The following is a 576,716-nucleotide window of genomic DNA, read 5'->3' as shown; positions in this document are numbered from 1 at the left end:
TTAGTGTCCCCTGTTATTAATTAGCCCTGGCATGTTGATTGGTGGAAGGGTGAGACTGCTAACCTAGGTGGATATTCAAGCTTCTGTTTGTCTTGCTGTCCTAGTTAATCCCTGCGTTATCTGAAGCCAGCAAAGCTTCAGTTAGATTGATGAGTCAAATAAAGCAAACCTAGGGGGCTTCAAGAACATGATCCCCAGTTTAACCCTGTGAGCTCCGCCAGCAAGAACAGCAGCCTTGCACCTTTGTGAATAGTGCTCAAGAATTGCTCACCACTAGGTTTGCTCACCTTTACATTTTCTCCAGTGAATGTAGTGAGGTGAAAGGCACTTGACTCAAAGCCCTGGAAACTGAAAACCTGTGTTTATCCATAGAACAGGCATAGAATGGACAAAGGGAGTTCCAACTGCCACACACTGACTGCTCCAACACACTCTAAAACCAGTTGTACTGGTGTAAATCCAGCGTAACTCCATTGACTTACACTGGGGACAATCTAGAGTAACTGAGATCAGAAAAGGGCCCAGTTTGTCTTAAAGTCCACTTGCCAAGCAAAACTTGTGTGTGGTGTGTGTAAGGCAGAGAGAGAGATGTTTACTCTTCTTTAAGGATGTATAAGGGTTTTTTCTTTTTGTTCTTTTTGCACACAAAATATTAGAAGTACCAGGTCTTCACTGCTTTCTCTTTGTTGGGGGACTTTGCCCAGATCAGTGTTGACACATGAGACTGAAATGTGAGTTGTGTATCTCTCAGCCAGTTTAAAAGGGGAGGAGCTGTTGAATGGAGACTGGTCAAGGATACTTTTTGATGAAAAATGGCTTTTCAAAAGGAATGAAAAAAAAATGTCATTTTGGAGGGAAAGGGGACAGGAAAAGGGACAAAGGAGTGGGGAAAAAACCAACACTAACTTTTTTTATTCAAAACAAAATGAACATTTTCTAACTGAACTGAAATGAAAAGAAAATGTTCATTTTGATTGATTTAATTAAATCAGTGAAATAGTCAAAGTAAATGAATTTTTTTCACAGAAAATACTTATAATTTGCACAAAGTGAATCCCTGGATGATGTAGTGCTAGGATAGCAGCTCACTGTCATACTGAGCCTCCAGTTCAGAGGATCACCCCAAGGAATCCCGGGCTATGTCCCAATGGCTCTTTGGGGTTTTGTGTAGCATAGACCGCTCTAACTTTTGCAGTAGAACAGACTAGTCACTAGCTCGTCCCCGCATAGGGGAAGGTAGTTTGAAAAAGTGTCTTAAAGCCATCCTCGCCCACTCCCCTCTGCTCCTGGAGAAAAAAATTAAAAACAAACTCGGAGAGAGTTTTTGCATCAAAACAAACAGTAAATGGCAAGAACAATGCTTTTTGTTTCACTGTCTAACTAACAACTCTGACCTACAGTGGCCATTTCTAGAAGTGAGAGAGTCTCTGTACTTATTAATTCATTGCCCTCGCTGCTGAGTGTGCCAGCAAGAGGGTCAAAAGTGCCATCTGTTACAGTAGCTTTGTGATAAGGACACATGTCCATTAGAAGCTGGACTGAGGCCACCAACTCATTTCCACAGGCCACTAAGCCATCAGATGGTTTGGAGTCACAACTGACCTGGAATTAAGTCTTGTATATATTAATAGCCCCTGTTTTGTGTCTCTTTACTTCTTTAGAGCACTATCTTGATCTTCTGTGTTCAGAAGGTACATGAGATGGCCCGTGAAGACAGCTGAGCACAGACACTCATTATATATTAAGAAACAGACAATTTTTTATTGTCAACCAGGCTTTTATTGTCTGTAGCCTGGTGTGCCCACTATGTCTTCTGTTTCTACAATATAATAATTGTTTTGGTGCATTTGCAATGAGAACCACAATAGACATTTCACTGGAAAAAAAGAAATGTTTTTCATTTTGTAGTTTTGAAAGTAACTTTATTTTAACTACAGGATAGTTATCTTTAATCTTCCAGAATCTGAGGTGCAGCTGGCCAAAAATATACTTCATACACATATTAATCCTAGTTCCTTTGTGGATTTGGCCCTAGTGATGGCTCGGGATAAAAGCGGTTAACATTTGTCTCTCCAAAAAAGTGTTTTGGTGAAAACTATGCCCCCTTTTTAAAATTAGCAGTGTAATGGGAAATTTACTTCTTTCATAAAATTTCTGTTTCATCCAAAAAAAAAAAAGCAACCAAAATAACAAATTGTCAGTTTTGAGTTATTTTCTAGTTTCGGTTTTTCAGTGTTTGAAAGCAGAAAAAAAATAGAATAGAAACTTATTTCCTTCTGTGGCTATCAATGACATTGTCAACTGCAGAGCACTTATTGGGAGTTCAATGATCAAACTCCGGTTTCCTAAAGATAGGCACCTACGTCAACATTTAGGGTATGTCAAACAGCAAAAAAAGACCCACAGCAGCACCGCTCAGAGCCAGGGTCAACTGACTTGGGTCTGCAGGTCTTGGGCCAGCAGGTCTCAGGTTGGAGCCTGGGCTCTGAAACCCGGATGGGGGTGGGGGTCTCAGAGCCCAGGCTCCAGCATGAGCCTGCCTGTACATCTACATTGCTATTTTTAGCCCCACAGTGTAAGCCCTGCAAGCCTGAGTCACTTGACCTGGGGTCTGAGCCCTGGTCTACACTAGGACTTTAGGTCGAATTTAGCAGCGTTAAATCGATGTAAACCTGCACCCGTCCACACAATGAAGCCCTTTATTTCGACTTAAAGGGCTCTTAAAATCGATTTCCTTACTCCACCCCTGACAAGTGGATTAGCGCTTAAATCGACGTTGCCGGCTCGAATTTGGGGTACTGTGGACACAATTCGATGGTATTGGCCTCCGGGAGCTATCCCAGAGTGCTCCATTGTGACCACTCTGGACACCACTCTCAACTCAGATACACTGGCCAGGTAGACAGGAAAAGAACCGCGAACTTTTAAATCTCATTTCCTGTTTGGCCAGCGTGGCAAGCTGCAGGTGACCATGCAGAGCTCATCAGCACAGGTGACCATGATGGAGTCCCAGAATCACAAAAGAGCTCCAGCATGGACCGAACGGGAGGTACGGGATCTGATCGCTGTTTGGGGAGAGGAATCCGTGCTATCAGAACTCCGTTCCAGTTTTCGAAATGCCAAAACCTTTGTGAAAATCTCCCAGGGCATGAAGGACAGAGGCCATAACAGGGACCCGAAGCAGTGCCGCGTGAAACTGAAGGAGCTGAGGCAAGCCTACCAGAAAACCAGATAGCTCCCAGCAAGCAAGCGGAGAAACTGGTTTTCCCGACAGCCAGGAACTGTTTCTCACCCTGGACCTGGAGCCAGTACCCCCTGAACCCACCCAAGGCTGCCTCCTGGACCCAGCAGGCGGAGAAGGGACCTCTGGTGAGTGTACCTTTTAAAATACTATACATAGTTTAAAAGCAAGCATGTGAAAGGATTACTTTGCCCTGGCATTCGCGGTTCTCCTAGATGTACTCCTAAAGCCTTTGCAAAAGGTTTCTGGGGAGGGCAGCCTTATTGTGTCCTTAATGGTAGGACACTTTACCACTCCAGGCCAGTAACACGTACTTGGGAATCATTGTAGAACAAAGCATTGCAGTGTATGTTTGCTGGCATTCAAACAACATCCGTTCTTTATCTCTCTGTGTTATCCTCAGGAGAGTGAGATATAATTCATGGTCACCTGGTTGAAATAGAGTGCTTTTCTTCAGGGGACACTCAGAGGAGCCCATTCCTGCTGGGCTGTTTGCCTGTGGCTAAACAGAAATGTTCCCCGCTGTTAGCCACAGGGAGGGGGAGGGTTGAGGGGGTAGCCACGCGGTGGGGGGAGGCAAAATGCGACCTTGTAACGAAAGCACATGTGCTATGTATGTAATGTTAACAGCAAGGATTACCCTGAAAGAGTGTAGCCACTGTTTTATAAAATGTGTCTTTTTAAATTTCTTCAGGTATGTTGGCAACAAGAAGAAAGCCAAGGAATGTGTGGGCCCCTTACTGAATGAGGGAGGCAACCTAGTGACAGAGGATGTGGAAAAAGCTAATGTACTCAATGCTTTTTTTGCCTCTGTTTTCACTAACAAGGTCAGCTCCCAGACTGCTGCGCTGGGAATCACAAAATGCGGAAGAGATGGCCAGCCCTCTGTGGAGATAGAGGCGGTTAGGGACTATTTAGAAAAGCTGGACGTGCACAAGTCCATGGGGCCGGACGAGTTGCATCCGAGAGTGCTGAAGGAATTGGCGGCTGTGATTGCAGAGCCACTGGCCATTATCTTTGAAAACTCGTGGCGAACCGGGGAAGTCCCGGATGACTGGAAAAAGGCTAATGTAGTGCCAATCTTTAAAAAAGGGAAGAAGGAAGATCCTGGGAACTACAGGCCAGTCAGCCTCACCTCAGTCCCTGGAAAAATCATGGAGCAGGTCCTCAAAGAATCAATCCTGAAGCACTTGCATGAGAGGAAAGTGATCAGGAACAGCCAGCATGGATTCACCAAGGGAAGGTCATGCCTGACTAATCTAATCACCTTTTATGATGAGATTACTGGTTCTGTGGATGAAGGGAAAGCAGTGGATGTATTGTTTCTTGACTTTAGCAAAGCTTTTGACACGGTCTCCCATAGTATTCTTGTCAGCAAGTTAAGGAAGTATGGGCTGGATGAATGCACTATAAGGTGGGTAGAAAGCTGGCTAAATTGTCGGGCTCAACGGGTAGTGATCAATGGCTCCATGTCTAGTTGGCAGCCGGTATCAAGTGGAGTGCCCCAAGGGTCGGTCCTGGGGCCAGTTTTATTCAATATCTTCATAAATGATCTGGAGGATGGTGTGGATTGCACTCTCAGCAAATTTGCGGATGATACTAAACTGGGAGGAGTGGTAGATACGCTGGAGGGGAGGGATAGGATACAGAAGGACCTAGACCAATTGGAAGATTGGGCCAAAAGGAATCTGATGAGGTTCAATAAGGATAAGTGCAGGGTCCTGCACTTAGGACGGAAGAACCCAATGCACAGCTACAGACTAGGGACCGAATGGCTAGGCAGCAGTTCTGCAGAAAAGGACCTATGGGTGACAGTGGACGAGAAGCTGGATATGAGTCAGCAGTGTGCCCTTGTTGCCAAGAAGGCCAATGGCATTTTGGGATGTATAAGTAGGGGCATAGCGAGCAGATCGAGGGACGTGATCGTTCCCCTCTATTCGACATTGGTGAGGCCTCATCTGGAGTACTGTGTCCAGTTTTGGGCCCCACACTTCAAGAAGGATGTGGATAAATTGGAGAGAGTCCAGCGAAGGGCAACAAAAATGATTAGGGGACTGGAACACATGACTTATGAGGAGAGGCTGAGGGAGCTGGGATTGTTTAGCCTGCAGAAGAGAAGAATGAGGGGGGATTTGATAGCTGCTTTCAACTACCTGAAAGGGGGTTCCAAAGAGGATGGCTCTAGACTGTTCTCAATGGTAGCAGATGACAGAACGAGGAGTAATGGTCTCAAGTTGCAGTGGGGGAGGTTTAGATTGGATATTAGGAAAAACTTTTTCACTAAGAGGGTGGTGAAACACTGGAATGCGTTACCTAGGGAGGTGGTAGAATCTCCTTCCTTAGAGGTTTTTAAGGTCAGGTTTGACAAAGCCCTGGCTGGGATGATTTAACTGGGAATTGGTCCTGCTTTGAGCAGGGGGTTGGACTAGATGACCTTCTGGGGTCCCTTCCAACCCTGATATTCTATGATTCTATGAAATACCGCTGTCCCTTTTTTTTCTCCACCAGCTGCATGTGTTTCAATGATCACAGGATCTTCTCCTTCCCAGAGGCTAGTGAAGCTTAGAAAGAAAAAAAAATGCACTCGCGATGACATGTTCTCCGAGCTCATGCTGTCCTCCCACACTGACAGAGCACAGACGAATGCGTGGAGGCAAATAATGTCAGAGTGTAGGAAAGCACAAAATGACTGGGAGGAGAGGTGGCGGGCTGAAGAGAGTAAGTGGCGGGCTGAAGAGAGTAACTGGCGGGCTGAAGAGAGGGCTGAAGCTCAAACGTGGCGGCAGCATGATGAGAGGAGGCAGGATTCAATGCTGAGGCTGCTGGCGGACCAAACCAGTATGCTCCAGTGTATGGTTGAGCTGCAGCAAAGGCAGCTGGAGCACAGACTGCCACTACAGCCCCTGTGTAACCAACCGCCCTCCTCCCCAAGTTCCATAGCCTCCACACCCAGATGCCCAAGAACGCAGTTGGGGGGCCTCCGGCCAACCAGCCACCCCACCACAGAGGATTGCCCAAAAAAAAGAAGGCTGTCATTCAATAAATTTTAAAGTTGTAAACTTTTAAAGTGCTGTGCTTAAAGTGCTGTGTGGCATTTTCCTTCCCTCCTCCCCCACCCATCCTGGGCTACCTTGGTAGTCATCCCCCTATTTGTGTGATGAATGAATAAAGAATGCATGAATGTGAAGCAACAATGACTTTATTGCCTCTGCAAGCGGTGATTGACGGGAGGAGGGGCGGGTGGTTAGCTTACAGGGAAGTAGAGTGAACCAAGGGGCGGGGGGTTTCATCAAGGAGAAACAAACAGAACTTTCACACCGTAGCCTGGCCAGTCATGAAACTGGTTTTCAAAGCTTCTCTGATGCGTACTGCGCCCTCCTGTGCTCTTCTAACCGCCCTGGTGTCTGGCTGCGCGTAACCAGCAGCCAGGCGATTTCCCTCAACCTCCCACCCCGCCATAAACGTCTCCCCCTTACTCTCACAGATATTGTGGCGCACACAGCAAGCAGTAATAACAGTGGGAATATTGGTTTCACTGAGGTCTAAGCGAGTCAGTAAACTGCGCCAGCGCGCCTTTAAACGTCCAAATGCACATTCTACCACCATTCTGCACTTGCTCAGCCTGTAGTTGAACAGCTCCTGACTACTGTCCAGGCTGCCTGTGTATGGCTTCATGAGCCATGGCATTAAGGGGTAGGCTGGGTCCCCAAGGATACATATAGGCATTTCAATAACATCCCCAACAGTTATTTTCTGGTCTGGGAATAAAGTCCCTTCCTGCAGCTTTTGAAACAGACCAGAGTTCCTGAAGATGCGAGCGTCATGTACCTTTCCCGGCCATCCCACGTTGATGTTGGTGAAACGTCCCTTGTGATCCACCAGAGCTTGCAGCACTATCGAAAAGTACCCCTTGCGGTTTATGTACTCGGCGGCTTGGTGCTCCTGTGCCAAGATAGGGATATGGGTTGCGTCTATGGCCCCACCACAGTTAGGGAATCCCATTGCAGCAAAGCCGTCCACTATGACCTGCACATTTCCCAGGGTCACTACCCTTGATATCAGCAGATCTTTGATTGCGTGGGCTACTTGCATCACAGCAGCCCCCACAGTAGATTTGCCCACTCCAAATTGATTCCCAACTGACCGGTAGCTGTCTGGCGTTGCAAGCTTCCACAGGGCTATCGCCACTCGCTTCTCAACTGTGAGGGCTGCTCTCATCTTGGTATTCATGCGCTTCAGGGCAGGGGAAAGCAAGTCACAAAGTTCCATGAAAGTGCCCTTACGCATGCGAAAGTTTCGCAGCCACTGGGAATTGTCCCAGACCTGCAACACTATGCGGTCCCACCAGTCTGTGCTTGTTTCCCGAGCCCAGAATCGGCGTTCCACAGCATGAACCTGCCCCATTAGCACCATGATGCATGCATTGGCAGGGCCCATGCTTTCAGAGAAATCTGTGTCCATGTCCTGATCACTCACGTGACCACGCTGACGTCACCTCCTCGCCCGGTATCGCTTTGCCAGGCTCCGGTGCTGCATATACTGCTGGATAATGCGTGTGGTGTTTAACGTGCTCCTAATTGCCAAAGTGAGCTGAGCGGCCTCCATGCTTGCCTTGGTATGGCGTCCGCACAGAAAAAAGGCGCGGAACGATTGTCTGCCGTTGCTCTGATGGAGGGAGGGGTGACTGACGACATGGCTTACAGGATTGGCTTCAGGGAGCTAAAATCAACAAAGGGGGTGGCTTTACATCAAGGAGTATTTCAGGCAGGACTTCACGGAGGGTTCCAATAGGAAATGGTGCACTTAAGTTATTGTTCTTATTGGAACAAGGAGGTTAGCCTGGTCTCTGATTGATACATGGCTAGATTTACCTCGCTGCACCTTCTCTGTGAGTGACTGCAGTGTGACCTAGAGGAATGAGTCCCCTAGACAGGGGAGGGGGGGAAGCAAATGAGTACAAAACAAATCTGGTCTATTTCTTGTTTTGATCCACTCCATCTATCTTTTACATCTTTGGCTGGCAGCAGACAGTGCAGAAGGACTACATGCCATCCACATCTCATGGCTGCTCGGCAGAAGATGGTACAATATGACTGCTAGCAATCCTCATCTCTTGCCTACCCGGCAGAAGATGGTACAGTACGACTGCTAGCAATCCGTATCGCCTGCCTGCTCACCATAAGACGGTTCAATAGGACTGACTGCAGGACTAAAGAGAATGACCTGGTCAAGTCACTCCAAATTTAGTCCCTGCGCCCATGTCTGTCCAGGCACTCCCAGCCGACATGGCCAGGAGCACCTCGGACATGACGATGACGGCTACCAGTCGTACTGTACCATCTGCTGCCACAAGGCAAGGGGTTGCTGCTACTGTGTAGCAATGCCGTACCGCGTCTGCCAGCACCCAGGAGTCATAGGGTGACGGTTACCTGAGCGGGCTCCATGCTTGCCATGGTATGGCGTCTGCACAGGTAACTCAGGAAAAAAGGCGCGAAACGATTGTCTGCCCTTGCTTTCACGGAGGGAGGGAGGGAACGGGGGCCTGACGATATGTACCCAGAACCACCCGGGACAATGTTTTAGCCCCATCAGGCATTGGGATCTCAACCCAGAATTCCAATGGGCAGCGGAGACTGCGGGAACTGTGGGATAGCTACCCACAGTGCAACGCTCCGGAAGTCGACTCTAGCCTCGGTACTGTGGAAGCGCTCCGCCGAGTTAATGCACTTAATGTACTTAGAGCATTTTCTGTGGGGACACACACACTCGAATATATAAAACCGATTTCTAAAAAAACGACTTCTATAAATTCGACCTTATTCCGTAGTGTAGACATACCCTGAGACTTGCTGCCACAGGTTTTTTTTTGCTGCTGTGTCAAGGTACCCTGAGGTATCTAAATGAGTGCATGGCAGCCCGATTTAGACAACTCGCTGTCCATTTAGGCACCCAGTTTTGAAAACTGGACCACAAATGACTAACGGGATGCTTAGAACATAGCATGGCATCACAAACATCTCACAGCAGCCACAGAGAAACTAGGTTTTTAGGGGGAGTAGCATTGGCTGGCAAAAATTCTCTGCTTCCTGGCAAACCTGAAGGCCTCCATAAAAAGCTGATAGTCTGTTGTAACAAACTCCCTTCCACTATCACGGCAAGAGGGAATTTGGGGAAACTCCTCCCATGCTCCAAACCAAATGACACTCAATATATTGTGATATGGCACAGAAGAATCTTGAACTAAAGTGGCCTGTTTCTTCCCTCTCTAATACTTGCATAAACTGGGCGCAATTCCATTAATGTCAATGGGGTTGCTCTGGTGTTAAACTGATATAAGTGAGAGGAGAACAAGGCATAAGATTTCTAACAAACATAGTGATAGGATCCCTGGTCCTGATACATCTTCCACGTAAACTGGTGGAAATCAGGAGTAACTCGATTGCCATCACTGTATGAAACTGGGGTTAGCAAGAGGAGAATCAGGCCCTTTGATTCAGTGGGTAAGACACAAATAGCTGCATGTGCTAGGGTAATAAAATGCTATATTGCTGCTCTTGATCATTGTAGTCTGTGCATATTATGTAATTGTGAGGTTTCCCCCCCCCCTTTCCTTGCTGTAAAAATAATTAATGAAAATTGACATAAAGACAAGGGGTGAGTACACCAGTATCTCTGATCAAACTGAGGAGCTTGGCGATGTGTGCCAGACAGCTGTGAAACTGGTTCCCTTTCCTCCCTCACTGTGTACAGTCTTCGGGGAAGATAATGGAAGGCCATGCTATAAGCGTTGCCCCAGGCCTATACAGCACCTGCCTGTGACATTGAGACGTGATACATCACAGAATCTCTGGGATATTAAAGAAGAGCATTCAGCACCCTTCCCTGAGACACAGCTGCTTCTGCTCCTGCACACCACAGTGTAAATGAGGAGCAACTTCACTGAGGTCAGTCGAGTTACACTTGCACAAGACCAGTGAAAGTGAGAGCCGACTCAAGCTGTCTATTACATCACAGCATGTAGGGCTCTACGGTAATAAGACTGAGCTGTGTTACCTCCGCTATGTAATAGCACAGCATCCAGGAGCCTCTAAGACTGAAATACAATTCCATCGGCTACACTACAGGACAGCTGCATCCAATAACCTCCAATGCTATGACTGCATTATTATCTCTGCCATAGTAGACTGCAACCAGGTGGGTGAGATAATATCTTTTATGAGATCAGCAGGGCTACAACAACACTGCATATTAGAGTTCAGCAGTCAGTAAGTTCCAAAACCAAGACAAACTGGCTACATTGGCCCTGTCCTAGGATCCAGGAAACCAACAGCTCTAAGATACAACTACTTAACCCCGTTTAATTACTCTTAGCATCCACAGTCCTTCAGCTCTCGGCCAGGCACAGCTGTGTTATTTTACTACTACGGTTATGATAGATTTGGATATATAAAATACTTAAGTATCTAACCTCTATGTTTATTCTACTGAAAGCAAGTCAGCCTAGGAAATGCTCCAGTTCATGCTGGCATGTGCTAAAGCTGCTGACTGCCTCTTGCTGTGGAATTTTGGAAAGAAAATTCAGTATTTTGTAAACAGCACTTCCAGTGAAAGACTCCATGTTGTTTCCCCACTTCAGTGCATGTGGAGGTAGAGGAGGGGGAGGTCAACCGTGTTGTCAAACATCATCAAGATTGTTTGATAACATGTACCAGGCTGTGATAAATGAAGCCTCCTCCGAGTAACATCAGTCTCTCTTTCTGCAGGCGTTTGCGCTTTCCAGCAGCTTCTCTCTGCCCTCTGCTCTTGGTGTCACATGTAGGAGAAGCTGTGGGAGGGAAACACAGATCTCATTCAGTGATACTTTACACTTCTATAGCACCTTCCATCTGAGGAGCTTGGGTAAAAATCCTCAAAGGTATTTAGGTGCCTAACTCCAATGGGAGGAGCCTCCAAAACGCCAATAGGGAGTTAGGTGTCTGAATACCTTTGAGGATCTGGACCATGGTGCTTTGCAAACATCAAGTTTTGCCCTATGCTGTAGGCAACCCCCATCCCATGCAGTAGGTAAATATTATCAGCTACTACAGCAGTGCCTACATACCACAGTGTTGTGTACATTATAAATGCATAGCTAGATTAGATCAAACAGGTAAATTGTCCTAACAGTACAGATCAGATCTAAGGCATAGTGAAGTGCCCAGAGCCACACAGCACATCTGTAATCCTATCTGGCATAGAACCCAGCTCTGCAGACTTCCAGACATGGGTCAGATTCTCAGCTGGTATAAATCGCTATCCATTGAAGTCAGTGGAGTTATCCCAATTAGAGCTAATAGGAAATTTAGCCACAGAACATATTTCTTTGGGAAATGCCAATTTGTCAAAAGTGAAACATTTTGCAAAAACATGTCAATTTCAACAACAGTTTATTTAGAAAGAACAATTGAAAAAAACCCACATTTCTATATGGTCAAAATATTCTGTTTCAACCTTTTTTGGTGTGGACCATGTCAGTTTTCTGCTTCAAAATGACTCTTCATTTCAGATCTTTTTTCTATTATAGAATATAAAAAGTTTAGATTGGAATGAAACATTTCAGTTGTATTGGAACAAAACATATTCATTGACCCAAAACATTTTTTTTCCAAAATTTTGTTTCACAGAAAGTTTCCAAGTGTTTTGTTTACACTCCATTTAAGAATGGGGAAAATTTCAAAACCATGGATTCCCGGCAAGATAAAAAAAAATGCAGTTCCTGCCCACCTTTAATGCCACTTACTCCAGTTGAGAATCTAGCCCCAGTCACATTAGCTACAAGGCCATCCTTCTCAACCAGTGAAACTAGCTAGGACAAGGTCTTTTTAAGGGTGAACTGAAACATTTTAAAAACAAATACTAATGTTAATTAGTAAATTCAATGGAATCAGGTTTGGTGGAATCAAGTCTCAAGCCCACATCATGAAATGGGACTGCAGTGCAAACAGTTTTGATCTGTCTATGTCATGCTTTCAGCTCCAGTTCAAGGTGGTCTCTTGCTAAAAAGCTAATTATACTATGGCTTTGATCTGGTCCTGGTTTCTCAGTTGAAATGATCAGATTAGAAGAGATACAGAATTTGCTTCCAGAAGGACTTGAAGTGGGTGCTTAGTTGTGAATCTTGTCTCTCCCAAGGCAAACATATTGCTTAACATACTGAAGGAGACTTTCAATTGACAAACATTACACAGGAGATCGGGCACCCCATGTTTTGGTCTGTCTGAGCCATAGTTAACTTTGTATTTGAAATAAACTTACAGAAACATTGAAAGGTTTCACTTCAAGTGCAAGGGGCCTGATCTACTGTCCATTCAAATCAATGGAAAGACTCCCATTGACTTCAGTGGGCACTGGATCAAGCCCAAGGTACAATGCAGGTTGTTCACTAAGCAAATCCTCCATCCATCTTTCCAATGTGCTCATCAGTCCATTTATAAAACCAGGAATTGGTTGAGCCACTCTGCGATAGAATCCTTCTTTTAAACCTTGTTTCTAGGCTACATCTCTCTCAGCTCTTTCCAGTAAACTAATTAAATGCTGATTTACAGGAATGGTATTTGTTTACATTTTATTGTTGTTGGCAGTTGGTAAGGATGACAAAATGCCTCTGCTGCAGTTCAATCAAACAAACGATTTCAGGAACTCAAAGATAATGGCACCACAAAGAAGATTTACCATGGACCAGGTGCCAGTATCAGAAGACCTGAAATGACAGCTATATATTCATCTCAGTGGGATCGCCATGTTCCACTCCAAAGATAAAGGAGTTCTCACAACCCTTTCACACACATACATAAATTACATTTTGTTACAGTTTTCACTGGGGAAAATTACCATAAAGAAAACTGCTCATCACCCCACAATGCCCTTTTAAGTTTCCATAGTTCAGGGATTTCTGAAGCTTCTATTCCATTCCCTAAAAAGAGGTAGAGATTAGGACTGGCTGGGCTGTGAGCTTCCCTACTGCCAGCATTTATACACTTCCCTGTACAGTGATCCCTAGTGGGAGAAGGACAGTCACTCCTATGGCTGTAACTTACTTAATACACATCCTTCCAGGTCAGGGGCTGGAATAGTCACAAATACCCCCACAGCCAATGCTCATATACTAGGTTAGGACTGGAGATTAGCTTCCTCATTAACTGTTCTCCTACAATATTCCCTGCAGTGACTCCTGCTGGAAGTGAATAGAGTCCACACACATGCTGTTAATTCTACAATGACTGATTGTACCACTGCCTGAGTTGTGGTATGAATGCAGTTTATATAAATACAAATTGTTGATGATTCTAGCAGTTGTGAGCATACCTCTTACCACAGTTCCTTCATTCCTTACGTTGACCCCCTGCTGGGAGAGGTGGAGGCTGGAATAGCCATGAGCTCTCTCACAGCCAGTTCTCCATTCTATTCCCTATAAGGCATGAGCTGCAAAATATCCATTTGGATTGGGTCTCCGCACCATGAGAATTGGAGAGTGTTTGGATATGGGGTTCAGGCTTAGCCCATACAGAGAGAAGTTCTAATTGTGGAATTCAGATCCAGGTTCAGCTCTACCTCAATGCTCCCCATCCCCCAAAGTTTACATGTGTTCAGATTTTCATGGTTTAATTCTGATTCCACTTCTGTCTGAAATGGGTGGTTTTGGTAACTGAGATGTAAATGCGTTTCAGATGTTAACATATTAAGGATCTAATTTTATGTTAAAAGTCATAATTTGTCAAGAAATAACTGAGGATGCTATTATACTTTTATTATTATGCTATGGATGGGTGCTGGCTCTTCTTACGAAGATGAAGATATGCTCTGACTATAGCCTTGTGTGCACACAGGTTTTGTACCAGTTCATCTATTTTGGTTAGGGGGTGTGTGATTTTTCTACTGAACTAGTTATATCAGTGTAACCCCTAGGGTGAATGCAATGGTGTCAGTATAAGGTTATTTATTATTGAAGCTGGTTGAGAATTTCCTAATGGAACAGATTGCTGCTGGAAATTGCTGATACAGTGGAATCAAAAGGTTCTCCAGGAATGTGACAACTCTTCAAAACTTTCAATGGAAACCAGGCAGGAAGGATGGCAGGCTGCCAGGCTGCCCACCTGGTGGGAAGCCAGCCTGTCTGGCTTCCAGGCTCTCCACCTGGCATGGAATGGATGGAAATTCCAGTTCCCACACATCTCTAGTTATTACCTTCCCATACAGGTATAACTATACCAATATAAGTCAGCTTTATACAGAAATAACTGCATCCACAGTAAAACGGGTGGTACTAGTTAAAGGGGTACAGCGTTTGTATGTAGACAAGGCTGGTGTGGTGTATGTAACTATGGTATATAGCCAACAGAAGAAGTTGTCATTCTGGTTTTTGTGTACTGCACCTTTAAATGTACAGAAGTCTCCCTACTTGATGCAGAGACGGCTACAACTTTTGTTTCAGAGTAACAGCCGTGTTAGTCTGTATTCGCAAAAAGAAAAGGAGTACTTGTGGCACCTTAGAGACTAACCAATTTATTTGAGCATAAGCTTTCGTGAGCTACAGCTCACTTCATCGGATGCATCCGATGAAGTGAGCTGTAGCTCACGAAAGCTTATGCTCAAATAAATTGGTTAGTCTCTAAGGTGCCACAAGTACTCCTTTTCTTTTTACAATTTTTGTGATTCAATGCAGATGCAGAATGTTAGAGAGGGGGAATCACTTTGTGCTCTCTCACTGTCATGGAGATTTTACTTGGTTTGTTCTTTACCTTATTCTGAAATATGTCTCTTAGCCTGAAAAAATAAATGTTTTGCTCATTTTGTGTGTGAAAACCTGAGCTGACAACGTCTATAATTTTCTTGCAAGTCTCACAATATTATGGGTTTTTTTTTAAGTTTCTCATGATCTCCCAATTTCTGCCATCAAACACACAAATATTGCCCTAGGTCCACGTGGCCACTGTTTCCAATGACTTTCAATAAGTCTGAAGTCACAGGCCATTGTCTTCCAGCTTTTGAGTGTGAAAGTGAGGCTGGCCCAATAAAGATGGCCACCATCTCCCATTGTTTTCAAAACGAGAGAAGTCAGGCTGCCCTAACTGAAGATGGCCACCCCTCTTGTTGTATTGTTAGGGAACTGCAAAGGGAACTATGAGGAGATGGTGATATGAGAAACATAAGGCAGACTGAAGGAGTTTCAAATGAATGTGGGGCACAGGAGAATGGGACTACAGGAGAATTTGCAGATCAGCAGGAAAATGGAAGGCTACAGGAGAATGTAGGGAGTAGAAGGAGACAGGAGCACAGTGGAATAGAACAGCAGATGAAGAATGGGAGGGGGTAAGATACTGCAGGGAAATAGGGGCAGATGAGAGGGACAGAATGGCAGAAGCAGGGGATATGAGAGGCTAAGTCAAGTCCCTCCCGCCAAGCAGTAAGGGATGAGGCTGGCATTTTTGTGTGTGCATTTAAGGTTGTATTTGGGACTTGAAATGATCAAAAGCAAACTGGGGACACATGACTTCCTCCTTAAGTTTTAGAAGGCAGGTTTAAAAAATATGACTGATTTTACTGTTTTTTAAAAAATCTCATTATTTTTAATCTCATGATTTTTTTAGGTCTAATTTCTGCTTTTTAAATGTTTGGGACTGGCAGTACTGGAAAACACAGCAGATTGAAATGATCAGCATTCAGCCTGATGCCATGAAAACTAGTTTGAGGAGCGGAATCAGTGATGGACAAGGAACCAGCTCACAGGTAAAATGTCAACTTTTTTCCCCAATTAAAATAATCGTTCTTATGTTCAGTGTGTGACCTGATTTATAAAGAACCAAAACTCATCTTATCCCATCACATCAACTTTTGTGCCAGGAACAAGGGGACATGGACAAGAGGCAAATGTATCATGCAGAAGAAACAAATGTCACTTTTGCTCTCCACCCAGCCCTTAGCTCCATGTTTATCCATCCCATATTGCAACAGTTTAACATGTTCCAAATGGGTGTTCTTGAGAAATGGCACTACCAACCCCTCCCCCACCCTTGATTATGAATACTTCAGTTAAGTGCTTCAGGAATTGGACGTTCTCTAAACAGTGGACCTCAACATGCCCCCCCCACCCACCCAATGACACATTTCAATTAAAGTTACAGAAATCATGTGTTGCACAATGCAAAGACACTTGACGTCTGTCTATTCCAGCATGTGTGGAGGAAAGCCCCTCTTTAATCCCCTCCTTTTAGCCTGAGTCCGAGATATTCCAGTAAATGTGTCCTATATTCATACCAGAGGCGAGGGAAATAGTATTTGTTCAAATCACACAACCTTTTCTTAATTATTTTGTACCAAAAAGGTCAATGAATGTTTTTTCCCTCTGCTGCTTGAGGGGATGTCTGTTAGTTAATGGTTATTGTGCAATATCATATTTGCCATTCCTGTAACTTTCCCCTTCCTAAAAAGAAAAGGAATACTAGTGGCACCTTAGAGACGAACCAATTTATCTGAGCATAAGCTTTCGTGAGCTACAGCTCACTTCATTGGATGCAAGTGAGCTGTAGCTCACGAAAGCTTATGCTCAAATAAATTGGTTAGTCTCTAAGGTGCCATAAGTACTCCTTTTCTTTTTGCGAATACAGACTAACACGGCTGCTACTCTGAAATCTTTCCCCTTCCTGTAACTTTCATCTTTGCTCTTGTGATATGTGTACTGTTTCTTTAAATCTATAGAATGAAGCCAGGCAGGAGGGGGATTGGGGCAGAGTCTAGGGAGAGATTCTACAACAAAGCAGAGACAGAATAGGTATGGAGATTATCCTTTTCTTTATTCTAATACAATTTCTTATTCAGTGTTTGAAGAAAGCAACTCTGATTCTTTAACATGGTTACATGGTATGGTGTCAGAAACTGATTTATTTTGATCAAATATAAATAAGAGAGAAAAGAAAATGCCACAGATACACTCTCCACAACACTTTTGGTTTGTTAAACCCCTGGAATGGCTTGAGTGGAAGGAGCAGCTCACCAGATTTTGAACTGCAACAAAATTGAATGCAGACAGTGGTTATAATCCACTGATTAATTTATGCAGTAAGGACTGAAGATGAAAATATGCCTTTGTTGAATACAGGGATAATAATCACCACAACATTGTCCTTAAAAAGGTTGATAAGTATTTCACTCCAAAAGGAATATAGCAGACACATGATAATGCCATTACCAAAGGGATCCCAGAGAAAATACTCACAAAGATCCCTGCATGAACAATCAGAGCAGTCACAGATTCAGAGATATTAAGGCTAGAAGGAACCATTACGGTCATTTAGTCTGAGCTCCTGCAACACAGGCCAGTGAGTTTTATCCAGCAATGCCAAAACTGACCTCAGCTACTTGTGGTTCAACTACAATGTGTCTTTTTGAAAGACATCCCATCTTGATTTAAAAACTGGAAGTGATGGACAATCCACCACACCACTTGGTAAACTGTCCCAATGGTTAATCTCTCTCTCACTGTTAAAACTTGTCTCTTATTTCCACTTTGAATTTCTCCGACTTCAATCTCTAGCCACTGGATCTTCTTATACTTTTGTCTGCTAACCTAAAGAACTCACCAGTATCAGATATTTTCTTCTTGGGTAGGTTCTTGCAGACCAGAATCCAGTCACCTGCTAACTTCTTCAATAAGCTAAATAAGTTGAGCTCCTTAAGTGTCTCACTGTAAGGCAAGTTCCCAGAAGATTAATCATTCTCGTAGCTCTTTCCTAAGTCCCTTCTAATTTGGCAACATTTTTTTTCAGGTGTGAACACCAGAACTGGATGCTATTCCAGTACTGTTCTCCTCAATGCTGTATACAAAAGTAATACCACCTCCCTACTCCTATTTAATTTTCTCCTGTTTATACCTCCAAGGACCATGTTAGCCCTTTTTGCTACAGCCTCACACTTGAAGCTCATGATTGGGTGGTTATCTACAGTGATCCTTTTCAGAGTCACTGCCTTCCAGGAAAGTACCAAGTTCCCTGGGTGGATATGTGGCAGGGGAGCACACAGGACAGATATGAGGTGGTGGAATCTCCTTCCTTAGAAGTTTTTAAGGTCAGGCTTGACAAAGCCCTGGCTGGGATGATTTAATTGGGGATCGGTCCTGCTTTGAGCAGGGAGTTGGACTAGATGACCTCCTGAGGTCCCTTCCAACCCTGATATTCTATGATTCTTTGACTTAGCCAGCCATTGAAGATATGTGCAGGACATTGGGAGTGAGTTGGTTGAAGTAATGGAATCAGAGAGATAACCCAGGGAAGCTTGAAAATAAGTTTGCTTCCAAAGATCTTTGGCCAAAGCAGCATTCATCAATAGGCTTGGTCTGCTATTTTCCAAATCTTCAACACTGTTGCAAAATTTAAAGCTGATACAAGTGTAGAGGTGATTGTGGTCTGTTAAAAGACATTGAAGGCCATGAACCCTAGCCTTAAATTGAAACAGCCCATGGTGGGGTTCAGTAGCTCTCAGGGGGACAAATAAGTTGCCTAAATCAGTTCAAACCCCAGACTAGTTACAAAGGAAAATAGTATGTGTTTGACCCCTTTGTCATTAATGGAACCACTGCTAGACTGAACCATTGAGATAATCTGCATTAAATGCTTAGAGAATGATAGGAGAGTGTTTGGTGAAAATGGTTTGCTAAAAGAAGAACCAGGGAGGAGAGATTCTAATGACAGAGGGGACAGTACCTGATGTTCTCAGCCTACCCCAGAGGGTCTCAATCCCTCTGCTTCCCAAAGAGAATGGTGTAAGTGAGAACATTACTAAACCAACAGGGTTGTGCTCTTTGATGCTTGTTACAAAAAGAAAAAGGACACAGCTGTGTCTCTATAGACCTAAAGAGACTCCATGAAGCAGTAAAGGCATATTCTTCCTCTTGTGGAAGAGATAGGCCCAGATTCACTGGACTGGCTGGATGGTGCTCAGTGCAAGTCCAGAGGATGTGTCTAGCTTAGGGCTGTCAATTAATTGCAGTTAACTCACACGATTAACTCAGAAAAATTAATCCTGATTTAAAAAATTAATTGCGATTAATCACACTTATAACAATACAATACCAACTGAAATGTATGAATTTTTTTGGATGTTTTCCTACATTTTCAATATTGATTTCAACTACAACACAGAATACAAAGTGCACATTGCTCACTTTATATTATTATTTTTTATTACAAATATATGTACTGTAAAAATGATAAACAAAAGAAATAGTATTTTTCAGTTCACTTCATACAAGTACTGAAGTGCAATCTCTTTATCATGAAAGTGTAATTTACAAATGCAGATTTTTTTTTGGTTACATAACTGCTCTCAAAAACAAAACAATGTAAAACTTTAGAGCCTACAAGTCCACTCAGTCCTACTTCTTATTCTGCCAATTGCTAAGACAAACAAGTTTGTTTACATTGACAGGAGATACTGCTGCCTGCTTCTTATTTATAATGTCACCTGAAAGTGAGAACAGGCATTTGCATGGCACCTTTGTAGCCTGCGTTGCAAGGTATTTACATGCCAGATATGCAAAACATTCGTTTGCCCTTTCATGCTTCGGTCACCATTCCAGAGGACATGCTTCCATGCTGATGCTGCTCATTAAAAAAATAATGCATCAATTAAATTTGTGACTGAACTCCTTGGGGAGAGAATTGTATGTCTCCTGCTCTGTTTTACCTTCATTCTGCATATATTTCATGTTATAGCAGTCTCAGATGATGACCCAGCACATGTTCATTTTAAGAACACCTTCACAGCAGATTTGACAAAATGCAAAGAAGGTACCAATGTGAGAGTTCTAAAAATAGCTACAGCACTTGACGCAAGGTTTAAGAATCTTAAGGTATGAGGTGTGGAGCATGGTTTTAGAAGTCTTAAAAGAGCAACACTCTGATGTGGAAACTACAGAATCCAAACCACCAAAAAAGAAAATCAACCTTCTGCTGGTGGCATCTGACTCAGATGATGAAAATGAACATGTGTCAGTCCGCACTGCTTTGGATCTTTATCAAGCAGACCCCATCATCAGCATGGAAGCATGTCCTCTGGAATGGTGGTTGAAGCATGAAGGGATTTATGAATCTTTAGCGCATCTGGCACGTAAATATCTTGCAACACCAGCTACAACAGTGCCATGCAAATGCCTGTTCTCACTTTCAGGTGACATTGTAAACAAGAAGTGGGCAGCATTATCTCCTGCAAATTGCAACCAGCCTTGTTTGTCTGAGTGATTGGCTGACCAAGAAGTAGGACTGAGTGGACTTGTAGATTCTAAAGTTTTACATTGTTTTATTTTTGAATGCAGGTTTTTTGTACATAATTCTACATTTGTAAGTTCAACTTTCATGATAAAGAGATTGCACTATAGTACTTGTATTAGGTGAATTGAAAAATACCATTTATTTTCTTTTTTACAGTGCAAACATTTGTAATAAAAATAAATATAAAGTGAGCACTGTTCACTTTGTATTCTGTGTTGTAACTGAAATTAATATATTTGAAAATGTAGTAAACATCCAAAAATATTTTTAAAGTGGTATTCTATTGTTGTTTAACAGTGCAATTAATAGTGCGATTAAGCGCGATTAATTTTTTTAATCACTTGACAGCCTTAATCCAGCTCCCTGACCCTGAGGCCTCAGGACTCTTTTATCACTGGTTGATGAAGGCCCCAAAACCATGGATCAGAAAGACATGATGGTTCTCTGACCACAACCTGTTTTGCCCAGCCATGCACCCTACACCAAAACCAGGAGTGGGGAGTGGTGTTGGAACCACTACACTGACCCTTCCTACACCACCTGATGGAATCCCCAGGTAGCCTGTTATGCTCGCTTTAAATCTGCTCCAACCAGAGCGGCACAAAGTAGATTTAACAGGCTGGTGAATCCAACCCATAATCTCCATGTTAGCTGGTGTAAAAACATTCTCTGCACTAGATGGAGCTAGCGGATTCTGGAAAATTCTACTCCACCCTGAGATTGCCAGACTAACAGTGCTTTTGATGCCATGCAGAAGATACTGCTTTCATTGCCTCAAACTCAGTATCAAAGCTCCCCAGGAAAAAGGAAGCTGTAAGGCCTGGTGGAAGGAGTAGAAGTTTATATGGATGTCATTTTAGTCCACGAGAATTCAGAGGCAGAATATCATGTAGGGTTAAAACAAGTTCTGTAGGTAAGCAACTATTAAGAAATAGAGAAAAATATATGATACAACAAACTAACTAGAGTTCTTAAGGCATGTTATTGGTAAGGATGGGGTGAGTACAGACTGAGAACAAGTCAAACCTCTATTGGAAATACTGCCACATAAAAAAATGTATCAGAACTGATGTGGTTCCCCTGTGTGATCAAATTTTGGAGTAAATTCTTACTCAAATTATCCTCAGGAGGCCAAGCAAACTCTTTAGGAGCTACAGAAAAGATTCAACATGGCTGCTGGGTAAAGCAGAGGAAGATGCTTTGGAGGGTCCAAATCTCTATTGATCACGTCTCCAGTACTGGCATTTTAAACTGCTCAATCTGTACCCATGTCAGCAGTTGCCAGCATCTATAGTCTCAGTAGGGTGCTACTCCAATTACACAAAGGTTACTGGATGTCCATATCATGTTGTTCCAGGTTGCCTTCAGATGCCAAGACCAACTATGCTAAAATATAAAGAGATGTTTGCAAGTACATGGGCTTGGAAGAGAGTCACAAGATATTTGCAGACTTGTTAATTTCAAACTTGTAAACAAGCCACTTGTACCACTAATAAATAGTAAAGGCCTGGACAAGGTGTGCCTTAGATGGCCAGAAATTGTTCATATGTTTCATAAAATTTAAACTAATTGCACACTATGTACCAGCCCGTATTGAGTGGTGAGCACCTTACTGAGGGACACTACCAATCACTTACATCATTCTCCAGGGGCCTGGGAAGCTGTTGATGCACACAGAAGTGGTATTTAATGGGCCTGTCAGCCTCACCTCAGAAATTAGAACTGATTAAAGTAGCTGCTAGACAACTGCAAGACCTTAGTCCCTTTGTCCAATGCCTCATCTTGGCCTTCCTTTCTGACCTCTCTCCACGGATGTCCAGCTGGCAATTTAAGCTCAACTTGGCCAAAACTGAGCTTTTGATCTTCCCCTCCAACCCTTCCTCACTATCCATCATAGAAGGTAACACCTCCATCTCACAGCCTCTCAGTTTTGGCTTGGTCCTCTCTCCGGACCCATCCATCTATACCAGGGGTCAGCAACCTTTCAGAATTGATGTGCCAAGTCTTCATTTATTCACTCTAATTTAAGGTTTTGCGTGCCAGCAATATATATTAACATTTTTAGAAGGTCTCTCTATATAATATATAACTAAACTATTGTTGTATGTAAAGTAAATAAGGTTTTTAAAATGTTTAAGAAGCTTCATTTAAACTTAAATTAAAATGCAGATCTTATCAGTTTAGTGTGATCCTTGCCCAAGCTTTTCCCTGCTGAGTTTTCCAATGTCTGGTATGTATTTGGATAGTTTAAGCTGGACACAGGCTTCTGAGTGATCAGTTGTTAACTGGCTCCGAGAGGGACAGAGGACAGATTTCATATGTGAAAATACCTCTTCACACAGGTATGTGGATCCAAATGCTGAAAGCATTGCAAACACAATTTTCTTCAGACAGTTAAATTTCACTGGCCGGGACATCCAGCAAGTCAGAATAGAGGCCCCATGATCTCTCTCAGTAGCTTTAAGTGCACTCTGCAGATCCCCTAAGGTTGATGCCCACAATTCTGAGCTTTTTAACTGAATGAGCTGCATTTTGAAATCTTCAACACCCATCCACTGAAATACAGACAAATCCAAGTTGCTTTCGTTGAACTTTTCAGGTTTAATTAGAAAAGATAGCATTGGGCCAAATCGCTGGAAATCTTGAAATTTGTCAGAAAATTCTGATTCCAGTTCTTGCATGTACATTCCAATCTCATCGACACTGACAGTGCAAAGTGTCAATAGCTCTTTTATGTGTTGGAAGTAGCAGAAAGTCGAAGTTCGGATATCCTGGGAAAAAACTGCTAGTTTTACAACAAATGCCTTCCAGGTTTCATAAAGACCCAGAACCGTTTGCCCTGCACTCTGGAGACGGAGGTTGAGTTCGTTTAGGTGAGCGGTGATGTCAGTTAGAAACATGAGCTTACATAGCCATTTGTCATCATCCAGTTCGGGGTAGTTTTGTCCTTTTTCCGACAAACAGGCCTTGATTGCATCAAAACAGTTTACAAAACGCACCAAAACCTTGTCACGACTTAGTCACCAAATGTTGCTGTGAAGTGAAATGAACGGACATCTAACTTTGCTTTCTTAGGCGCTGACATGTTGTCAGACGTACCCCTCGACTTACTGTGGGCAAAAAAATCGCCGCAGACGGCACGCACAATGTCAAACGTAATGTGCTGTTCCACGTGACATGATAGTGATGTAAGCAGCAAATTGGGACTTAAAAATATCCCAGTACAGTGACGCTGGAACAATTTTTAAGGAGGGGTGCTGAGCTGCGCCCCCTTCTTGCCCCTGTCTGCACCCCTCATTGTCCCAGGCTGGGGCCAGTGGGTCACAGCTGGGGGTGGCTGCAGACCCCAGGATGGCAGCAGAGCACCTGGGACCGGTGGCCAGGACCCGGGCAGTGTGAGTGCCACTCAAAATCATCTCACATGCCGCCTTTGGTATGCATGCCATAGGTTGCTGACCCCTGATCTATACCATAATGAAGTCTTACCACTTTTAGCTACATAATAGCCAATAGTATTTAAAAGAGTCAGCCTTTTCAGACTGCCAGGGCTCTTGTTCAGTCTTTCATCACCTCATGCTTCCATTACTGTAATCTCACCATCAGAGGGCCTAGGCCTGATTCCTATTAAAGATAATTTATACTAAAAAAGGGGAGAAGATGTCAGGATATGTATAGTGTTTTTTTAAATCTATAGCAGAAAACCAGGCAAAATTTGCAGAAATATACACGCAAGTCAAAATAGTAAATGACTAGGAGATTATAAAATCCCATTTCCTCTCCAAGGGAGTCATTTCTAATAATCCCCTAGTCATTTGTTATTTTGACCTCTGCATATATTTCTGCACATTTTAGGGCGTGATGTTAAGTAAGGTTGGTTGGGTGATGTAAATTAAGTGGGCTGATGTGGCAGTAGGGACTGGCTGAGTCCTTGAAATTGTTCATTTTCAGATATTTAAAAGTATAGAATTTTTGTCAAGGAGGCATAATGTTTTGGGCGCCAGCTAGGTTCCACCGAAACAAGTACTCAACTCTGACTATTTTTTAATAATTTGTGTTTGTTTGTTTTCAATTATATGCTTTCTAAACTGCTTTGGAGCCTTCTGTAATGAAAGATGCTATATATGTTGAATTCTGTAGTAGCATCATTTTTCCTGGATTTGGCCTTCTGTCATTCACTGTGCAGACCTCACTGCCCAATTTCAGAATATACGGTAGAAATGTGTATAGTAGTCATCTTTATGCATCAGAGGTCCAAGATCATGTTGTAATAGAAGAATCCTTTTCTGCAGAGCTGTTTTGGGTTTTGTTAAGCATTAGGAGTCTTAGAAAGCATTTTCTAGTGGTTGGCGCAGTCGATTCCTGGGTTCTAGTTCACAGCTTTGCTGTGTGACCTTGACCATCTCACTTACTTTTTCTTTGCCTCAGTTTCCCCACCTGTAAGAAAGGGTATAGTAACACATAACTACTTTGCAGGGCTATTGTGAGGCTTAGTTTGTTAATATTTGTAGTGTTTTGAGATCCCCATATGAAAGCACTACAGAAGGGCAAAGCATTCTGAATTATTATTGATTACTTCACTGAAGCTAGGAACCAGACTGCTGTGGCCTCATAGTATACTTGTTTCTTCCTGCAGTGGAGAAACACCTGTTGCTATGTTGCGTCGCCTCATGCATCAGTCACAACATCTGATGTGATGAGGCCCCAGTGTTTCACTGTTACAAAAGCAGGGATGCAACAATTGTGAAGCCTTCAGTGCCTTTCTGAAAAAGGAACAGGACTGAAGCAGGTGACGTGCTTCATGCTCTGCTGCCAGATGCTGGCAGACCTATTTTAAGCAGCCTCTTTCCACGTGCTCTCCTCTCGCTTTGAGACTGCAAGCAGGAGAGGGGACATTATCCCCTGAGCCTAGGCCTGTTGCTATTAGCCCCTTGGCATATGGAATCTGAAATCACATAGGAAATCCCTGGCTGACTGCTGGGCTTCCCTTCTGACGCTCCTGCTTTCAGCACACCCCATTCTTCGGGCTCAGTGGGATTTTTACAAAGGGGAGAATGCTTCCTTTCAGCAGCCTGAGGTCAGCGCAGGGCTGCTTTTCTAACAGAGGTCAATCATTAGGATGCTCAGAGATGGCTGGGATGCTTGTGAAGGGTAGAATATTCTCCACCCCCCTCCTTTTCCCAATGCTGTGCATTGTCACTATGATAAATGAGAGAGTGGGATGGAAGAAGCTCTTTACCAAGCGTGGTCTGAGCCCCTAGGGGTTAGCAAACTACTGCAAAGCGGCAGCTGATAAAATGGTAACTAATTCAATTAGTGAAATTTAATTTAGGTGAGAAGTGGATGGCGGGTTTGCCGAGACCATATGGGATACCAGTGGTGTTTCCATATAGAAGAACTTAATTTAAACAATGAACTCATGGGTCTTCATAACCCAGCAGCCTTGGAGCCCCAGGAAGCCCTGGAAAGAGTTGCTCTGATTAGCTTTACAAAAGCATGGCATGTCTGAGGGAGTGGGGAGCTGGTATCAAAAATGATCCACATGGAGGAAGGATTTGTGGGTAAAACAGGCTTAAATAAACCCCTCTGAGCTTCAGAAAACAATTTTTTACCTCCTTTTTTTAATTCTCCTGCCTGCTTCCTTGAAACAACTTGAATAATGAACGAGCTTCTGCAACTCAGGTAAGAGAGAGGCCAGATTAAAAGCTCAGAAGTGCTAGGTGAGAAGAACGAGCTAGGTACATTTTGTTAATCAGTGGAAGAATTGCCAACATACTGTAACCATGTCATAAAGAGTAATTAGTGCAAAAGGCGTGCTGTCTGTCCCAGCACCCTGATATCATACTCTGTACAACTACCGGGAAGATATCTGGGTTTGATTCCTCTGACCCTTCCTGCGTGGCAGGAGCTGAGTGTGGCATAGAGTGAGAGAGAGAAAAAGGAAGAGTCATGTCACCCCGTGACACTAATAGCAGCAGTTTCAGGAGAAGAAAGGATTCCTGGCCAGACTGCCCTGCTGGGAGGCTGGTTTCCCTGTTAATCTGGGATCTCAACTGGGAGGATTATAGCAGGAAAGAATTAGAGTTTGTCAAGACTCCACCTGGGATAAAAAGAGATCCCCCAGCCCACCCCTGGGAAAAGGAATCCCACTGCAAAATCTATAGTACAGACTGAAACTCAGTTTCCACTTCTCCAGCTACAACTGGGCTAATACTGACCCTCCAAAAAAATAACCTGCCAATATTCAGTTTCACTTTATTTCCTTTGGCTGTCCTTGTGACCCTGTTGTGTTTGGGAACAGTCATGTGATTGAGTTTTACTGGCCTGAACTTCTACAGAAAGTGAATTTGTTTGTGTGGGTGTTCAGATTCACGCTTCTGAGTGATCATGCTGGAAAAGTTTGCACACTCATTCAGTTAGGGAACCGAAACAATGGCATTGATTAATCTGACCAACCACAACTAACCAACTCAACTTCAATAACAAATATTAGTTCTTTGTCAAGTGATGGAACATATCCATTCCACTTCAGGTGTGTGTGCGCATCCAATGCACCAGAGTCAGAGATCTTTCCCTTAGAGGTACCTATCACGGCGGCATATGCACCCTCAGCTGCCTCATGGTGCTGCACAATGGTATAAAGGGAAGAGCCACCCTAAACCTCCCACCCTCTCAGTTCCTTCTTACAACCCATGATCTGTAGTCAGAGAGAATGAGCTTGCCACTTTAAGTTTCTCCCATTACAGGGAAATGATCTTTCTTTAAATAGTTAGGTTAGTGCTATTCGTTATTGTTAAATTAATGTAGGTTTTCATTGTTATTTTTTTTTTGAGTGTTGGGTTCCTCTTATTCTCAGGGTACTGACGCACAGTACTGGGTAAGCCCTGTGCGGGCTGCAAGCAATCTATGCTGACGAGTGACCCTCATTCCACCTGCCTGAAGTGCCTCAGTGAGTGTCACATTCGAGACTGCTGCCAGATCTTCAGGGATTTCAAACCCCAGACAAAAACAGACAAAGAGGTGAGACTGCATCACATCCTCATGGAGGCAACCTTGCATCCACCTTCTGAACCTTCCCACTGTGGGTGAGCACCAAGTACTTCAGCATCAGGGAGGAGTGCCCCTCTGGACATTGCTTCTACAAGTCAGCCCTGACCCCCTCTAGTGCCAAGAAAAAATCAGCCTACCATTCATTAAAGGAGCCAAGACCTTCATTGAGACCAACCCCCATTGCAGTGCCAACTCCTTCAATGCAACAACAGTAGCAGGAAAATTTCTTGGTACTGATGACACCGAGGCCTATGCAACACATGGAAACTACTCTGCCTCTCGGTGCCAGACTCTCTGGTGGCCCAGGAAGCAAGCTAGAATGGTGGTTCCTTAGGCCCCAGCCAGACTTACCTCAGAGACAAAATCTGCCCTCGATACTATCTTTGGAGCATCCAGCACTTTCTCTCCCAGTGCAGTCCAGGGATAAACCCAGCATGCTATCTCCAGTGCTAGCATCTCTGAAGAGACACTCCAGGACCTTGGCACTGCTTGGTAGAGCACCACCAGGGTCAGGTGTTCTCCTTGGAGTCTGAGGTAGGCTCTTATGCCCCTTGTTCCCGAGATAGACACACTCCGCTTTTCCTTCATCTGTTCCTGGTGCATGCTGGATTTCCAAAGACAGTCCACAGACATGGATCCTTGAAATAGTCACCTCTGGGTCCTATGCCATACCCATGGCTTTACTGGAACCTATGGGGCATGCCCCTCACTTCTAGATCCTTCAGATTCCTCCCTCTTACAGATCTCCTAGCAGATGACAGGAAAGGTCAAATGAGGAAGTCCAGGAGGCTATAGTTGGCACCAAGCTCAGTATCGAGCAACATCCTCAAGGCTAGACTCATATTTTGGAACCTCAACACACTGCACTACAAGATGTCCAACCTCTGCCTCCTCTGCATTTTTCCTTCTCCCAATCTGACAAGACTGCAGTCTCCTGGGATTCTCAGCTGTCCAGGATGACTTATCAAGATCTTTTAAAGAGAGTAGCTATCTCTCTTGATATTCCTATTGAGGAGGCTCAGGAGAGTTCCCACGGGCTGGGGACATTTGGATTCTGCAGGGCACTCTAGAGCAGCTCTATCAATGAAGTGACTACAAAATCTTTGTGGCAAACACCATCCTCTCTCCCTCTGACAGCTAAGAGAACCAGAAAAGGTACTATGTCCCTTCTCAAGACTATGAACATTTTTACACCAATCCTTTGGTAGGTTCCTTAGTTGTCTCAGCAGTGAACGAAAGAATGCATTAGTGATGACTTTTCCCCTCCCCTAAAGCAAAGAAAGTAGACCTTTTTGGTAGAAAAATGTATTCCACATCTGGTCTACAATTTCTTATCCCTGACCAACAAGCCTTATTGGCCCAATATGACTTCTCCCTCTGGGACAATATGCTGAAGTTCTCAGAGAAGTTGCCAGAGGATGCCAAACAGGCATTCCAGGCCTCATTGGATAAGGGCAAATTTTCTTTACTTTCTTCAGTTTTCTTTCTTTTTCATTTTCAACACATCTAAAGTAATTAAATACATAAATAGCTGTGCTGATAAAGCACTGAGCAGGCTGACCCAGCTTAACATGGCATATCAAACATGATCAGAGCCCAAGGCATTAGGACTCCAGATCAGCCCTTTGTTCTGAATATGTATTTCTCCCAATGCATTATTCTCTTTTGTCCCCCAGCAGATGGCCACATCATAGTCATGGAATTTTCATGACCCTATATTCCATTGTCAACAACATCTGGCTGTATTAACTCTCACTGTGTTTTGGGATCTCCTTTCATCGCAGATGGGACACACACTTAGAAACTATTATTATAATATATAATTTGTTAAGGCCCAGAGCCTCAGACGTATTTAGCTGCCTAACTTCTGTTGAAATCTGTGGAAGTTAGGCACCCAAATGTCTTGGAGGATCTGGGCCTAAGTGTCCACAACAGGGGTCAGCAACCTATGGCATGCATACCAAAGGCGGCATGTGAGATGATTTTGAGTGGCACTCACACTGCCCGGGTCCTGGCCACAGGTCCCGGGTGCTCTGCTGCCATCCTGGGGTCTGCATCCATCCCCAGCTGTGACCCACTTGCCCCAGCCTGGGACACTGAGGGGTGCAGACAGGGGCAAGAGGGGGGCGCAGCTGAGCACCCCCACCTTAAAAATTGTTCCAGCATCACTGTACTGGGATATTTTTAAGTCCCAATTTGCTGCTTACATCACTATCATGTCACGTGGAACAGCACATTGCGTTTGACGTTGTGTGTGCCGTCTGTGGCAATTTTTTTCCCCACTGTAAGTTGAGGGGTACGTCTGACAACATGTCAGCGCCTAAGAAAGCAAAGTTAGATGTCCGTTCATTTCACTTCACAGCAACATTTGGTGGCTAAGTCGTGGCAAGGTTTTGGTGCGCTTTGTAAACTGTTTTGATGCAATCAAGGCCTGTTTGTCGGAAAAAGAACAAAACTATCCCGAACTGGATGATGACAAATGGCTATGTAAGCTCATGTTTCTAACTGACATCACCGCTCACCTAAACGAACTCAACCTCCATCTCCAGAGTGCAGGGCAAACGGTTCTGGGTCTTTATGAAACCTGGAAGGCATTTGTTGTAAAACTAGCAGTTTTTTCCCAGGATATCCGAACTTCGACTTTCTGCTACTTCCAACACATAAAAGAGCTATTGACACTTTGCACTGTCAGTGTCGATGAGATTGGAATGTACATGCAAGAACTGGAATCAGAATTTTCTGACAGATTTCAAGATTTCCAGCGATTTGGCCCAATGCTATCTTTTCTAATTAAACCTGAAAAGTTTAACGAAAGCAACTTGGATTTGTCTGTATTTCAGTGGATGGGTGTTGAAGATTTCAAAATGCAGCTCATTCAGTTAAAAAGCTCAGAATTGTGGGCATCAACCTTAGGGGATCTGCAGAGTGCACTTAAAGCTACTGAGAGAGATCATGGGGCCTCTATTCTGACTTGCTGGATGTCCCGGCCAGTGAAATTTAACTGTCTGAAGAAAATTGTGTTTGCAATGCTTTCAGCATTTGGATCCACATACCTGTGTGAAGAGGTATTTTCACATATGAAATCTGTCCTCTGTCCCTCTCAGAGCCAGTTAACAACTGATCACTCAGAAGCCTGTGTGCAGCTTAAACTATCCAAATACATACCAGACATTGGAAAACTCAGCAGGGAAAAGCTTGGGCAAGGATCACACCAAACTGATAAGATCTGCATTTTAATTTAAGTTTAAATGAAGCTTCTTAAACATTTTAAAAACCTTATTTACTTTACATACAACAATCGTTTTGTTATATATTATAGAGAGAGACCTTCTAAAAACATTAAAATAAGTTACTGGCACGCGAAAACTTAAATTAGAGTGAATATATGAAGACTTGGCACACCACTTCTGAAAGGTTGCAACCTCTGGTCCACAATGTATTTGACACTGTTTTCAGAACATAATGAAGATAGTCCCTGCCCACAAGGGCTTACAAACTATTGGGTCTGCAAGGTACAGCCCTGCATTTGGAGGCAGTGCAGGGCTGCAGTACCCCATGAGAAGCACTAGAACAATGCTTCCTGGAGCTCCCAGCTGTGCAGAGGCAGGGTGCCCGTGGCATCACCACTTCTTGGGGTGCAATTTACTCCTCCCCCACCATGTAGCTGGCCAGCAGAGCTGTTGCACAGTGCAGAGTAGAGCCATGACTCTGTCTCCTCTCCACCTCTCTCATCTACCTTTTGAATGCTGTCTAACTCTTGGGCAGTAGGGCGGAAACAGCACCTGCACTGCAATTGTGGTTGGTCCTTACATGGACCGTATTTGTCGGAGAAGGTTCCTTGCACCCTTCTCAGCTGGATGTTTGTGTGAGGGCCAGGTACCATCTGGCCCTGTATGACACAAATGGAGAAGATGGGAAGCACCAGGAAGCCCAGAGGATAGAATAATATGGAGTAAATTATATAGTTTTTTACAGCTTAGGTTGTTTCATTTCTTGTGGGCATCACATAAGATGAATTGGGGGAGGTGTGCGAAAGGCCACAGAGAAAGGAGGAGATAAATGGGACACTGAGGCTGGTTAGACGGGGAGCGTTGTTGTCTGATAAGGTCAGAGATGTGGAAATGTGTAGAGCTTTAAAGGCGTCAACAAGAAATTTAAGCATATTGGCTCACATCTTGTGTTGAAATTGTGCTGGGGACAAAAAGGATTATGCTTCCTCGATCTTGGGGCTGTTCAGGTGGCTGGCTTGGTCCCTCGCACAACTTAGAATATTTGTGCCAGCTGCCTATAGCCTCAAAGGGCCATTCTGGAAGACAGGGATCACCAAAGCACAAAGAGGGCCTGGCCATGCCCCATATGCTCATGGCTGGGAGTGAGGGAAGGAGAGAGGGAGGTGCAGGAGTTACTATCATGGTTCTGTGCCACTTAGGGAATCCCAAGCCAAAAGGTAGCCGCTTCTGGCTGTATCCACCAGATTTAGGACTGCTTTGTTTTGGCAGAGGGTTGCAAAGTAGCCCCAAATTTGCACTGCGGGCAGGTTGGCAGGGGGGAATATCACAGCCATTACACAGTAATTTGTAACTGAAGAAAAGATACCCCCAGTGAAATGTAGTGAGACAAAATGTAACCTGACCAGGTGTTGCCATCTCCAAATGATGAGTAAATAAAATGGCATGGATCCTTGAGAGAGCTAAATATGGTGGATGTTGCCTTGAGCTGCTCAGAGTTGGACTCTGACCACAACAGCAAACACATAGGGAATGCGCCTTTTGGATAGTGTACAGCACCTGCCTGACAATGTACAACCATGCTCATAGCGTGATGGATTTAAGATGCACAGGATAGCAAGGGAAAATCCAGAGTGGAGTTTGTTTCTTTTATGTACAGTTGTCAACCAGGAATTATATAAGTATGAAAGTTCAGAAATTGTTTGCGGTTTCGCAGAACTTTCGTCAGCGTGGCCCAGTGCCTAAAAGTACCACAATTCATAAACATCACTACATGTCACACAGAATGAAGTGCTGGTTCCAGCAAATGGCTCTGGGAATTTCAGGGGGTTGTTTAATGGGAACACTCCAGTGATTGGCTATGGTAACATTAGAGCTGTGCAATACACTTGATTTGCCTCACAAATGCACTAGAAATTCATTCTAGTTAGTCTGACCTGCATTCAGGGACCATCTGCTGTTCACACAAAATTTTGTCACCATGTCCATGAATGTTTTAGCAAAGCTGGATATAAACTCTTTTGCTCTTTCGGGATAGCCATGAATACGTTCAGGCTGCTGTTAACTGATGGTTTTCCAGTTCAAACTACATTCACTAGGAAAGGTCACATGGGGCACATCACTTGGTCTTTTTATTGAGCACATCATTGGCTAGCCTACCCCATGGAATCAGTAGGGTCCACAGAAGCCATTTAACCATGACACTGACTTTCCTGGCATATCTCCCATAGTGTCTTGCTTCCATTACAAGTAGCAATGGTGGGAGCATTCGCCCATGTCTACACTAGCGAGCTTACAGCAGCACAGCTGTGTCAATGCAGCTGTGCTGCTGGAAGATTGCTCGTGTAGCCGCTCTATGCTGATGGGAGAGAGCTCTCCTGTTGACATAATTAAGCCACCTCCAAAGAGCAGCGATAGCTATGTCAGTGGGAGAGCATCTCCCACCAACATAGCACAGTCCACACTGGCGCTTCTGTCGGTGTAACTTATGTCGCTCAGAGGGGTGTCTTTCCACAACCCTGAGCAACGTAAGTTATACCGACAAAAGTGCTAGTGTAGACATAGCCTAAATGTAGATAAGACACTAGTGTTTTTACCACCCTGTCATCCAACCTGGCTTAGAAAAGGCCTAGATGACATAATGGTAAAAATGTTGGTGGCCAATCTTGTGTGGGCCAATGGTATTGCCTCCAGTAGAGATTTTTCACAGAAATCTCAGTGTAGACAAGGCCTATAGAAAAAAGAATAAACTATACCATAGCATGATTTGGCTAAAACCATGTTTCAAAACCATGTTCAGATATGGTTAGCTTTGCAGTGAAAATGGGGTCTTAGGTTCTGAAAGAGAATCTGCATTTCAGCTAAGTTCTCTGATGCAGCTGAAAAATTAGCGGACAAAATTTGTATCTTAGCCTCAATGTGTGTCTGTCTTGGGCTTGCTTATTGTTGTTTTCAGTTGCATCTGTTGGTGCAAATAAACTGTGGTGTTATATACATTTTTTGCTATAGTTTTAAAAGTGCAAAGTTCGCTAGTTCCAAATCCTAACTCAGCCAACTCTGTCCAATGCCACACCAGCCAGTGTGTCTGGTAGCCCAGTTCTGGTTCTGACAGACCCATGTGAATATGTGAGTACCCAATCTTTGCATGACACATGCAAAAAAAAAGAAAAGGGGAGAAAAAGGGGCTTTGTTTGAATCCAATTCTTTTTGAATTTCTGCATACCCATGCAAGTGGTTCAAATAAACATTTGTGAGGCGGTTTGGGGTTTTTTGGTTTTCGTTTTGTTTATTATCAAGTTTTGATGGGTTTGCAGAGCTCTCAATATAATGCTTTATATTGCTAAGGAACAAATTCTGCCATCCTTACTCACACTGAGTAGTACTGAACTCCATAAGTCGTCTCACTGAAATGAATAGGACTATTTGCAGAGTAAGGTGCTATTCTATGTAAGGGTGGCAGAATCAGGCTCAAAATGTACACACATACACATCTAACTAATCTCACCTTTTAATTCTTAGACATACCAGTCCTTGTTTCAGTATCTCCATTCAGTGAATGGGACTGGTATCTCTCTTAGTGGGAGCTGCCATTTTGATGACACAGCATGGTGTTTCCCACAGGAGTCCCAGTTTGATGATGCAACATGGGAGTGAATAAATTTTCATGATCTACAAGTCTTGAATCTGGGTCTGCAAGAGCAGCCATGCTCCAACCCTCCATTTGGCAGCCTGCTGACACTTGCTTACCTGGGACCCATGAAGTCCAGCCCCAGTTTGAGGCTCCTCCCCTGCAGTTCCATTGGCAGAGTCCCAGAGCAACTGATTGGCCTGCTGGCCCCACTTCAACCAGCAGCAGGAACAGGAAGCTGTCTGAACAACGAGGCTCTACCCTGTTCTGGACTGTGTGCCTTGAGCTGCCTGCTCCTGCTGTCTTGGCATCCTGACCTGGCGTGACTCCAGGTATTTGATTTGTGTTTCTGCCCTCCAGTTTGTCTCCTGACTCTGTCATCCTGGTATCCTAACCTTGCTGATTCCTGTCTTGGGACTAAGAAAAGGAGGACTTGTGGCACCTTAGAGACTAACAAATTTATTTGAGCACAAGGTGCCACAAGTCCTCCTTTTCTTTTTGCGGATACAGACTAACACAGCTGCTACTCTGAAACCGGTCTTGGGACTGCAGACTCCAGCTCTGAGTGCTAGATCTGGCTGCCCATGACCCAGCCATGACATGAATGGGATTTCTCACTGGAAATCATTGGGATGAATAAGTTTCACAGTTGTTGTATAGTCTGTACTTATAATGTGGTTGGTAATTTGATAGACTGTTAAAATAACCCCAGTGTTTCTTAAAAGCCAGTTCTAGAGCTTACCTGGGAGAAGCCAAAACTGGCAGAGTGGATAATACAGAAGAAGCTGAAATCAGAGTTAGATGGGCCTTATCCGTGAGGCTGTTAATTATAGTAGTGCTATAGGCTGATCCGGCATTCCTTGCACACGCAGCATTCCCAGTGAAGGCAGGGAAAATGCGGGGAATGGCAGACATGGAAAATCAGCCTCATTTCTCCCCCTCTCTTTTAGATAACTTTTTCCCCTCTCAAAATATCACATTAACAACAAGACCGTCTTAGGCAACCATGCTTTGTGTATCCAAAGGTCACACAACCATGCGCTTTTCTGTTACTGGTTTTAGTGGTTAAGAACACACATGACTCGGTGGTTGCTTAACTGACCATGGGAGAGGGGAAGAGAGAAGCAGACACAACTCAGGTAGCCTGAGAAAACTATCCCTAGTTTGAGCTACTATTTCAGGTCTAATATTGTTGGTCTCCAGAGAATATCACTGGAGATTAACATACTGTGTGATGTCTTATGGAGCCTATAGTAGTTACCCTTCTCATGGAACCCAATTTACTGTACTGTGTGCTCTTCTTGGGGAGCATTATAAAATCTATCTTCTCCATCTTGGGGAATCATATTTACTGTAAGGTATTCTCTTCTTGGGGAGCTTTCTGTACTGTACATACTTCTTCTTGGAAAGGTCTCCAGTAATATAGGCTCTTTGGGTCAGGTTCCCAGGTCTGGACATCGTTCCCCAGTAAAGCTTGAGACCGTTTCAGCAGCAGCACATCTCTCCTGTGGGAGACAGAGGGCTCCACACCATTCAAGCGTGATCTTGCCATCTAGAATGGGAGTGGCACTGATGACCTCCCAAGAGAGTTTGGTACTTCTTGACCTAAAAGGAGGCTGGCAAAACAGGGATGCTTCACCCTGGGTGTGTGTTTCATAGATTCATAGATTCATAGATATTTAGGTCAGAAGGGACCATTATGATCATCTAGTCTGACCTCCTGCACAATGCAGGCCACAGAATTTCACCCACCACTCCTAAAAAAGACCTCACACCTATATCTGTGCTATTGAAGTCCTCAAATTGTAGTTTGAAGACCTCAAGGAGCAGAGAATCCTCCAGCAAGTGACCCGTGCCCCATGCTACAGAGGAAGGTGAAAAACCTCCAGGGCCTTCCAATCTGCCCTGGAGGAAAATTCCTTCCCAACCCCAAATATGGCGATCAGCTAAACCCTGAGCATATGGGCAAGATTCATCAGCCAGATACTACAGAAAATTCTTTCCCGGGTAACATGGATCTTACCCCATCTAAAAACCCATCACAGGCCATTGGGCCTATTTACCATGAATATTTAATTACCAAAACCATGTTATCCCATCATACCATCTCCTCCATAAACTTATCGAGTTTAATCTTAAAGCAAGATAGATCTTTTGCCCCCACTACTTCCCTCGGAAGGCTATTCCAAAACTTCACTCCTCTGATGGTTAGAAACCTTCGTCTAATTTCTAATCTAAATTTCCTAGTGGCCAGTTTATATCCATTTGTTCTTGTGTCCACATTGGTACTGAGTTTAAATAATTCCTCTCCCTCTCTGGTATTTATCCCTCTGATATATTTATAGAGAGCAATCATATCTCCCCTCAACCTTCTTTTAGTTAGGCTAAACAAGCCAAGCTCCCTGAGTCTCCTTTCATAAGACAAGTTTTCCATTCCTCGGATCATCCTAGTAGCCCTTCTCTGTACCTGTTCCAGTTTGAATTCATCCTTCTTAAACATGGGAGACCAGAACTGCACACAGTATTCCAGGTGAGGTCTCACCAGTGCCTTATATAACGGTACTAAAACCTCCTTATCCCTACTGGAAATACCTCTCCTGATGCATCCCAAGACGACATTAGCTTTTTTCACAGCCATATCACATTGGCAGCTCATAGTCATCCTATGATCAACCAATACTCCAAGGTCCTTTTCCTCCTCCATTACTTCTAGTTGATGCGTCCCTAGCTTATAACTAAAATTCTTGTTATTAATCCCTAAATGCATGACCTTACACTTCTCACTATTAAATTTCATCCTATTCCTATTACTCCAGTTTACAAGGTCATCCAGATCCTCCTGTAGGGTATCCCTGTCCTTCTCTAAATTAGCAATACCTCCCAGCTTTGTATCATCTGCAAACTTTATTAGCACACTCCCACTTTTTGTGCCCAGGTCAGTAATAAAAAGATTAAATAAGATTGGTCCCAAAACTGATCCTTGAGGAACTCCACTGGTAACCTCCCTCCAACTTGACAGTTCACCTTTCAGTAGGACCCATTGTAGTCTCCCCTTTAACCAATTCCCTATCCACCTTTCAATTTTCTTATTGATGCCCATCTTATCTAATTTAACTAATAATTCCCCATGTGGCACAGTATCAAACACCTTACTAAAATCTAAGTAAATTAGATCCACTGCGTTTCCTTTATCTAAAAAATCTGTTACTCTCTCAAAGAAGGAGATCAGGTTGGTTTGGCACGATCTACCTTTTGTAAAACCATGTTGTATTTTGTCCCATTTACCATTGACTTCAATGTCCTTAACTACCTTCTCCTTCAAAATTTTTTCCAAGACCTTGCATACTACAGATGTCAAACTAACAGGCCTATAATTACTTGGATCACTTTTTTTCCCTTTCTTAAAAATAGGAACTATGTTAGCAATTCTCCAATCATACGGTACAACCCCTGAGTTTACAGATTCATTAAAAATTCTTGCTAATGGGCTTGCAATTTCTTGTGCCAATTCTTTTAATATTCTTGGATGAAGATTATCTGGGCCCCCCGATTTAGTCCCATTAAGCTGTTTGAGTTTCGCTTCTACCTCAGATATGGTGATGTCTACCTCCATATCCTCATTCCCATTTATCATGCTACCATTATCCCTAAGATCCTCTTTAGTCTTATTAAAGACTGAGGCAAAGTATTTGTTTAGATATTGGGCCATGCCTAGATTATCCTTGACCTCCACTCCATCCTCAGTTTTTAGCGGTCCCACTTCTTCTTTCTTTGTTTTCTTCCTATTTATATGACTATAGAACCTTTTACTATTGGTTTTAATTCCCTTTGCAAGGTCCAACTCTACTTGACTTTTAGCCTGTCTCACTTTATCCCTACATATTCTGACCTCAATAAGGTAGCTTTCCTTACTGATCCCTCCCTTCTTCCACTCCCTATATGCTTTCTGCTTTTTCTTAATTACCTCTCTAAGATGCTTGCTCATCCAGCTTGGTCTACAACTCCTGCCTATGAATTTTTTCCCCTTTCTTGGGATGCAGGCTTCCGATAGCTTCTGCAGCTTTAATTTAAAATAATCCCAGGCCTCCTCTACCTTTAAACCCATAAATTCTTCAGTCCAATCCACTTCCCTAACTAATTTCCTTAATTTTTGAAAGTCAGCCCTTTTGAAATCAAAAACCCTAGTTGCAGATTTATTTTTGTTAATCCTTCCATTCAATTTGAACTGAATTAGCTCATGATCACTTGAGCCAAGATTATCCCCTACAACCATTTCCTCTATGAGGTCCTCATTACTCACCAAGACCAAATCTAAAATGGCATCCCCTCCAGTCGGTTCAGCAACTACTTGCTGAAGGAATCCATCAGCTATCGCATCTAGGAAAATCTGAGCCCTATTATTATTACTAGCACTCGTCCTCCAGTCTATATCTGGGAAGTTAAAGTCTCCCATGATCACACAGTTTCCATTAGTATTTACTTTATTAAAAACATTAAAAAGGGCTCTATCCATATCCAAATTAGATCCCGGCGGTCTATAGCACACCCCAAGCACTATCCCAGGGGAGGCTCTAATAGTTTTCTTCCCCAATTTATTAATGGGAAAGGGAAGTGAACCCAGAAAATTAAGCAGGTCTTTGGCATTCTGAGAGACACAACAAAGGTCTGTACTGAGCCCAGTGCTGTTCAACATATTCACAAAGGAGTAAACAGGGAGGTGGCAAAGTTTTCAGACAATACTAAATTATTTGAGATAGTTGGTCCAAAGCAGACGGCAAAGAGTTACAAAGGGATCTCACAGAACTGGGTGAGTAAGCAACACAATGGCAGATGAAATTCAATGTTGACAGATGCAAAATAATGCACATTGGAAAACAATCCCAACGATACATACAAAATGATGGTGTCTAAATTAGCTGTTACCAATCAAGAAAGAGATATTGGAGTCATCATGGATAGTTCTCTAAAAACATCTACTCAATGTGCAGCAGCAGTCAAGAACACTACCAGAATATTAGGAACCACTAGGAAAGGTTAGTTAATAAAACAGAAAATACCAGAATGCCACTATATAAATTCATTGTACACCCGCACCTTGAACACTGCATGTAGTTCGGGTTGCCTCATCTCAAAAAAGATGTATTAGAATTGGAAAAAATACAGCGAAGGCAGCAAAAATTATGAGGGGTATGGAACAGCTTCCATCTGAGATGAGATTAAAAAGACTGGGACTGTTCAGTTTGGAAAAGAGACAACTGAGGGGAGATATGATAGAGGTCTAGAAAATCATGAATGGTGTGGCGAAAGTCAATAAGGACATTTTATTTACCCCTTCAAATACCACACAAACCTGTGGTCACCCAATAAAATTAGTAGGCAGCAGGTTTAAAACAAACAGAAGGAAGTACTTCTTCACACAACGCACAGTCAGCTGTGGAACTCATTGCCAGGGGATGTTTTTAAGGCTAAAGTAACTGGGTTCAAAAAAGAATTAGATAACTTCATGGAGGATAGGTCCATCAATAGCCATTAACCAAGGTGATCAGGGACACAACCCCATGCTCTGGGTGACCCTAAACTTCTGATTGCCAGAAGCTTGGACTAGACGACAATTGCCCTTTTCTGTTTATTCCCTTTGAAGTGTCTGGCACCAACCACTGTTGAATGATAGGATACTGGGCTAGATGGCCCATTGGTCTGACCCAGTATGGTTGCTCTTATATAGGGGAAGCTATTATGAGATGTATAAGACAGACGATAATGTCTTTATGATAGGGCCAAATCATTAAATGGTTACTCAGGCAAAATTCCTACTAAAGTCAGTGGCAGCTGTGAGTGCTTAGCATCTCTGAAAATCATGCCATTTAGGCTCTGATCCAGCTCCCTTCAAAGTTAATAGGAACCTTCCCATTGTTTTCAATGGGAACTGGGTCAGGCCATTATTTAGGCATCTAACTTTAGTGTCAGGCCATTATTTAGGCATCTAACTTTAGTCATGCAATTTTGAAAATGTTGGCCTGGCAGTACACATTTAAAATACATGGCTGCCTCTGTATTGTTGTTATTATTTCTGTAATTGTAATGTACTTAGTACAGTGCAGAACATGGAGGAGATGTGGTCTCTGACCCAAAGAATTTACAATCTTGTTGTAGCAACCAGGCAAGGTACTAACAAACTTCAACAGAATTTTATTTTTAAAGTAGAAACCTCTTTACCAAGCGGCTGCTGCACCCTCAGTAGCTCTCACTCCGTCTCCTCAACTTCCTCCCCCCGTTCCTGTTTCCTGTCCTTTCAGACTCCCAACAGCCAATGCTCCCAATTCTAATAATTACAAGCAGCATCTAAACACCACATTCCCTCCTCTCTTAAGAAACTCTCCCAATTAAAATAAACATTGTTGTTCTAACCACAGGAACAAATATGAAACAAGACACTATACTGTTGGCAGAAATATTACACTGAAAACACTGTAGATACTACATAAGAGAGTCTCTAGTCCAGACATGTGGTCCTCTGGGTCTGACAGGCCGTCTCTCAAGCCCCAGTTCCAGTGCAATGTCTTGTTGTGTTGATACTACAGTGAAGTCATCCAATGCAGACTGGGTGTTGGCATAATCTCCTCTTGGTGCATAAGCAGGTGCAAGATAAGAAGCATTCCATACCCGCCCATCAGAAAGTCAATAGGTGTAAGGTCTCTTCTTCTCTATGATTTTAAGAGGAGCTGTGAATTTATGGTCCTCTTTGCATAAAATTCCAGGTTTTTGTATTCTAACGAAGGAACCACACAGAAACTTTGGTTCCTTAGCACCCCGCCGCTTGTCTGTGAAAGCCTTATACTTTACTTGCTTCGGTTCAACGGTTTTTCTCACATCATCCTCGGTTGGGGCATCAGCTCATGCCTTTAATAATCCAGCAATGTTCAGTTTAGTATTCATCTGTTTCCCATGCAGTAAGTCTGTGGGTGATCTGTGCATTGTGGGATGTCATGTTGCCCAGTATGCTTGCAAGAAATCAGTAGTGAAGGTTATCCACAATCGCCCTTCCAGTTTAGCCATTTGCAAACTCTCTTTCAAACGTCTGTTAAATGGTTCAATTTCCCTATTGGCTTGAGCGTAATATAGGGATGACCTTCTTTGTAAAATGCTTCTCTCTGCTAGAAAAGTTTCAAACTCCAGGGAACTAAACTGACTACAATTATCTGAAACCAGTTCTTTGGGGTTACCTTCCCTGCTAAAAACTGAAGAGAGGAACTTAATTACTGTAGCAGAAGAGATTTGCGGTGTAAACGCTACCTCAGGCCATTTACTGAAATAGTCTATTAAAGTGATGGCATAACTGCAGTCACTTGGAGCAGTATCAAAGGGTCCTACAATGTCAATCACCACTTTTTCCCATGCAGATTCAGGAAGAGGAACAGGCTGTAATGGAGGGGTACATGTCACTGCTGTCTTATCATGCATTTGGCAAGTGACACTGGATTTTATGAGTGCTTCAGTGTGAGAGTCCATCCCTGGTCACCAATACAGATCCCGTAGTCGTTGTTTGGATCTGACAATTCCTTGATTAGTATCGTGTGCCAGCTGTATGAGTTTTGACTGTAATTCTTTTGGCACAAGTAGCTGGTGTGTACCTCATAACACACAGCCATCAAGCAAAGAAAGTTCATCCCGAACTCTAAAATAAGGCAGCAAAACTGGGTGAAGGTTTTTAGGGTTACTGGGCCATCTCTTTATCAGAAATTCCCATAGTTTTTGTTGAATTGGACATGCTGAAGAAGCAGCTTGAAATTGTTCTTTTGTAACTGCAGTAAGAGTGCTTGTAATAAGCACAACTACTACATCCCCATCCTCTGATGGACCATCTGGTGAAGGCAAAGGCAGGCGAGAAAGGCAATCAGTAACCACATTTTGGTTTCCAGGATTATATTCTAGTTCATAATTGAAAGAGAGTAGTTTTGCAGACCATCTAGCAATACGATATCCTGCTCTTCCCAGTCTTTTCACGGTGAGCAACGTTGTCAAAGGGCTGTGGTCTGTGGCCCCACAGATAAGTTCTCCATTTTTCAGTAGCCCAGACACAAGCAAGTGCATCTTTTTTGACTGTAGAATATTTCCTCTCAGCATTACTTAGTGTCCTTGGAGCAAATGCAACAGTCCTCTCTGTGTTGTCCTCCTGAAGTTGTGTGAGGACAGCCCCAAGTCCATAATCAGAAGCATCAGTAGTTACAATTGTGGGCAATGCAGGAGTGAATAGTGCAAGTACTGGATTATGTACAATCAAGTCTTTCACCATTTCGAAACTAGCTTGTGCATCCATTGTCCACACTAAGGTTGAACTTCTCAGTAGTAATTATCATAACGGTTCAGTGACAGAAGCATAACTGGGAATGAATTTTGCATACCAGGAGGTAAGACCCAAGAAGGAACGTAAGGTTTGCACATCTGACGGAGGAGGAGCATTTGAAATTGCCAGGATAAGATCTGGATCAGGTTTTAGTCCAGCCTGTGAAATTGTATGCCCCAGAAAGGAGAGTTCAGTTTGTCTAAATTTGCATTTGGACCTATTGAGCTTGAGGCCTGCTTTGCTGATGCAGTTTAGTACAGACTGCAGGTTATTGTCATACTCCTCAGAAGTATTTCCAAACATGATAATATCATACAGATAGCGCTGAACTCCATGTTGATTCTTCAGAATTAATGACATCATTTTTTGGAAGGCACTTAGGGCAGATGAGAGACCGTATGGAACACATTTAAAATGAAATAGTCCCTCATGTGTAATAAATGCTGTGAGGTCTCTGCTATCTTCATGCAACATAACCTCGTAGTATGTGGTCTGCAAATCAAGAGTAGAAAACATCTTTGCTCCATGAAGTTCTGCAAATACTTCTTCTATGTGAGGAAGAGGATGGCTGTCAATCACAAAAGCTTTATTTGGCTCCCTTAAGTCCACACAAAGGCGAATACCTCCACCCTTCTTCTGCGTCACTACTATAGGTGAAACCCATTCCAAGGAGTCAATCTCCTCAATAATGTCGTTTTGAACAAGTTTTCTAAGTTCCTCTGAAACAAGTTCCCTGACTGAAAATGGTAAGCACCGTAACTTCTGTCGTACAGGCATCACATTATTCCGCATTTTAACTTTATGCAGAAACCCATAATCACAGCCGAGTTTCTCCTCAACCTGGTGTTGGGTCCCAGCTGAAACTGGTGTGTGTACCACAAGAGTGCTTTGCTGAGGAAGATCAATTCTTCCATTAACTACTCTGAGATTTAAAGCAGCCAATAAATCTCTGCCAAGGATAGGAGTGCCTTTGTGGACAATGTAGAACTCTGCAGTTACACAGCAATCACCAAAAGTAACTATTGCTGGCAGGCAGCCATGTACTGGAATATGGTTTTTCAAATAGCACACCAAGTGAAGTTTGGTTCAGTAAGAGGCACATCTTTAAAGTAATGCAAATAGATGGAAGCAGGTAGTATAGATACTGCTGAGCCAGTGTCCAACATTAGCTGAATAGAGTGTAATTTGCCTGAGGGTATGGCGGAAATGTTTACAGTGCACTTTATTTGTTCTGGAATATGTGCAGTAGTGATTTTGTCCACGCTCAGCACAGTAACATCTGGTATTGTAACTGCCTGCACCTGTTGATTGAACTGGCTGCTGCGACATACTTTAGCAAAATGCCCAATCTTTTTGCAATGATTGCACTGAGGTACTTTTGCCGGACATGCTATGTAGCTTGCAAGGTGTTGTGGGGATCCACAGTGAAAGCATGCTTTTACTGTATTTTGAATTTGCTGATTCGGTAGTTTTCCATTAGTTTTCCTCTTGTAATCGTTTATCTGCAGCGATAGTGAACTTTTCTGCAAAGGAGTCACAGCCTGGACTGTGCCTCCTGTATCCATGCTCAGTATTTTGGCTTCAACTGTAGCTGACTCAATCTAAGTAGCAATGGTTATTGCTTTTTCTAGTGTAAGTTGTGGTTCTAGAAGTAAGCGTTCTCTTACACGAAGCATGGTTGTTTTCTCAGTGAGCTGGTCTCTAATCATCTCATCTGCCATATTCCCAAAGTCACAAGTTACAATCAGACTCCTCAGGGAAGCAGTATACTGCATTATAGTCTCCCCTGTTTTCTGCTCACGCTGGTGAAATCTGTAGCGATTAGCTACTACATTCACTTTTGGCACAAAAAAGTTCATTAATGCAGTGAGTGCAGTCTCATATTTATCATCTGCAAGGGGAAAAGTGTAAAATATATGCTGCCCTTCTGCTCCAAGGCAGTGGATTAGCAAAGCATGCTTTCTTACTTCAGAAATCTCTGTAGCAGTGATTTCAAGCAGATAAGTCTCAAGCATATGGATCCAGGCAGTAAAAGCGATTGGAGGCTCACCTGGGCTTTGCAAAAAGGGTGCAGGTGGGTTCAGAGTCAGAAGATCCATCCTTGTTGCCAAAATGTTGTAGCAACCAGGTAAGGTACTAACAAATTTCAACAGGACTTTATTTTTAAAGTGGAAACCTCCTTACCAAGCTGCTGCTGCACCCTTGGTAGCTCTCACTCCGCTTCCTCAACTTCCTCCCCCCCCCCCCGTCCTTCATGTTTCCTGTCCTTTCAGACTCCCAACAGCCAGTGCTCCCAGTTCGAATAGTTACAAGCAGCATCTAAACACCACAGATTTAAACTAACAATTCAATACAGCCACATAAAGCACAAAGTGACCACACGTTGAATTTATCATGCTGCAGGGGAACATTTCTATAATATGTATACATGATGATGAAGTAGTTGATAAAACACATATGATTGATCCAAGAGACTGCCACAGCTCCATTATGAGAGCTACGCTGGAGCCACTGCAATTTGTCTTGGATACATGTTTGTTTGTTTTTAATAAAATGTTCTGGAAATAACAGAATCTGTTCAGTCAGCAATTTTTAGTCAATACATCGGACACTCCTTGTCTTTAAAAAATGCCAAAAGCCCTTGTTATCCACTCTATGGATTACAGTCTGGCTAAATTACACTTAAGCAAACAAGACGGCACAAACCCAGTGCCCGAAAGGTGGCCTTTCACATCTATTCCCCCTATACCTTGGAAGCAGTGTTGTATTGTTTTGAATTCATGAAGCAGACTTGGCTTTAGGCCCATAACTGATTTGGATCAGAGAAGTGGCCAAAAGTTGGAATGCTTTTCCAAACCTATTTCTGGTCTTGAATGGAATTGGGAAATTCAGAAGAGCATGTAAATAAAAAATAATGTAGGGCCAGGTTCAGTCACCCTAGCTTACATGGAGCAGAACTGTAACCCTATCATCTACCCTAAGTGACATAGCTGCATTGCCTCAGGACCAGGACATGAAGCAGCCTGTGCCCCACCCTATGGGAGAGATGAACTCCACCAGCTTCCCCATCTGTCCCAGTGCTAGGATACTCATCAGCAGTGCCCACTCCCTGCCCATGCCCACCCACCCCTGCATGGGACGAGGAGGAGCAGCCTGGCAGCAGCTGCTGTCCTCTTCATGGGGGCTCCGGCAATGCGGTAGCAAGATTAAGCTCTTCATGATCCTTTCTCCCCTGCATGGGTGTGCAAGAGAAGTCATGACTGACCCCGTTGAGGAATAATGCCACTCAGTGCCCTTGTCCCACTGTTCAGTCTGAGTAAGAGTGGCAGAATCTGGCTCTTAAAAATAACTTCCAAATGTCGCCAAAAGCTCAGTTTGATTCTGGGAAAGGCTTTGAAGATATGCGTATGGTCTGGGAGAGGAGGGATTCTTATTTTATCTACACTGTTTCCCTTAGGAATCCTCATCCACCCCAGCAATGTTTTATAGCTGAGTGGTAAATTACTCAAACCAAGAGTTTATCCTGGAAATACAGCCAGACCCTCAGCTAAAGCAGAGCTAGCAGCTGGCATTGCTTTCATGAATGAAACATCCTAGTGAAAAAACTGTTATTTAGTCTATTAATTAGCTAGTTACATAAACTGTTTATCTTTGTTGCAGGTTTTATGCAATTTCCCTAATTTGGAAAAGTGACTCTTCAGCTGAAATGCAAATTAGTAATTCAGGTTACTGGTTAGTTACATCTGCTGTTTCATTCCTTTTCAATGAGTTTTCATGGCCAGCTCCTCTAGCATTGAGTGTGTTCTCTTGTGATGAGGAAATACGCTCTCACCCCCCACTTCAAATCTTCTTTCTTCTCTCCCTTTTTCCCTCCCATGGAGCTTCTCTTCCTAGCAGACCCCAGCAAGAGAGCCTTGATATGAAATAACACACACATGCTAGCTAACAGAGTGATGCGGGTGAGGCAGGGGATAGCTCTTAGGCATTTCAAAGATAATACAATAAAGTAAGAGGGCACCATTTGGGCTAAAGACCTTATAAACTATGCATTAATTGTGGTCTGATATAGTGTATCACATAATTCATCTTCTCACCCTTATCCTTTGAGGATCAGTAGACTGTTGATGTTCAAAGGCCATTCTAATTTTGTGAGCTATTCGCACTGCTGTGTTTATTCAGATCATTGCTCAATAGAATCCAGTATCCTGAGTCCAGCAGTGCCCAATACCCGATGCTCCAGAACAAAATAAAGCTTTAACTACATGTTACCAATGTTATAAAATTAGCCAGGCTTTTTAAACCTGACCCTGATGTTTTCCTGTAAAAAGCCTAGCAGGTTGGCTGCTGCAGTGTATAGCTAGGAAGTGAAATTGGTAGGGCCTGGGGAGCCATAAGGAATGGAAGACTCCTGTTAAAAGCAAGAGAGCTGTAGACTTTATAGACAAAAGCAAACAGCCTCTAACTCCTTGCCCATCTTTAAACCCTGTTCATTTAAACAAATGGTCACTATAACTCATTACACAGAATCATATAAATCCTAGATTTAAAAGATCTTTAGGTCAAACTAATTTTGTTCAGGGTAGAAGAGTTCCCAGCACTAGATTTTCTGATATATCACCCAGTCAAGCTTTAAGTAACGCAAATTGCAAGCCTCCCACTACTCTTCTTTGGGAACTGATCCAGAGGCCACTTGTTCATAGTTAGGAAGATTTTTTTCATATTGACTTTCAATTTTCTTTTCCTCACATGTGTCCCATTGCTCCTAGTTAACCATCCTTGTACCACTCTGAACAAGTCTTTCCCTTTCTTGGGTTTATATCCTTTAAATTCTTGGAGACAATTGTGTCCAGCCTTAGACATTGTATAGACATAATAGCTAATTATTCTTAGTTATTATAACCATCCCTCAGACAGCCTGATTCTCCGCTCACACTGGAATAAATCAGGAGTATCTCCACCAGCGCCAAGAGAAGTATACTGGTGGAAATGAGCGAGGAATCAGGGCAATATCAGTCCCTTAATCATTCTTGTTTCAATTCTTTCCAGTTAGTCAGCATTTATTGTGAATTATTATTGTTGTTGTTATAGTAACGCCTAGCACTCCTAGTCATGGAACAGGACCCCATTGTGCTAGGTGCTGTGCAAATGCCAAACAAAAAGCCAGTCTCTACCCCAGTGAGCTTACAATCTGGTATTGTGGTGCCCAGAACTGAATGCAACATTACAGTTAATTTGGGGTGGAGTCAAACAGATATGCTAATTAAACACAAAATGATTTTCAAAAATGTAACTACAGAGGCTAAACAACAGATCTACTCTATGACAGACACTTAACGACATGGCTCTTTAGCCTCGGATGATCAGCTGGGGCTGTGTTGTCGCTGCAGATATGCCTGTGTAAAGGAAGGAAACTACTACATCAACCTCTCAGTTGCCTATGTAACCCTTCTGCCCGTCAGAGTTGGCAGCAATAAGGGCCGGGTTCAGTATCTAGGGGTTCCGTTTTAATAACACAAGGCAAAACAGGCTCGAGCCCCCACCCAGTGACCTGGGACAATTTCACAGGAGGGCAGATTTCTCCCTTGCCACACACACCAAGAAGATGCAGATGGCTAAGCCCCCAAAACCATTGGCTCCTCCATCAGCCATCCAGATAGAGGCTCTGTGCTGTTTCTCTCATTGACTCCTTCTCTAGCCCTCACAGCCCTCTGCTAGCACAATGGCAGCAGCTGTGCTGTTCTGGATTTCCTTATCACTTCTGCCCTCAGAAACCCCCTCTTTGGCCATCCCTGTTTCCCACGTCCAAGGAGCCGTTCCAGAGGTGCTTGTGCAGTGTGAGGGGAAGGAGAGACCAGTGCTGTGGAGGTGGGTCTTCACCCACCCTGCCCCCAGGGGCAGTGCTTAATTTGTGCCAGGGTTTGCCAGGGCTGAGCCCTGGCACCTCTAGGCTTGGCAGTTCATAGCCCCAGCATCTCTGGGCTTGCTGCATCAGTTATGAAAGTACAAAAATTGCCTGAGCCCCAGCATCTAATTTCTTGAGCTCCAGCACCTCTTTCATTACAAAGTAAGCACTGCCCCCAGGGCACTGACAGAGGCAGAACATGCAGCAGGACCCTTGGTACAGCATTTAACTACAAATGGATGCTCCCTTTTATTGATATTTAAGGGATGCTGAAAGGTTAAAAATCAGACATATAAGAAAAAATAACCCCTGATCTACTGTACTTATAAAGCAGGAGTCAAACCACACCATCCCAAAGAACAGCCTCCTCCTTAAGAGCTGTGTTGGCATTGCCTTCTGCCCTAATCCTCTGCCCCATCCTACGGGGGATCAGGGGGTGGGGATGGGAGCGGGGGGAGGTGTCAAGAGCACAGAGCAGGTTCTGCAGGAGAATGCTGAGGATGTCCAGCATTAACTTCCATGGGAGTGTTCCTGAGGGCTTGCAAAGACCAGCTGTCCCTGACCAGGTCCCCCTTTCACCTAGCCTATCAGCCCCTATTCTCACCAAACCCCAACATGCATTTCCACACAAGCTAGAGCATGTGCTCATTAATTTTACAGTAAGCCGCTTCCTCATTTCCTTTGTTTATTGTAGGTGGATTTGGTGATTGTCATGTACATGTGATGCAGAGCTTGGCACCTAAGAGCAGTACATACATTAGTTTAATCATGTAGGTTACTGACGTCCAGTCGATCAGACTCAGAAGAAGAGTCAAGTGAGCTGGCTGGGTCTCAGTTGGGATCACGTCATTTCTCTCCACTTCTCTGGGCCAAGTAAGACAATTCTGTGGAAACTGCAGTCACAGGGGCTTCCTCCAAACAGGGATAGTCTGAAATGCAAGTGTCATGTTTACAGTCATACTCCAGTGCAATGTAGCTTGGGCTCTGAGCTGCTTCCCACTGCCCAAGAGCTCTCTGGTGACTAGAACATGAGCCCCTAGGGCTTCAGAGTGTCACCCCGCACAGTTTTCCCTCCTCATGCTGTTTAACTGGAAACCTGCATCAGCTCATCCTGTCTCCCTTCCCAAACAAACAGGCCAATTCTTATGCATTGGCTTTTCCCCCCGGCCTCAGCCTCCAGCTGCCATAGCATGGGAGTCTAAAGCAGGCAGAGGAGAAGGTAACATACTGAATGTTGGGTCTTGCAGTTTTGGGGTCTGGGGGCTCAATCTAATTCCTTTGCAGGAGGCCCCAGATTTGCTTGCACTGACCCTGCCAATGATCTTTCCTGTACTTGACACATTCCAAGATCGTGCTATAAAGGCAGCCCTGAGAAGCAGCTGATGTGGTGTCTCCAAGGTGTGTGCCACTCATTAAGAGAGTGCAGCATGAACTCCCTACCAAGGGCAGCTCTGTATGCAGGGTGGCAGAGCTATGACCCTGCTGGCTGTAGGCCTTGCTAGCCCCTTTGACGAGGCTGGTACTTGCAGGGGCACTAGCCCTGGGCTCCCTTTCCGCTCAAGATAATAGGAGCACAGCAGTTATGGATGGCCCAAGCCCAGGGACAGATGAATTGGGAACAGGCCACAATCTGACCCTCTCTCCTACAGTAACAACCATATAGTACCAGTGGTACTATGACTTCTGGCTTGGCTTCTTGCACAAGGTGGGGCACCTTTGCCAGTTGTAATAAGCATTGCCAGTTACAACGATAGGATGATTGTCTGTTGGTTAGGGCACTAGACCCTGCTTTGCACTTTCAATGTGATACTGTGGTAATGGCAGCCCTATAAATGCAATAGTTAGTTGTGGAGAGAAGCAGGGCTACTACTCTTCCCCCCGCCCCTCCCCCCCCGCCCCGGTAGGGGCAGAGAATGGAAAAGGCTTTGATTCCACTGCCACAAAGCCTTATCCAGCAGTGCTGAGCCACAGATATTAGCATATTACTTCCCCGTAAAGCCGGGTGGTCATCAGAGAAACTGTGACTCAGAATGTATCCCCGCTCTGCTCCATGGGCCGAACAGTGCACACGGTCCCTTTTCTCAGGGCAGATTGTGAAGTTACTGTCTAGCCCTGGCTGATCTTCCAGGGGGAGTTCTCTTTCCCCATCCCTCTTTTTCTCTCCCTCCCTTTCAAAAAGTGCTCAGAACACTGATCATTTTTGTACCCCCAAAGACTGTGAAGAAAGCCACAAAAGTCATCATGTTGCAAGTTGAAGCTGACGCTGTATCCTTGCCCCATCTCCCCCACATTCAGAGTCAGAGCAACAGCTAGCCTGCACTTCTTGAATTTCTTAACCTTTATGTTATTTCAGTGCACTTTTTCTTGTGTGCTGATGAGCAGGCTTGGAAAGCGACACCTCACTATGGGCCATGCGTGTAATGAGGATCCTGCCATTCTTATGCCAGGCGCTTTTCTTCCTAACAACCTGGGCAGTGCCAGTCCCTCGAAGGCATCCATTGCAGCAGGTTAAACGTTGCCATGGAGATTTCAGCAGCTCCCTCCCCTTCCCCCTTTCCCTCTTCCTTTTATAGTTTTCTGTTGATTGTAAACAGCATCCTGAGCTCAGCACGAGCTGGCACATCTTCTCCCTTTTACCAGGTCACCTGCCCGTCCAAGTTGCTTCTCAGCCTGCTGTTGCCTGGGAGAGTAGCAATGCCACCCTTTGAAAACAACCCACACGTGACCGAGGGGGGTGGTTCTTTTCATTCCTCTTTCTTTTATTGGCTTTGCCTGGCTCTTTCATAGCAGCTGCAGGAACCACACTGCCAGGAGGGAAGGGGGAGCACTGTGGAAGGAATCAGCTTTGTGGACGCAGCCCCTGAGATCTGCAGCATTTGCCTGCTTTGTTGGGCTCCATGGGGGTTAGAGGACTCCTCTCACCTCCTGTGCACTCTGCCTGGTCTCCACCCCCAGCACCCACCCCAAACAATGGGGCATACAGCAGAAACTCAGTTTCCATCATGTTCCCCTCAAGGAAAGCAAGCGACAGAAATGCCGCAAGACCCTTGTGGGGTTTTCTGCTGGCTTTTGCTCCCTTTTTTCATTTTTTTTTTTTTAGGGAGAGGGAAGATTTGGCCCCCCCAAGAGATTTATATTTGTTGTTTTCCCCTAAAATCTACTGTCCCTCCATTGGCCGAATGTTGTGATCTCACATGCTGCATGGCTTGCGTTTGCCCTTTCCTGAACCAGCAACCATCAGCATGGCTGCCTTGTTTCACTCACCAGTCAATGCCCTTTCATCTCCATTCTGATGGGTGCCAGGGAAACTTGCATCGGGGCAGAGAAGGGAGAGAGTAAGTTAGCAAAGAGTCTTCTCTTTAGAAATTTTGGAAAAAATATATATGTTAAAGTGCTCTCTGTTTCTGCCCCAGCTACCACCTTTCCCCACCCCCCACCCCCATTTGGTACTGGTGTGACTGCTGCTGGAATACTGTGTCCCTCTGGTGACCACAATTCAAGAAAAATGTTGATAAATTGGAGAGGATTCAAAGAAGAGCCATGAGAATGATGAAAAGATTGGAAAACATGCCTTATAGTCATGGACTCAAGGAGCTCCACCTCTTTAGCTTAACAAAGAGACAGTGAAGAGACTGACTTGATTACAGTCTGTAAGGATCTACATGGGGGACAAATATTTAATAATGGGCTCTTCAGTCTAGGAGAGAAAGAAATAACACAATCCAATGGCTGGCAACTGAAGCTAGACTAATTCAGACTAGAAATAAGTCATCACATTTTAACTGTGAGGGTAATTACCCATTGGAACAATAGCCCAAGGGTTGTGGCGGATTCTCCATCACCAGCAATTTTAAAATCGAGAATGGGTGTTTTTCTAAAAGCTCTGCTGTAGGAATTATTTTGTGTAAGTTCTATGGCCTGTGCTGGACAGGAGGTCAAATGATCACAGTGGTCCCTTCTGGCCTCAAAAGCTAAACAACTGACACTTCCATGGAAGATCACCAGAGGTCTCTCTGTTTTTGGCACTGTTGTAGGGGTCACATTTCCTCATGGTTGAACTGTTCCTGAAGAATTTCTGTAATGTAAACAAGCTTTTCTTCAAGTCAGGCATACACTGCTGCAACATCTCATATTTCTTGTACACAATGCCAGTAAAATCCAGCACTCACTTTCAATATGAAGTCCTTAACATCCCTTCTTGCAACATCTCTGAGCAATAACAGAGCGTGCAATCCCATTACCACACACTCTTCCTAGAGTAGGCCAGGGCACTAATGGAGCTCAGACTGTGTTCCTCAAAACTCCTCTTTCCGTATCCTGTTGGGGTATATGATCTTCATCCTCAGGTTGCTACTGGCCTGCTAGGTGTCCTTGAGCAACTCACATCACCTCTCAATGCCTCAGTTTCCCCAACTGTAAAATGAGGCTAACCTATTGACCCATGACCTCCTTTGTAAAGTGTTTTATGATCAGTGGTTGAAAGGTGTTTTAGTCCTTGCTGATCCCACCAGCTAGTCTTAGTCCAGGATCCTGGGAATGTTCCAGCTGAGACTTGAAATTGATGATACAGTCTGGTATTGTCTTTGATGCAATCTTGTTTATTTACAAGAAATGTACAAAGTCCTGCTTCTCCTAATGCAGAAGGACCCAAAGGCAAAAGAAGTAGTTTTGTAGCTTATGAGCCAGAATGCCCACCCCAGAACGTCTCCCTAGTTTTCTCTCAGGGTTGGTCGGTCAGACTACCTTCCCCAAATACTATGCAGCAAAACCCCTCTCCCCCCTCGGACAAAACGCCTGGGCAGGTTCACAACCCCTTTTGACTTAAGAGGGGGTGTGTGTGCTTGTGATTAACTTATCCTGACAGTTATGTTAATTGAAGGGTGCGTTCACACCCAGCCTCAGAGAGCTTTATGATCCATGCAATCACCAGTACCTCTCAGCTTAACAAGCACTATATATAAAGCACATATTGTAAGTACTTTCGTTATCTAGAGGATCCCATTCGCTCAGGTTTCTCTTATAGTATCCCAGTGCCATAAAGCGGTGTGGAACCACCTCACCTCTGTCTCCTTGAGGGCATTCCAGGCATAGGCGCTGACTCCGTGGGTGCTTGAGCTCTGGAGCACCCACGGAAAAAAAATGGGTGCTCAGCACCCACAAACTGTGGCCCCGCCTGTGCTCCACCCTGAGGCCCCATCCCCGCTTGGCCTCTTTTCCCATGGCCCCAGCTATGCTGCGCCTCTTCCCCCAGGGCCCCTGCCGTTCACTCCTCTCCGCCCCCACACCCCCCATCACTCACCCTTAAGGCAGGAAGGGGCAGAAAGGAGCAAGTGACAGGTGGGTGGGGCCTCTGGGGTGGAGAGGAGCAAGCTGTGGATGGGTGGGAGGAGCCTCAAGGGAGGGGGCGGAGAGGAGCAGGTGAGAGGCACTCGGGGAGGGGACACAGAGGAGCAAGCAGCAGGGGGGGCCTCTGGGGAGAGGACCAAGAGGCGCTCGGCGGGGGGCGGAAAGGAGCGAGCAGCAGGTGGGGAGGGAGCCTCGGGGGAGGAAGCGGAGCCTTGGAGGAAGAGGCTGAGCAGGTGTGGGGCTTTGGGGAGAAGCAGGACTGGAGCACCCATGAGCAAAAACAAAAGTCAGAGCCTGTGATCCAAAGGGAGTTATGTTGTGCAGAACCTTGGTGTATTTGAAACCCGTTTACAATAGCCCAAGGCAGGAACAGCATGCAGGATTCCCCCTCTCCCTCGGCCCAGGTTCACAGCATATGGTATTATCCAAACAGCTCCCAAGTGGCCTTTATTGTGTCTAACTTGCCTTTGGCATGTGCATTTACTCACTCTGCATGTGTGATTGTGGGAACCATGCCGAGTCACAGGTGCATCTTTGCATGAAGACCTGCACTTCTGCCTGTGAAATAGTTGGCCCAGAAAGAAGCAGGAAGTGGTGACCTTATCAATCCACTATGTATGTTACATGCACCAGCTAATTTAGAAAGTGCTTCTCAAGAACATGTAGAAAGCACTGCACAAAACATGACTGAACTAGAATGATGACCATGTTACAGACCCATAATGGGGACACCACTTCAAAGTCGTTTTGAATTGTGATTTGAATAGGAGGAGAGATACCCAGGGGTGAAGGAAATCAGGGCTCAGGAGTTGAGCAAACAGAGTTGTGGTGGAATGTTTTTCCTGTGAGAGATTTCAAATGGATTGGAGGAGGCTATCAGCAGCCAGGACCTAGTCCAACTTCCATTATAGTGAGGCCTGTTTGACATGAGAAAATTAGGTTGGTTTAACTAAGTCGGTCAGCGGTGTGAAAAGTCCACACCCAGGTGGCATAGTTAAGCCAACCTAAATCACACTGTAGACACTGTTAGGCTGCCAAAAGAGAATCCCTCATGTTGGCATAGGTAGTGTATAAACTGAAGCACTATAGTGGTGCAGCTGTGCCTCTGTAGTGTTTTCAGTGTAGACAGGCCCTAAAGGGAAACATTTCTATTGACTTCAGTGGGAGTTAGAGCAGATCCTTCATGATCAAAAGGATTCTGATGGGTGAGTATACAGTGATAGTAATTTAGGGCCATTCCCTGAAAGCCAGGAAACTTGGTGGGTTCAGTTCACAGCATTTCTTACAGATCATCTTAATCTGGAGGCAGGCACTGGACAAAGTTTTCCTCCACTGCTGGGAGGGCTTGGGGTAGAGCCTTACGAACCTGTCAATATCTACAGAGTAACCAAGGGGAAATGCCACCAATCTCAGCTGTGCAACACCACCATACTTCCCAGACCCACATACCTCATGGCTAGGGCCCTATCAAATTCATGGCCATGAAAATCGTGTCATGGACCGTGAAATCTGGTCTCCCCCCATGAAATCTGGTCTTTAGTGTGCTTTAACCCTATATTATACAGATTTCACAGGGGAGACCAGCCTTTCCCAAATTAGGGGTCCTGACCCAAAAGGGAGTTACAGGGGGGTCACAAGGTTATTTTAGGAGGGTCGTAGTAGTGCCACCTTTATTTCTGCGCTGCCTTCAGAGCTGGGTGGCTGGAGAGCAGCAGCTGTTGGCCAGGTGCCTAGCTCTGCAGGCAGCAGCGCAGAAGTAAGGGTGGCAATACCATACCAGGCCATCCTTACTTCTGTGCTGCTGCTGGCGGTGACTTCAGAGCTGGGCTCCAGACCAGCAGCCACCGCTCTCCAGCTGCCCAGCTCTGAAGGCAGCTCCGCCGCCGCCAGCAGCGGTGCAGAAGTAAGGGTCGCAGCACTGCAACCCCCCTGTACAATAACCTTGCGACTCCCTCACAACTCCTTTTTGGGTCAGGACCCCAACAATTACAACACTGTGAAATTTCAGATTTAAATAGCTGACATCATGAAATTTATGGTTTTTAAAATCCTATGACCGTGAAATTGACCAAAATGGACCATGAATTTGGTAGGGCCCTACTCATGGCAGTACAACTTCCTCAGCAGTCACTGCCCATTGATTCCTCGACAATGTCTGCCACTCAAAAAAACCTCAAAAAGGGATTCAGAGTGCAAAAAGAGGAGCCACTGTACAATAATATGGACAGGATCAGCATTATCTTATGTGGGATGAATGCTGCTGTGTTGGGGATTTTTTTTTATGGTGGTGGGGATGCTGCTATGGAGCTGTACAATCTCACTCATTAGCTCTGCCTTCCCAACCACAGAAGAACGTCCAGAGAGGCAGATGTGGGGCAGGAGGAATGGGATGACATCTCAGACTCCTCACCCTGCCAACAAAAATTGATCCCCACAACTTCCCCCACCATACATAGAATTTTTCAAAAGACACAATCTGGCCCTTAGCCAGTTATTTCCAGCTGAAGTTATAAAGCATGATCAAAATCTTACCATTAATACAGTATTTTAACACTAGCCCATGAGCAGTTTTGTGTGGAATGTGCTGTCTACAAAGAAAGAGACCAAAGCCCTATTTTCTCCAAGTAGCGTGGTGTGGTAACATGGAAAGTCAAAGTGCAGACCAATTGTAACAACTGTTCATGACCAGAACTGCAACTGGGTTTAGGCCCCTTGTGTGGTGTCTCACTGAGTGAGCTTCACTAGGTGAACACTCCTGAACTGCTCGTTTTAAGTTTGATTAATTTGATCCTCCAAGCTCAGCATGAATCTCAGAGGTTCACAGAGGCTGTGCCCCTCCTAGTTTCCCCTAATCCCTTTCCAGAATGAGGTCCTCCTCCACTTGCTGCTGCCCTAGAACCTCCCTTCACAGGGGCAGCACATGATGGAGGAGATAGGAAGAGGGTAAGACTGTTAATAGGCTCAAACATTTAGGAGTTGGCCAAAATAGATCCCTAAATTTTTCACGTGGGTTCATTAATACAGCTACCAATGGAAGTGAAGCATTTCTTCGAGCAAAAAGATATAGGAGGGACAGTGACACAGAATCAGCCTACACCGAGCTGAACAGTGATGCATTCTACATAGCTCCAATCCACACGGAATAATCCCAACTGCTGTTCACTGGGGAGATGAGAATAACCAATTTCAGGCAGAAGTTAAAATCAAAGGGATAAATTAAATTATAGAAATTAGAGATGGCAAAGGCCTGTTATATCATCTAGTCCATCCCCTGCCCTTACCCAATGCAGGATTGTTCCCTGCCTTGTACACATGAAGAACAGAAAGAGAGAGAATGAGATAATATGAGTTAATTCATTTCCTGCAATCGAGCAATCCCAAGGCTCTGGTCTCATTCCCGCTTTGGCTGAAACATTCTCTGGGGCCAGTCCTTCAGTAAGTAAACACTGTGCTCTCAAGTAAGCTGTTTGTGGAACTGAAATGAGCTAGAGCTCGGCAAAGACATTAAAACAGTATTAAGAAATATTCTTGCAAATAAAACTGTATCTTACCATCACAGGAATCCACAACCCTGTTTATTCACAGACATTCTGGGAAGCAAGGTTTATTTCCAAGAATGGTCATGGAAAGGAACTTCACATTTTATGACTGTATAGACTAGACTAGCTCTTTGCATGACCATTTGCACAGGAAGTGGACAGGTGGCCAATGAGAAAATTGGATAAAAAAAAATCTATCCTGATTATAAACAGCCATAGCTTTGTAAACAGTGAAATGGCCTCCTTCTGTCTATGATGTTTAGGCTACTCAAACAGGGAGCAGAAACAATTCAGAGGTGGTCAGAAAATGGAGTTTTAATCTTGTTAAAAATGGAGATTTTGGGGGAGGAGGAAAATCTCAAATCGGGACAAAGCCAAAATCTTGAGATTTTTCATTAAAAAAAAATCACGTTGGGTCAATTGAAGTGTTTCCTTTTGATCTATGTAAAATGTTACATTTCAATTGTTGACTTTTATACACACACACATTAATCTTCTTATATTGGAAAATACATTTCAAAACAAAAAGTTGTTTCAAAATGAAAAATTTTAATTTAGGAAAAAAGTCAAATGTTGAGTTGACTTTTCTGGTACAATTTTTTTTTCTAAACAAAATTTCATCAGAATCGATGTGATTTTGCAGTTTTACCAAAATGGCATTTTCCAGTAGAAAACTGTTTCACTGAAAATGTTCCAGGCAGCTCTAGAAAAAGATGTTCATGTTGCCTGAAATCACCAAGTAGAACTCAATGAATACTTATGGTGACCCAGTCACAGTCTACCCATTGACTGAAATCCACACAAACTATATCTTGAACCGTTGCAAGTCATGAACAAATTGGCAAAAGCATGACCTGTTTGAGAATAACTTGTGACTGGAATAAGAAGGCTAAATTCCTTGGATCAATTAGTTACAATGGCTCAGTCAACGCTTCATAGCAGATGTTATGGAAAAGGATTAAAGAACACTTCCCCAGCATCTTTTGTGTTTCCTTGCTGTAACTTCCTGGGGCAGTGAATTTCTCCTCTCATCCTTGTTAAAATGCTGCTCTGATGAAGACAGGTGGGATTTCTTCACTATTCTACATGCATAACTAAGTTTAATTTACAAAACAACAAGTACCTACTTGGCGCATGTTCACACTCACACAGCTAGTTCACATGCACACATGCATAGCTGGTTCACGCACACGTGCAGTGCTAGTTCACTGGTACACACTTGCCTGGCTGGTACACAAAACAACTTCAGCCACAGCTTGGGCAGCAAGTATGAAAGGGTAGTCCCATACTGGACAACAACAGGCAAAAAAATGTTTGCAACATCTTATAAACAGGGCCATAAAAAAAACAAACAAATACACATTGTTTTATCTAGGTCACAAGTTAACACACCATGTACTTTCCTTTCTGAAAGAAGAAAAAAGAACCTTTATACACACTGAAATATACTTGATCAGTATTTCCTGGACTATTTGTGAAGCGATCTGTGGTTTAAAGGGGATTTTTGTTGCTTCCCTGGCCAAGATTTTCTTTCTGCTTGATCCTGCAGGAAAGTCACAATCCAGCAGCTGCAAACACTACACCATTAAAATGTATGTGATATATGAACTCACCATTATGACTTTGCGGCAAGAGAAGAAGGGCTGAAAAGAAGCTTGCACTTAAACAGAACCATCTGTATAATCAAGGAGATCGGAGGTTCCTTCCATGTCCTCCATTTTAACCTTCTAGATCCTGCTTTGTAGCCACAAGTCTTCCAGTAGAGGAGTGGACAGGTCTCCACAGGGAACCCATTAACACTGTTGTTCTTGACTGGCTAAAGCGGTAATACTCATCCTGTGTCTCAGACACACACACAGCTATGTGAAGTCCTATGAAAAGTTTTCATGAAGTAGATGGTTTTGACTGAAGCTCCTCTTGTTCTGTTTTGTCTCAGAGTGAGCAGAGAGCTGATCATAGATATGAGCCACACACTACCAGACATATGCATGGTATGGCTGCTACAACTGAACAAAAGAACTGGGGAATATAGCCCCTAAAGCAGCTATAAGGGAAATCATAATACCTAGTTCTTATCTAGCACTTTTCATCCATAGATCTCAAAGGGCTTTGTGAAAGGAGGTCAGCATCATTATCCAGATTTTTCAGATGGGGAAACTGAGGCACAGAAGTGAAATGACTCACCCAAGGTCACCCAGCAGGCCAGTGACAGAACCCAGGTCTCCTGAGTCCTAGTCCAGTGGTCTATCAGGCCACACTGTTACCTCACCTCTGCCCCTGCGGCTGAATGGCACTACAGAGAGTCACAAAATCATGTCCTGACTTTGTGATTTGCATCAGGGCATTCATTGCATGGATATTTGTAGCCACTGTGGTATGACAGGACACACATCACCATGCAATGTTAGGGTCAGAGATGAACCAGATCCCAGATATGACACCTGCCCCCAGAGCTTTGGGAATGTTGGGATCCAGCTCCTGAAAGCATGGTAAAGTATCTACTACATGTTTGTGGAGTGAGCTAGGGGATTAGTTGAAAGAGGTTTCCTTTTAACCAAAAGGAGAGGGAAAGATGTGATGCTCCCAAGGAAGAGAGAGCCCATACTCCACATCAACTAACACTGGAGCATTCATTTAAATGTACTTATAGGCATTTCTACAGCATTCACCATCATACTATTTGAACACCGCTCAGACATTACCAAGTTTCCTCACAATAACCCAGAGAGGCAGGCAAGAACCAACATCCCTATTATACAAAAGATGACACTGGGACACAGAGAGGCTAACTGACTCATCCAAAGCCACGTGCTAAGGACAGAGCTGGGGACAAAAACCAGATCTCCTACCACCTCATCCTGTACCTCAAAATCATCCCTATTCCCTTGCAGTCACCTTCATTCCAGCACTTCACCCTGTCCCTGGGGAGAGGGACTCCCAGTGCTGGGGGGCACACTGTGGCTGCCAGCTTGGCAGCATGGCTGACCCAGCCCTGCACCCAGCGGACCCTCACACCTCTTGTCTTGTCACCAGGGTAACATACGTATAGGATGTTTCATCATTTCCCAGCTCTGTTTCAGGGCTCACATCTAAACCGCACCAGAACCCTTTGGGTTTCCTTCTGATTCGTATGTGCCTGAGGTGCTCCCTGTAGAGGTTTCCCTAGTGTTTAACAGAATGGCTTGTTTGTCTGAGGAAGCGTCCTGTCACTTTACAGAGTGCTTAGCTACTGTTTGGTTTAGGGATGGGAAATTGGTCCAGGAGAAATCTGTTAGGCTTTCACCTCTGTCAGGGTTCCCTCCCCACTCTGACCTCTGGGGTACAGATGTGGGGACCTGCATGAAAGACCCCCTAAGCTTATTTCTACCAGCTTAGGTTAAAAACTTCCCCAAGGCACAAATTCCTTCTTGTCCTTGGATGGTACTGCTGCCACCACCAAGTGAGTTACACAAAGATTCTGGAAAAGGACCACCTGGAGTTCCTGTTTCCCAAAATATCCCCCCAAGCTCCTTCACCCCCTTTCCTGGGGAGGCTTGAGAATAATATACCAACCAAATAGGTAAACAAGGTGAGCACAGACCAGACCCTTGGGTTTTTAGGACACTAAAACCAATCAGATTCTTAAAAGCAGAACTTTATTATAAAGAAAAAAGTAAAAGAAGCACCTCTGTAAAATCAGGATGGAAGGTAATTTTACAGGGTAATAAGATTTAAAACACAGAGGATTCCCCTCTAGGCAAAACTTTAAAGTTACAAAACATAGGAATAAACCTCCCTCTTAGCGTAGGGAAAATTCAGAAGCTAAAACAAAAGATTATCTAACGCGTTTCCTTGCTATTACTTACAATTTTTGTAATCTTAGATGCTTATTCCAGGTAGGGTTTTAGGCGAGGTTTTTTTCCTGCCTCGTCCCTCTCTCTTTCCTGAGAGAGCACAACAAAGAATTTATTTTTAATTCCCCCTAAAGCGTGGGATGCAGGGCATTATACATACATAGTGGATATACCCAACTGCAGATTGCTGTAGCTTCAATGCTCAATAGCCAGAGCTGCAAGTCGAGGCTGCACTTTGCCAGCAAGAATTCCCATTGCTGCTCTGTGCAGTTCCTGCAAAGTTGGGAAAACGGAAAAGAAAATTAGAACAAAATGAACAGGTTGCTATAAAAACAAGGAGCCACAAGCCCTGTTGTCTCAGAAGTCCAGCTGGCAGTCTTTTCTTCAAAGAAAGAGGAAAAGAGCTACATTCCCTGATGGAGGCAGTTTACTGGGGTCAGGTGGCATGTGCAGACCTCTAATATTAGATCTTGGTGCCAAGAAAAATATCTTAGCTGAGCATTCTCTCTGTTGTTGGTGGGCAGGACAGCCCAGCATTTCCTCCAGATTGGCGGGTGCATAGATGGATAGGAAAGTTTGTTGTATTTGGATCCTCTCTCGTGCCCATGTATAAAAGGTTTTTGGTTGACAGTGTGAAGCTTACCAGCCAGCCACATACTGTAATACAAATGATCTTTGCTGAGGGCTGCCTAGATTAATTCTTAAATTAGTGCATTCCACACTATGAAGGCAGAACACTCACAGTGGTCTGAAATCAAATGAGGTTTCCTACAAACTTTGAAGTAGCGGTCCTTGAACCCTCCAGAGCCATGAAACCAACCTAATTTTAAGCCCTGTTTTGAGTGAAGAGACTGTGAAGCTTTCTGACTTGTGGTAGGCACAGTTTTCTCATGTGTCTAGAGGAAGCCCTTCCTTGAGGTGTGAAGAGATTGCCTTATGTTGGTTAGCAGAGACCCCCCTGTAGGCTGTTTAAGAACAACTTCTAGAGACTGCAAAAGCAGAACTATCCAGGCCTTAGCTAGAAGGATGATGGCTAGATGAGTGGAAGGGGTTAAAGCAAAAGAACGGTAAATAAATTAGAGGGATGCTGAGAACTCTAGGGATTAGAGGAATATGAAGGACCACCTCTACCCAGGAAAGAGACAATTAACATAGAGCAAGCCAATAGGCTTGGAACTTAACTTATCAGTTATAGCAAGGCAAGTGGTAGTAACCAGGACATGGGCAGTCATGCCCGGGGCTAGAGCAGGCGCCAGACACCAGGAACTGGAGCCAAGGGCTAGGAGCCAGAGTCAGATGCCAGCTGCCAGAGCTGAAGTCAGAAAGTAGAGCTCAGGATCAGGACCATGTTACCTGGAATAAGGCAAGGCTGGGAACAAGCAGGCACAGAAACTCTCACAGCCATAGGCAAATGCTTTAAGCAGCCATTGAACAGCTGCTCCCTGCTGGGTTTATGAGCTGGCCTGCTGACTCTTCCAACCAATCAGGCAGTGTAGCCAATCAGGCAGTTCATTAGGTTGCCCAATAAGAGTGTTTGTAACCTTGAGGACCAGAAGAATTTGGTATCTACAAATGCAGGAATCAGGAATGAGCTACAGTTTAAGACAAATAAATATAGGGCCTTTCCTCTTAGGCACTCCTATTGCACCTTGAGGAAGGGCTGGCCCTAGACACACGAGGAAACTAGGATCCTCTGAGGCTGATCCAGTCTGTTATTTTTAGCTATGCTATTTTTAGCTATGCTAGCTAGAATAAAGCTGGTGTGGGTATGTTTACACAAGCTGCAGTCACACCTCCAATTGCAGTGTAGACGTACCCTGAGTCTCAGTCCAGCCCCTTAACCACAAGATCATCCTTCCTCCAGTTTCAAGGGTTTTGATTAAATTAAATGGAGGAACAAATGAGACAGGATCAAATTAAGTGGAACAACATGTACAGTAGCAACTTCTTCTAACGGATGCCAAGTATTGTCTTCAAAAAAGAAGCACTGCCTTGGCTATAGTGATATTAAATGGTGATGGACCTCTTCCTATGCTCTTCACTCATGCAATATTCCTAATAGTGCCAATGACCATTTTTTCTGAACAAGTAAATCAAGGTTCGGATCCACCTTTAGTAATTTTTCCATCCCATGGTGCCCTGGATCTTGAACCTTCCCCATTTCCGTCCATCTCTCTTTCTAAGTATTTCCTTCAAACACACTTTCAAGAAGCCTATCATCTTTAATAACCAAGAAGCTCTGTTATATTTTTATTTTAAACAAACAAAATAATACTCTATCACCCTGTGTTAACTTCATCTTCTGGTCACCCAGTGCAATTTGTGTCTGAACTTCGCTGTGTACTTGGGGCCTGATCTAATAAACATCTGTGAAGTCACGGGTTTTTTGTTTGTTTTTTTCATTGACTTTAGTGGACTTTGTATCATGACCTTATGTTGTAAATGCCATGGGACAGAATTTAGTCTCTTGTATATAATACCAAGCTGCTAAAAATAATAATAATAAATAATCATATCCAATACAAATATTCTACATCCACTGCTATTCACTCTTGCCAGTTACTATTTATAAAATAGGTAAGTAGATAAACAATAATACTGATAATGAGATGAATATTGATGCATCTGAATACAAGTAATAATTCTGATATGATCATTTTCATAATCCTAGTGCTTATCTTTTGTATCCCATTGACTTATTCATGGGTAACAGGATGTGCTGGAGAAATACCTTGAATTGCAGGTAGAGAAGGCTGTGCTGTGGATATCAAGGAAGGGGCTGGGGAGGGAAAGGAGCCAATCAAACAAACACTAAACCATTCCCGCCTGAGTCCAGATGCTATGTTCACCATAATCAGCAGTGTGGAAATCTCATTAGTACAACAGTGCTATCCACACTACAGCTTGCTTGCTCTTTGGTAATAGACTTTAACCTCCATAAAAGGTTTGCTTTTATTGGCTCCCAGCTCATCTCATTTGGGCAAGTGGAGAAATTGTAAAGAAACCTGTTTCCTTCTTGAGATGCTCTTTAATGTGTTTCTTTCTTCTGAATATGTACTTTCTATTTTTTTTATGATGTTTTGGTTTAATGTTGCATTTCCACTAATGTGTCAGTGTATGTCACATCAGTGTATGTTACTGCTAAACAAACACTCTAATGTCTATTGTCTATTGCTCTAATGTTGTTAGTTCCAAGCAGTGCAATGGCTGTCATCACCATAACACTAGATACTACTGCACCTAGATATGGGGATGGCTGGTCTTCTACAGGTTAGATAGGTAACTTCTATGGTCCCTAAGGCCCACATGCAGTAAAGCACTTAAAATGCCCACCCTCTCATTATTTTGTCCACCCACTAGGCCTAATGCCCCACACATCAATTCTGGATCATTAATTTCCAGACCCCTATTGCCATGTTTACCAGGCCTGATCTACCGCGGGCTATGAGTTTCAGCAGTTCTGCTTGGACTAGTTCAGCCCATCGCCCTTTCACACCTTTTCCCATCAACTTAAGTGCTTTGCTGGATGAGGACCTAAGTGAACAAAACTTCCACTGAAGCTTATTCCACTGCAACACAGATTTTGGCCTGTAAATAGTGTCTGAGGTGCTCGTTATTAAAGATACGACCTTACCAGATACTCACCTTCATTCTTTAGTGAGGTCTTCAGGAGCAACCTGAAGGATTGACCAGCTCACACAACCTGTTTATTGGACTTAACCAGGAGCTGCTCTATTTCTTCTATATAGACCTGCCAGGAGAATTTCTCTATAAAAACACATTTCCTAGCTCCAGCTCAGTAGCTAATCCCTGACCATGCAATTTAAAAACAAACAACGTACACAATTCAGCACAGGGGATGCTCTCTTTAAATCTCTTTGTGGCTGTGTTTTTAGTGGAGCCATATATACAGCCACAGGCTCTCAGAACAGAATTAATGCATTGCTCAAACAAATAGAAAAACAGCACTACCTAATTCAAACAGCCCCATAAATAAGAATGGGCACTGAGCAGAGACTGGGGAGAGGGGAATTCAGATTTAGCTTCACACTTCACATCTTGAGTCTCTCACTCCCCCACCCCCAATGGGCTGAACTGGAGAACCAAATTCCAACAACACCAGTCTTTGGGGAAGTTCAGATCTGGATCCAAATAATAATACTCAGTGCTTTAAGGAATAAGCCCCTCCACGGAAACCCCCCGTGAAGCAAAGCCCATGAGAGCAGTTCTACTGAACTGAGTGTGGGTGAACCATAACCAGGGGTGGGCATCCCCTTTGCAATGCAGTACCCTGCTTTGTGCAGGCCCCCTGTACAGCAGGGCATAGCGGATAGGGCATGGGGGGAGATGTACTGCTGCAGGAATTCTCTTCTCCCCCTCAATAGGGGAAAGGGTGCATAGATATGCTGCGTTCTATCTGACAGGAGACATTTCCTCACTTACCTCTCGAGCCTGACTAATGAGTTTCCTAGCTGGCCCAGCTACTTGGTACATTATATGCTCATCCCTAGATCTCAAAGCACTTTACTAAGGAAAGTAAGAATTAACCTCCTTTTACAAACTGGGTGACTAAGACATAGAGAGGTTAACAAACATGTGGCTTGTCCAAGACCACACAGCAAGTTACATAGCAGAGATAGGACTAAAACCCAGAGCCCTGGTTCTCCATTGCGTTGTACCTTGTATTATCTACGTGAGGGTGGACTAGAACACTACCATTCAGACTGTATAGAGATTTGCATTCACTTTGGAAAGGAGAAAATGATACCACAAAGTGCAAGGCAGTGGCAAATCAGCACACAGGTGTGTTATCTCCCAGTAATGCGCTCAAGGTACTAGCTACCCCTCTGCAGATCTGAATTTCATGACTTGAACCCATTTCTAAATAAATAAAGGTCTGAGCCCGGACATTTGAATGAGATTTAACATTAGGGCTGGATGCACTTGACTCTCTTGTAGAAGCTTATTTGTATTTTTTTAATTGACCCATTGTCCCACTATCACAATATAAAATAGAGATTTTTCACAAAAGTTATTGTTACCCCTATTCTGCAGCCACCAATACATTGTGCAGCGGAAATTTAGCCCACACAATTTTTTCACAAACCCACAGAATTCTATTAGATAAGAAACCACAAGCAAGGCAAAAACAACAAGAGAAAATTCAATTCAAGGTTTGCCCCAGGATGGACGTCTTGCTACGATAAATTAAGGTGTTTTCCATTATTAAAAATAAACAAAGCAACGAAAGTGAACCATGTCACCATTCATATACTTAAAAAACATCTTTAATCTGCTTGGGAAAATCTTTTTTCCCCCCTAACAGGAAAAAATATTAGTTGTCCCGATAACAAGCAAAACAAAATCAACTAAAGGGCATCAAGAGACTTCCTGAAATTGAAAAAAAAACAATGTTTCATGTTACGAGTTAAAAAAAAGCATACACAGCAGAGCAGAAGGATTCTTCCAGCGTTCTACAGGTCGCTTCTGGTTTCAGGAACATGAGGAGGAACCATGCAAATTTAGGAACCTTTTTTTTTAAAAAACCTTGCAGCATTTTATAGCTGTCTTTTCCCAGACTTGTAAAAACGCATGAAACCGCTTGCCTTTTTGGGGGCCTGATATTATCACTGAAGGTTAGCCATTAATAGATGGTTCTTAACATAGCAAAACCAACAAAACCTGGCAACATTTGGGCTCCCTGAGGCTGAACTAGCAGGACTGTTGCCAATGAGGCTGGAGATTCATTGGCAGAGCTGAGTGGGGCCTAGTAGTGGACTAGGAAGGATTTGGAGTAGCTGATCAAAAGTGAAATGCATAGGTGGAGCTGTGCATGCAAGGAAGTTTGCACAGCCTCTGCCCATGCTATACCTGGCTCCGAGCCAGTGCTATTAAACCTTCATTTTCATGGACTCACAAATGTCATCTACAAATGTCAGATTAAGACAACTGTGGCCATGGCATACACTCATTACCCGTTAATGTCTTTTGGCTACCCATGTATAGAGAAGCATGGAAAGTATTAACCCTGGCTACTAGCAGTTACTATAGCTGAACGAATAATTCACAATGAATAATGTATCTGATTAATTGAGTCTCTTGCGGCTTCTAGATATTTTGGGTACCCTCAGATTTATTTGTTTCAGAATGTATTCAGCAACAATCTTTTCATTTTTTTTTACTCTGTGGATTGATCACAAATATGCTTCAGACCTTTCTGAAGTGGGAGGCATTTGCATGTCACCAGAGTGAGTTGTGAAAATGCCATTGAGGTACCATCTAGTAGCTCTGGTGCTTTCTGCATACCTAGTCACTTTCGCTAATACAATATCCTTCTGTTCAAAAGGGTAGTTTCCAGAACACATGAACTGTACCTCAGAGGGAACTACAAGGATCTTGTTTCATTGAGAGTAGCATGTGACTTCAGCAGCTCTCTGTTTTTAATGTGTAATGTTTCAGTTCTGTGCATGTTTTGATGCTTTCCCCATCTCTTGAAGGGCAGGCTTGCTCCCACTCTTCCTCCTTCACCAGACACTGCAGTGCCAAGTGTTCACACACACAGTATCTCAAAACACTTCACAAACCCCTGAGGTGACATTCACCTTTGTGCAGGGACAGCACAAGACTTATGTGTGTATCACTTAATTCCCATTTAAGCCCTATTTTGGCCCATTGCATAGACATGAAACGGATACCAGTAGTGCAGTGACTAGGCAGACAAATGGAGCAGTGCGATGGGAACCAGACATTTTACCTCTGGATTCTTCTCTAGTCTCGGATTCGTATACTGTATCCAATCAAGTGCTAGTTCCTCCAAGTTAATTATCTTGAGTAATAACTTACATAGCGCCTTCCAGTCAACAATCTCGAAGCATTTTACAACTATGAAAAAATTATACCTCAACTACTAGGTGTGGTATTACTATTTATACCAATTTTACGGAGAGCCAAACTGAGACACTGAGAAATTAATTGAGTTGCTCTACAGCCTACACAGCAAGGGCACAGAAGTCATCACACCAGTTCCCTTACTGTAACCACTAGACAACACTTCCTTTCCAGCTCTTGGTTTTCACTACTGGAATTACAGTGTACGGCACCTTGCATCTGATTAAGTGGGTTCTAGCCCACGAAAGCTTATGCCCAAATAAATGTGTTAGTCTCTAAGGTGCCACAAGGGCTCCTCTTTTTTTTTTTTTTTTTAGTGTACAGCACGTGACAGTGCACGTTAGACAACTGGCGAACTTCTACCCTCAATTATACTGGTGCAACCCCACTGAGGTCCATAGGGTTGAACTGATGTAACAGTGAAGAGTTTGGCTGGGTAGAAATCATATTGTTTCATAGATTCCAAGGCCAGAAGGGACCACTGTGATCATCTAGTCTGACTTCCTGTACAACACAGGCCATAGAACTTCCCCCAAAATTATTCCTACAGCATATATTTTAAAATTGTCAGTGATGGAGACTCCACTTGGTAAATTGTTCCAGTGGTTAATTACTCTCATGGTTAAAACTGTACACCTATTTCCAGTCTGAATTTGTCTAGCTTCAATTTCCAGCCATTGGATTGTGTTATACCTGTCTCTGCTAGATTGAAGAGCCCATCATTAAATATTTATTCTCCATGTAGATACTTATAGACTGTGATCAAGTCACCCCTTAATCTTCTCTTTGTTAAACTAAATAGATTGAGCTCCTGGAGTCTATCACTATACAACATGTTTTCTAATCCTCTAATCATTCTCGTGGCTCTTCTCTGAACCCTCTCCAATTCAAATCTCTGCAAAACATTGTTCTGCAAAATAAAAGTCTAATAAATATTCCTTGTATACAGTTTAACTTATTTAGTTCATCATGCAAAGCCGCAGGTGTCCTAATGAATCAAAATTTATTTACAAGCACCTACTATATCCAGAGGGCATACTTAATAAAACACAGTATGTAAATAATCACACTTTATAGTCAGTTATTATTTGTTATCATTAGAGATGAGCCATAAAATTCCCAGCAAAAAAAAATGTACATAATGAATTTAGCTTCCTTTTTCTGCTGATGGGATATCCATGAGCAGATCATTTCCCTTGTTTTTATTCTTCATACAGAAGTGCTTGATGATTTTTTGGTGTCATTTTTTGATGATTCTTTTTGAACTCTGTGGACTGATAATGAACCATTCCCTGTATTTGATATTGGCTGTTTAAGTTGTGTAGCTTAGTTGTGATTGGTCAGAAAAGTCATATGGTATTGTTACGGTCACTGATTGGATGAGTGCACAAGCACTTCTAGTGTGAATACGCACACTTACAAATTTAAAAACCATTTTCTGCAACTACTCACACATACCATTTCTAAATGCGCTTTCTGTAAAAATGTGTGTCAAAAAACCTCTGCTGAGTGAATGCTAACAGAAAGCAAACACAAGAGGGGCTGTAGCATGACCCAGTTCATTTAAAAATCCAGACAGATATTTGCTGGAAATTGGTTGCAGTGTTTGCCCTGCTCAGGTTATTGTTATGAAATATAATTGATATGAATGTCTGGGGTTATCTCGCCTGATTGTATCAGCAAAGTATGGTATCACTCACTAATTACTTTTAATGTGATTTTAGCAGGAGGGCACTGGATGCTGGAGAACAGAGTTGTCTTTTAAAATACAGCAAAACACTGTCTTATTATAAATTAAACTCCAGACTAGGAGCAGCTAAAATTCTTAATGGCTAACTTTGAGCAGGTAGCATTTTACCATTGAACATGTAAAAATTCAAATTTTGTTTCTTATGATCATCTTACCCATCAAAGCAGCATTTTTCTAAAAAATCATTTTGTTGCCCTAATGAGCATTTAAATCATAAAATAGCTGGCTGCCTGGAGTTCACTCACCACCTGCTTTTCCTTGTTTTGTTTTCTAGCCACTAATTACTGAGCAGAGTCAATTCCTAATGAGGCAGTTTGATTTCCTGTTTTTCATACTTCTTGGGCCACTTAAAGAGCCAGTCCAACATAAAAGGAATCTTTTGTAAACAGATTTTAAATGAATTATAACAACCTTGGTGGTTGTTGCTGTGTATGTGCGTCTGAGTTTTCCACGGCTGTATTTCTCGTGTAATTCTTCAGCACCAAACAAACCCCTTCCCCGCACACACACACACACACACAACTCTCTTATTCTCGATCAGGAAATTGTAGCCACAGAAACACTGTGTCTGGAGCTGAGGAGGAAAGGATGATGATGTCATAAATAATTGGATTGTGAGAAAAGATGGAGCACAAATAAGGAGGGAAATATTCTGACGTCGGTCTTAAAAGCAGGAAGATAAACACTTGTTGGGTATAGTACATACTAGCTTCCAAAGGGATATGTAGGAAGAAGAGTAGTGTTTAGGGCCCCTGAGAAAAAAATATAGATGATGCCAATAAAGTCCTTGGGCCCTATTCTAAATCCACAGGATATGAGTAACTTCTGCTGCATTCGTAATTCAGGGCCCTCTATATACCTGTACAAAAATTCCAGTGGCTCTATAGATCCACTGCAACCCCTTGAATACATGACAGCTCAGTTTACTTATATTTATTAATCCACTCTCTTGTCACTTCCTACCATGCTCTGCCCCCATGTTCCCCTGCTGCTGTGAGCTGCAAGTCCTGGTTCAAGTGGCCTTTGCCATCAAGGCACTCATCGCCTTTGTTTGGCCTAAGGCTGGTGGACCTAACTAGACAAATAAAGCTAGAAATGCAATAAGGCATGGGCAGTGATGTGGTGTATGACCATGGGTATATCATTTCACCGCTCTGAGACTGAGTCTCCAGGGCAATGGCAAGACATGTAGTCACTCGCGCCTGTGCAAAATGGGGGTAAAATGCTACCGCATCAGAAGCTCCACATATACCAGTGATAGCATCTTGCACCCTCTTTGCTCGAGTGCAAATGACGGCACAAGGTGCAAGGCCATGAAGAATCAGGTTCCCCTGCATTTCAGTTTCTCTGTCTGTCAAACTACTGAGCTCAATTCTCCTTGCATCTAAGCTCTGGGGAGTGGGAGGGCCATCAGGAAACCAGCTATGGCTCCTTGATTCCCAGCATGAGTTAAAGCAGGCTAGTGGCTGCTTAAATTTATGGCACCGGTGTAAAGTCCCAAAAAGCCTCTCTACACCTTCACCCCACAACCTCTCCAGCCCCCAGCACACCTCCTGTGCTGGGAGTGGGCAGCTGGTGCAGAGAATGGCTGTACCACTTTAACACCAGTGGGGAGTTCCCCTCCCCCTGGAGAATTCTCCGCTGTCCACTTACCACCAGAATCCAGCCACTTTGCATTGCCTGAGCAACGTAAAATGGCCAAAGCACAACTAAGAATCTGGCCTATTATTCTGATGTATTTGAATAACAGCACCACGGAGGGACCCCTATCAAGGAACAGGGTCCCATTGTGCTGGGCCACTCTACAGCTATATGGTAGAAAGACACTCCCTGCCCCTGAGAGTTGGTAATCGAAATGAATGGGGTTACACCACTGTAACATGCTGTGCTCTTGGCATCAGCCAGCACTAGGTTTATAGTGTGCAGACTGCCCATGAAATTCATTGAAAAAACTTGTGCCGGAAACGTATCAAATGCCAGTGCTATATCTCCAAAACTAAATTGTGCATAAGCTGGGGAGAGCTGCATTCCAACCCCACCCAAACCATAAAGCTGAGAAAACTTCAGTGGACTCCAGCCTGCAGAGTATTATTATTATGACAGGGTTTTCCTCTCAGGATTCAGACTCTCACTAAATGGTGGGAAAAAGGGTTTTAAACAACCTCCAGTCTCCACATGACAAAGTGACTGCCCGTTCCTACAATCATCTCAACAGAATAGACGGAATAAGCTATTGTCTGTGCTCCAGGCTCAGCCACTGCAATGGCACTTGATTGGTCCAGGAAGTAGAAGAACAAAAAGGTCATTGAATAAAAGAAGAACAATACTTTTCATGAAACAAATGAGCGTTTGCTAATTTATAACATGTTTGGTTTGGGTATCATATACATCATAATGATGTAATTAGTAAATGTCATTTTCTGGAGAGGGAGAGATCAGCAAACCCTTTAATTATGGGAATTTCCTGATCCCGCCTGGAGCCTCTGTACTGCAGGGACATCATAGAGACGCTGCATTTCACTACTAATTAGAATAGGTCTGAACCAGAACACAGTTCCTGCACTCCAGAATGTTGGGACCTACACCAGCAAAAAGACAAGGTTCACTCATGGGTGACACGAGGCTTAGTGGAAGGCTCAATTATTATTATTCAAGGTTTAATGCAATAAAGGTGCTAGCAGTGAGCCTGGTTAAGGACACTCTTGCATTTTCCATTCCTGATGCTTGCACTCTGCCTGTATGTTCCTTGCACTTTTAGTGAGCCTTTAATATCCAAATCTGGTTTTGAATTTTGCAGATGGCCCTTGTCTTTGCGAACCAAAGACTTGAAACAGAGGCTGAAGCAAACCCCCAAATCTGAACGTCCCCAGACTCTGAAAGTTCATGTCTGGATCTGAACACTGGGGCTGGTCCCTTTGTTTATAAGGGGCAGAATCAAAAGCCCAGATCAAAACGTACCTGAGGTTTGGGAATGTTTAGATTTAGATCCAAACTTTTGCAGCTTGTGCACAGCTTTGCTGGAAACATTAATGCCCAGAAAGTTTTCAACTCGAGATCCCAGTATACCTGATGCATTAGGACTGTGTGCTATTAACTCAGTGAAACAAGACCAGCCTCCTACCTCAAATCTTTTCTAGAACGAAATATGAACTTCAATTGTTTGAGGTTCTGAAAGTCTTAGTTAAGACACCACATACAATCTGTTTCAAGTTCACACACTTCTTCACTCACAAGAATGGCTGCTCTTAAGATATGTCTCACGCGAATGAATGTCCAAAGTACTAAAGATCTCACAAGGCAGACTTTTTCTCACAAAATTTCATTCCAGTTGGCACAGGGCCATCTTTTGGGCCCCTTGAAACCAGCAGGCACAGCTCCTTCAGCCCACTGCCAGAGTCAAGGGAACTAGAAATGCAAAGAACACTGGCATACTTTTCTTGGGAAAAGCAGGCTTGAAAATATAAGATGAACTATAAACTGTTCTCATTCCATCACTAGGAGCATCGGCTGGGCCCCAGCTGTGCGGGAGGCTGAGGAGGACATGAACGTTGCACACACATGCATACTTTTTATGTAAAGTGTGTCAGTTACCTTTGAAAGTATCCCAAATAATCAGTTCTCTATCCTTGCCCCAGATCCTTAGGCCAGTCCCATCCCTAGTGCTGTGATAATGATGGGCAAGAATCATTTGTGTTTGGGTGAAGAGGAGGCACAGTGAAAAAATTGTTTTAGAGGACTGCCAAAAAGGCTAGGGTCAGACCCACTTTTGCCATTCGAGTCCCAAACAGGAGACTGACTGAAGCCAGCTGCCTGGCCTCCGACATGCCCATAGCCCCTGCTCCAGTCTTTCGCCTTGCTTCCCAGGCAAAATGTTACCTGGTCACATCTTTCTCCTGGCTCTCAGGTTACAAAGGGTACCACCTATTGCTTATGTGCAGGCAACTGGGCAGCCTCTCCTGCCCCCGAGGGCCTTGGCAAAAGTCACACACCCTTATTCCCACCACATAGGCTTTGGTGCAATACCCAGGGAAACTGAGGCACACACAGTATTCATGCAAAACAGTAAGATTCACATAGAACATAACAAGGGGGTAAATACCATTTTGTCACAGAAGCCTTGGGGATTCCTTCTACTTCCCCGTTTGTCACCCCATGCCTCTTGTGAAAGAGCCTGCACCAGGCTGATATATGCTTCTGGACAAGGAGCTCCCTCTGCAGTCTGATGACACCACATGTGGACTGGCCTGAGGGCAATAGCTCAAGAGCAATATGGAGTCTTCATAGACCATCAGACCCAGCTGAAAGCTGCAAAGGGGCTGTAAACATGATGTGAGGGAGAGTGGAGCTGTGATATAGAAAGTCATTTCTCATGTGAAAAATCCAGTAAACAGATTTATGAAATGAAACCACCCCTGACAATGACCAGCTCATTCTTTGGGCTGTGTGATAAATAAGCTATATAAGTTCATGATTGCTCCTTTGCAGAAATTACTCAGATGCATGTGAAACAATAACATGATCCGGAAAAACTTCCTTGATCCTTTTCACTGTGACTTTGTTCTTTATGGCAAATGAACTCACAGCCTACGTGTAAACTCAGTTGAGATACCAAAGGGTCCGTGAGCTATAACCCTTCTGTCAGTAATGGACTTGTTAGAGCTGGAAATGCTCAACTTTTAGGGAATTTTATCTCCGCTTTGTGTAAAGGCAGCACACCTCTAAAAGTGACATTCTTCCCCCAGGAAATACCCTTACACTCTCCTTTCACTCCATAATGAAATGGCTGAAGTGTATATCCTTTAATTCACACCCTTTGCTTCCCTTTATTTGAAATGCCTTTCTGCTGCCAATGTTTCTATCTTTTATGAAGACTAACCTAGCAATGCCCACATTTGCAAACAGCTCCAGAGGAAATGTGTTCAATGAATAACCTTGAGGTGACACAACTGAATCCTCCCATGTCCCGGCTCACTAAGGTATGTAAGCATGTGCCTAATTTTAAAAACTTGAAGAGGAAACGTTAGTCAAGTCACCCGGGGTGTTAACTGCTCTTTTCAAACAGTGAAATGGGACCATTAACTGAGATCATCTCACGGGGTGATTATGTAGCTGGAAGTTCACCATTTCCCCAAGAGAATGGCACCTCTAGATCCAGTCTGTGGCACATATAGCTTGAAACTGTTCTGCTTTTTCCTCTGTGCACTGTACCTTTAAATCTCTGGAACTCTGCCTTTGTGCAGAAAGCAGTTATTTGTTCTCAGAGTTGCTCTACTCTACAGAGGAGCCTCAGATATGTGCTCCCTCATGGAACCTTTCCTTTTGTTCTTGTCATTGTTTTAATCTAAAATAAAATCCACTCAGGCTGATATGGTTGTTCTCATGGCAGAACATGACACTGTGTCACTACAGTAGGAAAATGATCTTTGGTGGGCCAGGTTGAAAATTGTTTGGACATTAGTGTAAACAAAGCCAGACTGTTTTCAGCGCTCATTACAAAGAGCATGCTAGAACTCTCCTGGAACAAGATGTCTAGTGTGCTTTCCATAATGGGTGTTAAAAATGGTTCAGCTCTTTCTATGCTTGGCCTGGCCTATACCTAAAAGGTAGGTTGACTTAGCAACGGTCACTCAGGGCTGTGAAAAATTTTGCACCCTGTGCAATGTAGTTAGGTCAACCTAACCTCCACTGTAGACACCACTAGGTCAATGGAAGGATTCTTCCATCAACCTAGCTACTACCTCTTGAGGGGACGGAATTACTGCAGTGATGAAAAACCCCTTCTGTTGCTGTGGCTAAACCGATGTAGCTGCGGAGCCACAGCCATGCCGCTACAGTGCTTGTAATGTAGACAATACCCTAAGACTCTGATCCTGCAACTTCGGGCACACGGGCAGAATGTACCACCAGTGCGGAACCTCTGATGCCAGTGCGGCTCTGTGAAGACACAGCAATTCCACTGCACACAAGAAATGGTGAGAACAGAGCCTCAGATTCCTTACTTTTATAGTTTAAAGACTTCATTTAGTCTCCAGATTTGGTACAGCAACTCTTCAAAAAACAACTGAATTTTCTGTGTACTCTTAAAGAACATGACAGTCAGTCTCGCACACATACAGCCTGCTGCTATCAGCCCCAGAGCAGACCAGGATTTGGGTGAACTCTTGGGATCCATCCAGTTCCCTTTAAGGACTTACGTGCGTGCACCTGTCTTAATATCATACAGTGAACAGTCTGCACACCACATGCAGGACGTCGTGATCAAAAATAGAAGAAAGAAGATCTTAAGGAAGGAAGGCCACTTACTTACTTACCTCAGTGATCATCTGTGTATCCGGTGTTCCTGTTCCCGATCCTGTGTTCCTACTCCTCCTCCCTGTCGACATCTGCATCTCCCCTGTGCCCGAGAGGCGGTACTGTAATTACCCGTACTCATTTCCTCAGTTTCCCTAGCAATTATAATGAGGGTTTTGGGACTCTGGGTTTCATAACCACATAATACCTGTTAACAACCAAGTCATTATTTACTATTGTTTACTAGTTTAGTTGGGGTCTTTGCCTTATTATATCACCTGTTGCTGTAATAAATGTTATCTTTTTGGGATCCTTATCCTGCCTACGTTTTCATTCACTACTAAACACCGTTGAATAGATGCGGATGGGGGGTGGTACTTGCAGATAGCCCATCTTCTGACAAACAATTTTAGTTGTAATCTGTCTCAGGTTAACACCTCTAACTTAAAACATCAATGTCACACAGGCTTCGAAGGTCACACCCTAACTCATCTTTACAATCTCTATCTCATAAGCTAAGTAGTTAAACTTAAACTAGAAAAGTTTTAATGTTATTATTACTAGAAGTTGCCAGAGGCTGATGGACATGAGAAGTGACACCCACCACACCATAGATCTAGGCACTTACATACTGGTCCCCTAAGAAGTGAGAAGAGTCAGGCTATATTGGAGCTTGGGGGAGCAAACCAAAGTATGGAGGGGAACAAAGAGAGTGAGCCAAAGTCTGTGTGGAAGTGGGAGTGAGTGGTGGTGATCTAGGAGGAAGGGGCAGGACACAGGAGTTTGAAGGAGACATAGGATGTTGCTGCCATGAGGGGGGGAGTGACTATGGCAGTGGGTGTCGGGGTGAGCACAGGAGAAGGCAAAGGCAGTGCAGCAATGCTACATTGCTGCCTCCCCACCAGACAGACCTCCTGTGGCTCTCCTCTGGGAAAGGAATCCTTTGCTCTGAAACCATAGAAGTACTGCAGCAAGCTCTCCTCTTCCACAGTCTGATGGGTCACCAGCTCCTTATACACCAGCCAGCCCAAGAAGCAGGCTACAGCACCCAGGTACTGTTTCACAGTTGATTCACCTTCACAACAAAATCACTATCTCTTCCCACATCCAACCACCCCCAATACACAAATACCACAAGCTTCACTATGACATTGACTTGCTCAGAGGTAAGAACATGCTGTACTCTCACAGTGAAAGTGCATTCGTCAAAGGTAACCTCCTCTCTCTGAGACTGTAGTTAAGCTTGTGGATTTGAGTGTGATTGAGAGGAACTGAAGGGGTGCATTGTGGGTAGCTGTGGGTTGGAAGCAAAAGGAAGTCTGTAGAGGGGGTGAAGAATCTGTGATTGCCTGTGGATGTTATGATGTTTGTGTGGGAGATGAAGCTTGTTCTGGGTGGTAATACACACTACACTGGTACGGTCCTTGATTTATTTACTGATTGAATTTGTAGAAAAAGCACCGGAGCAACCTTAACCTTAAGGTAACATAGATTTTGGGAAACGACCACATAATTTGTCCTCATGTGCAATATTTATTTCACTTCCTGCCTAGAAAATGCCACTGCTCTAAAACAATGGTCTCTCCTCTACATGGGAATTTGCCTCACACTAGGATCTGACATTTCTATTAGATGAGTTCTCCAGAGCCGGGACTTTTTTTTTTTTTTTTTTGCAGGGTGTCTGTTTTTAAAAAGGGCCTGTTCAGCGAGGCACCTCTCTGAATCATTGTGGTAGAAGGAAAGGGAGCTGGGGAGAGCAGCAAAAGAAAATAGCAAACAAAGTGAGGGAAGAGGAGGGCAAAGAAAGAGAATGGGAGAGAGGACAGCATGGAGTGGGAACATCAGAGAAAGAGGGGGAAAGGAGAAGAAACATCATGGAAAGGACTGGGGGAGAGAGAACCCCAAAGGAAAACAGGGGGAGGTAAAGCAAGAGGTAAGAATCAAACAAACAGAGAAAGAGGATAAAAAGGACAAAAGAACAAGATAGAAGGAGGCTGGGGAGAGGGATGAGGACACAGACCAGGAAAGGGATGCTGTTCTTCTGACTTCTCAAACATAAGGATAGTTTTGCAATGAGAGAAACACAGAGAGAGGATGAAAACAGGCTAGATATAAAGGAGCAGTAAAAAAAAGGTGTGGAAGATAAGACATGACACCCACCAACACCTTTGGGCTAGTGACATTTCTCATATGTATACATCTCCCATCCTGCATTTCAATGCGTTCCTCTGAAAAACCTCCTGCAAGTTCTGCTCATTTGGGGCAGGGGGGAGGGAGGTGATGGCAGAATGTGATTACAAATGGGACGTGGGCCAACTTGCTTCTTTCCATTGGGTGTGTAACTAGGTTAATGTCAGGACAGGTATTTTTAAATCCTGTGCATGACAGCAGAAGTTTAGATATATAGATAGATAGCCTGTCAGACATGAAATTGACCATATTTCTCCTGAACTGCGTAGGTGATATTTGACTGTACAGCTATAAAGAAAAATATGTAAATTTAAAAAAAATTCTGGCAGGTAGATGAATAAAAACTCTTTTGAGGGCAAATGGGGTGCAGAAGCTCCAGGAACCCACAGCCACAGCCTGTGGATAAAGCACTGGACAGGGTCCCAGGAGAGCTGGGATCTAGTCCCAGCCCTGCCACTGATGTGCTGATGTACTTTTGACAAGCACCTCCAACTTCCCATGCCTCAGTTTCATCCTCTATAAAATGGGGTTAATAATACAGACCTCCTTTACAAAGTGCTTTGAGATCTATAGGTGAAAAGGGCTATATAAGGGTTAGGTACAACCTGGGAGGCTCAAGGTCCATTGTTTTTTTTCACATTTCTATCAAAAATTCTGACTTGCTATTTGAGACATGCCACTTGCTCCCCATTCCAAGAAGAAACATGGAATGTGTTAAAGCAGCGGTGGGCAACCTGTGACCTGTGGGCCGCAGGTTGCCCATCACTGAGTTAGCAGCAGCAATCCAACCCCAATGAGGTGGAATTGCATCCCCTAACAAAATACTGCAGCATTCTTCAGAAATGTCTCCCAACCCTTCAACTATTATTATGCATTGTAGGACCATAGTACTTCTCCATGGGCTTGAGCCAAAGTCAGCTGAAGCAAATGGGGGCCTTTCCACTGATGTCAGTGAGCTTTGAGTCAGGCCCTGGAAGAGCCATCCAATGGCAACACATCTGACATGTTAAGGAAAGGCCTTGATAAATTCCAAAGGCAATCTCATCCAGTGTGTCAGATGGGAAGATGGTGACTGCAATTTTGGCAAGGAAGGTACAGGCAAGGAAAGTGGTAGAGAAAAGTTCTTCAGGGTTCAGGCAGGGATGAAAATGGCTGCAAGGCTAAACAAAAAAACCCTGGATAGATTATAGATTCATAGATTCCCAGGCCAGAAGGTACCATTATGATAATCTAGACTGACCTCCTATACAACACAGGCCAGAGAATTTCACTCAGTGATTCCTGCATCAAGCTCATACCTTCTGGTTGAGCTAGGGCGTGTCTGAGGCTGTGTTACAGTCATTGAATCTGAGCAGCACTCCAGGCACTGTGCCAACCCAGGGCAGAGATCTGAAGTTAAAAAAAGCCAGCATAGTGTTCCAAACTGCCTCTGTCAAAGGCAGATTTTATTTTACAAGAGGTAATGGACTCAATCTGCAGCAAGGGAGATTTAGGGTAGATATTAGGAAAATTTTCCTAACTATAAAGTGTGATAAAGTCAGACCTGGCAGTTATACGAGAGTGGAGGAAGGAAGGTATCTCAACCCTAGAATGGTAAAGGCCCTTTTCCCTATGATCGGATGGTTGACTAAAGACACCTGAGTCCAATTAAGGGCTTCCTGTGACCTTTAACCCTCTCCCCTTTCTGCTATATGAGTGATAGGCAGGAGAAATGAGAGACCAGCTGCAGCAGGGTTAGGGGTAGCAGGAAGAAAAGGTGTCTTCTGGCTGCCCGGCTGCCCTCCTCTCTAGAGGGGAAGCAACCCAGCTAACGGCTTGTTTGGGGAAGGACTAGCATACAGAACCCACCCTAATGAGGTAACACCCTGGAGAGTGGGGCAGGGAAATGTATTCCCTTTTTGTGCTAGGCGTTTGGTTTTTTTATTTGGCTGAAGAGTACTAATTGGGCTTACCCTGTGTTCCACTTTGTAAATATTAAAAAATAAACCGGGGGGGAAGACCCCTCTGGAGTCAGACTCACTCCTTCTAGGTTCCCCCATTCCCAGAGGTATAGATTTTGGAACAAGGGGCAGCATCCCCTGGCTTGAAGTGGTTTCCATTATATACAGGCTTTAGAGTTTGGTTCGATGGCTCTCAGCACACCCACTATAAAAATTGTTCCAGCGCCCCTGCCCAGAGGGAGGAATGGTGAGACCAACAAGGTGAAAGAAGTGCCTTGCCACAAAGGATAGTTCAGGCCTGGAACAGGCTTCCGGGGAGGTTGTGGAATCCCATCATTGGAGGTTTTTAATAGGTTGGACAAACACTTGTCCAGGGTTAGTCTAGATATATTTGGTTCTGCCTCAGTGCAGGGGACTGGACTAGATGACCTCTTGAGGTCCCTTCCAGACCTACATTTCTGTGTCTTTTAGGAAAGTAAATACATGGTAGCCCATACCAGACAAGTATGAGTATTGCTACTCTCTCTCTTTTGCCTCTCCTGCAGCTTGCGGCTGAATGGTGGGTTTGTGACATTAGAGACAAGTCACCCCCTTCTTCCTTGCCATCATATTGCCAACCTTTGTGAAGAACTTTGAGCTCCTCAGATAACGAGTGCTGTAAAAGAGCTAAGTAGTATTACTGAAGATGTATACATGGTGATGGAGGTTGGTATATAGGTTTTGGTATTAATAACAAATAGCAATCCAGTGATAGGAATTGCAGGCAGACAGCATGCTAACAAATGATCAAATTTCTATTAGCTTTTGCCAATTCCTGACTGATCAACATAACTTTCTGATTTTTCGGAATAAGACTTATAAATTGAGAGGAAGGGGGATCAATGTCCGAGTTGGGTAATACACACACACAGAGCATTTCCAGGTAGTAAAGAGTTCACTTCTCTCAGAACTTTCAAATTAATATCTTCCATGATTTGTGAGCTGCTTTCCTACGAGGAACTGGCACAAATGAACGGTTGTTAACTCATCTCCACAGAGATGGTCTCTTTGCCAGCAGGAATGCAAGTAGGGTTGTACACTCCAGAACGCAAGAGATTTTTACCGGGTATGGGGTACCGGAAAGACATGGGGAGGCTAGCCATCCCCTCTGGAGGAGGGGTGGAGCTGCACTCTGCTCTTTAAAGGAGCAGAACTCGGCTAGGTAGGGCATTCATTCTGTATATGAGTTTAACAGCACAATTCATATGCTAACAAACTTAAACAAAGCCTTTGTTTAAGTTTGTTAGCATATATATTGTGCTGTGAAGTTGGTCAGGAGTCCTCAAGAGGGGACGGGTGGGGGGGGGATGGAAGGTGTTTAAACACTGTTTTTGATTCCTGCTCAAGCCTCTGGACTATGAACATATACTGATGGGAGCATTCGAACCAAGGGACTGAGGACTTTAAGGTAATCTGGAGCCTTCATATTTCCTTGATCCTTTGCAGACGGATTTATGAGTTGGATATGGTACAGAGACTGTTCTAGCCTCATTGATTGCTGATTTCTCCCTTGCAGCGGACAAAGATCATATATCTGATGACTTTCTCACATGAGTCAGCAGCCTTTGATACCTGTGGTATAAGCAACATAACTCTTGCGTGAATGGTTTTGTTCTTTCCTTTCCAAATGTCAAAGCTTGTTCCCATTGAACTCAATAGCAAAACTCCTTTTGATCTCAATGGAAACAGGATTTGGCCCCAAGAGATCAGAGAATGTGATTTTGATCAATTGCTTATCTGTCCAGAGACAGTTCTCATGCATGTTCTGCCAGGCTGATTTTGATTGCCCCTCCTGTATGTCATGTTGAGGAAAATCATAAAACAATTTGGGCTGTAGTTCTATCAAGATGCACCTGGCACACACAGTTCTATGCCTCTTTTCCATCAAACCCAGATGGCGCAGATCTTTGCTTTCCTAGTGCCTGGCGGAGAGCAATACTTAGGCCTTATCTACACTGCCACTTTACAGCGCTGAAACTTTCTCACTCAGAGGTGTAGACAGTGCACCAGCACTGGGAGCCGCACTCCCAGCACTGGTAGCTACTCACCTCGTGGGGGTGGATTTTTTTAACACAATACTAAAGCACTTCCTGCCGGCTGAAGTTTAGGGGACTCGTGACACAAGATACAGCTTTTCTGAGTTTGGGTGTTGGCAAAGGAGAGTTTTGGAAGCTACTTAGGCACACAGTTGGGACCAGTTATAAAGCATGGAAGCCTTGACCTGCTCTCAGTTACACCCATATAAATAAGTTGCATTTCCACAGAAGCCAATGGACCAGAGCAAAACTGCTGTGAGTAAGATCAGCTGTGGCATGTGATCATGGGTTTTTAGCAGATACTGCAGCTGATTCCCAACCATGCCTTTCAAAATAGCAACAGTCCCTGAGCATCAATAACATTTTTTCATTTTTAAACTGAAATGACAATGTTTGGTATTTAATCTATATATGCCCCAAAACTCAAATGTAGTATTTTCAGCAACAGCCTCTTTTTTGCTAAAAAATGTCCTTCTCCTTAAGTGTCCTGTTTTGATGGTGTTTTGTAGCAGGGCTATAATTAATTTGTGTATGGTTCCATGTGTGAAGTCCTTGTAATTGTCTTTGCTAACAGACTTTGAAGCATTGCTCAAACAGAGTTAATTTTAAAGATTAATGGGAAAAAATCAATTTAAAAAATGTGACTTTCAATTATTCATATGTCAGATAGCTGTGCACAAGAGCTGTTTATAGCCAGAGCTAAAGACTTGTGTTGAGAACTGGTATACATTGATGTACAAATGAAGAGGCAAAAGTTTGGGTTTCAAGTCATTACACTAGAGAGAGAGCAGACAAGATCCCATTTAGGTTTCACAAGATATTGTATGTCTCTGTGTTAAAGCTCATTTATTAAATAGTTTAGAATAAAGTGGAGAGAAACATGCACACCAAAGAAGAAATTAATTTCATAGGGCATACACGGGGGTCTGGGCGTTGACTGGGTTTTTTTATTGTTTGTTTGTTTTTAAGGTGTTTAAGGCCTAAAAAAAAAATTATGATCAAGTCTGACCTCCTGCATAACACAGGAATTTGTTTGAGATCCTTATTTGTGAATATAAGTCACTGAGTTTTGGGCATCAAGGACACTTTGGAAGCCTTTCTAATCTGGGAGCATTGGTCACCCTTTCCCCTCAATCCCTATCTCCTTGCTCTTTGTATATTGGTTTCAGTGTTCCTTAGTTAGGGTGACTCAGTCCTTTCCTCTTGCCCTTGTCACTTCCAGATGCCAAAATCAGCTGACAGCACCTCCTGTTTGTCATTGACAAGTGGTACTGTTTCTGGCCAAATGGCTCCTGTCCACATCTTTTTATTCCCTTCTGTCTCAGGCTCTCCTCTCCTGCTTTCTGCCTGTCTCTCTCTCTGCACTCATCTTCTCATAGAATATCAGGATTGAAAGGGACCTCAGGAGGTCATCTAGTCCAACCCCCATGCTCAAAGCAGGACCAATCCCCAATTTTTGCCCCAGATCCCTAAGTGGCCCCTCAGGGATTGAACTCACAACCCTAGGTTTAGCAGGCCAATGCTCAAACCACTGAGCAATCCCTCCCGCCTTTACTATCTCCCTCATTGTCTCTCACCTCCTTTTTTCTCCACCTCAGTACATTCTTGTCTTTCCTCCTCTTCCTCCATTCCCACCGCCCTCTCTCCCCCAGGTTTTAGACAGTAAGTTATTTGGGGCAGAGACCGTCAGTTGTAGATGACTGTACAGTGCCTAGCCCAATGTATGATCTCACTTGGGGCCTCCTGGCATTACTGCAGTACAAATAATAAAACAATTTTCTCTCTTCTTTTCTTCTCAGCCCCATTGTCTCTATTCTCTGTGCCTGTCTCATCCTGCCAGTGCCCTAGCTGCTGAAATGAGTAAACGGACAAAATACATCCTGCCACGGGGAAGTCCCTGCATCTGGGCTTAACCCATGGCCTCCTGACACTGACTGACTTGAGCTATGCCATCCAGCTGAGTCCCTTCAGCATGACACATCAGCAGGACAAAGCCGACGGACGGATAGCAAAGGTTTCAGCGATATTGCCTAGAATACCTCTGTAGATATAGAAGAAGCCTGATCCGGAGGCTAGAGCACTAGGTTAAAGATTGGTTTCAGAGTAACAGCCGTGTTAGTCTGTATTCGCAAAAAGAAAAGGAGGACTTGTGGCACTGGTTAGTCTCTAAGGTGCCACAAGTCCTCCTTTTCTTTTCAGGTTAAAGATTGGAATTCTAGTTCCTGCAATGCCACAGACTTCCAAGTCACTTAGAGGCTCTGTGCCTCAGTTTCCCACCTGTAAAATGGGGATAATAGCAATTCCTTACCTCATCAGGGTATTGTGAGGATAAATATAATAAAGTCTGTGAAGCTGTCAGATGCTGTGATAAGGGGAGCTATATAAGTACCTGAGGGAGATGGATTCCCTATTCTTATCCACTAACAACAGTAATATCTCTAAAACCACAAACAACTTTTAAAACACACCCACTGCAAAAAGTGTTTGGTGGGTTATAGGGCTCCTGGAAGCTTTACCATATGTGCGCCAATCGACTCTGTCCGCTCACATCAGGAATAACCCAACAGGAAAGCTAGCAAGTAGTGCACTACAGCCTTATCTGTAGTAAGGTTCTGTCTTCTAAAATTTTCCATCAGTGCTATTCCCAGTCCAGCTTCACTGATGACAGCAACTGTGGGAGTGCTAGTGTATGCAGGGCACCATCAACCAGTGTTGATTGGTTCATGATCAACCAATCAAACACCAACAGTGGTGTTTTAACCTCCATGTAATGGAGGTCTGCTCTGAGAAAGGTCAGATAACACAGTGGTTAACACACAGCTAACAGCACCATTGCAGCATCCCCACTGTTACTACGCTGTAAGGTGGTAGCTGTGGTGGTAAATGATGCAGCCAGAAATACTGTAAAACTGGAAATAGGCCCTAATTCTCATTATATTTGTTGATTTGAAAAATCAGCAAAAATATCATTAACCATGATTGTTTCTAGCAAAAGGCTGGAAGCAGCATTCAATAGCAGAGGACAGCTGAAAATGTGGCCAACCTCTTTTGCAGCAAAATAAGCCAGCATTATAATAAGCATTTGTACAGAACTGTACGCAGAGTGACTTTGTCATACAGTTCATCATTAAGTGGCACTCATTTTCCAGTTTTGTACCTGCATGAGATCATGCGTCCCAGCTTGGTGAGACACCCCAAAGACTTTCTACCACCTTTGTGTGAATTTTGGGCACTGAAAGCTGAAGAGTTTTCTGGATCTTAGACAATAAAGCCAGTGGATGTCTAAAGTGTTCAGTATCTTGGCATCTGACCAGCAAAACATTCATGTAAAACTGAATGCCAGGAAATCTGCCTTCTGTCCTTAAACTGATTATTCAATGGTGCACTATGAGATCTCCTAATAAATTAATAAAACCCAAAAATATTGCAGAAGCCTAATGATCCACCACCATATCCATTAGTGGACATTCTAAACTTATAAATGGGGTGATGGGTACTCTTCACAAGCTATTAGGAGTCAGAGGTTGTGCCATATATAATTTGAAAGGTGATTTCCTCTAGATTTTCAACAAAGTTTCAGATTTTACTAGAGATAGTAACACTATCAAGGTCTCAACACCCACAAAGTCGGGGGGTATTTGAAATATGAACCTAAAATGTGAATTTTGCAAATGGCCCCATCCTGTATAATGGCCAAATTCTTTCAGGTATTCAAGCTCTAGAACCCATCTCTAGGCTTGACCAGTTACTTCAGTTCAGATATTCTGGTGAAGCCATAGAGAGAGTGAAGGAGATCTACAGTGGAGGTAAAGTGAGGCCGTCAGAGATGATCCGTGAGGCTGTTTTTCTTGCTAATTTCAGTGGTTTTTTACTAATTTTATATCAAAACTTTTGTTTACACTGCAAGTGAGTGACCTTTGAGTCTGTCTCCAGTAGAGTCAACCAAGAATTAACCAAGGCACTGGACTAGGCGATTGGGTTTGAGAGACCTGACTTCTATTCCTAGTTCTACCATTGCATGACCTTGGGCAAATCACTTCACCTTTCTCCTTGGGAAAGAGGTTCTCTTCTCTTACTATGGGTATGTACATGACCTAACAGAATGGGTCCCTGATCTCAGTTGAGCTTCTGGGGCCTCCAATTTCCTGTCTTCTGCAGTTGGCCTGGTGACATAAGGAGGATGGATCTGGATGGTCACACAGTTTACCAGTGCTTAGTATAAACAATGTCATAGTTACCAGGATGCTAGTTGACAACAGAATTCCAGATCCCCACATTCTGTGTGTGCACTGTCAGCACAGGTCAATGTGAAAGGAAAGAAAAGTCTGACTTGGTGATCCTGTGGTCACATAGTTCGAGAAATTGCTGTGTAAGTTTAGCGGACTCTTCCAGTCCATGGGCTTGTGGCCCCGGTAGGCTCAGTCAGAGCTGGAAATACTTTGTTGTACCAACAAATTCAACACACGATGCTTTTTGATATGCTAGGGTTTTGCATCTTTTGTCACTGCTGGGTGCAGTTATTACTGTACATTCACTTACTGAGCCACTACCTGCTTTCTTTAGTCTATCAAATTATTTGACAAAACTTGCAATATCTTGTTTAAAGAACATACCTGGGAGACTGGATGGGTCAGAGGCCTGGTAATGAAATGTAGAATCTTATACCTCCAGCCCTAGTATGAATCCAACCCAAGTTGGTAGTGCCTGAAAATTGCTACCATCTGCTGGGTATTCAGTGGTCTGTGTGAAGTGAGTTTGATCATCTCATGCCACAGGTGTCCACAGCACAAAATTCATCAGTACTGTTGACACTAAACTGGCCCCTGGGGTAACAGTCTCACCAGTGAGGCTAAGAGTTGACTGGACTAGTGGACACTGAGCAGCCCTTTCGTACCTAGATGTGGTCCCTGCTGAGAGATCAGGCACACTGACTAGGCACAGTTTATACTGCTACAGCTCATGCTGTACCTTGTCTGTGGGGAGATAGAAGACTCCCATCTCTTAGAACACAGTTCTCACCAGCCTAATGCTTCTAGCATTGCTATATAGTCGACATTTTTTCATGCTTTGTGTATATAAAAAGATCTGCTACACTTTCCACAGTATGCATCCGATGAAGTGAGCTGTAGCTCACGAAAGCTTATGCTCAAATAAATTGGTTAGTCTCTAAGGTGCCACAAGTCCTCCTTTTCTTTTTGCTAAAAAAACAATGTGCACAAAGGGCAAATCCAGCCCTTCCTCTGTGACTTGAGTAGGGCCCTTATAGAGCAGATCCAATAGAGTGCACAAAGGCTGCTCTGCACTAGCTCCCTGCACAGCAGCACAAACACATGGACAAAAAGCAGAGGCAAAGATGGGCCGAGGGAGGGGAGGGGAGGAAGCGGGGCATTGGATACACTGCTGCATTGATCATCCCAACCATAGGAGGAGGGGCGGGCTTTGTAAAGACCCACAGAGGCTAGTTCAGTCATTGTGCATCAGGTTTCATTGTTTTATTTATTTCATTTTCCTGAGCAATGCATTAGATATTTAGTTTCCTCTTACAGGGCTGATTCTAAAATAAAAAGGAAAACATTGTCATGTGAAAATGTCATCATGTCATGACGCAAAATCTCCACCAAGGTTGTCTCATGGGCCCCAGAAGATACCAAAGAACATCCACAAGCAATGTTTTCAGGCTGTGGGATCACCTTCTTAAAATAAGGACAACCCCAGAAATAATGGAACTGTCGGCAGTCCTAGTTCACGTCTCTCTTGAGTGACTCCATCTGGCCAATTGTTTCTGATGGATTATTAAGACGGCTGCTCCTTATTATAAATCATAAGAACAGCTGTACTTGGTCAGCCCAATAGTCCATCTAGCTCAGTATCCTGTCTTCTGACAATGGCCAGTACCAGATGCTTCAGAGGGAATGAACAGAATAGGGCACTTAAAGTGATCCACTCCCTGTCATCTAGTCCTATATTTTGGCAGTCAGAGGTTTAGGGATGCCTTGAGGATGGCGTTGCATCCCGGACCATCTTGGCTAATACCCATTGATGCACCTATCCTCCATGACCTTATCTAATTCTGTTTTGAATCCTGTTATGGTTTTGCCCTTCACAACATCTCCTGGCAATGAGCTCCACAGGTCAACTGTGCATTGTGTGAAGAAATACTTCTGTTTGTTTTAAACCTACTGTCTGTTAATTTCATTGGGTGACCCCTGATTTGCATGTTGTGTAGGAATAAATAACACTTCCCCATTCACTTTCTCCACACCAGTCATGATTTTATGGACCTCTATCATAACCCTCCCTTAGTCATCTCTTTTCTAAGTTAAACAGTCCCAGTCTTTTTAATCTCGCCTCATACGGAAGCTGTTCCATACCGCTAGTCATTTTTCTTGCCCTTCTCTGTACCTTGTCCATTTTTAATATATCTTATTTGAAACAGAGCAACCAGAACTGCATGCAATATGCAAGGTGTAAGCATAGCATGGATTTATGTAATGGCATTATGATATTTTCTGTTTTATTATCTATCTTCTCTCTCTCAGCTTTGGCTGTTGGTGGTTCTACTTCCAATGCAAAGATTGTAACAAGAGCAGGCACACACAAATAGTCAATGACATTTTAAAACCCTGCACTATCACTTTTCGGCAATGTAGGGAAATGGAAAGTTACAAAACCACCTTGGTCCAAATTCTCCTCTGGCATAAGCAGGTGCAATACTATTGACTCCAACTGAGCTGTGCCTGCTTTTGCCAACAGTGAATTTGGCCTCCAAATTTCATCAGGAAATCAGTCCCAGGTGCCCAGCAGCTGCTGATTCTAATGGCTTGGCTACCCACAAGGCACAGGGAATGAAAGAGTACAGCAAAATCCCTGCAAAACCATGCCAGGCACCAATACATCTTCTAACCTGTAGTCCAGCGTATGAGTCTTATGAGTGTGGACAATATCAGAGATATATTGTGGACCCTCATTATGTGAGGGTCCCCGGCACTGTCTCCTTCAATACTCTGCTATATTTGACTGACTGAAGCTTGTTTAGTGCTATTTCACTCCCCTCAAAGTTATGGCTGCTCAGAATGGCATCAGCTTGTTCTTTGTTCTGTATGATGGTGACAATGATATTCCAGCTGTTCTGGTGATGGGCCAAAATGTTCTTTGTGAATTAGTCCACTACCTTGCTCTTGATCATGTCCCATCTGGGCAGCATGTGTGGTGTTCGTGCAAAATTTGTGCATGGCTAACTTTGGGGGTTTTCTTGAGAAGGGTTTGAAGCCTCCTTTTATTAGAGATGGAACCTGAGCTCTAAATTTGACTCTGGAATCAAACTATCTCACATTTTCAGTGGGGTTGGTATAGTGGTATGTCGGAGGTGGCGGGGAGGGAATCAAACATACCTACATGACTTTCCCATAGACTTTCCCACTGACTTTCAATAAACTCAGGCTCCTACGTGTCCTGCTTTTGCAAAATTTACCCCACATCGATACTGAATCATAGAAAGATGAATTCCACACGTGTAGCTGAGAAAATAGATCGGTAAGATTTTTGGATTTATTTCTTTGTATAAATTTCTTTAGATTAAAAATAATAAAGATGCCTTTCCAGCGTGCTGGGCATCCTAACTGAAATAATTGACACTAAATACAATTAAATGACATCTCAGCAGCATTAAAGTGAGTGGAACTCTTGACAACCAGCCACCAACCTCCCTTCATCGGCCAGCCAGCACACCCTCACCCTCGCCCTCCCTGTACTCCCTACTTGTGTTGGTTTCACTTGCTTGACAGCATAGCTAGATAGAGCTGTCTTTACCTATTAAGTAGATTTGTCTTTCATCTTCACCTGAGTAAACTGGAGGGAACATCCTACATCCTTTTGTTAATCATCCCTTCAGCATAATTCAGTCTGATTTTCACAGGTATGGGACGCCCTGCACAGACAATGCCAAGCTAAGCGGGTCTGCCTATAGGACCGGACTGTAGGACAGAGCTGCTTTCTGGGGGGTAAGCAAACAAGTGCCCGCTTCTTCTGCTCTTAATAATGTCAGCCGGCGGCACCCTTCACGGCAGCGTCCAGAACCCCCCAGCTCGGTTAATCCTGCTGCCCAGCGAGCCTTCCTTGCGCCGCATTGGCTCTGGCGGTGGTTGCAGCCGCTGGAGCAAGGCTGCACTCAGGAGCCGCCTAATAATCCCGAATCTGGGAGTGGGAAAAGGTCAGCGAAAGCCTCTGAGCTGCGGGGTACAGCCCCCCCCCCAGAAACAGCCACGGGGGGAGGGTGGCTGGGTTCTCCGCCAGACAGGATCACCAGCGCCGGGCTTTGCGGGGAGCGAGGTCCGCACCACCCGGGGCATTGCTGCTTCCCCGTTACCAGCAAACTGCACCAACCCATAAATCTTGCTGCCGCAAGCTGCCTCCGAGGATGTCAAAGGAAAGCTCCGCTCGGGGTTCAGAAGGCTCCAGTCCCCTGTGGGCAGGGTTAACAAATGCAGGGAGCACATCGCGTATCTAACATGCCAACCTTTGGCAGCATGTCCTGGCGTTGTGGGGGCGGGGGGGGGGAATCTATGCTTTGGTGGCGGTATTGGCAAAGGAAAACAAGAACGACGGGTCACCCAGTCATTATTTAGGGACAGATTGCGAGCCCCTTGCTCATACTGGCCAGCAGTTACACACACCCGGGTAGTTCCACTGAGTTCGCGTGTGTCTGTGTACACACGCACGTACACTGGACTTCTTAATTCCGTTTCCTTAAGTCATGCAAAGTATCGGTCGTTATTCAAAACCCACGAATTGCCCAGCGACCCTAACCCGAAAACCAGAGATCAAAGTTGCTTAGCCGGATGATTCCTTCTCCTTTAGCTCATCGGTGTCATGGAGTTTCGTGCACACACGCAGTGATGAGTGGTACTAGTCCAGCCATGGGAAAGGCACTTTACAGCCCCCACAGCGTTCAGAGAGCGAATATGATTGAAGGAAAGGGACCGTGAGGATGAAGCTCTCTGTTGTGGTAGCCTTTCAATGAAAAAGCCCATTTTTGGCACCGACTTTATATCCTGCGGTATCTGGCTACGGATTTCTCTTGATTAAGAGTCCCTCTTTTCAGCTGTAAACACCGCTGGGTAGTTGATGGTGGGGGCTGGGGTTTGAGGGAGGGGTGGGGGGAGGGGTAAAGGTTTGGAACTGCTGTGGCATCTGGCATGAAAAAATGTTCCGGGAAGCTGTTACATTAAATTGTAAATCGATTTATGGAATGGCAGGTGTTAGCTACAAACAGATGGAGAACATAAAGGCATAAGCAGGCATTTGTATGGAAAAGAAGCCATCGATTTGGAGCCAAAGATTCAATGGTAATCGTTATACCATTTAATAGAAATGTTCTTATTTTATAGGTTAAGCTCTGAATAACAATAGGTGAATTGACACACCCACGTGTTGTAACTAAACCCAGCCCGAGCTATACCCCTTGGCACGAGAGAGCTGTTTCAGTTGTTAGAATTGTCTTGCCGGATTTATATCTAGACGGATCGCTTTCTTCCAGCGGGCACTTCGGGGGTGTGCTATTTGTACCTATCACGTTATCAGCTAGAGTAGACGGCACCAGGGCTCGAGTCCTGATAAGCGGATCGAGCCCCACGTCTGCAGGTGCGAGGTAGGGGAAGCGACAGCCGGTGAAATGCAGTCTAAACTTCCCATTCACAGGCTGGTCACATCCTCCGTCCGTGTGATATTTACATGCCTTGCTTGCTGTTAGACACAGATCGGAATAAAAAACACAGCAACTCAAGCTGGGATGGCTTTAAAGGGGATAAGTGGCAAGTGTTAAAGGAAAGCTGGCTCCTCTTCTAAGGTTTGCTGTGCTCCCTGCAGCTGCCGGGTCTGCAGGTGCCCTTTGTGCCTCCTTCCCTTGCTGCTGCTGCCTGGTGTCTGCATGCCAGGCTGGGCTGGGCCTTGTTGTCCCAGTTGGCACGTGGCGTGCTTGGCTGGCTCGTGGCAGCTCCCCTGGAGCAGATGAGGCACGCGCCGTCCTCATTACAATGAGAATGGACAGAATGGAGGAGCCATGTGGTAGCAACAGTTTGCAAATCTCCCCTCCTTCTGTGCAAATCAGGAAACATTTCCAAACATTTGTACCCCAAATCGACCACATTAACACCCCTCGGAGCTGCTCTCCCCGGAGACATGCTCTGTGCTATGGACATTTAGACTGAAACAAAACAAGCAAGTGGGACTTTTCCCCCCGTCCCTCGGTGTATGTCAGCACTGAATAGATGTGTAACTTTCTAACTAAGGGGTTTAAAAGCCATTAGGGAATCCGGCTCACAAAGTGAATCTGTGCACATGGAACTTGGTGTGTGAGCACTGAATAGATGGGCAACTTTCTAACTAAGGGTTTAAAAAGAGATCAGGAGAACCAAACCACAAAATGAATCGGGGCATAGGAGAAAGAGGTTACCAATAAAAACATTCAAGGTACATGACAAAATCTAATCTTCATAGGGAGGGGGTGCTGTATTAGATCATTATGACTAATTTGATTAACCACTGCTGAAAGAGGCTGCTTGGAAATAGTTTATTCCTTCAGATGTTGCAGAAACCTACAAAAATGGTATTTACACAAGTTATTAGAAAAGTATACTCTGTGCACCTGTTTACATCATTTACTGTATAACCTTAACAGTCTGTCTGCCTCACTGCTTACTCACTAATGGACCTGCCTCTAATTACCCAGGTGAAACAGAAATAAATTATTGTAGGAAATAAATGTTAAGTAGATTTCTAAATTTCCAAAAAAAAATTTTTTTTTAAACGTAACTGTTACATAGAAAGATTTTACAATTCTGGCAGGAGATCGTCATGTGCTACTTATCCATTATTTAGAGAAAATGTACTAGTTTAGATAGCAAGTAATTCAATTTAGGCAAGGAAATGTATGTATTAGTCTGATTCTGACTTTTTCCATGGATCACCCCCACTTTCTTTGGGAAGAGACTGAAAATACTAACGATGTGTTAATTTATGTAGGGTCTGGTACTTTGGGTTAGCACTTTTCACCTTTGGAGAGCTGGGTTCAGAAGCCTAGTACGAGTGAAAAAGAGTTTGGTCTAAAACTAGTCCCAGACTGAGCACATCAGAAATAAACACACAATTTTTGTATAGTTTTTTCTCAGGAGATTCGGAGGACTGGCGGAGCATCAATGTTGCAAATCAGATCTGTAATGCAATGCCAGATTTTGCCTTCGGTTACACCTGTGCACCTTCTTTTGCAGCAGCTGGGTTTGGCTCTCGTCAGAGACTGGATACTGAACTAGATAGACCACTGATCTGGTATGGCACTTCCTATGTTCCTAGAGGGAACTTCAATAAAATCCATGAGGTTGCAGAGGGGTAACCAAGGGCAGACTGTGTCCCTGGAAGCATTTTCCAACCACATTCTGCTAGGGTTAACCACTCCCTTTCCCCCATACAATCCCATTGAGCTCAATGATGTACGTATGGACGGTACAACAGGGCAGAACGTGGTTCTAGGTGAGGACGTTTGCAAAGCACTTGCCACTAGGCAGGTTCCTGGATCAAGACCTGCACTCTCATAAGCATTAAATCTGCTCAAACATGGTGAAAAATGTGGAAAGCCTGCATCCCCAGCGTACAGTGAAGTGGAGCAGTTGGACCTCTGGATTCAGTTGTGCCTTTTTTCTTAAAATGTGTGGTACCATAGAGTATCAAGGTTTAAGCAGCACGTTGTTTATTTCTGTATGGAATACTGGTCAATATAGTTGACACACTCAAAGTCGCACTGAGATTCAAGCAGCCCACGTGAGATATGACGTAATTAATCTAAAGTTTGGTAGTCCGGGATATATAATAAAGAAGATTATGGCAGCACAATACGAATTTTGGTGGTCCACATAATCTGCAGTGAGAGTTGGGGGGAATGAAGGTTAGTAAACAATGTCTAGTCTAATACTGCTCTTACTTTCCACCTTTTATGTCATTTTTCCACTTCTTTTTCAGTCTCTCTCTCTCTCTCTCTTTTCTTCCGCTCCTTCCCCTCTCTTGTCTGTCCCTCTCCTCTTCTTTTTCCCGAAGGATCTCCCAATCTAGTCCAGTAGATGAAGAGGAGACAATGCTCATGAAACTAACTTGGATAATCATACTATTCAATATACTTATACCAGTTTCTCTGAAAATTAGCAAAGGAAAAATGCAGACTTGGAATTCAAATGGTCTCTCCATCTCCTGCCAGAAGCAAATTCTGATGGGTCATGCATCCTAGAAAAGCAAAGACAAAACAAGCTCTTATCATGGCTACCCTAACCCTACCTGGTTATAACAGTACACGTTGGTGATATCACAAATTCGTCGGGTTTTGTTTTTCAAAATAATAAAAGGCCTTGCCCCATATTAATTATTGTTTTGTCAAATTTGGCTCAGAGGTTAAAAAATTCACCTGAAACCCCGAGATAATTATAAAGTATATAGCCAAAAACAAATAATACTGATCGGGTAATTCAGAATACTGGTACTGAGAAACATAATTTCTCACATCTAGGGCAATGGTGTAAATTCTGCTGAGCGATCACAATGAAGAGGCCAGTAGTAGCCAGTGCCCAATAGTGACTAGAAGCTGTTTTTAATGGTTATTCACTGACCTATGTGAAATGAGTTGCTGAAAGAGTCTACATTACATAACACACCGAATCAGTTGGCATCATTGTCAGAGTCAGCACTGTACTACTGAAATGCCACTTAAATCCTCAACACAGGGCTTAACCTGGACTTAAATGATGCACAGGCCTTAGGCTTTCCTCAAAACAGAGGTGAATTTCCCCCAGAGAGAGAGAGAGAGAGAGAAGGAGGAGATGGAAACTGAACACAAAGATCCTTGGGGATGAGAAGGGCAGCCTGAGTAAAATTACATTAAGTTTCTCTCCCATTACTATGATTACTTGTTCTGTGAATAGAAAATTTGAGCAGTCTGGTACCTTTCACCAGTACTAGATTAATTAAAAGAACAACAATAATTGTTTTGTAGGGTAAATGCATTTGGCCTGGCAACTAATATCCCAAGTTTGAACTTCATCTGATATAAAATGGCAGCTACTAAACTTTTAAAAGTATAACATTAGTGAACAGTGCTCTAAAACGGTGAATAGCTGAACATGCTGGATGCTGGAGCAGGACGTTAAAGACTGGTTACTCGGCCGAGCTTTAAAAATAATTAACGGTTGTACTTTGAAAGTTTTTTATATAGTGCCTGTCACAGAAGGATCTAAACGGTAAATTTAATCCGATTGGTTCCACTGGGATTTAATAGTTTACAAAACATTATATCCTTACGTAAACACCTACCCATGTATTGTGTAAATAACAAGCCAAAATAACAAGCCAATTATGAAAATTAGTAAAAAATAATGTACATAATGTAGTTTCCTATATGCGTTGTAGCTATTTAGCAAAGTAAACATATCTGGCATTTCAAAGGGCTTTCCCCTCACCATATTAAATGGCTCCAATTTCTTTACATAAAAACACTGTCTGCAAAAATCTTTTTTTTTTTTTAAATTAAGGCCTCGAGCCTACAAACACTTACAGCATAATTAACTTCAGTGGGACTTCTGCTTAAAATCAAGCATGAGTGTAAATCTTGGAGGGATAGGAACTTCGGTTTTTTTTTTAAATAAATACATACATTTGGGAGATGAAAAGAAATCCAAAATCCCTTCTTATCCATTTGCCTAGTCTCGAGCTTTTTAAGGGCTTGAGCAATAGATTGGAGAAAGTGGGGGAGGAATAATCCACCTGAGATGAAAAATGGCATTCAACGACCAAAGTTATAAACCTCTGAAATCAGAGTTTCTAAAAAGCGGAGACCAGCCTATAAGGGTGCTATGAAAGATACCGTATAAGAATGCGTGTTAATAGGTATGCAGAAGACAAACAATTAGATAAAACTCTGCTTCTCACCTGCACTCTGTAAACTTTTAGTCCCAGCTGCTCGATACTATTAATGCAGCTTTTTTATCTAAACTTTTTGTCAACATGCAGCAGGTGGTCTATTATATTTCGCATATATTATTTTATTACAACCTCGTTTATGGCTGCAATCACAATAATCCCTGGCGTTTAGGGAGGATTTTACATCTGTTTTGTACCAAACAGGATTCCTGAAAATATTTATTTTGTGGGGACACTCGGGAAATATAAGCAATTCCCGTTTCTGGCAGTTGGAGAGAAATGAGGGAAAGGTTTGAAACTAAAAACAGTGGCGCGCTAAGTAGGTAAAGACAGACCAGTTACATTTCAGGGGACTGGAAAGTACACTCCCATCACAATATTTTGATCAATGCAGAGAAGCTGATGCCTAAAGCATTCAGATTCAATGTGAAATTCTATCTGCAAAGGTGCACGTTGGGAGGATTTCAGGGAGCTTTGGCGGGGCTGTGAAAAGAAGAGATCAGCTTGTCTTGCTTTAACCTACATTATCTCAGAAGAATAGACCGAGTCCATATGGTAGATGCTGCCTGTGGATCTTCAGCACCAATGCGATGCCCTGTTCCTACACGCCGTCCTGCTTGTGCCAGATGGTGCCTGGGCCAAGTGGCCATGCGTGGGGTGGCTCTGGTTAGCCTAATAAACCTCCAATACAAGTCAAAAATCAAAACACACACATACTAACATCTGCTAGAGCCTGCAGTACCCAGCTAGCCTTTCAATAGTGAATTAAAGAGCCCCACAGCCCTTCTGTTCCCCTAGGTTAGGCACTCATTACCATTTATCAAGCACTGATGTTATCTGGCCTCTCATTTTATTTAGTACCGAAGCTATTAGCATCAGATTTGATTTTGACAGTTGAAGCTGCTTCTGGCGAAGCGGAGCGCTGCTGGTCAGATCGCTGCAGAATTCCGCGTTCATCAGGCGCCGGCACATTCCTCCTTCCGAGTTGTTTACTAGGCAATTTCATCCGGAGAGACAAAGGCTTGCCTTCTTGCAGCCCCTCTTATGTGCCTATGTAAGATACCTGGTATATATCTCATCACAAATACCTCCTCCCTTTGCTTTGAGGTGCCTGATCAAACACCCTCCTGTAATCCTTGCACCATACCATAGCCAGAGAGTCGGATTAGAGTGTACACAAGGGGTTAAGGACAAAAAAGGAGAAAGTCGGTCTATATAGTTCGTTCAAGCTGTAGGAAAAAGCAGCAGCTGGACCACGCTCGACTGGGGACGAGAAGAGAACAACAGTCTTAGATGCTACAGGTGCATGTAAAGCGGCTCCACTCCTGCAGGGCTAGTCCTTCTACTCGGGGATGTTTGAGCTGAATCATTCCGGCCTTAATTCAAGATTCGAATTTCAGCGTGTCTTTATTTTCAGTAGCCGAATCGAAACGCAGCAGAAGTTTACGCCCGTTTTTGAGGCAAGCAATTTTTCAGCACCCACCTGGATGCCGGAATTACAAATGCAGTTCTGTCCATTCAAGGCAATTCAGCAACTCTCGGTTGCAGCTGGGCACGTCTAAATTGACGATTTGCCCCCCCCACACACACACACACTGAAGATTTGTAATGTAGCAATGATATTTCTTCACAAAAGTTCTATCCCCCCGCTCCCCGACGTTTGCTGTTCCGAGTCCCAAAGCTCTTCTAAAAACAAGTGACTTGATGGAAATCTAAGAATGAGGTTAAATGATCATCTCAGTTTAGGTCGTATTCGCACATCTATATATCGGTTTCCTCGCATCAAAATAAGCGAGGTTCCGAGCTTTTCAGAGAGAGTGGATTTGGGAGTTCGAGTTGTATTGAAACACCTTTGTGTAAAAGTGTATCACCGATGGATAGAACATTTTTCAAATGATTGGACCAACTGGTTGTTATACAGGTGATCTGCAGCAAAAAGGGTTATAGCCTTATGAGCTAGGCCGCGGTGTAAAGGTGGCAAGACCTCATTATCATACAGCTGAAGGTTTATCTTCCCCCAACCCCCCTCCTTTTAACAAGCCGAAATAAAAAGCCACATGAAAGGCTCTCTCTGTGCTTGGCTTTAATGAGGGACACGCGACCCAACAATAAGCACACATTGCAATCAGGCGGCTTTACTGGCACAAGCCAGCCTTACAACTAGCAGGGTACACTCTTAGACCAAGAATAGCCACTAAAAATCCGTTTTACAAACTCTATAATGATTTGCTGGGTTTGTCCCCAAAGTAATCCAAGTCGATCTTACAGTTTCCCAGTTCCAGTTTGATTTAACTTTCCCTGAAGGTCTCCCTCACCTGAGTTTATCTTGTCAACATGGATGTGGCCGTGGGCAAACGGATTGCAGGCTTTTGAAGCAAAATGGCTTGCTTGGTTTTGTAACCGATTTGCCAGCATTGTGACCTGTTACAGGACCCTCCTTTAAACGGTTAGGCAGAAATTAAAGACATAACCAAATTGCTTTTGAGAGAGCAAATGAGAATGTGGATGTAGGTTTGTGCTTGTTTTTTTCTGCTCCCTCTCTTGACTGTCTTTAGTGAATTTCCTTCATTGTGATTAAAAATAACTAAAAGAGCGAATTCAGATGCCCAGAGGGCGTCAGCACGTGTACCTCAAGATTAACATGTGTGATCCAGGAGGACAGGGAACCGCAAAATTGCAGGAGTTTATTGCCGTGACAAAACTCTACAGTTTCAATTTCTTATACGCCCGATTTTGGTTTTACTTTCTACCTGCTATCACCACAAGTAGGCAAGGCAGGTAACTTCCTCACGAAAGGGCTGTACTACTTCCTGCAATGATTGTCTCTGGCGATCACGTGTCTCTGGAAGGAATTTGAAGCTGAATGGCGATAGCGTAAAATAAAAACCACATTTTTCACATTTTAGAATTCAGTGTTTGGATACTTTTGAAAGCTTATCTCCTTGGAAAAGCGTCTGATTTTCGAGGGACCTCTCCCAGTGTGAGTGCTGTAAATATCTCAACAGATGCTTGGCTTGTTAATAATCAGCTCGACTCCTTGGTGGTCAGCACGGCAGTAGCAGCAGCAGGGAATTAATTCTGGATATGAGGGCTCTCCACAACATTTGGTTCTTTTTCCAGAAAGGAAAGATGGAAAAGGGGGAGGGATCGCCCGTGAGTCTGACTGACAGTTTACATAATGAGCTTGCGAGGACAAGAGGCAACTATATAAAAGAGCTCGAAGGGAAGCAAGTTTTCCATTTACTGAGCGCTGTTAGCTCCGGTGAAGGAGGAGCGGTTCAACACTAAACACTCCCCCTGTGCGTCTCTCACCAAATCCACTCGGCTTTGGAGTTTATAAAGGCGACTAAAGCAATCACAGTTTGGTCGTTGGCTGCAGGATTAATTCCCAGAGGGGGATGGTTTAAACACCTGGATTATACCTTCCATTTTCTGCTGGTGTTTGGGGAATAATTGGAAGGACAGGGTGTTCTAGGTGAATTGCTGTGACGACTTTTTGTCTCAAGGAAGAAGCATTTTCTTGGTCCAATTGAGGAATACCGGAGGAAAATTGAACCCAATTCCCACTGTGAAGCCTTGAATAACAGGAGGATGGCAGCTTTGCGCATCTTTGGCTTGACGTTTCTGTTAATGATTTTGCAGCAGGTAATCACGCATTGAAAAAAAGGGGTTCCTAAATGTAATTGGGTGATGGAAGCCAGTTGTATGGCAAAACCTGGGGTAAGCGCTGATGTGGCTCTTTTGTATGTCTCCTCTTTGTGCAGAGGGTATCCGGCTCTGGCGTCTTCCAACTGGAGCTGCACGAGTTTGCGAATAGCCAGGGGTCCCTGGCTAGCGGAAAACCCTGTTCGCCCCACTGTAGGACCTTTTTTCGCGTCTGTCTGAAGCATTTTCAGGCCGTGGTCTCTCCGGGTTCCTGTACTTTCGGCAGCATTGTCACCCCAGTCCTGGGAGTAAACTCCTTCAGCGTCAAAGAAACGGAGAGATTTGGAAGCCCCATTAAGTTACCCTTTAACTTCACCTGGCCGGTAAGATCCCACCTTAAACATGATTTAAATTGTATGGAGGGGAGATAAAAGGTTAAACAGAGTGCGCTGTTAATCTATAGTGAAAACAAACTACTTTCGTCCTTAGATTTATTTCCATAACTTCCTTTTCAAGAAGAAAGAGATGGAATAATGCATCCAGTCTATAAGGCAGTTAGATGTCAGTATTACTTAAAGGAAGAGAGATGTAAATACTCGCAAGCTGGGAAAATTTGCATTCAACAAAACTAGTGGGGCGGGGGAGGGGTTGAGAGTACCCTTCTGACCAACAAAACAGAAATAAAATGCCCTTGTCAGTGAAAGACAAGAGAAACGTTTTCCCAAGAGATGAAAACAGCTCTAAGGAAGCTCCATTTCATTGACTCGGACAAAGTAATGCTATCTGCAATTAGATTAATTAAAATGTATATCTCCGACCTGGCAGCGCTACGGTTTCCTGGTTTCACCCAATTGTTTCAGCTGCAAGGAAGACTCTGTGACAGACCAAAACCTTTTCGGATCAATCTAATTCAAGATCTCGCTTGTCTTAAATTCTGTATCTTCCAGTCACTTATGTTTTGTTTCCATTCGCAGGGAACTTTCTCACTGATCATTGAAGCCTGGCATGCTCCTGCAAATTACCTTCCAGAAGGTGAATATGACACTGCACTTAGCAATCACGAGGGGGCGACCGTTTCCTAAAATTCGGTGCTTGTCTGTAAACTAATCCGAAATAGTTAACCTGTCAACGTCACTAGAAAAGTTTTAAAGTAAACTAAATTGACCTTATTGAATTCCGATGTTTATACTATAATCTCGATGCTAGCTTTATCCTACAATCGGGAGCTATTCCCTAAATGATATCCATCAGGTTTGCTTTGATTTTGTCCCCTACCTAATCTCCAACACAATTGCGTTTCCTCCAGTTTATTTTTGGCGTGGGAAAGAAAGGAGCTCTTTGGTGAGAAAACTACAAGGCTGCCAAAAAGTCATGACTGCCTTTTCCTGTATTTTACACCTTTTTCAAATTCCGCCCTTTGGAAAAGGAATAATGGCTTTGGGATGTTTTTCTGACATAGAGGAAAAGGATATTTCAACAGCACAACTGTTCTCACTTTGAAAAGCTTTCTGCAAAGCCTCTTAAATTCATGGTTAATAATCGCTGATACTGGAGACAAAAAAAAAGCTTATGCTCAAATAAATTGGTTAGTCTCTAAGGTGCCACAAGTACTCCTTTTCTTTTTGCGAATACAGACTAACAGGGCTGTTACTCTGAAAACTGGAGACAATAGCTGCAGTGCTGTTCCTGAACTCCACACTGGTGTGCTTTGCATTAGCACATTGTGTCTTTTTTCCCCTATCGCATGCAAACAAATAGCAGAATGCACCGAGCTTCTTTGAAATTGTCCCTCCAGTTATTATCCCTTTATCTGACGTAGACAATAAGTAATGTTTATTTGTTGCTATGAATAATGCACTGTTTCCGGGCCCGACCCTGGTCCTTATTTCATTTTAAATGGAAAAATAGTAATGTTATCACTGGGACCAGGATCGGTGCCATTACATTGAGAAAGTAACATGCATTATTTAGGTTTTAGAAATCTTTAACATTTTGCTACTTAGCCGAGGAGGTGTCCCTAGCTGCGTTGAGCAGTTTGTGGGTGGCACTGGCTGGGGATCAGAAGGCACTGTGGGATGTAGCACAGAGTCAGGGTAGATCACTGGGATGGCAATGAGATGCGTTGTGGGATGCAGTGTGGGGGAGCTGGAGGGGGCTGTATCTGGCAGCAGCACTGAGCCCGAGCTGTGTGTGTGCCGCAGGCTCCCGCGCCCCGGCCGAGGAGTGGCTGATCAGTCAGGTGGCGATCCAGCGGCCGCTGGCCGTGGGCGAGAACTGGTCCCAGGACGTGCAGAGCAGCTCGCAGACCCAGCTGCGCTTCTCCTACCGGGTGATCTGCAGCGAGCACTACTACGGGGACAGCTGCTCCCGCCTCTGCAAGCGCCGCGACGACCCCTTCGGTCACTACGTGTGCGAGCCGGACGGCAGCCTGGCCTGCCTGCCGGGCTGGACCGGCGAGTACTGCACCGAGCGTAAGTGACTCCGCCCGCCCGCCCGCCGCTAGCCCCCGGGCCCGGCCGCCACCACCCGCCGCTCGGGGCAGGGGGATCCCGGCACGCCCCTCCCCTGCTCTGCCACCGCGCTCCCTTCCAGGAATCCTATCGCCCCACCTGAAGGGCGGGGCTGTGCGCGGGCAGCCGCGGCCGCCTCGCGCCCGTTGCCGCGCTGCCCAGCGGTGGTGGAGCTGAAAGCGGCGCGTGCCAGCGCCGGGGGGCGGGGGAGGTGGTTAGTTTTTGGCCGCGAGCGCTGCAGGGAGTAAAGGGCGGGCGCGCGTGGCGCGCGCAGCAGAAGCCAGCGGGCTGCGAGCTCGGAGCCCGCGGCGCTGCCGTGTGCCGTCGCCACAGGGAGTAGTGGCGTGGCGGCCCTCGCGGGGCGGGGGCGAGCGCGTGGGCCGCCCGTGTCGCCTTCCCGCAACCCTGGGCTCCCCCGCGCAGCCTCCTCCCAGCCGCGTACCCTCTGGGGCCGCTGATTCACCTCCCAGGGCGGCCATCCGCGCGCCCTCCCTCCTGCTGAGCGGCTTTGCCAATGCCGGCCCCGCACACCGGGGAAACCCGCGGGGCGCCTCTTTCCAGCGGCCAGCCCGCCCCGCTCTCGGCCCTATCGGGAGTACTGACTGGCGAAGCGGGGTGATCCTGCCAAGCCTCGCTAACCCAGTCCAGGGAGAGCCTAGTGAAGACAGGTGTAGCTCGCAGACGTGCTAGCGGGGCTAGGAGCTAAAGAGGAGGGTTGCTCTCGCTGCGCTGCCTTGTCTTCACGAGGACTTCCCATCCGGCCCCCTGGCCATGCCTTCGCGCTAGCAGCTGGTGAGAACAAACCCTTTTTTCCTAGCCGTAGCCAAGGCCTAACAGGTCCTGTGCGCCACCCCATTTACACAGTTCAATAGTAGAGCTACACCGAGCCCGGCCTCCCACTGACCCCTAAGCTCACAGCCCTGGAAAGAAAAAGACATTCTGCCCAGTGAGGCCTTGCCTACATTGGCTTCCCTCCTCCCCCTCGAAACTTTCAGCTTCTTGGTACTTCTGGTGCAATTCCGCCGGTGGCAGCAATGACGACAGGATACCAGCGTTTTAAGCACTGTCTCATCTATATTCTGAGTTGAAATGACAGCAGCTTGCCTATGCTCCTTCTTTCACCACTGCTACCCCCAGAGGAGAGGCATCAGCGGTAGTGCACTAGTGCCACCCCCTCCTGTTTTTTCTCAAGCTTAGAAAAGCAGGAGGCTCTGTTTGTTGTGTAAATAGAAAAACTAAAGGACACCTCTGTTCATAGCAAATGCTGGGTTTCTCTGGTTCACTTCTTCCTGCTCCAAAGATGTCTGTGATCTGAATTTTTAAATTAAAGTTTTAAAGTATGTTGTAGGTTTCAAGATTTTTTTTTTATTTTTTTAAAAGTGTAAACTATACTGCCAGATGTATTTAAACCTTTGGGGTTGTTGTTGTTTTTTATAGCCATCTGTCTGGCTGGCTGTACTGAGCAAAATGGATACTGCAACAAGCCAGGAGAATGCATGTGAGTAGATGATGATCTCAACCTGAACTTGACCGCAACTTTAACCTTTTATTGTAATTAACGTTTTAATTATTTTTTCTAGCTGTCGCCCTGGTTGGCAAGGCCGTTATTGTGATGAGTGCATTCCTCATATAGGCTGCCGCCATGGGACTTGTAAAACACAGTGGCAATGTATATGTGATGAAGGCTGGGGTGGCCTCTTCTGTGACCAAGGTTAGTTTGTGTATTTCAAAGGCTTGTCTACAAACATTTAATTCGCTGCAAGCTGAGGAATGAATCTACCCCCCTGTCCGTCCGTCTGTCGTCCCCTCCCGCGGGTTCGCAGACTAACTTTTTCAAAGGGTTAGAGCAGAGTGCTCTAACCAACTGTTAATGTGCCTCAGCAGGGTGCATATGGACAGTTACTCCACAGCAGGTTAGCTAGTGCAGGATAGATTCACACCCTACCTTGCCTTAAACTAATTGTTTGTGTATTCGAGCCCTAACCCAGAGCATCTGGAGTAAATCTCTTCCAGTGAAATGTCAATAGGCAACAATTTGTTGAACATCTCTCTCATACTTTATACTTTCAGTATACATGAAAACATAAATGAACTTTTTTTTGGTAATTGTGGCTTTTTCTTTAAAAACTGGTTGAAATGCTGAATATGCAGTCTTTTTTCTTGTTCAAACAAGAACTGTAAGTTCAGCTATTTATTAGTAGAAATAAATCAGTTTACTAACTCCAACAGAAGTAAACACCACCATTTGAGCCTTCCTTATTTTAACACATGAGGAAGTAAACTCGTGATGAGTTTGAGGTGTATGAGAAAAATCATAGAGCAAGACTGAAAAGCAGAGGTTCTGTTTTAAGGGATACCAGACCATTTTATTTGCTCACCCATTGAATCTCTGAACTTTAGCCAACTGAGTGCGTCCTCAAGGCCATAGTTATATTGTTGAAACTGAGATCATAAACTACGGTCCTGAAACAATGCAAATAGCTGCAGAGATGGTTGTGATACGGTTAGGTTAAGTGTGATTAAGTAGGAAAAGCAGAATTTTTGTATACGTTTCTATTAGCCACCTGCATCCTAATTACTTCATTATATTTATACCACTTACAAAGATTTCCTACTTGTGTTCTATGGACTTATGTTTTTAACCCCATCTCTCAATTAAAAAAAACCCAAACATGGTATACATTTAGGCAATTTATACCAGTGTCACTCCCAACAACATGCATATGGTAAATAAATAAACCCTCTCTCTTAGGTAGTTTTAAGTCTCTGAGTTTAAAGATTCACCTTTTTAGGCCCTTCTGCAATATGCCAAAGAGCACACCTATTTAAGGCAAGGCTTATTGTTAAGTTTGTCAAGGCATGTGTTGTCTTTCACAGGATGTATACTTTTCAACTTGATAAGTGCACATCTAAATCCCATTAAGGCTAATGGGTTTATACACACATAGTGGGGAGAGTATACTAAGGCACTTATACAGTTAAAGTTTTGCCAGGTCTTCCACATTTCAGAGCTTAGATATACTGTGATGGGAGAAATAACAGATTTATTGGTGACTTGGAGAGTTAAGTAATCTGCGTTCATTCTGCGGACAACAAAATGATAGACCTCTTAGCTGAAACTATTTTTTTCCTGTCTAAAACGTCCGTTTTCACTTTTTGTGCTGTCCTATTTTGACAAATGAGTGGGTTCTATTAGGTTGTCAAAATCTCTAACATTTGTCTTTGCAGATCTCAACTACTGCACCCACCATAAACCATGCAAAAATGGAGCCACTTGTCTGAACACTGGCCAAGGCAGTTACACATGTTCATGCAAACCTGGTTTCACTGGTGTTGACTGTGAACATGAAATCAGTGAGTGTGACAGCAACCCCTGTAGGAATGGTGGTAGTTGCACGGTAAGAGCTAATTTTAAATAGGAAGTCAGTCTGTGAAACAAGCACAAGTATACCTTTTAAAAAATGGCTTGTAACAACACAATGGGAATCTGATAGTTGACAGGTCCATTACTAAAACTCTGATATCATACTGAACCCTTTCCTGGAAGTGTCAGGGGAGGAAGTTTACTATAGGAAGAGCTGGAGTACTAGTGGCACCTTAGAGACTAACAAATTTATTTGAGCATAAGCTTTCGTGAGCTACAGCTCACTTCATCGGATGCAAGGAAGAGATGTATTGCCTATATTAAAACTAGTCAACTGAGCTTTAGGTTGCTGGGGAGGTTATTATGAAATCCATGCAAGATGCTGGCCCAGTAAGAGAATAGATATCAAAAATAAACTTCCTCAAACCAAAATGCACACAGAAATGCACTAAAACCTTTCTAGCCATCAATAAAGGAGTAAACCTGCATTACACTAGAGTACAATATCATACAATATGAAGCTGATTTATTAAAACTTCTGTACAACAAGCTTATGCATTTTAGAGTGTTCTGCTGTCTAGTATTTCAATATATTTGCAGAACCATTCACTCGTTAATTTGAAAAAGAACAATAGATCATGGATATCAAATGTGCTCTGTATCTTCTGCCTGAAGCCAGTGCATTAAGTCCCTCTGTTCACCCCCAAAGGCTCACAAGGATCACGCTCAGAAATAGCAGAGGGTTTCATTATGGTTTACAGGTGGGTTTCTTCACAGAGTAGCAAAATAGGTCCTCACCAGAAATGAGCTGCCATTCAGAAGATGAATGGGCAGCTTGCAACTGTGTTATGAGATACACACAGTGCAGGCCTAAGAGGGCCTTTGGGATCCGATTAAATAAACAGTAGTAAAGTTATAAGTGTCTTTGTTTAGCTGGCCATTTGGATCCCTGCAGTTGCACCTGTTCTGCTTGACTAATTCAGTGACTACCCCTGCTCTGAACATGGCTGTGGATAAAAATCAATTATTTAAAAAAAAAAATCTTATATAACTGCATGTTTTTAAAAATGCATGTTGTGTTTATATAAATGCTTTTTGAGGAAAAAACCTATCTAAAGATCATTTTAATTAGGATACATTATAGCTCAAAGATATCTCATCATGGAATAGGGATTATTAATTCTATAGTATGAGACAATATGTTCATGTAATGTTTAAGAAAAGTGTTGTAAATTAGTCCCAATAGTTCATGGATTAGGGACCCAATCTTATGGGGTTCCAGGGGCTTCTGTATAGATTATTTAGGTTAATCTTTCTGTCTACCCACTTGGACTCAGTGTTTAGTCTAGAAGATACCATCAGAGATGCTTAGTTTTGCAGTTCTCAAACTGTGGATTTGTGTCTCCAGAGATAACATGCTTGTTAACAGCAAAAATGTTTTTAAATAAATATATAGAGGTGAGAAATAACAGACCTCAACCCTATTGTCCCTCTGCAAATTTGTGTACACCGAGTCAATCCCTTACCTCTTTCTAAAAGTGCAAAGTTTCAGAAAGTTCAATGAATAGAAGATTGTTGGGGGCAGAATAGATCTGTACAAGGAGAAGAAGTCTGGAGATAAATGTGGGAAGGGAGGCACAAGCAGTAGAAACAAAAGTGAAACTATCTGAGCAGCATATTCCATAAATCTTGAAGTCTTTCTGAGTGTAGTCCTCATTGATTTGAGTTCTACCATACTATTCTCTCACTAGAAGGGAAAACCTATAATGGCAGCAGGCCATAAAAGAGACCCAGTTTGGGAATAAGAACCATTCAAGAAATATATGTTTGATGATGATGATTTAAAGAAAGTCACACCAGTGAACTGGTGGAAGTCACTTAAGCACTTGGGTTCAGAGACTGTTGAAGTGATAATCTCACTTTTAACAGCAGTAGCTTCTTCTGCCAGTGTAGAAAGAATATTTTCTTCCTTTGAACTAATTCATTCCAAATTGAGAAATTGTCTGGGACCTGAAAAAGCAGGAAAGCTTGTTTTTCTTTTCCAAATTATGAACAAATAGGAAAATGAAGGTGAAGATGACTGAGTTAGCTGCAGAAGCCAGTATTTTAAGTTTATCATGTTGACCTGGCTAACATAGTAGATTTAATCTATTTAAATATATATTTCATTTACCTATTTTAGTTAAAAACAATTTTAACAAAAACAAGCCTGATTTTTAAAAACTTGAATGTTTCACTAAATTCAAAAATTCATATGTTTGTTTTGTTAAAATATTATATGTTTGCTGTTGAAGAAAAAAATCCAGAATACATAACATTGTTGTTTAGTTAAATAAAACAGTTTAAATGTCTGATGCTCTCCTCCTAATACAGCATGGCAAGAAAATCCTCCAATTATTAATGATAATGTACCTCCCAAAGACTTCATAAATATCTGCTTCAATTACCTTTGGTAAATGAAATAACCAACCAATCATTCATTTTCTGATATAGCTGTAAAACTAACCTGAATAGTTTTCAAAATAAATCACTTCAAAAATGTATAGTGTGTACCTTCTAAAAATGAAATCTACATCTATCTCCAAGTTGTAAAGAATATGTATTAAGGTTATAACAACCAACAAGAATGCACATTTATGTAGAAATCCACGATTAAATCGAGCCTTCCTGATTAGTGATTTAAATCAATTTGATTTAAATCAATTCCACCCTGCTGTCTAGTGACTTAATCCCTCTGAGTCCCATCTGCATTTTTTTCCTATAAACGCTTCACTGGCTGCAGAGAACAATACATTCCCATCAGGTAGAGGAGGAGGGATGGAAGAAAGTTTGCTGTTGATCAACAGAGGATACCTGAGAATAACTGCCTTTGAATAGAGTCAAATAGCAAAAGTCCAATGTTAAATTTTTAATTTTGCAGGATATGGAGAATGGTTACCATTGCCTATGCCCTCCTGGATACTATGGTGCTCACTGTGAGCACAGTGCTTTGACTTGTGTTGACTCACCTTGTTTTAATGGTGGTACATGCTTGGAAAAGGACCAAGGGGCCAGCTATACTTGCCGTTGCCCTCTCGGCTTTACAGGATCTAACTGTGAAAAGAAAGTGGACAAATGCACAAGCAACCCTTGTGCAAATGGTAAGTCTTCCCATCAGGAGATCCTGTCTATCTCTGGATCCTTCACACTTTCAGTGCTAAAGAGATGGAAATCTTTAATTTGATCTCTAATCCTTCCTCTGTGCTATCAGCCTACCCTTCCCATTATATATTCACTTCCTACCCTGGCCTCTCAGAAGGAACCGACATTGTTATGTTGTACATAAATTACCAGTGCATTAGAGATTGCAGGAGATTTATCAAGGGAAGGAGGAAAGGGGAGAAGTATGCAGACTAAATTAAACTACCTATATATTAAAGGGACAAGGTGAGTGAGGTAATATCTTGTATTGGACCAACTTCTTTTGTTGAGAGATTTCGTCACCCACTTTTTCTCTCTATTATCCTGGGACCAATGTGGCTACAACATTATTGCATACATTATATTAAAGGGACATGATTATAAATCAGAGTAGCTTGATTAGGCACCTTGTAGAGCTTTAAAAAAATGCATGTTGTGTTTATATAAAACTCTTTCCCACCTGTTGCAGTAATATGAATTGCTTACAGAGGAAGTGACTTAGTGTTCAGGATTAAGTCCATTGCTGACTAAATTTTTTTATTGTATTTTTTTCCAGGTGGTCATTGCTTTGATTTGGGTCAACTCCGTGTGTGTCGCTGCCGCACTGGTTTCTCTGGTCAGAAGTGTGAGATAAACATCAACGAGTGTGCCAGGAATCCATGTTCCAATGGGGGCTCTTGTCATGACCTGATCAATGACTATACCTGCACCTGCTTGCCAGGCTACACTGGTAGGAACTGTGACATTAAAACCAGAGATGAATGTGCCTCTGGGCCATGCCAGAATGGGGCCACGTGCTACGGTGGACTTTATAATGCTAACTTTCTTTGCAACTGTCCTTATGGCTTCATGGGCAGCCGTTGTGAGTTCCCAGTTTATACAGTGCCCGTTCCATATCCTCCTAAACCGGTTCCCTGGATAGCTATATCCATGGGTGTGGGACTGGTGGCTTTGCTTGTATTATTCTGCATGATAGCTATGGTCATCAGACAGATGCGGAGGCACCCAGAGCAGGACTTGGAGACAATGAACAATCTGTCTGATTTCCAGAAGGACAACCTCATTCCAGCTTCCCAGCTCAAAAACACCAATAAAAATAAAGACTTAGAGGTGGACTGTGGGCTGGAAAAATCAAACTACAAACCTAAGAACCATATACTGGACTATAACCTGGTAAAGGATCTGACCAGCAGAGGGACACAGGAAGATAAATATTATAAAAGTGAAAAGTGTTTAGGAGAGAAGCCTCCCCTCCGATTATACAGGTAAGAGTGCAGTTTTCCCTGGCTGCTGTTAAGCTGCATCTGTCCAAGGTGCATATGAGAGAAAAGGCAGTTTTTCATTCAGGGAGCAGAAGTAGGGGGGAAAAAATAGATAGGTGGGGAATCTTCAGGTTGGAGCATGAGTTTCACTGTGCATGGGAATCTTTAACTGTGCCTGTCAATTAAACTCTGTTTCTGCTCAGGATGTGGCCAGCATGTGTAATGGAGTGGATTGCAGTCAGTCCACTCGTGAAAATAAGTAGTTTCTTTCCTTCCCAACTAAATGGTGGAGAGATAAGAACAGATCTTTGCTTTATTAAGATCTCAATATAGATTAGGCCAACCCTCCCAAGAACGTCCTGTTTTGTGGGCGTGGGGAGGTTGGAATAAGAATAGAGGTATTCTAGCCAAAGGGAAAAAAAGATGGGTTTCCATTGGTTCAGTCTTTTGATATATGTACAGATCTCTCACTTGTGATTTCACATATGATTTAAATGCTGCATTGTAATGCTGACATTGCAGGAAATGAAAAGGGACAGGAGATGGAGCTGAGTAGTAAATTATTAGGGCACGGTGGAAGTGTAGCAGGACAGTACTGAATCGTCTTTTCAATTGTAACCTCCTACTCACTGTAGAGAACACTTGATTATGGGTATTACCTCATCTTTTTACCCATCTTGCCCTTCCCATTCATCCTCTACCTTCCTATTTCTCCTATGGATATTTCTAGAAGACTTTTATAAGGGATTTTATTATCTTCAGAGTCCTTAGATTTTTACTTTGTCTCTGTGTCTCCCTTAGTGAAAAGCCAGAATGTAGAATATCAGCAATATGCTCTCCGAGAGATTCTATGTACCAGTCTGTCTTTGTGATAACAGAGGAGCGGAACGAGTGTGTCATAGCCACAGAGGTAAGTGCACAGTTCCCTAAGATTCTATCTAGGCAGTCATTGATTCAGAGTGACAGAGGAAGTCATACTTCAGAACTGAAGTCTGAGAGGGTGGCAGTTGTATTGCAGGGATTTCAAGCACCCTCTGGTTTTCATCTATACTATGATCAAAGGCTATGATTGGTGGTCCACCAGTGGTACATGGAACTCTTTCTGGTGGCCCACAGGAGCACCAGAACAAACAGAAAATCCAGAAGGGAGATATGGGAGGTAATCTAACTTATTTCTTTTAGAGGTGCTGACTCAGAAGTGAAGTCAGTTGGAGCTGAGGGTGCCCAGCACTACTGAAAATCAGATCATAAAAGTTTAATGAGTGGAGATAGTGGGGCAGTGGTAAATAAGATTCTTATATACATGGTCCACAAAATGAAAAAGTGATAAATCCTAGGACATAGATATAAAGCTAGGAGAGTCCCTCCAACAGCAAGAGGACATAAGAGAATAATCCATGGGTGGTATCTGTTCTATGGGAACACTAATATAGCCATGGAGTTCCGTCAATAGATGTAAGATAGCTGAATAAGCACCAGGAAGAGTACTGTGAGGCCTGGTCTAAAGTACTGCTTAAGTCAATGTAAGTCATGTCACTCGGGTGTGGAAAAAGCACCCCCCTGGGCGACGTAGCTTACTTCAACCTAATGCGCTGTCTACACAGCACTATGTCAACAGGAAGACGCTCTCCCACCGACTTACTTACCTTCCGCCACTTGAGGAGGTGGAGTACAGCCATCAACGTATCGCATCTTCACAAGATCTGCTAAATTGATGCTACTGCATCAATCGCAGCAGTGCCGGTTTTGCGTGCTAGTGTAGACAAGTCAGGGAAGGGCACTTAAATCCCTTGCCACACAGGATCCCATTACTTGTGTAGATTTTGATGTGTTATCTGAGAGGCCAGGGGACAATACAGAAACGGATCTTTAGAGGAAGAGTTCAGCATGGGGTAGTGTTGAGAATTTAAACAAAAGCTGTCAAGGAACTGAATATTTATTAAGGAACTAACAACCATTTGGAAAAAAGGTCCAATGAGAAGTTAAGGGCAATTTAATGCCAACTGGTGGCTTTCTTATCTGAAGAAATACCTTGAACTGAGTTTGCTCTAGTTCTACTTTTCTGCCTATGTGCCCAGTTTAGTACTGTAGTTTGAGGACCCAGAGGAGGAGAAATCTACTGTGGCATTAACACTCAGTACAACAGAATTCTAGCTCCTCTAACATTCCTACTTAAAAGGCAAGCTGAAAAATAGTGGGAATGCAAATAAATCAGATAAAATAGAAAGCTTATGGCTAATGGAAGGAATTTTCAAAGGCACATATGGCAGTTAGGTGCCTAATTCCTACTAACAATCAGTGGGAATTAGGCCCTACTTGCTATATGTGCCTTTGAAAATCTCCCCTAATGTTTTCAGACCTGGCTGCCTAAAGTTAAGCTCTTAAATCCATATTTGGCATTTAAATAAAAGTGGTCTGGTTTTCAAGGGTGCTGCTTGATGATTCTTAGCACTTTCAAAAGTCGGACAAATCTGGGTTTGGAAGCCTGACTTTAGGCTTTGAAAATTGGGAAATTTTAACCTAAATTACCTTGCATTCAAACTAGATAATTCACCTGTAGAAAGTGAGGCTACTTGAAATAGGGCAGAGCTGCTAGCTAGTGATTCTCTGACCTGCGAGACAGCCTCAACCCCTGGGTAATGATTATTAAGCTGCAGAAACCTCTGGCTTAAATTAATTTGATTTGGATGTACTTGGTTTTTTGATTTGCTTGTTTTATTTTAAATCTACAATATTCTACACATGGTGCCTTCTTCTCAATCCTTTTTAAAATTATTTTATTTCCTGACAGGTATAAGACTGAAGGGTCAGTTTGTATGCACCTCAGATTTGGTGATGCCAGGAGATGGACATTTCTGTTGCATTGTTTACAATTCAGAACTGGATTGGACTTTTTTTTTAATTATATGCAACTTGCTGCTCTCAGGAGGAGGATGGAACTGGGTGAACTGGACAGACTGTGAATTTACCGAAAGATGCAATACACCTTTTTGGTTTTTAGTGTCCTTGTTTCACATTTGATACAAGGAATTTAATTCTCTGTAGAAGAGGGAGGGGGCAGAGGAGAGAAGAATGAAAAATGTTATTTTGACTAGCTTTTTAAATGATATTGCGGCCAGTTCCTCCTGGACAGACCTGTGGCTTTGCAAACTCTAACTCTGAGAGATTCCAGTTGGAGCAGAAGGCACTTGACTATCACTTATATGTGCAGATGTTGCCGTGGGAAACACGCATGAAGAAAAAGTTACATTGCTATACAGATATTGGATATAGAGTAAATAAGATTCTTAGGTTTAAAAGTGCCTAAAGCATGTCAGAATCTAGGGAGCCCAAACAGAGACTTGACTGCTTTCTTTTGCAGTACCTGACCAGTATTGGGCAGGGGTGGTTGACTCTTCCTGCTGATCATTTATTTACATCTTCTTGTCTCCAGCTGCATTTATTTCAGGCAATTTAACGGGTATGGGAAAGGGGGATACTGAATTTACGTTTCTCTCACTTGGTGTTGCTTTGGAGAACTTTGGACTTGAGCAGTAATTTGGGACACAGTTCCATCCCTGAAATGATAGAGGACTCTTCAACTTTAAACTGCTGAGAAGGGGGTGGTGTAATGAATGAATGTTAGCTCTTTCCCCTTGGTATGTGGAGAGACATAATACCAGCCCTAACTGAAAGCCTTACAAATGCGTTTCAACTCAATCAGCTACTGGACCCTACACATGCTGAGCTATCTCAGCTCTTTCATGCCCTTTGCACTACCAATGATTGTGAATAGAAGTGAATTTTTTTCTTCTGACAACTTTTTTTTTTGGCAAGGACTTGGGATTTTGTGTTATGATTCTGAATCAGGTGCCACCTTCAACTGCAAATAGTCTCAAAGTCCTAGCTGTTACTTTTCAAAGGAGGGGGAGGGGTTTATTTCCCTATTCTTTACTTCCCTGTTGTAGAAACCACCCCTCCTCTCCCTACACACACAGTCCTTTCATTCCTGTTCCACATGCCTAACAGAGAAGCAGCATCTGAGAGGCCCTCTTTAAGGACAGACTCGTAATAGAATTTGAAGGCTCTAAGCTGGTCCTCTTTGTTTCACTCCGACCCGCAGCAACAGGGAAATGGGGAAGCTACTCCTTGAATGCAGAGGTGCAGTTCTGAACTGGTAGGTTCACTGCACATAGACTCATATATATATATACAGCAATAATATTTGACAGCCAAGTGGAAAGTGCTGTGACATACTGTAGTGATGAGAAAACTGTGAGGTGGGGCGGAATGAGGAAACAAGATCTCATACAGGGCAACCTAGGACTATGCTATCTACTACTGTTCCTGACCTTGTAAATCCTAGTATTGGACTAGACCATCTGCTGCCTTGAACTGTGCAGGCAAGGTCCTGTCCTAATGTCCACTACTGACTTCTGCTCTGACCACAGAGATCATTTTGAAGATGACCTTCAGAAATCAATAATATGGATTTTAGTTTGTCTGTTTGTAGTTTATTTTGAAGTCTAGTATTTCAGTAATTTAAAAAAATCAGAAGCACTGAACTTTCTACGTTTTATAACATTATTTTGTATATAATGTATATTTATAATCAAACCAGAAATGTAAATATGTTTATTACTTCTCATGTAATGTTTTTAATGTGATAAAGTTTGAATTTTATTTTTTTTTTCAAACAATGAAAATACCTTCCTGCTACTATGAAGTTTATGTCGTTTGTCTTTTTACCACTCAGGTTTCATGATCCTTTGATATACAGGGTAACTCCTTGTCCCAGAAGCAAGTTTGACTGTCAGCTCTCCACAGCCGCCCCAAATTTACATCTTACGCAGACTTGCTATTATCCCTCTTGGACTATTAACTGACATCAGAGAGGTTGTACTGTAGTATGGAACTGAACTGACAGAAAAGTTGCTATTGTGCATTAACTCTTTTAAGCGTTTACATCCACATACAAACTTCTTATGGATTTTATGTGCTTATAAAGTCGTAAAATGAACTCCTTGGTAAGGTTTGCAGTGCACTTATGGGGTAAGAATTAATGAGGATAGGTCAATCTCACATTTCTTTCAAAAACTCTTTGAGTAAAGACCAAATCTTGTCCTCTGCAGTTTATTCTTGCATAGCATCCACAAGTTTGGACGTGAAGAATTTATTCCTGCTAGTTCAATTGGGAGTAGATTTGTCCCTCCCCTGCAGAGTTTCATGCCCCCTTCTCCCAACAACATCACACATCTCCTGCGACCTGTATTGGGGGCCTCTGCTTCTATGTGGTATACTTCCCAGATCCTTCTGCTCCAAAAGCATCACTATCCTCTTAGGATATCCTAATACCCCAAGGCCCTCTCAGAGGAAGCTTCAGCAAGCAGTGGAGGAACTCCTGTAAGATAATGCTGACAGGGTTAGAGGCCTTTGAACATACATTATATAAAATTTACATGTAGGCAACTGAATCTCTTACTGTAGCATATAAGTTTGGCAGTAGTGAATCTATACTGGGTGCATAAACAAAAATTGTAACAGCAAGAACAGGAAAAAGTTGTTCCTCAGTTATAAGTGCCAAAAAGCATGTTAAATTTTATTCCAAATGACTGTTTAAAATATATGTTTTTAAACTACAACACACAGTATCACAGAATTTTTACCATTATTAAACCACTACACGTAACACTTCCTAAAACAAATAAAGAAAGACCCTTAATGTATAGCAATGCTATTACTGAGTGGTTTGATTGTGTCTCCTGCTCTTCAGTTCCTTGCTTAGTAAAAGTAGCTTTTAAATCCTAATCAATTTCCTTGGCTACCACTTAAAAACATTCAAGATGGAAAACAGAAATAAAAAGCTCTCTCCTATCCCCAAACAAATATTCACCTTGTAGAGCAAATTATGAAAAACAAGCCATTGACAAAAAGCTGAGCAGATGCTCTCGGCTTGCAGCCCTTCATTGGCAATGTGAAATAAACCCAACAGATGCCTCTCTTAATTGAACACACGGATTACATACACACATGCACTCTGTCCTGTTTAAAACAAAACACACACAAAATCAAACAGGAAAATAGCCAGAGAGCTCTTCCTACAGCACTAGGCAAGCAGCAATGCAAAGACAAACAAGACCTAGTTTTGCCGGCTCAAAACGAAACAGGAAATAATATCTGTAGGCTGGAGGGAGCTGAATCCATTAAAACCCATGGAACAGATTATGTAGCTCTGTGGTAAAGTAGGCACAGCACATGCTTTTGTGTGCACCCACATAGGAGAGATGAAAAAGACATGCATCAGATCACAAGGAAAATTGTATTTACATGTTGGAGATACTACCACACAACAGAGTAGATCACAGATCCTACACAGGTAAGACAGGTGTGGTGTATGTATCCACAATGGACAAGAAGGAAAAAAATACATGTGAATCCATGCACATGTACACATCCCAGAAACATTACCAAAAACTGAAAACATGGACTGAATACACAATATGACCAGGATTTAACCTGATGTCTTTGGCCAAAAGTTCACCACCCCTACCGTGACCTTGCGTAATTTGGGACACAGTTCCATCCCTGAAATGATAGACGACTATCAGAGAGTGCTGTGCCTGGGCTGTTTACTTCCCAGTCACTAAGACATGGCTGCATCATAGCAGTGTTGCATGTCATTCGTGAGGCACTTTGAGATGCTTCAGGATGAAAGCTCTATATCAGTGGTTCTCAAACTTCATTGCACCGTGACTCCATTCTGATAACAAAAATTACTATATTATGACCCCAGGATGGGGGACCGAAGCCTGAGCTCGCCTGAGCCCTGCCATCTTGGAGGAGGGGGGCTAAAACCGAAGCCCAAGGGCTTCAGCCCCAGGCGTGGGGCCTGTAACATGAGCCCTGCCACTCAGGGCTGAAGCCCTCAGGTTTCAGGCCCAGGCAGTGGGGCTTGGGCTTCAGCATTGACCCTGGGCCCCGGGCTTCAGCTTTGGCTCTGGGCCCTAGCAAGTCTAACACCGGCCTGGCGACACCATGAAAACAGGGTTGTGACTCACTTTGGGGTCCCGACCCACAGTCTGAGACTCACTGCTCTACATGAATATAAAATATTCTCAGGAGCACAGAGAAAGCACCAGTACCATAGGTGCAGTGATGTAACTAGTTTTAGGTTTGCCTGATTCATATGGTGAAGCTTCATTTAACAAACATACATTTTTCAAACTAAATGTAATAGCCCTATGGACTAGAGAGACCAAATTCATCCTGGGTATTACTCCAGGATCACCAACTACAGTGAGTTGTGGATTTCTCCCAAGGCTTATATCTAAACTTGTCAGCTTTTAGTTTTAAAAGACTGCAAGTATACATAGAAAGCATAAGAAAAATATACTCTTTTGGTACCAAAAAGAACACTTTGACACTGTCAGTTTTGACACTGTCAGGCCCACTGACTTCAGCGGGGCTCCACGCAGTGTAGGAGTCTGTTTGAATGGATCCAGTTTCAGGATCTGGCCTTATCTCTGAAAATAGCTGGTATGTAAGGGAAACAAATGCTGGGATATACCTCTAACTATGACAGTGCTAATGGTGCTGTTACAATATGCAGCAGCACTGCATTTATTCAAATGGATGCAGGACAATTTACTTAATGTGTCAAGGAGGGGGACACACAAAAATGATGTACCTAAAATTGGATAAAGGGGATTTTTGGAGACGCTTCTATTGGATGCAATGTATGGAGGTAATAAAATTGAACCTTGTGCCTCAAAGTGCTATTGTGGGAGATAAGGATGACTATTGAGCAACTGCCACAATCTAACATGAACATATCACTAAAAAATAATCACTTTTCAAATGCTATTGTTATTATTGCTTAATGTATTTTTGTTTGCTTGGTTAAGGGAGACGTGGAAAGTGATTAACGATACCCATGCCATAAGGGTTATACTGAAAGCTGGCAAAGGGTATATGTTCGTCGGCCTCCCCTTATCAGATATATATTTATCTGATCAATAAATATGTATTGGTTTTACATAAAAGATAAGATACTCCCAATGTATTTTACTCAGAATCCAAATGCCAGATGTGAATATGTGACATAACTCAGTGGCCCTTTGCCATCGTCTGTGTTTTCACAGCCTGAATTTTTATAACCCATCCAGAGTGTCAAAAGTAAAATGGACACAACTGTAAATAAAGATTTTCCCCTTCCTCCCTGTCTCAGTTTCACTTTCGCTTACCAACATCTAACAAAGTGTTCAAAAGTCCGGAGACCCTGAGGGCAGGTTGCTGTCTGGAGTACTGAGGTCCTCCTATGATCAGCTTTGTGCTTCCTTTGATGTTGTTCCCTGGCCTTGGAACAGCATCCCACCTTTTGTCTAGGCACCACCCTCCTTCACATCTATAAAACCACTCTATTAATCCTCCTAATATTGTCCCTTCCTTTCCCCACCTACGTTGTTGCCCTGTAGTTTTTGGTCTGTCACACTGTAAGCACTGCAGAGCAGGAACCTTTCCACGTCTCCCTAATGCCACACACTCAACTTGGTTAAGGAGATCAGAATGTCCCTTCCTTCCTCACCCCCTTATTCTCTGTCAGCCACCATCAACCCCGGGGAGGGGTTTTACTCCAGGTGGAAAGCTCAGACCTACCTACATCTTTGCCAGACAGCTCTTGGGAAATGTGATGAATGAGAAGGACACAAAGCTGCTGTGTTTAGGAGGATCATTCAAGTTATTCTGGCAGGGTGAAATTCACTTCTTTGCAATAGCCTTTGCAGCACCAAGTCTGTACTCTAGTAAGCATTATTTTGAAGATTTACGTGGCGTTTAGGCCTTGTATAGACTGCTAGCAAAGGACTGAATTTTACCTATTGGTAAGAGGAATCCAAACAAACTAGAAACATCACTTAAAAAAAAATTGCGCTTGAAAATAAATCCTGACTCTTGGATCTCAATCCCACTTTCCTCTCTGCACCTCTGATTGGGTCATATAGGGTTCCTAAGTAATATATCAGCATCACTCATGGTGAAAGAGGAAAGAGCAGGAGACTGGAGGCAAGTACAGTGGCTCACACCTTGAGAAAATATAACCAAGACAGGGAGAATCTCTGGACAACTTTATCTGACCAAATGCACCAGACCTGAAAGCACTTAATTACCTCCTGCACCTGCTCACTGCAATTTTAATAGCTTTAACAGATCAGAGCTGATTTAGCCTATTCTCCCAAAAGCCTGATGACTTCATGCCAGTCCTCCACTGAGTCCAAAACTACAGCACAATGGAACAAAGGCCATGCTAATTGTCAAATGATACCTGCTTTCAATTTAGCTGGGAAGATTTTATTTATTTATTTATGTATTTATTTAAACTCCAAATGGTTCTGTCCAACACCTTTTAGAGATTGAGAGGAAAACCAAACCAAAAGCTCTCTCCTCTATGTGAAGGAACTGGAAGAAAGTTGTAATAGCTAGATCCTGATTTTATTCCCATTGAAAATAATTGGGAAACTCCTGTCACTTTAATGGGGACTGGGATGGACTCTTATTCTGGAATTGCTGCATTACTCAGAAGTAGCAAATACTCAGTAGCAAATGCGATACTGAGATAAAGCAATTTTTCCTTCTGAAAACAATGTGTGCATATGATCAGTCTCCTCAACAGCTCCAACCACTATTAGTGGAATATGACTGATGAAGGCACACTGGGTGCCTAGCAAATGTCAGACTCTAGTTTTAAAACTACCCAGTGTGATCATCACCACTTCGAAGCTGTCATTTCCATGGTATATGTAGGTGATTAATAAGTGTGTAACAGGACATTCTCCTTCTCTAGTGCCAGTGATGCATACAAGGGCCAAATTCTGATGCTCTGACAACGAGTAGTACCTTTCTCTGGGAGCCGTCTTATTGAAGCGCAGTTCTTGCTGGCTTGATTTTAACTGTGTTGATTGTATTTTTAATAAATTGCCAGGGTGCTCAGCTTGTAAGACCAACATCCTTTGTGGTTTTACAAAGCAACTCAACTTTTATCGAACAGTTTTGATTATTAGCAATAATCATCATCGTGATGTTTATTATGGTAGTGCTTAAGGACCAACCAAGAATGGATCTCCATTGTGCTAGGCACCGTACAAACACAGAGTAGCACACAATTCCTGAGATTGGACACACAAGGTATGTGAACACTGCAGCAAGGAAATGAGTCTCCCAGCCAAGGTAGATTGACTCAAGGTAGATTGACTCATGCTAGCTCAGCTAGAGATAACACACTAAAAATAGCAGTGTGACATTGCAGTTCGCGTGGTAACTTGGGCTGTCAAGCCCACCCAACTCCCTGGGTCTGACCTCAGGTACATAGCCCAAGTCTCCGCCAGAGCTGCAACATCCACAATGCTATTTTTAGCATGCTAGCTCAAGCCAAGCTAGTGTGAATCTGTCTACCTGGGCTGGGAGGTGGGCTCTCAGCTGTAGTGTGAACATACATTTAGGTCATGTGAGCTTAGCTCCTAAAGCTATGAAACTTTCCTGAAGGTACTCCGCAATTCTCTGCCGAAGGTTCCTTGGCAGAGCTGCTTTGCTTCTTCCCCCATTGTAGGAAACTTTGCCATGCCAACTGGCAATTACTTCTGCAGGAACTAAAGCAGCACACAAGGGAGCAGTATACGGACCCGGTCTGAAGCTGCACTCAAGCAGGATATGCACCCTAGCATCCTTGGTTACACTCAGTAGGGAGAAACCAGCTTCGATCGCCCCCACCTATGGAAAATGGTGCCAGTATTCAAAATAGTGTCCCCAGGTGCTTGTACTGATCCCCTTCTGAAACCACCCAGACCCTCTGTCCCATTTTGCACCTTCCTCTCTGGGCCAAACTCACCATGTTTAGTGCTCTTGCCAGGCTGCATGCTCACCAAGGGAAATTGAGTAAGAAATGGATGTAACTTTTATGATTCAAGGCTGTCAGTACACTCACAATACTGACTCTGTATATTGTTTCTTTTGCTTCTGTAGATGAGCCCTTAAAAGTCAGCTCCTACACACCAACGGAGCACCTCCGTCAGATAAAGAGGCAAACAAGGAGTAAGGAGGACATATTTCGAGAAGTACTGCAATCGTCTGATTATGCAGTTAGCGAGCACAGAGCGTGGAGAGAGACAATAAATGAAAAACTAAAAATGGAGAGCCAGGAGAGGAGACGGGGCAGGAGCAGATGGTAAAGCTCATGGAGGATCAAGCAGAGATGCTAAGGCCCTTGATTGCACTGCAGTCGGAACACATCCATGTTCATCTTCCTCTGCAGCCCATAAAGAACTGTGTTCCACGCCCTCCCCAAACTCCCACCATGCATTCTCTGCATGTTCCCGGCCCATCGCAGTACTCCCTGCACTCCACCCCTACAGACATGTTCTATAAGGACTGCTGGACTTACACGCAACTGTGAGAGCCTCATTTGAGAGAGTGCTGTTCAGTGTCATGTACCTTGTAAGAAACGGAAATCTGTGTATTGCTGTTTAATAAAAATTTAGTCTTAGAAATACAAGGATTCTTTGGGTCCTACACATGGTGGTTGCAGCAGAAATTCATATACAGTGGCAATCAAGCAGAAATCATTACAAGGGTCATTCAAGGTGGTAAGTAAACAATGTCTGGCTGAATGCATTACAGAAAGACATTACTGGGGCTCACTGTCAAAATGCTGCTTCCAAGCCTCCCTGATTGAAATAGCCCCTCACTGAACCACTCTAATAGCCCTGATATCTGGCTGGTCAAAAATCAGCCACCAGGTGCTCCACCCCTGGGGACACTTTTCCCCCTTGGCTTCACAAATGTTATGCAGAGCACAGCAGGCTCCTATGACCATGGGAATATTTTCCTCACTGAGGGCTAATCTGCCAAAAAGACAACACCAGCTACCCTTTCATCTGCCAAATGCACTTTCAACAGTCATTCTGCACCTGCTGAACCTGTTGTTGAAGCGCTCCTTGCTGCAGTCAAGGTTTCCGGTGTATGGCTTCATGAGCCCTAGAGTAAGGGGTAGGCTGGGTCTCCCAGGATCACTATGGGCATTTCAGCATCCCCTTGTGATGGTTTGGTCACAGAGACCCCCTTGGGACTGTCACCTGATGTGCTGAAACTACCTCTGAGCCCATTTTCTTTGCCAGCTTCGGGCTCCAGAACCCTGTCTTGTTGAGCCAGATATCCTTGCCTGCTGCAACACAGACCCAGGGTCTGAACCACGCCCCCAAAGCTGCAGACTTAATTGAAAACAGCTCAGCAAGTACTCCTGTCTCCAGGACCCAGACACCCAGCTCCCAATGGGATCCAAACCCCAAATAAATCCGTTTTACTCTGTGTAAAGCTTATACAGGGTAAACTCATAAATTGTTTTCCCTCTATAACACTGAGAGAGAGAGATGCACAGCTGTTTGCTCCCTCAGGTATTAATCACTTACTCTGGATTAGTTAATAAACAAAAGTGATTTTATTAAGTATAAAAAGCAGGATTTAAGTGGTTCCAAGTAATAGACAGACAGAACAAAGTAAGTTATCAAGCAAAATAAAACAAAACACACAAGTTTAAGCCTAATACATTAAGAAATTGAATACAGGTAAATCTCACCCTTAGAGATGTTCCAATAAGCTTCTTTCACAGACTAGACTTCTTCCTAGTGTGGGCCCAATCCTTTCCCCAGGTACAGTCCTTGTTAGTTCCAGCTAAGGTGGTAACTAAGGGATTTCTCATGACTGGCAACCCCCTTTGTTCTGTTCCACCCCCTTTTATAGCTTTGGCACAAGGCGGGAATCTTTTCTCTTTGGATCCCCACCCCTCCTTCTAAATGGGAAAAAAAACAGGTTTAAGATGGATTCCAGTACCTGGAGACATGGTCACATGCCCTGTGAGACCCCAAGCCTCCATTCTTCCCAGCCTGACTCACAGGAATGCAGGAAGGTTTGCAAGTAAACAGAGCCATTTACAATCAATTGTTCTAGTCCATGGGAGCCATCAAGATTCTAAACCACCATTAATGACCCACACTTTGCATAATTACAATAGGACTTCAGAGTTATACTTCATATTTCTAGTTTTAAATACAAAAATGATACATACATACAACTAGGATGAACACAGTAGATTATAAGCTTTGTAATGATGCCTTACAAGAGACCTTTTGCATGAAGCATATTCCAGTTACGCTAATGAGTGTGAATATAATATATTTCCATAAAACATATGGAGTGCAACGTCACACCCCTATTGGAATCTTTTGGTCTAGAAAAAGTCCCTGCATGCAGCTTTCTATACAGGTCAGTGTTCCTGAAGGTGCATGCGTCATGCACCTTCCCTGATCATCATACATTGATGTCGGTGAAATGACTCCAGTGATCCACCAGCGCCTGTAATACCACAAGGAAGTAGCCCTTTCTGTTTATGTACTCCGTTGCAAGGTGGTCTGGGGCTAAAATAGGGATATGCATGCCATCTATCATCCTGCTGCCATTAGGGAATCCCATTGCTGCAAAGCCATCTGCTATTTCCCTCACAATACCCAGAGTCACAGTCCTTCGTAGCAAGAGACATTAATGACTCTGCACACTTGCATCGCTACAACCCCCATCGTTGACTTCCCAACTTCAAACTGATTTGCGACTGACTGGTAGCAGTCTGGAGTTGCCAGCTTCCACACAGCTATCGCCACAAGCTTCTCCACCATGAGGGCAGCTCTCATTTTGGTGTCCTTGCATCCCAGTGCAGGGGTGAGCTCCGTACATAGTTCCAGAAAGTTCCGCCGCCGCTGCTTGCCATCCTATACCTGTGTCATGACCCAATCCCATCACTCAGTGCTTGTTTCCTGAGCCCAATAGTGACAGTCCACTGTGTACAGCTGCTCCATGAATGCCAACATCAAGCGGGGCAGGCACTACAGATACATTTTCAGATTCACAGCTCATGAAATACTGCAGGATCGGCCGCGTTGTGTTGATAACGCTCATCCCAAGACTGGAGAGTAGTGCAGGATCCATGCTTTCAGGCAGAGATGGCAGGCACAAAGTTTACAGGGGCAGTTGAAAAATGGCGTGAAACATAGTCAGAAGCCTATGGAATGATGGGACAGAAAAACTGCATCATGGGACAGCAAGCCTGCCCCTGTCATGCACTGCCATCCATTCTCAGAACTCCTAGTAGCAGAAGGTGTATCTCACTGTGCAGCAGACTTTATATACACACAGAGAATATGAAACAATACCTCCTCCCACTGCTGGATAGTGAGTTTGTGTGTGTGGTTTTTGGGAGGGGGTGAGGGGGTGAGAGAACCTGGATTTGTGCCGGAAATGGCCCAACTTGATTGTCATGCACATTGTGTAAAGAGTTGTCACTTTGGATGGGCTATCACCAGCAGGAGAGTGAATCTGTGGGGGGGGGGGGGTGAGAAAACCTGGATTTGTGCTCGAAATGGCCCACCTGGTGATCACTTTAGATAAGCTATTACCAGCAGGACAGTGGGATGGGAGGAGGTATTGGTTCATATTCTCTGTGTATATATAAAGTCTGCTGCAGTTTCCACGGCATGCATCCGATGAAGTGAGCTGTAGCTCACGAAAGCTCATGCTCAAATAAATTGGTTAGTCTCTAAGGTGCCACAAGTCCTCCTGTTCTTTTTGCGAATACAGACTAACCCGGCTGTTCCTCTGAAACCTGTCATTTTGTGAAAAAAGTGTTCACCCACAAGAAATGTGGTGTTTTGTCTTGTATCATTTTCCTACATGAGTTTATTCCCGAGCATAATGATTGTCTGGTTTCACACACATAGCTGCTAGTGGGGCATTTAGTGCACTAGATGAGGTTCTGCGAGGGTGTTATCATAGTTACCAGCCTTAGAGTTGCTCATGCCAAGCCACTGGCCAGGTGGCCTGGACATGAGGAGGGAGCAGGGCCTTGGCAGATGCTCATCGGATGCTCCTGGAAGTTGGTTTGCAGAATCAGACCCCCAAAGTTCTCACTTTCTAGAGTCCATTTTTATAGGAATTTCTTCCTATGCCAGTCTATGGGAATTGCTTCATCATGCTGTTGCTGAATCAATCAGCATGTGGCACATTCCTGACGGCTCCGTGCTGCCAGGTGTTATCTTGTTCTTTGGTTCTCCCATTCTTGAGGCTGTTGGGTGGATTCCAGTCTGCCCTCCGGGGGTCCTCTGATTATTTCCACTTGATGCCTTCTTCAGCCGATGGACACTGGATTCTTAGGCTGGCACCTCCCTGATCATTCAGTTATTATCCACACCAAGCATCCATCTACATTCATCCTCTATCTCTATTTTAATCACAATTGTTAACAAAGCGAGATGAATACAACAAAAGGGCGGGGAGTCTCTGGGTGCTGTTTCTGTTGTTACAGAGTATTGCTTTGAGTCTCTCTCTCTCTGAGGAGTAGTTGTTACAAAGAATTGCTTTGAGAACAGACTCTGTCTTAGAATGTACTAACACAATTAGCAGCTTGCAAGTTTCACACATAGAGGGAGAGACACAGTACCAAAAACCAAGAGACCTCTTAATTAGTAATACCCTGGAATTTAAACTATGGGGAATCAAACTCATTTGTGATTTTAATACAGAACTTCTTTAATATGATCCAACAGGGTGGCATGTGACAACTAAGGATGTGTAGTCAGAGGGGGGTTTATTTCTGTTTTGAAACATGTTCTCTCCAAGTATTTGGGTGGCCCATTCCATGATGCACTCTACTTCTCTGGTGGAGTGTCCTTGTCTGGTGAGAGCAGTTTTGAATGTGTTATGGTGTACATCCCAGAATTTCTCCTCTGAGCATATTCTATGGTATCTGAGTTCCTAGCTGTAGATAACAGATTTCTTGGTGTGTTTGGGGTGGTTGTTGAAGTTGTGGTGGAAATCTATGAGGAAGTCTAAGTCATCCCTACAGAAGATGAAAATATCATTGATGTTGCTCAGGTGCATCATTGGTTTCGTGGTGCATTTGTCTAGAAATTCTTCTTTAAGGTGGCCCATGAAGAGGTTGGCATATTGGGGAGCCATTCTAGTACCCCTGGCTGTTCCCATGGTTTGGACAAAATTCAAAGATCCATGAGTCCTACATATGGTTATTACAACATGTGGTGTACCTCATCCAGTACACTAAATGCCCCAACAACAATTATGTGGGTGAAATCAGAAGATCCCTAAGCTCTTGAATAAACTCACACAGGAAAATGATACAAGACAAAAACACCATATCACCTGTAGTTGAACACTTTTCACAAAGCAATCACTCTGTATCTGAGCTATCAGTCCTTATCCTCAAAGGAAAGGTGCACACTTTCAGAATACAAACCTGGGAGCTTAAATTCATAACTTTGCTAGACATTAAAAATCACAGTGTTAATAAAGACAGTGGATTACAACAATCTGTAACCAACTAACCCTCCATCCTTGTCCTCTGACTACAAGAGTGTTAACTGGCCACTTCACCTTGAATGGTCCCTTAGAATGTGCGCTACTTATGCTAAACTGTTTGACCTTGTATTTAGCTGTGACTCTTGGAGTACATTTCCCAGACCTGAAGAAGCACACTGTGTAGCTCAAAAGCTTGTCTCTCTCACCAACAGAAGTTGGTCCAATAAAATATATTACCTCACCCTCCTTGTCTCTCTAATATCCTGGGACCAACATGTCTACAGTATCACTGCATACTGCGTTGGCAAACATTCCTGCCAATAAACCCATATGCTAGTTGGAAGATTCACAGAAAGTGAACACAAGAGGGGCCAAAGCAAATTTATTTATAAATCCAAACAAATATTTGTGATAATTTTGAAAGTATTGTCCCCATTATAATCGTTCCTTTCATCTCATCCCTCTTGCTCCTTGTGTTCCACCACATCCTCTCCTCTAATTGTCCCCCTTTTCTCCTCTCACTCTTAGCTGCTTTCAAGCAGTGGCCTAGGCTTGGAGCAGCCTCCACCTCTCAGGTACCACACAGCCTTTCTTGCTTCCTTCAGACCTACTCCTTTCATCCAACCTTGCTAAATTGATCTTCACACTGGAAATTGTATTTGCTTGAGTTTTTTCATGAGCACTTTCAGGTGGGGGCCGGTCTTTTTTCAAGTTCTCTGAAGCACTGTGTACACTTATGCCCCTATGTAAAGGATAAACAACAATAATACAGAGCAGCATGTTAGAAGGAGGGTGCACTTATACCCAGGAAGAGGTATATAAGCTCTTGTACTAATGGTCAGGGAACATTGGGCAGGGGACTCAGAGTGGCCCTCTTCATCTTTCACAGAGATGGTTTACATGATTTGGGAGGCCCTCGTACGCCTTCTCCTTACAAGTTCCTCAGAGGAAGAATTGCCTAGTGGTTATATTATGGCAGTTCGGGGATCTACTCTCAGTTCTGCAATTGACTTGCTCTGTTAATTGGGATAAGTCATTCAAGAGTTGTATTTTCAAATGGGCTTAGGGGAATTAGGTGCTCGACTTCCACTGAAAGATAGTTGGAGCTGGGTGCCTAACTCCCATTTGTGCCTTTGAAAAAAATCTCCTTTAATCACTCTGTCCCAGTTTCCCCACCTGTAAAATTGAAGTAATGGGTTATCTGCTTCAGAGGGGAATTTTGAGGATTGGTGGTTTAATATTTGTAAATTTCTTTCAGATTCTCTGGTGAAAGATGCTATAGAAGTGCAAATTATGTAATGTCATCTTATTGTTTAAATAATAGTTCTGGGGAAATAAAATACTGGAGCTGAAGTACTTGGAGACACAATTGTCCCCTCCTCCTTAATTCATGGTGAGGAAGAATTTTCCTTAAGTTTCAGCCCAAAGCAAGGAGATCTCATTGTGTTATAATCCTTGCTTCCTGTTTGTTACCTAATGACATCATTTCCTGTTTCCTGTCTGATTATAAGCCTGCCAACTGTTTTTCTCAAACATTAACCAACTTCCCATCGCCCCCCTTTCTTTTTAAACAAAAATACCATAATAAATATCACTGTAACCGGAGGCCCTGACAGAACACTGCTCTACAGTGTTAACCTTTCCACTGCTAGAATGCCTGGCACCGCCGCTACTCAGCCAGCTACAACCTTAGAGAATCAAACCAACACTGAATGACCATCATTTTATTTAAGGCTTGGTGCTTAGTGGATCTTAAGCTTCATATGCTTTATCAATTTTTAATTATTAGTTGTATATTTCCCTGTTTGCACAGCACCGCAGCATTGTGCACAACTCACAAGAAGACAGGCACCTTATTAACAAGTTAACCATCTCACTCTGGCAAATAAGCTCAAAGAACATTACCTCCAGGGTGAAGAGGTGCAGAGGCATTGGGGATTCAAGCACTAACACTTTGCAAAAGAAGTGGCCTTTACACGCTGATCCTACAAACATGCATGTGGGTAATTTCACACATCTGAGTAACCCTACTGGGAACTCTTGCATGCATAAAGTTACTCATGCACATTGGTGTTTGCAAGATCGGGTCTTCCAAGAGGAATTTGAAGGAGAGAGGGAAGGGAGCTTGGTGCAAGGGAAGAGGGAAGCTGATCCCAGTTTGCAACCTCACTGTCTAAAAATGCATTTCCCCCCTTCCCCCTCCCCAAGTAGCCAAACCTTGGAGCACCCACAGGCTTTAGAGCTGCCCATTTTCGAGAAAACCTGGATTTGTGCTGGAAATGGCCCACCTTGATTATCATGCACATTGTAGGGAGAGTGGTCACTTTGGATGAACTATTACCAGCAGGAGAGTGAGTTTGTGTGTGTATGGGGGTGGGGGGTGAGAAAACCTGGATTTGTGCTGGAAATGGCCCACCTTGATTTTCATACACATTGTAAGGAGAGTGGTCACTTTGGATAAGCTATTACCAGCAGGAGAGTGAGTTTGTGTGTGTGGTTTTTGAAGAAAAAAAAAAGGGGGGGGGGGAGTGAGAAAACCTGGATTTGTGCTGGAAATGGCCCACCTTGATTATCATACACATTGTAAAGAGAGTGGTCACTTTGGATGGGCTATTACCAGCAGGAGAGTGAGTTTGTGGGGGGGGAGGGGGGCGGAGGGTGAGAAAACCTGGATTTGTGCTGGAAATGGCCCAACTTGATTATCATACACATTGTAAGGAGAGTGATCACTTTAGATAAGCTATTACCAGCAGGAGAGTGGGGTGGGAGGAGGTATTGTTTCATGGTCTCTGTGTATATAATGTCTTCTGCAGTTTCCACAGTATGCATCCGATGAAGTGAGCTGTAGCTCACAAAAGCTTATGCTCAAATAAATTGGTTAGTCTCTAAGGTGCCACAAGTACTCCTTTTCTCATTGCTCAATAGTGACCCCACCCAACCATGCTCCAAAAACCGCACCTTGTTGTCTCTTATCCCAACATGAAGGGAAATGGGTTTAAGGTAAAGTAAAAAGTGGTGCAGATTCTCAGGACTCCATCTGGGGTGCAACAGCAGAATTTTCCTTCCAGATTAAACTTGTGTTAGGGGGCTAAAAAAGTGTCCCGTATATTTTTTCAACCAAAGTAAACATTCAGTAAGGTGTCTTGGAATTAACTGCTTGATAAGGACGGCCAGCAAACACAGACTCCCCTGAGACTGCTAGTGTCCACGCTGCCATGCCAACAGACCCACACCAAGCAGCAGTTTGAAGTTCATGGTTTCTGAAAAGCCCAACTCACAGGGAGCATGGATACTTCTGAATTCCCAGCCATCCCAAATGATCAGCATCTGGCTGAGAAATTGCAGCCCAGCTGTTAACAAGAAAAAAGGACTTAGACTTTGCTATTACTACTAATAAATAATTATTATAATGGTTGCTGCCTTTGTTAGTTATTTTATATCAATGTATTATATTTGTTTATTTGCACATAAGCATCATTTGTTTACTCAAAACAGTTTTATATTAAAAAGGTTTATTTGGTACGTGGCTCGGTAGAGCTGCAGCACACATTCTGATTTCATATCGATTCTGATTGCAAGTTACAACAAAAGCACACCCCATAGACATTGTGAAACTAGCAGCCCCATCAGGGTTTGTACTAAGGCGAGTTTCCTCTGCAAACATGCACCAATAGAGGGCGCTACTGGAACACATATGAAATGCTAGCATATACCCAGTTTTGGGCATTCCTAGCTAATTGCCTTGAGTGGAGAGAGCTCTGAGCATCAACTCTCAGCTGTATGAGCTGCTCTTACGCAACTCCCCAATTCCTTCCAATCAGCCATACTCAGTCCAGCCTACAGAGAAAAACTTCTTCAGCGGGTTATTTTTGCCACAGCCCAGAATACATATGAATCATGTGCCAGACCCTGTGTTCCAAGCACACCACAACTTTTCGCTGACTTTACTAGAAGTGAGATTCACAGTACTGCCAACCCCAACAGTTCAAAAATCATGAATCAGACCCCCAAAAAATCGAGATTGGCCTAAAAATCACGAGATTCTTACAGTTCACCTGCTGATTTTTGATCTGCCCTTGCCTACTCCCAGTGTATGCGTGACTAGCATAGTACTCCCTACACTTGCATATTTATTGAAAGGAAGAGGATTTGGGCTCCTGCTGCAGAGCCCTCACAATAATGCAAAGAGGAACATCATGCAAGGAGCTTCACAAAACTTTACTCCCTCCTCCCCGCAAAGTAAATGAATGCCCCACACCTTTTGTGGTCCTACTATTGCCTCATATCCTGCCGCTCTCCTGCAGGAAGCCCTCACTCAGGATTGGGGGGATGCAGAGGAAGATGACGGAACCTTAACTCTGCCTCGCTCCTGGCCAGAAGCAGCACTAGTGCCCAGTGCAGGAAGGAAAACACTGGGGAAATGAGAAGGAGGTGCTGGTGGAAGCTGAGCAATCAGGGCAGTACCGCTCCAAGTAGCTGCCAGGGGAGGCAACGTACAGCCACAGCAGAGGAGATCTACTGAAGTGTCTCCCCAAAACAGTGTGCACCCCAGGGCAGTGGAAAGAGGTGAGGGATGGAGGGCTGAGCCAGAGCCGTGGGATGGGGTGGGAAGAGGCAGAGAAGCTTACCTGACAGCTGGAGGCAAGGCCAGGCCGCTCGAGACTGACAGCAATTTCTAAGTAAAATTAAGCCTGACATGATCTCAGGCTAGAACTCTCAAAAGTCAGCTGGAAAAAAAATCTTGACTTTTGAGAGTTCTGTCATGAGATCTTGGGTCAGGCTTAACTGTAGAAACTGGATCTCTTGCAGTTAATCCGCGAGAGTTGGCATGTCTGGGTTCACAAGGACTGTGGGATTATACTTTTGAGGACCAATCTTCACAACTAGTTAATAAGCATTATACAGGGGGGAGGAAGAGAAGATATCAGGCCAAATTCTCTGAACTGACTCTTCTGCCCCCAGTGCAGCTTGGATCGTATGAGCAAAAATAAAAATGTGTGTTACTAATCTATTTATTAGACAGCCATCATCAGTGATCTAGGCAGCTGTTACGTAGAGAGAGAGCACAGTTTTCATTCCTAGGTGTCTTAATTTAGGGTCCTAAGCCATATTTAAGTAACTACATATAAGTAGCCTGATTTCCAGAAGTTCTCAGTGTGACAGATAAGGCAATTTCCTGCAATAACCTGGACAAACCTTACTGAATTAAGTTAGATCTTACTGTATGAAGATTATATATTCCTGTGGGCCAGTGATGGTATGTAATTCTGTGGGGGAGGGAAACCACAGCCCTCAAAAAGCGGTGAGGGGTGGTTAGACAAATTCACTCAAGCTGTAAGAGCTGCCAAGAGGCAGCACCACCTGGAGAGACCTACATATACTGGCTCAAACTAGATTCTCCAGAGACCAGCAGACAAAGAAAAGACTTTAGGATAAATAGCCTGAGTTTAAACTGTCTTACCGTCTTTGTTCTGATCCAGCAAACCAACAGGCCCCTCTGTCCAAGGCAAAGGGGTGAAAGGACAGACACCAACCAGAACCCTTGTGGAGATTGTGGGGCTGATCTCTGTTAAGCTTATTAAGGTGTGTGTGGATTCTCTTATTGTTTTTAATGTTTTGATGGAAAACTGAGGTATCAACAAACCTAACATTTTTGTGGAAAGTGCTTATCTCAAATAGTTTGGATTTTTCATCAGAAAACCAAAAAAACCCTGACTATTTTCCCTTTCAAAGTTTCTGATGGAACGCCCAATTTTGACCAGCTCTACTAATGACAGGTAAACTTCTCATATAATGTCAATCCCACTTGAATGATGTGGTCTTGAAAGCTTGACTCAAACATTGTTCGTGTTCTGCTTAGGTGAGAGGACAAAACAGGAGCAAACAGGGTGGGGAGAAAATCCAGTGGAAAAAATGCAGCAAAAAATTGAAGTCAGAGCGAAAGAGAAAGCTACCTCCTGAGAGTCTTTGAAAAAGTGCCGCTAAAGGTATGGAAAAATCCAAAGAGCACAATAAATGTAGTTTATGGCCCTAATTCAGAAAGGTATTCAGCACAGGGCTAATTTTAAACATAGGAATAGTTTCATTAACTTTAATGAAACTACTCCCAAGTTTAAAATAAGACATTTGTTTTAGTACCTTGCTGATTCTGTCATACACCAACACTCACTTAAAGCAGCTTAGCTTCTGTCCTTAACACGTAGCACAGGCTTCCCTTCAAAGAGCCAATTATGAGGTTGGGCTGGGCTTGCTAATGAACTCTTTTTAAATTTCAGGAAGAATGGTTGATGAACTTTGTCATACTCTCTAGAGTCGCGGACAACTCAGGTCTGACTGTGCCAATCTCAGGTCAGATGGTCAGAAAACAGGGAAGACACCTCAAACTGGTGGTGTCCCCGTAATTAGATTTCACCAAACCAGTAACAATTGTGCACTCCTGAATCACCACACCAGTCTTACCATGGAGTCACAGACAGTCCCCTTAGGCACTCCAGTCTATCCTGCTACCCAGACTAACTGGATTTAGTGATAATGGTCACATAAACTAAAAATCACACCACATCAGATTACTCCCAATTCCAAAGGGTCACTTACCCCAAATCAGCTGGTACTTTGGATCTCATACCAAAGACTATAATAGATAATTGGCTGTTAGCAAACTAACTAAAGATTTATTAGCTAAGAAAATAAATGAGTTATTGAGAGGTTAAAGCAGGTAAATACATTAACAGGTGAGTCAAAGTTTGTAAATCCAAAATGGTAGCAGATATGATGTAATCTGACTGTTAGTTTCCCAGTAGTCATTTCATGGAACCCATGTTTCTGGGGATCTCCACCTTGCATTTGGTGTCTTCCCTGTAAGAGCCCAAACAATCAGAGATAAAGGATATTCCTTTGAAACAGTACTTATAGCTTCCTCTACAAACAATAACCCGATAAGTGGTTTTTACTCACACAACAACCAATTGCTTTGAAGTTAGCACTCTTCTTCATTACATTTCCAAGGCTTCAGTTGCATTTGATGATTCATTTTAATTAAAGGGATATACACAATGTAAAAGGTAATGTAACAGCGAACAACAACTCTTCATTCATTTTCATGAAGTTTACACATCACATACAGTCTCATCTTAAAACTAACACACACTTTTGATTGACAAGGGTTAACTAATTACAGGAATATACCTAAAGTTATGCAATAGCAATCGACATGTTATAGGTAAGTGAAGACAATACCATTAACATGTGCTTTGAACTAAACTAATACACAAGTGAATTGGCCTGATTACGGTACCTTTGGGCACTCCTTTGATTTCTATTAGCATATGAGTTAATTAGCCTGCAGCCCTGTCCTGAGCTGGCACCTGGGTAGACAGTGTCACAGAACTCAAGCACTTTTCTTACAAATTCCAAAACCAGTGGGAAATATCTGCAAGCTCCCAACCCCAGCCCTTATCCATTCCTACTTAAAATTAGTTCTTTTTTCTTTTAAAAAAAATCAGATTTAGCACATTAAACAGTGGTGCCAACTCTCATGATTTTATTGTGAGTCTTATAATAGTTGGTGTTTTTCTTAAAGCCCAACCTCCTAGAGTCATGTAAATACATGAGAATCTCAACTTCATCTAGGAAACAGTACATTTCTAGCCCTCATGGTTGCAGAGGAAAACCATGGAAATGTGACCCCCTAGAGTTCAAAAACCAGAAGGCAAATCAAAATAACCAACATGTATTTTTAAAAAAACTTGTCCCCCCCCGACTCATGATTTTTGAACGTTTTGGGGTTTGTCATGCTGATCCACAAACTCAAGACCACAGAGCAGTCACAAAAACAGCACCTTTACTGTCTCTGCAAGCGTAAGACTCCAGCAGTCCACACTCTAACCAACTCTTGAATCTGGAGCATGGGATAATACATAGGGAATAAGCAGATACAGTAAGCATCTTGGACTGTATCTAAAATAAAGATTATCATCAAAGGGTGAAATTCACCTATGGGAGAACCAATGCCATCCCCTCTGCAGCACTTCAGCCCTGTAATGGGGCTGCCATAGGGTGCCACAAGAGATAAGGATTCCTCTGCAGCTACTGCCAGGGCACAAGAGAGGTTCCTTCCTAAGCCTGCACAGAGAGCAGCAATTAAGGTGAAGCAGGAGGGGGCCTCCAGAATCTCTGTCGCAGGGTCCAGAACCACCAAGGGAATAAAGGGGGCCTGAACACCAAAGAATATGTTGTTGAGTCAACAGATTGTATACGATCTTGTGTATAAAAATATGTTGAGTAAGGTCTTTTATGAAAGCTTGTAATGCTCTAAACTGAGTAATCATTATGAATAAGACTGTGTCGGTCACAGAGGTCATGGATTATGTGGCTTTCCGTGACTTCTGCAGCGGCCAATGTGGCTGGTTCTGGGGCTGCCCAAGCAGATCAGGCAGCCCCTGGGTCAGTTGCATCGGCCACTACTGGGGCATTTTGGATATGGGAGGGGGCTTGGGCAGTGCTTACCTGGGGGTGGGGGGTAGCTTCCCAAAAGCAACCAGCACGTCCTCTAGCTCCTAGGTGGAGGGGATGGGGGCTCTGTGCCTGCCTGCCTGGAGGCACCACTCCTGCAGCTCCCATTGGCTGCAGTTCCTGGCCAATGGGAGCTGCACAGCCAGAGCTTGTGGCAAGGGTGCAAAGCTTGTGGCAGGGGCGCAGAGCCCCCCTGGCCTTCTGGTCCCCAGGAGCTCCAGGGACATGCAGAGCCGGGTAGGGAGCCTGCCAGCCCAGCCAACCCTCCCCTTCTCCCCTGCCCCCCTCCCCCCCGCCCAGCACAGGTCCCGGGCCACACAGCCACTGCCCATGACCCCAGAGCACCCATGGTGCTCCCTGACTGCCCCCCACAGAGCACCCCAGCCCAAGTTTTAGTCAGGGGTATAGTACAAATCATGGACAGGTCAGGGGCTATGAATTTTTGTTTACTGCCTATGACCTGGCCATGACTTTTACTAAAAATACCTGTGACTAAAACGTAGCCTTAATTATGAGTTATATATACAGGCTGTGGTCATGAGTTTGTGTCTTCATAACAAGTTTTACCTCCATCTCACGGCAGAGCGGTGGGCAATCAGGCAGGGAGGGGCTGCCTTCCCAACCAGACCAGGCTAGCTCCAAACACCTAGCATTGTATGACCCAGGAAAGACAAAGAATAGCCCATTAGGGTTAACAGGAAGACCTACAGGATACTCCTACACTGCAATTAAAGATCCAAGGCAGCAAGTCTCAGAGCCCAGGGACAACTGCCTCAGGCTTCTGGGGCTAAAAATTGCAGTGTAGACATTCCCGCTTGGGCAAAAGCCCAAGCTCTGAAACTCAGCAAGAGGGGAAGTCCTCAGAGCCTGGGGCTCCAGCCCAAGCCCAAATATCTACACTGCTATTTTTAGCCCCACAGCCCAAGCTCCATGAGCCCAAGTCAGTTGACCCAGGCTCTGAGACTCGCTGCTGCTGCAGGTTTTTTATTGCAGTGTAGACATACCCGGAGACATCCCGGCTAGAATTCCCCTACCCTGAATAATCCTGAGTTACCCTGCAAGGGAGGGAAAGGAGGGGCAGAGCCCTTTTAAAAAGGAGGCTTGAAACTGAGGTCTTCATCCAGAACCAAAGAGACAGGTGTCTGTGAAACGCTCGATTGCCTCTATGGCGGGGCTGGGGGGTATACTGGGCATCTGTTCAGAGGCCATGGGTAACTTGGATTAGAAAAGTGAGTTTATCGAATGTGAAAGAGTAAAGCTCAAGTTTGCTTCTTTGTTTTCTGTGTAACTTGCCTGCATTTGCTTTCCCTTACTATTTAGTCTTTGAATTGTTTGTTTAATAGAAAACCCACCCTTTTGTTTGTTTTTACCCCAAGCACATCTCTGGTGTGCAAACTGTGCAGAGTGTGTGTGCAAAAGTGAACTGATAACGGGGCTGGTTTCATACCCTCGGGGGGGGGGGGAGGAGAGGACAAACCAGAGGGGTTAAAAGTCCAAGTACCTGGTGCTTAAGTCCTCAGGGTGGAGGGATTTAGGGATACGCAGGAGTGGAAGGGCTGTCTGTGGAAGGAATAACTAGGCTGGTGAAAGCGGAGGTAAGATATTGATGGCTGTGAGCTGGCTACTGGCATCAGTGCTCTGAGCCATAGCATTAGAACTCCCCAGCTTACAGGGCAGGCAGTACTGCTCTAGGTGATCCCAGAACATCACAGCAACATTCTCATAAGCAAACTAGGGAAGTACAGTCTAGGTGAAATGACTTTCAGCCAGTTATGCACCCACCCAACTTATAGACTGGTACCTACTCTTTTAAAACAATGGTTCACTGTTAAACTGGAAGGACATATCCAGTGGGATCCCACAAGGGTTTGTCCTGGGTCCAGCACCACTCCATATTTTCACTAACCCATGGATGAAGGAGTAGTGACTATGCTTATAAAATTTTCAGATGGCACCAAGCTGGGAGGGTTTATAAGCATCTTAGTAAACTGGAGAACTTGTGTGAAGTCAACAAGATGAAATTTTGTAAATACAGGTGCAAAGTACTACACTTAGGAAGGAAAAATCAAATGCACAACTACAAAACGGGAAATAACTGGCTAGACAGCAGTACTGCAGAAAAGGATCTGTGAGTTGTAGTGGATCACAAATTGAATATGAGTCAACAGTAAAAGCCTGTTTCCAGGAAGGCAAACATCCTTCTGGAATGTAACAGGAGTGTCCTCTGGAAGACACAGCAGGCAATTGTTCCATGCTACTCAGCACTGGTGAAGCCTCAGCTGGGGTACTGTATCTAGTTTTGGGCACCACACTTTAAGGAAGTTGTGAACGAATCGGAGAGTCCAGATGAGAACAAAAATGATAAGAGCTTTAGAAAGAATGGTCCATGAGGAAAAGTTGAAAGCATTGTGCATCTTTAGTCTACACTACAGAAGAGAAGGCAGAGGGGGGACTGGATAGCAGTCTTCACCTGTTCTTTTTATAACAGCGCTAACTTATTTGATCAGTTGCTCTCCCTGTCTACCAAAGGTAGGAAGAACTGATCAGCTTAATTTGCAGCAAGGAAGATTTGGGGTAGATATTAGTAAAGACTTTCTAACTATAAGGATAGTTAAATATTGAAACAGGTTACCTAAGGAGGTGGTGGCATATCTGTTGGAGGCTTTTAAGAACAGGTTAGATAAATTCCCGTCAGGGATGGCCTAGGTTTACTTAATCCTGTCTCATCATAGAAGGATGGGGGTGAGGAGAGGGAGGGTGGAACTAGATGACCTCTTCAGGCCCCATCCAGTCTTAGACCTTGTGTTCATAAATATGGGTTAATAAAAACAATAGGTCACGTGAAGCTAACTGGAGGTTGGTTTGTTTTTTTTAATAAACCGAGTGACACATGAAACGCTGTTGGTTTTTAATATGGCATTAAGCATGATGATTTCAAAGGGGTTTTGTAACAATCCTGGAAGAGAATGTTGTGGGTTGGAAGTCTAACTGGCGAGCTAAGTAGACCCTACTTCTGCCCCTGCATGCTCACTTCCGCTTTTGTTTGGCCTTGTATAAATGAATCTGTAAAATGTTCCATAGTCTGCATCTGCAAGAAGAACATTAAAAGCCAGCAGTGATCTTGGTGGTTTAAGAGTCATGGAACTCAAGAGCCATGGCTAGTCTTAGGTCATGGGGGGGCCCTATGTATATCACTACAGGAACACTAAAATTGTCTAGCCATTAAGGCACCGGGCTGGGACTCAGGGAAGCTGGGTTCAAGTCCTAGCCCTACTACAGTGTGATGGGCCAGTCACTTAATCTCCTTGCTCCTCCTCTACAAATGAAATAATAGCACATCTGTTCTCTCACCCTTTGGCTGACTTGTTCATTTACATTGCAAACTAGCCAGGATAGGGGCTGGCTCTGACAGTTTAGTATTGGTTGTCTTTGGGAATAGAATTGTCTCATGAGCTGTATGTGGTCATTGGGACACCCTGTATTGTGCATTTAGGGGGTACATGTAGTCATTGTGAATGCTGTGCCTTTGCTGCAGGCGCCAGAGCTGTAGCCTGTCATTGAGTGGACAGCTGTGTGGTGTATTTTAAATTGCATGTAACTCCCCCAGAGTCTGTGAGAGCTGGAGAGATTTACTACCTCAGACCCCAGCAGAGCAGAAGGATTTGTTTCCTCAGAGCCTATCAGATATGGGGAAATCTATAACCCACAGTCTGCCAGGGTTGTCATTAGAAGTACAGCTCTGTTGTGCAGAAGTTTTGTGTATTTTCATTCAGAATCCTGTGGTACTGTTGTCTATTCAGGGATTGTGTCCTGCTCAGATGTGGCACTAGGTGAGAGACACTACCAAACTTTCTGCTGTCATCTACAACCACCAAAAAGGAAGTCAAGGGCATCTAATGCCTTTAGACTATGTTGCACCCTGTCTCATTTCTTCCACCTTTACACTCAGCTCACAATCAAATGAGAACACCCAGGGCCAGCTGTGCTGCCAGTCTCTGCCCTCAGAGATCCCTCTTACAGATCAAGGAACTAACCCCCAGCCTGCTTTACCCCGGTCCATGCACACCCTGTTCTCTCCTTCACAGTAGCTAGCTTGATGGATCAATGCTTTCATTGCAAACCCTTCCCCACAAAGGATGAGGTGTGGGCAGTGCAGGGCTTCATAATAGTTGAATAAATGAAAGTTCACCATGTTTAAACACAGGACGGCAATTACACATCTGACTCCATTAGTGTCTGCAAATTGGGTGGTGGAGGGCAATCCCAAAGGGGGAAGTTGTGTGCATGTTGCTTAACAGTATATATAAATACCTGATGCTTCAGAGGAATTCCACACAGGTCCATGGTACACCTGTCTAATAGCACAATATACAAGGGGGAAATTTCCTTCCTGAGCACCGCAGGAGATCACCCTATGCCCAGAAGCATGGTGGCTAATGTTCTTGGTAGCTTTGACCTAGTTATTCATAGTTGTATAACCATCTAATTTTGAATACTGCTGAGCTATTTGTCCTAGTGAAATGCTACGGCAATGAATTCCATAGACTTGCTGTGACTGCATAAGGAATCATTTCCTTTGATCTGCTAATGTTGCTACCTTTCATTTCAATAGAGTCAGAACAAAACTAGGGCCAAACTGTCGAAATAGGCATCCCAGAGTTGTTTTCATTAAACTCTGCAGCATTTTATACACAGCTCATGTCTCCTCTTACTCTCCTCCTTCCTATGTACAAAACATGTAACAGTCCTCACTGCACAGGATCACTGTGTGGCACACACCCAAATCTGGATCTACAGTATAGAGGAAGCATGGGCTAATGGTTAGAGCAAAGGGCGGGGGTCAAGAGACCTGGGTCTCTATTCTGGGGTCTCGCACTAGTTTTACAGTAGTGCAACTCCACTAGCTACAGTGGTGTGATAAGGAGTAACTCCATTGAAAGTGAATGTAGTCAGGTACCTTCCTTCCCTCTCCCCATTCCTGGTTCTGTAATGGTCTCTGTGTGAGACTCTGGCTAAGTCACTCCCCTTTTCTGTACCTCAAATCTTCCATTTGTAGAACTGGGATACCATCACCTACTTCACATAGGATTAAAAAAAAAAAAAGCTACAGACAAGGAAGCACTTCTCTATCTTCAGTTTCCACGCTCTGTTTTGCTCACAGGGTGTGTTTGCAGCCATCTAGTAATTGCACAAATAACTAATCCTACTCATGTTTTCCTGATGTATTGCCACAGATCCCCAGTCCAGCACAGAGTGACTGAGCTGGTTCTTCCTTCTTCTGGCCTCCAGCACAGACTGACTGAGCTGGTACGTGCTACCTTTGCCAGAAAGTTGTGGACCCAGTGATGAAAGATGTGGAGGGAATGCCAACAGGACCAAACTAGGACAGTTGAATAGACAAGAAGTTGAAAAATAATTCACTGACATCATGTAGGGCCAAATCCATACCTTGTGCATCGCCACTGACTTCAATGGAATTAGCATCTGGATGAATTGTCCAGAGGATCAACTTTTCCAAACACGACCTGAGAGTCTCACGCAAGATGCACATTTGTATATGCAGCTGCATCAGGGTTGAGTATTGCATGCACAGTCATTCACAGTAGCCGTGCAAGCGGGAGAAACATATGTGCAGCCATGCCTGAAAATCTGGTCCACTGTCTCCTTTATGGAGAAAGGAGGCTACATTTTCACCAATGTTCATTTTCCAGAATGGGGGCTACCTAAGGATAGGATGGAATCCCTTGTTCAGCCCTGTTAAGTAAGCCAAGGAGAGTCTCTTGAATAAGCCCAGAATGAATTTCACCCTTCAACTCATAATGAAGAACCGTATTGTTATATTATAGTACCATCCTTGATCAAGATCAAGGCCCTGTGGTGCTGGCCACTGTATAGACACACAGACAGTTCCTATCTCAAGGAGCTTATGTTTTATGAATTAGTAGTAATGTATACGGGGAGGCAATGTAGTTTAGTGGATAGAAAACTAGACTGGGTTTTAGGAGACGTGGATCCTAGTCCCAGCTTTGCTGCTTGGTGACCTTGAGGAAGTCACTTAATTTCTCTGCCTTAGCTTCCTCATCTGTAAAATGTGGATAATGATACTGACCTCCTTTGTAAAGAGCATTGACCTCTATTGATGGAAAGTGCTGCGTAAGAACTTGGTATTATTAATTATTATTCCAGGAAAATTCTACTACCCTCGCTCATATTGAATAGTACTTTACTCTGTGTGATCTCATTAAAATCAAGGGGACTACTCATGAAATAAGCTTACTAGTCAATATAAGGAAGGGTGGCAAAATCTGGCCTTCTGTTTTTAGTGGTTATTATTTATTACAGCTCCTTAACTGTGGATGATTTACAGCATAACTAAAAGACAGATCCCTTCTCTAAGAGGCTTACAATTTAGCATAGACACAGCACAATTGGTGACAAGGATGGGACAGGTAAAGTAAATGAGGTTTGCAACAGTGAGGGACCCTGATGTAAGCTTCTGATATGAACACCTCATTTTTTTTTTTTCTAACAAAACATATTCCAGGTCAGTAACTGAAGGAGAAGAGAGGCTTGAGCATGGATAGGAAGGAGCCAAGTAAGGATGCCTGGCTCATAGGATCAAGGAGGCTATTCTGGGCATGGGGCCAAGTGACAAAAGGGGCTGAGATGCTAATCAGAGAGATCAGGTGAGCCCTCCTTGCTCTTTTTTTAAACCGCTCACCCTGAGTCTTTGCCAGGAAGTTCCTACCAACTCATGTCCCACCTCTGTCAGGCTCAGGTAGTTTAGAATGTCCTCATCTTGGGATACTCACCTACTGAAAGGTGCAGAGAAAATGATGTGCTTAATTAGATGAGACCTTTTCATTCCTGATGGAAGTTAAGTGACACTTCTTTGTGTGTGGGCTGCAAACATAATTGTTCTTTAGTAGAACTGTAGAGAGCCCAGTACATCTGCACCGGGGGAATCCCAGCAGAGGACAAGGAGTTGATTTTGTGTTTTAATTTTCTTGTGTTTCCTCTAGAAAAGAGGGAAAGAAAAGACAAGCAGGGCTCTGACAGAGCCAGATTCAGTGGCTGGAACCAGGCCAACATTCCTTTTCCTTAGGACTTCCCAGGCAGTCTCATTGCTGGTGCACTACAGCCTGATGCAAATCTATTGCCATGGTGTCACTAGTACTATTTTTCTAATGAGCAGTATGACAAGCTACCATGACCTTTCCATTCAGGTGCAGGGGCAGCGAGTTATATCTCCATGGGGTGCCTTAGCACCAGCAATATTCAGAGCCCAGGGGCCCAGCTCCACCAATATTTGGGGCCAGGTGTGTGTCGTCCGTCCGTCCCCCCCCCCCGGGGCCTCCTCTTGCTGCCCCCGGCCCTCGCCCTGCACCTCCCCAGGCCCTGGAGCAGAGCATCCCTGCCGGTGCCTCTTCTGTGCAGCTCCATGCTGCCTCCCTACAATAACTGCTGTTGCAGGGTCCTAGTGCCCCCCCATCTCCACTGCCAGGGCACACTGACTGAGCCTGCCCTTCTACCTCAGACCCTTCCCTTTTCCGGCGGGACCCTCCACCAGCACAGGGGGCCCCCCCACGCCCTCAGTCACCACTCCTGCCCCATACTGGGCAAGGAGGCGGCCCCATCCCTCACCCCCAGTGAGGCTACAGTCAGGGGCAACAGCAGTGGAGGAGGCGCACGCAGCACCCACCGGCACCCACCAAGGAGGAGGCGAGGGAGATTCCTGGACCTGAGGGGCCCTAGGAGCACATGCAGTGACAGTGGTGGGGGTGAGTGTACTGCTGGAGGGGCAGGAAAGGGGACTCCTCCTCCAGAGCTTGCTGCTGCCGGCAGGGAAAGGGCGGTGGGGGGGGCCAGAGTCCTTTCTGGCCCTGGTCCCAGAGCAGCCTGCCTGCACCCCAAACACATCCCCAGCCCTGCCCCACTCCTGAGCCCCCTCCAACACCACAAACCTCTCATCTCCAGCCCCAGACAGAGCCTTCACCCCCTACACACCTACTCTTGCCCTGAGCCCCTCCCAAACCCCTCATCTGCAGCCACAGCCCTCACCCCTGCACCTCCTCCCTCTGCACCCCTGCCCCAACCTAGGGCCTGCACCCCAGACCTCCTCCCCCACCCAAACTCCCTCACAGAGCCTTGGGCAGGTGGGGGGTGGAGTTTGGGCAGGGCGGGTTCTGGGTACCACCAAAATTTCTACAAACCTGCCACCCCTGTTCAGGTGCTATACATCCATTTCTCAGTCAATGCATTACATATGGGATGCATCACATATAACTCAGAGTATTGCACTCATGTGACTCCACTGGGAACAGTATAGTTTCTTCTGATTCCTTTGGCTTTTAACACCCTTCATAACAGTCATCATCCAGTACATTAGTAGCCACAATACATTCAACACTGTTCAAAATAAAAACAATTTCCTTCATGGACAAAAATGGGTGAAGTTTCATGGAAGTTTTACTTCCCACAGTGAGGGCTGCACAGAGGTCAAGAGAGGTGTGGCCTAGTGGCTGGAGCAAGGGCCTGAAAGGGAAGAACTCAAGCATTTTAACTGCAGCTCTGACACTAATTCCCACTGTAGCCTTAGGCATGTCACTTAACCTCTGTTTTCCTCCATCTTTAAAATGGAAACAACACTCACCTATTTCTCAGGGATGTTGTCAAGGCTAATTCCCCACTCTGGCACTTGAAGGGCAGAAGGTGGGGGCCCGCAAGGATTCTAAAAATTAATACTGGCCACTCCAGGCTTGTAACCTTGGGAGTTTAATACAGCTTTTCTCTGACCTTGGATTGGTAGATGCTGCCACCACCCAAGTGCAGAACCCCTTTGAGAGCCCAGGAAGCCACACTTGGGAATTCCTTCCTGTGGGGTAGCCTGAAGCCCTTTCACACACCCCCCCGCCTCCTCCAGGGAAAAGCTGAGAAGAAAAAAAAATCAGTTGTTGTCACCAGCTAATTAAGCCACATGTGCACAAACCTCTTAAGACACAAAAATCCAATTCTGTTCTTAAAAAAGGTAAATTTTATTAATAAAAAAGAAAATACACATCTGGGAACTTAGGCTATTACTAAATTTTAAAAGATCAACTACAAAGATTAAAAGCATTAAGAATAGCTTTCTTGAGGCCTAGCTTAAAAGTTACAAACGAAACAAAAGCACCTGGGGTTAGCACAGAGGAATCCACAAGCCATAACAAAATAAAAGGGAAAAACCTAATCACGTCTTCCTAAACATTTCCTGATCTACTTACATATCTGCGGTTTTAAATGAGTAGTTTCTAGTTATGATACTGAAGATTTTTTCTTACCTGGCCCAAGCTTCTTACAGCATAGCTCTGCCCTGTTCGCTTCTCTAAGGGAGAACAACAGGCAGACAAAAGGGGAGTCTTTGTTTCCAATTAAAAAGTTCTAGCCTTCCCATTGGCTCTTTAGGCCAGGAGCCCACTCACTTCCTTTTACCTATGCACAGCAGAGAGACTTTTTAACCCTTTACACGTAGAGCAATTAGAGTACAGCTACTAAGAGGAATTTTATAGCTACTGGCTGGCTAGCTGCCCATAAAAGGGAGTTTCCCCACCACCCCCTTCATTTATCACAGATGTAGTTAAAATTAGTTAGAGCAAGGAAAGTCCCAAGTATTATTAGGATTGGAAGAGATCAATACAATGCCAGAACAACAATGGTGGAAGTGGCTCAGAGTCAATGCCACAGCATGGACAAAGTCTGGATTCCATGCTCACTTTTGGCCGAATTCATACGACTTTTATGGAATATCAATATTAATTTCAAACACCCCACTGTCAGCCCTGTTACTTCCCTTTGCATCATGTGTCTTGTTGAGCGTGATGGGGATAAATGGTTCTGCTGTTCCAGGTCCTCAGAAATGTGAGAGGGGCCATATGGCTTGATGGAGGGACTTGTAAAGGAACTAACTAACAAAAGAAAAGAGCCCTTGTGTTGAGTAGTAAACAAGCACTATTCACTTGCTGTGCTCTCAGAGGGTCTCCAGGTAAGACACTAGGCAATTACATATCTCCTGTTGATCTAATTTTTCTCACCTGAAGGCACCATTCTGAAGGAAACAGAATCGGATAGATTTGTTCATACAAGTAGCCCACTGGCTTTGTCAGTCTGTGGGATACTTGTAAGTAGCTGAACCATTAATTTTATCAAAGGGCACTGAGCTGGTTTCCCATCAAGCTGTCTGGAGTGGCTCATGAATGTGAGTACCAATCTCATGCATGTCTCCTCTTCATGGATGTGGGGAGAACACTCAAACTCTTTTGTCCTCTGATGTTCCACAATGGCTTGTCTAGTGTCTATGAGCCTTCTTTTGTTGGGCAGATGACATTTCTTGTGGAAAACTAGTATTTTACACTTGGTAATGCTTCTCTCCTGTCTGTGGGGGTTTATAGTTTCAGAGCAAACAGTAAAATACTACCTTATAACATGGAATACAGGTAATATAAGTGAAGTGAATGCAGGCAGCAACTCACAAGCATATCAAAGTCTAAACACATTTTTAGAAATCTAATACCTATTTTAACAATGCTAACACATTGGTGTGTCAGACTGGTTTCCAGCTATGCATTTGTCAGTGATTTGTTAGGCCGAGAGGCCTTGGCATGAGCTGGCACCTGGTCTGCCAGCATCACATCCCCATCTTCACTACACTTAACTCAGAAACCTACACAGAATCTTTCCTGTTCGTTTATTTTTGACTGTTAGATGTAGATCTGTCCCAGAATTGTTTCTTGGGTTGCAAGCATTTGGGATTGCTGCAATAATCCTTCCTTGTTAGTCGAGATACAGGATACACTGGACTTGGAAGTGAAGTGCCACCTATCAGGCAGTGGTGCTGAAACTAAGGGTTCTGCCGCAACCCCAGCTTGAAGTAGTAATAACAAACACCAAATACATGGTTTCCATCATCAGCATCCCCACTATAAATATTATTCCAGCACCCCTGGTATTAGGCACCTATCATACCCCGCATGAAGGGTGAGGAGTTGAGCTTGTATTTGGCTTGATCTTCCCTCACAGGAAAAGATCAGATACACCAACCAGCAAGCTGGCTGAGCCTTGAGTGGCTAGAACTGGTCTAGTTTCTTTTGCCCTGTGACTCCTGGGGCAGTCTTATTTCCACTGCTCTGCAGCTTGATGCAATTCTGTGGCCATGTTGATTCACAGGCTTATAGATTCTAAGGCCAGAATGGACCATTGTGATAATCTAATCTGACTTTCTATATAACACGGGCCAGAGAACTTCTCCAAAATAATTCCTAGAGTAGATCTTTTAGAAAAGACAGGTTTCAGAGTAGCAGCTGTGTTAGTCTGTATCCGCAAAAAGAAAAGGAGTACTTGTGGCACCTTAGAGACTAACAAATTTATTTGAGCATAAACTTTTGTGAGCTACAGCTCACTTCATCGGATGCCTTCAGAGGAAAATACAGTGGGGAGATTTATATACACAGAGAACATGAAACAATGGGTGTTACCATACACACTATAACGAGAGTGATCAGGTAAGGTGAGCTATTACCAGCAGGAAATAGTTTTACTTTGTGTAATGACCCATCCACTCCCAGTCTTTATTCAAGCCTAAGTTAATTGTATCCAGTTTGCAAATTAATTCCAATTCAGCAGTCTCTCGTTGGCGTCTGTTTTTGAAGTTCTTCTGTTGAAGAATTGCCACTTTTAGAGATTGAAGTGTTCTCTGACTGGTTTTTGAATGTTATAGTTCTTGACGTCTAATTGGTGTCCATTTATTCTTTTAGGTAGAGAAAAGACACCCAATCTTGATTTAAAAATTGCCAATGATTAAGAATCCACTACAAATCTTGGTAACTTGTTCCAATAATTAATTATCCTCACTGTTAAAAATGTACACCTTATTTCCAGTCTGACTTTGTCAAGTTTCAACTTCCAACCATTGGATTGTGTTATGCCTTTCTCCGATAGACTGAAGAACCCATTATCAAACATTTGTTCCCCAGGTACATACTTTTTAGACTGTAACCAAGTCACCCCTTAACCTTCTTTCTGTTAAGCTAAACAGATTGAGCTCCGTGAGTCTATCACCATAAGGCATGTTCTGTAATCCTTTAATCATTCTCATGGCTCTTCTCTGAACCCTCTCCAATTTATCAACATCCTTCTGTATTTGGATTCACTATTCCAGCAGCGGTCACACCGGTGCCAAGTACAGAGGTAAAATAACCTCTCTGCTCCTACTTGAGATTCCCCTTTATGCATCCAAGGATGGCATTAGCTCAGAGGTGGGCAAACTACGGCCCACAGGCCACTTCTGGCCCGCAGAACTGTCCTGGCCGGCCGTTGAGCTCCTGGCCCAGGAGGCTGTCCTTCCTTCCGCACCACCATGCGGCACAATGCTCTGGGTGGCGGGGCTGCAAAGTCCGGCCTGACCCGGTGCTCTGTGCTGCGCAGCGTAGCTGCTCTCCTGGTGCAGCCGCACTGCCAGCCACCGGTGCTCCAGGCAGCACGGTAAGGGGGCAGGGAGTGGGGGTTGGATAGAGGGCAGGGGAGTTCAGGGGGTGGTCAGGGGCATGTATAGGGGTCAGGGCGGTCAGAGGGCGGGGAACTGGGGGCACAGCCTCCCCTAACCAGCCCTCCATACAATTTCAGAAACCCAATGCAGCCCTCAGGCCAAAAAGTTTGCCCACCCCTGCATTAGCTCTTTTGGCTACAGTATCATACTGGGAGTTCATGTCCAACTGATTATCCACCATAACCCGCAAGTCTTTTTCAGAGTCCCTGCTTCACAGGACAGAGGTATTGTCTACATTCTTTGTTCCTAGATGTTTAACTTTATATTAGTCAGATTAGAACTTATATCATTTGCTTGTGTCCCGTTTACCGAGCAATCCAGGTTCCTCTGTATCAATATGATCCGTGTTCTTTATTTCTCATTTCCCCAACTTGTGTGTCACCTGCAAACTTTAGCAGTGATAATTTTTGTGTTTTCTTCCAGGTCATCGATAAACATTTTAAATAGTCTAGGGGCCAAGAAGCAATCCCTGAGGGAGCCCACTAAAAATACATCCATTCAGTGATGATTCTCTGTTTACATTTACATTTTGAGACCTATCAGTTAGACAGCTTTTAATCCAGTTAGTGTGTGCCATGTTCATTTACATTGTTCTAGTTTTTTGTAATCAAAGTGTCATGTGGTACCAAGTCAAATGCCTTACAGAAGTCTAAGTATTACAACACTATTACCTTATCTACCCAACTTGTAATCGCGAAAAAAGTCAGATGGGTTTGACAAGTTCTATTTTCCATAATCCCAAGCTGAATGGCATTAATTAGATCAACCTCCTTTAGTGCTTTATTCATTGAGTCACTAGTGTGTCATTACTGCCATGACATGATGACCCTTCCTCTCAGGTGCCACACTTCTCTCTCAGTACATTCCAGCATGAGCATTATGCAATATATTATGGATATTACATGTTCACATCATGACACCAGTTTTCCATTATGAACAGTCCAGTTTCTGATTCCCTGGGTTATTAACACATTCATCCTCCAGGAGTACATCTCTCACCAAAGCTCACTCAGAAACAGTTCTAAGGTATACATGGGGAAAATGGCTGAAAGATTGCCATGGAATTCTATTATGACCATCTCTGGGAACAAAGCATTTCTGCCTGAAGAATTTCTGGCCACATGAGATCAAGTGGGGCTCAAGCCTGATGGTCTTGAGAACAAGGTATAAAACATACACCTTTTTGATGCCCCTCCCCAGGATCAATGCTTATTTAAAATATATCCTACATACACAAGGTCACTCTGACCTGAAGGAAGAGAGAGAGAACACTACCATTTTGCTCAGCACATAGCTACAACAGCAATAAGTGATATATAAAGCCCTAGGGTTAGATGGGCAGATTTGGGTAGGTTCTTATACCATGTCCATCTCAACCTTGAGCCATACCACCCAGGGTTTCTCTTTTGCCCTGAAATTTATTCAAGCACCTCCCCCTACATGTATTTACCTACCCACCATCACATCCATCCCTTCCCAGCCCACTCTTCCATTGCCAAGCCATTCCCAACAGCTCACAGCTCAGTTATCCACCCTCATCTATTACCCCTCCAAAATCAGACTTCCCCTGCTCATACCCACTGCCCTCTTAGATTTTTTGTGAGGTGAGGGAAAGGATAAGGGCCTAATTCCCAGCTCTGTGCTATTCTGACAGTACATAGAGGTTTGAAAGTTGGCTTACCTAGCCAATTAAGGGGTAAGAAGAATATTTGGTTGATATAGAGCTGGCGTAATGGCTCTATATAACCTCCTACTGCTAGTAAACAGGGGAGGGCACACCAGAAGGGGGAGAAAGGGTTTAGCCAGGACATCCCTTCACCGAGGGATAAGATTGCCACCTGGCCAGTTTTTGACTGGCCTGGCTGGTTTTCCTAGTACTTCACCATGTGTGGGTCAGAAGCAGTAATTTGCCAGGGTTGTTGCTCTGTGGCCATGCACGCAGCAATCTTAATTAGCATTTGTGTACATCATGGCTGGGAGTGTGCCATGGCTGCCTGGCGGGCACCCAGGTCCCACTCTGTGCATGCAGCATTCCAGGGGCAGATATAGCCAGTGAGGAAACAGCACCCTAGTCCCACTCCCAAACCCATCCAAGTCTCACGGAACTTTCCAAGAGCTGAGCCTCTCCCCAGGGTTCTCCAAGCCCTAGGATTTTGCTTTACCCACAGACCAGCCCTGCCTCCCCTGGGATCTGCTCCCACCCATCAAACAGCTGGTTTTTCTGTGCTTCAGAAGGGGCAGCACTACCCAGAGACTTGTGGCTGCTGAAATAGCCCCTTGGGCATCAGAGTGAAACCCGGCACACCCCACACACCCCACCAGCCCCCGAAGCGGGGAAAAGCAGAGGTGGGTTAGAGCCACACTACTTTTACTCCCCCTTAGCCAGCTACACCTTGTGTAGCTTATACTGTGGCTGAGGATCTAGCCCAAAATGTCTAAAGTCACAGGTAGTTTTTAATGCTGGACTCAGTGCTTTCCTGACTAGGGGCCAGAGACCCAGATTTGCAGAGGTATTTAGGCGTTGCTATCCTCAGTATCGCAAGTCTCACAGATTTAGGAGCTTATGGGGTTGTGTTCACACACAGTGCTGCAGCTGCACCGCTGTTATGCTTTGGTAAAGATGCTACTGTGTTGACGGGAGAGCTTCTTCCGTCAGTGTAATTAACCCACCTCCCTGAGAGGCAGTAGCTAGGTCGATAGGAGAAGCTCTCCCATTGACGTAGCACTGTCCATGCAGGGGGTTAGGTCAGTATAGCTGTCTCTCAGGGGTATGGATTTTTCACACCCCTGAATGATGTAGTTATACTAATATAGGGCTGTAGTGTAGACCTGGCCTATGCCTCTTTTTAAAAAAGGGAGTAGGAGACAGAACCCCTTCTGAAAGTTAGACTTTGGCCTGGTCTTCACTGCAGATCTGTATTAGTACATTGCTCAGGGTGTGAAAAATCCACACCCCTGAGTGATGCAGTTAAACAAACCTATCCCCTCAGGGAAGACATGCTAGTTTGGTGGGAGAATTCTCCCATCAACCTAGTTACCGCCTGCCGAGGAGGTAGATTACATATGCCAACAGGAGAACCCCTCCTGTCAGTGTAGATAGTGCCTTCAATGAAGCGCTACAGCAGTGGTGCTGTAGAGTTTTAAGTGTAGACAAATCCTTAGGCATTGCAAGGCTGAGTAACTGCAACACCTAAATACCTACAAAAACTTGGGCTTTAACCACTTGCTTGATTTTAAGCATATGCTTATGTCTGGCTTCAATGGTATGTCAGTGGGTGCCTAAGTGATGTTCCGAATAGAGACCTTTGACTTCCATGACCCAGCTTTAGTGAAATCTCAGCTCTTGTCATTTTTGTTTGGTTGGTTTTGGGTGGGGGGTGCACCACGCTGGCTTTGTCATAACATTCCACAAAACCAACCCACAAGCTGGTGTCACCATCAGTCCACATTCAAAGAAACGTAATTAGAACATAAACAAAAGATTTTGGCCTCAGCCTCCAGTGCTAGCCCTAGACTTTAGGGTTAAGGCTCCACCAAACAATTCCCCAGCTAGCATGCCTCCATCCCTAGCCCCAACACCCCCACCCTGCATTCCAAACTAGTTCCCTGCTGAGACCACAACACTTTTGGCAATGGCAGAGGGCTGTGGGATTTTTGGCTCATGAGTCTACAGTGTAAAAATGGATGAGAAGCGTGACCCCTTCAGAAAGGGGCTCGTTGGAAGGTGAGAGCATTTCTGTCTGCCTTTACTGGGAGCTTTACCTGAGAAAGGACTGCAGGGTTTGGACATCTTACTAGAAAGAGTCCAATTTATTACACCAGAAAGAGGGTAGACAACCCACACATTAAAGCCTATAATGAGCATCTGTTGCCTCCCACAGGTGTTTGTGAAGCTTAGTTAGTGTGCAAGAATCTTGAAGGAAAGGCGCTGTACAAGCGCACAGGATTAATCATCCCCCCTAGGGCTTGGAGGATAGTGGCTCACATCTCTTTTTGAAGTCAGAGTGGTATTTTATAACAGGCACAGGCAGCCGGAGGCGGGAGCCCTTGCTCAGAAGAACAATCTGTACCAAGCTGGGTTTCACACTGGAAGTGATTCCAAGGCAGACTTCAGATGAGAGGTGTAAAGTGGAGCATCCAGCATCGATGGGGCTGCAATGAGCTTATCTTTTCCCTCATGTGGGGAGGAAAAAATACCAAGCAAGAAGTTGACTAAGCCAGACTTCATGCTTGGCACTCGGCCAGTAGGACTGCCTGGGCCGTTTGATTGGCAGCGCTCTCCAGCCTGATGTAATCCTGAGGCCACGTGTCTCACTGGTACCAGAGAATAGCACAGTGATGATCTGTCTGCTCACATATTACCTGCCAGTGGGATCATTATGTAATAGTACAAATATCACATGTTCATATTGTGACTCGGATATTCCATTGTGAATGGTACAGCCACTTGATAACCATCATCCTCCAGAACATGTGCTACCAAAGCACACACAGGAATGGTCCATAAAGAAAACTAGTATTTCCTTTGCAAGCTATGTGCAAAGTTTCACAGGGGAGGGCTGGGGAATTTCCCAGAGTCAGTGCTGCACAGGACATGATGAAATCCACATGTATCATGTGAACCAAGGATCTCTTGGGCACACCCCAAAGCAAATCCACAATAGGTGCTTTTAACATGCAACTAGCCCAATCAATCCCTCCCCTCTGAGATGGCGGGGAGGGGAGGGGGACAACTGCTACTGTTGCAATTTAGAAAGGCGTTCTTTACAAGCCCTTTTCCTGTGTTGTACTAGTTACCGGGGGCCCTGTTCTCCATTGTTGTACACTTTGTGTAGTTAGTTACACCTTCAAGGGACCTCAGGGAGCTGAAATCAAACTCATTTATCATAGGCCACCTCACAGCCATCAGATTGTAACTTTAGTCACTAGCACCCTGGATCATTTTGCTGACAATTAGCTAGCTACTATGCAATGCACTGCCAATCCCAAGAGTTAACTACTGCCCTGATCAGAAGGGCAATAGACTGTCCCCTGAAAAAGTTTCCTTGTATCGGGGTGGGGGAGGAGACGACAGACTCTGCAGCTGTCATTTCATATGAACCATCTGCAAGGCTATGAAACACTCTGAAAATAATCTTCACTTTATTCAACAAACACTTTATTCAACGCTTTACCTTCTCCCACCTGCAATCATTCAATCCAAAGCCTACATGAGGTCTTTTCAGTTCATATCTTTACAGCTAAAAAGGTGAATTCATAGCTGAATAACTGTATTTGTCCTTCAGTTCTTGATTGGGTGGGAAAAGAACATGCAGCTGTGTGACAGGGTGCTGTGCTCTGCAGTTGGCCAGCACCTCCTCCTGGCCATTCTGGGGGTTAGCTTCAGGAGGCTGATACCCTCTCCCACAGTTGAATACCATCTCTGTCCTTCTTTCTCAGTCTGCAGCACCTCTCTTGCTTCACAAGTTGCTGCCACTTCTTTGCAACTTGGCCCTCTGGCCAGGCCACTATACATGTTTTCCCCATCCACTGTACAAAGGTCCTTCTTCTACAATCCTAAGCAATCTTCCCATTCTCTGCCTCATAGTGCCACTTCCTCAGCAACTGGCAGGTGAGCCCAGGCCTGCCCTCTACTTCAAGTTCTGGCTCAGGGACCCTCTAATCAGGAGCCAAGGTCTTCTCCCTCCTAGACCTTACTGCCTTTCCTTGCCATTTGGCACTCCCCCTCTCTTCGTCTGCCAGCCTCCCAACTTCCTCCTCCCAGGGAGTAACTGGGGGCTACATGTCTCTACAGCCACCAAACACTCCTTCCTTCTCCCAGGGAGTGACTGCAGGCTTTCCCAGCAGCTCCCTTTGCTTCCCATTTCCTGGCTTTATAAATCCAGCTTGTTTCTCCTCCTCAGCTAGGCTCCCTCACTCAGTCAGGGGATTGCTTAGTCATGTGATTCTCCTCAGCTGTGCCCTGTCTGGTTAATTAGCCCCTTCTCAGTCTGCATTAACCCTTTCAGGGCAAGTGTGGGGTGAACACCCCGCCACAGGCTGATAGAAAAATCCTTCCCATTTAGTGTCTCTCACTCAGCCAAGGTACAGTGTAGTGATACTGCTAGAATTACACTTCCAAACCCATTATATCCAGCCCACACCATCTTCCAGGGAAAGGCAGGGGTGTGAGCGTGTGTTTGACTTGATGCAATCTTTTCCCTATGGAGAAGACAGGGGAAAGCGAAGTAGAAAATGACAACCAGATTTAGTATCTGTAACCAAGCCCATATTGTTCTTTCCCTACCATGCCCTGGGTTATGTCAGTACCAGCATTTTGCAGTCTGATGCAAACACATGCCTGTTTACATTTCCAGTACCATTTTCCAATGAACACTATGACATGCCATGATGATCCTTACATTTCTGTCTTAATACACTTCAGCACGATCATTACAGAACATACTACGTCCACATGGTCATACTGAGAGTTTGGTGCAGAGACAAAAATATACAGAGGATGCAACTAAAGTTTCATAGAAGTTTTATTTACCAGGCTGGGAACCACACAGAGGATGCACTGAGATAGTGTCACAGGGTTGGCAGTGTAACAAGAAGTGCTCCATTCTGTTTATATTGAAATAAAATGGATGTGCTTTTAAAGACATTGTGCTCACAAATTCCACAGCTGCAAATGGGAACTTGTGCTTTCTATTTCCTCATTCCACACTGCCGGTGAGGGGCATTCCTTCATAATTAAACTAAAGAGATTTGATTTTGGAGTGGTTCACATTAGTTAACATAAGGAAGACATGTTGATTTACTTGAAAACAAAGCTCCCCCTCAATAACATCACAAGAACAAACTTGGAGACTCAGACAACACATCTGTGATTACTGCAGCTGTTAAAGTCTCAGAACCTCTCTCATTACAGGTATTAGATCTTCTAAACCATAAAGAAATGGGCTTTCACTTGTATTTGAAAACAAACTCCCCAAGGGATATCACAACTCCTGAATTCTATCTACTGAGACATAGACATACCCAATATCAGGACATAAGAGTCAACCCAGTGAGCACATGCTTAGAGCACATGTTTAGAGCTCAAAAGCTTTTCACTGAAGGCACAAATTCCAAAGCCTTCTTTAAGGAATGAGAGAGAAAGCAGGTGTTTGTACAACCTGGATCCAAAGAGGAAACATGTCACCCATGTTCCACTTGGAGACCCTGGCAAGTTACCTATCCTTTAAGCCCATCCCACAGAGTTTCACACACTTGGTTACAGTTTCATGTCAGTTTTAGGATCAAATGAGGGTCCCCCTGCCTGTTCAGGCTGACCATTTATACCAAGAGCCCTTTCTTTGTTTGCTGGGCCTCTTGAACCTATTCTGAACCTGTATAGGCAATTCCCGGGGCCGTGGGAGAATTCCCCAGAGTTGTTTACCTGTCCCAGAATTTGAATTAATTACACCACACAGATTTTAGTTCCTGGTGGAAGTTCAGTGACCATTCCCCATGGAGCTATAATACAGTCCCTAATGCACACAGATATCAAAGCGTATACAAGCATAGGCATAATCCCAGTGCCTACGATAGCATCTGGCATACCTCAGTCTAACAGTCTTTTGACATTTCCACACTTCCAACATTGCACATCTGTCACATCCTTATTCCTTTATATATGCTACATAAAACCAAAAACAATTTGATAGCTTAAAGTTCTGAATCCTATCTGTAGTCACTTAGGATCCCTTGACCCTTAACCTGTATCTTCCCAGATTATCTGCAGAATTTGTTACACTCGAGTTAGCTGACAAAATATTGAACACATTGGGTACTGCATCCAGCTACTCACTCACTTGTGTTCCTTCCAGCACAGTCAAATGTTATAAAGCAAGCAAGACATGGGATAGTTTATGCAAACAATGAAGGGTGTGGTAAGGTACAGGTGAAGGGATCCTATGAAGGAGCAGCTTCCCTCTGCTGTCTGGATGGTTATGTGCCTCAGTTTCCCAGCAGTTGTCTACAGTCTCCTTGTGGTGGCTCAATGACTTAGTGCTTTAGCCCTCTGATCAAAGCAAAAGTCCAACCCTACACAACAAATTTTCTCCCCTTCGTGCAGGGGAGGTTCTTTGCCTGCGCTGGCGTCTTGACCATTTCGCTTTCTGGCAGAGGCCTGTGGGCTGACACACTAATCTCCCAGCACTAAATAAAACAGCCAGGCAGTTGTGGACCCTGCTTGCCAGGGGCACTTATACAGACTGCCAACAGAAAAGCAATAGTACTAACAAAACAAAGGCAGCCACTACTACCAACAGTCGCTACAATTATGCAGAACTGTACGCTACACTCCTACTCACACCCAGCTTTCTCCCCCTTACTGCCTCCCCTTTATATTTCCCCTGCTCCCTCTAGCAAGTCAGGGTTAATTGTCTACCATTAGGGACTGGGACATGGGCAATCACAGTGGTTGTAGCAGGAGTCAGTAGCCAGGAATAGGCATCCAGGGTCAGAGCCAGACTTAGAGGCCAGAGCCAAGGGTCAGAGCTAGTCAGACATTAGGGATCAGAACATGATTATCTGTAGCACGGCAAGACAGAAGGTATCATAACCATGGGCAAATGCTTTGACCATTAACCAGCTAATACCCACCTGCTGCAGTCTTCAGAGCAGGTCTGCTGATCCTCTCAGTCAATCGGAGGGTTAGGCCAATCAAGCAGCTCAGCTGGGGCTCAGATGTACTCATTAGACTGCTTGGGGTAAGGGAGCAGGTGAGCAGTCTAGCTGCAGGTCCTTACCCCTGACATCTGCTGCATTAACCGTTTGAGGGCTGAGCTTGCACCCCATCATAAGGCCTTTGCCACTTAGCTGCAGCTCCGCCCTCCAGGTGGCACAGATGAGGTATGGGAGAGCTGAGGCCCTCCCTCCACTCTGGGCTCAGGAAGCAACTGTCTCCATTACTTAAATACTCTAGCTTCACTTTCCCCTAGGCCACTGCTTATGTTGCTCATCTCCTCCTGGACCTTCCCCAGGTCTCTCTAGCCAAGCCACTCATGGGCTCCATCCCCAGCTCGTTCCCTACAAGGAACCACCCCAGCACCCATAGAACTTCCCCAGCTTGCTGTTGCTCAGGGACACTGCTGCTGACCCTCCCCAGGACTTGCTTGAGCTCATTGCCAGTCCTTCTGTAGGGGAACTTTCTTTATTTTTCAATTTTTACAGTTATCCCCTCATAGCCATCTTGGATTTCCCTTCGTTGTTGTTGGGAATCCATGTTTGGTGCCCTTCTTCCCCAGCCTTTGGTGCCCTTTTTGCTAAAGGCAGGGAAAGAGGCAGGCCATGTGACTAGTAATCTGCCTAGTAACAGTCCAGTCCGCCAGTCACACAGGGCTGCCCATCTGAGAGGCAGACAGGTATCACACTAAGGGTTGCTGGGGTAGGGTACATACCTGCATGCGACGATAGCGGTCCATCTGCTGTCCTTTGGTTCCAGTTCACACACGGACATGTGACGGCGCGGGGAGGAAGGTCTGCAAAGAGAAGAACAGAATTGTCAGCTTACCTGTCTGGAGGTCCCAGCCTCAGGAGCCTGCTGTCACGGCCTGCGTCTAGTGCTCCGTCCTATCATGTCGGTGGGCGTCTGTAACCAAGCTGCAAGATATGGTAAAGAGACATCTAGGCTCCGATCACTTGTCCTGTATATAGTTCTGGGTCAGGGCTTTAAGCCCCTGGTTGTTACAAGGGCTGAAGCCAAAGCCTGAGGGTTTCAGCCCTGAGTGTTGGGACTCAAGTTACAGGCCCCCTGCCTGGGGCTGAAGCCCTTGGGCTTCAGCTTTTCCACACGCCCACTCCCACTCCCACGCCCTGGGTCAGTGGGGCTTGGCCTTTGGCTCAGGCTTCGGTCCCCCTCCTGGGGTCGTGTGGTAATTTTTATTGTCAGAAGTTGGTCGCAGTACAATGAAGCTTGAGAACCCCTGGCTTAGAAGATCCAATATCTGTCACGAGAAATGTTCTGTGGCTCTAAGAGCAGAAATAATTGTAGACATGTTGCACCAGATCCTCAGCTGGTGTAAATTGACATAGCTTCACTGAAGTCAATGGAGCTAGGACAATTGACACCAGCTGCGGATCTGGCCTATTATCCTAATTGCCCATACAGGCCAGTTAGTTTTAGTGATGTTACTGGAATGGAGTGTTCTAATTTTCAAATAAGTCAACATGTGGCCTTCTTTAAATTAACTAAGACAAATCACTTCAAAATCAACCAGCTCTTCAGTTCATTATGAAGAAATTACACTCAGGAACTGTAGAGTGAAAACATATAAAGCACAAGTTCCCATTTTCATTCACAGAACCTGTGATTTCGAGAACTGCTCAAACCCATATAGATAAGGCCTCCGAGAGTGCCAGGACATGATCAGTGCCCGGAAGAGATGATCAGTTAGATACAGTAAGCACTAGGACACAGGTGTGGTCTGGCTGACTGAGAAATAACAGTTCCAGGACAGAGTAACTATCATTATGTGGCCAGAGCAACACTGGCATGTCCAAGTAGTCCATGGCCTATAGAAGCAGTGCTGAAACTGCATTGATTCCTGGGTGTGAGAGAGGGGGGAAGAAAATTGTGGAAAAAGTACAACAATCGGGACATTTTTTGTATAGAAGCGAACAACCTCCAAGAGAACTTTAGATGATTTCCAGGTAAAACACTGAGATGTCAGTGACTGTTTGACACAAGGGATTGCTAATAGATTACATGGAGTTTTTCATTATTAGATCACCAGTCAGTTTCAGGTTAGGTTAGAGGTGATTATAATTAATTACTAGCTGAAGGCGAGTCACGTGATCTATGTTGGTCTCAGGCCAGTTCTTGGACCCACACGCAATATCACAAAAACTACACACTCCGCTGTCACTAATTAGTACCTCTATTAGCAGTATCAATGAACAGACTCAAGGCAGGCTGCATCAGCAGTCTCAACTCCCCTCTCACTCTTATGGGTAGATCCCGCAAGTTATTAATTATTTATTATTTGTAGTGTGCTAACAGCCCACAAGGCATCATTAAGATGGAAGCACAGTGCCAGGACAGCATGGGAAGCCTGCCTCGCTGCTTTGGGCATTGGTCACTGGTGCTGTCAATCAGCACGTTACACTAGCACTACTGTTGCTACAGTTGGTTTAGAAAAAGACGCTGGGACATCACCAGTGAACCTTTGCCCTTTCTTTTTATTGTTCCCCCCTCAGGACAGAGTAACATTGATTCAAATGTATTTGACTGTACACCTAAGTCAAAATTCCCAATGAACGTCTGTTCCCTTTGCATGTAGCCCACATGCCCCACCCTTCCCCACTTCATTTTATATCATCCAGTCCTTTATTCAGAAGCCTTGGCAATATCTTTCCCGCTTGGTTTGTTTAAACTAACCAAATGCAGATGGTTTATAGGAATTTGTATTTGTCCTGTCCATATTCAGGTCTGAAGAGCATTGGTTGCTGCTGTAAGAATTGCACTGAGTCTGTCTCACTAGACAGGTTTCAGAGTAGCAGCCGTATTAGTCTGTATTCGCAAAAAGAAAAGGAGGACTCGTGGCACCTTAGAGACTAACCAATTTATTTGAGCATGAGCTTTGAAGTGAGCTGTAGCTCACGAAATCTTATGCTCAAATAAATCTGTTAGTCTCTAAGGTGCCACAAGTTCTCCTTTTCTTTTTGTCTCACTAGAGACAGTGAGCCAGCTCCTTGGCTGGTGGAAATCAGTGTAGCTTTACCATAATCAATGGAGTGATGCCAATTTACATCACGTGTGGCTCTGGCCCAGTGCATGAAGCACTGTTGGAACCTCTCAAGGTCCCTTCCAGCCCTACATTTGTATGATTCTGTGAATCACTTCCAAATCCAGTGTAGCCACTGAAGCCGGAGGGTAGGGGAGGGAAGTAAATGTGTGTTGAAATTCTCTCCTCTCTTCCCTGCAGAGAAGGAAAGCCATGCCAAGCAGAGTGGATGGAAATGGGCCAATGTTTCTCCTGTCTTAGGACTCCCTGTGCTATCTCACTGTCAACGATTTCTGTACAGTACAATCCCTTTCTCAATAACAAGAACGCCTCTTCCAATCCATGCACATCCACGGCTTGTCGAGATATATTTTTACAGGCCTGAAATTCGAGCTGAAGATAATTATTTCTGTTACAATCTGTTCCTGTGCATCATACCAGACCTGTTTGTGGTGCTCTTGCTCTGCAGCCATTCACTGCTGCACTGAATCCTAGCCAGTGTCGGTACTTATACATCAGTCACCTGAGAGTAACAAACAGAATGTTTGCCCTGAGGGAGCACTGTGTTTACCGCTAAATATAAACCAGGTCTTTTTTTCTCCTATAGCCTGAGAAAACCAGTTTCAGGCTGCAAAACCTAAATTTTTCTCCTTAAATGTCAGTGAGCCTGGGATTGGATGTGTTTTAATTCTTCCACTGTTAACATATCAATGCCATTCCTTTCCATCAGTTGCTTGACTGGCAATAATAAACTGCCAGATTTCTACAGTTTTCCATCTCCTTTATCCCCTTCTGTTTTATTCCTGTATGTGCATCCATCTCCTCAACACTCCACGACATCGTCCCCATATCCTCCCTTCGCACCTGCCTGTTTATCTTGGCATCTATAACATCCATGTGCTTTAGCTTGGAGGTCTGCTCTCCCTGCAATATGAACATACAAGCATTAGTAATACTAATGTTAATAGCCATTGCCATTCACACATGCACAGAGAAGAGGCCAGATCTCCTTGTCTTTTTCCAGATTGGTTCCTTGGCACCTATTTGCACACGTATTATTCCTGCACACGTATCTCTCCTCTTAGCACAATGAGAGAATATAAACTGCTATATAGTTAAGAGGTATAACTGGTGGTGATGATATCCAGTCTATCTATCCAGGCTATCCAGTCAAGTCTGCTCCACCAGGGGAAAAAAAAAGTGTGGGGGAGAGTAGGAAGGACTGGCAGGGACTGTGACACTTGAGAGAGCAGTCTTGAGAATTGCTGGTGCAGATAACCACAGCACGCTCTCTGCATTGGCTAAGAACTGGCCAGAGCTGGGGAACCTGCTGAGTAGACAGCTCAGACAGCAGCCCATCAGCAAAGGGGGAGACCCAGCACAGTCAGGGTAGGCTGAGCCCAGTAAAGGAAGATTGCTTCTGGGGGGAGGTTCCCATGAGATGATGCTCAGCAGAGGTAAGATTTGTAGGTATTGGTGAAGAGGGTCTGGGGAATGGAACACTGCAGGGAGCCAGCCTGCAGAAGCCCTGAGTTGAGGGCTGTGTGGGAGAAGAGTTGCAACAAGCATGGAGGTGGCCGAGGTGTGGAGCCACTGAAATAGGTGTACAGGACTTGAAGAAGAGGGCCTGTTAATACTGATGTACATGGCCTGGAAAGTGGGGCCCTGGAATAGGGGAAAAGGAACTGAGAAATGAAATAGGTGCTGAGGCTGACTCTTGGGTAGGCAGCCTAAAGTGGGGATGGAGACCTGCTGCATTTTAACATGTCTTACTTTGTGGGTTGGAGAATGTTGTTACTTGTATTAAAATTATGTCAGGGCTTCAATGAACTCTAAGAGGGACAATATTCCTTTCCAAGGTGGGAAGGTGACTGTTGGTCTGAACCTTGGTGGAGAAGATGAGCAACTTCGTCAGCCCTGGGGCCTGTAGGGGAAACTGAGGCATGACCTTCCTTTATTGGTACAGTTGGCCTATGTAATGCCTAATTCATAATAGTTTCCAAGCACCAAACTGGATTTTAACATTCCCTCTGCTTCACTTAAGATCTTTACTCCTGACCTCAGCTGATATTGGAGGCTTTTGCTTCACTTAGTAGTTAATATTAACTGCTTAATGATTAAACACAGCCAGTTAATGATCTTGACTGAAGTTAAACTGAAATTACCTGTGGCAGGTAAAATCCAGGATAAGAGACTTTGCAAATAAATTCACATTTTTTCTCTTGTGCCTCCATTGCCCACACTCATACACCCATCAGCATGGAGAAGAGAAGTAGTCTGACAATGGAAGACTTGTCTGCAAAACTAACCTGTTCTCCAGTTTGTAGTACTGACTGAGCACCTAGCTTCACTATGTCCGGCAATTAATCATCCATTCCTGGGTTAGAGTCTATTGCATGTGTGTGACCAGGCTGGAGAACAAGGAGAGCTAAGTGACAGCTCCAGCCTCCTTCCCTCCGCATTCCAATGTTCATTTCTTGCTTCCACTTAAATAAGACAATAGACTCTTGTCATCTTACAACCTCTGTTGGGAAACACACAGGGCCAGATTGTAAACCCTGTATACTGGTGAGCAGCTATCTATACAAATAGTTACAATAGGACTCCTCATGTGAGCAACTGCTTATCATTGCAAGTATGGGGCTCCCAATCTGGCCAACAATGTTCATCAGCTGTTGCGAAACACCAGATGTGGAATCCCCACACAGAGAAGGAGTGTGTTCTTGTTGTAGATCACAGCAAAGCCTTGATTTCTTCAATCTCCTCCCAAGACTTTGCCAATTGTCAATCTGTACTTACCATGGAACTTAAAATAGTGCCAATATGGCAAAACATCTGCACACAGACACAGAGAAATGAATGCTCACACTTGTCCGTCTCTTGTACTTGTTCTTTTCTCAGTGAGAAATGCAGCTCCCATTCAGAGACCCCTCCCACGTTTTGGGCCCGATCAGCACCTCTAGCTCCCATTGGAATTGCCAGGACTCTGTACACCTCAGGATTAGGAGAGTGGGCTTTTCAATTATACTGCCATCTCCACTTTTCCAGATGTGAAGAACATGTTCAGTAGGATGGAATGGAGATATTTATCTCAGGGCTTAAAGCATACAGTGTGGGCCTAGAAGTCCTCAGATGGACAGGTCTGCTGTACTTCAGGGCCTCAGCTTCTACAAGCGTAAAAGGAGAACATCAGTACAGGAACTCAGATTGCTGCAATAGGGTGAATTAGGTTTTCCAATCCCTGACTACTACTAAAATCTCCATTATGGGGGCAAGACAAACCTGACAATTATGAGAAGACTATTTCACTGAGGCCCCAATGCAGGCAGGTGTTGAAAAGATGATTTGCTCTCTTGGGGAGCACTGATGTTGCTTAAACCATTGTCACGGCAAAATCAATCAAAATCTTTTCTACAGCCTGCTCAGTAGCAGAAATTCATTCCATTTGTATGCAGCATACAACAAAGCATTAAAGCCCTGCCTGCATATCCCTTGCTCACCTGCAGCTATCTAAATGGGCACCACATCCAATTTTGCACATAGGCACCACCTTCTGAGGGTTGACCTCTGCCAGGTTGTCACTCCAAGTACTTAAAGCTAAGTGGGAAAAAAAATCACAGTTTGTTTCATGGAAGAATGTTGACTCACAATTCTCAATCACAAATTCTTTGGGCAACTCTTTTCCTCACAGAACTCACCTGAGGGCCATGCATTCACCACCACGCAGCTGTGGATAAGGTGCCTGTTGGAGGTCTGAAGAATTTTGCATGGGCGTTCAGGCAATGTTACATATTCTATGGCATTGTCACAATATTATGAATGTTCCGAAACAAATCATTGAGAAAACAAATGGAATTTGGGACCAGGGTTTAAATTAAGTCCGAATGCACCAGGGCATCAGACAAGTCCGTGTAGTGGATAGAACCCTGGACAGGGACTTGAAAGAGCAGGGTTCTATTCCTGACTTGGCTCCTGGCCTGCTTGGTGACCATAGTCAATTCATATCACTGCTCTGTACCTCAGTTTCCCTGTCTGTAAAATGAGGATAATTAGGCTTATCGCCTCTGTAAGGCATTGTGAGATTTACTGATGAAAAGAGCTAGGTTTGTCTTTAGGGGCTCTACTAATTTCACTAAAATTTGTGCTTTCTTTGAGATAAATGTCAAACTCGTATGGCTGCATAGAAACTTTCTAAATTTGAAGTGGTTTTCTGTTTACATGAGGCTGTAGATGCAGAATGGAACACAGGCACCTATGGCATAACCTCAGTCGCGCTAAGAGCAAGCTGCAGAGCTCCCATTCATTTAAACAGATTGTTAATACCAAGGCTACTGAATGTTGCCAATTTGTAATCACCCAGTTTTAATGAGGTTAGAATTTATTCAGTAATTAAAGAGCGTAAGTAAGCTTGATTGGATTCATGAATATAATTAGTTAATTAGACAGCGCATAACAAAAAGAGAGAGACATCACCACAATCTGAGAAAACCCATTGCTGGACAGTTTAGCTTGCACTATTTGTCTGGTCCTAGTTTTAAATTTGGATTTACAAATTAACCTTCCTAGAGCCAGTCCTGTTTACGATTTCAGTCTTATTCCTTCCTCTTTTTCCCATACAGACATTTGTTATTAACTTATATCTTTTCAGTAAGTCCATCAAAATTTTGTTAACATAAGCATATGTATTTGTTTGTTAATATAGTACATCACTGAAAATATGTATTCCGAGCAGGCTAGCATTTTCTCTTCTTAGCATGACTTCCAGAGCATCAGGGGGAAGTCTGGCCTATAGATCAACGTGATAATTTCATTGTCAGCATTTTAAATTATTTTACTTCTGATCAGTTTATCAGAATCACACAGCTAATATGCTTATTCAAGATGGCTGGATATCAGAGATGCTGAACATGTAAATTGCTTTTAGATCATTGCAGGGTTTTTCATCAGGGTGTGTTCCTGTCCTTGGTCTAGTTCAGTTTTAAATGTTGCAAACCCTGGTACTTCAAACAATTCCCTTAGGACACTATTCCTATATAATTAATCCAATACTGACTACTCCTATCCTATTAATCTAACAATAGAATATCTTAATCTCAGTTGTGCTCTCTAAGTGCTACTGTAATAAAGTTGATAATTATTTAATTCACCTGGCACTGTCTCTCATTCAATCCCCTCTGCCCAGCACTTCCCCCAGCCCAGCCCAGCCACACTCTCCACCCTATTCCATTAAACCAGTACTGCTCCCATCCTAGCCCCTCTCTCCCAGTGTTATTCATTTATCTTGCAGTAGCCCCAGTCAGGAACAGGGACCCATTGTGCCAGAAGATCTGTATAAAACACATAGTCCTTGCCCTAGAGATTGTACAGTTTAGTCTGAGATCAAACATATCAACTCTGTGACAAACAATAGGAGAGGAGGGGTCGGAGGAGGAGGTATCAGTAATAAGACTATGTAATTAAATGATTTAACAGTTTGGAAGTTCAAACCATTTATTTTGATAGACCTGCTTCTTTACATCTTAACCCCAGATCTGTACTGTATTCTATCCCTTCCCACTACTACTATCTAGATAGTATCAGGGGGTAGCCATGTTAGTCTGTATCCACAAAAACAACAAGGAGTCCGGTGGCACCTTAAAGACTAACAGATTTATTTGAGCATAAGCTTTCGTGGGCTAGAACCCACTTCATCGGATGCATGGAGTGAAAATTACAGATGCAGGCATTATTATACTGACCCATGAAGAGAAGGGAGTTACCTCACAAGTGGAGAACCAGTGTTGACAGGACCAATTTGATCAGGGTGGATGTAGTCCACTCCCAATAATAGATGAGGAGGTGTCAATTCCAGGAGAGGCAAAGCTGCTTTTGTAATGAGCCAGCCACTCCCAGTCCCTATTCAGGCCCAAATTAATGATGTTAGATTTGCAAATGAACTTTAGTTCTGCTGTTTCTCTTTGAAGTCTGTTTCTGAAGTTTTTTTGTTCAAGTATAGCTACTTCTAAATCTGTTATAGAATGTCCAGGAAGATTGAAGTGTTCTCCTACTGGCTTTTGTGTGTTACCATTCCTGATGTCCGATTTGTGTCCATTTATTCTTTTACGTAGGGACTTTCCGGTTTGGCCAATGTACATGGCAGAGGGCCAATGTACATTGCTGGCACATGATGGCATATAAAACATTAGTAGACGTGCAAGTGAATGAGCCCCTGATGGTGTGGCTGATGTGGTTGGGTCCTCTGATGGTGTCACTAGAGTAGATATGGGGACAGAGTAGGCAATGAGGTTTGCTACAGGGATTGGTTCCTGGGTTAGTGTTTCTGTGGTGTGGTGTGTAGTTGCTGGTGAGTATTTGCTTCAGGTTGGGGGGGCTGTCTGTAAGCGAGGACTGGCCTGCCTCCCAAAATCTGGGAGAGTGAGGGATCATTTTCCAGGATAGGTTGTAGATCACTGATAATGTGCTGGAGAAGTTTTAGCTGGGGGCTATACGTGATGGCCAGTGGTGTTCTGTTGTTTTCCTTGTTGGGCCTGTCCTGTAGTAGGTGACTTCTGGGTACCTGTCTCGCTCTGTCTATCTGTTTCCTCATTTCCACAGGTGGATATTGTAGTTTTAAGAATGCTTGATAAAGATCTTGTATGTGTTTGTCTCTGTCTGAGGGATTGGAGGAAATTCAGCTGTATATTAGGGCTTGGCTGTAGACAATGGATCATGTGATGTGTTCTGAATGGAAGGTGGAGGCATGTAGGTAAGTATAGCGGTCAGTAGGTTTCCAGTATAGGGTGGTGTTTATGTGATCTTATTTGCACTGTAGTGTCCAGGAAGTGGATCTCTTGTGTGGACTGGTCCAGGCTAAGGTTGATGGTGGGGTGGAAATTGTTGAAATCCAGTTGGAATTCTTCAAGGGCCTCCTTCCCGTGGGTCCATATGATGTCCATAAATGTAGCGCAAGTAGAGGAGGGGCGCTAGGGGACAAGAGATGAGGAAGCATTGTTCTAAGTCAGCCATAAAAATGTTGGCATACTGTGGGGCCATGCGGGTACCCATAGCAGTGCTACTGACTTGAAGGTATAAGTTGTCCCCAAATCTGAAATGGTTGTGGGTGAGGACACAGTCACAAAGTTCAGCCACCAGGTGTGCCGTGGCCTCATCAGGGATCCTGTTCTTGACAGCTTGTAGTCCATCCTCATTTGGAATATTGGTGTAAAGAGCTTCTACATCCATGGTAGCCAGGATGGTGTTTTCAGGAAGATCACCAATGCATTGTGTTTTCCTCAGGAAGTCGGTGGTGTCTTGAAGATAGCTAGGAGTGCTGGTAGCGTAGGGTCTGAGGAGGGAGTTTAAATAGCCAGATACTCCTGCTGTAAATGTGCCGATGCCTGAGATGATGGAACGTCCAGGGTTTCCAGATTTATGGATCTTAGGTAGCAAATAGAATACCCCTGGTCGGGGCTCTGGGGCTGTGTCCATGTGGGGATTTGTTCCCGTGCTGTAGCAGGGAGTTTCTTGAGCAGCTGGTGTAGTTTCTTTTAGTACTCCTCAGTGGGATCAGAGAGAGGATAGTGGCATGTAGACTGTGGTGTTGGAGAGTCGCCTGTTCATAATCCGACCTGTTCATTATGACTATACCACCTCCTTTGTCAGCCCCTTTGATTATAATGTCAGAGTTGTTTCTGAGCCTGTGGATGGCGTTGCGTTCTGTGCGGCTGAGGTTATGGGACAAGTGATGCTGTTTGTTCACAATTTCAGCCTGTGCATGTCTGCGGAAACACTCTATGTGGAAGTCCAGTCTGTCATTTCGACCATCAGGAGGAGTCCATGCAGAATTCTTCTTCTTGTAGTGTTGGTAGGAGGGTTCCTGTGGGTCAGTGCACTGTTCAGTGGTGTGTTGAAAATATTCCTTGAGTTGGAGATGACAAAAGTAGGCTTCCAGATCACCACAGAACTGCATCATGTTCGTGGGAGTGGTGGGGCAGACAGAGAGTCCCTGAGATAGGACAGGCTTTTCCATCGGGCTAAGTGTGTGGTTGGCTAGATTAACAATATTGTTAGGTGAGTTGAGGGTACCACTGTTGTAGCCCCCTGTGGCATGTAGGAGTTTGAGATAGTTTATTGTCCTTTTTCCGCAGATGCCCATGAAAGCTTATGCCCAAATAAATCTGTTAGTCTTTAAGGTGCCATAGGACTCCTTACTCGTTAGCTACTTACATCCCCCCCATCAGGGTCACCTCACTATTTAGCTTAGACTGTGGCCTAGGGAAGCACGATTGTGCCCATTTCAGAGAGTGAGGGACAGAGAGAGGCACTGAACTCGACTGTGGGGCTTGGCTCGGTCCAGGCTCTCAGCGTTCCACGAGACGTCCTTTTTCCTACTGACCCACATCTCTGCCGCCCCGCCCAGCCCCTGGCCATGCCCTGGCCACCTGATGCAATCAGCCGCCGGCTTTGCTCTTCGCACGGCCCGCCGAAAGATCCCCGGTCAGTTGCATCATCCCGGATTGATACAGGAGTCAGCATTCGACCAATCAGCGAGCGAGCTCTGCCGGGACTGACGGCCCTTCCTCCCAATCACAGTTCCGCATGGAGGCAACGGACTGGAGCCGGGGCCGCTGATTGGAGGCGGCGACAAGGAGCCCCTTTCTCGCGCCCGTCACGGACAGGTGGGCGGAGCTTGCCGGCGGGCTGGGGTTTAAAGCGCTGGGGCGGCCGGCGTTCAGCTCAGTGCCCGGCCGCCCGGTCCCGCTGACTGAGGCAGCTGCCGGGGAGAGCCGCCCCCGCCGTGTTCGCGCCCCGCCTCTGCGCTGGGGCTGCCCCCGTGCACCCGCCTCGGGAGCCTGCTGCTGCGCTGCTGCACCCGCCTCGCCGCCAGCGGCCCCGGCCCCCGCCGCCTGGGCTCCTGCAGCGGGGCGATGAAGCGGGACCCGCCGCCCGCCGAGCGCCAGGCGCAGGAGGAGGTTGCTGGGGAGCAGAAAACGCCCCTCTGGATCTTCGGCTACGGCTCCCTGGTGTGGAGACCCGACTTCGAGTTCAGCTCCAGGAAGGTGGGCTTCATCCGCGGCTACAGCCGCCGCTTCTGGCAGGGAGACACCTTCCACCGCGGCAACGAGAAGATGGTAAAGGGGGATCGGGCCCCGGCGGCGGGGGGCGGGCCCCGGGAGGGGAGAAGGGGGGTAACCCTGGTGGTGAATCTCTCTCTCTCCTTGCCCTGGCCATGGAGGTGGCCAATCAAAGCCACCCCTTGGCACCTACCTGCCCTTGGTGCCTGGATGGGATGGGCCACTTACCACTTCCAACAGGGGTAAGTGGCCCTTGATACTGATAAAGGCACCTGCCCAAGCTCTCTCTCCAGGATTCAGCTCCACATCTAATAATCTTGGAAAAAATCTGCTTCCCTCCCACCCTGCTGTGCCTCCTGGCACAACCCATACCCTGTCTGAAGCTGGTGCCATCATTGTGGTGCTGGGTGGCCTGCAGCTGCTGCTGTCTCACGAGCCTGCAGTGTAGTGGTGGTACCTGGAGCTGCGGTGGGTGTCAGCAGGGCTGTATCACCCTAGCCTGCCTGTACTGGTGACTTGGTACTTGATCTGGTTTCTAAAATGATATTTCTCTCCTGTGTAGCCTGGCCGTGTGGTTACCCTCCAGGAGGATTATGATGTAAGTATCTACATCTAGCATTTATTTATTTATACATACATACATACACCTATAGCTGCTACTGTTCAGGTTTATTATATGGCTTTAGGTGGATTACTCCCATAGTAATGACACTAGACTATTTCAGTAGCTAATCAACATCTCCATCATTAACTACATGGCAATGGTAACCCCTTGGCAACTGTATCTGATAATAATGGTATAATAACCCTGGGAAACTGTTTTGTGGGTTAGTATAAATCAATATGATGGCCTTACTGGAGTTCTTATTTTTTTTATTGACACTCCTTTGGGCTGACTGCATTAGTCAGCAAACTCACTGGAAGTGAAGGAATTGCAGACACTACTTTAGACCATTCAGCCAAAGAAGGTTTAGAGTTAAAACTAGAGACCTGACAAATGAAATGAAATGGGATATGATGTGCCAAATTCATCACCCATATACTCACACTCACTTTAGTGCTTTTCACCAGGAATTAATCTGGTCCCTCGTCCTGCAAGATGAAAGTGAACACTAGGTTTACCCCTCCAGAATAAGCTAGTCAGAAGGTAGAGACCCTTTTTGCCCTGTGAAGGAGTACTAGGCTGCTGGGAGTGTTCTGGGGCCAGTTTCTCTTATTTCAATGGCATACAGCAAGGGCTGAATTTTGCACTTTAAGTGACTTTGAAAGACAGAGGTGACTATTCCTTGTTGCCTTCTTGGAGAGCAGAAGAGGGAGACCATCCCTTCCTCCATCCCTTCCTCCATCAGTTGTGTGATCCCTTCTCAGATGCCTGATGGTCTTTTCAGGCCTTGTTCCCATTGTTTAACTAGACAGGGTGACCATGCATCCTGAAACAAAAGGTTTTGTGTTTCGGAAATGCTGGTGCATTTGTTGCAGATACAATGCAGCAGCAAATAATCTTCACTTGTAATTTCAGGCATGCACGTGGGGTGTTGCCTATGAAGTCCGTGGAGAGCAGATTGCTGCATCACTCCAGTACTTGAACATGCGAGAAGCAGTCCTGGGGGGCTATGACACTAAACTAGTGAAGTTCCACCCCCAGGATAAAGAGGCTGACGAACCCATCTTGGCCCTAGTTTACATTGCTACACCCCAGAACCCCACCTACCTTGGCCCAGCGTCTGAAGAGGACATTGCAGCCCAGATCATTGTCTCGAGCGGTCGCTCTGGACACAACATAGAGTATCTGCTGCGACTGGCAGACTTCATGCGCTACTTTTGTCCCAAGGTGGAGGACGAACACTTGTTTTCCATTGAGGAGGCCCTCATTTCCATCCTGCCCTGTCTATGCCAGGCTGAGAATCCCTCAGTGGAAGTGTGAACATCGTGAAGGGTTGAAAGGGGGGACGTCTTCATTTCAAAATGTCAAATGAAGACATGGGGGGAGGAAGGAAAACAAGGACCAAATACATTGGACTGGGGGAGACCTGAGCAAGTAACTGGGGGTGGGGAAACTGCTACAAGCATACTTGAGCTGCCACTCCCCACCTGTAGAAACATGGTGGACATTCCTGGTCTCCTGGCTGGGTGGGAGGATCTTGACTGCTTGGTAAGTTTGCACTGTAAGGTTTGGTTCCGTGGCAGTCAGATGTGAAGAGTGTGGTGTTCACCCCTCTCCTTTCAGAGAGAGGATGCTGGCCTCTTCAGTGTACTTTTATTTTGGACACCAGTTGAGCTGGACTTGACTGCAGTGTTGTTTTCACAGTATAACGGTCACTCTACCTCAGACTGGCAAAGCTACTTATACGGTGGTGGGGACAAGAGCATGCTTGGTATCAAATGAGACCTCCGCTTTCTTCCCTCTCCCACCTCCAGTACAGTGACCTGACTCTTTAAAGTATAATGCCGGGGCTCCTGTGCAATATAAAATTAATTTGCCTCTATAGGTTCTTATGAGCCCTACCTCCTTATATATGTCTCAAAGGGACAGAACCAATGCACTTACTTTTGCAACTTGAAGATGTATGTATTGTAATGTGTAGTAATATATATTTCCTTAAGAGGGGGAACGTCCCTCTGCTGGTGTAGAGGCTCATGCCCTGCAGTGCAGGGTGTGGCACAAAGGCATGAGCCCCTTACCAGACCTTGAGTTTACATGTGGAGAAAAAGCTGTCCTGAGAGTGTTGAGCGGGGAGAAGGAAGCTGATGAAGCACTAAAGCCTAAACTCATCAGCTTCACCTGTCAAGTTCCCTGCTGTTAAATAGTGTATGGGACAGAGCTGCTGCTAGTGCAAGGTCTGGTTGAATCCCTCTCGAGAACGGACTCTTGACAACATGGACTAGTCTTGTTTTTTAAACAGTTTCTCCATGATGGGGGAGAGGAAACGTTTGCCTGACATGTTACTGTGGCTTGTGTCTATGAGGAAGTGAAATTGTATTGTGCCCAGTAATAAAACCAACTGACACTAAAATGAAAAACAAACCTGATGGATTCTTTTAAGCAGCACAGTTTATGCATTTTTTTGTGGGGGTGGATTAAAAGCTAACGGCCCACACCGAGAGAATACCTGGCGCACAAGTGACTCCACTAGTCATTTTCCCTGGTGCAGGGCACTAGAACAAGCAGTTTTCCTCCAGTCCTAGCTCTGGGGTGGAGAAGACTGTACAGCTCCCATCATCACCCTGTTACTGTATCTTATCGATGTCAGAGTGATGAGAAGTTCCCTTTCTGCTGGAGGGCTTTCCTGTTTCACAAGATTCTGACAGGATGTCACATTTTCTTGATCTAAAAGGTCCGCATCCCAATTTTGACCTGTGGCACTTTGTGAGTAGAGAGAGCCTGAGGCCTGTAATACTCACTACATCCCCCAGCTAATGTGACATGCCTGGTACAAACCACCCCAGCTGCCCTTTTTGGGTATCTCAAGAACCAAACTGAAAATAGCTAGGTGAAGTCAGACAGGGGACTGTGCCATTTGTGTGCTATCGGTTTAGCCATTTCCTCCCTCTTTCCCAGAGGCTGCCTCCTCTGCCTACTCACACCTTCCTGCCTTTTTCTGTCATGTTGCTTGTAGGGGAAGCAGTGTGGCCTAGGGGCTAGAAAACTGGACTGGGACTCAGAAGACCCCTATTCTCAGCTCCTCCGCTGACCTGTTGTGTGACCTTGGGCAAGTCATGCCACTCCTCTGTGACTCAGTTTTCCTATCTGAGATAACGATACTTACCTGGTTTGAAAAGTGCCATCTGAGCTAGGCATGATTATACCTAGAACAGCTTCCTTCCTCCATTACCCCTAGACTTTCTTCTTCAAGCCCCCTCCTACTCACTCACTTCTAGTAGATTGCCTCCCACTGCTTAACAATCCTCTCCTATCTACGTTAGGAACAAATTAAACTCTACAAAGTGTTTGTCAAGTCTAAATAATACCACACAAGTCACATGATTTTAATCCCTGCTTGATCCATCCCCCTTTCTCCATCCTCTGATGAGATAAACTCTTCACTGGAGGGAACTTGGTCCTGATTCACTGTTGCCTTACAACAAAACAGTAGCATTTTATACCCACTTTACACTGCTATAACTAACTATATAAGGTTCAGGAAACCAGTTAATCTGCCTCTTCCTCTTCACATATAAATCGCCATACACATCTATGGTACTGTTCCCACAAGGCCAGAGTATGAAGGGGGGAAACAAATTCGGACAGGAAAAGGGTTAAGAGGAGACAAAAGAGATAAAAAAAAATCTGGTTCTTCAACCTTAGACTATCATCTAATTTCCAGCTGACCGCCACCTAAAAGCTGGGAGCTGGTCTATACCAGCAAACTTCATGCCCATCATTCACCATCTGTACAATTCCAACATTGGTAGCAGACATAGAAATGGTCATGTAGGTCAGGCTCATGATTTGTTTGTTTTTACCATGTCACCTGCCCCTAGTTTGGGTTAGAAGACATGGTCGTAAAAGTACCTGAACTGCACCGGTGATGAATTACAGGTATGAAGTTTGCTAGATTAGATGCAGCCTTGAGGGGCTTGGAAAGGGTTTATGTTGCTTTCCATGGGAAATGGAAGGAGGGTTGAAAAACTGGCAGGGAAGAAGGGATGAAGTACTTGTTTCTGGATTGCAGTAGCCTAGTGGTGCAAGAAAGGGAAGGGGTGCAAGAGCACTAGAGATCTGTGGTGGGGGCCTGAGGTTCTTTGTCTGGGTGGAAAGGTTCGGTAGCCTAGTGGTGGGGTGGGTCAGTCTTCCTTGAGAGATATTTAAGCAGCTGGAAAGTGGGTGTATGTTACAATTGAGGCAGTTCTGAGAGTTCACCATAGTATGAATTGTCTCTTTCTGGCATTTGCTCCCAGTGATGGAACTGGCAAACTGTTCATTTTGTAGCTGTATCAGCAGTCCATGTACAGCTGTTCATATCTGGCATACACATGATTCCACTTGTGTTTGCTAGCCTGCCAGCTAGCTGGGGGACAAATTTTGTTGTTGGTTTAATCACTTACAGGTATTTCACAGGCAGAGAAAAGGTAAAAATGTACCATAGGTATCTATCATGCCAGCCATGCTCAACCACTAGAGATGTGTATTCTGGCTTTTGTGCATACCCTAGAAAGTGGTCCACATACTTTATAATAAACTCAATGTGGTCAACAATGGCTGAACCAAACAGAGCTTTTCCAGCTGTAGCCATGGCACTAGCAGCATTCGGTATATACAGTCGATGGTAGGCACCTCATAATGAGAATAGTATTTTCTGTCACAGTCACGTATTCCATTCCTACTACCTTAAAATAGGAGCCTGACATCTGTACACCAACAACAATAGTAGTAAGACTGACTCACAAACTGCTGCATGAATCAGTCAAAGCAGTACATGTAGAAGCTGTTCCATATTATACTGAGAAGCTCTTAAATACGCAATTACATTCAAACCCATCAATTTTACACAAATCACGTACATTTGCAAGTAAAATAAAAAGACCAGAATAGCACCACCAGCAGCCAACATGTTACAAAATCCCCTCACAAGCCATCCCAGGAACTGATCCAATTTATGAGTGAAAGGATGTAGGTGGTGGTTTGCTTTAACTCACTTCATACTAAATTCCAGTTTCCATCTGCTGACAGGTCAACATCCTGCCTCCCAAAGTTACAGGAAAATTAAGGAATGGACAGGGTTTTAATTTTGGGGTTGTTTTAAGTTTAGTTTTCTATTTTGAGCGATGTGCATTCTCTTGAAATGTGTTGAACTGAGTGCCACTAAATCTGAAACTTTCTCTATAAATCATCTAACATGTTCAGTATGGACAGTAGATATGCACAGTTCCGCACACATCACTCTGCCAGTGTGCCTTTAACCTTAACACTGACACTCCAAGCTCATTTAATTCTTGGACATCTCAGCAGAGCAGCCAAACAAAGGTGGTGTGGTTTTTATGATGTTCACATTTATCCACTAGGAGCTGCAGTGTTGCAATAGCTAAAAGCCTGTAATTCCAATCTAAGCCCAGTTTCGACACACATACCCCTATCTTTAGTCAAAAACAGAAGAACTCCCCTTTTAGCCTCAAGTTTTGAATGCCTCAAGTCTTATGCCAGAGGAGAATATTCTTGGGAAGTCTGAGGCCACTAAAATACATTTGTGAATTAAGGGTCTTCAGATAAAAGTTATACATGGAAATATATTTTATACAGAATGAATGATTAACCAGAGGAACTGACTGCCACAAGATATCATGGAATCCAAGAGTTTAGCAGGCTTCAAAAAAGGATTCAACAGCTCAGACATAGGTTAGGGGTTTGGTACAGGAGTGGGTGGGTGAGATTCTGTGGCCTGCATTATGCAGGAGGTCAGACTAGATGATCATAATGGTCCCTTCTGACGTTAGAGACTATGATTCTATGAGTCTATATGGATAATGAGAATATCTACAGTTGTTGTAGGTAGAATATAATATGTATGGGATGGAGACTCATGTTCAGGGCATAAAATAATCACTGACCAGATTAAAATACATAAAATCATAGAATCATAGAGTATCAGGGTTGGAAGGGACCTCAGAAGGTCATCTAGTCCAACCCCCTGCTTAAAGCAGGACCGATCCCCGACTAAATCATCCCAGCCAGGGCCTTGTCAAGCCTGACCTTAAAAACTTCTAGGGAAGGAGATTCCACCATCCTATGTGGGCATGTTACTCCTTTTTATTGTCATACACAAGAGAGACTCCTTTTTATCATCTAGGTATTTATATGTCCCTCATTACTGTAGTATCTGAGTGCCTTCCATACATGTCCATTAAAGAGTGCCCTCCTCCAAAATATTTCATACTGGATTGTCCGACACAGATAGTGGGCTAGATGGATCACAGGCTTGATCCAGTATGGCAATTCCTATCTTTCACCCCGCTCCTGTATCCCACAACCACCCTTACCTTTTCATGCCCTTCTAATACAGCCACATAAACTCCTCCGCCTTCCACATTACAAGAAGGATGTGGAAAAATTGGAAAGAGTCCAGCGGAGGGCAACAAAAATGATTAGGGGACTGGAACACATGAGTTATGAGGAGAGGCTGAGGGAACTGGGGATGTTTAGTCTACAGAAGAGAAGAATGAGGGGGGATTTGGTAGCTGCTTTCAACTACCTGAAAGGGGGTTCCAAAGAGGATGGCTCTAGATTGTTCTCAGTGGTAGGAGATGACAGAACAAGGAGTAATGGTCTCAAGTTGCAGTGGGGGAGATTTAGGTTGGATATTAGGAAAAACTTTTTCACTAGGAGGGTGGTGAAACACTGGAATGCATTACCTACGGAGGTGGTGGAATCTCCTTCCTTAGAAGTTTTTAAGGTCAGGCTTGACAAAGCCCTGGCTGGGATGATTTAGTTGGGGATTGGTCCTTCTTTGAGCAGGAGGTTGGACTAGATGACCTCTTGAGGTACCTTCCAACCCTGATATTCTATGATTCCTGCAAAAATAGGTATGAACTCAAGCTGATTGCATAAACATCGTCTACCCAGTCACTGATTCCTCTCACAATGAGCCACCTACTCTGTTCCACCCCTTACCGAGATCAAAGACTCTCTAGCCCCATTCCTATATTTCCCGTTATTCAAGAGACTTTTTCTACATCTGACCTTCTATGTATGGCCTTTTGTGATAATTGGGCTGACAAATTTACCCTAATTATGAGCTCAAGTGTAAAGAATATATGAAAGTTCATAAGATGTTACAATATCCTATAACAACAAATGCTGATGGAAAGTAAGTCAAATTGTTTTCAGTAATGAATGTTATGAACAGGTGCAAGAGAACCAGAGAGAGAGACTAAATTAGTCCAGACAAAAGAGGCTGCCACATTGATGAGACTCATGGACTCCCTTTAAATCATGCTTGGTTAAAAACAGATGTGGCACCAGATATTAATAGGCCTAATATCTGACACCAATTTTGGTTTAATTGATGGACAAAATAATGAGGGGATGGGCTATTCCACCCACCATTCCCTTTGGGGGTCCTCAAAGAAAGAGACTTTGTGGGAAAAATAGAGAAGAAAAGACAGAGGCCACTGGAGCAAGCTTCACCATCATGGCCGTTAGCCCCACTGTTTCCTGAGATCCCGGACCTTCGTCACCCTGAGAAATGTCCTGACCAGACCAGGGCCAGAGAGAGGGACCCAGATGACATCACCACCTCTATCAGCACGAGCTAAATCCCAACCACCACCTGGGATGAAATGGGATTTGACTTCATCAGCAACAGCCACTCCATCACATCTCAACTAACTTCTTCTCTTTTCCCCAAAAGGGCAGATATTACTATCTTTCATACCATCTTCTAAGAGACTGTCAGACGTGGGTTCTTTTCCTTCTAAAACTCTCCAGCTAAAGGGAAAGGGAACAAGAGATGTTGTTAAAATGAAAGCCTTATTTAATGGTTATATTTCAAATGCTTTAACTGTTTTTCCTTCTTTCCTGTATCTTTAATAAAGGTTAAAAATATGTTTAATGGTGTGTTTGCCATGGAACTAAGCAGGCTGAGGTCTCTGTGTACCAAACCCTGGACTTTGTTTAATACTGTTTAATGCTAGATAGTGACTGGGTTATATTAACACCTTTGGCCCATTTATTCATCTAAATGAATACAACCAGCCCCCAAACAAACCAAACTCTCACTATATTCTCCACGAAACTTGTTGACACATCCAGGGTTGATCTGGGGCCCAACCATTTATATACAACTAGATATCAGCTATGACTTCTGTCTAATGTACAAATGTATCTACCAGTCACAGAGTGTTGTACCACATTCTTCAAAACAAACTTCTGTTCCACATAACTATGCTGTGTTCCACATAAAGGACAAAGTCTGCAAATATTTGAAACATGCGACAGAGGCATAAGAATGCATCACTTTAGCAGGGTGAAGGAGAAGCGTTAAGGCTGTTTTTGGAGCCTTAACTGAATTTCCAGATTTTTAAATTTGCCTAAATGTAACTTCAGCTTTGAATTTCCCGCCTTTCAAACATCTTAAAAAACCCCAACCCTTAACATTCTAAGTTTTTGTTTTAAAACAGGCCTAAGGTGGTAAAGATATATCCGCTAACTGTATTGTTGCTGAGTAGTTGTTTTTCTGGAAACATCTCATTCCAGTGCTTCCTGTGCCTGGTACTGCTAGCTAGTCTCTTCTCTACCTCCTCATGTTCCAGAAGGACATTGCATATCGTGAGGTGCCTCAGGCCCCAAATGAATACATCACCCCACAAACCATCCAAGCGAGGCTCATCCAACACGGTCTGCCCTTTGCGGTGTCTAGTTCCTCTCAGTCATACTTGCTCCACTCCTCTACCCGCACTCCCCTTGGAGTCAGTGGGAGATTTGCTCGCACAGAGGAGCATGGGATCAGAACCTAGGAAGGTTAACGATGTGCAAAGAGATTGGATTCAGTCTGGAGGCAAATCCTACCCCCTTCTCTGTGGCTTCAGAGGGCCTTTCTCCAGCAGAACTGGTGCTGCCCGAGTGTGCAGGTGAGGGCACACTACCTGCATGCAGTGGAGCCCAGGGGAAAAGACAGGGGAGGGGTCAGCGGAACCACAAATACAGGTCATTGCCCCAGATAGTCACCCCACTGCCGCTCACCAGCCTTTGGGTTTCCTTGCCTCCAGTCTGGCTGCGTGGCCTATGTGAAAATCCTCATGGGTTTGTCTTGGCGCTATAGAAATATTAGAAAATTAAGGATCACAATATTAGAGTAATGTTTTACAAGGGCTTTAAGGCTTTTGGGGAGTGGGCATTCTAGAGAATGCAGTGGAAGTTCTACACGCTTTATTTAAAAATCCCTCCTCCTTCCCCCCCATTTTTGGATGTGCTTTAATCTCTCCCCAGCATCCTTTTCATCCTGTCCACTGTACCAGCCAACCTGATGTGCTTTTATGCTTTTGAATTCCCGAGACACAGCCAGTACCTTGAACTCTGAAGAATGACACTGAAATAATGTGAAAGGTCAGTGAAATCCAAAGATAGGGAGGTGCTGAACAGCCAGAGCTGACCTCCAACTCCATTCCCAGGCCATCTTGAACTGTTCTGGGGATATGGAGACAAAGACCTCTCTCTCATCTGCCCTCCCTTTTATTCATCTTTTTGCCTCCTTCCTCACTGTTCTCCATTCCCACGTTTCAAGAACACAAAGAGCCAAATTCATCCCTGGTGAATTTTAAATAAAATCAGGGGAATTCCACCAGGATCAGTTTGGGCCACTGTTGCCAGTCTTGCAGTTTAGGACAAACCTGAATAGTTGTTGGCATTTAAAGCTCACATCACAAAAAGCTTGAGGAAATGGGAGGATTTTAAACTAAACTCCCCTAAGACTGGTCTGAACGGGAAGCTACAGAGCTACAGAATGTCTGCTTTGCCTGTGCAAGGAAACTGGGTATGTCAGTGTTTGGGGGCACCTAGACTTTTTCAAACCATCTGTACTTGAGGGGGATGTAAAAGTAGAATTCTTAAATGGGTGAAGCGTGTGTGTGAAAAAGGTTAAAAACTCATTGGTGTTAGCCGGTGCTATACTATTAAAACAGAACTAAAGTCATCCATATTCATAGTAATACTTTGCACCTATGGCACTTTTAACCTGCAATGTGCTTTACAAATCTGCACAGAACCCTTGAGAACGAAGTAAATAACAGATGAAGATGCTGCAGCGGAGAGGATAAGTGACTTGGCTAAGTCAGTATCAGAACTGGAATTCATTCGTTCGTGGCTCTCCATCCTCTATTCAAACCACTACATCACCATTCTGCTCTGAACCAGAGGCATGGCTGGATCCATCTACACTACAATTATCTTTTGGAAGCAGTTCACGACCCTCCCATCTAACCCAGTTACAACAAACACTATTATATGTCCTCAAAGCAGCTCTCGCCCGCAGCTGCTAAGTAGTGTTTGAAATGTGTTTAATGTTAAATTTAAAACACTTCTTTTCTCCTAGTCTAGATAAGGTCTAACTGGTTCCAATTCAGCTGAAAGTTGCACAATAGATATGGCATTAGTTCTCAGGGGAGGAAGTGAATGTTGCCCCTCTTTCAGAGAATGCTGAGGAAGTTCTGTCTTAAACTGTGAAATCCCATAAATTGTTTGTGGATGTGTTTACATTACCTCTCTTGACTTCTAGTAATCATCTTGTGCCAGCCACTGTGGTATGTGTTTACACTTTCAGAGGCCCTAAAAAAAGCCAGTATTGTAAATAACATGCTCAGTATTGCAGTTGAAATTATGTGAAAGGTCAGTGAAACTCAAAGCCAGGGAGGTGTCGTTTACAGCAAACTGAGGACAACCACCTTGTCCCCACCTCACCTTGAATTATTCTGGGGACCAGAAAACAGACAGCACTCATTGAAATGACCTACAAGGGAAACAGTTGTTATACTGATTTCAGAGTAACAGCCATGTTAGTCTGTATTCGCAAAAAGAAAAGGAGGACTTGTGGCACCTTAGAGACTAACCAATTTATTAGAGCATAAGCTTTCGTGAGCTACAGCTCACTTCCTCAGATGCATCTAAGTCTAGTCTCTAAGGTGCCACAAGTCCTCCAGTTGTTATACTGAGGTGCTCTCTCCCCCAGATAATTAGCCCTAAGGTATATTTTTAGCAGCTGGTTAAGACTGAGGCTACACAGAATTTTTCCTTTTGGGACAGGAAGATTGGGACAAAGACCCATGGGGGTGGAAGAGGACTGGGATTGGATAAGGAGCCCAGGGAGAAGACTGGGAGCCAATGTGCATGAAGGGAAACAAGCAGGGGTGATGACTGGAGGCCAGGGGTAGGTGAGAGAGAGATTGGATGAGGAGCCAGGAGGGGGAACAGGGAGTGACTAATCAAGGAGAATGGGACTGTAAGTGATAGGAGACAGACTGGGGGTGATGGGGAGCAGCTGGTCAAACAGACAGGGATGAGAAGCCTGACAATTGGAGACTGGGAAGGCAAGAAGAGTGGGACTGGGATGAGGAGCTGGGGGTGGGAAGAGACAGGACCAGAACAGAGACAAGTTGGAGGGGATGGGACAGAAGGAGTCAGGCTTGAGGAGAGAACAGACAGAAGGATCTGTGCCTACTACAGCACATTCATGGAACACAAAACTCCTGAGTATCACTGTTCCTCTGCTATCATCAAATATCTGTGCAACCCACAGGCAAAGTGTACGTCTCATCCCTCCAGTGCTGGTCCACCTATTGAATGACAGCCTACTTTCAGTTACTCCATTAGCTTGAGTGGCAGATGTCTGTGCCCTAGATCTAAGGTCCTACCCTGATGACCACCCATGTTGGTGGCAATATGATGCTACATGATGGATTTTCTGTTGTTTCACAGTTGGCTTTAAATAAAACAAAACAACCCTAGGATATTGCAATCTTAACTTTTTAATGCAAGTTTTCTGTGTGTGTAAAGTCAAGTGTGCAAAGTTAGGAAATGCCAGAGTTAGGGTTGCCTGTGCACCATTAATTCAGCCCCCTTGTGCATGCGTTTTATGAGCTAGTCTTTAATTAGGTGACCATAGACTATTTTTTCCACAGGACCTCTTTTAACATATATATACTGTGACAGGGTCAGGCCAGATGGCTACAGGAGAGTGACAGAAGGCAGATATATTAGCCCCAGGTTAAGTAGGTCCCTTTTCCCTGGGTAAGGTAATAGGGAAGGTTTTTTTTTTTTTTTATTTGAAACAGAAAGGAAATTTATTGGTAACACTTACAGAATTACCAAAGGAAACAAAACAACTATGCAACAAAACAACGCAATCAGAAGGTATAACACAGCAGCTTTCAGGAGGGAGAAGTGTTCAGGCTGTAATAGGGAAGGTTTTTTTTTTTTTTTTAAAACAGAAAGGAAATTTATTTGTAGCAATTACAGAGAATACAAAAGGAAAAAAAAAAACTTAGTAACAAAACAACGCAATCAAAAGGTATAACACAGCAGCTTTCAGGAGGGAGAAGTGTTCAGGCTGTAATAGGGAAGGTTTTTTTTTTTTTTTTTTTTTTTTTTTTTTTATAAAACAGAAAGAAAATTTATTTGTAACAATTACAGAGAATACAAAAGGAGAAAAAAAAAACTTAGTAACAAAACAACGCAATCAAGAGGTATAACACAACAGCTTTCAGGAGGGAGAAGTGTTCAGGCTGTAATAGGGAAGGTTTTTTTTTTTTTTTTTTTTTTTTTTTTTTGAAACAGAAAGGAAATTTATTTATAACAATTACAAAGAATACAAAAGGAGAAAAAAAAAACTTAGTAACAAAACAACGCAATCAAGAGGTATAACACAACAGCTTTCAGGAGGGAGAAGTGTTCAGGCTGTAATAGGGAAGGTTTTTTTTTTTTTTTTTTTTTTGAAACAGAAAGGAAATTTATTTATAACAATTACAAAGAATACAAAAGGAGAAAAAAAAAAACTTAGTAACAAAACAACGCAATCAAGAGGTATAACACAACAGCTTTCAGGAGGGAGAAGTGTTCAGGCTGTAATAGGGAAGGTTTTTTTTTTTGAAACAGAAAGGAAATTTATTTGTAACAATTACAGAGAATACAAAAGGAGGAAGAAAAACTTAGTAACAAAACAACGCAATCAAGAGGTATAACACAACAGCTTTCAGGAGGGAGAAGTGTTCAGGCTGTAATAGGGAAGGTTTTTTTTTTTTTTTTTATAGACTAACAAATTTATTTGCGCATAATGTGACAGGGTCAGGCCAGATGGCTACAGGAGAGTGAAAGAAGGCAGATATATTAGCCCCAGGTTAAGTAGGTCCCTTTTCCCTGGGTAAGGTAACAGGGAAGGTTTTTTTTTTTTTTTTTTTAAAACAGAAAGGAAATTTATTTGTAACAATTACAGAGAATACAAAAGGAGGAAGAAAAACTTAGTAACAAAACAACGCAATCAAGAGGTATAACACAACAGCTTTCAGGAGGGAGAAGTGTTCAGGCTGTAATAGGGAAGGTTCCAGAACAATCAGGAACCTTCTGGAGACAATTAAGACTGACAGGCTGATTAGAACACCTGCAGCCAATCAAGAAGCTTCGAGAATCAATTAAGGCAGGCTAATCAGGGCACTTGGGTTTAAAAAGGAGCTCACTTCAGTTTGTGGTGTGCATGTAAGGAGCTGGAAGCAAGAGACGCTAGGAGCTAAGAGTGAGAACACGGACTGTTGGAGGACTGAGGAGCACAAGCATTATCAGACGCCAGGAGGAAGGTCCTATGGTGAGAATAAAGAAGGTGTTGGGAGGAGGCCATGGGGCAGTAGCCCAGGGAGTTGTAGCTATCACACAGCTGTTCCAGGAGGCACTCTAGACAGCTGCATTCCACAGGGCCCTGGGCTGGAACCCAGAGTAGAGGGCGGGCCCGGGTTCCCCCCAAACCTCCCAACTCCTGGTCAGATACAGGAGGAGTTGACCTGGACTGTGGGTTCACGAAAATGGCCAAACTGAGGGCTGCTGTGAGCTCCAAGGTGAGCAAATCCGCCAATAAGTGCAAGACCCACCAAGTTAGAGGAGGAACTTTGTCACAATATATATATATATAGTGCCTATATAGCGCGAAGCACTCTGAAGTATTAGATTCTAGGTGTCTCAAATTGGGCACCAAAAATTAGTGGATACTCAAATCTCTCTGTGCTTCTATTTCCCACGTATAAAATGGGGGAAAGAGCACCCCCTCTTCCTACAGGGATGTTGTGAAGATAAATTAATGTTTGTGAAGCCCTCAGATACTAGCGATGAGCCCCACAGAAATGCCTATGAAAAAATGAATTCTGTAGTCAGAGCAGTGTTTAAATAATGTGCAGTAAATAAGGTCTGGGGTCTCACATTGAACAACTGAGGAAAAATACTTGAATGGTTGCTCGTTAAATGGCACCATCCATTCTGTGCACCGAATCAGGCAAGTGGTCTGTGGGAAAAATAGGATGTGATTTTGTAATTAAAGGTTCACATAGATGCACATGTACAAGGCAGCTTAGTTAAGATTCCACAAGAAACCCTTATTCTGGCATTTCCTAACTTTGGAGTGCTTGACTTTGAAACTTCATAATGTTCTTTCTAACAGTTTTGTGTGTATAATAATCTCTATATTTACCCCACTTTTCATGGTACAACTGAACTTCCTACAATATTTGTGTGGTCAAATTAATGTTAATTTTGGCAAAGGAAACATTTTAAAACAAGTTCTTTTTAACATATCCTCTCAGTTTATATTGATTTCTCAAGTTCCTCTAATTAAAGAAACGTGGTTGCTGGCAATTCCAAACTACCCACATACATTTATTCCCATAACATCTCAGACACAAGCCATGGTTTAAATTGTAACATTTAAACAACACTGTTTCTTCATTCATTAACTATTATATCTCTGGAAGAAAGAGCTGGATCTGTCAAGTTCTGCTGGCTACTTCCATATTCCAATTCTACTAGCCCATCCACAGCTCAGCACGGAGACCATCGGGATGCCAGGGAGAGACACTGGACAAAAGAGGCATGGGGGACAGACAGGGCTCAGAAGGGGACAGCAGAGAAGCAGATCTTGGCACCACACAATAATTGTGTGCCAAGACCTGCTCTATATTTTTTTGACCCCCCCTGAGGCACTAATACTCTAGCTCAAAGACTCTGTCCTACTAAGCCAGAGTACTGGTGCCTCAGAGGGTCAAAAAAAATATAGAGAGTTACAGGGAACCTTAGGTACTTTTGAAAATCCACCCACAGTCTGCAATTCCAGACATCACAATGCCAGACAGACGTCACCCTGGAGAAAGAAAAGGAGTACTTGTGGCACCTTAGAGACTAACCAATTTATTTGAGCATAAGCTTTCATGAGCTACAGCTCACTTCATCAGAGAAGAGCAACAAAAATTATTAAAAAGATAGAAGGATTCATTTGTGAGAATAGATTAACAGAACTAAATGTTCACTTGGCCAAATTATGACTAAGAGTAAAGACACAATAATTGTAAACACATTGCAAACACTGAAGAGTGGAGAACTGTTTAGGGTGGACCATTAGAGTATCAGTGTATTATACATATCTGTAAATGATTATAAATTATGTACTGCATAGGGCTATTGTGAGGTTTAACTGTAGCTTGAAAAACACTGAGATCCATGGATGAGGGATGCTACAGTTTTAAAGTAGCAGTAATATACTTAGTCTGTGATCTGCTCTAGATCCAGTTCCTTGCAAGGCAGATGACTCTGCCTGCGATTCCGAGCCAGAAGACCCTAGTTGACCAGGATGGTGCTGTGCCCCGTGGTGCCGAGTGGCCTTGCCTCAATGCGGACCGGTGTCTCTAAGGAGGATGGTACCACGACAAGTAATGGTGCCGCCATGGGAAGCGTTGTTGTGATAGAGAGTGGCACCTCAACGACAAGCGGTGCCAAGATTGCGAGTGGCGCTGGGGCAGGGAGTGGGGATCGGTGCCTGGAGCGTGACTGGTGCCAGGAATGAGGCTGGCGCTGGGACTGCAACTGGCATCTAGGCGAGCTGCTGCGTTACTGTGGTGATTGTGGTCTCAGTGCTGAGTCTCCTGATGATGAGCAGGATGGAGAACGGTGCCTCGCCATCGTTGCGGACTTGCCCAGGACTGGTGCTCGTCCTCTTGTGGCTGGAACCTGCAGCGTCTGGTTTATCCCCTGCAGGCCTCGGTTCAGGGACAGTGGTGCTAGGACAGTCAAGAGGTTTTGCGCCGCTTCATAAGCCTCTGGCGTCGATGGTGCTGTGAGGGTCGTGTCCCCTTCTTGTCTCACCCTGTGGGGAGCCTCTCAGTGCTGGACTCAACCGTTCCCCTGCTGGGGCCGGAGTCAATGGTGCCGGTTCAGTCGCCTCCGATTGAGAGTGGTCTGCCACAGATCACACTCTCTCAACAGTCTTTCTTGAGGGGGAATGTGCCTGATCAGACTTCTTCGACCGCTTCTTCGGCGCCTGTGCCGTATCCTTGGTGCCGCAGCCTTGGGCTCCGGAGAAGCGTGCCGGTGCTTGGAGGATTGTGCTGGGGATCCCAAGCCATGTTGGGTGTCCTGAAAGGACGCCGGCACACTCCTGGTAGAGGAGGTGCTCAGTACGGGGTCCAGCTGCCGCTCTGCAGTGGGACAGAGTGCCACCTCCATAAGTAGGAACTTCAGTTGATTGTCTCTTTTTTTTTTTTGCTCCTCATTTTGAAGTTCCCAGAGATCCGGCACTTATCCTGAATATGACCCTCTACCAAGCACTTTAAACAGCTCTTGTGAGGGTCATTAATTGGCATGTGCTTACAGCACACTGCACACTGTTTGAAGCCCTGGGACCAAGGCATGCCCCAGGGGCCAGGCGGGATACCGCCTCCCCCCCCACCCCAGGGCAGAGCAGGTGCTCACTGACTATTATCCACTAAGTATCACTATACTTATGCTAATGAACTATTTACAGCTATCTACAATCTATTTACAGGAAGAAGACTACTATTGGAATCACTTGCTAAGGAAGAGATCACCATGGACGGAAAGAAGGAACTGAGGAGGGGGTGGGCCGGCAGGTGCCCATATACCGTGCCATAGAGGTGCCACTCCGAGCGGCACCAGAGTCGACCCGACGGATACCACTAGGGGAAAATAGTCTTCCAGTGATGGTCACGCAATGCGCACGCACCAATATGGAAATGGACATGAGCAACACTCGAAGAGTAAGACTCTTGAAAAGCAAAACCAGCATCTTCCTAAGGTTTGGGACACAGAGAAAGCTGCGGGCTAGAGGTATGGAGAGAGGGCCCCTCCCTGTGAGATGCCAGGGATTTTTTAAAAATAGATTATGCCCTCCAGGTAAAACACACAGAGGTGAAGGTCAGATGTGGAGGCAGCGTCTGTCCAGTAAGACACACAATGGAGTAACTGGGAGTGAATTAAGTGTGTAGATGACTTTTCCCCAAGCAAGGCACCCCTCTAATGCAATCTGAGAACAAAATAACCAGCTTCAGGTTACGAATATGGAAATGGGAATAAGCTCGACTTTAGCCTCATCCTACGCAAAAACATTGTATAACAGTCCAAAGCAACAGTAATAGTTCCAAACTGGTTCTCCTAGTCTCAGGCTAAAAATAAAGGCACCTCTGGTTTTTGAAAAGGTCAGTGAGGAGTGTTCATGGTAACAATACCTGCAAGCTACACATTTGGGTTTAGTATAATTCATTCTGTTTCCATAACCTTGAGATGGAAGCAGGTTTTACTAAACCTTTTGTTTTAACAATGCAGGCAGACAAAGCCGAAGTATCCTTCCTGTCAATCCAAAGCCCTGAAGGCAATGTAGGGATCCTGAATGGTGGTGTAACACTCATGAGGAAGGTTGAAGGAAGGACTGTTGCTTGTAAACAGATGTCACAACGATAGGAAGTCACTGTACATGCCAAGTGGCTCCGAAGCCAGAAGATTGCTCATTCCAAACTCGCTACTGTTGTCTTGTGCCATTTGAAAGGTGCTAACGGTGTAGATGTAAAAAGAACAGGAGTACTTGTGGCACCTCAGAGACTAACAAATTTATTTGAGCATAAGCTTTCGTGGACTAAAGCCCACTTCATTAGATGCATGCAGTGGAAAATACAGTAGGAAGATATATATATCTATATATATAGGCTAAAGTCGAGCTTATTCCCATTTCCATATTCGTAACCTGTTTTGTTCTCAGATTGCATATATACACGCACACACAGAGCATGAAAAAATGGGGGTTGCCATACCAACTCTAACAAGACTAATAGATTAAGGTGGGCTATTATCAGCAGGAGAAAAAAACTTTTGTAGTGATAATCAGGATGGCAATGTTCAAACAGTTGACATGAAGGTGTGAATAACAGTAGAGGGAAAATTAGCCTTGTAGCCCCATCATGGAGGAAAACAACAAAGGTTTTAGGCTGTAGTGAGAAGGAGCCTATCTGTACAGGAATTCAAGAGCACACGGCTGTTTTGCTTGAAGAATTTCCCTTCCCACCCCATATCACCCCATCCTTTCAGCCACAATGGATGATCCCCATCAGTCAAGGGGAGAGGGAACTGTTATTTCATACCTGAACACTGAAACATTTCCTCTCGCCTGAATGCAAACTCATAGCCTCACACATCCCAGAAAAGAACATTATGTAAGTAAAGTCTAACATCAAATGAGTTGGAAGCTTCTTCTGCTTTGGAATGATTGTATTGCTACAAGGAAGAGGAGAGGTGGGAATTAAGTTAGAGGTAGGATGAGGCTAGAGAGAGCCCAGAACACAACATTTTGCATTTCTTATTTTCAGAGGACATTTGTCAAGAAGGCTTTCTGGAGGAGCATTCCAAGGTGCTGCAAGAAAGAGGAAGGTTGTAATTTGGAACATAGGACTTACCATATTGGTTCAGACAATTGGGCTATTAAGTCCGGTATCTTGCCAACAGCTGATGCTTCCAAAGGAGATGAATTCTTCTCCCCAACACTATTCCCCATTCACAACGACAACAACAAAAATCTTTCCCAACTTCCGCAGGTGATCAGGTTATGCCCTTAAACATGAGAAGTAATTAGCCTTATCCTAGCAGTGCAGTATAAATCTAGTGAAGTTAAGAAATTAAGTAGCTCCCAAGTCAAATCCCTTGTAGAATATCTTGTTCAATATTTAGCAGACCAATATAACTGAGGTGATCTAGCCCTTGAATAGCTACTGAGAAGGACAAGACACTTGATCCAGGATTGAGAGCAAAGAGTTGGTGCACAGGCTGCAAACTCTAAATCTAGATGCCCTAAAGCAGGAGTTCTCAAACTTCATTACACCATGACCCCCCTCTAACAACAAAAATTACTACATGACCCCAGGAGGAGGGACCAAAGCCTGAGACTGGATGAGCCCTCCTGCCCGGGGTGGGGGGGGGGGGTGAGAGGAGAGAGAGCAAAGTCAGCCCCACCGCCCCAGGCAGGTACCTGTAACCTGAGCCGTACCACCCAGAACGGAAGCCTTCTGGCTTTGACCCCGGGCGCTGGAGCTTGGACTTTGACCCTGGGCCCCAGTAAATCTAAGCCAGCCCTGATCAGTTTTCAGTACAATCCTTCATAGAAGTGAGAGGTGGAAGAGTCTTCAGGCAGGTCTACATTTAAGTGCAGCTGTGCTGATGCAGCATTTTAAGTGAAGACATGCCTATGCTGACAGGAGAGCTTCTCCCTAGTTAATAGTTAATCCACCTCCACAAGAGATGGTAGCTGTGGAGAAGCTCTTAGACCCCAGCCCTGGGGTTCCCTGTGTTCCTCTCCCCAGCTCCAAACTGCAAACTAAACCCACCCAGCAGGTTCCCTGCTGCAGTCTCCGTCCACATTCCTGGGCAGAGGTGTTACCTCCCCCTCCCGGCTCAGGTGACAGGCTCTCAGGTCTCCCATCCCCAGGGCACATTCCCAGGTCAACACTCCCCCCTCCCTGCTGAGTCACATCGTCACATCTCTCTCCCCTTCGAGACTGAACTGAGCGGGGTCACTGAGACCAGTGACCTGGGGAAGTTCGGGGCCCCCTCTCCGGGACAGCGCATCCGCTATCAGGTTGGCACTTCCCTTCACGTGGACCACGTCCATGTCGTAATCCTGCAGGAGCAGGCTCCATCTCAGGAGCTTGGCGTTGGCTCCTTTCATCTGGTGCAGCCAGGTCAGGGGAGAGTGGTCAGTGTAGACGGTGAAGTGTCGCCCGAACAGATAGGGCTCTAGTTTCTTGAGGGCCCACACCATGGCCAGGCACTCCTTCTCGATGGCCGCGTAGTGTTGCTCCCGGGGTAGCAACTTCTTGCTCAGGTACACGATGGGGTGTCTCTCCCCCTTTCCATCCTCCTGCATTAACACCGCCCCCAGTCCCGTGTCTGAGGTGTCGGTGAACACCACAAAGGGCTTGTCAAAGTCTGGGTTTGCCAGGACTGGGCCACTGACCAGAGCCTCCTTCAGCGCCCGGAAAGCCTCCTGGCACTGCTCGGTCCAGACCACCTTGTCTGGCTTCCCCTTCTTGCATAGCTCAGTGATGGGGGTGGCTATGGCGCTAAAGTGGGGCACAAATCTTCGGTAGTATCCTGCCATCCCAATAAAGGCTTGGACCTGCTTTTTGGTGTGGGGAGCGGGCCAGTCTCTGATCACCTCCACCTTGGCTGGTTCCGGCTTTAGGCGGCCGCTCCCCACCCGATGGCCCAGGTAAGATACTTCCGCCATCCCCACCTTGCACTTCTCCACTTTTACAGTCAGCCCAGCCCCCTGGAATCGGTCCAGCACTTGTCTAACCTGGGACACGTGGTCCTCCCAGGTCTGGCTAAAGACACAGATGTCATCAATATACGCCACGGCAAAACTCTCCATCCCCCTCAGGAGCTTGTCCACTAGGCGCTGGAAGGTGGCCGGCGCTCCCTTGAGGCCGAAAGGCAGGGTCAGGAACTCATAGAGCCCCAGAGGGGTGATAAAGGCCGATTTCAGTCGGGCATCTGCATCCAGTGGCACTTGCCAGTAGCCCTTTGTAAGGTCCATGGTGGTAAGGTACCGAGCTCCTCCCAGCTTGTCTAGGAGCTCGTCTGGCCTGGGCATGGGGTAGGCATCAGATACAGTGATGGCATTGAGCTTCCGATAGTCCACACAGAACCGGACCAACCCGTCCTTTTTGGGGACCAGCACCACCGCCGGGTGTACCATGTGAATATGATGAAGCCATATTATGCCAGGGGGAATGTGGTGTTGGCCGTGTGTGGACAGTGAGAAGAACAGGGAGATGACCCTTTAGTAGATCTATTCCCTGGGACCAGAGCTGGTTCCCCCCTGGAAACAATTCCCCTCTCGGATCAGCTAACCCCTGCCCAGCAAGCTGAGGTCAGGGGAGTGCTGCATCCGTACCGACAGCTGTTTTCCAACCAGCCTGGATGCACTAATCTGACTGTCCACCGGGTGCAGACCGGGTCGCACCCGCCAATAAGATGCTCCCCCTTCCGAGTCACAGGGAAAACTGCTCAGGACCTGGAAAGAGAGGTCTGGGACATGCACATAGCGCTGTCTACCCCGGAGCTTAGGTTGGTATGACTATGTTACTCAGCGGCGTGGATTTTTCACACCTCTGAGCGACGTAGTTATACCGATATAGGTCTGTAGAGTAGAGCTAGTGGAGGTCGTCCTGTCTATCTCCCTGCCTATGAAGGGACGGAGACAGATAATTGTTCCCTGCTATACATCTTCTAGAGTTTGCACAGCCTACTTTAAATGTCCCAAGCAATTAGGCTTCCATCACCTTCCCTGACACAGCATAGACAGGTCATTGAGAATTTAAAAAAAAATTAATTTGACTACATCAAATCTAGTACCCTCACTTTAAGCCATTGTAGATTAAATTATAATAATTCTTTGCAATCTCCTCCTATATGCAAGGTTTTGCTCATACTGATACTATTTTCTTCACCCGGCTGTGGCATTATTTCAATATCTGGCATAACTTTCTAGCAGTTTAAAAATAAAAAAATGCATATAAACAAGCCCTTGACAACTCCATTTGAAAATTGGAGTGAAATAACTATATGGGCTGAAGCACTGAAAAAGGAATCAACCAGGTTGAACTAAAACACCGTTTTCCAGAAACGAGATCTCTGACCTTCCTTTGAATAAATCCATCTGCTACAGTAACTCCTCACTTAAAGTCGTTCCGGTTAATGTCGTTTCATTGCTGATCAATGAGAGAACACGCCTGTTTAAAGTTGTGCAATGCTCCCTTATAATGTCCTTTGGCAGCCGCCTGCTTTGTCCACTGCTTGCAGGAAGAGGAGCCCGTTGCAGCGAGCTGGTGGGAGCTTGGAACCAGGGAGGACCGGCAGCCCCCTATCAGCTCCCCTAAGTTCCCAGTGCGGTAGCCGCCCAGCAGGCTATCAATTGCCGGGCAGTTCAGCTGTCCCTCCCCCCACTGCCATGTGCTGCTCCCCGGAGCCTCCTGCTTGCTGTGCAAGTGGGGGTGGGGGGTGAGGAGGGCTAATGTCAGGGTGTCCCTGTCCCCCCTGCTCCTACACCCAATTACCCCATTTCCATACGGCGGGGGGCAACAACAGGGCTCAGGACGGAGGGAGCTTCCTGGCAGCAGCTTCTGTCTCAACTTGCTGATCTACTTAAAAAGGCTGTGTACTTAGAGTGGGGTCAGCGTACTTAAAGGGCCAATGTGCATCTCTCTCTCTCTCTCTCACACACACACACACACACACACACACGGTGTGTGTGTGTCTGTCTGCCATGTGGTCTCCCCTTCCTCCATTCGTGCTACCTTGTAGAGTGTGAGGCTACATTAACAACAATGGGTTAACCCTTGAGGGCTCAAGCTGATTGTTAGCTCATCATTCAGCAGTAAGGCATCCCCTGGGAAATATCCCACCCCCTGACTTCACCACCTCAACCAAGCTTCACAATCAACATTGCAGTGTACAGTTTAAAACTGTTTAAAACTTACACTCTGTGTGTGTGTGTGTGTGTGTGTGTGTGTGTGTGTATATATATATATATATATATTCTATGAAAATATATATATATACACACATACACAGAGTATATTATAGTCTTTTGTCTGGTGAAAAAAATTTCCCTGGAACCTAACCCCCGGTATTTACATTAATTCTTATGGGGAAATTGGATTCGCTTAACATCGTTTCGCTTAAAGTTGCATTTTTCAGAAACATAACGACAACATAAAGCGAGGAGTTACTGTAACCTGTAGTGTACTGTACATGTTCTCTCTGCACTGCAAATAGTAGGTTGCTTAGTTATATAAAATGTACATATCCAGTAAATTAATTGGACAACAACAGTGGAAAATAATTAGAGTGCACTACTGCTCAGAGGGTAGAACACACAGACCTCCTGATTCCGAAGCCTATGCACACTTACACATCCCCACAGACGTACACTCACTCCCACACACCTCACCCCATCCCATTCATATGGCTACATGAGTACAAACCACAGAGACTCTGATTTACATAAAATTATCTCACTGCATTTATTTAAGATTTTCTTCTCCAATTAGTAAAAGAAAGATGTGTCTCTTTTTATACATATATACAAGTTCAGTTATAAAAATAGACAGCACATTCAAAGAGAAAAAAGGCTTGGCATTTTTCTGATTCCCTCTAAATATCATTATATACATGTGAATATGAGGGGAAGGGGGAAGTCTTCATGATTTAATTTAAGTGACACCTCCCCCCAATTATCCCCTACAAATCTGTTTAAAAATCAATCTAACTAAACTCAGTTCCGCTATTTTCAGGTGTGCAAATTTGAGGCAGAGCCCACAAGAAGCACTTGCTTCACACTGCGAGATGCCAGGCAAGGGGTTTGGTGATGAAAAAAAAATCATCATCTGCTGTCACAGCAGAGACCTGTAACTCATAACTTGTTCCCCCTTCCCCCCCCACCCCGGGATGAAAGTGCCCCAGTAGTATAACCATTTGATTTCAATGAGCCTGCCAGGAGAACTGCTCCTCCCCCACCCCACCTTTGTCTCAGTGCAATGCAGACAACGCTTACAGCCAAATGAGGGGCTCTAGAGAGGTTTGTGCATTTAGGATGGGGAAAGAGAAATCTGAGAGAATGAGGACACAGAGTGGCACTGACAACACTCCTGTTCTCTTTAATGGCTTCTATAAGTCTTATGGGGCTTGGCTATTAGTGCCTGCACATTGTAATGCACTCAGCCAAGCTGCTGTGTAAGACCATCACTGACAAATGGGAAACATGCTGGAAGAACATACTGTGTAGGTGGCTTGGAATGGGGGACTTCTTTTTCCCAGGGAGTTGACTGGCACACTCTTTGTTTCAGTAAAGCTCCCTCCCCATTGCTCCCTTTGTGGCATGGCAAGCTGCGGTACCCAAAGGCAATGTCAACAAGTTCTGCTATTGCACAATGAGAGGAACAGCAGTGAACTTCTCCCCCCCCTACACATCAGCATTCCCTCTTCTTGAAACATACACAAGCAAAGCCTGATGGTTCCTACACCTTTAAGAGCTCAGCATGGCTCAGAATGAGAGAGATCGTAGTGAATGCTCAATGCTAACAGACCTGGGCGTTGAAATGTAAACCAGTTACTTGCAGCTTCTTTTTCTCTGTGAAGCAGACGCAGCAACATTAAATAGGCATTCTCTGGCCAAGTGTGTGGTTCCAGCTACTGCCAGATGTTTACAACAGATTCAAAAGCATAGCACTGACAAGAGTCCAGACTCTGGAAACTCTGTGAGATTTCTTTCCCGTAGCCTTGAAATCAAGGTCTTCAGATCATCCTTCATAGAATCCCTAGATTCACTACTGATTCACACTAGAGAAGCCAGACTCTTCAACCACCCAGCTCCCCTGGATGGGCACACCCTCAAATGCACTGTCAGGTCCTCAGTGCAGAGGGTTTCTCTGACTTCACAGAATACCCTCCGAGTTCAGATAGTGATTTCTTAGAATAAGAATGGAGCTGAACTCCATCTGAAGCTCAAAGAAGAGGAAGGACAGTACACTTGTGTGTCCACAAACACAAATAGCTGCAGGATCTCTCTCACAGCACACTTGTAGGATGTGTCAGTAAATCTTAACTGAAAAACTAATCTGAAACATTCTCAGTTAACCCCACTCCTTATCCATACTCCTCACAGAATCTGCTGAAGTAATTTTTTTGGATACACGTAATCAAAGTGCTCACGTAAACCACCCATCCCCATTGTGCTGTGATTTTCTTTTCACATACGTGTGGGATGGCAACAGGCATTTCTCTGCATGCCTTCTGCTGGCAGGGTGGGCTACTTTGAAAGCCAATACGGTTAAGGTAAGCTCCAGGGCTCAAATTTACTACCGCCCACCCGAGGTGTGGGCTCCTTTGCTTTGTTTCCGAACTGGGGTTTCTGGTATCATAGTGCTCGTCACATTTAAGCTTTTTGGGGTCCCACAAACACTGTTGCCTTTGCTCAAGGGGGAACTCAAAGGAGAAGAGGCGCTTGAAGGTCCAAAGTCTGCAAGTCCAGAAGGCCGAATTATTGATGTCTGGAGAGGGCTGCTTGCAGACATACCTAGCAACAGGGTAAAAAAAAAAGATTCCACGTGAACACACCATTCACACACTGTGGCTTGTCAGCAACACACAACATTTAACTTCTATGACTTGCGTTTACGATATAGGAATATATTAATGGACCCTTAATTCATGCTCTTTAATCCAACTAGCTTTCACTGACTACCTGATGCTTATGAATTCTCTGAGCCTGTTGATCACATAAGGGAGAGAGGTCTAAGAGGGAGCCATAGCCCATCTGGTATACACCACTTCGCCAGGTCCTCAGCAGGTGTGAATCACTGTGGCACCAACTGATTTCAATGGAGTTATGTCAATTCAAACAGCTGAAGTTCTGGCTCTAAGGCTATAGCTACAGGGCGACCATGTGACAACCGCAAAGAACAGTCAGTAACAGCCATGTTTCAGTGGCAAGCAGCGCTGTCCACTCTGACTGAACAAAATCCCATTTCACTGAGGCTTGTCTACACTACTGTGCAGGGTCCATCTAAGATACGCAACTTTAGCTACGTGACTAGCGTAGCTGAAGTCGACGTACTTAGATCTACTTACCGCGGTGTCTTCACTGCGGTAAGTCAACAGCTAACGCTCTCCCGTCTACTCCGCTTGCGCTTCTTGTTCTGGTGGAGTACCGGAGTCGATGGGAGAGCGCTCAGCAGTTGGATTTATTGCATCTATACTAGACACGATAAATTGACCACCGCTGGATTGATTGCTGCCCGCCGATCCGGCGGGTAGTGTAGACAAGCCCTGAGAGATAAAGAATGTGTGAGGAAGGAAATGCATTAAGTGCTACGTAATCCAAGAACAAGCAAGATTTCTGCCTATAATACATAAGAGCAAAGACCTAGACGGGAGTTAGAGGCAGTGCTCCCAGTCTCTTACTTCCCCTGCACTGGGGTGGTGGAACTTGCTGTATTATCACAATGTTATGCCATTCAGTACAGTTACATGACTGAATCGCAATGAGAAAGAACACAAGACTCTAGAGATACTGTAATACAACTCCTGTTCCCTGGCAGGATATCTGAACAGTCTTACATCAAAATATGGTTTAATTTGCTCTATGTAACAGACTCCCTTACCTTTAGACACACTGTACCCATATGCTGCATATGCTGCTGCAGAGGCCGCCGCTGCCCCTGCTTTGGCGCCTGCCATTGCAGCAGCACTTCCTGCTGTTGACTTCCGGCTCCGGCCTTTCCCTGTGCCTTTGGATCCACTGCCTGAACCTTTAGGGCGACCCCGGCTTCTACCTGAATTACCTCTCCCTGTGACAGGTGTATCTTGGATTGAAATTCCTTAAACAACGAAGGAGGGGATGAAAATATTAGTTGTTGTAATACACAAGGTGACTCATGAGCTAAATTCAACTTCACACATACCTGATATCTACATCAGCCTGCTAGTAACTAAACCATCAACCCCCAAGAAAAAACAAATACGCAAGTTTTGTTCCTCAATTTTCTCTAATTAGTCACACCTCACTAACTCAAATTAGCTGTCATGACTGTGAGCCCCGCTCCTAAATCCAGGGGAGAACTCTCCTTTAACATCTCAGGATAAAAACACTCTTATTTGGAGATACTCTGGCTCTTCCATTTGCTATCTGTAAATTAACCCATCAAAAACTAGGGCTATAATTATTTTGGAATCTAGAATTATGTCTAGCTAATGTCATGCAATTACAGTGGGCTCAATCATGCAACAGAAAGGTAGGCAATACAGAACCTGTCCCTGGGCTCCACAGTGAGCTCCGGGAAAAGCTTAGACATATAACTGAATGGTCCTATGGAGGATTCTACTTCTTTACACAGCTGTCTAGTAATAGCAATGAGCTTTGCAGATATGTACACATTGCAAAAAGGGGAATGGACCTTTGCATCACAGGAGCAAACAAGACTTGTATTAAATATCATGGGAATGGTAAAGCGTGATGGATGATTGAATACAGCAGTAGATGAAACTATCTGCCAAAGTTGAAAAAAATTCATAATGAGAAGGAACTCTTTTTCTTAGACCTTTTCACCCCTCACTAAATCCTACAAGGTAGGTGTAAAGTGGGGGTAAAACGGCTATACTATGTAGATATACAAAGTCCAGGCTTGACTACTCCTTGTAAGTATTATGGTAAGTGAAGAGTACTGACCATTCATGGTATCTGAGACTGAGCCAGTGATGGAAGCAGGAGAGTTTGTGGCCCTCGACTGTGGTGCTGAAGAGGCTGGATCATCCACAATCACCAGCATGTCACTGCTGCTTTCATCAGGAGGGATAGACCCCATATGCAACTCACTGCTGATGGAGATCTAGACAGCACAGAGACAAAACTTATTTACATACATATTTACAGCAAGGGGAAAAGCATAAGAACTTCAGAAAAGGTGCAACTAGATTAAAGAGCATTTTACTCCCAGGCAATTAAATGACAGCTAGCCTGGGCTCTCTCTCAATGCAAGACTGAAAACACAATATATATCCTGTCTCACCACACCATGTCCTCTACTTACACACAGTGCAAAATTAAATTCTCTCTCCAGCCCATGTTTAATGTTCAACTCTGAACTAAAATATATGCTAACTTTAAAAATGGGAGATTCAGGGATTTGGCAGAGATCCAAAGAGAACCTTTATTTCCTCTTCATTCACTTGTTGATTCCCATGCAGATTACCCTCAGGAGAGCACCCACTTCAGAAGGAGAAAGGTTGAGAATCCTGTTCTCTGCTCAACCACTACTACTAATCAAAATCTTTTAGTAATGAGTGAAGGATCTTAATTAACTCAACCTTGTATAAAAGCAATAATATTTATTTAGTACTATAGAACATGGCTCTTTAAAAACATGAAGGAAGACAAGATCTGTCCTGTGAGGTATGTGTTTAAATCACAGAACACAACAATGAAGGATCAGAAGCACATGAGGGAGAAGAAAGAGCTCTAGGAGAGACTAGTGCTGCATGATTACACAAAGAAACTGAGCTTTGAAGAGGTATTTGAAGGAAGAGAGGGAAGTTGCTCAGTTCACAAAAAGAGGGACTGTTCCAGGCATGGGAAGTGGTGATAAGAAAAAAGACACAAAATCACAAATATGAAGAGAACATAAAGAAGAGGAGGGAGAGTAGGGTGACCAGATAGCAACTGTAAAAAATCGGGACGGGGGTGGGGGTAATTGGTGCCTATATAAGAAAAAGCCCTCAAAATCGGGACATCTGATCACCCTCAAGGGGAGGGCAGACGGAAACAAGCTGGAATGCAAGCAGGAGTGGAGCTATGCAGAGTCTGAAGGTAAAGAGGAAGGGCTTGTCATAGAAAGAGACAGGAAGTCAGTGAAAGAGACACAATGATTAAGTTTGAGGTGACATCATCAGAGCAGCAGAAGGGGAAGATTATTTTAGCTTCTACATTTTAGATAGACTGGTTTGAACTCTATGGGTCAATATTAGGTTTAGACATCTCTGGTTCCCTAATAGTACACAGGTTCCACACTAGCTAGAGGGCAGAAAGCAAGAGTCCTAAAGACCACGAGACTAAGGTGGCATGGGAGACAGTTCAAAGACCGTCTTACCTCACTGAACGGGCTGGGCATGGCAGAGTCTACGCTAATGAACGAGTCATCCCCATCAGCAGAAAGGTTGGAGTTATCAGCAGAGGGAACAAATGGGATCACCAGGTTCATGCCTTCTTTCCTTCTCTTGCCATCCAACTCATCTTCCTTTTTCTTCTGCAGATAAGCAAAACAAACCGATAATACAGGGACCGAAAACACATTAAGGAAGAAGAAATGGGGCAAGTAAACTGGGAAGCCCACCATGCAGTGCAATATAACAAGATAAAGGCCATGCATGGCATTTACCAATAAGGCGTTTTGGGATTTTTTTTTTGGAGGACATGGCACCAGACGCATCAGGAGCTCCTATATTAGATTTAGTAAGGTTTTTTAAAATGGCTTGAATGACTTATCAGCATTTCCGCTACAGAAGAGTTAGAGCAGGGGTTCTCAAACTGAGGGTTGGGACCCCTCAGGGGGTCGTGAAGTTATTGTGTGGGGGTCACCAGGGGGCAGCCTCCAACCCAAACCCCGCTTTGCCTCTAGCATTTATAATAGTGTTAAATATATAAAAAAGAGTTTTTAATTCATAAGGGGGGGGGGGGGTCGCACCCAGAGGCTTGCTATGTGAAAGGGGTCACCAGTACAAAAGTTTGAGAATCACTGAATTAGAGGATTTTGATTTCAATTTTTTGTTAAAAAGTGAGCATGAAATGCTTTCTTATAAACACTGATTATCCAATTTCCAGTATCTTAAATTCAGACTATGCAAATCCGAAGAGCCAGCAAATGAAATTCTGATTTTACAAATTTCTGTTTCCCCTCTCATTAAGCCATTCAGATAGTGAGATTTTACTGGTATCGGGTATTGAATTTATGTTCCATTTGTACACTCCCAGAACAAAATCTGATAAGATGACAGCACCAATAAGCCTCTGATTTATGAACTATGAAAACAGAAAAGTATTATGCCATTTAGTTCTTTAAACTAGGGGGTTCCAAATTGCTCTGTGGATCACTGGTGGTTCAGAGAGCTGTATAAACGCATAGCGTTTCATTATTTCCAAGCTGCAAGTTGCATTAAAAGGCAGATAAAGATAAAGTAAAAGATACATTACATATTTTCCTAATATTACTTTTATATGTAAGCAATTGCTGTAGTTGCCACAGGGCTGTTACATAATAGGGAATGGGAGAAGAGGATGTCCATGAGATCATCTTTGTATTAAAACTTGGTCCATACTATGTAATAGTGTGAGAACCCCTGCTTAAAACCTTTCAGGCTCTTCTCCTTGCATCCAAGTACCTTTTCAGCATACTTCTCCCTCTTTCGTTTACGCTCTTTCACACGATTTGTCTCCTCCTGCTGCCGCTTCTCCTCCTGACGCTGACGCACTGTCAGGAAACAAAGGTAGCAAAAGCATAATGTAAGAATCAGTTTCTCAAAGCTATTTCCTATCCCTGTATAAATATTCTTTATCTCACAAAAGACTCCGGTTCTCGAAAAAGCCTTGGATAAAACCCAGCAATATTATAGTAACACACTGAAAGTCCCTAAAGAGTAATGCTAGATTCAAACTCCCTGAAATCAGACAAGTAAAAGCCTTATTGGGAAACTCTTCTCTCAAGTGGTATTAAAATGTGCAACTATATTGTACATCCAAACGTGTGCTGAAATATAAAGTTCTTATTAGCATTTATTTGGAATAACCTTCATAATTCTGCCAAAGCTTGGTCATTCATGAATAATGTGGTGATCCTAAAAAAGCGACAGTAAAAACTTTATACCGCACCATCACATACCTCACTCTCATTTTACTCAATAGTGATATGAAATGAGCTGGAACTAAAAACAATTAGTGATACAAAATAAGCCAGGAAAAAGAAAGGGTTATCTACAGTGCGTGTGTTTGTAGGGGATGAGAGGAAAGATTTCTACACCAGTGAAGCACAGGACAGAAGGAGAAGGAAAACAATGTGCACTGCACATACATTTCTTCTCAAGTTCCTCATCATCCAGCAGAAGGCTGACCACTTCTTTGGGTTTCAAGGTGTCTGGTTTGAAATTGCCACCTGAAATCACCATCCGCTGGATCTAAAAGTAAAGAAAATATAAACAGAGGAACCATGAGCTATTTTCTTTTCTCTTTACTAAATACTAACCAGGAAAAGGTGCTAGTTAAAAGGGTGAAAGTCAGGAAAAAAGGTTGTGATTATTCTATCCTGATAAACTCAGCAGCAAAATTTAACCCAGTACTGAACAAATATTAATTAATAATCTTCAGCCTCCCTGTGAGGTAGATAAGTATTACTATCCCTATTTTTCAAATGACTTATGTGGGAGGCTGTGTGGTTTACGGTTTTAGGAGGCCTGTGTTCTAAACCCTAGATTTGACAACAATTCAGTGTGTACATGACCAAGTCCCTTAACCTCTCTGGGTGGATCTACACTGGCAAAAATCAGATGCACAAGTCATCACGGGTGGTAATATCTGTGGAAGCTATAGTATAAAAAGATCAGAAGTATTTGTCAACTGTCAAAGAGGACAGCCACCTCCCGACACACTCAGTGTTAGGCAGCCCTAATCTGCCTAATCTGCACAGGGGAAAACATACACTGATTCAGGGTGGGCAATGTGGATGCACTCAATTAGCAATGCATCAATTGCTGCAATACAACCAACCAAAGCACAGTTGATTGAAGGCTCTAATGTAGTCAAAGTCTAATCCAGAGGAAAGATGTTACAATTCTTGAGCCCTGTCGGCAACACAACTTTCAATGCTGCTACCGCTAATAATGGTTAATTGTGCACCCAATTTTTGTAAGTATATAAAGGTGTTGTGAGGCTTAAGGTTTTAAAGCATTTACTACTTGATTCTGCAAGATGCTGAGCACTTTTGGGAATTTTCATATCTTAAATACACCCTGTCTGGTTTTTGCCAAAACTTTCTGAAAAAAATTTACATATATTTAATAAGATAAGATCACATATTTGAAATTGTAGGAAGATTGATTTAGTTTTGCAGAATTTAGCGGTGGGTGTGCCATGATGGTTTTGTCTACACCAGAAAAACTGGAATTCCTAGATTAACAACAGCGTAAGCTTTAGTTTAAACTGGGCTCAGGCATTTTCAGCAAGAACAGTGGGTTTTTTTTTTAACCACATGACACAATACCAGCTGGGCTCTGTCCATATTACACAGTGCAGCTACCCTGTTACAATATGGATACTATTTTTTTCCCCTGTAGCATAGAGATACCCATGTGGGTATCTATATGTCTGAAGAGACTATTCTACTTCTCAGAGCAATTCCACAGCTGAACTCTCTGCTATCTACTCTACCCCACTCATGTTCCAAATGGCTTCTTCATTCCTACCTCACTCTTCTCTTTTGCCCTCTGCAAGATGCGCTCCTCAATGGTGCCTTTACAAATCAACCGGTAAACAGTGACCTGTTTCGTCTGACCCAGTCTGTGTGCCCGGTCCATGGCCTGCTGGTCCACTGTTGGATTCCAGTCACTGTCGTAGAAAATTACCTGCATAGGAACATCAGAGAAGTACATACAGGCTTAAAATGACTAGAATTTGCATTTAAATGTATGTATTGAGAAAAGAAAATAACCTGCCACTGTGGGAACTTTATTCTGCTATACTTGCTAACTGCAGACTAAAGTCCCACAAAGCCTTTCATGGTACAGGATTGTAAAATCTTTTGCACTGCCCTTCAGGTGCTTCCAAATTGGTGATTACCATTAGTGTTTGGAATCCTATGGAACAACTGAGGAAGTCCTATCTACCTTGATATATTTTGCTTGGATGAACAGATTTCTAAAGTTTATTACAATGCAAAAAATAAGAGTTGTCTGGGACCATCTACATTATAAAACCCATTTTTAGAGGCTGTGTGATTTGCTTGCAAAAAATTCATTCTAAGTGAGCTGTTCATGTAAAGGGTTTCTGTACAAGTAAGGAGAGTGATCACTTTAGATAAGCTATTACCAACAGGAGAGTGGGTTTGTTGTGGGTGTGTGTGTGTGGGGGGGGAGAGAATGGATTTGTGCTGGAAATGGCCCACCTTGATTATCATAAATATTGTAAGGAGAGTGATCACTTTACATAAGCTATTACTAGCAGGAGAGTGGGGTGGGGGGGAGAGAAGACCTTTTGTAGTGATAATCACCCATTTTTTCATGGTTTGTGTGTATAAAAACATCTTCTGTATTTTCCACAGTATGCATCCGATGAAGTGAGCTGTAGCTCACGAAAGCTTATGCTCAAATAAATTGGTTAGTCTCTAAGGTGCCACAAGTACTCCTTTTCTTTGTACAAGAACAATTTCTTCTCTCTAATCAGAAAAAAAACTCTTTTGGTGCTCATATCACAAACATCCACTGCCATCTTAAATTTATATTCCATTTTTATCCCAAAATACTTTACATACATATACCATACAAAACAGAAATTAAAAAAACATTAAGATTGAAAAGTGAAGCACTCCAAACATTAAGGAAACCCAGAACTAACGTAGCTTATGCAAGACCGCAGAAGCTCTCCTATTTTTCTTCAGATAAAAGAGTCTCGGCTGGTTTTTCAACCCTACTGCTACAACAGCTGTTTCAGTTTAAGGCACTTCCATATGAAATTGATTCTTCTTTTAGAATCCTTACTGCTTCATAAATGGTCTGTTGATGTGTCTACGTTTCATGGACTGGTCTTGTTCTTATCCAATTACCTTATTAATGCTGACACATACAAGAAGACACCTGGCTGTTTTCTGAATTTATACTGGAATCCTTTTCTGCATGGAGTGTTTCAGTTCTCCCTTGCTGTAATCAGGAATCTGATGCAGGCTGAGTGCTAGGATCACCTATTTCTCCATAGTATTGAAGTATTTGTGGGCAAATGACCTGACCTGGGAGTCAGCTGCTGGTTTCTCCTAATTGGAAAACTCCCAATCTCATGGGGCAAGGTACCCAAGGAGGATTCTGACTTCATGAAGTAGTTTCCTGAGTGTTTTCTTTGCTATCCCAGTCTTATTAGATTTTCAGGCATCTCATTCAAAAGAAAAGTACTGGTGAACTCCGAGAAGGAAGAGCAGTGACTTTAACTGCTTTCTTTTTGGTCATTTTAAAGTTACTCTTGGCTTTTTCCAATATAATTGTTGGTTGATGGGGCCTCACATGGGACCCTTATCTTGTAGGGGCAGTGCCCGCCCTCTGACCCATTAATATAACCATCCAACTGCAACAGGGGGCGCAAGGGGATTGGAAAAGTTCTTTCACAGGAACAGGAAGACCAGAAATGCTGACCAAGCAAGTAACTGCAGGTACAGAAGTGGAAGGTTTGCTTCCCCATATATCTACTACAAGAGAGGAGCCCCATAATAATTTTCCCTTGTAGGAGGAAGGTTTGTCTTGCTTGCCAGTCTTCTTGTTTTTCTTTGAAAAGTGCATGTACTACTGTTGGTCTTCTGATGCTCACTTGAGAGCCATGCTGAATCTGGGAGCAATGCTTTCTTCCTGATTATCAGGTTTGGGGGCTGACGCGGATTGTATGGCTCTCTGTTGTTGAAGAGTTTGGCCCTTATCTAGAGACCAAAGATGTTACAAGGAAACAACATATTTAAGGTTATGCAGAGCCCTATAAATATGGGGTACCTAAGAGTACAAGAGACTTTTTGGGCTCTAGGAGAAGGGGTCCCCTGCACTGTGCACTTTCTGCTTGTGCCATCCTCTTGCACTGGCTAGTTGCAGAGTTCCCTAGATAGAGAAAACACCTCTATGCTGTGAGGGAAGGTGGTGAGATAAAACAAAGAATAGCCTAAAGATGGGAGGGGGGGAGAAGTACTCAAAGAATTTCAGCGGGCTTTTGATTTAAAATAGTGGAGAGAGCAGGCGCTCCAGAACTGTCTGTCTCTTAGGTGGGAGCAGAAACATCTGGCACAAAGTTGCCTATCAAGGTTTGCCCAGAACACTAGCAGTAGCTACCGTCATCCAAGTAGCGGAAAAGATTTGACCAACATGTAAAGGGTAAATGGATTTGTACATTCAGAGGAGTAAAGATGACTATTCAGAGAAAGTATTTTGTATATCAAAATATAGTTGCCCTAATTCAAATTCAGAAGACAGTATCTTCAGTAAACCCAAAAGAAAAGCAGATTAAATGGACTAAAAAAAGCCAGGCAAGAAGTCCTCGTTTTCAAGTCATGTGAAGCTATTTCATCTTCTGTTGATATACAGCCTCTTCTTTGGCCTTTGAAATATGCAAAGGATGTGGCAACTTTGGAATCTCCCAAATAAATCCATAGTGTAACAGAATAAAGTTGGAGAAAATCTAGGTTAATCATTCTTAATTTCACAGTGCAAGCCCTTTCATGTTTTAGAAGAACAACACTATAACCGTAGCAAGAGAGTATTCTATCAGCAAAGATACAATTTGGTCATAGAGGTCACGGATTCTATGACTAACAGACCTCCCTGACTTCTTCAGCTCAGATGGTCAACTCCAGCCCCAGACAGCCGTGGGGCTCGGGCTGTCAGTTCCCGGTGGCGGTGGGGCTTGGGCTGTCAGCGCCCCAGCCCTCTCGGGCTTTGACCTCCTCCCCCACCATACTCTGATTTTGTAGTACATTTTTACCATGATTGTTCCAAGAATTTTTGCTTAATTTTATCATGACAAAAAACCTTATCCGTATCTACCTCTAAATCTCAAAATTCCAGTTCAAAATACCCCAAATTAAGAAATATACTGGTTATACCAAACAACGTGAAAGTCTATGACATCTATCCATCTTTGTTTGTACAGGTAACCCTGTGGGTGCTTGCTTTGTTCTCATTTCTTTAAGAGGCTGGAAATGGGGACAGACTGGTTGAAAAAGGGAGAGGGCATGGAGATTTTAGGTTCAGAAGCCTGCTGCTTTCTGAGACCAAGAGCCGCAGTCTTACTTGCTGTCAAATCTAAGCATACACAAACTAAAAAGATTACAAGCATTGGAATAGATCAATGATTCATATGGTCCAATATCCTATCTCAGTAATTAATGACAGATGCTTCAACAGAAGATACCTCTCCCCTGCCATTCACCTACATAATTGGGCAATATTATACCATGGGTAGGTGAAAGAAGAAATGTTTTTCTGACCTTGGTTGGTGGTGATCTAAACTTCTGAAGCATTAGGGTAGGAAATCTTTGTAGTTCTTACCCTCAGTAATTTATAATTGTGTTCTTATTCTTTTTTTTTTTTTTAAGTGTCACTTTTTTTTTTGGAAACTTAAGATCCTGTAGCAGCAAATTCCATTGGTTAATTATAATATAAAAATATAGTTCCTTTCATCCATTTAAAATGTAATGCCTTTAACAATTTCAATTCCATGCATTATTTACTAAAGTTAGTCTCAAACAGATACTTAACAGACATTATAAAACTTAAGTTTATCAGACTGAAAGACTAAACAAAAGATAAAACATCAAAACAAGTTTTTAATATATTTCACTGAAAAAATGCTGTACAGCCATGCAAGTCCCAACTGTTGCTTGGAAGGATCAAAGTGTGCTCACTATGTTAATTAAAGTGACCACTGTGCTTATTTCTTTGTTTACTTATTATACATTCTTTTTTAAATCCTATTAACCTTACCTGGGTGCTGGATTTTGGCAAGATTCTCAGTTATAGTGGCTATTTGACACCTGAAATGTCTTTCTGTACATATACTTGGAGGGAAAAAGCCCCAGTAATAATTCCATTTTCTTTGATTTATCATGTAAGTTGTATAGCACCTTTTAGAAGATACTCCGTCTATGCCCTCTTGAATGCCAACATTATGTCTCGTCTATTCTACTTCTCTTTTAGCAGTGTATGCTTATTGAACTAATTTTTATCATCTCAGAAAAAAGGCAACTGAAACTCAACAACTGCCAATTTTAAAGTCCTAAAAGGAGAATTAAAGTGATCCAGCAGCAGTTCACACACAGCCACCTGATATGGTGTAGACATGAAATGGAAAGTTGACCCATTATTCTTAAATTGTATTGCCAGAGTTGTACTAATCTACTGACAGATTCAACAAGTACTACAGCTTGGCTTATTGGCTGCTCTGCCCATTCTCTGACTTCACAAATGCTTTCAAAATGGACAGACCTGTAATAATTTTGCTGAGGTATGTTACCATATTCCTTTACTACTGAAGCTTAAGTTTAAACTGTCCAGCGGTAAAGTACAATCCATTGTGAAAATGTATTATCTACTATTTGTAAGCTCCCAGTGTCATTCAGGTTCACCCATAAAGCAGACATTAAAAACTCTTAGGGGTAGGGTTGTCTCCAAGATCTCACAAAGCCAATGCTGTAGGTCGGCAATTGTCTACAAACTGTTCCTTTATTTCTCATACATGCAACAAACTGCAGTAATGTTTCCCAGATATGAGTGGAATCAATAAGATAACGCAGTTTTGTGATAAGAATGGTGGTATTAAAAACTAACCATGGCTGAGACAGCTCAGAGTTTCACACAGACAGGCAAGACTATCAGTTCTGCTACAGAATGGAGAAAGAGAAAGGTAGGGAAGCTTGAGAGAAAAGGATGTTTGGGATATGTGAAGGCAGGATAAAGCAAGAGAACAGTTACAACTGAAATTAACCAAAATACCAGCAAGCTAACTAACCTACAGACATAAGTCTTGAGATCTGGTGTTACTATACTAAACTATCCACCTACCGTATCTGCAGCTGTGAGGTTAATACCCAATCCTCCAGCTCTTGTGCTTAACAGGAACACAAAGATATCATTCCTGCAGACAGGAAGAGAAAAAAAAATCTGCTTAGTTTATGATGCCATCATTACAAACATTACACTATATAATGAGCTAGAAAAGCCCCCCCAGGAGGTTTTTATAGGTATTTAGGCACCTAACTCCCATTGGATGGTCTGAGAAAAAGGGGTGAGTGGAGACAGACAGAAAGAAAGGGAGTTAAAATACGGTTCAGTGCTCACTATAAACATCTACTGGTAAAGAATAAAGGAAGAGGAACTCAGAAAATATTACATAGATAAAAAATTGTTCCTAAATGGAATGTTTTCTTCAAGGTCCCAACAAATTGTTCCTTTTATTAAAAAAATAAAATAAAATCTGATTTTCCAACTGTCTCAGCTCATACTGTTATAGCAGCATGATAGACAAAGGTAATATCTGGTCGCCTGAGCATAAATCTAGGATCTAAGAACTCCTGAATTCTGGCCCTAGCTGTGACACTGACCTTGAGCTACAAACTACAGTCTGTTTTCTTCATTTGCCTTATCTGTAAAATGCAGATAACATTATCTATTTCGCAAGAATGTTGTGGGGCTACAGTAGTGAATTATTGTAAAATATTTTGAAGCTGAATGACTATTTATGTGATATCAATAATAGGATGATGCATGAAATCTGCAGTTTTGAAAGGTCCAAATATCCTTTTCTGGAAAAGTCACAGGGAAGGGAGAAAGGGGGGATTTTACTATAGAACTTATGAATGTATCATAGTTCTATAGTTGTGTGTTAACAGTGTCCTGCCAGGACATCCTGCAGAACAGCCTTTAGTCTCGGTCAGACTTTTTCCTGGACTTATTCCTCACAAATAAATACTGCACAAGGGGAATTTAAATTGCTTTTTATAGGAATTCTTGTTTAGACTGGCTGACCTTTATATCAAAGGGATTTCTAGCTGAAATGATTATTTTTCTTTATAGATGTTCATTAATAAAATAATTTGCTGAACTTGTCATAGGAAGAAGTGTTAAAATTCTAGAGAGGAGATCATAACCAGTTGGAAACCTGTTTTGACCGCTGGAATCAATTAAATATTAGGTAGTGTATTTTCATCTCACTTTTCTTTAAGGTTTGCACACGTTCGCCCTTTTCAAATATTCCTGCTCAGGGAGGCTTACCTAATAGACACTACATAGCACACAATCCCTCTAAGTCCTTCTGCCTCAAAGGCATTGATGCTTGGTTTTATTTTCAAAACCCAAGAGTTCACATGCTCCACCTTCAAAAGTGCAATTCCACTCTGACAAGGCCAGCACAAAGACCATCCTGTACTCTAGAACCTGTATTTTTATCCCTTGGAAGATGCAAAACAACAGTATTTTATAACTCCTATTGCTGTGAAAGGATAGTGATCTTGTTCTCAATGGCTAACAATTTATTCACAAGGGTGTTTTACCAATAAACATCACATCATCTCAAACTGTGGACTATTTGTCACAGCAACATCTTAGCAAGTTACATCCCATGACTACATGAGGGAACTTGAGTTAGTAAACATAAATACAGATAGTCGGTATAACTTGCATTGATGGAGATGAAGTTGTGCAACAATATGTAACCCTGTAATAAGGTGAGGTAGACTCCATATCCCTTCTTTTTGTGCTAGTGTAACCTAAGAGGGCTGGTTTAGAAACTTTGCTTCATTACAATGGACTGGTCCTACATAATTCAGTTCCTATAGTTTATCATCAAAATTGGTACGTAGAGGCCTACTGCCTAAAAGAATATATAGTTTATTTCTTTTGCCCTTCTATGAAACATACTGCACTTAAGAGAATGAGGCCTATTTTGAAAGCTCAAAATCACATCTGTGATTTCAATTTAACTCTCAGAATGTCACTCCACAGAACATATAGTACTCCACATACCACCATTTCATTCTCACTGGGATTCTCTATAGACAAGGCCATATTCAAGACAAGTAAGGACAGATTTTCTTGTACTGGAGAGTTGCTTTGTGCTACTCTATTTCACAGCATCTTAGCTTCAGCCCTGTGGAGCTCCTAAGCACCACAGAACTAGAAATCCCGGTTAACCAAATGCCATGTATCTGAAGGTGTCACATGTTCAGTGAGACTTTCAGTTAATCAGGGTTAACTTGAAATTAAAAACAAACAAACAAAAATAGAGACAAAAATAAAAAGCATGGAACTTCCATGATGTTAGCTAAACTTCACTGGCCAATCAGACTGATTTCCATTACATCTCATCCCTTTCCCTCCATATATACATTTTCTATTTAGTATGTAAGCCTTTTGAGACAGTGACTTAGTTTACTTAACATTTCTCAAATGCGTAATCCATTGCTTTTATAAGTAGATTACCTGTTCTGAAAGTCAGCTACCATGTCCCTTCTCTCAGAGATCTTTGAAGAACCATCCAATCTCATGTAGGTATGTTTCCTGTAAACCATGTACTCCTGCAAAGCACGGAAAAAAAATATTGAGTCAGTGTCATGAAGTAATTTAATCCTGACTCCTCAAACAGAAGACACCAGCGACGGAAGTTATACTAATGAAAAGATTAAAAAAAAAAAAAAATTCAGAATGCGCCTGGTACAGGGACGCTATCAACTTAAAAAAAATCTTAAAATGATTAAAACTGATGTTTAAAAATCCAATTTACTTTTTGCCATTTGTACCATTTGTTTATTTTCTGCATTTCACTCAAGTTGGGCAATGACAAATGAAGTTATCTTAACTTTTGTTCATTACCATTTCATTTTCAGGATCGTATTGGTTTGGTAACGGACACTGCCTAAGAGTATCTGCTTATTAAAAAAAAAAGTTTCCAATGCATTCGTTTTTTAAAGAGAAAAGGATCATGAACAAGGTCTGGTCTTATGGTTTGGTAAAAACTTGTTATTACTAAATCTAATTTTTGGACGAAATTTTGAGCTGACAGTATGTCTTTAAATGACCCCGCTCTCATTAGACCAACAAGATATCCCCAATCATTATGCATAAAACCTGCTGGTGCTTTGAAAAACAAAGATTGACTTCAGGTAGCCACCAACATCTAACGGTCAGATATTAATCCACTTTCTAGTTATGGCCTATTATCTTCCTCCTAGATACGTATCTGAGAAAGTAGTGTTCACCCAGCTTTCTCAGTATTTACTCCTCCCCCACATACACAATCTGCTAAACAGCTTTTGAAACTAACTAGCATATAGCAACAGCCTTCCATTTATCCATGGACTCCTACTGTTCAGAGTGTCGCTCTTTTCCCTCATCATCCTGATTGTACCAACTTCTTCAAATATCTCGAACATTTTGCTTGTATCTTTGGCTCTCACCCTAGCTCTACATGTGTCTTGGTTGCCATTCATCGTGCAACTCCTCTACCAAAACGAGCACTTTATCCAACCCATCAAGCTGTGTTCACTGGCCCCCTATTCATCACTTTCATTCCATTCCCACTGTACTGTCTCATCTCTCAGTGCAATATTAGGGTTTTCATTTGTTGGTTTGTTTTTTCCTTATGACATTCAGATTTCTCTTGTTTAGCCCTGGTGAAGACACCTCTGCCCTTTATCCATCTCCCTCTCTCTAATCAATACCTGGAAAAACCTCACTTTTTGCTAGATGACTGTCTCGCAGCTTTATGAAAAGCAAGGTGAACACTCACCTTCTTAACTCTGACTGGAAAATTTGGTATCTAAACTTTTCTAGTGTTAACTTCAGGACCCATCAGAGTAATATGCCATGCCTTGATCTGTGTAGATCTCAGAGGCAGTTTAGCTTTGTTGCTAGGAAACTGGGTTTAAGCCATGCCTCCTCACTTTCTCACTAGAAAAGCACTTCCAAAGCTAAAGAAACATTTAGATGAATTAATTAATAATGAAAAAAAAAATCATATTCAAACACTTGTCCCACCTCCACTCTCAGTTGTGTAGATATGCCGTAGTTGTAGTGCTGTCTGACTGTGCTAGGAAGTATACTCCTTTGAAGCTGGCACTTGACCCTTAGAAAGACCAGCTTCCCTACCCTTAACATAAACCGATTCTTTCTTTAACTTGGATCCCATACTCCCTGAGCTATACAGTGTAATTGCTCTCCCCATCTTGAGACTTGCATTAGACATCAATATTTGAGGGTCCAGTAGCCAAAACAGGGAGTGCCTTTCAGTATGACCTGGTCTATGCTTGAAGTGTGCATCAAGAGGAGACAACATTGCCTCTGCATCACGTCAGATAAGGAGTTTCAGATCCCTAGCAGGAATTTCTGTAGGTCTCTTGGAGCCCTGTCCATGGCACGATATCTATGCAAGAGACATCCAGACTCAGAATTTGAAGGCAAAGTGGTATCATTAACAGTGGATTGCTGTGATTCTTTTTACAAAGATCTAGATTTTGGGTAATCTATCTCATTATGCAGACACTTTGACCACAGCAGTATGTATTGCCTCTCCCAGATGGGAGATTTTATTAAATGGATGGTGTGAGCTCCTCAGATTTACTGTAAATTTGTGCACTTAGATCATCTCCAAAGATTGATCTGTTGCTTTGCAACAAGCTGTTCTGGATGATGACCTTTTTAAAATGCTGTCCACAAAAGGGATATAGTTGTGTCCCCTGGGATACCAGTCTCACTAGTTTGATTACCAATATCTTCAGGAAGTCACTGGGGGTGGAAAATAAGCTAATGGTGTAGGCCTGGCTTGACATAAGTAATTGGACATGGATGAGGCCTCATTTTTTGGGAGACAGGATTAGGGAGGTAAATGGATCAGCAAACTGGAAACAGAATGTGGGAAAATTTTGCAAGGTGTACCCCAAAGCGGATCTCTGAATCGGGTGGAGATAACATCAGTCCTGGTTTGCAACTCTCAAGTGCCTCATCAAAAATCTCTCTTGGTTCGCAGGTGAGGTTCAGTAGCTGTGGTTGAAGCAGAAGGTGCAAGGTCTCTTGACCATTCCATTTTCTGACATTTGCAAAGTGGCTCATAAAAGCACTGGTGAAAGGAAGATTGCGGTAAGGACCTCTGTTTGTAGAGCTGTTTATGGCATTTTCTCTTCAGGGCCAGCGCATATATATTCAGGGAGCTGAGGGTTTCCCTAGAGTCTTTCAAGGAGTGCAAAGATTCATCTGTCTTCTCATTGAAAAGATTAAAGGGTAAGTCTTAAACAGTGTTTTGGACTTCCCTGGGAAATCCCGAAGAGTGCAGCCAGGATTCCCACCACATCACAGTGGCAGCCGCCCTAGTTTTGATGCCGTATCTGCCACATTGGCTGCATCAACCACAGCTTGTAATGAGGTTTGGCGACTAGTTTGCCCTTGTCAGTAACGGCTTGAAATTGCGTCCTGTCTTCCTAAGATAACTTGTCCCTAAAGTCCAGGAACTTTAGAGTAATTCGAGAAATCATATTTGGCAAGAAGGGCCTTATAGTTTGAGATGCTAAACTGAAGGCTGGTAGATGTATACACCCTTCTTCCTTATATGCAAGAGTGGCCCTTCTATGTTGTTGTTTGGATCTTTCTATGGCTGCCTGGATCACCCAGGAGTAAAGGGCAGGGTGGGTAAACAAGATCTCCCCGCTGGGACAAAAGTACCGCTTTTCTGTACTCTTGGGGATAGGGTCAAAGGTAGTCAGCATGTGCCATACTGACCTTGCCAGTTTTAATATGCAGGAATGCAATCCAACAGGAACCCATAGGCTGAGAGAGATCCAGGAGCATGTGTTGAGAGTCCTGGATCTCCTCTAAGAAGATATGGGAGCTCTTCCACCACTCTCTGTAACAACTCTTGAAATTGTCCGATTGTCTGGCTTGCAAGTGAGGCTGGGGCAACAGCCTCATCAGGTAATGAGGATAATATTCCTGTTGGTACCGGATAGTCTTCCTTCTGTTCCACAGGGGGAGACTTTGGTAGACCCTTTGAAGGAGAGGGGTGGTAAGACTCCCTGTTGGGCAGCACAGATTCCAGGTACCGTGACCCTAATAAGGCCAGTATGAGGGCTCAAAAATAGGTTGCAACAGTCCCTAAGGCATTGGGTACCACCAGTCCCAAGGAGGAGGTCCCTGTTTGTTGTGGCTGAGACTGGTTATAGGAGACTCTCGAGCCTGTCTGGGCTGATCTTTCTAAGTAGAGGTGAAGCTGGTTCCACTGGTACATCTGATCTCCCAAGAATGAGAAAGTCAGATCTGGCTCCATTGTGCTGCTGGTCCTGTTGAGGGGATACAGCAGCTAGTGGAGAAGACAGGAGATAAACTTCTTCCAGAGTCCTCAATTGCCACTGGTGTTAGAATCTCTCTCACGAGTATCAGTCTTGATAACAAGGGAAACTGTGGGTCCAGGAGGAGGAAGATATCCTTCCAAGTGGTGTAAGTCACTAGCCCCTTTGGCAGTTGTGTTTTGTTACTCCATTTTGCTGGAGTAGGTATAGACAGTTGTTCCTTACAGTGCCGTGATGGTACTGTCAGTGAATGAGTCTTCGACCTGGTGGTTTTCAACGGTACCCAGTACTTCAGGTCCCAGTGTTTCATTTTAGTTTGTACTGCAGTTAGTGTTGAAGTTGATGTGGAGGCTGGTACTAAAGGATCCTTGCTCCTATGTGCCTTCTGATCCTGCCCATGAGACTTAGGGGGCCTAAATCCTTGTGGCTTGGGTGTGAAGGCTCACCCGACTTGGATGGGGTATGGGAGTGTTTTCTCCTCTTAGAAGGTGCGGATCTGTTTGTGAGAGGGCCCAGATGAAGAGTTTTTCCCTCTACTCTTCTCCACTCTGGAGTCTGACATAGTACTGGGGAGGTGCACTCCTTGATGATTCTGGCTGGTGTACAGGTAGCGTCTCCCAAGATTGGGTCTGACTTGGACCTCACTGCACGCTCTATAAGGTGTTTCCAAAGCTGGAGTTCTCACAACTGCTGAGTTTGGATGGGAAAAGAGTGGCAAATAGTGTACTTAATATGAGCTTCTCTGAGACAGTAGAGGCAGTGCTGGTGGTCATCACTGATGAAAAATGGACAGGAGATGCAATTTTTGAAGCCCTGGGCATTATCTTTTTGAAGTATCCTGGGCATTATCTAAGTCCAGAGCTTATCCTTTCTGCTTTTCCTGTAAATTTTCAAGTGTACACATTATTCTTAGGGGTTTTTTTCGTTAGTGTTTTGATAGTTCCCCAGTTAGTTAGTGTTTTCTATTAATTACATTTTATTCAATAATCTCATCATTTCAAATACACAAATTTAACAAACCATTTTTTTCTAAAATCTTTTTATTCTCATTTCACCCATACCTCATTTGGTGTCCTTGGTGCTCCCCTGAATTTTGTATTTTGGGTAAATATCTGAACATAGCAACAGACTGCAAAGCACTTAGGAGATAATTCTAACGCAAAGAAACTATACAAAACTAAATGGTAGTTGTAAACTAGTACACCAGCTCCTCTATTGTGACTGAGGGAGAGGCCTAATGACAACCAAGTATTCAAGCTCCCCTAAAATGGAGATCTAAAAAAGCACAATAGTGATGAAGAAAATCAGCATTCCACACCAAGACCCATATAATGATTCAGAAAGTCACAACAATACTGAGCAGAGTACCCCAGCTGAAACAAGACAAGGCAAATACAGCAACTATACCAAAGGGTCCAAGGAGTACACTGCGATACTTACCAAACGGTGACTCAACCTCTTTAACCAAGTACAGACTGGTATATTTTGTTTTTTATAGTAAAACAGAAGCTGGTGACTAATCCTATGGGGATACCTATATTAAACCCACTTGAAAATCCTCCTGCTAATCTTGTTTAGCCAAGAATGTCAGCATGATTGCAAGGGTATTAATCCAGGAAAATATTTAAAACTATTCTGGTTGCAGAAAGTCTGTTCACTGAAGCAACAAAGAAGTCAAGCCACTTCCATTTCCTCCTCCGCTCTATCCACTGGGACCTACAGGGACATCAGGATACTAGAGAAACTTTTAGATACTCCTCAAGCAAACTGATTTAAACAAAACATAAAAATGCCAAAAATGCAGAACAAGCTAGATCTAACGCAGCAACGAATCACACACACACCACCCCGCTGCCCATAGTAGGCTTTTCTGATGGCAGACAGCTGAGGAGTGAGAGGAATACTGAAAAATGTCTCATGTTTTCTGCCTACAAATCCCACTTACACATAGGTTACAAAAAGAAAAGGAGTACTTGTGGCACCTTAGAGACTAACCAATTTATTTGAGCATAAGCTTTCGTGAGCTACAGCTGTAGCTCACGAAAGCTTATGCTCAAATAAATTGGTTAGTCTCTAAGGTGCCATAAAGTACTCTTTTTCTTTTTGCCAATACAGACTAACACGGCTGTTACTCTGAAACCTGTCACCTAGGTTACAGTACAGTGGGATCCTGGGTTATATTCTGAGACATTTTATTCCTTATAACTCAGGGGTTCTCAAACTTCATTTACACCGTGACCCTCTTCTGACAACGAAAATTACTACATGACTTCAGGAGGGCGGACTGAAGCCTGAGCCTGCCTGAGCCCCACTGCCCCAGGCTGATGGGCCAGGACTAAAGTCAAAGCCAAGGGCTTCAGCCCCAGGCAGGGGGCCTATAACCTGAGCCCCACTACCCAGGGTTGAAGCCATAGGGCTTTGGCTTCTGCCCTGGGCCCCAGCAAGTTAACGCCAGTCCTGGCGACTCCATTAAAATGGGGTTACAACCCACCTTGGGGTCCTGACCCACAGTTTGAGAACTAGAACTGAGCTGCACAGGGTGCGGTTTTCCATACCCAGAAGTTATAATGCTGTATATTCACTGGCTACTAAGTTTTGGATTTCTAAAGCAAGTAATTTAACTGACCATAGCTTTTAGTTTTTATTGTACATAAGGAGAAGTGTTGTACATAATGTTGTACATAATGATAGTCCCCACTATATTCTCCCTGCCTATAAAAGGTAGAAAGACAATCCTTTCCTGTTCTGTGCTCTCGTTTCTTCCTTTCCCCACTACAGCCATTACTGGTCCCATAGGCACTGACTCTGTGGGTGCTCTGGGGCTGGAGCTCCCACAGGGGGGGAAAACGGTGGGTGCGCAGCATCCACCGACAGCCCCCAGTCAGTCCTTCCCCACTTCCCCCAGTGCCTCCCACCCCCCAGCGGTCCCGCAGATCAGCACCTCCCCTCCCTCCCTGTGCCTCCTGTCCACCCCGAACAGCTGTTTCATGGCGTGCAGGAGGCTGGGAGGGAGGAGCGAGGACGTGGCATGCTTGGGAGAGGGGGCGGAACTGGGCAGGAAGAGATGGGGTGGGGATGGAACAGCGGTAGAGTGACCAGATGTCCTGATTTTATAGAGACAGTCCCGACATTCGGGGCTTTTTCTTATATAGGTGCCTATTAACCCCCATCCTCTGCCCTGATTTTTCACACTTGCTATCCGGTCACCCTAAGTGGGGGCGGGAAGAGGTGGGGCCTTGGGGGAAGGGGTGGAGTGGAGTCAGGGCTTGGGGCAGAGCAGTCGTAGGCGCCGACTTTCCAAAGAGCCGGGGAGTGCTCGACCCCCAGCTCTTTGGAAAGTTGGTGATGTGACTGGATCCCAGGGAAAAGCGAACTGTGAAGTGCTGAGGAAAATTTGCAGACTCACTCTAATAATGCTTCTTCCCTGATGCAAAGGCTATAGGTAGATTTAAGCTTGTTTTTCTCATAGAGACTCCTGCAAGGAGAATCTATACATACCTGTCTCTATTATTAGGTAACTGTGCTTCACACCCCTTCCTTATTTAATGTGAACAACTTGGCTTTGCAATCCCTATTTGGTGTTGTCAGAAACAAAAATGCCCTTCCACATTCCTAAACATTCCACCCCTCCCTTTCAGCAGATATTATCAAACACCACAGCACAAAAATCAATGCCCACAGCACAGGACAGGAAAGTGGGGGAGAAAGAAGAGGAGCTAAAAGCCAATTTAAGCAGGCTGTCAGAAATGTCCTACAGCTTCTTGGCTGAGCATATGTTGCACACTCCTCATTAAATCTATCACAACACACGCAGTGCCTGGGCTCTCAAGTCGTACCTCTATCTTCTCTATAGGCAGTTGTGGGAGTCAACGTTTATCAATGGATTAAGAAATAACTAGGGCTGTCAAGCGATTAAAAATATTAATTGTGATTAATCGCATGATTAATCGCACTGTTAAATAATAATAGAGTACCATTTATTTAAATATTTTTGGATGTTTTCTAAATTTTCAAATATATTGATTTCAATTACAACACGGAATACAAAGTGTGCAGTGCTCACTTTGTATTTATTTTTATTACAAGTATTTGCACTGTAAAAAAAACAAAAGAAACAGTTTTTTTCAATTCACCTAATACAAATAGTGTAATGCAATCTCTTTATCATGAAAATTGAACTTACAAATGTAGAATTATGTACAAAAAACCCCTGAATCCAAAAATAAAACAATGTAAAATTTTAGAGCCTGCAAGTCCACTTAGTCCTACTTTTTGTTCAGCCAATTGCTCAGACAAACAAGTTTGTTTACATTTGCAGGAGATAATGCTGCCCACCTCTTGTTTACAATGTTACTTGAAAGTGAGAACAGGTGTTCTGATGGCACTGCTGTAGCCGGCATCGCAAGATATTTTCATGACAGATATGCTAAAGATTCATATGTCCCTTTATGCTTCAACCACCATTCCAGTGGACATGCATCCATGCTCATGACGGATTCTGCTCGATAACCGTCCAAAGCAGTGCGGACCGATGCATGCTCATTTTCATTATCTGAGTCAGACACCACCACAGAAGATTGATTTCGTTTTTTGGTTATTCGGGTTCTGTAGTTTCTGCATCTGAGTGTTGCCCTTTTAAGACTTCTTAAAACATGCTCCACACCTCATACCTCTCAGATTTTGGAAGGCACTTCAGATTCTTAAACCTTGGGTCGAATACTATAGCTATCTTTAGAAATCTCACATTGGTACCTTCTTTGCGTTTTGTGAAATCTGCAGCGAAAATGTCCTTAAAACGAACATGTGCTGGGTCATCATCCGAAACTTCTATAACATGAAATATATGGCAGAATGTGGGTAAAACAGAGCAGGGGACATGCAATTCTCCCCCAAGGAGTTCAGTCACAAATTTAATTAACTCATTTTTTTTAACAAGCATCATCAGCATGGAAGCATGTCCTCTGGAATGGTGGCTGAAGCATGAAGGGGCATACGAATGTTTAGCACATCTGGCACGTAAATAGCTTGCAATGCTGGCTACAAAAGTGTCATGCAAACGCCTGTTCTCACTTTCTGGTGACATTGTAAATAAGGAGAGGGCAGCATTATCTCCTGTAAATGCAAACAAACTTGTTTGTCTTAGCGACTGGCTGACCAAGAAGTAGAACTGAGTGGACTTGTACGCTCTGAAGTTTTACTTTGTTTTGTTTTTGAGTGCAGTTATGTAACAAAAATTTTTTTTAAAAAAATCTACATTTGTAAATTGCACTTTCACAGCAAAGAGAATGCACTATAGTACCTGTATGAGGTGAACTGAAAAATACTATTTGTTTTATCATTTTACAGTGCAAATATTTGTAATACAAATAATATACACTTTGATTTCAACTACAACACAGAATACAATATATGTGAAAATGTAGAAAAACATCCCAAATATTTAATAAATTTCAATTGGTATTCTATTGTTTAACAGTGCAATTAAAACTGCGATTAATTGCTATTAATTTTTTTTGAGTTAATCGCGTGAGTTAACTGCGATTAATTGACAGCCCTAGAAACAGAGGAAAATAGGTAGCTAGCAAAACCTCCCTCCTGCTAAAACTAGGCCCTTCTGAACAAGACTTTAGTTGTATCCTTAGGAAGAAATGTTGCTCATACCCAGAAGACTGTAGCTGTTGATTGGACTCTCAGCCTATCTGTGAGTCACAGTCCAAAGACTGTAGAACTGCTGGTGGATTCCTCTAACAGTATGAAAGCTGTACATATACAGCAATGACCCACATTGTATGTCATAGTATGTCATGAACATGATAACATGGTTTAAAATTACTACATTGGCTATGTCTACATTATGAGTGAGGGGTGAATCCCAGCTCGAGTACACATACAAGTGCTAACTGCAAGTAGCACAGACAGTAGCAGCACGGCTTAGCCATGCTGAGCACAAGCCTGCCTGAATCGTGCGGGTATGTACTTAACATGGCTGCCACTGCCAGTGCAACCACAGCTTCACTATTTATACTCCCACTAGTTCTCATCAAGCTAGCATGACTATGTGTAAACGAGCTACGAATCACACCCCAGCTCGTAGTGTAGACAAAGCCATTATGTCTATATGCAGAATCTGTCAATATACAGAGAGCAAAAACGGCATCGAAAGAACATTTATTTTCTAAAATGAACCCACGTAAGTCAGGGAACTCAGTTTACGATAAAACCTGCACTAACTAGATACAACAGGGTGTTCTACTAGCCTGCTAAAGTAGTGCTCCACTGTGCTTAGGTACTGGACTTAGGGATTGTCTACACAAAGAGTTATTCATTTTAAATTAGTGGCACCACTTCACATAATTGCTATTTATCTATCTTGGGTTTTATACTGCCATCTATCACTGCAGTATTTGAGTCCTTCCCTGTAAAATCAATAGTAATAGAGAAGCCCCTTAGCGGACTTCATAGAGTCTCTGGCATTTCTCTTTTGGGGCAAAAACTTTGGTTGGGGGTAGGTTATTTTTTCTTTAAGATTTCATTAGTTTCTATAATTGCTATATCTGCTCTGGTTATATGTCAAATTAACATTTAAGCCCTTTAGCCACTGTTTATTGTGGATATTACCTGTAATTAGCTTTATGCTTTTGAAATAAACAGAACAGTAAAAATATGAGCTAGGAGGAATCATCAGATCTGCATTATTTATCCCCCCCATACACACTTTTTTCTTTTCTTTTAAAGTATGTTGAACACTATATTTGCACTTGAATTATGGTTTCTCATCTTAAAATGTTCTTGATTGATACATTCTTTAATGTTATCTTATATTTTACCTTTGTCAAAATATTTTGCAATATTCAGTGAACCAGAGAAGCAGCAATAAACTGCTACTATTATTAACGCTAAGTGGTACTTCTCTAGTGCCTTTCATCCAAGAATATCCAAGCATTTTTCGAACATTTAATAAACAACAATAAGTAAGCAGCAGCAGATATAGAATATTTAACATTTCCAAAGTGCTGTGTAAACATTAAATAAGTCTTTCAACCCCTCTAAGTGGTAGGTGTAGTGGGAAGACATAAGCTCTTGTATCAGAAGCCTGGTATGAGGCAGGACATGCTCACAGAATCTGGCAACAGGGTTAATCTTGCAAAAATACACATTGCTCAGAAGTGCTAAGCACAGAATACTCACGCAAACACATCCCAGTATTAAGTAGTACCAGAACATCCTGATATTAAGGATGGTACAAAAAACATTCCCCAAGGATAACAGGAATACACTGACTCCTTCTAAAAGATAAGGTCAGGATAACAGTATGTAATAAAGATGTTTTGATCAAACCAACATGTACAAGGTGATAACTAGCCACCATGTCAGGGGGAAGTAATACTAACTTGTTTGTATCAGTGAATAAAGATGTATGTCAGAGGGAGTATCTTTGTCCAGCCCAGGGGGGAATGGAAAGTCCCGCCATTCACTGAGCTAGTCCATTGTCATGGGCATACATATCTTAGTATCCTCATAGAGTCTGCCAGGTGCTATTACCATGCTTTGTCAACAATAAACCTGGCCTGGTACCTTCGTACTTTAAGGGCTCTTGTCATTGGGCAGTTTGCTCAAGGTCTGATGTGCCAGCTGTCTGCGCAGAGCTGGGGCAGCACACAGGGAGAACACACACACGCAGCCAAACATCTAACCACACTAGGTAAGTGTTTTCCCCATCTTTGTAGATAGGGAACTTAAAGCACTAAGGGTACATCTACACCTTTAGGAGAAACTGGACACAATTTTCCACTAGTGGTAGAGCTGTAGTGTAGAAGCTGTAGTGTAAAGCAGTCAAACATTTTTTACCACCCTGTCATCTAAACTTACAGACAAGCTTAAACAAGTTACTTGCCTATGGTCACAGAGCAAATCAGTTGTACAACTAGGAATAGTATCCACAACTGATTCTCAGCCCCTGCTTTAACCAAAGTGTATTTCTGTAAGTTCATTAAGCTTTTTCTTTCACTAGCAGCGAAGACACCACTATTACAAAACTGTTCTAAATAAGGGCACTTGACTTTTTCTACACTGATGTGAAGTGCAGAACCCTCTATTTAACTGTAATTTACATTTAGAGAGACACAATCAAGGCTGAGAAGCCCAATGTTTTATGTATCTTTACATCATTATTCGTTTTTTCAATAGTTTTTCTGAACCATAAATATCTGCTCCCTAAAGCGTGGGCTGGAACACTGAAAAAATAATCATCTTCTCTGATGAGTGATTGTCAACGAAGCCACACCCATGCTGGGACAGCACATGATAGTCCATGGAATTCCACATTCACACACCATCCCACTGCTCTACCTATCTGCACAGTTATTGGTAGAGGACAAAATAGTGACACATATGAGTATTAAACCTTCTAAGTCTTCAGAAAACTAAACTTTGCCTATTTCATTATCATATCCACTAATTAGAAGAGAGCTGGCAGGCAAAGGTGGGTAAAGAGAATAAATGTGCATGTTCCTGTTACCACATATGCACTCTCAGAACAAAAAATTTGGTGCATCTACCAGCCTTGGTGCATCTAATTGAACTTGTGCATTTTGATTCATCCCACATCCGAAATGCTTTTGCATGGTGGATTCATTACACTCCATCAACCCAACACCAAGCTTTCACATACACACTTCCTCCACGCCCTTCTGGATTAAGGCGGCAAGTAATGTCCTCTATTCTCCAGACAAAGACTATGTTTCTCAGTGCTCCAGTATGCAAAGGGAGAAGTAATAGATGTATTACTATTAGTGTAGATGCCAGAACTGCTAAGAGCCTCTTATTGAGAAGGAGAGTCAGACAGCAGGCCAGACTACTGCACAAGTGAACCAATTACTCACTTGAGGTAGAAGGTATATCCCTGGAGCTTTTCCTTTTTCAGGTGGATTGAAAAGACCTGGGAAATTATGGGACTTGCATTTGAGAACATGTTTTATAGAGAGGGGTGTTGGGTTTGCTGTTCCCTGGCATCAAGGAAGGTAGATCCACATTTTACAAAAATATTTGTGGAGAAGTCTTGGCTACCACCGGGAGAAGAAAACACCCCAATGTGCAGTCCAGTCCCTTCCTTTGGTAAAGCGAGGATCAAAGGGCTCAGAGCAGCATTGACATAGTTTCTGAGAGAATTTTCTTGCAAATGGAGCACTTGTTGGGCTTTGGTTTGCTCAGCACAAGTTTCTCTGACATGATAGAGGAAGAGGACAAACAAAGAGATCTTGACAGGCGGACCTGTTTGGGGAACAGAGCCCTGGAAAATGTTGGTTCCCTGAGGGAGAGGAGAGATCACAGGGGAAAATTTTCTCACTGGTGCTCCACAACAAAATTTAAAAGCTAGAATGCTAACAGACAAGATGAGAGCTCTTAATTGCCACTTCCTTTGACTTCTGAGGTATAATCTGGGGTGTGAACAGCCTTTAATGCCTGTGGACAAGACTGAACTACGTCCAGTATTGCAAGAGGAGAAGCAGGCTGGGGAATTGGCCAAGATCCAGAAAGGCAGCCTTATATCCCTCTGTCATTTGGAAATGTGTGATCATCTCATAGCAGTAGAAATACAGCTCAGCATGCAGATGGCTACCGAGCCTCCTGTCAGCTGTACTCCCAGTAGACTCCAGAATTTGTGACCTATACACAATGTTGATTCAGCCTTTGCACATTTTTAAGTCCTGAAAATACTTTCCTGGCTGTCTTGACTAGATGGCAGAGATACTGTAGCATATAAAATGTTATTTAATAACCACCACCTGCACTTATGGAAGGCTACCTCAATGATCACCGGACCCTGATGTTCCAGCAGTACTGAAATTTCACTGCCTCATACGTTTTTCGTATTTGCCAACCACACTACTCTGTGTGAAAGTTTTCACACTAGTTTTCACACTAGTCTGAAAACTTCACCCTCAGCCACACACACTCCAGTGGTCTTTTGAAACCTCAAAGCCATTTCGTACCTAGCATGCATCGCGGCCACTATCTTTCTACTGGGAGAGTACTGCAAAATCACAAAAGCTATTAATGCTGATCCTTAATTGAAAGGGAGGGGTTGGCACTGATGGACACGATGCATCCCTTCTTCTAGGGGATGCCTGTGCTGTTTTGGCAGGACTCATATACCCTGCAGCCACAGAGACAGGGTATTGAGAAGTGATCTCATTTCCCACACGGCAGTTAAGAGCTCTACCAATAGGCCACCTGGTTTATGATTATGGTTCTCATCCATACCTCCTCTAAGACAGATTCTTCTCACCTACCCAAGAAACTAATCCAATGGAAATTTCAATTCTGAGGCAGGGACTGAAGATATTTCAACAATGAGTTCCAACTTCATCCTTGGCCATTATCTTCCCCCTTTCATACTTCATCTACACTCATCATTAATGTCCATTAAACCTCTGTATGAGAATGTGTTTCCTGGGTGGCCCTATAATAATTGTATGCCATATTTGCCTAATCCAAATTACAATTAATGTATCAAAAGAGCTAGATTTCAAATCAGTGTCTTCAGAATCCACCACCTACCTCCAGCAAGTCAATCATCCGTGTCATCTGAGAGTAAATAAGAACTCTGTGTCCTTGAGATTTCAGCCGTGTCAACAGAAGGTCAAGAGCATAAAGCTTCCCACTGTCTGTGATCAGGCTCTCTTTGTCTGAGAAGGAGAGGGTGAGAAAAAAGTGAGTAAAAAGCTGAAACAGCTGCATGAAACAAGCTAACAAAGGATTTATTTCTGAAACTTCGTAGTGTTTCACTGCAGTATCATTTCCTAAAGTGACTGGGACTGGGGGAGCTGCAAGCTCCCTTCTGGCCAGCATGTCTAACCTCATTGTTTATAGTAACTTTTGCTGGTTTGGGCTGGAACTGGCGTATAAGAGCTCCCCAACCTGGGAATCACGTCCACACAAATAAGACATGGTCCTGTTTAGATAGCCACATCCCACTGTCAAGGCCTCTCTCTTAGTATCACCGGGGACTATGTCCACACTAGTATAATAAGGAATCTCTTCATGTTATACCACACAGACAACAAAGTTCTGTCTTTTGGACATCTGCTATTGCCATCCTCCGAGGTTTGGTTATATTATTCATATTACTGATGCATGCACAAGACCAACAGTATTACCAGTACACAAGTTTGGTTCATTGTGAAACAAAACATCCTTCACACACTGCCTGGATTCCCTCCTCGTTTCTAGTTTTCTTTTTGTTTTTAAGAGCGGTTTCCAGCTGACAATCTTTAAGACACTTTAAATATAATTTTTCATATCCTCTCTCCTTCAGCACTGCAGCAGCAGTTTGGGCAGGAAGGAGTTTCTGTTTGCAGATTCTGTGCATAAGCAATGTACTACCACTGAAAAGGAGACAGGAGGAGGGAAATGGTGGTGGTGGAGAAATTTCCTCAAAAATTCTCAGCTAGAAAGATCACAGATTACTTTATCCTTTTGATGTCTGAATCCTAGGCCTATAATCAGGATGGAATGTGATAACTGCAGATAATTCAGGTTGTAGCAGAGTCCTGAGATTTTGAGAATATATTTTCCTATTAACTAGCAGGTACCCTCCCACCCACCCGCCTTTTTTTTTTTTTTTTTTTTTTGCAGACTTGTCAATGTATAGATTAGACCAGAAGTGATGGGCTAACATAACAGACTTCTGTAAGGCATTTAACTTCGTACAGCATAACATTCTGATTAAAAATAGCAATATAAAAAAAAAATCACGGTAGCACATATTAAATTGATTACAAACTGGTTAACTGATAGATCTAAATAATAAATAAATAAATAAATAAATAAATAAATAAATAAATAAATAAATGAGGACTCATCCAAGGGGAATGTTTCTAGTAGAGTCCTGTAAAGATCTGTTCTTGGTCCAATGCTATTCAATATGCTTCTCAATAATATGATATGGAAGAAAATATAAAATCATTTATGACAAAGTCTACAGTTAGCACAAAATTATTAGTGGTAAGTAATAAGGACAGGTCAATTATACAGAGTGAGCTGGAAAACCTGCCTTATGGTGAGAGATGCTAGAAGCTTAATTTATTTGTTTATCCAGGAGAAATCTAAGAGGTGATTTAGTCGTCTGTGACCCATGCCCCATGCTACAGAGGAAGGCAAAAAACCTCCAGGGCCTCTTCCAATCTGCCCTGGAGGAAAATTCCTTCCCGACCCCATATATGGCGATCAGCTAAACCGTGAGCATATGGGCAAGATTCACCAGCCAGATACCCAGGAAAGAGTTTTCTGTAGTAACTCAGATCCCACCCCATCTAACATCCCATCACAGGCCATTAGGCCTATTTACCATGAATATTTAAAGATCAATTAATTACCAAAATCATGTTATCCCATCATACCATCTCCTCCATAAACTTATCGAGTTTAATCTTAAAGCCAGATAGGTCTTTTGTCCCCACTGCTTCCTTTGGAAGGCTATTCCAAAACTTCACTCCTCTGATGGTTAGAAACCTTCGTCTAATTTCAAGTCTAAACTTCCCAATGACCAGTTTATATCCATTTGTTCTTGTTTCCACATTGGTACTGAGCTTAAATCTCCAGTATTTATCTTAAATCTTAAACCTCTCCCTCTCCGGTATTTATCCCTCTGATATATTTATAGAGAGCAATCATATCTCCCCATAACCTTCTTTTAGTTAGGCTAAACAAGCCAAGCTCCTTGAGTCTCCTTTCATAAGACAAGTTTTCCATTCCTTGGATCATCCTAGTAACCCTTCTCTGTACCTGTTCCAGTTTGAATTCATACTTCTTAAACATGGGAGACCAGAACTACACACAGTATTCCAGGTGAGGTCTCACCAGTGCCTTGTATAATGGAACTAAAACCTCCTTATCTCTACTGGAAATACCTTGCCTGATGCATCCCAAGACTGCATTAGCTTTTTTCACGGCAGTATCACATTGGCGGCTCATAGTCATCCTATGATCAACCAATACTCCAAGGCCCTTCTCCTCCTCCGTTACTTCTAATTGATGCGTCCCCAGCCTATAACTAAAATTTTTGTTATTAATCCCTAAATGCATAACCCTACACTTCTCACTATTAAATTTCATCCTATTACTATTACTCCAGTTTACAAGGTCATCCAGATCCTCCTGTATGATATCCTGGTCCTTCTCTAAATTGGCAATACCTCCCAGCTTTGTATCATCCGCAAACTTTATGAGCACACTCCCACTTTTTGTGCCGAGGTCAGTAAGAAAAAGATTAAATAAGATTGGGCCCAAAACTGATCCCCGAGGAACGCCACTGGTAACTTCCCTCCAGCCTGACAGTTCACCTTTCAGTAGGACCCGCTGTAGTCTCCCTGTTAACCAATTCCTTATCCACCTTTCAATTTTCCTATTGATCCCCATCTTTTCCAATTTAACTAATAATTCCCCATGTGGCACCATATCAAACGCCTTACTGAAATCTAGGTAAATTAGATCCACTGCGTTTCCTTTGTCTAAAAAATCAGTTACTTTCTCAAAGAAGGAGATCAGGTTGGTTTGGCATGATCTACCTTTGGTAAAATCATGTTGTATTTTGTCCCATTTACCATTGACTTCAATGTCCTTAACTACTTTTTCCTTCAAAATTTTTTCCAAGACCTTGCATACTACAGATGTCAAACTAACAGGCCTGTAGTTACCCGGATCACGTTTTTTCCCTTCTTAAAAATAGGAACTATGTTAGCAATTCTCCAATCATACGGTACAACCCCTGAGTTTACAGATTCATTAAAATTCTTGCTAATGGGCTTGCAATTTCATGTGCCAATTCCTTTAATATTCTTGGATGAAGATTATCTGGGCCCCCCAATTTAGTCCCATTAAGCTGTTTGAGTTTCGCTTCTACTTCAGATATGGTAATATCTGCCTCCATATCCTCATTCCCATTTGTCATGCTATCATTATCCCTAAGATCCTCTTTAGCCTTACTAAAGACTGAGGCAAAGTATTTGTTTAGATATTGGGCCATGTGTAGATTATTCTTGACCTCCTCTCCATCCTCAGTGGTTAACGGTCCCACTTCTTCTTTCTTTGTTTTCTTCTTATTTATATGGCTATAGAACCTTTTACTATTGGTTTTAATTCCCTTTGCAAGGTCCAACTCTACTTGACTTTTAGCCTGTCTCACTTTATCCCTACATACTCTGACCTCAATAAGGTAGCTTTCCTTGCTGGTCCCTCCCATCTTCCACTCCCTGTATGCTTTCTGCTTTTTCTTAATCACTTCTCTGAGATGCTTGCTCATCCAGTTTGGTCTACAACTCCTGCCTATGAATTTTTTCCCCTTTCTTGGGATGCAGGCTTCCGATAGCTTCTGCAGCTTTGATTTAAAGTAATCCCAGGCCTCCTCTGCCTTTAGATCCATAAGTTCTTCAGTCCAATCCACTTCCCTAACTAATTTCCTTAATTTTTGAAAGTCAGCCCTTTTGAAATCAAAAACCCTAGTTGCACATTTATTTTTGTTAATCCTTACATTCAGTTTGAACTGAATTAGCTCATGATCACTTGAACCAAGATTATCCCCTACAACCATTTCTTCTACGAGGTCCTCACTACTCACCAAAACCAAATCTAAAACAGCATCCCCTCTAGTCGGTTCAGCAACTACTTGATGAAGGAATCCATCAGCTATCGCATCTAGGAAAATCTAAGCCCTATTATTATTGCTAGCACTCGTCCTCCAGTCTATATCTGGGAAGTTAACGTCTCTCAAGATCACGCAGTTTCCATTAGTATTTACTTCATTAAAAACATTTAAAAGGGCTCTATCCATATCCAAATTAGATCCCGGCAGTCTATAGCACACCCCAAGCACTATCCCAGGGGAGGCTCTAATACTTTTCTTCCCCAATGTAATTTTTGCCCAGACAGACTCTGTCTTATCCATTCCATCGCTTCTTATTTCTTTACATTCTACCTCATCATTGATATGCAACGCTACTCCATCACCTTTACCTTTATTTCGGTCTTTCCTAAACAGCATATACCCTTCAATACCTGCAGTCCAGTCACGACTACCATTCCACCATGTTTCTGTTATCCCTATAACATCTGGTTTCACTTCCTGCAGCAGTAGCATACCCTTCTATTCTGTGGATCAGTTATTATAAGGTAAGTAACTTCTTTTTTGAGTGCTGGTCCCTAGGCATATTCTACTGTGGGTGAGTACTGCTGAGAAGCAGTACTCAAGTAGGAGGAAGGTGCGAGGATGCAGGTGACAGAGTCATCTGAATGACTGCTGTCCCAAAGGATGTGTCAGAAGAGGAGTCCTGTATTAGAGCGTCATGTCTTGTGACTGTATAGATGGAACTCCATGTAGCTCCTTTGCAAATGTAAAGTAAAGATACTCCCTGCAGCAGTGCACTGATGTTACTTGTGTTCTTGTAGAATGAGCCTTTACTCCATATAGGGTAGAACAGCTGGTAGCTGAGTAGGATACAGCCAGAAATCCATTTAGAGATATCCCTAGTGAGAGAAGGTCCCAATGATGGGGAAAATTGAGGCTTGGGAAGAGAAAAACATCTTCTGGTGTAATATAAGTCTCTGTCCTCCCCAGGGCAGGTGGAGGTGGGTGCTCCCCCAGGCAGGGAATCTAACTTATTAAAATTACAGTAAAAGCTGTTTTATCTGGCACTTCACCAACCAGAAAGATCTATAAACTGGCATTTCTGATCTTCATTGAAATTCCGGTTTATAGTCTGATTGGCGGGGGGCGGGCAAGGGGTTGCAGCGCAGGAGGGGATGCGGAGCGCGGGCTCTGGGAGGGAGTTTGGGTGTGGGAGGGGGCTCAGGGCACAGAGTTGGGGCGCGGGAGGGGGTGCCGGATCCTGAAGGTGCTCACCTTGGCGGCTCCCCGCAAGCCACAACCTGTCCCAGCTGCTCCTAGGCGGAGGCATGGTAGGCGGCTCCGCGCACTGCCCCTGCCCCACCCTGAGTGCTAGCTCCACAGCTCCCATTGGTTGGGAACCACAGCCAATGGGAGCTGCGGGGGTGGTGCCTGTGGGCAAAGGCAGCGCACAGAGCTGCCTGCCACACCTCCACCTAGGAGCAGCCGGGACAGGTCGCCACTTGCGGGGAGCCGCCAGAGTTGAGTCCCCCCCAGATCTGGCACCTGCCTGTACCCCCTCCCATGCCCCAACCCCCTGCCCCAAGCCCCCTCCCACAACCAAACTCCTTCCCAGAGCCCGCACCTCACAACCCCTCCCACACCCCAATCCCCAGCCCTGCACCCCCTCCCACACCCAAACTCCCTCCCTCTTAGTTAACCAGCACTTATGAGCACCCCTATTCCCACAACATGCTGGATAAAACAGATTTTACTGTATTAAGAACGAAGCACAAAACACAGTAAAGGCAAACTATGAAATATTTACAGATCGAAGAATAACGAAGAAACCGTTCTGGACATTGGGAGATTCTGACTCAACCACACAGTGGTAATAAGGAACGGGAGAGGTGGTTGAGCTGCTCTGCCCTTTATACCCTTAGAAGCATGAGGAGAACAAGGGCACATGTATAGACCAACCGACACTGCTTGTAAGAATTCTCTGACTCCACGCGCATGAAGTGCACGTGCACCCACAGTGGAATACACATCGGGACCAGCACAAGAAGAAGACAGACAGTTCAAGACCTGAATTTAGGCACTCAGATGTTTTCCAGCTGCAAATGATGGCATTAGTAACCTCTAAAACAGAGCACAGCCACCTTAACAGTGTTAGTAATTTCATCAACTCTCTTAAGAAAAACAGAACCCTGAACTCAGGCTTTGGCAGGTAAGTGACAGATGAAATGCTTTAAGAGCCATTTGGTTTAAGTTGATATATTTGGGATCTTTAAAAAAGGTATAAATTTACTTTCAAATGAAGACCCATTTAATTTTGCTCTTCTTCCGGTTGCTTGCTTTCCACTGCAGGATGAATTAAATTATTTAGCTTCATTAGTTATGAAACATTAAGACTTTAGAAATGATAAAAAGCTGATGTGGTTGTTAACTATCAGTGGGATGACTATGAGAGGAAGAAGTGAAATAATAAGTAGTGGTTGTTCAAATGTAAAATCTGTCTAGTCAGTTTGCCAAAAGAAATTATGCTGAGACAAGCAACCCAACTAAAGGATTCCGTTGTAGTGCTTAGGAAGAACTTTTGGCATGGTTCAAAAGGCAAAATACTACTGCTTTTCTTCTGCAATCTCTTAACAAGTGTGAATAGGGGATTAAGTTTTGGTAACTGGAAACATTAGATGCCTCATCACTGATTCCAACCATCTCCCCTTTAATGGTTCATTATATTTTAAACAATTACAAACAACTGGATGCATACTGGGAGTGAAGGACAACTTATCATCAGATATCCCTTGACTCTGAGTCGGGTGAGAAGGAGGTCACACTGTCACAAAAATAATCTGTTGATCCCGATCTTTGCCTAATCTCTTGGCATACAGAACAAACTAAACTACAGAGAATTTAGGCAGAGATCCCTCAAGGAATGCAACCAACCGGAAAGCAAGAAACACGTATCAAAGGGAATATTTTTATACTGGAAGAGAAAATTGGTTTGTTTTAATTTTGTGTGTTGTGGTGTCCTCCTATCTTGACAATATTGATTATTTAAAACTCAATAATTTCTGTATGTTTAAAGATCGCCACCTAGTGTTCAAGAAGCATCACAGACTGCTTCTGCAAAGCCATGATCAGGCACATACCCTCTCCACCTATATGTTATCCCCAATAGAAAGCAACATTGTGTAGTTTACTAGAATAGAGTTTAAAAGATTTTCTCTCCCTACCCACTTTCTCCCACTGTTTTTACTTTCCCCCTTATCCCCTGTGGAAAAAAGTTTTTTAAAAAAGTGAGTGGAATTTCTCCAAAATTTTGAAAAAAAAATTTTTTTCCCAAAATTTGAAACTGTAAAAATTTTGATTTTTAAATTTCATCATAAAATTTCAACTAAAGTGATTTTTTCCAGCTCAAAATGTCGTCACTGACATTTTATTTTTCATTAAAAAAAAGTCAACCAGTCCTATGACTTACAGATTGCACTGTGCCCAACAACAAATTCTTTATTACTATATAAAGTGGAGGAGGAAAAAGCAGTCAGTCCTGTAATCAACAACAGCAGGAAAGGGGCTGCGGACCTAATGGTGCCTCTTCAGTCAACAGAAAAAACAACAACTACCAACCAGCCAGGCAGGGGATGGACTGAAGCTGGCTGAGAGGGGGTGCTATAGATACTACTGCCTGTGGAAAACAGATAGTCACTAATGATTATGACTCAGAATAACCTCAGTGAGAGTTCTGGCTGATGACTGTGGCCGGACACATGGACCCCTGGGGAATTAGAAAATGCCCCTCTGGATATATAAAAATATAGAAGAAAGAGAGATAACGAGTCTGTATTCTAGTGACCCTCCCCCCGGGCAGTCTGCAGAGCACAATGGGGTCAATAAGAAGCTAGCTGGCTCTCACAGTAAACAGCCAGTGCTTTTTATCGATGCTAAAAGGACTCAGACGCTTCCTGCCATTTAATCCAGGACCATTTTTCTTTCAAAGAACAGGAAAAGCCTCAAGAGATTCCCACAGTGATCGCAACTACGTCTGCTGCCAGGGGTAGTGGGAATTCAGTCTCAGAGAGAGATAGGGACAGGGTTAAGAGATAGAAGCTGCTTCAGTACCTACTTATTTTAGAGCTTTGCACCCATAGTTCCATTTTACATTCACTGGGCTTTATCCTTGCATCAAATTGCTTCTTCGGTGCTTCATTATTCACTTTCCATAATGACTTGGATCATACCTGCATCCATACATACACACTGCTCCCCTGTCCCTGCATCTATGTCCCTTCTCAGCGCTCAAACTTAAACCTACTCTATTTCTCACTTAACCAACATCTGCTTGCTTAACCCAGTTTCGGTATACACTTCCTCAAGCACCCACCCATATGCTTAACCTTGCACCTGCATCATTCACCATATAGTTACTTACAAGTGCACACCCACAAGATTCCTGTGTATTGTTATTCAAACAATATTTAATTCCAAACTTTTTCTTTTATAAAAACTTTTTCAAGTGGCAGAATGAGATATCAAGATTTTTTCAGAACACATCCTCATCTTTCGGGGTCCACCTCAGCCACAAAACTTTCTTACACTCATGCACCTCTCCTTTCATGCCCCCCACCTACTTTACCCCAACACTTTTATCCCTCCCATTTTCTTTTAGCTGCAGTTATGATGTTGCACTCTATAAGATTTTATGCAAATATGCTAATGAGTGTGACTATAATGTAACTGGAATATGCTTCATGAAGAAGGTCTCTTGTAAGGTATCATTACAAAGCTTATAATCTACTGAGTGTGGTCATCCTATTTGTATGTATGTATCATTCTTGTATGTGAAACTAGAAATATGAAATATAACTCTGAGGGCCTTTTGTAATTATGCAAAGTGTGGGCCATTAATGGTGGTTTGGAACCTTGATGGCTCCCATCAACCAGGACAACTGACTGTGGATGACTCTGTTTGCTTGCACGCCTTCCTGTGAGTCAGGCTGGGAGGAATGAAGGCTTGGGGTCTCACAGGACATGTCACCTGGTACTGAAATCCATCTTAAACCAGGTGCTTTTCCATTTAGAAGGAGGGGTGGGGACCCAAAGAGACAAAAGATTCCTGCCTTGTGCCAAAGCTATATAAGGAGGTGGAACAGAACAAAGGGGGCTGCAATCATGAGAAATCCCCTAGCTAGCACCTGAACTCGAACAAGGGCTGTACAGGGGAAAGGATTGTGCCCAGACTAGGAAGGCGTCCAGTCTGTGATAGAAACTTACTAGAACATCTCTGAGGGTGAGATTTAATCTGTAATCACTTTTTTACTGTATTAGGCTTAGATTTGTGTGTTCTATTTTATTTTGCTTGGTAATTCACTTTGTTCTGTCTGTCATTACTTGGAACCACTCAAATCCAATTTTTTGAATTTAATAAAATCACTTTTTACTTATTAACTAACCCAGAATATGTATTAATACCGGGGGGGAGGGGGGGAGGGAAGGGGAGAATAGCTGTGCATATCTCTCTATCAGCGTTACAGAGGGCGAACAAATTGTGAGTTTATCCTGTACAAGCTTTATACAGGGTAAAATGGATTTATTTGGGGTTTGGACCCCACTGGGAGCTGGGTACCTGAGTGTTGGAGACAGGAACACTTCTTAAGCTGTTTTCAGTTAAGCCTGCAGCATTTGCGGGACGCATTTCAGACCTGGGTCTGCGTTTGTAGCAGGCTAGCGTGTCTGGCTCAAACCAGGCAGGGCACTGAAGTCCCAAGCTGGCAGGGAAAGCGGGCTCAGAGGTCGTCTCAGCACATCAGTTGGCAATTCCCAAGGGGAGTTCTGTGATCCAACCCGTCACAGCAGTAATTAACCTTTTGATTTTGTATAATTGCTGGAGACCAAACGTGTAAGAGTTCACCACACTGTATAAATCAGATTAATCTGAAACTATCTCAGCAGGTATGTTAGCCCCACTTAATAGTGTGTGAACGTGCACACATACATCCACACAAACATATCCCTCGGATAACCTGTCTTCAATTCCCCTATGAGAAATCTTAGTAAACCAGAAAGCAGCAAGCAAAAACCATTTTCCTTTTACCCTGTTCATGTCCCCCTCCAAAGATCCTTGACCCAAAAAGGTCTTGGGAACAAGCTGGCAATCTGTAAGCGTGAGCTGTTTTTCCTCTTGACTATCTCTTAAATCTCTAGCGCTTCATGCAGGCCACTATTCAGGACCATCATTCTGCAAAGTGACAGTATTCCCAGCTACTGAATGTCACTGTGGTACCGGTAATCAAACTGGGAGCTAGTTACCTATGCTCAGAATTATGGGCTAATCAACAGGATCAAAATGAAGGCTGAGATTGCTTTATTATTGCAGTGACATCTTTCCTCCCCTGGCCCCAGAATTTAAGCAAGTCTGCCATGTTGCAAACACAGATTTTTCCAGTCCAAATCCAGTGAATCATCCCCCCGCTCGCCTCTGCTTCTCAGGCCATTTTACCCTATATTTGGTACCCCAAATCCTGCCTTTTCTTTGCAGACTGCTGCAAGTATAATGTTTATCCTCTAGTTCAGAGGACTGGCAAACAGACCTCCTAGACCAATACCACAGTGTCTCAGTGGACTTGCTCACAGGAGGCACTTGTGAAATGAGTGTCTATCCACCAATCTCTAAAGAGTCTTCTGTTCTGGAGCAGTGATGGAAGAAGTATTTTTGAATATGTGCCTAGCAGGAGGACAGGGGACAAGGGGAGGGGCAAAACACAAAGCCCTAGTATTGTGGTCTAGCAATCAAAAACATCTCTTTATAGCCTAAAATGCTGGTTGAGTTACAGGGCTGGCCTAAGGGAAAATGGCACCCTGGGAGAACTTGCATTTTGGTTCCCCTGGCCCCCGTGGGCGTGGTGCCCCCTCATTGCCCCTGGCCCCCATGGGCTCCCCAGGCTCCCCTCCCTCCCTTCGCCCCAAAGACCTGCTGTCCCTCCTGCACCCCTAATCCCAGCACCCCCTTTGCTCCTAAGCCCTGCATCCCCCTCCTGCACCCATGGAAAGTGACCTGGATGCACGAAGCAGCTGGCATTGCTGCTCGTTCCCCCCTAGACTGCTGCTCCTTTGCCCCGCACACCCCTAGAAGACTGGGGGGGGGGGGAGGCCGAGGAGCAACATATGGGCTCCCTGCAGCCAGGTCACTTTCCCCACATGGGCTGCGAAAGGAGAGGGCATGAGAGCAGCAGCTCCTGATGCCTCACAGCCCAGGTGGGGAAAGTGACCTGAATGCAGAGAGCCCTGGTGTGTGTGCACGGGGTGACTCCGTGAGGGAGACTGTGTGTAAGAGTGTGTGTGAGTAAAAACAGCTAACAAAAGCCAAAACTGGCCAAAACACCAGCCATATGCTGCTCCCACTAAAACAGAAATATCCCACTATCTCATCCTTCACGTTTCTCATATGAACGACTAGGGCTGGAATTAAATTTTGGTATGAAATTGGGGGAAATTTAAAAACTGTTTAAAACATTTTAAAAATAAAATGTATGAAAAACTTTAATACATTTTATTTACAGTGTCACTATGCATACTAATCTTGCTAGTCCTCCCCCACAGACAGAGAGGCACCAAGGCTAGGATCAGGACCAGCTGTGCCCCCAAAAGACTAGGCCAACTCTCCAAATCGGACCAAACCCACATCCTTACCCAACCCGAACTGGACCGAACCCCCTGAACTGGACCTGACCCACATCCCTCCCCAGACTGAACTGGACCCAACCCACATCCCTGCCTAGACCAGGGGCACTGGTGGGGGGGATGGGGCAGGAGGAACTGGGGGAGGTTCAGTCTCCCCCAGGGGTGCTGGTGAGGGACAGGGGGCACTGGGTCTCCCCCAGGGATGCTGGTGGGGGGATGGGGCAAAGGGACTCTAGTTGCTCCACGGGGCCCGGGCCAAGGGGGCTTACCTGGAGCAAGGAGCACCCACTGGTTGGGGTGTCCGTCCACTGGGTGCTGGTGCCGCCTACTGCCCAGCATGGTCCGGGACCCCCACACTCCCTGGCCTCTGATTTCGAATAATGGTGGGGCTGGGGCGAGCTGCATGTGCAGCACCCTCCCACCAGTGCTGCCCCAGGCCTCACAGGGACCTGGGAGCCCAGGGAGGAGGCGGGAGCTACACCACTTGGGAGCCCAAGAGTCCAAGGCCCGCAGCAGCCAGAAACCCCGGGCCTGCCGCCAAGCCTCTCCCTACCCCCGCTCACTCCACCAAGTGGTACGGGCCTCTGGGGGGGAGGAGGTGAGGCCGGAGCAGAGCCGCAGCGGCTGAGGGCTCCTCTCCACCCCCGTCACTGGAAGGAGCTCTCATCTGACTGCTGGCGGGCTGACAGGAGCAAAGGGGGGGGGGGGAGGGAAAGGGACAGGAAGGAGGGGGCAGCCCTGGGCCCAGTGGCCAAGAGGGGCTGGGCTGGGTGGAGAGGAACCACTGCCGCAACCGCTTGGCTGCAGCATGCAAGTGGAGCTCCGGGCCAGGCCAGTGCATGGTGCCCTCTTTGACAGGCTGCCCTGGGCAGCCACCCCACCCAAAGGCCGGCCCTGTTGAGTTAAGCACCAGAAGAGGTTATGTTAAACTAGCTCTCCCCCCACTGGCTGCTTTGCTTCAGAAAACGTATGGGTAGAAATCAGAGCACTTTAAGAAGTTAAAGGGATACTTTTTCACTCAAAGGAAAAAGAACAGATGACTTTATTTGCCTAGTCCCATTAATCTATTCCACTATAGAAATTTAGAAAGGAATTAGAAACTCACCTGGTATTCTGATGAAAGACCAGCCATTCTGAGGCCTGACCCCCAACAACCCTCCCGGATACTCTGGGAAGAACTGGGAGCATCGTTTCAGGCAATCAGCTGCTAGTTCGGGTGCCCCATTCAATATACACTGCTTTGCTTCAAGACTTCCTCCTTCCTTAAATGCCCTATGTTCATACTCTGCACTTTTATCATTGCAGTAGAAATCCAGAGGCACTGCTATTACCTATGAGTAAACACAAGTAAACTAATGAATACATACACTCACATTTTCCTTCTATTCACAAAAAAAGTCTTCAGTTAAATTAGTTTCCAGAGGGACAAGATTTAAAAGCAAAAGTCATTATGTTAATATACAAATGGTAATACCATCTTAAACTGATTTAAAATAATGAGAGCTGGAAAAAAAGTGCCCGGTCAATGCTCAGGCATGAACTATTGTCCTTCTGCTAATCTGTACTTTGACTTGCATTTAGTGCCAACAGTTGCAAGACGGAGGGCAAAACTAAGATAAAGTAATGTGCACTGTCACTGTATAGGTTTCAGAGGAACAGCCGTGTTAGTCTGTATTCGCAAAAAGAAAAGGAGTACTTGTGGCACCTTAGAGACTAACCAATTTATTTGAGCATGAGCTTTCGTGAGCTGTAGCTCACGAAAGCTCATGCTCAAATAAATTGGTTAGTCTCTAAGGTGCCACAAGTACTCCTTTTCTTTTTGTCACTGTATAGCTCATTTCATCTATGTTTGGTTGGAATTCTTCACTCTCTAGTAGTTCCTACTTGTCGGAGTCCAGCTTTGCACAACTCCCTCAACTTCTCCCCTACCCTAGAAGGCTACTGCATTTCAGCAGGGACCTATGTATAGTTGAAATACTGAAGACGTGGAAATCAGGAAAGAAAAATGTAAAAAGGGGGAAAGAAGACACAGTTTGGTAGTCTTTCAGAGGCAGCACTTGGCAATGATGGGCCAGACAAATATTAATACAAGATTTCAGTATTTAAGATGAGTAGGGGGTTTATCTTATGTTTTTAGCTAGTCATTCTGTGCATCCCTTTCCTCACTGACTGTTTTCAGTATGCTCTCTCCAGCTACATAGAATAGTCTTTTGCCAACACAGGAACCCAGGCTTTATATCATAACTAGCTATCTTGGACCATCTCCATCATTTTAATCTTTGCTGCTATCTGGATGGAGAGTAGAAGGGACTGGTTAGCCAAACAGCTGTGTGTTCAGATGGCTGAAAGTCCCTTGATAAAGTGTCTGCTCCAGTAGACAAAGCTGCCTTTTGTATCATCTATAGTATTCTCTTATCTCTCCTCACTAGGCTAGCAGGCAACTCTGAGGTGCCATCCTGTGCAGCAGATAACTACTCAGAACAAATACATTTTAACAGCTCCCTAATGAAGGAGTTAAGATGGATGCAAGAAGCAATGGGAAAGACAGGAAGTGCTGTGCCATGTAATCCCAGATGTTCTCATCCATTTTTACCTAGGACTGTTGAAAAATAGGGTTCTACTCCCCTCTGATAGTTTCCTTTTCTCTCTCCATTTCCCCAAAGTGATGAAAACAGAAGGAATTGTGGGAAAAGTATGACACATCACACACATACAACTGCTCTAGTGGGATGCTCTATAGACCTCTCAATAACAGTTAGAGCATAAAATCCAAAGCAGATGGAGCAAATACATCACTTTCTTTTACAAGCCTCAAATTAAAGCACCAAATCACCATTTAACATGCAGTATTTTACAAGAAGGGGTACACTGCCAACTTCCTCTTCTCCTTTCTGAGTGTAAGTCTGCTTTGGGACAAGCACTCTGGGGGAAAGACTCTGCAAAAGCTCTTTATATTCCATTTCCTACAAAGATGATAGAGGAAGTTTTGATATGCTTTCGAGAGACCTGGAAAGGTGCTTTGAATTCATTTACCTCAACAGCTTCAAAACAATGAAAGCTAAATTGCAAATTTCAATGCATATTATTAAATTAATTCCCTAAGATGAGAGAAAAGTTATTTACTGATAATGGTGTGTTTGTAGTTTTCTTCTCTAATCCAGGAAACAAGTATGTCATCACTTCAGAGAACACAGTGTTATACACCAGAAGCAGGATGTAGAAAATTGATGTTATTTATGCACATGTATGAAAACTAGGAATTCTCTCCACAATTTCCAGCAGTTAGGGTAGGTAGATCCAGACCAGTTACATCAAGGTAAAAGGAATTAGAGCCTGCATCTACACCAGGGGAAAGACTGTGGCTAACCTTTACCTATCTTCAACCTCTTTTCCTTATATTGATAAAACCTTGTTTCCCAAATGGAAGGTTTTCTTTGCAACCGTAAGGACTAGAGGTTTTTTTTTTTTCTTTAAATGAATGCTTAGATTCTGGCACACAATTATGGTACAAATTCAAACAGAAAAACAAGTAGTGCAGCAATTTGTGTATTTCAGCATGCACAAGGTCTGACTTATTCACGGACTAAAAATGGCTTTGAGCCTACTTGTTTTCATAGTGCAAACAGACGTACACTGCGGCTGCAGCTCTTCCAAGAGCAAAGGAATAGGAATTTGGGAAGGTGGAACAGGATGTTAGGATTGCACTTTAGACCAATCTGAAATCAGTAACGGATACTAAAACAGTTAATACACTGAGGACTCAGAATACCATCATTATGAAAAAATAAAATTAATCAGAACCAAAAGGCAGGGTTGAGCACTTAGCACTGATTCAAAGATGATTTGCTACAGTACACTGCCATCTGCAGTCAAAGCAAGAGACTGTATTTAGTGCAAGGCAGCAAGGTTTCTCATGATGAATGAATTTCAGACTCCTCTGCCTGAACACTGACCCCACAGTAATAGTGGCAAAAATGTACCCAGGGGCCTGTCTTTCCCCTTTGTTAAGGGCATTGTTTACCCTCAAGCTGTAGTTCATATTTCTACATTGAACAAACCTGAGTTGGAACAGAGAAGAATATTCCATACAGCAGTGATGCCCAAACTTTTTAGCTTTTACCACTTGGAAGGTGCTTGAAGGCCAGCACTTTACTCAAAATAGAGCAATCTGTAGCCACTTTCATATTCAATAAAGAAGTGTGACCTTTGTAGTAGGTCCTAGCATGCAATTCATTATGGCTGCTGAACTCAAGATGGGAAGTTTTGTTCCAGGAACCCTAATTTCCTCAGGCTACACATCTGTATGGAAAAAATGAGAGTGACTCTGAGGGCTGCACTTGCGTCACATCTGATCCTAAAGGAAGAGCTATTAGGAGAGAATGCCAAGGGAACTCTGCATGCCTGAGGTGTCCAAAAGCACTCTCTATATTAACAGGAAAGAACCTTCACCTGTAGGAAGTGTGCACATGTAAAGGTTATTAATATCTTAGGCAATAATTGGGGCAATCTGAGTTAGTCATGACAGCACCAAACACTTATAAGACATTATCCAAAAACATCTACATATTCTTCAAGAAAAAAGAAATCATACAAAGTGCTGAGGAACCTGTAAAAGGAAGGGAAAGAAAAGAAAGACAAATAATACTAATGGAAAAGTTTCATATATGCGCACATACCTCTCCCTCACTGTCAGGTCTGTTCTTGTGGTGCTACATGTAATGAAAGGCAGATAGTCCCTGACTCCAAATTCTCATGTTTATTAATGCATGTTATCAAATTGTATTAGTGCAGCAATCATGGATTAGATCAGTAAGACGACACTCTGTTTTGAGGTAATCTACATATATCATCTTTAACTCAACAGTTATACAGTATAAAATCAGTGCTAGTTTAAGGAATACTGTCTCTATTTTCATGCAAAATTGAATATGTTGAATATGTTGTAGGATTTTTAAATCACCTATCATTGTGATATTTGGAATCCATACAGGGGTTTATCAAACTCTTAAACTGAAGTGAACAATACATAATGCTCTGGGCTGATTTCATGAGCCCATTAAAAGTAAGAACATGAGACACACATGTACCCTTCAAATCACCTTCGTGTTTTAGGCCTCTCTCTGATTCAGTATAACGGCTTGCAAATGCATAAAAATTATACTCTGTCACAACCTTAACCATCATCTACAAACAATCCCATCCCTGTCTCTTGCTCCATTAACTTCCCACACCTCATCATAGCTCAGTACCAACAGCGGGACATTCTTTCTGGAAGCATTTGGGCTCATTCTGCTGTTTAAAGACTTGTACATTCTTGCCAACAGTTTATAACAAGCATGAAAACTCTTAAATTTTCACTTCCCAGGAAAACAAAGCCCTGTCTCCACTTAATCCTTTCTATGTAGTAGCCAAGCCAAACCAAGGCCAGACAATTTCCCCATTTACAAGTGTTATGACAAAATAAACTGCAGACACTATTTTCCCCCACCTGCCCAATACTGGATCAGCATATCAATTCCTGAGCTGAGCTTTTAACCATGCTCCACTCACATTGACCTGCAGTACAGAAAATACACATATACCTTCATAGATGACACAACTTATTTATGGAGGTCAGTGAAGAGCCCCTATGCTATAGAGTTGACATAAGTAATTCTAGGGAGATCAGTGTTTCATTCACATCTATTTTCAGCTGTCTGTCCGGTCTTGAACAATGTGATGTTAGGACCAGGAACGATATCCCCCATTCTGCAAGGCCTAGTCAGATTCTTGGCCTCACAATCAGAGCAGATGAGCTCATTCCAGGAGGTGCCAAGGAGAAGCAAACAGGCCATGAGTGTAGACAGCTATTTGCCATCTTCCCTTCCCTAGATGCCAATGTATAATTACACACACATCCAGCTTTAGTCAAGCCCACTGATAAATCCAGTAATAACACAGATTAGGAATGGAACATTTGGGTGGCTTGGTGATAAGAGTCTTCTGCTCCCAGTCTGTTTCTCTATGATTATTGCTGTTATTGCTTCTCCATCAGCGACGGGGATTTATTGGTCTGCTATTGAGTCAAAGTAAACAGTAGACATCAGGCTTGGGAGCGTAGGCTAATTGGAAGCAGATGTCCTCACCTGAGGCTCCTCTGCAGCTAACCTTCCAGTTCCTTTAGGGTAGGGTTCTTTTTTTTGAGAGCAGGTGGTTGACTGGACTTCTGGAGCTACATATGATAACCTATGAAGGTGTTTCATACCCATAAACACAGTTATTGCTAGCAAGAGAGTGAAAGCTTTTCACATTTTATTGGATCATAAAATAAAGGGAATATAAGGTAAAAGAATGCCACGTGAGTCATTTCCCGTAGATTTGGAGTTTCTTCTCATTCAGCCTGTTTCTTATTCTCCATGTTCAGCTTGCCGCCCCCCGCCCTTTTTGGGGGGGGCGGGGGAGGTGAAGCCGAGGATGATGGATTACATAGTTCAAAAAAGACAAAAAGTCTAAGGTGCCAATCCTGCCGTTTGGCTAAGTGCTCCTGCTTGGTGCTGAGCACCCACAACTCTCTTTGACTGCACTGTAACTGCACAATGTGCTCAGCAGCTTGCTAGATCACGCCCTGGCAAAGCGACCTCATTCTTATCCATCATCATCGTATCTGTGCTATGGAGTCTAGCATGGTGTAGTTAGCGCACACCACATGCTTTTCTCACTTTATGCTGTTTCTCAAAAACTGCACCTTTACCCTGGCAACTGGGAGAAGCAGGATTCAGTGGCTCACCTTTTATTAAAAAACAATGTGTCAAAAACTCCTTATGAAAACGGTATGCATGCATGGTTGGGAATTAATAAACAGATAACTCAATCTCTAGAGTGCCACAATAAAAAGAATAATTTACAGAGTAAAAATGGATTTCATGCAGTATTATTGTGATAGCCTGTACCTCATATGACACCCTGTACTCCATGTTCACCACTTTTATATAGTTATGATGTATTTTGTACAAAATGTGCCTTGTGAGGTTTCATTTGAAAACCCATAATCTGCTAAGCATTGTTGTCCTGTTAAAATGTGTGCACCAACATTGAATATTGAGCTATAAGATTTTGCTATATGTTTCAGAGGAACAGCCGTGTTAGTCTGTATTCGCAAAAAGAAAAGGAGTACTTGTGGCACCTTAGAGACTAACCAATTTATTTGAGCATGAGCTTTCGTGAGCTACAGCTCACTTCATCAGATGTTTACCGTGGAAACTGCAGCAGACTTTATATACACACAGAAATCATGAAACAATACCTCCTCCCACCCCACTGTCCCACCAGCAGGAGAGTGAATTTGTGTGGGGGGGTGGAGGGTGAGAAAACCTGGATTTGTGCTGGAAATGGCCCACCTGTTGATCACTTTAGATAAGCTATTACCAGCAGGACAGTGGGGTGGGAGGAGGTATTGTTTCATGATTTCTGTGTGTATATAAAGTCTGCTGCAGTTTCCACGGTAAACATCTGATGAAGTGAGCTGTAGCTCACGAAAGCTCATGCTCAAATAAATTGGTTAGTCTCTAAGGTGCCACAAGTACTCCTTTTCTTTTTGCTATATGTTTGTTACTGAAACATTTTGTAATTCTGGGGAATGCCCACAGACTAGCTCCCCAGTGTTAACAAAGGACTGACCACAGGTGTTAGAAAACTACTAGCTAATGAAGCAACCATTCACCATTAGGTGGGACTGTAAACAAAAGATTTGCATGTCATCCCTTACATATGCAGAAGGTGGGTGAACAAGAAATTTACAATTCACCTGGCAGATTGAATCTCACCTACCCCTTCGACTCTCACATACCCCACAGACTGCACCCAGCAGGGGGTAAGGGGCCCTCGGGAGAAGAATCCTCAAAGAGAGGAGAGTATAAAATAAGACATAATGGCTTCCCCATGACTCTATTCCCACACCTCGACACATGGAACCAAGATCATTTGGAAGACAGAGAGAAGCACCATTGAACTGTGGGAGGGGTGGCCCCAGGCTGGAAGGAGACAGCCTATGAAATGTATTGCAGCTTACGGTGAAACAATCTGGTTTGCTTTTAGAACTATTAGCTTTGGTAAAGTTTAGGAAATAGCTTGCGTTTTTATTTTTTATTTCTTTCATAACCATTTCTGACTTGTATGCCTTTATCACTTAAAATCTATCTTTTTCTAGTTAATAAACTTGTTTCATTGTTTATCTAAGCCTGTGTGCTTTTGGTTGAATTGTCTGGAGAATCTCTATTCAGGTTAACAAAGGCTGTTGCATAGTCATTACTCTGTGATAGAATGATGGACTTATAATGAGCTTACACTGTCCAAGGGGGCCTTGAACAGCGTAAGATGCACATTTCTGGGGTGTCAGGGACTGACGGATTTGTGGGTGTGGCCCTACATCTGTTCATGAGTTGCTGGGAGTAACTTTACATAGTTACTGCCTTTACATAGTAATGGATGTGTGAGCAGTGCTTGGAGAGGCTGCTTTTCACTAGCAGAGCAGAATAAGAGTTCTGGTCTGGAAAATTAAGGTGACACAGCAATTCAGTGGTTCAGCTTGCACTCTGGGACTATGGGCTAGTCTACACAGTTCTCCCAGCGCTCTAAAAAAACCCCACCACAATGAGAGGCATGGCTCCCAGTGCTGGTGCACTGTTTACACTGGCGCTTTACAGTGCTGAAACTTGCTGCGCTCAAGGGCGCGTTTTTTCATTGTAAATTGCCAGTGTAGTCAAGCCCTATGTCTACACTACAGACCTTACAGCAGCACAGCTGTACCGTTACAGCAGCACCGCTGTAAGGTCTCCTCTGTAGCCGCTCTATTGCCAGAGCGGTGGTAGCTACAATTCTTCCATCAGCCTAGCACTGCCTATGCTGCGGGTTAGGTTGGTATAGTTACGTCTCTAAGGGGGTGTGGATTTTTCACACTCCTGAAAGATGTAGCTATACAGATGCAAGTTCCTAGCGTTGACCAACACTCAGACAAAAACCCATCCCACCCTCCAACAAATCTCCCTTCCCACTCCCCCAAAAAGAAAAAGAAAAAAAAGCTCACTGAAGACAACAAACAGCTCCAATCCTCTTTAAATAACTCACTACTCTAAGCCTGAATGTTAGTTTTACAGCTTTTGGAATTAAGAGAGCAGTTGAAATCAAGAGATGTATTATTGGAAGAGACTATCCATACTGCAGAAAAACAGCATATTACTGGCCAGATATACTGCTAGAGTATTTGGGCTGAATTTCAGAAAGGGAACATGCATCTTTCATTTTGTAAAAATACATATCCAATCTTCACAGCACTACATAATGAACCAAATTCAAAGGTGATCAAAGGTGGTACAAGTTACACACTGACTAAGGGGCATAGCAGCAGCACTGTAACAGAAAAACAAAATGGTTATGAAAGTTTGGAGTCTGATAGGCCAATTAACCTTGCATCTTCCTTTGGTTGCTTTTGCTACTACAATCTTGCCCTTCCTCCTCCTGGGTAAAAAAGTTACAAAAAGAAGTTCTATAGAATTTAATACCAAAAGATATGCTTATTATAGTTCTTTTTAAAACCAACCAACCAACCAACCAACGGAATTTAATAGAGAATTCTATCCCTACTACAGCATTCCATAAAATGGTTTAAAAAACCCCCCACACTAGAAAGGGTATCATTTGCTATAGCTGTTTTGGGGGTAATGTCTATAAAAGTCTGTTATATTCCTATAGAACTACATTGGAGTCAATCCTATTAATAAATTCTCTAGGACTTGACCAAATGAAATTAATACCATTTATCTCAAAATTTGGGCCAATATTAGAGATATTTCTTGCCACATAACATCTGTACAGGTAGAGATTTGAAAATTTTGTGGAGACAGGATATAGGAACACTTTTTTTAAGTGCACAAAAGGATATTTTCAAAGACAATGGTACTGTACAAAACATCATAGCAGCTTCATAAATAGTTACAAGAAGGAATAGATTCCCTCACTGTAATATCATCTTTGCAGGACTTACCCGTGGGCTGGCTATGCACAGGAAGGATGGCAGTTCAGTGACCTGGCAGCACCGGACTGATGAGGTAGCTGATCTCCTTCGATGTATGACATGGTCTGAATAGCCAGTAACTGTTTTACAGTGGCTACTGAACACAAGGTTCTAAAAATTAAATTAAATAAAGAGTTAATTCAATCAAGAAGGGAATCCTTTTTAGTTGTTTATCCCTGTGTCAGAAAGAATGATAATGAACAATCACAAAAGAATTTCCTTGGGAACAGGGATCTTTACATAGCTTCTGTAATGTTAGTGCACAGAATTCTCAGTGCCTCCATTTGCAACTGCCATTTTCAATTAGAAAAGGAGACTCTGCCCAGCTGCCACTTCTCCCCCTCTTGACATATATTTTGGAATTGGACACACTGTTTTGCCTCCTCAGCACTTTTTCACCTTAGCTTTTAATGGCAGGAAAGCAGATACATATTCCAGTAAGGATGACCCTCTCTCACACTCCTCAAAGGCACACCCTATGTGGATAGAAAGAACCTTAGCAGGAGAGAGCTCTACAAGGACATCAGAGGTGAACAGATTGTTATATTTCCACTATTTACAACCCTTTTCTAATCCTTTTTTCCTCTTTCCATGCAAAATTGCTCTTGAATTTATCATTGATGGCCTGAGGGTACTGGCACTTAGGGTGTATATCCCATTGCCAGAATTGTGGTGCCCACATAGCGGCAGATCCCTCATTTTACAAAGGATATTTCTGGCATCATGAAAGTAGATGGAGCCAAAACTGTGGGGTCTGGGATGGCACTACAGTTTAAAGAAAGAAAAGCCACTCAATATGCTCTGGTCCTCAAGGAAAACAATGAAAAACCATCTACTTCAGAACAATTTTGCTTGCTTATTTTAGTTTCTGTCCCTCTTTTCCTTTGTCTTTATTACCATACATATCTGTATCAAAATATGACTTATGTGATCTAGAGATGAATACACTCCTGATGCCTACTCTTTATCTGAACTTCTAATCTGTTCACAATTAGTTGCTATGGGATAATTATGATGTCAAAAATGGGAGATAATTTTGTGGGGACACTAGCAGCAGGAACAGATGAACTAAGGAACATACATCTTTTATTTTCATAGAATCAAAGGATTTGTTGTAGGGAGTCAGACCCCTAGTTCATTAAGCTCTGTAAGTAGCAACCATTACCTGATGCTTCAGAGAAGGACAACCCAAAATATACACATCCTATAATGCCTCTAAATCAATTGTGTGACAGTTAATATAGGGAGAAATTTCTTTCTGATCCATAGATCTATGCTCTGTAATGAAAACTGAAGAGAAAAAATCTGACACCAACAGAAATGTTTCTACATGGTACTGCAGAACTTCCATGAGGTATCAGCTGGATTCTGCCACTTTACAGTCCAAGCAAACACAAGAACTAAATACTGTAGTTGAAAATACTGTAGTTGTAACTGCAAGACAAAAGAATATTCTCATGACTCAATAACTTAAAACTCTCAAAAACAATGAAGGTAACTGTCTTCATGGTCAATCTATGCTAGTAACCCTTCTGTCACCGCAGATCTCCAAGTACACTCGATCAGCCCCACCTGTGAAAGCAGTGTTGCAGCTGCTATCAGTCTAGCTCCAGGCCTTGAGCTGGCACCAAGCAAATTCATACATCCTGACTCAATTCCTGCCCCTCAATCTGACTGAGTCCAGACTGGATTGATTCTTCTTTTACGTAATTTGAACAGGGTCAGGAATTTCTCAGCAAGTTCTTTGACAGCAAGCATTGGAATACTGGCTGCAGCACGTTTTTGTTTTTTATTTCCTAGAGAGAGAGTTGGGGATGAGGTGGTGGGAAACTGGAATTTCTCTCCACGCAAAACCTGGAGCGTAGGATATTATATTGCAACAATTAGCTAAAAAAATATTGATTCCACTGATACACACTTTCCACAGGACATCTTCACTGTTTGAGTCTCCGTTGGGCACTGATATAAAAAAGCAAGCCATGTTGGCTTCAGCCCAATTAGAAACAGGAAAAAACAAAGGAAAGACTAAGACGGTATCTCAAATAAGGAAAACCAAATTATATTTTGTATGCATGTGTACAAAGAACATTAAGAGACTTTTAATACAGAGTCTACTTCTCTATGTTATCTGTACACAAATTATGAGACAGTCACAAGAGAAGTATCCCTGTTTGAATTCCATGACGTGCTGCCATTAAATATTTATGATTGGAGCAGGTAGTAGATATATCAGACACAGTGGAAAACTAGCTTCCCATCAGATTCACATACATGGGAAGGAACTGAGTAAGGTTACAGGACATGGCATAGATACAACTCTAGGATGGATCACATACCCTTGTGCAACTAAGCCAAGAACAAAGCGCGGGGGGGGGGGGGGATTTGTCACAAAGCAAGAATTAAAGTACCTGTCACAAGGGTGCAGTCACCAAGCGTGCTATAAAAGCATTCTTTCTGCTGGAAAACGGACTGCAAAACAGATATGGGACACAGGCTTCCTGCAGTCTCACTAAACTTTACTGCGTTCCCAGCCTTCTCAAACACAAATGAGGAAACGAAAGGAAATGAGGTGCTGTCTCCCACTATATCATATTAGCATACATTATATTTATAATATATATTGTTCTGAAAAGGAGATGTGAGAGAACCTGCCCAACCACACACACATTAAAAGTAGTTATAATTTCAGTGCTAACATAAGCAAGGTCACTCAAGACAGCATTAAACTGTTTCCTTAACCCCAAGAGGGATATTTAAGAGATTCTGGATTATCTTTGTACTTTGACAGATTATGTTTATATTTCACGCTCTTAATTGGAAGTGTTGACCTGAAGCACGAGAGAAAAGACTTTCCATGTTTATGCTGTTTTCTTTTTTTCTGTGTGGCTTCCTATGTGCTCTTATCTGGTTTAAGCCTGCAAGCAGACCCAAGGAGCATGAAAACGTCTCAAGCGGGTTTGCAATAAGAAAGTGACTTGGTATTTTTCCAGTACACACATAACTGAAATAAGGCACAACTGAGTAACAGCTTATTCTTTACCAGCTATTTTGATTTTGCATGGCTGACAGAAATGAAATTTAGATGTCTGTAAACTGCAGATAGGGACTCTGAAACCACATAGGAAGTGCAGATATACAGTAATGCGTGTGTCCTAAAGACCCACTTTAATTATTATTACCATATTTTAAACTAATTGCAGCCAGGCCCCAAGTTGCAACATACTCTAGCTGAGAGGAATGGACAAAGCTCTCAAGAGCCTTTCAGCCCTAGAGTCAAGCTTCCTCTAGATCTACCAAAGGTAACACAAGCACCCTCTGTTGTACACACTACTGGACTTCCCACCCTAGCTGGCTCAGCTTTGCCTGGAGGAGCTGCTGACTACAACACTCACAACACCTGGACCAATAGTGACATGTGACTGCATCTTTGCCATGAAAACAGAGGTGATCTGGAGAAGGGGATGATATTTATGTCTTGCCAGGTTCTAGTACAAAAGGGACTGTATTATTCTCAACACAGTAATACTAATGGGAGTAACAAGTAACAGCTACATGAGCACACTATCAAGAGAATACACCTTGAATTCAACACCAAAATGCACTTGTTTTCTGCACTTTCCATTTAGCTGAGACATCCACTTTTATTTATTTTTAAACATGTATGTAACCCAATCCAAACCCAACCCATACTTCAGGACGGACACCCACCATTTTAGATCCAGGTTTTGTTCATAGCTTTTCCATTTATGCAAATATGAATACTAACCTTTTTAAGTATACACAACTCAATTCATACTATGAACTGCTATCCTCTGCAAGGCAGTTTTCGAATAATCAATTTATCAACAACTGGAGGCTACTCACTTGTATGGGCCACTGACTTTGGGCTGGCCACAATCAAGCCAAGAGAAAATAATATCGCTGAAGCCTAAAAATTCAAGTGTACAGATGATTACATAGGAGGCCCTACTCCCAATAATATCTGATTTCTCTGGTACATAGAAAAATGTTTATAGACATATTAGTCCACTACATTATCTATATCAATTATATCTGTGTCAGTTATATCTTTGTAAAAGTAACTGGTATTTCAGCTCATCTACAAAAAGAGTTACTTGCCCAGGTGTGTACTGTCTTGTCACCCTTTACTGTGATAGGCTTTCAAAGCCTCTAGGTTTTTATAAAGCACACAGTGAGAACCAGGGAGAGTTTCCCCCCTCTCCTTCTCGATAGTGCAATGTCACCTCATGGTTTATGAGACTAGTACTAACATGCAGTCCATAGCAGGCTGTGCAGGGTTCCAGAAAATGTACTTCAGCCAAAACCCCACACAGGAATCTCATAGGAGAAGAGCAGATATTTCATCGAACCAGACATGAATCATGGTCTAAACTCCAGCACAGCCAGAGTTAACTGGCGTATGCACATGGTTGCCCAGTTGTTTTTGTTTGACTGAAAATTAGAGGGGCTTATTTTTCTTGGCTTTTCTGATAATGCTACAAAATATGACACACCAAGCCCAAGATTGGTTTTCTACCTGTTACGCATCTTCAATTTCAACTTCCCTTTCAACTAAATTCTGGCTACCTGTTTCTGTCCACACAGACATTGTCTCCTTTCCCTCTCCAAAATTCACATTCAGAGAAATTAGACGTGCCCAAACAAGACCCCACTGCTTCAGAAAAGGTCTCCCTCCCTGCAGATAAGCTAGGTGCTACTCAATGAATGATCTGTCTTTTGTGAATTTGATTCTTCATTTTAACACAGGATCAATTATCAAAACTCAAGGTACACTGTATGTTTCCAAAAGTTTATATCATTTTTAATCATAAAGAGACATTCATTCCAGCAAAAGGTGGGAAAAGAAACTGACTTTTTATTGTGCACTAACAGATCTGGGTTCCATCTGATCAGCCGAAGAAACAAATTCCAGAGTTGAAAGACATACCACTGAGGATAGCTAACTACCAACCCCCAGACATTTAAGATTCAGACACTGTTCGGTTGAGATCTCTGTTCATCCCAAAGACTGCAGCAGCAGCATATGAGAGTGCAGGGGGGAAAAAGCAATCTCTTGGACAGCCAGGAACCAAGCCATAATGGGCTTTGCACCTTAGAACTACAAACTAATTTCTTCTGGTTGTTTTCTAACTTTCTTCACTCTTCAGTCCCCTTTGAAATACTTTACATTCTGTAGGCTCTGTCCGCTCTCTCACCTTACCCAACACTACAGCTTCCAGGGTTTGTGCGCCATCTTCTATATGGCAATTCAACTGAGCCACAATCCACAGCTCCCGAGACTCATGCAGTTACTCTGCTTAGTTTTTCAATAGATTTTATCCCATGTCTCCTGAGCTCATGTGCAGAATCCACTTCCAGCAACTAGCTACTCAAGTTGTATTGCTTTAAGGACATTTGTGAGATTCTAAATGAACTCATAGCCCTTTCATTTTCTCTGGCTTCTATAGCACTTGGACTTGAAAGTACATGTAACAATCAACATTCAGCACATTTTGCTCTTGAGCATGACTGGCTTCTCATTTGACTAGTTATGAGAAAAAGTTATTGTATGGAATGCCAAAAAGCAAAACTTGGTCCTGTGACAGCATTTCCAAGCTTGAGAGGGTGAGGGAAGAAGGGCTGACGGCTACAAAATTTTGGAAACTCAATTTTTGCATTAAGTCCAACAGGAACTCAGTTTATATTTAATATAAAGTAAAACACATTCAGCAGCTTTTATCTGCAAATGCACAGATAATGCAAAAAACAACTTTAAGGATCCCAAGCTATGAAGTGGTTCAAGCTAAGGACAGAAAGCCAGGAAAAACTTTGGCTTAGAAACATGAACTGTGATCTGATTCACTATATGGTTCTGGGTTTTGAGAATCTGGCCTAGTTGAAAAGTTGGATAAAACTGGAACCTCACAATGAGACTGCAGCTGAGCTGTCCTGAGTAATTACAAAAATAAAACACCCAATATGCCTGCACTATAAAACCTATTAACACTGACTTCATTATAGGATTGAAATGTCACCCTAATTAATCAAAGAGAAAATATTCACAGGAAGAAGTGGGAAAAAAAGCTCAACAGGAAGAACAAACCAGAAAAGTAGTTAAGTGTATCCTGCCAAGTAAAGGGAATCGAGTTGATGATCAGACAGACACTTTCACTCTCCAATCACTGTGATCCTATGTCAATACTGTCAATCATGCACGAAGAAGCTTGTCCAGGTAAATAAAGATAGTACTTTTGACTGGTTAGTGCTCCCTAATTGCAGATTGATTGTGGTGGACAGAATGCATACCAGTTGTGAATGAGAGCAGATCCAGCAGAACAAAGAAGAGAGTCCAACTCACTCAGTAAGGCAAATATATATCAGACTGCCCAATGTCTTCAGCAAGAACCATCAGTTTCCCCTACTGACATCTTCCACTGTCTGCAAGGAGTGCATTACTGACCTGTCCTGTCCAGGAAAGCAGCACTTGATCTAAAGCCAGCCCTAAGACTCAAAAAATTGAGTTGGCTTAAAAATCATGACTGATATATATACATAGTCTCTCACACACACACACACAAACACACGGAATTTGGGGTTCTTTTTATTTGCCTCATGGTTTTTGAGGGCAAGATTTTCAAAGGCACAAAGGGGAGTCATATGCTCAACTCTCACAGACTTCCAGTGAAAACTGAGCAACTAACTCCCCTTGCTCAAATAAATTGGTTAGTCTCTAAGGTGCCACTAGTACTCCTTTTCTTTTTGCGAATACAGACTAACATGGCTGCTACTCTGAAATCTAACTCCCCTTTGTGCCTTTGAAAATCTCCCCTGAGCCACTTGGATTTTTCAAGATTTTCTCCACAGCAAAGGGAGCTAAAAATTTACATATTTTCAAATAAAGCTGTGGCTTTAAGAAAAAAACAACTAATACTGTGAGACTTGTGATAACGTGGCAAGAATTGGCAACACTGCACTTATAACACTCTGGTATCCACCCCAGCCCCCTTTACACATTATTCCAGTCACTGAGTCCACAGATGCTTGCAATAGTTAAAGTTTGAAAAAACAGCAGGGAGAGCTTAAAAGTCACACAAGCACTGGAGATGGTAGCTCCTAGGCACTTGGCATCTTCCTCACAAAAAGAGCAGTAACTCTGTATTAAAGTATCACTCCCTCCCACACAGCACATGGCTCCAGCACATCCTGTCTATGTTCTTCCTGCCCTCACTCACACAAAAAATCCATCCTACCTACTCCCATAACCCAAAAGAGATTTGGGGATTATCATCCAATATTCCAGAATAAGGCACATTCCATTCCATAAATTCAGACATGAGCCACTCCAACTCCCCCAAATTATTCATATGGAAGTGAATAAGTGAAAGTCCAGATACAAAATATTTAGGGCTAGATTCACACTTGCCAAACTGTACTCACAAGACTGGAAGGAGATGCGGGTGGCACAGGTGGTATTAAACCACCTCTCTATTTCCCTAATCATGGGATTGGCGAGCAGGTACTAGTCCATGTGCAAGACTGAACAGCCCTAAACCTGCTCTACCTTATGACAGATGCTTATGGTCTCAAAGGGCTGTTTCAGCAGCTATGGATCAGGCAGCTGTAATAGCTTCCTGGCCACGACCCTTGTGTCAGGCTTGGGAAGGGGTAGGGGCATAGGGCCAGTATGTTGACCTTTTATCACATGAGGATTCACCTGTGCTGAATAATCCCCAAGTAGCTAGTTAAGCCTAGTTTTTGGTACAATGCAGATTTAAATGGCCAGAAAATCTGAAATTTAACCAAAAGCAAGTGCCAGGTACATGGGCTCAAATTACTGATCTGCACTGCTACATAGATTACTTGTACTATTGTTGATGAGTCTATATTGCCCAATACTGCACCACACTGTAGCACACAGCCCCAGAATCAGGCCAACGATATCACTACAATCCTAACCACAAAGCACGCGAGAAAAAAGAATAAATATATCTTGTGGTCGCTATGCGTTAGACATTTCAGGTGCAGCCTGGACTGCTGTGTGAGTACTAGAAGTAGCACGTCATTACATGTAGGAGATACAGCTTAAGAGCAATATCAGGGTTCCCTAATCCCCCAGATCAGCAGCATGGCCACTTTTCTCTGCGAGTGACCTGCATCTCACAATACCATCAGAGTTTGCCATTCTCAGTCTACAGCTTGGCGACAGCATCATATTATATGTAACAGACATGAGCCGAGGAACAGCAATGCACTCCCCACCAGGCAAGGTTGTGCTGTTTCTTTTCCCTCAAGTCTCCCTCTGACACCCTGCCCCAAGCACAAACACTCTGATTTTCTTCAACCGCCATTTTTGTTGTTGAGTGCAAAAAAGTTACCCTCTGGTCAATGGCTGAGTATAGCATACAAAAGGGTTACTAAAATGTGGGTATTTATTTATTATGCTCCCATTGCCTGGGTACATTACATAATTTAAAAAGGAAACATCAACTGTGAGGCCTGCACTGGCTGCAGGAACCTCTCTTTACCCTTCCCCCCAATTCAGCCATCACTAAGGGGAAAACTTTCCAAAGACTTTACCCAAGATCAAAGATCAAGCTGAAACTTGGTTGAAGAGATGAGCCTCGCACTGGGCACTAAAAGTCAGCTAATCTGCACTCTGATGCAGATATATTTATTTAATTTTCTTAATACACTACGTATGGTATATAAAAATACGTTGAAAGACTAAAGTCCACTTTACTGATCTTAACTTTCCTTAGGGAGTGGTCTATAATTAACTGTCATACTGCACCCATCATAAAAGGAAGCTTATTTCCATGTCAATCCTTCCATGTGTTTTAGAAGGATGGAAGGGTTCTCCCTGTTTCCCCTTCACTACAGCCTGCTAGTATTTACTGAATGGAGGATCTGCATGTCTTTGGAAATTTTCCTTACCTGCAGAAAAGTGCAGCTGTGCAGGTTGGGAAGAGAGAATGGAAAATTGACTCCCAGCAAGAAATCTTTATTCCCCAGACATTGAGTCCTCTGTGGGTGCTCCCCTTCTGGATCTGTCCAGGAGCGCAAGTGATGGAGCCTGTAGGAGGCTTTCAGAGACAGGAAAAGAGCTAACCATCTGAAATAAACAATAGTAAATGCACTTATTCACTGCTCTGTGGAGGGGGCTGAAATAGCTACACCAGGACTGTGGTTGGCATGTCTTATTCCTTTAACATTTCATTTTTACAGTATCTGGCTTCGGGGAAACAGGGTTTTTTTCCCCCCCAATCCAATTTCCAATTTAACTATTTCTCATTTTTACTAGTACTTTTCTCTGACTTCTCCACAAGCACCTGCACATATAGATACGCATGGTAAGAAGAATGTACAGAGCTACACAAAGATCTATGTGAACTTTGTCACTTCAGAAGAAAAAGTCTTAACACGTTACTGAACCACAGAACAGAAGTGACTGGTCCAATAATCTCAACCATGAAATCTAGAACACTTACATATTACCTAAGCAAGATATCTAGATTATACTGCCCTCATTTTATGTTGAATTTTCTTTCAGTTAACAGCATGGTACTAATCCATTTTGCAAAAAATGCTCACTTCAAAATTTTAAGATTTAGAATTTTCATTTTATATAATACTATGGAGGAGGGTGTTAATTTAAGCAGGCTTGGCAGGGTTTGATTTAAATTGATAGATGTCTGTAGAAATCCATTTCAGCTGACACACTGAAATCGACCCCAAAATATCCAACAGTAACAGCAGGAACGAGTGCAGCCCCTTGGCACCATGCACCTGCAGAGACCAAATGTCACTGGCCCTGTGGCAGCACAGGAAGCCCTCTGCAGCCCAGCTCTTTCACTCCCATGACAGTGGGGCTGCAGAGGGCTCCCTGCATTGCTGGAGGGCTGAAACAGGTGTACGTAAGGCTGCAGTACTAGCAGGCAGAGAAAAGACCTCCAGCCAGGACTGCAAGGAGGAGAAGAAGCCTCCAAATGTGAAGGAGGCCACCCTGGCGCTGAATTGCTCTGTCACTGGGCAGGAATCATTCACCAGCAGGCTCAAGCCCCAATGGCAAGGGGCTTGTCCTCCTTCTTGGGGCCCTGGTCATGGGGTCTCTGCTCTGCCTTGCCAGGACCACAGCTTCCTCAGCATCTCTTGTGTCTGAAGGGATCAGGTGTCACCAGCCCAGCAGCCACCCAGGGAGCCCTCTGCAGCTCCACTCTCCCAGTCCCGCTCAGTCAATCACCAGCCCGGAATGTGGGAGCCATCCCTCAGCTGCAGGGTACCCCCTGACCCCAGGCTAGGGGCTCCTCATCCTCCTCGCAGCCCTGACTGGGTGCCTTGGTGGGTTGCACTGCCCTGCTGTCAGTGCCAGAAAACCGCTGTAGCCCTGCTGTCTACGACAGTGGAGTTCACAGTGCAAATCCAGCATGGAGTCCTTCATGGTTAAAAGTCTATCAACCTGCAAGTGTGCCTTGGAGAATCATTCCATGCTGTGATTGGCACACTTGGAAGGAAGGCAACAGTAACTTCAGTTGAAGTATAGCCAATATTATGGCCCAGGGTAATTCTCTACGAATTTTAAAATATACAAAGAGAGAAGAAAAAAAATTAATAAAAACAGAGAAGTAGTGTGGTCTATGGAAGTCTGGATTTTATTCTTGCCTTGGCTCTGCCACTGCCCTGCTGTGACACCATGGGCAAATCTTTTCCTTCACGCCCTTTGCCTGTCTTGTCTATTTAGAGCGTAAACTCTTTGGGGTACAGACTGTCTTTCTCACTGTGTGTTCACAAAATGCCTAACACAACAGGCCTCTTATCTCGGTTGATGCCTCTAGACACTACTATAATACAAATTAATAATAAATGATAGCTCATCATAGCCCAAGAATATGCAAGTTTATTACAGAAATACTGATTAAACTGCACATATTTTTCCTCTAAGTTTCTTTATAAAATTAAATGAATAGAATTACTTTCCTCACCTGGCTAAATGTCCCTGATTCATGAGGTTTGCCATTTCTGCTGGAGACATATCAATAAATCGGAGGAAAGAAAAACAACTTTCTTCCTTGGCACCTAAGATCACAAAAATGTCAAAGTTAAGGCTGACACCTGTTGCAGTCCACATACAGGAGACAATCAGCACACATGACCAGTCCGGGTGATTTCTGATCCCAAGGTTCTAGACATCCAAATGCCTTATTACAAAAAGAATGTGAAATGATACAGGAACTCTCACTGTTACCTATCTCTGTAGAGCAGTGGTTCTCAAACTTATTTGATCGGGCTCCCCTTCTTTGTGTTTGTAGTAGTTTACATCCCCCCCCTCCCACCACACAAGTACATATGTGGACATATGTGATGGTGGTGCTTCACTTGAGTCAGTTTTGGCTTGTTTTTCACTTGAAGTGTTTATTTTTCTTGTTGCACGAATGAGCCAACGATCCATTGTAATAAAAGCAAAAGCAAAACTGTGATTGTGGTCCATACTTACAATTAAATTTGCACATCTTGTCATAGCAAACAGATTAATGGACAGATGGCGACAACTTTGTATAATGCTATGCAAGCTTAACAAATCAGTCAAAATGCACAGCACCATCTGAGGCCCTTACATATCTGTAGGAATCAACTTTGCTAGTTATTCATTGCTATGGGTACAATGTGTGCAATAATTCCCCTTGTCATGCCCCCAGAATACATTCCGCACCCCCAACCCTGGGGGGCCCATCACCCACTTTGAGAACTTCTGCTTTAGAGGATGCTAAAGGTTTCACCTTAATTGCTATTCCCTGAATTCAAGTCACTGCTTCTGGGCCAGACAAGAGGAGGAATATTAAAGATGTAGGAAGGGGTACACTCATTTAGTTTCATATTCTTACCATATTTAACTCTCCACCATCATTACATTTTTCTATTCAGTTAATGCAAAAATCTATCTCCCTGAAGATTTATCAAGCCAAAACTAATTAACAGATACAGAGCAGCCAACGGGATATGCAAAAGAGCTGTACAGACAGCACCCGATCACCCATGAATCCCACATCCCTGTGGCTGCGCAAAGTCCTTCTGACTTCAATGGAAAGCCACACAGATTAAGGGGTCCATACTAACAGATTTTGATGCAGGAATAGAGCCTTAAGTGTGTTCCTGCTCCTCTTCCAAAATCTACCCTCTCTTTCGGCAAGTTAATTACCAGGTTCTCTCTTACTAGCACAGTTAGTAATAGCAATTTTAAATGGAATACTACATCAAATGTACAAAGCTTGTTTAGTTTTCTGTTCAACTGGTCACTAATAAGCTTTCGTGAGCTACAGCTCACTTCATCAAAGCTTATGCTCAAATAAATTTGTTAGTCTCTAAGGTGCCACAAGTACTCCTTTTCTTTTTGTGAAATAAGCTTGTTGACTTCATGTCAAGTGTTAAGGTTGAAAGGTTCTAATGAATTGTGACCAGAGAGGCACAGAATCTATAGTCCTAGGGAGAAGTTAATCTACACCAATTCTCCCTCCAAACAAGACAGCTTGCATCATCATACTGCAGTGTGCTAGCCACCTTAACTGCTTCCCCAGGGAAGTAAACCTACCCTTCCTATGGAAAAGAGACTGCTGGATGTGGTCCGGAGCGAATGGCGAAAGTAAAACCCGTAACCACCTGAAAATGAACAGAACAAAATAAAAAATAAGAAAGTGGTAATTTAGTTCACATTCAGTCAAGAAGTCAGAAGTACTAAGCTCTGACCCCAAATTACAGAATGACTTTCAGTTACAGTATCACAGTTTCACTCGCCTCTTGCTGTCGAGGAGTTTACAGAATTTGGTTCTTCATGTTAAGAAACCTGATCCTCTGGTTTTCCAGTATTGCATGATAATTAATTAATGAAAAGCAGCAGCCACAATGTATTTTACTTAATTTAACCATGAGTCAGAACATCATTTCTGGATTGCTTTTCATATTGGGAAAGAGTGCTGATCCTATTCTTTACTATAAAATAATGGTTTATGCGATACACTGCTCTGCGCATTTCTCATGATTGAATAAGATAAAGATTAAGCAGGCGTTGCCATAAACAGAGCAACCAGCAGACCGCACTTGAACAGCTCTCTTCCATCTCGTGTAAGCTATTACTAGCTGTCAAGGCACTGGAAGATGCTCACAACTTATCATGTTACACTTAATCAACACTGACAGCTTCCTTACATATGAAAAGCCACTCAAGGGAAACCAGGTTCCTCCAGTATTCTACTGAAGCTTAATTCCATTACACATCATCAGCAGAAAAAGGAGAGAGTATAAATTGCTTTGTCTTACTTTTCCTGAGGGCTTGTCTACACTTACAGCACTACAGAGGTGCAGCTCCATGGCTGTAGTGCTTAGTGAAGACACTACCTACGTGCTGACGGGTCTCCTGTTGGCGTAAGTACCCCACCTCCCCAAGAAACTGTAGTTATGTCGACAGGAGAACTTCTCCCAATGACATAGTGCTGTGTACACTGGGGGTTAGATCAAAATAACTACGTTGCTCAGGGGTTTGGATTTTCCACACCCCTGAGTGACGCAGTTATACAGACATAAGTTTGTAGTATAGACCAGCACTGATCTGCTTGTTCAGTTAAAGGATTATTTGATGACTATGGCTCTGCTATGAGAGAACACTGAATATTGGATGTGTAACAGCTAAATAAAATGAAAGAAAACAGGGAAGCCACCACTTGGCTAGCTTTATTTAAAAACCTCAGGGAATGGGGTTAATCAGAATTTATAGATTCATACATATTACAAGACCAGAAGGGATAACTGATCATCTAGGCTGACGTCCTGTAAAACACAGGCCATATAACTTCCTTGAAATATTTCCTGTTTGAACTAAAGCACATATTTTAGAAAAACATCCAATCTTGATTTTAAAATTGCCTGTGATGGAGAATCCACCACAACCCTTGTTAAATTGTTCCAAAGATTAATTATCTTCATTGTTAAAAACGTACACCTTATATCTATGAATCTGTCTAGCTTCAGCTTCCAGCCATCAGTTCTGGTTATACCTTTGTTCGACTGAAGAGCTTTTTATCAAGTATTTGTTCCCCACATAGGTACTTATGAACTGTGATTAAGTCACCCCTTAGCCTTCTCTTTGTTAAACAGACTATCACTATAAGGTATGTTTTCCACTCCTTTGATCATTCTCACGGCTCTTCTTTGAGCTCTCTTCAATGTATCAACATTCTTCTTGATGTGTGGGCACCAGAACTGGACACACTATTCCAGCAGAGGCAACACCAGTGCCAAATGCAGAGATAATATAACTTTTCTATTCCTACTTGAGATTTCCTTGTTTATGCATCCACGGATTGCGTCAACCCTATTGGTCACAGCATCACACTGGGAGCTCATGTTTGGCTGATTATCCACCATAACTCTCAAGTCATTTACAAAGCTACAGTTAAGTCTGAATAACATTATAAAAACACTGTAAAGTACTTCAACAGTTTCACTTGTCATCTAGTAGCAGGTGCCACAAGAAGCAGGTGAGCGACAAGCCAGTAGGGACAGAGTGCTGTGGACCCATGTTAGGGAAGAACCGTCTCACACTAGTCTTTAGTGACAGCTCACTCATACATCTCTCTAAAGGCATTAAATGGCTCCAGAGGGAGCTGCAATTAGCCCTCCTCAGCAAGGAGGGTAGGCCAACAAGGGGAGTTTTGAAGGTAACTGGAGAACAAGAAAAAAAACAAAGGTAGACCTTACAACACCGCCTCAAAATAACAGTGCACAAAATGCAGAGATGTGCCATAACACAAAGGAACATGCTAACACATAATTTAGAATACAAATACCCACTTAAACAATGCTACATATCCATTCATGCACGTATCCCCCCAGCAAGAGAGTGAGAGAAAACGATATACAACTCAATCCAGCCCTATCAGTAAAACTGCAATGTTGTGTAGGCTACTGACTATTTCAGTCTCTGGCTAAAAGCTTTACCAGCTCCGTTTTGTCTAAAATCAAAATTTTGGGAGACTGACTGACGAGCCCCATAAAACCCTTGCAGAATCACAACAGCACAAAAGAGGGAGAGCCAATATTTTAAGAGACGAAATCAAAGATGCTGAAGAAGTTGAAGGGAAGGTTGAATTGGCTTGCCTGTCCCGCGAGTGATTAAAGACCCTGATCTGTCCATGACGGTAGATGAACTTTGAAATCTGGTATGGCTTTAGGGAGATGTGAAATGGAGACCAAGTTTCTTGTCGTTCAAACAGCTCTGGGTGATTACACACCTGGGTAAGAAAAGGAGGATGTCAGCTACTTGGGTGGGGGAAAAAAATAGAAATCTAATCATATGCAGCATTTTCCAGCCCAATGTTTAGAAAAATTGCTCGCTCAAACCATGGAACCGGTGAGCACACAACAACAACTATTTGACAGAGCGTCCATCTTAGTTTAGATACCAGATAATTTTATTTCCTGACCACGTTACTGCTATTGCCTCTTCTTCCCCAAGTGAATGATTTCCTCAGTGTTGAATGGGGACCCAATTAGCAGACACATGCACTGTATGGCAGGGACTCTGCTTTATTGTATGTATTAGAACTGCTGGTCTCAAGTTACACTGCGTCAGGGCATAACTGAGGGCTGCATGCAATCGACCAGCCCGGGTTAGGAAGTATTTTTTTGCTATGGTGTTTCCAAGATGGCTGATGATTATACATTTTTTGCTGACCTTACCTTCCTGAACTGCATGACTAGATTCATGAGGCTACTAGTGGTGTTCTGTGCTTGCTGAGTAGTGCCCATGGAGGACTGCAGCAGGTCATCAATAGAGATTTTGTTCTTTAGAGCTTGGTACAGCAGTTTCTGCCTGGTGGTCTGCTGGCAGTACATGAGAATCTCAATCTGCAAAACAGTAATGGGATTATAGTCCTATTCTGTCCCTAAACAGAGAAATACCAGATCAAGATTCAGTATATATAGGCCTTGTAGGATCATATCATAGAAAAAGCACAAAGGTATTTAAGGCACCTAAAGATGCAAATAGGCACCTTGTGGATTTTTAATGGTGCCTAGGCACGTAACTCCCATTGATTTTAGGTGCGTTTGAATATCCTGCTATGTGCCTACCTGCATCTTTAGGCACCTTTGAAACTGTGGCCCAGGACCCATACTATGGTAAAGTCATGTCACCAAGCAGCTGTTCTCAACCCAGGGGTCACAAATCAGGTGCCAGTCATCATGATCATCCTGGCCATCCCATATTACCATATATGGGGTGGTGTTCAGTATGGAAAAGGCACTGTCAGAGCAAAGAATCATCCCGTAAGCCCTTGTCTGCTTCATCAACGTCTCCAGCAAGCCCCTGTCGCTCCCCTGGCTCTGACCATGGAGAACATTCTGAGGAAGTGAGAAACATCACAGAGGAGAAGGAATGGGACCCATGGATCCAGGCCCTACACGGCTCCACCTACCAATTCTACTTAGTAAAAGGAGGGCGTATGAATGCTGGAGAATACTGTAGCTCTGTAGTGGCTCCACTGTACTCCATGGGATGGGGGAGATGATTCCCTTCTGTGCCGAACTCCTTAACACACAGCCTAGTTACTCTGGATGTGAACTGGGACCAGGATTAGTCCCTTACTAAACCAAGGCTTGGCCTACACTATGAAAGGGTGAACCAGCCACATCGCTCATGGGTGTGAAAAAGCCACACTCCCAAAAAACGTAGTTAAGCCTACCTAACACCCAACATAGACAGCGCTAGGTTGATGGAAGAATTCTTCTGTTGACCTAGCTATCGTCTCTCAGGGAGGTGGATTACCTACACCAATGGGAGAACCCCTCCAATCGGGATAAGTAGTGCCTATATTTGAAACGTTACAGTGGCACAGCTGCAACATTTCAGGTATAGACAAGACCTAAAAGTTGGTCTATACACAAACTTGCACCAAAATAACTAAATCAATTGTAACTAACACCTTTTGTTATTTTGGTGCAAGGCTATGTGTGGACACTAGTTTCTGTTTAAGAGTGCACCATATCGACAGTTGGTTTGTTTTTTTAAATGGACTAGCTGTTCATATACAGCGCTGACTTATTTTCAGATACTAAACTGCATTAAAAGAAACTAGAGACAATATCTAATAATTCCCTGTGATGGGGTGTTCACCCCACACAAGGCAGAGCAGGTTAAAATAGGACAATGAACCATTTAGGCTGCACCTGGAAGAAAGCAAGAGACTGATAAAGGCTAATTGATGACATTCTGCTGGGAAGGAGCAGGCTGAGGCTGCATAAAGGGATGAAGCGGAGAACAGAAGGGGGCTGTAGGGGAAGTAGTCTGCAGTCACTCCTTAGGTGAAAGAAGGTTTGTCTGGGGCTACAGAGTTTGGATTGATGGAAGTAGTTTACAGTTATGCCCTGGGGGAGGCAGTTTGGGCTGGTAAACTGCGATGGCAGAAGACAGAAAAGAGAAGTAGGAAGGAGTCCAGGGAAATAGCAACAGATCCTGTGAGCAAGCAAACAGTAGTTACTGGACACAGGGTGCTCGGGCTGGAACCTGGAGTAGTGAGCAGGCATGGAGAAAGGGCATGGGACCTTGGACCGGAAAATTGTCTGGAATGGCATGCGGACAGCTGAGCCAGCAGCACTCTGATACCCCAGAAGGGGAGGGCTATACAGTAACCTGGCTGGAGGACCAACCCACAAAGGAGGAGCATCGCAAGTCCTGGAGAGTGAGGGAGGACACGGTGTGAACAACTGTTGGAAGGAGGGCATCAGATATGAATGGAGCTAATCCCCAGACGTGGCCACAATGAGGCACCTCAACAGTGAGTGAACCCCATTTTCTTTATAGTCAATTGCTATAATTACCACAGTGATATTATATAATTTGGAATGGTGGGTTGGCATCCATAAGACAATCTCTGTATGTATATGTGGTCGACACTATGGACAATTTTGAGAACCTCTGCTCTAAGGTATATCAAATCACTGCAGTTTTACTTAGGAGCATTTTTAAAGGAAGATAAAGAGGTGGTGGGGAGACCAGGCAATGAGGAAGGAAAATTACAGAGCATTAAAAACAAGGAATAGTCAACATGTATTTATTTTATTCTTTTTAAAGACACTAGGTAATTCTCATATCGTTGAGAGGATCTTGCCTTTAGTGCTCTGTGGGCTCTTGTTTCTTCTAGATATTTCAATGCTGTATTAGTCCCCTTCAGTTCATGTACTGACTTTTCCATTAGCTTACTCGGGTTTAAGGATCGTTTGTTTACAATCTTTGGATTAATGGTTTTACTTGTAGATGAGGAGGTCATTAATGGGCTCTTGTAAGTTCTCCAGTTAAATACAGGTGTGATCTAATAGGAATGTGCTAGCAAAAGTGAAAGGGATGTGAATGGGTGATTTTTTCTGATCTTTCAGTCAGCTGTAGATAAACAGATCCACATATGAACTAAAAACCTGAGAAGGGAAGCACTGAAAGTAAGCCAGATGCAGAGCTTGCTTTCCAAATTATTTTATTTCGCACCTTGTCTGACAGCTCATTTTCCACATCCTTCTTGATTCTTCTCAACATGAAAGGCTTCAGGATCATGTGCAAGCGGGACAGCTGGTCTGAAATGCCAGGGAGAAAACATGATTACTGCCCCAATGGCCAGAAACTATATCATGTCCAGTTGTTTCTCAAACCCTTCTTGCTCACCCAGTTCCCTTCAGGCATGTCACAGGATTGATCTGTCTGCACTGAAATTGGTTCTTTTATAAGCACATTGAGACAGGCTGATAACTCCATGAATCCCTAAATCTCTCCCTCAGGCAATGCATTTCTATAGCATAGTATGTATTACAATCCGATGAGCAGAACTCTGTGGACGTACAATTATCATCTAATTTCTATTAAAAGGTAAAGACCATACTTGATAATGCAGCTCGTTCAATACTATTAGGATATAAAGCTAGTCATCACTAACAGTTGGCAAATTTCTCCCAGAGTCAGACTTGAACCAACACAGTGCTAAAGGGCACTGTGCCATTGCAGATGTGCAGTCTTTTGGATGAGAAGTAAAACTGAAGTTCAGACCCTCCACTGATAATTAAAGAACTCATGGCACTTTTCATAAAAGTAAGGGTTTAACTCTGATATTCTGGCCCAATTCAAAAGCATGCAGTTATAGTCTGCCTACCTAAATTCCCCCCAGTTTGTGGTATTTTAGGCTTCACTTCACCTAAAACCTCTTGTGTAGTGTTACTGAAATAGAATAGTTGTCTTTCCACTAAAAAGGTGGCTGCTATTCAGTGGTCAGTGGTACAATCTCCATACCATACACGGCCTACAAAACACGTAGGAGTCCTTCATGATAAAAGCTGTATAAGTGTACAATATTTTAAATATCATTCCTCATTCATTTAGAATAGGGGAGGAAATGGAGGCAGCAAATATGAGGCAAATCTGATTCACCCTGTGAGTAGCTTTTCTTTCCATATAAGAAGCAAGATGTCTCTGTCTCTGACAACAACATCTGTACTGCAGAATTCCCAGCCCAAATGACAATCAATCAGAGCCACTTCACTCGCCTCTCTGTATTGGAACGGCAGATTCCACATATGCAACCGTTAGAGTTGAGGTGAACCCATAGGCAGCTAGAGCAGGCAAATTGGAAACTGAGGCCTACTGTGATTAGTACTTACTCTCATCGATGGCAGATTTGTTCTCTGCATGGCTCTCTATGTCCTTAGAAAACCATTCGTTGAACTCCTCATGGGAATCAAACAGTGTTGGCATGATAAAGTGCAGCAAAGCCCACAGCTATAAAGGAGCGGCAAAGAGGCAGTGAATCAGTGAAAGCCATCCCCATTCTAGACAGGATGATCATGAATCTCAACCTATTGCAGAGCATTATGGGCCAAGTCACACCAAATGACAGTGTGTTCTGCCAAGCTCAGCAGACTAAATTAGTGGTGGTCTCATCTTCCTTTCACAATGGACAGAAGCCAGATACGTGCAACTTTTCAAACCAATGTCAGGGCATGGTTCCAAGTAAAGAGCAATAACTTCACCATGCTGAAGAAAATGGCACAGAAGTAATATTTTCCTCATCCCATGATTTAGGGATGACTGAGTATCAGCAACCTTCAATCGTACTTCTTCCCTAATGAGTAGGATATGGCCACATTATTCCTTTTGAATCTGATCTCAGTTATTGCTCACAGCATGGTATGGAGAAAAACCCCCAAGTATACACATAAGCATATAGGAGTACTACAATTCTCTCACTATTTTTTATGTCTTTGGATAAATTACTCTTTTGAACAAAAAGAAAAGAGTACTTGTGGCACCTTAGAGACTAACCAATTTATTTGAGCATAAGCTTTGCTGTAGCTCACGAAAGCTTATGCTCAAATAAATTGGTTAGTCTCAAAGGTGCCACAAGTACTCCTTTTCTTTTTGCGAATACAGACTAACACGGCTGTTACTCTGAAACCTTTAGAACAAAAATCAGCTCTTGCTGGCCTCCTGCTTACCTCAGCCATGGTGTTCTGGATGGGGGTCCCAGTCAACAAAAGTCGATTTCGGCATTGGAATTGTAGTAGGATTTTCCAGCGGACACTGACCAACAAAAATGTTTTAAAAAATGAACCACAGTAAAAACAGTAAGAAAGGAGAGCAATTAAATTTACATTTTAGGACCAACCATTTTTCAGACCCATTCCTGGCATGATTTTCTTTAAGAAGGCACTGGGTAACATTGACAAGAGTATAAATACTCTCCCTTTGCCCCATTGGGAGATTTGGTTCTTATGGGAGGTCATAAAGAGATTAGCACTGTTTATCTTACACACAACAGGTGTATTTTTATTTACTTTGTAACACCTCAGTGTTTGGCTATCAGTAAAGGCCAGTCACTAGAGTATTCATCCCCTCAAGATAGCAAATAGGTACCCCAAGTAAATGGTGACATACACTTTTTGCACAGTTACAAAGTTAAATTTACAGGCCATTATGTAAGGGGAGTTGAATTGTATGTTATAGCTCTCTTAGAATGGGAAATTCCTGAAGAGGCTAGCTCACGAATGTGCATAAGCCTGGCTCTGGGGCTGTCACACATTTAGAAAAGAAACACCGAAGTATATGAGTAGCAATTTTTGGAGAAAAAGTTAGGAAAAAGCAATTGAAGAAAAGACAGACAGACAGCACCTTACTAAATAAACAAACAATACACAGGAGCTGAGAACAGACAGGAACCACCATGGGCATCAACCTTATAATAAGGAAGCCTGGATAGGGTTGCTGGGCTATACTGCAATCTGCAGGTTTTATGAGGCCCTGATTCCTGATTGGGACCCTTAGGTGCTACTACAATACAAATAAATAATGCTGTATTTAACGGATATGTTAGCATTATATGGCTGTTAATGAACACAGACCACTCAGTATCTAAGAATGTCTTTGCTGGGAGCTGAGGTGGAGGACTGTTACAAATATTTCACACCATTTTTTTGCCACAACCCCCACCCCACCCTCACTCCTATCCTACAGTTACTTTGTAATTACACTTTGCATGTTTGGTACATATGACCAAATACCAAGCCATTCAAATCCATGGAGATGGAGCCATATAAACACCTCGCTCAGTACAGTCAGGTACTTCGAAAGGTAGCTTTTACTTATAAATGGTAACTTCCTTCCATCAAAAACGTCACATACAGTAAGTTCAAGGATGTGAATACTAAGTTCCCCAAAGGTATGCAGTTACGTCAACTGGGGTAGCAGCCTACTTGTTTAATTTTTGCACATAGCAGTGTTCAGCACTAACTTGATCTTTATTCCTTTTGGGAAGGGAAAGAAGAGAGCCTTGCTCTCCTCCTAGGTGACATTAGAACTTGTTAATCCTTCTTCAGCCAAAATGACTGTTGTAATGGGACCTTGAGAGGGGGAAGGGAGAAACTGAGGTTCCCTGCTGGGTGCCTTAAAAACATGTGCGTAATAGAATGCAATGTCATAAGGATTCTTTACTTTTCTGCCAGTTCCTGAGGCAATTTAACCTTTCTTTCAAATTTTAACTCATCAACTTATGTATTCCTGGTGTTTTCCCAACTCTCTCTTCTCTACCAACTCAAAAGATTCCTGGGCGAGAGAGGATTTTGTTTCTGCTACAAGTATTACCTGGAGCTACTCTTGAGTGCCTGTGCCTCATCCAGGACCATATACTGCCACTTCACTCGCTGGAAATACTTCACATCCTGGACCACCAGCTGATAACTAGTGATCACCACATGGAAAGGTGCATCCTGAGTGTACAACGTCTTCTATAACCACAAAATGAAAGACACATATCTGGATCATGTAAACACATTGGAATGAAGAGTTTGTTCATCTGTACTGGGGTCTCATACTTCCATTCAATAATCTTCTATCACCATTATACTTTCCTTTTCCTAATTTGGTATTTTTTTTAAAAAATGAGTTGGGTTATTAAAGCACCATCAGTAATGCCAGACACTGAAGTCCTCTGCTTTATTTGCAGAATGCAGTAGCTTTGACTGAATTCTAGTACGCCCTACATTGTTACACCCTACATCGTTACCCAGAACAGGGCAGTCCTTTCACTTTATTTATATAAATAAAAAAAAGGTGAAGCAGACGGGGATGAAGAAGATAGAACTCTATGTTTACTCATTCTTTTGCTTTGTAGAACATATCAGCAGTTTCTGTTTTACTCTGTAAAAACAAAAGTGAGAGTAAAAGGACAGGGACACTGACGTTACCTGACTCCAGAATTTCCTGATCACTTTTCTGTCATGGGGATTTCCCCAATATGGTAGCACCTAGAACAAGTCAAAAGTACAAAAGTTATTTTCAAATATTGATATACCTGAATTAAAACTGTAAATGTCATGTTCTCCATAGTAAAGCAAAATAAACCTCAGAGAGTGGCACACCCCACCACCAAATCAACCAAAGGGAAATCACCAAAGAAGGTCTTTCTTAACCCAGAGGAAACATGAAAGCATTTAAATATACTGAAGGAACAGAATCTTCCAAACAAAAGCCTCAAGCAGCTTAGTTCCTCAAGGAGAAACTGCTAAGAGAATCCCTTAATAGCCCCAAAGCAGCTGTGGCCTTTTCCAGTCAGACCTTTCAAGAAAATAATACTGATATTCTTTCAGTTCACTGTAGAAAGAAGTTTGCCCATGGCTGTTAGCCAATTTAGCAACTTACTCTTGGACATCCCTGAATGATCAGCGGTTCCCTTAGTATTTAATTCCCCTCTTCACTGGCACAATTATTGTTGTGCTTCAAAGCTATGCCTCAATATTTTACTATGGGCTAAAAGTAAAGTAATGCCTACCGGACTGCCTCAAGGAAGAAATAAAATAGCAAGCACAACAGCCTCAGAATTCTATTAATTCTTTTAGAACTCAGAATCCTGCTGAGCCATTTCCCATGTAGGGAGATCTGAGCTCAGCAGTTAGCTCCACAGCAATTCAGAGTAACTAGTTACTGCCATCTGTTGTCCGATATGGGAACTGCACAGAATTGGTATTGAGCATAAAAGGATACTGGTTTCTGAGGCACAGAAGAAAACAAACAAAACCACATACACAACTCTGCCTAAACAGCTTCCTGGCCCCTGTGTGATGATCCCTAGTTTCTACAGCTCTCACAGAAGTCCCTGTGGTTGGCATTTAACTAAGTTAAATGCTGAACGTTCTTTCTGCCATTTTGAAAAAAGATCGCAGATGTCAGATTAAACAGAACTAGATCTGCATTTTATTTTAGGAATTATACCATAGCCCTGAAGGAATTCAGCACCTATGTTTCAATGTAGGCATATTAACTACATAGTTATGTATGATCAGAAGCAGATCATGAACTCTTTGTGGCTGGAAAAGTTTTATGATTTTTATTGTGTATATTTTACAACTTTTAAAAATTATGAACATTTTAAAAACTAACTTTTTAAAAAATTGTTTTGTTCCAGGGATGAGGAAAATGGCATCTTAAAAAAAAAAAAAAAAAAAAAAAAACCCCAGCCAATCTAAAGACAAAAATAGTCAATTTAAAATTACTTCTACAATGCCAGAAAAAGAAGCCGGTTTTTCCCACATATAAAACTGATCCATACCTCTTTACCTATATGCCACATTCAGACATCAGTGAAATACATCAAAATTACTTGTCTTTAGCCTCAGCTGGATGTCCTTTCCAACTGTCCACTCTCTTTGTAAGTTCTTAATTCTTCTAGTATTTTCCCTCTTCGTTTGAACCCAAGTGTCCAATCACCTCAAGAATCACCACCCTTGGCTAATTTAACTACTTCAGAAAAATTGACCAGGAGATGACTAAAACTAAATAATCTTATTACACTTTTCACATACACGAATCTCAATTTCTTTTATCACCTTAGCTGCCTTATGTGGTGTACTCTCCATTTTAGCAGTGTCTTTCTTCAAATAGGATGACCCACACTGAACATGATACTGCAAATGTGGCCTAATCAGTGATTTGCATAAAAAGCTACTCAATATAAGCCAACAATTTTTAGCACTGCTGCACACTGGGCCAACAATTTAAATAGTAGTTCAAATAATACTCCCAGATCCCTCCTTTACAATATTAATTAACACTAGGCATTCAGACTATTAAATTTGGAAGTATTTGTTCTCAGGTGCACCACTTTACTCCTAAACACCTTGCATTTTATTCTTTATCCTATTTTTTTTTATAAAGAACTGCACTTACATTTATAGTTTTCTAATAAGCCTCTTGCTACTGGAGATACTGGTTACTTAAAAATATTTGATGATGACTCAGATATTTGATCTATAATCTTTTATTGCCTGTAGCTGTAACTCATACCTACCTGGGTGCTTTGTCCATCTGTTTTATTCACATACTTCCTTAACACTCAGTGATACTCCGACTGTGGCTCTTTAATGCGTCTACTGAATCTCTTTGCAGCTCTCTCTCTATATATATATACACACTAAATATTTCCCATCATTCACACTATGATGGCTCTTTTGGATAATGCTGATCGCTCATTTGGCTTCATCAGTAATCTCATTTTCCTCCAATTTATCTTTTGCAAGACTCAAATATTCTCCATGAATATACTGTTAATAGTTTATTTTGCGGCAGTTCCTTATTTCTCATATTTTTCATCCTCCAATATGTTTAAAGAACGTGTTTATTTTATCTTAATATATGCAGCTATTTGTGCTTCATTACTCTCCTTGTTTATTGAATAATTTTTATTTATTTTCGCTTAACGATGCTGAAGTTTTGCCTCCCTCTAAATTTTTAGAGCTGTTTCAGTTCACAACCATCTGTCACTCAGACACGGATTTTGAACAACCCACAACAAACCACTAATCCTACAGACAATGCAGAAGATTCAGAAATCACTCTCTTGCCTGGCATTGTGGCACAATCATAACTGTGTCATCTCCATGGATATGTCACTGCAGAATCTAAATGCTTTGCTGGTAAGGTGCTTTTTTAGAAACATCTGCCCCAAAATGAAAACACAGAGGCTCCCCAACTTACGCAATTGTTCCGTTCCAGAATGCCTTGTGTAACTCAAATTTTTTGTAAGTCAGAAACGTATACCTGACCATTACGGGGGAGGGGCGGGGGGGGGGGGTTTGGGGGGAACCAACCACCCCAACCAACTCCTATTTCTAGTTTACAGAACTTTTTCTGTAAGTGCGGATTTGTGTAACTCGGGTCTTTGCGTAACCTGGGGAGTGTCTGTAATGGAATTCAAGTGATAGGAACTCAAGTTCTGAACAACAGAATGTTCCAGAAGAGCAGGTCAGGGACAAGATCACAGAATCATGTCCCTCACATCCTCTCAAACGTCGAGCTGATCAGATCATCCAGATGTGACAAAGAGCTGAAGGGAGTGAGGAAGTTAGTTTTCTAAGCCAAAAGGAATAGTCTCCTGAATATATGTTTGTTACCTTAAATCTAGGAACAAATCTGGCAAACTCCTGATGCCAGTTGTTGAGTGTAGAGGCAGGTGAAATAATTAAAAAAGGTCCCCAGATGTTCTCTCTCTGGTATAGGAAAAAACAAATCAACTGGAGGGAAACAGGAACAGTTTCATGCAGCATTATGACAAATTAAGGACAAGGGCTTCATGAGAGGGAAGTATACAGATCATAATAAAGCTTCCTATCAACACAGCAGGGTGATGCACAGCTAGATTCAGCAGATTAAACATTTAGTGTGGCCTCCTTTCAAATCCACAATGTTGCTCTGCAAACAGCCAATGGATGTGTGACCACTAAATTCAACTGTGACTGCTCTCTCACTTTCTGAAAATTACTATTTGCTCATTGCTACTGCCACTTACCCAGGGCTCAATGCATCTGCCACTTTGGCAAGCAAAAGATCTAAGGTGGCATGGAAACCTGAGCTTCCTCACATAGCAGCACATTCATGTTGGTGAACAAGGAATTCTAGGCCTACTGACACAGGGTCCAATCATGAGCTAGCCTACACAAGGGAGTAAGGGAGAGTAAAGTCCAGTGTGGGCTTCCAGAATCATGACTCACAACACAATGGGGAGAACAGCCTCTCTGGGAAGCTAGTTTCCCTTCCACACAAAAGAGAGAAGCACAGAAGACAGATTTACTATGTTCCTTACTGCAAAGAGCAGTGGGAAGTAGGAATTCTTGCTTAATGACTTCAAAAAGCAGAACTCAAGTTGCCCTCCTACTGATGTGTTCATGCCTTACAAATCAATGGACAGATAAAACTGCATCATGTTCTCTCCCTGGGTCTTTATCCTTTCTTTTTATAAAAGACTTCAGCTTAAATCAAAGGGAGTTGATCTCTGGATGCCAAGTATGCATATTCTCTTTTTAAAGTTGCATCTTTAGAAGGATATGCACACTGAAAGGAATAGTCCATCAGGCATCCATCTTAAGGCATTCAATTAATCAACTAGAACCCAGTTCAATCACGTTAAGTATGTGTCTTCCACCAGGTACACAGGTCACAAAGAATCCACTTACCTCAGCCAGGTGTGCTAGCAGAGCGATACTCTGGACTGTTTTACCCAGACCCATTTCATCTGCAAGAATTCCATTGATGCCCTGCAAAAAAACCCACATGGAAATACCTCGACCTCACTTTTCCATAACACACGTAGGGCTATCAGAACACATGCCATCAAAGGGACCAAAGTGAAGTCAGGCAGCCCTGTTTATAATCCATAGGAAACCTCCCACATCTTCTTCCCCCAGTGATTCTATGAACTGGTAATCTCTCCCTTCCACCACTTCAGCCATTTCCCAACCTGATTTTTTCCCTCAGCACGCCTGCAATTTGCAATCTAATTTAAAGCATGTTTGCGTTCAAATGCAAGGCTGTCTCCAGTTTACAGACTGAGCTAGGCATTAAAGAACGACAATGTACATAAACTCTCCATTTTTCTGTCTAGTTTTGGTGAGGGTGCATAAATATGCAAATGAAAAATCTAGAGGCCAATACCACATGCAATTTTATCTTATTAGTTCTTTAAAAAGTCAGGGATACTTGTTTGGTGGAGCTACACAATATTCTCTTCTCTTCTGCAGAAAGACAGGCAGTATATATATATATGAGGGATGAGACTGAGGAGTTTCTACACCTCAAAAAAGATCTTTTGATCTGGAATAGAGACCGGGGCCAAATGTACTCCTAGTATAACTGCACTGGCTATCATGGAATTACACCAGGATTGAATTTGTCCCTGGAAGTGTAAATGGCTGCAAGAAGGACTAGCATACCTGCTCATACAGGTTGGCCAGCCAATTCATGCCTTTCAGCTGGTACCCCTTCAGTTTACCATTGAAAATGGTAGGCTGTGGAATGTCCTCTCCAGCCCGGATAGATGGGTTTGCTAGGCTGTAGCTCTCTCCGAAGCCAGTGCCAGACTTGTTAGCAGCCCGTAGAGCAGCTGCCCGACTCTCCTTTGCATCTTCATCAAATGACCTGGTCTAAACAAGGGGAAAATTTGGGTAAGATACAGGATGCAAACTAATACAAGAAATTCATTGGGAAAAGGTCTCTCATCCATCACATGCCAACACATATGGTCCCCTTCAAAGCAATGGATAACACGGCTGTCCCTGTAGCTTGATTATACACTTCATTTTCATCCAATTCTCTGCCCTCCAGTTTCCCAGATATTCACAAATGAACAGGGCAACAATCAAATTAAAAGAAGCTTAGCGTCCATAATTAAAATAGGTGACTTGAAAGATCACTATAGAAAATTCCGGTTCTAGTGCCTCTTCAATTTACTCTGCTTCCCCTTCCATCTCAAGCACCCAAGCAACACACACCCGAGCCTGGTGAATCTGGTAAGCGTCTTCTGCATTCTTCAGAGCCTGGGCCTTGTAGTAGTTACTATCTGAAAAAAATATCACCACATTAAAACACATCAGTTAACCATATTACAGTACCACCTCAAATTAAGACATGGATAAATTCCAATGATTTACAGAAGGGCTTCTTCACATAATATTCCAAGCACAGAAGCCCCTAGGTCTGTATCACTCTCTGCATACAGTAACCATCATCTCCAATGGTTCCTATGGCCTGCTGGAATTGTTTCTAGCCTTACCATAATCCTCCTGGGTAATGTTGACCACCACCCCGCCACCAATATCAATCTGCCTTTGGGTAGAGCTGTCTTCCAGTTTGCGCAGGATTTCTTCCTGTATTCCATCATGTCCAATATCTCGTTTGCGACTCATGAAATGGGCATATAACTCGGTCTGGGTGATCAGGAAATTAAGTTTTCGCTGCTGTCTCTTAGCCTGAGACAAGAGAATTTATTTTTAAAAAAAAGGGCAGGGGGAAATGAAATGAGGTTTAATGTTTAAAGAAGAGAAAAAGACAAAGACATGCAAGCAAGTTATAAGTTTCAACCTTTTTTAACCCGGTTATATATAAACAATCTAAATTTTTATATTGCAGTCATCACCATGGTATCAGAGTGCTGGAATCCTGGTTGCACACTAACACTCATCATACAAATACCTATACTGAAATGTACAGTGGTTATGAGCTTAGTTTCTCTTAGCACAGTAAGCTATGACCAGGAACACCAAGACCTGGGGAAAAGCAGCTTAGCAAATTTTCTTTGCAATGTAAAAATTAGGTAGGAGTGTCCAGGTGGCTGAAAAACTGCATGTCCAACTAAAAGTTTTCATACATGTTTAAGTCACAGTAATTAACTCTGTGGTAACTGTTTTACCATTCACTCACTCACTCACAAGAGAGAATAATGATGGAGCTAACAAACAAAATGCATCTTCAGGTAAAACAGCACCAGGGAGAGAAGTTAGGAATGAGGCGGAATGCTCAGTGTTCAACAAGATTCTGTTGTATAAATTCCTTTTTTTAGATCTGGCCATACAACTGCTGTGGTAAAGCTAGCGTATTAATGAAAAACAGCAGAAAGGCTTCACAAAATGCTTGGGAGATGGGATGGATGCAGAATACACTATAAATAAAGGCATGATTTGATCTGAACACGTGACTGGGAATCAGGAACTCCAGAGTTCTAATTCCAGCTCTATCACTGACTTCCTTTGTAATTTGGGGCAGACTGATTTATTTTTATGTCCCAGGCTCCTTCACCTGCAAGTAAGGATGAAGAGAACATAAATCCTCACAAAACTCCAGTAAAATAGCTAATTTTGCCTGAATTCATCGCTGAACTGCTCCTGGGGTACTCCCTGAGCAGGTCATCTGATTGCTTTGTGAACCCTTTGCACTGGCATCACAAAGGCAAAGGGACCACAGAACAATTATCAATTGGGTCCTCGATTGCTCTTATGTGTTCTGAAGATAAATTCCATATGTTTTATTATGCTCTATACATAACTTAAGATAAAATAAGCCTAACACACCAATGAATTGAAAAATAGCCTGATTTCTGAACTTGGGGAAGAATCAGAGTTACAATAACTAAAAGATCATCCTCTAGAAATAGAGAGCACTGAGCCCTATGTGCAAGTCAGACACATTACATCTCACTAGTCACACCCTCTTTATCTAACATTATGATCTGTAACTGTAATTCTTGCAATTTGAAGGTTCTGGCTATAGCTAATTTGTCAGAGGATTCTGGTAAATCCTTTTAAGATACAGTGGAAGAAAATCTCTGGAAGATCATTGAAAGGAAGAACAGTTGGTAAATTTGATTGTCAAGGTTTAAAGACCCTGACTATTGTGCTTGTTCCTGTCTCTTCAGCTCCACGCTCTAGCTCTTGCCAGATTAATTTTCAGCAGTCTGTGTTTTGGCCCTACCTCTCTCATCTCCTCATCCAGTTTGCGCTGCTCCAAAGCCTCCTTCTCAGCTCGTTTGCGGTGTTCTTTTTCCACCTTCTCATACTTCTTCCAGTAGAGAAGCATTTCCTTGGTGAGGCGACGTGCCCGTGGTAGAGTCTCCTTGCAGTTCTTCTGGGCCTGGATAGCAGCTCGACGCACTTCCCTCATGCACTGATGGGCCAGCTGGGGTGAAGAGGGAGGGTTCAGGGACAGAGAAAAAAAGATTTGAAATCACCATCACCAAAAGGCAACATTTAGGTGTTGCAAGGCTGTAAATTCCTACAACCAAGGCTGACTCTCCAAAAACCTCTAATGCTGTGCTTATTTATAAAGCTTTTATTTATTTATTTATTTTGGGGTGGGAGTGGGGTACAAGAGAAGAAAAGAGCTTCCATAAGGCTCCACAGATATATTATCAAACAAAACATTCCTTACAAAGCCCAACATTAAAAACATCAAGGTTGAATGGTTAAGCACTCAAAGGGGATAGTGTTTTCTGGCTAAGGCACTGGAATGGGACTCAGGAGATCTGATTTTGAACAATAGCTCTGCCACACACTTCTTGCATAACTGTGGGCAAGTTACATAGACCTTGCCAGCACCACACTTTACGTCTCTCACTGTTACCAAGAGTGAGGCTGCACCAATGGTAGCAATAGTGTGTTAGTGTAAAGTGGCCACTGGCTTTTTAACTCCTCTGCTGTCCATGCCTACACCTGCTTTAGATATGCATTATGATAGTCTTTAATTACATGATCACATACTATTTATAATTTATACAGTATATTATCACACAATTATTCCTACAACTTTAAATAAATGTGTACCATATTGTATTTTTTCATTCTATTATGCTAACTTTCTTGTCATCATGGTCCAGTAAATCTCTGCTGGCTTAGACAGTGTGTTAAGTTCTTTTTTTCCTAATGTATGTATTTTAATAACATGTAGGACACATTTTCTTTTCAACTAGCAGCAAAGTCTTCCTTTGGTTCAAGTCAAGGGATAAGGCAATCAAGTATAAAGCTAATTTAGCTACACATGTAGGTGGGCCTACACGTAGCAGATATTTTACAAAATTACTCTTTGTAGTACACTAAGTCTGTAGTGTGTTCTGTAAATAATGCTTACTGTGTATTTTTCATATAAAGTCTTTCATGGAGTGTCTATCTAGTATCACAAAATGACACATGTAGCTTCTTAATACTATATATCTAAGGTTACAGAAAAAGTATATGTTGTTGTTCTGCATTATTTGAGAATTGTGCGCACAAATAGGTAATTAAATGCTGTATTTTAGTGCGCATGCATATTTATATACACACACACACACACACACGGGGCAGAGTTAAGGATGTATGTGCAACCTTACCTTACCTTTGGCATTTCCTGACTTTTGAGAGCTCAGTCCTGAAGCCTTAATTTATATTAATTGGTATGTGGGTATGGCTGTGTGTTTTGAAGAAAACAGAGCACAGCTTCACTCACCAGAGCTTTGCAGCTCTGCAGGCTGGCAAATGGTAGACAACAGCTGCTGTAAATATTGTAATCTCCAACTACTCATCCACATACCACCAGAACACCCTGTTCCATGTACTTTAGTAAGCATGCTGGAAAGAACCTGCCTGTTGTAAAGCTCCTAAAATGCACAGGAGATGCCACCTCTCCCGAATATCTTATAAATGTACCCAGAAACCCCTCCCTCAATCTATTCACACTTTATAAAGTCAGTGGGAGTCCTTCCCCCATCTCTAGTTGTTCCTACTGATTCACAGCAATATATTTCACGACACTTCTCACTAGCTAATTAAGTTAGCTATGCACTTCCTTAGATGTGCACCTCACAATCTCAGAGAAAAATTTTACTGCACATGCTGAGAAAGCCAACATCAAATGCTCTTTAAAAATAACTTTCCGTACTACAAACAGGGGCACTTCTCATCTGCTGAGCCAAAAGATTTAAGAATATTTATTAATAAATTTGTTTTGGAATCACCTATACAGAAATCTGCTCAATTGTTAGGCTCTGATCCTACACACATTTATGCACACGCTTAACTTTACTACCACGAGTAGCCCCATCAATTTCAATGGGATTACTCACAGTAGTAAAGTTAAGCATGTGAATAACTATGTGCAGGATCAGACCTTAGTTAAAAAAAAAAAAGACAATAAAGTGATCTATAATGGAGTCAGTTTATTGTCTCAAAGAACAGCGAACTAAAAATTCTCAAAGTAGCTCTTACCACCAAAAATAAAACAGATCCAAATCTCCAAAAATCCATGTTTTATTTTTTTAAAGTGCATCTATTGCTTATGGAACACAGCACACAGACAGACCTGGAGTGTGAAGATCTCCATCTAAAGGATGGATGTAGATTTGACAGTGGCTATGCAAGTACAATATTCCCAATACGACCCCGCAAAAGTGATCCAATTCCAATCCGGAGAGACTACCTCTAATTGTTGGTGATGTGAACATCTGCTCACCCGGGTCCTGATCAAAAGCCCACCAAAGTCAATGGGAGCTTTCAATTTACTTCAATGACCCTTGGATCAAGCCCAAAGAGCTGGACTGAAATCACCAACAGCAAATAGTCATATTCCTACTTATAAATGGATAAGTTAAAAACTGGAGAGAGAGGAAGAGGATCTGTAATGAAAACAACAAATTATGTGCTACCATAATTGCTATATTAGCAATGACTTAAGAAGAGACAACAGGAACATGCAGATTTTTTTTGCACAAGATATAATATGAAAACAAAGCTTAACCACCCTTACCTTTTTGCTGTTGGTTAGAAAAAGATTGCGTGCTGAAGCTTTTTGCTTGTATGCCTAAAACAAGACAAAATTTCATATACCCATTAATTAAGGGATTATGGTTTGATAATGTTTTATAAGGTAATTATCCATTTTTTAAACACCATACACACACAAACTTAAAGCACTATATAACTGCATTACAATACAGTCTTCAATTATATAATCATAAACATTATGGGGATTTCTGCCTTCCTCAGAAGTATTAGAATGGCTTTCATCCTGGCAACTGGAGGCACACTCATGTATTGCAACAGTTAAAGGAAACATGTAAAACAAACTTAAAAAACAGTACAATTCAGCTGTCCCACTAACCCTCTTTTCACGATAGACTCCTTGCTTACTATTTCATGTATAGTTTCAGGCATCCTGGGACCAGGTCCTCTGCCTCTGCAGATGATTTAGTTGGGCACCCCAACCTGTCTTTGAGGCATGTGTGAGAAGTGTCATTGTTGGGAAGAGGGCAAAGAATGGTACCCCTTTTGATACACTCTTTGGGTCCAGCCACAAAGTGCGTTCTTGCTCAACTTGAGGCAGGACAGTGACTCGTTCATATGATATTGGATAGCAAGTACACTGAACTCTTTCACATTTGCAAGGACAGACAGTTACATCTAGTAGCATCACATGCCAATATATGGCCTAGCAGCTCCAGATATGCATGCACTGTCATTGTTGGATTTGATTTTAGGTTGTTTGTCATTGACTGGAGAGACCAAAACCTGTCTTCTGGGAGATAAGCTCTTGCCGATCATGAGTTGATCAAAACTCCTATGAATTCTATCATCTGTGATGGTGTAAGAAAAGATTTCTTGCAGTTCACAAGGTATCCTAGCTGGGAAAACAGGGAAAGGTCGTACTCTAGGCTGTTGCTCCTGCTGTGACTTGCCTCTGATCAGCCAGTCGTCCAGGTATGAGAAGACATGGATACCCTTTCTCCTTAAATGTGCTGCCACCCCTGCCAGGCATTTTGTGAAAATTCTTAGTGCTGGAGAGCCAAAGGACAGCACCCTGTACTGGTAATGGTTGGATTCTACTGTGATTAGGTACTTCCTGTGGGCCAGATGGATAGTTATTCAGACTTATGCAAGCTGAGAGCCACAAACCAGTCCTGAGCTTCAAGAGATGGAATGACGGAGGCAAAAAGTTACCATCCTGAGCCCGAGATGGCATATGTATCTGAGTCTTCTAGGTCTAGGATAGACCCTGCCTCCTTTCTTCTTCAGGATAAGAAAATACCAGAAAAAGAAGCCTCTTCCCCAGAAAATTGGTGGGCACTTCCTCTATGGTTCCTAGATGAAGTAACAAAACCACTTCCGCTTGTAACAAGGGTCCCTAAAGAGGGATGGGAAAGGAGCAAAGAATGGAACTGGATGGGGTAGCCAAGGGTGATGATCTCTAGTATCTGTCTGTCCGATGTTACGGCATGAATGAAGTTAGATGTTGGAATGAAGTTAGACGGCTTCTGAAGGTCATGATTTCAGGACTGGATCTGATGGGCTCTCAAAAGCCTTGTCAAATTTGTTGACGTATGGTACGAGAGGGGTGCCTTGCCAAGGAAAAGGAAGGCTGACTATCTCTGCAGGACTAGGCTTTTTCTGGCAAGATAGTCAGGATGTCTGGAATGGTTAAGACCTTTTGCCTCAACTGGGGTTAAGGGCACTACAGTTTGCAGTCTGATGTTAGGGTGTAAATCCCTAGGGAGAGCAAGATGGCTTTAAAGTCTTAATGAGTGTAGAGCACTGTCCATTCACTCGTTAAATAATTCCATGCCTTCAAAAGGCAGGTCCTCAGTCTTGGGCTGTACTTCCCTAGGGATCCCTGCCCCCTGAAGACACAATGTTCTGTGCATTGTCACCACTGTGGCCATAGATCTACCATGGTGTCAGAGTGTCCACTGCAATCTGGAGAATGATCTTGGCCACCAATTGGCCCTCCTTGATTGAGCTCTTCCCTGTTGTCAGACAGGATCTTAGACAGGAAAGGCATTACTCTATTCCACATCAAAAAGATTCTTATTTGGCCAGGAGGGCCTGGCAATTTGCCACTTGCAGTTGCAGGGAGGCAGAGGAGTAAGATTTCCTCTCCAATAGATTAAGCCTTTTTGATCCTTGCCTTTGGGAGCACTCTTGTTCAATTTTGATTTTTCCTTTATCATCAAGACTATTAAGCAGCTAGGGGTAGGATGGGTGTAAATTACACAAACCCTTTTTGAGGGACCTGGTACTGCTTCTCTATTCACTTTACAATAGCTGTTATCATGGCCGATTTTTGGCACAGGGCTTTAGAAGGGTCATGCAGCCCTTCATTTATGGGGAACGTGATTCTGGCTGGACCAGAAGGTGTCAAAATATCAAACAATTTAGGAGATTTCTCCGGTATGACAGGTGCCTATATTTCCCAGAGTCTCTGTGACTCTCCTAAGCAGCTCTGGAATGAACTGAAGTCATCTGGGTGCCAGTATCCATGCCAAAGACACTGCTTCATTGCATGATGAAATTGAGAGGTCCTTAGGTGGTGAGACAGGACACTGGTGTTGCTCTGCCCCCACATCTGGTTCTTCCTAGTTCTTTCCAGGTGTCACCAGTGGTCTGGCCAGGGATACTACTCGGGAGAGCAATCTTTTCCTTTTCCTGAAATGAGTTGGAAACCTGCTTTAAGAGGCATATGAAAGTGGACCTCAGTAAGCCCAATACGGCCACAGTGGAATACTATACTACCTATGGGTATGGTTGTCTTATCTGGTATTGAGTAGTCCAATGCCACTCCTGACAAGACGGCAGCTGAGCCCGGTAGGGAGAACCAGCTAGTTGCTCAATAATGTCACAAGGATCTCAGAGGAGAAGGTCCTCTGGCTCAACTGAGATGAGAACATATGTCCCGGTGATGGAGAGGTGGAATAAGTATCCTTTAGGGGTGACACCAAGGTATATAGCGCCAAGATACCAGGCTCTGCACTGGTACTGGTGGATGCCTCGGACGATCCTAGTTCTTCCAGTGTACTTCACACAACCCTGGTTCAGCTGTAGGTTTCGACACTGAAAGGTGCACTGCTAGAATTGGAGTGGTGCCTTCTCAATGCCAAACAGGGTTTGGTGGTTCCCTCTCCTGAGGTTTTAGTGGTCTGTCTTTGTGCAAAGTCACTGACTTCCAAGCTAGGGTCTTTGCCCTCATGTTTGGAGCAGTCTGTTTCAGTGCTGGACTTCAGTACCAGAGGTGTCTGTAGTGCCAGTGGAGACTCCTTCAGTGCCTAGACCAGTTCCAGGTCTTCTCTCAGTGCCTCCTTCTCAGCGATGGTGTCACATGTGTCCTAGATGGGGTCCTGGAGGAAGCTGGCTTGTCTGATACCAAGACTCTGCCCATCTCTTCACGATCTGAAGGATCCAAGTGATGGAATTTCAACCACACATCCCATATTTTTTATAAGAATGCACAAATCAACAGGTACACCAAGCATATGCTTGGGATTCTCCCAAACAAGAGGCACCCATTGTGGCTGTCTTGGAACAGAATTAGTCTATCAGAGGAAGGACAGGCTTGAGCCCCCAGATTTCAAACTTGCCATGCTGAGGGGCCCTGTAAAGGGGTGAAGGGCTTATACAGACTGGGTCTCACCATCTGTACTCAGTACAGATGAGTAAATATTGTGCAGAGCAGTCGTAAGTCAGGTGGATCAGAAGAGTTCTGAACAGTTTTTTGAAGACTTACTTGGAGCTCACCAGATTCTGTCTTGCTGCTATCGGCAAGGGAACTGAGGGAAGGTCATAGCCACCCCAGCCTTCATATGGAACACAAGGAGGCACAGGGCTCATGAACGGCCCCAACGGACATTGCTATTCAAAAGACTCCAATCTTGCACAGTGAGATCCACTCAGACACATACTTGAAGAAGCAGGCACAGTTCTCTCTGCACATTATGGCTAAAATTGTCCCTCTTTATCTCCCCAATCTCACCTGAGTTGCAGTTGCTACAAAGTTTAGATCAATTAGTGTGTTATTACAAAATACTAAAAAAGTATAAGTATAAAACAAGACTCCCTGAAAAAAATTTTTAACTATAAAAGTCTCCATTTGGCCCTGGCCGGTTAGTTTTGTTAAGCAAGCACACTTCAATACAAGTTGTACAAGGTTCTCTAAAAGACCCTTCAACCAGTGTTCTATTGAATACTACTTTAAATAATTTTTCTTCACTGTAAAGGTAGTGTGATTGAGTGCTCTTTGTATGACGACTCATTTTTCCTTTAACTGTTGAGCAGCAGCTAAGCCAGTTCAGAGAGAAGCCTTGCTTCACACGTTCTTTATTTTCTGAACAACCCATCTATCGCTCCCTCCTCTCCTACACTTCTGCCTTTGTCTCCATTCTCCTCTTCTCTAGCCTTTTCTTTGTTTCTGTGGAATGCTCCCCCTCCTCTTTGCAGTGATTATCTACTTAAAATTAAATGAAAACTTTAAAAAAAAAACAGAAGTTGGAAGAGCACCTCACTCACCAACATAGCAACAGATGGAGTATGGAATATTATTGTGATATCTGGTGATCCACAGAAAGCTCTCAGACTGCATTCTGACTTCCTGATTCCTCAAACCTTCTCTGCCTTGGCATCCCCCATTCAATGCCATTGGCCAAGCTCACCTTTGGTAGCTCCTTTTTGACAATGCTAAGCCACACTTTCCGTCGGCGGGCATTCAGTTGTTCGATGGTCAAGTGCTTCTTCTTGGACCCTGGTGGTGGTGCATCATGAGAAAACTTAGCAAAAACTTTGGTCTGGTGATGGTGGCGTCTTGGTGACTCTTCTGAGGAGAGTTCTTCATCCCGTCTCCTCTTTTTTTTCACCTTTTTCAACTTGGCTGCATGGGAACAATTGGCACAAGATCAGTTTCTTTTCCTGTCATTTGTGATCCTCCACATCAACTCCTATGTCCTCCCTTGCCCTGCTTTCCTAGCCACTTTATATCTAACAACAAACGGGACCAGCAAAAATGGAACTGGTCCAGGAGTAGTTTTATGTTCATCCCATTTTGGGCCCACCCATACATAACACTAGCTACCTTTTCATTACTTAGCCATTAGACAGGAAAAATCTGATATTGCAAAATGATGAGAACTCGATACTCCTCTCCCCAGGGAAACATGCCTGTACAGTTAAAATACTTGGAAGCTGGTATGTTTTTCTGCCCTTGAGTGAAGCTCTAGTCACAGACATTTAAAAAAAAAAAAAAAAAAAAAAACAAGATCAGCATTCAGTATAAGTCTCAAACCAAGCTGTTGGTCATTTGAAAGAGATGTCTAGTTATATTTAGTACAGATACCATGTGTTCAGAGGAAACTAACAGACACTAGGATCGGATAATTAACAAGTAAGCTGCAGAGATTCTGCAAAGCCAAGTACACTGTAAGTTTCTGAGAGAAAAACATATGTAGCTAGAAGGATGTGCAGGACGATAAGGAAGGAAGGAAGGAAGGAAGGAAGGAAGGAAGGAAGGCAGGCCAAAATAACCTTCTTGAACATAGATCAGGCTTTCAGTACTTGCACTAGGCAGAATCCACTTTGCATTGATAATTCATAACCTTCTCTTCCTGTTTCCGCCCAGATTTCTAGCTGCTGTCAGCTCAGTCAAGAAAGGAAACTGTGTTTCCTGAAAAACATGCATCTGAGAAACTTTAGCTGAGAGTTGTCAGAAGTAGATCTATTTTAATTCACCCCAGACAGCAGTTTCCTAACACATCCCTCCACTTTCCAGACTGTGGTCTCAGTCCCCATAATTCCTTGTTTGGAAGGATCATACTTATAAGGAGAACTATCCAGGTATGTGGCAACTTCTTGTGCTTTTCAAGCATTTGCTATATTTGCCAGAAAACCGAGTACCAGAACCACAGTATGCAATGATATCTGTTGATTCCAAAACATTATTGAGTAATGAAATAGGTTGTAGGGTGATTAGCTCTAGCTCTACAGAGACAGGCATAGTCTAGTTGTCAGAGACCAAGACTAGGAAGCAGGAACTCCAAATTTCTAATCCCAGTTTTCCTATCAACTCTCTCTGAGGGGAGTGGATAAGCCACAGCCTATGTCTTAGGCTCTTTCTAGAAAATGTTATATTGCCTACCTACCTACCATCAGTGGTACTGAAGATTAATGTTTATTAGTAAGTGGAAATACAATATGACAAGTCTAATCACACAAACTCCAGTTAGTAACACAGGGTGGGTTACCTCACCTTTTAATTTTTTTTCATCTTTGAACTTCTTTTTCTTGGGCCCTAGGAGATGGCGCTGTTGCTCATAGTAGGGATCATGTGTGGAGAGTAGCCCTGCACTGTAGTACTGATATTGCTGCAACTGAAGCAGAAGTAAACAATTAAGCAACATAACTGCTAGCAGATATAGATGAGTAAACAAATTCAAATATTGTCCATGAAGAAAAGTTTGAAAAATGTGTACTCCTCCATATTTAAAACTGAACTGGATTAAGATAAGGTGCCCAAAGTAAAGCCACTGGCCAGATTTGGTTCCCAAAGCTCTACAAAGTGAATTGCAGCCTACTCACTAATACAGTAATATGTAAGAAGTGTCTGTACAGCCTACAGATCTCAGCATACAATGCCCCAACTAAATTCAAATATCCATCTGCTTGGCTCCAAGTAGAACACTGCATGTTAGAACCTATATTGTTACTATAGGCCACATTCCCATTTTATAGCTGAAATCTGCTCTACTTTATGCAAAGCAGGCATAGCCATCAGACTCCTAACCAAGTTGCTAATAGGGTGCTCAAAAAGCTGCACTAAATTAAAGCATAGACACTATGAGAACATGTCTAGGGCCTCACCTCCTGCAGTCACATGATGAAGTCAGAATCGCTGTTTTCGTTTTTTTTAAAAAGTAATGTTTCTAACATTCAGGTTTGCAAAGAGTGAAAATATGGCCAGTGTAGCCAATGCAGTGTTGTCTATCAAGACTATACACAGGCTCCCAAAGAGGGAGAAAGCCATGTACAGCCCCATGCCCATCACCAGAGCAGACTAGGAACCTGCTCGCTGGGGGGCGGGGGGGGGAAGGGGACAACTACTGCCACTGCTGTATCTTGAGAGGGGTAAGAGTCACCACTACCATCAAGGGAAGAGGGGGTCTTCCTGGCTGTCCTGAGTGTGATGGAGAAAAGAGAGGGCCTCTGAGGTGTACCCCCAGACACCAAGGAAGGGGCAGGATGCTCCTGCTTCCTCTGGTGCATTCTGGGTAGGAAGGGAATCACAGCCACCACAGTATCTCTCAGCAGCCAGGGAAAGGGGAGGCCCTGTCTTTGCAGCTCCCAGCTAGCCAGTATTCGTGAGAGTCATTGCAATTGTACTGAGCCTGAGTAACCAGACACGACTGCTTCTCTCTTGGGTAAAGGAAGGACCTGAGGCCAACCCATCCTCAATCTCTCTAGAGAAAAAATAGAGGAGGGAATGGGAAGGCTGCACTCATACGTTTGGGTGGCAGCCAGGGCAGGTATTCCTACAAATGGGTGCTCCCCACTCCTCTGGGCACCAACCCAGTAGAGGACTAAGTGTGTGTGGTGGAGATTTCAATGCTGCCACTCCATCATAGCTCTGTTAGGGTAGCAACAGCGGGAGCCTAACACATAGAGTCCTATGCTGAGGTGGCATGAAGGGACCACATACACAGAATCCTCTACAAGAATGGGTGGGGGCCAATTCCTCCCTCCTCTGAGACAGACTCCAACCCGCTTGAAGACAGGTGTTTACTTGTTATCATCATACAATTACTATAATTGACAGATGAGAGGTGGGGAAAAAACAAAAGCTCTATTTTTCCAGTTTGCATACTTTGCGCATTAGATAGCATTTTGTGTGAAGTCATTCCTACCTAGTCAATCAATGTCCTTAGGTGTTTGTGTGGGTGTTTCACACAGCAATTTGAAGAAAACATTTTAAAAAAATAGGGAAACAACTGCAGTGCCATAAATGCTGCCTGAGAAACCACAGGGCAGATGTAGTACCTGAAATTATTTTTAATAATTTATTTTTAATTGAAGTGGATAGCATCCATTTAAGCATGAAGAGAGTACAGCATCTGGTTTTTAATAATCTAATCCAGAAATTACATCATTTCCATGACTCTCCAGACAACAACATAAGTAGAGTGTCCATAAATCAGGCTAGGAAAAGAGTGTTAAAAGCAATTACTCCAAGTACAGTGAAACCCCACTATAACGTCATAATTGGGGTCCAAAATATTATATCGCGATAAATGCAGGATCGCTTTATAGCGGGGTTACAAAAATTTACCATTTCAAGCCGGTCAGTTTAAGTCTTGTAAAAAAAAAAAAAAAAAACGGTTATCCCAGCGTGTTTGAAACACAAAAGTAGTAATTTAATTACATGTACATGAAAGAAACATGTGAAATCGACTATACTAATCATTGCGCAGAGTGCAAAGTCAATCTGGTTGCAGGACTCCATAATTTTAAATTTCATCACTTCTAAAAAAAGCTATCTAGTGTGGTCTGCTTATTTGCCACGGACTGTTGGCTTCTAGCAAAGTCAAGAATGCTTTTGAGTTGGAGGATTTTCATGCTGTCCACATCTTGAGTTTCCAGCCACCTCAAACTGGCTTCTAGGTGCTTTACTGCCTTGGACACTTTTGGTGGGGGAGTTAAGGTGCCATCATCATCATCGTCGTCATTAGCGCCACTGGTTTCGGGCTCTGTTGTGGTGCAGCTTTATTCTTTCCGCTGACATTTGCAACAAGTACATCATCTCACATGAGTCCATATTTGGGGCAGATGTCATCTGCTGAAAACCAGTTGAGGATATCATGATGATTATGCTCATTCTCTGAGTGCTTCTTCGGCTAAACGTACATCGTCCTCAATGAATCTTGTAAATTCAGGCTCGTCGTCGTGACCTTCATCGTGCGTAGATGACGGAAAAGTTGGACCAAGACCCTATATCCAGCATTGTTCAATGCAACGTGCAGAGATAGCAGCCCAGAAATGGGAACTCCTTCTGAGCGAACCTGGACAAACTATTGGTACAAGGCTGAATCTAGGCGTTCACCTTTTTACACTATAAACCAGTTTCCTCTTCAAGAATGCAGGGGAGGCTACGGAGCTTTTCTTCTTTTTTCTACCCTCACAGGGTGGACTTGCTAATTCCTAGATCTCTAGCAAGCTGAGTTTGTTGTTTGCCCTTCTTTAGTTGATCTAGGGCGTACAATTTCTCTTGGGCAGAAAACGACTTGCATTTGCAAACTGGCGTATACATAACGGTAAAATATTTTTTAAAATATAGGAAATTAATAACAAGTTAATAGGCAAACACCATACACACGTACAACCCGAGAACTAAGTGCAATGGGCCTGCAATGGCCACGAGTCACTTTATCCTGTAAGACCGGAAGAACGCGGTTTATTTATAAATGTTGTAAAAAAAGTATTCTGGCAAAACACGAACAGTACTATGGCCTTAAAGGGGAGCCAACTTATGATCGTGTTACATCCGAATTTCTGTTATCGCGGGGCGCGTTATTGCGAGGTTTGACTGTACAACTAACTAATATTCAGGTTGTCAAACAAAAAAAGTATATATAGTTGACAGAACATTTTCAGTTGTCAAAAATCATAGAATATCAGGGTTGGAAGGGACCTCTGGAGGTCATCTAGTCCAACCCCCTGCTCAAAGAAGGACCAATCCCCAACTAAATCATCCCAGCCAGGGCTTTGTCAAGCCTGACCTTGAAAACTTCTAAGGAAGGAGATACCACCACCTCGCTAGGTAACCCATTCCAGTGCTTCACCACCCTCCTAGTGAAAAAGTTTTTCCTAACATCCAACCTAAACCTCCCGTACTGCCACTTGAGACCATTACTCCTTGTTCTGTAATCTGGTACCACTGAGAACAGTCTAGATCCATCCTCTCTGGAACCCCCTTTCAGGTAGTTGAAAGCAGCTATCAAATCCCCCCTCATTCTTCTCTTCTGCAGACTAAACAATCCCAGTTCTCTCAGCCTCTCCTCGTAAGTCATGTGCTCCAGCCCCCTAATCATTTTTGTTGCCCTCCGCTGGACTCTTTCCAATTTTTCCACATCCTTCTTGTAGTGTGGGGCCCAAAACTGGACACAGTACTCCAGATGAGGCCTCATCAATATCGAATAGAGGGGAATGATCACTTCCCTCGATCTGCTGGCAATGCCCCTACTTATACAGCCCAAAATGCCATTAGCCTTCTTGGCAACAAGGGCATGCTTTTGACTCATACCCAGCTTCTCGTCCACTGTAACCCCTAGGTCCTTTTCTGCAGAACTGCTGCCTAGCCATTCGGTCCCTAGTCTGTAGCAGTGCATGGGATTTTTCCGTCTTAAGTGCAGGACTCTGCACTTGTCTTTGTTGAACCTCATCAGATTTCTTTTGGCCCAATCCTCCAATTTTTCTAGGTCCCTCTGTATCCTATCCCTACCCTCCACCATATCTACCACTCCTCCCAGTTTAGCGTCATCTGCAAACTTGCTGAAGGTGCAGTCCACGCCATCCTCCAGATCATTAAAGAAGATATTGAACAAAACCGGCCCCAGGACCGACCCTTGGGGCACACCACTTGACACCAGCTGCCAACTAGACATGGAGCCATTGATCACTACCCATTGAGCCCGATGATCTAGCCAGCTTTCTATCCACCTTATAGTCCATTCATCCAGCCCATAGTACTTTAACTTGCTGGCAAGAATACTGTGGGAGACCATGCATCCGATGAAGTGAGCTGTAGCTCACGAAAACTTATGCTCAAATAAATTTGTTAGTTTCTAAGGTGGCACAAGTACTCCTTTTCCTTTTGCGTATCAAAAGCTTTGCTAAAATCAAAGAATAATACATCCACTGCTTTCCCCTCATCCATAGAGCCAGTTATCTCGTCATAGAAGGCAATTAGGTTAGTCAGACATGACTTGCCCTTGGTGAATCCATGCTGACTGTTCCTGAACACTTTCCTCTCCTCCGAGTGCTTCAAAATTGATTCCTTGAGGACCTGCTCCATGATTTTTCCAAGGACTGAGGTGAGGCTGACGGGCCTGCAGTTCCCCGGATCCTCCTCCTTCCCTTTTTTAAAGATGGGCATTACATTAGCCTTTTTCCAGTCTTCCGGGATCTCCCCCGATCGCCATGAGTTTTCAAAGATAATGGCCAATAGCTCTGCAATCACATCGGCCAACTCCTTTAGCACCCTCAGATGCAGTGCATCCGGTCCCATGAACCTGTGCTCATCCAGCTTTTCTAAATAGTCTCTAAAATCAGCACTTCTGAAGTACCAGTCACCATAATAACTAAGTGGTGTACACAAATTTCAGATACAGGGAAATCTCTGTCCTGCTCTCTAGTTTAGTTGACATTTTACTTCTGAACACACTGTCAGATTAATCTTCTGCTCCAGTTAACTGGCAAGTTTTTGGAGAAGTAGTGAGACTTCCGGCACAAAAATAAACTTGTTACAGAAGTCTTTTGTATGCATGTTCTCTCTTCCTCCTTGGGGACAAACTACCGAATATTGTGGGTGTTTCAGCTAAATGGTACCTTGAACTGCAGTCTGAAAACAACAACTAGCGTAATCAGCCTTCATTTTTTTAAAAAGGCCTAACAGTTGTGTTCTATATTGCACTTTCAAGAATATGAATGCATGCAGAGTTAAATTGGGGCCTCTTCCCAAAATGGAATATGTGATTTGTAAAAAAGTGGCTTGCCTCTTAAAGGTTAGAGGTGTGAGGCCAGCCAACCCTAGTTACTAAACAGGGATCATCTGATTTCCCTATAAAAGGCAGCAGGAAGCTGAAGGACGGATGCTCAGGGAAGAGAGACTGTTCCCAGCTAAAGGCCACTGTAGAAGAACTTCATGCAAATAAAATCAGACTCTAAGATCAGCTGCTGTCACTGGAGGGCTGCTCTCATTAGACTTACGAAAGTCTGTGTGGAGTACATTTAAGAAGCTCCTTGTAGGGGGGAAAACTGAGCCAAGGGACTGCTTGCCAGGCTCCCCTGAGGCCACAAGGGGGTGCAGGGAGGAGGCCACTCACTGACAAGATTGCACTGAATGAACAGGGACAGAGAAAACTGGACAGAAGCAATGAGAAGGGTGGGAAAATCATCTATTTCTCCACCCATGTGGTGGAATTGGCAAGTAAATTGAAGTGAGACCACCAATTTTCATTTCAGACTCTGGCCCAGCACTATGGTTTGTCAGTATGTAATGGGGAATACAGGGAGTGTTTACCTCCACACACTTTCTACTGCAATTCAAATAGAAGCAAAATAGTTTGGGCAACATCCATTTAACGTAAGAAGGGATGGAATGTTGGAATCAGAAGGGTCCATAACATTTGGGGAGATCTAAAAGTACAGTGACAGCAGCAGGATCCCCTCTTCTCCCAAAAGGGGGAGAGAAAGAGGGACAGTTAGTGAGGGAAAGTTATAGGGATTTGTAAGTGCGTGAGGAGAACAGTGTCTGGAATGTGAAAAGGAAAGTGAAGAAAGGAAAAAGACTGAGAAAAATGAAAAGCCAACAAAACCAGGAGAAAGAAAAAGGAGGAGGAGGGGGAGGACAGAAACCTCTGCTGAAAAAGTAGTGCGCTCATGACTATTCTCTTATTGCAAAGAGGCTGTGTGTGGGCCATGAATTGCTGCATGTGGTTTAAATATACCATTTCAACCTTAACTGCTGCAGCTAGCTATACCAAAATGTATCCCTTAACACCACACTTCTCACACTTGCTGAGTTAATTCTGGTCTCAGGACACTAGTTAGCTCTGGCGAGGAGGTACATGGGTTTGGGGTAAGGAGAGATACCACCGGTGCATTGGTGTTTGTGTAATGTTGAGGGATTCTCAGAATAGGGGATTCTAGAATGTAAGGTCAGCAGCTTGCCCATTGGCCTGTAAACTAAATTATGTTTGTTTGGACCAAGTTTTAGGTTGTCCTGGGGTGCTGCACAATAGGATGTTTTCCTAGTCTGCCAGAGACTACACTCAGTTCTGTAAGCAAGTTTAAGATCAATTAAAATATTGCACCATATTTAAAAAAAAAAAAAAAGGGGGGGGGGGAGTCAAAAATTCATGAGAAATGTGTCACATTCTGGGGATTTTACCTCTTTGTCCTTGCTGTATTTACTTTGATGCAGTTTCTTATACTTGTGCAATCGCAGCATATTATGAAGCTCCTCCCTGCTAAGAGAAAACTCCTCCTCCTCCTCTCCATCCTCATCACTTGGTGAATCCGTGTCACTGGAGTCATCACTCAGGAGGATGCTCTGGCAAGAGTGAAAGCATCTCTAGTTTTACAACAGCACACCTCACAGTGAATTTTTTACTTAGGCAGAATTCCTGCAGTTGTTTACCCAATTAAGTACTGCAGAACTGGCCCAACTGCAGTAATTACCATTCATACAGTGCTTCCTAATTGAAATCACCAAGAAGCATTTCCATGCAAAACACAAATAGTTTTCTTAGTCTGTCCTAAGAAATGGAATGCCTCATATGCAGCCAAAGCAGCAATTTCTACACCATTCCCTTTAGTTATACGACTGATTCTAATTCCTTTTCTTGTATTATTTGATTTTAAAGGGACACTTGATTAAACTGAAGGGGTAGTAAATGGCAAGCATTTTTTCTTTCAAGTGTTCAGGTTATCCTGCACGTCTTAGTGCTGCAACAGATCAGAAATACCACAGCTGGATTCACAAAAGGATATAGTAAATTTATTACTGTAACAAAGCTAAAAATTCTATATGGAATTTAACCTCATGATTCTGGACAAAAGAGGAGCAATGATGAAAGAGAGACAGGAATCTTACACACACACACACACACCCCACCCCTCACCACATATTACACTACATCATTGCCTTATTGGGATTTCTGCTTCTCTCTGAAGACACTGGCAACTACCAAAAGCAAGATATCAAATTTGATGAACCTGCAACCTGAGCCACTATGATAAGTTTTCAGGAGAGCATTCCTGAAAGGCCAAGCACAATACTCTAAGGGAAACATTCTCTCTCTTTATACAAAGCCAGAAGAGCCTTTGAGGCCATACACAGTGAGGTACAAGTTATGTCATGTCCTAAAACTACTTTACGTTCACTGGGGATCAGCTCCAGAAGAAAGGAGCATAAAGCCATCAATTCCTGCCACTCTTCTTTCCCATTCAGACCTGGAGCAATGAATTGGGCCTGAAATGTGTTTCATTTATTTGACCACAGCTCATTGTAATTTGGACATGGTAGTAGGTATATTTCATGTTTTTGAACACACACCTCTCATTTAAACAAACCAAAAATACACTGAGTATCATCAGTTCAGTCACTATTTTAGCATATAGAGGAGACTAAGACTCTGATCCAAGGAGACCATAACTGCATTCTGTGCTATATAGGTTCTCATACCATACATTACCATAGCATCAGAGAGCCTTCCAGTAGTGCATTAAGCAACGTGACTAACATCTGTCATGTGTGGTAATTCTCTCACTCACTCTCCCCCCAAGGACAGAACTGAGTGTAGAATGTACAGCTTTGTTTTGGTAGCATTTGTTTTGGTTTTTTTTAAAATCTAAATAAAAGCTGTCCTTCCCCTTAATAATACAGAAACTAACAAAGCTTTCTGAAAAGTAGTCAGATTTTACATTGAACTAATGAAGAGGGTGCAGTGAACAAATGAGAAGAGACCAAGAAAGTGCAAGACCTACTCCTGGGGGCATTCTGTGCCAAAAAATTAAAAATTCTGCAAATTTTATTTGTTAAAATAACACTATGTAATCACACCAGTTTCAATTATTTTGGTAATTTATTTCAAAATATCTGTAAGCAAATATGTCTGTAACAATACAGACACACACAAAAATTGCCCCAGGAGTAGAGAGTTAAAGAAACCACTATGACAATTCAGTTCCTGTTTCTCTACCCCCACGCCCCACTACAGCCTAGCCAGGGATGGAGAGGAGGGGGGGGAAACAGACAGCCACAACCCTTCCTGCCCCTCAAACCCACCTGCAGAGTTACCCCTAGCCAATACACCCGAACTCCCTCCTCCCCAGAACCCAACCACCCCCCCCCACCCAGATTACCCGTCCCCCCGAGCCCATGGATCCAGAGAGAGAAACAGCCTGATGCTTGGTCCCAGACTTGCAAGGAATTTCCTGCACACTGCCCTCTCCTTCCCTCAGGGCATGCCAGGAACCCCCTAGCTCTCTCTCCCTCCCCCCAGCAGGGTCTTCTATGTGCAATCTGGGCTCTACCAAGTCCAATGACCCCCCTAGTAGCAACTAGCAGCACGGCAGCCCATTTCTATGGGGGAAAGGAAATTTTGTGCACACGTCAAGTTTCTGCAAAATTCTGCATTGCACAGTGGTGCAGAATTCCCCCAGGAGTAAATAGCAAACTAAAATTTTTCATGACATCACTTTTCCTCTTTTCACAGCTCCACAACACATTCTCACACCCCCTCACAGTTAAACAACTTCACAATACTATGTTCTGTCCCCAGTAAGAGGGTACTGCATTTTCTTCCTAAAACTGCTCTGCAGTACAATATTCCTAATTTTAGGCTGTATCCAGTGAGCTCTCGGTACAGGTGAAAAGCAAGGGTTACAAAAGTGGCTTTAAAATACCTTGACATTCCCCCAATCCTGAAGCTGAGAGCATACCAGTCTGGTCCCTGATATGACTTACAGCAGCCTTTACACTGCTCTAGTTTGTGACAGCTGCCAATGGCCTTAGGGGTTATTCTGGTAGCCAGGAGTTGCTGAGACATATGGGAGCCCTGGCCTTGCTCTATTTCCAACAGCCACAAATCCTGTGCTAGTGACCAGGAGGGGGATTGTGTATAACTGTTATATGGCTCAATGCCACGTGAAGATTTGCCTTGATGGAGCAGAGGGAGTTGTCATGTGGCTGCAATTGCCAATTTTAGTACATCACCAAGCAATCCTAATGAATAAGGAACACCAGGAACTAGACTTTCAGTAACACATTATTTTGTCTTTACAAGGAAGGGGTAAAATGAAATGAATCACTGAGAGGCTTACTGTCAGAGGAAACGTTTAGTGCACTACATTTGATGGGCTGTTTGTGAGGGAGGTGCAAGGAAGAGGGTTGGAGCAGTCTATTCACCTTGGCTTCACTCCACACCTGCCCCTCTTATTCTCTTTTCCCCGCCCCCTTCACCGCTCCATTTCCTTTTTCTTTCCATTTAGCTTTTCTCTCTTAAGTAAACCCACCAAAAAATCAATTAAAAAAAAGAAAAAGTGGAACTAACATGACATTGGCTGCCATCACTTTGTTCACTCTACTTATTCACTCCCTTTCCCCCACCATATCTGTCTTGTCTATTTAGACCATAAACTCTTGAGGGCTCGGAATGTCTCCTACTCTATGTTTGTACAGTGCCTAGAACAATGGTCCCCCATTCTTGGTTGGCCCTTAGGCACTGCCATAATAAATATATTAATAATACACAAGTTAATAAATGGATGTGCCATATTTTGATCAGTGTTTACTAGCAGGTTCAAGTTCGTTTTTTTTTTAAGCATTCAGTGTTTCATAAGAACGCTAAGAAATACCACCACACAATCACTTGTGTTTCCCCAGTCAAGGTAGAATACCCCTAGAGATTACACCACAATAGTTATTGATCACAGCTTCCCTTCACCTCCAGTACTCTTACCTTCAGCCACTTTCTGCTTTTCTTCAGTTTGGAAAAGTTATACAAACTCCCTTTTTCTGACTTTGGCTCTGTTTAAAGAGGACATTTTATTTGATTATGAAGTAAGTGAATTTAAAGAAAAAAACCTATAAATATAAACAAAGAAGCCACCTTACCCCATAGCAAGCAGGAATTCAATCTGATGCACACTCACCTGGCTGCAGTATTCCATTGAGGGAATGTGTGTTTAACATCCCAGAATTTCCTGTTCCAGAAGATTCCCCAAGCAATGAATTTGGGGGCTCTTCCTTAATTTGCATCAGGGAATCCCCAGACTGTGGCAGCAAAGGATTGTCATCCAATCCATCCTCACTTTCATCACTGCAATAGGACACACAAAAATATGATCACAGCAGGAGAGGAAAACACTCATAACTAGGGGCAAGGACACCCATAAAAGACATTACAGAAAATGCAATTTTCCTGTGTGGCACTTGTCCTGGAGATTAGGAACTAGGGATTGGAAAGGTCTCAAACTGTCTGCAACAATTATACAATATGAAGCACTGCTTAATGTTAACTTCTTACATGAATCTGTCAACTACTCTGTAATTTGATAGTATCATAAAACTTTTAATAAAATGGTGTAGTGATTTAAAAATATAAATGCAAAGCAAATGTAGTAATAATTTTGCCTTATTATTTTCCAGGGAGAAGGCTCTTGGGAAATAGGAAAATGAGTCTAGAGCAACATTACATGGAAAATTTTGGAAGAGGCGGTAATAGAAGAGAGTCAGGTAATTGATGTAGGTCTTATGGATGGCCCTCTACTTCAAAGACCATTTAAGCAATCTGATATAGTGGAGTCTGATATCCTTTATGGAATCTGTATTAAAGGGCATTACAAGTCACTACTCTTTACCTGCTGTATGTATTATATAGACAAATGTGTTCATGTCTTTGCTGGAAATGTATGGTCCTCAAGTACTGTATTGTTCTCAACCACATATGCAATTAACTGATAAACCAAGACAGTGCACATATTGTCCTGTGACTCTGCCCACTTTAACCCCTGTCCTAAATCATCAGGAAGACCATAGCACCTGACCTCTCCCTTAGCCTTTGCCAAACAGCCACAAGTATTCCCTGGATTGAGAGGGCTTTACAGAGCACAGCAAGGCTCCCCTGGACTGCATAAATGGGAGTGCTGACTTGGAGATGTGCAGTGTACAAAGTGACAGGGTTGGGTATGGAGGAGTAAGGTACTGTTATAGTCCTAGGTCTTAGTGTTATCGCTTCAAAGCCAAAGTTAAGGTTCAGATCAGTGCCACTCAGCCTAAGCAACCAACTGAGCGGGTCGGTCATTCAGCTTCTCACTCACTGAGCATGTCCTTGGGGAGCATGAATTGAGTAAGAACCTGAGCCTTGAGATAAGCCTGGGCACAGGTTCCTTTGTCTCAGCTCCTTGCCCACATCTCAGAACTATGTAGCTGTGTCATGTATAGAACATGTCCATTCTCAGTTCCCCATGTTTCTCAATGCCGTGTACTTGTAGCATGACCATTCTCAATTACTCACCCAGTTTCGCTGATGTGTGCGATTCTAGAACACTCTGAAAATTAAAAGCAGGTCACTGGGGGGAAGGTCTTTATCTTAGGAACTCCTTGGCCAGGTATGACTCAAATCTGCCATATCTACTAGCCTGTGACATAACTATTTTCAAGGCAATCTGCCTAGACACACATTTAGAACACACTGAAAAGTAAAAGCAAGCCCAGTTAAGGGCTGTATCTTAGAAAACTCTTGACCCAGTGACTCCAAATTTACACCACAAACTGTAATCCAGGTCCTCTACTGGCACACTAAATTTTAAACCAATCTGGATGTGCCTGTAAATTACACAACCCTTTGAAAAATCAACTTGAAATTGATGTGTTTTGGTTCCATCCCAGATTTGACTACCAATAGTTGTAAACCCCTTTACAGAACCAGAAAAAGTCTAAACTTTTGAAATACTGCCGTATAGATAATTCTCTGTGGCAGTCACTAGCTGAAATAATGAGAAATCCACTGTTATCAGTTTCATGGGGATCCTTCCTGTATTTTTCCCCCAACTCAGGGGGGCCGGGGGAGGACTCAGAACAGAAATTTTTTTAAAAGTGGGTCATTTTGAAGGGGAGTCTGTAACTTGACCCACTGGAGCAAATAATCCCAGATTCACACCATTAACTCTACCCCTGCCCTGATATTTCATGGAAGTTTTCAAGGCAATCTGTCTATAAATATTCATATGCATTTTAGAGCACTCTGAAAAATGAGATCTTGAACAGAAAGCTCTGCTCACCTTTAGCTATGGCATTGCTACTGCTCTTCAGTAATAACAACAGAAGAAATCATAAAAGCAGTAAATGGTGGTTAAAAAGAGTCTACTCCTTTTTATATTTTCCTATGGGTAACCAATTTTTTGACCCCCCAAAACCTCTTATATCAATTTCCATATCCAAAATTCATATAGAAAATGAAATTTGTCTGAATGAAACATTTTACCAAGGATGCTAATGGACACTTTAGTAAAGTCATGTTTGGCTTGTACAAGTAATAATACTTGACGCTTACATAGCACTTCTCATTGGAAAATCTCAACATGTTTTACAAAGATGATACTGGTATGTTGGTTTGCTTGCTTGTTTGTTTTTTTTAAGAGAAGTTTTTTGTTTCTTAATAGTTCTATTTGTTTCCTACCACACAATTCTGTGTCTGACAACAGCACTGAGATGTTACAAATGATTAAGGGCCAATTCTCTTCAAAACTAATTTAAGATTTAATAAACTAAGCCTACTTTTTAGTAAAAGCTGACAAAAAGAATTCTTGACCATTATATCTGGGCTAACAATGAGCCAAGTAACCAATCTATGTGAGGTAAAAAGACCAGAGAACAAAAATCCTTGAAAAAGCAGGATTTATACTGTGCAAGTGGTTACTAACCCCTTACAATGGGGGTTGCCTGGAAACAATATTATACAACGTCTCTTTTCTGGGTGTTCCCAACCTAAAACAGGATATGTTTTTGGTACCTGGATATACTCCTGTTGAAGATGGTGGATGTCTGTCGTAGAAACTGATCCAATCGCAGAGCTCTCTCCAGACATTGCAGATAGAGGGGCTTCGCCAGCTCTGTGGAGCTGCCATCCTCCCTGGCACCCAGCTCCGAGGCCATAGAACAAATCTCTCCTCATGCACAGATGCTTCCAAACACACAGCTGGGTGAGAACAAAATGCACCCATTATCTCACTTACCAGGGACTGAAGAGAAGGAATTAAGTGCACTGGCAGAACGTATTGTATATTATTTTATAGAACCCCAAAAGAAGCTAAGCACTTCATAGAAGACAGAGAAAAACAGGGTTCCTGATCAAAAGAGCTTATAATCTAGAGATTTCTGAAGTAACCAAAAGATTAACCAGAGAACAATGAAAAATTGGAGTGACTGGGGATGTGAAACAGGTTTCCCAAAAACATTCCAAACAAATCAAATTGACAAAACTGTCTGGGAACAAAAAACTCTAAGCAATAAGAAATAAAAGAACAATAAAGTTGTTGCTCTTTTCTGTAGTGCACCTTCATTCTTGTTACAAACAGGTCAAACTGCTGGAACCTAGATATTAGAAACACAGAAGGTTGACTTTTATTAAGTATTGGGTTCTGGAGATACTAATACGGGGTGTGGCGTCAGGAGAGCCCATTCTCTACGTTAATTTTGTTGTGGACTTCACCACCATGTGTGGTCTTGGACAAGTCACTTCACCACTCTTCCTCAGTCTGCATCGTAAAATGGGAAAAGTAATATATAGCTACCTCACAAAATTGTTATGGGGATTCATTAATGTTTCTACAGCACTTTAAATATGGCAATAACTTTTTAATAAGAGATTATTTCAAGCACACTGGTCAACCAATTGCCTGAAATAAGAGTTTCAAAACAAGCCAGCAGTTATGCTATTCTAGTGTTACTATATCACTGATCACTTTTATCCCCAGCTCATAAAACTCCTGTTCCCCTAGTTGGCTAGCCAACAAGCACCTTATTTCAATATATGGTCACCAAGAATAGGACTACAAAATTCTGGGCATATTAAATTACACAACTTTGTATACGTATATCAGCTGCAAAATCTGTGTTAATGCAATACTAAGGTTGCACAGTTAAAAAATATCAGGAAATGCACAAACTAGGATTTTAACAGCAATGTTAACTTGGCCAAATAAGTTCTCTATATTTTCCTATAGGCATTTATGGTCTATTTTCAGAGAGACTGAGCCTGACCTAGTATAACAATGCCTTATATCAAATAATATTGAGTTAGGAATACAGGAAGTACAAAGAATCCAACTGATGAAAAAAAGAATCATGTACTGAAACATTCACCATTATTAAAGGAAACAAGCTGAACTTTGAATGAAATGGGCAGCCACATATATCATACGAACCGCATACCTGTAACCCAGAAATTAAAAAAAGTTAGAGAAAACTTTTTTCAGTTGAATCTTATATAAGGTGTTCTGGAAGAGAAAAGAATCACAAAAACCAACATGGGAGACTAACTTTTTGAGTGGACCCCCTTAAGTTCACAATTGAAACTAGAATGTATTTTTTCCTCATGCATATCTTTTTGTAAAAAACTATTACTTTTATAGTGCCACAAGGTGTGCTTGATATTTGGTTTACAAACATACAACAAATTCTTGCCCAAAACAGCTTACAGTCTAAAATTAGACTATTGCTCCTTTTGCTATATTTAGTATCAACTGTTGCCTATGTATTTTTTTGCGTATGTATTTTTAAAAAAATCATCCAAATTCCTTTCTTACCCTGCCCATTTTGTAACATTAGTGAAAGCTCCTGGGTTCTTTAACACTAATCCAAATAGACTTTTTGCTTCAAGCTATTCTTCATTTATCTTCAGGATTTTAGGTTCTCCAAAGAAAGCCTGAAATATTTATGTTGCTGAAGTTATTCAAGGTAAATAAATGTTGAGCAGACTTTGAGAATGTCTCTACTACAACCTTATCAATTGTTCTTTTGTTTTCTTCTGTTACAAATACAGGCATAATGGTCAGGACAGTGTAGGAAGATTATTTTTGAACACACAATTGGTTTTATTTCCAAATTCAAAGAAGTTACTGTGCATATGAGAGCTACTTATGCCCTATGTGTAGGGCCCTACCAATTTCATGGTAGTGAAAAAACGTGTCACCGACTGTGAAATAAGCCCTTTCCTGTTAAATCTGATTTCCCTCTTGCTGCTGGGCTGGTAGGGACAGGACTGGTCCTTCCCCGCAGGGCAGCTCTCCCAGACAGATCAGCCCTACCTTGGAGTGCTTTCCCCTGCTGCAGGAAGCTCCAGCCCCAGAGGTTCCTGCAGCTGGAGGAGACTTGTGGAGGTGGATCCAATATTCCCCTGCTGCTGGGAGTGCCCCAGCTCCTAGCTAGGAGTCCCTGCTGGGCTGGGGAGGGACAGGACTTGTTCTTCCCTTGCATGGCAGCTCTGGGGCGGGAGGCAGGAAGGGGGCAGATCAGATCCACTTCCAGGTACCTTTTGGGTTGAGACCCCCAGTTACAACACTGTGAAATTTCAGATGTAAATAGCTGAAAACGTGAAATTGACCAACTTTAAAACTGTCTGGCCATGAAATTGATCAAAATGGACCAGGAATTTGGTAGGGCCCTACCTACGTGATAATGATGTTCAGTCGCAAATAAATTTGTTCAGCTTGAGATTTTGTTTCTTGGGAAGCACCATAAATCAGCTGTTGGAGAGTTTTATAGTTTCTTTGCCAAGATCAATTGCCTTCTAAATAATTCTTATGGTTTGTGTCATATGTGTAATAACAATTTCTCAAAAGGTATCCTTGAATGCCACAAAACTTGAAAGGAGATTTCCTCCATTGTCATTTGTGTCAAGATATTGCTACATTTTTTCAATGACTGAAGTGAACAAATGTGTTTTATTTTTCACTTGTGCATTTAGTCAAGGGTCTAGGTCTTCAGGCACATCATCTGAAATGAGTACTGTATCCATTTTTGGCATTGATCCTGCAAGGACTTAGTACAGATTTGTAGATTTTAAGGCCAGAAAGGATTTCTGAGATTACATAGTCTGACCTCCTGCATAACACAGGCCATAAGACTTCCCTGAACTGAATTCTACTTCAAATTCAATGGGTGTGGTTGAACTAGAGCATATCTTTTAGAAAAATATGCAGTCTTGATTTAAAAATTTCCAGAGATGGAGAATCCACCAAAACCCTTGGTATATGGTTCCAATGGTTAATTACCACAACTATTTAAAAATTGCATCTGATTTCTAATCTGAATTTGTTTAGCTTCAACTTCCAGACACTGTCACATCTTTGTCTGCTAAACTGAAGACCCCTCTATTATCACATTTCTGTTCTCCAGGTAAGTATTTATAAACTGATCAAATCATCCCTTAAGCATCTCTGATAAACTAAACAGACTGAGCTCCTTAAATCTCTCACTATAAAGGCATGTTTTCTAATCCTTTAATCAATCTTGTGGCTCTTCTCTGAACCCTGTCCAATTTCCTTCCCCGCAGGGCAGCTCTCCCAGACAGATCAGCCCTACCTTGGAGTGCTTTCCCCTGCTGCAGGAAGCTCCAGCCCCAGAGGTTCCTGCAGCTGGAGGAGACTTGTGGAGGTGGATCCAATATTCCCCTGCTGCTGGGAGTGCCCCAGCTCCTAGCTAGGAGTCCCTGCTGGGCTGGGGAGGGACAGGACTTGTTCTTCCCTTGCATGGCAGCTCTGGGGCGGGAGGCAACATCCTTCTTGAATTGGAGACACCAGAACTGGACACAGTAACTCAGTAGCAGTTCCGCCAGTGCCAAACACAGAGGTAATATAATCTCCTTACTCTCTGATATTAACCGTTTTTGCATCCAAGGATCACATTCACATTGGGAGCTCATGTTCAGCTGATTATCCACCATGACCCTCTAAGTCTTTTTCAGAGTCATTCCTTCCCAAGACAGAGCCCCATCCCTCAAGTATGGCCTACACAAGGTGGATAAAAATCAATTTTTTTTTTATTTAAATCTGATTTTTTTGATAAAATGCTTTTTGAGGAAAAACCTATCTAAAGATAGTTTTAATTAAGATACATTATAGCTCAAAGATATCTCATCATGGAATAGGGATTATAAATTCTAATTCTATAGTATGAGACAATATATTCATGTAATGTTTAAGAAAAGCTCTGTAAATTAGTTCCAATAGTTAATGGATTAGGGACCCAATCTTATAGGGTTCCAGGGGCTTCTGTATAGGTTATTTAGGTTAATCTTTCTGTCTACCAAATGGGACTCAGTGCTCAGTCTAGAAGATACCATCAGAGATGCTTAGTTTTGCAGTTCTCCGATTTGGGTCTCCCGAGATAACATGCTTATTAACAGCAAAAATGTTTTTAAGTAAATAAATATATAGAGGTGAGAAACAACAGACCTCAACTCTACTGTCCCTCTGCAAATTTGTGTACACAGAATCAATCCCTTACCTCTCTCTAAAAGTTCAAAGTTTCAAAAAGTTCAATGAATAGAAGATTGTTGGGGAGGAATAGATCTGGACAAGGAGAAGAAGTCTGGAGATAAATGTGAGACGCGAGGGACATATCCTTGGTTTTGTTAAAATATTATATGTTTGCCATTGAAGGAAAAAAATCCAGAATACTTAACATTGTTGTTTTAGTTAAATAAAACAATTTAAATGTCTGTCTGGTGATGTTCTCCTCCTAATACAGCCTGGTAAGAAAATCCTCCAAATATTAATGATTAACCCTTTGAATTGGGGATAGTTCACCTCCCAATGACTTCATAAATATCTGCTTCAATTACCTTTGGTAAATGCAATGACCAAACAATCATTCATTTTCTGATATAGCTGTAAAATTCATCTGAAAAGTTTTCAAAATAAATCACTGTTTAAAAATGTATAGTGTGTACCTTCTAAAAATGAAACCTACATCTATCTGAGTTGTGAAGAATATGTATTAAGGTTATAACAACCAACAAGAATGCACTTTTATGTAGAAAACCATGATTAAATTGAGTCTTCCTGACTAGTGATTTAAATCAAATCCACCCTGGGCCTACATATATAGAAATTAACAACATGACCTTACATTTGGCTGTATAGAAACATGTTTGCTTGACTCCAGTTTATCAGATGATCTAGATTATTCTGTATCAGTGACCTGTCCTCTTCATTATTTACCACTCCCCCGATTTTTTGTCATCGTCAAATTTAAGCAGTAATGATTTTATGTTTTATTCCAGATTGCTGATAAAAGTCTTAAATAGCGGAGGGACAAGAACTGATTTCTGTTGGACCTGGCTAGAAAGACACCCACTCCATTATTCCCTATTTACAATTACATTTTGAAAAATACACAAGTTTTAATCCATCTAGTGTGTACCATACTGATTTTGTATAGTTCTAGTTTTGTAATCAAAATGTTGTGTGGTACCAAGTTAAATGACTTACAGAAGTCTAAATATATTTCATCAACCCAATTACCTTTATCAACCTAAATTGTAATTTCATTATCTTATAAGGGCAAGTCATGCCTGACTAACCTAATTGCCTTCTATGATGAGATAACTGGCTCTGTGGATGAGGGGAAAGTAGTGGATGTGTTATTCCTTGACTTTAGCAAAGCTTTTGATATGGTCTCCCACAGTATTCTTGCCAGCAAGTTAAAGAAGTATGGGCTGGATGAATGGACTATAAGGTGGATAGAAAGCTAACTAAATCGTCGGGCTCAATGGGTAGTACTGGAGGGTAAGGATAGGATACAGAGGGACCTAGACAAATTAGAGGATTGGGCCAAAAGAAATCTGATGAGGTTCAACAAGAACAAGTTCAGAGTCCTGCACTTAGGACGGAAGAATCCCATGCACCACTATGGGACCGAATGGCTAGGCAGCAGTTCTGCAGAAAAGGACCTAGGGGTTACAGTGGATAAGAAGCTAGGTATGAGTCAACAGCGTGCCCTTGTTGCCAAGAAAGCCAATGGCATTTTGGGCTGTATAAGTAGGGACATTGCTAGCAGATCGAGGGAAGTGATCATTCCCCTCTATTCGATATTGATGAGGCCTCATCTGGAGTACTGTGTCCAGTTTTGGGCCCCACACTACAAGAAGGCTGTGGAAAAATTGGAAAGAGTCCAGCGGAGGGCAACAAAAATGATTAGGGGACTGGAGCACATGACTTACGAAGAGAGGCTGAGGGAACTGGGATTATTTAGTCTGCAGAAGAGAAGAATGAGGGGGGATTTGATAGCTGCTTTCAACTACCTGAAGGGGGGTTCCAAAGAGGATGGATCTAGACTGTTCTCAGTGGTACCAGATTACAGAGCAAGGAGTAATAGTCTCAAGTGGCAGTACAGGAGGTTTAGGTTGGATGTTAGGAAAAACTTTTTCACTAGAAGGGTGGTGAAGCACTGGAATGGGTTACCGAGGGAGGTGGTAGAATCTCTTTCCTTAGAGGCTTTTAAGGTCAGACTTGACAAAGCCCTGGCTGGGATGATTTAGTTGGGGATTGGTCCTTCTTTGAGCAGGGGGTTGGACGAGGTGACCTCCTGAGGTCCCTTCCAACCCTGATATTCTATGATTCTATATGTTGTCTCTCCCACCAACAGAAATTGGTCCAATAAAAAATATCACCCACCTTGTCTCTTGAAGATATCAAGTTAGTTTGACAAGGTCTATTTTCCATAAACCCATACTGACTGGCATTAATTAACCTCCTTTATTTCTTTATTAAATCTAGCCCTGTATCAGCAATGCCATTACTTTGCCAAGGATCAATGTCAGGGTGACAGACCTATAATTATCCAGATCATCCTGTTACTCTAAGTATTGGTACATTAGGATTTTTTTTTCCAGTCCTCTGGAACTTCTCCAGTGTTCATATACTTATTAAATTAATTAACAGTCCAGAGAGCTTCTCAGCCAGCTCTTTTAAAACTCCTGGATGCAAGTTACCCAGAGCAGATGATTTTAAAATGTCTAACTTGAACAGTTATTGTTTAATATCCCCCTTAGTTACCGTTGCAGTGGGAAGTATATCACCACCAGGATACGAATACATCATCCAACTTTTTCCCAAATATAGATAATAACTTTAAACTCATGCATACTTTTAGCAGGATCAGAGCCTCAGAAACTAAATATTTTGAGGCTTTTTCAGCCTTTATGAAAATCAAACTTATTCCAGATGAGGAATCATGAACTTTGGAAAGCAGATTCTTTACTTTTTGGGTTTAACAGCCACCAGACATCACCTACATTATTTCCCATAAGGACAGAATTGAAGATTTTAGATTTTTTGCTAATCTGTAAATTGGGGGAATTTCATCGAACCCAAATTTTAAACACAGCACTAAAGTCTCCTCCCATAAATAATTTATTTGTGTGGTGGGAACAATTAGTAAATAAATCTGACAGAAAACAGATATATTTAGAGGGGAATACATACACCAAATATGAAGATTCCCAGGCAGTATGCCAGAATGCAAGAGAGAAAATTCCTCTCTGGTCTTCAAAAAACTGTAATAACCACAAAGGGTAAGTTGTATTAACATAGTAACTTCCTTTTGATGGGTGTATTGTTGAATACATCAAATACTTGTCCCACCCAAACATTTTTTTCCCCCATTTAATTGTGTTCTGAAGTATATAGATGCATTTCTTGAGTTAGGGTAATACCCACTTCCACACTTGAGACAGAAGAGAACTCTCTTATATTTTATTAGGTGGTAAATGACATTTATATTCCACTTACAGGATTTGTATGAAAACAAGTGGAAGGTTGCATTATATTTAATCTATTTATGCAAGGCATTCTTATCTAAATAAGCTTTACATATAATGTTGGTTGCTAGAATATCCTTCTCAATTCAGTTATACTGGGTAATCAATATCTTGTCTCTGAATAACTAAATAAAACTTCTGAATTTAACACACGTTCTTAAACATACTAAAACTCTGCTGAGGACAAATTCATTAAACCATTTTTACAGTCATACTGTGGACAGAACAAAGGGCCAATCATGGAAATTTTTTTTTTTTTAAACTTACACAATATACTCATAGTGGTTCTCAACTCATTGACAGTGATAAAATAATGTCCTAAAAATCTCTGCCTCTTAGAAATATAGTTGGGTGTAAAGAGAGAGGGGAAAGGGTTGAGATTTGCAAGTGCTACAAAATTTGCTTATTGTGTTTAATGTTAACGATGGCAAAATCTGAATGTCATTTACACTTTTTTATTTGGTTATTACATATTAATAGTGTAAAATATGCCCGCAAGTGAAAGCGGTAAACTTCATTCATCCCTATATCACAGTTTTAGTCAGACGTAGAGATCAGCAGTAGAATTGTAAGAAAAGGATACCAAGCCCTGGTCTACACTAGGACTTTCGGTCGAATTTAGCAGCGTTGAATCGATGTAAACCTGCACCCGTCCACACAATGAAGCCCTTTATTTCGACTTAAAGGGCTCTTAAAATCGATTTCCTTACTCCACCCCTGACAAGTGGATTAGCACTTAAATTGGCCTTGCCGGCTCGAATTTGGGGTACTGTGGACACAATTCGACGGTATTGGCCTCCGGGAGCTATCCCAGAGTGCTCCATTTTGACTGCTCTGGACAGCACTCTCAACTCAGATGCACTGGCCAGGTAGACAGGAAAAGAACCGCGAACTTTTGAATCTCATTTCCTGTTTGGCCAGCGTGGCAAGCTGCAGGTGACCACACAGAGCTCATCAGCAGAGGTGACCATGATGGGGTCCCAGAATCGCAAAAGAGCTCCAGCATGGACCGAACGGGAGGTACGGGATCTGATCGCTGTATGGGGAGAGGAATCCATGCTATCAGAACTCCGTTCCAGTTTTCAAAATGCAAAAACCTTTGTCAAAATCTCCCAGGGCATGAAGGACAGAGGCCATAACAGGGACCCGAAGCAGTGCCGCGTGAAACTGAAGGAGCTGAGGCAAGCCTACCAGAAAACCAGAGAGGCGAACGGCCGCTCCGGGTCCGAGCCCCAAACATGCCGCTTCTATGATGAGCTGCATGCCATTTTAGGGGGTTCAGCCACCACTACCCCAGCCGTTTTGTTTGACTCCTTCAATGGAGGCAATACGGAAGCAGGTTTTGGGGACAAAGAAGAAGAAGATGATGATGATGTTGTAGATAGCTCACAGCAAGCAAGCGGAGAAACCGGTTTTCCCGACAGCCAGGAACTGTTTCTCATCCTGGACCTGGAGCCAGTACCCCCCAAACCCACCCAAGGCTGCCTCCTGGACCCAGCAGGCGGAGAAGGGACCTCCGGTAAGTTTACCTTTTAAAATACTATACATGGTTTAAAAGCAAGCATGTGAAAGGATTACTTTGCCCTGGCTTTCGCGGCTCTCCTGGATATACTCCCAAAGCCTTTGCAAAAGGTTTCTGGGGAGGGCAGCCTTATTGTGTCCTTAATGGTAGGACACTTTACCACTCCAGGCCAGTAACACGTACTCGGGAATCATTGTACAACAAAGCATTGCAGTGTATGTTTGCTGGCGTTCAAACCACATCCGTTCTTTATCTCTCTGTGTTATCCTCAGGAAAGTGAGATATAATTCATGGTCACCTGGTTGAAATAGAGTGCTTTTCTTCAGGGGACACTCAGAGGAGCCCATTCCTGCTGGGCTGTTTGCCTGTGGCTAAACAGAAATGTTCCCCGCTGTTAGCCACAGGGAGGGGGGAGGGTTGAGGGGGTAGCCACACGGTGGGGGGAGGCAAAATGCGACCTTGTAATGAAAGCACATGTGCTATGTATGTAATGTTAACAGCAAGGTTTACCCTGAAAGAGTGTAGCCACTGTTTTATAAAATGTGTCTTTTTAAATACCGCTGTCCCTTTTTTTTCTCCACCAGCTGCATATGTTTCAATGATCACAGGATCTTCTCCTTCCCAGAGGCTAGTGAAGATTAGAAAGAAAAAAAAAAACGCACTCGAGATGAAATGTTCTCCGAGCTCATGCTGTCCTCCCACACTGACAGAGCACAGACGAATGCGTGGAAGCAAATAATGTCAGAGTGCAGGAAAGCACAAAATGACCGGGAGGAGAGGTGGCGGGCTGAAGAGAGGGCTGAAGTTCAAATGTGGTGGCAGCGTGATGAGAGGAGGCAGGATTCAATGCTGAGGCTGCTGGAGGACCAAACCAGTATGCTCCAGTGTATGGTTGAGGTGCAGCAAAGGCAGCTGGAGCACAGACTGCCACTACAGCCCCTGTGTAACCAACCGCCCTCCTCACCAAGTTCCATAGCCTCCACACCCAGACGCCCAAGAACGTGGTGGGGGGGCCACCGGCCAACCAGCCACTCCGCCACAGAGGATTGCCCAAAAAAAGAAGGCTGGCATTCAATAAATTTTAAAGTTGTAAACTTTTAAAGTGCTGTGTGGCATTTTCCTTCCCTCCACCACCACCCCTCCTGGGCTACCTTGGTAGTCATCCCCCTATTTGTGTGATGAATGAATAAAGAATGCATGAATGTGAGGCAACGACTTTATTGCCTCTGCAAGCGGTGATCGAAGGGAGGAGGGGAGGGTGGTTAGTTTACAGGGAAGTAGAATGAACCAAGGGGCGGGGGGTTTCATCAAGGAGAAACAAACAGAACTTTCACACCGTAGCCTGGCCAGTCATGAAACTGGTTTTCAAAGCTTCTCTGATGCGTACTGCGCCCTCCTGTGTTCTTCTAACTGCCCTGGTGTCTGGCTGCGCGTAACCAGCAGCCAGGCGATTTGCCTCAACCTCCCACCCCGCCATAAACGTCTCCCCCTTACTCTCACAGATATTGTGGAGCACACAGCAAGCAGTAATAACAGTGGGAATATTGGTTTCGCTGAGATCTAAGCGAGTCAGTAAACTGCGCCAGCGCGCCTTTAAACGTCCAAATGCACATTCTACCACCATTCTGCACTTGCTCAGCCTGTAGTTGAACAGCTCCTGACTACTGTCCAGGCTGCCTGTGTACGGCTTCATGAGCCATGGCATTAAGGGGTAGGCTGGGTCCCCAAGGATAACTATAGGCATTTCAACATCCCCAACAGTTATTTTCTGGTCTGGGAAGAAAGTCCCTTCCTGCAGCTTTTGAAACAGACCAGAGTTCCTGAAGATGCGAGCGTCATGTACCTTCCCGGCCATCCCACGTTGATGTTGGTGAAACGTCCCTTGTGATCCACCAGTGCTTGCAGCACTACTGAAAAGTACCCCTTGCGGTTTATGTACTCGGCGGCTTGGTGCTCCGGTGCCAAGATAGGGATATGGGTTCCGTCTATGGCCCCACCACAGTTAGGGAATCCCATTGCAGCAAAGCCATCCACTATGACCTGCACATTTCCCAGGGTCACTACCCTTGATATCAGCAGATCTTTGATTGCGTGGGCTACTTGCATCACAGCAGCCCCAACAGTAGATTTGCCCACTCCAAATTTATTCCCAACTGACCGGTAGCTGTCTGGCATTGCAAGCTTCCACAGGGCTATCGCCACTCGCTTCTTGACTGTGAGGGCTGCTCTCATCTTGGTATTCATGCGCCTCAGGGCAGGGGAAAGCAAGTCACAAAGTTCCATGAAAGTGCCCTTACGCATGCAAAAGTTTCGCAGCCACTGGGAATCGTCCCAGACCTGCAACACTATGCGGTCCCACCAGTCTGTGCTTGTTTCCCGAGCCCAGAATCGGCGTTCCACAGCATGAACCTGCCCCATTAGCACCATGATGCATGCACTGGCAGGGTCCATGCTTTCAGAGAAATCTGTGTCCATGTCCTGATCACTCACGTGACCGCGCTGACGTCGCCTCCTCGCCCGGTATCGCTTTGCCAGGTTCTGGTACTGCATATACTGCTGGATAATGCGTGTGGTGTTTAACGTGCTCCTAATTGCCAAAGTGAGCTGAGCGGCCTCCATGCTTGCCCTGGTATGGCGGCCGCACAGAAAAAAGGCGTGGAACGATTGTCTGCCGTTGCTCTGACAGAGGGAGGGGCAACTGACGACACAGCTTACAGGGTTACCTTCAGGGAGCTAAAATCAACAAAGGGGGTGGCTTTACATCAAGGAGTATTTCAGGCAGGACTTCACAGAGGGTTCCAATAAGAAATGGTGCACCTAAGTTATTGTTCTCATTGGAACAAGGAGGTTAGCCTGGCCTCTGATTGATACATGGCTAGATTTACCTCGCTGCACCTTCTCTGTGAGTGACTGCAGTGTGACCTAGAGGAATGAGTCCCCTAGACAGGGGAGGGGGGGAAGCAAATGAGTACAAAACAAATCTGGTCTATTTCTTGTTTTGACCCACTCCATCTATCTTTTACATCTTTGGCTGGCAGCAGACGGTGCAGAAGGACTGCATGCCATCCACATCTCATGGCTGCTCAGCAGAAGATGGTACAGTACGACTGCTTGCCATCCTCATCTCTTGCCTGCCTGGCAGAAGATGGTACAATACGACTGCTAGCAGTCCATATCGCCTGCCCGCTCACCATAAGACGGTTCAATAGGACTGACTGCAGGACTAAAGAGAATGACCTGGTCAAGTCACTCCAAATTTAGTCCCTGCGCCCATGTCTGCCCAGGCGCTCCCAGCCGACGTGGCCAGGAGCACCTCGGACATGACGATGACGGCTACCAGTCGTATTGTACCGTCTGCTGCCACAAGGCAAGGGGTTGCTGCTACTGTGTAGCAATGCCGTACCGCGTTTGCCAGCACCCAGGAGACACACGGTGACGGTTACCTGAGCGGGCTCCATGCTTGCCGTGGTATGGCGTCTGCACAGGTAACTCAGGAAAAAAGGCGTGAAACGATTGTCTGCCCTTGCTTTCACGGAGGGAGGGAGGGAACAGGGGCCTGACGATATGTACCCAGAACCACCCGCGACAATGTTTTAGCCCCATCAGGCATTGGGATCTCAACCCAGAATTCCAATGGGCAGCAGAGACTGCGGGAACTGTGGGATAGCTATCCACAGTGCAACGCTCTGGAAGTCGACTCTAGCCTCGGTACTGTGGAAGCACTCCGCCGAGTTAATGCACTTAGAGCATTTTCTGTGGGGACACACACACTCGAATATATAAAACCGACTTCTAAAAAACCGACTTCTATAAATTCGACCTTATTCCGTAGTGTAGACATACCCTAAGAAAGCTGCCTTGAACAATCTATAAGAGAAGTATCTGAATGGTAGCTGATATTATTACCCAAGGACTTCTTGATGCCAACTGGCATAAGGTTAACAGGAATCCCCTAGGTTTGGTATTTGGAGAACTAGAATGTAAAGAGTATCATGTGAGGTCTCTAATGAAAGATTGCATCACTCAAGTCATCAAAATCATTACAAAAATGCATGTATGGATGTTGTATAAGGATTTACATATATAAATACTGAAAATTCTGTTCTTAAGGTCTGTGTCTAGGGCTGGGCACAAGCAAATGTAAAAAGCAGGTTCTCTTTCAAACAAGAAATGTTTCTCTATATGTCTGCTTACACATAAATTAAGTATTATATGGTTCACAATGGACCTCCACTCACAAATCTGAACTGAATGCCAATGAAGGATGGTGAAATCTTCAGAGAGAGGAAATTAACAGGCAGAGGTAAACAGCAGGTGTTATCCTGTTTAGGAGTAATACAATTAACTTTTGAAACTATATTTGGTGTACAGAGGAACGCCCGCCATACTCCATCAGTCTGAGAAGACAAGCTCTCAGCAGGCTTGATTTTATGAGAAAGGGTCTTTATCAAACTGGTGGAAAATGCTGGAGAGAATTTTGGGTGAGATAAGCTTCTTTACACAGGAAGATAACTTGTTAGTTAGGTTTAGGCTTTAGAATGTGTGCTGTGATGTTGTTTAATGTTACCATTTGATCCCATCTCTCATACTGGTTTTTATTTGAATCTACAACCTTTCTTTATTCTTAAGAATTTTAAATTCTTTCCTTTTGCTTTATAACTGAAGTCAAGCACTGTGCATATTATAGGAGTGGTGCTCCAAGGTAAAACTGGTGAACTGCAATACACCTTTCCATTGGAAATAGAGGATCTGGGATTTCTGTGGGTATCCACTGATCGGGACTGGATACCACAGAAGGACACTTTGAAGGGAGTCGGGGGCATTTGTCATCAACCTGCAAGGCAAAGACAAGTCTGATGCACCCCAGAGGAGAGTGCTGGAGTGACTAACAGGGTGATTGTGTTAGGGAACTAACACTTACTGGGTACAGACAAGACTCCCTCGCTCTGGAGGCAGGTGGTAACAAGCTGACTCACAGCTCTGGGTATCCCAAGAAGCGTCACAGATATAGGCCCCCTTAATTAGTACAGTCTGTAGGCTACATGGAAATTAAAGACGTCTCTCAATTAGAAGTATTATAATGTTTCCTATTAACATATCAAAGATAAACATAACACAGAAATAAAGTAAAAATATTGAAATATCTTTCACCTAAATAATATTGCTATTTAAAGTATATATCTGCATTAATTTTCACAAAAAGGTGCCTTAACACTTTGAGTTACATATTTCTTAAGCCTGTTTAAAAACCGCTGTGGAAGCTCTGAAATTTGCAAATTTGTATTCCTTTAAAGATCTTTAGGGTTGCTGGATACAAAGTAATACATATCTAAAACCATAATCTCTGAACAGTTTTCTTGCTGGATTGAATGCTGTTCTCTGTCACTGCAAATAGGGAGAAAACTCTTATGCAAATTACAGTTTTTTGCATTTGAGAAAGTAAAATGTCTTTAAAATTATGTAGGTAGACAGTTGCAAATTGGGGGTAACAGTCATTTCTTGCACACTTGGCACCCGACAGGCTCTTATTTTTAGACTTAGTCCTTTTTGTCAATCTGGTAATTTTTTTGAACCATCGAGAAATAATGCTTGTTTGATCAGGGTTCTCCACTCCTTCCAGGAGATTCAAGATATGAGTACTTTTCCTTTTCCTTTTTTTAAAATGTCTTCAGTCTCATCCACATCAGTAACTAGGCGACACTATTCAAGGAGCCACAGACAGCCATCTATTATTTTTGGTCTGTTTCAGATGGCAATACAATGTGTTCCCTTGTTAGACAATTCTGAAATCCATTTATTCCATCAGCTAGTTGGTCTAAAGAGGACTGGAGAGACATTTTGATTTCTGAAAACTTACCATCCATTACTTACCAACACCTGTTAGGGATGGTCTAGATAATTCTTAGTCCTGCCTTGAGTGCAGGGGACTGGACTAGATAACCTCTCGAGGTCCCTTCCAGTTCTATGATTCTATGATTACTGTGGGAAAGTTTGGGTGATTTATCTTGGTGCCCTGATGGCTAGATTTTGCCCAGTAAATGGCTCCACCATCTTGATTTTCTTTCTGATTTGCTCCAACGCTTTAGTAAGTTTTAATATCAAATTTAGCAGGTGGTCTGTCTTAGTTCTAAAAAAAAAAAAAACTATTCCACAGTTGTTCAGGAAGTTATTTTTGTGGTTTTTTGGTTGGAGTGCTGAAGGTTGGCATTTGAAATAAGGATAATAAAAAGATTCAATCAAGAGTTCACAGAGTAACTACTTGGCTGTGTCATATTAATGTTGATAAATGCAAAGTAATGCACATTGGAAAGCATAATCCCAACTATATATATAAAATGATGGGGTCTAAATTAGCTGTTACCACTCAAGAAAAATCTTGGAGTCACTGCGGATAGTTCTCTCAAACCATCCACTCCATGTGCAGTGGCAATAAAAAAAAAAAAGCTAACAGAATGCTGGGAATAATTAAGGAAGGGATAGATAATAGGACAGAAAATATCATGTTGCCTCTATATAAATCTATGGTACGCCCACATCTTGAATACTGTGTGCAGATGTGGCCATCCCATCTCAAAAAAGATAAACTGGAATTGGAAATGGTTCAGAAAAAGGCAACAAAAATTATTAGGGGTATGCAACGGCTTCTGTATGAGGAGAGATTAATAAGACTGGGACTTTTCAGCTTGGAAAAGAGACGGCTAAGGGGAGATATGATTGAAGTCTAGAAAATCATGACTGGTGTAAAGAAAGTAGATAAGGAAGTGTTCTTTACTACTTCTCATAACACAAGAACTAGGGGTCAGCAAATGAAATTCATAGGAAGCAGGTTTAAAACAAATAAAAGGAAGTATTTCTTCACACAATGCACAGTCAACCTGCGGAACTCCTTGCCAGAGGATGTTGTGAAGGCCAAGACCATGACAGGGTTCAAAAAAGAACTAGATAAATTCATGGAGGATAGGTCCATCAATGGCTATTAGCCAGGATGGGCAGGAATGGTGTCCCTAGCCTCTGTTTGCCAGAAGCTGGGAATGAGCGACAGGGGATGGATCATTTGTTGATTACCTGTTCTGTTCATTTCCTCTGGGGCACCTGGCACTGGCCACTGTCGGAAGACAGGATACTAAGCTAGATGGACCTTTGGTCTGACCCAGTAGGGCCATCCTTACGTGACCCTCTACATTACTAAAGGCAAACGTGAAGTTATGCCAATGGGTGTAGAGTTCTAACCACCTTCAAGTTGGGTAGGAGTAACCTCGATTAACCTTCATCAAGATACACTGAGAAATACTTAAGGTTTAAGCTATTTTTTTTTTTTTTAAGTATTTTGCCCACAGATGTTTCTTTTAGATCACTATTTAGTTGAACTATAATTTAGGTGTGGGGTTTTTTGTTTGCTTTTTTTTCAGTCTGCCTATTACAATGACTAGTCAGTCAACAAACAGCACTAGAGGAGAACTCTCCAAGGACATATTCGGAAAGCCACTAGTTATGTTTTATATTAAGGGTTTCCAAGGTTTTGGCATTTATTTCCACTAAACAGCAGCAAACATTTTGCCTTCTAGAAGCACAGAGAAAGATCAGCTTTAAAACACTGGGTTTTCCAGTTTAAACAAATATTTGCTGGCTATTGCTGACTTTGATTTCAACATGCTTTTACAATAAAAGTCCATTTAAACCAGAAGCCCTATATATGACATATAATTTTTAAGTTGTGTACGTTTCACTTCAAAAACAGAGAACATTTTTATGTATGTCTGGTTGCAACAGTGGATCTTTCTTCAAGATTCTTGCCTTACATTTTTTCCCATGCCTCAGAACCTCTACATCCTAGCTGAAGCCCACAGGATTGTTGTTTTCTCCTCCTTTGCATTTAATACTGAGGCCAAATGGTGTGATAACCCACCAACCTGCTGGTGAAAGGTTGACTAGGCTTCCTTTGGAAACCATCAACACTATCCTCTAATCAGCTAGAGAGATCATTATTGAGCAGGGTGAATTAAAAATCACAATTTTTTTAAAAAAACAACAAAATATATTTTTATTTCAAACATTTTTATTATGTTGCTAGTTCTTTATTTTCTTCCCATTTTATAGTCTCTGACTGCTCAAGTGGATATTTTGTACTTGTTTTTATTTTTTTAATTAGTTTTCAAATTCTTAGTAGAATTTCACATTTTGCAGGATTTTCTACTGAGAAGTTTTACACTTAAAATATTCATCTGTGCTGAAAATGACAAGTCCAGGGTCTCACTAACATCCTTTACTGTGAGAACACAAATGCAAAACACAAAGCTGAAAGCAAATAGCTTGTGGTATATTTGCAACCTACATCACGTTCTGATATACTTCCACAAGTCAAGAAAGTTGAAATGTTCCATCAGCATTGGCAGTTTGAAGTCAATGGGACCTTTGCTCTTAGGTCACTTAAGTACTTTGAAATATCCATCCTTACATGCCTAAATATGGAGTCTTACCTTAAAAGTCCAATTTTGATAATTTTGGCCTGTGTTTAAAAAAAGTTCACAATAACTTTGCTAATATATTGAACCTCTGTTAACACTGAACCACTACAAAGACTTCATGCCACTAAAAGAAAAGTTGAATAAAAATACAACTGAATCCCTTATGCTGCAAACACTTATGTACATGTTAGTTTTGAGCACGAGTAATCCACTGAAGTCAACGGTACTATTCATGCAAATAAAATTACATATCTGCTTAAGCATTTGCAGGATCAGGGCCTTCACTTTCAATATTTTCTTTTTTGCCTAATAGTTTAATCAAACTCATATAGGATACCCTACCAGTTGTGCTATTTAAAAAACAACCCCCAAACAGCATTACTGATTTAGTTCACTATCAATTTAAATCTAAAGTCGTAATACCATACATTTTCATGTTAGCATTACAAAGCTTCAATTTGTTTCAAATCAATTTTTTTAAAGTGATTAAAATTATGGTTTGAATCACTTTACCCTGCTAATGACAAAAAAGGAGCTCCTCCAAGGCAGAATAGGCCATATCTCTGACATGTTTGCATAGCTCTGCTGGCCTGGGGGAAGGAAAAGAGAGAGGCAGACAGCTGTACTAAGTCCCTGTCTACAGTAGTAAGTTGTATTACTTAAACTATACTGTACAGTGAAAATGGTACAATCCTCCACAGTGTGGACAAAGTTATTCCCAGACAAGAAGGGGAATAAACTATACCATTAGTAGGAAGTGTTATTTACTCCTTCTCATAATACACGAACTAGGGGTCAACAAATGAAATTAATAGGCAACAGGTTTAAAACAAGTAAAAGGAAGTATTTCTTCACACAACATACAGTCAACATGTGGAACTCTGTGCCAGAGGATGTTGTGAAGGCCAAGACTATAACAGAGTTAAAAAAAACAAAAACTAACTACGTTCTGTTTGCCAGAAGCTGGGAATGAGTGACAGGGGACATATCACTCAATGATTACCTGTTCTATTCATTTCCTCTGGGGCACCTGGCATTGGTCACTGTCGGAAGACAGGATACTGGGCTAGATGGACCTCTGGTCTGACTCATTATGACCATTCTTATGTTCAGTATAATCAGAGGTAAAAGTAAGCCGGTACAGCATGCTGGCATGCCATACCAGGGTGGATCAGCTGCCCCAGTGCAATTTAAAGGAAATGCGGCTCCCACCAGCAGCTGGAGCCCCCGGCCCTTTAAATTGCTGCCAGAGCTCCACTGCCGGAACCCTGGGGTAGCGGCAGCGGGGCTGGGGCGGCGATTTAAAGGGCCTAGGGCAGTAGTGGCGGCTGAGCCCTGGGCCCTTTAAATCGTTCCCAGAGCCCCGCTGCTGCTTCCCCAGGGCTCCGGCAGGCTCCGGGGACAATTTAAAGGGCCCGGGACAGTAGTGGCAGCCAGAGCCTCGTCCCCGGAGCCCTGCTACCGGAGCCCTGGGGAAGTGGCGGCGGGGCTCCGGGGACGATTTAAAGGGCCCCGGGGCTCTTCTTCCCCCAGGGAGGGGGAAGAAGGCACTTGCTGGTACAGGGTGGGCTGGGGCTGGCACTGGCTCTGACCTCCCCCAGGCCCGCCCCTTCCTCCTGAGGCCTTGCCCCTTCCAGGGACCAGAGCTGGCCCCAGCCCAGCCCCATACTGGTAAGTCCCTAGACTTACTTTCACCCCTGAGTATAATATACCTTAATATCAGTATAAACTGTGTCCACATTGGGCTTTTCCCAGTATAACTTTTTTTTAAAAAATGCAAGAGTCATACCCTAATTGAAATAGGTATGGTACTAAAACATTCATAGATAAGGCCTAAGAATGGAACCCAGAACAACAAGACAACAATCTATCAGGCCTCTACAGTTCCTTCACACTTCTGTCACTATTTTTTCCCCTCATCCAACCCTTCATGTTTTGCATTCTAACTAAGAGCCGTTACAAGAGTTTTTCCAGAGCCAAAGAATCCCAGACAAATTGTATTTCTCTCCACTCTCTAAGAGATACATTTCATTTTTCTTTTTCCAGGAAAATTCTCCATTGTGACATATAAAACATAACATCAGAATGGTGCAAGAAATAGCATCAACAGCAACAATGTTCCCAAGGTAAGCATCCAATTTAAAAACAAACATACACAAAGAGGCTGAAGGCCACGTCCACACCAGAAACTTTTGCCAGTATAAATTATGCCAATTAAGAATGCAATTTTTTTTTTTTTACTGTTTTTAACCAACAAAAGCCCTAGTGCAGATGCAGTTATACCAGACTGCTTTAGCCAGCACAGCTTAATTTGCTTGGGTAACTAGAGGGCTTTTGCTGGTATAAGTTATGTCTACAGTAGGAGGGTTTGCCAATATAGCCATGCAGGTAAACCCTCATTTACACTTGGGGGAATTCCTGTACCACATGAGCAGAATTTTTTTATGCGCAGAAAATACATTGTCTTTTGCCCACCAGAGGCCACTGTGGCACCAGAACAGCCAGCACGGCTGACTGGCAATAAAAGCCAGCAGCTGGCTGCATTCATAACAGCACCCTGCCCAAAGAGCCAGGTTAGCAGGCACGGGATATGGTGGGGGAAGACAGAGTAGGGCACACAGGGCTACTGGAGGGTCACAGAATGGGGTTCAGAAGGGCTAGTGGAAGGAACAGACTGGGGCAGGGGCTCAGGAGCCAGTAGAGTGACAGCATTAAGCCAGAGGCTAAATGGAAAAGGGACTGCAGGGCCACACAGGGACGGGGGAAGATGTGTCTGACTGAATGGGAAAGGCTAGGCATCAGCCAGGGTTCACCAACAACCCCCACCCTCCCCACAAAAAAGACTGTTTGATACTTTTCTCACCCACACCCAGCTCCCACGAGGTTCGCTCCCAAGCTCCTTCCCTCTCCCTCAGCTCATCCATTATCCCTGACACTCCACGCCTTTGCACTGCTTCAGAGGGGTGCAAGAAATGTTTCTGTAGTGTAGTTTAAATGAACTATTCAAAGTTCTGTACTGATTTATCTAGTAAGGAATTTTCTGTATTGTTACAGACATACTTGCTGACAAGTATTTTGAAACAAATTATCAAAATAACTGAAAGTGGTGTGATTGTGTGTGTTATTTTGACAAAATTTCCAGAATTTTAAAATACCGTGCACAGAATTTTTAATTTTTTGGTGCAGAATTCCACCCAGGAGTACTTCGTAGCATACACTAGGCCTTAGTAAACCAAGTGTAGTCCCCATTTATTCTTTTTTCTGGGGAAATATTTCTCAGTATAACTTCAGGGTAACAAGCGAGTACATTTATTAACAAAAGATTGCAGGCAGGCAAAGAAAATTTAATTTTACGAACCTATAAATTTCAGTCCCCATTAATGTTAAGCCTGAATAAATACAAATTACTTTGACTACCTGCGTACATATACCTGGGGGGGGGGGGGGAACATTTGCGACCCTTTTCAATTTAGGATAAAAAAAAAAAGAGCGATCATTTCTTTGCCTTCTCTGATTGATGGCCCTCATAGCTGAATTTACACTATTATCTTTTTATAGTACATTTCCTTTTGCTACATTACTTTTTTTGCATTTTTTTCAAGAAGGAAATTAAGTGGGATGAAGATCAATTACATTCTGTTAGCTATTTTGAATAATGGGTTCATTATTATTGCACCCAAATATCCCAATCAGGGTTGGGGTCCTACAGATTATAAAAAGGAATTACAAACATGTATGACAGTTTTATTGGAAACATACACACAAGTGGATAAGAGAAAACCTTAATACATATGCATATACCCAATAAACAGAAAAGTCTGACAGTACTTCCAGCAACACAGATACCACCTTTAACTATGTAAACCGCAGACTAGAAAAGTGACTTGGAGAAATCAAGCAATGCAATTGACTATATACTTGTTCAATAAGGGGCAAATCCAGCTCTAGAGGGCAGGGGACTGGATTTCTGGAGCCCCTGCACAAAGACTCACACACATTCTGTGCCCCCTGAAGCACCTGTCTACAGGGGCTTCACGTGCACTTGCCACACAGTGAGAATTAAGTTGCATGTTGAGGGTAATTCAGGACATCTGTTGTTATCCTGGTTCACCAGCCTTTCCCTCTGCATAGCTGGGGTACAATTCCAACCTGGAGGTATTTTCAACCCCAGTTTGGAATATTGGCTGTGGAACATTAGAGGAGAGAAGATCTTTCTTCTGCCAGTCCCGAAGGAGATTTCCAGCACACAGGCTTGCCAGGCTGTATGCTTGGTATAGAATTTATACAGTATAACCAAGTGAGTAAGAACTTGTTCCCCCAATTACTAGACAATGTTAAAATACTGCCTTGCAAACATAAATGAGACACAGGGAACACATTGGCAAAAAGCGAGTTAAAGAAAACCTTTCTATAAACCTTAAGAACAAGCTCACATTGCAGTCCATTTCTTGTTTTTTCATTACATATTGATCCGAGAACGTTTTTAGTTTCAAGATATTGTTTATGAATAAGGCTAAGATTTTGTCATGGGTGTTTTTAGTAAAAGTCACGGACAGGTCACAGGCAATAATGAAAAATTCATGGAAACCTGTGACCTGTCCCTGACTTTTACTAAAAATATCCAGAATAAAATAAGGAGCCTGGGCAGCTGCGGGTGGACTGTGAACTCCAGGGTCCCCCTCCACTGGCAGCTCCAGACTCTGGGGGTTCCCCCTGCCACCACGGAGGCTGGGAGCTCTGGGGCTCCCTCCTGCCCGAGAGCGGTGAGGTCCCTCTTGTCGCCCACAGAGGCGAAGAGCTGCGGGGGTCCCGTGCCGCCCAGAGAGCGACGGGGATCACCCCACCGCCTGTGGCGGTCAGGAGCAGCGGGTGTCCCCCCTGCCGCCTGTGGTGGCCTGGAGCTGCAGGAGGTGCACCTGCTGGCAGGGGACCCTGCAGCTCCCAGCCAGGGCTGGCTGAAGTCACAGAGGTCTCTGTAACTAAATCGCAGTCTTATTTATGAAGAATACACTAGAACAGTGATTCTAAAGTGCAGCACATGACCGCATGCAGCCACCAGGAACTTTAAGTGTGGCCATCACTACTGGAAGAGAGAGAAACATTGAACAATTCCCTTTCAAGAGCCTTTTGAAACAAACAAAAGTTCATTGACATTTACAACTACTTTACTACAAAAAGAAGCGTGAGAATTGTTACAATTTTTTAAAATGTATATAGTTAATAAAAACCCATGTAACATTTGTAGTATTAATAGTACATATTATTCTTCACACTTGATTATTTTATTTACAAGACACTTCCAAATAATCACATGACAAAATATTATATTAATGACAGTTTAAACTGCCAAAAATGCAGCCACAATGAATTTGCTGTCACTATGTTTGTCCACAGTAAAAATTCATTTGTGAACCACTACATTAGCACATGAAGAATTTGTTACTGCATAAACTAAAGAAAAAAATGTATTTAATGTTGGTGGATGTACAGCCACATGACAGTAATGTTTAAACAGTATTAATATAGTTTTGTTCAAATTAAGGAAATATAAACTGTTAAATTTTTAAAAGAATATCCATAAAAAACAGTTTTAGTATAAAATAGTACAACATTATTCACATATCCATGTGCATGCAAAGGGAAAATGGCATAACTGAGATGAAAATTTACTATATAGGATCATTTTAGTAAGATAAAGATTGCTGTACTATTGAGAAATATTATACAATCACTTAGAGATTGTATGGTAATGTACTCTTGCAAGGAAGCAGAATTAAGTTTGATCAATGAGTCTTAATTCAACATTTTCTGACTTGTGCACTTACCTGCATAAGCAAAATATTTAACTTTATTTTATTTTACCTTTTAATCAGCAAAGACTCTAAATATGCATGGAGTACCTCATAAACCAACCTCTGTGCCCACCCAACGCATAAGTGCAGGGACCCATCTACATGAAGCTCATTGCAGGATTAGGATTTTAAGAACTGTGTCACATATTTACATGATACAGAAAATTCATAACCACCACTGCCCAGTACAGGACATTGTGGGAGCCAATGTAAAGCTGATTTTACAAACGTGTCAGAATCCTTTAATTCTTAAGATACTGAAACTGGAATACTCAGATCTGATGATTTGACAAAATTTGGTGAAACTTGATTCAGCTGCACATTAAAATAAAATGCATATATACATTTCAATATGCACATCTTGCCAAACACCCCATACTCCTCCAAGATACAAGAACAAATATCTAAGATCTAAAATAAAAAGAGTATTGAAATTTGACACCTGAATGATAAATGAAAGATTACTTGATGACATGCAAAATGTACAAATATGATTCACATCATCAGTGATGTCAAAAGGACAGTTACAGCTCCCCCTTGCTGCCCATGACAAAAGTAGCTACAGTGTGCGGGTGAACGAATTGGACATTGCACAGTTGGTGTTTGGTGGATTATATTTAGTCTGAGAGTTGTGGCTCTGTCTCTATGGAGCTGTGTGTTTGGGATGGATTTACATTCTATAGTCAAGAACAGCAGTAGAGAAGTTTTCACCAGCAACCATAATTATAATAATCAAATCATAGATACTTGTTTACTGGAGATCATTAACCAAACACACAAACTTAATCCCCTTTCTGCATCTACTGTCCTAACAGCAAGATTTCAGAAAAAGTTATGAGTGACTAAACTCAGGATATAAGTATTTATCCCGTCTTTAACAATACTGTTTTCTATCTGCAAACACAACTGTATATATAGAAGCATTAGCTTGTACAACAGCAAACGTCAGTGTGCCACTTTGCTGGTAATGCATGTTACAAGTATACATACGACACATGTCCCAGCTCTTTTAGCCATGCAATGGCAAGCACCATTGTGCAATACGATTCCTTGAGCTTATAGGTACAGATATGAAACAGCCCCCAGTCCTTGTTTTTGAGCAACATTATTGCATCTGGGTGCTACAAGTGCCATTAGGACACATAGCACTGATTATCACTTCCATGGGACAATACTGGAGATGCGTACGAGATACAGGTGTGCCAGGCACCCTGACTCCCTCCGCTGGGCAGCAGCAAGTAATCTGCGTGCAAGATTACTGCACGTGTGCTCCAGGTACCAGCCCGACCCGCAGAGCCGGCTGTCACCCCCCCGTGTGACACGGTTACGCGTGTGCATGACAAGTGTGAGTACACCTCACACCCGGCTGCCGCGTCGTGCAGCGCCCGGGCACGTGGGCCTTCCTGGTATAAGCTGGGACACATCGCCCCGGCGAGCTCCACAGCCCAGCCCAGCCCAACGCACACGCCCCTCCCCCCGCTCGAGGGGCAGCTCCTCCAGGGTCCGGGGGGGCCCGAAGCGGTCTCCAGAGCCAACCGTGCCCGGGGGCCCCTCCCCCCGCGCTGATATCGGGGTGTGTCCCCGGGGAGGGAGAGAAGAGACCTGCCCCTTTAAGAAGAGACCCGGCTGCTGCGGCCACTGCTTGGGGGGGGAGGTGGGGGAGAAGCTGCGGCCTGGCCGGGCCCTGCAGCCGCCTCTAGGCGCTCTCCGCCCCGGGCGAGCGTGCCCTTGCCCGGCCGCCGCTGTAGCTCACCTGGGTGGCGGGCCCGGCTGCGGCGCGGGAGCGGCGGGGGGCTGGGGGTGTCTCCTGGGCTGGCTCCCCCGCTCTCTCCACCCGGCCTCTCGCCCTGCGCTGCCTGGGCTGGCTCAGCCTGTCTCCTGCCGCGGGGCCCTCTCAGCTCCTGCCTCGCCAAGATGGCGGCCGCGCTGCTGCTGAGGAGGAGGAGGCGGCGGCTGCGGGCGCTGGGACGGCGGCGGCGGCCACTTTCGCTCACTGAGAGGAGAGGAGCAGGGACACGGGGAGCCATGGCGGGGGGGAGGAGAGGCGCCATGGCCAGGCCTAAACAATCGAGCCCCGCACGCCCACCCGTTACCCCGAACCCCACCCCGCAACCGCCGCCCCGCGCGTAAGGCGGCTTCTGCCGCACAGCCCCCGCGTCCACACCCCGGGGCCGCCCCGCACACATTTGTCGCGCGGGGTCCGCGCTCATCGATGCGCTCCTAGGTCCGATTGGTAGAGCCTGGCAATGACGAAAATTGCCGAAGGGATTCGGCCAAGGTGGTCGGGGTGAGACAGCAAATCTCGCGTGAGGGAGGAGGAAACCCTCGCGATGGTTAGGATCAGGAGGGGCGGGGTCTGATAGTCGGAAGGGGCGTGTGTTTGTGGTTGGCCAGGCTTGATGGGTGCGCGTGGAGCGGGTGAGGGACCTAGTGGGGCCTCTCCGCTGCAGGCCACGGCAGCAAGGCCTCTGTGAGACTCCTACGTCTCCCCAGGGTGCCCCAAGGCACAGGCAGCAGCCACCTGCCAGCACCCCCCCACTGTGACAAGGCGCAAGCAAGTGGTCAAGGGGCAGTTGCAGCAGTCCAACTGGAGCACCCTCCCATCGGGCAGGCAGCAACGATGAGCGGGGTTAAGTGACTGCTGATTTCCCCCCCCAGTTGTGCAACTGCACCTTGCTCCATGCTCATCTCTTCCTGGATGTGGTGGAGGCACAGAGTGGGGTCCTTCTGCATTCAAGAGATACGCACCCCTTACCTGGGCACAGGATTTCCCTCCTGAATAAGACCATAATGGGCAGGACTGAGAGCTGCAAGATGCACACCAAAGTGCCAGGGCAACTTGCTAGCCTCACAGCTGTGGAGAATTAGTAGTAGTAGAAAATGTATTTTGAAAGCACTCAAAAGCCTGATCTGGTGCCCCATTGTGCTGGGTAATATATAAATAAAGAGACAATCTGTGCCATGAAGAATGACTTCTCCATGTTTTATCACCAGTGTCAATCCAGAGGGATCACCACCAAGTTGAGAAGCAGCTCAGTCTTCAGGCCCATTCAATCCGTGGCCTCTGCTATTGAAGCAACCAGTACATGTGCTAATGGGAGTATTTGCAATGTAGACATTTGGCTATGGAGACCTGGACTGAGACCAATCACTCACTCACTCACTCATATGTAAACTATCAAAACCCATCAAGTAGTTTAATTCACAACTATCAGAACTGGACATGAACGCTAGACCAGAAGTTCAAGATTTTATATCTTGTTACTAATCCTTTGAGTAATCAAGTCTCCTAGAAATGTATTGTGATAGATTTTGAGATATATAGGTAGGAGCTTGGTGTGAGGCAAGATGGATAGTAGGAAGAGCCAGGTGACAAGTTGGGGTAGCAGTAGTGGGACATAAGCAGGCATCACTGTTCCCTCTAAGCTGTGCGCATTTCCGTGTGCACACAGATCCTAAACCCCGTGCACACAACAAAACACTATGCACACAAAAATTTGCACAGAAGAATGTTTTTGCACACGTCCTGTCAAAAAATAGAGGGAACATTGGCAGGGATCCCAGTTTTCTGTGATAAAACCTCCAAAATTCTCGGATAAAAAAACATTAAAATCTGCATTTTTCTACAATTAAAATTAAATGCTGAACTTTAGTTTTTCTAGCCATAATATATATAGGTATCGGTTGAACACAATGTTTTATTGATATATTTCCAATTGTTAAGCTAGTTCAAAACCTACCAGTGCCATCAATCATAATAAAATACAATTAATAGAATGATCCAGTCACAGTGCATTGTTTCTTTAATGTTGTCAATGGCTGCGCTGTTTTAGGTCTTTTGTTTTCATTTCTTTTAATTCAGTTTATGTTTAGCGCTTTCCATGTGTTCTACAAGTGACTGCCTTCAAACATAATCTATAGCTTTGCTGCATACAGTAGAGAAAAGCATATCACCATCAATGTGAAATTTGTCCTTTACAACCTCAGTGACACAATGTTAAGGGGTGATTTTTAATGTTCGGCATCTTTCCATAATTTTAATTATGTCTGGAGGTTGAAGTGAAACTTGAGATGCATTAAAACATGAACTCCTAAACACCACTGAGTAACCTCTATACACCAGAAGCAGTTTATTGGAGTATGTTTAGCTATGTAAATTTAAAGCGCATTCAAAAATCAACCACAAAGGGGGAAGTTTGTGTGTACTGAGTAAGTGACACCAGTACTTTCAGTAAAATTCAGTTAATAGCTAATGTTTTTATTTTTTTACAAAATGCAAAAACTAAAGATACTCTGTAAAAATGTAAATTCTGCATTTTTCTGTGGCAAATGGATTTCTAGAATCCCTGGACAAGACACTGCAGCTGAGCTCCTTTATTACTGCTACTCGGAAGCCAGAATGGTCTCTGCACTAGAGTAAGCACACATTTTAGTGCCTTTTCAGAAGAAAGCAGACCAGCTGTACTATCATCTTGTAGTGGGCCTACTTGCAACTAATCATATCTGCAATACATATTCCCTGTACTCCTTTCCCATCCATTCTACACCACCTTCAGTCCTTCCTTACTGTATGCCAAAATGAAGGATCTGGTCTCACAACTGGGCCACTCAACTGCTTCAGGAACGATTGGTTGCTTCAGGAATTGTCATCATCAGAGGCAAAGGATATCCTGAAGTGACTAGTAAACAATTAATTAATTAAACTCAGGATTTTGAGCAGGAAGAATGCAGGTTATGCTAAAATATGTACAGACCACATTCAAAATATTCTGTACACAAGAGTGATCAACAGCTGCAGTTGTCACATTACTTTAGGATTTTCTAATTAATTCATGGTTGCCATGATCTCAAGTAAGTCCACAGAGGGATCACAAACCACATTCTATGTTTTTATACCAGGCTTGTTGCCATGATACTAAACTCCTTACAGGTTTTTGATGTATTTATTTTAAACAAAGTATCTTATACTAAGTATTAAGCAGCTCTAATAAACGTGAATTGAATGTAACTTAAGAAACAATTTTATTTGTGACTATGCTATAGAGCGCACCTATGAGTTTCTCTAACAAGGTGCTTCTACCTTTAATATATGGCCCTACTACTTAGAAAGACCCAAGCCAAGGGTTTGAGCTAACCTTCAACAAAGGTTTCAGAGTAGCAGCCGTGTTAGTCTGTATGCGCAAAAAGAAAAGGAGGACTTGTGGCACCTTAGAGACTAACCAATTTATTTGAGCATAAGCTTTCGTGAGCATCCGATGAAGTGAGCTGTAGCTCACAAAAGCTTATGCTCAAATAAATTGGTTAGTCTCTAAGATGCCACAAATACTCCTTTTTCTTCAACAAAGATACTCTGCTTTTTATCTTCTTTAAAATCGTGGGTAGTGAGGGCTGCAGCCAAGTGATATTATAAACCACTGAGGCACTTGTAAATGTCTCAAGAATGGTATATCTCCTGCAGAGTTCCTATCTGGTTTTGGGTAAGCCTCTTCGCCTCTCTTCACTTTACCTTCCCTGTTATTAAAATAGGGATAATATTTACCATTCTCCTGGTTGTTGTGGAGGTTAGTGAAGGCTGATAAAGAACCTTGCAGATGCAGTGCTAAGTGCCAGCCTGCCCCGAGTTCAATCCAATGAGGTGTGCATGCATATAGAGTCCACACGCTGCAACAAGGGGAGAATGGCTCTGGGAGTCCCCTGGACATCATAGTTCATTGGCTTCTGTTCTTCTCCCGACCTAACTCCAGTTAGGAGTATATGGCTATGCAAAGTTCCCCCACTGCAACAAGGGAAGGCCTGCTTGAATATCGTGCCTCCCACTTTTCCTCAAACTTCTATCCAATCAAGAGTGTGCTAATAGAAAGATCCCTGAAGTATGTTTTTTTTTAATTTATTATTGTGCAGCATCGGCTTTCTTATAGTAAAGGTTCAGATGCCCTTTCTGTTTAAAGATTGTCTTGAAATTTGCTGTGCCTCATGAGGATGTGGAGTAGGGTTAGTGGTCTAAATTTTGGGTCATTTGAGCAAGGGGTTCCTGAAATACAGGCCCTGGAAAAGAATAGCATTTCACAATATCAATAGTTTATCAATTCCCCCCAATAGACCCACACACACAACCCTGGGCCTCAAATCATGGCTCTGATCCTCCCCCAACAGATCTCAGTTATGCAACATTTATCTCAGCTAGTGCATGTCACCTGCTGCCCCTTTGGGAAGCAGTGCTGAAATATTTATTATAGAAACAGTTTACCTCTCTAGAATATACATGCCAAACACTCACACAGCAAAGCAATTGAAAAGCACACATGCAGAAAGACTAGCCAAGAGGGTTTCCAGCCTTCCATTTTCACATTACATGTGTGGCTCAAGGGGACATACTGTCTGTGGAACCGGAGCTACACGCATGCAATGTAAACATGAACCCTAAGGTTAGCAGAAATCTAAAAATGATCCATAGGCATGTTGGTACTATCTGCCAAGGTCAAGGGTTATTTTTCTCTTCGGGAAATTCACCCTGCTAATTTAGAAGAGCCTCTATTTTCTGAAAGATAATAAATTACACATGCCGTGTGCAGATATGGGAGAATGATTGCTGGGCATGTGTCTACTTTTCCACCTGAGGGATTATTATACCATAGTTCCAGCACTGATTCATCAATGCCCCTTTGGTGGGTCCAGCCTTACTCCCTTCCCCTCATAGGTGAGCCAAGATCTTGAGGGGGCCTGCCCCTCTGGAGGAAGTCTGAGCCCCTCTCCCTATTTCCCCATATGAGCCTGGAGCTGGAGGATGTTGCACCTCCAGGAGTTATGAGTCCCTCTCCAGTCTCCTCCTATCAGCCGCAATGGGTGGAGCCCTAACCCCCCTTCCTGCCTTCTGTGTGCGTTGGTATTCAGGGGATCCTCCAGACCCCCCAGAGAGCGAGTAACTGGGGAAGACCTGCCCTGCTGTGGGTATGTCTACACTGCTGTCAGGGTTCTCTCCCCACTCTGAACTCTAGGGTACAGACGTGAGAACCCGCATGAAAGACCCCCCAAGCTTATTTCTACCAGCTTACGTTAAAAACTCCCCAGGCACAAATTCTCCCTTGTACCTTGGATTTAAGTAACGCTGCCACCACCAAGTGATTTTACAAAGAACCAAGGAAAAAGACCACTTGGAGTTCCTCTTCCCCCAGCAATCCCCCCAAGCCCTTATACCCCCTTTCCTGGGAAGGCTTGAGAATAATATCCTAACCAATTGGTTACAAAATGATCAAAGACACAAACTCCTGGGTCTTGGAACAATGGAAAAATCACTCAGGTTCTTAAAAGAAGGATTTTATTTAAAAAAAAGAAAGGTAAAAATCATCTCTGTAAAATCAGAATGGAAAATACTTTACAGGGTATTCAGATTCAAAACACAGAGGATCCCCCTCTGGGCAAAACCTTAAAGTTACAGAAAACAGGAATAAAGCACAGGGAAAATTCACAAGAAAAACAAAAGATAAACTAATTCACCTTGCCTGGTTTACCTATATTGGTTGCAACATTGGAGACTTGGATTGGGATGGGTTGGAGAAGATGGATTTCTGTCTGACCCCTCTCAGTCCCAAGAGAGAACCCCCACACAAAACAAAGAGCACAAACAAAACCTTCCCCTCTCCCAAGATTTGAAAGTATCTTCTTTCCCCATTGGTCCTGTTGGTCAGGTGCCAACCAGGCTATTTGAGCTTTTTAACCCCTTACAGGTAAGGAGGAATTCTAGGTTACTCTTAGCTGTATGTTTATGACAACTGCAAACAGGTGTGACTGAAGAATGAGTTGACATACCCAAGTTAGCTTTAATTTAGTTAGCTCAAATACCAATAGCAGTGAAGCCACCCTAGCAGGGGTGGCAGCACAAGCTAGATTCTCAAGTACGTATCCAGGGTCTCAGACAGGGCTGTAGAGCCTTTGCTGCTGAAGCTTCACTGCTACTGTTACGCAAGCTAGTATGTGCTTGAATAACTGCCACCATTCTAGAGATACTAAACTGCAACCCGCAGGGGAATTATGCATTTATCACACACATGGGGCAAGGGTCAGGCAGAGCACTCAGGAAACCCCCTCAGAGAGGAAGGACCCCCCCCAGGTTGCCTCATCTCACAGCTCAGCCAAACTTCTCCAACTCATCCCTCCATTATTCAATACAGCAACTTATAATATAATGAACACAGCTTGAGCTCACTCAGATTATTCCCAGTGCCAGCTCCAGAGGGCAGAGTTAAGGTTAGGTGGATGTTCACCTTAACTCTGTAGTGTCTGGTTTTCAGAGCCTTGAGTTTAAGTTTAAAAAACTAAAAAAATTGAGAAGCTTGTTTCAAACTGATTTTATTTTTCTATTTAAACCATGACAGCAGACCCTGGATTTTTTTTCTTAAATACAGAGCACTGTAAATGTTTCAGAGAACTTGTGGAAGCTTGTCTCTCTTTAGCCCCAAAATGCACTGATATAGGGAGCATAATCCACCTCTGAAACACCTTCCACACAACAATGAAAAAAAGTAAGCCAGTACCAAAAGAAAGTCCTATTTGGGAACTGCTAGTTTAGTATTGTTTGTAAAAATATATGGAGTTTGTTTTCCCTGGCAATAATACTTCAAAAATGCACATATACATCACAGGCTGACAACTGGAAATCAATAACTCAACAGTTTGTGTCCCAGTCAACACAACTCAAACAAGTATTTTTATACATTCAAAAGCACCAACCCTGGATTCCATATGATAGTGAAACAGACTCACATTTCATTAATGTAACTCTGCAATCTAAGAATGAGGGGACCAAAGATTGCAATCTTCTTGGGACAGAGAACCACACCTCCTTCCTGTTATGTACACTGTTAGTGCTCAGTGAAATCTTACTGGAGACAACCAGCCACAAAACTTCACAACACAACCTTCTCATTTCTCCCCGCACTCCCAACAGAATGAAGTGATTTTCTCTTCCAAAATATCAAAAGTGCTGACCATGCAATACTTAAATATATGTATTTACCAAATCATGGACAATCTTGAACAATCCCATGCTACACAGCTCAGTTACTTTAGCAGTTTGTGAAAATGATGGAGCTGAATCTACATTAGTGTTGTCACACTGAGGCCAGGTCTACACTAGAAACTTTTGCAGATATAGTAATGTCATTTAGGGATGTGATTTTTTTATACCAGCAAAAGTCCTATGTAAAATGCAGTTATACCTGCGCAAGAGTGCTTTTGCTATTATAGCTTATTTTGTTCAGGGAACTGATATAAACTATACCAGCAAGCTATATCCACAGTAGGGCCTCGTCTGCACTACAAAAACTTTGCTAGAACTGGGTGAGAGTTCTGTAGAACTATTTCAACCAGTGGGGAACATAGAAATGAAATATTTTTCTCCAATACCTAAAAATTCTCAAAGACACTTGTACAGACAGGACAGTGGAGACAATTATATTTTCTTTTTTTGAAAGAGTAATAAAAATAATTCTGCTATTTTCCTGCAGGGCTTGGTGCCGGCATCCGGGAGCTGAGACCTGAAGGGAAGCCAAAGCGAACAGCGGAATTCCTTTCCCTTTCTGGCCTTACTGGGAAATGGGAAATGTGGGTCTGGGTCATCTTCGAAGATGGGTTCTGCCACAAACCAACAGTCTCTAGGACTGGCCAAGGAGGCAGTACAGAAAGCGAGGGCTGCCGTGGAACCTGGAATGAATCTTGAAAAGAACGGCTAATTTTTGGAGGGGTATAGGCAGACACAATGGCGCTTTGCTTTGCACAAAGTAAGTCTTCATCCTTGTTTCCCATGAACAACAGACTTATCTCTTCTTTTAAAGATTGAGCAGCCTGTGTGTGAGGTTTCTGCATTGGAGAGAATCCCTTCCCCGTTGCTTGGGTGTTCTCTGATACAGAGTTCCAGCTGATCAAGTCTCTTGCTCCTGCCTCCATTTCCAAGGGTGGATTTTTACAGCCAATTATAGACTTTTTATTTTCCCAGTGATCTACCACTTGCTTTTGCTCATCATAATTTTGATGAAGTGGATCTTGGGGATGGAAGGATGTCTTTTGTAAGGCTGCTCCATTAGAAGAAAGCCAACCACTATCCTCTCCTTGTTTTTCTTCCACCTCCACTGCCTTCTTTCCTTTGGATTCCAGAGGTGGTCTGATCAAGAGACCCTCCTCATTTACCTTGTACTTTTTTAATGCTGTCTCTCTTCGCAACTTTTGGAAATCTGCCAGCTGATGCAGCTCCTCTGGCAGCTCCATACAAGAGGTCTGATTAAAAAGACAAGGAGAAAAAAAATACAGGCAGAGCATGAAAGACCTCTGTACAAGTCACAGCCCAACAGAATAATCTCCTGTCATTAAAATTGTTTACTATAATGCCTCCCAAATTTAAAGTATAGTTTCTCTGGAAGAGAGGAATAACACAAAAAATTTTCAACTTCCTTCTTAAAGGCAACCTACCACAGAAAAAATATTTGGGCTTGTACCTTTCGCTTCTTTATGATGTATAAAGAACTGAAAGGTTTTAAAAAAATCCTTCTGCTCATTTTTACATTAGAAATTTAGGCTGATCTACCCTGAAAGCCTTTCTGTACTAGGGAATTGTAGTAAAAAAAATTCCCACTGACAGCATCACCAGTTCAGCTGCTCTGGTGGTGGGGTCTCTCTTTTAGACAAGGCTCTAGTGGCTTCTGGGGTTTTTACTGCCATGTCATTTAAGCGTTGGTAGAATTCCCTATTGTGAACTGGAGAACTAAGGAAATGACCATACCATAAGAGTAAAAAAGACTGAAAGAAAGAAAAAAACCCTCAACCTCCCCCGCAAAAAAACCTCTCCCCTCCAAAAACCAAACAACTAGGAAGGAAAGGGATTTTTAGACAAAACAAAACCAACAGATTTTAAACTAACACCTATTCCAATACCCAGGGACAATCCAGACTAATGAGCAGCTATGTCACCCCGTCCTCCAACCTAGGGTGCCCTTTATAATGCTTTACTGCTGTTGCCTCTTCCCTGGACTGCTCACAACCAGCTTCCAGCATGCAAGTCACTCCCAGCTACATCTGTGTGTGCTGCAGCCAGCCAACCACACCTGTGTTCTTATCAGCCTTGGTCATACTGCAAGGTGACCCCTACACACTCCCAGTCCCAGATTTCCTCCCAGAAATGTATGTCTTGAATTACCCAGCCCTCTCCTAAGCAGTACAAATTCATATAAAGTCCACATTTCTTTAATAGAAATAATATGCACACGCCACCTTGTTAGCCCAAATAGAGTTTCCCAGACACTTCAACTTAAACATGCTAGATTAGAACAAGCAAAAGTTTATTAACTACAAAGTGAGATTTTAAGTGAGTGCAAGTAATGAGGCATAAAAGTCAGAAACGGTTACAAGAAAAATAAAGGTAAAGTGAACTGGTGCTTAACATAAACTATGTTAAATTCAAAGCAAAGTTTTTCTCACCACATACTCTCAGCAGTCTTACTGACCAAACTGCTTAGGCCAGGACCCCTTTTCCAGTTCAATAGGTGCTTCTTTGTCACCTCTGGAACATGAATTGATGGACAGAGAGGAGGGGTGCGTTCGGGTGTCTGTCTCTCCTTTTTATATTGTCAGTCCCCCTCTTGGAAACCATTTCCAGCTGAGATTCTGGAGACAAAAAGTCTACAGAGAAGGATGTTCCCTGCTGCTTTTCCTCACCTGTTTGGAGTTTCTTTGTCTACCCTTCCTGCTTGATGACTCTGTTTACTACTTAAATGCAAATTAAGTAGCACACACATTCCTTTGTTTGAGACAGACCTGTTTGCCAACTTCTGCTGTGGTTTGGAACATGTGTTAACAACATTATACAGAGAAATATTATAACTTCACATACAATATTGCCACACATTTTATCAGGACAACACTGACCAGCAAATTATGAGTTTTTAGGTGATACCTCTCAAGGCATAGTTTGTTCAACATTTATTATAATAGTGTGTAGGGTGTGGACAGAGGGCTACATTGTCACAAAAGTAAACTTAGCATTCTGGACGGAGGATATCTTTGCTAAATATTCACACCTCCACCCTTTCAATTAAGGTGCAAAAAGTTCACTAACGTGCTTAGAGACAGCAAGCAGGTCCTTCAGCTAAATTAGAGAAGACCATCCCCAATACTGGTTACATCTGAAGCAAGCAGTTTCAGGCCATCCTTATGCATCATAAAGTGGCAAGAAAAATGCAAAATAATTTTTAAAAAATCCTTTAACATGTCACCTTTGAAAGGGACAGGTCAAATCAGATTGACTCCAAAAATCTAGGCTTATAAAAATAAGATTTTTTGTAAGAACAATCTAAAAAATGCTCATGATATGTTCTGGTTATTTAAATTCCAATGGAAGTAGTTGTTTTTTTTTAATTCCCCTACAGCATTTGCAACCCAGACATGTGGTCTTGGCTTAGAGACTTTATGTATGTATTGTTAAATCCCCTATTCATTGCTCTAAGTGCCTACATAACATAAACATACATATTAAAGAATGTCACATTAATACCTACCCAGCCCTTTAGGACCACAACTTTTCTCCTTCCAATCCACTCTCACCCACTTAACCACCCCCTCATAAAGGCCTAGAGAAATAGATAAGCCTCCTAGCTTGCCTGAAGGTCAATGGTTTGGCTCCGCTGGATCAGAATGGTGGTGGTAGTAAATTCTAGTGTAAAACGCTTTTAACTGAAAATGTCCTGTCACTAGCCCTGTCCTGTTTGACCAGGAGGATGTGTGTCTAGCATCTTAAGTGCTGAGGTATCCTACAGGGAGACGGGAAGCCAGGACCTAAACATTTAGGGCTAGGTCACTCGGAAACAAACTCGAAGCCAGTGCAATCTGTGGAACACAAGCATAGCATCCTTCCAATGAGAAGTAAATAGGCAGTCATTCTGTACCAGATGAACCTTCTAAGTAGTTCTCAGGAGTAGTTGTACAGAGCACATTGCAGTGATCTGTTCTAGAAGTGACTGCCATGGTTTCCTGTGTCTCTACAAAAAAGACTGTGACAGGTCTGAATGCAAAAGAAAATGTTGCCAAATATAAATTGAAAAAAGCACTCTTGATCATTTCCTGTAACAAGGACATTGTCCAAATAACACTGTATGCCATTCAGTCCCTTCAGGATCTCATCCATGGCTTTCTGGAACAGGGCAGGTTTTGATGTGATACCAGAAAACCACTTGTTGTAACAAAATAAACCTTTATGTGTGTTGATTGTGAGACGCTGCATCAATCTCTATTTGTAGAGATTATTTGCTATTATTTGCTATTATTTGCAACCTATGCGTTGAGCAAATCCAAATTATTGAAACAACATCTTCCACTAAGAGTAGCAAACAAATCTTCAATAGGAGGTAGTGGATACTGGTCTCCACATAAAGCTGGATTCAGCATCACTTTGAAATCTCCACAAATTTGACCTTAGCCATCCTTCTTGATCACTGGTATAATGGGTGTAGCCCACTCACTGTGTGAAACCAGTGACAAGATGCCAATGTTCACTCAACGGTCCAAATTAGCCTCCACCAGAGGCTTCAGAGCATAAGGCACAACTCTGCACTGGCAATATTTTGGCTGGCTGTCACACTTAACAGTGAGCTTCACTGACTTGTTGCTCATCTGTACAAGTTCTTTTTCAAAAACTTTAGAATGTCTGTCAAGTATTTCCTGAAGATTTTGAGATGCTTTCATGATCGCCTTGATCTCAGTCCAACTCACATTGAGTGTGTCTCAAGCCAAGATCTACCAAATAATTGTGGATACTTTCCTTCAATCACATATTGTAAGTGTAAAACAACTGATTGTCCACCTAGTTGAAACTTCACTTGGAGTATCCCTTTTGGGACCAAACTTTTCTCCAGTATAAGTCTTCAGAACCGTGTAAGTTTATTCCAGAGGAACTAGTGACAAAGTCTGGTGATAGGTAAATACAGAAATCAGTGAGATGGCAGCTCCAATATCATGCTCCATTCTTGTATGAACTCCTTTGATCAAAGGTATGACCCAGATGCCATCGCTGACTCCAGCTTCTGATAACACATGTAATGCTAGGTCTCGGTCACTGTCACTAGAGCTAATCTTTTTCCACATTATGAATTCCCAAATTCCATCTTTTCTTAGGTTCACTCTTCATAGGTGTCTTCTTGGATGGATGGTTACTCTGTGTTGGTTGCTGAGCTGAGCAACAGGTCATGGCAATGTCTCTTTTCTTCTGGCACTTTCTGCAAATAAACTGGCATGGCCAGCAATCCTTCTCAGTGTGCGTAGTTTGGGCACAATGGCCACACAGAAATTGTTTCCGTTCCTGTAGTCTTCTGTCTCACTAATTCATGAGATGAACATCTTGGTTCACACTAAATTCCAGAGACTACTTCACTGCAGTTTCCATTGTAATTGATACTTCAACAGCCTTCTTGAATGTAAGCACTGATACAATCAGTAACTTCTTCCAAACCAGGTCACTGCTTAATCCAGAGAATAACTGATCAATCAGGGCATCACTTAATGTCTACCCAAGCTGACAATGCACAAATAACTTCCTTAGAGCAGCAACAAATTATGTTACCAACTCTCCACTTCCCTGATGGAACCAGTAATGTTCTGCTATCATTGATGTGGTAGAAGAAAAATGCTGTGGATGTAACAGTTTCGGTCACAGTTGGAGATAATAGCAGTCTATATGCCTTCAGACCCATCACTGTCAGGAAGGTTGAAACTCGTTCATTTGGAATGGTGTTGTAGATTACAAATTGCTCAAAACATTTGAGGTACAACACCATTCATGATTTGGATTGTCACCAAATTCACCAGCAATGCCCACAAAAGTTGCCATTTCTTTGTTCTCTTGTTGGACTTCACCTTCCTGAACACCTTTAGTTCCACAGAGAAACTCCTTTTAGTGCACTATCTGTATTCCTTCTGCAGACTTCTTTCTTTGCCTGTATGTGGCCTCCCTCTGCTGGCTATAGACCCTCAGTGCAGGTTTAAACTGCTTGCCAGCCGCTTGCATGTGGTCAATCAATATGGCAGCTTGCTTTCCCCTCACTGCTTTGTTTGCAGGAGCTCCAGGCAGCAACCTCTTCCTTTGTTCTGCTTTTAATTGCCAATTCCCCCTCTCTAGCTGGCTGGTTCACACTGTCCCAGCAGCAAAATCAGCAGTCTGCCACCTTGAGCCTCTAGATAAACTTTTCCCCTTTTTTCATAGTATTATTTGCTTAATGTTTCTTCTTCCTCAGGCAGAGGCAGCTGTAGACACTTGTGGGACAGAAATCCTGCATCTCAGAATGATATATTTGGACCCAGCAAAGAAGGAGATAGACACAAAGGGAGCTTATAGGACCACAGCTGTCTGCTGTGCTCCCTTTATTACTCAGGCTGCAAAACTGAAAACAGCAGGAAAGTGAGGCTTTGCACTGGGGAGGGGAGAGCACTCAAACATTCAAAGGGGAAGGATATAGCAGATACTTCTAAATTGGTTTAGTTTAGTTAAGGAACCAAGTTTAATTCAATTCAAAAGTGTCTGCACAGTGATTTTGCAGTGATTTAAATAAATCAGTTTTTAAACACATTTTACTTAAACTGGTGCAACTTTGTGTTTCACAGAAGGCCATAATCTAGTGAACATCTAGTTGTTTCCCCCACACACTGAGATTACCTCTGCTAGTGCAAGTGTAGCTGAAAGCACAGTTACCAACTTTCACGCAGTAAATAAACACCCCGACTTTCACAATAAGCCAAAAATCAAGCTAATCCCGTTTCAAAACAAGGCCAAAACAAACCAATCCCTAAGAACCCCAACACTCTATGTAACTAGATCCTCCCGGCATGCAGTCTGGGACTGTGGTGGGCCCACTGTGCACCCCGACTCTCTCCCCCCCTTGCCCCTGCTTGCCAGGAGCTGATCAAAAAAAAAGAAGCAACAAGCTACAACAAGCAACAGCCAAACAAGCTACAAGGCAAAAACTAGCCAACAAGCAACTCACAAGCCAACTGTTGGGAACACTGGGGCATGGCCACTAGGTAACTCGAGGGGATGGAAGACCACAAGTGTCGATGAAGCCCCCTCGCACTAGGCCCCTGTGTCCTTGCCCCACCCCCTCCTGCCTGGAGGCACTCGCAGCAGCTCTGCGTGCTAGGCCCAAGTGTCCTTGGCCCCCCCGCATGGAGGCACACACAGCAGTTATGCTGAGAATCTGCAACAGTATGTTGCAGAGTCAGACTGCCTGAAACTAAGCAAGGCCAAACAGGGGAGATATGGAAGAACAATGCTGAATAAAGCAGCTTTATGTATAGTTTAACAAATGATACAGAGAATCAGGGAACTAGCTGGGAACTGGATTGGCTGGCTATATGGATACTTGGAGCAGCTTGCTATTGGATAAGTATGCTGGGAAAAAGGATGTATAAAAGCCTGTGTAACTTCCTGCTCTGTTGTGCAGGATTTGAGATTTTATTCTCCCTGTACCTTTTTGAACCTTCAAATAAACTTTTCTGCTTCTCCACCCCGTTGTGATTATTGGGTGTAGCACACCGGGTAACGAACCACTCAAGCTGTTGTTCAGCCTCTCGGCACTGGGTGCCGGCAACACAACTAAGCCAAAAACAAGTCCAATTTCTGAGGGTTTTTCGTGGGTTTGGCATGACTATGCCAAACAGAAACAGAAGTGAAACCAACTATTTTCACTGTTCCAGATGAGAAGTTTTTTAAAAAGGAAACAGATAGTGTGAAGAAAAATAGATCATCAAATGTAAGAACTATTTAGATTTTAACAGCAATTAAAAAAAAATAAGTAAGGATTTTTTTAAATGAACACAGCCAGATTAATTCCCAATCTAAATCCTATAGCGTCAATGGATTATAACCCAAGATTTGACCCATTGTTAGTATGGATACTCCATCGGAGTAACCCACAAACATTTTTTTTTTTTTGGTGAGCTGGTGGGGAGGGGAAAATAAATTTATGCTTTTTTGCTTCTTTATTACAAATAACAATGGTCTAAAAGGTTGGGTTTGCCCCCACCCCCTTTTTTGGCATGTATGTTACATTAGAAATTCAGGTCCCCTCAGACCTATTTTTCCTGAAAAACTATGGACACCTTTTTCTTCCTTTGCAGGTCACCTTTACAAGAAAAAATGTATTATTATGGCCTCTTCCCCTTCATCTGTGACGCAACAGTGACATCTACTGGATGAAGCATATGAGTAGTCCCATAGGATTTAAATTTGCGCTTTGTTGAATTGGGGCCAGACCAGAAAAAGTTTAGATCGTGTCTCCTTCTTAAAAGTGAGCTACATTATTATTCCTTGTCTCATGTTTCCCATTTAAATGTGGGGCAGAAGAATATTATCAGTAATTTTAGAACATTTTTCCTCTGTGGATATATCCCAGCCTCATTTCTTATTTACAATAGTAATAGCTAATTAAATTAACTCAAGAGTAGGTATTCCAAGACCCAAATCCTGCTGAAGTGCGATCCAGTGATGCAAGAGGATGGATTAGAGGTCCTTTCCAATCACTATCATCTGAATTCTCCAGTGAGTCTAATTCCAGACATACCCTTCAGATATTGAATCCAATGCAGAGATTCTAATGAGGCTTAAGGAAAAAAAAACCTCATTGACCCAAAGTGATTCTCATGCAGGGGACAAGTCAAAAGCCAAAATAAATCATATTAAAGATTTTAAAGATTATAATGATACTTTTTAAAACAATGGCTTCTAAAATTATACACTGAAAGAAAAAAATTCTGCATACTTTTAAAAAATACTCACATATCCAAGACTAACATTTTTTAAACCTTTGATCCCAGGCCCAAATTACATGGTTTCTACTGACATTTGTGCTGATGGTAACTCAGACCTTTAGTACTGTAAACCAGGGATAAAATACTAATGAAGACCCTGATGCTGCAAACACTTATGCAGGTGCTTAATTATTCATGTGTGGAGTCCCATTCAATGGGACGGTTCATAGATATGTTTAACTATATGCACATAAATGTTTACAAGATTGAGGCCTATGGGTGGGCTTTTATGAAGGGAAACCAAATTGGAGAATGCGTCTAAGAGAATTGTTACAGAGAGGGTTATGGAGGTGCTAGTGAATGTAGTGACAGGAGAGGGAACGCAGATGCCTAGGAATATATGCACCAGAATGTACGCACAGAGAGTAGCAAGATCATTTTGAAAAGCATTGCAACTTCTTTCCCTGAAGTCAGCAGCCCTTTGAGCATCCCTGCTGATTCTGGTTTGTGTTACAGTTCTTTCCTCCTGATATCAGGAGTCTTGCAATAACAATCCAGAACCACTTTCATAAGAACATAAGAATGGCCATACTGGATCAGACCAAAGGTCCATCTAACCCAGTATCCTGTTTTCCGACTGTGGCCAATGCCAGGTGCCCCAGACGGAATGAACAGAACAGGTAATCATCAAGTGATCCATCCCCTGTCGCCCATTCCCAGCTTCTGGCAAACAGAGGCTAGGGACACCATCCCTCCCCATCCTGGCTAATAGCCATTGATGGATATTTCAAGATGGATGCTTCCACATTCCTTCAAGTATCACAGGAGCCACTGCAAGGAATTCTGGGATGTGTCTGACAGGCTCTCTGCAAGCAAGAATGTGTCTACCTCTGTGCTCCCCAGCAGATCTGCAGACCCCTCCCGATATGCATTTAAGTATCCATCCACCAAGGTTGTTAAGTCAGACATCATCTCATCCATTAGCCACAAGCGGAGAGGTAGAAGGTAAACGGTTTCCAGAGCCAACACTTTCAGCAGCGAAGGTGGAAGAGGTCTCACAAACCATATATCAGGGGTCTCCTGCATGTCCCAAATATAAATGAAAAAATCCAGTTATTAACCTAGCAAAATTTTTAAGAGCAACTTTTGCTCATGTGCTTCCTTTTCTCATCTGCTCACACTGTATTTCCAGATGCTCATAATATTCCCAGGGCTGTTGAAGCACACACTAGCTATACCATTGCAGTAGCACCCTCTAAGGCCTTCTCTATGCACAAAAGTTTTGCCAGTTTAACTATTCCAATCTAGACATACCCTACATTATCTAAGAGCTTCATGTCTCTTCATGGTTTGTAGTTTTTTTATTATATATTATTATAAATCATAATTTCAAAATTACCTTTTAGAAAATACAATTATGAGCACTGATGGCAAGTGAAGCTTGAACCTGCTGTTGAGGGGACTCATGAGAGGGGCACAAAAGGTCAAGTGCCCCTCCAGCAGGGTCAAGTGCCTCTCCAGCAGTCGGCCCGGCCCCGGGCAGAGAGAAGAAGGAGCAGGGCCAGAGCTGGAAGAGAAGAGGCGGAGTCAGGGCCAGAGCCTCTTCTAGCCACGCTGCCTTGGATGCTGCCTGGTGCAGCTGGGAGAGCACCTGGCTGTGGCAGCAGCAGGCTGCCCTCCACCCAGGTTCAGCTTCTGGAGACAGTGGCCAAGTGACCCAGAGCGCCTTCCTCCCTCCCCGCCCCGGGTATGCTCAGAGTCGTCTCGTGTCCCCAGAAGTCAAGCCTGAGCAGAGAGCAGGCTGCTGCTGCCCCCTCCCCAGACAAGCTCTCTCGCAGCCAGCTACTGCTGCGCACAGAGCATGTTGGGGGGGCTCCAACTCACTCAACTGCTGTCCCGGAAGCCAAGCCTGGGCGGGAGGCAGTCCGCTGACTCTCCCAGGCAGCTGCTGTGCTGTACTGGGCAGAATCTGGGAGTGGCTCCAGGGCCTGGCTGCTAGGGAAAGCAACCAAACATGGCAGGGGGAGCCGGCGCAACAGGAGGACAGAGACCTCCACCCAGGTAACATGGGGTGGGAAGGGGCCATGGAGAGCGCAGGGGCCCCTGGCTGGGGGTGGGGCAGGGAGGAGTCATATAGGGAGGTCACATGTCCTCCCCTTTAGCTGGTGACCCTGAGCATGGGGTGGCACCAGTCGTCTAATGTGCTTCCTAGGTGGTTACAGAGATTGCCTGGATAATACCAAGTAGAGTCAAACTCCCTCAGTTACAATTCCAAACTGCACCAATTAATCTGAGTTTCCTACCATCAAGCTACTTCTCCAACCGACAATCATGATAGACAAACATTTAAAAGGGGCAATGTACAGTTCCTGATTGTCTCCTTAGAGACAATGACTGGTATTGAACTAGCTGAGCCACTCACTTGAACAGCCTGCTGCCTGTACACCAGGAAGGACACCTTTCTGGGGGACATCTTGAGGTGTCGCATCAAGCACTCCTGTAGGGAACTGATCCGATGTGGAAGGAACCCACCTGTTATACTGGAGAAATGCAGGACATCAGCAACCTGCAGAGGGAATATGAAAGGGATCAGTATGTCATGATCAGCATCTGTTGGCCCTAAAAGCAAAGAATATAGAAGTTTGTTACTGGAGAGTAAATTAAAAATAAAATTTCCAAATCATAATCTTTCCATGCCTTCAAATGTCGCTTAGGGCATGAACAAGGCTCCGCCATCCCTGTCTATCCTGGGCCACTCTTAACACATCCTCTAGATAAGTTTGCTGCCATCAAATTAATCCTTATTTCAGCTGTGTACAATCTCAGAGCTAAGAGTTTTCTGCCCACTCCCTTTAAAATGTTACAGTTATGTTTAAGGAGAGTTCCCGTTAGATTCCTTCCTTTCTCACTAAACTTGTTGTTTCTTAAATTATTAAACTACTGACACAAAGGGCTTGACTACACTTATATTTTATAGCGCTCTAACTTGCTGGCTCAGAGGTGCGAAAAATCACCCTGAGGGCAGCAAGCCAGAGCGCTTTAAAGCGCTAGTGTAAACAGGCTCCGATCACTTGGAGCTAATCCCCTCATGGAGGTGGATTACCAGGAGCGCTGGGAGAGCTCTCTCCTGGCGTGCGAGTGCGACCACACTCGCACTTCAGCTCCCGCGACAGCGCTTTGAAGTTTCCAGTGTAGCCATGCCCAAAAATGAGGAAAAATATGATGAAACAAATTTATACACAAAAACGATAAGCTTCAGTATTATAACACAGTAGTAAAGCTACAGAATCAATACTTTCACGAAAGTACATTAAAAGCCACACATAGCACACAGAGGCTGCATTGAATGTTATATCACCTAACTAATAGCACCTGATTGGGCAGTTACCACAACAATTGTCTCACAGGTAGAAGGTAAATAAAATATTTTTGACAAGCCAGGCAGACTTGGCTGTATCTACACTGGAGATTCTTTTTTTAAACAAATAATTTCATTGTTCCTAATATCTGCACAGCTGTTAGTAACAGCGGGACCATGCCACTGAGTGAGGCATACTGATACATCTTTTGAATTTTCCTCTGAAAAGTTGTTGCTCTTTAAGAACTGGTATTTGCTTGCTATAAAGTGACTCATAAATGAGATCTATGGGTTTGCCTGCACTAAGATGTGGTGACTTCTGGGCACTCTGACTCCAGTGCAATGGAGTGCAGAAAGGAAAACAGGTTGATTCTTCAGTGACTGGTGCACTGAGACAGCAGTGGAAGGACTGTTTGCATCAGTTTAGATATACTGGAAGTGGAATGCATCTGCTCTGCCACTAAACCAATTTACCTCCCACCAAGACAGAGCTGGACTGATTATGAATCAGACAAGAGATCTATCAATGGGGGAGGGAGGGAGTATATGAGCATATTAGTTCCCACCAAAATAAGAGGAGTTATACCAATGCAACTTGCCTGCCTAGACCAGGCACTTACTATGTAGAAAACAATTTGCAGAGCCATCTGCAATGTGTCAGTTAACCATGCAGGAGCCAGAAAACCTGCTCTAGCATGGAAGGTTATCTGATGGTGGGTACTGAAGGAAATGTTTTGCAAAAATTTGCTTGTACAGACAAAACCTATCACTGGCTTGGTGATTCTGATTGATATTTGGCTGCTGGTGGTGACTCTGAACAACAGTTCATCCATCTGCTCCAAAAGTCATTTAATAAAATACGTTTTGGGATGGGTTAGGAGAGAAGCCTTGCATACACTAAGAAAAATTATCCTGCTAGACTACGATTTCAAGAGTTGAGACAAGTAACACTATGCTGACTATGTCTTTTCACAAGTCATGCTTAGCACAATGACTAGCCAAACAACAATTTGTCCCTGTCTACACTGAGTGGAGTCATAGTTGGCATGTGCTGGTTAACTCATTTCTTCACTATCAAGTTCCAACACAATAGCACTTAGTAGTCAAGACAAGCCTCATGCATAGTACTGATGCACCTCTATCACAGCTAGCAACTATGGAACCAGATGCTTTTACCACTGCCTGGTCTATTCTATCACTCTCACTGTTGCTAGCATTTGTGGAGCTGCATCAGCAGTAGACATGTGTGGTCTAACTCATTCACTCTGTTTCTGCACTTGTAACAGGGATGGAAAGAGTAAAAATAGATTTACACTGACTTTATCCAGGGGCCAATCTGGCCTTCATGTAAGTGGGAGTAAGCCTCAAGCTCCCACCAAGGTTGATCATGATCAACTAACATATCTTTAAAGGTGTTAAGACCTGTCTACACTAGTTGCTAACATATTTTTAAACCAGCGCTCAAACAAACACCTTTTTCGTAGGTTAAGATTTATCTTGACTAGGATAAAAAGGTCAGGGGAGGACTCAGAACTTTAGCTAACACATTCAAAAATTCCAATTTAGACAAGGCAAGCTATGCTTTAGCACAAGCTGGCTGGTCAAATTGAAGCTTTTGACCATCTGTTCACACATATATACAGCTTGCCTTGCCTGTACTGGAGTTTCAGAGTGTGTTCGTTAGAATGTGACAGCTAGTACATTCGAAGCAAAATGCTTGTATCCTAGTCAGGAGAAACCCTTACACCAAGCCAATAAGCTTTTCTCTCGCTGAAATTATTCTCAGGTTACAAACCAAACTGGTCAGCAGGGTACCTGTGTATCAAACACGTTGGAAAGAATGACTCCATACTGGTGTGAGAGGCAGTCTGAGATCAAACGGCAGTCATGGATGACCTGAAGAACCAAAGAAAGATGCTGGAACCTGGCTGTCGATTCAATATCCAATTGCAATTTCTTACTGATGTGGCTCAACCATTTCACACATGCCCTGCCACCCTTCTGAACACTTACTTTCAAAATGTTCTTGTCTTCCAGCACCATTTGCAGTCCATTTTTGAAAACTCGAGGCCCCAGAAGGAAAATATCAAATAAAAAAACCCGACTCCTCGTGGCTACCTAAAACAAACCAATCCCAATTTATTTGCAAGTGGGGAGGCCAGAGAGGGATATAAAAGAAGGGGGAGGTCTGCTGTTACCCAGCTTTGTCAAAGAATGTCCTCAATGTATCTTGAGGACAGCAGGTTTACAGTTTTATTAATATTAATCTGGAGAAAATCCCTGCTGTTTTCAAACAGATACTCGCAGACTAGTTTGCCATAAGGGATTAAACTCAGTAGCTTGTTGTCTGTAGTTACATAATGGGCATTTTCAGAACATGCATATCAGAAATCCTATCCACAATGCTTGAATTAAAAACAACCTTCCATTTCCCCACTTCCTTCACTGGATATAGACAAAGCAAACAACAGCCCCCCCTGAACTTTTCCATTCATTGACTCCCCTTTCACTGCAAGGGTTAAAATGAAAACACTGTCTCCTGTCTTCTGCCACCAGACTTTGATACAAGACTTGGCCTTGCTCATATTCAAAGTTGCCCTGGCTTAACTAAAGGTGTTATTTTAAACCAATTTAATTAAACTCATTCAAACCCTGTGTGGACACTTAATTTTACATAAACCAGATTTAAAATTGAATTAAGAGCATCTACACAGGCTTTGGACACATTTAAATAAATTGTTTTTTAAACCTTGAAAGTTAAACCAATGAAACTTTTAATTTAGATAAGGCCTTACTATCATGAATCTAAACATCTCTGGACTCATGCTTTTAAGCTAATCTTCCCATATTCTGACCTGTTTCAAGATCGATCATCATCAAGGCCTTTTCTACATATAAGAGTTTTGCTGCTAGCATAGTTAAAGCAGCAAAATTCTCCTAGTGTAGATGCAGTTATATCAAATTGCTTATATTGTTATAGCTTCTTCTGGTTCAGCAAAGTAAAATAAGTGATACTGATATGAAACACTTTATATCAGTATAATCGCTTCTATAAAATGGCTTTCACCAGCTTAACTATGTGGGTTATACAGGTATATTTTTTAAGTGTAGACCTAGCCCAAGTTTTTCCCCAGATTATGCCCTCTTAACAGTGGAACACCTTGAAAAAAAACATTCTCTCTTTCTTTAACTGCCCCTTACCTGAAGCCAGCAGAGTCTTCCATGACGACACAGATTAACACCCTCTGCTGCCACACCAAAAACACACTGTTTTTTGATGTGCAGCATCTAGTGAGAAGAAGGAAAGGAATATACAAATTGGATGCCTTGGGAGTCTGATCATAAAAACAGGGAGTCTTTCAACAGAAGTCATTAGTGACCAAAAGTAATTTGCATCTGACAGATGTTCAGTGGCCTGTGAGAAATACACTGGAGGTTTCAGTCCAATTACTGGAAGATAGCCATATAAAGCACAACATATACTATAATCAGTGCCTTCAGTGATAGTCTAGGAAGAGAGCTCCAGGACTGTATGGCACACGGATAATGAACAACTCTTTCACCACTAGAGGAGGTTTGAGGCATACTGTTGAGACAGTATGGATAAGCTTGCTCCCTGTACTTTACCTCTTTCCATGAATTAAAATATGGGTGGTGGGTGAACCACGGGCTCAGAGAGGTTAGCCCCCGGCCCGCCCCTATCACCCACCTTCCCCTGCTGGAACCCAGATCATCCCCTCCAGAGTGTAGGGCAAGCGTCGTGAGCACCGGATCCAGCTGCCACAGGCCAGCCCACATTAGCCCCAGCCCCAGCCCAGGGTCCTGGCCACAGGGGAAGAGCTGCAGAGTGCCGGGAAGCAGGAGGGGGCCTGGGGGTAGAGCGTGATTGGGCCACGCAGGGCTGTTTGTGGAAGCTCAGCCTCCCCCAGCCTTTGATACCCACTGCCCATGGATTAAAAGGAGTTCATCCTCTAAAGCTGTACATATTATTATTAATATTATTGTAGCATCGAGGAGCCCACGCACTGGCCAAGATCCCACTGTGCTAGGTGCTGTACAAAAACAGAACAAAAAAAGATGGTCCCTGCCTCAAAGAGCTTACAATTTAAGTATAAGGCAAAATGGATTCAGACAAACAGATGGTAGAATACAAGAAAACAATGACACAGTATTGGTCAGCATGACTGGCAGTGGTCTCAGTACACCAGCAGCCTAACCACTGTCAAGTTCTGTCAATATCTTTTGCAGTACTAAAAATCAGAAAAAGAAAGAGAGGCTCAGTTGGGGCACTGAAGGAAAAAGGGTCTGGACCATTATAGCATTCTTATAATAAAGCAAGTCTCAGAGCATAGGCCATTCACAGCAGCAAAGGCCAACATTATCGTTTTTTAGAAGGAAAAAAAATCTCACATCTTCCTTTTCAAACAATGCTTAGATTAGCTCTCTGGGGCAGGGATCATCTTTTTGCTATGTGTGTGTACAAGGCCTAGCACAATGGGGCCCCAGTCCCTCGCAGGTCCTACTTCCATGTAAAAACAATAACTGTTTATGTTATACAAACACAGGGGACAAGATCATTTCCCCCAAATAAGGCTTTTAATCATGAACCTGCCATTAGTTCAAAGGGTGCTATGACAGAACCCTCTCACCACCAGGTACTTAAGCCTCCTGTTGAATCTACAGCAGCAAAGCCAGTTTCCAGATCCGGGGCACATTGGGGAAGGAAAAAAAAAGAAAGTGGTGGTAACTTGCAAAAGCCCCACACACCACTGAAAAGACAGACCAACTGATTCTGTCACCCAACACCAAGTAATTCTGAGGCTCCACACAACACAGACCATTTAATTTTAATTCCTACAAAACACATCCATTGAATTCTGACCCCCAGTGATTGACAGACCCCCATATACACATGGCCCCTTGCACAACCGCTATGCACAATTGATATAAATCACACACAAAAAAAATAGACACAGATCCCCATATTTGGTAGACTTCACAAAGATAGCAAACCCCAACATGCACAGAACTCCCCCCACCCCATTTGATACATGTGCACACACCTTTCTGCATCATTGTTATGCTGGTGTAAGAAGTCATTGGTGGTTATGAAAGAGATCATTGCCACTTTGCTCAGACAAATAGTGGTTACCACATCTCCATAGGAGTTAGGTAACACCAGCTGTAAAGTGTACTCCAGAACAAGATCTCATGGAGAACTGCTCAAGATCTTGCATAACAAAATCTGTTGGACTAAGACAGGGTCTCAGGTCATCACTCTAAGGCCATGTCTACACTACAAAGTTAAGTCAACATAAGGCAGACAGACACAGCGTCAGTGTAGACACTGCATTGCTTATGTCACCCTAAGTGGCCTCCAGGAGGTATCCCACAAAGCCCATTGTGACCACTCTGGCCACCAGTTCGAACTCTGCTGCCCTGCAGCCAGGTACACAGGCATGTGCCCCATCTCCTTTAAAGCCCCAGGAATTTTTGAAATTCCTCTTCCTGTTTGCTCAGCATGGAGAGCTCACATAGCATTTGCCCAGCTGACCATGCTGGCTTCCTGCAGCAAAATGCGCTCCTGCCTGAAGTACACTGGAGTTGTTGGATCTGCTGGGTCTGTGGCGTGAGGAAGCTGTGCAGTCACAGATCCACTTCAGCCATAGGAACTTTGATATCTATGGGTAGATAGCTCATGGCATGGAGAAGAAGGGGCACAATAGGGACACGCAGCAGTGCCATGCCAAGATCAAGGAGCTGAGGCAGGCATACCAGAAGGCAAGGGAGGCCAATCGTTGGTCTGCTGCTTCTTCAAGGAGCTGTACACCACCCTCGGCGACTACTATCCAACCTCCAAGGCCAAAAGCCCCATGGATACTTTATGGGGGCTGGAGACAGTGGTCAGTGGAGTCAACCCCAAAGAAGATGTGATGGAAGAGGAAGTGGAGTTGGGACAGGTGACAAGGACGTCCGGTGGCATGGTGAGCCAGGACCTCTTCTTAACTCCAGAGGTGTCTAGCCAGTCCCAGCACTCTGGCTGTGGCGCGCATGATGCAAGAAAGGGGAGCTCTGGAAAATACTCTTTGTTCTTTGATACTGCAGGGAGACAAGAAGTAGAACTCTGCTTTTTTAATCAGGGTAGAAGAGGGACTGAAATAACCAACACAGGCACAGTATATGCTTCTCATTCCCCTGTGCACCTAGGCAGAGGGGGTCCTGCAGACAAATTTCTTGATGCCCACCAGGATGTCCCAGGAATCATCCATAGAGATCTCTAGGAAACTTACTTGTAGGTTCTCTGCAATCCTTTGCCAAAAATTGCTTGGGAGGGCTACTTTGTTTTCCACCCCCCGCTATAGGAAACTTTGCTGTACCAATAGGCAATTATTTCTGCAGGCAACAAAGCGACACAGAGGCAAGCAGCATACGGACCAGGTCTGCAGCCACACGTAAGCAGGAGCTGCCACCTTGCATTCTCGGTTACCCTCAGGGGCAAGATAACAGCTGCTATCTCCCCCGCCTGTGGGAAATGGTGCCAGTATTCAGAATAGTGGCCCTAGGCGCTTCTAGTGATTTTGCTCTGAAGCCCCCCACCCTTAGTCCCATCTTGCCCCTTCCCCCCAAAGGCTGAACTCCCCATGCCTGGGGCTTCCACTGTGCTGTGTGCCTGCAAAGGGGAAGTGAGAATGTGGTGTTTCTAACTAGTTTGAATCAAGGCTGTGAATGCACTCACAATAGTTCCTCTGCCTATTCTTTAGGTTCTGCAGATGTGCCCTTGACAGTCTCCTCCTGCACACCGGCTGAGCGGCTCTGTCAGATTAGGAAATGAAACAGGAGGAATAAGGAAGACATGTTCCAGGAGGTGCAGCAATCCTCAGATACTTCGGATTGTGAGCAGAGGGCATAAAGAGAGGATATCAATGAGAAAATGCTTATGGATAGCCAGGAGAGGAAACAGGGACAGGAGCAGATGATACAGCTGCTACAGGACCAAACAGACATGCTGAGGTCCCTGACTGAACTGCAGACAGAACATATCCATGCTTGCCTCCACCTGCAGCCCATACAAAACTGCCTTCCATGCCCTCCCCACACACACTCCTTGCATGTTCCTGGGCCGTCTCAGTACCCCATGCACTCCGCCCCGAAGGACATGTATCACAATGACAGCTGGACATATACCCAATTGTGAGAACCTCATTTGAAAATGTACTCTTCATTTTCATGTCCCTTGCAGAACAAATAAATGTTTGTATCGCTGTTGAATAACAATGTATTTATAGAAAGATATGGAATCTTCATTTGTTTCCTACAAACGGTGGTTGCTGCTGAAATTCATACCCAGTGGCAACTGGTGCATTTGCATTGTAAAATTAATGCGCACACAGCAATCATTACAAGGTTCATAATACAGTACAAGAAAACAATTCTTGGCTAAATGCATTACAGAGAGACATATTACTGGGGCTCATTGTCAAAATGTTCCTTCAAAGCCTCCCTGATTCATATAGCCCCCTGTTGAACCCCTCTAACAGCCTTAGTATCTGGCTACTCAAAATCAGCAGACTGATGATCCATCTCGATGCTCCTTCCCTGGCCATTCCACCTTGACGTCGGTGAAACGACCCTAGTGATCCACCAGAGATTGTAAAACCATAGAAAAGTAGCCCTTTCTGTGGATGTACTCTGTCGCAAGGTGGTCTGGCGCCAAAATGGGGATGTGCATGCCATTTATCACCCTGCTTCAGTTCGGGAATCCCATTGCTGCAAAGCCATTCACTATTTCCCACTCACAGTCCTTCATAGCAGGAGGTAATTAAGGGCTCTGCACACTTGCATCACTACAACCCCCCACAGTGGACTTCCCAACTCCAAACTGATTTGTGACTGAACGGTAGCAGTGCAGAGTTGCCAGCTTCCACACCGCGATCACCACTTGTGTCTTCACTGTTAGGGCAGCTCTCATTTTGGTCTTCTTGTGCCAAAAGGCAGGGGTGAGCTCCGCACACAGTTCCAGGTAGGTGGTTTTATGCATCTAAAATGTCCGCAGTCACTGCTCATCATACCATATACGCATCATGATGCCATCCCACCACTCAGTGCTTGTTTCCTGTGCCCAGAACCAATGGTCCACCATGTGCAGCTGCTCCATGAATGCAAAAAGCAATCTTGAATTGTTTCTTTCCATGACATAGAGCAGGAGTCATCATCAGATTTGCAGCTCATGAAATACTGTGTTCATAACAAGAAGAAAAGGAGTACTTGTGGCACCTTAGAGACTAACCTCTGAAACCTGTCATTATGCAAGGCACTGCATTTAGCCGTATAAAACTGGTTAGTCTCTAAAGTGCCACAAGTACTCCTTTTCTTTTTGCGAATACAGACTAACACGGCTGTTACTCTGAAACCTGTGTTCATAACGCTCATCACAATACTGGAGAGCAGTATAAGATCCATGCTTTGGGACAGAGATGGCAGGCAAGCAGTTTACAGTGGCTGTTGAAAAGTGGTGCAAAATATAGTTGGAAGCCCATGGAATAATGGGATGGAGAAAACTGCATCATGGGACTGTGAACCTGCCCCCACGCGGGACTGCAAACCCTTCCCAGAACACCCAGCGGCAGATGGTGGCGAGTTGCACAGTGGGATATCTACCCACGGTGCACTGCTGTCTGTCGATGCAAGAGTGCCAAATATGGATGTGCTCCGCCATCACAACGAGCATTGTGTGGACTGCAAAAGCAGTAGAATTAGAGCGGTGGATGATGGTTGACGTAACTTACGTTGATTTAACTTTGTAATCTAGACATAGCCCGAATATTATCATTGTTATTACTCACAGCGGGACCAAATTTCTGCTGGAATTGATCAATGACTATGTACTCCATATTTTCCTCTTCTTCCTCCTCTGCAATGAAAAACACAACATTAGAGATTTTCTCTGCATCAGTAAACACAGTGGATGTATATTCATACCTGCACTCAAGTCCCATCTTTACAAGAGCTGTACACAGTCCCACCTTCCCTTTCCTCCAAAACAAAAATCTCCAAGTACATTACTGCACTTCCAAACAAAGTTTGCTGCAACTATTCCCAGCAAACATAGAATGATTGTCTGTCAACAGCAACTCCAGCCTCCAGGATTTTGATCTCACTGTGAAACAGAAACCACTAATGAGTTTTAAAAGTGATCTTCAAAGGTAAACAAAATAGGTAGGTGCCCTTTTTAGTTTCTGTTATGAAATACAGAGGAGTCAGGAAAAGATTTGTAAAAAAGGTTTTTAACATTTAAAATTCAGCTTCTGTCCAGGCTGGAACATGTTATAATAAGGGCAGAACTACTAAATGATGACATCACAAGAGAGTGAAAATTAAGCAATCAAGAGAGAAAGGGATTTTTAGCCAGTCTTAAAACTGATTTTTTTGGTTTTGTTAATACTTAGTTAACAATAATGTCTAACAAACACCTGGAGCAAGGCTCTCTTTGCAAAGATTGAGCACTCCCTTTTCTTTCAGTTAAGGTGTGAGAGCTCACAACACACATCTCTGACACCCCAGAAGGTACTCTAGCAAAGCTAGGAAAGACTGGACTTGATACAATCTTGACATTTCTAATTTTTTTTAATGCAGATTAAAAAAACCCTTCCTTTCAGTATTTTTGTCCATCTTAAAGAACTGAAAAAGAACATAAACCTCACTTTAAAAAAATCCTTTGCAAGTCATGTTCAAATTTTGCTCCATTCTCCCACTTCCTGAGTTGTTGTAACTGTACTTCCAATACAGAACAGAACAGAAGGTTCTTGTAGCACCCTGGTATCTGAACCCCTTGCAAGACATTAGCCAGATTTTGAACCTGGGACCACTTGCATACAAAGCAGGAACTGTTCTACTTGACCACCAACGCACTGCAACTATCCTCCAAGTGTAATAACCAGCCTCGCACTGATCATCAATGGCTAATCAGGCTTAAGTTTTTAGTTGACATCACAAAATAATGAAACATCAGATTAACACACTCACAAGATGTATTGCTTATTGCATGAAATACTTTGACTTCTGTACAAGAGTAGTTGTGGTGCTTTGTGAAAGAGTCATTTTACAGCTGGGAGAAATCCATAGTATAAGTGTTATGAAAAATGTATAATGTGACAACTAAGATTTCCTTATTTTTATAGAATATATATTGTATATTTTAATACTGCTCCTTATGAGCCTGCAGTTGAACGTGGGAGGAAAAGACGTTGTGAACCCTTGAGTTCAAAAGGTGAGGAGGGAGAGACTACAGGGTCACAGTCCCAGAATGGCTGCCTGTTGATGCTGAAACAATCAACAGTGAAATAGTCAGCAATGTTGACATTTAAATTGGCATCATTAGGCTTTAGTGTTAACTGATCTACGAGATAACTGGAGCCCATTTAATGACGTTTATTCAAAATGCCTCTTGAAGGCATATATTTATTATGGAGAGAACCTTTTCCTCCTCCTTAGTCAGGACAAATTGGAGAGTATTTTAATAGCAGCTCCAGTGCCAACGGCATCTTCTTGTTTTCAGTTTATGACAAGCCAAGGAGCTTGTACCACTCTGATGTAAACTTGCACTTCTGTTTAAGGTTTCAAACCGCTTCATGAATTAGGGCTTGTCTACCCACAAAATAGAAATGAAATAACTAAATCGGTTTTAATTCACACAGTTAGTTATTTCAGGGCAAGTCTGTGTGGACTGCCATATTTGGAACAAGAGTGCCTTATTTCAATTTGACTTAAGAGAAAGGCACTCTTATTCCAAAATACAGGCGTTCACACACAGATATGCCTAAAATAACTAAAGGTGAGAATTAAAAAAAAAAAACCTATTTAGTTAATTTGGATCCGATTTGGACATAGAGTGTGAAAAGGATATAGAACCTGGGAAAGGAGCTTGTGTCGCATACTAATTGTTTGGCTTGCAGAAAGACTGAACTTGCATTCCTAATATCACAGTTACCTGCCAGGGTATATTTTAAGTTACTCAGGGTGGTGACCCGGCTCTTTGGGGAAATGCAAGTAGAACTCTGTGGGCTGTGCTCTGCTGGTTCTCCCCTCTCCATTCCAGTTCCTCCAGTAACTAGACTGTCCCTGCACAAGACGACAGTGTAAGATATCACGGACAGTCCTGCAGTGAACACACATTGGGACATACAACATAAACTTGATAATATGTTGTAAGGCATTGTTTGACTTTCATCCAGGATCCTACACTTACATACAGCCATGTGGTGAGCTGCCCCACATATTGTAATAGCTTCCTAGTCAACATTCACATGTTTCCTGAGAGCTTCTGGGCCGTCTCTTAACTAAAAGTTTGCTTTGTTTATTGGATATTTATTTCAGAGGGCAAATGTAAAGAAGCCAAAGGCAAAATCAAGCAGAAGAGAGGTCCACTGAGGAGGTTGGTGATGAAGGCCCTGACAGGGAGAGGAGGGGTCCCAAGATGCAGACATAAGAACATAAGAACTGCCATACTGGGTCAGACCAAAGTTCCATCTAGCCCAGTATTCTGTCTTCCAACAGTGGCCAATGCCAGGTGCCCCAGAGGGAATGAACAGAACCGGTAATCATCAAATGATCCATCCCCTGTCACCCATTCCTAGTTTCTGGCGAACAGAGGCTAAAGACACCATCCCTGCCCATCCTGGCTAATAGCCATTGATGGATCCATCCTCCATGAACTTATCTAGTCCTATTTTGAACCCTGTTATAGTCTTGGCCTTCACAACATCCTCTGGCAAAGAGTTCCACAGACTGACTGTGCACTGTGTGAAGAAATACTTCCTTTTGTTTGTTTTAAACCTGCTGCCTATTCATTTCATTTGGTGACCCCTAGTTCTTGTGTTATGAGAAGGAGTAAATAACACTTTCTTATTTACTTTCTCCACACCAGTCATGATTTTATAGACCTCAGTCATATCCTTCCTTAGTCATCTCTTTTTCAAGATGAAAAGTCCCAGTCTTATTAATCTCGCCTCATACAGAAGCCATTCCATACCCCTAATCATTTTTGTTGCCCCTTTCTGAACCTTTTCCAATTCCAATATATCTTTTTTGAGATGGGGCGACCACATCTCCATGCAGTATTCAAGATGTGGGTATACCATGGATTTATATAGAGGCAATATGATATTTTCTGTCTTATTATCTATCCCTTTCTTAATGATTCCCAACATTCTGTTCACTGTTTTAACTGCCACTACACATTGAGTGGATGTTTTCAGAGAACTATCCATAATGACTCCAAGATTTCTTTCTTGAGTGGTAACAGCTAATTTAGACCTCATTTTATATGTATAGTTGGGATGATGTTTTCCAGTGTGCATTACTTTGCATTTATCAACATCAAATTTCATCTACCATTTTGTTGGCCAGCCACCCAATTTTGTGAGAGCCTTTTGTTGCCCTTTACAGTCTGCTTCGGACTTACCTATCTTGAGTAGTTTTGTATCATCTGCAAATTTTGCCACCTCACTATTTACCCCTTTTTCCAGATAATTTATGAATATGTTGAATAGGATTGGTCCCAGTACAGACCCCTGGGGGACACCATTATTTACCGCTTTCCATTCTGAAAACTGACCATTTATTCCTACCCCTTTTTTCCCTATCTTTTACTGAGTTACCGATCTGAGCTTCCCTCTTAACCCATGACAGCTTACTTTGCTTAGGAGCCTTTGATGAGAGACCTTGTCAAAGGCTTTCTGAAAATCTAAGTACACTATATCCACTGGATCCCCCTTGTCTACATGCTTGTTGACCCCCTCAAAGAATTCTAGTAGATTGGTGAGGCATGATTTCCCTTTACAAAAAACTCTTCCCCCAACAAATAATGTTTATCTATGTGTCTGACAATTTTGTTCTTTACTGTAGTTTCAACCAGTTTGCCTGTCCTGTAATTAATTGCCGGGATCACTTCTGGAGCCCTTTTTAAAAAATGAAATCACATTAGCTATCCTCTAGCCATTTGGTACAGAAGCTGATTTAAATGATAGGTTACAAACTACAGTGAAAAGAAAAGGAGTACTTGTGGCACCTTAGAGAGCTACAAGTACTCCTTTTCTTTTTGTGGATACAGACTAACACGGCTGCTACTCTGAAACTACAGTTAGTAGTTCTCCAATTTCACATTTGGGTTCCTTCAGAACTCTTGGGTGAATATTATCTAATCCTGGTGACTTTTTACTGTTTCGTTTATAAATTTGTTCCAAACCTCCTCTAATGACACCTCAATCTGCAACAGTTCCTCAGATTTGTCACCTAAAAAGAATGGCTCAGGTTTGGGAATTTCCCTCATATCCTCAACAGTGAAGACTGATGCAAAGAATTCATTTAGTTTCTCCACAATGGTCTTATCGTCCTTGAGTGCTCCTTTAGCACGTCGATCGTCCAGTGGTCTCACTGGTTGGTTAGCAGGCTTCCTGCTTCTGATGTACTCAAAAAAATTGTTGCTATTACTTTTTGAGTGTTTGGCTAACTGTACTTCAAATTCTTTTTTGGCCTTCCTAATTATATTTTTACACTTCATTTGCCAGAGTTTATGCTTCTTCTATTTTCCCCCACTAGGATTTAACTTCCACTTTTTAAAAGATTCCTTTTTGTCTCTCTCTGCTTCTTTTACTTTATTGTATACCCACGGTGGCACTTTTTTGGTTCTCTTACTATGTTTTTTAATTTGGGGTATACATTTAAGTTGAGCTTCTATTATGGTGTCTTTAAAAAGTTTCCATGCATCTTGCAGGGATTTCACTTTTGGCATTGTACCTTTTAATTTCTGTTTAACTAACTTTCCTATTTTTGTGTAGTCTCCCTTTCGGAAATTAAATGCTACAACGTTGGGCTGCTGTGGTGTTTCCCCGCCACATGGATGTTAAATTTAATTATATTATGGTCACTATTACCAAGCAGTCCAGCTATATTCACCTCTTGGACCAGATCCTGTGCTGCACTTGGGACTAAATCAAGAACTGCCTCTCCTCTTGTGGGTTCCAGGACTAGCTGCTCCAAGAAGCAGTCATTTAAGGTGTCAAGAAACTTTATCTCTGCATCCTGTCCTGAGGTGCCATGTACACAGTCAATATGGGGATAGTTGAAATCCCCCATTATTATTATTGAGTTTTTTATTTGTATAGCCTCTCTAATCTCCCTGAGCATTTCACAGTCACTATCACCATCCTGGTCAAGTTGTTGGTAATATATCCCTACTGCTATATTTTTATTATTAGAGCATGGAATTACTATCCATAGAAGTTCTACGGTACAGTTTTGTTCATTTAAGATTTTTACTTAATTTGATTCTATGCTTTCTTTCACATAGAGTGCCACTCCCCCACCAGCACGACCTGTTCTGTCCTTCTGATATATTTTGTACCCTGGTATTACTGTGTCCCATTGATTATTCTCATTCCACCAAGTTTCTGTGATGCCTATTATATCACTATCCTCATTTAATATGAAGCCCTCTAGTTCACACATCTTATTATTTTAGACTTCTAGCATTTGTATAAAAGCACTTTAAAAACTTGTCACTTTCATTTGACTGTTTCTCATCAGATCTTACCCATATTTTCAAGGAATTCTGAAGCACCTGGCTTACGACTGATCTACACAGTTTTATGGACAATTTCACTATCTTGTTTAGGAGTATGCTTTTATACCAAAATACTTACATCAGTACAATCCTTGGTGTTTATAAGCTATATCGCTATAAGCGTGGTTACACCATTATAACTGCATCCACACTAGGGGGTTAAACCTCTTGAACAATATCTGTTTTTACACCAGTATAATTAAAGCAGTACAAGAGACAAGCCCCTAAAGACATAAAGGGTCATTTATCAAAAAGCTTCTCTTTAAAGGATTGATGAATACAGGAATAAGTTTTGGTAAAAGACTAAGTTCGACTTTTTGTACACGTAAAAGATTGCTGCTAAAGAGAATGGTATTCACCTTGCAAACTGCAGTTTAAGGGATCGGTTAGCAAAAGCCAGTCAATCCCCATTTCCCTTATGAGGGAAATTAAATAGTTTCAAATATGGCCTTGGGAAATACTTGAAAACCAAGTAACCTAACACAATTTGTGTTGGAGATGCAACTCTGAGTAGAAATTCAAGAGTTTTACGTACAAATCCACACCTGTGCCAGCTTCCAGATGTTACATTTCAAACCTTATCAAATGTAGGTAAATGTAGCTTCCCCTGTACAACTGTTTGGCCATGGATGAAGGGTTTTTTGTGAGAAATATTCCCTGGAAACCACGAGTTCATTATCAAACAAACCAAACAAATTATTCATTGATGGAGAAAGGAAGAACATCTTAGAAGAGTCTTTTCAGTAATGGAAACACCCCAGCCATCTCCTTACCCATTCCCTCTTAGAACAGTTCAACACAATCTTGGTGTCACTTAACCTTATACTCATAAGATTTTCCCTCCATTTGTTGGCTATTCTAATAGGTACATTCTTTTTCCAGTCATGAAAGATAAGTCCCTTCCAACATACCTGATGGGAGTTGCAGCTTGTTCCAGTTCCTCCAGCAATTCCACTGTAATACAAACCAACAACTTCTGTTACAGCTCTAACATCAGCAACTCATTGACTAAGAACTACATTTAATCCCCAAGAAATTGAAGACGAGCCAGAACTAGTACTGACCAGTGTGGAACACAGTCATGGCAAGGCATTCGTTGTAAAAAGTAATCATAGATCAGATATCAAAGGCAATAGCATGCAGTAGAAATATTTTACACCAGTGGCATTTAAGTTGAACCAGCTGATGCTACAGCATCTCTACTGAAACCTATATGGCCCTGCATAAGGCCAGTATTGCACCACCAGTTTACAGATTAAATTTTGTTGTAAATGTGATAACCTGAAGAAGGAGGCAAGGATGTATAGTACATAGATCACTCTGAGAGCTGCCTTCCATCTCCTTGCCCCCAATGCAAAACTGAGAGTGTCAGCAGTACACAGAGACAGATAGGCCTGTCTTCACTAGGGACATTTCTAAAAAATTCACAATGGCTATCCCAAATGAAGCTTTAAAAAGGCCTCAGAGTAGCATACTGCACATAAATTCTTTAGCTGTGGGAGTGGCTTCAAAATAAAGTTATCTTAGACAGTTTGACTCCATAGTTTGTTTCATCAGTTTTCAGAGTAACAGCCGTGTTAGTCTGTATTCACAAAAAGAAAAGGAGTACTTGTGGCACCTTAGAGACTAACCAATTTAAGCTCATGCTCAAATAAATTGGTTAGTCTCTAAGGTGCCACAAGTACTCCTTTTCTTGTTTCATCAGTAAAATTCTTCTGTGTCTGAGAACAGAATGCTCTGACTCCTCTTTTTGTCTTTTTGGATCTGGGGAAGAAGACAAGCAGAGGCCCAACACAGCCTTTTCACAAGGTGTTTCCATGAATTATTGAACTAAGTGAACAAGACTTAAACACAAGGCTAATAAATCTCAAAATGTACTTTGATCATTTACTTTGCCTAGTTTTAATGACCTCAGTATTTCAGAGCATATTAATCAGTATAATTTGGCACAGCATACTAACCAATGTAATGTAGCATACTTTATAAAAATACTTAAGAGGAGACCATCAACTTGAAATATTGTCAATTTTTTTAAAAAAGCGTTAAAATAGTTTAAATTAAAGGATCTGATCCAAGGTTTAAAGCAATGGCAATCTTTACATTGACTGTAATGGGCTTTGGATCAGCCCCATAAAGCACTTTATATGTTCAAGAATTCTATAAACATTAACTAATCCTAACAACGCGCTTTGAGATTGACGATCAAGTACTACTATCCCCATTTTATAATTTTTGCAGTTTTGGATACTACTTCCCTGCCGATTTTATTGTTGCATAATCAAAATTTCCTATTTTTTTAAATGTTCTTCTCACCTATATTGCTATGTGACAGACCCGAAACAAATGAATGGGAAAACGGACTCATTATATAGGGAAAAAAACAAAATTGATGATATGCTAAGTGCTGTTATATGCAAAAAGTAAATAAGCTGAGGGGGAGTGGGGAAAGATGAACAGGAAATATTTTCCCCCTGACCTCTCAGCTATAGTAATCTTAGGTTTTATCTATTATTTTAAGTACATTTTCAGACAGAAGAGTGATTTTTAAGTTGACAGTATCCCTTTAAATCATAGTAATAAGAGACCTCATTATAAAATCTACTATTAAATCTTTGAAAGACAGGAAAACATCAGCTATTTTGTGTGTGTTTTACAGAATGCACAATTTAATGAAATATTGAAGAGAGAGTTCTGTGCTGTTCAAATTATTATGTCTTAATGAGTCCCTTTAAAATGCTTCCAGTTTTTAATTACTTAACACTTGGATTATAAAGTTTTATTACAGTCAGTTTCATTTGTTATAATCAGTTTAATTTTTAACACAATTCTATTGTGTTTGGCTTAAACACTCTAGGGGAAAGTGAAAATCTAAACAAGAAACTTCTCACTGAATCTTTTTCAGTTTTGTTTTTTTCAACGACAAAAGTCTTGCCCACAAAAGTGCTAGTGTACACAAAGCCTAAAGATACTTACATGGCCCTCCCTGATTACTGTAGCATCTGAGCACATCACAATCTTTAAAGCATCTATCCTCACAACATCCCTGTGAGGAAAAGTAGTAGTATTATCCCCATTTTACAGCTGGAGAAACTGAGGCACAGAGTGGTTAATGACTTGCCCAACATCACAGCAGGGACTTGAATTCAGATCTCCCAAGTCCTAGACTAGGGCCTTTACCACTGGAGCATCCTTCCTCTCCTTACTTAGGAGTTACACAGCCAAAACTCTCAATGACTAAAATGGGACTTTTATCTAAGTAAGAAATCCTGAATAGGGCCCATCATTAGAAAAGAAAAACAAAAGTGCTAAACATGTGATAGTACCCATGAACCTCACCCTTGCAGAACAAAGAAAGTTCTCACCATTCACAATTTCATAACCAAAAAACATCTTCACACCTGGCATGCTTCTGCCTGTTTCCAAGTTCTTCACTGAAATAATTAAAAGACAGGTAGATAAATAAACAGAAACATTGAGCTCTGCATTAAAATTAAAGGTAAGAACTGATTACACACCAAATAAGGCCAGAAAACGGTCTTCGCTAATGACAATTGGCAACAGCACTAAATCAACAATTTAAAATTACTGTATTGAGTAAAACTAATACAAAAAACAATGAGGCTGTTGTATGTCTGGTGGACACAACGGGGCAAATTCTGGGCTCAGTTATTCTTTTGCAATCCCAAAGCTGTCAGCACAGCTGGGCCCACATCCTTTGTAACGTTACATTAAGTAAGAGTGTTCACTCTTCTGCTGCTTGTTTTTCATTGCATGAGTACAACTATGCCCCTCTGAAATCAATGGAAGGTTAGTCTGTGCCTGGTGCAATCAGCAGTAGGTGCAATCCGCACGAAAGACTGAGCAGCCTAGTTCTAGTTAGTTTCTGAACGGCTGAAGATTAATTATTCTGGAGTTATCAGTGAAAGTCAGCCATTGAGTAATTTGAGTGGCACAAATTCCAGTTACACATAATTATTGCTGAGCAAGGCATAAGTACAACAGAACCCACTCCTGTTCCTACTAACTCTCTTGAAATGAGGACTACATGCAGATTTAATTTGCTCAAGATAAATCCTGAAGGTAGATTATGCCTCTATTTCACTTAAAATCCCAGATATCTTTTAAAATAAACAGAATCTCAGATTTGTTCACTACATTCAGAATTTGGGCAAGCAATGCCCTCCATCTACTCAGTCTAAATAGTCTCAGAAAAGACCAGAGAACGGTATAGAACAAACACCCTGTTCAGTCCTGGCACATCAAACAATGTATATCTATTACATGTTCTTCCTCATGTGGGAAACAATGTTCTCTTTACAATGTGGGACATGACGTTCCAACCCACACACCCTTCCAACATATGATATAGCATGCCAATGAGCCCCTACCCTATCCAATCTAGAATATGTAAATACACCTTCGTGAACTCCCCCATTCCCCCCCAGGATTTGAAGAACTACATTAATTTAGGTGACAAGTACAGAACAAGAATTAAACCTCTGCTCAGAACGATACTTCTGCTGGAATCCACATGCTGCAATATTCCCTGGAAGATGCCACATTTCAAGGTGATTTTCACTGTTTTTCCCAGAATCTCATTGAGGAACTGGTAATCGCTGCTCGGATCCATGTTGGTATATCCCCAAACTAGCTCCCCAAATAGTCTGGTTCTCAAAGCAGAGTAGGAAATGAAAAGGGGAACTCCTCTGTCAAAAGATTTACTTTTCTTAGGACCTCTGCAGGACAATCCAAGAAGAAAAATGAGAAGACAGAGCCAGAATCATTTTAATGCCCTCCAGCTGTGACACTCAGCATCCAGTAGAATAAAGCTGCAGACCAAGGAGGAAAGGCACCCCAGCATGTAATAATTCATAACATACAGGCACTGCATTTGTCAACCAACTGCATACATGGGGCAATGGTAATAGAAGAAATTACATTTAGCTCTAAAAACCAGCATTGTAGGCTTCCCAGTCAAATGGAGCATAAATGCCAAAATCTGAAGACCCTTTGCAAACTACAGGATTGAAATTATGATGACTGTAGAAAAGTAGAACAATCTCAGAAATTTTGCTGAACAGATCAGGAGTTTCTCTCCTAAATGGGACCTGTTAACAGTTAAGATTAAGCAGATCCAGTCACTGAAAAGCAAATACAGTCAGTGCACTGTTTGGTCCCTGTATAACTGCTTCTCTGCACCTATCAGCTAGGCAGCGGTTCCCAACCTTTATGGACGTCTCTACTGGTCTGCCAGACCAAATCCTCCTCTCTGCCAGCCAGTACTCCCTACTGTGCAGCGCACTAACTCGCCCCACGCTGGGGCGGCTATTTGTGACCTCAGCGCCGCCCTTGGGCGCGACCTCGAGTCGCAGCTCACCAAGTTGGCGTGACAGTGCGTGTGGGGAGCCTCTCAGCCCGCACGCAGGGGCAGGACAGGGCAGGCAGGAAGGGCTCGCACTGGGGGCCCCAGGGCAGCTCTTCCCAGGGGAGGGGGAACCCAGAGACAGCCCTGTGGATAGGTCACCACTAAGATCACTGCATGGGGCTCGGAATCACACCAGGGGGCTCGGATCCCGCAGGGGCAGCTCCCAAGTTCCTTCCCCACTCCCAAGTCCTCCGGACCCGTACGGAGCTACTCGCTACTAGATAGCGCGGGCAGGGCGGCGGCCTCTTCAGAACGTACAAACTCCCTGCTCCTAGCGTGGCATCAGGGCCATGGTAGGGACTACAACTCCCAGAGAACAAAGCGACACCTTGTGGTAAGTAATCAGAGCAACGCGGAATGCAGAATGCTGGGAGTAGTAGTTTTCAAGGGCCGCGCTTTTAGGGCCTCTCGTGATGACGTTGAACAGCCCTAAGTGTGACCGTTAGCGAGAAGAAAGATAGGAGCCGCTCCGCGCAGGCGCTGATGAGCTCTCCTTTGTGAGAGGCGAGGAGCTGCGGGGCGGGGTTACAGCGCGGTGTGGGCGGGGCCGGGCCCGCAGCCGGGGTTGATAAGAAGAAGCGCAGGGGTTTCTCTCTCTCTCTCTCTCCCCCCCCCCTTTTTTTTTTTGGCGTCCAGCCGCACCGGTGTCCGGCCGCAGCGTCCGGGGCCCGCACGCCGCCGCTGCCGATTGGCCGAGCCCGCCATTGCTTGCCCCCCCCCCCCATTCTCTGCGCGGCGCCGCGGCTGTCACTGTCCCGCTCCCCTGCGGCCAGAGGCGGCGGCCGGAGATGGGCTCACGAGCATCCTCGCTGCTGCGGGACGAGGAGATCGAGGAGATCAAGAAGGAGACGGGCTGTGAGTAGCGGGCCGCCGGCCGGGGCTTTGCGGGCTTGGGCTGGGCGAGCCGGGACGGGAGCGGGCGGCCGGCCGGTCTCTGCCCCACAGCCGGGGCTGGTGGAGCAGCGGGGGCGGGGCGGTGCTGGCCAAGACTCGGGCTGGTGGTCGCCTGAACTCAGGCCCGGGGGTCGGGGCCATTGAGAGCCTGGCGCCGCTTCCTTGCCGCGAGCGTCGTGCGGGCCCGTCTGCCGGCTTGTTCCCAGCCGCAGTGCGGAGATTGCCTCACCGCCTCTGGCTCTCCCCGGCTGGGCACAGCATCTTTTGGGTGCCGGGGCAGGCACAGTCCCCCGCTCCGGCCGTGCTGCCAGCCCCTTGCCTTCTTCCCTTGGCTGGGCCGCCGGGGGCTCTCTCCTTTCCCGCTCCGGCCAGGCGGGGGCCGCTCGCTCGCCTGCGCACTGGTGCTCTCTGCGTGGCCAAGTCTCTTCTGCCCTGGTCATTCCCTCCGTCCCGGGAACGAGCCTCCCAGGAGGGAAGAGGGATGTGACTCACCGGCCCGCGTGAGCGCCTCATGATTGGGGGGGATGCGATCCCAGCAAAAGGGGCCGACCATCACTATAGGATTATGGGGTTTTGCTGTAGCGGATCGGAGGCCTTTACACTCCCTAACCTGCACCCTCCGCCCCCATTATTTGGTGTTAGTAAAGGAGGAACACGCAGAGTGGAAAGAAAAGGAGTACTTGTGGCACCTTAGAGACTAACCAATTTATTAGAGCATAAGCTTTTGTGAGCTACAGCTCACTTCATCGGTAGCTCAAGAAAGCTTATGCTCTAATAGAGCTACCGATGAAGTGAGCTGTAGCTCACAAAAGCTTATGCTCTAATAAATTGGTTAGTCTCTAAGGTGCCACAAGTACTCCTTTTCCTTCTAGGGATACAGACTAATACGGCTGCTACTCCGAAACCTGTCATTGCAGGGTGGAAGCACTGCAGCACTTCTTGTCAAAATCAGTTACCTTTGCTGAGAATCCTCTTTTTGTCTGCAAAGGTCCTACCTGCCTCATAGGTAAAACTGTGCTAATATCAGCCATTGTTTAACTCCTAGTGCTAGCAGAGTTCCTAACCTGATAGGCCTAAACCAGCAAGACAGATTCTCTGTTGTGGTGGAGAGCTACATGGCACAATAGAAAGCAGAGACTGTCAGGGAGCTGGGTACAAATCTCTTATTCTGTGCTGTAGCCCAGGGAACGTGTAAGTGCTGAATAGGGACTGCTATTGAGCGAATATCAGGAATACGACACTCACTGTCCCCTACAACAGTGCTATAGGGTGGAAGGTAGGAAGCACAGGAGCTGTTACTATGGACATTAGAAGATAGTTTGTGCATTCGCATTGCCTGAGATGCGAAGGGAGAAGAAGACAACCGTCAATCTACTTTTGTATTTACCAAAATATAAATTGATGGGGTACTTTCTGGTAGTCATTGGAGAGCTGGCTTATTGCATGTTTCTGGTTTTCATTGTTTCCAGCTACTAAACTGCTTTAAAAAAGGCTAAAAATACAGTAAATGCCTTCCTAGTATTACTTTGCAGTTGAAGTGATTGCATAGTTGCATTAGGGATGTGTTATGATTGCAAGTAAGAGGGGCTGTTGAAAGCACCATGTATGCAAGAGAGGTGATCCATGAGACTTGCGGATGTGGTCAACAACAGGAAAGTTTGCAAATCCTTGTACTATGAATGCAGATGGAACATTTTAAGAACTGTTATAGTAAAACTGTGCTCTGTATAACCTACCTCATCCTCTAGTTGTTGAACACTGCCTTTCCATAAATACAGAATCTGGGCAAAATAGGAGTGGGGTCACTAATCGTCCATGTATTAGTAAATGAAACTGTCTCGGTAAAATTGAGTGTGTTGTGGACTAGACATGATTGTTGCAGCTCTGAGAACCACAATCGTTCACTTTCCCTAGAATTAAGAAATCACTTTTTTTTTACTTCCAGGATTTCATTTGTCTTTTGTATAGTCTTGCTGCTTCAGCCCCTGCAAAGAATTAAGATCTTTCCAAATTAAATGTTTCCCTACCTCTTGTTTTTTGCCTTTATGAGAATATTGTATCTCTTCCAGAAAGATGGATTTCCACCACATACATATTCCTGATACAAGTAGATTGAGTATGTAGACTATTTCCATGCTCGTTGGATTCATCAACAGCCATGGATCTTTATTACCTGTAGCCCCCTGCACACTGTCAGCCGGAATTTGCTCTGCCCAGCTGATCATTGCATGTGTATTCAGACATCTCTTACTAAAAAGAGGAAACTTAAAAACAAGCAAAGGTTTAACTTAAACTGTTGGCCTCTAGATAATCTGAATGTTAACTAGTCCCAGTACCACTAGCAAATATTCGGGAATGATTTTCCGACAGGCCCCTGATACTTGGTGCATTATGCTGTTATTATTTCAGCTAATATTGGAGAATCATTACTCAGCAATGGGCCTGGTTTATGAACATTTAGAACAGGAGTGGCCAACATGTGCCTCCTTGTATAGGCACAGACTCTGGGGCTGGAGCTACAGGTGCCAACTTTCAGTGTGCCAGGGGGTGCTCACTGCTCAACTCCTGGCTCTACCATAAGCCCTGCCCCCACTCCACCCCTTCCTGAGCCTGCCATGCCCTTGCTCCTTCTCCTGCCCCTCCCCAGCACCTCCTGCATGCCAGGAACTGGGAGATGCTGTTTGGCAGGGCTGCCGGTGGAGGGGCTACTGCCGTATTATTGTGGCTCTTTGGCAATGTACATTTGGTAAATTCTGGCTCCTTCTTAGACTCAGGTTGGCTACCCCGATTTAGAGTATGTGTAGAGACTGAGTATTTAAGTGACAGCATTGGTACTAGGAGAGTTCCTGCCCTGATTACCCTTAAATGCTTCACTTAACTTTTTTTAGTGTGAGACTTATATTTGTGGTTTGCAACTTAAATTTCAGATTCTGGTTTTTGAGGTCTGAGTTAAAATATTTATTTTTAGGATTTAATTTTTGTTTAAGGATTTATAAAACAAAACTCTGCTGTCAGTGAATTAATTTAAATGATTCATGTCTGTATGGACTGTAAAGGCTATTATGTTTTTTCTCACTTCAGTAATCTTTAACTTTTCTAGTGTTTTAATTTTAGACTAGAAGCTTGTTCTGCTCTACCTTGTGTAGTCTGCACAGTGGATGGAAAATTCCACCATTAGGTTAGCACCTTACTCTCCCTTTCCACCGGTATAAATGTCTACGCAAGTAAAAGGCAGTTGAAAAGCAGATCAGAAAGTACCTGGAACAAAGTTTGGTGGAAAAACAGTTAGTATTGCTGTGACTGTGGGTCATTCTGAAGGATCTGTAACATCCACCAATTCTTAGAAGCTTGGTGCTCCTGATACTTCCTCTGCTAAATAGTTAAAGTGAACCCAGCTAAAGCAAAAAGAAAAGGAGTACTCGTGGCACCTTAGAGACTAACAAATTTATTAATGTTAGTCTCTAAGGTGCCACGAGTACTCCTTTTCTTTTTGCGGATATAGACAAACACGGCTGCTACTCTGAAACCAGCTAAAGCAGAACATCATGTTGTCACTAAATGTCCAACTTGAGAAATGGTAACACTGTTAATTACTCTGAGGACTCTATACTCGTCTGTCTCCATTTTACTAAACTGTATTTTCTCCAGTTTCTGTTGGATAGGAGGAAGTAAATGAAAAGGGCATTTGGTTTAAACATTAAGTCTATTGGTGGATACTTGCCTGTGGAGTTCTCTCAATTGTGGGTGACCTTTGTCTTTCCCACCACTGAAAGTGGACCCCTTACAGGCAATGCAAAGCCACAGCTGACAGTATTAATAGCTACACAGTACTTCATATTAGCCTTTGTACCTGGAGTGGATAGAAAAGATCTTTGTGGCAGAATGCTTTTTATTTTTTCCCAAATTGAATTTAAAATTTAGGTTCAAGTTTTAGATTTTCATACTTAAATTCTGTGCTGACAGTCTGAGATTCATTTTGTGCATAATAGTAATTCTGCGATACCTGTATAGTTAAGGCTTTCAAGAAGGAAAATGGGTTAAATGTTCCTTAAAACCCAGCTATCTGACAAGTAATCATCAGTAGATTCTTGTGTAACCACAGTAACTTCTGAACTTTTGCTCCCTGAATTCCTTAGTCCAAGGTAGTGTAGTACCATGCTAAGATCTTACATGGCATTTTACAGTCCTGCTCCTCCTTTTCCTCCCCCTTAGTTTGCTGTGATCAACTTAGAAATTTGCTTGGAACTTTGTTTCAAGACCATCTTAAGAACCGCCCCCTGAAGTGCACGTTTCAGTAGCCAGTGTAAGAAATAGGGGAGAAGTCTGGAATGATGCCAGGTTTGGAAAATGTTGCTTGTTGATATTTGGTTTTTACAGGTCCTTGAATAGACATAGGAATGTTACAGTACTTGAAGTTTTAGGTCACACCCTTTTCCCCTTATGCTGAAGTAATGCACCTAAACATTTAGAGTATACCTCTACAATAGAATATTTGTTGACCTGCCTGTGACCTGTCTCTGAATTTTTTGATCATATAATTATCTTGTTTCATGACTAGTCAGATTACTATTGATCTGTCCCCTTCCTTTGTGTCTGTGCGGTGGGAGGGGATTACAGACCAAGTTAGGTGTGTATGCACAAGATCACAAAAGAGAACTAATCAGGAAAACTCATTTCAAATGAATATCTGTTACACGGAAAACATAAGTTCTCAAAATGCACTTTTATTTGATGATGATACATCTGTACTATAAGGCTCTTAAAAGCATGTGATTCAGAAATATTAAATGTAAGTGCACCAAAAGGATTATTGTAGTAGTCCCAATCAGGGTGTTTAAAAGCAGTTTGCAGGCTACAAGGGGGAGGGGGGGAGATTTCCCTGAAGAGAGTGCAAGAGTTTGTAGATATGTGTAAAATTTAATTTTTAATAGAAAAGTTCAAGTGGATTCTTGATTGCAAGGAGCTTTCCAAACATGAAACAAATGTAAACGTATGCAAGTGATAGCATACAGTGGGGCACTGTAAGTGCTTAATGGAAAAACCAAGACACAGTTTCTACCCCAAGCATGTACAATTTAAATTTTACAAGTGATCTTATGAATAAGGATGACTAAAGTAGGGAATGTTATCATCCTGAGGCTGCAGATTGCTCAAGGGCTGCTGCTGCTTGGTAAAGCTAAAATCAAAGTGAAATTAACACAATTTGAATCAGTTTCACTGTTGCCTTTCAGAATTTTGTGGATAGTAATGAAAATGCCAAGAATCTTGTCATTCTCACGCTGCCATTCGAGAATGCTGAGGACAGCCGAGTTGAGCACTGCAGATTTTTATGGGGGAGCATAGGTAAGGCTCTTTTAGTCGCAGGTATTTTTAGTAAGTCATGAACAGGTCACAGGCAGTAAACAAAAATTTACGTCCCTGTGACCAGTCCATAATTTGTACTGCATACCCCTGACTAAAACTTGGGATGGGGGGATGTGGGGGAGGCAGGATCCCTGCTAGTACCGGGGGGGGCGGGGCAGACTCCCTACCTGGCTCCTCACAGCTTCCCCCCAGGTGGTGGTGTGGCCAGGTGGCTCCATGCACTGCCTCCATCTCAAGTGCTGGCTCTGCCAGATGGCTCTGTGGCCAATGGGAGCTGCAGGGGCAGTGTCTGTGTGTGGAGGCAGCAGGCGGAGCTAGGAGCTGAGGAAAGGGACATGTCACCCCTTTCCAGGAGACCCCCAAGGTAAACGTCGCCTAGAGCCCTTACCCCCTACTGTGCCTGAGCCCCCTCTCACACCCAAACTCCTGCTGCTGCTGGGGCGCAGGGGGACGCAGTGGCTGAAAACTGCCCCAGCCGCGGCTGGTGCAGCTGGCCCAGGGGCTGCCTGAGCAGCCTAGGCTAGCCCATGGCCAGCCGCACTGGCCACTGCAGAAGTCACAGAAAGTCACAGAATCCGTGACCTCCATGACAAACTCACAGCCTTAAGCATCGGTGCTGACTGATGCATCTGATGAAGTGAGCTGTAGCTCACGAAAGCTCATGCTCAAATAAATTGGTTAGTCTCTAAGGTGCCACAAGTACTCCTTTTCTTGGTGCTGACTCTGTGGGTGCTCAACAGCTGGAGCACCCATGGAAAAAAAATAGTGGGTGCTCAGCACCCACCCGCTTATCAGCTACTCACCTTCTCCCTGCAGCGCCTCCCACCCATTGGTGATCCACTATTTAGTGGCATTCAGGAGGTGCTGGTGGGGGAGGGGAGGAACAGGGATGGAAAGAGGCTGGGTGGGGGCAGACTGGGGGTGGGAGCTTATGAAGGGGTGGGGCCTAGGGTGGAGCAGGGGTCGAGCCCCCTTCAGGAACTCAGAAAGTTGGTGCCTCTGTGGGGAGGGCCAAAAAGAGAAGTTAAGAGAGGAACGTATTAGCAGAGCCCTGAATTGCTTCCCCGTTGCAGCAGTCATGAGATTCTCAATGGGGAGAAGACAATGCCCTCTCTAGTAGCAAGGGCACAGTTTTCAAATTTATCAAGCTTCTACTAGTTGGGAGGTGATCCAAAAGATGGAATACCTGATCATTGTTCAGAGATGATACTTGAGTAGAAATCCTGGCACCTTCCTCCTTTCCAGTGGCTTCCAATTCTGGACACTGGCCTAGACTTAGATGGTAGTGCATCCCTCTTTCCCTATCACTTAACTCTACTCAAAAGTATGCATCTGGTAAATATTTGAAGCTCTGGGACCTATCGGCTGCGTCTATAATACAATGAACTTCAATCTTTGAAAGACCAGAGCCAATTTGCTATGTGCTTGCATTATTTGGAATTGTCATTGCCCAACCCATGCTAAGACACAAGGTTGTCAAGGAAGCATTGAGCAAAGTACTGTTGGCAGCCCATCCTAGAGAAAGGAACAGCAGAGTTTAAACAAATAACTTAGTGAAAGAACAAGCCTGATAAAAGAATTCAGTTATTGTGTCCCAGTCATACAGACTTGATACCTGCTGTGCAACCTATTCAGGTAAGAATAAACCTTTGCAATTAATCCTATTTATCAGCTCTTGAAACAACTGAGTTGGCATGGTACCAAATTAGTGCACTAAGGCCTGGTCTACACTACAGAGTCAGGTTGACATAAGCGTCTAAACCAGTGATACTCAGACTGAGGTTTGGGAGCCGTAAGTATCTCTTTAATGTGTGTCATGAAGCTTTTTGCAGCACATGATAAAACAGTTAACTAATCAGGATGCTTTGACCAAGTATTCTACAATTGGTCAACATTGTAAGTCATTTTGCTGTGGGAATAAGATGTATATAAAAACAATAGTAAATGAAAAAATGAATTCACACTATTGTGGCTCTCTTGGGTAATGTTGTTTGTTAATTTGGCTCCTGTAAACCACTGAGATCTGAGTATCACTAGTCTACAATAAAATGTAGCTCCCACTGATGTAACTCGCCCAGTACACTGACTTAACTCCACCTCCAAAAGGCATAGCCCTTAAGTTGATGTGGTTAGGTCAATGCAGTGTCAGTGTAGACACTGCATTGCTGGCAGCAACTGTTGCTGCTTATCAGAAACCATTGCACTGATTTAACTGCCTGCGTGGGGCATTGTGAAAGTGGTCTTGGTGAGGACGCACTGTTAACTGCACAAAATTCTGTTACGTGTGCGCTTTAGGGTAGTGGTGGGCAACCTGCAGCCCGTCAGGGTAATCTGCTGGCGGGCTGCAAGAGTTTGTTTACACTGACCATCTGTAGGCACAGCCGCCCACAGCTCCCAGTGGCTACAGTTGGCCGTTCCTGGCCAATGGAAGCTGCAGGAAGCGGCATGGGCTGCAGGGACGTGCTGGCTGACGCTTCCCGCAGCTCCCATTGGCTGGGAACCGTGAATCACAGCCATTTGGAGCTGCGGGTGGCCATGCCTGCGGATGGTCAACGTAAACTGTCTTGTGGCCTGCCAGCAAATTACCTGACGGGCTGTGTGCAGGGTGCCCACCACTGCTCTAGGGGCACCCACCTTTACCCAGTTCCTAGTGTTCAAGGTGTACTCTTTGCAGGTTTTCAGGACCTTTTACCAGTGAAAGAGCTTTACACAGTAATATCCTTATCCTCTATTTATTAACAATTACCAAGCTAAATACACATGCTAAGCACACAATGCTATGCTCACCAATCCTGACTTTCCCTGTTAGCCAGGCAGACTTTCCCTGTTAGCCACACAAGGCCAGTCTCATCTGGATTCTGGTTGCTGCATGTCATGATCGGTCGTGCAGAGGATTCTTAGCAGCTCTGATCTTAGGCTGTGTCTGAGAGGTGAGTTCTTCTTCCAGGTCTTTCCTCCTCCTCCTCCTCCTTCTGTTCCCTTTGCTGGTCTCCTTCTTGGACCCCAGTTTATATAGTGAAACTTGAGTCCTGCTTAGCTATACCTTTAGCAATATTTTAGTAAAATAATTGGTTAACAGTTCTTTAACCAATTCTAACCTATTGTGTAAAAATTCTTTAACCAATCATACCCCATCACCTTAATTGATTTACACCTAGCAAAATTAATTATGTAACAGACAGAAACAATGGAAGAACCAGACCGAGATCATACACACAATAGAGAAGTGGGGACCATAAAGACAAAACTATCCTTAGAGCACACCGCCAACACAAGAAGTGTAGCATGGATGTGTAAAACCAATTGAATTATTGTGGTGGCTGTATGTCAACATAAGTAGCTTCACTTAATTTTGTAGTGTACAGTTGCCCTTAATGTCACTTCTATAACTAAGTCTTGTAGAGGGCTGTAGACTAAACAACATCAGGATTTAGGAAACCCCTGCTCTAGGTTTGTATTAAATTGGTACACATCTGAAATACCTAACAAGGCCTGAGCCATACTGCCAGTGCAGACCTGCCTGTTGACTTCGGGGATCAGGACTCCAGAATCCACAGAAAGAACTCCCTCACTAGAGTCTTTGTAAGATGTTAGACAATGTCTTCGGCAGCACCATATCAGTTGTTGCCTCCAAAACCTGGGCTGATTTGAATAGTTTGTTTTGAATTTGGCATTTCTACCACTAACTGTAGACTTGTTGGGTATGTAATGTTTGTCTTGTCTGCATGTGGGATCCCTTGAACTTTCTGATCTGAAAGCTTTATTGCTCTGCTCTCTCAAAACTGAGCTCCTTTGCGTGATCTGTCTTTAATTTAATTTGAATGGGTCGTGGAGATGGAAACAAGTACAGCAAGGAACCCTGGAAACTAGTTGCATTCAGATTCAGGCAGACTTTTGCAGGAGGAGGCAAGTAGGTTTGATGTATTCTTCGCTGCCCTTTTTTCCCTTGCATGCTCAGCTAGCTTTCTAGAGGAACTGCCCTAGCTGTAAGCCAGATTTTAAAATGTTTTGCTCATCAGAATATGGCAGAGATAAGAAGAGCTTTGGTTTGTTTAGCAATACAGAATATGCTATTGAAGGATATTCACATTGTATGAATTTAGAATGAATTTGAAAGCAAATTACAAGTGTAATCTGTATCAATGTAATTTTTATAAAAATGCAGTTTCCACTCTTCAAACCTGAGTGGAGATTTGAGAAGGGGTTGATACAGTGAACATAACTGACTTTTGGGGCATGAAAGGCTTTTGATTATGGATTCTGACAATTTAGGGGTGGAGAGACATATTGGGGTTGAACTTGGCTATCATTAAATATTTAGCCTCAAAAATGTAAACTAAGCAGATTGCCAGGGTTGAAAACTTCTCGGTGATATTTTTGTTAAAGACCACAAACTAACTGATTCCACTTAAAGAAGTACAGCACTGGCCTCTACTCTTCTGACTTCATGGGAGAACCCCAGAATTATTCCCTGCTACCTGGGGAGGTGGGAACGGGCAGTGCGGCTCAGACTTCTGACAAGTTTGCCAGTGCTTTAGTATTTTCATCTGTCTGTTTGCAGATGACTGGTTCAGTATACTGAACCAATCTGGAGATGGGGTTATTGTTTAACTGACTTGTCTAATTTTCCTTTTTCCCTCCAGTTTCCCACAGTCAGATCACTCGTCTGTACAGTCGGTTCACCAGCCTAGACAAAGGAGAGAATGGGACTCTTAGGTAGGTACTTTCTACCACTCATCTTGTGATAATCCAAGTTAGTTATGATGGTTAACGTAATAAGATTTTGAACACAGATCTTCCCACCTGATAAATCAGGAGTCTTCTTTCTACTGACCTAAAATGAACTTCTTAAAATAAAGCAGTTTTTAAATTTATATATTAAATGTTTATAAAGCAGTTAGGTATTTGGAGAGCAACAGACAGTTACAATTAAAGCACAATAAACCAGACTGTTTTAAAATGCATATAAAAATCAATGTCAGCAAAAATCTGACATCTTAAAAAATTATACCAAAAGGTAAGCTTGACAAGCCAGGTAACTGGTTGGTCAAATAATGTCAGATATTCCAGGAAGAATGCCCTGATATTGGTGATGGCCTACCTTTTTGATTTCATTATGGTACTTTTTGTTAGCAAGCCTACTTAAATGTCTTGATCACTTACTTACTACATGCTGTTGGGGAAAAAGGTGAACTAATAGAAAGTTGAGTATTTTGGTTGTCTGGAATTTTCTCAAACATTGTATGTTATTTATTTGAATACCAAGCCTTCAGTGTACATGTGCTTTGTAAACCACCGTTAAACAAGTTTAAAGGTACCATCCCTGCTCCTGAGTTTAAAATCTGATCTAAACTGACTAGATGCACAGAAATTAACTCAGAAGGGAGCTGAGGAGGGAGGAAGGGTTCAGTCACTAAACCTCTTTCCCAAAACCAAGAAAATCTGCACAGCCATTAAGCCTCTTCCTTCTCAAATGCATCACAACTATTAACTCTTCCACCCTCATTAAGCAAACAACTCTGCATTAAATGACTATGTAAATAAACATCCAGTTCCCTCCCTCCACAAATATGCCATTTCTAATCCTCATGTTCCACCTGTGACCCCAGCTAGACCTTGCTGATCATATTAAAAGCTCTGTGCTAGTGAGGGGAGTAGAGAGATCCCTCCTGCTCTTTTTCCTTCTGCTGCTGCTTGAGTCAATTTTTCTGACTTAAATAACCTAGTTAAGTAACTTTGTAATTAGGCATAAATGTCTATCCATGGCTATGCACACTAGAGACCATAAAGCCTTACTTTTTTGTTACTTTTCTAATAAACTAATAATTTAAAATATTTGACCACGTTTGACAGAACTGATGATATTTGATCAATGTTTGACTCAGTCAGTTAACCAATTGTTTTTTGACCAGTTAAATGCCCAACCCTACCAAAAGGCTTCTTCCTCCAAACCAATTTTCATAGCTACCACTTTGATCTCCCTCAAATACTTAAGACCCACCTCTGCCCATGTTAATGGCCTAATGGCAGTGGGACAAGTAACCTGTTGCTAAGTCACTAATATCTCTTGTTCACTTACTTTTAAAAAAGCATCCCAATTAATATATGTAACCTTGTATTTGGCCACCCTTGTTATCCCTCTACCTTACCTCCCCTCTGCAGCTGTTTTCTACGCTCAGCTGAGTCTTGACCACTTAGATTGTAAGCTCTCTGGAGCAGGGACTGTTTTTGTTTAAATACCTAACCCAAATGGGGGGAGGAGGTTCTCTAGGCTCTAATGTTTGTAAAACACTGTGCACACCTATGATGCTGTGTGGATTTTCTTTTTCCTACAGAAATTATTCACATTGCATCTCTGTGTAGCTAAAGAGTTCATAAGAGTTCAGTTGCGTTTTTCTTAAACACCTTTTAAAACATAATTAGGCTTAAAGTATTGCTTCCGCAAAGCCTCAGCAAGACTTCTTTCTTCAACACAAATATCTGCAGCACAAGAACTCACAAAATGGCAGCTTCCATAGTTGTATCTTCCATATATTGTGAGTTTTGAAACTTTCTGCCACTTACTCAATGCTCTTAGACAGATTTGGGGTCAAGAAATGCTAAACTTTTAGCTAAAATATTTTGCTATTGGGCTGTCAAGCAATTAAAATTAATTGTAATGAATCACACTGTTAAACAATAGAATACCATTTAAATATTTTTGGATGTAGTCTACATTATCAGATATATTGATTTGAATTACAACACAGAATAGTGCAGTGCACACTTTATATTTTTGATTACAAATATTTGCACTGTAAAAATAAGGTTTTTTCAATTCACTTAATACAAGTACTGTAGTGCAGTCTCTTTATCATGAAAGGAACTTACAAATGTAGAATTTTTTTAAAAAAAACAAAAACAAAACCCACCCTGCATTCAAAAATAAAACAATGTGAAACTTTAAAGCCTGCAAGTCCACTCTGTCCTATTTCTTGTTCACAGTGTCACCTAAAAGCGAGAACTGGTGTTCGCATAGCACAATTGTAGCCAGTGTTGCAAGATATTTACATGCCTTATGTCCCTTCATGTTTCAACCACCATTCCAGAGGACATGCATCCATGCTGATGACTGGTTCTGCTCGATAACAATTCAAAGCAGTACAAACCAATACATGTTCATTTTCATCAGCTGAGTCAGATGCCACCAGCAGAAGGTTGATTTTCTTTTTTGGTGGTCTGGGTTCTGTAGTTTCTGCATTGGAGTGTTGCTCTTTGAAGACTTCTGAAAGCAAGCTCCACACCTCATCCCTCTCAGATTTTGGAAGACACTTCAGATTCTTAACCTTGGGTTGAGTGCTGTAGCTATCTTTAGAAATCTCACATTGGTACCTTCTTTGCATTTTGTCAAATCTGCAATGAAAGTGTTTGTAAAATGAACAACATATGCTGGGGAGTCATCATCTGAGACTACTATAACATGAAATATATGTCAGAATGTGGGTAAAATAGAGCCAGAGATGTACAATTCTCCCCCAAGGAGTTCAGTCACAAATTTAATTAACGCATTATTTTTTAACAAGCGTCATCAGCATGGAAGCATGTCCTCTGGAATGGTGGCTGAAGCATGAAGGGGCATATGAATGTTTATCATATCTGGTACGTAAATACCTTGCAATGCCGGCTACAAAAGTCCCATGCGAATGCTTGTTCTCACTTTCTCTCTTTTAAATAAGAAGTTGGCAGCATTATCTCCCGTAAATGTAAACAGACTTGTTTTACGGATTGGCTGAACAAGAAATTGGACTGAGTGGACTTGTAGGCTCTAAAGTTTTGCATTGTTTTTGAGTGCAGTTTTGTAACTATCTATATTTGTAAGTTTCTCTTTCACGATAAAGAGAATGCACTACAGTACTTGTATGAGGTGAATTTAAAAATACTGTTTTGCATTGTAAAAACAACAAATATTTGTAATAAAATAAAGTAAACAGTGTATACTTTATTCTCTTGTAATTGAAATCAATATATTTGAAAATGTAGAAAAACATTCAAAAATACTTAATAAATTTCAATTGGTATTCTATTGTTTTACAGTGATTTTAAAAATGAGATGAATTGCAATTAATTTTGAGTTAATTGCGTAAGTTAAATGCAATTAATTGACAGCCCTACTTTGCTGCCATTCTTTTTCTTCTCTATAGAAGGTGCAAAAGATGTTATAAAAGGTTTTCTTTTGCCTGTTTACATTAAATTGAGGTCTTTTATGAAATTCTGTGGAGAACTGATAGTATAGCATAAGGTAAATCATGCAAGTGAGAACCTGACTGAGACAGAATTGCTTTATTGTTCAGATTGCTTTAAAGCTCTAACACCTGCTGAACTTAGTTGAGATTCTTCTAAATATTCATTGTCCCCAGGGCCATCTAAGCTCAGAGGAAGCTGTAAGTGGAAGATCTAGCTATGGAAGCTGCTGTTTTGTGTGGCCATCATGCTGCAGATATTAGTGTTGAAGAAAAATCTTCCTGAGGGAAACCTATTTTTAAACCAAAAGATGTTTTAAAAGTGATTTCAGAAAGCTGCAACTGACTTAAGAACTTTTCTAGCTACATGGGGTTACAATGCAAATATACAGGCTGAGCCATGAAAGAAATCTCTCAGAAAAATACAAGACCAGACTTAACATTCCTGATACTTATAAGATTTAAACAAAAAAATGTTCAAGCCTTATTACAAGGACACAAATACAAACCCATATTTTCTTTGTAAGTCACCTCGAACTTTTATCAATACTTATCACAAAAGTTGTTCCATGATACCAGCTTTGCAGCTGCTTCTGTGACTAAAAGGATTGTTTGTATTGCTGCTGAGTCACAGGCTATTGTCTTGGTGACGCCTAGTTAACTTGATACTATTTTGATCTGCAAATCATTTACTTGTTCATTTGCACGTTTTAAATGTATTTTCTATACTTTGCTCAATAAAAGAACAAACAGGAGCGTGGGAGCCAAGTATCTGGGGCATGGGGGGCTTTGAATGTTGTTCTTAAAAGTAATTGTTCATATCTAAAGGGTGCAGGGTGTGTTTTTTTCATAGTTTGTCTTGTGTACAACTTTCAAATGAGAACTACAAAAATAAAGTGAAAACTGAGTTAAGCACTGTGTTCCAATCAACCAGGCCATGGAGAGTTTGGCACAGAAAAGTTTGAAGTTGATTCTTCACAAAACTTTCCCCTCTGACATTTTGTTACTTCCTGGTTTTCTAAATATATATTCACAAACAGAAATTTAAACTTGTTTTAATTACATAAATGCAGTGTCTTGGTCTTTACTGTTAACTTCTTTGGGGGTTGTTGAACTGTGTTATTAATACTTGTCCATCTACTGAAGTAATTTGGGATTTGAGTTCTGTTCACATTTGCTACCCTTGCATTTTGATGTCTCTTGCAAATCTGATCTACTGAATTCACAATGAGGAAACATGTAACAGAGGAGTCAGCCATGCAAAGTGTGAAGAGTTGATTAGGGTTTGTTTAGCCAAATAAATCTCAGGAAACGCAGCCTTGGAATGGGCTACAATGGCAAGCATCACTCCTTGAAATCTGTGGGTACATCTACACAGCAAAAGCTAGCCTATTCACACTAGCTTGAATGCAGCTAGCACAGGTAATAGGTCCATTGGCACCCTGACAGCAGCATTATCTTGCTTTGTAGACTCCCTCCTCAGGCCCTACACTACCAGCACTCCCAGCTGTTTTCAAGACACCACTGACTTCCTGAGGAAACTATAATCCATCGGTGATCTTCCTGAAAACACCATCCTAGCTACTTCTTCTATATTGGAGAATTGAACTGTTAGGTACAAAGAGTTCAGTATGCCCACTAGTCACATTGATTCAGTTAAAAAAAAATTGCACTCTTATTATGTTTCCACACTATCACCATATTAAACAAATGGCAAAGCACTGGGTACAGTTCTTGATACAGTTCACAAACAGTACATTCTGGAGAACTTTTCACTGGCCTTGTGAGAAAGTGAGAGGACAAGTTGAATCACTTCAAGAAGTCTGTGTCCACACAAACCAATTCAGGTTGAAACATCACCAGTTCTCTGAACTGGTGAGAGCAAGCTATTCCAGGCTATTCAAAGCGTGCGTGCGCGCACACACAGTGTTGGGGACAATTTCCTTGTGTAAGTGCTGGAGGAACCAGCTAGGAGCCATGCTCCTCTTGACCTGCTGCTCTCAAACAGGGAAGAATTGGTAGGTGAAGTAGAAGTGGGTGGCAACTTGGGTAGCAGTGACCATGAGATGGTAGAGTTCAGCATCCTGACAAAAGGAAGAAAGGAGAGCAGCAGAATACAGATCCTGGACTTCAGAAAAGCAGACTTTGACTCCCTCGGAACTGATGGGCAGGATCCCCCGAGAGGCTAATATGAGGAGGGGAAAGGAGTCCAGGAAAGCCGGCTGTATTTTAAAGAAGCCTTATTGAGAGTGCAGGAACAAACCATACCGATGTGCAGAAAGAATACCAAATATGGCAGGCAACCAGCTGGGCTTAACAGAAATCTTCAGTGAGCTTAAACACAAAAAGGAATCTTCCAAGAAGTGGAAACTTGAACAGATGACTAGGGAAGAGTATAAAAAAATTGCTTGAGCATGCAGGGGTGTAATCAGGAAGGCCAAAGCACAACTGGAGTTGCAGCTACCAAGGGATATAAAGGGTAACAAGAAGGGTTTCTACAGGTATGTTAGCAACAAGGAGGTGGTCAGGGAAAGTGTGGGGCCCTTACTAGGTTACCCCCTCCATTCAGTAACAGTGGAAAAAGCTGGAGTACTCAATGTTTTTGTTTTTGTTTTGTGTTTTTTTTTTTTTTTTTTTTGTTGCCTCAGTCTTCACAAGCAAGGTCAGCTCCCAGACTGCTGCACTGGGTAGCACAGTCTGGGGAGGAGGTGAGCGGCCCTCAGTGGTGAAAGAATAGGTTAAGGACTATTTAGAAAAGCTGGACATGCACAAGTTCATGGGGCCAGATCTAATGCATCCAAGGGTGTTGAGGGAGTTGGCTGATGTGATTGTAGAGCCTTTGGCAATTATCTTTGAAAACCCATGGTGATCAGGAAAGGTCCCGGACAACTGGAAAAAGGCAAATATAGTGCCCATCTTTAAAAAAGGGAAGAAAGAGAACCTAGGGAACTACAGACCAGTCAGCCTCACCTGAGTCTCTAGAAAAATCATGGAGCAGGTCCTCAAGGAATCCATTTTGAAGCACTTGGAGGAGAGGAAGGTGATCAGGAATGGTCGACATGGATTCACCAAGGGCAAGTCATGCCTGACCAACCTGACTGCCGTCTATGATGAGATGACTGGCTCTGTGGATATGGGGAAAGCAGTGGACGTGATTGTCTTGACTTTGTCAAAGCTTTTGACATGGTATCCCACAGTATTCTTGCCAGCAAGTTAAAGTATGGATTGGATGAATGGACTAAAGGTGGATTGAAATTTGACTAGGTCGTCTGGCTCAACTGGTAGTGACCAATGGCTCAATGTCTATTTGGCAGCCAGTATCAAGCAGAGTACCCCCAGGGATCTGCCCTGGGGCTGTTTTTGTTCAACATCTTCATTAATGATCTGGATGATGGGATGGATTGCACCCTCACATGTCTACGGAGGACACTAAGCTGGGGAGAGTGGTTGATATGCTGGAGGGTAGGGTTAGGGTCCCGAGTGAACTAGACAAATTGGAAGATTGGGCCAAAAGAAATCTGAGGTTCAACAAGGACAAGTGCAGAGTCCTACACTTAAGATTGAAGAATCCCATGCACTGCTACAGGCTGGGGACCGATTGGCTAAATGGCATTTCTGCAGAAAGGGACCTGGGGATTATAGTGGACGAGAAGCTGGAGGAGTCAGCAGTGTGCCCTTGTTGCCAAGAAGGCTAACTGCATATTGGGCTGTATTAGTAGGAGCATTGCCAGCAGATCAAGGGAAGCGATTATTCAGCACTGGTGAGGACACATCTGAAGTACTGCGTCCAGTTTTGGGCCCCACACTACAGAAAGGATTTGGACAAATCAGAGCGTCCAGCAGAGGGCAATGAAAATGATTAGGGGTCTGGGACATATGATTTATGAGGAGAGGCTGAGAGAACTGGGCTTACTTAATCTGCAAAAGAGAAGAGTGAGGGGGGATTTGATAGCAGCCTTCAACTACCTGAAGTGGGGTTCCAAAGAGGATGGAGTAAAGCTGTTCTCAGTGGTGGCAAATGACAGAACAAGGAGTAATGGTCTCAAGCTGCAGTGGGGAAGATCTAGGTTAGAATCCTAGAATATCAGGGTTGGAAGGGACCTCAGGAGGTCATCTAGTCCAACCCCCTGCTCAAAGAAGGACCAATCCCCAATTAAATCATCCCAGCCAGGGCTTTGTCAAGCCTGACCTTAAAAACTTCTAAGGAAGGAGATTCTACCACCTCTCTAGGTAACGCATTCCAGTGTTTCACCACCCTCCTAGTGAAAAGTTTTTCCTAATATCCAACCTAAACCTCCCCCACTGCAACTTGAGACCATTACTCCTTGTCCTGTCATTTTCTACCACTGAGAATAGTATAGAACCATCCTCTCTGGAACCACCTCTCAGGTAGTTGAAAGCAGCTATCAAATCCCCCCCTCATTCTTCTCTTCCACAGACTAAACAATCCCAGTTCCCTCAGCCTCTCCTCATAAGTCATGTGTTCCAGACCCCTAATCATTTTTGTTGCCCTTCGCTGGACTCTCTCCAATTTATCCACATCCTTCTTGTAGTGTGGGGCCCAAAACTGGACATAGTACTCCAGATGAGGCATCACCAATGTTGAATAGAGGGGAACGATCACATCCCTCGATCTGCTCGCTATGCCCCTACTTATACATCCCAAAATGCCATTGGCCTTCTTGGCAACAAGGGCACACTGCTGACTCATATCCAGCTTCTCGTCCACTGTCACCCCTAGGTCCTTTTCCGCAGAACTGCTGCCTAGCCATTCGGTCCCTAGTCTGTAGCTGTGCATTGGGCTCTTCCATGCTAAGTGCAGGACCCTGCACTTATCCTTATTGAACCTCATCAGATTTCTTTTGGCCCAAAGGTTGGATATTAAGAAAAACTATTTCACTAAACGGGTGGTGAAGCACTGGAATGGGTTACCTAGGGAAGTGGTGGAACCTCCATCCTTAAGTTTTTAAGGCCCAGCTTGATAAAAGCCTTGGCTGGGATGATTTAGTTCGTGCTGGCCCTGCTTTGAGCAGGGGGTTGGACCAGATGACCTCCCGAGGTCTCTTCCAACCCTAATCTTCTATGATTCTATGAAATTGGTTGGAGTGTGTATGTGTGTGGACATGTGTTTCACACGTACTAGGGGGAAGAGGGGTTCTAATTTTATCTAAAATAAATTTACTGTTTTTTCGTGCTCTGATGCAAATACCACATCTAGAATATAAGTATGGCCATACTGGATGAGACCAATGGTATCCAGTCTTTTGATAATGGCCAGTGCTAGATGATTCAGAGGAAATGAACAGAACAGGGCAATTACTGTGTGATTCTTCCTTCCCCAGGGCATGGGCTTGCATCCCTGGCCATCTTTGCTAATAGCCATTGGTGGACCTATCCTGCAGGAATTTATCTAATTTTTTTTTTAACCCAGTTATACTTTCGACCTTCAACATCCCCTGGCCATGAATTCTAGCTGACTGCGTTGTGTGAAGTATTTGTTTTAAACTTGCTGCCTGTTACTTTAATTGGGTGACCCCCTAGTTCTTGTGTTGTAAAGAGTAAATAACACTTCCTATTCACTTTCTCCACACCATTCGTGATTTTATAGACCTCTATCATATCCCCTCTTAGTCATCTTTTTTTCCTAAGATGAACAGTCCCAGTTCTTTAATCTCTCATATATGGAAGCTGTTCCATACCCCCAGTTACCTTTGTTGCCTTTCGTTATACTTTTTTCAGTTCAAACCTCTTTTTTGAGATGGGTTGACCAAAACTGCGTGGAGTATTCAAGGTGTGGGTGTGCCATGGATTTGTACAGTGGCATTATGATATTTTGCCTTTATCATCTAACCCAGTTGTGGGCAAACTTTTTGGCCAGAGGGCCACATCTGGGTGGGAAAATTGCATGCACGACCATGAATTTAGGGCTGGGGCAGGGGGTTGGGTGCAGGAGGTGGTGTGGGAGGGGGTGCGATGTGCAGGAAACAGCTCAGGGCAGGGGGTTGGGGTGCGGCAGGGGGCTCAGGACAGGGTGCAGAGTGCGGGAGGGGACCAGGGTGCGGGCTCCAGCCCGTCACCGCTTACATGGAGCGGTGACGGGGTGGCAGCAGCACGCAGTGAGGCTAAGGCAGGCCCCGGCCCCACACCCGAAGCAGCTAGCACCATGTCCCTGGAGGAGGGGAGGGCAGAGGGCTCTGTGCGCTGCCCTCGCCTGCAGGTACCTCCCCTGAAGCTCCCATTGGCCACAGTTCCCCATTCCTGGCCATTGGGAGCTGCAAGGGGGGGTGGTGCATTACTAAGAAGACTGCCTAATCATACTTGACTTGCCAGAGATTATGCTCCTTTTTTTCTTCAAATTTTTAAAGGATGTCCTTTTGTCTTTAACCACCTCTTACTTTGTTTATCCATGATGGCATTTTTTGACCCTCATACTACAGATTTTTTGTTGGTTTTAAATTTGGGGGTTTACGTATAGTTGGAGCCTCTGAGTATTTTTAGAAAAGTTTCCATGCAGCTTGCAGGCATTTTACTTCTGTGATTATTCCTTTTAATGTCTGTTTAACTAGCCACCTCAATGTTATGTAGTTCCCCTGTTTGAAGTTAAACACTACTGTGGTGGGTTTCTTTGGTATTTTCCCTCTTCAAGGATGTTGCATTTAATTACATTATGGTCACAATTACTGAATGGTTCAGCTATAGTTACTTCTTGGACCAAATCCTGCGAGTCACTTAGTCCTAAGTCAAAATTCCCTCTCCCTTCATGGCTTCTAGGACTAGCTTCTCCAAGAATCACTCATTAATGGTGTGTATAAATTTTTGTCTCTGTATCAGTACTGAGGTGACATGTTCCCATTCAATATGGGAACAGCTGAAATCCCCCATTAGAGAGGCTACAAAAACAGAAAACCCAGTAATCTCCCTGAGCATTTCACCTTCACCATCCTGGTCAGGTGGGCTGTAGTGTATCCTACTGCTAGTCTTATTATTCAAGCATGGAATTTCTATCTATAGAGATTCTGCAGTAGTGTATGAGTCACTTTTTTTTTTTTCGAGTCACTCAATTTTTTTTACTATGTTTGATTCTATGCTTGCTTTTGCGTATAGTGCCACTCCCATCTCACCTGACTCATTTACACATTTAATCTCCTTTGTATTTTTCTGCTTTTTCTGTTTTTCATTTCCTCTCTACCCGTTTCTCTTCTAATTCTTTCTTCCACTACTGACACATGTTTCCCAGTTCTCTGGCCTGGTCTACACAGGGAAACTTCCCCCAAAGTTTGTGTGTTTGTAACCAGCATAGACGAAGCTTTGCTCTCCTTGCCAGTTTTCTCCTCCCTTTATTTCACTTATTTCTCTCTCCACTTCTCCAGTAGTTCCTCCCTTTCCCATTTCCTCACTTTTGGGAACGGTCTTCCATTTATCTACTCCCACAGCTGCTGTCACATTCTCTCTTCAGTTCTTTCCTCAGTTCTATACAGTGCTGCTCCCTCTCTTGTCAGACATCGGGGAACAGCACTATGTGTGACCACCTAGTCAAGGAAGACCAAACATAAGAGCAGTAGTGGGTGAAAGAATGAGTGGCCAGCAATGGCCCTGCAGATGCTTGGGACAAGGCAATGAGATGGGTGTGTCCCCCATGTTGGGCTCTTGTGTTCCCTTCAGAAGACACATCCCACAGCTTAGAAATGCATAGCCTACCTAGAAGCTACTAATTGTTTGCAGCAGAAACTCTTGTTTAGTACTGAAAAATGTCATGGATGCTCTTTATTATGCAGACTAACCAATTTGCAGTTAAAGATCATAGGCAAAACAACCTTTAAGCAAGGTTATAGTAGAAAAAGGTTCCTGGAAAGTCTCATTGGGAGAAGCCTGCTGCTATGGCCCCATGAATAAGGAAGAAATAGAACATCCGATTTCCTGTAGGCTCCGGCCTCAGCCAGGTGAAGTAGGTCCCTAATGACTCTGAGGGGCCTTGGGTGTATAAAATGAGGTACAACTTGCCGTTCTGCATTCAGTTATTTTTATGGCTGTTACAGCTATTCCAATTATAATACCTACCCCATAATGTCCCCTTAATGAGCAAAAATAGAAGTGAATTTAAAACCTAGGGGTTACTTGTAGTTAATTGTTAAACTCTTACCATAAACCAGGCACAACATGAGGCTGAAATGTTGAATGTAAATTCTCTGAAGCTGAAATTTAACAAGCAAGGAATCTGACATTATGTCAATGGAAAATTCTAGACAGGATGTGGGAGTAGTTGATTTCAGTGGCTTGTATACATTAGTAGGGACCTACCAAATTCACACCCATGAAAAATGCGTCACAGACCATGAAATCTGGTCTTTTGTGTGCTTTTACCATATACTATACAGATTTCATGGGGGAGACCAGCTTTTCTCAAATTGGGGGTCCTGACCCAAAAAAGTTGAAGGGGGGGTCACAACGTTATTTTAGGAGCGGTGCAATATTGCCACTCTTACTACGACACTGTCTTCAGAGCTGGGCGGAGAGCAGCAGCTGTTGGCCAGGCACCCAGCCTGAAGGCAGCGCCCGCAGCAGCAGTGCAGAAGTAAGGGTAACAGTACTGCAACCCCCCTAAAATAACCTTGTGACCCTCCGCCTTGCCACTCCAGCTCCTTTTCGGGTCAAGACCACTACAATTACAACACCACGACATTTCAGATTTAAATAACTGAAATCATAAAATTTGATTTTTAAAATCCTATGATCGTGAAATTGACCAAACTGGACTGTGAATTTGGTAGGGCCTTACACATCGGAATTTGAGCCAAAGCACTGTAGTTAAAATGGCTTTTATCCCAGTGTAGATGCTTCACCGCATCTTGGCTTCACAGCATCTGTGTGCTGTGCCCCTTGTCTATTTCAAATACAACCATATTGAGGGGGTTGAGTTACAACATGGCTATCTATTTTTGATGTATAGGTGCGTCTTAATCATGTCTCTGAAGCATAACACAGGCATGGGCATGCACAGGGCAGTAGCATTGTTCAGAGACAGTTAAAAAAATTGGCCATTTCCCCACTGTACTCTAAGATCACACTGTTTTAACCATGTTATGACAAATATACTATAATTGGGACCAGTGTCCTCTCTTTTTTACATACATGTGTGGAATGAATTTTATGTGCACCCAGTATGGAGGCAGTGTGTGACACATCGTCTCCATATTGGTGCACATAACAAAATTCATGAGGTGGGGCCGAGGGGTTTGGAATGTAGGAGGGGACTCTGGGCTGGGACAGAGGGTTGAAGTGTGGGGGGGATGAGGGCTCTGGCTGGGGGTGCGGGCTCTGGGGTGGGGCTGGGGATGAGGGGTTTGGAGTGTGGGAGGGGGCTCGGGTCTGGGGAAGAGGATTGGGGTGCAGGCACGGGTGAGGCCAGGGATGAGGGGTTTGGGGTGCAGGCTGCCCTGGGGCTGCACGGGGGAGAGAGGACTCTCCTTCCCTCCCTCCCCCCCAGCCCTCTCCTGCCACAGCAGCTCGGGGCCGGGGGAGAGGCGCCTCTCCCTGGCTGCAGCAGCTCGGGCAGGCCTGGCCTGAGCCAAGGGTTGGGAGGGGCTCCTCTCCCCTGCCACGGCAGATCCATGCTGGGGGAGAGGCAGCTGCACGACCGCACAGCTTAGAGGGAACTTAGATTGGGACCCCAGCAATAGTTACACTACAACTGGGTCCTCAAGTATAGCAACAGCAGGAGAAATTTTAAAACTAGACTGGAAGAGCACTAGAGAACATTGTGGGGAGCAGTTCCCACTGACAGTAGGTGAGACTAGACTCCATAGGTCTCTTTCTGTCTAATGTTTATAGTTCTGTGAAGTGGTAGCTCACAATTGTCTCCAGAATGTCCTCATGTTCAGATTCCTGCATTACTAGGCCTGGTGCTTAGAAAAGCTTGAACTGACTGTCATCTGTATCACCACTTCATTTGCTTAAGACAGTTTTCAAAAGCAACTAGTTCTTGGGTGCCCAACTTGAGACCTTTTAGTTGAATTTCAGAAGGGCTGAGTGCCCAGAGCTCCTGTTGATTTCAAGTGGAATTGTCGGTGTTTAGTATTTCTGCAAATCTGGCACAAGGTCACAAATTGGGCAGCCAACAAGGAAGAGTTTGAAATTGCTTCTTGGCGAAAATGTGTTTAAACTTTCAACCAGCATTTTAGTACATCTTGGCCTCTACCACTAATTAATGCGTTAATACCTTTCCAGCCACAGGCCTAAATGAATAAGGAAGTCTAGTACCAATTACCAACTGTTATACTGGTTGAACTTTTTTTACAAACATAGCAGTATAACTATAAAGGTGCTTTACTGTTGCTTATTTTGCATTCTTAATTTGAATAAGCTATACAAGTACAAACTCTTTTATACTAATGTAACTTTGTTTACCAGTGTAGTTTTTAAGCAGCACAGGTATTTCATAGAATCCTAGAATATCAGGGTTGGAAGGGACCTCAGGAGGTCATCTAGTCCAACCCCCTGCTCAAAGCAGGACCAATCCCCAATTAAATCAACCCAGCCAGGGCTTTGTCAAGCCTGACCTTATTTAGTTTCGATGGGTGCCTATAGAAAACTGCTAGTGTTCTAAAGCAGGGAACGCTTCCTGTTTGAAACAAGCTCAAATTTCATTTCCACAGCATTATTTAAATATCTTGATCAGACAACAAAGGGTCCAGACAGAAAGAAATTAAAACCTGAAAATTGATTAGTGGCTTTTGGTGATATCAAGACTGTGATACATCGCTCCAGATGAACTAATCTAAAATTCCTTCCAACTCAAGTGACTCTGTTGCTAAACAAATTTACTTTAGTTGTTACTTGCTTTTCATTATGTTGCTTTCTTTTCCTGTAGTTGCATATTGTCCAATCATTCTAGAGGGATAACTAACTAAAATTGTTTGGTAGATTTTCTTGCATAAATTGGTATTCACTGTATCTGAGAAGTGCTATTAACTTGATAAATTAGCACTATTATAGGCATGTAATGTAATACAAACTCAGCACTATTCTCCTTGTCTTGGGTGCCATTAATAAACTTTTAACGCTATTGCACTATTATGGTTGGAAAGCAAACAGCAAAGTACTTTGCTGAAGAAGTAAAATCCAAATGGATGTACTGTATTGTGGATCCTCTCATTAGACTTTACTCAGTCTTTATGCAACTTTCTCTACAGCTAAGTTTATGAAGACTCTCATATTCTTGCTTCCCTTAGCCGTGAAGACTTCCAACGAATTCCTGAGCTTGCCATCAACCCCCTGGGAGACCGGATTATTAATGCCTTTTTCCCAGAGGGGTAAGTTCCTATTGAATGCATTTCCAAATGGTCTACAAGTTTTGTGACAAACATTGCAAAGTTCTAATCAGAGGTATGTTTATGGTTAAAGCATGGGAGTAGGAATTGGATACCTGGATTCTATCTTCAGTCTTCCCATACATTTGCTGTGTGACTTTGGGCAGTCACTTAACATCTTTTTTGTATGGTTTCCAATCTGTAATATGGGGACACTGGCCTACCTTATCAGGGTGTTATGATCCTTAATCAATACTCAGTTCTGGTTCACATGTTAACCTATTCTCCATTCCTGTTATCTTGCTGCTGAATGCCTCTGGTGACAGTCCAAGAGACTTGAAATGTGTTAACCATAGGCGCTGACTTTCTTTCATGTGGGTGCTCAGCCCCCCCCCACTCCATCTCTTCCATGAGGCCCCACCCCTGCCCCGCCCCACCCCTATTCCAACTCCTTCCCCAAATCCCTGCCCCAACCCCACCTCTTTCCCCACCTCCTGCTCCTCCTCCCTCCTGGAGTGTGCTAAAGCTGCCAAACAGCTGTTTGGCAGCAGCCAGGTGGGAAGTGCTGGGAGATAAGCAGAGGAGCGGGGATGCAGCATGCTCAGGGGAGGATGAGATGGGGTGGGGGATGAGGGGAGCTTGGTTGCCGGTGGGTGCTCAGCACCCACTAATTTTTCCCTGTGGGTGCTCTAGCCCCAGAGCACCCACGGAGTTGGCGCCTATGGTGTCAACTACTTATGTTAAACAGTCTGATCCACCTTGTAGTTAGCTGTGATGCTGAATACATTTTCCAGACCTAAAGAACAGCTCTGTGTAAGCTTGAAAGCTTCTCTCTCATTAACTGAAGTTAATCCAATGAAAGCTATTACCTCTCCCACCTTCTCTCTAATATCCTGAGACCAATATGGCAACAGCAACCCTGCATAGAGGAGACAATACAGACTTATCAGCTACAAACTCACTTCTAGCACTAGTATCTCTTAACAAGCAGCTTTACTCCCTAATTGTCTGGTTCTCCACCTTTGGACTTGCTTTAAACCACCTTGCCTTCCTCCCAGGATCATCAACTTCACTGAAAAGTGACATTCAAGTGTAAGGTTTCAGAGTAGCAGTCATGTTAGTCTGTATCTGCAAAAAGAAAGAGGACTTGTGGCACCTTAGAGATTAACAAATTTATTTGAGCATAAGCTTTCATGAGCTACAGCTCACTTCATCGGATGCTTATGCTCAAATAAATTTGTTAATCTCTAAGGTGCCACAAGTCCTCTTTTTTTCTTTATTCAAGTGTAAGCTGCGTTGTCCTGCACCTCAGTCTCCAGCTTGGCAGACTGTCAATCCATCAGCTGTAAGGCCTCTTCTTTGTCCTCTTTCTTCTTGCTGTCTTGATGTAGTCAGTCACATTGGTGCCGACTCCATGAGTGCTCTGCACCCACCGGCAGCCCAGCTCCCTGCCCCACCTTGCCTCCACCTCCTCCCCTGAGTGTGCCATGTCCCCGCTTCTCCACCTACCTCCCAGCACTTGCTGCCGCAAAACAGCTGTTTTGCTGTGTAACAAGCTCCAGGAGGGAGGCAGGAGGAACGGGAACGTGGTGCACTCAAGGGAAGAGGTGAGGCCGGGGCGGGGATTTGGGGAAGGGGTTGGAATGGGGGCAGAGGGGAGTCAAGCACCCACCGGCACCAGCAGAAGTTGGCGCCTATGGTCAGTCGGACCCTCCTAGAGACACTTTCTCTGGGATTCAGAGACACTGCTCTTCTAGGTTACTTTAGTATCTGTCTGATCCTTCAGTATCATCTTTGGGGATGCCTCCTCTTCCCCTTTCTCTGTAGGGGTTTGTCCTGGGCCTTTTCTCAATAGGTAATGTCAGCCTACTACATGGCTTCTGCTGCCACCTCAATACTGATCCTCAAATCTGCATCTGACATCTTGGATACCATACCACCAGCTAAAACTTAACATGGCTAAAACCAGACTCTTCTTTCTCTTCCCATCAAACTGTTTCAAATCTCCAAAATTATCCATTCCTATTGCCAGTGCCAAGACCCTTGTCCAAGCCCTTGGATGTCTTTTGCAATTTCCTTTGGGCTTACTCATGTTCTCCTCCCCCACACACCCCCAGCTGATCAGTCCAGAAATCTGCTGCAAAATCTTTCTTGCCTGTCACTCTGACTACACTCTGCATGGGTTGTAGTTGCTTCACTGGCTTCTCACCCTCCAGTTCAGTAAGCTCCTTGCCTTGAATGTCTGGCATAAACTGCATTTCATCTGTCTCCTAACCACTTCACTTTGTTCAGAGCACCTTTGTGTCATTCTGTGTTCTCCTATCTTTTGCCTACCAAGCTGTCTCATGTACCTGGAACTCCCTTTTTGGTCCAGTGTGTTAGATCTCTACCCTTCTCCCCAGTTCCTCCGCGTTGACCCACTAAGGGAAAAACAAGATTGGCTTATGCCTTTCTTCCTCCTTTGTTGGATAAAAAGGGCCTGAGAAGAGAGGTCATAGGTAGTGTGGTTTCCTGTAGTAAAAAGCTTTGTACAAGACTTCAACAAATTATTTTGGGGTTCCTGAACTTCTGAGCTGCCCAACTTGAGGCACCTTAAAGGGGCATGATTTTGAGAAAGTGGGATCTCACACTTCCTGAATTTAGAGCTCTTTTAAGGTATCGAATTTGACACCCAAAGTTCGTCACTTTAAAGAACTAGTGCCTGAGATTTTCAGACTCTACTTGCACAAACCTTGTTCATTTCTAAATTTTGGTTCCTCATTTTGTGCTTCATCTAAGAAATTTTGAAATGTTTTAGAAATCTTAAACCCCCTACAACAGTTTTGAGGTGAGTAAATGTACCTATTTTATAGAAACTAAATGACTTATCCAACCTCACCTTAAGAAATCTTGATTCTTTTTACTACCTCAGACCATACCTCCTCTCTACATTGCATCATGTATCCACCAATAATTCTGCTACTGCTCTTGAAAACATTTGCAATTCCTGGATGACCACAAGGAAATTTCCCTCTACTGAAGGAGACCAAGAAGGCAAGGGCTTGCTGGATGTAAATAAAAAATTTATAGAACACTCAATTAACTTGCTCCTACAGAAATACCACGAAGGGACTTGTTTGGTCACTGAAGCTTGAGTTCACAACTGCAATAGACAACCTGTATTATGCTAAATTTTAGACAATTTACCTGTTGTAATACCTTGCAGAGAGGACCAGGTGAATTTCCGTGGATTCATGAGGACTTTGGCCCACTTCCGACCCATTGAAGATAATGAAAAAAGCAAAGACCAGAATGGACCAGAACCACTCAACAGCCGGAGTAACAAGCTGCACTGTAAGGAACTTCACACTCTACCTGGACAATTCCATTCCTTGCCTCCTGGTTCTTTAGTCTTCCACCCTTATGTTTCCTGAGAGAGTGACCCTACACACACACTGACTGAGCTGACATACTGCAGTACTTATTTTTAAATACAAACTGACTTATAAAACCTGTAAGTAGTAGACTGTAACAGAGGCTGCCATAGCCATTTCAGAAGCTAGTAGGATATGTTGAAGCTTAGTAAAAATGGCGTTACGTACAGAGATTCTGGAGACTTGATTATGCTGGACTAATTTCAGCTCTTTCCTAAATGTCTCATGACAGGTTGCTGTGGTGTCAGAGCAGTTCTGAGAGATGCTTTCTGGAAGTAGAGTAGTATTCCAGCCATGAATGGGCCTTCCAGTTCCCTTCCTCATACCACTTGCTATTTCTCCAGTCCTTCATATGATATGGTATTGCCACTCATCTTCACACCTCCATCCCACTCTCCCCTGTCATGATTGTTCCTTATTCTGCTTGAAGCGTATGGTCAGAGTGGAAAGTGAATTACTCCTATATACTAAGTCTGCAGCAGTCTTTTGATCAGCATTCTCTAGGCTCTGATTTGACCATATACTTAAGGCAAAGTGTAGGCCAGTCAGAGAAGTGACAGTGCAAAGATGATTCCTTATGGAATTAAAGAAATAAACTCTCATGTTTCAGGGTTAGAAAGAAACTTCCCCTGCAAGCAGGCTATTTATAGAATTGTCCATTATGGAGGTTGCTGTGTCTTCCTGTAAATCTAGTACTGACCCATGTCACGTTGGATACTTAACTAGATGGACTACTGGTTTGATCTTGAAAGGTAATTTCTAAGTGGCTGTTGTCTCTGAACAATAATGTGCAATCCTCTGAAAAGGACTACATATATTGAGACACTAGCAAATTGCAGGAACAAACTGATTATCATGGTAGGTGGGAACTCTGAATTATATAATTCTATAAAACATTTTTAACAGGATCCTAGAAAAGCTGTAGTCTAATATTTACATCAATGGTCATTTTTTAATGACCCAACACCTACATTGCTGCCAGCTTTCGGACAACCATGTTTTTGAGTGCATGAAATTTTAAATTTACGTATGTGGGTGGGGAAGGTGAACAAATAGTACCTGAATTCAGCTGACTCATTCTCACCTTCCCTCTAGTTGCTTTTCGACTATATGACCTGGATAAAGATGACAAGATATCCCGAGATGAGCTGCTTCAGGTAAAGAGCACTTTGGGCTAGAATGGGACTTAAATTGAGTCCGTTGGTCTTTAGATGACCGAGCTTGCAACTTTAACCCTTAAAGAAATTCTTTCCCTAAGAATGCTTTTTGTAAAAGAGTGAAATTGACCTGCTCATCACATTGACATGTGAAAGATTTTATTGGAAGTTGGGCACTTGGGTGACCTTCCCAAAAAATGTGCCATCGACCTAAAACAGCTTTAGAATATGGAAGAAGTCTAATGGCAGCCTTTGATCTAATAGTTGGAGCATCTGCAAGCAACTGTGGTTAGACCAGTTTTACAGGCCATTCAAAAATGTATGGCTGACTGGACTCTGCCTACCTGTAGCTTCAAAAATATGGTGACTTTTGTCTTTCAATCTCCAGTAAGAGCATAGACTTCCTACTCCATCAAAAACTTCAGCAGAGCATTAGGTTAATTTTTAACATGTTTGATTATTTATGGATGACTGTACTTCCATTGGAACACAGAGATGAGCAGATGTAACCTGCCCCTACAAAAAAAACCCCCACCATACTTAGTTTTTATGGCCGGGACAACAAGACTAGGTATGGGTCTGTTTTTTGAGGTGGATTAGTTTATCTGATCAGTTTTTTCCCAGGGGGATAAAGCTTTTGTTGCCTTCTTCCTGGATGGAGCAAAGCAACAAGAAATAAGTACTGTAATGGCATGGATCTGCATATCAGGCTAGATTTGAGTTGGGAGTAACTGCATTCTACTAATCTTGCCAAGTAGGCAGTAATTTGTGGCTCATGTTGAGCAAGGAACTGCATTTGATCAAAACTGCTCACTTCTGTCTTCAGCACAGAAAAGCACCTTACAAACTGGCAGGAAGGAGAAGAGCTGACTAGTGCAGTTTTGATTGCATATCTGCAACTTGCAAGGCTTCAGAAAGCAACGAAACAAACCTAAACAGGGAAAGGTCAAATCAAGCAGTTGTCAGTCTTGTGAAAAATAGTTGAAACTACCAGATTTAAAAAAAAAATATTCCGAGAATCCTATTCACTCACTTTGTAGGAGCTCTTTTTTGAATTCCACTTTTTTGGGAATGAGGAAGAAGCTTGCACTTCTGTTCAGGGGGCACATAAAGGCATTCTTGTATATTCTGTACTTGTGTGGAGGCAATTTTGGTCAATAGGTTCGGTGTACAAGAGGAACTGAAAATCTTGATCATAGAAAACATTTCCAGACAGTAACAAGGGTCCTGCTGTGTTCTGTTTACACAGAGTTGCTACTTGGATGGTATCCTTGTTCCGAGTACTGTGCATAAATTCTGCACAAGACTTTCAGAATAATCTTCCCATAACACTCTTAGCTTAAAGGTTATTTATATAGCGATATTCAGACTTCCTGGGCTTTCTGTATCTTGCAGGTATTGCGGATGATGGTTGGTGTAAACATTTCAGACGAGCAGCTGGGCAGTATTGCTGACAGGACAATCCAGGAGGCTGATCAGGATGGAGACAGTGCCATCTCCTTCACAGAGTTTGTCAAGGTTGGGAATTAACCTTTTGAATTACAGGAAGTGATTGACTGTGGTCATCACTGAGCAGTCACATAAATAGTTGGAAATGAGCCAAAAAGATACTACCCTTCATTTTTGCAGTTAGTGTAGCAGTCCTTCCCAGTATATCATAATTCCCCTGTGCCCTAGCAGAGGGAATGAGATCATAGCCTCTTGAAGGGCAGGGTTCACTTCTGGGGCTGTGCTGCCAGCGTATAATCCCTCAATCAGCCTGTATACCTCTTCTGTGAACTTTTTCTTCTGAGGTTATGTAGCTGGATCTGTTTTTTTAATTTTTAGTCAAGCAGATTTTCAGGCAAGAGGCCCACCACAAGGGTAACTTTCTTGTGGGAGAGAGTTAAATGGCCTGTGCCAGGAGTCAAACTAGGGAAAAAATAGTGCTCTTCCAAGGTCCATTTGAGATCCCAAAATGAGACTCCGATCACAGTAGATCAGAAAATGATAATCTACTTCCTTCCTTGAGGCTTGCCTACATGGGGAAATTGGCTGGCACAGTTATAGCGGAATAATTACTCCATGTTATTAAATAATCACCCAGGGGAATTATACTAGCATAACTAAAGCAGAGTAATTATTCTTTATCTGTGCCAGTCAAATTCCTGATGTAGACAAGCCCATATACCTTGTCCAGTAGTGAAAAATGATAAAACCTCGGGAATAGACGTTGTTCGTAACTCTGAAATGTTCTTAATGCTGAACAAAACGTTTTGTTCTTTCAAAAGTTTACAACTGAACATTGGCTTAATATAGCTTTGAAACTTGACTATGCAGAAGAAAAATGCTTTTAGCCATCTTAATTTAAACGAAACAAGCACAGAAACCATTTCCTTACCTTGTCAAATCTTTCTTTAAACTTTTTATTTTTTAGTAGTTTAACAAAGTATTGTACTGTATTTGGTTTTGTTTCTGTTGCTACCGGATTGCGTACTTTTAGTTCCAAATGAGGAGTGTGCTTGACAAGTCAGTTTGTAACTCTGAGGTTCTACTGTGTAGTGTTGATACTTGTTAAGAGGTTGTCACATGAGTTAAAGGTTAACAAAGGAGGATAGTCCACACTTCTTAGCTGTTTCTGGCTGTCTGGAGATTGACATTACTATATTAGTATTAGAGGGGTAGCCGTGTTAGTCTGGATCTGTAAAAGCAGCGAAGAGTCCTGTGGCGCCTTTATAGCCTAACAGATGTATTGAACTATAACCTTTCGTGGGTGAATAATGAACACAAATCAGATATTAGGAATGGCAATATACAAAAACCTGTAGGAGAACACTTCAACCTCCCTAGATACCCAATAGCAGATTTAAAGGTAGCCATCCTGCAGCAAAAAAAACTTCAGGACCAGACTTCAAAGAGAAACTGCTGAGCTTCAGTTCATTGTCAAATTTGACACCATCAGCTCAGGATTAAACAAAGACTGTGAATGGCTAGCCAACTACAAAAGCAGTTTCTCCTCCCTTGGTGTTCACACCTCAACTGCTAGAAGACGGCTTCATCCTCCCTGATTGAACTAACCTCGTTATCCCTAGCCTGATTCTTGCTTGCATATTTATACCTGCCTCTGGAAATTTCCACTACACGCATCTGACCAAGTGGGTATTCAACTGCGAAAGCTTATGCTCCAATACATCTGTTAGTTTATAAGGTGCCACAGGACTCTTTGCCGCTATTACTATATTAGTTACACTTGGTTCACATTGTGGTTTTCTTAATTTTTAAAAGGAAAGCTTAGCTTCTGGGGCACAGCATTAGCAGCCTCCAGATGAAAGACTGGCTTGCCAGGATGCCCCATACTCCTTTTGCTTGCTTTTTTAATATCATTCAACATTTTAACTGGAACAGAACTGTGTACATAAGTGACTTAACCAGCTGTCTCTTGGTTTTATTGCAGGTTTTGGAGAAGGTGGATGTAGAGCAGAAAATGAGCATTCGATTTCTTCACTGATGGATGGGAGACCCATTCCTTACCACTCCTAATTTCTAAGGACTAGAACTCCATTTTCTCCCCACTATCTTTCCATAGTGCATTGCTACTGGTACATGGAAAAACACATCTGCAATCCCTCACCAGCTTGTTTCACAAAGGTGAACATTCACTGTGTAGCAGGAACAAAGGGAAGTGGCTGCAGTGCAGCTTGGAATGGAGCATTAAAAAGTCCCTATTTCAGATTTTTCCTCTGCATTGCTGTATGACTATAACGATCGCCTTTCCTTCCTATGTATTGCTGCTGCAAACTTATTCTTCTGGAGCTCTACATCTAGGAAGCCAAAAAGGGGGTGATATCCCACAGAAAAGCCATCTGAATTTTTTTTACTGGGAGTAGTGTATAGTGAAGAATAGTGTGAAACTTCAGCTAGTCCTAGGTGTCAGTAGCACTGCCTTTTTCCTTCCCATGCTAGTGCAACAGAGCTGCCTTTTTTGCTCCCCGCTTGGTTTTTTTAAGACCTTTCTTCCCTCTTTCCAGATTTGCTCTTTAGAGCGACCTTAAATTAATCATTTAAGTCATGTAGCTTCTTTCCCAGGACTGTAGGATTGGGAATACTGTGCCAGTTCTGAGCAGTCTCAAATGCTATGACTGGATTCTGTAGAATTAATCCACAGTGGGGAGAGTAATCTGTCATGATTGCAGGTTGCAACTTCCGTGGAACAAACTGGACTCCACCTAGTGATCCCTCAAACTACCCCAGTACCAGGTGCAGAAGTGGCTGTCTTAAGAGCAGCTTGCAGGCTCTGACTGCCAGTGGACCACAAAGCACCCCTCCCTAGGTTGCTTTTCTGTATGACTGTTCCTTCCCACAGGGCACTCTTACCTCCACCATCACAATTTACTGCTTTCATTAGTGCAGATTTATTTACCGGTGTTTATAATTCAAGAAAACTAGCCATGCACAAAGTCTGATTTCATGTCATTGTCACCATCCAGTGGTAATAGCTCTAGTGACACCTTGTGCTGCTTTCATATTAATCCTTAGATTATTTGAAAACCAATGATTTTTTTTTTTTGGGTAACATCTATCTGAGCCCCACCCTGGCTGGTGATCTGCACTGTGGGTGTTAGTTTAGCTGCACTTGGAACACTTTCATGGCAGTTTAGATACAACTGTTTTTAAGGAATTGCCTAGTAAATCCCAGTTCAAATTAAAAGGTGAGATTTTAGAATATAATACTTTGATCAGATACTTTCCACAAATCTTTATGAAACCAACACAACTGAAAGGATAACTTTTTTAAATTAAAAACTTAACAGCAAGACTATATATTAAATCAAGGATTCAAAAGCAATGCATGTGTTCAGTTGTTCACCTCCAAATTCATTGGCTACACAGCTTCTTGTGCACATGTGGATAAGTCAACAAATGATCTGACAACCAGTACCAGTGGAGTGTCTTGAGTTGACTTGGAGGTCCATCTCTATGGAAGAATCAGTGTTTAAGTGCTTCCACACACCTCCACATCGTGTTAACGTAAGTTTCTGTAAGTATTGAGCTAAGATTCAACCCTCAAATGGATTTCTTTAGTTCCTTTACTTAATTGTATTAAGGAATCCTTCAGTGGATTCTTCAGACACTCTGAGTTGCAGAAAGATGTTGCACTTCGAAATTTTCAGACTGCAATTCAATAGTAAGGCTGGAGAATTGTAAAAGATTCCTGTTCTGTACAAGAAGGAAACATTCTGGTTTTATGACCATATGTAAAATAGGAATTGTAAAAAGGAAAGGAATGTGACTATGTTAAATGGAAAGGTACACAAGATGTTATAGGCTTTGATTTGCTTATTTAAAAGATGTTTCTCTATTTCTTCTGCCTGTGTAATTGTAGTCAACTGTTGTGCCTTATTGTCCCAATGAGTTCTGTATTTATCCATCCATAAATAAGTCTTCACTGTAAAAATTGTGCCTGTGTGGTGTTGACAGACTCTGTTCACTATAGAACAATCTTAAGGCTGTTGTTAGGCTCTACAGTCTGATTCTGCACATTTCAGAAAGCAACCTAAAGTGATCTCCTTTCTTCAAGAAGATTATGAAAAATCCTATAATTAACTGAAACAAGCAGTCATTTGCCATCCTACCCACCCTGCAAGGAAGTTCAAACTGGGGAAGAGATTATTCTAAGCCTCAGCTCCATAACAGGGCATCTGTTAAAGGGAAGACTAGCAGTACTTACCCATGAGTCCATAAGTAACTTGAGCCTACTGCTCTATACTCGGCTCTCCAGTGTTCTAAACCAGTGGTTTTCAAACTTTTTTTTTTCTGGTGACCCAGTTAAAGAAAATTGTTGATGCCCACAATGCAATGGAGCTGGGTATGAGGGGTGTGGGAGGGGCTCAAGGCTGGGGCAGAGGGTTGGGGTGAGGGCTGTAGGGTGGGGCTGAGAATGAGGGGTTCAGGGTGTTGGGGCTCAGGGCTGGGGCAGGGGTTGGAGTGCAGGAGGGGGTCAGGGCTTGGCTGGGGAGGCAGGCTCTGGGCTGGGGATGAGGGGTTAGGGGTGAAGGAAGGGGCTCCAGGATTGGTGAGGGGGCTCAGGGCAGGGATTGGGGTGCAGGGTTGGGGCATAGGCTTACCTCAAGCAGCTCCTGGTGAGCAGCACAGCAGGGGTGCTACAGCAGGCTTCCTGCCTGTCCTGGCACCATAGACTGTGCCGCATCCTGAAAGCAGCTAGCAGCAGGTCAGGCTTCTAGGCAGAGACACACGAGCAGCTCCATGCACCTCTCACCTGCAGGCACTGCCCCCCCCCCCACTCTGTCCGGCTCTCGCCTGCAGGCACCGCCCCCACCCCCAGTCCCCACTAACTGGAGTGGAGTGCAGAGCCAGTGCTCAGGGCAGGGGCAGCGCACACAGCCCTGTGGCATAAAACACCCCCCACCCCAAGCCGGACCTGCTGCTGGCTGCTTCTGGGGTACAGGGCGGTCTCAGAACAGGTAGGGACTAGCCTGCCTTAGCCAGGCAGCACCACCTACAGGACTTTTAACCGCCCAGTTGGAGGTGCTGACCAGAGCTGCTGCAACCCAGTGCCTTACATTCCATGACCCAGTACTGGGTCATGACCCACAGTTTGAAAACCACTGTTCTAAACTACCCTTTGTTTCCTGTTACCATCCTGTTAGTCCCTGTGTTAAGTGCACTTCTAGTCTGATTTTAAAAAATACATTAGATATGCTCTGCATACTTAATCATATCTAGTTGTGTACTGTGACACTTTAGAGTCCACACAGCTTTGGGACAGGGAGCTGAATGCTATACTGACTTATGCATAAGTTTAAAAGTCTGCTTCAGGGCCATATTTTGCTGCTAGTTATGCAACTGCATTGATGACAAATAGAGTGTAAAGGTATAATTGAGGACTAATTTGAGCCTGTAGAACACCTTAGTGTGGGGCTGATGCATGAGGGAGTGAGGGCAGAAATAAGCTTGACTTTTACATACCAGTTGGAGTATGCAGGGCTTGTTGCTGATGAGAGAGGTGTAAGTTTTTTTTGTTTTTTTTGTTTTTTTTTACTAGCTATCAAGCTATAATTGAGTAGTGAAGGTAGATCTACAGTGTAACAAAAGGAGCAAGGATCCTTGAGGGGGAAAAGGTATGTGTGCGCTGATTTAACTAGACTAGCATAATGCATTTGCATAACAGGAAAGAACTGAAGTTATAGCTTTAAATTAGGGGAGGGGGGTTGATTTTTGCAATCTACACTTTTTTTTATTGTAGTGTTTTGGTGCGTAATAAGTTGCTGTGTGGGAAAGCAGTGTCAAAGATTCAAGATTTGAGTTTCAATCTGAACATGGACTTGTGATGGATCTAAGATCCTACAAAAGAATCCCCTAGTTGTGGGCACATCTCAACAGAAGCCCTGTTGGTAGCATTCATGTGCTTTACCCCACAGACTGCGTTTAATTATAGCTGAGAATCGAAACAGTCAGTGAAGGTAGAGATCTGAGGATGAGTTCATCTATCAATTTAAACACAAGTGTTCAATACTTCTGTCATTACAAAGAAGCAGGATGCTGCACTTAACATGAGGAAGTACTTTCCAGTCCACTAGTAACTGAAACAAGGATGTTTAAACATCCTCTTATCCTTTCCAGAAGTTGTCAGTAGGCCTGAATAATTTGCATGCAACGGTCATAAGTGTTGGCAAAGAACTTCAAGGCTTGCTGATTATTTTTAATCTTGGAATAGCAGGGATATTGCAGGAGACTGGAAAAGTGCTACTGTTGTGCTAGAAGTCAAAAGTTTAAACAGATGACCAAAGTAATCAGAGGCAGGTTAGTCTGATATCAATCCTGGGAAAATAATGGGAAAAAATGATTCAATTGATAATTAAAGGACAGCAATATAAGGCTGCTCAACATGATTTTTATGGAAGAGATCTTGTCTACCTTGGTTTCATTCTGTGAGGGGATAATTGCATAGATACAATATACTGAGATTCTTAGACCTATGTAGTACCAGATGACACACTGATTAAAAATTAGCACTACACTATCAAACACACATTAAAAGGATTAAGAACTGACTGACAAATCTCAAATAGTTGTCAATGGGGAAACATCAGATGGGTCTGTTTCTAGTGGGGTTATGCAGGATCAGTACTAGGCCTGATCCACTAACACTTTCTTCAGTGATTTGGAAGTAAATATAAAATCAGTACATTTGCAGATGACAGTAGTAAACAATGTCAAGGACAGGGCCGTCATACCAAGGGATCTGGATTGCTTGGTAATCTGGACCTATTCAAGTAATGCATTTTAATATTGCCAAATACAAAATTGGATTCCTAGGAACAAGGAATGCAGACCACACCTACAGAATGGGGGCAAGTGAATATTGGAAAGTAGGGACTAAAAAGGATTTAGGAGTTATAGTAGACAAGCAACTTAACATAAGACCCCACTGCAATGCTGTGTTGAAAAGATTGAAGTTATTCTTGGATGTATAAATGGAAGTAGTGCGTAGGAAGATTTTATCTCTGTTTATGGCATGGATACTAGAATAGTGTGTACAGTTCTGATGTCTGCATTTTAAAAAGGGATGTTGGAAAAAAGGGTGAGAAGACAAGTGATCCTGAGGGCTAGAGAAAATGCTTTACAGTGAGAGACCAACCCATAATTCTGATGGTCTTACCAAAAAAGATTCAGGGGTGGCAGGGCTTGCTGGTGTAGAAATAGTTTCATGTGGAGAGCCTACTGTGTCCTAAAAATGGTCTTTTAACCTAATATAGAGTATAACAACAACCAATGGCTGGAAATTGAAACCAGACACCTTCCACTCAGAAACGAAGCACAAATGTTAAACAGTGAGGGTGATTAATCATGGGAACAAACTACCAAGGACAATAGTAGATTCAAAAGAATGGCCATATTGGGTCAGACCAATCATCCCTCTAGCCCAGTATCTTGTCTTCTGACAATGCCTGGTGGATGATGCGTCAGAGGCAATCTGGTCCTGGTGACTTATTACTATTTAATCAGTTTGTTCCAAAACCACCTCCACTGATGCCTCAATCTGAGAGGTTCCTCAGGTTTGTTAGTGACAAAGAATGACTGGTATACAAATCTCCCTTCCGTCCTCTGCAGTGAAGACCAAAGCAACAATTAATTTTGCTTTCCCGCAATTGCCTTACCTTCCATGAGTCCTCCCTTACCGCCTTGATGGGCTAGTCGCCCCCTTGATGTTTATAGAAAAACTAAAAAAAAAAATGGTCCTACTAGTTCAAATTCTTCATACTTTTTCACGGGGCTTGCTCGAGGTTTTTGCTCTTTTCTATTTTCCTCAGTAGCTGCCAGGCCGGCTCCGTGCTGTCTGTCACAGCTGCTAGGGAGGGGCAGGCGGTGCTAGTGGTACTACATGTTCCCTGGTACAACAGGCTCAAATCCCACGCCGGGAGATCAGCTCAGGCCTCCCTGGGCTGGCCCCACGTGCTCTAGGCAGCGTGGGCCTTTCCTAGTAAAACATCCCTGCGTGAGGGGAGGGGGGGGGCGCCACAACCTGGGGCGCCTTCGGTAACGGCTGGGCCGCCTCCTGCCCTGCCCGCTCCAGGTCAGGGCTCACTCCGTCCGCGCCAGCTGGCTGGAATCGCAGTCACACGAACACACATTCAAACGTAAACGGCCGGTTTACATGTCGGTGAGGGGAGGTCTTATGCCACGGGGTAACCAATACTTTCGCAAAAGGGTGCTCCTCTCCTGGCCAATCAGAGGAGAGAGTTTTGCAGGCGGCCTCCAAGTAACTCCGACGGATGCCTCCACTGACCAATGCCTGTCGAAGGCGGAAGGATGACGATACGGTGCCTCATAGGTTGGCTCTCGAGTGGGCGGGACTGGAGGCGCCGGGCGCCTGAGCCCCCGACTGGGTGGCCGAGGTGAGCCGGGGAAGATGGCGGAGTGAGAGGAAGAGGCTGAGGGGAGAGGGCCGGCCGCGGCCTGGCGGCCTCGGCCAGGGGCAGGTAAACGGAGCGGGGAACGGCTGCCCGAGAAGCGAGACTGAGCCTGGGTAGTGGCGGGACCTCACCGCTCCCTGATTGGGCTGGGCCCGGGCATCTATGTACCCGCCTCCCCTTCCTGCTCCCTGATTGGGCTGGGCCTGGCCGTATACGAATTCCGGCTGGTACTCGCTCTGGTTAAGTACCGGCCCTCCCCCCACCCCCCTTAATCCCTAAGCCGGCTGGGCCTGGGCACGTAGGTCTTCGATGTCTCCCCTCCCCTCCCGCGCCGTGTGTGTGTGTTTGTGTGTATGGTATCCCCCTGATTGGGCTGGGTGCTGCCTCTTCACCATCTCCCCCCCCCCCCCCCACGGGCCTGGCAGACGGTGTGTATTAGCGATGCTCCAAAACTGGAGCCGCAGAATTCTAGGGGGAGTGTTTAATTAGATTCCTCGTATCTGAATTTTACACACACACACGCTAGTTTACTCCAGTTGATAATGCTCCTCCCGAAGCTACCCGTCTGCTGTGGTTTGTATCGTCGTCTGTCTATCTTTGGGCTTATCACTGTTGTATTTAAATACTAATGTAGTTCAAGGGTTCGTAGAAAACCATAGCAGAAATAGTTTGGAGTGCTGGTTTAAAGGGTCCTGAATTCAAGTCTGTCTGAATGAGGAGAGCTCGAATACACCCTGAAGAAGTCTGAATAACTTCAGAGGCACTGGAAGTATGGATAACCCATAGCGATGCATTAGATATAGACTTGTTAGTACGCTGCAGCAGATGGTTAGAAGAACCGTTTCCTGCATAGTAAATCAGCTGTAATTTATGTTCAGAGAACAGCTGCAACTGTTGATGTGCATGGCAGAAAAATCAAAACACATAATTTGAATTTAGTCTATTCAGCTGGTGAAAAGAGTGCTGAATATTTCAGACTACAAAAATAGAGGCCTGAAAATTACGCTATTAAAAGATTGTATCTTTTATACACGAAGTCTGGATGTTAGTGGAATGCTGTTAAATTGATGACTTGACCTATTTTTTCTACCTTTGTTTTCTGTGAGCATATTGCATTAGGTGAGGGGTGCACACAAGGGAATGGATTTCAGATGCTTAAAAATTCAAAATCAGGATTCACAAGCAATATTACAGGTTTCAGAGTAACAGCCGTGTTAGTCTGTATTTGCAAAAAGAAAAGGAGTACTTTTGGCACCTTAGAGACTAACCAATTTATTTGAGCATAAGCTTTCGTGAGCTACAGCTCACTTCATTGGATGCATACTGCGGAAAATACAGAAGACGTTTTTATACACACAAACTATGAAAAAATGGGGGAGGGGGGGAGAAAACCTGGATTTGTGCTGGAAATGGCCCACCTTGATTATCATACACATTGTAAGGAGAGTGATCACTTTAGATAAGCTATTACCAGCAGGAGAGTGGGGTGGGGGGAGAGAAAACCTTTTGTAGTGATAATCACCCATTTTTTCATGGTTTGTGCGTATAAAAACGTCTTCTGTATTTTCCACAGTATGCATCCGATGAAGTGAGCTATAGCTCACGAAAGCTTATGCTCAAATAAATTGTTTAGTCTCTAAGGTGCCACAAGTACTCCTTTTCTTTAAACAATATTACAGCAATAAAGGAGATTGTATGCACGGTGGAGAGAGGGAAATGTCAACAAGAAAATTGATTTCAGTTTCAAGTTTCCAAATGATTATTGAAGACAGCAAGCAGGAAAGTATTCTATAAACAATGGGAAAATTCACATAATACAATATTATTTAAAAACAGGCTTCCCCTTTTCCAGATTTGTAACTTGTAGCCAAGGTCAGTGTACTTACTAAATTATGCACCTAGGCCTTCTGGCTTCTTTGTTGCTCTGATGTAGTAGACTGGTACTAAACTAAAGAACTTTTTTCATAGAATCATAGGGTTAGAAGGGACCATGGGGTCATCTAGTCCAGTGTTTCTCAAACGTGGCCACCAGGGGCTTTTTCTTGCTGCCACAGCCTCCTGGGCAGTGGTGATTGGGGAAGGGTCAAAGCAGTCGCCCTTCCCCCAAGGCCACCAGCAGGGGTTGGGCCCTGTCCCGTCCCCCCCCTGGAGCCACAACTGCCAGAGGAGCAGGCAACCAGTGAGAGTTCCCGGGAACGTTGGTGCTCAGGCTTTGGGCTTCAGCCTGAGGGTGATGGTCTGCAGGGTGGCCGGCTCCAGGTCCTAGCTGCGGGGTCTAGGCTTTGACCCTGGCTACATGACAGCGGGCACCAGCCCCAGGCTCACCACCACTCCCCATTACCTCTGCCCCCCTCTGCCTCCTACCCACGTCCCCATCCAAAGTTTAGTTAGTTCCTTGGCTTGCCAGGGCTAAGAAAACTTTGTTGTGAAATTTGATATTTGTATGTTTGCTAATATCACTTTTCACAGCAGACTTAGTAGCTAGCTGAGAACTGTGAAAGGTGATATTATCAAACATACAAATATCACTTTTCACAGCAGTAGACTAACTAGCTAGCAAGCCTTTAAAAAAAAAAAAAAAGCAAAAGAAATAACAAAAAAGACAAGAACATGCACCTTATTTGAGTTTGTATTCTATTTAGGTCCAGTAAAGAATAGAGACAACTGTACATTATTTTTATTGTTGAGTCTGCAAAAAAAAAAATCTACGTAAATAAATTATGATTTGGATGTGTATATATGCATATTTATTTATTTTTTCCTAAAGTTAATTAAGTATTTTAGGAAAAATTGTCAGAGCAGCCACCAGCAAGAGTTGGGGGCCACACTCTTGAGGTCCCCAAAAATATTGTTGTGATAACCCCGATCTAGTCTAACCCCCATCCATGACCGATGGCTATCCAACCTCCAGCAAAGGAGCTTCCACAATTTAATTTGGTAATGCTGTCATGAAATTTTCAGTTTGCTGTAGAATTTTATGTTGAAAATACATAACTACATTGTACTTGTCAGGAGGAAGGTAGAAGTCTTGGTGGGTAGGTAGAGGACATTTGGAGTTTTGGACACCTGTGGAAAACATGGCAGGATGTTTGAAATTAGATGCATGTTACTGATAAAATAATTATACTGTAGTTAAGTTTGAGTTAATTATTGTTTTAGGTTGTGTGCATATTCAGGAAGACTGCACTCACATTGATTCTCTCAGTTTGTATTAGGAAGATTTTCTTACCAGAAATCTTTCTTTTTCAAATTAAAGCTTAGATTCTGTTCTCTTTGATTCTGCAAGAGGTGGATATGTTGTTGGGATATTCCAGAATAAATATGGTCCTGCTTCTGACTAGAATTAACAGAATAATAAGAAGGCAAGTAACTCCCTTCTCCTTCACATGCATGCACTCACCACTTCCATTCAACCCATAATAGCAGTATGCACATTTAACATGAATTAATGGTGATATTTAGTTGCATTGGCTCCCCAAGAGCTGCAGAAAATAAAACCTAATAATCTTGTTCCCGTGGGCGAGGAGTGGGGGGACCGAGGGCCTGACTGTCCATGTTCTAAACTCCCCTGGCCAGCTGGGGCTAAAACTGCTGCCTGAGTTGCTGTTGAGCAATTTCCACATTCCTTTCCCTGTCTGGAGGATTTGTTTGAGGAACTCAGGAGATTATGTATGTCCAGCTGTCTACCTTCATAGGTCAACATAGTCTTTGAGAAGGAAAAATAAAAGGCGAGTTCTCTAAAACTTTTTTTCTGAACTTGCTTCTGTTTTATTTTTCCCCATTATTGCATGGAATGGTGTTCTGGCTTCTTTTTAAAACCTCTCTCTAGAATATAATAGCAAGACTGTGAAGGACATTCATTTCTGGACTGATTGTAAGCTCCTATTGGAGCATTTTGTGGCCAGGCTTCAAGTGCTTGAGATGTCATTAACTTCTTCAGCAAAAACGTGGAATCCTAGTTCAGATAGTGTTTTTTACAGGAACTTCCCCTTACTATGTGATTCCATATCTGTTTCCATTCCCCACTGATGTGAAAATCAAGATACTCCTCCTTACCTAATTGCCAGTAAAAATAAATAAATCCGCCGTTGGAAGTTAGTTGACATTTTTGTTGCTGAAAGGAATCCAATTTATGCTGCCAGAGAACACGGGAAAGAAAGAAGAAGCAAAGAACACAGAAGAAAATACTAGAAGCAATAAAAAAGCAGATCAATCAAGAAGCTGCCATTTTCAGTTGCTCAGTTTTCTGACCAAAACTGCATTTTAAATCAATACTTGTGATAGAAGAGGAGGATCTGAAGGAAAAATTAACTCTGGGGACCATTGCTTATGAAACCATTAGAGTCTTGCAGGTAGTGTAGCTCTCATGTATATTCCCTCAAATCAAAAAACATGGTTAAAAAGCGGTTAAACTCCGATTGGCAATTTCCTGGAAAAAATTTCCTAGCTTAGGACAGGGTGCTGGTAAATACTGTCTTAAACTTGGTTTGAATTAGAAAAATAATTGTACCAGTTTCCAGCAGGTTCAGCAAACACAGAATGAATCTTTTGAAACTGTGGATACATCCATTAAAAATGGAGGAATAGGCTTGATCTGTCCACTACATCAAAGTTAGTCTTCTGCTACAGAATGCTGCCTGACCAAATGGACCTAGACTGGTAGTCTGTAACTTTGCATGCTTTTGATTGCTTAATGCTTCAAGCGTGCAACTCAGCATTATTGTCATTTTCATGTAATCAGCTGTTTTTTACTTTTGTTTTATATCGAAAACTGAAATATGTGATAACGTGTATAACTTCCTTGAGAAGATACAAAACCAAATTGCATACAGACATTCCAATATTTACATATATTTGTATTATGCCCACTGCAGTTTTGTTTTATTTGTATAACCCTAAATTAATTACAAATCTACTGCCTTATGTAACTACAGTTTGAATATGTAACTAAAACTAATTGAAATGAGGTGTGTGTTGACGAAACAGCAAATAGAAATAGAAAATGCCTTAAACTGGGACTAACTGGTTTTTCCCATGGTGGTAAAAACCACCTCTCATAAATACCATGCCATCCCTGGTTTAACTTGCTCAAGTGACAATGCCACTAGTGCAACTGTGAAAAACAGGAAATTCCTAGTTAAGACCTTAGCAGTCTCTTGCAACCTATAACCTTGACTTTTGCCTTCTCCATACTTCCTTACCTACATCCATCACACATGACCTGAACAGTCCAGACCAGAGATGGATCCCACATTCCTGGCACATGAGTGAAGAAGTGCGGTCATGACAGTGGAGCTGCGGAGGGGTCCCTGCGGGGCTGGTGACCCCAATCCCTTTGGCACAAGGTGCAGGGGAGGCTGGGGTCCTGGTGGGGGGGAGCAGAACCCCCCTGTGGAGGACCATGAGTCCCTAGCCGTGGTTGAGGTCACTGTGTTGCTGAAATGGCTCCTACCCAGGATGGAGCCATTCAGCAGTGGGGTGGGCTCCTCTGTTATTGGGGACTATTCCTCCTCCTTGCAGTCTGAACTTGCAGTCCTGGCTGGGGGTCTCTGCTCCACTGGGCCAGGACCCGAAGCCTTGCCTGCAGGGATTAGGTGTCACTGGCCCCATCCACCCACCCACCCACTCACTCATTGGCCAAATGTTTGGGAGCCATCCTGGGCTAGAACTATTCAGCAGCAGGATGCTCTCCCCTGCAGCTGGAAGCTTGTCCTTCTCCTTGCAGCCCTAGCTGGGTGGTCTCTGATCCACTGAGCTAGGATGACCACAGCCTTTCCCGCATCTTGTGCCTGCAGGGATTGGGCACCACGTCCCTGCGGCCGTGCAGGGAGCCATCTGCACCTCCCACGTCATGAACACACTTCTGCCACGGGGGAGCTGCCAATCCCTGCAGGTACAAATTGTGGGGAAGGCTGTGGTCCTGGCAGAGCAGACCCCCCTGGCATTCCCTGATGGTGAGTGTGAGAGTGGGTCTGTAGCAGCGGGGCAGAGGGCTGCCTGCACTGTCGCAGGAGCCATTCAGCACCTTGTGACCTCACCCTCAGCTAGGGGAGTCCTTCTTCTTGCAGTCCTAGCAAGGGGTCTCTGCTCTGCCCTGCCAGGTCCACAGCCACCCCCACACCTTATGCCTGCAAGGATCAGGTGTTACAGGCCCTAAGGCAGCACAGGGATTCCTCTGCACCTCATACTCCTGTGACACCAGGAGTGCAGAGGGCTTGTTTTTTCCATTGATTTCAGTGTCTGCTAAAATGGATGTTTACTGACAGTTATCAACTAAAATTAAATCCTGTGCAGCATACCTGCAAATTACTAACCTTATGACCAAACAATCCTCTTTTTGTAAGGAACAACATTGTCAAGGTTCCTTCTCCACTCTGAACGCTAGGGTACAGATGTGGGGACCTGCAGGAAAACCTCCTAAGCTTACTTTTACCAGCTTAGGTTAAAATTTCCCCAAGGTACAAACTATTTTACCCTTTGCCCTTGGACTTTTGCTGCCACCACCAAATGTCTAACACCGGTTACTGGGAAAGAGTTCGTTTGGAAACGTCTTTCCCCCCAAAATCCTCCCAAATCTTACCCCCTTTTTTCTGGGGAAGGTTTGATAAAAATCCTCACCAATTTGCATAGGTGACCACAGACCCAAACGCTTGGATCTTAAGAACAATGAAAAAAGCATTTAGTTTCTTAAAAGAAGAATTTGAATAGAAGAAAAGTAAAAAGAATCACCTCTGTAAAATCAGGATGGTAAATACCTTACGGGGTAATTAGATTCAAAACACAGAGAATCCCTCTAGGCAAAACCTTAAGTTACAAAAAGACACAAAAACAGGAATATCCATTCCATTCAGCACAGCTTATTTTCTCAGCCATTTAAAGAAATCATAATCTAATGCATATCTAGCTAGATTACTTGCTAAATTCTAAGACTCCATTCCTGTTCTGTCCCCGGCAAAAAACAACACATAGACAGACACAGACCCTTTGTTTCTCCCCCCCTCCAGCTTCGAAAGTATCTTCTCTCCTCATTGGTCATTGTGGTCAGGTGCCAGCTAGGTTATCCTAGCTTCTTAACCCTTTACAGGTGAAAGGGTTTTTCCTCTGGCCAGGAGGGATTTTAAAGGTGTTTACCCTTCCCTTTATATTTATGATAAACATTTTTAAGAAGTGTTCACTAATTTTAAATTTCATTCACTTGTGTCTGATTTTCAAAAGTTCAGAGCACCTGCATTTTCCTTTGATGTTCGTGTGATGAATGGTTCCACATCACCTCTGAAAATCAGGTGGAAAGGGTGTCAAGCTGAGCACTCTAAAAATTAAATATGAAGTTAGTGAATGTCTGAAAATTTTGCCCCTAGCAAATTGAGGCACATTACTAGTTGAGGCACTCATTTGCATGATGTAGTTATGAAAAAGCAGCAGCAGCAGATGAAATATTTAAAATTTGACTTATTTTAATGTGTAGTTCATTCACTTATAGTCTTGGGTCTTACTTTGCTCATTCTAACGTTGGTCGGAATCACTCTTCTTTATCAAATGAATTATTCTATGAAGGACTTCATGTTGTGTTCACATGCTCTCAAAATCTATTGTGTATTTAGTTATTGTAGTATGATTTGAGATTGTCAAATTCTGACCTTTCACAATGTGTAAATGTAAGGGCTAACCTAAGAGAATAGAGCTAGAAATCACAATAGAGCACAGTGGATTGTATCTTGGCTAAAGGTTCTGGTTCTTCTCTGCCTGTGAAAATGTTCCGCAGTGCAGGAGGAGGAGAATAAAAAGGATCAGAATGCTTTCGTGTGTATGTTGGGAGTGTTTTTTAATTGTGTAAGCTCTGTGTAATGAAGCAGCCCTGCTTACAGGTGATCCATCATTCTACCAGTTGGGTTGTCAGCATCACATTCTTGAGTCCTGACATTATTCCTTCCCCCTACAACTGTTTAGACAGGCAGTAAAGATGTATTTGTTTTATCAATCTGCAATAATTCCATTCACCTCAGTTTCTAAGGAAATGGAGTTGGACATATGTCTGTAGGAAAATCTCAGTCCCAGTGTGTTGAACAATTATCACCATAAAAAAAAAATTCTTACAGAACAAATCCAATTAAGAGCAGTGTGGGAAGTAGTGTATTGTACATCTAGTTCTCCAGGTGAGTTCTTCCGTGCATGGATTTACTGGTGTTCTTAATTAGGTATGGGTATGTAAATTTTAGGAGGATGAGGAGTACAGTGTTTACTCCTGGTGGCATTCTGTGCCAAAAAATTAAGTTCGCACAATATTTTAAAATTCTGCATATTTTATTTGTCAAAATAACACAATATAGTCACACCAAGTTTCAATTATTTTTGGTCACTTATTTCAAAATACCTGTCAGCAGGTATGTCTGTAACAATACAAACAACAACAAAAAAGATTCAGGAAATGTTTTTTGACAAATAGATTTCTTACTAGGCTTATTAATACAGCACTAATTTGGTATTAATACAGTAATAATTTGATAAGTTTTCAGAATGGAGAGAGGTAACTAGTAGTGTTCCCCAAGGGTCAGTCCTAGGACCAATCCTATTCAACTTACTCATAAATGATCTGGAGAAAGGGGTAAACAGTTAAGTGGCAAAGTTTGCAGACTATACTAAACTTCTCAAGATAGTTAAGACCAAAGCAGACTGTGAAGAACTTCAAAAAGATCTCACAAAACTAAGTGATTGGGCAACAAAATGGCAAATGAAATTTAATGTGGATAAATGTAAAGCAATGCACATCGGAAAAAATAACACCAACTATACATACAATATGATGGGGGCTAATTTAGCTACAACTAATCAGGAAAGAGATCTCGGAGTCATCGTGGATAGTTCTCTGAAGACATCCACGCAGTGTGCAGCATCAGTCAAAAACGAATGGGATGTTAGGAATCATTAAAAAAGGGATAGAGAATCAGATGGAGAATATCTTATTGCCCTTGTATAAATCCATGGTACGCCCACATCTTGAATACTGCGTACAGATGTGGTCTCCTCATCTCAAAAAAGATATACTGGCATTAGAAAAGGTTCAGAGAAGGGCAACTAAAATGATTAGGGGTTTGGAACAGGTCCCATATGAGGAGAGATTAAAGAGACTAGCACTTTTCATCTTGGAAAAGAGACTAAGGGGGAATATGATAGAGGTATATAAAATCATGAGTGGTGTGGAGAAAGTGAATAAGGAAAAGTTATTTACTTGTTCCCATAATATAAGAAGTAGGGGCCACCAAATGAAATTAATGGGCAGCAGGTTTAAAACAAATAAAAGGAAGTTCTTCACACAGCACACAGTCAACCTGTGGACCTCCTTGCCTGAGGAGGTTGTGAAGGCTAGGACTATAACAGGGTTTAAAAGAAAACTAGATAAATTCATGGAGGTTAAGTCCATTAATGGCTATTAGCCAGGATGGGTAAGGAATGGTGTCCCTAGCCTCTGTTTGTCAGAGGGTGGAGATGGATGGCAGGAGAGAGACCAGTTGATCATTACCTGTTAGGTTCACTCCCTCTGGGGCACCTGTCATTGACCACTGTTGGCAGACAGGATACTGGGCTGGATGGACCTTTGGTCTGACCCAGTATGGCCATTCTTATGTTCTTAATTCATTTAAACAACAATGCAGAACCATATTTCTCACACCCCTCAGAAGCAGAGCAAAGGCTTGGGGGAGTCAGAGGTAATGGAGGAGCTGAGGGAGAGGGAAGTAAATTGCTGGGAAGGAGCCTGGGTGTGAACTTGGAGGGCTGTTGAGTATGGGTGGAAAAAGTATGGAACCTTTTTTTGGGGGGTGTGTGTGTGGCAGGGATGGATTGTTAGGGAGCTTCCCCCATGCAGATCCTGGCTGACCCCTCGCCTCTCCCATTCAGTCAGACACATCTGCCCTTGTCCCCACGTGTCTCTGTGCCCTCACCCAGCCACTCCCCTGTCCCTGTGTAGCTCTTCACCCCGCCCCCCCGCCACATCCCCATGTGTCTTTGCACCACCCTAACCCCGTGGCCCTGTGCCTCCACTCCCATTCAGCCCCTGCCCCAGTCTGTCTTCCCTCACTAGCCCTTATGAGCCCCTGTCTGACGCACCTCTCCTGCCCCCCACAGCCCATCTCCTGACCTGGCCTGACAAGCGCTGTGAAGGCAGCTCTCTCTTCCCTCCCTGCAGGGAGCTGCAACTTTGTTCTGTCGCCACAGCGTCCCTGGTGGGCAAAAGGCGGAACTGTAGCAACATTTTGGCAGAAACTTTTTTCTGCTTGAAAAATTAGAAATCTGCGGGGCTCATTAAATATGCACATGTGCAGTAGTGTCAGATTCCCCCAGGAGTAAGTGTTGCACAAACTGACTAAAGTGAAAGATTTCACCAACTGATCTATTAAATAACATGCATATTCTTACCTCAGGGACAGAATGGTTTCTGAACAAAAACGTTTTGGAAATGTCTTGGGTAGGTGCTCTTCTCCCCAGAAGTGAGGGGGAAAGTTGATTTGCTCTCATTTAATCCATTGAAAACTAAACTTTAAAACCAGTGGCATTTTGCTACCATTTAGAATGAGGTATTTGTTGGGATGGATGAGCTCGTTCTAGGGTGGCTCAGTAGGCTTTTTCCTATCAGGGGAAGGAAAGACTAATTCATCTGTATAATAATTTATGGAGTAATATCATGATTCTTGCTTAACTAATTCCTGGAAGATAACCACTATTGCTCTTTTCCTGGTGTTTGTACCTTGCACAATGTCAGGATAACAGAAATTTTGTTCTTGCTTTGCTCTTTTGTTTGTTTTATTTATTTATTATCCATCTTGTTGTGCCAATCAGGTTCACTTATGTTCCATTTTGAGTGCCAATCAGCAAACTGAAAGGAAAGGCTCTTGGTGGAAAATGATGGCATGTGTGGCCATGAGGTTAAGGGTAGGTATAAACTATCTGTTTCTTTTTTGTTTCTGATTTTTTTTTTTTTTAAATCAGTCCAAGAGGGATTTGGCTTTCCTTGGCATGCTATAGGGGTACTGGACTATTACCACAGTGTCTGCTTGAACTGCTCCTGATAACTGAGCCTGATTTAATGATTTATTCCAACAAGAATAAATGCTAATTGCATTCTATTTTATGCTGACAGTCAAAATGTCAAATATTAAACAACTAATTTGAGGGTTTTGATTTCATTTTTGTCTCTTGCAATGCGGAAAGATGTTCTTGCCGTTAAGGCATAGGACAGGGAGTCAGGAAACACTGGATTCTCTTTCCAGGTCACCACAGACTTCTGGTGTGACATTAAGCAAGTCACTCACCCTCTCTGTCACAGTTACCCCATCTGTATAATGAGAATAATAAGACCTTCCTACTTATATGGGTATGATGATGTGAAATTTGCTAATATTTGTGAAGTGCTTTGAGCTCCTTGGTGAGAAAGTTAGAGGGATGTGTACAATAGCTGTGTTTTTCTGATCCACCAATATCCACCCACTCTTTCAATATGGGACCCTAAAATTGTTAACTAGGAGATTAATTTCAGCTACCTGCCAAGCAAGGAATGAGGGTGATCTAGAGCAGGGAGGTAGACATAGGCAAGAAAAGACCAGATAAAGGGGGAAGAGGATAATGGAGGAAGAATAAAAGCTGGTGTGTATATGAAATCTTCCCCCTTTCCCACATTGCAGCATAGAGAGGGTCATTGATGGACTTCCTGCCATAGAAGAGAAAAACGATCTCTTGGCACCAACATGGCTGTGCCCCTACACAGTTGCATCATCAGTTTAAAACAGAAGCTTCATTTCAAACTGCCACTATGATCAGATATGCCAAGAAAGTGCTACTGGTGCAGGAGCATAGGTGTAGTCACACTGGGATTCTCTATCTGGGAATGAAGAAAAGCAAGTGGGCACAGGAAAAGAAGCTAACTTGTGTGATCTTACAGCCACTATGAACACCTTTCTTCACTTGTGGTATTCATAGTCTTGTAGATTGTGATTAATTAGCTCCTGGTTTATGGTACCTGTTTGTTTTGAAAATTTGGCCAAAAAGACAATCAAGGTGCAATGTGTGTATTCTTTTCCTGGCACCACACTTCCCTTGCAACAGCATATTTCTGGGTCACAATTAAGAAATAATATAGTTACCTACCACATTCCCAACAGTGTGATACTTGTTGCTGGACACACTGCTTCTGTGTGAGCAAGTAAGTTTTTAGTTCAGTATATCTGTAGTGTTTACTTAGCCAGCCTAGAAACTTCTAAAGTTAGAACTCTAAGAACTTTAAGTCTCGCTATCATTGCAGTTTGTGCAACATCCTGATCTTGTATAAATTGAAATCAGATTTTGAAGAAGTGAACTTTTGAGCATTTTAATTTTGAGTTAATTTCATTCTGTTCTCTGTTATTCCTTCTGTTTTTCCTTTTGTGTTTTCAGGTCTGTTCCTGGCATCCCAGAGGAAGTTATCCTGTTACTTTTGCTTAGAAACTGATCATAGACAGTGAAAGGTGGATGCTCCACTACTAGTGAAGAAAAGTCTTTTCCTTATCTCCATGGCATGTAATGAGAAAAGATTCTTCTCTTTATGTTTCAACTTCTTAAACCACCATTTGATGTGTGGAGCCTGCACCAGCTGGCATCCGCCATAGGAGCACACAGCAAGCATTTTACCAACCCTTACAAGCGAGCAACAGAAATCATGTTTGATAGGTCCCTGAAGTGATGTCTTCAGAGTTTTTGAGCTCTGTTTTTGCACCCTAGAGAAGATTTTTACAGGCATGCTCTCACAGAAACCAGTCTTCTTGAATGGTATCTCCTTTCTATAATCTTAGGAGCGTAACGTCTTCTCCCACTGTGCCCTATTGGAGAACCAAGTAAATGGATAGTGCATCTGCATGTGATGCTGTGCCAAGCTGTTTCAACATATGTGAAAGGTTGCAGCAAGAGAACCAGAACAGATTTCCACCCTGAAATGAGGAACAAACTTAAAAAAAACAAAAAAAACCACAATCCTGGAAAATCCCTTAATGAGGATGTCCTAATCCAGAACAAAGAACTGACTTTGTAGATAAATGTCTCGATGTCACCTCATGAAGCAGCTAATGCGCAGAAACAAATACAGAATTACCTTGTATATCATGGATGGATGAATCCTCACATTCTGTGATCAAAAACATCTGCATGTGTAAATCCACATAACCAGTGAATGTGAGGAGCTTTCACCAGGAAAAGAAGTTGCTCTGCACTGTCTCTTTTGTAGCAAGCCCCTTCCCTAAGAAGGTGAATCTTTGAGAGCCTCCTAGTGCTAAAGTTGATCCTATAGTGTTGGGTTTACATTGTACCTCCAGTCTTCTTCAGCAGCAAAAGGAACAAAAAAACTGTCTATGATCCAAGAGATGGAACAGAACTTCTTTTTAATAAAGCAACTGACCTCTGGTGGGATGGGAGAGGCTACAAGGATAATGCTCCAGCTCATCCCCTCAACGTCCTGGATGCAGTTTATAACTTCTTCATACAGCTGATGGAGTTGGTTTTTAACTCTCCTTTGGCTACTGGAATACTGGGATGGGTACTCTTCCAGGGTGTAGGTGATGGGAGGTCTGATAGAGAAACAAGTTCAGAGAGAGCAGAAATGCTGAAGGAAGTGTGCTCTTTTTCTGGCTCCTCCTGTATCTCCTTCCCAAACTAAGGAGGAGATCATGGTTCTCACGTGTTTACACCAGAGTCTTTGTCTCCATCACTTGTGACTTACACGGGATGTTTTCTTTCCTTTTGAGATAGAAGCTTTATGTGGTTTAGTTGCTCGCTGCAGTGGTAGTCTGTGTGGTCAATGAGGTTTCTTGGTGGAAAGGCCATAATTGGTTTATCTGTTTTCTTCCACTTGAACCTGGACCACTTAGTAGTGCACCTTATTTCAAGCTTGTGTTAATGTGAATTTAGCAAATGTGATTTGCTGATTTTAAAACATATAATTTCAAATCTGGATAAAAAAAGGGGTACAGGCTCTGTTCATATTAATTTTTATTTTCTTTTAGAAAACCGCTGGAGAGAGCCAGGCAACCTAAAAATGGCTTTTTTAAAAAAAAACAAAACAAAAAAACCCAACAGCTGAAAGTCTACTTAACTCCTGGTGACAAGTAGCGAGAGCAACATTTTATGGCTGGTAGAGAAGGGAAGGGATTATAAAAGGATGGGGAAGAGAGAATCTCTAAAGAAACTTTTTCTTATATCTCTCTAATCTGTCTATCTAATCTATCTATTGTAGTGGAAGTTGAAGGAGAACAAATTCTGGAGTTGAACAAACCCATGCACTGGCTTTGGTCCTGCTCTTCACTCCTGGAAATAAAGTTGTGTAGAGCCACAGGGAACTTGTGTTGTGACAATAAGGTTTAATTACATTGTTTCCTGTTTTGTGCTCTCTTAGAGAGAAAATCAGACTCATTGGGTAGGGAATGTTGAGCTGTACATTTCATGTTGAAAATAATACAAGATGTAATGGCATCAGAATATAGTAAGCACCAATGCACCAGTCAGCTGTGTTTATCTGTTCACTTGGAGAAATAATTATATTCATCATGGGTAGGCAGTTGGGCTGGTTTCTTTTAAATACAGTGCAGTCCCTTGCCAAACAGAATTTGGATTTTTGAGCGTTAAAGACAACTGGAAAAATATGTTCCCTTTTAGAGCCTTCTCTTACTGAAGTCAGTGGGATTTAGAATTGATTTCAGTAGAGGCAGGATCAGGCCATTAGTGAGGGAAATATCTGCTGTCCATGTCACAGGTTTAAATGTGATTAGAAGGCATCCATTATGGCAAATGTTTGTTCTTAAGCCTGGTGAGTCTTCTTTTCGCCTTCCTGACTCCTATTTGTCTCCCTTCTGACATAACCACTTGCAGCTGTTTCTAGCACAGCCTCATAGCAAATTTGATATTGTTTCCCATATATTGTAAAAGGCAGAGAATGGACTCTGGAGAAGGTGGACACACTTTAGTCCACTTTGTCACATTGATAGGAATAATTGTCTCCAAGCTCTGCCTCATAGTGAGAAATGGAAACAAATGTTGACTTTCCCTGCTTGCCCCCTAACATGTAACCACTTGATTAATTTTTAAGATAAAATTATAATCCGGCTAATGTTCTGTGGCTGTCACAGGAGTAACTGCAGTTGTGCATGCCCAAAAGACCCCACTGCAGTATGCTTCCTGCCAGTTTCTTTATGAAACTGCTGTATTAGGCAATACTGCCTCAGCCTTTAGACTTTACTCTTTGCTCCGCTTCTGTTTCTCCATGTTGGCAAGAAATCTTCCCGTATGAAAGGTTAAACAAATAAATAAGGGGCATGTGCAATAGATATATATACATATATATATATATTTTAATACTTGTGGACAAAATGATGTTACAAGTTGTTTGAAAACAACAAAATCACCAATGTCTTCCATTTTGAGATGTGTATAGTTCCATAAGCATTAGTGCTTCGTAGCAAACTGTAGTGCCATGTTAGGATCAGTGCATGAGCCTAGTAGTATTTTTACAATTTCAGAGTGGCAAATTATTATTGACAATAATGTAACTAACAGTAGAAAGCAGACAGTAACAGATGTTATGAACGTGGTCTAAAGATGCAGTATCCTTCTTAGGCAGTGGTAGTGACAATGCTATCTTTGGAAATGGAGTTTTTAACTTGAGGGGCTTTGTGGAATAATAGCTGACTTTTTTGTTTTGTTTTTGGTAAAGTCTATCCAAGCTAAACAGTAGACTGTGAGCATCCAGACGAATCATCTCTTCGTCCATATAAGGTGAACTGCAAGACAAATCCAGGACACCCACCAAATTGACAGTGGTATTTGTTTCCTTTTAGTCTTAGTGAAACACCCTAAACTGTTCTTGCAGACTCTGTCTTCGTGTAGACCACTTCATTACTACCTATCCCATCCACCGTACAGAAGCTGAAGAGGCACTGTACGTGTTTTATAGGCAACTCTGCTACCTTCTCATATGAGTATAATTAATGAGTTCTGTTAACTGTTGAGCAGACTCACATTTTGCAGAAATAACTCTATTTAAAAAATGATATGCTAATGATCAACTTAATTAGTAAGACTAGTTAAATTATTAAATTCAAATTGCTGTATACAAGTTTTTTCAATTTTGTGCACTTAGCATCCTAAATTATAGATTGAGACTTCCAGTACTTTTCCTAGCTATCTGATTTCTTTTTTAACTGAGTGGCAATTTTCTCTCTCTCCACAATGCCTCTCCCTCTACCTTCTGAGAATGGAAAGCTGAGCTAGGTAAAATCCAAATGGTTTGTCACTAAGGATAAGATTTTGTCATGGAAGTCATAGATTCTGTGACTTTCAGAGACCTCTGTGACATTTTCCCTTCAGCTTCAGCCCTGTGCCTGGGGCATTGGGGCCAGAGCTGTCAGCCGGCGGGGGCTCCGAGACGCTGCGGGTGGCAGGAGCCCCACTGCTGTCAGCCATTGTGAGCAGTGGGGATCCCACATCTCCAAGCCATCATGAGCAGAGGGGCCTTGTAGCTGTCAGCCTGCTATGGACGGTGGGGGCCCCAGAGCTCTCAGTCACTGGCACTGGAGCCATCAGCCATTGCAGGCGGCAGGGGCCCTAGAGCTGTCAGCCATGGTGGGTGCTAGAGCTCCCCCTCCTCCAACTGCAGGGCTTGGGCTCTCATCCCCCCTGCGGAGCTTGGGCTTCAGTCATCCCCTGGTCAGTTTCCCGCATCCCCATTATTTTTAGTAAAAGTCAGAGACAGATCATGGGCTTCCCTGCATTTTTTTATTGCCTGCAACCTGTCCCTGACTTTTACTAAAAATAATCGTGACAAAATCTTAACTTTATTTATCACTTTCTCAAAAGGCCGTTTGGACTATTGAAGCAAGAGATGGAAATGACTCCCAACCCAGGTTTACAACAACCTGTGTATGATATCTGTCTGATTTCCTGGAATAGCTTTTTAATTGCTCTCACTATTGGTTTTCACCCACCTCTGTTTTAAAAATAACAGACTGCTGTCAGCTAAGAGAGGGTACTGCATCTTTTCTTGAGCCCTGCCTGTAAATGGCCACCTGGGAAAAATGGGTAGCTTGGGTTTCTGAGTTGATCTAGATTAATTAAATGGGCAAAATGTACTGAGATACAAAACCAGTGATTCTTGCAGAGTTAATTATGTAATAAAAAACAGAGTCTCTGCATATTCCGTCTCTCCATGTATATTGGGCAGGTGGGCTGTTTACAGTAGAGCTCTGGGGAACTGTGCTCAAAGCTAGTTCAGTTCTGAATAAAAGTAGCTATACCATTGAATCAAGTAGCTTAGTGCTTGGGGGAATCAATTGATAAAAAAATACCTCTGAAACTGGAATGCAAAAATAGCACAGTATGTAGGGGGAAATATCCCTGATGCAAACAAAGCCATAAAAAGATTTAATAAAACTAGAATTTTAGTAGCAATAACTGTTTTGCATGTAATAGTAACTAACTTGCATTAGCAAGATTGTACAGTAGAATAAGTGGTAATAACCAAATAAGTTTGTGGTCTGTGCTGCAGGGAGTTGCATGAAGAGAATAGTGTCTCTTTTCAAGAAGATGGAAGAATTCCTCTTTCTTTTGAGGGAATATGGCGCTTAAATACCATGGTGATGAGCCTGGTATAAAACCTGGATAGCTATAGGTCATGCGTCTGAATTGGTGCATGTAGGGGAAGAGTGGGCAGTTGTGTATGAGTGGCTGGTTTCCCTGTTGCTTGTTTTGTAGTGTAGCATGTGCAGTGCCTCTGAGAGGAAAGTGCTGAGATACAAAGAAGACCCGTTTCCCACAGTTGGAAAGCATGATTTAAAGCTTTTATTGCAGAGAGGGGTTTTTGTTTTTTGTAAAAATAAACTAAGTAGAGATATGACAGGTCCTAAAAAGAAAGTATTGTCAAATGTTGACATATCAAATGTTTCTTCTGCAGGGACAGAATTGCAGGATTTATTTCTTTCAAAAGACTGTCCTCCTTCCTCTTTTAAAATTTTAAGTACAAACTGGCCATACGCTTCCATTTAAGATTAAAACTTTTCTGTTCACCCTTTGAGTTTTGCAAAGCCAATTGCAGTAGATTCTCTGGTAAGGCAGAGGAGAACTGATCTGCTGCTGTGGTCTTTGTCCCTGGCAACTATTAGAGGGGCACTCAAAAGAGCCCATGGAGTTTTAAAATACAACCCACAGCTGACCTTGTCTTCAATACAGAAGCGTAGCCTGCAGAGAATATACAGCTCGGCATGCCATATTCTGTCCTGAATTGAATTATTAAACCAAAGTGTGTATTGATCCATGTGGTGGCTTAATCTCTTTGATCAGGGTGGGATATTGCATGCTACCATCTGTAGTGTGTGAGAGTGGCTGAACTTTGCTTCATTATTTAGTAAACTAGGTGGGGCCATTTGTCCCTTGGCAAGTCAATAACATGAGTCTCTGTTGGGGCAAAATGTGGGCACCCCTAATCTAATGTAACCAAGATGGATGTATGGATAAGTAGTTAAGTGTTGGCAAGTAGGGCATATCCAATAGTAGTCTTGCACATGAAAACCTGTGATCTAAAAGATGGTGATTTGAAATAAATTCCAACCACTAAATTATTATTAAAACAGGAAACATACCAAGAAGAGACCTTAACTTGATCATGTCATAGGCATACTAGATGGTATTAGACCAGCCTTATACAATTACGAAAATCTACTTGCCAGTCTTTTACCATAATAATGAAAACACTATCTTGCTCATATCTCCAGAATATGTACTTTTCCTAGCTGAGTAGAGTTTTGCAAGACTGTGTTACACAGTTACAATGAAAACTTGAAGGCTATCTATCTGCTTGTTGCTGCCATTGCAGACTTTCTGGTGAACTATTCTCCAGGGGTGACTAAATTTCCAAAGACAGCTCACAGCAGCAATGTCAGAGATTCTGCTGCCCTGGGGCCACTGACCTGTGGTATAATTTTTTTTTTTTCCCCTCCCAAGCCCTTGATTTCCTTGCTTGCAAAACAAAGCAGAAAGTTCAGATAATGTGATGGTTTTCAAGTAGTGGCATGCTAATACTAGGTCTAAGCAATGCTAAGTCTAGATCATAAGTGTGTGGACTGTGCAGAAACCTGTGATCTGCTTTCTTGCTCATTGGTGCTGCTGGAGAAGTTCTAGCCAGTACCTATCCTGTGAATTACAGCTCTTGCTCGATACAGCTGGCTGTTACAGACCTTCTCAGCACTAAGAAATCCTTGTGGCAAGTTTTTGGGAATAGAGAGCTGTGACAAGCTTCAGGAAAATGATATTTTAAACAGGGCTTCGCTACGAGCTCTGCTGTGAAGGTTATTTTCTGGGTTTTATGGAAGTACTCCTCAGTAATAATGGGAGAACAGAACCTTTCCTGAGGAAGTTTGTCAGTGCTCTTAGAGACCCCTTTTTTCCTTGCACTGCAGTGACCATCCTTTCAGCTGTGAATGGAGACTAGCTGAGATTGCCTTCCAAGCCCATTTGTACAGCTTTTTACTTGCGCCGGAGGGCTATATGTTGGGCAATTCAAGGTGTAGCCTTTCCTCCCAAAGGTTCAGCATGTTGCCTTCACAACTGGCCAGGCTAAGGCACGAAGGGCCAGCAGCGGAACCTGGGCGTCTCACACAGCAGTGCAGAATGCTACCTATGGACACCCACCCCCACCACCCCCATTTTCCTTCAGTCTGCTTTGCACTTTTTCCTGAAGTTTGACTTTAGAATAATGTGTATACATGTGCAGCATAAATAAAGGATATGTCTGGCACTAAACCTACGTACCAAGCAGTCACAGTATACTCAAATTCTCTAAGGCTTACCTTTTATCTTTACTGTCAGATGTTCTAACTTGCTGTAGCATGTCCTGTGTAAATTCTGTTTTCCCTCCGAACTGAATGTGTGTTTGCAGAGCAACTAAAAGAATGTTCATTTGTGAAGCCCTAGGCACAAAGACCTGCATGGACAAACTGAGGAAGAGTGGCACAGGCCCACAAATCAAGTCTTATAGAGCTAGTATTCTAATTATGCATGATTCAAAATGTCTAGTGTTACATAGTTATTACCAGTAAATTCAGATATGCATTTATTCATAATGAAGCAATAGGAACTAATATACCAATAGCTTGAACTTACTGCTTTGATTCTCAAATTTTGTTTTTAAAGAATGCACTGCCTCTGTAGAGAAAGGGGCAGATTATACAGATAGGGACAGAAGCATGGCACCAAAACTGCATATCAGGAACGAGGATCAGCAGAACTCGCCTTTTTAACCTCTTGCCTGGTTCACATTAGTGCCCTGAGCATGTAAAAAACAGGGCATGAACTAAGCATGTTTAGTGGCGAGATGAGGTTTCTCAGCTGCTGCAATTGTAGCAAACAGAAAGGTGCAGAGTTTCCCAGGGTGTGGGGAGGGCAACAGGTGAAATCCAAGTTGGATAACATAAAACTGACTCATAGTAAACTGAGTGTAGGAATTGCCTGACAATAGGTGAAAGAGGTCTTGGCCTAGTGAGGTAAATTCTTTGCAAGGGGTTGAAATCAATAAGCACAGTCCACATATTTCAGGTGTTGAATAGCTTTTTAATAGTATTTTCAGGTAACTCGTTAGCCACATAGGCCGCTGTACTGAAGCATACTGGTATGAACCAGCAGTAATGGCAACTTTTAGGAATGAACATGAAATTTTTGACAAAACTTGTGTTTTTATTTTGTTGAGCTCTGTGACTAAAACTTTGAAAAAGTTATAAAATGAGATTTGCTCAATGAGCGTCCTGACCTCTAGCAACATAGGTGACAATGTTTTGTTCTTAATTTAACTGATTAAAAAAAATAGTAATTTTGACATGAGAGAACTAATGGAAATCAGGTGCCATCTATTTGTTTGCAAACTTTCACTATGTTTTCTGCAAAGAATATTTCTTGAGCCACTTTGTGGGTGTTTGGGGAAAATTGCTGCTGAGAATGTAAAAAAAAAAAAAAGTTATATCTGTAGCAGAGCACAAGAACTAATGCTGCTTTTCCTAGTGTAGAGCATGTAAACTCAGAAGCTCTCAGACTTGAGACAAGTAGCCTTTGAGATTCATTACTTCTATCTTATTATGGCTACATCTAACTTTGCAGGGGGGACCTAGTTTATGTGGAAATTCCTCTGTCAGAAATTCCCACCTCTTTCTTTGAAGAAAGAAGATGGGGCAAGAGGAAGGGTTTATGGGTCAAGTTAACTGCTGTCTACATTCTTAGCCAGTGTAATACAAGCACACCCACAATGCTGGCTTGGTGTGGGGGGCTATATATTTTTTGCTCATTGTTGTTCTTTCTTTAGATGTACAGTCGTTGCAAAATGAAAAAGGGAATATTAAGATTTAATCTGTGATTGACTGTATTTTATAGTATCAGAATATGGTTGAAATTTTTCCTTTGGGCCAACTTCTGTAGGCAAAAAGGAATGGTTAAAACATGTTTAGCCCAAGTGGTCAAGCATGCCACTAAAACCCTACTGGACATCCTTCAGGACTACTCTTCAGTTTAAAATCCTGCATTAGTACCTTTTTTTTTTTTTTTTTTTTTTTTTCAAATAAGGCCTGGTCTGCATTTAAAATTTAGGTCAACACAGTAACTACACTCAGAAAAATCTCCACCCCTGAATGTTGCAGCTATGCTGACATAAACCCCCTATGGCTAGGTACACAAAGAGTGATAGTAGCTAGGTTAAGAATTCAAGTTGGTGGAGTTACTACAGTGACAGAGAAACTTCTTCCATCGCTGTAATGTACACTACTGCTGTGCCACTGTACTATTTGGAGTGTAGACATTGCCTGAGGGGTAAGCAGTTAGTATATTTACAAGTACACACTTATTTTCCTTCTAAAAAAAAAAGAAATAAGACTTCATTGTAAGTAAACTCTTTGTGAGGAGCATGGTGGAAGAGCAGAGGAGAAATTTTGAAGGTGGTTTTCAGCTCTAACATAGGAAGGGGATTGAGTAGATGCCTTTTTTAAAAAAAATTGTCCTTAAGTTTGGAAACTAGGCTAGAGAATACTTCCTATACTGAACTTCTGATAGTATGATCACATATTCATTGTACTCAATAGACCATGCACAGGAAAGATTAGTGAAGGAATTTAGTGGTAACACTGGAAACCATTTATTCCATCGCACTGTGTTTTATGTGGTAATACTAAAAATTTCTCCCTGTATATAGTTGACGTTTTCCAAAAGGCAGCTTGCTTTTATATCTATGCATCTTTGGGGATTTGAAGAAAAGACTTTATTCTTTTGACACTGTAAAGAGGAACTGTTTAAAAATGAACTTGGAAACTCTGCACCTGTATACAATTTTTTTTAGCAATAAAGCAGCACGGGCTGAGAATGCACTGAAACCTCATTGTGTGTCATTTGTTAGGAAAAAAGACAAGCTAGAAGGTAGCCATGTTGTTTCAGGTGGAACTGGTAGTTCTGCCTGTTAAGGTTACCCAACCCTTCTCATTATAAGACCTTGTTTTCAGAGTTATACACTACTTTGCCAAAACTTTAATGTGCCTCAGGCTGAATTATTTTGGAAAACTTCAGCCAAAATGATTCAGCCATTTACAAAAACACAGCTAGGGAAATGTACATTGTTTTACATACATTTAAAAAATGTCTGACTTTTTCTTTGAAAATCTCTAGCACCCTATTTAGCAAGTGGCTTTTGTGTCAGGGATGTGCCTTTTGCCATTCCTGAACAAATTTGGACAGATTTTCATAAGTTAAATCCATTGTGAAAAATCGCAGTTTGCTCAGTTTCAGTAGATTTTAGCAGCTACATCCTCTGAAGATTCAGTCCACTAACTCTGCAGTTGTAGCTTCAGACTGCATTGGGTAATGCTGTACTCACAACATGCACACACACCCATCCCCAAAGCAGTGCATAGGAGGAAGTTGCCTGATTTGAATGCAGAGGGAACAAAAGTTCAGTGTGATTGGGACAGGTAGCCTGAAGAGAGGAGGACAGAAACTAGGACTGAAGAGGGAGAGGGAAATTGAAAGTGGGAGTTGGAGTGGTAAGGGAGAATGGAACTGGAGATCAGTGTAGTTGGGGGAAAAAATTATATAAGGAACTAGCATGTATATGTGGCAGAAGTGGAACTGTTTGGACAAGGAGACTGGGGCAATGATTGGAGGTGATGGGCAGACTGGGAATGGCTAAGTAAGGAAGATGGGAGTGGGATTAGGAGCAGGGAAGAGACAGAACTGGGACACAGAAGGGGTGGAAAGGAGCCTGTGACCATTAGAAAACACTCCCCTCCAGAGTCAGAAATGGAACCCAAAATTGCTTTCATCAGCTGTCAGCAAACATCTTGGAAACCCATTGGCTGAGTGTCCAGTCCCCATCTAGCACTGGTCCACAGAAAAGATGAGACCCTACTACTGCTAATCAGTTACTGTGTTAGCTCAACTGGCAGAGGTTGGTGTGGTAGATGTAAAGGTTCCAACACTACTGATAACCTGTGTGGATGTTAATATCATGCCACATGATGGAATTTTGATTTTTAAAAACCTAGGAACCTACATACACAAACTACATTAACCTTGCAGCGTCAAACACTCAAGTTAGGAAATGCCAGAATTAAGGTTTCTTATGCAATATCAGTTCATTCCCCTTGTGTGCATGCATTGAGAGAGTCTTTAATTAATGATCACAGTCTGTTTTTTCCACAGGAATCCCTGCCTCCTATCAGTGCACAGGTTAGACATCCTCTGGCACTGAGTCAGAGTTGTGTAGTGAAGGAGGCTGTTGCCTATAGGACCCCACCCCACCTATAGGACCATTTGTTGCAGAAGCCGGAAAGCATGCACTGAAGGAGGCAGTGGATGGCAGAAAGAGAGGGAGGTAAGGCAGTTGAATGCTGCTCTGGAGAATTGAATTGTCCCATTCCTCTGATGCTAGGCAAGTCATTTAAACCAAAAGCTTCTCAGGTGTACCCAGTTTGAGACACCTAGGTGCAAGGATGTCAGTCTGCATGGAAATCCCCTTCTCACCTCCACCTCCTTTCTCCGCTGGGGCACTCATTTAAAGGATAGTACAGATGGGCTCCACTACAGTTGTTGCTACACATTAGTGTCCTCTAACTTTGAGCAGTACCTTAAGCTTTACTTCCAACATCTCATTCAAGGCCAACCACAGCGACGTGGGACAACTGAATGAGCATGTACTATATAATCTGCCAAGGAGGAGCAAAATCCTGATCCTTACGCAGAGCTGGTGAGGCAATGGAACTATTGCATTGCTCCATGAATACTTGTCTCTCCGATGGCGTTATAGATCATGATCAACCACAGATTTTTTCCATCAAGACCACAGGCAAGAGCTGCCTTACCTAAGGTCTTCTGCAGGTAGACCTCCGCCACGTTTTCCAACACTAAATGTCATCAGTTCTTAAGGTGGTGGAACATGGTTGCAACTTCCTGGGAATACCCTCCTTGCCCTTTGGGTCTCTTCTACATCTTCCCCTTAACTCCACTGATCCACAAAGCCCTGCTCAAACTGAAATGAGAAAGCAGTGACCATTTTCATAGCTCTGATGTGGCTGAGAGGTGTGGTTCCCAATCCTGACCTGGCAACATGTCTGCCTCTTTGCTTCTCTCTAGTGACTACCCAAGGAGTTGAGCTCCATAACCCACCCCAACTTATCATCCCTGCACCACAAGGCCTGGCTCCCTTATGGTTCTCGGGCCTAAAGCAGGGATGTTCTCCTGAAGTCCAGGTCAGTGCTATTAGATAGAAAATTTACCCCACAAAAGACTTACCTGCAGAAGTGGAAGCACTTCCAGAAAGTGCACCCAATGCTCCATATCTCCTACTAATTCTCCTGTGATATCCACCCTCAGCTACCGCCTAGACCTGAAATTGCTAGGGTTGTTCTTGACTTTGATATTGGTTCATTTAGCTGCCATCACTGCACTCTACTTTGTCAATTGACGGTTTCTCGGTCTTCACATACCCTACAACAGCAAAATTTTTCGAGGGACTCCTTAACCTGTTGCCTTCAGTATGGGACCCCACCCCACCCTGGGACCTCAGTTCAGTGCCTTACACATTAAGGCTACATCTACGCTAGAATAAAAGACCCAGGCCATGGCTGAGCTGGATCACTTGACCCAGACCTGCTCTGCACTGAAAAGTTAGCTAGGTCGAGCTAAGTCACTTCAGGGCTGTGAAAATTTTCGCATCATTGTTAGGTCGACCTACTCCTCCCCCTAGTCCCTGTGTAGATGAAGAAGAATTCCTCCATCGACCTAGCTACCATGTCTTAGAGAGGTGGATTAACTACATATCAAGTGAAACCCCCTTCTGTCGATATAGGAAGCATCTATGGCTCTACAGCTGCAGAGTAGACATGGCCTAAGACAGTGGTTTTCAACCAGGGGTCCACAGACTGGCTATGATTTTCAAAGGGGTCCGCACCTCCATTAAAAATGTAGGGGTCTGCAAATAAATAAAAAAAAAAGGTTGAAAACCACTGGCCTAAGAGAAAGGGGATTTAGACTTACTCCAGAGATCAGATCAAACCTGCCTGATATACACATAGGCTGTAGAATATACCGGTAATCTGATTCTGCTGAATTTCAGCTTTCAAAAAACAAAAATTTTTTTTATCCCTAACAGTGGCAAAGATAATGCTGAATACATGAACAAAATGTAACTGACCAGAGGCTTCTCTTCCAAGTTAACAACAATGAAATAGTGGGTTGTGTCGACACCCCTGCTCCCCCATTAGGGTGCTGATTCTGAAACATGGCACTTTTTACAAACATTATTTATTTAATCTTAGCAGACAGGAGGTAGGACTAAAGCCCAGGGGAAGCTAACTGGAGTTACAGCAGAGATAGAGGGGACAAGAGACAAAAAGGGAGGGGAAATGGGGGGGGGGGAAAGAAGAGAATTAATCCCACGGTTAAGCATTTTTTCAAGATTAACGCTGAATGCAACAGTTAAGAGGGTGAACAAATAACTGAAAAATGAAGTTACAATATTAAGATCATACTCTATCCTTGATCTTTGGACAAGTCTATTAACATCAACTATATATTACTGGTAGTATAGCCTAGACCATAAAATAGATTTTGGTCATCTCCACTTCTTGAACAATGGCCAAGAAATTCCCTTATTCTTACACTAGTGAAGTAGTATACAGTAACTTTGGACCTTTTGTAATAAGGACTTCTGAAGTATTTGCTATTTAAAAGAGCAATTTGCTCTGAGAGGCTCTGACTACTGCTCTTATAGAAGAGGAAATAAAATTAAAATCCGCTACTATGAACAAATAGGTTGTCTGCATATTGTAGCTGTGTTGGTCCCTGGATAAGGGACAGACAAGGTAGGTCAGAAAATTATTAGACAAACTTCTGCTGGTTAAAAGTACAAGCTTTTAAGCAACACTGAGCTGAAGAAGAGCTTGGTGTAGCTTGAAAGCTTGTACCTTCCACCAGCAGAAGTTGGTCCAGTAAAAGATATTATTGCACCTATCTTGTCTCAAACAAATAGGTTGACATGCAAAATACATATACAAAAATCTCATGTTTACATCACACACCTCGTTTTTGACTTCACCTTTAGTTACAAATTCTGTTACTACTGAAAACTACTATGATATATTCGAGTATCAGCTCCTGTGATGGTTGTGGAGCACACACAATTTTACATCTTAAAAATGTAAGTAATATACAAGATTTGAATGTAGCACTAGTTTAGGAGATATTAAGTTCTCCTATTTCAGTCTGAGTACCTCAAAACACAGCTCTTGCTATTCTAGGTTATTGCCAAGTATTTGGCCTAACCAGAATGGATACTTCAAAAGACTTCCTATGATCAGTAACCAAAAAACTCCACATGATTTATTATGTAATAGCTGCTGATCCAGACCATTCTAGTATCATGGAGTGGGCTATTTTCCAGCAGTCCCAGACTCCCTTCTCTCATTTAGAAGTTTGCATTTTCCCTACATAGCTCACTTTTGAGAAAAATCAAACCAATCACTAACTGAAAAAGCATGAGGTACTAGTATTGCTGAGATCAGCAACTCAGGCCAGAACCAATACTGCTTGTAGTCTTTTGCTCGGCGTGGAGGAAAAAAAAAAAATCACTTAATGGAATTAAAATGAGCACGTAAGTACTTTCCCCTCTATGCCTGATACAAAATTTCAGGCATAATTTCCAAACATATTGGAGGCTTTAAAACATAAGTATGCCTTCTGTGGAGGGTGAGTGAAAAGGGCAGCTCCTTTTATCTTCCCAGGTATAGAGAGAAATAAGAGCTTCTACCCCCACAGCCAGGGAGGAAGAAGAGCCCTCTCGCTCTCTCCCTCATACACCCACACATACTTACTAAATAAATAAATAAATAAATAAATCAATCAATCCACAACAAGAGAAAGAACTAATTCAAGACTCAACAGAAAGACATCTGGATCAAGGCCTAGCTACTGTGAACATTTCCTCTACATGAATAGATATCAGGGTTTCAGCCCCCACTAAAAACATTGTATAATGGCTGATCTTGAATAACATCACATGGTAGCATATTTAGAATCACTCAGGAACTTAAAATCTTAGTTTCCAACAGCTGGTTTTTAAACCATATATTGCTCAGGAAGAACCACAGTACAAGCTGTATTACACCTCCAAGAGTGGAAGTTCTGCAAGGATGAGGTATTTGTTTTGAAGTCGCAGAAGGAGGAAACAGTTTCTTGCTTCTTAAAAATCCAGTCCACTTCACCAGTCTGAGCTATATTTCAGCAAATGCTTTTCACACATATACAAAGTAGCAAATTAGCTTTCTCTGACATTTTTCAGGGTGGTGGTGATTTCAAACCGCTTTGTTCACCACAATGAAGAAACCTGCAATGATACACAAATGGCTCCATATTCTATGGTGGCATATTAATGGCTTGACTTGATTCCTGCAAATCCTGGCTTTAGGCCAATTGTCCTTGATGCATAGCCCTGCTTGTCAGCCACATTGATTTGTTGGTTCAGTTCTTCCAGCCTCTTAATCAGTAACTCTAGACGCACGTGGACCCCCACAAGTTGTTCTTTCAGCTAGAAAAAAAAATTAATTAAAAATTAAGGGTAGGTAAAGAACAGTTATATACCCTACAGTAACTGTGGTTCTTTGAGATGTGTTGTCCAGATTCCACTGTTGGTGCACCAGCGCCAAAGATCAAATTATTTTGAACAGCAGTGTTTTTTGTAGCTGTGCCTGCACCCTGAGTGCCCTCTTGCCTCTTCAGCAGAGGGCATAAAGGGGAGAGCTGCCTCAACCACCCTTCACTAATAAGAATCCTATAACAGGACTCTGAATTAGCAGGGAAGGAGGGCCAGGCATGGAATCTGCTGTGTTACTGTAAGGTAAATAATAGGGCTGTCGATTAATCGCAGTTAACTCATTAAAATTAACTCAAAAAAAATTAATCGCAGTTTTAATCGCACTGTTAAACAATAGAATACCAATGAAATGTATTAAATATTTTTGGATATTTTTCTACATTTTCAAATTATTGATTTCAATTACAACACAGTATACAAAGTAGACAGGTCCTCACTCATGAATTGGAGAGTGCTTGGAGCTGTCGGATATCTGTCATAGTTTGGAATCTCTGCTGAGGGAGGTATGCTCCCACAAGTGTGAAATCTAATCACTTCCATGATGAACTCTATCCTTTGAGTTGGTGCAACTGTGGATTTATCTCTGACCTTGAGGCCCAGCGAGACGAAGATTTAAAAGACACATGAAAATAGCTGATCACTTGCTATGGGGATTTCCCTCAAATGAGCCAGTTTAAGTAGGGGTATGCCTGGATTCTTTGCCTTCTCAGATGAGCTGCCACCATGGTTAAGAACTTTAAAGACTCATGGAGCGGTGGAAAGGCCAAAGGGTAGGACCCTGTATTGCTAATGAGATGCTCCTATGAATCTCAGCTACTTTCTGTGAGTTTAATAAATCTAAGTGTGAAAATAGGCATCCTGAAGTCGAGAACTACACTGGATCCAAAGAGGGTATTATAGAATCTAGGGCAAGCATGTGGAACATGAAATGATGGATGAAAGCATTAAAACATCAAAGACAGAGAAATAGAGACCCATCCTCTTCTTTACTTCCTAAGCCCAATGGGAATAAAAGCTCTTGCCACAGAAATCTGGGGGCATTTCCTCCACTGCTCCCAGACATATGCGAGACTTGTTGAAGCAGGAGGTAGACTCCCACATGGGAAGGGTTCCTGAAGAGAGACTAGGAGGATTAGGAGGACATTGGAGCAGTTTAAAATTGGAAGTGATACCCATTGATGATTATCTGAGGACTAATCAGTCTGAGGTTATCCTAGCCTAGGCTTCTTGGAAGTAAGGCAGTTGCCAGGCAGGGGTGAAAAAAGAAGGATCTGAAGGTGGTCCAGACAGCCCCTTGACAGTTTCAGAGTAGCAGCCGTGTTATTTGAGCAGTGGAAAATACAGTAGGGAGATTTTATATACACAGAGAACATGAAACAATGGGTGTTACCATACACACTGTAACGAGAGTGATCAGGTAAGGTGAGCTATTACCAGCAGGAGAGAAAAAAAACCTTTTGTAGTGATAATCAAGGTGGGCCATTTCCAGCAGTTGACAAGAATGTGTGAGGAACAGTAGGGGGGAAAAAGAAACATTGGGAAATAGTTTTACTTTGTGTAATGACACATCCACTCCCAGTCTTTATTCAAGCTTAAGTTAATGGTGTCCAGTTTGCAAATTAATTCCAATTCAGCAGTCTCTCATTGGAGTCTGTTTTTGAAGTTTTTTTGTTGTAATATTGCCACTTTTAGGTCTGTAATTGAGTGACCAGAGAGATTGAAGTGTTCTCCGACTGGTTTTTGAATGTTATAATTCTTGACGTCTGATTTGTGTCCATTTATTCTTTTACGTAGAGAATGGCCGGTTTGGCGAATGTACATGGCAGAGGGGCATTGCTGGCACATGATGGCATATATCACATTGGTAGATGTGCAGGTGAACAAGCCTCTGATAGTGTGGCTGATGTGATTAGACCCTATGATGGTGTCCCCTGAATAGATATGTGGACACAGTTGGCAATGGGCTTTGCTGCAAGGATAGGTTCCTGGGTTAGTGGTTCTGTTGAGTGGTGTGTGGTTACTGGTGAGTATTTGCTTCAGGTTGAGGGGCTGTCTGTAAGCAAGGACTGGCCTGTCTCCCAAGATCGGTGAGAGTGATGGGTCGTCCTTGTTGCCAGTTTGATTCCTGTGGGATGCCCTAGATTGTGAGGCAGCTGAGGAAGAGGCAGCGGTTTACCTCAGGTGAAGTCTCTGCCTCTTTCTTTGGGTGCTGAAAATCTGAGAATAATATTGTGATAGACAAATGACCATAGAACAGCTGATGCTTCTGTTGCTCTCTCTTTGGTGCTGTATGTTCTAGTCCCCAGGATTGCAGGGTCACTCACAAGTCTTTCTGGGTGGGAAGTGCTCATCTGTGCCACTGTTAAACAGCTAGTTTCCCTCAAATGGGAGGTCCTTAATGGTAACTTAGACTTCTCTCAGGATCCCAGATGCTTGCAGCCAAGAGGACCTTCTTACTGTGACACCAATGGGCATGGTTCTTTCTGCCATATCAGATATATTTAGTGCTGCTTGAAGTACCAGGCTGCCTATAAGCTGACCTTCTGCCACTAGAGATTTTGAATTCTCTTAGGTCTCCTTCAAGAATTTATTGAGAAAGTTGGAAAGCTGATCTCAAATCAAAGAATCATATTTTGAGTAGCACCTGGTAATTTGCTGTTCTCATCTGGAGGCTCAACAAGTTCTTCTACCAGAGATCTAGTTTTGTGAGGTCCTTCTCTCAAGGGATGGATTTCAGCTGGCCTTGATGTTTAGATTTACTTAAAATGCCTATATTATCAGAGAGCCTGAAGTAGGATGCTGATAATATTCAAATCCCGTGGCTGATACCTCCAATAAAACTGATAGGAGGGTACTAGGTAAGTGGAACTGAGCCACGTGTATGCCAAATTATCTTGGCTGGATCAAGCAGTCCATCACTTATTTTAACCCATCTCCTTGAAGATGAAGTCTGCAGGATATCACAGTATCCAGCATCTCCACCATTCATCTCATCAGGTCTTGGAAGACTTGATCTTCTCAACCATTCATCTCATCAGGTCTTGGAAGACTTTTAGCTAATCCAATGAGGCAACAGAGGATTAACTGCTTCATATGGAGGAGCACAAGGATACGGCATGAGGTGGTTGTGCAGGAGCGTGGTGGTCTCCTTATATTCTTCCTCAACTTTCATGAATTGTGGCTAGGACAGTACTTGTGCAGGTTGGAGTTGTTTCTTTGGTGACAGAGCTCTGGCATTGTAGACTGCGAAGGATTCTGACTTCCTAGAATATGGTTTCCCAGCTGAGGGGGACAAGTATGGCCAAACCTGGTAGAGCAGTGGGACGGAGGGCACATGGGTGGATACCAATGGAGTGCTCTCTGCAGGACCCCAATGACTTCTTGACACCCTTCAGAGATTAATCCCTAGACTCCCAGCCCAATTCCCACTGTGCTACTCACAGGGGGTGGAAGGGGATGCTCAGGAGAGGAGGCCTGATGTGTTCTATTGAGAAAGACAAAAAGGAGTGAACCTTGGGGTGAGAAGTTGAGGGTTTGGTGATCACCTTTCCAAGTCTCTCTATAAAAGGTGATTCCACAGCACCAAGAGACCTTGTTTTAGGCCCAGCACTGAAGTTGTACTGGTGCCAAGGTGCTCAGACATTTGGTGTGGTGGTTTCAGACAGTACTGAAGAGGCCAGTGCTGCATACAGGGCACGTGGTGCTCACAGGTCCTTATGCTGAAAAGGAATCATCAGTCTGATTTCAGTATGGAGGTACTGAAGCAGGACTCTGATTTCAAGCTCTTCACAGAAATAGTCTTAGGAAAGGATCTCTGTCTTCTGCTTGGAAAGGGGGTGGTACCTGCGCTGATCCCAGGAGCGGCTCTCCTTGAAGCCCCTTTTTGGAAGTAGATGTGAATGTGGTGGACAAACAGAACTTAAAAGGTGGCTCAGGAGCTGAGAGTGGTGCCTTGGCTCACTGGGGCTCTGGAGGCATATGACTGACCTAATTGGTGAAGTTATGCCAGGGGTCTGCCGATCCAGTGAGGCTTGCATAAGCTTTTCTAGGAGAAAGAACTTAAGCCTTTCCTCCCTTGTCTGCTGAAGCACATTTAGAAAAGGAGTGGAACACAGAGCAGCACTCTGAGACGTATCCCCCTCCTAGGCAAATTAGACAACTAGAATATCCATTAATAATGGGCATTGCTGCATCACAAGATGGACATGTTTTCAACCCTGGTGATTTGATGTCAGGCATTTTAAGGTATTATATGGGGGTATATTTTTTTTAATAAAACCAGTGGGTAAAAGTAACCTACAGAATAAATAGTAACTATAGAAATGCGAAAGCTAAAGTCGCAAAGGATGCAGACACTAAAGGGGCTCCGTCTTGCAGCCACAGTTGGTAAGAAGGAACTGAGTGATGGCTGAGGCTTCTCCACCGTTTATGTCCCCAACTACAGAGGGCAATAAGACATCCAGGATATAGGTGCAGTCATAAAGGATTCTTTTTAATAACAGTGTCTGATCTCACCCAAGTGGACACCCCAAGTGGAATCTGTGTGGACAATTATTTGAAGGAGAACCTGAGATACCATCAGGTTACAACTGTAAACAGAGTCCTGCACATGTCATTATTTTATGAATGGCAAAGAGTCCATACAGAGTTCAATCCTATGATCATTCTAGCAACATCCCTTGTAAGCAAACCTTTCAAAAACATTGTTTGCACTTCTGATCAAATGCTACCATTATTTGAGCAAAACATTGATTGATTTCAATGGAAGTTTTGCTTGAACAAGGACCGCAACAATTGACTCTTTAAAGTGTTTAATGTGACCGTGGAAAACAGAATGTTCCCTATTCAGGTCACAGAGGGTACATCTACACAGCTAGGGCCAACCGACTCTGGCTCCTGAGGCTGTTTCGCTGCTGTGTAGACTTCCAGGCTCAGGCTGCAGCCTGAGCTCTGGGACTCTCCCACCTCACATGGTCCTAGAGCTCAGACTCCAGCCCAAGCCTGGGAGTCCACACAGCAATGAAACAGCCCTGCAGTTCAAGCCCAAGTTGACTGGCCTGGGCCAGCTGCAGGGGTATCTAGTTGATATGTAGATGTACCCAGAAAGGCCTGATGATGACTTGCAGGAGGAGAGAAGCCTTAAGAAAACACATCCGGCCCAATTTCATATTCAGACCAGAAAACAAAGACAAAAACAAAGGCAGAAGTGGTTTACAACTTAGGAGAAATAAATTTTGAAGAAAAAGGGATATTCAAACTAATTTAGGCCTAAAATATACAGGATTTAAATAAAAGACAGTAGAACCAAATTTTAGGGTAGCAGCATTTTTCTACATTTAGCACAGCCCAAACGTTGCAATATAGGAGAACATAGACGTCAATTAGATAAGACTTTGACTAATTGTTGTCCATCCTAAGTTTGATGCACAAGGTAAATGTCAGTGGTGAAGAATGAAATTTGTTTTTCTTCAGTTTAACAACAGGATGTTGACACAGACAAGAACTATAGGTTAAATTAAACCTGCTTGTGTTCCTTTAATCCCCTTTAAAGATAAGTTTCTGTCCTGTGCTGAAAGAACATGCACATCCATTTGTGTATGGGATTTTTAAGAATGACTGTTCTAATAGGTTAGTGTATTTGGGGTGGTGCTGAAAACTTCATTTGTATGAAATTTGCATTCCCCCCCATTTTAATACACACAAAATCACAAAGAAACTTTACTTTTCCCAGGTGTTCCTTTAGGCTCAATGCAGGAAAGTTCATCTCAGAGGCCTCTATTATGGCTTTAGTTTTTAAGAGATAACTGAAAAACAAAAGTCAAAAGAGAGAACAGTAATAAAAACCAGAGAAACATTCATTCTATAAAAAGGTACTTATGCAGAAATTAATCCAGGTGCCAAACTGTGACCAAAAATAGTCAATGTAATCATTAAATATTAAAATAGAACAAAGTTTTCATTTTCCTCAATTGTTTAATCTCTCTTTCACCAACTACAATTTATAGCTGCCACAGATAGACCCTCAGTCTAAAAAGATCACTTTTGCTTGACAACCAGCATGCTATTATAACAATCTATTAGTAAGTTTGACTCAATTCTAGTTAAGTGATATACAATTGTGATATATTTCTGTATTGTTAGGAACAAAACTTAGTGTTTATGACTAGGCTGGCTAGAAATGGTCTTCAAGCAATACAGACCTATTAGCTTAGATGTATTAATTTGGAAAGTTGCACTCTCTCTACTTCTATTACCCTTGCAATAGAAAGCAAGGGCCAAATAATTTCTCCAAGTTAAGAATTTACATAGATGTTGCAGGTGGAGTGCACAACGGTGGCTACATTCTAGCGGTGGTATAAGGTAGAGTAATATAATGTACATTAATCAATACATTATAAAACTTAGCCAGTATCATTCTAAACAAAAAGGATTGTAATGTTACTAGAATGTTTGTAGACGACAAGTTTAATGTGCCTTCTTATAAGCTTCTCAGCACTACATTAAAAAAATGTAGAGTAGACTGGTAGCTGAGGATTTTGCTATTTATGGACAAAGTAAGGACTTCCACAGGAAGCATTTTTGTTACTAGAATTCACACAGCTTTTGATTGACCTGCATTTATTACCAGAAAGAGAAACTATGAACAAGCAGTTCAGGGTTAGCTTTGATATTATCAGTTCTCAGTGGCAGAAGAAAATATCACCAACCTGCATTTCCCATTCTTGTTTTATACAAATCAAAATATATTCCTTATATTGGTACTCCCTCCCTTCCCATGAAGGGCTCTGCTCTGGACCTAATTTCTAAGTCGTCACTCTCCATCATATTGGTGTGTACTAACCAGAGGATGCTGTTCTTGAAAAGACAAAAGAGGCCTCGCAGATGAACCAGGGCAGCAAAGGCAGAATACAGGCTGAAGCCCACCATTAATCCACACGAACGACAGTACAATGCATAGTAAGCGCTGAAAAGAGAGAGGAAAGGTTTCAGTAGAGCAGAGGTTTCCAAACTGTAGTCCAAACACTGCTTACTGGTGCCATCAGGCCATAACAATACATGTATTATTACTTCTCCATATAAGCAAGCACTATAATAGGAGTCCCATAACCTCTGTGACAAAGTGGTGGGGCAGATGGTCCACAAGATTGCCTTTAATACAAAGACTGTTACCCACTCAAAAGTTTGGAAAACCCCAGAAGCTGAGGTTAAAATATGAAAACTGAAATCTAACTTAAAAGGTCAGTTCAGGACACTCTGCTGCTATTGAAACACATTATTTCATTTAAAGAGAAAATAATTTCAGACAGACTTAAAAATGAAAACAAAAAATAGAAAGATGCACAGAGGAAACTGAGGTAGGTGTAACATCATCAACTCATTAGCTATACAACCATTAAGTTTTCCTTTTTGTCTTGTCCCTCCTACCCCATTAGAGAAGAAAAGCTAAAAATGGCCACAAGAGTGGTAACAGGTAAGAATTACAACCTGTGCAAGATGCCTGTGAAAAATTCACTTCCTCATGGGGAGTAGAAAGCAAGTGCTATCACCTTTTGCAGAATACAAACTTTGCTTTAAAAAAAGTTTCTAACACTTATAATTGTGACAAACCTTCCAAATATGAATCAAGCACAATACAGACACAGGGCTGCCTCCTCAAATCTGCAGACAGCTCAAGCTGCTTCAGCTACTCAACTTTGAAAGTTGATTCAAACTCAGTTTCTTATTTTCTTCTGTGAAGTCTAATAAAAACACTGTAAACCATGCTTGACAAAGATACTCTCCTCTAGCCACTTCCCTTTCTGCAGAGTTTTGATTAACTCATTATTTCCCTCCCATTAGATTCACCCCATAATAGGTAAAGAAAAAACATTATCCTATCTAGGTGAACCAGCTTCTACTGATCGTTTAATTCACTACCAGCAAAACTTGTTCACTTTCACTATTAAAGAATATAAAAAGACTTTCCATCTTAACAGGTATATAAACCTTTATTTTTGATAGAGATTGCTTCCTTTTTTGATCCCCCCTCACCTCAAGGGTAAAGAAGGCAAAAACTTAGCCTATATTCCCCCCCCCCAAAAAAAAAAAACCCACTATCTATTTACAAAGGCTTTCTCAGTTGAAAAAGCAGTGGACAGGTCCAAAACCAAACTAGATTATTTGTCAATTCTATGAGACACCTCTAAGAGGGAGCTGGAGGGATTTTAAAAACTTATTTTCTTCTGGCACAGAGACATTTCTAAAATTCAGAAGCAACACATTAATGCCTTTCTGCTCTACTTGGTGACCATCTCAAATTGAGAACTAATACCAAAAGCAAAAAGCAACATCTGAGGTACCTACCATCCTAGAAGGGCTCCTTCAATACCGACCATTAAAGAATCGTCCAAAACAACATCATTTGTGACTTCTGAGAAGATAAACCCATAGATAGTCATACACCACTGATCATTCACCAATACTTTTATACATTCCCCGACACTAAGGTTCTTAACTTTCTATCTTTAGGCTTGGAAAGATTTATTTTTGTTCTATATTTATTTTAATGGGAAAAAAACATTTTAATCCTAGTAGATTTTTTTAAATGTTTGCGTCGACTTAAATGTTTGCATTAATAGAAAATTTAAATCCTCCAATGCTGTTATTCAGACTATGTGACTGAATCCCAGATTCAAATATGTTTTGTAATGTTTAATTTGTGTAAGCATAATAGAATACGGACTTTTTGCTGGAGCCACCCACTAGCGCAAAAACGGGTGTATTTAAAGACTCATGCAATTCCACTTTGCTCTAGTGAGAGTATCCTGTATTGGAGCACAAGGAAAAGGGAAGGGACAGCTCACAGCTGGCAGACAGATCTGAGTGGGAATGAAACTAACAGGCGCTGGGCGGGGGCAACGTGAGGGGAAGGGAGCAGCTTTACTGTCACTTATGTCCCGAATGAGTTTTTAGAGGACTGCTGTTTCACTTGCAAGCTGAGTAGAGCTGAGAGGGAGTTACTGTTTTTATGTCACTTCAGAGCAGAACTGAAACTGATGCCACGTTTTATGAAGTCTCCCAACATTTCGTGCTTTCCGAGCACGCATTAGGGCCATTTGGTGGTCCAGAGAAAACAAGGAGCTACCAGACCAGCTCACTCGGGCGGGGATAGCCCACTGGTTACGCTGCTCTCCATGGAGAGGATGCTAGGCCCGCCCTTAGATCACTGAGGACCGCAGCAGCCGCATCCCTCTCTGGAGGGGCACGTCAGAGCCAGCGCCAGGTAGCCCTGCCCAGCCCAGCCCACGGGGCTCCCACAGGCACTCAGGCCAAGGGAGCGCTAGTGAATCCAGGCCCAGAGTCTGGCTCTCCGGGGACTCACTGAAGCAGACGAGGACCCGCAGGCAACGGTCCTCCTGGGCGCAGAGGTGCAGCGAGTCGCCCAGCACCGCGCGGCAGCCCCTGCAGTGGAACAGGGCGCACTCCTCCAGCCGGAGCCCTCGGCGCAGCAGCGTCCCGCCGCCGGGGCTGTTCGGCTCCCGCTGGGGCTCCCCGCCGCGCGGCATGCCCGCGTCCTCCCGCGGTGGGCGGCCCCAGCTCTGCAGAGCAGGGCCCGGTCGCTCGAAGGTGATGGCGCCGTCAACCTGAGGTTCCTGGAACAGGCGCTGGATGCACCTCCGCACTGCCATCTTCTTCTTCTTCTTCTTCTTCTCCCGCGGTGCCCGACCTCCCGCTCCCGCCCGGATTCGAACCCAACGCCCGCCCCCTTCCTGTTCCAATTGGAGGACTACCTATAGCTCTGCGCTCCGATTGGACGGAATACAAGCAATCACTTGACCAGGTCCTCGCCACAAAGAAATGACTTCCTCCGGCCATTGGATGATGGGGGATACCAATCATTCTACTTCCCAATCAGATAGCGATAATTTGGGCTAGGGCGGGTCTTTAAATTGATAGACTGTGTACATGGGCCTATCGTGTTTAAACAAAACAAACGGCATTCCCCAGGATGCCATTGGCTATCGGTGTGTCTCACCGTTCCTCCGCTGGTAGGTTGTTCAGCCAATGACAGGGCGGGACGGGTGAGTTTGAATGGTGGGGGGTGGGACGAAGCAGCTTCGCGTCAGTTGAGCGCGAGATTCGAAGCCCCAGCACGGCGGTTACCAGGGGCAGCGCTCACAGACCGGCTCCTGGGGTCCCGGTCGTTGCTATAGTCCTGCCGCCATGGAGCCGCCCTCGCTGCCGCAGCTGGAGTCGCTCAAATACAGCGAGCTGCAGCAGGTGGCCAAAGCCGCCGGCCTCCGGGCCAACCTGAAGGTGAGGAGGTGGCGCCCCGGCCGGGGAGAGTCCCCCAGCCGCTGGGAAGGGAGATGGGGTACCCATGGAGACGAATGGCACAGGGGATCGGGGCCGCCGGCTTCGGGACCGGGCCAGGGGTCTGCTCGCTGGGTGGCAGCGGGAGGGAGGGATGATACCGCCGAGCAAAGGTGTGAGCGGGGACCTGGGTTAAGGGTGGCAGAGCGGGCGCGGCTGACGCTCCTGTGGCTGGGGGTCGGGACTCCTGGGTCCTTGTGCCAGCTGGGCTCCAGTTCTCTGTGCGACTGCGGTGGGGGCGCAGGGTGCACGTGCCCCTGGCCCCACTATGTGTGGAAGCTCCCAACTTACTGTCTGATCCCTATCCGACATGGATTGACAGGGCGCAGAGGTGGGACCACAGCCCCTAAGCTTCCATGTGAACTTCTAGGACCTAAGAATGGCCATGCTGGATTAGACCAAGGGACCACCTAGCCCAGTATCCTGTCTTCTGACCCTGGCTAATGCCAGGCGCTTCAGAGGGAATGAGCAGAACAGGGCAATTCTCAAATGATCCATCTCCTGGCTGGGCCAAGTAAGCAGAGGCTAAGGACAATCAGTGCATGGGGTTGTGTCCCTGACCATTTTGGCTAATAACCATTGATGGACCTATCCTCCATGAATTTATCTAATTTTTTTAATCCAGTTATACTTTTGGCCGTCACAACATCCCCAGTTGACAAATTCCACAGGTTGACTGCCTTGTGTGAAGTAGTACTTTCTTATGTTAGTGTTAAACCTGGTGCCTGTTAATTTAATTGGGTGACCACTTCCCAATAATAACACTTCCTTATTCGTCCTCTCCATCCCATTCATAGATCTCTATCAGAACCTCCCTTAGTTATCTCTTTTTTCCAAGGTGAAAATCTTTTTAATCTCTCATTGAGGCCTCATCTGGAGTACTGTGTCCAGTTTTGGGCCCCACACTTCAAGAAGGATGTGGATAAATTGGAGAGAGTCCAGCGAAGGGCAACAAAAATGATTAGGGGACTGGAACACATGAGTTATGAGGAGAGGCTGAGGGAGCTGGGATTGTTTAGCCTGCAGAAGAGAAGAATGAGGGGGGATTTGATAGCTGCTTTCAACTACCTGAAAGGGGGTTCCAAAGAGGATGGCTCTAGACTGTTCTCAATGGTAGCAGATGACAGAACGAGGAGTAATGGTCTCAAGTTGCAGTGGGGGAGGTTTAGATTGGATATTAGGAAAAACTTTTTCACTAAGAGGGTGGTGAAACACTGGAATGCGTTACCTAGGGAGGTGGTAGAATCTCCTTCCTTAGAGGTTTTTAAGGTCAGGCTTGACAAAGCCCTGGCTGGGATGATTTAACTGGGAATTGGTCCTGCTTTGAGCAGGGGGTTGGACTAGATGACCTTCTGGGGTCCCTTCCAACCCTGATATTCTATGATTCTCTCCTCATATGGAAGCTGTTCCACATCCTTAATCATTTTTGTTGTCCTTCTCTGTACCTTTTCCATTTCTAATATGTTTTTTTTTTTTGAGATGGGGCAACCAGAACTGCCTGCAGTATTCAAGGTGTGGGCATACCATGGATTTATACAGAGGCATTTAATTCTTATTGCCCATCCCTTTCCTAATGTTTCCTAACACGCTGTTATCTTTTTTGACTGAGTAGATTGAGTAGATGTTTTCAGGGAACTATCCATAATAACTCCAAGATCTCTTTTTTGAGTGGTAACAGCTAATTTAGACCCCATCGTTTGGTATATTTAATTGGGATTATATTTTCCAATATGCATTGCTTTGCATTTATTAACATTGAATTTCATATGACATTTTGTTGCCAAGTCACTCAGTTTTTGAAAGCCCTTTGTAACTCTTCACTGTCTGCTTTGGACCAAGCTCTGTTGAGTAATTTTGTATCCTCTGCAAACTTTGCCACCTCCCTCTTTACCCCTTTTTCTAGATCATTCATGAATATGTTGAACAGCATTGGTCCCAGTACAGATCCTTGGGGGACACCACTATTTACTCGCTCCATTCAGAAAACTGACCATTTAGTCCTCCCTTTTTTCCTGTCTTTTAACCAGTCACTGATCCATGAGAGGAGCTTCCCTCTTATCTCATGACTGTTTAGTTTGCTTAAGAGCCTTGGTGAGGGATATTGTCAAAGGCTTTCTGAAAGTCCAAGTATGCTATATCCTATGCATTCTCTTTGTCCGCATGTTTGTTGACTCCCCTCAAAGAATTCTGCGCTCTGGTATTTCTGATTCCTCCCGCCCCGTACATGTCAGTAACTCTCAACACAGGGCCAGATGCGTTTCTGGCGATAAAAAAGGTACTGTCGAAGGCACAAAGTAATCTGGGGGGAAGCATTTCCTCTCACCTGTCCGCTGTCATGTGATTGATAACATCAGGCACATGCAGGGTGTGTTGGTATTTTGCACTTGATAGTGACCCTTTGTGGTGGTGTTAAGCTTATCTAAAAGCCATCAGTAGCTGACTTCCATGGAAAACATCACTGGAGGAACTACAGTGCACAGAACTTGGCAGCTATCGGGTAGCAGCGCAAAATTGTAGAATAAGCCCTAGGTACACTGATCCTTCCCCTAGAGACACAAGAAGAGGGGATGTGGACCGTCATGGTTACAGGGCTAGCTGCACCTCTGTACCCTTTTTGGCCTCTCTGAGTGCATTGTCTTAGCTTAGGTATCAGGCCTTTATGTATCCTGAGATGGAATTTCACAACTTTTCTACTTTTCAGTGGGACCTAGGCTATGATACCCCACATTACCACCATTTATTATCCTGCTGGTTAAATTGAATTCAGTCATCTGCTGACTTCCCTTCAGGAGTGTGTGACCAGTGGCATATAAAAACAGCGAGGAGTCCTTGTGGCACCTTAGAGACTAACAAATATTTTTGGGCATAAGATTTCGTGGGCTATAACCCAATTCATCAGATGCATGGAGTGGGAAAAAAAGTAGGCAGGTATAAATATACAGCACATGAAAAGATGGGAGTTGCCTTACCAAGTGGGGAGTCCGTACTAACAAAGCCAATTCAATCATGATGGATGTGGCCCATTCCCAACAGTTGACAAGAAGGTATGAGTATCAGCAGAGGGGAAATTATTTTTTGTTGTGACCCAGCCACTCTTTATTCAGGCCTAATTTGGTGGTGTCAGGTTTGCAAATTAATTCCAGTTCTGCAGTTTCTCGTTGAAGTCTGTTTCTGAAGTTTTTTTGTTGTTGTTGAAGAATGGCCACTTTAAGGTCTGTTACTGAGTGTCCAGGGAGATTGAAGTGCTCTCCTACTGGTTTTTGAACGTTACAATTCTTGATATCTGATTTGTTTCCATTTATTCTTCTGGGTAGAGACTGTCCGGTTTGGCCAATGTACAAGGCAGAGGGGCATTGCTGGCACATGATGGCGCATATCACATTGGTAGATGCGCAGGTGAATGAGTCCCTGATGGTGCGGCTGATGTGGTTAAATCCTGTGATGGTGTCCCTTGAATCGATATGTGGATAGAACTGTATCATGTTTGTGGAGGTGGTGGGGCAGAAGGAGAGGCACCGAGATAGGACGGACTCTTCTGCCGGGCTAAGAGTATAGCTGGATAGATTAACGATATTGTTGGGTGAGTTAAGAGTACCACTGTTGTGGCCCCTTGTGGCACGTAGGGAGACAAACACCTACAGGATCTCTATCAAGCGTTCTTAAAACTACAATATCCACCTGCTGGAGTGAAGAAACCAATTGACAGAGCCAGAAGGGTACCCAGAAGTCACCTACTACAGGACAGGCCCAACAAAAAAAAGTAACAGAATGCCACTAGCCATCACCTACAGCCCCCAACTAAAACCTCTTCAGCGCATCATCAAGGATCTACAACCTATCCTGAAGGACGATCCCTCACTCTCACAGACCTTGGGAGACAGGCCAGTCCTCGCTTACAGACAGCCCCACAATCTGAAGCAAATACTCACCAGCAACTATACACCACACAACAAAAACACAAACCCCGGAACCAATCCCTGCAACAAACCCCGTTGCCAACTCTGACCGCATAGTCTCCTTGTTGTTTTGCTGATACAGACTAACATGGCTACCCCTCTAAAACCAGTGGCATATAGTGACCTAAACAGCCTTCTTAAAGCAAAAGTAATACTTACCACTAGGAACAAAGCATTAGAGAAAGAGGATTTTGAAACAGTCTACACATATGTCTAACTTACCTAGAATCCAGTCCAGTCACTGCCCCTGTCTTGGGCTCCAGATCCTCTATCATCTCATCCTCAAAGCTGTGACCACATGGTCCCTCTGCCCAGTTCCTGAAACCCTGGTGACTCCTGCACTCCCCCATAGCTTAAACAAAGCCTCTCCCAGAACTTGACCCAAAAGAGTGAGCTTTCTAGTTTCCTTCTTCAAGGGGCCACATCGTAAGTGGAGAATATAGCACAGAGATGCTTTGCACAGAGTTATACCACATTATTGATCGTTACCTAATCACATGAGGAATGCACAGAACTATTCACAAACAAACTACATGCATTTCATTGCCTCCATTTCCTTACCACTCCAGGGTATTCTGAGAGCTGGGATCAGAGGCCACTGGGCCCATCTGGAGTCATTCTTTCTGCTCCAGTGCATAGCTTGATATACATTGACACAGGAGCTCTCTAGGATACAGCAATTGTATGACTCTGTTAAGACTCCTGGGAGCTTAAAACACCTGAGGATTCAGCAGTTGGGTCCCTTCACAGCAATGTGGTGAGTCACCAGCAGGGAGCGCCCAGTCAGATCTGTGACAATAACCTATCCCCAAAGTTAAATACAATATACATCAGGTCTTAAATAGTAATCCATGGAGGCTGCATTGGTCACATGATACTGACTTGCCTTGTTTTCATTTGCTAAACTGCATTAAAACAAATAAACAAAATCCATACTTTCCTAATATTAAAAAGAAAAGGATTACTTGTGGCACCTTAGAGACTAACAAAGGTGCCACAAGTACTCCTTTTCTTTTTGCGGATACAGACTAACACAGCTGCTACTCCGAAACCTTTCCTAATATTACTTTCCTATGCAGTAAGTGCTATAGGTGCCTCATGGATATTACGGTGACTGCACGTGGGAGAGGAAATGATCCATGAGACCATTTCTGTATTGAAATGTGTATTTGTACAGTAATCACATCTGAGAATCCTTGCAATATTTCATTTTGCAACTATTATTTTAGACAAAGGAAAAGTGGGAGTAGGTATTGAGGAAGAGGAATGCTTGGTAAGAATGCCACTCAGGAAAGACATTGGAGTAAACTGTCTTTTGTGACCAAAAAGAGAACAGAAGCTTGCTTCAGTTTTTCATGGCAACAAACCAAGCAAGTTTCACTCTTGACTATTTAAATTAAATTGTTCTTGTATCAGTCTTGTATGTAAAATTGTCCTGTTCTAAAATCACTGAATTATTGTTTTGTGGTGGTTCAAGAGAGAGCATGTCTGTACAAGATTTTTAACAACAGATACTTTAATTTCCTGTTCCAAGAAACTTAAAACCAGTGTTTAGCCAGTTCTTGTTTTTATCTCTGGGCTGAGTGCATCTTCAAGCTACCTTCTTTGTAGCATTATCTGATGCAAACTTTAAAAAAGTTGCCTTATCTGTAAGGTGGAAAAAACACAGCATTTTTGCCTGTCAAGATAGGGTCTAAGATTACAGAGTGGGAGGTGTGGAAGAAGCATAAGTGTTTAAAATGTAACTGGTAGTGCATTTCAACAGCCTTAATTTTATCAACTTTTTACATTCTGAGAAACCTGCACTGACATCTGGCACCTTTGCTACAATGAATGGCTTCACAACTACTTTAAACATGGTGTTGTACTGAAAATGCCTTTCAAAAATCCCTCAAAAACTTTTCCAAAGCTTTCACTTTACTTTGGAATCTCCTAAAAACTTCAAACTCAGTTTTATATTTTGGAAAGCTTCTACCAATCACTTGATTGTCTCATTATAGAACCAATAAGGAATAGAGAATAAGCTGTTCCTATAATGTGTTTGGAATTAATGTTATTTTTTAAAATGCTAAACCAGCTGTGTATTTAGAGCAAAAAATAAGTCATGCCAAATCAAAGCTGAATTTGACCCTTTCATCTCCAGCTGGGATGAGCACCCTTGACATTTGGAAAAAAAAATTGATATATGTATAAAATCTGCACGGACTTTTAAATGGCTACACGATATACTATGCATGGCTATTAGTGTTTTCAAGTTGCTTATAGTTTTCGTTGAGCCATAATGTCTTCAAATTTATGTTGGGCTGAGACTTCACCTGCCAAGTTTCCTAAAATAAAAATAAATAATCTGGATTAGGGTTAATTAAACTTAATTAATTTTATTTCATTTGTTTTAACCTCTGAAAATTAGTTTATTATGGAAGTGCTAATGTTCTCATTTACAGTGCTGCAAAAGTGGCACATAGATTTATATAGTTCTAAATCTGAAAAACATGGCAATGGGTAATCCTTAACATTCATTCAATAGGAACTTTTACATAAGGGAGGAGATAAACTTTGGTATTATGCTGATTTTTCCAATTTAGGTCCTTGGAAAATTGCCATTAAGCAGCTTAAAAATTCCATTCTGCAATTTTTTTGTATTGAGTATTTTCCCTATTGGCATTAGTTACTTAGGAAAGTATGATCTGCATGTGAGCATGGCTCAAAGTAAGTGTTGCTGTTGCAGAAATTAGATACAAGTTTTAATTGGATTGTGTTTAACTAGATGAGTCAAAATACCTTGTCCTAAAACTACTAGCTTCTCTGGAAAACAGCTGGATTGTAAGATCTCTGGTCAGGAGAATCTACTTCTCCACTCCAATGAAGCAAGCAAGCTATTCAGCAAAGCACTTAAGAACGGATGGGTAGGATCCCCTGGGGGACTAACATGAAGGGGAAAGGAGTCCAGGAGAGCTGGCTGTATTTCAAGGAATCCCTGTTGAGGTTACAGGGACAAACCATCCCGATGTGTCGAAAGAATAGTAAATATGGCAGGCGACCAGCTTGGCTTAACGGTGAAATCCTAGCGGATCTTAAACATAAAAAAGAAGCTTACAAGAAGTGGAAGTTTGGACATATGACCAGGGAAGAGTATAAAAATATTGCTCGGGCATGTAGGAATGAAATCAGGAGGGCCAAATCACACCTGGAGCTGCAGCTAGCGAGAGATGTTAAGAGTAACAAGAAGGCTTTCTTCAGGTATGTTGGCAACAAGAAGAAAGCCAAGGAAAGTGTGGGCCCCTTACTGAATGAGGGAGGCAACCTAGTGACAGAGGATGTGGAAAAAGCTAATGTACTCAATGCTTTTTTTGCTTCTGTCTTCACTAACAAGGTCAGCTCCCAGACTGCTGCACTGGGCACCACAACATGGGGAATAGATGGCCAGCCCTCTGTGGAGAAAGAGATGGTTAGGGACTATTTAGAAAAGCTGGACGTGCACAAGTCCATGGGGCCGGACGAGTTGCATCCGAGAGTGCTAAAGGAACTGGCGGCTGTGATGGCAGAGCCATTGGCCATTATCTTTGAAAACTCGTGGTGAAAGGGGGAAGTCCCGGATGACTGGAAAAAGGCTAATGTAGTGCCAATCTTTAAAAAAGGGAAGAAGGCGGATCCTGGGAACTACAGGCCAGTCAGCCTCACTTCAGTCCCCGGAAAAATCATGGAGCAGGTCCTCAAAGAATCAATCCTGAAGCACTTACATGAGAGGAAAGTGATCAGGAACAGTCAGCATGGATTCACCAAGGGAAGGTCATGCCTGACTAATCTAATCGCCCTCTATGATGAGATTACTGGTTCTGTGGATGAAGGGAAAGCAGTAGATGTATTGTTTCTTGACTTTAGCAAAGCTTTTGACACTGTCTCCCACAGTATTCTTGTCAGCAAGTTAAAGAAGTACGGGCTGGATGAATGCACTATAAGGTGGGTAGAAAGTTGGCTAGATTGTCGGGCTCCACGGGTAGTGATCAATGGCTCCATGTCTAGTTGGCAGCCGGTGTCAAGTGGAGTGCCCCAGGGGTCGGTCCTGGGGCCGGTTTTGTTCAATATCTTCATAAATGATCTGGAGGATGGTGTGGATTGCACTCTCAGCAAATTTGCGGATGATCCTAAACTAGGAGGAGTGGTAGATACGGTGGCAGGTAGGGATAGGATACAGAGGGACCTAGACAAATTGAAGGATTGGGCCAAAAGAAATCTGATGAGGTTCAATAAGGATAAGTGCAGGGTCCTGCACTTAGGACGGAAGAACCCAATGCACAGCTACAGACTAGGGACCGAATGGCTAGGCAGCAGTTCTGCAGAAAAGGACCTAGGGGTTACAGTGGACGAGAAGCTGGATATGAGTCAGCTGTGTGCCCTTGTTGCCAAGAAGGCCAATGGCATTTTGGGATGTATAAGTAGGGGCATAGCCAGCAGATCGAGGGACGTGATCGTCCCCTTCTATTCGACATTGGTGAGGCCTCATCTGGAGTACTGTGTCCAGTTTTGGGTCCCACACCACAAGAAGGATGTGGATAAATTGGAGAGAGTCCAGCGAAGGGCAACAAAAATGATTAGGGGTCTGGAACACATGACTTATGAGGAGAGGCTGAGGGAACTGGGATTGTTTAGTCTGCAGAAGAGAAGAATGAGGGGGGATTTGATAGCTGCTTTCAACTACCTGAGAGGTGGTTCCAAAGAGGATGGTTCTAGACTATTCTCAGTGATAGAAGAGGACAGGACAAGGAGTAATGGTCTCAAGTTGCAGTGGGGGAGGTTTAGGTTGGATATTAGGAGAAACTTTTTCACTAAGAGGGTGGTGAAACACTGGAATGCGTTGCCTAGGGAGGTGGTGGAATCTCCTTCCTTAGAAGTTTTTAAGGTCAGGCTTGACAGCTCTGGCTGGGATGATTTAATTGGGGATTGGTCCTGCTTTTGAGCAGGGGGTTGGACTAGATGACCTCCTGAGGTCCCTTCCAACCCTGATATTCTATGATTCTATGTGTTTAAGTCCTATTGATTCTAATGAGACTCAAATACCTGCTTAAAATTAGGCAATGTCTATATTACATGCCACTGGAAACGGCGTGTAGTGTACATGTAGCCACGTGCTGCAGTGAAAAGCAGTCTGCGTCCATACTGCACTGCATAGCTATACGTGCCAGAGAAACGCTCTGGCAGAGGGGATACAGCAAGAAAAAGCTTCAGCACCTCCCTGCCACTGGAGCCTTTCACTGCGGGGAGGCAGCAGGAAAAGTCTCAGTCTTTCCCTGCTGCCTCCCTCCTGCCAGAGTCTTTTATAGCTTCCATAGTGTTTTCCTGCGGCAAGGAAGAGCTGTAGCAGCAGGGAGTTGGCAGAGGTTTCCCCACTGCACCCCTGCTGCTGAAGTCTTTCCCTGCTGTGGGAGTCTTTCCTGCAGAGGGAAAAGGCTCCAGCAGCAGGACGCTACACTGATAAAAACAGCAGTGTAGACGGGGAGGCACGGCTTGGGCCAGCAGAGAGTGTGTAGGCTAGTATGTACATACAGACCCACCTCCCCCAGACATGTCTTTTACTCTGCTTGCCTAAGCCAAGCCTCACCAGCTACACTGCTTATTTATACTTGTGCTGGGGGGCTTGGCAGGTAGGTACTCTACATGCTGCCAAAAGACATACCCTTAAACATGTGTTTTGCTGAATAGAAAAGGCGATATGCAGATGCTTAAGTGCTTTGCTGAATTGGTCGATATACAGGGTTGGCTTATGCAACCTTTTGTTTAATGGATTAGTGTCTTCTTTGGGTCACATTTTATACTCTTGACTCCTCTGCAGGCAGACAAATTGCTGAAAGCTCTGAAGCAGCACTTTCATGAGCCAAAACAAGAAAATGGAAGTAAGGTAAGAACAGATGTCTGCTGACTTCTTATAATCTTATGAAAGACAATATGCAGAAACCATTCTTTCTAAGAAAGTTGCTCCTATTTTGATAATTGCAGTGCATTGCATTTAATGACAAGTGCTTCTCATTTAATGGTAATATAAATTTAAGTTTTTACTTAAAATCACTGCCTCATGCTTACTGTGTTCACCTACTGCTGGAAATTGACATTTTTGGTATTTAGTTTCGAAATGGTTCCATATATGACTAGGCCAGTGTTCATCCTAGTAATGGAATTGTGACAAAACAATTTGGAGTTAAAACTGAACTCGTGCTCCAGTACCTACATAGATTTATCTTTAGTGTGAGCTAAAATGTAGTCAAATGGAAGCTGATATGCTAATATTCAAATTTGCTCTGATCTGTTCAGCTCCAGACATTAGCAATGGGAAATGTACAAAATTCTCCATTGTGTCCTTTAAGAGAAGATCATCTTCAGGAGCTGAACCAAGCCAATGACAACCTAGATCTCAATATTTTAAATACTAGCCGTGAAGCTTTGAACCCACCATCAGGGAACACCTGTGCTGTTTCTGCAACTAATGCTTTCCCAGGATAGCCTACAAACAGGGAATGTCATGCCAGATCCATAGTCCATCAAATCTGCTGTCTTCTCTGATAGTGGTCAATACTTGATGCTTCAGAGGAAGGTACAAGAAACCTCATAAAGACAATTATTATATGCAATAAACTAGCTTGTATAGGAAGCTTTTGCTAAACCTAGGCAGTTGGGGTGGGAGGGAGTGTCCCTTCCTTTTTTTGTTTGTTTATCCTATCTACCTTTTATATTCTTTAACTGGATGTTCTCACCTCTATGAATGAATGTCTAATCCTATTTGTCTGTCCATTTTGTGCCTACTACACTTACAAGTTACTCCTAAGGATGCTATAACCAAAGGACATCCTAGAGAAAAAGGTTGTTTTTTTGTTTTGGTTTGGTTTTTTTATAGTTTTTTTTTATCCTAATATATTGTTATGCTGTACGTGTGGTTTTATTTTTTTAAACACAACAAAAAGAACCTTCCTCTTTTATTTAAATGTGTTGCCTTTCAGTTTCATTGAATGTCCGCTTGTTTTTATGTTATGAAATAAGGTAAATCAGAAGCTACTTTCTCTGTCATTATGTATTGCATATACTTCTATTGTGGCCCCTTTTGTGAAACCATTAAGAACTGATATGATCCTTGTCAGATTCACTCTTCTGCTGAGTCCTTGGGCTGTGGTATATGCAGTATCAACAGCATAGGTATGCTTTTCCATTGCTAGAGATCAGAGTAGCCCTGTAGGAGGAGCACAGATGACATGATCTCTTGCAGGATTTTAAAAAGATCTATGAGATCTTAAAAACTTGGAGAGCCCCAAGATTCTTCCGGTCAGGTGTCAAATGTGAAATGCTGAATATGTTAAATACCTTGACAGAATGCTATGTATACAATAAAAACAAATGAGAGGATTTCAGATAGTTTTTTGAGGGCAGTTTGTTAGTCTTCTAACTTCAGTGTTTGAGGAAAAAGCTGACATCAGCACACTGACTGTAATGCCAGTGAACAGCGAGAATGCCAACAGGTTTGTTGTTTGTGAACAATGGGTGTGACATATCTGTGTTCCATTAATAAGTTGTGAAGCTTTCTCGTTAGTGCATCTGACATGAATATGCACATGTAAGGATGTTAGACAATAATCCCATTTCTCTTATACAGGACTTTGGAAGGAGCGAATCCTCCTCCACAGATACAGAGGAGCTCAGCAGTCTGGAGCAGGTCAAACCTATTCCAGTGTCCTTTGTCACAAAAAGGCGTGGGAAAGGGAGGAAGGTAGCAACTGGAAAGATGGCCTCCAAAGAGGAAATTAATACTAATGAAGAAGATATGGTGTTTTGTGTTGAGAAAGAGGTAACTCAAGTTTTTCAGGCTTTATTTTTTTATTAAGAGAAGCACACGTTAAATAGAACCTTTGGTCTAGTCTGCCACCACTTGGCAGGAAATGCCTGCCTTTCAACAGGCAAACACAGTAATGTTATTGACTTTGTATTTTGGTACCCTACTTTTCTGAAACTTGTGTCAACTGCTAGCTGCAATCAACTATTCCTGTTGTTTAAGCTTATTCTTTATCAACTTCAGATCACCTGTAATCTTCATGGGTCTTTCCCAGAGTCATAATTTGACTTTAGGTGCTCAAATACCACAGTGGGTGCAGTTTAAGAACCTTATTAGAGATTAAGTACCAGGACAGTATAATCATGTTTCACTCTCTTTTCAGGCTAAATACACTCAACTCTTGAAGTTTTTTTCTTAATAGACGCTCTGATCACCAGATGAGTCTAGTAGCCATCTTTGCATTTTTTCAAGCATTGAAATATCCTTTTCCTTTTGTACTCTATAGTACACCATGTTCTAAGTATGGCTTTTTGAGTGCTTTAAACTTCCTGAAAGTGTCTTAAATTTGAAGAAACATTTTTTAGACTTTTGGTCCCTTTTTTCTTGTTCTTCATAACTGCAGGTTTCTTCAGCAAAGGTTGACAAAGCATGTTCTTTAGAGAATTCTGAATATGAACCACCCTCTTTTTAAAAATGGCCACAACCTTCCCCTCTTTCCCCGCCCCATCCCTAATGGGATTTAAACTAAGTTGCCCTCAAAGAAAGATGATGGTCCCCATGTCGTCAGTTTTTAAAATTATCCAGAACTTTTGAAATATCACTGTTGAGGAAACAACCAATTTTATGCAGTCTGAAGCAGAGCTGTACACAGTATTCCAGGTGCAGTTGCACCAAAGCTGCAGAGACATCACTATTTCTTAACTTGGTTCTGCAGCTTTTGAATTTCTCCTCCTCCTCACTTACTCTGGCAGAATGACAACTAATGACCAACAAGAATTTTCCTTCTCGTGTGCTATCTTTGTTAAAATATTTTCCTTCATGTTTGCTCTTTTCAAATAAATAAGAGTTTCTGTGTTCTCCTCTCCCACATCTGTGTATTGCAATATTCTTGGGTGTTCCAATAAAAGCGTGGAACTCTATGCTGTACCTGATACATCCAGCGCAGCACTGGTGCCAGGCATGTTCATCATCCAGCCAATCAACTTGCATTAAACTCCATGCTTCTACAATACTCCTTATCTCTGCTGGCTAGCTTTGATGTAAAGGGAGTTCTAGCAAGACTGAGAACTTTGCTTGCCCTACCTTGTTTATAAGCAGTCCATCTAATTAAAATAACATTGTCAAAATCTTTTCCTAGTGTTCCTGGAACATTATGTAATTGCTGAGATAACTAGGTGATCTCACTCTTTATCCTAAACATAAAGAGCATTGGTCAGTTTGGAAAAATAGAGTAAAGGATGTTTTCAGTTTGTCATGCCGCTTTCTGAAATGTTAACTAGTATACACAAGCAATACCTCAGATGACCAGAATTGAAAGAAAAACTTTCTTCAGTTGGTTTGCTTTGTGCATTTAGCGTCTGGAATGTTTCACTTTCCCTTATATAGACAGTAGGTCTTTCTCTCTAAGTTGGTATGTGAGACTTTTTGTTTAAAAAGAAAAGGGTGGGTAGAAGAAAGGGGTGCAGAAGGAGAATGTTTGTTTGTTTGTAAAGTGCCAAATTGGTATAGCATATTCGGCCAGGTCTAAACTAAAAGCTTTTGCCAGCATAGCTGTGACAGATGTGAGACCATGGAAACATCAAAGACAATTACATGGAGATGTGTCAGATGCCATGCACGCATGGAATAGTGATAGACCATTGTATCACTAAGTGGTGTATATATCTTTGTGTTTCTGGCTCACAGGGTGGGTTTGCAGTGGAATCTAGAATTAGTGAGGGGTGGAAGTTTAATGCAAATTTCCAGTGCTGACTATGCAAATACCCAGCCCTTGGAAGCTTCTCCCCATAGGAGAAGTAGAATTAACTGGTTTTACCTGGTTTAGGAGGCCTAAGAGACAAAGACCTCTTAACTATATAAAGAGTCAGCCTGATCTGACTCATGGAAAGATTCACTCTGGAACAGAGAACTGACAAATTTATGGACCTACCAGAATCTCATGCAGATGATGGGTCATATCTGGTAAGCTTAGGATGCATATAGATTAATAGTTGAATTTTTTTCTCTGTAATGCTTTGACTTAACTAAATATACTGTACTTTGCAAAAGCTGGTTGGTCACTGACTCTCGTTGTTCCTGAGAGAGCAGAACTGCAAGTGTTAAACTAAAGTCAGATTTTCTGTGACAAGCACAGTGAATTGCAAGGGGACTGCATCGCTAAAACTCTGATCTGGAGGGAGAAGAACAAAGGTGTCAGGCCAGAAACCTAAGGAGATGCTCTTGAGGAGACCACAAAGGGTGCAGATGTGCAGTTAAACCCAGAACTGTGACCATAGCAATGTCAGTGGGTTTTTTTGTTTGTTTTTGTTTATAAGGGGTGAGAAATTGCAACACATATACCAGCAAACCCCTTGGTGTAGATGCAGGTATACTGGCAACAAAGTGACCGTGAGTAGGCTTATTTTGCTTGCCAAATATAAGCTATCAGAAAAATCGCTTCTTTGGTGGTATAAGTTTCATTTACACTACTAGGGTTTGATGGTATAGCTATACCGCAAACCTTTTCTACTGTAGACCTTGTCCTAAAGAACAGGCAGAACATCCTGAAAAAAAGGCTTAACCTAAACATCTTTGAACTCCAGAATTATCCAGAAATGACAGAAAAAGAAGTACCCCAGGATGGAGACAGCAAAAGATTGAAAAGATGGCAAAATGAGGAACCTGTAGCTAAGAACAAAGCTCCTGTGAACCCAGAGATGCATCCCATGAAGAGCCAGCAAAGGGAGAAGATGGTTTCTGCTAAAAGAAATGGAGTTGAAAGTAAGGGGAAAATGCAAGTAGCTCTTAGTTTGGGTACTTATGATACTTCAGACAGGAATTTTGATTTATGTACTATGTCCGTAAAAATATTGTGAAATGTCCTGATGGTTTAATAGCCTAGATCGTTGTTCCATGACAGATTGTTTGTCTGAGGAACACCTTTCATTTAAAGGTGATATGTGAAGAATCTTTTAAAATTGGGCTTGTGCACTTGTTTCCTTTATGAATTGTAAAGGACGCTTGAAAGTTCGGACATGGTGGGTGTTCTGCTTGGGTTTTTTCCTTGGAATGTCAAGTCTGGTCTTCTGTAGTTTTGGTGAAGGACTTCTTGGGGGTCTAAGCATGCCCTTACTTAAATTGACTAGTGTATCAAATCCTTAGCAAAGGTCCCTTTCCCAAACATTACTTCTTGGAGAACTAGTAAAATAACCTTCACAAGCTTAAAGTGAGTGAAAGGTGAGCAGTTGAGAATAGAAAGATTTTTGGGTCAGGCTGTTCAAAACCTTTTTTGTTAACTGTTTAAATCCAGTCACCATAGCCTTTCAGGGTAGATAAGACCTGAATTTCTTATGTGAAAAGCAAGCTGAATATTTAAAAAAAAATCTTTCAGGCCTTCTTCATATATTAAAAAAAGAAGACGATGAGGTACACAATCCCAACTCTTTTCCTCTGGAGATCTCCTTTAAATTCAGTGCCTCTTGGATTATCATAAACGTGGCACTCTCTTCCTGAGGAAAGAGGTGGGGAAGTGTACTTCAGGTGTTGTACTTCATTGGCCTCTGCTTGCAGATGACTCAACTTTCCCAGATGTGTAGTTAGTATAAATTTATATGCAGGCTAGGAAAAAATATTATTGTTGGGCAGCTTAGACAGCAAAAAAACATGTCCAGGGAAGTGAAACTTCATCATTCCCTGCCTGCTATGTTTGATATGATGCTGAAAATCAGAACAGGTGTCTTCCTCACTCGTGTGTATGTGGCCGTGGCTGTGAGCAGGTTTATGGGGATCTGCCAGAATAAAGCAGACAGCAGGACCGGCGTTAGACTCGCTGGGGCCCAGGGCAGAAAGCCAAAGACTGAGCCCTGTCGCCCAGGGTTGAAGCCAAAACCTGAGAAACTTAGCTTTACGAGGCCACCTGTGACATCGGGCCCTGAGCCATTGTCCTGCTTGCTACCCCCTAATGCCAGCCCTGGTTTTTAATCTACTTGATATGAAGGAAAAACAGTTGTGGCACAGGTGGGTCATGGAATTTTTATAGCATACTGGCGGGGAGGGGCTCAGAAAGAAAAAGGTTGAGAACCCAAGCACTAAGCCATATGCAATCCTATGCTCTGCTCCAGGAAGATGGCACAATAGGTATGTACAGTCTCTGAGTTGAAGCATGGGCATAACTGCTGTTCAGTAGAGTATGCAAGAAAACTGTTATGGGAAGCCAACTTTAATGTTTCGCCCCAAGTTAGATACACCAATCAACACACACAATATAAAAGAGCCTTCTGTTTGACCCAACAAGTTGAGCTTTCACATTGAGAAACAGCTGCAGTATCCCTCTCTTATACCATGATCATAGTTCTTGTTTGAGTTTACACTTGCTGCCTTCTATCTGAGCAATATGTCCTTCTAGTGACTCAACAAGTGTTCTGTTACAAGCCTACAGAGAAACTTACACACATGGGTTAAAAGAAATCACTAATTTTCCCACCCCTTGGTCCCATCGTGTTGGTTTTTTTTCCCCCCAATATCTTGGGGCCATTCTATACTGACTTCAGGACAGGCCTGAAATAAGGAATAATTGAGCATTCACTTTCTGTGTACAAATGCTATCATACTCTAATCTAACGTCTTTTTAAAAAATACAGCTGTTTGTGAATTGTTTTAAAATTAAGAAAGAAGACTAACTGAACTCAGCAGAAATATCGGTGTAAACATGATACAGAAGAAGCTTGAAATTCAAACCATAAAAATGAGGAAAAGCTTCAAGACTTACTGGCTAAATCTTTAGTCACTGTGTGGTTCTGCTCTCAAGTCTCTAAGTAAAAATGTCACCCCCTGTTTAAACAGATAAGCTCCCAGATGTGCATTCATGTACAATAGTCATGGAAGCTTTTATTATTACTAGTAGTAGTGCTGCAGAGCCAACGCAGGCAATTGGGTTGCCACCCAGAGCAGAATTTGGCCTGCAGAACCTTTACTGATAGTGATGCATGAGAAGGAAACAACCTACCTTGACTTTCTGATACCATATTGAGCTTGCAGTTGGCAAAGTCATCCTATTTCTTGGGAACACCTTTAATGTGGAAGCCTTTGAGAGACTCTAAATGTGGGACTCCACAGTTCCATTTTTATTTCTCATACTACAGCCCCAATTTAAGGGAGTGAGTACTCCTTCGGTATTGGAAGCTTCCAGAGTTTCATGAAGCAAAAGAATAGCTTGAGTTTTAGTAGCATTAAGCTAACCTTCCAGTAGTTTTAACAGTCTTGTTTTGATTTGATGGTACCAGATGACACTCTCCCAGCCCATCCTCCTGCTGGGAAGATCCCTCGATATGTAGACCGTCTGTCTAAAACTGGAAAAACAGGAGTGAAACCCATTACGCCAAGTAAGTTATTTACTATCTCTGAAAATAGGCTTATTGAACATGTATGAAAGGAGAGTTGCCTGTTACTGCCTAAACGAATCCAATCTCATTCTTTTTTTTTTTAATATGGGGCTTGAAATCTCATAGGGCTTGCTTGGGGAAAACCTCTTGCTCTTTTATAAAGCAGTTGTCATGGCTCCGAAGTGTTCCAGTGTGGTGTATATCTGCCTGTGTTTCTCCCAAGAGCTGGTTGTATGTTGGTAGTATATAAATGTGCTTAGTTTTAAAATCAGTTTGTCAAGTGCTTTGAAACCCTTCTGAATGAAAAGCATTTATATATGTAAGGGTTTTTTTAACATCAGACAGGAAATACTAAATTATGTTGCTATCTTTTTTTCTTTGAACTAATGATCTGCACTAAAATGAACACCCAGTAACTGAAGAAATAATGACTTGCCATTCGTTTAGAACTAGTCAAGGCAGAGATAGGCGACCACTTCCACTTGTTTTTAATCACTTAGATCAATGGTTCTCAACCTATTTACCATTGTGGGCCACATATGAAGCACTCTACGGCTATGTCTTCACTACAAAATTAGGTTGAATTTATAGAAGTCGATTTTTTAGAAATTGATTTTATACAGTCGATTGTGTGTCCCCCCCACTTAAGACCATTAAGTCGGCAGAGTGCATCCACAGTACCAAGGCTAGCATCAACTTCCAGAGCGTTGCACTGTGGGTAGCTATCCCACAGCTTCCGCCGCCCATTGGAATTCTAGGTTGAGATCCCAATGCCTGATGGGACAAAAAACATTGTCGTGAGTGGTTCTGGGTACATGTCGTCAGCTGCCCCCCACCCCCATTCCTCCCTCCCTCCCTCTGTGAAAGCAACTGTAGACAATCATTTCGCACCTTTTTCCCTTAGTTACCTGCACCATACGTCTCCTGGGTGCTGGCAGACGTGGGACTGCATTGCTAAACAGCAGCAGCTCATTGCCTTGTGGCAGCAGATGGTGCATTACAACTGGTAGCCGTCCTTGTTGTCTCCTGGGTGCTCTGGGCTGACCTCGGTGAGGTCGGTCGGGGCACCTGGGCAGACATGGGTGCTCCTGGCAGACCTCGGTGAGGTCTGTCAGGGCGCCTTGATATAAATGGGAGTGACTCAGGTCATTCTCTTCAAGTTTTATCTAATGGAGATTCAGTCCTGCCTGGAATATTGGCAGAGGGACAGCTCAGTGGTTTGAGCATTGGCCTGCTAAACCCAGTGTTGAGTTCAATCCTTGAAGGGGCCATTCTGCCTCAGGCTGCTCTCCCAGCCAGCAGCACAGCGAGCACCCAGGAGATGATGATAGCTAGCAGTCATACTCCACCGTCTGCTGCCAGCCTACCCCTTGCTCCCCCCTCCCTCCCTCCATGAAAGCAATGGCCAACAATCGTTTCACGCCTTTTTCCGTGCGGGCGCCATATTTCTGTCAGCATCCTCATCCACCTGCCGCTTCCACTGCCACTCTGGTCTCCTGCAGACACCATATCACGGCAAGCATGGAGCCCGCTCAGATCACCGCAGCAGTTATGACTGTTCTAAACACCATGCGCATTATCCAGCAATATATGCAGAACCAGAACCTGGAAAACCAGGCGAGTAGGCAACGGCAGCACGGTGAGGAGAGTGATGAGGACATGGACACAGACGGCTCTCAAGTACGTGCCCCAGCAATGTGGACACCAAGTACGGGCCCCAGTTTTAGACAGACGATGGTAATGGGGCAGGTTCGTGCCGTGGAACGCCGATTCTGGGCCCAGGAAACAAGCACAGATTGGTGGGACCGCATAGTGTTGCAGGTCTGGGACAATTCCCAGTGGCTGCGAAACTTTCACATGCGTAAGGGCACTTTCATGGAACTTTGACTTGCTTTCCCCTGCCCTGAAGCGCCAGGATACCAAGATAAGAGCAGACCTCACAGTTCACAAGCGAGTGGCAATAGCCCTGTGGAAGCTTGCAACGCCAGACAGCTACCGGTCAGTCGGGAATCAATTTGGAGAGGGCAAATCTACTGTGGGAGCGGCTGTGATCCAAGTAGCCAACGCAATCACTGAGCTGCTGCTACCAAGGGTAGGTTTCAGAGTATCCACCGTGTTAGTCTGTATTCGCAAAAAGAAAAGGAGTACTTGTGGCACCTTAGAGACTAACCAATTTATTTGAGCATAAGCTTTCGTGAGCTACAGCTCACTTCATCGGATGCAACAACCAAGGGTAGTGACTCTGGGAAATGTGCAGGTCATAGTGGATGGCTTTGCTGCAATGGGATTCCCTAACTGTGGTGGAGCGATAGACAGAACCCATATTCCTATCTTGGCACCGGAGCACCAAGGCAGCGAGTACATAAACCGAAAGGGGTACTTTTCAATGGTGCTGCAAGCACTGGTGGATCACAAGGGACATTTCACCAACATCAACGTGGGATGGCTGGGAAAGGTACATGATGCTCGCATCTTCAGGAACTCTGATCTGTTTCAACAGCTGCAGCAAGGGACTTTCTTCCCAGATCAGAAAATAACCGTGGAGGATGTTGAAATGCCTATAGTTATCCTTGGGGACCCAGTCTACCCTTAATGCCATAGCTCATGAAGCCAGACATAGGCAGCCTGGACAGTAGTCAGGAGCTGTTCAACTATAGGCTTAGCAAGTGCAGAATGGTGGTAGAATGTGCATTCGGATGTTTAAAAGCACGCTGGCGCAGTTTACTGACTCACTTAGACCTCAGCTAAACCAATATTCCCATTGTTATTACTGCTTGCTGTGCGCTCCACAATATCTGTGAGAGTAAGGGGGAGACATTTATGGTGGGGTGGGAGTTGAGGCAAATTGCCTGGCCGCTTATTACGTGCAGCCAGACACCATGGCAGTTAGAAGAGTATAGGAGGGCGTGGTGCGCATCAGAGAAGCTTTGAAAACCACTTTCATGACTGGCCAGGCTACGGTGTGAAAGTTCTGTTTATTTCTCATTGATGAAAACCCCTGCCCCTTGGTTCACTCTACTTCCCTGTAAGCTAACCACCGCCCCCTCCCCCCTTCGATCACCACTTGCAGAGGCAATAAAGTCCATTGTTGCTTCAAATTCATGTATGCTTTATTCATTCATCACACAAATAGGGGGATAACTGCCACAGTAGCACGGGAGGGGTGGGGGAGGAGGGAAGGACAAGGCCACACTGCACTTTAAAACTTATTGAATGCCAGCTTTCTGTTGCTTGGGCAGTCCTCTGGGGTGGAGTGGTTGGGTGACCGGAGGCCCCCACACCATGTTCTTGGGCGTCTGGGTGAGGAGGCTATGGAACTTGGGGAGGAGGACAGTTGGTTACACAGGGGCTGTAGCAGCGGTCTGTGCTCATGTTGCCTTTCCTGCACCTCAACCATATGCCGGAGCATATCAGTTTGATCCTCCAGTAGCCTCAGAATTGACTCCTGCCTTCTGTCAGCAAGCTTTATAGAGATATCCCTGGAGGATTTCCACTCCATCCCCAGACACGTTAACAGACTTTTCCAGTAGCTGTACTGGCCGCAAATTAATCATTAAATATGCTTGCTTTTAAACCATGTATTATATTTACAAAGGTACACTCACCAGATGTCCCTTCTCCGCCTGGCGGGTCCGGGAGCCCACCTTGGGTGGGTTCAGGGGGTACTGGCTCCAGGTCCAGGGTGAGAAACAGTTCCTGGCTCTCGGGGAAAACGGTTTCTCCGCTTGCTTGCTGTGTGCTATCTTCAACCTCCTCATCATCGTCTTCCTCGTCCCCAAAATGCGCATCCCTGTTGCATGATAATCCATTGAGTGAGTCAAAGCACAGCAGTGGAGTAGTGGTGGCTGCACCCGCTCGAATGGCATGCAGCTCATCATAGAAGCAGCATGTCTGGGCCTCTGACCCTGAGCAGCCATTTGCCTCTCTGTTTTTTTGGTAGGCTTTCCTGAGCTTCTTAAGTTTCACACAGCGCTGCTGCGGGTCTCTGTTATAGCCTCTGTCCTTCATGCCCTTGGAGATTTTTTTCAAATGTTTGGGCATTCCTTCTTTTGGAACGGAGGTCTGATAGCACAGATTTGTCATCCCGTACCTCCTGTTCGGTCCATGCTGGAGCTCTTTCACCTCTGCTGATGAGATCTGCACTCACCCGCAGCTTGCCACACTGGCCAAACAGGAAATGAGATTCAAAAGCTCGCGGGCCTTTTCCTGTCTACCTGGCCAGTGCATCTGAGTTGAGAGCGCTGTCCAGATCGGTCACAATGGAGCACTCTGGGATAGCTCCCAGAGGCCAATACTGTCAAATTGCGATCACACTACCCCAAATTCGACCTGGCAAAATCGATTTCAGCACTAATCCCGTCGTTGGGGGAGGAGTACAGAAATAGATTTTGAAGAGCCCTTTAAGTCGCAGTAAATGGCTTTGTTGTGTGGACGGGTGCAGGGTTAAATCGATCTAACGCTACTAAATTCGACCTAAACTCGTAGTGTAGACCAGGGCTTTGTTATGTGGGCCACATCTACACTAAAATGTATAGATAAATAATACTGCCTGTATGGGCCTGAGGATGTCACATGGGCCGCAGCTGTGTGCCGTTTGGGCCACAAGTGGGCCGCAGTTTGAGAACCACTGACTTAGACTCACAGGATACAGTCAGAAAAAAAGTGCACTTAAATATTTTTTTCTCCTATCCCCTACTGACAATTATTCCAGGTTTGCTCCATCCTCTGATCATTTACACTTACCTATAAAATGACCAATCTTGACAATTTCTCTTCCATATTTTTGGAATTTTGAAGACTTCAAGAAGCTGCATGAGGCTCACTTCGAGAAAATGGAGTCTATTGATGCTTACATTGAGAGAAAAAATAAACTGATTGAAAACTTCAGCAATTCTATCAATGAGGTCAAGGTAGGAATCAATAGAGGATCATATCCCTCATCCCTACATTCTTCTAAAATCTAGAGAGGGTTCTTTATTGCATTGTCTCCCCACAGTGCCTCAGTATGAGTCATGCATTTTCCCATATGGCTAAAGGACCATTTTTGAGGACTAATTGACTGGTAGCGGGCCCATGCAATTTCAACAATCCTAACGTCCCATAGACTGTGAGGATATAAGTCTATCCTGAGTACTCTGACTGTCCCCCAAGGCCTCTCTGTCTCCCACAGAACTAATCTTTCTTTGACTCTATCAGGGTAGCATACATACTTTATAAGTAGTTCTTTAAAAAAGTAGACTCCTAATTACGTTGGTGGGGTTGTTAGACAAAAAAGCCAAACATCTTAATTGTGTCTGGGTTGCCATGGAACTTGAGCATCTTAAAAAGTGGGATTTAAATGATGGTCTTGACCGGTGAATGCCCATCCAAAGTGAAAAACTTAAGTGCTTTTTATATACCTTCTCAGAGAAAGGCATTCAACTCACCTTCAAAAGACTTGGCATGTAAATGGTTCTTGATGGCCCGTGGATCTCTCAGATTTTGTATTCTAAACTTGAACGTGTGGGAATTGCAAAATAATGGCATTTCCAGGTGTGACAAATGTGTGCACATGCTAAGATTTACAGAAATGTACACCAATGAATATGGTCAAAACAGGAAAATTGAAACTTTATTCTGAATGTTATGTTTCTTATCTTGCTGATACTCACTCATCCATACACTTGGTATCTATTTAAGACCCCTTACATTTTATTTTTGCAGATGTTGGCTAAAAAAGCCAACCATGCAAAGGCATGTGAGAAAGGAACTCCACACAGCAATGCTAAGGTGAGAGTCTTTTCCCCCCAGATAATCTTGTCTGTCTAGTTATGAGGGAGATCTTCTCTTTTTTGAAATACTATTCTTTAAAGCAGACTGATCTGTGCACTTATGATTAAATGTATTCTGTTCTGTAGCTCCAGCACAATCCAGGCAGCAATGCCTTTCCAAATGCCAAACTCTCATAGAATGTGCTAAACGCCCACTTCTGTTTCTAGAAATGCTCCAGCAGCAGAGTATTTTTATTCAGCCCAAATCCCCAAAGAGGAAGGTTCTCTCCAAGTTGTACTCCAGGCAACCTGCGGCGCTCCCCACGCATCTCTGTAGGCACCACAAATCGGAGTATTTTATCTCAGAAATCTTCATTCAATCCCTCCATTCTCTCAACAACCAAAATGAATGTCAGGTAAAAAGGACTCACCAAAAACATCAGTCAAGTATTTGGTACAATATATAAACAACACAGATTAATGAACACTTACTTTGATTTATCCTACTGCATTCATAACTCCAAAAGTGAACTAAATCATGAAATTTAGAAATTGAACTTCAAAAATCAAATTGTAATAAAAACATTGTGTGATTGTTGCATTAGTTGTTGATAGCACTTGATGCAGATTCAAATTCTTGTTGCATATTCATGACAAGGAATGTGCCAAAGGATCATGTATTACAGCATTTCGTGTTTTCTCTGGTAGATAATAAGAGACTTACATTGGTTGAAATGTTTTTAATGAGCACCTGTTAATGCAGGAAGGTTCAGATCTTTATTCTGACTAATAACTACTTCCTTTCAGATTCTCAGAAGCTACAAAAGATAATGAACACAAGCGCTCCCTTACGAAGACTCCATCTAGAAAGTCACCATTCTTGGAGATCTGCACACCTGATAGCCAGAAAAGTGGCAAACCCACAATTAGAAAGAGCACTAATGGAAATGCAACAAACCATGAGCTGACTGCATCAAAGGCCAACCCTAATGGTAATCTTCTGAGAAACTGATGCTTTAAAATTTACATAATATTTGGAAACAAACGTTAATGCTTTAGCAAAGGGCAAGGGGAAATACTTCCCAAGACAGGAGTGATTCTTTAGGGGACTGCAATATCTTGTTTTTAAATTTTATATTTTCTTTCAATCCTTTGAACTGAAAAAGGTAGGTGCTAAAAATCTTTGGATAAGATAAAAGGCAAGAAATTATCTCCAGTCTAGCTGTACTTATTGTGTGTGGTTGAGCAGTTTCTGTATTATGCTATTAGTAGATAAAACTGCCCCAAGGAAACATAAAAGCACCATTGCAGACTTGGTACTAGAGTACTCCAGAAGAGGTTTAAGTGTCCTTGTATAAAAGCTCCCTGGACAACCAAATAACCATACAATGGAATAGGGAACGAGCTATCAAACTTGTTCTGGAGAAGTGGAAAATCATGTATGGTGTGATGCATGACTTACCAGTCTCGAAACATGCTCATACAATTGTATAGAAGTCCCACTCCTGATAATAAAACTAACAGTTCATATCCTACAAAGTACTGAAGTTGAGAGCAGGGAAGCAAGTGTTGGACAGCATGTGAAGGTCATGTCCTGAGATAGAAATAAATTGGATAGCTAAAATAAATCAATCCTGAGCAAGAAGTCAATATTAGAACTGTTTGAGTGTCTTACTTTGTTTTGGGTAGTTCAGGATTAGGGTTAAATTCAACATTTCCTGGAAGTGTTGACAAAAGTTTGTATGGGATAGTAGCTGGCTTACATAAAAGGGATAAGGCACCCCACGTAGTCTTGTTTTCTTAAACATCTTAAGAAAGGACTGAGCTCCTCACTCATTCACACTTTATGTCCTATGTGGCACGTTTGACCTATATGTCAAGGACCCAAGAATGGCATGCAGGCACTTACGCCAATCAGTACAGTATCCATTTGTTGGTTATCTGTTTTTTTGTTTGTTTGTTTTGTTTTTCTGTTGAAACATGAGATCAAGACATAGAGAATCTTGAACTACTAGAGAATTAATGTTTTTAAATGAAGACTTAGATTCTGGAGTAAATTATGTAGCCTTTTAAAATAGTCCATGGTTCCATAGCAAACTACATGACCATGTAAATTGCATTATATATGTGACTCACAACTTTTACTTGGCACTAACAGTTTGCTCAGTGGTGTGCAGGTAGAACTGTTAACAGCCATCCATTACCCTCAGTGTCTTCCAGTGTAGATCACATGCTAGACTATCACAGACACTTCCCTTTCCATTCATAGTTTTGTGGACCACCTTCCCTACTCTTCATGAATGCAGACCAACCTTTTGTAACCTACAGTAATTGCTTACATGAAAAAATAGCATTAAGTACTTAATGAATTTTTAGTTGTGATTTAATGTGACAGCTGGAAATAAGCATCATGTGATCAGCGTGCTCTCTGTAGACCACTGGGAGGCCACAGGCCAGTTGAGAAGTACTGGACTAGATGTATGGCTTAGCAGATCTGCTACACACCAGGGCGATCTACTTAAAATCCAACCAGAAGTGTGAGATCTTCTACATCTGTCCTTTGTACACTATTGCCCCATATTGTTCAACCTCTTCCCTGTTATCCCATGTGTTAAATGTGTTTTCAGTGGAGTACATTTTATAGTGTGTGGATCCTTGGTAGTTTGTAAGACCCTATGGTTCTTTGGTTTGGCTGGCTTATAGAATTGGGCTGTTGTAGTGCTCTCCTTGTGCAGTTTCCTAACTGTTTGCTTAAATTTGGCTGTTTGGAAATTCTTGTTCCCTCTCTCTAAACATGATACCCTGGTTTTCTTTTTAGTTGTTACGCCATTCAAGTTTGCAGCTCAGACTGCAGAACCCACAAGTACCAAGAAGCCAACATTTGATCTGAAAGCAAGTCTGTCAAGGCCACTTGGATATCAGCCACACAGAGGTACTATGACTTTGTGCTATTTCCATAGGGGGAACACAAGTACTGAACTTATGAAAGAGGGCATTCTTACATTATGGGCAGCAACAAAGCAGCTCTGTCATATTCCATATCTGATCACACACTCTACATGGGGATGCAGCCTTAAAAATGATAGCTTGTGCTCTGAAGTTAAACCATTCAAAGTATGTTCTCTAGCAGAGAGGCTTTTGCTAAAACAATCTGGGCTTTTAACAGCTGGACTGGTTCTTTCTGTTTGCTGCTAGAAGAATTCTAGTTTCTCTTAAGTGTTTAGACATACTGCATTCTAGGTATCAGAACATAAAATTCAAATAAACAGGCAACTTTTCCCAAGCCCTGTCAAACACCTATTCACCAGGCTGAAAAACACACCCTCCTGTTGGGCCTATAGATACTGGATTCCTACTGACTGAGCTCTGCTGCCAATTAATGCTGCCCTCTTACCACCACCACCACACAAAACAAGTCAGTTTTGGGACATCTCCACAGAAACATATGACCCACATAAATCAAGTTCTTCTTCGAGTGATTGCTCGTGTCCGTTCCTTTGTAGGTGTGTGTGCCCACCACATGCACCAGTCCCGGAAGTTTTTCCCTCAGTGGTATCCGTAGGAGACCAGTTCTGGCGCCCTCTAGAGTGGTGCACATATGTACCGGTATAAGGGGCGCTGCTGGTTTTCCCCCCTCCCTCAGTTCCTTCTTACTGCCAGTGACAGTGCTGGAACGTCTCCTTGCCTCCGCAAGCTTACGTCTCTCAACTGTGTCTAGTTGTGAACTTTTTGTATATAGTTGTTAAAAACTTTTATAGTTTATACAGTTCCCTTTGTGTTAGAGTTAGTAATAGTTGGTTAGTCCTGGATGGGACTTAGCCTAGGGACGGGGCAGGCCCTGGTCCCTGGGCTTCAAGCCTTGTGACTGCTGCAAGAAACTTATGCCAGTCAGTGGTCCCCATAAAAGATGTCTAAAGTGCTTGGGGAAAACCCATGTGAGCGACAAGTGTCGCATCTGTAAGAGCTTCAGGCCACGAACGAAAAAGAAGTGGGACATTCGTCTTTGAGCGCTCCTTATGGAGTCGGCCCTCGCACTCGCATTGGAGCTGACTAGATTGGACTCTGCTTTGAGCACTGAAGCCTCGGTGCAGAGCATGCTGCCAGCACCGACCTCAGACTGGCGCCAATCCCCATCCCTGGTACCAGCTGAAAAGCAAAGAAAGGCCGGGAGAGGGTATTCTCTTGTGTCTCGTAAAGGGAAGGAGAGAGTTGGAGGACAGCAAAGACCCTTATGTGAGGGGCAGCTCTTTCTCTACGGACGGTGGCCTGGTTCCAGCACCTACAGAGCTGTCGAGCCCCCTTTGAGATCCGCCCACCAGCCCCTGGATGCGGGTCAGCTTACCTGCCAGAGTTCCCAGAGTTGTTCTCCAGTCTCTAGGCAGTGTTCACTGGGATCCTAGCGTCAATCACCTGCTGTCTGGCACAGACCCTTGGAAGCTCATCACTGGTCCCCAGAGCCCCAGCACCTGGAGCATCCGAATCGGTCTCCAGGCTTGCGGCACCATTCCGGAGGGTTGGTACGCTGGTCCACAGAGTCCTGTCACCAGTCTCCAGTTCACCGGTACAGATCCCCGTGGGTACGTTGACAGTCTCCAAGATATCGATCCTCTCGTTCCCGTTCTCACTCCTGGTCCACAGAACAGCACCGCCCCCATGGCGTGAGGCGTCAATTGCTGGGGTACTGTCACCGAATGCAGCCGCCAGTCACTGGAATCATGGCACCAAGAGACATTGTCCCAGTACAGCTCCCCAGTGGAGGTCCACAGAGAGAGCTGACAGGAACAGGGTAGACAGGCAACATCAGTCCCGTCCTGGTTCCCCCCCCAGACAAGCCTCCCTGTCTTCAGGCTCTGAAAGCAAGGAGGAACTCCTACACACGGGCCAAGGCCAGCTGCTGGGGCCATCGGCATTTCCTTCTGGGCCCCCATGGGCTGCACGGCCCCAGGGCCAATTGCCAACCCCCTGGCACCTGTGGAACCTCTGGGCATTTCCCCAACCATTGCCAGAGAATCAGTTGGTCTCAGGCATTACCAGTACACAAGGGAGTTGTGAAACTGATCAAAGCCCTTTTGGCAAACCCCCTCCTCCCTGCCCCCCATCTCTAACCAGATGGAGCGGAAGTACTATGTTCCCGCTAAGGGGTTTGAATATCTGTACACACACCCCACCCCAAGCTCACTGGAAGTGTCAGCAGCCAATAAGCACGATAGACAAGGCCAACTGGGATCGACCCCTAAGAATAAGGAGGTGAAGAGGCTCAATCTTTTCAGTAGAAAGATTTATTCTACAACCAGCCTTCAGCTAAGAGTGGCCAACCATCAGGCCCTACTTGGCCACTTTGATTATAACATTGGGCAGTCCATGGCCAAGTTCGCAGAGTCGCTGCCTGAGGAGCCCAGGAAGGAATTCCTGGCTATTCTGGAGGAGAGCAGAACGGTAGTCAGGGCAGGCAAGCAGCCTCAGATGCAGTAGACTCCTTGTCCTGGTCTATGACTTTGGCCATTTCTATGAGGCGGGCATCCTGGTTGCAGTCGTCGGGGTTTGTCAGCAGAGGTTCAGCAACCCATCCAGGACCTTCCCTTTGATGGCTTGGCGTTTGTTCGGTTTTTTTTTTTTTTTTTTTTTTACAACCGCCTGTCTCCCTTCCTCCTTGCCTGGGCCTCTATAACATTGGACCAGTGGGTCCTCAGCACAGTAGCAGGGGGGTATACCCTTCAGTTTATTTCTATCCCCCTTCTCTCTCCCTGTCCCTCTTCATGGACTCCTCTCACAGGCATCTACTCGCTCAGAAGGTGCAGGGCCTTCTGCAGGTGGGAGCGGTAGAGGATGTTCCTCTGCACTTAAGGGGAAAAGGGTTTTTTTTTATCCCAAAAGGGGGTCTATGCCCCATCCTCGACCTGCAGGGCCTCAAAAAGTATCTCAAGAAATTGAAGTTCCGCATGGTATTCCTGGCCTCCATCATTTCTTCTCTGGATCTGGGAGACTGGTACGTCGCCCTTGACCTGAAGGATACCTACTCATATATCGATATTTCAAGGACACAGAAGGTTTCTACATTTCATAGTTGGGACCAGTCACTACCAATGTCGTGCTCCCCTTTGGCCTAGCAAAGGCATCAAGGGTATTCACGAAGTGCATGTCGGTGGTAGCAGCCTACCTCAGACGTCAAGGTTCCAGATCTACCAGTACTTCAATGACTGGCTCATCAAAGGCCGCTCCAGGTCCAGCACAATGTTGAGAAGTTGTGGGCCACTTGCCAAGCTTTAGGCCTGTTGATAAACGAACAATAATCAACATTAATCCCGATCCAAAGGATAGAATTTGTTGGAGAGATACTCTACTCTATCCAAGCCAGAGCATTCCTGCCGGAGACCAGGTTCAGGGCAATGGCAGATCTGATTGCCAGCATCATGGCCCATCCACTCGCCACTGCCTGGGTCTGCCTCAGACTACTGGGGCACATGGCAGCTTGCACGTATGTTGTCCGTCACGCAAGACTCAGGCTGCCTCCGCTCCCAGATGTGGCTGGTGTCAGTCTACTCCCTGGCCAGATATCACCTGGACAAGATTGTCACAATCCTGCCACACAGGTATTTACCTTCATGCAGTAGTGGTCCAATCCAACTCTGGTAATGGAAGGTGTGCCGTTCGCAAGCCCACAACCCACAGTCTCCCTGATTTCAAATGCGTCTGACCTCAGTTGGGGAGCACATCTCTATGCACTGCAGACTCTGGGATTATGGTCTCGGGAGGATCTCACGTTACATCAGAGAACTCAGAGCCATCCGCCTGGCTTGTAGAGTCTTCCTTCTCCAGCTGTCTGCTCGGGTGGTGCAGGTGTTGACAGACAACACAGCCTCCATCATCTATGTCAACAGGCAGGGTGGAGCTTATTCATTGGCTCTGTGTCATGAAACCCTCTGTCTATGAGACTTTTGTATTTAGCATGCAATCCACCTGGAAGGCTCGCTCCTCCTTGGCGTCCTGAACACGCTGGCGGATTATCTCAGCAGGTCCTTCTTCTCTCACCATGAGTGGTCCCTTCACTGAGAGGTCGTCAAGATACTCTTCCAGAAGTGGGGAGCTCCCCGAGTGGACCTGTTTGCCACCAGACAGAACAGAAAATGCCATCAGTTCTGCTCTCTGCAAGGCCTAGGCAGAGACTCACTTTCCGATACCTTTCTCCTGTCGTGGTCAGCCGACCTGACGTATGCCTTCCCGCTGATTCTACTCATGAGCAAGGTTCTCTTGAAGATCAAGAGGGACAAGGCATGGATCATGGTTGTACCAGCATTGGTTCGGCATGCTCATGGACCTGGCCACTTTACAACTGCCTGGACCTATCTCCCAGGATCACAGTCAGTTCTTGCACTCAAACCTCGCCGCTCTCCACCTCACAGCTTGGCTGCTGTGTGGTTGAACCTAGAGAAACAAGCCTGCTCTAGTCAGGTACAGCAGGCTCTCTTGGAGAGCAGAAAGCCCTCCACCAGAGCAATTTACCTGGAAAAGTGGAAGCATTTCTCCTGCTGGGAGTCGGAATGGAATATTTCCCCGACCCAGTCGTCCCTGCAGTCCCATCTGGATTACCTGCTTCACTTGAAGCACCAGGGCGTCACCTTTTCCTCGATAAAGGTGCACTTGGTAGCCATATTGGCCTTCCATCCCTGTGTCTAGGGTAGATCTGTATTCTCACATGAGATGACTCAGGTTCTTGAAAGACTCTTTCCAGCCTGGTTCCCCAATGGGACCTTTAACCTGGTCCTCTCCAGGTTCACAGGTCCACCCTTCGAGTCTATGGCTTTTTGTTCCCCCTCCTCCTGTTGTGGAAGGTTGCATTCCTTGTAGGCATTACTTCAGCAAGTTGAGTCTCCGAGATTAAAGCCCTCACTTCGGAGCCCCCGTATACGGTATTTTAGAAGGACAATGTTCAGCTCTGACCCTATCAGGCCTTCCTGCTGTAGGTGGTGTCGCACCTCCATGTCAGTCGGGATATCGTCCTCCCAGTGTTCTGTCCAAAGTCTCACATGACCAACGAGGAGAGATGCCTGCACACTCTAGATGTCAGGTGTGCCCTGGCTTTCTACTTGGACTGCACCAAGCCCTTCCACAGATTGACTCAGCTTTTTACTGCTATCGCTGACAGGATGAAGGGCCTTCCGGTATCCTCTCAGATGATTTCAAACTGGATTACCACCTGCATCTGCACTTGTTACAAGTTGGCACAGGCTGTGCCTCCACCAATAGTGAAGGCTCACTCTACTAGAGCTCAAGTGTCTTCGGCTACCTTCCTGGTGTGTGGCCCTGTCCAGGACATCTGCAGGGCTGCGAGCCGGGCTTTGGTACACACGTTCACCACATATTACGCCATTACCCAGTAAGCCAGAGATGATGCTAAATTTGGCAGAGCTGTGTTGCAATTGACACGTCCATGAACTCCTGCCTGCCTCCAGAGATACTGCTTAGGAGTTACCTAGAATGGAATGGACATGAGCAATCACTCAAAGAAGGAAAATCATTACTAACTTTTGTAACTGTTCTTTGAGATGTGTTGCTAATGTTCATTCCATGACCCACCCTCCTTCCCCTCTCTCGGAGTTCCAGCAAGAAGGAACTGAGGGAGGGAGAAGCTGGCGGCGCTCCTTATACCAGTGAATACATGCACCACTCCAGTGGGCACCAGAGCTGGTTCTCTATGAATACCATGGAGGGAAAAACAGTGCATGTGGTGAGCACATAAACCTACAATGGAGTGGACATGAGCAACACAACTCTGAGAACAACAGTTACGAAAGGTTGGTAACTCTTTTTTCTGCTGACCCTAGAGTCTGCTGCTGTGTTGGCAAGACAGCCCCACTCAGAGCTTTCTGCTCGGATGGCAGGGAGCTGAGGCTTCTCTTCAGGTCCAGGCCACTTCCCCTCCCTCTAAAACAGGGCACAGTGGATTAAGGAACGGGAAGGATTTTGTCAGCCAAAGACCATCGTGGCAGATCCCTGCCTTCCACGGTAGCAGAGAGGGCTCCATTATGGGGTAGTTCCCAATTAATACTACCCCACAGGCAGAATTCTGAGCAGAGGCTTCTGCCACCCCCAATAGAAAGCCCTCTCCCCAAATAGCTGGCTAGTACCCAGATTGATGTAATTCACCAGGGTGTTTGTGCTTGATCTTAAATGCAGGTCAGGCAACTTGTGTTATCTGTAGAGTTGAGGATAAGAATGCCAGTATTAACAACATAAATTCACACAATTACTAAATTTTAATAACTAGCTGGTCTGTTTTTTTTGTTGGGTTTTTTTGCTTCTTACAATATAGGAAGACTGAAACCTTGGGGTGACTCAAAAGAAAACACTGTCCTGAATAAATCTATGAATAGCAGCGTCTCTTCACACACAAAAGATTACAAACAGCCACATCTCCAGACCAGGTCAGTACAAGGGTGTTTTAGGTGCCATTTTAACACTAGAACTCTGTAGGAGAGCACTAAGACTTAAATGTGTGACAAGCCAACACTTTTAAATAAATGCACTGTCCTTAACCATACTTATGTTAGAGAAATTTTTCTATCTCTATCAAAATGTTTAGCATCAGGATGACCAAAGTATAGCTCACAGCTGCCCTCTACCTAGGCTAAATGTGACTGCTGGAAAGTACAGGTCCCAGCATGGTAGGCCCCACCTTGATTTTAACAGGTTGATCAGCTCAAGATGTAGCCTTATATAGTGGGACCTGTATGTTTTATGGGCTGTGCTTCTGCAGAAGAGTTCATAAGAGTCAGATTTTTAAGAACAGGTTAGACAAACACCTGTCAGGGATGGCCTCTGTTTACTTGGTCCTTCCTTAGTGGAGCGGGCTGGACTAGGTGGCTCCTTGAGGTTCCTTCCAGCCATACATTTCTATATGTAATCTAATGAGTAAAAAATGGAGCAGATGGCCAGTGCAACTAAGCGAATCTGGGAACTTCTCGTCTGGCTAACCTAAAAGATTCCTTCTAATTGCTTATGCATATAGTTATCTGTGCCTATGCAACTAATTGCTCACCTGCTCCGATTTAGTGTGATTTGTTTTCTTTTCACTTTCAGAGAAGGGAGGCGTGAGAAGCATGTGCAGGAGAGAAAGCAGAAAAAGGCTCAGCTGCTTGGAACCCGCAGGGGACTATCTATGGCTTAGGAGGAATTTAGTAACTTCTTAAGGACTCACTGTAAATACTGTTCTCAGGAAAAATCTTTCCAACCTTTGTAAATATTTCTGGTTGTAATGTGTGCATTAAAGGATGAGTCAGGTCACCTGAGTTGACTGGATGTTACTAGCCATGTAGGACAGGCTTTCTTAGTGCTGCTGAGCTTAACATTGTTAGTGATTTTACAAGTTGGATAAAATATCGATACTCTAAATCTTTTAATATGTTTTAAGTAGAGCCCCAGAGTATCTCAAATCACTTGGAGCCATTCATCCAGTTAGGTTTTAGATTGGCCAGATATTCTTGATTGCAGATTTTGAACAAAAGCTTTCTCCTAAGTAAGCAGATTCTCTAAAACTATTAGACTGAAGAGATATTAAGGGGGGGGGAGAGGAAATGTTAAAGGAATAATCATGAAACCTATTCACATTGAGTCACTTATCAGTTAGGCATATTTCTCTAGATGCTAAATAACTTCAAATGTGTTCCATTATCAAGAAATTTAAGACACTGGGAGACTTCTCTGACAAGTAGGGTATATGTAGTAGCAATTGCTAGAGCGGTTTCCTATATTTAAGTCCTTTGTGCAGTAAACGACAATCTCTAGGAGAGGGAAAACCATATAAGGGCTTTCTGGAGAACTAAAAGCCCTAAATAATAGGAAAAAAATAAATAGAGGTTAACGCAAACCTTGGTAGGTTGCTAATCAGATATGTGAAGAGCAGTTATTAGTTTTTTGTCCCTCTCCACATTTATTACAGGATAAAATTTGGCAAAATAGAACAACAGTTGTCTAGTCTGAAGTGTTTACAAGATACTCTATATTAGTAAACCAAGTTCTTTCGAGGTATGATGTACTTAGAGTAGATTTAGAAAGCCTGTAGCAGTAATATCAGCAATTTCCCAAGGTAATATGTAAAGAAAAATCATCTCGATTTTATCATTAAACATCATGGAATGGACTTGAAGCACAGGGGAAGGGAGTGGGGGGAGGAGGAGGCACTGCAGTTGCTATTTCATTACAGCTCTTTGGACTTATGAGCAAATATTTACAAAGTAATAGGTTCACTTTTGTGTTTAGGCTTAACCTTTCCTGTGATATTTGCTGAAACATTAGATGCAGAAATAGAAAAGCTTTTTATATAAATTTTTATACTGTTTAACTGGGGAAAATAAATTGTTTTTTTTTTTGTATTTAATGCTGTTGCTTATGACTTAAATAATAAGTATGGCTGATTGTGTGTGTGTGTGTGTGTGTGTGTGTGTGTGAGAGAGACAGACACAAAGTTTAACCGTATGCAAGTGCCAGATGTGCTCATACATACAGATCATATCCTCTCTTCCACTAAAGAAAAGGAATGTATTACCATTTGCCAAGCTTCATGGTCCACCTAATCACTTTTACTGATGCAGTTCACTTGTTGGGATGTCCTAAATTAGAGTTTTGAAACACTCTTATTGATAGTGATTAGCAGGGACAGAGGGATAATGTTACAGAATATCTGTTACTTTGTTTTTGACAATATTGTGTATGGTCTTATCAGTTTACTGTCTGAGTCTGACATAATGGGAGAAAGACACTTGAATAGGAAAATATGCCTCAAACTGGCAGGGAATATAAGCAGGTACAGCACCTGAACTGTTCTAACTCTCTAGACTTTAAGTTGAGCACTTTTTGAACACTATTTTGATTGAAATCCTTTATTAAATATAAACCTTTACTCAGGATTATGGAAGAACTGAAACCCAGCACTCCTTGTCCTAAAACAAATGTATGCATTTTGAAAACTAAACCCTCTTCAGGAAAATCTCATCACCTCCACACCCTGCTACATGTTGTATAAATTAAGATGTGTAGGCCTTTCCCAGCTTTTGAATCCCCACTCTGGAGAATCCTAGTGTCAGTTTTGGGATAGAAACTGCCTCTAACGAGTAGGCATGTGCCTGAACAATATATCCAGACAGCAGTTTCTAACATAACTTTGCACTACTGGACCCTGATTCGCTTTGAAACTATCTCATATAGTCTGTTTTCACAGTGAACTTCTGCAGCTGGCTGTTGGAAACCACAAGAAACCTTTAATACCATATGTTCTGAAGCTGCAAGTCTGCTCAGTTTATTATGGAGTCCATCCCACTCACTTCATGCAGTTACTCTTTAATATTTATGTGAACTCCCACCCCCATCATGCATGAAGAAACTCAAGTTTAACAATGGTGTATAAATATTTAATAAAATGAGCTACTGAAGCAGGTTCCACAGGATTACAGGCCCATCTAGACCTTGGGATTTCTTTCATATTTTTCATAGGCAAATTCCTCTGTATGAGCTCTGTCATTCAGCAATCCAATAAAGTCTATCTCCAGCTGGAAAGGGCCATCTGCCTTGTCTCCGAGTGTGAATCCAACAGTACTAATCTGATAAAAGAAATTGGTTATTCAGTTGGATATTGTTTCAAGTAATGGGGAGATTAGAGGTAGTAAAGCCTAGGAAACTTTTCCATGTTCTCCATACAGTGCATTGACCACACAAGCATATTCATGTTACAACAGGAATCTGTTCAAATGTGCAACACTGCTACAGCAAAATTAACTCCTAAAACACTTTGGATTAATACTACAGAATGTGATTAAGAGTGATATAATGTGCCCTTGTGTATTTTCTAAAGTCTTTGAACTACGTTGAGCTATATGGAAAAAGGAGTGTGTTATTGATCCTGGAAAAGCCCTGAAATTTTTAACCCAGGAAATTCTTCAATGCTGCAAATTTCTCTGATTCTGCCTTTAAGTATACTGCTAAATATGCAGACATTTATTCATGGCAAACTTCCCATTTGACATAATGACTATTTCCATGTAATTTAGAATTTCAAACTTAAGTAGCCTGCTAAAGGTTTTCACAAACAAAAATGTTAAAAGGATGGAGGCCATTGCGGAAGGGGGGGATGTAAGGAGGAAATGTCAGGTATTACACACAAGAATTCCCATACCCAATCAGACCAAGGAAAGTGCATGAAATTTTGTAGTAGCCAATTCTGGCTTATGTTACTCTGATAGTTTCTTTCTGGCTCTCATCAAACAGAGGGTGGCTAATGCCCTGAAATGTAAAGCCTCTCTTACAAGATTTTAGGTTTTATTTTTAATCTTCACTAATGTAACTCTGGATGTTCTCATTAACTGTACAAAAGGTATAATACTTTTTTGATCCTTAAGCCTGTAGTCTCAATGATATCTTGTGGTAAGGAGTCTGACAGGGTAACGTTGAGTATTCTATTAGGTTTGTATTTAAGCTTTAATTTCATTGAATTTTCCTTGTTCTTATATCTGATTTACCTACTCTATCAATTGCTCTTTTGTATACCTTTACCATGTCTCATCTACAGTTCCAATTTCTTCATTCTTACTACTGAAGTGTTTTCATGCTGTTAATCACTTTCATCACCCCTCTCTGAACCCCCTATCTATTTTTTTTTAACTGGGTTCTTAAATTGAACCCAGTATTCCAGGTGAGTACATAACATTGATTTATGTAATGGGTACTACATAAAATGACTCTTCTCCTTACATTGTTTGCTTACTTTTGACAAACTGTACATTGACCAGTCCTCGGTGATGACCAGCATTCTCTTGAGTTAACTTAGAACCCGGTAAGGTGTACAAATAGCCCATTGCTTCCAATGTCTCTCACCTTGCATTTGCCAACAGTGAATTTCATATGCTACAGTGTTACCCATTCACCTAGCTTTTGGTTTCTTCTGTCTTGACTATCCTAAAGAATTGTGAGCTACAAATTATCACCTCGCCGCTCGCCCTTTTGAGGTTGCTAATACATATTTAATACCTGTCCTAGTACACCCCACTTTCTTGCCATAATTGACCATTTAGATCTACTTTTGACGGTTTTTTGTCTAAATGCAGGACTTTGCCTCTTCTCATCACTAGTTTTTCAAGGCTCTCTGAAAGCCTCAATAAATTGTCAACTGATTCTTAGTAACCACATCTCTTCAAATTTGTTTAGATCAGTGGTCTCCAAAGGGGGTGCGCAAGACGATCGATTGGGGGGGTGCAGCAGGCGGTGCACCGCCAGAGCAAAAAGGCGGCACAGCAGGAGGAGCACTGCAGGGGGGGGAGGGAAAATGGGGGGGGGCAGGCCTGAGTCCTTCGGCCCATGGAGGAGCAGGGGCAGCCAGCGGCCGGAAATAAGCGGCACTTTCCCCTTCAAAGCCAGCCGCAGAGAAACGGCGCTTTGAAGGGGAAAGCGCTGCTTCTCTCCAGCCACTGGCTGTGCAGCTGCCCCAGCTCCTCCTGAGTCCTCCGGCCTGTGCTCGCAGGGCTGCATTCCAAAACGGGCTTTAGAGCTGCAGGCCAGGGCCCTGAAGCCCCTGCGTTCTGGGTGGCCCTGCCTACCGCGGTGGGGGGACAGCTCCCAGAATCGTGGCCATGGGGATGGTACTGCACAGAGCCACCCGCACACCCCCTGCACCAAACAGGAGCTGCCCCAGGTAAGTGCTCTGCACCCCCTGCCTGCCTCAGCCCTAAGCCTCCTCCCGCACCCCCACCCTGAGCGCCCTCCCACAACCGGCACTCCCACCCTGAGCGCCTGCTATATCACCAAGTGTTAAACCAAGATTTTCAAAAATAATAAAGCATATTCAATCACATTGCTCACTAAATTAATAGTAATTTTTTTAATGAGCAAAAAGGGGTTTTGTACTGTTAAATATTTTTACATTTTTTTATTTCATCTTTATCTCATCGTTTAATTTCTATTTTTTGTGTATGTTTTATAATTTACACCCTATATTAGTACAGTAGTACATGTATATAATATATACATATATTGGGGGTACGTGCTCAAAAATTTTTTACCGATAGGAGTGCGCAATCAAAAAAGTTTGGAGACCACTGGTTTAGATAAGAGATTTTTAATTAAATTTGGAATATTAAGAGGAAAGGTGAGAAACTAGATAGATTTAATATCTGGAGAAAAAATACTGCAATTTCAAGTTCATATAGCTCTAGATACCTTGAAGAGTTTTAAATGGTCTTCACTTACACAGTTACTATCATTTAATGAGAATTTCAGTAGTATAAAGTGCAGAAACAACTTACCTTATCTAACCAGAGTGGGTGCTGATCATCCTGGATTCTCCCCCGACTTGAGAGAAAGAACTTGGAGAATGGAATCTGACAATAAGGAATACGGACTTTAGTTTTACATGTACACATACAATACTAGAAGAACCACTTTCCCCAAAAGACTTAATAACCCATTTTATGCTCTGTCTGGCTCCTGCAATAGTGCCAGTCATACACATGGAGTTAATACACAGAAGATGGACCAGATCAAACTTATTCTTTGTTTCCCTCTGAAGCCAGCTCCAGCCCTATACTCTTCTGTGGTGACTGTTGCTGGTTGCCCTGTGGAACTCCATGACCTGACCCTTTGACTAGACAGAATTATATAAGCTAGCTATTTTCTCGATAGAAAAAGAATAGCTGTTGAGGGAGCTTCTGTCAGTATTGATAAGCCAAAGAACTACGTATGCATAAATGCAGCAATCTTTAAAGCAATACAGTACTGAAGAGGATTAATCTTCCTCAGTCCCAAGGAAATATTCAAAGTTACCTTAATTTCCTGCCAGTATGGACCCCCTCGGGTGAATATGAAGTAATTGTACAGGTCATCCTTTTGATGGGAGAAGTATGGGTTTGTATAGATATTTATCATCCAGGGTCGACCATCACCACGAATGCGTAAATACAGACTATTGAAGTTTGACCAATCATAATACTTCTTCCTTTCAAACGCTCCCTAGAAGGTATAAATAAAGCATGTTATTGCAGCTCAATATTTCAATGAGAATTACTACTATGAAGACTACAGGTAACCACCACTTTGATCAATTTCCCCTTTCTGGGCACTCTCCTTATCCAAGCTATCTGCTGTGACCTACTGGAAACTGGAGGATAAGGAAAGCTAGAGTGAGTGACTTCCACTACGCTATCAGTCACACAGAATTTCGGTGATGTGTTACAGGCCTCAAATGGGACTGAATGCTCAAACAGTGGTTCCCAAACTTGTTCCACCACTGATGAAGGAAAAGCCCCTGGCATGCTGGGCCAGTTTGTTTACCTGCCGCGTCCGGCCGATCACAGCTCCCAGTGGCTGCAGTTTGCTGCTCCAGGCCAATGGGAGCTCCTGGAAGCGGCAGCCAGTACGTCCCTCAGTCCATGCCGCTTCCAGCAGCTCCCATTGGCCTGGAGCAGCAAACTGCGGCCACTGGGAGCCGCGATCAGCCGAACCTGCGGATGCGGCAGGTAAACAAACCGGTCTGGCTCAGCAGGGGCTTTCCCTGCACAAACGATGAAACAAGTTTGGGAACCACTGGTCTAAAGATTCATGCTTGCTGTTTCTTCAATCACAACAAGTGAGACTTCATTTCCAGCACCAGATTACCCTCTCAAAGGTAGCAGACCTAACATCTGTTTTTACTTCCACACATAAAAAGGGGTGCCATAGTACATCAGACCAATGCTCCATCTAGCCCAGCATGCTTCAGAGGAAGGTGCAAGAAACCTCACAGATGGCAGATGTGGGACACCCTGCCCCCTATGAAAGTCTCGTTCTAATCCTGAATAAAAATTAGCTTGAGCCTTGAAACTAGCATTTATATAACTACCATCCTTTCCAAAATATATTAGATGCTAACACTCTTGTTATCCATATAAATGTCCAATTCCTCTGACTCTTGCACACCTTCCTTATTTCATCACCTTTATTTTATAAGATGCAGCCCTGATCTTGCAACTTGTTGCACACAGGCAGACCCAAGCACCTACAAGGAGCCCCACTGAGATGAATGAGACTCTGGAGGAACACAGATCAGTGTCCAGATTAGTCACTAAACCAATCATTTAAAACAAACCAATTCTGGATACAAAACTTTGTTGCAGGAGATCTTTGGTTTGTGGGGAGACCATACACAAGGTTGTCTTTTACTCAGTTATCAAGGTGCAGTAGGAAACCCACTTTATGCTGATAAAAAACAGTCATTTGTTTCTTTCCTGAAAAGGAAGATCTAGCCCTGAGATAAGGCTTCATTGAGCCTGCTCACGAAGCAGGGCAACAATTACATCACTAAATGGATTGATGCAGTAGTGTCTCATTCCTTCAGATGCTCTGATACATTTGCAACAAGTAAAAGACCACTTATTCTGGCTGGTTTGACAAGCAGTTATACAGCCGTAAAACACAGGACAATAGATTTTCCTTTTAAATTCTCAAGAGATTCTGATCTTAGGTGAAAGGCTGCCTTTGTTTTAGTCAAACTGACACATTAAGTTGTTATAAATTTAAATTCAGAAACCTAATTAGCTAATACCAGTAAAAAGCGATAGTATGAGCTTTGCTTTTTTTATTCAATGGACAGACTGTGAAATGTGTGGAATAGTGAAAGTTCATCTGTAAGCTCCCTGCACCGTGCCAAGTAAACACATCAGTTATTCATATTCAGAAGAACGAGTACCCAAGGGGTAGAGGTTTCTCCAGTTGGGCGTGGCATGAAGTCAATTTTGTGCAATAAGACTGGGATGCATAGTATGTAACTTCAGCCTGTTTCTCTTTTTCTTGCATCAGGGAGCATTTATTTTCTTTCCTCATTTAAATTAAACATGACACAATAAGGTATTCTTCTAGAGAGAGAATTTCCACCCAAGTCTCTACTGCTCCAGTCCTGATTGCAGAGAAATGCAGACTGATTCAACACAATGTTAATAACTTAAGTCACTAAGTTATACTCACCTTTGGCAGTTTGGCTCTCATTGCGCAATATCCACTGTATTCTGTCTCCCCATCACGAGGTGCTTCAGTATTGAGAGTCCCATACAGCAGAGCAGTCTGATTATTCTTACCCAGTTTTAGGTAGGCTTCACTTTTCCCTCCGATCTCTACGTCAGAAGAAACCACCCACTCATCTAAATCTTTCTGGTTGCGAAACTCCCAGACCACTCTAGTCTGTTCCAACAAGTACTCCTCTAAAGGATAGCCCTCAGGCCCTTTCCAGTGATCCACCAATTCCTTTTTTAGGATGCCAAAATGTTTCTTAATTCCATCCACTCCCTTCTCAAAGCTGAAATTCATCTTCCAAGGTGGAGTGTTATCAGGGGATGTCCCTGGTCTCCTATAGCTACTGTACAATTTTGAGATGCAATCAGTGAGGAGAGGTCCAAGCAAAGGATGCAAGGCATTTTGCCTATGGCACCTACTAGAAAGAAAGATACTGTCCAGCAGTTTAAAAGATAGAGCCATAACGATAAACAAGGTTGAAGAATAATCAGAATTCCTTAAGATAACTATCAGGTTGGAAACAAATTCTTCAAAAAAAACCACCTAGATAGATCCTATTTTGGTTAATGTAGCTTGCCTCCACCTGTAATGAGAAGAAACAATTAGAGAAGCTATACCTGAAGCATTCTTGCAAGTTTATTTTAAAAGGGACACCAACTTGAAATCCAGTCAATTCAAAAAATATGAGTTAAAAGTAGTTTCAGGTACTACACCTGCTGAGCCCTCTTGTGAATTTACAGTAACATTTTCCTAATTTTTAAATACTTTTCGCCTGCCCTTGTTGTGTTGAAGACACACACAAACAGGAGAAAATGACTGACTTACACAAAGTACTGTCAAATGCATAAAGTAAATCAACTGAAAGATATTTCCCCATTTATTCTCTTTCCATTATAGTAAATTCAGGTGCTACTTGTAACAACAGTAGATACAACTTTTACAAAGAGATATAAAATTTTCAAGTTGATGGTGTACCTTTAAAGCAGCGGTTCTCAAACTTTTGTACTGGTGACCCCTGTCACGCAGCAAGCCTCTGAGTGCGACCTCCCCCCCTTATAAATTAAAAGCATTTTTTTATATTTAACACTATTATAAATGCTGGAGGCGAAGCAGGGTTTGGGGTGGAGGCTGACAGCTCACGACCCCCTGAGGGGTCCCAACCCCCAGTTTGAGAACCCCTACTTTAAAGCATTGTGTGAACAGAATTTTGTGAACAATTTTGACCCAAACCAGTTATGGAATCATCATGTAGTAAACAGTGTTTTTAGGACAACTAAGTACAGATTAAATTACTAGGTTTCATGCAAAGGGAATTTCCACCTCACTTTTTTTTTTTTTTACTTATGTATGTTATTATCCATCTCAATAATTATTAATTTTCCAATTCATTACTGCATTTATTTTAGAGTTCATATCAAAGGCATCCCACTAGAAACTCACAGACTGAAAGGTGCTCATGTCTGATAACCCAACCACATAATTTCTTATAAAATATTTTTAAAAGTTGAAAAGTTTCTGTAGCTGGATGGAACTAAGTGTGCAGGGAATACTCTAAGCAAAAGAGAGAACTGAAGAAAGGAGAAAAAAAAGAAAAGAAAAAAAAAGGCATGTTAGCTCAAAAAATACACATTTCATCTCTGTATAAATAGCTCCTAAATACCCTACCATAACTGTTAGAGGACTCCTGAATTCTAATTAACAAATCTGAACACAATTTCAAGATAACTATATGTCTGGGAATAATCACTACATATGTGCACCATAGCCTGACAGGAAGTGAAAGGAGAACTGCAGATATGTAATTGCATAGAAATATTCACAGCCTAGCGATTAACATGAAGACTGGGACTCAGACTCTAAGGTCAGTGGTATCCAGATACCACAGTGTGTTGAATTCTGTCACAGGACAGGAGAAGGTCACTTGACAAAGGTAGACCTTATAGTGCAATAGCTCAGCCCCTGCTTTACATCCCTTATTTAGGCACAAGTTAAAAGACAATCCTGAAGAAGACGTCAACCTCATCTAAAGAAGTCATGGAACAAATGTTATGAAAGACCAGATTCAGTCCGACATCCCTAGTAATCTTTGTTCTGATAATATCATCCGATGTTGGCCATTCCAGTAACTGAAGCAATCTGGTATCTAACGTGGGAAAAAACAGGAACTCCATACTAGGACAGCAATGGCCCATCTCATCTTCTATCTCAGCAGTTCTCAAACTGTGGGTCAGGATCCCAAAGAGGGTCGCAACCCCATTTTAATGGGATCGCCAGCATAGGCGCCGACTTCTTCTGGTGCCGGTGGGTGCTCGACCCCACTCTGCCCCTGGCCCAACCGTGACTCCACCCCTGCCCTGCCCCCTCCCGCCCCGTCCCACCCCCATTCCAACCCCTTCCCCAAAGTCCCCACCCCAACTCCGCCCCCTCCCTGCCCCTATTGGACACCTTCCCCAAATCCCCACCCCGGCCCTGCCTCTTCCCCACCTCCTCCCCTGAGCGTACCACATTCCCACTCCTCCCCCTCCCCACCAGAGCTTGTTACGCCACGAAACAGCTGTTTTGCAGTGGCAAGTGCTGGGAGGTAGGCGGCGGAGCGAGGACGCTGCGCGCTCAGGGGAGGAGGCGGAGGTAAGGTGAAGTGAGATGGAGTGGGGAGGGGAGGGGAGCTTAGCTGCCGGTGGGTGTAGAGCACCCACTAATTTTTCCCTGTGGGTGCTCCAGCCCCAGAGCACCCACGGAGTCGGCACCCACGGTCACGAGGGCTGGCTTAGACTTGCTGGGACCCAGGGCCAGACCTGAAGCCCGAGGGCTTCAGCCCTGGGCAGCAGGGCTCAGGTTACAGGGCCCCTTTTGGGGCTGAAGTCCTTGGGCTTCAGCTTTGGCCTCCCCACCTGGGGAAGTGGGACTTGGGCTTTCGCTTTGCCTCCTCTTCCCCACTCAGGGCAATGGGGCTCGAGCTTTGGCTCAGGCTTCAGTTCCCCCCTCCTGGGGTCATGTAGTAATTTTAGTTGTCAGAAGGGGGTTACAATGCAATGAAGTTTGAAAATCCCTGTGGTATCTTGTCTCCAACAGTATCAAATGCCAGATATGGAAAAACTGAAAAGCCCATAATTCATCTGCACAATATTCTTCCCTGCAGGGAACGTGGCAGAGTCAGTAAGAGGCACAGGCCTGGTCTACACAGAATTTTACATCAGTATAGCTACATCTCTTCGGGTGTGAAAATCCACATCCCTGAGAAATTTAGCTAAACCCACCTAACCCACTGTGTAGACAGCACTAGGTTGAAGGAATAATTCTTCCGTTGACCTAGGCTATGTCTACACTACCACTTATATTGGCATAACTTATGCCACTTATGTTTTTTCACACCTCTGAGCAACTTAAGTTACATCGACATAAGCACCGGTGTGGACAGCGCTATGTTGGCAGGAGCGCTTCTCCCACTGACATAGCTACTGCTGCTCATTGGGGTGGTGTAATTATGTTGACAGGAGAGCTCTTTTCCATCAGCATAGAGCAGCTGCACAAGAGATCTTACAGCTGTGCTGCTGTAAACTATCTAGTGTAGACATGGCCCTAGCTACTGCCTCTTGGGAAGGTAGATTATATATGTCAATGGGAGCATCCCTCCCGTTGGCATAGGCAGTGTCTACACTGAAGCACTACAGCAGCGTAGCATTTTAAGTGTAGATCAGTCCATAGGGAAGAGCACAGCAGCTGAACCATAATGCCATATGGACTGCTATGTTCCTTTCATCTGGCATTCAGTTATGACCTTTCAGATGCAAATATGCAGAAAGTCTAAGCAGTCATACTGTACCTTCCCTCATTCTGCCTGTCATTATTAAGCATCACTCACCCACCTTGCATGCCTAACAGATCACATTTAGGCTACCACCATAGAAATGCCAGGAAGAGTTAAATTGGCTGGAGGATTTAAGATGGCAGATTGCAGCCGAAAACATTCCCAAAAATGCTTTTAAAGCTTCCACCCCGAAGTAGTATGACAATCTTCCCCTTAGGAGAAGAAACGATGTTCTCTGTATTCTTTTTAGACGGCTACCCTCCCCCCCCACCCACTTTTCCCTCTATTTCACATCCCTAATGTTCACAGCCCCATGTATTGGCTATTATAATTTCAGACAAGTAAAACTAGACTGGATTGGACTTGCTATAGAAATTGACCTGACATTTTAAAATACACTATTTTCTCTGGGATTTTAAGAAAGGTGTTCAAGATAAATATTATCAAAGTGCCAATAATGCCCAACAGTTGTACTTGTTCTTTCCCCATGGGAATTCTTAATTCAAAAGTCCAACTTCCCTACCCCAGAGTTTCTTCTGAACGTTGATGTCCCATATAATTCAAAGTTAAAATTTTTTGTGGAACATCAGCAGGACTCTTATCTCCAACCCTCTGCATTTGCTTATCCTCCAGTCCTTCTCATTTTCTTCCTCTCTTTTCCCCTTTTTCTTCTCCTTTCCTTGCAGTGTCAGAAGCAGTTACAAAGGAGCAACTAACTCAAGCACAGAAGCACTTTACATGTAGAATTGACTGCATCAGGAAACTAGATCAGTTATAATTAGTTTGCCATTTGCCTCTACAGCCAGCTTCAACACTAGCACTGTGCTACTCTGAAGCAGCTGTTGCTAGTTGTCCTGTCTGAGTCTGCCACCTAACCAATGATATGTCCAGGCAGTCAGTAGCAGACCAAAGATTAGAAAGCATGACAGAAGAACATGTGTGTCAAAAAAAGAAGAAAGTGTTGCTTATCCAGCACATAACTGCTATGAGAGTGGAGAAATAGACTGTAGCATTATTGTTATTCTCATGTCCCATGTTTGCTTCTTGACAGACCAAGGGATACATGTTGTAGCCTAAAATCATTTTTAGGACAAGGAATTCCCACCCCATAAACACACACACTACTGTTCAATCAGAATGGCTGGCAAGGAAAGCGCTCAAGTTTTGCAGTTCCCTGCTGGCAAGGGATGAAGTAACGATCCTCCCTAAAACAAAGTACAGTTACTAACTAAAAGAGAATTGACAGTCCTAGGAATGTTATGCAGACCTCAGCCCTTCCAAAGTGCAGTGAAGATTAATAGGCCAGGCTCAACATAGATTTATTCTGGTCCTCCATAGGCTTTGGAGAGAGATGGATTGGCAAATTTACTATTCATTCTGTAAATTACATTACAGTTCTGATTTCCACTTTAAAAGCATGTAAACACTGATCTAAGAGACAGAGTGCTGATAAAACTTAACTGTTATAGAACTTCAATTTAGTCAGTTAAGTAGAAATTATTTGCATAAATTTTTATAAGTAAAGTCAGATTTCAGGACATATATTAGTGGAGGGCTCTTTTACTCTTTAGCAAAGACATTCTTTTTCCAAAATATTAATTTATCACAGATGTTAAAACAACTCAAAAGAGAGTTTTAAACAGTCTGACTAAAAATCCCTTCTCTCAGGGGCTCAATTTTTACTCTTTTTACCTTTGTGATGTCACCATTTCACTAGTTTTCTGGTCATCATAGAATTTTCAGTGGAAGCAGAACCCAGATTTCTAAAGTACAACACAAGCAGGGAAGGGGAGGAGTGAAAAACAATCTTAAAAAAAAGCCCTTCCGTCCTTTATATAGATCACAGAGAAGCAAATCAGAGCAGAAGCCCAATTTATTCTTCTTTGCAGGTAACCTTTAAAGTTTGCCTTGGCAGGCACCTCACTGCCTAGTCTCCAGGGGTCCTCAGAGACCTTTGGAGAGCTGGGGTTCTACCGAATCCGCAGCATTTTGTGACTATAAACAAATGCACCCAGAGCAGAATAATCCCCATGCATTCACCCCCCCTTAACACACAAGCGCTCCCACCATGCTCCCCTCTGCACTCCTATGCACTCACTTAAGCTCTGCCCTAATTAACAGGTTGTTTTCTCTAATCCCCCTGATGTGTGAGGGCGTGGGGGGACATGACACATAGCACAAAGGAGCTGCGCCATTTACCTCTGAGGGGCCAACCCCACCGTTTCCAGACATGATTACAGCGGCCCTGGACGCTACTCTAGGGCTAGCTCGGCAGCATCATGTCACGACGCGGTGACTGCCTCAAGGCGCCCGGCTGCAGCAGCCTCCCCAGACCAGCTCATTGGAGAACACCAGGCTGGGGGCGCTGATCGGTGCTGAGGAGAAACGGGCCGATGCCAGGCAGGAACCTCCTCCCCGCAGACCAGCCCCACTCCCCGGGGGTAGGTCGGCCACCCGCCTCTCCCAAGCTAGCCCGCCGTAGGACAACCACGCCCCCCCTCCAACGGCCTCACCTGACACCAGAGACCACAGGCCTCCCCCTTACCACAGGCAGCTCAGCCTCTAGCGACCCGGTCCGCCGCATTCAGCCCCCGTCAGGGGAACCCTGGCCGCGTCGCAAAGGTTCCGCACCCCCCTGAGGCGCTGCAACGCTTTGGCGGACTAGCTTCAAGTGGGAGCGAGTTACTCGGCACCTCAGTGCTCACAGTTACAGCCACCGCAGTCCCCGCTCAGCCTGCATGTCATTGTCTGCAGCTGGGTTCCCTAGTGTGTGTGTGCGCGCGTCCCTCCAGGATACAGATCCCTCTGCCAGGAGGCAGCATCACCTACTAGTTAGAACAAGGGCTGGGGATCAGGTTGCCTGGTTTTTATTCCCAACTGTATCACTATCTCCTTGTGTGATACTGAGCAAGTCACTCGTGTTCGTCAGGTGTCTCTTAAAGGTTTCCTAGCCACAGAGAGGTTGTGAAGGTTAAATCGTTAATGCTTGTAAAGTGTTTTTGAGATCCTCAGCTGAAATTTTTTGAATGAGATTCATAAGTGCAAAGTATTATTTAATTGTACATGTAGTTTTATTGAAACATCAAAAGGGTTTTTTTTTCTGTATGCTATGAACAGCATTAAGGATTTGTTTTTCATTATATGAACTGTTAACTAGTTAAGCGTGTGATACTTAGTACAGTACAGGCTAATTTATACTACATTGAAAGTATCCAGAGTAACGACGGTACTCTGTGGTGTTAGGGAAGGTCAGAGTTAAGGCTGTTTAGAGCAGTGGTTCTCAAAGCTGGTCTGCCGCTTGTTCAGTGAAAGCCCCTGGCACGCTGGACCGGTTTGTTTACCTGCCGCCTCCGCATGTTTGGCCGATCGCGGCTCCCACTGGCCGCGGTTTGCAGCTCCAGGTCAATGGTGGCTGCGGAAGCAGCAATGGCCAAGGGACTTGCTGGCAGCCCTTCCCGCAGCCCCCGTTGCCCTGTGGCTTTCCCTGAACAAGAGGCGAACTGGCTTTGAGAACCACTGGTTTAGAGTACCTTAACTATATCATTGATACATCTCAACATCTGTTGTTGGGGGTTTTAAACACTACCTTCACGTTCATGGCTTTCCAATATCAATGGTATTTAATGGAACCCCCCTAGATTATATATACTGATTTACAATCTTAACTATAATTTACTGAAGATTTTTGTCTTGATTACAAAAGTAATTATTCTTAATAACAACCGTTAGTCCTTATCTAAACATATGTACAGCTAAGAAAATGTCTTGCCAACTGCAGAGCCTCATGCAGAATCAGGGGCGAAGTATGCAATCTGTGCTTTAAGAAAAGAAGGTTATATTCTATTCTCCAGGGGCAAATCTTGAATTCTATAATATTTCTTATATGATACCTATCACCATGGTATGGTATCCGAGCACTTCGCTCCGTCAAAACTCTCTGAAGTCAATGGGAAATTTGCTCAAGTACAACCTAAGTAAAAACGTCAGGTTGTACTCTCATATGTACAGCTAGCTGACTGTTTCGAAGTTTGCGTGGTCATGAAGCTGCAGTGCTCTATATCTTAACTTATTAAAAGGTGATTTTATAAACCCACTCTCATGATTGAACCCATTCAGTTATAAAAACAACAGGATACATTCTGTCCTCATTTCGGGCCTGATCCTGCACCAGTGAAAAGAAAAGGAGTACTAGTGGCACCTTAGAGACTAACCAATTTATTTGAGCATGAGCTTTCCTGAGCTACAGCTCACTTCTCACGAAAGCTCATGCTCAAATAAATTGGTTAATCTCTAAGGTGCCACTAGTACTCCTTTTCTTTTTGCGAATACGCGGCTGCTACTCTGAAACCTGCACCAGTGAAGTCAGTGGGAGTTAGATCGCTGACTTTCAGTGGAAGCAGGATCGAGCTCTTGAGCCCTAATCCTGAAACAAGCTCTGCATCATGACACTTGCACCTCTAAGGAGCCCTACTGACGTCAGTGGGGCTTTGTCCAAGGTGTCGGTGCTTACTTTGCTATCTAGTCAATTTCAAGCCTCAGTTCAAAGTATTTTTGCGTATTACACACACACCTTTGTAGTCGTGTCCCCCCTCCCTCCCAGTTTGGAGACTTCACAGTCACAGTTTCCCGTGTTTTAAATATTTTCTCTCCCCAGTTGTGCTATGAAAGCCCCACCCAGACAGGGGGGCAATCGGCCTGACTCTCCGGGACGGCAGCGAACGTGTCTGCGCTCAGAGCGCTGCCAGAGGCCCTGAGACACCAGCCCGCACTGGAAAACGGAGAAGAACATACTTCTCCGCAATCCCTGTCGGCCCCAGTCACCCGGGAGCCACGAGCTGCAGCGCACGGGCGGCCCGGGGCGCCGAGGGGCCGTGGCGGCAGGCGCGAGGCTGCGGTGACAGACACGGTGACTCCGCGTCCCAGCAGCCCCCCCACAGGCACGTGCACCCGGCCCAGGCCCCGCCCCCTCTGCCAGTGGCTGCGGAGGCCCCGCCCCGGAGGGCGGGGCGGCGCGGGGCGCATGCTCGGTGCCCTTTGTGTCCAGGGCGGTCGGGCGGCGCGGGGGAGGCCGAGCCGCTCTCAGTGCCGCACCGTCCGCGGGCCCCTCAGCGCGGCGGAGCCGGCCCCGCCATGGTGAAGAAGCGGAAAGGCCGGGTCCTCATCGACTCCGACACCGAGGACAGCGGCAGCGAGGAGAACCTGGACCAGGTACGCAGCTGAGCGGGAGGCAGGGCCGGGGCCTGGGCTCGGGCTCGCTGCTCGGAGCACACGGCTGGGCGCCACTGTCCCCCCGCCGGGGCCGGCCGGAGCTCGCTCCGCCCTGCTGGGGGAGGCCTTGGACCCCCCTCCCCTTGCGGGGATGGGGTCCCGATTGGGCTCCGGGGCCGCGGGAGAGACCCCCGGGCATAGCGCATGTGGGGGGAGGGAGGCAGCGGGTGCTGGTAGAGAGTAGCCCGGCACTTGGGGGTGGCATGGGGTGAAATTGGCGTGGGGTGGTGGGGCCCCCTGCGGGAGGCGGGGGGTGACAACAGAAGCTCTAGACCCCTGGATACAGGTGTTAATTATGGTACACCCCCCCTGGGGATATAAGAATCCATGGAAACCTTGGCATCAATTTGGACTAGAATGTGGGGCAGAGGGTAAATGTCTGTGCTGTAGAATGGTGGCTACTTTCATCCAGGCCTTGGAAAGAGCTCTTTCATAGCTAATCTTACTTGCTAGGAAAAGGTGTTAGCATCTTCTGTTTTAAAGATGAAGGTCTGAGGGTCAGGTAGGTTGCTAAAAATTGGAGGAATTTTGGTGCTCTAAAATGCTTTCATCCCCTGGACTTAGTTCCTGGTGCTGGCTCCATGGGAAAAGTGTCACTCAGTTGCTGATGCTTGTCAGATTGAAGGTTCAGGTGGCCTATGCCTATAGGTACACCAAAAACTGCAGGAATAAGTGGAATATACTTAAAAGAACAGTTGGTTTTCTCATGGTATTTCAGATGCTAGGAGACCAATTAGGGGAAGATAAATATAATCAGGTCCCCTCTCTCTCCAGACCCTCTAGCACCGTATGTCCATAGAGGGTCAAGATGGGCTACTGTGGGAATTATTAATACACATGCATTAGTTTCCACTGAGCCGCAGTGGCTGAACCTGGGGAGCTCAATTGGTGGGACATTACTTGAGGTTAGGAGCCCAGAAATAGTAATGAGGTAGAGTGTCTGCACATCTCAAGAGGAATCCAAAAGAAAAATACTATATCTGGCATTAATTGAAGTGCATGAGAGCTTCAAAAAGGGCATGGAAGTTAGACTCCACTTCTTTTGCCCTGTGGAGTGGACTTTGTTCAAAAGACATCCCATCTTTTTAATTTTCCTGTAATCTTAACAGTCACTGGTGATGTGATATATTTCTGTACAGTATATATTATAACTCACATAAGGAGGTTCATCCAGTTGGGTATCTTGGTTAAATATTCTTAAGCATACATATATCTGAAGCGGATGCAGGTACTGGTCCATTAACTGGTAACTTCATAGGAGAAGCTTTTGTTGTGTTGGGAAATAAAACAAATTTAAACAAAGTTTTGTTGTTTGGCATTTTGATAGAAAGATGAAGAATGAACATCGCCTGGAGACTGAATTTGTCTATGACCCAGAGAGGTGGCTCCTTCAGGAAAGGTTGAGAAATAGTAGTGGAGCAGTGATAGGAAAACTTGCACAGATGCTATGGTTTTATCTCTGTTCTTTGCATGAATAATGAACTTCAGTCTCTAGGGCTTTCAGCTCTTCACCATCACTAAATTCATACTAATTTCACAGTGTTAAACAGCCTGAGAATGACCACAAGCCAGGGCTAGAGCAGGCTGGCATTGGCCAGAGAAGAGGAACATTGTGCGTGAGGGGAGCTTGTGGGTCCCCTCCCCCATACACTATAAACATGTGTTCACAGTTGTGGGTGAAGTAGTCGATGGCTCCATCAAAGCTACCCATCTACTCCTACTGTTCCACAGAGGCCTTTGAGACAGACATATTAGCTGCTCACATGTATTGGACTTCAGGCTCAGGTAGCAGAGATGCAGTTTTATCTTCTGTGGCTCCACTGGGAAAGCATATGCTAAATAGGGCCCTGACTGGTGCCTCCCCTCTAGCCTTGCAGCATATAGTCTTTTGGTAAATTGGAGAAGAAGGAACCCTTCAGAATAGTTACTCAGAAAAGAAAAAAAAAATGGTCAAGAATAAAAGGACAATGGTGACAGTGTGAGGGGATACACGGGGAGGTGGGGTGAGGGATGCTATTCAGCCATTTCTGTGCAAGTGGTTAGGAGTTCCAACAAAAAAGGTCAGGAACCACTGCTTCAAAAAAATTACAATCTTATATAAACTTAATCTTCTGATTTTACATGCCTTTGTTTCAGAGAGAGGCTTGAAAAAACCACTTGCCAGTGGAAGCTTTCTTGGCAAGTGTGCTGACCTAAGCCATCAATTTCAGCAGAATTTACATGCTTTTAAAAAATGAAGTTCCAAATCATATGGTTGTGAGGTAAACCTTCCATTTGTGGAAACTATTTGTAAACCAGTTTAGTGTTATCTTCCCAAGACTGCAAAAGTTCCCATGTGGTGATGCTGCTACTGATAGCTTAAGTTCAGCAGCAGCAGCAGTGAAGGATTTTAGAGAATCTGCTGTTCAGAACAACGCAGGCAACATCTAAACTGTAGAGTCATGTCAATTTCATGTGGTTGCTTGTGTTCCTTGAAAGAGCTAGGAATGGAGCCAGGGAGTGGAGTTATTCATGGTGGGAGAGTCCAGAAATAAGGTAAGGTTAGAGAAGTTGTGACTCTTTACATCCTTACAGCAAACAGAAGACAAAAAGCTCCTCTTCCTTTTAACAGCTAGGGAGGGTTGACACTTCTGGTTTATCACAGTGATTCTCAAAGCTGGTTCGCTGCTTGTTCAGGGAAAACCCCTGGTGGGCCAGGCCAGTTTGTTTACCTGCCGCGTCCGCAGGTTCGGCTGGTCGCTGCTCCCACTGGTCGCTGCTCCAGGCCAATGGGGGCTGCGGGAAGCGGCACGGGCCGAGGGATGTGCTGGCTGCCCTTCCCGCAGCCCCCATTGGCCTGGAGTGGCAAACCACGGCCAGTGCGATCGGCCGAACCTGCGGATGCGGCAGGTAAACAAATTGGCCCGGCGTACCAGAGGCGTTCCTTGAACAAGTGGCGGACCAGCTTTGAGAACCACTGGTTTATCAGACACAAACTAGCCAAGGCTGCTGCAGAACATAGAATCCCAGCTCCACCTAGCTGAGGTAATAGGAGTTTATTTTATTGCCCCTGGACCTATTAGTGGAGCCCTTGATTCTTGACAGTTGATATTTACTTTTGGCTAATATTTACTCCTCTTGATAATGTATTTTTATTTTCATTCCCAGTTTTTGAAAGTGCTCATTAGAACTTCGAGTTGTGGGAGCATGACTCTGCTAATTTACAATCTTCCAGCCTGAGGCCTGCCATATGAATGTGTTTATACAAAGATTTAGTGTCATTTTATTGTAGTTATGGGATGTGAAGAGGGATTGAATGGACCAGTTAGGATTCTGAATCGTATATGTCTTAATGTCTTTGCAACTTTAAAATAACTTACTTTAAAAGTATATAACTACTAACATACTTCAAAAAATGAGATTACGTAGGAATTACCTGATTAGTTAGAGGCAGTTGGTCTTTGGGTCATGCAACAATGCACTTAAAGTGTCTGTAACGCACTTTGCCATGTGGCATCACGCACTTTGCCATGTGGCATCACCAAAAGGTAATCTGTCTCTGAAAGTAATCAGTCTTGATGCTGTGTCTCTTTAGAAAGTAAACAGTAATAATGATACCTAGCACTTACGGCTTGTCATCTTCAAAATTTTTTTCCAGAATTGATCTGTTTTTATTTTCATGTAATACAAATACAAACACAAACTTGATGATTGACGCTGACTGAGAGACCTACTGTTTTTGGAAAGTACTTGGATACTATAGAGAGGGGTACAAATATAAAAGCATGGATTAGCAGGTCCAGTTATTTGTCTTTAAAATAAGTGTAAACTATTTTTGTACTAGGAGCTACTGTCTTTGGCCAAACGGAAACGCAGCGACTCTGAAGAAAAAGAGCCACCTGTTAGCAAACCAACAGCTTCTTCAGACTCTGAGACCTCAGACAGTGATGATGAGGTAAGTTTGACACGGTATATCTGAGTTGCTACAGCTTTTGTCTTGAGAGTTCTGACATTATTAGCAGTGATAATATTTTTATTATACAGTATGCTCAGAACCATTGTGTATAGACACACACAAAGTGAGGCTGGCCTCTCTGAGAGGCTTAACTAAGCCTAGAGAAAATAGCTTCAGAAAGAACATTTTTCTTTCTCTTTCACTTGGAATTCAGCAAATGCAGAATTGTAGTTGTATGCTCGGTACACTGAATATCTTTAGAAAATTCAGCACTTGTTTAATGCTATGAAAAAATGGCTTACATGTTTTTTGACCTGCGTGCTTAAAACTACTGCTTTCCTCCTATGATATTGTCATAGGTGAGATCTGTGGAGGTGCTTGAGAGCCCTTCAGTTTGAGGGACTGCTTGTTTTAGAACTTGAGTATTCTTGGGAGTTGAGGGGCTTGGCGTTAGAACTGCCCTTTGCATTGTTCCTCTCTAACTTCCTCCAGAAAACCTTGTCTGAAATAGCCCAGATTTGATGATCATCAGCATGCTACAGAGCACATCTTTTTACCAGAGCTTTTGAGGAAGTGGGATGCCTGGGGAGAGCAAGATATTTCTGATCTCTCTTGTTCTAAGGCTTTGCCTGACTATTTCTGTTATATGGTAAGGCCTGGCTGTTGGCTTTGGGTTTTTTTGTTTGGTCTTGGTGTGTAGGAATTCTAGAACTGGGGATCGGTGCCTCCTAATTTCATTTTTATGAAAAATTAAAATAAAAATGACCCAGTAAGACAGAAAAATTAACAAGCTGTTTGCGCAACTACATGAGTAAAAATATTCAGTTGCAATGTTGGGCTCAAGAGTCTGGAAATGTTACAGTTAGCTTTACAAACATCTTTCTGCAGGAAGTTTCTTCAGTTCTTCTGTTCTAAGTGGAGTGATGGTTCATTCCACCCTTTTAAAAATGGTCACACCAGGAGCTGTGGAATTCTTCTTTCTATAATTGCAAGAAAGAACATTTTGACAATTTGAAAACCACTAGTGTAGACCAATGATAAACAGCCATTCTCCCAAATTTCTAGCACGTAGTAAAGTGTTCTTCCAATAAATATAAATGAGTAGGAAGAATGTGTTTGGCTATAGTTCTCCTGCTGAGACATTTATAGAAAACAAGGATTGAAACAAAACTGTGGTGTTAAGTCTTTAAAGAAGGAGATGATGCTGTGAAGCTTCATTCCAATGACTTTCTAATATATTTAGTACATCTTTGAGATCTACAGATGAAAAATGCTATATCAGAGCTAGGTGGTATTATTAACAAGTACATTATTTTATTTGATGACTGTTGGCTTTTAATCACTTATGCATTCTGATTTTCTGGCACACTGCTGATTTGTTCTAAATGTAGTGTACATCTTGGGGATGTGAAAAATTCAGTTCCTCGTCATTGACTGTCTTGTCGCTTTGCGCAAGTATTTATATTCAGTTTTTTGACTCTGAATAAATACAAATAAAAAAAACCTGTCCATACATATTCTGAAGTTTAATTTAGGATTTGATTGCATCACGATTCAGTCGTCAGACCTCCATATTCACTGTGCACAAAATATGAAAATAAATGGGTTTGTAAATTGCAGGAAAAATAAAGCAAAGTGTTCAGTTTTCACCCACACTGAATTTTAAGATGAAGTACATATTTCTGCTCCATCATGTGCTATTCATGCACCTTGATCATGGCAGTAGACTTTTTCCATAAGTGCAGGCTCTGACATAAAATATCTTGTACGCAAGAGAGGGGAGTTGTCTTAGCAAGAAGGTAACCGTGGAAAATCTTCTTCATCTCTCCTCTTCTTTCATTATGGCTAAATTCTGCTGTGTTTGGTGCTCTTGGCATGGTGGGGTTTGCAAGAAGGGAGGGACAGGGCCATGACTGTTCTCCTTCAGTCAATTATCCAGTTGCTTATGTACTCCATCCCCAGATTTGTAAACTAGTCCAGTGTTTCTGCTGAGAGTCAGCAGTACGCTATTAGAAAAGGAGTACTTGTGGCACCTTAGAGACTAACAAATTTATTTGAGCATAAGCTAAGGTGCCAGAAGTACTCCTTTTCTTTTTGCGAATACAGACTAACACGGCTGCTACTCTGAAACCTGTCAGTACGCTATTGTCACCTCTCTATTCTTGCGGATCCTCTGGGGCTTCCTCTGCTTTGGTGAGAAGTGTGCTTCTAAGTAAATGATCGGTAGCAGACATAATTATAACTATTCAGCAACTCATTGGCCTCTTAAGTGAAATGCAGCAGCACCTCTGCTATATCATATCTTGTGAGGTGGAAATGTGGGGAAGGAAGCTAGCTATCTGTCATGTTCTACTTCATTCCCTCTCTGCTTTTTTCCCTGCTGAACAGCCATGTGGAAGCAGGGCAGAGTTTAATGTTAAAAGAAAAAAATACATAAAGAAATTGCATGGTTGTTGCAGGTCTTTAACATCTGTGACACTAAGTGGAACACTTAGAGGGATGCTGAGAGCATGGAATACACCGATAAACACCTTGCTAGTCATCTGTCAAATCTCACTATCCCAAGATCTCACAAGATCATTGGTCGTTAGTATTCATAATAGCTGCTAGTAGGTTTTGAGACAAATATACTTTAGCTGTTTGATCAGTCTATAGTACTTGTATACATTTCAAAAACTCTGGAAGTGATGGAGCCTCCCCCATAAACTGATGAGCAAAGGATATTTAAACATAGGAAGAGAATGTACTGCACAGCACTAAGTAACTGTTGATTGTGGAGAACTGTATGGAGAGGATGAAAGAGGGAACATAGAAATCAAGAGCTGGAAAAATAAGAAGTTGTTGACAGATCAGAGGATAAAGTCTATAACTGAGTATCAAGAGAGATAATTCAGAAATCTGTGGTGTCCATGCATTCTAGGAATGGCAGGCTAACTGGATGAAAAAGGGTACTTGCTGAAGGAGAACAAAGTCAAATTTGATTTATGTGACCACTGATTGCAGGCAGGGAGGATGGGAGTTGATATGTGCCAAAAGGAATAACAGGTGCAGTCTGAGGTATGTATGAGACTACGTTCAGGTCTGACACGGTCTCCTAATAATACTTAATTAGTAGGGCTGTCAAGCGATTAAAAAAATTAATTGTGATTAATCGCGCGATTAAACAATAATGGAATACAATTTAAATATTTTTGGATGTTTTCTATGTTTTCAAATATATTGATTTCAATTACAACACAGAACACAAAGTATATAGTGCTCACTTTTTATATTTTTTATTACAAATATTTGCACTGTAAACAATAGAAATACTATTTTTCAATTCACGTCATACAAGTACTATAGTGCAATCTCTTTATCATCAAAGTTGATCTTACAAATATAGAATTATATACAAAAAATAACTGCATTGAAAAACAAAACAGTGTAAAACTTCACAGCCTACAAGTCCACTCAGTCCTACTTCAGCCAATCGCTCGAACAAACAAACTTGGTTACAATTTGCAGGAGATAATGCTGCCCGCTTCTTGTTTACAATGTCACTTGAAAGTGAGAACAGGTGTTTGCATGGCACTGTTGTAGCCGGTATCGCAAGATATTTATGTGCCAGAATTGCTAAAGATTCATATGTCCCTTCATCTTCAACCACCATTCCATAGGACATGCGTCCATTCTGATGATGGGTTCTGCTCAATAACGATCCAAAGCAGAGTGGACCGACGCATGTTCATTTTCATCATCTGAGTCAGATGCCACCAGCAGAAGGTTGATTTCCCTTTTTGTTGGTCTAGTTCTGTAATTTCTGTATCTGAATGTTGCTCTTTTAAGACTTCTGAAAGCATGCTCCACACCTCGTCCCTCTCCGATTTTGGAAGGTACTTCTGATTCTTAAACCTTGTGTCGAGTGCTGTAGCTATTTTTAGAAATCTCACATTGATATCATCTTTGCGTTTTGTCAAATCTGCTGCGAAAGTGTTCTTAAAACAAACTTGTGCTGGGTCATCATCCGAGACTGCTATAATATGAAATATATGGCAGAATGCGGGTAAAACAGAGCTGAAGATATACAGTCCTCCCACAAGGAGTTCAGTCACAAATTTAATTAACACAATATTTTTTAACGGGCAACATCAGCATGGAAGCATATCCTCTGGAATGGTGGCCAAAGCATGAAGGGGCATATGAATGTTGGGCATATCTGGCACGTAAATAAATACCTTGCAATGCTGGCTACAGAAACACCATGTGAACGCCTATTCTCACTTTCAGATGACATTGTAAATAAGAAGCAGACAGCAGCATCTCCTGTAAATGTAAAAACCTTGTTTGTCTTAGCGATTGGCTGAACAAGAAGTAGGACTGAGTGGACTTGTAGGCTCTAAAGTTTTACATTGTTTTGTTTTTGAGAGCAGTTTTGTAACACAAACATAGGTTTTTTTTTCCTAAGTTGCACTTTCATGATAAAGAGATTGCGCTACAGTACATGTATAAGGTGAATTGAAAAACACTATTTTTTTTTTTCATTTTTACAGTGCAGGTATTTGTAATAAAATAATATAAGGTGAGCCCTGTATACTTTTGTATTCTGTGTTGTAATGGAAATCAATATATTTGAAAATATTTAATAAATTTCAATTGGTATTCTATGGTTTAACAGTGCAATTGATCACAATTAATTTTTGAGTTAATTGCATGTGTTACCTGTGATTGACAGCCCTATTAATTAGGCAGTAGTTTTGTATCCCCTCTCTTTTTAAAATAGCCTGGGGGAATGGTCTTGAGTGCAAGATCTCATTCATGCAAAAGGATATCTGTTGTTATACCACAAGGAGTTTCTGTTTAATGGACTGGTTGCTTAAATAACGTCAGTGGACCCTGACTGGGGTGGTCATGGGGATGAGGTTAATGTAATGGCATGGTGTCAAGATACAAAAATTTTAAAACTCTTACCCCTTTCGGAGATAAAGGAACCTTCTTTCATATCAAGTGGGAATTCTCAAAAGCAAAAGACTACTGGCAGTTAATGATGGACCAGAGCACATGAACACAGTATATGTTTACTGAATGATCGTTGACCCTTCTTGTTGGTTGGTCAGCTGTGACTGGGTGATGAGTGGTTAGGGATGATGAAGAAACCTAATATAAAAATATACTGTATAATAGAAGGTAAAAGGAATTTGTGCAACTACAAGGACACAATGTTAATCTTTTTGCACCATGTCCTAGGTGCCCTCCATACACATTTACAGACTTTAAGGTCAGAAGGGACCATCATGATCCTCTAGTCTGACCTCCTGCATATTGCAGGCCACAGAACCTCATCGACCCACCCCCTTACAAGAAGGTACAGTCCTGCCCCAGGAAGCTTATAATTTAAGCATATTAACAAGCAGAGAAGGATGTTAAGAGAATGCTGAAGTTGAGCCTTTTAAGTATAGAAGTCAAACTAAATTTATAGTTCCTGTTGCAGCGGTTACTGTGTCTCTTATGTATGTGGAAATATTTTGTATTACTGCATATGGTGTTTCATGCATTAATCTTGGGGCAAGAAAAGCTGCAATTACTTGCACATCTGATACTTGTCTGTTCTGTGTATTCCTGGTGGGGTTGAGGGTGAGGACTTTTTTGCAGGATTCTGATTCTCTACCTCTTTCCCTTAGTGGAATCTAAAATATGCTTCTTGAATAAACTTGATCTGGAAACAAATCAATCGCTTTTGCCTGTTTAATAGTGGGAGACTAAAGCTAAAACACTGAATAGGCAATGTCCAGCTATATCGGTAAACTTGTTTTTCTGAGTAAAAGCCCTCACGGCTCAGATTTGCTGTTAAATATTACAAAACTATGATTTTAGAGTTTGGGGACCTTCCTGTGACTTAAAACTGTTTTGTCCTATCAATATGAGCCATCTGTTAAGCAGCTGGTAAAAATCTGGGTGATTTTCATGTGACTGATTGTTAAGTCTGATGGGATGAATGCACGGCTTGCCATTTGCCTCAGTTTTCTTGTAGCACTGATTTGTCTTCCAGCTGTCTGTATATTGGGATGCGTCTCAAAACTGTATTTCTTATACTGTGGTGTGGTACTGATTATTTTAGAGGATAGTGAGTGGGGTCTTCCAGTGTCTTGTCTCATGTTTCTGTCCTTTCCTTTTACTTTTCAGTGGACTGTTGGAGGTTCTAAAAACAAAAAGAAGGGAAAAGCTGGCAAAGTAGAGAAGAAGGGAGCTATGAAGAAACAGATGAACAAAGCTGCCTCCTCAGGCAGCTCAGACAAAGACAGCTCAGCTGAGAGTTCAGCACCTGAAGAGGGTAAGAAAACACTCCTTGTGCACTAGGTGCCAGTGCTACTCAGAATGAAGCTACTTCATTTTATGTGCTATTCAGTATGTCAGTGATACCCCAAATCATCTTCAGAATACTTGTGTTACCCTCCAGTAATCTGGATGATCTTGTCAAATAATTTTTAGACTTGCGGTGACTCGGAGCTGACCTCAAACTGCATGTAGTTGACTAAAGTATTGCTGAAAGCACCTATTAAAAATACTAAATAGTACTTTAACAGAAAAATGTTAAACCTATCTCAATCTGTGTTAGAAATTAAAGATGGGAAGGGTAGAGTTTTTAGGCCCTCTAGTTTGTTCCTCCCCTTTAGGGCCCATGATCTTTTATTCCCATGGATGTTCCTCCTCATTTCCTGCCCACACTCCCATAAACTTTTCCTTTGGCTGTTATTGCAGGTACTGTGCTGTATGGGGAATACTTAATTATGTATTCCTATAAGACTGCTCATTATCCTATACACTGTATCAAAATTCTATACTATGTGTTGCTGAAATTGTAGAAGAAAAATCAAGTGTAACTTTGTTTATAGTAAAAATGTCAGGCAGGTACCTGGGAATGGAAAAGATCTAGGAAGATGTTAGACCCATTGTTTATCTATTCCATTATTCTGTCTTGAACAATGGCTGGTAACAGATATTTCAGAGGAAGGTGCTGTAATCCATGTTAATGCAAAGAAAAGCTTTCAATGACAGTTCTTGTTGCATCCAGGCACATCTTTTGTATCCAGACACATCCCACATCTCTAATTAAAATAAATTAAGGGAAAACTCGCCCGTATTCTACGCCACTTTCATAATGCCAACCGTGGTGGTGATAACATTCTGACAAGTTTAAGGGTTGTTACTTCCATTTCCAACAAATACTGAAAAACAATATGTTCCCCAGCTTTATCAAACTCACTCTAACTGAAAAACTTAACAGTGACCACAGCAATGTTAAGGCAGAATAATTTCCTAAGTGAATGAAACTGTGTGACAGTTAGATATGCCAATCTGTTGAAATAAAAGCATATGAGTTTATTTAAGGATTTGTGCTAGATTGCAAGTTTGAAGTTGTGGGATGTAGGGGCCTATGAAATCTCCATTAATGAGAACTCAGACGGAATCCTGGAATCAAAATAATACAGAATCCAGGCTCTCCCCGGCATTAGGACCGCAGTGGCAGACGGGCAGTGCAGGCTACACAGCTGAGCTATCTGCAGCCCCGGAGGTAAGAGACCAGTGGATGCTGGGACAGGGGTGCAGGGGCTAGGGTGTGGGGAGGGACATGCAGGGCGCTAGGGCCACCCGTGAGTGCAAGGGCTAGGGAAGAAGGGCCAGCATCTGGGATTTAAATAAAGCTTTTGAGAACTCAGTTCCTTGCTGTGTTAGTTTCACAGGAGTTGCAGCTCTCAGGCAAACTCCAGCCATGCAACAAAACATTGATCAGTACAGCAAGCTACCACCTCTCACCCACCCCTCACCAGAACTGTATAAACAATGGCTGGTATTTCTGTGCAGCACTCAGAATGAACCTGTCCCAGATGCACTGTGCCTTTGCACTTACTGGAAGGTTATGAAGGGAAGAGCGCCTAAAATAGCAGAGATTGTCCTACCCTTATGTCTTTTTCTCTGTCAGCTCTGTAGACACAGAAAGAAGCTTTAGTAAATATAAAAATCTACTTACAGCCAAGAGGGAATCACTTTCTGAAGAAAACATTACGAGGCTAACCATGTTGTATCATAGTGGAGATGTCTGCCAGAGATGGCAAAAATGACATTTAAGTTTGTCAATTTGTAATGCGACTCGGCAATAAACTGATATGATAGTTCAAAATTATTTAATCGCATTCAAAATGAATTTAAGTATTCCTTCAGAATATAGGAAGTTTGAAAGTACTGAGTTTAATTTAAAATGGCAACTGCTCCAAGGATGAAATATTTATGCTTTGTGCATTTTTAAAATTTTTTAATTATTCAAATATGAATTCAGTTGAATTGACACTGTAAGAGCTCTTACTTCTGTGGGCTTGTGTTACTGTTCAGCAGTGTCAGTTTGGTCACATTACTGAGCACAACTTTAAAAAGTGATTTAAAATATGTTGCTGTATATCTGCAGGATGTTTTGTTCAAATGGTAGGACTGTTTTTGTAAAATCAATTTTTCCCATTGCAGTCCAAATCTGAACATTTTTATGCATTTACGGTAAGGTGACTTAATTGTCAATGTATCAAACAATTTTGATTTAAAAAACCCCATAAAGATGGATTTTTTTTAAATGGGGGGGAAAAAACAATCAGAAAATAATAAATCTGAAAATCCACAATAATGAAATGGGTTTCATAGGGCCCTAGGACTGTATTGCTTTTTAGTATCTGTTGGGAATGGGGTCAGGAATCCAAGATTCTATCCGTGACTCTGCGAGGGCAATATGGTGTATTGGTTAAAATAACAATGTGGAACAATTAATCTGTGGTGCAGTATGGCTGGGTAATATTTGGGTGGTCATATCAGAGGCCTGGGCTCTGTTCTCAGCAGTGCCTGAAGCTAATTTGTTTGTAAAGTGTTGGTGGGGAGGTATTGGCAGTTTTAATTGCCTTCTTGGGTTGCCTAGCAATAAGGGTGGTGAAGGGTATGGAACTATAAACTACCATTAGTTGAGTTGAGAGATGAACTTAAGGTCCCCTCAAGGAACTATCCATTTGGGTAGTCTGTCTCAGCTCTAGCCTGTGTTGTAGCTTAGCAATGTTGTCCCCTGAAGTCCTATGCAGACAACATTCTGTTGTTTCAACAACTATGGGAATGGTGATGTCAACCGTGCTTAAGCTGTCAGCTTCATGTTGGTGTATTAAAACTAACTTGTTGGAAACTTAATGCCACTTAAAAGTAGGTTCTGTGTCCTACTTAGCAGATGTAAAGTAATATATGGGGCAAAAATCAGATCACAGGACTTTAACGTTCTTGTCAAAAGCGATTGAAAAATTCAAAACTGATAGTCACTTTTGACATCTTATTATTCAGGGTGTGTCAACCTGATCTACATCAAAACAATGAAAAATTCACATACTCTGTCACTCAATATTTTTGTTACTTCTACGTTTCAGGAAAAATACATTTTTAACAGTCCTGTCAAAATGAAAACTTCATTGCATCTTTAAGTGGACATTATGGTGGAACAGCAGTGACACCATAATCTCTTGGAAATTCTGTAAAATCCTTGGACTCCATGATACTTTGAAGATTGTTTTCACACAAAATGCACTACTGAGTATTCCATTTTGAGTTTTTAAATGTATTGTCTTTCAATTTAATTGGCTTTATTCTGATTCCTTATTCCATACTATTGTTACTAGCATAGTGGAGAACTAATACAGATGCCATATTCCACATCCCTTCTTGGTAGGGCCAAGCTGGAGTACTTAGTTTTACTGCAGCATAACATAACTGTCCCATGGTTTCATTTCAGGTGAAGTGTCTGATTCTGAGAGCAACAGCTCCTCCTCCAGCTCAGATTCAGATTCATCATCTGAAGATGAGGAGTTCCATGATGGCTATGGGGAGGACCTGATGGGAGATGAAGAGGACAGAGCTCGGCTGGAACAGATGACCGAGAAGGAGAGGGAACAGGAGCTGTTTAACCGGATAGAGAAGAGGGAAGTGCTGAAGAGAAGGTAAGTTTATGAATTAAGAACATAAGAATGGCCATAATGGGTCAGACCACTTGTCCATCTAACCCAATATCGCATCTTCTGACAGTGGCCTGTGCCAGATGCTTCAAAGGGAATGAACAGAACAGGGCAGCTATCAAATGATACATCCCCTGTCATTCATTCGCAGCTTCTGGCAGTTGGAGGTTTAGAGACCCCGAGAGCATAGGGTTGTGTCCTGGCCCTTTTGGCTAATAGCCATTGATGGACTTATCCTCCATGAACTTCTTTAGTTCTTTTTTAAACCCATGTATACTTTTTCCCTTCAGAACATCGTCTGACAATGAGTTCTACAGGTTGACTGTTTGTTGTGTGAAGAAGTGTTTGCTTTGGTTTGTTTTAAACCTGCTGCCTTTTAATTTCATTGGGTGACCCCTGGTTCTAGTATTATGTGAAGGGGTAAATAACACTTCCCTATTCACTTGTTCTACACCATTCATGCTTTTATAGACCTCTGTTATATCCCTGCTTAGTTGTCTCTTTGCTAAGATGAACAGACCCAGTCTTTTTAATCTCTCTTCGTATGGAAGCTGTTCCATACCCTTAATCATCTTTGTTGCCCTCCTCTGTGTCTTTTCCAATTCTAATATCCTTTTTTTTTTTTGGGATGGGGCTACCAGAACTGCATGTAGTAGTCAAGGCTTGGGCGTACCATACATTTATCTAGTGGCCTTATATTTTCTATCTTTTCTATCCATTTCCTAATGGTTCCTAACATTGTTAGCTTTTTTGACTACTACTGCTACTCAGCAGATGTTTTTCAGAGAACTATCTGTGATGACTCCAGTATCTCTTTCTTGAGTGGTAACAGCTAATTTAGACCTCATAATTTCTTATGTATAGTTGGGATTATGTTTTACAACATGCACTATTTTCCTTTTATCAGCATTGAATTTCATCTGCCATTTTGTTGCCCAGTCATCCAGTTCTGTGAGATCCCTTTGTAACTCTTAGTTAAATCCAAAGCTGACTGCAATCTCGAGTAATTTTGTATCATCTTCAAACTTTGCCACCTTTTTCCAGATCATTTATTATGAATATGTTGAACAGCACTGGTCCCAGTACAGATCCTTGAGGGACCCTGCTATTTACCTCTCTCCACTGTGAAAACTGAGCATGCATTCCTACCCTTTGTTTCCTGTCTTCTAACCAGCTACTGACTCATGAGAAGACCATGTGACATTACTCAGGGTACAATCTGGACTGCTGAACAGCTGTGTCCTCTCAATTCTCCAACCTTAGGTGCATTTTACGCTGCTTTGCTGTGAGAGCAACCACTCTTGGCCTGCTCACACACGGCCTCTAGCATGTAAATTACTGCCAGCTGAGTTATGAGAGTGCTCTAGCCATTCACTCCTGAATTATAGTGCATAGTGACACCAGCAAATTTCCAGTCCCAGGTTTGTCCCCAGAATGTACGTCTTATACTACCCAGTTCTTTCCTTCTGGACAATACAAGCTTATAGATAACATCATTTTCTATTAATAAAATGACAGACTATCTCAAATAAAGTTGCCCAAACACTTTAATCCAAATGTACACTGGTTTAGATACAACGATAAAACAAGTTTATTAACTACAGAAAGATGGATTTTAAGTGATTGCATGTAATGAGGTATAAAAGTCAGAAATGGTTACAAAGAAATAAAAGGTAAAATGCAAATTAATACTTAAAAGCTAAGTGAATTTAAAGCAAAAAGGTTTCTCTCACCACATGCTTATGGCAGCCTGGCTGGATTCTTTTCAGCCAGGAGTCCCCCCCAGTTCAGTGATGCTTTCTTTGTCTTTCAAGTGTTTGTTGATGCCGTGAGTTAGAGATGAGGGGAGAAAAATAATCTGGAGAGTGTTCCCCTTTCTTATAGCATTCCCCTTCTTTGAGAATCATCTCCAACTGGGATTCAGGCGACAGCAAGTCTGTTTGCATGGGAACTTCCAGCTGTTCCACTGTCAGGATATAAATTTCTTGCTCACACCCCTTTTTCCTGCTAAAGAATGGCCACTTAACCAGGTGATGGTTCATTTGATTTTTGTTTATACCTAGCTGAGGCATCAGTTTGGTTTTTGTCTTCAAGGAACTGTTTGTGCCTGCTTTTCTAAACTTGGAATATGTTTCACTAACGTTATACAGTAGACTCTTATAATTTTACATACAGTGTTGCCACACACATTTTACCAGGACAATAATGATGAGCACATCCTGAGTTTTCAAATGATACCTCACAAGGCATAATTTGTACAAAATTTCTCAGTCTTGTAAAAAGGGTGAATCTAAACGTACAGACTGTCACAGGCCTTCCCTCTTATTCCATGATCCCTTACTTTGTTTAAGAGCCTTTGGTGTGGGACTTAGTCAAAACCTTTCTGAAAGTCCAAGTACACTATATCAACTGGATCGTTTTCCACATGCTTGTTGACACCATCAAATAATTCTAATAGATTGATGAGGTATGATTTTCCCTTTACAAATGCTGTGTGTTGACTCTTCCCCAACATATCACATTCATCTCTGTGTCTGATAATTCTGTTGTTCACTATAGTTTCAGTTAATTTGCCTTGTGTGTAAATTATTGCAACATTGGTTTTGTTTTGTTTTTTCCTGGTGTGGGCAAATGCAATCTTTCCCTGTTCATAGTGCTGCAAAGATCCTTCTCTTAGTCCATTGCTTTGACCATGTCACAGCCTCTTCGTATTCCTCATCTGGCTCCTCATTCTCTATCACATCAGACATAAAATGCATGTTTTCACCTTTGTGGTCCCTCATGATCAGTCCCCAACCTACTTCTCTCATTTGCTATGGAGAGATGAAGTCCTGCCTCCTACTGGCCTGTGACGATCTTTCAAACAGGCACTTTCGTGTGTAATCCCATGCTGTCCCTGTAGTTGGGAGGAGCTCCCTGTAAACATTCACAAAGCCACTTTGTTGTTCTCCTTTGAATACCTCCTTGAAATTCTCCTTTGCCATGGTGCCTACAATATATTGACAGTGTGTACGCTGTTAGTGTGCTGAGACCACTGTTGATCATTCTGTCCAAGATTCTCTCATTGTTTCCTTGTCTTCCCCAGTCTATTCACCTGTCTCATATTTAGCTTATAAGTTTTTTGGGACAGGATCTGTCTGTTTTGTTTGTACAGTACCTAGCACAATTGAGTCCTGGCCCATGACTGGGACTCCTAGGTGCTACAGTAATACAAATAACTAATAATCTGTACAGAAACTGGTGTGTTACAATATTGATATTAAATTGAAAGAACAATTGACGCACCATCAAGGTTACACAGGTAAAATCACAAATCCTACAGCAACATTAACTCATTGTTGCGCATCCTGTGTGTTGTGTGGTGTGTAAAATGTATACAGAAACAAGAATAGAAACTACAGCTGGAAGTATTGCTGGAAGTCTTAAATCTTACTGGGTTTGTGATTTGCAGTGTGTTACTTTGAGATTGCATTAGCATAGCTTTTATATTTAATTTATTTTTAAACCAAAAAAATGAAGGAGGGAAGGAAAAAATAGTACAGAAATTTCACTGTCAGACCTAACAGGCACCAGTTGGTAAAGACTGACTGCTGCTCACGTCATGTGGAAGTGTAAAGCAAAGGTATGAGGGGACTAAGGTTTGATGAGTTTACATGCTCACATAGAAATCCAACCCCTAAATTTTAGGTTTGTTAAAAACATCACAGTGCTGGGATCACATCACAATAGGGAGGTAGAATCAGTCTAGATATTGGGAGAGAGTTGCTCCAGAGGAAGCCAAGGCTCAGGGTAGCTGAGAAAATACCTGATCCCTTTGAGTCTAATTCCATAAAAGCAGCTGTGCAATATTCCTAATAGCGATTCCCCCCCTTTCTTCGAGAATCTACCAGAGGAAGGAGGAGGACTGACTGAGGCTTCCAGATTTCGCTACTGCTGGAAACTGACAACTAGACCAGATGTAATTAGTATGTCCTGTTCTGTCAGTTCCTATGTTAATTAATTAACAAGGCTATAGACTACATTAATCTATTACTTTGTGCTGTGTGAACTGGTGGCCATCCATGTCCTCCAATGCCACCAAAAACAAATAGATGGTGAGTGTGTGAGGAATGGAATTTCTATTTTTCCACTCCCTCTACAGAAGATAAAACTTAGACACATCTTAATGTTGTAACTCTCAGATGTTCAAGTATCTGTAAAAGCTTGTTTCCTCATTGCTTGTTTCCTCATTGTTTCCTCATTGCTGGATATAATAGGGTGGTCTCTGCCTACTACTATTAAAGCTCCTGCTGCTTCTCAGGGACTTGTTGCCAGCTAATCTGTACAAAAGAGAATCCATTTCTCTGTTGCCTTTCCCCATTACTGTTTTCTAAAATACCATTATATGGTCTGAGAGGTTAAACAAGGAGTATACTTTGCCTAGAGTGGTAAATCTAACAGGTAGTATTGGGCTCCTGAAATTTTTTCAGAAATCATGGAGAGCTGTATAGTGGGGCAACACACAGTTAGAAAGGGAAAAGAAACTGCAGAGGGAGTGAGAGTTCTTGGATGGGCCAGAAGTGGGAGGAAAGCTGTAGAGGGAGCATCTGGAAATTATCTGCATAAACTACCTCTGCATCTGTAGTCAACACATTTAAGCCACACACAGTCAAAAGAAATTATGTAATCTTTCTTTGTTTTCTTCTGTGGGCTTCTCAGCATTCTCCTCTGTCATTTTCAGGGGGTTGTTTCTGGTTTCCTATCTTAGGCCTCGTCTACACTACAGAGTTTTGTCGAAAAAAGTTATGTCGACACTCAAAGCACTATAATAAAAATCTGTATTGCATGTTCACACTCACCCTCTGTCAGCAGAGCACATCCAAACTTGGGGCACTAGCACAGACAGTGTGAGCAGGGCACTGTGGATACCTATCCCACAGTCCAGCTCGATGCCTTCTGCTGCTAGGCCTTGTGGGAAGGCGGAGCGTATCACAGCATATCTTGGGACTGGGCTCAATGTCCCATGATGCATTGCTTTCTTTCCCAGTGTTCCTTGGGCTTCTGGCTGTCTTTCCCGGCATTTTTCAATGGCCCTTGTTTGCTGTGCACCCCAGCGTCTTTGTGAGAAGGGATGGATCCTGCACTGCTCTCCGATGCTCTGATAACTGTCATGAAGACATTGCGGATGGCAGTGCAGTGAATCGTGAAATTCCTAACTGAAGAAGACTCCCAGTTGCCTGACATGATGTGTGATACGGATAGGAGCAATTTTAGATTGCTTTTGACATTCACAGAAGAACTGCAGAGGGTGGACTGTCGCTTTTGCGCTCAGGAAACAAACACTGAATGGTGGGATCGTATTGTCATGCAGTTATGGGATGACGAGCAGTGGCTACAGAAGTTTCGGATGCGGAAAGCCACCGTCCTGGAACTGTGTGCAGAGCTCAGCCCAGCACTGTGGCACAAGGACACCAGAATGAGAGCTGCCCTATTGGTAGAGAAGCGTGTGGCAATCACTGTGTGGAAACTGGTGACTCCAAACTGCTACCAGTCGGTTGTGAATTAATTTGGAGTCAGGAAGTTGACTGTTGGGGCTGCATTAATGCAAGTGTGCAGGGCAATTAATCGCATCCTGCTAAGAAGGACCGTGACTCTGGGAAATGTGCGGTAAATAGTGGATGGCTTTGCAGAAATGGGTTTCCCTAACTGTGGAGGGGCGATAGATGGCATGCACATTCCAATTTTGGCACCAGACCACCTTGAAATGGAGTACATAAATAGGAAGGGGTACTTCTCCATGGTGTTGTAGGTGCTTGTGGATCACCGTGGGCTTTTCACTGACATCAACGCAGGGTGGTCTGGGAAGATGCATGATGTACGCATCTTCAGGAACACCGGCCTGTATAGAAAGCTACAAGCAGGGACTTTCTTTCCAGATCCAAATATTACAGTGGAGGATGTTGAAATTCCCGTAGTGATCCTGGGAGACCCGGCGTACCCCTTACAGCCATGGCTCATGAAACCTTACACGGGAAACCTGGACAGCAGTAAGGAACGGTTCCACTGTCATCCTGCATCTACTCAGCCAGTTGTTGAATGTGCCTTTGGCAGATTAGAGGTGTGTTGGTGCTGCCTTTATGGCAGGTTAGACCTCAATGAAGATAATATTCCCATGGTCATAGCCACATGTTGTTGTATGTTGGATAATCTTTGAGGTTAAGGGTGAAACGTTTGCTCAAGGGTGGAGTGTTTGAGCAACCAGATACCAGGGGTATCAGAGGGGCCCTGAGGGGAGCAATTCAAATCAGGGAGGCCTTGAGGCAACATTGAAAATAAGAACCAGTAATGTCTATCTCTGCGATTGGTGCTGCAATGTTACATTGCATGTAGTTTTCCTGGGAAGCAATGGTGGCATTTGGAGCCTTACATTCCAGTAAGGAAATGTTTGACCTACCTGTGTATGTATTGGTAGTGCCTGCTATCTCAATTTATAGGAAACAAATAAAGATGAGTTATCGTTCAAAAACTTTGCTTTTATTGCACAAGAAAGTGCACACACACAAAGATGCTTGGTGGGAAAGGAGGTATCAGGGAAAGGTAGACTTTCAGAGCTGCATGTATGTCCAGCTATCATTTTGAAAGTTTGTCCAAGGGGGTGGAGTGAAGGGGAAAGCAGAAAGGACTGTGTGGGCGGAGTTTGGGGTGGGGGAGGGGCATGGAAAAGAATTCTGAATGTGCTGCAGGGGAGGGCAGGTACGCATCTACTCAGTCTGCAGCATTATTAAGGATTTCAGCATCTGCATTTGCTCCTCCATGACTTTAATCATCTGCTCAGTAGCATCCTTAACAAACTCCTGATTTTTTTTTTTTCTGTCCTGCCTTTCGGCTTCCCAGCACTCCTTTCGTTCCCTTTTCTTTGCATTGGAGAAGTGCAGTTCCTCCCGGAACATGTCTTCTTTGCTCTGTCTTGGGCGATTTCTTATCGGAGACACTCAGCTGGTGTGTGCTGTGTTCCTGAAGGCCACATCTGCTGAAGCAGAAGGAACAATGCACAGAAGCATGATTAAGTTCACGCACAGCATTGAAACATTTCAGTAAAATACCTTTTGTAACATAATCACTTTCTCACTGACCCTTGATAAGCACACATCTTGGTGAACACCCAAAGCATGATGAGTGTTGGCTGGGGGGCTTTACCTGGGGGGAAAAATTACTCTGCAAGGGTTGTGGTGCAGCCGACTAGGGGAAAAATTCTAAAATTCTCCCACACTTTTCCACAGGCGGGAGGTCATTGTAGTAGGTATTTCACTGCTGAGAGTAAGGGAAGCAAGGGTACATCTACTACATGCTTGTGGCTTCCTCCCTGGGTCCCTATGCTGCTTGCTTGTGTGTTGCTTTTTGTCCTTGCACAAGTGATTGCCAAATGGCACGGGAAAGTTTCCTACTATGGGGGAAGGACAAAGCAGATCTGCCAAGGAACCTTCGGCAGCGGATTACCAAGTACCTCCAGGAAACTTTCCTAGAGATCTCTCTGGAGGATTCCTGTGAGATCTGGGCATGCATCAACACCCTGTTCTACCCTACTGATTAGCTACACAGGGAATGTCCAGCACACAGAAACACAGCCAGCCTTGTACATTTCAATACCCTGAATCCACCACACTACACAAACCACAGCCACTTACCAGGTGTCTCCTCTCCTGTTTCTTGCTCGCTGGAGAGGAACTGCTGAGACTGGCTAGACACCTCCAAAGTGGTGAACAGTTCCTGGCTGTCTGCTCCACATCGTCCTCTAACTCCACCTCTTCATCAGTGACTTGGTCCTCTGGGTTAGGTCCTCTTTCCGCCACCTCCAGGTCTACTGAACTATCCATGGAGCTCTTGGCAGTGGAGGTGGGGTCACCACCAAGGATAGTGTCCAGCTCCTTATAGAACTGGCAGGTCTTAGGTGCAGCACCAAAGCGATGGTTTGCCTCCCTCACCTTATGGTACGCCTGCCTCAGCTCCTTTCTCTTTGCTCTGCACTGCAGCGTGTCCTGATCATAGCCATTTTCACACAAGCCTCGAGAAATCTGCCCATAGGTATCAAAAGTCCTACGGCTCAAGTGCAGCTAGGACTGCTCAGCCTCCTCTCCCCATATACCCAGCAGCTCCGCAGTGGTCCAAGTGGGAAAACGTTTGTGTAATAACTTGTCAGGGTCACCTGGGAAGAAGTGATAAGACCTCTCCATGCTGAGCAAACAGGAAATGGAATTTCAAAAATTCCCAGTGTTTCTCGGGGTGGGGAGGGGGAATAATTGTTTACCTGGCTGCAGGGCAGTAGAGTTCAAACTGCTGACCAGTGCGGTCACGATGGGCATTGTGGAACGCTTCCTGGAGGCCAATTAAAGCTATAAAATCAAGCATGGTATTTACACTGGCACTTTGTAGACACAAATTTTGTGCAAAAAGCCTTGTCTCTCTCGTCGGGGTGGTTTTAATTTGTTGCCAAAACAGGCACTTTTGCTGGCAAAAGTCGCATCGCAGTGTATGCATCCACTGATTTGTCGACAAAAGATGCCTTTTGTCTACAAAACTTTGTAGTGTAGACAAGGTTTTAGATTGAGTGGGTTTTGTGTTTCTCTCATCAGACTTGCTATTTCAGTGACAAAATCCTTTCCATTAAAGGTGGTGCTGTTGTGTGTAATTGACAAAATTATGGTTTACACGAAACAGATTTTTCCCTTCTATTCTGCTTTTTCTCAGTGTTTTTCATCTCTTCTTCCCACCTTTCCTGTGGCAGGTCTGTAAAGGGGAAGGTTCTGGCTTACAACCCATGCCAGTATGATCAGTTATGGGATCTTCATGAATCTGGCCCAGCCTGGCTGTTAAGAGTCTGCTTTTAGCAGTTTCTTCCAAGTCTTCTCTGAACAATATCTGTCTTAAGATGGTACATGAATCAGTTTGCGTGAAAAATAGGTGGTATTCTACCCATTCTGCATTCATAGCCTCAGTTGAAATGCATGTTTCTGCTAAAGCAATCAGCAGAGGAAGTAGTTGAAGCTGAGAATTTAAACTGTTGTCTCTAGGTTTGTATTAACACTCTATTGAGGTGAATGGATGCAGGCTTTGTGCAAAGAATCAGAGAGTAGGAGTAAAGGGAATCCATTTATTTCTCCCTCAGCCAAGTGGCTTGTAATGGAGCAGCTGCATAGCCATTATATTACAGCTTATGTGCCATAAGAGAAGCTTGGACCCCTCAGAGGAACACATTTTGGAAAATGTAGGGGACAATTTCCTGGTGCAAGTGCTGGAGGAGCCAACTGGGGGGGGAGCTTTTCTTGACCTGCTGCTCACAAACTGGGAAGAATTAGTAGGGGAAGCAAAAGTGGATGGAAATCTGGGAGGCAGTGACCATGAGTTGGTCAAGTTCAGGATCCTGGCACAGGGAAGAAAGGTAAGCAGCAAAATACGGATCCTGGACTTCAGGAAAGCAGACTTCGACTCCCTCAGGGAACTGATGGGTAGGATCCCCTGGGGGAATAATGTGAGGGGGAAAGGAGTCCAGGAGAGCTGGCTGTTTTTCAAGGAATCCCTATTGAGGTTACAGGGACAAACCATCCCGATGTGTCGAAAGAATAGTAAATATGGCAGGCGACCAGCTTGGCTTAACGGTGAAATCCTTGCAGATCTTAAACACAAAAAAGAAGCTTACAAGAAGTGGAAGATTGGACAAATGACCAGGGAAGAGTATAAAAATATTGCTCGGGCATGAAGGAATGAAATCAGGAGGGCCAAATCACACCTGGAGCTGCAGCTAGCAAGAGATGTTAAGAGTAACAAGAAAGGTTTCTTCAGCTATGTTGGCAAGAAGAAGAAAGCCAAGTTAAGTGTGGACCCCTTACTGAATGAGGGAGGCAGCCTAGTGACAGAGGATGTGGAAAAAGCTAATGTACTCAATGCTTTCTTTGCCTCTGTCTTCACGAACAAGGTCAGCTCCCAGACTGCTGCGCTGGGCAACACAGCATGCGGAGTAGGTGGCCAGTCCTCTGTGGGGAAAGAGGTGGTTAGGGACTATTTAGAAAAGCTGGACGTGCACAAGTCCATGGGGCCGGATGCGTTGCATCCAAGAGTGCTAAAGGAATTGGCAGCTGTGATTGCAGAGCCATTGGCCATTATCTTTGAAAACTCATGGCGAACGGGGGAAGTCTCGGATGACTGGAAAAGGGCTAATGTAGTGCCAGTCTTTAAAAAAGGGAAGAAGGAGGATCCTACAGGCCAGTCAGCCTCACCTCAGTCCCCGGAAAAATCATGGAGCAGGTCCTCAAGGAATCTATCCTGAAGCACTTACACGAGAGGAAAGTGATCAGGAACAGTCAGCATGGATTCACCAAGGGAAGGTCATGCCTGACTAATCTAATCGCCCTCTATGATGAGATTAATGGTTCTGTGGATGAAGGGAAAGCAGTGGATGTATTGTTTCTTGACTTTAGCAAAGCTTTTGACACAGTCTCCCACAGTATTCTTGTCAGCAAGTTAAAGAAGTATGGGCTGGATGAATGCACTATAAGGTGGGTAGAAAGTTGGCTAGATTGTCGGGCTCAACGGGTAGTGATCAATGGCTCCATGTCTAGTTGGCAGCCGGTATCAAGTGGAGTGCCCCAGGGGTCGGTCCTGGGGCCGGTTTTGTTTAATATCTTCATAAATGATCTGGAGGATGGTGTGGATTGCACTCTCAGCAAATTTGCGGATGATCCTAAACTAGGAGGAGTGGTAGATACGGTGGCAGGTAGGGATAGGATACAGAGGGACCTGGACAAATTAGAGGATTGGGCCAAAAGAAATCTGATGAGGTTCAACAAGGATAAGTGCAGGGTCCTGCACTTAAGACGGAAGAATCCAATGCACCGCTACAGACTAGGGATCGAATGGCTAGGCAGCAGTTCTGCGGAAAAGGACCTAGGGGTGACAGTGGACGAGAAGCTGGATATGAGTCAACAGTGTGCCCTTGTTGCCAAGAAGGCCAATGGCATTTTGGGATGTATAAGTAGGGGCATAGCCAGCAGATCGAGGGATGTGATCATTCCCCTCTATTCGACATTGGTGAGGCCTCATCTGGAGTACTGTGTCCAGTTTTGGGCCCCACACCACAAGAAGGATGTGGATAAATTGGAGAGAGTCCAGCGAAGGGTAACAAAAATGATTAGGGGTCTGGAACACATGACTTATGAGAAGAGGCTGAGGGAACTGGGATTGTTTAGTCTGCAGAAAAGAAGAATGAGGGGGGATTTGATAGCTGCTTTCAACTACCTGAGAGGTGGTTCCAAAGAGGATGGTTCTAGACTATTCTCAGTGGTAGAAGATGACAGGACAAGGAGTAATGGTCTCAAGTTGCAGTGGGGGAGGTTTAGGTTGGATATTAGGAAAAACTTTTTCACTAAGAGGGTGGTGAAACACTGGAGTGCGTTACCTAGGGAGGTGGTAGAATCTGCTTTCTTAGAAGTTTTTAAGGTCAGGTTTGACAAAGCCCTGGCTGGGATGATTTAATTGGGGATTGGTCCTGCTTTGAGCAGGGGGTTGGACTAGATGACCTGCTGAGGTCCCTTCCAACCCTGATATTCTATGATTCTATGATTTCCTTTCATTTTAGAAACTCATATGGGCTTCTACATTGCTACTGCTTTGATCACCTTCAGTGCAGAATTCCTGGTGCTCAGGGAATTCCTGCTGTACTGAAAGGGCCAGAATAGAGCTAGTGTCTCTCTAAATCCTCAGGAGAATAACTTGAGAATCCCCATCTCTTACAAACCATCTGCTCAGTTGGTCTAGTTACCATGCTGGCTAAGAAAATCTATAAACAGCTGAGCATTGCTAAGAGTGGCTCAAGATCTTTTCAGGGTCTTCTGTTTAAATTGAACAAGTTGCCAAATCTTTAAAAATCAGTGTTTTGCAAAAGTTTGCTAGATGAGAAGTGTCCTAAATTTAGTTTCTCATCCTGGGAAATACTCCGTGATATACCCATGTAACTCCTCAATCCATGATGTTTTGGATCCACCTCAGTGACTAGCTGTTACGTTGTTCTGTGCGTTAGGAAAGTGGAGTTGAACTAAAAATGTTAACATGTTGGTGGGTTTTATGTGATCATCCTTTAGGTTATGGAGATTTAACACCTTGGAATAGTCAACTTTGAATATTTGAAGGTGTCTGCTGAGGCAACCTGGAGGGAACCACTGTGCTGGAGAAGAGGAAGAGGAAGTTGAGATTGGACTCCAGGGAGAACCATGCTGCCTCCTCACCCCTTGTGGGGTAGTTCCAACTTCCCTTGATGTGTGCTCTTCAGTGCCCAGTTTCCCCTCCATTCTACTTTACCTTTCTCTTAAGGCAAGGTGGATTGCATGTTGAACAAGATATGGGGAGGTACCAGCATGGAGCTGGTGTTTTGAAACTCTGGAAACACTAATTGTGGTTTTCTGATCGCATCTTGGGAGCTGGGGCCAGTGGGTAGCAAGTGATATTCTGCTCACTCAAAAAGGGTATCTTCTTCCAGGGCTCAGCAGCAGGTTTTTGGAGATTCTTAGTGGGGTGGTAGAGTCTTCATTGACTGAGCCTCTTGAAAGGAGGTTGACGAGAACTGGAAACTAATTTACTCAGCTCTGGTCCCTCAACAGAGCACATTAATAAAAGCCTCTCAACATTCTTCTTGGGGTTTAAGTGTTCCAGTGGAACTACTTGTTTGAGTAAAGTTACTCACATGCTCAATCTGTTGCAGGATTGGGCTGTTAGAGTGGAGATGGTGTTCTCTAACCAGAAAATCTAGATTCTTTTCTTCCTTAAATTAACATTGTTTCTGTGGAATACATTCAAACCCATGGGAAGACCCATCTACATAAATGATGCTATACAGGTCAGCGTTGAGTTTGTATATGCAGGCATCAAAAATATGCTGCTTTTCTCTGCTGTAGGCTCAATCACTCTGCTCCAGCACTCCTACCCATTCTGTGCATGTCTCCTCCTAAGTTGGCGGGTGTTTGAATGGAAACCCTATTTGTACTTCTATAATAATAAATATAAGTTGTCAAGCTATGTCTTTGTTCTCTGGCTGTCTTATAGTGTGAAGTATGTGTATAATAGAACTGGGACCAAGTTTGAAATGCAATTTTGGATTATTTTTTTCTTGTAGCTTATGAATACTAGATACATGCTTTTTCTGGTTCTTTTGGAAAGGTCTATAGCTGTGGAGTTGAACACTGAGATTTGTATAGGTGCTGAAAAAGAAACTTCACAATCTTATAGGCTGAAATCTGAAGAACCTGATTACATTTAGGAACTGTGCTGCAATGTAACCAAATAACAAAATTTGCTAGTTAGTATGTCTGTTCCCCCAGGTATAATGTGGTATCACATGTACCTTTCCAACGAGTCTGTGTCTGGGTTCTAGATTACTATCAAACTTCAACTACTGATTCTTACTGTACTTCGCTTGACTGTTCCAATTCCCACTTTATCATGGCATAACTATGGCTCAGCTGTGAGAGTCTGAGCATGTATCCATTTTCTTTAACTTCAGGCACTATTTTAGCGGTAGAGAACTCAAGATTTTACACTTACTGTCCATCTCAGTTTTTAATCCGTAATGCTCCTTGAATCTGATGCTGTCCTTGTCTGAGTCATGCCAGAAATTGGTTTCAGCCCTTTCATAGAATCATAGAATATCAGGGTTGGAAGGGACCTCAAGAGGTCATTTAGTCCAACCCCCTGCTCAAAGCAGGACCAATCCCCAATTTTTGCCCCACATCCCTAAATGGCCTCCTCAAGGATTGAACTCAGAACCCGGGGTTTAGCAGGCCAGTGCTCAAACCACTGAGCTATCCCTCCCCCTGAGGAGGGATACTTTCATCTACTTCTTCACCCCCACTTGTTTATGCCCAGATTTGAAATTAAGAAGAAACTAAAAACAGCAAAAAAGAAAGAAAAAAAGGAGAAAAAGAAAAAGCAAGAGGAAGAGCAGGAGAAGAAAAAGCTCACACAGATCCAGGAGTGCCAGGTAAGAAACAGCAATTCTCACTACTAGTCACTTTATCCCGTAGAGGAATGCTGCTGTCTTTTGCCCTCCTTCCTGCCACTTTCCATACCCCTCTCGGCAACCTGGTAGGGGGCAGGGAAGTCAGGTCACTTCTGTGCTCAATGCAATCTTGAGTTTTCAGATCACTTAAAAAAATAAATAAAAAAATAAAGCTACCAAACATCTTTTGTCTATTGAGGAATGTACAGGCGACTCTTCACAAAGAATGTATAAATTAAAGAAAAACTATAGCTATATTTGTTGTGCTATTATATAATATCTGCTTAACTGCTTTCATTCTAAAGGGGCTTTTTGTTGTTGCTTATATCTTTTTGTCAAACTTTTACTTTTCAAGCTGAAATTTCCCACATTTGGTGTCATGGTGAAATTTCCCACATTTGGAAGTGCATTTTTAAGGGAGTTTGACCAAAAACAGTTAAGCCATTTTTGAGCACAAAGAATAAGCACATCTGCAACCTAGAGACTTTCTGTAGTCTGGTGAAAATCTGTTTAGCATTAAGTTAAGTTATAACTTCTTAAACGTGTGTTATGCATGTGTACAGACTTTTATACGGGAGTTCTCTTTGAAGAATGACCTCTCAATATTCTAATGACTCTATTACCTGTATTTATAAGGAAGTTGAGCTGAATTTCTCATTACACCTGGAAGTGTATGTGGCAATGTTCTAGGAGGACCAGAGGTAGGGCTCTGAAGGAATGTGTTCATGTCATGAAGGACTGTATTGTAATTCACATGCACAAGGTGTAAGAGTTAATTATGCAAGAACACTTCGGCATTTCTTGCCTCTTGAGTGCTTCACTTTGCAACCTGAATGCTCTTTTAGTATATCTTTCTGTGTGAAATTTAATTTACACAATTTTTGTCATCTAGCAAATATAAAGAAAGAATCCACTTTGTCTATATAGTCTTTTGTCTCCTACCTGGGTAACCTCCCTTGTGTACTTTACTTATATGTGATAAATGGCAGAGCCACATGTTACTTTTTTTTCCTGCATCTTTAACTGACTGGCATGTATTCTGCCAACTATTCCATCTTTCCTAGGGGCGATCTCTAAAATTCCAAACATTTGAACAACTTCAAACTGCCACTTTTTTTGAAAAACAACCTGCCAGAGAGATGATTTTTTTGGTGGTGGTGGTCTTTTTGACCTTGCAAAGAAATGTCATTGGTCTGAAGTGCAGGTTATGCAATATGCACTTTTGCACCAATGACAGATTGTAAAGTCTGCGCTATCATAACCCAGGAGGGCTAGAAATGAGAGTTTTATACCACTGGAAAGGGAAGAGTCTGAGCTTTCTACTTGTGTTCCATTGGGAAGTTCCAAGATCAGACTTTACAGTGATGATAGTAGAGCTACTTTAGGAAACTTTCATCTACATCTAAAAACTTTAGTTGGTTTTTGCCCTTGATGTAACTCTTGAACCCAATTCAGCACCTCTATCTCCAATACCTGGTAGTGTAGTATGGAAGGTTCTATCAGCATAAGTCCTGAGCGACTTATGCAGGATATTCTTGGACAAAACCTTTCTAACACACCATTATCTGGGTGTTCTCTTTATGCTAACACCCAGATAATGGTGTGTTAGAAAGGTTTTGTCCAAGAATATCCTGCATAAGTCGCTCAGGACTTATGCTGATAGAACCTTCCATACTACACTACCAGGTATTGGAGATAGAGGTGCTCAAAATGGAAAAATCTCTTGTGAGAAATGACATCTTCAAGTTGTTTCCATCTTGCAGAGTTTGAAATGGAACAACATTTAGCTTTTTTGAAATTCTGTGCAAAGTATATTTTGAAAAATGTATAACTTTTTCCCCATCATCCCCCTTTTTCCCTTTTGTCACTGCGTGCAATAAAATGAATGATGTCCAGGTGTATGATGTAATGATGTTACCTTGATTGACCCATTTTTCCTTTGCCATTTTAACTTTTCAAAACTTTTGAGACTCTCTCCAAGTTAGTGGCAAAGTTAGTTTCATTTTTGCTTTTGCCATTCTGTAACTCTTCCAAAATTGAAGTTCTGAAATTTAGCAGCAAAAAAAAAAAAGTGAAAACAAACCCGAGGCAACACTCAGTGGCAGAAGGGAATTAGGAAGTAAAAAAGGAGGAAAAAGCAGGAGAGAAACAAAAAATTAAACTTTGAAATTTGAAATATCAATCTTCAGTTTTGAGACAGAGCTTAGGATTTTCAAAGGCTTTTCTGAAAATTTTCAGGTTTTTTGGGGGCAGGAAAAGGGACTTTATTGAATGGTTTGAATGAAAAATGTCAACCAGCTCTAATTCTAGAATAGAGAACTTTTTTAATTTTGTTCCTCATTTCAGTCTGAGCTGTGGCTAGGTAGTGAAGTGTTCTCTGTGCACGCCCTTTAGGTGATGTCACACAACAAAGAACGACGGTCAAAGCGGGATGAGAAACTGGATAAGAAATCTCAGGCCATGGAGGAATTGAAAGCAGAGAGAGAGAAAAGGAAGAACAGAACAGGTGAATATGAACATTTGTTGTCGACCTGCAAAGAACCTAATTTGGAGTGTGTTTGCTAATCATGTAATATGGCTATAACACGTAATGCTGGGGCATTAGTCTCTAAACTGGTGTCAATATAAAAAACTCAGTTAAGTGGGTTGGTTTGGTTTTGAAACTAATGGTGGTGGTCTTGTGCCCCATTTCCTCCTTGGTTGCCCCCAGTTCTTGATTTGGGCAGAGTTTTCCTGAACCCACTTCTCCCTATAGTGCTGCCTCTACCATTTTAAAAGCCAGTACATTTTGTTCTTTAGTGGCCTACTGAACTGATTCTAAACCCTGTAATATCTCCAAAACGGTGTGGTTTTTAATTTTAAAAAAAAAAATCTTCAATACAATTTCATGTAAATTTAGCCCAAAATCCTTAAACTCTCACATTCCGCCCCTAACATGCTCCAGTTTTGACCTTTTTTCACTCCAGAACTGCCATTTCCATGTTCTCTCTTTCCTTGGTCTTTTGACTGAAATTGCTAACAAAGGTGCCAGTTGGCGGTGATGGCTTGTGAGACAGGAATATGTATTCACTGGGGAGTGGACTGAAACCACCAAATAATTTCACACAGTCTGTTGAATCGTGAGCATATGGCAACATTTCATTCCTGCCAGCTTGAGATATAGTTCAAGTGACTACCTCGAGATGAAAGGTTCCATTACTAACCCCCTAAACCACCCAGATTCTGTTAATTTCTTAGTAATGTTTTGTCTATGGCCATCTGTTTTTATACATGTAAACCGAACACATTTTGTTCATTCCACCACATGCCCCAGGCTTCTTGTTGCAGATTACAGTTGCAACACCGTCTTTTGGCCTTCCTTGGTCCTTGGCTAGAATGGTTAAAAAGGTCTAATACCTTCAGGGTTTGTGCCTTTTCTTCCAAAAGTTGGTGTCCTGAGCAGATAGACTGGCAAGGTAGTGATAAGCTCAAGTATGTGTATGTGAATCCTGTTTCCTTATCACGTTGCTGTTCCCCACCAAGTGTTTCAAATGAGCACATTTGAGATTTAGGAAACTTTTGCATACTCCTGTTTGTCTGTTTCAAACAGTATACCTACAATGACTAACTGAATGCTTAGGTGTAAGTGTAACTGCATGCTATGAAGTGGTTTCCAGCTTGTGATCACATAATTATCTGGTTATCCTGTCTCTTACAACTGGAGGGTTACATGTGCAAGGAGTAGCTTTCAGCAAAAATAAAGGCACAATTATTTCTTTTTTCAGCTGAGTTGCTGGCAAAAAAACAGCCATTAAAAACTAGTGAAGTATACTCAGATGATGAAGAGGAAGAGGAAGATGATAAGTCTAGTGAGAAGAGTGATCGCACGTCCAGATCATCCTCATCTGATGAGGAGGAAGAGTAAGTATTGAGCACAGGTTATAGAAAACTGCTGTTCTGTGTATGTGTTTAAAATACCTGTCCATGTTTTGGTTCAGAGGATTAAGTGCGGGCAATTTGGTGCATCAGAGGTGGCTCTGCCTCTTGGCAATGTCATTTGCGGGCTTCTATGTGCAGGTAGATTTGGGATTTATTTGCATTCCCTCTTATAGTCCAGCTTCCCACCACTGGATCAGCAGCTAGGATTTAAGACTCTTGTGGCCCAAGTGTGTTCTTTCCTGTTGTCTTCAGTGATTGGAAGGTGAGGTAATTCTTGCTTCTTGGCACCAGAGTTTGCACTTGAACCTTGAGGGCTAAGCCAGTTGGGGAAACATTTTGAAATAGCCCCAGTTGTGCTGAAAAATTGAAGCTACATACTTGCATTGTGAAAAACGTTGAGTATAAAATGGCTGGTTGAGGAGCCTCGTAATGATGGGATAAGAAGCCTACATTACTGTTCAAATTGTGCCCATATTTTTAGTGACTGAAATTTACTACCATTGATTTGTGATTTGGTGACCTTGGGCCAAGGATTAAATTGCCCTGGAGACTAAAGTACTTGCACCCTGAAGAACATGGCTCATAGTTGAGAAGTGTAAGGGAAACTACTGCCCATGCTGTACCTGTCCTATGTATAGAGGGCTTTGATCTCCAGGGCTTTCCATTGGACACCTCTCATGATCACTAAATTCACATAGCTACACTGTTCCATCCTGACAAATTGAATCCCTTTACAAATGTTTCAGTTAGTTAGCATTTGGTGGTCCACACCTTATCTAAAGCCCCTTTGTTTGGTGCTAATAGATTTATATTCCTTTTGTCTTCCTTGTCTTTTCCAAACCAGAAAAGAAGAAATTCCTCCCAAATCCCAGCCAGTCTCCTTACCCGAAGAACTGAATCGGGTACGGTTATCTCGGCATAAGCTGGAGCGTTGGTGTCATATGCCTTTCTTTGCCAAGACAGTCACTGGCTGCTTTGTGCGTATTGGCATTGGGAACCACAACAGTAAACCTGTCTATCGGGTAAGTTTGTCTTCCAGGGATTTGATTCCCATTTGGTAGCAGTATTCACAGCTACCGTTATTTGTCTGGTATCTCACGAGAAAGAGCCCATAATTTATTGGGTGATTACAAGTAAACGATCCTTCATTATGTACTGAAGGAGCCTGTTGCTGTTAGAGTAGTGGAGACGGCTGTATTTTTTTTTTTTTAAAAAGTTGAGGGGGGCAAGGTGGCCAAATAGAGAGCCGCAGCTTACTGATTTCTAAATCCAATGCGATAAATTGGGGCCATACTAAAACAATATTGAAAACCTAGTCTTCCAACCCTAACTGATGCTGCTCTGCTTCTCTTTATTCTGTATTGAAAATTAGTTTTTGAGTTATTGCTGTGACCAAGTAAGGATCAGCATGATTCCCACTTCCTGTAATTTGTGGTCACTCCCATAAAGTCTTACCGCTTCGTCTCTTGAGAAATCAAAGTATGCACTACGGTACCAGACATTTCCACTTTCCCTGTGCTCTTCAGAAAAGAGGGTAATTGGGGAAACGATGCTTTGCTGCTTCAAAACTGATAGTGAATTTGAGGACGTTGGTAAAGGATTTAACACCAGCTGTGCTCTACAGTGAAGACAAGATAGTGCTGTCAAACTGGGTTTTTGAACTGATGAGAGAGAGCATAGATCCATTTTTTCTCCTGTGCTAATTTATTTTATTTTACACAATCTGACACATCTGACTATCCTTGGGGAGATAATTTAATCATTTAATTGCTGTTCATCACAGTGACTACATGAAAGAATATGGCAGCATCCTCTGAAGTTCCAATCAAAAACTGGTACTTCAGAGTGATTGTGCTAATACATGGGGCAGGGCTGAAGGTATATTTTATTTCCTCCCTATACTAGATACAGCCGTTTTACTGTAGGATTATATACATCATGCTACTGGGGAAGAATTGAGACCACTTAAACACCATACCTATTTCAGCTGGCATCATAAACTGCCAGCTAGTTGCTAGCTGAAGGTGAAGAACAAAACTATAGGAAGTAACTTGTACAATATCTGCTAACATAGCAGGGAGGAGTCTTCAGTGTATCTTTCTTTCATCTAAATGATGATTTCTAGTTAGAATTATTAATCAGACTAAGCTTGGTCTCAAGCGGAGAGGACTTCGAAGTACAGAGAGTGTTCAGAAAATGTCATGAACTTAGTCCTCACAGTCTGTTCTCCTGCACATCTTTTTTCAATGGTCTAGGTTGCTGAAATAACTGGTGTTGTAGAAACTGCAAAGGTTTACCAGCTTGGGGGTACCAGGACAAACAAAGGACTACAGTTACGGTAAGGTGATAAAATTACTCTATCAATTGGTACATTGCCCTCTTATGGGATGGAATGTTTCCTGTGTGATATGGAGACAAGAGCCATAAAGCAGATTGCTTGTCAGAACGCTTTTCCCCCTTAAATAGGGAGGTGGTAAATAGCTCACAAAATGGCCACTTACTTCCCTTGCGGTCCAAGAAATTCATCTGGAGACTGCCAGAGCAGAGGTCTGCATATTCCTGCTGTGCGATGTCAACCATCTGTATTTCTTCTTCCTCTTCACCACCTCCAGATAGGGCAATGGGAAAATGTATCTTCCTATGGCAGAGGTAGAACAGGGATAGGCACACAGTGCTGCTTAAACACCAGATGGTGGACAGGGTGACATATCAAATCTCTCTCTCGGGTACCTATATGGACCCTATTAAAGATTGTGAGGCACTCAGCATGGTAATACATTGATCCTCACAACATCCTGGTGAGGTATGAAAATGAGACACCTGCTTTCTTAATTCTCACAGATGTTTGGAGACTGCATATTGGTGCAGGTTTGCAATAACTTGATAAACTCTCTGAAAGAGCCTTATTAATCATTAACACTTTGATGGCTGGTAATAGCCTCTGCTTCCTAGTTCAAGGAGAGAAATCCTTACTGTAAGCCTTAGAGTCTAAGGGAATGTTTCACCAGGGCAGCTAACTTCCTCAGGCAGTAGGGATTCCCTGGTAGTCTGAGAGCCATGTGAGATGCTCATCAGAAATAGAATGCTGACTTGCTGATGGTGAGAACTTTTGATACTGTTTAGAAACTAGAAGGACTCCTTCTTCTCTTAGCGTTAAGGACAGTATAATTTAGTCATCATCTTCGAGTAGTGTCCCTGTGGGTGCTTGTGTCCAGCCCAGCTGATCAGAAAACTTTTGGTAGAAGTGTCCATTCAGCTTGCACATGTGCTGTCCCCCCCTCGTGCTCTGCCATGAGGCTAACCAGTGTGCACAGGTGAACCCCCCCTCAGTTCCTTCTCAACCGCCTCTGGCTAGAGACTGAGTCTGTTCACCGTATTGTTAACAGCTATCTCTCGCTTAGCACTTCAGTAGTTTAGTTAATCCCTTTCTGAGTTGTAGAGCTTTCTTTATTTTCTCTTTCTTTAAAAATAACAAAAAAACAACCTTTGCCCCAGCATGGGAGTGTGCCCACTTCACTGGGCTTTGAGAGGTGCCTCACATGCAAGGAGGCCATCACTGTAGTGGATAAACATTCCCACTGCATCTGTTGCCTTAGGGAAAGCCACATTTCCCAAAACTGTAGTCTTTGCCAACAACTCAAGTCCAGATCTCTGAAGTACTGAGAGCGGAGACTAAAACTCCTCATGGAGGCAGCTCTTCAGCCATCCCTGGACCCATGCCAGGAGTCACCCAGATGGTGCGAATCTTCCCCACAGCCCGTGACATCTAAGGACTATGTGTCAAAGAAAATAGCCACGGACCCCTCATGTAAGGCTTCAAAAAAGAGAACCGTGAGTCCTGAGCTAGCTGGGAAAGATCATCATTTGGTATCGTAGGTACTGAGCTAGTCTAAACACAGTAGCCAGACTCACTAGGGTCTGAAGTGGCAGGTATTGTTGTGCTGAAAGACGTGAAGGGCACCGAAGCAACAGTACTGACAGATAAAGGCAAGGACAGAGACTGCACCACCACTAAGAAGACCCTGCCAATACAAGCTTTGCCACTGGCACGGTCAACAGCAAGCCATCCAGCCTCAGAGCGCTTGGTACAGCCCAGATCACCGATCCCTTCAGTGCCATGGCCACCGACAATGACCATCAGCACCTAGGAGGTCGGCACAACAAGAATTCAGGCACTCTAAAACCTCATGGGGCTCCAGTACCGAGTTCACTTTGGGTGCAGGAGTCTCGTGCTGTGTCACACATCTCCATTCTCCACTGGTGAATCAGATAGTGAGCAGGAAGAGGTAGTCTCCCATTACTCTTCCCCCAGTCCTCATTGTGCCCTCTACCAGCCTGGGCCCCCTCAGTCATACCTTCTGTCTGCTCCTCAACCACCTTGGTATGGCCAACATGGGAACCACTGGCCCTACTGGGATCCCTTGGTGGCATACAGACTCCAAGCCTCTCAAGCATCTAGTGTGGCCTGCTGTGAGGCTTTGAGATGCTTTCCCTCAGCCACAGTATCCAGAGCCTCTGAACCTCCAGAGGAGATTATGGAGGAACAGGAGGGTGGATTTGAGGAGGAAGTCACACCCACAAACTCACATCTTTTCTTCCTATCCAGATGAGGTAGTGATGCCCCTTCTGCTATCCCTAGACTATGATTTCAGGCTCTTTCGAGATCTAGCTAAATGAGTGGCAAACACATAGCAGGTTCCTCTTGAAGAAGTAAAAGACACCCATCACAAACTCCTGGACATCTTGCACTCCTCCTCTTCCTCCAGAATAGCCCTCCCGATCAAAGAGGCCCTTCTGGACCCAGCCCAACTTATGTGGCAAACCCCGGCATGAGTCATGCCTACCTGCAAACAGGCCAATAAGAAATATGTCCCAACTAAGGATATGGAATTTCTTTTGTTCCCACCCTTTCCCCCGCAATTCCATTTTGGATCGAATGAACTCCCAAGGTTGCCAACACCATGTGAAGCCCACCCCCAGTGATAGGGATTGGAAGTGCTTTGACCTATTTGGGAGAAAGGCCTATTCATCTGCCACACTACAATTCAGAATTGCCAACTATCAAGCTCTGACTGCAAAATACGACTACGACAACTACACCAGCTTAATGCATTTATTGATCAGCTCCTGGAGTCACATCGGGAACAGTTTTGAGCCATTGTTAGTGAAGGACAACTGGTGGCAATGCCCGTCTGCCATGTACATTGGCCAAACTGGACAGTCTCTACGCAAAAGAATAAATGGACATAAATCTGACATCAGGAATTATAACATTCAAAACCCAGTAGGAGAATACTTCAGTCTCTCTGGTCACTCAATAACAGACCTCGAAGTGGCAATTCTTAAACAAAAAAACCTCAAAAACTGACTTCAATGTGAAACTGCAGAACTGGAATTAATTTGCAAAGTGGACACCATCAAATTAGGCCTGAATAAAGGCTGGGAGTGGTTGGGTCATTTCAAAACCTAATTTCCCCCTACTGTTACTCACACCTTCTTGTCAACTATTTGAAATGGGCCACTCTCATTACCACTACAAAAGTGATTTTTCCTCCCATGGTATCCTACTGTTAATTTAATTCTCATTAGACTGACCTTCCACTTGGTAAGCCAACTCCCATCTTTTCATGTGCTGTGTATTTATACCTGCTACTGTATTTTCCACTCCATGCATCTGGTGAAAGCTTATGCCCAAATAAATTTGTTAGTCTCTAAGGTGCCACAAGGACTCCTCATTGTTTTTGCTAATACAGACTGACACAGCTACCACTCTGAAACCTGGTGGCCAAGAGAGCGCTACAATCAGCGCTTGATGCAGCTGACACAGCAGCCGGTCCATCTCTACAGTGGTGGTTATGCGGCGAGTGTCCTGGTTGCACCTGTCTGGCTTCCCTAAAGAAGTACAGACTACAGTAGAGGACCTCCCCTTTGTAGGGCACCAAATTGTTTGCCGAGAAGACTGATACATCCCTCCATACACTCAAAGACTCAAGGGTCGCTCTCCGGTCATTAGGGATTTATACACCTGGACAAAAAAGAAAATGTAGTCTGCAACCACAACATAAATCCTGCACACCACATTTTGCAACTCAACGCTATTATGAGCCACAAAAGAAAAAATCCAGATTTTCCATATGTAAACTGTCAGACTCCCAGTCTTCCTCATCACAATCATCCACATCAGATGTCTACTCAGGGATCCCCTTCTTGCACACTTGCTCATCACTAAGCCTCACCACCAGTGCACCCCTCATAGGGTGGGGTGCACATCTCAACAATCTTACGACACAGGGCAAGTGGTCATCCACAGAGACATCTCTTCACATCAACCTCCTCGAACTCAGCATGGTTAAGAATTCCTGCACCCACTTCTTTCCACTAATCAAGGGTACGCACACTCGGGACTTGACACAGCATGCATGTAGTACATAAATCACCAGGGAGGTGCCAGATCACTCTCCCTTTGTGTGGGTTATGGAACTGGTGCGTTTCCCACAGTGTCACCATATCAGCGACCTATCTTCCAGGAGTATAAAACATGAAAGTGGGCTATTTCAGACACAAGTTCCCATGCAACCATGAATGGGGGATAAACTCAGCAGTGCTACACAACATATTCAGATGGTGGGGGACACCAACTATAGACCTGTTCGCAACTTACCTGAACAAAAAATGTCCATGCTGCGGGGCAGAAATAGGACAGTACTCCTTAGGGGATACTCTTCTTCCATGGGACAAGGACCTTCTCTACACCTTCCCCCCATTCCCTCTATTGCTGAAAGTCCTCTTAAAAATAAAAAGAGAGCAAACATCATATGAAGTTCATCCCCTAGGTGACCTCATCTTTTCACATAAACCAACTGATTCATCTCCTGACCTTTTACCCTAAGCCTCACCATGATAACAGGGAGGCTATACTGCACACACTAGACATTAGAAGAGCCCTGGCCTTTTACCTGGACAGGATGAAGGCCTTTAGGAGATCTCCTAAGCTTTTCCTTTCTATTGCACAAAGGTTTAAAGGAGCTGCGATATCATCCTAGAGACTCTCCAAATGGAACTTGAACTGTATCAAACACTGCTATCAGGTTCATAACGTAGTACCTCCATCTGGAATCCACGCACAATCCACGAGATTGGGTTCCTCCTCTGTTACCTTCCTCAGGCATGTCCCTATTTCTGAAATCTGCAGGGCAGCAACCCCTGCGTCTGAGCATACCTTTGCAGAACGCTATGCGATTACCAGGGGCTCTGCTTCTGATGCTGTCTTTGCTTCTGCAGCATTGTCATTCATAGCAGACTCAATGTTGAAGCCCCAGCCTCCCACTGGGGATACTGCATGGGAGTCACCTGCGGTGGAGCACCCATAGGGACACTACTCGAAGAGGAAGTTACTCACATTGTGCAATAACGATGATTCTTTGAGATTTGTGTCCCTGTGGATACTCCAATACAGGTGAACTTGTGTCCTTGTGCTGCTGCTGAACTAACCAGCTGATGAAGTGCTGTGAATTAACCAGCACATGCAGGCGGGTGACCCCTTCCCCCTGAGATCCTTCTCTACTGCAGGGTACTTGACAAGAACTCTGAAGTAGAGGGGAGGAGGGTGGGTAGTAGAGCACCCATAGGGGGACACATCTCGAAGAACCATCATTACTGTACAAGGTGAGTAACTTCCTTTTATCAAATGTCACTGTTCAAAACTAAGGTAGTGGAAGAGAATCCTATTTATTAGTGGGTAGTGCCATATGTTGTCAAGGTTTGGGGGAGAGATGGGTGTTCTTGTGCTTTTGGATGGAACTAGTGCCACCATATAATATGCCTGGATATTGTCAGCTTCATGCTCCTTAGAAACTGGCTACTAAGTAGTAATGCAATGTAAAGGCATGGGCAGTCCCTCCATGCCCCGTTTAGCTATTGTGGCACTGCAAGTATGCCCCACCTTAATTTTCACAGTTCAGGGCACACTTCCCTTCAGTGGTTCAGCAAGGGCGCCGACTCTTGGCTTCCAGCTTCTAGTCATTGCCTTTCTGGGTGGAGACCCATGTCTCTTCCCCTTGTGATCAGGGTATTCGCAGGCTGCACAGTTCCCTGCTTTCCCTGTTTATTTCCCAGCCAAGACAGTCTGCCAAAACAGACCTGTTTTGCTCTCTCTTCAGAGATGGATAAAGAGTATAATTGCTATAGATATGTTACCACACAGTTCTTTCTAAGCAAGACTACTTTATACTTTACAGAGAAAATAATAAAAGAATCTCTATGCACACTAATAAGCTTACCAGGAACCCCAGTCCCAACATGGATTCTGCCAGGATAAGTCCTTTAACCCCCCACTCTAGGGGAGTCCTTGTGTTTAACAGTTTACCACAGCTCCCACTCAGAACAAGCACCCAGTCCTATGGGGCCTTAATAGACCAAATCCTTCCAGCCCTCCCTGAAGGATTGGGATCCTCCAGGGATCAGAGGTCCTGTCCATTGGCTGGATCAGGAAGAAGGCCCTGAGTCTATCTAAACCCAGGTTATTTATCAAAGTATTTTCTTTGTCTGTTAGTCACTGAAGAATCCAGTTTGAACTAGAATGTGTATCTCTCGGTGGGAGGGGAGGAGAGGCATGGCCTGGCTCTTCTAAGGCTGCTGATGGAGGAAGTTCATTTAGCATCCTCCCTCCTGCTTGAGAAAATACATAGTTGCATTTTTAATACAATTTACCCAAAAGTATTAACCCTATTTAAGTGAGGTTTAACTTTATTGAAATAAGTTTTTATCTTAATTCCATTAGGCTTGTTCACAACATTAAAGGATGTTTGCAGTCTGTCTCATTAATTTCACAAGGTAGAGTCACTTAAACAGCTCAGGGCAGGGAGAAACAACACACATTGACCAAATGCCACCTCCCCTCTTAATATGGTTACAGGACAGGAATCATTACAACAAACAGTTCATGAGGGCCCTGCTTCAGAGCTCCCAAACAAGTCCACAAACCCAAATCTGAGAATCAGGTTAAGCTCTTCTCCTGGTCTCTGAGAGAAACCACCACCCACTGCAGCCTATCTGGCGTCTCCTTCCCTCAGCTTTTTGGTCGTGTGTTTAAATAGCCCAGCCCCCAGGCCTCCTTGATTATCCCCAGGCTGTAGGATAGTATGCTTCCCCCCCCCCCCCCCATACAGTCTCTCACATGCAGACTGGAACAGGACTGACCCACTGGAGTGTGTGTGCAGGAATTTTGGGATGGAGGTAGACACCTAGTGAACACAATTAGAGCAGCCTAAATTGTCACTTAACTGGCTAGAGTACATTGAACATTTTGTCTTTCTTTGTAGACCCAAGTCATTGCCCTAAATCCAGCAGATGGGCACGTTGCTGTATTGGTTGGCATAAGTTTTCCAGTAACTTTTTTTTCTTCTTGTTGCAGGCATGGCAGTGACCAGCGTGTGTTTCGTCTGGAGTTTGTCTCAAATCAGGAATTTACTGAAAGTGAGTTCATGAAGTGGAAGGAAGCGGTGAGTTTGCCCTAATTTTTCCTCTTCGTAGCAGCTCTCTGCCAGGGATATTCTGATGAGTGGAGAATGATTTTGACACCTTTTGTTTTTATATCTAGATGTTCTCTGCTGGGATGCAGTTGCCTACACTAGATGAGATAAACAAGAAGGAAGTGTCCATCAAAGAAGCCCTCAATTACAAATTTAATGACCAGGACATTGAGGAGGTAAACAAAATGACTGTACTTTGAGATGGGGCCCTGTAAGTAAGGTCTCCTAAAGTGACACTAGGGCAGTGCTCAAAAGGAGCAAAAACTGACAAGAGCAGAGCTCTGGAGCTTGTGAAGTCAGAAGTGCTTGGTTTCACTGTGGTGAGGGTGAGTGGGAAAGGTACAAGTAATAAAATTAAATGGAATAAATGAAAGAGGTGGAAAGAATAGTTTGGGGCCTAAGTAGGCCTGATTTTTAATGCCCGCTCCTACTTTATTATATCCTCTCTGTGTTCTGTGCCCCATCTCAGGCTTATGCTGCAGCCTTGCAAAGAGTTCCTTCACTTAGTTACACCGTCTCTGAGCAGAGTAAAATAGTACGGAGTCCTAAGTAGTTATTAGCATCACATTAAAGTTGGCTATTATAAATTTCTTCAGCTCTTTTACTAGCTCAGTATTTACTAAGTGTAATTTGGTGTCATTAGTCTTGTTATAGGCCATATATATAGTAAAAGGTTGTAACTTGTTAGTTTGTGTTTTGGTAGAGTAATGAATGCAGAGGTCAGATACAGCTGAAAAAAAAGCTCTGTAGAAGTAAATATTGTCTTACGTTTAATGGTACCGATTGGCCTGTCACTTGTAGCTCCTCCAGGTATTATAAAATGTATATATTGTTATAACTTCTCTGTTCTGATTCTTTTGAAAGATTGTAAAAGAGAAAGAGAGGTTCCGAAAAGCCCCTCCCAACTATGCCATGAAGAAAACTCAGCTACTAAAGGAGAAGGTAAGAGATGATACTCCCCTACTTAGTGCAAAGCTCTTCTGATTGAAGAATCAAAGCTTATTTGGATGCTAGTTATAACCAAAGCACCACGTACTTTGCAGCAACTTGACATAAATTCAACAGCAAATAGAACGCAGAGAACTGCTGGGTTCCAGAACATCTGGAGGCCAGTCAGAATCATTAAATTCCTTCACCACTGGAGGGCACTTGCCACCTGCTGATGAGGCACAATGGCCAGCAGCTGTCTCAGCTGTCCTTTCTTGTCCTCAGGATGAGACGCTCCTAGTTGGTGGCTGTAGAAGCTCACTTTCTTTCCTCGTTGTTGCTACTATATACTCTTTGGAGAATTTGAAAATCGCTTGCCTATACTGTTTTTTTTACAGCCCGCTGTTCAAATTCCTATTGAAAGGAATGGATGGCTGAACCATTTACTGGCCATTATGGTTTCTTTCCATGCAGCCGTCTCATGTGAAGAGACTTGAATATTCAGAGCCTTGAGTGGCTTACTTGGTCATGTGCATAGCACAGGCCTAAAAGTCAAACAGTTTAAAATACCTTTGAAGAATAAAAATTGCCGTAGCTTCTCACACCAAGGAAAAATCTACACTTGGTTTTCTCGTTAAGTTTGATACTAGAAAATACAAACCCAAGAAATCAAGGGATTTAGTATCCTGTTAAGTTTGCTCTTGCACGCTTTGGACTGATTTAACTTTTTCGATAAACCATTATTTACTGAAATTCACTTATGCAGAGTTGTGGGTTGTGTGATGGTGTATTTTCAGTTTTAGAGAGACAGGGTGGGTGAGGTAATATCTTTTATAGGACCCACTTCTGTTGGTGAGAGAGAAGCTTTTGAGTTTTGACTTTCTGAAAGGATGACAAAGGTGGTATTGTATATCTCATTAAATGAGCAGTCTGATTTAAACTTTCATTGAATTAAATAAGCTAAAATTCACAATTGCAATAATAATCAGTCTTTTCCTGTACTGGGCAGGGGAAAGGTGAGTTTTAATCAAACTATAGCAGCCTTCTGTATAGGAACAAAAAATGAGATCCTCTTATTCTAGTGGTAGAAGTAAGAACGGCACTGAAGTAAAACAGGCTAGATGACTCTAGGTCTATCCCTAATATCTGACTGGCCCTGTGGGGGAGGAGAATTATGCCTAACAAATTACTGGTTGTTTGAAGGCTATGGCAGAAGACTTGGGGGACCAGGACAAGGCAAAACAGATTCAAGATCAGCTTAATGAACTGGAAGAAAGAGCAGAGGCCCTGGATCGCCAGCGGACAAAAAACATTTCTGCAATCAGGTAGGTACCTGAAGTTGACATTGTCCCTTTAAAGCACATCAATAACAAGGCAACAGAAGAGAGAAACCAATTACAAAAAACATTTAGTGCTACTTGCAAGTTCTGGCATGTCTTTCCTGTACATATACTTATGTCCTGAATACCTTGATTGCTAATTATGCTACTTATTCACTTGCTGTTTCTCTCCCTCTGATCATATGCACCAGAATCCATTTCCTGTTGTCAAAAATGAAACCTTTCTTCCCAACCATCTCAAATAAAGGGTTGTGTGCCAGAAAGTGATTGCCAGTGAGAGCAGTCATTTAAATAAAATGACTATTAAAAGCATATAGGAAAAAATTAGAAAGGCCAAGGCACAAAATGCGATTAAACTAGCCAGGGACATAAAGGGTTACTTAGCCCTGGTAAGGCCTCAACTGGAGTACTTTGTCCAGTTCTGGGCACCACACTTTGGGAAAGATGTGGACAAATTGGAGAAATATAGAGGAGAGCAACAAAATGATGAACTGTCTAGTAAACATGACCTGTGAGCAAAGATTGGAAACACTAGATTTGTTTAATCTGGAGAAGAGAAGATTGTGGCGGGGGCAGGGCCGGACAAAAGTCTTCAAGCACATAAAAGGTTGTTATAAAGAGGGGGGGGATTGTTCTCCATATCTACAGGACAAGAAGCAATGGACTTAAATTGCAGCAAGTGAGCTTTAGGTTAGACATTAGGGAAAACTTCTTAACTGCAAGGGTAGTTAAGCACTTGAACAAATTATCTAGGGAGGCTGTGGAATCTCCTTTGTAGGTTTTTAAGAACAGGTTAGACAAGTACCTGTCAGGGATGGTCTTCTAGATCAGGGGTTCTCAACCTTTTTCTTTCTGAGGCTCCCCCCAACATGCTATAAAAACTCCATGGCCCACCTGTTTTCTACGTCTAAAAGCCAGGGCCACCGTTAGGGGGTAGCAAGCAGGGCAATTGCCTGGGGCACCACAAAGCTAAGTGCTCAGGCTTCAGATTCAGCCCCTGGTGGTGGGATTCGGGGGCCCTGGCTGCAGTCCCATGTGGCAGGGCTTTGGGTTTCTGTCCTGTGCCGTAGCAAGTCTGATGACAGCCATGCTTGGTGGACCCCCTGAAACCTGCTCGCGGCACCCCAGGGGGTGAGAACCACTGTTCTAGATAATACTTAACCCTGCCTCAGTGAAGAGGACTCTACTAGATGTCTTATTAAGGTCCCTTCCAGTCCTGGGTTTCTATGATTTCCTGCTTTTTGGTAGCATGCATTAAATAACACTGTTGTTGTACTCTGTCTCCTCTCCCCTCCCCTCTGCCCCCCTTCTTTTTTGCAGTTACATCAACCAGAGGAATAGAGAATGGAACATTGTGGAGTCCGAGAAGGCTCTAGTGGTAAGGAATGTTGAAGCAATACTTGGGCTACAAGAAAAAAAGGAATTTTCAGGGGAGTGGCGGGTAGCTAATTATATGGTGATATACATATTATTTTATCCTACAAGATGTTCTTTAAAAACAAAACTCAGAAAGTGGCATTATAAAGAAATTACATGCCCCTCCCATGACCAGCCACATTCTTAGCAGGTTTCCGTGGTGGTTGTAATAGTAGAATATTGGGTGTTGCATGAGTCAGAAATCAGACTTACGAAGGTATAGTAACGGAGGGAAATACTGCTCTGCCCTGCAGTGCTTTTCATTCAAGGGACTTCAAAGTATTTTAACTAACACTAATTAAGCCTCACAACATCCATGAGAAAAATGCAAGTAGCGTCTCCACTTTGTCTTTCAGGAAGTAGAGCAGGGGTCGGTAACCTTTTAGAAGTGGTGTGCTGAGTCTTCATTTATTCACTTTTAATTTAAGGTTTCGCATGCCAATAATACATTTTAACGTTTTTTAGAAGGTCTCTCTCTAAGTCTCTATATTATATAACTAAACTATTGTCGTATGTAAACAAGGTTTTCAAAATGTTTAAGAAGCTTCATTTAAAATTAAATTAAAATGCTGATCTTACACCCCGGCCCGCTCAGCCCACTGCTGGCCTGGGGTTCCGTTCACCTAGGCTGGCAGCGGGCTGAGTGGGGCCTGCGGCTGGGACTCCAGCTGGCAAGGGGCAGGCAGCCAGAACCCCAGACCGGCAGTGGGCTGAGCAGGGCCGATGGCCGGGACCCCAGACTGGCAGTGGGCTGAGCGGCTCAGCCCGCTGCTGGTCTGGGGTTCTGTCCGCCAGCTCCTGCCATCCAGGGATCCGGCTGCCGGCCCTGCTCAGCCCGCTGCTGGTCTGGAGTCCCGGCCTTATCCACATAGAGTAGGTACCTACCTTCTCCCTGGTTCTAGCCATTCTCTTCCTCTCTCTGCACTGACATGAGGGTGGGAGTGTGCTGAGAACAGGCTGGGGGTTGGGGTGCAGGGTCTGGCCAGGAGCTAGAATGAGGGAGGGGGCTCAGGGTTGGAGCAGGAGGTTTGGGTGTGGAGCACTTACCTGGGCAGCTCCCATTTGGTGCAAGGGGTGCAGGTGGGAATGTGGGGGGCGGGGTGTGCAAGAGCTCCTGTTTGGTGCTCAGGGTGGGAGTGGGAATGTGGGAGGTGCAAGAGTCAGGGCATGGTGGGGGCTGGGTATGTGTGGGGGGTGCTGGAGTCAGGGCTGGGGTTGTGGGGAGGGTTCAGGGGTCAGGGCAGAGGGCTGGGTGTGTGTGAGGAGGGTTCAGGGGTCAGAGCTGGGGCTGTGTGAGGGGGGTGCAGGGGTCAGGGCAGAGGGCTGGGGTCGTGGGGATGCTCCCAGCCCCCTGCCCTGAGCGGCTCACCCCTGATTCCCACCCCCTTCCCCAAGGTCCCCGGAGCAGAGAGCATGCTGCGGCTCTGCTTTTACCTCTCCCGCTCCGTGGCAAGGGGGGGCAGAAAAGAGCGGGCCGGGCAGGATTTTTAGTGGCACGCTGCTGTCTGCCCGGGTCGGGCAGGCAGCAGTGTGCCATTAAAAATTGGCTCATGTGCCGTGTTTTGGCACGCGTGCCATAGGTTGCCGACCCCTGGAGTAGCGTGATTGGAGTGTAAAATTTGTGGATATGATCTAATAGAGGTTATTGGTGGTGCTTGTTGTTTTTCTAACCTTGATGCTGCAGATGGCTATGGTGTCTGTGTTGGGGTTGACAAAGGCAAGACAGGTGAACGTAGTGAGGTATGTAAGACTGTTCATTGCTTCTTCTGTAGGCTGAAAGTCACAATATGAAAAACCAGCAAATGGACCCTTTTACTAGGCGGCAGTGCAAGCCCACGATAGTTTCCAATGTAAGTATAACACTGAAGTCAGTCCAAGGCAAGTGGAGGATGGTTGGGAGCAGTGCAGACTGTCCATGTGTGGAATAGAAAGGAAAAGAATAAATATCCTGTTGTGTCACAGTCAGGAAGGACTATTGGGAACAGTTGTCCAGATACAACGGTGATACATACTCAGACCAGGATCAATACACCCACCGCAAGGAAAAGGTGTTATAGCCCATTATTCTTAGCGAAGTGTGTCGGATTAGTGATCTGGACATGGGCATGGAGGAGTGGGGAGATGATGGTGCTTTGGAACTCACTAGTAAATTCTTATAGGACAGCTTTGGGTCAACAACCTGCTCTGTGCTGGTATAGCTGCAAGGTCTCCCTGTGTAACGTAATATATGTTTTAATGCTTAAAATATTTAGTTGAGTGCATAGTTTCCTAAACCATCCCGGGGGGAAGAGGGGGACTGTGGACTGGAAAGCAGTGACCCTGAAATGGATTTAGGGGTCCTAGTGAACAAGCAGCTCAACATGCCTTCGTGGTGCAATGCTGTGGCAAAACTGGGCTATGTGATCCTTGTATAAATGGGAGTAGGTGCAGGGAGGGGTGTTTTACCTCTGTATAGCACAATGGAATATTGCATACAGTTCGGGAGTCCACAGTATAAAAAGGATGTTGAAAAGTTGGCGAGGGTGCAGAGAAGAGTCATGAACATTACTGGAGGACTGGAGAAGATACCTTACAGTAAGAGACTTAAACGTATCAAAAAAGATTGAGGTGACTTGATTACAGTGTACAAGTACCTTCTATGGGGAGAAAATACCCCATGCTAAAGGGCTCTTTAATGTAGAGGAGAAAGGCATAACAAGATCCAATAGCTGGAAGCCGAAGCCAGAAAAATTCAAATCGGAAATTAGGCACAATTTTTTTTGGCAGTAAGGGTCATTAACAGTTTCCTAAAACATCCTGGGGGGATGAGGGGGACTGTGGACTGGAAAGCAGTGACCCTGAAATGGATTTAGGGGTCCTAGTGAACAAGCAGCTCAACATGACTTTGTGGTGCAATGCTGTGGCAAAACTGGGCTATGTGATCCTTGTATAAATGGGAGTAGAACAATCATCAAGGGAAGTGGTGGATTCTCCCTCTCCTGATGTCTTCAAATCAAGCCTGGATGCTTTCCTGGAAGCTGTGCTTTCACCAAACTCAAGTTATTGGGCTCAATACAGGGGTAATTGTGTGATATATAGGAAGTCTGACTAAATGATCTTATGGTCCATTCGGGCCTTAAGCTCTCTGAATCTGAGCATTATGAGCTTTAATGTCAGGACAGATCTCGCATGGGTATCACTAAGGATATGCAGTTGCTCACTGTCTCTCTTGCTCATAGTCCAGGGATCCTGCTGTCCAAGCTGCCATCCTCGCCCAACTAAATGCAAAATATGGATCTGGTGCTTTACCGGATGCACCAAAGGACATAGGCAAGGCAAGTACTGCATCCCTCCTCTGCTGTGTTCCTCCACCTTTTTTTTTTTTTAGAATCCTGCAGTTTAATTTTAAGGTACTATTATTCTTTATTTGTATTATCGTAGTGCCTTGGAGTCATGGGTATAGAGAAGTGTTGTATTAATTGAGATGGAACGTATGGGCCCAAAGAATTGAAGGTTTTAATATGACGCTATTATTGTCCAGTATTAAACAGTGTTACACAAGTTTGGGGTACAGAGACCATGGCGCAAACACCATTAAATGTCTTTAACCTTTTATTAAAAATACAGAACGGGGGGGAAAAAAGAGAGCATTTGAAATGTAAACTATTAAGGTTTTCATGTTAACAACCTTCCTTTTTGCTGGAGAGCATTTTCAAAAAGAAACCTTTCCACCCCCTCTAATTGGCAGGGTGTTACATGGCATTAAAGTGGTAATAACTGTCCTTTTGGAGGAAAGAAAAGAAGTTAGTTGAGCTGCTTTTATTTACCTTTTGGTTACAGCAGTGTTGCGAAATACACAGTCTTAGCCAGCTAAGCCAGGCTTTTATTAGACAGAAGGAAAAAGGAGAGGGATAGAAAAGAGAAGAAAATGAAGTGGGGGAGGGAAAGGACACACAAGGGGACAGGGAAGACAATCTTGTACCCCAGGTGGTGGTCAGGAGTCAGGTGGAGATGGCAATGTCATTTGGGTCCCTTTTGCTGCTGCCCCCCACCCCCAGTCTGGGAACATATTTTCAGGATTAGGATAATGAAGGCCTAATGGTTTCATGGTAGATCTCAAGGTCTGAGAGATGGTGAAAATGGCAGCCCTGATGGTGAAGCTTGCTCTTTCCTGTTCTCCAGTCTTTTAGCCAGCGTCCATATTCGTCCTTCAATTGTTTTTTTCCCCCCCAAAGTCTTTTAAAGACCCCCAAAAGGGAGTGGTGGGGCAATACCCCATCCCCTCATTATTTTGTTCACCCATTAGGCCTAATTTTCTACATACCCATTTTGGTTAATTGATTTCCAGTTCCATACTTCTCTTGTTTACCAGGCGTGATCTTAACATTGGCCTTGAGTTATATCAGCAGGCCTTTTTGGTTGGACTAATTCAGTCTCTGTCTCCGTTTTGGACCTCTTTTTATCTGTTTGTTATAGGTTATTGTGACATTTTGTGAATTTTCACTCACTTTTGACAGTTAAGCTCATAATTAGGATAAATGTGTAGCCTCTGTTACAACAGAAGGTCCAGATTGAACATGTTGGTGGCTAATAAAACGTTCTCATCTCTTTCTGTGACTCTACTTTGTCAGATTTGTGCTGCTGCTACTGCTGAAACTTTGTTTAAATTTCAGGGTCAGGGGAAGGACAAAGATGTGAACTCAAAATCAGCTAGTGACCTCTCAGAGGACCTGTTCAAAGTGCATGACTTTGATGTGAAGATTGATCTCCAGGTTCCCAGCTCAGGTGGGTGTCTCTTATGTATGTGTAGGGAGGTGATTTTCCAGCTTTTGCTAGATTACAGAAATATGTGGACCAGGGCTGCCAGTTTTAGTTGGGAGTCAACTGCTGTCTGGATCAGCAGCAGACTTGGGAATGGGACTTGCGGGCTTTGTACTGTAGTTCTGGCAAATACCTTTAAGAGAAGGTGCTGTACCACAGGAACATCTGTGACTTTGCTTTGAGATTCATGTTACTAGTAAAACTCTTGGGGCACCAAGACAGTAGCCTAATGAGGTAAGGAGATAAGATGTTAATTGTAGCAGTGAATTTGTAGCTACCTCTCTACATAGTCTTTTTGATGGTGGCGTTTGTTTATGCACTGCCAGCAATCGGCTTGAGACTCCTAGGAAGACAAGACCCCTGTCCCAAAGAGCTTGCAGTCTAAACAGACAACTTTATAAATGTAGGGAGTGGGTGGGGGTGTAACATAGTGTGAATAATGAAGATTAACTTGCATCAAGTTGCTGGGAGGACTAGAGCTAGCAAGGGTTCAGAAGAGGACCATGGGGCTGATCCAATATGGAAGTTCCTATGTTGTAGTTTCAGGAGGGAAATGAAAGAGAACGTCAAGTCATAGCAGAACAGGCCAAGAAGGGCCTTGTAGGCATAAGGGTCAGAGTGGAAGAAGTCAGAAAGACAAGAGTTGAAGGACACACAAGGGGGTAGTGGGAGTGAAGGGCTTGGGAGGAATGAAGTGAGCAAGGGAGGTAAATCCAAAGTAGAGCCAAAAGGTAGACAGTGCAGTGTATACCACGGCAGGGAGCTTAAATCTAATGTAAGATTGGATGACAAGTTGGGATTTTGCAAAATGTAGCTTTTACTGCTGAGGGAGAACCAGTATAGGGATCTGAGTGTGACTGTATGTGTTCAGAGCAGATAGATTCTTTGTGAAGTTGCATTTTGACATTAGTGTGTTGGATGAATTGAAGGAGAATGAGGTGGGCGTCAGCGAGGTCAGAAGGAGGGAGGTTGTACTAGTCAATGTGAAAAAACCCAGCTTGGACAAAGCTTTTTATTATGGAAGTAAAGAAATGTTGCACAGAAAACTTGACTGGTTTTACTCCCTTGTGAGGTCTGTCCTGGGTCTCTGCTATGCTCATGTAACAAATGTCCTTCATTGTCAGAACACTGCAATGCAGCATGCAAGACAGCAACATTAGTAACTTCAGAGTAGTTTCTTCTGGAGATGGAAGCATTGGTGGCAGAGAGCAGGTTTAAGAGGTGCAAAGTCAAAATTGAACATGCTTGTCATATAATTGGAAATGCCTTTAGTTCAATGTACTATTACTTTAACTAATGTTTAGCAGAGAAGCTAACCATACTTCCAAGGTGAAATTGTCACAAAGAAACTTGGTTTATTTTGTGGCAGGAAGGCTGAAATCTCTTCTCTCCTATCATTACCACCAAGCAAAAGAACTTCCACTTTCATGTATTCTAGCACTGACTTTCTGTTGTTTCCTCACAGAATCTAAGACGCTGGCCATCACCTCCAAAGCTCCACCAGCAAAAGATGGTGCCCCTCGGCGATCACTGAACCTGGAAGACTACAAGAAAAGGCGGGGGCTTATTTGAGCATACCCACTCCGCTGCTTCTGATCCCGCATGCTCCATGATGATGTCCCAACTTCTCTTCTTCCTTCCTTTTCCGTTCCCCTTCTGGGTTGGAGCAGCAATGGAGCTGGGAAGAGACTCTTTAAAACTGCCAGTCATCTGTAACATAAACCATTTGACTATTTACTGTATAGACCTCCCTTCTTGCCCTTTCACAAATGTGGATCTGTGCTATTTGGGGTTCTCCCACTTTTTAGTTTGATTTTATTTTTATTTTTTTGTTTTTATTGTTGATGCAGCTCGTTGTGTTCAGTATTAGCCTCAAGTTGGGATTTCTGTAGGAATCTCTTTGGTGGTGGCAGCATCGGCACTTGGTGATCTCTCCGTACATACCACCACAGGCATGGCGAGTAAACATTGGCACAAGACCTTTGTGGCTTGAAGGTCATCTGCACTTTCTTCCTCCTCTTCTTCCTCCTCCTAGCTCTGGAGAAGGGAAACTTCAAAAACTGGCTTAGGTTCAAAGTGTAAATTTTTTTGTGGGGGGGAGGGTGTTACGTGACTTTTTTTCAGGTGTTTTTTTATCATTTTTTATGCTGCAGTACTATTTGTATCAGTCTGTCACATTTCTTTACGGCTGTTTTTGAATTTCTACCAGCTGTATTTGAGCATCTGAAATTGAAAGAAAGAAACTCATTAAATGTGATTCTTACTAAACAGGCCTGGCTGATATAGCTGTGTACCTTCACATTCCCCTTTTTACTCACACATACTTGTTGAGAGTCCCACAAAGTGCTCTTGTGTGAGACTCGTCCTCTGTAGATCTGTAGAGCATCTTGAGTCTCCTGCTGTAACTGAATGAAGTAGCTCCTTCTGGGATGCCCCTGGGCGCTCATGAGGTAGGCTCCTATATTTCTTCTACAAATCCAACTAATCGTTCAACGTCCCATCTTTCTCACATCACCTTGTCTTTACTGGGCTCCAATCTGTTTGTGGTTTTGGTTTTTTGCTTTGTGAGTAATTCTAAACTAGGCTTTAAAAAAAAAAAATTAGTTCATATTATGTGGAAGGGGAAGGACAAGGTAGAAACTGTACTGAAAATGTCTGAGGGCAGTTGCTGATACATATTTTCTATATATAAGTGGTACAGGTGCAGTAAAACACTAGCACAAGGATTGTATGGCTTTATGGAATGTTTGACTAGAAACAAGATGACTGCTTGATAATCACTCAGGTGTAAAAATCCAAGTGTAAATATAAGTGGCATTTAACAAAGAGCTTTTCAAAACAAATACAGCTGAATATACTGAACTAAGAACTAAATTAAAAAAGCATTAGAGGTCTGACAATTCAGAGACCCTGCTTGAGTTAAGCACCAAAGCATGAGCTTAAGTGCTGAACAAGTAAGGATGCTCTTCTAAATTGAGTCTTGAAGGAACGGAAGATCCTGACACCTCCTCCTGGAGTGTTGTAGCATTATTTTTCTAAGAGCTGCATATAGTGGTTATATCTAAACCTGAGTCTGACTCTTGGTGACTTACTTGTTGGATCCTTAATGAAACTTTAATCTAGCTCTTATTTTAATTTCCTTTTGTTAATTTTTTAACAGTAGTTTTAAAGAAATGTCATGTAATTGTGTGAAAATTGATAATGAACTGTGTATAAAAAAAATTCCACCTCTGAAGCAGCTCTTATTTGCTGTGTAAACAAATTGTGGACTTTTTAATAGCTTATTTACTAGATAGTCCATAGCTTTGGAACTCCTTTATGGACTATTGTGTAAATATGTAATCATAGACTTTTTCCTGATTGTCTGTCTGTAGCAACTTCTCTGGAGCTGTTGTGGGCTCTCATTTACATATGTCCTTTTGACATTTTTTTTAAAAAGTGGATTTATGGAATCTGCCATTATAGCTTTGTAGGAGACATCATGATCCACTGGATAGATATGCATTTGGTATCATTTTGGTTTTGCAGCAACTACAATGATGTTACAGATATGTAATAAAAAAACTTTATTTGCAGTAGACAGTTTCCCAACTATCAAAATTTCTGAAGATTTACAAAAGAATAACTGCAAAATTGTGCAAGGCAAAACTTGAATTGCCTACAAAAATTACTAAAAACTATTGTGGGGTACAATGACTACAGAGAAACTTTTTACTCCTCAGTTCTTTTTACATGCTTTCACTTGATGTGCCATTTCATCCCAGAGTAAACGTCTACAACTGAGTTACAAACTAAGATACAGACTTTATAATAAAAACAGTGATGAGACCCTGATATTGTTGTAAATAGTACATCTGCTTTGTTTTCCCACATGAATTAATGGAGTTTATCAAATTAAAAAGATGGGTGCACACAGTGAATTTCGTGTGCAGAACTTGTAAAGTGGTTATGTCCTGAGCATCCCCAGTTATCAGCTACCACTTGCAACCTTCTGGAAGTCTGAATGGTTTCTGCGGAAATACTGTCGAACAGAGGCAATAGCCAAGGAGTTACTGTATGCAAACCACACTCTGTGTTGAGAATAATGCATCAAAGGACTCCATTTCTTGAATAGTTACAGAACTAATTGTGTATGAAGATGTAATCTTATTTTTGCTTTTTTAAGTGCATGTAAAGGTGAGTGACACCTCCCGTTCACTGGGAAGGGATGGGTTTATTTGTTTTTGTTTTATTGGTGTCCTAGCTGAGTTCATTACAAATGTACAGACTTCTATAAATAAACTTGGTTGGTTGGTTTAATAAGGTTGATCATGTTTAATCCCTTGATATGGGGCACTCTGGTCTCCACATGCTTGGAACCTGTGTTTTTTCCATGTTCCTATGCATTTTTGTCCATAACATGACTTGAAATGATTTAAAAGCCCAACATTATAACATACTTATTGAAAAGTGCTGCTGCTGTTAATGGTAAAATGGACAATTGTTTTCTGAGCAGCTCTCTACTTCTGGGTACAAGAAAATCAAGTGTGGGCTCCTTGATGCTATTAAGTGTTGAGTGAAGTAGAGCCACTGGGAAGGATAGTTCACTATGATTTATGCCTTTCTATTGTCCTTCACTGCAGACCCAAACTTACTTCTGTTCATTCCACAGAAACCTGAGCTACTCTTCTCCTATCTCATTATTTGTCAGAAATGCTGAACCATGAAACTGAGGTCAGAGAAGCTATTTAAAGAAATGGATGCCACATCACTTAAACGTCCTTCAGTTTTATCTGGCTTGTCTCCTTCTGGCTTGCCCTCCGTACACACAGGTCCTTGTCTGAAGAGAGTTGTCATGAGACTAGGGGGCTTATATGGTGGATACACTATTGTTTTGATAGCATGTTTGTTTCCTTGACATTTTCTAAATTGGTCTAGAGACTTCTCATCAAGGAATCTTTTTAGAAGAAAACAAATCTGCAGAAACTGACCCTATCTCACTAAATCCGTTGGGAAAATTGTGTGTCTGGATCATCTGCTAAGTGTGCTATTTATAATAGTTTGTCTTGTCACTTTTAGGTAGGTATATACCTATTGGTCACTGTTGAACACTTTAAAATACATCTGTGCTTTTGTCTTCCTGCTGAATTCAAAGTAAATGCACTTTTAAAATGCTAAGTGGAATCTTGCAGCATCACAAGACTTCTGGCAGTTTTCATCAAGGCAATATTTGGGGGTGTGGGGCGTTGATAACTTTTTTTTGGCGTAAGTAGGTAAAATTTGAGTCAAAGCGGGGGGTGCTGGTTCCCTGAAGAAAACTGGCAGTAAGAGAAGACAAACTTAAGTGTTCAATGAATAGCACATGTAAAGTGGAAATGATAAGAGGGTTACAGTGTACAACAATGGATCACTGATCATACATGTCAAGAAATAGACCATAGGCTTCCAAATTCTTTCTCTTGATATGCCAGTCTCCCCAGGGTATGGAAATTCATATGTCTGGTCATCTGCGTGAAGACATGTTGTTGCCTTCCATCCTGGGTCTTTTTCCAGTGGGGTTCCAGAGGATTGACCGACACTATTTAATATTTTTATCTATGACCTAGAAGAGAAAACAAAATCACTGATAAAGTTTGCAGATGATACACAAATTGGGGGATGTGGTAAATAATGAAGAGAATAGGTCACTGATTCAGAGTCACCTGGATTGCTTGATAAATTGAGGGCAAACAATGTATTTTAACGTCACTAAATATAAATGCCTTCATCTAGGAACCAGGAACGTAGGCCTCACAGGATGGGGGATATTATCCTGGGAAGCAGTGATCTGGAAGATTTTGGGGCTCTTGGTGGATAATCAGCTGAACACTAGCTCCCAGTGCGCCATCTAACATTTTGACAGATTAAAGGAGACGCAACAAAGTCCACGAGTGGTGCTTAGCAATGGTATGGGAAAAGAACCCAATGCACAAGCGGCAAACCTTCCAGTGGCTACAGGTCCACTTGCGAGATGGAGGTTGAAGCATACTCTGCTTCCTGGCTTGCCTGCAGGCCTCAGCCTGGGCTCTGTGATGGCACTCCACAGTGACTGCACCAGCTTTAATCTGTCTTCTTCAAACTGAGGAATTGTGGGCAGGATTTTCCCAGTGGGAATGCTGAATTTCTTAAGACCTTGCTTGACCTTGTTGCTGTATTGGCACTTTGGCCTTCCTCTGTGTCGCAGGCAGTTCTTAAGAGCACAGCCTTTGGCATGCAGTCCATGTGTCCTAAACAGCAAAGCCTGCGAACATCCAGCGTAGTCTGCATAGACTGTAGGCTGGTTCTCTCAAGGATCTCGTTGTTGGTGATCTGTTGGTTCTAAGTAACTCCAAGGATTTTTCTAAGATATCGGAGATGGAAACGGTTCAATCTTTGCTCCTGCTTGGAGTATGTAACCCAGCTTTCACAATCCTAAAGGAGGGTACAAAGGACACCAGCCTGATACATGGACACCTTTATGTTCAGGATTAGTAACTTGTTGCTCCAAACACTTGATGTAAATTTGCCAAAAGTGACAGAAGCTTTGCTGATTCTAGCATCAAGTTCTCTATCAAGGTTAAGTGAGCTGGTGTCATAAATATAAAGGGAAGGGTAAACACCTTTAAAATCCCTCCTGGCCAGAGGAAAAACCCTTTAACCCTTTACAGGTGAAGAAGCTAGGATAACCTCGCTGGCACCTGACTACAATGACCTGACCAATGAGAAGAGAAGATACTTTCAAAAGCTGGGGGGAGGGAAAAACAAAGCCTCTGTCTGTGTGATGCTTTTGCCAGGGACAGAACAGGAATGGAGTCTTAGAACTTAGTAAGTAATCTAGCTAGATATGCGGTAGATTCTGTTTGTTTAAATGGCTGAGAAAATAAGCTGTGCTCAATGGAATGGATATTCCTGTTTGCGTCTTTTTGTAACTTCAGGTTTTGCCTAGAGGGATTCTGTGTTTTGAATCTGATTACCCTGTAAGGTATTTACCATCCTGATTTTACAGAGGTGATTCTTTTTACTTTCTTCTGTCAAAATTCTTCTTTTAGGAAACTGAATGCTTTTTCATTGTGCTTAAGATCCAAGGGTTTGGGTCTGTGGTCACCTATGCAAATTGGTGAGGATTTTTATCAAACCTTCCCCAGGAAGGAGGGGTAATGTTTGGGAGGATTTTGGGGGGGGAAAGACGTTTCCAAACGGATTCTTTCCTAATAAAATAATACCGGTTAGATGTTTGGTGGTGGCAGCAATAAAGTCCAAGGGCAAAAGGTAAAATAGTTTGTACCTTGGGGAAGTTTTAATCTAAGCTGGTAAAAGTAAGCTTAAAAGGTTTTCATGCAGGTCCCCACATCTGTACCCTAGCGTTCAGAGTGTGGAAGGAACCTTGACAGCTGGTAAGAATTGAGCCGAGATAGCAGAAGAGATCCATGTTATCCAGAGCTTCATTGACATCAATTTTAGGTGGAAAGGTGGTATCTTGTGACATAACTGTTTTATTGATACTGATTACCATGCCAAACTTGGTGTATACATCAGATAACTTGTTCATCATGACCTGCAATTCATCAGGTGAATTAGAGACTAATACAGCATGTATAGAAAAACAGATTCTGAATAGTGTGCTGGGTGACATGCCTTCTGCTCTGGAACCATCTGCTAAACAAGCTGCTGTCCATCCTTGATTCAATTAGTATGCCAGATTGATCATTTCCAAAGGCGTACTTAAGAAGAATAGAGAAGAAGATGCCAAAGCTGGTGGCTGATGCAGCCTTGCTTCATACCAATATCAATACTAAACTCTGTTTCATTTTCATACTATATGGTTGTCTTCATTCCCTTGTGGAACTCCTTCAATAGAGAGGATCTTTTTGTGAACACCCAGTTTCAACAGAATCTTATAGATGCCGTTCCTGCTAACCACATTTGAAGGCCTTTTGTAGGTCATCGAATGCTGTGTAGAGAGATGCCTGTTCACGCCATTTTTTCTTGGAACAAGTGCAATGTGAAGGACATGTCAGTCATGGAGCATTTAGCTCTGAACCCACTCTGGCTGTCAGGGTAGACTCTCTCAGCAAAGACTTAGTCTTTTCAGCAGGACCCTTTTAAGCATCTTGCTGAGCAGATATCACTCAATAGTTGTTGCAGACTGCTCTGTCCCCTTTATTTTTATATAGAGTAATTGTCACATTTTTCAGATCCTGGGGTATGTGGTTTCCTTCCCAACAGGCACAGAGAAGTGCCTAGTTGTCACTTGCTAGCTTCCTTCCCTCTGCCTTTAGGAGCTGGAGAGGTATTGGATAGTTGTCTGCTGCTGTCCCAGATGCAATCTCTTTGATAGCTTTCTCTACATCTTCAAGAGTTGGTGTCTGGTCCAGCTCCTGCATCGTTGGAAGATGGGGAATGGCAGCTAAGGCAGTATCACAGATAATGACATCCTTTGAATAGAGTTCTTTGTAATGTTCAGTCCATCGGTCAAGTTGTTCTTGCCTATCAGCCTTGGTAGCATCTGCCAGTGTGACGCTGTAGCCAAAACAGCAAATGCGATCCTTGTATGCATAAACGGGAAACTCAAGTAAGAGTAAAGATGTAATTTTACTCTGTAATTGGTTCTGGTGTGGCTGCTGTTGGAATACTGTGTCCAGTTCTGGTGCTCAAAATTCAAGGATGTTGATAAATTGGGGAGGGTTCAGCAAAGAGCACTGAGATTGACTGAAGAATTGGAAAACATGCCTTAGATTTCCATCAACCTATCTATAAGGCATGTTTGACTGAAGGATTAGAAATCTATCACTATTTTAGTATAACAAAGAGAAAGTATGCCAGGTCACTTTAGCAGGCTCAAGAAGGCCCTTATTTATGGGCATTGCTATTCTACCCAATGTTGCAGCATGGATAATCACCAACAATTTGTTTGTCCTGAATAACTTCAAGAGGAATGTCCAGAGTCTCAGCAGTCCTCTTGAGGAGATCATGAAAAATCTTAAACTCATCCTGAGATGTTGAAGAAGGTGGATTTATGGCCTTATTGGGAGAAGAGGAAGTGGCTCCTTGAGAAGTTGGTAGCTCCTGGTCTAGGGCAGGTTGGTCATCCACACTCATGTACTCTTCCTATACCTGCTAAGGTTGGGGAAGCAGAGCAGATGGAGGAGGTTGTAGCTGACTCCTTGGAGAAGGGGATGTCAGTTAAGAAAATGAAAGAGGTTTTCTGGCATAAGAGTTTTTATACTCCAGTGAGACCAATACTGCTCCAGCTGGTAGCAAAACTGTGGAAGTGGGCACAGAGTTACTAAGAAGGGTATGTGTTGGGGTCTGCCTGTCTTTCTAGGCCTCTCATCTCCCTGTTAGTCTCCCATTGGGTCACCCAGGGTGGAGATTGAGGTTTGGAGGAGGGAGATCCCCCCCCCTGCCCCGTGCATACAGGAGTGGAGGACATCTAGGAGTAAGGTTTCAGAGTGGTAGCCATGTTAGTCTGTATCCTCAGAAAGAACGGGGAGTACTTGTGGCACCTTAAAGACTAACAAATTTATTTGAGCTTAAGCTTTTGTGGGCTAAAGCCCTCTTCATCAGATGCATGCAGTGGAAAATACAGTAGGAAGATATAATTTTTTTTAGTGTGTGTGTGTGTGTGTGTGTATATATATATATAAAATACAAACACTGAGAGAGAGAACATGAAAAAATAGGGGTGGCCATACCAACTATCCTCAGGCCCTATGCTACCAGCTCCTAGCTATCTTTGAGACACCACTGACTTCCTGAGGAAACTACAATGCATTGGTGATCTTCCAGAAAACACCATCCTGGCCACTATGGATGTAGAAGCCCTCTACACCAACATTCCACACAAAGATGGACTACAAGCCATCAGGACAGTATCCCCGATAATGTCACAGCAAACCTGGTGGCTGAACTTTGACTTTGTCCTCACCCACAACTATTTCACGTTTTGGGGACAACGTAAACCTTCAAGTCAGCAGCACTGCTATGGGTACCCGCATGGCCCCACAGTATGCCAATATTTTTATGGCTGTCTTAGAACAATGCTTCCTCAGCTCTCATCCCCTAATGCCCCTACTCTACTTGCACTACATTGATGACATCTTCATCTTCATCATCTGGACCCATGGAAAAGAAGCCCTTGAGGAATTCCACCATGATTTCAACAGTTTCCATCCCACCATCAACCTCAGCCTGGACCAGTCCACACAAGAGATCCACTTCCTGGACACTACAGTGCTAATAAGTGATGGTCACATAAATACCGCCCTATACCAGAAACCTACTGACCACTATACTTACCTACATGCCTTCAGCTTTCATCCAGACCACACCACATGATCCATTGTCTACAGCCAAGCTCCAAAATACAATCACATTTGCTCCAACCCCTCAGACAGAGACAGACACCTACAAGATCTCTATCAAGCATTCTTACAACTACAATACCCACCTGCTGGAGTGAAGAAACAGATTGACAGAGCCAGAAGTCACGTAATACAAGACAGGCCCAACAAAGAAAGTAACAGAACGCCACTGAGCATCACCTTCAGCCCCCAACTAAAACCTCTCCAGATCCTGAAGGACGATCCCTCACTCTCACAGATCTTGGAAGACAGGCCAGTCCTTGCTAACAGACAGCCCCCCCAATCTGAAGCAAATACTCACCAGCAACCACACAACAAAAACACTAACCCAGGTGTGACGCACCCTATGTGATTTTATAAAAATATGCTAATGTGTGACTATAATGTAACTGGAATATGCTTCACGCAAAAGGTCTCTTGTAAGGTATCATTACAAAGCTAATAATCTATTGAGTGTGGTCATCCTATTTGTATAAATGTGTCATTCTTGTATCTGAAACTAGAAATATGAAATATAACTCTGAGGGACTATTGTAATTGTGCAAAGTGTGGGCCATTTAATTGTGGTTTGGAATCTTGATGGCTCCCATGAACCAGGACAATTGACTGTGGATGGCTCTGTTTGCACGCAGACCTTCCTGTGAGTCAGGCTGGGAGGAATGAAGACTTGGAGTCTTACAGTGACATGTGATCATGTCACCTGAACTGGAATCCATCTTTAACCTGGTGTTTTTCCGTTGAGAAGGAGGGGTGGGAACCCAGAGGGACAAAGGATTCCTGCCTTATGCAAAAGATATATAAGTGGGTGGAACAGAACAAGTGGGAAGCCAGCATGAGGAATCCCCTAGCTACCACCTGAGCTGGAACAAGGGCTGTACCAGGGGAAAGGATTGTGCCCAGACTAGAAAGGTGTCCGATCTGTGAAAGAAACTTATTGAAACATCTCTAAGGGTGAGATTTTATCTGTATTCAGTTTTTATTACTGTACTAGACTTAGACTTCTGTGTTTTATTTTATTTTGCTTGGTAATTCACTTTGTTCTGTCTGTTACTACTTGGAACCACTTACACCCTACTTTCTGTATTTAATAAAATCACTTTTTACTTATTAATTAACCCAGAGTATGTATTAATACTGTATAAGCTTTATACAGGGCAAAATGGATTTATTTAGGGTTTGGACCCCATTGGGAATTGGGCATCTGAGTGTTAAAGACAGGAACACGTCTGTAAGCTGCTTTCAGTTAAGCCAACAGCTGTTAGGGGACATGGTTCAGACCTGGGTCTGGGTTTGCAGCAGGCTAGCGGGTCTGGCTCAAACCAGGCAGGGCACTGAAGTCCTAAGGTGCCAGGGCAGGAAAGCAGGAGCAGAAGTAGTCTTGGCACATCAGGTGGCAGCGCCCAGGGGGTTTCTATGATCCAACCCGTCACACCAGGAACCTATCCTTGCAACAAAGCCCGTTGCCAATTCTGTCCACATATCTATTCAAGGGACACCATCATAGGAACTAATCACATCAGCCACTCTATCAGAGGCTCATTCACCTGCACATCTACCAATGTGATATATGCCATTATGTGCCAGCAAATCCCCCACTGCCATGTACATTGGCCGAACTGGACAGTCTCTACACAAAAGAATAAATGGATACAAATCTGACATCAAGAATTATAATATTCAAAAACCAGTCGGAGAACACTTCAACCTCCCTGAATACTCAATTACAGACCTAAAAGTCGCAATTATTCAACAAAAAAACTTCAAAAACAGACTCCAGTGAGAAACAGCAGAACTAGAATTAATCTGCAAACTGGACACCATTAAATTAGGCTTGAATAAAGACTGGGAGTGGGTGAGTCATTACATAACTGAAAACTATTTCCCCATGCTAATTTTCCCCCTACTGTTACTCACACCTTCTTGTCAACTGTTTGAGAAGGGCCATCCTGATTATCAATACAAAAGTTTTTTTCCCTCCTGCTGATAATAGCCCATCTTAATCGATTGGTCTTGTTAAGAGTTGGTATGGCAACCCTCATTTTTTCATGTTCTGTGGGTGTGTATGTGTGTGTATATATATAATCTTATATGTGTGTATATATATAATCTTCCTACTGTATTTTCCCCTGCATGGAATTTAAATTTAAATTAAATTAGATTAAATTTGTTAATCTCTAAGGTGCCATAAGTACTCCTCGATCTAGGAGTAAGTTTCTTCCAGCTGAGGAGCAGTCCTGTCCAGGATATGGGGTCTGTACAGTGTGGGATGGACTGAGGCCAAAGGGGAGAGCTGGTTAAAGATCACTTCTGTCCAATGATCTAGAAAAAGGGACTTGGGTATTGGACTGATTGATAGTACTGCTGGTACTATAAATGGTTTTGTAGCTGAGATCTGGTACTGGAGTAGGGATGGATGCTGAGGAAATGATTGGTACCAGAGGCTAGATGGTAGCTTCCATAGGTCTCCTTGCTGGGGTAGGCACCGGAACATTCTGTGCTGACACCGTGCCTGAGGCAGTGCAGTCCTTCCAGCATGAAGAAGCTGCCAGTGTCGAGTTACCCTTAGGTGTTGAGACGCTAGGGAGAATGTTTAGACTGTGAACTCTCGGAAAGGACACCCAAGGAGATGTCTGTCTTAGGGTTGGTGAGGGTGATCTGGGTCTGAATTCCTGACCAGAGCAGTTCTTCCTTCCTCCCTCTCGTGCCACAGACATGGTAGCCGAGTGAGAGCTATTCAAGGATACTGCATGAGAGGTGTAGGTAGTAGTGCACGTAGCCAATGCTGAGTGTCTGTCTTGGTGGCTGTGAACTGAGGTTGTATGGATTTCTCCATCAAGAACAATTTCAGCCTCACCTTTGGGTTCTTTTCTAGAAGGACCTTTCAAGAAGTGGCATATGGAGCTGTGATCTGGAATGTGCCCCTCTGTCAAGACCAAGATGTGGATGGTCTGACCTAGTGGTCAAAACAGGAATTGGGAGCCAGGCTGGGTCAGATACCAGGAGGTCAGAGTCCTAGATAGGTCGGGGGCAAACCAAGAGTAGAGTGTCAGGAGGCAGGCAGGGTCAGGTTACTAGAAGATAAAAAGCAAGAGACAAACTTGAGAGCAGAACCATGGATTGATAACCAGAGTCAGACCACATCGGGGTATGAGGAAGTCAAGCCAGGGGATCAGGAACAGGAAGCACAAGGCAGACAGTCCAGAGCAAGGTGGATTCCAGTTGCATGGACAACTTTCTGTTCCAGTGCTCTGTTTAAATAGGGGCTGTGGACCAGTCAGAACCCACAGCGTTCTGCCAATCTGCTCCCAGCACTGGGGTTGGCTGTCTGAGTTCAGCTCCTATTCTGACAACAGTTAGCAGGTCCCTAGGTGGCAGGTTGGAACCTGCTAGTTCTAAAGCGCCCTGTGGACCAGGGTTTGAGATCCACAGTCCCTGACGCTGTCTCCCAGGCAGATGAGGCATCTGGAGTGTTCATGAATGGCTGTGGTGGAATTACATGAGTCAGGTCTTAAAACTGGGAGATTTGGAGTTCACCATAATGAAAGCAATGGGCAAGAATGAAGAAAAGTAAATAAGGAAAGAATTCACAAAGTGAATGGAAACTGTTACGTTGCATGGAGGCACAGATGCTCCTGATATTTTCTCACACCATGGGTGACGGGAAGGAACTGAGTGATGAATGCAGCTGCCCTACCCCTTATGCCTTCAGCTACCATAGCTGTGAGAGCCTAGGGCTGCAGCTGTGGCTACAACGGACACTCCTACTCAAAAAGAACGAGGAGTACTTGTGGCACCTTAGAGACTAACAAATTTATTTGGGCATAAGCTTTTGCGGGCTAAAACTCACTTCATCGGATGCATGCAGTGGAAAATACAGTAGGAAGATATATATACACACATACATACTTTATTTATATATACGCACACAGAGGGAACATGAAAAAATGGGGGTGGCCATAGCAACTCTAATGAGACTAATAAATTAAGGTGGGATATTATCAGCAGGAAAAAAAACTATTGTAGTGATAATCAGGGTGGCCCATTTCAAACAGTTGACAAGAAGGTGTGAGTAACAGTACGGGAAAAATTACCATGGGGAAATAGTTTTTAGTTTGTGTAATGACCCATCCACTCCCAGTCTTTATTCAGGCCTAAGTTAATGGTGTCCAGTTTGCAGGTTAATTCCAGTTCTGCAGTTTCTCATTGGAGTCTGTTTTTGAAGTTGTTTTTGTTGAAGAATTGCAACTTTTAGGTCTGTAATTGAATGTCCAGGGAGGTTGAAGTGTTCTCCAACTGGTTTCAATCAATCACAGCAGTGCCTATCTACCAGTAAGTGTAGACATGGCCTTAGTTTGCTGACAGTGTAGAGAAGAGCTGGCTGACCTGTCAGGATCAGAAGTCATTGGTGTCCAGTATTGAACTGCATTACTCTTCCTCAAATTTACCATATGTTACTGAAGGTCACCTGTGAGCTGTCTAAATATAGTTCAGAGGCCCTCTGGGGACTTTGTCTCTGCATGTATACAATTGCCCTCACAATGGGATCTGGCTCCTGTTGTGGGTGATGGTGTGATAAGATCTAGCTCTTATGGCAGGCTGACTTAAAGATATAAAGTATTGTTTCCCATCTGAGCTATAATGCAGTGTCTGGTTCCAGAGAACTGTTATCTCCACCCACACTGTTGAAAATCCCTTTCAGAATCAGCCATGTTCCCAAATATGTTTCTGAATTTAGAGAACATATTGGTGGGTGACTTATGTTAACTATTACAAACTATTTACTTCTCTCCACCCTGGAATTTTAAAAGGTGGTGTTTATCTTAAGATCTGGATAGTTTTAAAAATCCCAGTATCGTTCCATGGAGAACGTTTCCATGGGGAAACGGAATAGTTGCTCATTTAATCAGGAGAGCTATGAGTTACTGGAATTCACATACACTCAACCTCCTGGCTCAGAGTTCTGAGTCCTCCATTTTACATGAAATATATGAACATTCCGATGTTACAGAATTACAATTGCAAGCACAGCACTAAACTAAGCCATTACCAGATGGCTTGTAAAAATGGGATTGTAGCCACTCTCCCAGGGATGTTGAAAGGCTTGCTTAATGCTTATCAGAGGTTTTTGAGATTATCAGCTGAAAAAATCACATAAAAGAAAAAATATTAAGTTATTAAAATTAGAATTAAACAATGGGGAGGAGGTGGTATTGGTTTGTGTACATGAATAGTGCTGGGACAAGTCAATGGTGGAGACACTTCTTTTCTTTGTTTTGGAAGTGTCAGATGCTTAAACTTTTTTCCCTCCAGGCTTCACTACATATTTTTGCTGTATAAGACCAATGTGCTTGAACACCCTGTTTTGTAGTTTTGGAATAATTTGAGTTGATCAGAAATGGATTAAAAATCATTAATTCTCAGACTGAAAGCCTAAAAGAGTCTCAATACTAGGACATATTTCAAAGGGGATGAATAACTTGATAATTACTACTAACATTGATGCCATAGTTATGCATGCTATAGCTAAACTCCTTGAGTTTTTAATTTTGCCTGGATGTAAGATTTCTCATGGTATTTTAGTACTTCATGGCATTGACCAGGCTCAGAAGCATGTGAAAATGAGGAACAGTTAGTTCCATTTGTATTTTTCACACCTCTTTCCTCAAGTGCTTTTGATTGTAAAAATCAGGTTTAACATTATTTTACTGCCGAGGCAGGCAAGATTCTGTACTTTGGCTGATGGTATATTCTGTAATTTGCAGAAAGTGCTGAAAAGTGTTCATTTTGATGTGACTGATGTGTCTAGGAATTAAAATTCCTGGCAAAAATTTTTTTCTTACACCAGGGAAATATAGGTTCTATTCATGTCTGTTTTGGGAAGCTCAGTTTCATCAGTTCATTTTCAGTTAGTGAACTTTCAGCTGTAATGATCAAATAGACCATTCCCCACGTAAACTCTGAACGTTGGGGGATGCGTGCATGCATGTATGAGAGTGCAAAGCCAAAATCCAACATAATCAGGGCAAAAAAAAAGCCATGAAAAACTTGTCATAAGTCTAGCATCAACATTGTCAACTGACATGTAAACATATTAAACAAATGTTACACTTACTGCATCTCACTAAAGTGGGTTATCCATTATCCCCTCCCTACCTATCTTACAGTTTATTCGATGTGGCCAAAACCCCACAATTCTACAATCAAAGACTAGGACAACTTTGGGTAAAAGCCCGTCCTGGCTCAGTGGTGAAGTGAAGTCATCAATTAGAAGTAAAAGAAAAATATATCAGATGGGGGGGAAAAAAAGGTGAAATAGATAGTGATCACCATAAATTAGATATTAATGAAGTACAGAGAGTGGATAAAGGAAGCTAAACCCATAAGGGAAAAATAAATGACTGGTGGGGTGAGGATGATGACGAGTTTGTCTATTAGGAACAAAATAATCCTAGCAATAGTATGGACTCATTACTTGATAGAGACTGTAAAATTGTTAAAAATGATGCAGGAAAAGCAGGTGTGTTCAATACATATTTCTGTTCTGTATTTTGAAAGAAGCAGGATGATATACTTGTATCACATAAGGAGATGGAGGAGACTTTCCAGTTCATAGTAACTAAGGAGGATGTTAAATAACATCTGTTAGGGATAAAGATTTTTATATTAATAGGTTGGGATAACTTGCAGTTCAGAGTTACCAAAGCATTGACTGAGGAGCCCTCTGGCCTGCTAATGTTAATTTTTACTAAATCTTGGAATAATTGGGGAAATTCTAGAAGACTGGAAAAGTGACAATGTGCCAACTTTCAAAAAAGGCAAGTGGGATACCCTGGGCCACCTATAGCTGGTTAGCCTGGTACAAACACTGGGCAAAATAATAGAAAAGTCAATATGGGATTAAACTGATAAAGAATAGGAATATAATGCCATTCAACATGGTTTTAATATGACCTGTTTTCCATAAACAAACCTAATTTCATGCTTTGAGCGTACTGCATTGGTTGATGAAATTAACCACAAAGATGTAATATACTTAGATCTTAGTAAGGGGTTTGACTTAGTATTGCATGACATTCTGATTAAAAAATTAGCAATGTAAAATATCACTAAAGCACACACTAAATAGATTAAGAACTGGCTAGCTGAAAGAGCTCAAAAAGTAGTTTAATGGGAATCATTGTTGAATGGAGTGTTTCTAGTGAGGTTCCACAGGGAGGTTACTAGGTCAGATGGTGGTCAACAAGTTCATCAATGATCTGGAAGTAAATATAAAATCACTGCTGATAAAATTGGATGAGGCAGAGTGGTACATAAGGAGGACGACAAGGTCAGTCAGAGACAGTGATCTGGATCACTTGGTAGGCTGAGCTCATTCAAACAAAATGCGTTTTCAATACAGCCAAATGCAAAGTTGTATATCTAGGAACAAAGAATATAGGCCACACCTGCAGAATGGGAGGCAGCATCTTTGAAAGCAGTGACTCTGAAAGGGATTTAGAGCTGATGATAATCAATACTACTTTCATCCATAGATCTCAGAGTTTTACAAAGGAGGTAAGTATCCTCATTTTACAGGTGGGGAAACCGAGGCAAAGAATGACAAAGTGACTCGCTCAAAGTCACCCCTCAGGCCCGTGGTAAAGTCATAACTAGAACCCAGCTCTCTGAAGTCCCAGTCCGCTATTCCATCCACTAGGTCACACTGCTGCATAGCAGACAAGCAACTCAAGTGAGCTCCCCAGGTGATGCTGTGGCAACAAGGGCTACTGTGATCCTTGGATGCATAAATAGGGGAGTAGTGAGGTGATTTTACCTCTGCACACAGCACTGGTGAGACCGATTCTGGAATACTACGTACAGTTCTGGTGTCCCCATTTTAAAAAGGATGTTGAAGAATTAGGGAGGGTGAGAGAAAGCCAGGCTAATGATTTGAAGGCTGGAAAAAATGCCTAATAGTGAGAGACTTAAGAAGCTCGATCTGTTAAATTTATCAAAGAAGACTGAGGTGACTTAATCAAATTGTAGAAGTAACTTCACTGGGGTGAAAATACCAGGTACTGACGGGCTCTTGAATCACAGAATCCTAGAATATTAAGGTTGGAAGGGACCTCAGGAGGTCATCTAGTCCAGCCCCCTACTCAAAGCAGGACCAATCCCCAAATAAATCATCCCAGCCAGGGCTTTGTCAAGCCTGACCTTAAAAACTTCTAAGGAAGGAGATTCCACCACCTCCCTAGGCAACGCATTCCAGTGCTTCACCACCCTCCGAGTGAAAAAGTTTTTTCTAATATCCAACCTAAACCTCCCCCACTGCAACTTGAGACCAGTCTAGAGCCATCCTCTTTGGAACCCCCTTTCAGGTAGTTGAAAGCAGCTATCAAATCCCCCCTCATTCTTCTCTTCTGCAGACTAAACAATCCCAGTTCCCTCAGCCTCTCCTTGTAAGTCATGTGCTCCAGCCCCCTAATCATTTTTGTTGCCCTCCGCTGGACTCTTTCCAATTTTTCCACATCCTTCTTGTAGTGTGGGGCCCAAAACTGGACACAGTACTCCAGATGAAGCCTCACCAATGTCGAATAGAGGGGAATGATCACGTCCCTTGATCTGCTGGCAATGCCCCTACTTATACATCCCAAAATGCCATTGGCCTTCTTGGCAACAATGGCACACTGTTGACTCATATCCAGCTTCTTGTCCACTGTAACCCCTAGGTCCTTTTCTGCAGAACTGCTGCCTAGCCATTCGGTCCCTAGTCTGTAGCGGTGCATGGGATTCTTCCGTCCTAAGTGCAGGACTCTGCACTTGTCCTTGTTGAACCTCATCAGATTTATTTTGGCCCAATCCTCTAATTTGTCTAGGTCCCTCTGTATCCTATCCCTACCCTCCAGCGTATCTACCTCTCCTCCCAGTTTAGTGTCATCTGCAAACTTGCTGAGGGTGGAATCCACACCATCCTCCAGATCATTTATGAAGATATTGAACAAAACCGGCCTGAGGACCGACCCTTGGGGCACTCCACTTGACGCCGGCTACCAACTAGACATGGAGCCATTGATCACTACCCATTGAGCCTGAAAATCTAGCCAGCTTTCTATCCACCTTATAGTCCATTCATCCAGCCCATACTTCTTTAACTTGCTGGCAAGAATACTGTGTCAAAAGCTTTGCTAAAGTCAAGGAACAACACGTCCACTGCTTTCCCCTCATCCACAGAGCCAGTTATCTCATCATAGAAGGCAATTAGATTAGTCAGGCATGACTTGCCCTTGGTGAATCCATGCTGACTGTTCCTGATCACTTTCCTCTCTAAGTGCTTCAAAATTGATTCCTAGAGGACCTGCTCCATGATTTTTCCAGGGACTGAGGTGAGCCTGACTGGCCTGTAGTTCCTAGGATCCTCCTTCCCTTTTTTAAAGATGGGCACTTCCTTAGCCTTTTTCCAGTTGTCTGGGACCTCCCCCGATCGCCATGAGTTTTCAAAGATAATGGCCAATGGCTCTGCAATCACATCTGCCAACTCCTTTAGCACTCTCGGATGCAGCTCATCCGGCCCCATGGACTTGGGCTTGTCCAGCTTTTCTAACTAGTCCCAAACCACTTCTTTCTCCACAGAGGGCTGGTCACCTCCCCATGCTGTGCTGCCCAGTGCAGTAGTTTGGGAGCTGATCTTGTTCGTGAAGACAGAGGCAAAAAAAGCATTGAGTACATTAGCTTTTTCCACTTCCTCTGTCACTAGGTTGCCTTCCTCATTCAGTAAGGGACCCACACTTTCCTTGACTTTCTTCTTGTCGCTAACATACCTGAAGAAACCCTTCTTGTTAGTCTTAACATCTCTTGCTAGCTGCAACTCCAGGTGTGATTTGGCCTTCCTGATTTCACTCCTGCATGCCCGAGCAATATTTTTAAAGTCTTCCCTGGTCATTTGTCCAATCTTCCACTTCTTGTAAGCTTCTTTTTTGTGTTTAAGATCAGCAAGGATTTCACTGTTAAGCCAAGCTTGTCGCTGCCATATTTACTATTCTTTCTACACATCGGGATGGGTTGTCCCTGTAACCTCAATAGGGATTCCTTGAAAAACAGCCAGCTCTCCTGGACTCCTTTCCCCCTCACATTATTCCCCCAGGGGATCCTACCCATCAGTTCCCTGAGGGAGTCAAAGTCTGCTTTCCTGAAGTCCAGGGTCCATATTCTGCTGCTCTCCTTTCTTCCCTGTGTCAGGATCCTGAACTCGACCATCTCATGGTCACTGCCTCCCAGGTGCCCATCCACTTTTGCTTCCCCTACTAATTCTTCCCGGTTTGTGAGCAGCAGGTCAAGAAGAGCTCTGCCCTAGTTGGTTCCTCCAGCACTTGCACCAGGAAATTGTCCCCTACACTTTCCAAAAACTTCCTGAATTGTCTGTGCACCGCTGTATTGCTCTCCCAGCAGATATCAGGGTGATCGAAGTCTCCCATAAGAACCAGGGCCTGTGATCTAGTAACTTCTGTTAGTTGCCGGAAGAAAGCCTCGTCCACCTCATCCCCCTGGTCCGGTGGTCTATAGCAGACTCCCACCATGACTTCACCCTTGTTGCTCACGCTTCTAAACTTAATCCAGAGACACTCTCAGGTTTTTCTGCAGTTTCATACCAGAACTCTGAGCAGTTATACTGCTCTCTTACATACAATGCAGTCCCCCACCTTGTCTGCCCCGCTTGTCCTTCCTGAACAGTTTATCTCCATCCATGACAGTATTCCAGTCATGTGAGTTATCCCACCAAGTCTCTGTTGTTCCAATCACATCATAATTCCTTGACTGTGCCAGGACTTCCAGTTCTCCCTGCTTGTTTCCCAGGCTTCTTGCATTAATCTAGCAGAGAAAGGCATAACAAAGGGAAAACAGGACACTGTGTGGGGCTGGCCTGAGCCACTCACTTGAGAGCCCCCCCCTTCATGGGAGTGGCCTGAGCTGCTAGCCCGAGGCCCCTCTCTCCTGCTTAGCTGACCCCGGCATTGCTGCTCACCCCCTTCTGCATGTTCCTCTGCACCTCACCTTTTTTGGCAAAAGTGGGCATTGATCCTGTTTGCTCTTGCCAACTGATCAAGTTGGCAAGAGCAAATGGGACAAATGACCACTTTTGCCAAAAAAAGTGGGGATGACCAGGACAGGACTTAAAAAACGGACTGTCCTGACCAAAACAGGACATATGGTCACCCTAGCATAACAAGAATCAAGGGCTGGAAGCTGAAGCCAGGCATATTCAAATTAGAAATACAGCACAATCATTAACAGTGAGGAAGATTAATCACCAGAACAAACTAAGGGACATGGTGAATTCTCTCTTTTCACATCTTCAGATCAAGATTGGATGCCTTTCTGAGGATAAAAGAAAAGGAGTACTTGTGGCACCTTAGAGACTAACCAATTTATTTGAGCATGAGCTTTCGTGAGCTACAGCTCACTTCATCGGATGCATACCGTGGAAACTGCAGCAGACTTTATATACACACAGAGAATATGAAACAATACCTCCTCCCACCCGACTGTCCTGCTGGTAATAGCTTATCTAAAGTGATCATCAGGTTGGGCCATTTCCAGCACAAATCCAGGTTTTCTCACCCTCCACCCCCCCACACAAATTCACTCTCCTGCTGGTGATAGCCCATCCAAAGTGACAACTCTTTACACAATGTGCATGATAATCAAGTTGGGCCATTTCCTGCACAAATCCAGGTTCTCTCACCCCCTCACCCCCCTCCCGAAAACCACACACACAAACTCACTATCCTGCTGGTAATAGCTCATCCAAAGTGACCACTCTCCCTACAATGTGCATGATAATCAAGGTGGGTCATTTCCAGCACAAATCCAGGTTTTCTCACACACCCCCCCCACCCCCATACACACACAAACTCACTCTCCTGCTGGTAGGCTTTTGCCAAGCACAAGTTATTGGGCTCAACAGAGCGGTAACTCGGTAAAATTTAATGACCTGGGATATTCAGGTGGCCAGAGCAGATATTCTAATGCTCCTTTCTGGCTTTAAACTCTATGAATTTGTGTCAGACAATGGGCTTCTATGTCCAAGTCCCATTCAATGAAATCTCGTAGGCCCAGATCCACAATGCCAGACTTAGAGCAATTCACAAACTGGGGAAGACAGATATTTGGCCATCTAAGCCATGTGCAGGGGCTGATCTGACCATGATCTGCCTCTGACCATGGCTGCCACGTTGGGTCCCATTTAAAATCAGCGGTGGTGCCCACCTCGTAACTTTTAACCCAGTAGTTAAAGCACTCTACTGAGATGTAAGAGACCCAGGTTTCATTTCCCCTCCCCACTCACCGCCCGAGGGGGAGAAAGGATTTGAGTAGAGGTCTCCCGCCCACCTCTCAAGTGAATCCTCTAACCACTGGGCTATGATTGACATATCCTACATTGGAACCTATATAGATAGGGTGACTGCTGATCACAATGTTTGTCTTGTGCCAATTAACTGTATTCAAGTCCTGTAGTTGGACAACAAACTAGTAGAACAGGAATTTACGCATCACAGAGTATACACCAATCCTGAAATTTAACATCACACACCAAGATTTATTTAGTTTAGCAGTAAAAAAAAAAAAAAAAAAAAAGTGTGTGAACCTGAAAGGAAAGACTCTGAAAGGAAGAGACACTTAGTGTGGGCCAGACATACAGGTAAAGTAAATTTCTACCCTTTTTTACTCATTTTCCCCATCCTCAAATAACTGAATTGTTTATATTCTGCCTAGTGATGTTCACTGTTAAGGAATTCCCACAGTTTTCCTTTTACCAATCCTATCATTGATGTGTTATCTCCTTTTCTTGGGCATACCAAGTCCTACTGATACACAAGACCAGCTGACAAGTCAACAATGACAAAGTCACTTTCAATTCCACTTGTCTGAAGTACAACCTCTCTCATTCAGAAAACAGACTAAGCCCCAAGGTTCCTGGACAGCTCTTTGTCGCACATAACCACAAGTACATCTACTATGAGGTGCCAAAGGTGGGCTGTTCCAACTGGAAGAGACTCATTCTTCTACTCACAATGAACCTGAGCAAGGAGGTTTCTGAGGTAAAACGTGAGACTATCCATAACACTGCACTCATAATAAGGTCGTGTTCTTACCCTCCTGATCAGCAGGCAGAACTGATGACTAGTTACAACAAAGTGATGTTCACCAGAGATTCCCTAGAATGGTTAGTTTCAGCTTACAGGCAAACTTTTGCACTCTGAGCCATACTGTACTATCACTGTGGCAAAGATGATCAGGACCAAGTTTGGCAAAAACAAAAATTTTACTCCAAAGGTGACTTTCCAGGAGTTTATTCTGACAAGAAAACATAAATAAATTGACCATTCATTGGAAACCCATGTTTCAGCTCTGTCATCCCTGTAATACTCACTTTGATATTGTGGGGAAATGTGATATGATGGGGTGAGATGCTGAACAGATTCTCAAGAGCATTGGTGCCCCAGAGGGTCTGCATTACTTTCATGTTAAGAGATATAGGTCAGAGAAAGACTATTGATGATATTACCATGGAGTATCTCCAAAAGAAAATTCAGAAGATAAAGGAGCTATATCCGATGGATTTCATCTTGTTTATTCTGATTTACTAAACCAATAGAGCAATATATACATTTTTGACTATAGAATAGCAATTTTGCTTATTGAAAAATTACTACGACTTGTCTGTAAACAAGGTTTGGAGGTGATTGGTGGCAGAAGCTGCTTTGAACACACCCAGAATGAATTAAACAGCCACTCCCTCTTTGAGATTTCCTTTCTGTTCATCATCACTAGTGTTGTGATTGCATGGTGGGGATTTTCTGTTACAGCTCCCAGGGAATGTCAGAGACTGAAGTATGGTGCAGAAGCTAAGAGTGAGAGGATATGTCGAGTAAACAGTGTGTCGAGATTTAATTTCCTAGTGTTGGGTGTAGGGTACATGCCTGGGAATTCCCTAACTTAATTTTTCAGTGTTGGTGACAGACATTTTGATAAGCTGGTTCTTGATTTCCCTAGACTAGGGGCAATGTGTGGGGATAGCATGGCTTCACAAGGAAATGGGACATCTTTTGTTTGGAATAATACGTTTTATTTATTTTTGCAGTGTTAATATGAGCCAAACATCCATGACTACTTTGCTAGTATAGCAATATGTACGTGGTTATGGTAGACAGGAATAGGTTGGGTTTGATGACTTTGAAAACTAATTTCTCTGGATTTCCTCAAAATCTTCACTGTGTCTCGTCCTCCTCAGTCTGCCTCACAACTCCGCACAAGACTTTTTCCCAATGGCTTTCTATCGTCCCATTGAATGATGTTCTGTTTTTGTGACGTCTGAGGGTTTTTAAAAACACAAATTTAGTATTTTGAGAAAGGTGCCAACTTGACAGTCCTGGAGCCTGAAGTCCACTATTAAATCACAGAACAGGTACAGCACTGGCCCTTTCCTTTCTAGCCCAGAAATGTGTGTGTGTGTGGTATTTAATCTTTATAAGCGGTCCTAAATTGATACCTCTGGAGTCTGAGGCCCTGTATTTGTGATAGTTTCACAGCCTCTACTAAACAGCAGCTCTTCCAGTTTGCCTCATCCCTGCCCTGGAGGAGCCACTGCTCCGGATGAGTGGGTATGTTGGTCTCCATGGTCCATTCAGTCTTTTGCATCTGTCCTGAAACCACATAAGCATGTGTCACTGTCTTAGTGTGCACTACTTCCTGGCCACCAACTAGGATTGCTGTGATGGAATACAAGCCTTTGCTGCTCTGAATTCCCAAGTATTTCAAGTTCCCGTAGGTCTCAACAGGCTACCGCACTAGTTCCTCCCTTGGCCTCTCTGGAACACTTCCTGGGCAAAGACTCTGTCTGCTACCACTTCTTGGAAATAGCGCACCTCCGTCCGCCTGTCCTAGGCCCTCTGGACTGGCACGGACACTCAAAATAACTCGGGTATTTTAAAATAAAAAAAGCCACCCTTCTTCCAGAACTCCACCCTGAAGGTGTGAAGCTTCTGGTTACAGTTTAAATCAGTCAGGGGAATGCAGCAGGTGTGAAGCAATTAACACACACTCGCACACTTTGCACAGAGTCTAACACCTTTATGCTCTTTTATACTCAATCGCACAAAGCACAAATGAGTACAAATAATCCAAAACAATAAACAGCTGAAATCACATTGTCCTTCACTTTCTCGCTCACCCTTCCCTTGTGAGTCCATAGGGACTAGCAGCAGTGTCCAGGCAGGGCGTCCCCTGCCTCATGCAGGCTGTCACATGATTACTGGCCTCTCCCTCATGCAGTGAAGAAATTGGCCATTGAGTGGAACAGTTTTTGCCCTTTTAAAAACCTTCAGCCCCCTGTAGCAGGTGACACCCTTCCCAGCTTCCCCCAGCCAAGTGAGTTTTCTCCTCCCTACTAAACCAGTTCTTTTGGGAAGGGACCCCTTTTTTTTTTTGTCTAGAGTGACTAGATTTCCAATGATTGGGTATTTAGTCAATTTCCTTCTGTTGTTCTTTTGCCACCAGCCATTGGAAACTCAACCCAACACGGAGGAAAACCAACCATAGAAAAGGGAAAAGCTTGCACATTCCAAATGGAGTTTGCAGTACAACCCAGCCACATAAGAGTCATAATCTCACACAATTCATAAACTGTAGAGGCATATTTCCAAATTGTCACAGCATGCTAATAATGGTCTTTTTTGAGATGCTGATATTTAGTCAGCAGATACTGTGCTGAGACCCACTAACTCATTCCATACAGACCTCTAAAAAGAGGTCAACTGGTGAGGAATTCAAGTCACTGGACATAGAACAGAATCAAATTTCAACAATTGATCAGAATAGAGATAAAAATCCCAATGAGCCAGCTGTTTTCCAAAAGGGAGGCTAGGAAGGTTTCAAAGCAGGAATGTCCTCATCCATCCCAATTCCTGTTGAATGTCATGGGTGTTGACAAAACAAATTTACCCTGAGAGTTTGCTCATTTTACTTTTAACAGAAATTTTATTTAATTGGCATCTTGGACATACAAATATTCCACCAATGAAGGGGTTGGATATAGCAGAATAACCCAAAATAGGACCCTGAAGACAAACACACTCCAAATCTTTGAAAGTTCAGTTCCAAACCCTGGGTATTTGTCTAGGCATTTATGCCATGCTCATCATTGCAGCTAAGACTCATCTTTACTTTTTTTCATTACATAACTTCAGTCTTCCTTTCCACTTTATCCATGAGGTTTTCACCAACTGACAGTCCATTATGCTTAAAACTCCCCATGAAACCTCTAGAAGGCATGATCCTTGTACAGACTGTTTCTGGGTACTGTTATAAATCCAAAACATAATTTTATGGAAACCAGTCTAACGTGAGGTTTGTCACCAATCTGGTAGCACAAGAATCAACTGCTGAATATACAACGGGAAACCAATCAATCATAACATCATGTGCAAGGGATTATTTAGGAGAAAAGAACAGGAATGCCAAATTCTAGGAGTCCCTAGCTGAAAGGCTTACAAGCAGAGAAACTATGCATGATCTAGATATATAGGTACAGTAAATTATTAGCAATCCTTTCTTTTACTCACCTTTATATATAAAATTAGTGTAATTCCCCGAGTTCCACCAATAAAATATTTCTTTATTTTCTGTCTAATGCTGTTTAACAGATTTGTGAATTTTCTCTTTTAGAGAGAATGAAATAGGTTTCGGAATGGCTTCCTGTTGTCTCTCTTATATAGCTGTTTGAAAGTGTGTTCCCCATTCTTCACTGCATTATTTCACACCTTTTAACAGGATGCTGTGATATTCTTCCTTCATTCAATCTCTTTTTCAGGGATAACTAGAGACAGAGGTGCTCTGTACTATGTAGAGATGGTCTTTCCCGCAAAATGCTAGGATATTTTACTGTTTTGAGATTAAGGAGTTCAGTAGTTTAATTTCAAAAATAAGACAAGCAGTGCCAGCCTTGCTCCTGTCTCATCCACCTGCGCCTGTATCCAGACAGAGAACCTAGATCTTGGTGTGGATTTGCAGACAGTGGCCTGCGAGAAGTATGGGGAATAAACAGGAAGAACTTAAAATGCTAGTTAATAAACACAACTATGATATAGTTGGCATCACAGATTGACTTGGTGGAATAATATGCATGACTGGAATATGTGTATAGAAGGGTAAGACTTGGTCAGGAAGGACCGGCAGGGAAAAAAGGGAGGAGGTTTTGCCTTATATATTAAACATGTATACACTTAGACCGAGGTTAAGATGGAAATAGGAGACAGACTTGTGGAAAGTCTGTGGGTAAGTATAAAAGGGGTAAATAACAAGGGTGATGTCATGGGAGGGGTCTACTACAGACCACCTAACCAGGAATAGGTGTGTCAGGCTTTTTTTTTAACAATTAACAAAATCATCCAAAGCCCAGAACTTGGTGGTAATGGGGAATTTCAACTACCCAGACAGTTGTTGCGGAAAATAATATAGCAAGACACAGATTATCTAACGAGTTCTTGGAATGTATTGGAGACAATTTTTTAGTTCAGAAGGTGGAGAAAGCTACTAGGGGAGAGGAGAGGTTGTTCTAGATTTGATTTTGACAAATAAGGAGGAACTGGTTGAGAATTTGAAAGTGGATGGCAGTTTGGGTGGAAATGATCATGAAGTAGTAGAAGAGCTCATGATTCTAAGGAATGGTAGAAGGGAAAACACACAAGACAATGGATTTCAAGAAGGCAGACTTCAGCAAACTCAGGGAGTTGGTAGGTAAGACCCTATGGGAAGCAAGTATAAGGGGAAACAGTTTAAGAGAGTTGGCAGTTTTTCAGAGACATTATTAAGGGCACAAAAGCAAACTATCCCACTATGTATGAAAGATAGGAAGTCTGGCAAGAGACCACCCTGTTTTAACCACAAGATCTTCAATCTGAAACTCAAAGTGTCCTACAAAAACTGGAAACTCGGTCAAATTACAGAAGGTGAATATAAACAAATAATACAAGTATGTAGGGACAAAATTAGAAAGGCCAAGGCACAAAGTGAGATTAAACTAGTTAGAGACATAAAGGGTAATAAGAAAACATTCTGTAAATACATTAGAAGCAAGAGGAAGACAAAGGACAGGATAGGCCCATTATTCAATGAAGGGGGAAAAACAATAACAGAAAATGTGGAAATGGCAGAAGTGTTAAATGACTTGTTTCAGTTTTCACTGAAAAAGTTAGTAGTGAGTGGATGTCTAACATAGTGAATGCCTATGAAAATGAGGTAGGATCAGAGGCTAAAATAGGGAGAGAACAAGTTAAAAATTATGTAGACAAGTTAGATGTCTTCAAGTCACCAGGGCCTGATGAAATACATCCGAGAATACTCAAGGAGCTGACTGAGGAGATATCTGAGCCATTAGCGATTATTGAAAAGTTGTGGAAGATGGGAGAGATTCCTATAAAATGCATAGTAAAGGCAGTGACCGGTTGGTTTGGGAGACAGGTAATGAGATATAGAAATTTTTCACTACAGTTCATTCGTTCAAATACTACATACTTTGTTAGCAGTCAAAAGTGATAATTTCACAGATACCAGTTACTTAACTGGTGGTGTCTGTCTGCTTCCTAATAAACAGATGTGCACATATCAAATCCCTCCTACAGAAGCTGGCGTGGCAGACTATTCCAACAAGTAAGAAGTTATAGATTAATTGAACCCTTCTTCTGCTCATTGGAGATTTTTACTAATTTAATTTACTTGTTTTGAAAAAAATCACCTCACATTTTCTAGTAGAACCTCATATTAAAAACTTTGTAGAGTTTCTGATCTTTGGAAGTCATTATAATTTGATCCACTGCATGTCTGTTACCTATAATTTATGCAAAATGCCCTTCTTTTTGGTCTCCAAGTTTCTAATCTCCAAACTTCAGTTTGTTCTTATTGTGGCTGTGTAATTATCTTCTGTTCAGATCATCAGCAGGTTTGAAATCTGGGCCTTCAGTACTAAGACAAACATGAGCCTCACTTGTTGAGCTTGAAGGGGTGATTCCTTTAGCTATTAGCTGTATTAAACTCCGATCATCTTATATGGGCCAGCCGCTAGTGGGGAAAGAAAGACACATACTGTGCTAATATGGTTTACAGCTGCTACTTGTATCTTCTATTATCTGACACGGGAACAAGTCACAGTTGTCCTCAAAACATCTTCACTGTCTGCCTCTTCAGTTCAGAATCTGGCACAAAATTTCTGCAAGATTCTGAACTTGCCTTCCTTTCAATATCTTTCCAACTGTCCTATTCTCTAGCCTGTTCTCTGTGCTCTTCAAATACCAGACACATCCATCTGGCACATTTGGCTCTCTAAGGTTCTTTTCTTCTTCTTCTCCTCCCATAAACATTTTACATCCACAAATGTGAGATTGTATATCCTCCTTTATCACTGCCTACTACATCTACAGAGGGCAACACTGACCACGTTTCAGGGACAATGGGCAATTAAACCAGTGGAATAACTTTGCCCTGAATGTTGAATACATTTCCCTACAGTGCTACAAGAACACCCCATCCACTGCAACCCCGAAAAGGCTTTAATACAAGTTCCTTTCTCCCCAACCAACACTGTTAAAAGAACCCCGAAACCTCCCAGGACTTACTTTGGTTTGCTCCTGCCACTCTTTCTATGTTGCTGTCTGTGATGGTTCTTGTCCTGTTCTGTAGCAGTTTTTTCATGTGGAAGCCAGGAGTTTCCACCCTCCTCAAGCTAAATCCTGCGGTCTCTCCTGTTTCCCCTCCAGACTTTGTTCCATGTCAGATCTTCCCAGGGCAGGTCAACACTTAAACCACTGCATCAGCACAGCTGTGCCGCAGTAGCACTTCAGTGAAGATGCTACTACACTGACAGGAAAGCTGCTCCCGTTGGCATAGTTAACCACTGCCTCTCACGGCGGTGGATTATGTTGATGGGTGGAGCCCTCATGTCGATGTAGGGCTGTCTACATGGAGGGCTAGGTCGGTGTAACTGCATTGCTCGGGATGTAGATTTTTCACACCCCTGAGTGACATAGTTATACCAATTGTAAGTTTGTAGCATAGAGCTGGTCTCAGACTCCACTGCTTCCCACAAACTCTTCTAGGGTCTTCTCCCTCTCCCCCAAGTCACCTTTCACCTCCTTCTCCAAAACTCTCCTTCTCCTAGTCTCCCCTCTTCCTTACCCCAAACTCATCTCAGTATCCCCCAAGCCCCTCATTCTCTCTCCCCTAAAACACCTCTTGCCCCAGTCTCTTCTCCCTCTCAAATCCTTCCATCATCTAGCCCTGTCCCCAAAATTCCCCTCATAGCTGCCCGCTAGTGCCTGTTCCTCCCTCTTGTGCCTGTCTTCTCCTGTATCTGTCCCCCTTCTTCTCCCCTGATCTTGTGCCTGCCCCAAAGGGGGCTGAGGGGAAGAGAAAAGACAGTACTGTTCCAACCAGGGCGCCTCCCCCAGGTCCCAGCCAGGACCCTCCTGCTCTGCAGGCCCTCCACAAGACCAGCACAAGAAGGGTTGAGCCAGCTGGACCCACAGCTGAAGGCTCCTGCCTGCCTAGTGCAGGAAGTAGTGACTCCTGCTGATGGGAAGGCTACAGTTGCAGATTCCCCCTGTCAAACTTAGCAGCTAAATGGGCTCAGCAGCCAGCAGGGGACGAGAGGTGAGAAGATGGAGAGCTCTGAGCACCGCTGCCCTCAGCAGACTTAGCCTCTGTCTCCTTTGCTGCTTCCCCTCCCTTCCCACCTAAACAAAAGTGTGTTTGGGGGAAGGCTCTGTTGCCCCCTACCAGCTGTACATTGAGTTATGCTATGAAGAGAACTCTTATGCAGAGTCAGCTGTAGATAGTTTTTAACCTTGATTTGCTAGTGTAGGCCTAGGAACCCTTTGCTAGAGGGGCCACTGAACTTAATTGGGAGTGTCCCAGTTGGGAAGATCCTGAGTGCTGCTATCCAGTTTTGGAGACCCCAACTTCCGTGTTGCCTTGGGGAAGAGAGAGACTTCCAGGGAGTGCAGGGAGAGCATGTGGTGGGCTCCATTTTGGAGAGGAGCTGAGATAGCTTGATGAAGCTTTGTCTGAACCAGGAGCGGCTGCTAGAAAGCCAGAAGCTGCTCTTGAGAGTCAAACAGGGGCCCCCAGAGGCTGTTGGTGGGCTTCACTGGAGCCAGGGCAGAGACTGTTGCTGTGCCCAGAGCTGACAGAGGTGGGTCTGCAGTGCAGGCACTGTGAGTAATCACCACCTTTGTCTGGGAAACTGCTTGAAAGGAGAGGGGGACAGCAAAGAGACTTAAAGGGGTTATCTGAGTCTGAAAAGAGGTGGAGTGGTCTTGTCATCTAACGAGAACCCAGGGTTGCTGACACTTGGTTTAAACAACTCCAATGTTCAAAGGGTTGTGCAGTTTGGAATTATCCCGAACTAGAATTGTTCTGCCCCTTGTTGCATTGGCTGGACCAACAGGTGCTGTCCCCAGCTTCAAGATCTTCAAGCATGCCCATGCAAGCAAGTGTTTAGAACACTGAAATCTAGCAGAATGTACATTCAGGGTGGGGTAAATGGTGACAGTGTAAATGCAAGTTAGAGAAGTTTCATTTACTACTGTAAACTCTATTGGTTAATTGATTTATCAAACTGCCCCCAACTGATTTAAGTTAGTTGTGATATTTAATCTCACTCTTTTATACCATCTTTCCTTAGGTTGTTAAGTAAAGGTCTTTTAACCAAATCAAAGTGTATATTGGGTGCGTATTGTTTATAATTGGTATTTTTGAGTTACACCCATTGGGGAGAATAGCTTAGTTTTGTTCATGGAGGCTCCCAAAACAACATTGAGTGTGTACAGGGCCCAGCCAGGTGGAGGCACTTTAATTTCCTTTACAATTAAAAAGACTGCAGCAGAGGGGTGGACAGAGGATTCCCTCCTATTGTTACAAATTATACCTGACAGGTCAACCGCACAAGAACTGTTGCGACTTATACCTGACAGGTCACGCACAAGAACTGCTGCGAATTATACCCAATAAGTCACGCACAAGAACTGCTGCGAATTATACCCGATAAGTCACGCACAAGAACTGCTGCAAATTATACCTGATAGGTCACACACAGTTCAAGTCTAGGCTGAGGCACACGAACAAAGTCCACAGCTGCAGAGTTCCCAAAGATACTAAGTTTATTACGCTCGAGCGTGGTGCCCCCCTGCTAATCAAGAGGGGACCCCGAATGCAGGTTATACAGAGATTATATACCATTTAGCAAAGCATGTTGTCCTCGTGCTTCGGAAACCTTAGCCAATAGACAAACCCTTCCCTTATCTACCACCTATCCCTGCTAAGTGCATCCCCCGTGCTAAACCATTACTTCAACTACACAACATGGTCCTAAAGCAATGTACCAGTAGCCTTTCTTATCAGGATGGGAGGCTCACATCAAGGCCAGGAGGCAGGGAGTTAGGAACAGACAAAGAACAGAAACCGGGAGTCGAGACAGGCTGGAAACAAGGGCGGGGGGAGTTTCACAGGAATGCAGTATCTAAGGAACACTCCTCCCGTGCATGATGTGCTTGCCCACAATGGTGGGCCCCAAACCAAAATGGAGTCACATATGCACATATGCTAACTTTTCCTTAACACTATCCAACATCACCACTGGGGTACTCAGGATCTCCTTTACTGTCAACAACATCAGGCACCCAGGCACACAGGTGAGTGTTGCCTGCTCCCAAGTAACCCAGGTAGGGAAGGGGGGTTAGACTAGTTAGACTCTTCAGAAAGTTAACCTGAGCTCTATGAATGGCTGAATGCAAAGACAATTCCAGGAGGTTATTGCATAGTGATTCTTTATCTTCCTTTCTTCTGCATATCATCTCTTTCAGGCCCTACAGAAGATTGGCTGATGGATCAATTCTATCGAAAACCCACTTTGAGTGCCATCTGCCTGAAGTACAGCCTCTCTGATTTGGAAATCGTTTGCAATCTCAAGTTGCCAGACAGCTTTTTGTGGAGAACAACTGCAAGTTCATCTACTGTGAGGTGCCCAAAGTGGGCTGTGTCAACTGTGGAAGAGGGTAGTTTTTCTCCTTACAATGAACCAGAGCAGGAAGGCTTCTGAAACAGGAAAAAAAGGGTCCATAATTCTCTACTGATGGGGAGACTGAGTTCTTACTCTCCCACCCAGGAGGTGGAGCTGCTGAATAGTTACATTAAAGTGATGTTCGCCAGGGATCCCCTGGAAATGCTGGTCTCAGCTTACGGAGAGAAACTCCTGCACACTCTGAGCCATATTATGTAGGGGTAGCAGATGAGGTTAAAGCCATGTTCAGCAAAAACAAAAATTGGACTGAAAAGGTGACTTTCCAGGAGTTTAACTTTATAACGTTAAGAAAACAAGACCATTTGGATATTCACTGGAAATCAGTGTTTCTTCTTTGTGATCCTCCTAACATTCATTATGGTTTAGGGGAAGTATGAGACCTTGGAGCTGTATGCTGAACATGTTCTCAAGAGCAGTAGAGCCCCAGAGAGCTTGCATTACCTAATTTAAGTCATCTTGCTCTGAGAAACAGACCAATGTTGCTATTACTATGGAGTACCTCAGGAAAGCTCAACTCAGAGCAAACTCAGAAGATAAAGGAGCTGTACCAGATAGAGTTCTCCTTGTTTAATTATCTTTATAAAATTGAAAATGAAACTTTACATGAGGAGGGATATTCAGATAGCATCACTGGAACTTTTCTATAAAGGGTATTTGACAGTGGTTGGTTGCAACAGTGTATTGCAGTTCTGATTAGTGCAACTCAGAGAGTGATGTGTAGGATTATGGCAAAGAAGATCAAGGTAGTGTAACAACATCCTCACACTTTTACGATGCTCGTTCTCCTGAACTGATTCTTTTGTAAGAATTTTAAATTGGAATCAGAGGACAATCCTATAGAATAATAGCATTTTGGGGAGCCATACTTGGATTGTTCCCCTTTTTGGGGTAGATTTCCTGACACAGTGCTC

The 576,716-nt window shown here is 43.2% G+C and overlaps 9 protein-coding genes and 2 long non-coding RNA genes across 30 annotated transcripts; 7 read left to right on the top strand and 4 right to left on the bottom strand.

Moving 5' to 3' along the window:
• Positions 1 to 99,725: 99,725 nt before the first annotated feature.
• On the top strand, positions 99,726 to 115,153 carry DLL4 (delta like canonical Notch ligand 4). The gene is made up of 11 exons (XM_073348742.1): positions 99,726 to 100,139; positions 100,259 to 100,522; positions 101,114 to 101,171; positions 102,341 to 102,610; positions 104,087 to 104,147; positions 104,230 to 104,360; positions 105,878 to 106,047; positions 108,934 to 109,153; positions 109,750 to 110,458; positions 111,257 to 111,365; positions 113,247 to 115,153. Exons 1-11 carry the CDS (start codon positions 100,086 to 100,088, stop codon positions 113,250 to 113,252), a joined length of 2,052 nt encoding a protein of 683 aa, XP_073204843.1. The 5' UTR covers positions 99,726 to 100,085; the 3' UTR covers positions 113,253 to 115,153.
• A 53,218-nt stretch (positions 115,154 to 168,371) lies between these two features.
• CHAC1 (ChaC glutathione specific gamma-glutamylcyclotransferase 1) lies at positions 168,372 to 172,703 on the top strand. Its single transcript, XM_073348741.1, has 3 exons — positions 168,372 to 168,795; positions 169,301 to 169,336; positions 170,258 to 172,703. Exons 1-3 carry the CDS (start codon positions 168,592 to 168,594, stop codon positions 170,660 to 170,662), a joined length of 645 nt encoding a protein of 214 aa, XP_073204842.1. The 5' UTR covers positions 168,372 to 168,591; the 3' UTR covers positions 170,663 to 172,703.
• A 20,052-nt stretch (positions 172,704 to 192,755) lies between these two features.
• INO80 (INO80 complex ATPase subunit) lies at positions 192,756 to 324,361 on the bottom strand. 2 transcript variants are annotated; one of them, XM_073348739.1, is made up of 36 exons: positions 324,020 to 324,360; positions 298,616 to 298,801; positions 295,755 to 295,921; positions 295,562 to 295,629; positions 291,988 to 292,149; positions 285,076 to 285,196; positions 283,490 to 283,704; positions 278,821 to 278,874; positions 276,016 to 276,219; positions 274,322 to 274,517; positions 274,041 to 274,108; positions 273,483 to 273,692; positions 272,727 to 272,807; positions 271,668 to 271,763; positions 268,467 to 268,526; positions 267,865 to 268,007; positions 266,223 to 266,307; positions 265,389 to 265,506; positions 264,229 to 264,314; positions 261,429 to 261,596; positions 260,847 to 260,980; positions 258,286 to 258,353; positions 256,682 to 256,775; positions 254,637 to 254,814; positions 245,673 to 245,813; positions 236,760 to 236,985; positions 223,927 to 224,054; positions 209,513 to 209,607; positions 207,098 to 207,170; positions 201,761 to 201,919; positions 200,374 to 200,476; positions 199,688 to 199,776; positions 198,400 to 198,555; positions 196,983 to 197,142; positions 195,919 to 196,134; positions 192,756 to 194,831 (listed from the first exon to the last, which is right to left on the bottom strand). In XM_073348739.1, the coding sequence occupies exons 2-36, from the start codon at positions 298,756 to 298,758 to the stop codon at positions 194,614 to 194,616; spliced, it is 4,683 nt and encodes a 1,560-aa protein (XP_073204840.1). In that variant the 5' UTR covers positions 298,759 to 298,801; positions 324,020 to 324,360; the 3' UTR covers positions 192,756 to 194,613. The 2 variants fall into 2 exon arrangements, with proteins under 2 accessions (XP_073204840.1, XP_073204841.1); XM_073348740.1 differs by lacking the exon at positions 291,988 to 292,149 and having other exon boundaries at positions 324,020 to 324,361.
• On the top strand, positions 324,023 to 326,046 carry LOC140913058 (uncharacterized). The gene is made up of 2 exons (XR_012159459.1): positions 324,023 to 324,553; positions 325,261 to 326,046. It is a non-coding gene; the product is annotated as an uncharacterized lncRNA (long non-coding RNA).
• Positions 326,047 to 329,564: 3,518 nt separating this feature from the next.
• EXD1 (exonuclease 3'-5' domain containing 1) lies at positions 329,565 to 364,849 on the bottom strand. Of its 13 annotated transcripts, XM_073348716.1 has the most exons (12): positions 364,571 to 364,697; positions 362,520 to 362,758; positions 361,385 to 361,453; positions 358,934 to 358,976; positions 354,390 to 354,520; positions 352,246 to 352,313; positions 346,604 to 346,690; positions 345,416 to 345,520; positions 345,218 to 345,298; positions 342,467 to 342,610; positions 340,933 to 341,124; positions 329,565 to 332,535 (listed from the first exon to the last, which is right to left on the bottom strand). In XM_073348716.1, the coding sequence occupies exons 1-12, from the start codon at positions 364,600 to 364,602 to the stop codon at positions 331,756 to 331,758; spliced, it is 1,971 nt and encodes a 656-aa protein (XP_073204817.1). In that variant the 5' UTR covers positions 364,603 to 364,697; the 3' UTR covers positions 329,565 to 331,755. The 13 variants fall into 13 exon arrangements, with proteins under 13 accessions (XP_073204817.1, XP_073204814.1, XP_073204821.1 ...); XM_073348713.1 differs by having other exon boundaries at positions 345,218 to 345,520; XM_073348720.1 differs by lacking the exon at positions 345,416 to 345,520.
• CHP1 (calcineurin like EF-hand protein 1) lies at positions 364,042 to 399,234 on the top strand. 2 transcript variants are annotated; one of them, XM_073348735.1, is made up of 7 exons: positions 364,084 to 364,302; positions 374,349 to 374,421; positions 389,153 to 389,233; positions 392,436 to 392,563; positions 393,739 to 393,800; positions 395,196 to 395,318; positions 397,234 to 399,234. In XM_073348735.1, exons 1-7 carry the CDS (start codon positions 364,236 to 364,238, stop codon positions 397,285 to 397,287), a joined length of 588 nt encoding a protein of 195 aa, XP_073204836.1. In that variant the 5' UTR covers positions 364,084 to 364,235; the 3' UTR covers positions 397,288 to 399,234. The 2 variants fall into 2 exon arrangements, with proteins under 2 accessions (XP_073204837.1, XP_073204836.1); XM_073348736.1 differs by lacking the exon at positions 389,153 to 389,233 and having other exon boundaries at positions 364,042 to 364,302.
• A 4,385-nt stretch (positions 399,235 to 403,619) lies between these two features.
• On the top strand, positions 403,620 to 426,123 carry LOC140913055 (uncharacterized). The gene is made up of 3 exons (XR_012159458.1): positions 403,620 to 403,780; positions 414,548 to 414,640; positions 416,138 to 426,123. It is a non-coding gene; the product is annotated as an uncharacterized lncRNA (long non-coding RNA).
• Positions 426,124 to 429,509: 3,386 nt separating this feature from the next.
• On the bottom strand, positions 429,510 to 441,579 carry OIP5 (Opa interacting protein 5). The gene is made up of 5 exons (XM_073348734.1): positions 441,253 to 441,579; positions 440,235 to 440,301; positions 438,733 to 438,855; positions 437,614 to 437,695; positions 429,510 to 431,825 (listed from the first exon to the last, which is right to left on the bottom strand). Exons 1-5 carry the CDS (start codon positions 441,557 to 441,559, stop codon positions 431,667 to 431,669), a joined length of 738 nt encoding a protein of 245 aa, XP_073204835.1. The 5' UTR covers positions 441,560 to 441,579; the 3' UTR covers positions 429,510 to 431,666.
• A 422-nt stretch (positions 441,580 to 442,001) lies between these two features.
• On the top strand, positions 442,002 to 476,700 carry NUSAP1 (nucleolar and spindle associated protein 1). The gene is made up of 12 exons (XM_073348727.1): positions 442,002 to 442,187; positions 452,031 to 452,096; positions 453,837 to 454,028; positions 456,815 to 456,992; positions 459,494 to 459,592; positions 464,390 to 464,502; positions 465,296 to 465,361; positions 465,571 to 465,758; positions 466,150 to 466,334; positions 468,161 to 468,274; positions 474,653 to 474,764; positions 475,420 to 476,700. Exons 1-12 carry the CDS (start codon positions 442,095 to 442,097, stop codon positions 475,505 to 475,507), a joined length of 1,494 nt encoding a protein of 497 aa, XP_073204828.1. The 5' UTR covers positions 442,002 to 442,094; the 3' UTR covers positions 475,508 to 476,700.
• Positions 476,701 to 477,609: 909 nt separating this feature from the next.
• Positions 477,610 to 489,855, bottom strand: NDUFAF1 (NADH:ubiquinone oxidoreductase complex assembly factor 1). Of its 5 annotated transcripts, none has more exons than XM_073348728.1 (6): positions 489,688 to 489,855; positions 488,867 to 488,937; positions 483,322 to 483,949; positions 481,147 to 481,332; positions 480,630 to 480,704; positions 477,610 to 477,935 (listed from the first exon to the last, which is right to left on the bottom strand). In XM_073348728.1, exons 3-6 carry the CDS (start codon positions 483,826 to 483,828, stop codon positions 477,795 to 477,797), a joined length of 909 nt encoding a protein of 302 aa, XP_073204829.1. In that variant the 5' UTR covers positions 483,829 to 483,949; positions 488,867 to 488,937; positions 489,688 to 489,855; the 3' UTR covers positions 477,610 to 477,794. The 5 variants fall into 5 exon arrangements, with proteins under 5 accessions (XP_073204829.1, XP_073204832.1, XP_073204830.1 ...); XM_073348731.1 differs by having other exon boundaries at positions 489,720 to 489,855; XM_073348729.1 differs by lacking the exon at positions 489,688 to 489,855 and adding an exon at positions 489,374 to 489,663.
• A 2,328-nt stretch (positions 489,856 to 492,183) lies between these two features.
• On the top strand, positions 492,184 to 546,636 carry RTF1 (RTF1 homolog, Paf1/RNA polymerase II complex component). 2 transcript variants are annotated; one of them, XM_073348712.1, is made up of 19 exons: positions 492,311 to 492,382; positions 494,579 to 494,703; positions 496,266 to 496,376; positions 502,539 to 502,686; positions 506,164 to 506,368; positions 520,271 to 520,385; positions 522,798 to 522,909; positions 524,168 to 524,303; positions 525,166 to 525,343; positions 526,577 to 526,659; positions 533,734 to 533,821; positions 533,920 to 534,027; positions 534,716 to 534,793; positions 535,982 to 536,103; positions 537,439 to 537,496; positions 539,307 to 539,384; positions 540,753 to 540,848; positions 542,187 to 542,298; positions 543,800 to 546,636. In XM_073348712.1, the coding sequence occupies exons 4-19, from the start codon at positions 502,605 to 502,607 to the stop codon at positions 543,904 to 543,906; spliced, it is 1,758 nt and encodes a 585-aa protein (XP_073204813.1). In that variant the 5' UTR covers positions 492,311 to 492,382; positions 494,579 to 494,703; positions 496,266 to 496,376; positions 502,539 to 502,604; the 3' UTR covers positions 543,907 to 546,636. The 2 variants fall into 2 exon arrangements, with proteins under 2 accessions (XP_073204812.1, XP_073204813.1); XM_073348711.1 differs by lacking the exon at positions 494,579 to 494,703 and having other exon boundaries at positions 492,184 to 492,382.
• Positions 546,637 to 576,716: the final 30,080 nt, after the last annotated feature.

Source organism: Lepidochelys kempii, chromosome 6 (assembly GCF_965140265.1).
Source record: "Lepidochelys kempii isolate rLepKem1 chromosome 6, rLepKem1.hap2, whole genome shotgun sequence".
Lineage (NCBI taxonomy): Eukaryota > Metazoa > Chordata > Testudines > Cheloniidae > Lepidochelys > Lepidochelys kempii.
The sequence above is the reverse complement of the archived record's forward strand: the minus strand, read 5'-3'. Positions and strand labels throughout refer to the sequence as shown.

Bases quoted from the DNA above. Each gene is read 5' to 3' on its own strand.
- NDUFAF1 (XM_073348728.1), bottom strand. From the start codon at position 483,828: ATGGCTCTATCTTTTAAACTGCTGGACAGTATCTTTCTTTCTAGTAGG. The intron at 481,333-483,321 runs GTGAGTATAACT...TATACCTTCTAG, and splicing joins TGAGAGCCAAACTGCCAAAG to GGAGCGTTTGAAAGGAAGAA. The intron at 477,936-480,629 runs GTAAGTTGTTTC...TTCTTTTATCAG, and splicing joins ACCCACTCTGGTTAGATAAG to ATTAGTACTGTTGGATTCAC.
- CHP1 (XM_073348735.1), top strand. From the start codon at position 364,236: ATGGGCTCACGAGCATCCTCGCTGCTGCGGGACGAGGAGATCGAGGAG. The intron at 364,303-374,348 runs GTGAGTAGCGGG...TTTTCCCTCCAG, and splicing joins GATCAAGAAGGAGACGGGCT to TTTCCCACAGTCAGATCACT. The intron at 393,801-395,195 runs GTAAAGAGCACT...TGTATCTTGCAG, and splicing joins CCCGAGATGAGCTGCTTCAG to GTATTGCGGATGATGGTTGG.
- CHAC1 (XM_073348741.1), top strand. From the start codon at position 168,592: ATGAAGCGGGACCCGCCGCCCGCCGAGCGCCAGGCGCAGGAGGAGGTT. The intron at 168,796-169,300 runs GTAAAGGGGGAT...TCTCCTGTGTAG, and splicing joins ACCGCGGCAACGAGAAGATG to CCTGGCCGTGTGGTTACCCT. The intron at 169,337-170,257 runs GTAAGTATCTAC...TTGTAATTTCAG, and splicing joins CCCTCCAGGAGGATTATGAT to GCATGCACGTGGGGTGTTGC.
- RTF1 (XM_073348711.1), top strand. From the start codon at position 492,305: ATGGTGAAGAAGCGGAAAGGCCGGGTCCTCATCGACTCCGACACCGAG. The intron at 506,369-520,270 runs GTAAGTTTATGA...GTTTATGCCCAG, and splicing joins AGGGAAGTGCTGAAGAGAAG to ATTTGAAATTAAGAAGAAAC. The intron at 525,344-526,576 runs GTAAGTTTGTCT...TCAATGGTCTAG, and splicing joins ACAGTAAACCTGTCTATCGG to GTTGCTGAAATAACTGGTGT.
- INO80 (XM_073348739.1), bottom strand. From the start codon at position 298,758: ATGGCCTCGGAGCTGGGTGCCAGGGAGGATGGCAGCTCCACAGAGCTG. The intron at 271,764-272,726 runs GTAAGTGGATTC...TTCCTATACCAG, and splicing joins TGCTAGCACACCTGGCTGAG to AGAGAGAACATCTGGGGACC. The intron at 209,608-223,926 runs GTAGGTGGTGGA...CGTGCTTTGCAG, and splicing joins GGATGATTGACTTGCTGGAG to GAGTACATGGTTTACAGGAA.
- DLL4 (XM_073348742.1), top strand. From the start codon at position 100,086: ATGGCAGCTTTGCGCATCTTTGGCTTGACGTTTCTGTTAATGATTTTG. The intron at 101,172-102,340 runs GTGAATATGACA...TGTGTGCCGCAG, and splicing joins TGCAAATTACCTTCCAGAAG to GCTCCCGCGCCCCGGCCGAG. The intron at 104,148-104,229 runs GTGAGTAGATGA...TATTTTTTCTAG, and splicing joins AACAAGCCAGGAGAATGCAT to CTGTCGCCCTGGTTGGCAAG.
- OIP5 (XM_073348734.1), bottom strand. From the start codon at position 441,559: ATGGCAGTGCGGAGGTGCATCCAGCGCCTGTTCCAGGAACCTCAGGTT. The intron at 437,696-438,732 runs GTTAGTACACAC...TTTGTTTTTCAG, and splicing joins TTCAAGAACAGCATCCTCTG to TTATCTCTTAAAAACTAAAG. The intron at 431,826-437,613 runs GTAAAGTTTCTT...TTTTTTTTCTAG, and splicing joins TAAAGGAACACCTGGGAAAA to CTGAAAGAACAACTTGTGGG.
- EXD1 (XM_073348713.1), bottom strand. From the start codon at position 364,602: ATGCTGTGCCCAGCCGGGGAGAGCCAGAGGCG. The intron at 362,759-364,570 runs GTGAGGCAATCT...ATTGTCCTGCAG, and splicing joins GCCGGGGAGAGCCAGAGGCG to AGGTCCTAAGAAAAGTAAAT. The intron at 358,977-361,384 runs GTGAGAACTTTC...TTTGTATTACAG, and splicing joins TGGTTATGAAATTGTGAATG to TGGAATTGCTGGAGGAACTG.
- NUSAP1 (XM_073348727.1), top strand. From the start codon at position 442,095: ATGGAGCCGCCCTCGCTGCCGCAGCTGGAGTCGCTCAAATACAGCGAG. The intron at 452,097-453,836 runs GTAAGAACAGAT...TCTCTTATACAG, and splicing joins AACAAGAAAATGGAAGTAAG to GACTTTGGAAGGAGCGAATC. The intron at 454,029-456,814 runs GTAACTCAAGTT...TTTGAACTCCAG, and splicing joins TGTTTTGTGTTGAGAAAGAG to AATTATCCAGAAATGACAGA.